This window comes from Myotis daubentonii, chromosome 3 (genome assembly GCF_963259705.1).
Source record: "Myotis daubentonii chromosome 3, mMyoDau2.1, whole genome shotgun sequence".
Taxonomy (NCBI): domain Eukaryota; kingdom Metazoa; phylum Chordata; class Mammalia; order Chiroptera; family Vespertilionidae; genus Myotis; species Myotis daubentonii.
In genome coordinates, this window is record NC_081842.1 from 58466782 (window position 1) to 59029530 (window position 562749).

General features: G+C 42.6%; 4 protein-coding genes and 3 pseudogenes across 10 annotated transcripts; 1 reads left to right on the forward strand and 6 right to left on the reverse strand.

The window, feature by feature from the left end:
- Positions 1 to 901: 901 nt before the first annotated feature.
- On the reverse strand, positions 902 to 182024 carry LOC132230335 (protein mono-ADP-ribosyltransferase PARP14-like). 4 transcript variants are annotated; one of them, XM_059687651.1, is made up of 17 exons: positions 77772 to 77986; positions 72287 to 72420; positions 71516 to 71549; positions 60809 to 61045; positions 57837 to 58073; positions 39726 to 41989; positions 37111 to 37347; positions 36191 to 36412; positions 32247 to 32325; positions 28204 to 28353; positions 27815 to 27877; positions 27319 to 27486; positions 24152 to 24355; positions 19910 to 20509; positions 12230 to 12363; positions 7848 to 8022; positions 902 to 1334 (listed from the first exon to the last, which is right to left on the reverse strand). In XM_059687651.1, the coding sequence occupies exons 1-17, from the start codon at positions 77974 to 77976 to the stop codon at positions 1045 to 1047; spliced, it is 5433 nt and encodes a 1810-aa protein (XP_059543634.1). In that variant the 5' UTR covers positions 77977 to 77986; the 3' UTR covers positions 902 to 1044. The 4 variants fall into 4 exon arrangements, with proteins under 4 accessions (XP_059543634.1, XP_059543635.1, XP_059543636.1 ...); XM_059687652.1 differs by lacking the exon at positions 57837 to 58073; XM_059687653.1 differs by lacking the exons at positions 57837 to 58073; positions 60809 to 61045 and having other exon boundaries at positions 903 to 1334.
- On the reverse strand, positions 128914 to 165177 carry LOC132230334 (protein mono-ADP-ribosyltransferase PARP14-like; annotated as a pseudogene).
- Positions 182025 to 202892: 20868 nt separating the features above from the next.
- On the reverse strand, positions 202893 to 452411 carry LOC132230338 (protein mono-ADP-ribosyltransferase PARP14-like). Of its 3 annotated transcripts, XM_059687657.1 has the most exons (18): positions 452155 to 452411; positions 446443 to 446576; positions 445677 to 445710; positions 441882 to 442118; positions 436914 to 437150; positions 418778 to 421026; positions 416421 to 416657; positions 415484 to 415705; positions 411640 to 411718; positions 406278 to 406427; positions 405869 to 405931; positions 405368 to 405535; positions 402190 to 402393; positions 398341 to 398940; positions 396294 to 396427; positions 390116 to 390290; positions 388399 to 389779; positions 202893 to 203451 (listed from the first exon to the last, which is right to left on the reverse strand). In XM_059687657.1, exons 1-17 carry the CDS (start codon positions 452339 to 452341, stop codon positions 389490 to 389492), a joined length of 5400 nt encoding a protein of 1799 aa, XP_059543640.1. In that variant the 5' UTR covers positions 452342 to 452411; the 3' UTR covers positions 202893 to 203451; positions 388399 to 389489. The 3 variants fall into 3 exon arrangements, with proteins under 3 accessions (XP_059543640.1, XP_059543642.1, XP_059543641.1); XM_059687659.1 differs by lacking the exons at positions 202893 to 203451; positions 388399 to 389779; positions 396294 to 396427 and having other exon boundaries at positions 390163 to 390290; XM_059687658.1 differs by lacking the exons at positions 202893 to 203451; positions 388399 to 389779; positions 390116 to 390290; positions 396294 to 396427 and adding an exon at positions 396799 to 397108.
- Positions 207236 to 364558, reverse strand: LOC132230337 (protein mono-ADP-ribosyltransferase PARP14-like). Of its 2 annotated transcripts, none has more exons than XM_059687656.1 (17): positions 364311 to 364558; positions 356856 to 356989; positions 356081 to 356114; positions 352434 to 352670; positions 349694 to 349930; positions 235473 to 237721; positions 233090 to 233326; positions 232155 to 232376; positions 228284 to 228362; positions 222907 to 223056; positions 222505 to 222567; positions 222002 to 222169; positions 218852 to 219055; positions 215040 to 215639; positions 213625 to 213758; positions 207879 to 208053; positions 207236 to 207540 (listed from the first exon to the last, which is right to left on the reverse strand). In XM_059687656.1, the coding sequence occupies exons 1-17, from the start codon at positions 364495 to 364497 to the stop codon at positions 207251 to 207253; spliced, it is 5400 nt and encodes a 1799-aa protein (XP_059543639.1). In that variant the 5' UTR covers positions 364498 to 364558; the 3' UTR covers positions 207236 to 207250. The 2 variants fall into 2 exon arrangements, with proteins under 2 accessions (XP_059543639.1, XP_059543638.1); XM_059687655.1 differs by lacking the exons at positions 207236 to 207540; positions 207879 to 208053; positions 213625 to 213758; ... (7 more) ...; positions 233090 to 233326; positions 235473 to 237721 and adding exons at positions 293291 to 296138; positions 298071 to 298245; positions 311385 to 311518; ... (7 more) ...; positions 332226 to 332462; positions 334606 to 336857 and having other exon boundaries at positions 364311 to 364552.
- Positions 452412 to 475296: 22885 nt separating the features above from the next.
- Positions 475297 to 483947, forward strand: LOC132229604 (phosphatidylinositol 3-kinase regulatory subunit beta-like; annotated as a pseudogene).
- A 10722-nt stretch (positions 483948 to 494669) lies between these two features.
- Positions 494670 to 494839, reverse strand: LOC132229262 (small ribosomal subunit protein uS14-like; annotated as a pseudogene).
- A 3549-nt stretch (positions 494840 to 498388) lies between these two features.
- LOC132230345 (protein mono-ADP-ribosyltransferase PARP15-like) lies at positions 498389 to 550762 on the reverse strand. The gene is made up of 9 exons (XM_059687671.1): positions 550668 to 550762; positions 524764 to 524862; positions 516873 to 517109; positions 515684 to 515905; positions 515261 to 515339; positions 513755 to 513904; positions 504246 to 504379; positions 501011 to 501185; positions 498389 to 500698 (listed from the first exon to the last, which is right to left on the reverse strand). Exons 1-9 carry the CDS (start codon positions 550668 to 550670, stop codon positions 500409 to 500411), a joined length of 1389 nt encoding a protein of 462 aa, XP_059543654.1. The 5' UTR covers positions 550671 to 550762; the 3' UTR covers positions 498389 to 500408.
- Between the last annotated feature and the right edge of the window lie 11987 nt (positions 550763 to 562749).

The window sequence follows — 562749 nt, forward strand, 5'->3', positions numbered from 1 at the left end:
GGTGCACCCCTTTGCGGGCTTTGTGCACAGTCTTGTTGTAGTTAAGCCTTGATTGTTGTAGGTATCACTGGGAGGAATTGACCTCCAGGCCAATTGGCTGTGAGAATCAGCTGTGTCTACGGTGGGAGAACTGTGCTGGAGACACCCTTCTGGGGCAAGACTTGCTTCAGTGGGGCTTTGGTGCTCACTGAGTCTGCCTCCTGAGTGTGTCCCTTATGGATCTGAGGAGTTGTAATCTGGATGGTCCCACTCTGAACACTGGGTATACTGGCTCTTGGATCTCTAATGAGGTGCTAATTTAGCCTCTGCCTGAGGCTACACTGCAGGAGCTACAGAGAGATCTGCAGATTCCTCTTCTTTGTTTGGGGTTTGGAGGTGCCCAGATGAGGTCCAGCTGTGAAGCAATGCAAGCTGCTGTGGGGCCTTGGGCCTTCTTTTGGATATTCTGGGTCTCTCTGACCCAGCTGAAGTTTGTTAGGTAATTTTAGATTGCAAAGTGCCAGACCATTCATATGCAAAAGACTCTATGCACAGCTTGGGTGGGGCGGGGTCTCAGGGAATCAACAGGGTGGAGCAAACAGCTATGGCTGATCCTCAGCCCTGCCCTAAGAGGCCCCAGGTCTCAGTGTCCCACAGTAATTGCTGCATGCACCTCTGAGAGAAAGCCTCCCTCGAGTCCCGCCCGATGCCAGACAGTCCAGTTTCTCCCCGTATGAGTCTGAGTCCCCAGAGACTCACCCGGAACCAGAGTTCAGAGCAGTCGGGAGCTTGAGACTCCCACCCAATTGAAAAAGACAGCCGCGCCCTCAGTTGTCAGTCCTTTCCACGTGCGCATCTATACCTCTGCACTTTACTTCCCACCTCCTCTGTATCTCAGTGTGCTTTTCTCTTTCCTTCTAGTTGTAGAATTTCCACTCAGCCAGCCTTCCTGTGGTTCTGGATGATGTCCATTTTGTCTTTTAGTCGAAGTTTTGAAGTGATTGTGCGAGGCAGCAATTTCCAGTGTTTACCAATGTCTCCATCTTGGTTCAACCCTCCAAAATGTTATTTTTTAAAAGTAATGAGGTATTCTGGGTAAGCCTGGTAGTCATAAAATACCACAAATAAACTTGGAGTGCTCACATTATCTGTGACAGTATCATACAGGTCAAGAGGATTTTTAGGATTTTTTGGAGGAGGTTCAAGTAATGAAGGATTTCCAAGTGTGTACAATCCAGTAAGCACGCGCCCATAGTACATATGCTTTTTCCCATTTGCGTCTGGTCTGCAGTAAGTATCACGGGCAGAATAACTGGCCTTGACAGCAAAGTAGGTTCCCTTTCCGTATTTCGTAGCTGTGAAAAGAAAAACAACAGTTTTAAGAATTTCAATTTGTCTATAATTTGATGTATTGACTCAATATGTCAAATAATGTTAATATAATGTTCAATTCTCTCTAAAGCCTCTTTTTTATCTTTAAATTCTTTATTAGTTAAGGAATTACAAATGTGTCCTCATCCCCCCCCCCCCCCCCCATTAACCCTCCGCCCCTGACTCATGCTTTCATCCCCCTGTTGTCCATGTCCATTGGTTTGGCTTATATGCATGCATACAAGTCCTTTGATTGATCTCTTTCCCTTACCCCCACCCTCCCCTACATTCCCTCTGGGGATTAATAGTCTGAATGTTGTTTCTCTGTCTTTGGATCTGTCCCTGTTCATCAGTCTATGTTGTTCTCTATAGTCCACAAATGAGTGAGATCATGTGGTATTTATCTTTTTCTGACTGGCTTATTTCACTTAGCATAATGCTCTCCAGTTCCATCCAAGCTGTTGCAAAAGGCAGGAGTTCCTTCTTTTTTACCGTAGCATAGTATTCCATTGTGTAGATGTACCACAGTTTTTTAATCCACTCATCTGCTGATGGGCACTTAGGCTGTTTCCAAATCTTAGCTATGGTGAATTGTGCTGCTATGAACATAGGAGTGCATATATCCTTTCTGATTGGTGTTTCTGGCTTCTTGGGATATATTCCTAGAAGTGGGATCACTGGGTCAAATGGGAGTTCCATTTTTAGTTTTTTGAGGAAGCTCCATACTGTTCTCCACAGTGGCTGCACCAGTCTGCATTCCCACCAGCAGTGCAGAAGGGTTCCTTTTTCTCCACATCCTCTCCAACACTTGTTGTTTGTTGATTTGTTAATGATAGGCATTCTGACAGGTGTGAGGTGATACCGCATAGTCATTTTGATTTGCATCTCTCATATAATTAGTGACTTTGAGCATGTTTTCATATGTCTTTCGGCCCTCTGTATGTCCTCTTTTGAAAAGTGTCTATCTAGGTCCATTGCCCATTTGTTGATTGGATTGTTTATCTTCCTATTATTAAGTTTCATGAGTACCTTGTAAATGTTGGAGATTAAACCCTTATCGGTGATATCATTGGCAAATATGTTCTCCCATACAGTGGGTCCTCTTGTTGTTTTGTTGATGGTTTCCTTTGCTGTGCAAAAGCTTTTTATTTTAATATAGTCCCATTTGTTTATTTTCTCTTTAGTTTCCATTGCCCTAGGAGCATTATCAGAGAAGAAATTCCTTCGACATATGTTTGCTATTTCGTTGCCTATGGATTCCTCTAGTATTTTTATGGTTTCCCGTCTTATGTTTAAGTCTTTTATCCATTTTGAATTTATTTTTGTGTATGGTGTGAGTTGGTGGTCTAGTTTCATCTTTCTGCATGTATCTGTCCAATTTTCCCAACACCATTTATTGAAGAGACTGTCTTGACTCCATTGTATGCGCTTGCCTCCTTTGTCAAATATTAATTGGGCATAGTGCTTTGGGTCGATTTCTGGGTTCTCTATTCTATTCCATTGATCTATATGTCTGTTCTTGTGCCAGTACCAAGCTGTTTTAAGAACAGTGGCTTTGTAATACAGTTTGATATCTGGTATTTAGATACCACCTACTTTGTTCTTCTTTCTCAGGATTGCTGCAGCTATTCGATGTCTTTTTTTTTATTCCAGATGAATTTTTGGAATGTTCGTTCTAGATCTGTGAAATATGCCATTGGTAATTTAATGGGAATTGCATTGAATATATAGATTGCTTTGGGTAGTATGGACATTTTGATGATGTTGATTCTACCAATCCAGGAACACGGTATGTTCTTCCATCTGTTTATGTCTTCCTCTATCTTTTTTTTCAGTGTCCTGTAGTTTTTTCCATACAAGTCTTTTACCTCCTTAGTTAAGTTTATTCCTAGGTATCTTAATTTTTTTGGTGCGATGGTAAATGGGATTGCTTTTTTAGTCTCCCTTTCTGTAAGTTCACTATTGGTGTAAAGAAATGTCGAAGATTTCTTGGCATTAATTTTGTATCCTGCTACATTACCGAATTCATTTATTATCTCTCATAATTTTTTGATGGATTCTTTAGGGTTTTCTATGTACAGTATCATGTCATCTGCAAATAAGGAGAGTTTTACTTCTTCTTTTCCAATTTGGATGCCTTTTATTTCTTCTTCTTGTCTGATCGCAATGGCTAGTACTTCCAGTACTTTGCTGAACAGGAGTGATGAGATGGGGCATCCCTGTCTGGTTTCTGTTCTTAGGGAAAATGGTTTTAGTTTTTGCCCATTGATTATGATGTTGGCTGTGGGTTTGTTATATATGGCTTTTATTATGTTGATCCTTCTATTCCTACCTTGCTGAGAGTTTTTATCAAGAAAGGGTGTTGAATTTTGTCCAAAGCTTTTTCTGCATCAATTTATATGACTATGTGGTTTTTATCTCTCAATTTGTTTATGTGATGAATCACGTTTATTGATTTGTGGATATTGTACTATCCTTGCATCCCTGGGATGAATCCTACTTGGTCATGGTGTATGATCTTTCTGATGTATTGCTGGATCCGATTTGCTAGAATTTTGTTGAGTATTTTGGAGTCTATGTTCATGAGGGATATTGTCCTATAATTCTCTTTCATTGTGTTGTCTGTATCTGGTTTGGTATTAGGGTGATGCTGGCTTCATAGAATGAGCTGGGAAGTGTTCCTTCTTGAATTTTTTTGTAATAGTCTGAGGAGGATATGTTTTAGTTCTTCCTTGAATATTTGGTAAAACTCCCCTGTGAAGCCATCTGGCCCCGGGCTTTTGTTTGCTGGGAGCTTTTTGATGACTGCTTCAATTTCTTCCATCATTATTGGCCTGTTGAGATTTTTAGAATCCTCTGGATTGAGTTTTGGAAGATTGTATTTTTCTAGGAATATGTCCATTTCCTCCAGGTCATCTAGTTTGTTAGAGTAGAGTTGTTCATAGTATTTTTTAACAATTCTTTGAATTTCTGAGGGGTCTGTTGTTATTTCGCCCCTTTCATTTCTGATTCTGTTTATTTAAGTCCTCTCTCTTTGCTTCTTGGTGAGCCTGGCTAGACGCTCATCAATCTTGTTTATCCTTTCAAAGAACCAGCTCTTGCTTTCATTGATCTTTTGTATTGTTTTTTTGGTCTCTATGTCATTTATTTCTGCTCTAATCTTTATTATCTCCTTCCTTCTGCTCACTCTGGGCTTTTTTGTTGTTGTTCTCTTTCTAATACTTTGAGTTGTAGAGTTAAATGATTTACTATCATTTTTTCTTGTTTTATGAGGTAGGCCTGTAGTGCTATAAACTTCCTTCTCAGGACTGCTTTCATTATGTCCCATATTTTGGGTTGTTGTACTGTTATTGTCATTAGCTTCCAGGGTGTTTTTAATTTCTACTTTGATCTCACTGATAACCCAATCATTATTTAGTAACATGCTATTCAGCTTCCAAGTGTTTGAGTTTTTTCGGTTGTTTTTATTGTGGTTTATTTCTAATATTATGCCATTGTGATCTGAGGAGATGCTTCGTATGATTTCAATCTTCTTGTATTTGGGGAGACTTTGTTTGGGACCCAATATGTGGTCGATTTTTGAAGATGTCCCATGTGCACTTGAGAAGAACGTATATTCCGTGGCTTTGGGGTGAAATGTTCTGAAGATGTCAATTAAGTCCATCTGATCTAGTGAGTCATTTAGGATTTCTGTTTCTTTGCTGATTTTTTGTCTGGAGGATTTATCCAGTGATGTCAGTGGTGTGTTTAAGTCCCCAACTATGATTGTGTTGTTGTTGATCTCTCCCTTGTTATTTTCCAGGAGGTTTTATATGGATTTGGGCGCTCTTGCATTGGGTACATATATGTTTATCAGGGTTATATCCTCTTGTTTTATTGATCCCTTTAATATTATGAAGTGGCCTTCCTTATCTCTTCTTATGGCCTTCACTTGGAGGTCTATTTTGTCAGATATAAATATTGGTACCCCAGCTTTTTTTTCATTTCCATTTGCCTGAAAGATATTTTTCCATCCCTTCACTTTCAGTCTGTGTGAGCCTTTTTCTGAGGTGGGTCTCTTGTAGACAGCGTATATATGGGTCATGTCTTTTTTTCCATTCAGCCACTTGATGTCTTTTGATTGGAGCGTTTAGTCCGTTTACATTTAAAGTTATTATTGAAAGGTATATGCTTGGATTCATTTCTATTTTCGTGCCTGTGTTCTTTCTTACCTTTTTATTTATTCTGTTTACAGCATTTCTTTTAGCATTTCTTGCAGTGCTGGCTTGGTAGTGATAAACCCCTTAGCCTTTTTTTGTCTGCAAAGCTCCTGATTTCTCCTTCAATTTTGATTGAGAGTCTTGCTGGATAGAGTATTCTTGGATTCAGTCCTTTGCTTTGCAACATTTTGTATACCTCCTCCCATTCCCTTCTGGCTTGATGTGTTTCTGTTGAGAAATCATTTGATAATCTGATGGGGGATCCTTTGTAGGTAACTCTCTGTTTCTCTCTTGCAGCCTTTAAGATTCTCTCTTTGTCTTGTACATTTGCCATTGTTATTATGACATGTCTTGGTGTGGGTCTTTTGGGGTTCATCTTGCTTGAGACTCTCTATACTTGTGTAACTTTTTTCTTCCCCATATCTGGGAAGTTTTCTGTCATTATTTCTTCAAATAGATTTTCTAATCCTTGCTGCTCTTCTTGTCCTTCTTGCAGCCCTATTATGCATATGTTACTTCATTTCATGTTGTCCCAAAGCTCCCTTAGGCTCTCCTCCTGCTTTTTAATTTTTTTCCCCATTTGCTGTTCAGATTGAGCTTGTTTCTCTGCCTTATCTTCTAACTCACTAATTCAGTCCTCTGCTTCTTCTAGTCTGCTTTTGAAACTTTCCATGGTGTTTTAGATTGTAGCTATATCACTTTTAATTTCTTCCTGATTCTTGCATAGGTTGTTGATTTTCTCATCCATCTGGTGAATGAATTGTACAACCATTATTCTGAATTCTTTTTCTGTCATGTTGCATGCTTCAACTTCATTAATTTCCTTTCTTGGCGACTACTCATTGTCTTTCCTCTGGGTGTTGTGTCGTCTCTTCATTCTGATTATCTCCCGATGGTTCAAACACCGAGTTGCATGGGCCTGGGCCGTGTGCAGTGGGAGCCTCACACCACCCTAGTGTCACTGAAGAGCTCTGACACTAAGATGTGTTGTTGTTGTTTCTTGGTGGGAACCAGGCTCATTCAGAGTCAGTGTTGCCAGCGCTCAATGTGTCCTCATGCGTGCCCTTAGAATCAGGGACCCTGCCTGCACGGTGCTGAAACAGAGACCCCCCTGGAGCGTGTTGAAAATCAGCGCCCCCTAGGGTGCACCAGGAATCAGAGTTCCCCAAGAATCCAGTATCAGAGTCTCTGTTGCTTCGGGGGACCTCGCATTGAGAATCAGGGTCCCTGTGTGCCCTTGCACCAAGAAGTGGAGTCACTGGCTCTTAGTATGAATGCATAGGGAGTCAGGGATCTCAGGTGCAGGTGATAAGAAACACAGTCAAGTCACTGGTGTTTGGTGCTGCCTCCTGTCCAGAGAATCGTGGTTCCTGGGCCCCGCACTATGCGGGACAAATTCCCAGTGTTTGCACATTTGCTCCCAGCCCAGGGCTCCTGGAGCAGTCAGTGCAGGCAGGACCAGTTCCTGGTGTTCGCCTGATTGCTCCCAGCCCAGGGCTCCGAAGCCAGCAGTGCTCTGAAGCCGGCAGTGCTCACGGGACCAGTTCCAAGGTTCTCCCGCACTTCCAGGCTTAAGTTCCTGTAGCAGCACTGAGGCCCGGGCAAGGGGTGGGTCTATCAGTTACTATGGCACTGCCCGCGAGCCTGCGGGGAGGGGCAATGGGCTCTGTTACTCATGGATCTGCCACGGGGATTTCTGAACTTTTGGTGTCCACAGGTCTGTAGCTGTGGTCACAGGTCTCTGTCTCCAGTGGCTGCAGGGTCCTGGTATGCATCTGAGATCAGACTGGGTGGTGCTGAGGCCAGGATCCTAGTCTCAAGCAGCTCTGTTTCCCAAGATGGCGTGGTCGCTGTGCCCGTGCTGCCCGCCCAGGAGTGTCCGCGCAGGGAGTGGGGCTCTGCTGCCTAAGACTGCCTGGTTTAGCAGCCCCTTAGAAGACCTGCAGAATCTAACTGTTCCTAGGTCATACACACACACCACATGCGTCCACACACTCCTCTATAACTTCCTTGCGCTCTCACATTCTCTCCCTCTCTACCTTCCTGCCGGTCGCCATTTTTCCTCTAAAGCCTCTTTAAAAAAAAAAAAATTGTGTGTTTTTGATTTTTAAAAATCATTCCTCCACCTCAAAGGGCTAGTCAGCCCCTTTGGGAGGAAACATAGTGAGTCTGACCTGAAACTTTGGCTGCACCCATGAGCCATGAGGGAGCACAATGCAATCCGCGGGACCCCTGAGCCAGCTTGGCTTCTCTTGGGTGAGACCTCCTTTGGAGCAGCCACGTGACTTACTTCCTTACCATTCTTTCCTGCATAACTGCGGTTAAAGCCATGTTGATTGACATGTGGCAAGGAGTCAGCATCTGTCCCATGGAAGAGCAGCTGCTCATTTTGTGTATGGCCATTCTTGTCATCCATGGTTTTTTTCTTTGTCTGGTAGAACTGCCAGAGACTTCGATTCTGGATTCTCTCAATCTGCAAATCAATAAGGAAAAAAATTCTGTTAGTGCCAAGGGTCTGTGGCAGATACAGCAAATGAAACATGATCACTATTTTTTTGTTGTTTTAACCCTCACCTGAGGATATGTTTAGAGAGAGGAAAGGTAAAAAGACAGAGATAGAGATAGCGATAGAGATAGAGATAGAGATAGAGATAGAGATAGAGATAGATAGAGATAGATAGAGATAGAGATAGGTGTGGGAGGGCATTTATATGAAAGAGAAACATCGATCTATTGCCTCCCATATGTGCCCAAAGAAGACTCAAAACCACAACCTACGTATGTGCCCCCACCAGGAATCAAACCCAAAACCTTTTGGTGTTCCAGATGGCACTCCAACCAATGGACCCACCACTGGCCAGGGCATGACCACTATTTTTTATAAGTAAAAATTCAGCAAATTCAATGAAAACTCCTTGGATCCTGGATTGCAGATCAGCCTCAGAACTTCCCTAATCAATAGGTAGTGGTAGTTCCATAAAGTTGTCAGAATCTTCTTCTATTCTAAAGGACTCTCAGTTCGAATACTGTTACCTGCCATCTTTTGGTTGGTTTGTTTTTTTCAGTTTTAGGATTCCTATTTTTTCATTAAGATACAGCTTGACCTCTAGCTCAAAGTCTCTGCATTATCATGCTCTCTGTTAATCTGATTTGTGATTTTAAATTTTATTTTTCTTTTTATCTACAATTAAGTTTCTAATCTTTAAACTGTCTTTCATTTTGTTTCTATTTACCTTAAATTTTATTTCTTTTTTCTCATCTTCCAAAAGCCTTAAAAATTTCATCTTAGAGTTTTGAAATAATTCTTACTCCTTAGTCTTTTCATTCTTGCTCCTCACCTTTTTCTTAGTATAGGAGCTGCTGAAGCTAGCACCCAGCTTTCTCAAATTTAATAACCACACAAAGAAAACAATTACTTCAAGAAGTTTTGAAAACAGCAATCTGATTCTATATTCCTAATGTGATAAATTATAAGGTTAAAAAAACACTGCAAATAAATCTTAAAACTTTACTTAGTAGGATTATGTTAGCTGCAGGCTTCTGGCTGAAGTAAACTATTTGTATCAGACCAATCCTCTTGCCAACAACTATTAGAAGGGCTTGGGGGTGGGGAGGATAGCTGTTTGAAGGCAGCAAGGATTTGATGGACCAAGTTCCAAGATAGAAGGGGCAGTGCAGAGTGGGGGGAAAAAGTCAGATGATAATAGAATACACCTTCAAAGTGCTTAAAGAAAATAACTGACTTAGAAGACTAGGTGAAGAACTCTACACCTAGCAAAAATATCTTTCAAAAGAATGAAAGTGAAATGAAGATATTTTCAGACAAAAACTAGACTACCAGAAACATCACAACCAGATCTACACCCTAAAGAAAAGTAAAACCAGAAGGAGAATGATCCCAAGGTGTAGGCATGAAAATGCAAGAAGAATGGAAGGACAGTGAGCTACAAGGGTAAATATACAATGACTGTATTAAAAAATTAAAATGTTTTATAGGGTTTCAAATATACATAGAATGAAAATACAGTTAATAGTAGTACAAGAGACAAGAGGGATAAATGTGTTTAAAGTGTTCAAAGTTGACTGCATTGTTTGGGAAATTTGCACTAGAGTTTAATAATCCCTAAGTAACCAATGACAGGATTATAATAGGATATATAATGAACATTTTAATAGGGCATAAAAATGAAATGATAAAAATACTTAATGTAATATAAGGCAGGAAAAGAGAGAAAAGGAGCAGAGTACAAGTGATACATAAGAAAAAAGATTAATATGGCATGTTTAAACCCAAACATATCAGTAAATTCATTAAACAGACTAAGTACTCAATTTAAAAGATAAAGACTGACCCAGCCAGGGTGGATCAGTGTTTGAGCATCCACCCTTGAACCAGAAGGCTGAGGTTTGATTCTGGTAAGTGCACATGCCTGGGTTGTGGGCTCTATCCCCAGTAGAGAATGTGCAGGAGGCAGCCAATCAATGATTCTCTCTCATCACTGATGTTTCTATCTCTCTCTCTCTTCTTCTCTCTGATATCATTAAAAAACATATTTTTAAAAGGTAAAAATGCTCCAAATTGATGAATAAAAAAACAAAACTCAAGTATATGCTATTATCCTAAATACACAGTTATAGGAAGTTGAAAAGGAAAAGGGTTAGGGATGCCAACAATAACCAAAAGAAGGAGGGAGAAGATGGTTGCCCTGCTGCCAGACAATTTATGTCCCCATATGTCCCTTGATCCTTTCATGCTGCTGCCCCAGCGCTGGAGCTCAGAAGTAATGAGTCTAAGTCCATGCATGGGCCCTTTAAGAGGAACTGCCTGGGATTCCAGTAGCCTCCGTGTCACTCAGACACAATGTCTGCTGGGTTTTACAGCTGGATAGATGTCATGGGGAGTTCTCTTCTCAGCACTGGAACCCTGGGCTTGGGGCCTGGTATTGGGCTGGGACCTCTTGTTCCTCATGGGAGTCCTCCTCAACCAGGATATCCCTCCCTCCCGATTAAAAACATGCCACAGGTGGGTGTCAGACCAGCCCATTCTGACAGTCTCAGGGTGCTTTCTTCTTTAATTCTCTAGTTGTAGGACTTCCATTCAGCAGATTTCAGGTGGTTCTGAATGATGGTTGTTGTGTATTTTAGTTGTAATTTTGATGTGGTTGTGGGAGGATGCAAGTGGCAGCGTTTTCCTTAGCCACTATCTTGGTTTCTCTCTGGTATATATCTCTTAGGACATTTCAAAACTTTTTTGAATTATTATGTGCTTAACTACATGAATAGACATAATGGGATTGAGTACCACAAAGGGGACCAAAAGGCACTGGCACCCTTGAATTGGCAACAGAAGGGTGACAACATAATGGAGGAAATCAGGATTCCAGGCCAGGGCAGTAAATAGCAATGTAGTCTGACTGCACAGCACAGGGAGGTCAGGCTGAGAATTAGGCCTCTGAAGTCTGGAGCGATGCTAAGACTTTGGTGTTCTCCAGTCACTTAACATATAAATGCACTTGTCCCAGGTTCACTCTCTTGGGAGAAGCAGCTGGAGTTCATCAGAGCAACCCCTCACATTGGAGTTTGGGGCGTGGCCCCAGTTCTAAAGAACAGTTGTGGCCATGCAAATAGAAAGTAAAAAAAAATTTGCAAAGACAGGAATTGTAGGCCTTATTGGCACACTCATTATTATGGATGAAGAGAAGGAACTCAAAAATCTCTAGCTTTGGGTGGTCAATCAGGAAAAAAGAAGACATATGTAAAACTAGACAAAAAAATTCTCTAGCTTTACTCAGGATGTGGTGGAACCTAGATCAGAAAAAAGAAGGGAGGGGAAGATAATTACTATGAGATGATGAGTTAAGTTTTAGGAAATTGATATAGCAGATACATAATCAAGTGGAGATATTCTTAGTCCACTGGGAATATGTTCTAGAGCTAGAGTCAAAGATCCAGGTTGGTGATATGTTGATTTGAGAGCTATTGACATTAAAATAATAGCTGCATCCATGAAGGGTAAAAACATTCCCTGGTGAAGTGCAGAGACAGAAAGACCAAAGTATAAATCCTGTGGGTAATGCTAGGATGAGAGCTTTGGAGGAGAAACAGATACCAGTGATAACGAATTAATTAATGAAGAAGAAAACTTCAAAGTATTATTGCCATAGAAGTCAAGAAAGAACACAAATTTCAAATAGAAAAATTAATTTTTAAGAGTAGGAGATGTCAAAATACTAGTAAATGAGATGAACAGTGAAAGGACCAGTGGGTCTACTAAAGAAGCAAGCACTGTTGGCCTGCGAACATTGGGACAAAGGCACATAACCCAACCCTGAGGACCCTTCACCTGTCTCTCTGTGGTGGTATGCTTCTTATCAACTCCAACTTTGAAGCCATACTTTGAATTTTTATTAGCTTGCTTCACAAAGGAAATATATGTCTTCAGTATTCTAATATCATATTGCAATCTGTTACCTTGTAATAACTGACTCAAAAATCTCAGTACTAATGTCTCAGGAATTATGGGGAGATGAGGAAAATCTAGAATCTAAAATCTAATTACCATGAAATATTCTAATTCTGGGTTAAAAATATGATAGGAAGTAAATATAAATGTATTTATCCAGAAACATGATACCCTTTATTTTCACCATTAAGAAACTCCATGTCATCAGAATGCTTACCTTCTCTATCTTGAATTGTGAGCAGGTCTGATTGAAGGCATCTGCCACTTTGCTGTATTCTGGTTGGCCAGGCTGTAGCTCAACCAGACAGACACGCTGCTGCTTCATATCACTCCAGTGTCCAGGGATCTCAACTGCAAAGTAGACATTTGAGGACACTCTGTACCTAGGAAGGCTCATCTACACAGTCTCCCTCCCTGGTATGCTTCAAAAAACCGAATAGCATGTGTGTTCTTCTTTTACAAGCTCCTGATTCAATGTATTCAATACATATCTTATATTTCTAGGAGAAAGTTTTTCAAAGCATAGACCACAGACCACCAGAGAACCAACTCTAATGCTTATCAAAATCTTTGAAGGATGGACCTGTGTCCCTACATCTTCACAAGTTTTTATCATGCCCAGATATGAGAAGTGCTGGTGTAGTGTGACTACACTGCATATTCTGCTCAGTCTCCAATCTGTCATAATTCAATAATCAATTATTCCCTGCGATGTTTTAAATAGTCGCTATTCTCTTGTTAACAAATGCATGGATTTTTGCTAGAGCTCCCACCACAAGGCCATCCACATCTGTTCTTTCATTATTCTTCACAACATCCTTAGTTGAGTGGGTGGGTGGGTTTTGCTATGTGGCAGTTTGTGGTTGCAACTCCATCTCCTCTTCTGCTAAATGAAATTTTATTCTTGAGTTCTCATTGACCCAGGCTTGCTCAGGGTATGAGGAATTCATTCCAACTGATCTCCCAAAAGATGAAGAGAATGTACTGAAAAGGAAGCCATTTTTCTAGTTTTCAGTGAGGGACTTCTGTGGTTGGAAGTCTGTCTCACCTCAATATGAGATAAGCATTCCCTTCACAGAAGCAGATCCAGTCAGAGAATCGTAGGCTGCTTCCTATGTGTGTGTCTAGGAACTTTATTTTCAGGGCAGAGGAGGCAGTTACCTCTGGGAGATCCTGCAGGCTCTGGGGCCTCTCTGGGTACCAATCACAGAGGCAGAAAGTGCCCACTTTCTGAGCAGGCTGTCTTCTTCCTTTTGTTCTAAATAAAACCTTGGGCCACTTTTTGTTAAAGCTCAAGACTGTCCCGCTCCCGACTGAAGCAGCCATTACCTCCCAGAAGAACTGGCTCTAGGAAGCTTGTGAACTACAAAAAGGCAAGGTTTGAGTCCCAGCAATGACAACAACAACAACAATGACAACGACAACAACAACAACAAAAAAAAATCACAGGCATTCCAGAAAACTGGGATCTTAAGCCAGCCAAAGGAATGACATTTCAATTTTTCATTTTTATTTTTTAATTATTATTATTTTGTTAGCCTTTTTTTTTTGCTTTTTTCTTTGTTCTCCTTTTTTTTGTTTGTTCTTTATTTCCTACTTCTTTTCACATTATTTTTTCAACCACGTGAGCATCAGCGCCATGATCAGCCAGTGTGGAGCCTAAGAGCAGCAGCCTCATGTGGCTTGCCCCTGTCCAAGGAGCAGCAGCTGTGTGAGCGGCCCGCTTCCCTGGTTGAAGAGGAGCAACCACGCGAGCAGTGCAACCTGTCCGAGAAGCAGCAGCCGCACGAGCAGTCTTCCTACGTCTGAGGAGCGGCAGCCCAGTACAACCTGCCCCCATCCGAGGAGCAGCAGCTGCGTACACCCTGCACTAGTCCAAGAAGCAGCAGCTGCACAAGCATCTTGCCCTTGTCCAAGCAGCAGCAGCCACACAAGCAGCCTGCCAAATCCGAGGAGCAGCAGTTCTGCGAGCAGCCTGGCCCCATTCGAGGAGCAGCAGCAGCCCACCCCGGTCCGAGGAGCAGCAGCCACATGAGCACTGCCCACGTCCAAGAAGCAGCAGCCCTGCACAAGACGCACCGGTCTGAGGAGCAGAGCCACAACAGCCTGCACCTGTCCGACGAGCAGCAGCCGGGTGAGTGGCACATCCCCATCTGAGGAGGAGCAGCCACGTGTGCAGCTCACTCCCGTCCAAGGAGCAGCAGCCTCGCAAGCAGCCCAACCCCGGCCGAGGAGCAACAGACTTGCAATCAACCTGTCCAAGTCCTAGGAGCAGTAGCCCCACAAGCAGCCCACCACATCAGAGGAACAACAGCAGCGCGCAGCCAGCCCCCATCCAAGCATCAACAGCCACGTAGCAGTCCTCCCCAGTTCAAGGAGTAGGAGCTGCGTGTGTAGCCCACCCCCATTCAAGGAACAGCAGCCTTGTGATCAGCACACCCTCTGTCTGAGGAACAGCAGCTATGTGTGAAGCCTCCCTCCACCAGCCAGAGGAGCCACCACAGCTGTGAACAGCACCCACCAGAGGAGCTGCTGCCAACTGAGGAGCAGCTGCTACCACAAACACCCGAGAAGCAACCACAGCCTGAGAAGCCACTGCCACCCAAGGAGTAGCCCCTGAACGACTCAACATCTAGATAGGTCAGTGAGATCAAACATGGCAGGACAAAGAAACCCCCAAAGGAAAGAAAAGGAGGACTCGCCAGAAAAGCAGCTAAGTGAAACAGAGGCATTCAGCATGACAGAAAAGGAATTCAGATTAAGGGTCCTAGAATGCATAAACCGGATGGAGGAAAAAATCAACAACTTATGCAAGAAGCAAGAAGAAACAGATGAAAAAATCAACAAATTATGTAAGAACCAAGAAGAAATGAAGAGTGATATAGCTGCAATAAAAAACACCATTGAAAGTTTCAACAGTAGACTAGGAGAAGCAGAGCACCGAATTAGCGAATTAGAAGACAAGGAAGCAAAACACACCCAAAACTGAACTGCAATTGGAGAAAAAAATTAAAAGACAGTAGGAGAACCTAAGGGAGCTATGGGACAACATGAAACGAAACAACATACGAATAATAGGGGTGCCAGCACAATAGAAAGAGGAACAAGGGTTAGAAAAACCGATTTGAAGAAATAATATCAGAAAACTTCCCTGAGGTGGGGAAGAAAAAAGTCACACAAGCCCAGAGAGTCCCAAACAAGGTGAACCCAAAAAGACCCACACCAAGACACATCATAATCACCATGGTAAATGTTCAGGACAAAGAGAGAATCTTAAAGGCTGCAAGAGAGAGACAGAAAGTTACATACAAGGGATCTCCCATTAGATTATCAAATGATTTCTCAACAGAAACACATCAGGCCAGAAAAGAATGGATGGAAATTTACAAAGTGATGCAAAGCAAAGGACTGAAACCAAGAATACTCTATCCAGCAAGGCTATCATTCAAAATTGAAGGGGAAATAAGAAGCTTCACAGACAAAAAAAGGCTAAGGGAGTTTATCACCACCAAGAAAGCAATGCAAGAAAAGCTAAAGAGACTGGTGTGAAAAGAAGAAATACAAAGATAAGAAACAAAACAGGCACAAAAAATAAAAATGGCTACAAACAAGTATCTTTCAATAATAACTTTAAACGTAAATGGACTAAATGCTCCAATCAAAAGATATCGAGTGGCTGAATAGATAAAAAACCATGACCCATATATTTGCTGTCTACAAGAGACCCACCTCAGAATAAGGGACTCACACAGACTGAAAGTGAAGGGATGTAAAAATATCTTTCAGGCAAATGGAAATGAAAAAAAAAGCTGGGGTAGCAATACTTATATCTGACAAAATAGGCTGCAAAGTGAGGGCCATAACAAGAGATAAGGAAGGCCACTTCATAATACTAAACGGATCAATAAAACAAGAGGATATAACCCTGATAAACATATATGCACCCAATGCAGGAGCACCCAAATTCATAAAAACACTCCTGGAAGATATCAAGGGAGAGATCGACAACAATACAATCGTGGTAGGGGACTTTAATACACCACTGACATCACTGGATAAATCCTCCAGACAAAAAATCGGCAAAGAAACAGCAATCCTAAATGACTCACTATATCAGAAGGACTTAATCGACATCTTCAGAACATTTCACCCCAAAGCCACGAATATACATTCCACTCAAGTGCTCATAAGACACATTCAAAACTAGACCACATAGTGGGTCAAAAACAAAGTCTCCACAAATTCAAGAAGATTGAAATCATAAAAAGCATCATCTCAGACCACGATGGCATAATATTAGAAATAAACTGCAATCAAAACAACCCAAAATACTCAAACACTTGGAAGCTGAATAGCATGCTATTAAATATTGATTGGGTTACCAATGAGATCAAAGAAGAAATTAAAAACATCCTGGAAACTAATGACAATGAAAACACAACAATCCAAAACCCATGGGACGCAATGAAAGCAATCCTGAGAGGGAAGTTTATAGCTCTACAGGCCTATCTCAAAAAACAAGAAAAAATGGTAGTAAATCATCTAACTCTACAACTCAAAGAATTAGAAAGAGAGCAACAAGAAAACCCCAGAGTGAGTAGAAGGAAGGAGATAATAAAGATTAGAGGAGAAATAAATGACACAGAGACTAAAAAAACAATACAGAAAATCAATGAAACCAAGAGCTGGTTCTTTGAAAGGATAAACAAGATTGATGAACCTCTAGCCAGGCTCACCAAGAAGCAAAGCGAGAGGACCCAAATAAACAAAATCAGAAATGATGGAGGCGAAATAACAACAGACCCCACACAAATACAAATGATTGTTAAAAAATACTGTGGACAACTCTACTCCAACAAACAAGACAACCTGGAGGAAATGGACACATCCCTAGAAAAATGTAATATTCCAAAACTCAATCAGGAAGAATCTAAAAATCTCAATAGGCCGATAACTATGGAAGAAATTGAAGCAGTCATCAAAAAGCTTCCATCAAACAAAAGCCCAGGACCCGATGGCTTTAAGGGGAGTTTTACCAAACATTCAAGGAAGAACTAAAACCTATCCTCCTCAGACTACTACAAAAAATTCCAAGAGGAAGGAGCACTTCCAAGCTCATTCTATGAAGCCAGCATCACCCTCATACCAAAAACAGGTAAAGACAACACACAATGAAAGAGAATTACAGGCCAATATCCCTCATGAACATAGATGCCAAAATCCTCAACAAAATCTTTGCAAAGTGGATCCAGCAGTACATCAAAAAGATCATACACCATGACCAAGTAGAATTTATCCCAGGGAGGATGCAAGGATGGTACTATATCTGCAAATGAATAAACGTGATACATCACATAAACAAATTGAAAGGAAAAAAAACCACACAGTCATATCAATTGATGCAGAAAAAGCATCTGACAAAATCCAACACCAATTTCTGATAAAAACTCTCAGCATGGAGGGAATAGAAGGATCATACCTCAACATAATAAAAGCCATATATGACAAACCCACAGCCAACATCATACTCAATGGACAAAAACTAACACCATTTCCCCTAAGAACAGGAACAAGACAAGGATGCCCACTCTCACCACTCCTGTTAGACATACTACTGGAAGTATTAGCCATTGCAATTAGACAAGAAGAAGAAATAAAAGGCATCCAAATTGGAAAAGAAGAAGTAAAACTGTCCTTATCTGCAGATGACATATTATACATAAAAAACCCTAAAGACTCCATCAAAAAACTATTAGACTTAATATATGAATTTGGCAATGTAGCAGGATACAAAATTAACACCAAGAAATCTATGGCATTTCTATACACCAATAGTGAACTTTCAGAAAGGGAGAATAAAAAAACAATCCCATTTACCATCGCACCAAAAAAATTAAGATACCTAGGAATAAACTTAACTAAAGAGGTAAAAGACGTCTACTCAGAAAACTACAGGACGTTGAAAAAAGAGATAGAGAAAGACATAAACAGATGGAAGAACATACCATGTTCTTGGATTGGTAGAATCAACATCATTAAAATGTCCATACTACCCACAACAATCTATAAATTCAACACACTTCCCATTAAAATACCAACAGCATATTTCACAGACCTAGAAAGAACTCTCCAAAAATTCATCTGGAATAAAAAAAGACCCCGAATAGCTGCAGCGATCCTGAGAATGAATAAAGTAGGTGAGATCTCAATACCAGATACCAAGCTGAATTACAAAGCAACTGTTCTCAAAATTGCCTGGTACTAGCACAAGAACAGACATATAGATCATTGGAATAGAATAGAGAACCCAGAAATCGACCCGAACCAATTTGACAAAGGAGGCAAGAGCATACAATGGTGTCAAGACAGTCTCTTCAATAAATGGTGTTAGGAAAATTGGACAGATACATGCAAAAAAAATGAAACTAGACCACCAACTTACACCATACACAAAAATAAACTCAAAATGGATAAAGGACTTAAATGTACGATGGGAAACCATAAAAATACTAGAAGAATCCAAAGGCAACAAAATCTCAGACATATGCCAAAGCAATTTCTTCACCGATACAGCTCCTAGGGCATTGGAAACTAAAGAGAAAATGAACAAATGGGACTACATCAAAATAAAAAGCGTCTGCACAGAAAAAGAAGCCATCAACAAAACAACAAGAAAGCCCACTGCATGGGAGAACATATTTGCCAATGTTATCACCGATAAGGGTTTAATCTCCAACATTTACAGGGAACTTATACAACTTAACAAAAGGAAGATAAACAATCCAATCAAAAAATGGGCAAAGGACCTAAATAGACACCTTTCAAAAGAGGACATTCAGAAAGCCAAGAGACATATGAAAACATGCTCAAAGTCACTAATCATCAGATAAATGCAAATCAAAACAACAATGAGGTACCATCTCACACCTATCAGACTGGCTATCATCAACAAATCAACAAACAACAAGTGCTGGAGAGGATGTGGAGAAAAAGGAACACTTGTGCACTGCTGGTGGGAATGCAGACTGGTGCAGCCACTGTGGAAGACAGTATGGAGTTTCCTCAAAAAACTAAAAATGGAACTCCCATTTGACCCTGTGATCCCACTTCTAGGAATATATCCCAAGAAAACAGAAACACCAATCAGAAAGGATATATGCACCCCTATGTTCATAGCAGCACAATTCACCATAGCTAAGATCTGGAAACAGCCTAAGTGCCCCTCAGTAGACGAATGGATTAGAAAACTGTGCTACATCTACATGATGGAATACTATGCTGCTATAAAAAAGAAGGAATTCTTACCATTTGCAATAGCTTGGATGAAACTGGAGAGCATTATGCTAAGTGAAATAAGCCAGTCAATGAAGGAAAATACCACATGATCTCACTCATTTATGGATAATAAAGACCATTATAAACTTATGAACAAAAAATAGATACAGAGGCAGAGCAGCCTCAAATAGACTGTCAAACTACAGCGGGAAGGCCGGGGAGGGTTGGGGGGCTGGAGGGGAGGGTAAGAGATCTACCGAAGGACTTGTATGCATATAAGCATAACCAATGGACATAAGACACTGGAGGGTAGGGGAGACCAGGGGATTGTCAAGGGCGGGGGGGAAAAAAGGACACATATGTAATACCCTTTGTAATACTTTAAGCAATAAAACAATTTTTAAAAAGGCAAGGTTTGACTATGTTACCACTAAGATGGTCATCCTCAGGATGTTAGACTCACCCAGGCTGTATCTTCCCAACTCGATACGTTTTCTATTTTAATTCATATGAGTTACTTGAATTCTATCGACTTGACTACAATGTTTATAGACGTACAAAATAGTGTTATGCCCAAAGTAAGTGTAAAATAGTGGATAACAAGCGTGAAAGTTTGACTCACCTTGAGGTTTCATAATGCGCTGAATTTGTAAACTGTGTCCGTTTGCATCTGTAGCAAAGCATGTTTTCACGTCCACTGTGTAGTTCTGATTATTAATTTGGACATCAACTGTTTTTCCCTGTTTTTTTCTTGCCTCCTCCAATTTCATATTGGTCATTTTGTCAAAACTACGAAAAGTGTTATTGTCGTCATATTGCCATTCTACAAACTCAGTGATATAATCAGCTCTGGATTCCTGCTCTTTGGCTGATCTAACTGTCTTGATCATCTCCTCAACTGCATTTCTAGCCTTTTCCACATCTCTGCTAATTCCTGAAACCTTAATCAAAGGTTTCTGATGGTCCAAGTCCACAAAAATATTCAAGTCCTTCTGCACCTTATTCAATTCCTGATACTCCTTTTCATCAAAGTCTCTGATACATTCCTCTTCACTGGTGTAAAGACTCTGTTCCTTTTCCATCAGATTCTGTAGGCAGAAGAGGGCATTTTGTACAGATGTTTCATTTTCACCACACACCTGAAAAATTGCTGATTCTGTTTTCTTCTCCAAAACCAAAGGCTTTTGTTTGGGGGAAGGTTGCTTTGAGAAGTCGAAAAATGCTAAAACATAAACACAAGGGAATGCATCAATTGTTTTGGATTTTAAAAGAAAAAAAAATATTTACCTATTAGCTAGTTCTCCCTTTCTTTCTCCTTTGCTCTGTTCCTCACTCCCTACCTTCTTTCCTTCTTTTTTCTTTTATAGTTGCCATGCTGTATATTGCATTTGTAGGACTTATTAATCTTATAATTGGAAGTGTGTACCTTTTGACCATTTTCCCCCATTTTTCCCACCTCCCACCACCCCACCTCTGGCAACCACTAATCTGTTCTCTTTATCTGTATTCAGAATTTTTTGGATTCCACAGGTTAGACTTATTATACATTATTTGTCTTTCTCTGTCTGACATTTCATTTAGCATAATGCCCTCAAGGTCCACCCATGTTGGTGCAAATGACAGGATTTCTCATTTTATGACTGGATAATATTCCATCATCTATGCAGGATTGGGCAAAAGTAGGTTTACAGTTGTCCATATGGAAAATCTATACATATAAAAGCCTAAGCAACTGTTAAAACCAGATGACTGGCTGGTAGCTATGACATGTGCGCACCATCAGGGGCAGGTGCTCAAAGCAGGACCTTCCCTCTGATGGTCAGTGCACTCCCACAGCCAAGCTCCCATGATCAGCCAAACTCCCACAGCTCCAATTGCTGGCCAGGCCGAGGGACTCCACCCGTGCATGAATTTGTTCACCTTGCCTCTAGTAATGCAATAATTTATAAGTTGTTATACAAGAATAAACTCAGTTTCACATAATCACAACTATAAACCTACTTTTGTCCCACGCTGTATATACCACATCTTCTTTATCCATGCATTTTGCCAATGTTGTTGTTTCCATGCCTTGGCTATCTCAATACTGCTTCTATAAAATGTGGTGCAGCAGATATCTTTTAGAGATAATGATTAACTTTCCTTCAGATAAATACCCAGAAGTGTAACTACTGGATCATGTGTTAGTTATATTTTTAATTTTTTTAGGAACCTCCTACTCTTTCCCATAGTGGCTATACCAGTTTACATTCCCCGTGCACAAGGATTCTCCTTTCTCCACATTTTTGTCAACACTTATTTTTTGTCTTTTCCATAATAGCATTCTAATATGTGTGAAGTGATATCTCATTATTATTTCATTTGAATTTCCCTGATGATTAGTGATGCTAAGAACCTTTTCATGTATCTGTTGGCCATTTGTATATCTTCTTTGGAAAAAATATGTCTTTTCATCTGCTCTGTGCATTTTTAAATTGGATTGTTTGGGTTTTTTCTATTGAGTTGTATGACTTCTTTATATATTTTTTATATTAACCCTTAATCAGGTATATGATTTGCAAATATTTTCTCCCATTCAGTAGAAAAATATTGATGGTTTTCTTTGATCTACAGAAGCTTTTTTGTTTGATATATTCCCACTTGTTTATTTTTGCTTTTGCTGTGTGTGTTTTGGTGTCAAATCCAAAAGATTATTGTCAAGACTGATGTTAAGAAGCTTACCCCTTATGTTTTCTTTTAGATGTTTTTATGGTTTTAGGTCTTACATTCAAGTCTTTAATCTATTTTGAGTGGATTTTTGTTTATGGTGTAAGATAGTGGCTAGGCCGAAACAGGTTTGGATCAGTTGATAGAGCGTCGGCCTGCGAACTGAAAGGTCCCAGATTCGATTCCAGTCAAGGGCATGTACCTGGGTTGCGGGCACATCCCCAGTGGGAGATGTGCGGAGGCAGCTGATCGATGTTTCTCTCTCATTGATGTTTCTGACTCTCTTTCTCTCTCCCTTCCTCTCTGTGAAAAATCAATAAAATATATTTTTAAAAAAAGATAGTGGCTAGTTTCATTCTTTTGCATGGCTGTCCAGTTTTCCTAACAGCATTTATTTTAGCACTAGAGGCCTGGTGCACAATTTTGTGCACAGGATGGGGGGTCCCTTGGCCTGGCCTTCCCACCCAGTCCTGATCAGGGCCAATCTGGGATAATCTGGTCCAGCCTCCATGGTGGAGGGACTATTGGAGTTTGGCCAGCCAGAGGGAGGGACCGCAGGAGGTTGGCCTTGGGAATGCACTGACCACCATGTGGCAGCTCCTGTATTGAGCATCTGCCCCTGGTGGTCAGTGTGTGTCATAGTGACTGGTCAACCAGTCATTCTGTCAAAAAGAAAAAAGAAAAAAGAAGGAAAGAAGGTAGGGAGGGAGGAACAGAGGAAAGGAGAAAGGGAGAACTAGCTAATAGGCAAATATTTTTTTTCTTTTAAAATCCAAAAAAAACAAACAGACTTTTATTTATATAGATAGATATGTGCTACTGAAGTAGGTGCCCAAAACTATTTATTAAAGAGACTACCCTTCCCCCATTTTATATTCTTGGCTCTTTTGTTATCAATTAATTGACCATATATGCATGGGTTTCTTTCTGGGCTCTCTATTCTCTTCCATTGATCTATGCTTCATTTTTACACCAATACCCTACTGTTTTGATTACTGTAGCTCTGTAATATACTTTCAAATCAGGAATTGTGATGCCTCTACCTTTTTCATTCTGTCTCAAAATTGCTTTTGCTATTTGGGGTCTTTTGTGGTTCCATACAAACTTTACAATTGTTTGCTGTGTTTCTGAGAAAATTCCATTGGAATATGGATAGGGATTGCACTGAATCTGTAGATTCCTTAAGGAAGAATGGATAGTTTAAAAATGTTAATTCTTACAATACGTGAGCACATAATATCTTTGCATTTATTTTGTCTTCTTCAATATCTTTCATCAGTGTCTTATCAGTTTTACCTTCTTGGTTAAATTTATTCCTAGATATTTTATTCTTTTTGATACAATTGTAAATGGGATTGTTTTCTTAATTTTTCTTTCTGATAGTTCATTAAAGATTAGCCGATTCAAGGCAGACAGAAAAAGACAAATACTATAAGATCTCACAGCCCTAGCCGGTTTGGCTCAGTAAATGGATCCTTGGCCTGAGGACACAAGGATCCTGGGTTCAATTCTGGTAAAGGGCACATGCCCAGGTTGTGGGCTCGATCCCCAGTAGGGGGCGTGCAGGAGGCAGCCGATCCATGATTCTCTCTCATCATGGATGTTTCTCTATCTCTCTCTCTCCCTCTCACTTCCTCTCTGAAATCATTAAAAATACGTATTTTTAAAAATCTCACTTATACGTGGAAGCTAAAAAAACAACAACTCATACTCATAGAAAGAGATCACATTTGTGGTTCCCATAGGTGGAGTGGGAGAAGGGGAAATTGAAAAAAGAGGTCAAATATACAAACTTCCAGTTCCAAGATAAATAATGACCAAGGATATAATGTATAGCATGATGACTATAGTTAACACACCTGTATGATATATATGAAAGCTGTTAATTCCAAGAGTTCTCATCACAAGGAAATAAAATCATTTTTCTTTCTTTTTTAAGACATGTATGAGATGATGGATACTAACTAAACATATTGCAGTAACATATGTAAAGTCAAACCATTATGCAGTACACCTTAAACAGTGACATATATCAATTATATATCAATAAAACTGAGGGAAACTAATAAACTACCACAAAAAATAATGTACAAATTTAGCTATTTCTCATATGACCTCAACATTAGGAACATGCATTTCATAAAAATCAATAACTCACATGCAATTTTAGACATTATAGACTGTGAGGGAGCCTGAGAGCCTTCTCTTTTTTTCATGTTGGCACAAAAAACATCCATTATTTGAGGCTGAAAGATAACAACTTTAACTTTTTTCACAGACTGCACTAGTCCTTTCTGGATAAAGTCTTCAATGGCATCCATTATGGCTTCAGCAGCCTTATCTGGGTCTTGTTGAGCACGTCCTAGAAAGGCAAATAAAAATGACTAGAAAAATAAAGACACAATTGGAGAAGGCTGAGGAATAAATTAGGGATTCCAATTCTCAAAGAATGCATCCACACACCCCAAATTTTTCACCTCCATGTACTTTTCTAACAATCCATCAGCAAACACTTTTGAAGCCCTAGATGCAGTGGAGAGTTCTTGTTCCAGGATGTCAAGAAGCCAACAGCCCAACAATGAAAAAAGGAAATCTAACTTTTGATGTCTGATGTTCATATTTGCTCTATTTAGCGGAGTCCAGCTCATTGTGTTTCTCTGTGTTACCAAGCACAGTTAATCTTTCTTGGCTCACTACTGTTCTCAAAACATCCAAAGTAAAAGATACTAATACATATTGAATTATCATGCTCTTTAAAGACAACAATTCTGGTTTTGCTTAATCATCAATTGACTTTACAATGTATCCTTTTTCTTTGGGGACTTGATTTATGCTAAGATAATTTTGTAAGACGCCTAGAGCTCTACGCTCTTTGTTATCCTCTATACTTTATTACATGCAAGTTATGTTGAACCTCCAGGAAGTCTCTCTTCTCACACTTGGTGAGATTTTAGCTGACTAGCAGGAATTAAGGTTGCCACTTGAGCAGGTCGTCTCCTAATTAAGCATGCCCCATACCCTTTTTCCTCCAGCTGACTGCCTTGGTAAGATCATGGCAAGTTCCTTGAAAATTCTCATGGAAAACCATGGAAGCAGTCCCATCTGAACAGCAGCTGTCACACTGGGTGGGGGAAGAGCAGGTAACAGTGTAGAAGTCCCCTGACAAACCTGGTGTGATAGACTAAGGGCCCACTAGGTTTATCCCCATCGATGGTGCCCACCATTACTGCAGAAATAAGAGTAGACCTCTGTGACTTGGCTCTGTAGACGATTGTGGGAGTGTAGACAAACCCCACATAAAACTAACCAAGAAGGTTTGTTCAGGTTTTTTGCTTTTGTTTTTAATTAGATGAGCAGGGAAAGGGGGAAATTCTCCTTTGCAAAGCTGTTGTTATGATATTTGGATGAATTTAAATAGGAGTGTTTAGATATAGTCACTCACTTTCAACAAATATTTAATGTGTCCCATCAAAAGCTAGATGCTCATCTAGGCACTTAGGACACCATGCATATAATATGTAAAAGACAAATGGTGTTCAATAGGTGAAGTATGGAAAACTGAAGGAAAGCCTAGAACTGTGTAACAGGGGTGTGACATGTGCAACCTCATCTGTTGTTTTCATGGAAATAGATCTGTTTTTGAGAAAAATAAGTCTGGAAGGCCTGCCATGCCAGTGGTGGGGGGTTTAGGAGGCACTGGAGCAGAAAACCCATGTCTAGATAGCAGGTTATAATAAAAGGTTAGACAACAAAAAGGGCTAAATGAAAAGGGGACCAGAGCAAGGAGATATTTAGGAAATAAAGTCAGGAGGACCTAGAGACCAACTGCCTGTATACCTGGCCTGTGTACCTGACCTAATGTACCTTCTTTTGCCACCCACACACATTCATGTGTATATCATGGGCACACAGTACTGTGGTTGTTTGTTTACATGTCTGTCTCACAATGAGCTAGGCGGTTCTTGTGGACTGAGTCCTTTCGTTATTCATCTTTCTATCCTCCAGGCCTCAGCACAGTGCCTGGCACATGGCAGCCACTCAGAAAACATTTAATCAAACTAATTAATAAACTAATAAACATGGGAGTGACAAAGAGGGCAGAGTCAAGGATTTTCGATAGAAAGTAATATAATCAGGGATATAACAGGACATAAGTTTTTTGGGAGAGACGACAGTGAATTGGGTTTGGAGTTTTCATTGAACTTGAGGTGCTTGCAGGAATCACTGACCACCCATTCTCTCCCTGAGGGCAGATATCTGTAGGTACTAGGTAGAGGGCTTCCTTTATGGCCAGAAGCTGTCTACATCCCTCCTAGTCAAACTCAACTCATAAACACCACTAAGAGAGAAAGCTGTCCCCATCTATTAGTCTAAGGACCAGCTCAGGTGGTGATAGAGATAGGCAAAGAAGGTAAGCAAGGAGAACCAGGTAAATCGCAGGTTCAGAAAGTGACAAGGATGGGTGAGTTTATTGAGGCTAAACTTCTGGAGGGCCTACCAGGCCACCGCACACATTCAAATTTAAATTCCTGAGCAATGGAATGATGAATCCAGTACCCAGTGGTCCCTCTCTGGAACGGGTCAGCTCCATTCCACTTCAAGCCTGACGGAATTTGCCTCCCCTGGCCAGCTCTCTTAAGGGAGACCAAGCAAAAATTCCTAATCAATGCACAGAATTCAATGCATAGAACTCATATCCCTGGGAAAAGAGCTCAAAGAGCATAACTTTACTAATGATAAACCCAAAGCACATCTTTATATATGGAGAATCAATCACACAATCATTATATAGTTAGAGAAAAACAGGAAACTTGAAAGAGGCAAGAAGGCTGAGAAGAGAAAGGTGGTGAGTTAAGTTTCTGACCCATTAGAACCCACTGGGTTAAGGTGATTAAAAAGGTTTCTGTGCAGAAATGCCCTAAGGCCAACCTGCACAGCCACTGCTCAAGGGCTGAGAGAAGAGGCTTGGCAATGCTCATCTGGGAGTCAGTTACAGGGAGGTGGGAGGTGATGCACTGATGTTCTCCATGGAGAGGGAATGGAGGGGGAGGTTAAATACTAAATAATGTGGGATATGGAAGAGATGGAAAAAGAGAAAGGAACAGGTGATAAGAGAAGGGGGCTGGCCATTCTTTCTCTTTGATCCTTTCCCTTCCCCTTTTTCCCCCTCCATATTAGAGAGCAGATGTCTTGCTCATTCCCTCAGTGACTGCCTTGGGGTAAGGATGCTGCCCTTACTCAGACTCAGCATCAACTACATTCAAGTCAGCAGGAAATCAAAGGGAAAAGGGACACCTAAGAATTTAGCCTTGAGAGGCTACCAACCTGTCCCAATGGCTGGGAGGCAAATGGTCGAGTGATTCCGTTTTTCACACTCTTGCAAAACACAGGTAACTGATCTCTTGACATCAGCTCCACCAACGACATGAATAATATTCTTGCACTTCAGAGATCCACCACCAGTAATTATATAACCATCGTTCTGCTGTTGTGCTAAGAAACACAAAACAAAAAGATGCAAAGTCAGATGCTGAACCTACTCTCTGATTGTTTACAAAGCAAAATGTCTGCTTCGTCAAATAAAGCATTTTACGCCAATAAGAGACTCCTGAAATACTACCTCTGATGAATCTTTCTTGCTTACCTTCTATTTTTAACCATGATCTCACTTTTCACTCCTCTTCATTTCTAATTCTCTATGAGTGGAGTTCTTTAGTAAAATGTATGATTTTAAGATTAATATGTTGTCTCCCTCCCCACAGCCTCCCACATTCAGCCTTCCACTTATACTTTAGGACCGAAAAACAGCATTGTGCCTTACCTAGACAAGAACATTCTATTTCCACATTTTGTCCAGCCTTTTCCAAAATTGCTTTGGAGACCCCTACATGAGAACATCAACATATTTACAAACATGAATAAAAAATCAATACAGTGCACTTAGATCACAGTGATTGCCTCATTATCTAAATGCTTTCCCCATCATTAAAGGAATCTTACAACCTGGGCATTTTTGATCAAAAGAAGAAAAATTTAGGAAATAACTGATACCAATTATAGGAAACCATGTCAAAATAATTTTAAAATTATTAATTCATATTACTAAGCCAAAGTTGTAGAAATCAGTTTGGCTATAGCAACTGTAGAATAGTTTGGTTATAGAAACCCTCCTTCAAGGGATCTGTAGCAAAAGTCCTACAAGTAAAGTACCTGCTTTGCGATCAAATGTCTTTGTTGTTGAATTTACAATCACATCTGCTGCTTCTTTAGCAATATCTCCAGTGGCCACCTGGAAGATGATGGGGCCAATTTTCATTTCATACACTCCTGAAGCAGGGCTGGTAACAGTCCCATACAAACCTGAAATGAAAAAACAAATGGAGTTAATAATCAAGTTAACAATAGCAAGAATGACTTAAGTCTCATGCTCCTCACATGTGGCCCTCCCATACAGTACTTCTCTCCATCTCCATCCCAAACCCTGTATCTCTGGTCTTTAATATGGTCCTGACCCTTAGCCCCAAGGACAGTCTGTTTCTGAAAAAGGATTTTAAAATATTAGTGCCTGGGTGCACGGATTCGTGTACATTGAAAGGAAATTAATTAGAAGTTGGCCAACGGGGTGGGACTGGGCGAGATGGGCCAGGCATACCCTGGAGCCAACCTCCTGAGGTCCCTTGCAAGCCGGCCACACCTGGGGCAGCAGTGTTTTGAAGGGCATATGGGGAGTGGGCGGGATCCCTCGGGTAGGTGCAGTCCCTTGGCCTTGCCTGTGGGGATTGGGCCAAAACCAGCTCTCCCACATCCCCCAAGGGGTCCCAGATTTTGAGAGGGCAGTTCTCAGGTGGCACACCCCAGAATCGGGCTCCCTTTCTCTGGTTCTGGGGTGGGTCACCTGAGAACCACCACTGCCAAGTCAAGTGGTCAATGCACATCATACCTACCAGTCGAACAGTCAGAGGGTTGCTTAGCCTTTTACATATTTAGATAAAACATATCAAATGTGGGCTTCTGGTGCTGGCCAAGGTGAAGTCAGCCTGTCAGAAGCTCTCTCCAACTGATTACAACTAAAACAAGGGACAAATACAATATCTACTAACTGAGGACTGAAAAGTAAGCAACAGCAGGCAGATTGGGAAGGGGAGTCAAAACCTGAAGAGGCTACTTGTAAAGAGTGGAGTTTTGAAGTTTTCCTCTTTACTCTCCCTGCTTTGATACAAGGGTGGCCCTACTTGTGTAACTGCATGAGCACAGGTAACAAAACTCTCAGAGGATCCCTATCTTTGTGACCAGAGGATTGAGAAAAGGGGGGACTGTGAGCTGAAGAGTATGGCAGGGATATTCCTTATTTTCCATAATTTTTTTGAGATCCTATTGAGCTTTATTTAGAAACTCGAGGCCCGGTGCACAAAAATCTGTGCACTCGTGGGGGGTGGGGGTTCCTTAGCCCAGCCTGTGCCCTCTCTCAGTCTTGGACCCCACAGCGGATGACCACCTGCTGGCTTAGGCCCACTCCCTGGGGGATTGGGCCTAAGCGGGCAGTTAGACATCCTTCTGGCAGCCCGGGAGTCCTCAGGGAATGTCCACTTGCCAGTGGGGAGCAGGCCTAAGCTGCAGTTGGACATCCTTAGCGCTGCTGAGGAGGCAGGAGAGGCTCCCACCACCACTGCTGTACTGGCAGCCATCAGCCTGGCTGTGGCTGAGCCGAGCTCCCCCTGTGGGAGCTCACTGACCACCAGAGGGCAGCTCCTAAATTGAGCATCTGCCCTGTGGTGGTCACTGTGTGTCATAGTGACCAGTCATTCCCAGTCATTCTGCTGTTAGGGTCAATTTGCATATTATCCTTATATAAGAGTGCCTGGCCAGCCTGGGTGAGATCCTGATGGCTATTTGCAGGCTGGCCACAGCCCCTTCAGGGTGGGGGTCCCCGCTGGGGTCCCTGGCCAGCCTGGGTGAGGGGCTGAGGGCTGTTTTCAGGCTGGCTAAGCCCCCCAGCAAGGACCCTCACCCCATAAGGGTGTGGCCAGCCTCAGTGAGGGGCTGATCGCTGTTTGCAAGCTGGCCACAACCCCCAGCCACCCAAGCTCCCAGTGGAAGCTAGCTGGAAGCAGATATCTGAAATTTATTTGTCTTCTATAATTGAAACTTTGTTGCCATGAGCGGAGGCTACAGCCAGCTCAGGGCAGGCGGGAAGTTTGGCTTCCTCCATTGCCCGGGCAACCAAGCCTCCTGCTTGCTCCAGATATATGGCTACCGGCCGCCATCTTGGTTGGTTTAATTTACATATGGTCGCTCTGATTGGCTGGTGGGCGTGGCTTAGGGAGTGGCAAAGGTATGGTCAATTAGCATCTTTGTCTTTTATTAGTGTAGATTGAAACAGCTTCCATTGGAAAAATGTATGTGTACATATACTTAATATTGTTTTTTGAAATCAAATATTTTTTATCCTGATATTCTTTTTCTAACATTATATACATTTTTTATTAATTAAGGCATTACAAATGTGTCCTTACCCCCCATAATCCCCTCCCCCAGTCCTGCCCTCACCCTCACCCCCTGCTGTCTGCATCCATCCTTATGCTTATATGCATGCATACAAGTCCCAGATTTGTTTTTTTAAAATCCAGGCCCTACCCCCAAGGTGACCCTAGTTGCAGAACTCCATAGTGGCACCACAGGGAGTTAAAGCTCTTAGAGTTCTGTATTTCTATCCAGAAGATTCAGGGAAAAGGGCCCTTGTGGTCTGAAAAGTGTACATGGCTGTGTGTGGGAAATACCTGTTATTTTTCTCTCTCTCCCCACTTTGCCGAGGACAACCCTGATCACACAAAGTTATGTGGCAACAGAACAGGCAATTTGAACTCCAAGAGAACACTGTCTCTCTGGGGAGAGGCCTATAAAATGGGCTCTTGCAAACCAAGAGTGTGAGGGGAGTTCTGCTGAGGGGATAGCTGGAGAAGGTGGACCACTGTTCTGTGACAAACGGGAATAAATCCTAAGCCCACTGCAGAGCTGCACATGGGGGAGCCGTCCCAAGCAGCACGGCAAAGGCTCTGAGAACTGAAGTGACATGGAACGCTGCCCAGAGAAGGTGAGACAGGACTGTTAGGATGAACTTAACTGACTGACTACCTGCTGAAACAATTACCATTTTCCAGGAGATTTTTTAACAAGACCCAAGTGTCACAACATAATAATGAAAATAACCAGTCTATTATCCCAAACTGCTTGTCATACAAAGAACCAAGAAAATGTGAGCAGGTCTTAAGGGTAAAGATACTCAATATAAATGCTTATGTCAAGATGATCCAGATGTTGGACTTATCAAAGACTTTAAAGTATCTACTATAAATATGCTCCCAGAAGTCAAACTAAATATATTTGAATGAATGGAAATGATTCGGAATGAGTGGAAAAATAGGAGTCTCTGCAGAGAAATATGTTATAAATTAAGAATCAAATGGACATTTTAGCACTTATAAATACAATATCTGACATTTTAAACATTCATTGGATAGGCTCAACAGTAGACAGAGAAATGAATCTGTGAACTTGGATGCAGATCAATAAAAAATATCCAATCTGAAAAACAGAAAAAAATTTAAAAGGAAAAAAAAAGAACATATTCTCAGGGACTGGCAGGACACTATCAAAAGGTCTAACATTCATTTTATTGGAGCCCCCAGAGGAGATGAGAGATGAGTGCAGGAAACTATTTGAATAAATGACTGAAAAATTCCCAAATTTGATGGAAGACATACATATTGAGATTCAAGAAGCCTCAGAAAACTCCAAATAGGATAAAGCCAAACATGTAACAGCAAATTTGACAGAGAAGAAGCATTTGGTTGGTATTGTCTCTTTAAATATACCTATTTCCAAAAACACATGTCAAATCATCCTTAGGAAATACTAGCCTCATCACTACTTAAAGCCCTCTTTATGACTTTAAAATGTACAGATTTTAAAATGAACAAATTATCTAACTTGGCTTGCTTAATCTTCCACTCAAGATTGCACAATCATGGCCAGTGTCTTGCATGCCCAGGAATATGGAATATGATTTAATATCTCCTTTCTCACCAATAGACCTTTTTTTCATAAAAATCATCACTGCTATCTTTCACTTATCATTAAGTAGTCATTTAACAACTAGAAATAATTTCTTAATTTAATATTTTTTCTGAACCCCAAAACAGAACAACAACAAAAAATGAAATAAATTTAGGAAAAATGAAATATCTTTACTGAACCTTGTGTATTCTGAATCTTGGCAATTTTGTCACTGATGAAATTTCCATTAGCTATTCTGTCAAATTCATCTGAAAATGCCTGGAAACACAAAGACAGTTTTGATTACTACAATCCTTAGTAGACAGACGAATTTGATTCATCACAGCTTATGATCATGCATGCACAAATACTGATAGGAGAACAATTCTCAAAGTATTCTTATGATCATTGCATATTTTTCACGTTATAAAAATACATATATTATTTCTAAAAATGTATCCCATGAAAATTATCAAAATGGGAACAAAGATATAAATACAAAAATATTCATTATAGTGCTTTTTATTAAAATCAAGAAGAAAATACAACGGTTTAAAATCCAATAGGGAAATGGTTAAATACATTTTAGTATATCCCTGTGTTAAAATATTTAGCAGCCATTAGGAATTGCATTTTCAAAGAGTAGTTAATAGAATAGTGAAATACTCACTTTACACTATTAATGAAAGAAGGTTAACTTTAATTATATTATTATGACACCACTTTGCAAAGTACATATGTATAGAAGAAGACTAGAATGAAATATGACTAAAATAATTTATGCATTTTGCATTGTTCAAAGTTTCTACAATGAATATGTATTTCTTTCATATTCGGTAAGAGGAAGTAAGTTGCCAGTTGTTAAAAAATACAGTGTTAAGAGAAAGACAATCACAAGAACACAGATACTTCAGTTTTTAACTTCTTAATTATACCAAAACAGGAATGGCTAGTGGAGTAGTGCATTTTGGAGTAAGAAATTGTATTATAGGTTTAGTGAACCTATGAATTCCATTTTTTTGCCTGGTAGTGACACTCCAAAATCATCGCTATTTTGTAAACAAGCAACAGAGAATTTTGTTGGTAAAAAACAACAAGTACCAAGTAACATCTTGGCTAAAAGGCTGATACAATAAAGGAAAAGGACTGGAAGAGATTATAGACTGAGGGTGTCAGACTCATAGACCTCCAGTGGCCAGGCAGGAAGCTACAAGTGTAAAGGTGAAGGATGTGACTCAGGAGGACTATAAAGCACCTGCTATTCAGCCACAGCAAACTGTTCAGACAGAAACCCATACCCAATGTGTCAGAATGTTTGAAATTTTAGGTCACAGTGGACATCTGGAGTATTATGTGAAATGCTTGATTTCAAAATATTAGCAACTGATTCAACAATTTTTAAAACTAGACCAAATAAAGCACATCTAAAGGCCATGTTCAGACCATGGGTTGCTGTTTTTCAACCTCTGTTACCTCAAACATCTCAATAAGATTTGTTGTTGTTTCTGTCTGCAAATATAACCAAAGTTTACCTGTCTTCAAAAGTCTTAAGTGAAAAAGTGTCCCAGCCATGTACAGACAATCAATACTATTTCCAGTGACAGTAAAGGTATCTGTAGAGACTAATCCTTCTCCTGAATTCTTGCAGAGGAACCTGAGCCTTTAGGAAAGGAAACAGGGCCTGGGGTTGCACAGCAATCATGAAAGTTGAAGGTTCAGGTCCATGTCATAGGACTCGCTCCCCTATTCACCCATTCAAAAACCTCAGCACTTTCTCTCTAATTTAGTTCATTTTATGTGTATAAATCTTATGCCTCTCAGAGTAATTATGATGTACAGGAGGGGAAGTATGTGCTACATACCCATCCCATGATCCACATCACCTTGTATTATGCAGATCATAGGGGGGGGTTGTTCAAAAAACATTTATTGACTAGAAATTACTATAGTTATTCAGACCAACTAAATAGACCATATTATCTTGCTCAGGTGGTTTGGTTGTCTGAATAGAGTTTAGATTAGAATTGCTTGCTTCGTAAGAACTTAAAGGTAGTATCTAGATTCAGAAAAAAATTAAGAATGACCTAAAAATTCAAATGGTCCAATGATTCATGGACATCTGCTGGGTTGCTAGCCTTGATCTGTTCATTTAATTCTTGCACTACCATGGAAGTTTTCAAACACTTAATGTCATTTACTCTACTGGACTCTAAGGACTTGGCGGCAGGATAATGGCCTCTTATTAAATGCCTCTTGTTCTCCCATAATGTAGAGTCCAGCGGCTCACCCATAGCTGATGTTCAGCAAATGTGAGCTGGTCGATGGACTCTCTATGCCTTCTGATACCAAATCTCCTATTCTAGGGGGTATATGCTGAGTTCATTCTTACCATATCCTGCAGTTGTATTTCATCCTGACAATCTTCTATTTATAGGATCACAGCTGTGCTTTTATATTATGTATTAGAGGCCCATTGCATGAAATTAGTGCCCGGGTGGGGTGTTCTTCAGCCCAGCCTGCACCCTCTCAAAATCCGGGACCTCTCCGGGAATATCCAACTGTCAGCGGGATCAGGCCTAAACTGGCAGTCTGACAACCCTCTCTCAATCCAGGAACGCTGGCTCCTAACTGCTTGCCTACCTTCCTGCCCGATTGCCCCTAACCACTCTGCCTGCCTGCCTGTTCACCGCTAACCGCTCATGTGCCTGCCTGATCACCCCTAAATGCTCACCTGCCTGCCTGATCGCCCCTATCAGATCAACTGCCTTCCTAATCGCCCCTAACCACTGGCCTGCCTGTGTGATCACCCCTAACTGCCCACCTGACTGCCGGATCACACCTAACCCTCATCTGCCTGCTTGATTGCCCCTAACCATCTCTGCCTCGGCCCCCACCACCACAGCTTTGTCTGGAAGGGCGTACAGAATAATGTCCAGAAGGTTGTTTGGCTGTCCAGTCTAATTAGCATATTATGCTTTTATTATTAGAGATAAAAATTTCTGTGTTCATATGGAAGAAAATACTATAGATTAAAAGAAGGTTAAGGAAAATGTCAACTCCACTGCAATATATAGGCCTTGTTTGAATTCTGATTCAAACAAATAAGCTATGAAAACAAAACATTTATGTGACAGTTGGAAATTTGAACACTGACTTGAAAATTGGTGAAATAAAGGAATGATTGTCAATTTATTTCATGTGTGAAAGAGTATTGTGGTGTTGTTACTTTTTTTAAGTGACGGGAAATCCTTCATTGTTTAAAAAAAATTATGTTTTTATTGACTTGAGAGATAAGTGAAACAGCGATGAGAGAGAAACATTGATTGACTGTCTCCTACATGCCCCGTAAAAGAGATCGAGCTTGCAACCCAGGCATGGGCATTGACTGGGAATCGAACCTGCGACCTCTTGGTGCATGGGACAATGCTCAACCAATTGAGCCACACCAGCCAGGGCCATGGTGTTGTTACTTTTTAAATTGCAATGTCTAAAATAAATACTGACTTGATTATGGATAAAATGTATATCTGGATTTGCTTCAAAATAATAGGGGACCCTGGCAAAGTGGCTTAGTTGGTTGGAGTGTCTTCCCATACACCAGAAGGTTGTAGGTTGGGCACATACCTAGGTTTCAGGTTCAATTCCCAGTAAGTGTGTGTGCGATGTTTCTCACATGAACATCTCTCTCTTTTTCTGTCTCTCTTTTTCTCTCTCTCTCTTCCTCTCTCTTTCTCCCTTCCTCTCTCTCTAAAAACAAAAATTAATAAAAACATTCTCTGGTGACCATTAAATATAAATAAATAATTTTAAAAATAGTATGGGGAAAAAAGGCAATAAATGGAGATAGAGATAAAACATATTAGGCATAGGTTGATAATTGTGAAGATGAGTGATGGTTATAAGGGAGTTTATTATACTATTTTGTTTATGTTTGTACATGCTTGGAATTTTCCTAAATAAGAAGCTAATTTTTATTTCTATATCCATAACTTTGCTTGAAAATTCCCATGCGTCAACTAGTCTACAGTGCTCTTTTACTTTCCTGCATGGGAAATACATGGAAGAAACAACCCTTTAGACCAAGAAGACATTGGATATCATAGGGCTCAATTGACAAAATAACCAGAAATGAGTGAAGCTGTACCTGAATATTTCCGTGATCACTCGGGTGCAGCACAAAGCAAACCTCTTGTAAAGCTGTTGGTTGATTGTTGCTACTAAATTTCAACACTTCTGAAATGATCAATTCAGCAAAAACAGTCTTAGGAAACCCCAAATTGCCTGTTCCTATGGCTGGAAACGCAATTGAGTTTAAGGACAAGTTCTCAGTCATTTCCAAACATTTTCTGATTATGTCTTGCATTATCTGAAAAGTACAAAGCACATTTTTATACATTTTTGCCTAGAAATGGGAATTAGGAAAAAAAATAATTTAGCTACTTTGTGATCTCTGTCTACTCCTTTTTGCTTTCAACAAAAGGCAGGCTAAGGGCAGTCAGAAGGGAAAGAAAAATACAGGAAAAGGAAAAGAGAATGTAAGAAACCCTTCAAAAAGATTCACATGCACTTAGCAGTGAAGGAAAGAAGCAAAGCAACTACTCTTCTAATCCTTCATGCTCTTCCATTCTTCATACCCTCACCTTTCCTTCCTCACTAAAGATGTTTTATGTTTGGCCAGCCAGTGTGGCTCAGTGGTTGAGCATTGACCTATGAACCAGAAGGTCATGGTTGCATTCCTGGTCAAGGCACATGCCTGTATTGCAGGCTCGGTCCCCAGTAGGAGGTCGTGCAGGAGGCAGCCAATCAATGATTCTCTCTTATTGATGTTTCTATCTCTCTCTCCCTCTCCCTTCCTCTCTGAAATCAATTTTTTTAAAAAGATGTGCTATCTTCAATAACTCTTCCCTGTCTTCAATAACTAGTCTTCAGGAGCAGTCAGCTACACTAAAAGAAAGGGTCATAATGATGGAACCTGCCATGAATGTGATGTTATTGCAGAAGAGAAACAGGGTACAATTATTGAAAAGAGAACAATTTCCCGGGGAATTTAAAACCAGACTCCACCTTGTGTGAAGATGTGTCGCCATTGTTCCAGCTCGGAGCCACCACATGAAGCACTTGGTTGCATTGCAGATTACAACCAGTGGTTTGAAGAATCGTGCCCACGTCAACAGCTATCCCTTGTCCAGCTGTGTTCAATTCCTTCTGGAGATTTGGCCCAGCTTTTGCCAAGAGGGCCTGAGAAAGGAGCCCACTATTAAGGTTGAGATCCCGAGGAATGGAGTTGACGACAACATCAGCCTAAAGACAAAACCAACAATTTGTTTCAAATTCTAACAAAAAGCATTCATCAAGGATTACTGTATTTGAGCCATTGGACTTGGCACAATGGGGACAACTAAAGATTATTGTTTTCAGAGACAAATACCACCCAAGATAATGTGTTATTAGATATTGATTTAAGTTACACTCCAGGACAAAAGAGAGCTGTCAACAAGTGGGATCACTGAAGGAGTCCAGAGGAAGTGCCATCGGTGGCCACTGAGGACACCCTGTGTGATGTGGGCCCTTTGGGAACAGTTGAAGCAGGCAGGGGGAGACGGGGAAATCATTCAAAAGGGGGAAAACATGCATGGTGGGTGTGAGCTGTTGAGCTGATACACAGCTTCTACAGAAAAATGGTGCAGCCAGGCCGGCAATGTTACCGTGGGGGTGGACTGCAGAGGACCTCAAGTGCCAGGCCATCTGGACTTCCCGACAGACAGTGAGAAGCCATGGAGGCTTTTCCAGCAGGACATGTGAGCAGACTAATCAGCTAGAGTAAGACACCAAGAGAAGAGAGGAGAAGGAATGTGACTAAGTCATTTTCAAAGCTGTCCTGCATGGGTCCTGGGCAAGCAACACATGGCAGGTACTGTGGCATCAGAACTCAAACATCTATGGGAGAAAAAGGAATGGAAGAAATATCTTACTATTTAGTGTTCTAGATGGACAGGGAATGGAATATTCCAATTACTGACTAGGGGTCAAAAGAGTTTCTTGTTTATGTATTTGTTTTTTTAATGAGAAACTAAATCATTTTATTACATTTTTGAAATAGTGCCTGAACAAATTCCAATCATGCCTCTACCATTTGTTAGCTGTGAGAGTTGGGCAGATTATTTAAACCCTCTGTCTCATTTCTTCATCTCTTTGAGAATAATAATAATCCTGGAATCTACCTCATGGCATTGAATGAGAAAATGCAAGCCAAGCACTTAGCATAGTGCTTGGCACATACTAAGTAATCATTGTTAGCCATTATTCTTTCTAATTATCATTTAAGATTATTATATAAGGAAGATGACCCAGAGAATGGGAAAAAATATTTGCAAATCATGACCTGGTAAGGGACCTATATCCAAAATACATAAAGAACTTTTAAAATTCAGTAATAAAAAGATAACCCAATGGCCCTAGCTGGTTTGGCTCAGTGGATAGAGTGTCAGCCTGTGGACTGAAGGGTCCCAGTTTCGATTCCAGTCAAGGGCACATGCCTGGGTTGCAGGCTCCATCCTCAGTAGAGGGCGTGCAGGAGGCAGCTGATCAAGGATTCTCTCTCACCATTGATGTTTCTATCTCTTTCTCCCTCTCCCTTCCTGTCTGAAATCAATAAAAATATCTTTTTAAAAGACGATAACCCAATTTGCCGAAACCGGTTTGGCTCGGTGGGTAGAGCGTCAGCCTGCGGACTGAAGGGTCCCCTGTTGGATTCCGGTCAAGGGCATGTATGTACCTCGGTTGCAGGCACATCCCCAGTAGGAGGTGTGCAGGAGGCAGCTGATCGATGTTTCTCTCTCATCGATGTTTCTAACTCTCTATCCCTCTCCCTTCCACTCTGTAAAAAATCAATAAAATATATTTTAAAAAAAGATAACCCAATTTAAAAGTAGACAAAGGACCTGAATAGGTATTTCTACAAAGAAGATAGGCAAGTGGCCTTCCCTAGGAATCTCTTCCCCAGGCCTGCCCACAATCCTCAAAGGAAGGAAGGAACATCTGGCACAGCAGGGGCTTCCAGGGCTATTTCCATTAGCTAGAGCACGTGTTGAAGAGGTTGTTAAATATGTTTTAAAAAAACACATGACCGCCCTGGCAGACCTACAATAACTGTCCGCACATAGTACTCAGACCACTTCCAGGTGCAGTTTCCACTTTCCTTCCCACAGCTTCTTACTGGTGCTGGGTGCTGATTGGCCCTCAGACTCAGGCCTCCAGGCTCAACCTGGTTCAATTCCACTGACAAGATTCCTGTCTGCTGCTCCCACTCTACCCTCTATATCTGCTATCAGTAAATTTGATAGGAAATTAACCTCAGATTTGCCAAAATATCACAGGTCTGAAGGCCCTGAATAAATATAGAGAGCCTTGTAATTGTAAGGCATTATTGTGGATTTTCACATTTACTGGGAACCTGGTGATCTGAACACACTTCCAGGTCCCACCCACAGATAACTGGCCACCCTCTATCAGTAAATGCTGTGGTGACATAGCCCTATTTTCTAAGGAAATTTGTTTCCAGGTTACCATGGAGAGCATGGGATACTCTCCCTAATTCTCCCTTGATCCTAATCTTCCTTTGGCAACAGACTCCCTGGAGTTGCAGCACCTAGTGGGTGTTCTGTAAAAGGGACACTCACCATAGCATTCTGCACATCTCCTTTCACCAACAGGATCCTCAGACCACCTGGGCACAACAGCATTTCTCTGTTTCCATCAGTGTTTCTTGGACCTGGCTGGACTCCTGCGGGTACACTGGGCAGGGAAGCAGCATCAGGCTTGTTGTTTTTAAATACAGTTTTCACAGTTTCAGCAAAGGCCTCAACAGTCTTCTCAGCTAAATCCACAAGGTAAACCTCTTTCAAGGTGCATCCAGCCCAGTTATACAGGAAGGATTCCTTGATGGTCAAAACAATGGCCTCCACACACTGGGATAAGGGAAAGCCGCCGTCTCCAGAACTAATGGCAGGGATGGCTATGGATTGGTACTGGAAATTATCAGCCAAATGGAGGCTTCTTTTCACGGCATTCTTTAACTGTAACACACACCCCAGAACATCACTGCTGTTCCACTTGGGTCCCACTGCGTGGATCACCTGGTGGTATGGGAGCTTTCCTGGTTTTGAGATGGTGGCATGGCCAGTTGGGATCTTACCCTTTTCCTTCACTATCCGGTCACAGTCTGCTTGGAGCTCAGGGCCAGCTGCCTTTGAAAGAGCAGCAGCCAGGCCCCCACTGAGACGGAGGTCCTCATTTGCGGCATTCACCACCACTTCAACAGGAAAGCGTGTCAAGTCGCCTTGCTGTACAATCAGCGAGACTCCAGGGGCCAATTCTGTCCGACAGGAGCACTTCTGCCCATCACTGCCACCTCCCTCCTTCTTTCCTTCATTCTGCAGTAGTTCCACAAAACAACCAAATGACCGTACCTCACGTTTATAATACCATGGTCTATCCCGGAAGGACTGGCTGGCTCCTGGCTTATCAATACTGATGCTTTTAACACAAACTGAATCCCTGGCTTGCTTGAGGATGTTCATTCCCTCCAGGACTTCGGCCTTCGAGCCAGTTAGTAAAATGCCTTTTGGATTGTTCCTAGCATTGAAATCTATCCAAACATTTAGCTTGTTCATCTTTATCTTTTGCCAGAATATCTTCTTCTCTGCCTTTAAATAATCAATAACTAAGGGAGGCTTTATTTCAAGGAATCTCTCTATTTTCATGTTTTTTTCCACAAAGTCAGAAAGGAAGCGGTAGATTGCATTTACTTCTCTCACACAGCCTGCAATAAGGATCTCAGCTGTGGTTCCTGAAGTTAACTCATTGATCGTTACAGTCTTTGAGGAGGAATTATGTTTCTTTGACAAAATGTTAGTGATGGCTTTCCATCTCTTGCTGTTAAGAAATTCCCTGTCCTCAATGTCTATGCGCTTATAACTTAAGGCACTGACCATTTGCTTCTCAGCTTCTAAGAGGACTTCAGAAGAACAGCCGGTTAAGAAAACAGTTGTGCCCTCTAGCTCATAAACTGCAAGAATTTTCTGTGCTATCAAAAGAGACTTGGAGAGTTCTGAACAGTCGACCTGTTGCAAAAACTGCAAAACCTCCGGGGGAAGCTGAATGCTTTTCTGAACCATGGTGTACACCTTTTCCTGGACTTCACATTTTGCTTTATACACATCTATGCCGAGTCCTTTAAAGCACATGTGTTGGGTGGCTCTGTCATAAAAAATCTCCATCTCTGGGTACTCCCTGCGGAGATGCTCCTGCACACCGCTGTGGCACAAAAGAGAATACTTTTTTGGAGACATGGCCACTTTCTCCTTCAGATTTACCTTTAAATGGTGCTCTTCACTTTTAACTTTTTGAGTGCCGTTTTCTATTAATTCCTTGATTTGTGGCTCAATGTTTTGTACATCCTCTGATTTCCCCACTAAGGTTGCAATCCCCAGATCTGTATCAAACTCAATCGATATTCTTTCATCTTCTAAGTCATTTTTCATGAGGTCCCACACTACTGGGTACACTTTAAATTGGGTAACTTTAAATCTAGACCTGATGCCAAAGAAGGCTGTGGAAGCATCTTTCTTCCAGTTCTTGATTCTTTTTCTTCCTTGATTGACTAAGGTGGCTGCAGGTCTGATGGTAACTTCACCATTGAGTGGGGACCATGTTAGCTCACAGTGAGAACGTCTCACTTCTTCATTTATTTCCTCAATCAGATGATTCCTTTTGTGTAAGAACTTCCATAAAGAAAGATCCAAAGATTCTTTAAATGGTGCTGGAAGCTTGATCAGAGGCTTCTCCTTTCCATACAGAGCTGTGCCCAAGGAGGTATAATATGGGAACACGGAGAGCGGCATATTATTGAGGTCAAGCTTCTTGGTCATGATGGTGTCTAACACTTAAAAGGAAATAAATAAAATAAAGTAATCCCAGGGTAATAGGTTTCAAATGAAAACAAACAAACAAAATTTTCCTATTGTGTGGGTTGGGGGCAACTTGGTGTCTGGAGGTAAGCTGGAAGGGAGGGGGAAGTCCCACTTACTGCTGCAGGGGCCTTGTGCTCTTTGTTAGATATGCTTTTGCACCCAGTGGCAGCTTACAGAAGCACCTGGGGGCTGCCTGGTTGGGTGGCAGTCTCGGGGGACCTGCACACTGGAGCAGCACAGCCACCATATCTATGGGCCATCATACGGGGAGGGGAAAGTCTGAGTTTTTGCTGCGGGAACCATGAAGCTCCACTGGGTGTGCGCATATCCAACTAAGGACACATGGCCGCTGCAACAAAACTGGCACCTCGCCCACCCTGGCTAATGACCTCTGAACATCGTGGTACTGCTGATCCAGCATGCAGGGCCCCTCCATGAGATGCCACTGGGCACATGCCTCTCCAACCAAGGGTGCAAAGTTCCCTCAGCAAGATCCATACGTCCCCCTCCTGGCTGCCTGCTTTTGGACACCTTGGTGAGTTACTGAGGACTCCCCACACTGTTCCAACCACAGACTATGAGACACCCACATCCGCAGCTGTTGGCTCCTGACCCCCTCGTGACTGACAGAGGGAAATCACCTTGGCCAGAGTCCCACTGCCTCTACTGCAGAGTATGGGACAGCTGCCCCCCACCGTCATGGGCTCTGGGACCCTCGTAGTGAGTTGCAGAGTGAGATTACCAAAGCAAGAGTCACACAACAATGGCCAAAGTCATAGTACCTGAGCCTCAGGGCCTGTAACCCCTTCCTCCCAGGCTGTGGACTCCAGGAACTCACAGTGAACACATTCCAGTGACACCTCAGGCAATCCCTTTCACAAGATCCGGAACCACAATCACATCCACAACAGCTTACACAGTGAAGCTGGGGGTGAGTCACATTTCCAGACAATCCATGGCGAGACTTCATCCATGAACCAGAAACTAACATTCAAGACCCAAGTACATCAGGAGAACCCAAATAGCTCAAATAGAGGGCTCCACTAGATCACCAAGCCCAGGGAATTTGAGATTCTGCACCACTGGGTCCCCAAAATCATCAACTATATAGCACCACCCCCAAAAGAACCTAGGTAGCAAAGCAGTTGGGTCTAAGACATAGACACAATTAAAACATTACAGTAAAAAATGGGGAGACAAAAAAAAAAACACAACAATCTCCAAAGGAAAGAAAAAAAGGAATCACCAGAGAAGGAATTAAATGAAGTGGAGACAAGTAACTTGTCAGAGAAAAAAAGCAGAGTAATGGTTACAAGGATGCTTAAACGTCAGGATGACAAATACACACAACACAATGAGAATTTTAAGGAGCTGAATGAGAATGTCACCAACATGAAAAGGAATCAAGAGGAAATGAAGAATGTCATAGCTGCAAGAAAGCACACAATGGAAGGCTTCAACAGTAGTCTAGAAGAAGTGGAGTACTGCATCAGTAAGTTAGAAGATGAGGTAGAAAAACACACACAAACACAGCAGCAATTGGAAAGAAAACTTTAAAAGCAGGAGGAGAGTCTAAGAGAGCTTTCAGACAACATGAAATGAAACAACATACACATAAGAGAACTGCCAGATTAAGAGGAAGCAGAGCAAGGGATAGAAAACCTGTTTGAAGAAATAATGACAGAAAACTTCCCTGACGTTGGGAAGAAAAAAGCCACACAAGTCCAAGAAGCACCTAGACTCCCAAACAAGATGAACACAAAAAGACCAACACCAAGACACATCATAATTAAATTGGCAAACATCAACAACAAAGTAATAATTCTAAAGGCTGCCAGAGAGAGACAGAAAGTTACCAGCAAGGGATCTCCCATTAGAATATCAACTTATTTCTCAACAGAAAGACATCAGACCAAAGGGAATGGAATGAAATATACAACATGATGCAAAGCAAGGGACTGAATCCAAGAATACTGTACCCAGCAAAGCTATCAATAAAAATTTTAGGTGAAATCAGGAGCTTCACAGACAAAAAAGGACTAAGGGAGTTTATTACCACCAAACCAGTAATGCAAGAATAGCTAAACGGGCTGGTATAAAAAGAAGAAATAGAAAAAGAAGAAAGAACACATGCATAAAGAATAAAAATGGTGACTAACAATTACCTATCAATAACAACCTCAAATGTAACTGGATTAAATTCTCAAATCAAAAGATGTAGGGTAGTGAATGGATAAGAAACATGACCCATACATTTTCTGTCTACAAGAGACCCACCTCAGAACCAAGGACTCACACAGACTGAGAGGGAAGGGATGGAAAAAAATTACTCAGGCAAAAGGAAATCAGAAAAAAAGCTGGGGTAGCAAAACTTATATCTGACAAAATAGACCTCGAAGTGAAGGCCATAACAAGAGATAAGAAGGGCCACTTCATAATACTAAAGGGAGCAATTCAACAATAGGACATAACTCTGATGAACATATATGCACCCAATACAGGAACACTCAAATACATAAAAAAAACTTCTGGAAAATATAAAGGGAGAGATTGATAGCAATACAATCATAGTAGAGAACTTTAATGCCCCACTGACACCACTGGATAAATCCTCTAAAGAGAAAATCAGCAAAGAAACAGAAATCCTAAATGACTCACTAGATCCGATGGACTTAATTGACATCTTCAGAACATTTCACCCCAAAACTACAGAATATACATTCTTCTCAAGTGCACATGGGGCATTTTCAAACATAGACCACATATTAGGACACAGAAAAACTCTCTTCAAATTCAAGAAAATAGAAATCATATCAAGCAACTTCTCAGATCACAAAGGCAGAGAATTAGAAATCAATTACAATAAAAACAATGAAAAAAATCAAACACTTGGACACTAAAGAGCATGATGTTAAGCAATGATTGGGTCATAAATAGATCACTGAAAAAATAAAAAGCATCCTGGAAACAAATGACAATGAAAACACAACAATCCAACATCTATGGGACACAGTGAAAGCAGTCTTGAGAGGGATGTTCATAGCTCTATAAGCATACCTCAAAAAACAAGAAAAAATGGTAATAAATTATCTAACCCTGTCACTTTAAGAATTAGAAAGAGAGCCACAAGAAAGGCCCAGAGTAAGCAGAAGGAAATTATAAAGATCAGAACAAAAATAAACAACATAGAGACCAAAAAAAAAAAAAATACAGAAAATCAATGAAACCAAGAACTGGTTCTTTGAAAGAATAAACAATATTGATGAACCTCTAGCCAGGATCACCAAGAAACAAAGAGAGAAGACACAAATAAACAAACTCAGAAATGAAAGCGGTGAAGTAACAACCCAACAGACATATAAAGGTTTGTAAAAACAAAATACTATGAATAACTCTACTCCAACAAACTGGACAACCTCAACAAAATGGACATATTCCTAGAAAAATACAACTTTACAAAACTCAATCAGAAAGAATCAAAAAACCTGAATAGGCTGATAACTACTGATAAAATTGAAAAAGTAATTAAAAAACCGCCAGCAAATAAAAGCCCTGGAACGGATGGCCTCACAGGGGAATTTTATCAAACATTCAAAGAAGAACTAAAACTTATCCTCCTCAGACTATTTTTAAAAACTCAAGGGGAAGGCCACTTCCAAGTTCTTTCTACCAAGCCAGCATTACCCTAATCCAAAAACCAGTAAAGACACTACAAAAAAAGACAATTACAGGCCATTATCCCTGATGAACATAGATGTTAAAATCCTCAACAAAATTCTAGTAAATTAGATCCAGCAAGATCATACACCAAAACCAAGTGGGATTTATTCCATGGATGCAAGACTGGTACAATATCCACAAATCAATAAATGTGATACATCACATAAATAAATTGAGAGACAAAAATGACATAGTCATATCAATTGATGCAGAAAAAGCATTTGACAAAATCCAACACCCTTTCTTGATAAAAAACCGTCTACAAAGTGGGAATAGAAAGATCATACCTCAACATAATAAAAGCCTTCTATGGCAAACCTACAGCCAACATTATACTCAATGGGCAAAAACTAAAACCATTTCCCCTAAGAACAGGGACAAAACAGGGATTTCCACTCTCCCCACTCCTGTTTGACATAGTACTGGAAGTGCTAGCCATAGTGATCAGACATGAAAAAGAAATAAAAGGCATCCAAATTGGAAAAGGAGACGTGAAATTGTCATTATTCGCAGATGACATGATATTGTACATTGAAAAGACTGAAGACTCTATCAAAAAACTACTAGACATAATAAATGAATTCAGCAATGTAGCAGGATACATTAATACCCAGAAATCTATGGCTTTTTTATACACCAATAATGAATTTACAGAAACAGAAACTAAAAAAAATCCCACTTACCATTGCAACAAAAAATTAAGATACCTGGGAATAAATTTAACCAAGAAGTTAAAGGCCCTATACTCAGGAAATTACAGGTCACCGAAAAAAGTGATAGAGGAAGACATAAACAAATAGAAGAATCAACATCATTATAATGTCCGTACTACCCAAAGCAATCTATAGATTCAATTAAAATACCAACCGCATACTTCAAAGACCTAGAACAAACTCTCCAAAAATTCATCTGGAATAAAAAAAAAAGACCCCCCAATAGCTGCAGCAATCTTGAGAAAGAAGAACAAAATAGGTGGTATCTCAATATCAGATATCAAGCTATGTTACAAAGCCACTGTTTTCAAAGCTGCCTGGTATTGGCACAAGAACAGACATACAGACCAATGGATAAGAACAGAGAACCCAGAAATCGACCCAAGTCATTATGCTCAATTAATATTTGACAAAGGAGGAAAGAGCATACAATGGAGTCAAGACAGTCTCTTCAATAAATGGTGCTGAAAAAACTGGACAGATACATGCAAAAAAATGAAACTAGATCACCACCTTACCCAAAAATAAATTCAAAATGTATAAAGGACTTAAAAGTAAGATGGGAAACCATAAAAATCTTAGAAGAAGACATAGGCAACAAAATAGCAAACATGTCATAGTAATATCTTTACCAATAGCAGATATGTCATTGCAATATCTTTACAAATATAGCTCCTAGGACAATGGAAATGAAGAGAAAATTAACAAATGGGAGCACATCAAAATAAAAAGCTTCGGCACAGCAAAAGAAACCATCAACAACAGGAAAGCCCAATGCATGGGAGAACATATTTGCCAATTTTATTTCTGATAAGGGTTTAAAATTTATAGGGAACTCATACAAATTAACAAAAGGAAGGTACAAACCAATAAAAAAATGGGCAAAGAACCTAAATAGACACTTTTTGAAAGAGGACATATAGAAAGCCGAGAGACATGAAAACATGCTCAAAGTCACTAAGCACCCCAGAGATGCAAATCAAAACAACAATGAGGTACCATCTCACAGCTGTCAGAATGGCTATCACCAACAAAGGACAAGTGCTGGTGAGGATGTGGAAAAAGAGGAACCCTTGTGCACTGCTGGTGGGAATGCAGACTGGTGCAGCCACTGTGGAAAACAGTATGGCATTTCCTCAAAAAATTAAAAATGGAACTGCCATTTGACCCAGTAATCCCACTTCTAGGAATATATCCAAAGAAAACAGAAACACCAATCAGAAAGCATATATGCACCCCTATTTACAATAGCTAAGATTTAGAAACAGCCTAGGTGCCCATCAGCAGACTAGTGGATTAGAAAACTGTGGTACATCTACACAATGAAATACTATGCTGCTGTAAAAAAAAGGGGGGGGGGAATTCTTATCATTTGCAACAGTATGGATGGAACTGGAGAGCATTATGCCAAGAAAAATAAGCCTGTCAGAGAAAGATAAATATCACATGATCTCACTCATTTGTGGCATATAATGAACAGCATAAACTGATGAACAAAAATAGGCACAACAAAACAACAAGAAAGCCCACTGCATGGGAGAACATATTTGCCAATGTTATCACTGATAAGGGTTTAATCTCCAACATTTATAGGGAACTCATACAACTTAACAAAAGGAAGATAAACAATCCTATCAAAAAATGGGCAAAGGACCTAAATAGACACCTTTCAAAAGAGGACATTCAGAAAGCCAAGAGACATATGAAAACATACTCAAAGTCACTAATCATCCGATAAATGCAAATCAAAGCAACAATGAGGTATCATCTCACTCCTGTCAGACTGGCTATCATCAACAAATCAACAAACCACAAGTGTTGGAGAGGATGCAGAAAAAAGGGAACACTCGTGCACTGCTGGTGGGAATGCAGACTGGTGCAGCCACTATGGAAGACAGTATGGAGTTTCCTCAAAAAGTTAAAAATGGAACTTCCATTTGACCCAGTTATCCCACTTCTAGGAATACATCCCAAGAAACCAGAAACACCAATCAGAAAGGATATATGCACCCCTATGTTCATAGCAGCACAATTTACCATAGCTAACATCTGGATACAGCCTAAGTGCCCATCTGTAGATGAATGGATTAGAAAACTGTGGTACATCTACATGATGGAATACTATGCTGCTGTAAAAAAGAAGGAATACTTACCATTTGCAACAACATGGATGGAACTGGAGAGCATTATGCTAAGTGACATAAGCCAGTCAATGAAGGAAAAATACCACATGAACTTACTCATTTATGGATAATAAAGACCATTATAAACTGATGAACAAAAATAGATATGGAGGCAGAGAAGCATCGAACAGACTGTCAAACTACGGCAGGAAGGCTGGGGAGGGTTGGGGGGTGGAGAAGGGGGAGGTAAGAGATCAACCAAAGGACTTGTATGCATGCATATAAGCATAACCAATGGACATAAGACACTGGGGGGTAGGGGAGACTGGGGAAATGTCATGGGGGGGTGGGGAAGGAGACATATGTAATACTCTTTGTAATACTTTAAGCAATAAAACAAAATAAAAACATAGGAACAGAGACAGAGAAGCATCAAACAGATGGTCAAACTTCAGTGGGAAGTTGAGGGGAATAAGAGATCACCCAATGGATTTGTATGCATGCATATACACATAACCAATAGACACAGACACTAGCAGGGTGAGGGCATGTGCTGGGTGGTGGGGTAGGTGGGGGTAGGTGAATGGGGGGAAAAAGAGACATATGTAATACTATATGTAACACTTAAAACAATAAAAATTTTTAAAAATAAAATAAGCCTCAATTAAATACTTCCTATTTTTAGTGGTACTCATGTAACTAGGCATTCTGAAGACACACCCAACTGCCCCATGCCCTCAAGATGTTCAAGAGCCCCAAAGTTGTCAACTGCCAACATTAGCTAGGAGCTAAGTTCTAGAGTAGACAGCTTTATGTAGCTTTACCTTCACCCAAGGAACACTAGATCTTTCATTCTATTTTAAGCTAAAACATACCTTCATCCCATCTTCTCCAACTTATAAAAGCTGAAGGGAGGTTCTTCCAAGTGCCCCATGAAGCAATTTATCTTAAGTGGGTGGCATATCACATGATCCTATCTCATGCTCTCCCATTTAATCCCAAACACGTTGTTTCTTCTTTCCCTAGGAAGTCAAGTTCCCTAATTCCTCAGCCTTGACCTCTGAACATGAATGGAATCTCCAAGCCGGCTTTGCAAGTGTCTCAGAGAACTGGCAATTTATGTCTACAAAACCCTCAGGAGTGCTTCCCTGAGGTTCAGCTGGACATGGTTTTCATAGGGTCACTGCACCCACTGATCTTGTGAAATCACCCCCATTAACTTCTGAATGATGATCCTGACTGGTGAAAGGGGACGTAGTGATACTTTCTAGGAGCATATGCGTTTCTGAGTATTTCGTTATCTGAACTTGTTGAAATTAACTTGAGAATTTCTGCAAGTGTACAGCTAAAAAGCAGATAATCTCTTTTTTTTAAACACAGTATTTCCAGGATTCTACGAATTATATATTTTTCAGTTATCATAGGTAGAGGCTTAGAAGAGAAACTTTATATCTTTCAACAATGTGACATTACTTCTTTAATGTTTGAATCACTGGACACATTAAGTATCATATCCCAAATGAATAGGATTTCTAACTGGATTACCAAGGAAATATATGAATAAAAATAAAATACATCAGGATTTAACTGATAACTAGGGCGATATAGGCAGATGCGTCCCAGGTCTTGTCCTGGAGCAGATGGAGTAAGCAGCTGGAACTAATAACACCCACCCCGAATTGACGAAATTACTCAGCTGGAGACGGTTTGCAGCCGGGAAGGGTAGAGCTCCCCTGGAAAGGTAAAAAACCAGGGATCTTGGCAGGAAAGTTTGCCAGACCTCTGAGCCCAGAGGGTCAGAGGGAGACCGAGTGGCAGACAGCCGCGTCTCTTGGGACAGGCACAGCCCCTGACTGGTGAAAGGAGATCCGAGGGATTGCTGGTGCCTGGGGTTTTGAGATCTGGGTTCTGTGATTACGGAGGACTGAGCCTATAGGGGCCAGCCTGAAGAGCTGACCAGACCATGCAGTGCCGGTAAGAGAGGAGCTTACAGAAATTCAGCCTTCCCCGTTTCCCCGGCCGGTGTCTGTTTATTTTCACTGAACCCTGTTCATAGGACATTTTGGATACAGATACTCACCTGTGCTGAAGAGAGGGAGAAGGTGCAGATGAGTGGAATCTGGGGAGAGTCTGGGGAGAGAGGGGGGGCTGGGAGAGGTGCCAGCGAATTGAGTGCTGAGACACCCCTGGGCCCAGGACTGGGGCAGCCATTCTTTCCAGGGTGGGACTCCTCCACCTAGCCCCCAGGCAAGGAGCACAGCCACACCCAGATGCCACCCTGAATGAGATGAAGGATTAAAATAATCTGATCAGTCCCTGGGAGTTAACAGGGTCTGGCCTATAGAGGGACTTTCAGTCCCAGCAATAACACAGAGCAGGGTAATGATTAAAGAACCAGCTCTGGGCAGTTGACCTCCCCAAACCAGTTTTAAGTGCAATAGAGAAAATAAACCCTTGCTACTGGATAGAGAAGCTGTATAGCCTCAGAGGCCAACCCAAAAATACTGCCACCCAGAGGCTGAGCCACAAACTGACTCTTAGCTAAACACAAATTAAGGCAGTCTGGGACACAAATACGGCCTGCTTTAAAATCAGGACTGTGGTTTACAACACGGAGGAACAGTGTATCACAGGGATATTCAACACTCTCCTGAATACCTGGCAAGACCAAGGCGAGCCAGACTGAAGAGTAGAAGAACCGAAGGACCTTCACTACTGCAAATTTTTTTTCTTCTTTTTTCACCTTTTAACTAAGAAACCAATTTTTTTTTCTTTTTCCATCACCTGATTTTATCCTTTTAAATTATTACATTTTTATTTTTAACCAGTATTATTACTGCTACCATTTTACCATTTTTTAAAGTGCCATTTTATTTTCTCTTTATTTTATTTTGGGATTAGTGTTCTCCATTCTATTTTCATCGTTCCTTTAGCATCAATTTTCCCTACCTCAATTTTACCTCTATGCTAAAACCCTCTTCCTCACTTTTCCCCTTTTGTCCTCTTTCTCTTACCCAATTCCTGCTTTAGATTTTCCCGATTCCTTCTTTTTTTCCCCCTGTCAAAATTTCACCCTACTTATATATCCTATTTCCACTCCACTGCTCTAAATCCTTATACACCTATCCCTTATCTTTCTTCACTATCCAAAAATTTTTTTCTCTTCTTTTATCTTTCTATTGTTTTGTTGCTGTTTGCTTGATTGTTGAGTATATTGTTGTTGTGTGTGTGTGTGTGTGTGTGTGTGTGTGTGTGTGTGTGTGTTTAGGACTGGTTGTCAGGTTGTTTTGCTTTTTGTTTTTATTTTTTTCTACTGCTTTTCCCCTCCCTCCACTCACCCTCCCCCTGTTATTTTTGTGCTTCTGTTTTCCCTTGCCACTCTTGATATTATTGGTTAGTTGTAGTTTGCATTCATCACCAGGGATCTGCTGCTGGAATTTGTTGGGATTACTGGCGGTTCTATCGGAGTTTTCACCTCATATAGTCTCTTCCCCTCTTCTACTTCATTCTCTCTTTCTGCTCTTTTTTTTTTCTTTTTCCCCCCTCCTTTTTCCCAATTTCATTTTTGTGCTCCTCTTTCTTTCTTTCTTTTCTTTTCTTTTCTTTTTTCTCTTTTAACTTTTTCTCTTCTTTCTTCCTTATCCCCTAATCATCTTAATTCAGGTGGTCACCTTTATTTGAGGTTATTAATATGGTGAATATATTTGTGTTCAGTGCCTGGTACGTTGTGCCTTGTTGTGTTGTATTATGTGCCCTTAAATCAACAGCAGATCCAAGCAACAGCAGCCTCCTGATCACCACACCCTCTGAGGAACAGCAGCTGTCCGTGAAGCCATCCCCCACCAGCCAGAAGAGCCACCAAAGCTGTGAACAGCACCCACCAGAAGAGCTTCTGCCAACTGAGGAATAGCTGCTACGGCAACTGCCCAAGGAGAAACCACAGCACAAGGAGCCACTGCCACTGAGGGAGGAGCCACTGAACGACTCAACATCTAGATATGTCAGTGAGATCAAACATGGGTAGAAAAAGAAACCCCCAAAGGAAAGAAAAGCAACTAAGTGATACAGAGGCATGCAACATGACAGAAAAAGAATTCAGACTAAGGGTCCTAGCGTGCATAAACTGGATGGAGGAAAAAATCAACAACATATACAAGAAACAAGAAGAAAGAGATGAAAAAATCAACTACTTATGCAAGAAGCAAAATGAAACAGATGAAAAAAATCAACAACTTAAGTAAGACCCAAGAAGGAATGAAGAGCGATATAGCTGCAATAAAAAACACCATTGAAAGTATCAACAGTACACTAGGAGAAGCGTAGGACCGAATTAGTGAATTAGAAGACAAGGAAGTAAAACACACCCAAAATGTACTGCAATTGGAAAAAAAAATTAAAAGACAGGAGGAGAACCTAAGGGAGCTTTGGGACAACATGAAACGAAACAACATACGAATAATAGGGGTTCCAGAACAACAGAAAGAGGAACAAGAATTAGAAAACCTATTCGAAGAAATAATATCAGAAAACTTCCCTGAGGTGGGGAAGAAAAAAGTCACACAAGCACAGACAGTCCCAAACAAGGTGAACCCGAAAAGACCCACACCAAGACACATCATAATTACCATGGCAAATGTTCAGGACAAAGAGAGAATCTTACAGGCTGCAAGAGAGAGACAGAAAGTTACATACAAGGGATCTCCCAATAAATCTAAAAATTTCTCAACAGAAACACATCAGGCCAGAAAAAAATGGACAGAAATTTACAAAGTGATGCAAAGCAAAGGACTGAATCCAAGAATACTCTATCCAGCAAGGCTATCATTCAAACTTGAAGGGGAAATAAGAAGCTTCAAGACAAAAAAAGGCTAAGGGAGTTTATCACCACCAAGCCAGCAATGCAAGAAATGCTAAAGGGACTGGTGTAAAAAGAAGAAATACAAAGCTCAGAAAGAAAAGAGCCACACACAAAAAAAGAAATGGCTACAAACAAGTACCTTTCAATAATAACTTTAAACGTAAACGGACTAAATGCTCCATCCAGTTTATGCACGCTAGGACCCTTAGTCTGAATTCTTTTTCTGTCATGTTGCATGCCTCTGTATCACTTAGTTGCTTTTCTTTCCTTTGGGGGTTTCTTTTTCTACCCATGTTTGATCTCACTGACATATCTAGATGTTGAGTGGCTGAATGGATAAAAAAGCATGACCCATACATTTGCTGTCTCCAAGAGAACCAACTCAGAATAAGGGACTCACACAGACTGAAAGTGAAGGGATGGAAAAATATCATTCAGGCAAATGGAAAGGAAAAGAAAGCTGGGGTAGCAATACATATATCGGACAAAATAGACCTCAAAGTGAAGGCCATAACAAGAAATAAGGAAGGCCACTTCATAATACTAAAGGGATAATACAACAAGAAGATATAACCCCGATAAACATATATGCACCCAATACAGGAGCACCCAAATACATAAAAAAACTCCTGGAAGATATCAAAGGAGAGATCAACAACAATACAATCATAGTAGGGGACTTTAATACACCACTGACATCACTGGATAAATCCTCTAGACAAACAATCACCAACAAAACAGCAATTCTAAATGACTCACTAGATCAGATGGACTTAATTGACATCTTCAGAATGCTTCACCCCAAAGCCACGGAATATACATTCCACTCAAGTGCTCATAAGACACATTCAAAAATAGACCACATATAGGGTCACAAACAAAGTGTCCCCAAATTCAAGAAGATTGAAATCATACCAAGCATCATCTCAGACCACGATAGCATATTAGAAATAAACTACAACAAAAACAACCCCAAACACTCAAACACTTGGAGGCTGAATAGCATGTTATTAAATATTGGTTGGGTTACCAATGAGATCAAAGAAGAAATTAAAAACATCCTGGAAACTAATGACAATGAAAGCACAACAATCCAAAACCTATGAAAGCAGTCCTGAGAGGGAAGTTTATAGCTCTACAGGCCTATCTCAGAAAACAAGAAAAAATGGTAGTAAATCATCTAATTCTACAACTCAAAGAATTAGAAAGAGAGCAACAAGAAAACCCCAGAGTGAGCAGAAGGAAGGAGATAATAAAGATTAGAGCAGAAATAAATGACATAGAGACCAAAAAAACAATACAGAAAATCAATGAAACCAAGAGCTGGTTCTTTGAAAGGATAAACAAGATTGACAAACCTCTAGCCAGGCTCACCAAGAAGCAAAGAGAGAGGACCCAAATAAACAAAATCAGAAATGATAGAGGCGAAATAACAACAGACCCCACAGAAATACAAATGATTATTAAAAAATACTATGGACAACTCTACTCCAACAAACTAGACAACCTGGAGGAAATGGACAAATTCCTAGAAAAATACAACATTCCAACACTCAATCAGGAAGAATCTAAAAATCTCAACAGGCCAATAACCTTGGAAGAAATTGAAGCAGTCATCAAAAAGCTTCCAGCAAACAAAAGCCCAGGAGCAGACGGCTTCACAGGGAAGTTTTGCCAAACATTCAAGGAAGATCTAAAACCTATCCTCCTCAGACTACTATAAAAAATTCAAGAGGAAGGAACACTTCCAAGCCCATTCTATGAAGCCAGCATCACCCTAATACCAAAACCAGGTAAAGACAACACAGTGAAAGAGAATTACAGGCCAATATCCCTCATGAACATAGATGCCAAAATTCTCAACAAAATCTTAGCAAATTGGATCAAGAAGTACAGCAGAAAGATCATACACCATGACCAAGTTGCATTTATCCCAGGGATGCAAGGATGGTACAATATCCACAAATCAATAAACGTGAGACATCACATAAACAAATTGAAAGAAAAAAACCACATGGTCATATCAATTGATGCAGAAAAAGCATTTGACAAAATCCAACACCCATTTTTGATAAAAACACTCAGCAAGGTGGGAATAGAAGGATCATACCTCAACATAATAAAAGCCATATATGACAGGCCCACAGCCAACATCATACTCCATGGACAAAAACTAACGCCATTTCCCCTAAGGACAGGAACAAGACACGGATGCCCACTCTCACCACTCCTGTTCAACATAGTACTGGAAATATTAGCCATTGCAATTAGACAAGAAGAAGAAATAAAAGGCATCCAAATTAGAAAAGAGGAAGTAAAACTGTCCTTATTTGCAGACGACATGATATTATACATACAAAACCCTAGAGACTCCATCAAAAAACTACTAGACTAATAGACGAATTTGGCCATGTAGCAGGGTACAAAATTAACGCCAAGAAATCTATGGCATTTCTATACACCAATAGTGAACTTTCAGAAATTGAGACTAAAGAAACAATCCCATTTACCATCACACTAAAATAATTAAGCTACCTAGGAATAAACTTAACTAAAGAGGTAAAAGACCTCTACTCAGAAAACTACAGGACGTTGAAAAATGAGATAGAGGAAGACATAAACAGATGGAAGAATATATCATGTTCATGGATTGGTAGAATCAACATCATTAAAATGTCCATACTACCCAAAGCAGTCTATAAATTCAACACACTTCCCATTAAAATACCAATGGCATATTTCAGAGATCTAGAACGAGCTCTCCAAAAATTTATCTGGAATAAAAAAAGACCCCGAATAGCTGCAGCAATCCTGAAAAAGAACAAAGTAGGTGGGATCTCAATACCAGATATCAAGCTGTATTACAAAGCCACTGTTCTCAAAACTGCCTGGTACTGGCACAAGAACAGACATATAGATCAATGGAATAGAATAGAGAGCCCAGAAATCTGCCCAAACAAATATGCTCAATTAATATTTGACAAAGGAGGCAAGAACATACAATGGAGCCAAGATAGTCTCTTTAATAAATGGTGTTGGGAAAATTGGACAGATATATGCAAGAAAATGAAACTAGACCACCAACATACACCATACACAAAAATAAACTCAAAATGGATAAAGGAGTTAAATGTTCGACGGGAAACCATAAAAATTCTAGAAGAATCCAAAGGCAATAAAATATCAGACATATGCCAAAGCAATTTCATCACTGATACAGCTCCTAGGGCACTTGAAACTAAAGAGAAAATGAACAAATGGGACTACATCAAAATAAAAAGCTTCTACACAGCAAAAGAAACCATCAACAAAACAACAAGAAAACCCACTGCGTGGGAAAACATATTTGCCAATGACATATCTGATAAGGGCCTAATCTCCAAAATTTATAGGGAACTCATACAACTTAACAAAAGGAAGATAAACAATCCAATCAAAAAATGGGCAAAGGATCTAAATAGACACCCTTCAAAAGAGGATATTCAGAAAGCCAAGAGACATATGAAAACATGCTCAAAGTCACTAATCATCCAAGAGATGCAAATCAAATCAACCATGAGGTACCATCTCACACCTGTCAGACTGGCTATCATCAACAAATCAACAAACGACAAGTGCTGGAGAGGATGTGGAGAAAAAGGAACACTCGTGCACTGCTGGTGGGAATGCAGACTGGTGCAGCCACTATGGAAGACAGTATGGAGTTTCCTCAAAAAACTAAAAATGGAACTCCCATTTGACCCTGTGATCCCTCTTCTAGGAATATATCCCAAGAAACCAGAAACACCAATCAGAAAGGCTATATGCACCCCGATGTTCATAGCAGCACAATTTACCATAGCTAAGATCTGGAAACAGCCTAAGTGCCCATCTGTAGATGAATGGATTAGAAAACTGTGGTACATCTACACGATGGAATACTATGCTTCTGTAAAAAAGAAGGAACTCTTACCATATGCAACAGCATGGATGGAACTGGAGAGCATTATGCTAAGTGAAATAAGCCAGTCAATGAAGGAAAAATACCACATGATCTCACTCATCCATGGATAGTAAAGACCATTATAAACTTATGAACAATAATAGATACAGAGGCAGAGCTGCCTCAAACAGATTGTCAAACTGCAGTGGGAAGGCCCTGGAGGGTTGGTGGGCAAGCGGGAGGGGACTTGTATGCATGCATATAAGCAAAACCAATGGACACAAGACACTGGTGGGTAGGGGAGGCCAGGGGATTGTCAAGGGCAGGGGGAAAAAAGGACACATATGTAATACCCTTTGTAATACTTTAAGGAATAAAATAAATTTAAAAAAAGACTTTAACTGATAACTATAATAATAAGATCTGTTAACATATTTAAATTATTCCAGGTAAGGTGTACAAAATCAGGCTAATAGACATTACCTTCTCTGTCAAAAAATTCTATCAGAGCTGAACTCTCTTCAGGAAAATATTCAATACTGACAACTCTTCCCCCTCCATTTTGAGGATTTTCAAATAAACATTTCAAATTATAGGAGTCAATGCCAGGTGGCAGGTTTTCAACCCTGATCATTTTTGTTGCTTCCAGAAGTCTTGGAGAAAGCTGAAGTTGTGTCACTGCATAGCGCATGAAACAATCTTCAACAAATTTCATGACATCTGCAAACCAAAATTAATCAATCAGAAAATTATTTCTTTATATTATACAACATACTGTCTGAATTAACAGAGATAAAGAGGGGACATAAGCACTCAATTTTTAGGTGCAAGATTTTAATTCCTAAATATGAATTTACTTGCCCAAAATTCCCAGTCTCTGAACAATGATGCATCTATGAATGTCTTACCACAGAGTTGTGTCCCTACCTCTGCTCACAGCCCACTCCAGCCCTCCTTGATCTAACCACCTGCGTAATCTCTACTATTCAAATCTCCTCACTTCACCCCTTTCTCAAGTCTTTCAATGGATCCCCATTACCTGCAAGCATGAGTTCACACTCCTGAGCTAGGTGAAATATGTCTTTTGCTATTTGACTCTAAATTAATTTCTAAATATCACCTCTGGTTATTCCATGACGTTCATTTTATTTTCATACTGCCACAGAAACTAGTCATTATTTTCAAAACCATTCTCCTTTGTCTTTGTTTATATGGTTCCCTGTGCTTGACATGCCCTCCTCCAATTTTTTATCTTGGTCCTATTCCTCCTTCAGGACTCAACCCAATGATCTCTTTCAAATAAATAAATATTGATGCTGGGCCCATATTGTGTCAGGCGCTGTGCTAGGAGCTGGGGAGGGAGTTGAATACAACAAGTTCTGGAACATTCACCCTCTAGGGAGGAACTCTTGAAAGCAAACAAGTGATCTATTGTGGTTTCAATTGGGGCCAGAAGACTAATATTGGCACTCAGACAAGGATTCACAGAGTAAGTCGTCACCAGTCTGAGTTTTGAAGGATGAAGAAGAGTTTGCCAGATACATAAGGGAGGAAGCATTTCAGGCAGAGGGAACAGCAGTGACATTGAACATAGTATATTGGGGACCTGATAGCCTGGTACTGCAGGAGTCTAAGCTTCATGAAGGACAGAGGCAGGGCAAAGCCACACTGCCTTGTTTGGGTCCCCTTTCCTCCCATTCCCCACAGCCGGCTGTTCACAGCCAAGGGAGGCAACTTCTCCTCTTGATCTTCACTGTTCATTTGTGTATTGGTTTCCACCCTGCCCCATAGGAGTTCCTGAGAAGCAGAGACCAAGAATTATTCATCTCGGCAACATCAACATCTCATATTACTACTACAGCACCTAGACATGTGCACATAGTAGGCATTCAAAACTATTGCTCAATAAACAAAAGCAGGTCCATCTAGTTATTCCTTTATGAGAAATAATCATAAACTTGAAAGTAGAATAGCTCCCTTATTGGGTCCTTACCATGTCCTTACCAGGAACGATGTGAAGAGCTTTTCAAACATTATTTCTTTAATTCTCACAGAAACTGAATAAGGCAGGTGTTCTTATCCCCATTTTATAGGTGAAGAAAGCAAAGCACACAGAGGATAGTAACTTGGCCAACCTCAGATAATTACTTAAATGTGGAAGCTAGAATTTTGACATCATGACCTCACTCTTTATTTTTTTTAATCCTCACCCAATATATGTTTTTGTTGATTTAAGAGAGAAAGGAAGGGAGAGAGTGAGAGAAACATCAATGTGAAAGAAAAACATAAGCATCAAACCCAGAACCTTTTGGTGCATGCGATAACATTCTAACCAATGGAGCCACCTGCCAGGGCATGACCTGTGCTCTTAATTAACCATTCGACTGCCTCAGCTATGGAACAGTGAGGACTTGGAATTGGGAAATGTCCCCGTTTTTCTGGAGATGGCTCTTCCAACTCACAGACTCCTCCCACAGACCTCAAAGAGCACTCATTTTCTGCATCACATGCACTTACTCTCCGTGCATAAGTAGATGACCCTGAAAACACTGAGAAGATATATGGGAAAGGGGATAACAGAACAGGCTGTATAGAGGTCTGCTGCCAGGGTTCGAATCCAGTTATTCATTTATTAGCATCTCTGCACCTCTGTCTCCTCAGGTGTAAAATGAGAAATTATAATAATAATCTCAAAAAGTTGTTGAAAGGAATAAATTAAGTAATACATGTAAAGAGCTTAGCATAGTACCTGACTTACACTAACAGCATTTGAGTGCTAGCTAATATTATAATTATTACTTTCAAATCGAATTTAGTAACACAGATCCATATTTACTTCTCTCAATGAGGTAGCACGTGAAAACACTCACTCCTGTGCTCAGAATCAATTTAAGATCCATGAACTTCACTTAAGATTTTCACTTAGGCCGAAACCGGTTTGGCTCAGTGGATAGAGCGTCGGCCTGCGGACTAAAAGGTCCCAGGTTCGATTCCGGTCAAGGGCATGTACCTGGGTTGCGGGCACATCCCCAGTCGGAGATGTGCAGGAGGCAGCTGATCGATGTTTCTCTCGCATCGATGTTTCTAACTCTCTATCTCTCTCCCTTCCTCTCTGTAAAAAAAATCAATAAAATATATTTTTAAAAAAAAAGAAAAGATTTTCACTTAGGTGTGTTCTTTCTCTCTCTCTCCCCCACCCCCTCTCCGTCTCTCTTACACACACACATACACACACAACTCATACAATAAATTTAATTCATTAAACATGCCATAATTTGGATTCACAACAAAATTGCTTCTCTTTCAAATAAAAAAGGATCTATATTAACTTGGCGTCCTCTCTTACCAGCTACTAACAAGAGTGTAACTTTCAGAGACATTCTATTAGCTAGGTGTCCCAAATCCCAAAAGTGCTGTGCAAAGAAGACAGAACATGAAGGGTCAGTCCATCTTACCTATGTATGTTCGAAAGGTAACTACGCCAACATCAAAATCTCGTATTACTTCCACTTCAAAATCAGCACTGGACAGGCCACTTATGCTCTCCACCAACCAGGTTAGCATCATGTCAGTCACATTTGCTTTGAGATTTTCAAATGCAACCAAAGAGGGAATATTTTCACATTGCTTTGGGATAGCTTCTATTTTTTCTGATCTTTTGTTGAGAGAGATTTGTGTATCTTCTGATGCATCTGATTTTAGGGATACAAAAGAAGTCAAGGTGTTATATTTATCTACCATGATTTCAGCAAAGTAAATTATCATAAGACACTGCCCTTTTTCCTTCCCAACCTCTTAGCTAGCTCAAATAAAAACAGATCTTAGAGGTCTTTTAGCTTAAATGAATTGTGATGATGATGTTCAATTTTATAACACCTTTTTCTGCTAACATATACTTCTATCACAGCACCATAGTGATTGAACTCAGTTTCTCAAAGGTAAAGAACATGTTTATGCATCCTGGTATTGCTAGCACATGGTATATACTTGAGGCTCAATGAGTGTCTGTTGAATTGGAGATTTAGTGCTTGGACCACTGGAGGAAAGCAAGAATATCTGATGATGCCAAACATGAGCATGATCTAACTCTTTATGCTCTGAAAAGCAGTACTTCCCATCACTAAGGGGGAAAAAAGATGCTGGCACTGAATGACTAGGGGATACACAGAGATGGTAAAATGGCCTAGAGGCTATACATGTACATCAAACTCAGTGAATAGCAATCACTCCAGCCAGCTTGTTCCTCCCCATTGTTGACCATAAGTGCGTTACACATATGCATAAGGACAGTCTTACTCTATGCTTAATCCAGTGCAGAGAAACATGATGGGCACAATAGGATCTTTAGACATTCTTTGCACAAATATACAGTTGGAGCCCTTGGTATGTTAAAGGTACTGGATATGTGGAGAGGGTACATACAAAAAACATTGGATAAGGAACTTATTTCTAATGGAGGTATTCAAGAAAAATAAGAAAAGAAACTGACATTTGTAAATGTTTTTTTTTATATGTTTTCTTTTTTTTTCTTTTCTTTTTCTTTTTTTTTATTGCTTAAAGTATTACAAAGGGTATTACATATGTGTCCATTTTTCCCCCCCGCCCTAGACAGTCCCCTAGCCTCCCCTATCCCCCGGTGTCTTATGTCCATTGGTTATGCTTATATGCATGCATACAAGTCCTTTGGTTGATCTCTTACCCCCCTACCTCCTGCACCCACCCTCCATGGCCTTCCCGCTACAGTTTGACAATCTGTTTGAGGCAGCTCTGCCTCTGTATCTATTATTATTCAAAAGTTTATAATGGTCTCTATTATCCATGAATGAGTGAGATCATGTGGTATTTTTCCTTCATTGACTGGCTTATTTCACTTAGCATAATGCTCTCCAGTTCCATCCATGCCGTTGCAAATGGTAAGAGTTCCTTCCTTTTTAGAGCAGCATAGTATTCCATCGTGTAGATGTACCACAGTTTTCTAATCCATTCATCTACTGATGGGCACTTAGGCTGTTTCCAGATCTTAGCTATGGTGAATTGTGCTGCTATGAACATCGGGGTGCATATATCCTTTATGATTGGTGTTTCTGGTTTCTTGGGATATATTCCTAGAAGTGGGATCACAGGGTCAAATGGGAGTTCCATTTTCAGTTTTTTGAGGAAACTCCATACTGTCTTCCACAGTGGCTGCACCAGTCTGCATTCCCACCAGCAGTGCACAAGTGTTCCTTTTTCTCCACATCCTCTCCAGCACTTGTCGTTTGTTGATTTGTTGATGATAGCCAGTCTGACAGGTGTGAGATGGTACCTCATTGTTGTTTTGATTTGCATCTCTCGGATGATTAGTGACTTTGAGCATGTTTTCATATGTCTCTTGGCTTTCTGAATGTCCTCTTTTGAAAGGTGTCTATTTAGGTCCTTTGCCCATTTTTTGATTGGATTGTTTATCTTCCTTTTGTTAAGTTGTATGAGTTCCCTATAAATTTTGGAGATTAGGCCCTTATCAGATATGTCATTGGCAAATATGTTTTCCCACACAGTGGGTTTTCTCATTGTTTTGTTGACGGTTTCTTTTGCTGTGCAGAAGCTTTTTATTTTGATGTAGTCCCATTTGTTCATTTTCTCTTTAGTTTCAAGTGCCCTAGGAGCTGTATCAGTGAAGAAATTGCTTTGGCATATGTCTGAGATTTTGTTGCCTTTGGATTCTTCTAGAATTTTTATGGTTTCCTGTCGTACATTTAAGTCCTTTATCCATTTTGAGTTTATTTTTGTGTATGGTGTAAGTTGGTGGTCTAGTTTCATTTTCTTGCATATATCTGTCCAATTTTCCCAACACCATTTATTGAAGAGACTATCTTGGCTCCATTGTATGTTCTTGCCTCCTTTGTCAAATATTAATTGAGCATATTGGTTCGGGCCGATTTCTGGGCTCTCTATTCTATTCCATTGATCTATATGCCTATTCTTGTGCCAGTACCAGGCAGTTTTGAGAACAGTGGCTTTGTAATACATCTTGATATCTGGTATTGAGATCCCACCTACTTTGTTCTTTTGCAGGATTGCTACAGCTATTCGGGGTCTTTTTTTATTCCAGATGAATTTTTGGAAAGTTCGTTCTAGATCTCTGAAGTATGCCGTTGGTATTTTAATGGGAAGTGCGTTGAATTTATAGATTGCTTTGGGTAGTATGGACATTTTAATGATGTTGATTCTACCAGTCCATGAACACGGTATGTTCTTCCATCTGTTTATGTCTTCCTCTATATCTTTCTTCAACGTCCTGTAGTTTTCTGAGTAGAGGTCTTTTACCTCTTTACTTAAGTTTATTCCTAGGTAGCTTAATTTTTTTGGTGCCATGGTAAACGGGATTGTTTTTATAATCTCTCTTTCTGAAAGTTCACTATTGGTATATAGAAATGCCTCAGATTTCTTGGGGTTAATTTTGTATCCTGCTACATTGCCAAATTCATGTATTAAGTCTAGTAGCTTTTTGATGGAGTCTCTAGGGTTTTGTAGGTATAATATCATGTCGTCTGCAAATAAGGACAGTTTTACTTCCTCTTTTCCAATTTGGATGCCTTTTATTTCTTCTTCTTGCCTAATTGCAATGGCTAACACTTCCAGTACTATGTTGAACAGGAGTGGTGAGAGGGGGCATCCCTGTCTTGTTCCTGTTCTTAGGGGAAATGGTGTTAGTTTTTGTCCGTTGAGTATGATGCTGGCTGTGGGCCTGTCATATATGGCTTTTATTATTTTGAGGTATGATCCTTCTACTCCCACCTTACTGAGAGTTTTTATCAAAAATGGGTGTTGAATTTTGTCAAATGATTTTTCTGAATCAATTGATATGACCATGGGGTTTTTTTCTTTCAATTTGTTTAAGTGATGTATCAAGTTTATTGATTTGCGGATATTGTACCATCCTTGCATCCCTGGGATAAATCCTACTTGGTCATGGTGTGTGATCTTTCTGATGTACTGCTGGATCCGATTTGCTAAGATTTTGTTGAGGATTTTGGCATCTATGTTCATGAGGGATATTGGCCTGTAATTCTCTTTCACTGTGTTGTCTTTACCTGGTTTTGGTATTAGGGTGATGCTGGCTTCATAGAATGAGCTTGGAAGTGTTCCTTCCTCTTGAATTTTTTGTAGTAGTCTGAGGAGGATAGGTTTTAGTTCTTCCTTGAATGTTTGGTAAAACTCCCCTGCGAAGCCGTCTGGTCCTGGGCTTTTGTTTGCTGGAAGCTTTTTGATGACTGCTTCAATTTCTTCCAAGGTTATTGGCCTGTTGAGATATTTAGATTCTTCCTGATTGAGTTTTGGAATGTTGTATTTTTCTAGGAATGTGTCCATTTCCTCCAGGTTGTCTAGTTTGTTGGAGTAAAGCTGTCCATAGTATTTTTTAACAATCATTTGTATTTCTGTGGGGTCTGTTGTTATTTCGCCTCTATCGTTTCTGATTTTGTTTATTTGGGTCCTCTCTCTTTGCTTCTTGGTGAACATGGCTAGAGGTTTGTCAATCTTGTTTATCCTTTCAAAGAACCAGCTCTTGGTTTCATTGATTTTCTGTATTGTTTTTTTGGTCTCTATGTCATTTATTTCTGCTCTAATCTTTATTATCTCCTTCCTTCTGCTCACTCTGGGGTTTTCTTGTTGCTCTCTTTCTAATTCTTTGAGTTGTAGAGTTAGATGATTTACTACCATTTTTTCTTGTTTTTTGAGATAGGCCTGTAGCGGTATAAACTTCCCTCTCAGGACTGCTTTCATTGTGTCCCATAGGTTTTGGATTGTTGTGTTTTCATTGTCATTAGTTTCCAGGATGTTTTTAATTTCTTCTTTGATCTCATTGGTAACCCAGTCAATATTTAATAGCATGCTATTCAGCTTCCAGGTGTTTGAGTATTTTGGGTTGTTTTTATTGTAGTTTATTTCTAGTATTATGCCATCGTGGTATGCGAAGATGCTTTTTATGATTTCAATCTTCTTGAATTTGGGGATACTTTCCTTTTGACCCAATATGTGGTCTATTTTTGAAGTTGTCCCATGAGCACCTGAGAAGAACGTATATTCCCTGGCTTTGGGGTGAAGTGTTCTGAAGATGTCTATTAAGTCCATCTGAGCTAGTGAGTCATTAGGATTGCTGTATCTTTGCTGATTGTTTGTCTACAGGACTTATCCAGTGCTGTCAATGGTGTATTAAAGTCCCCTACTATGATTGTATTGTTGTCGATCTCTCCTTTGATATCTTACAGGAGTTATTTTTATGAATTTGGGTGCTCATGCATTGGGTGCATATATGTTTAACAGGGTTATATCTTCTTGTTGTATTGATCCCTTTAGTATTATGAAGTGGCCTTCCTTATCTCTTGTTAAGGCCTTCACTTTGAGGTCTATTTTGTCCGATATAAGTATTGCTACCCCAGCTTTCTTTTCCTTTCCATTTGCCTGAAAGATATTTTTCCATCCTTTCACTTTCAGTTTGTGTGAGTCCCTTCTAATGAGGTGGGTTTCTTGTAGACAGCAGATGTATGGGTCATGTTTTTTCATCCATTCAGCCACTTGATGTCTTTTGGTTGGAGCATTTAGTCCATTTATGTTTAAAGTTATTATTGAAAGGTACTTGTTTGTAGCCATTTCTTTTTGTGTGTGTGTGGCTGTTTTCTTTCTGAGCTTTTTATTTCTTCTTTTTATACCAGTCCCTTTAGCATTCCTTGCATTGCTGGCTTGGTGGTGATAAACTCCCTTAGCCTTTTTTTGTCTTGAAGCTTCTTATTTCCCCTTCAAGTTTGAATGATAGCCTTGCTGGATAGAGTATTCTTGGATTCAGTCCTTTGCTTTGCATCATTTTGTAAATTTCCATCCATTCTTTTCTGGCCTGATGTGTTTCTGTTGAGAAATCATTTGATATTCTAATGGGAGATCCCTTGTATGTGACTTTCCGTCTCTCTTTTGCGCCCTGTAAGATTTTCTCTTTGTCCTGAACATTTGCCATGGTAATTATGATGTGTCTTGGTGTGGGTCTTTTTGGGTTCACCTTGTATGGGACTCTCTGGGCTTGTGTGACTTTTTTCTTCCCCACCTCAGGGAAGTTTTCTGATATTATTTCTTCGAATAGGTTTTCTAATCCTTGTTCATCTTTCTGTTGTTCTGGAACCCCTATTATTCGTATGTTGTTTCGTTTCATGTTGTCCCAAAGCTCCCTTAGGCTCTCCTCCTGTCTTTTAATTTTTTTCTCCAATTGCAGTACATTTTGGGTGTGTTTTGCTTCCTTGTCTTCTAATTCACTAATTCGGTCCTCCGCTTCTCCTAGCCTACTGTTGATACTTTCAATGGTGTTTTTTATTGCAGCTATATCGCTCTTCATTTCTTCTTGGGTCTTACTTAAGTTGTTGATTTTTTCATCTGTTTCTTCTTGCTTCTTGCAGAGGTTGTCGATTTTTCCCTCCATCCGGTTTATGCACTCTAGGACCCTTATTCTGAATTCTTTTTCTGTAATGTTGCATGCCTCTGTATTACTTAGCTGCTTTTCTGGAGAGTCCTCCTTCTCTTTCCTTTGGGGGTTTCTTTGTCTACCCATGTTTGATCTCACTGACATATCTAGACGTTGAGTCGTTCAGTGGTTGCTCCCTGGGTGGCAGTGACTCCTTGGTCTGTGGTTGCTCTTCGGGCGGTTGCGGTAGCAGCTGCTCTTGAGTTGGCAGCAGCTCCTCTGGTGGGTGCTGTTCACAGCTGTGGTGGCTCTTCTGGCTGGTGGGGGGCGGTTTCACATACAGCTGCTGTTCCTTAGCAGAGGGTGTGGTGCTCAGTAGGCTGCTATTGCTCGGATCTGCTGCGTTGATTTAAGTGCACAAAATACAACACAACAAGGCACCACGTACCAGGCACTAAACACAAATATATTCACAATATTAATAACCCCAAATAAAGGTGACCACCCGAATAAAGAGAATTAGGGGATAAGGAAGAAGGAAGAGATAAAGATAAAAGAGAAATAAGAAAAGAAAACTAGGGATCAAAAAAGGGAGTGCAAAAATGAAATTGGGAAAAAGGAGGGGGGAAAATAAAAGTGAGAAAAGAAAAGAAAAAAAAAAAGAGCGAAAAGAGAGAATGAAGTGGAAGAGGGGAAGAGACTTTTTATATGAGGAGAATACTCCTATAGAACCGCCACAAATCCCAGCAAATTCCAGCAACAGCTCCCTGTAGATGGATGCAAACTAGAAACAACCAATAATATAACGATGAAAATAGAATGGAGAACACTAATCCCAAAATAGAATAAAGAGAAAATAAAATGGCACTTTAAAAGATAGTAAAATGGTAGCAGTAATAATGCTGGTTAAAAATAAGAAGGTAGTAATTAAAAGGGTAAAATCAGGAAAAAGAAGATGGAAAAAGAAGAAAAGAAAAAAGAAGAAAAAAAAAGGAGAAAAAAAAAGAAAAAAGAAAAAAAATTGGTTTCTTAGTTAAAAGGTGAAAAAAGAAAAAAAATATTGCAGTAGTGAAGGTCCTTCGGTTCTTCTATTCTTCAGTCTGGCTCGCCTTTAGTCCTGCCAGGTATTCAGGAAAGTGTTGAGTTTCCCTGTGATACACTGTTCCTCTGTGTTGTAAACCACAGTCCTTATTTCAAAGCAGGCCTTATTTGTTTTTCAGACTGCCTTATTTTGTGTTTAGCAAAGAGTCAGTTTGTGGCTCAGCCTCTGGGTGGCAGTGTTCTGGGGTTGGCCTCTGAGGCTATACGGCATTGAAAATCCTTCTATAGGCCAGACCCTGTTAACTCCCAGGGACTGATCAGATTATTTTAATCCTTGATCTTGTTCAGGGTGGAATCTGGGTGTGGCTGTGCTCCTTGCCTGGGGGCTGGGGGGAGGAGTCTCACTCTCCGGAGAGAATGGCTGCCCCAGTCCTGGGCTAAGGGGTGTCTCAGCACTCAACACTCAATTCGCTGCCACCTCTCCTGGCCCCCCTTCTCTCCTCAGTCTCTCCCCAGATTCCACTCCTCTGCACCCTCTCCCTCTCTTCAGCACAGGTGAGTGTCTGTATCCGAAATGTCCCATGAACAGGATTTGGTGAGAACAAACAAACAAACGCCGGCCGCAGAAATGGAGAATGCTTAGGTTCTGTAAGCTCCTCTCTTACTGGCACTGCATGGTCAGGTCAGCTCTTCAGGCTGCCCCCTTTAGGCTCAGTCCTCCGTGGTCATAGAACCCAGTTCTCAAATCCCCTGGCAGTTCCAGGAATCCCGCAGATCTCCTTTCCCCCATTCAGGGGCTGTGCCTGTCCCAGGGGACGCGGCTGTCTGCCATGCGGTCTCCCTCCGACCCTCTGGGCTCAGAGGTCTGGCAAACTTTCCTGCCCAAATCCCTGGTTTTTTTTACCTTTCCAGGGGAGTTCTGCCCTTCCCGGCTGCAAACCTACTCACCAGCTGAGCAATTTCGCCAATTCGGGGTGGGTGTTACTAGTTTCAGCTGCTCACTCCATTTGCTCCAGGACACAACCTGGGATGCATCTGCCTATATCGCCGCCATCTTCTTTCTTTTTGACATTTGTAAATGTTTATCATGGCAGAGTAAAATGTCATGTGCTTATCAAATCCATTTTGTTTTCTTTCTGGGAAATATTGCCCAGACTTCCTACAGTTAAATTCCTATAGCAGAGTTCCTGTGGCTAATGGAATATGGGAAGAAGGGGTGAATTCCACTTCCAAGCATGACCAATACGTGTCTCCTTCATATGGCTCTCCATTCTCTCTTGCAGGCCATGTATCAAGGGGGCTTGGATTCCCCAATGACTGCATAAAGCAGTCTACACTCCACCCACCACCCTAGCTGCCAACTACACTGCACTGTGATCTGGGGACTTGTTTGTTACAGCAGTTAGATCACCCCAATAAATAAATACACACACACACACACACACACACACACACACACACACACACACTTATGCCAAATAAAAAATAGCTTGAGGATTCAATAGCAACATAAACTAGCATTCAATAAGTCATGAATGACAAATCAGGGTGAGTACTGGACTGGAGGTGAGGCCTTATAAGTTCAACACCTAACTCTGCCACTCTTTAGCCATGTGACCTTGGGCACATCTTTTAATTTAAAAATGAGAGTATTGGACTGAGTGAATGATAAGAGCCTTGCTATCAATACAGTTTTATCACCCCACTATTAGAAGCTTCATCACAAGAGAGGCATTGCCATATAAAGAGCACCAACAATTAAGTCAGGAATCCAAGAAAAAGAGATAAAGGGATTGGCTGGCTTGGAAAAGGTTTAGAGAAGAGGAGGAATCTGAGTAGATTTTGAAGGGTCTATCGGATTTAGGTAGAGAAAAGTGGGGTAGAGAGTACTGTGAGCAACAGAATACAGGCAGAGTATAGTGTTGTGCCAAACTATGTAGGAAATGGTGATCTGACCAAAAAAGCTTAAGGAGCTCTCATGTACAGAGATGTAAGAAATGAGGCCAGAAAAGTCAGCTTCAGCCAGAATGGGGTCTGGACTTTATCTTGCAGTTGGTGGTAAGGTGAGCCAGGGAAGGTTTCCATGAAAAAGATGACCAGATATCCCGCAATACAAAGGACTGGTCAGATTTAAGGAGAAGGACATCAGGTACAGAGAGACCAAGCAGGGTATTCCTGCCATGCTGGATTTGTAAAGTGATAATGGGGGCCTGGGGTGAGGGAGGAATGAATGAGACCAACATATGTGAAAGCTTAAAGAAAAGACAAATTTCTAGTAGGTGATGGTCAAACTGGTTATGCACTTGAAGAGAAATAAAAAAGACAGAAGAGGGCACTGGTTTGGAGGCAGATGACACATGTGGCTTCAGACACATTGGCACTAACATATTTTCTTACAGGAAGGTCAGGCACAGCTCTGGGATTTAGAAGAGGGTCCAGGCTTGAAATATAGACTTGAAATAAACGGAATTTGATGACCACAAGTGACCAGTATTTCTCTGCTCTTGTTCGTCTCTCTTCTAGTTCTTCCATTTGCTGGTTTCCACCTTTGAGCCCCAAACCAGCTCAGTGTCGCCTGAAACAGGACACTGGCTTAGTGCTCATACCCCCTGATGTTGGTGTGTGCCTTTCCCTGCTCTGTTACTGCCTGTCAATCATTAACCTGAAGCTATGGGTTTCAGGCATGTCTAGTGCCTTCATGGTGCTGTGTCCTCTGCTCTCCTCATCCCTTAGTAGTGGGACCTACTAGGCAACCACCTCCATCTTCATTTTGATCACCATACTAATGAATTAATAGAGTTCTGACAATGGACCCAAGAGCCCTGACAATGACCCCAAGTTCTCATCCTAGTACCATTTTCAAAAAGAGTAAGTTGCAAAAATCTAAACATGTTCTCAAGACAATTTCTACTTTAGAAGAAAATACTTACACATTTTTGGAATTTTCTTTTCCCTAAGATCTGGATATGTATCACTTTATCTCTCTTGCTCAGCCATTCATTACATTTCACGTTTTCATCCCCTTTATAACACCATGCTTAGCCCAGAAAGTGGGGTAGAGAGTACTGGCTTCTTTAGTAAATGTCAGGGGCCACAGGCTAACACCCAGACACGAGTTAAGCAACAGACTCCACAACAGCCACTAGGTGTCCGGCTCTCTCACAGCAGATGGGGGAGAGGAGCTGCTGCTCTGGAGGGTTGCACCCCATCCTGCACCCAGCACTCAACCTTTCATCCACAGAGGACCCACACCTTCCTGTAGTGGCTTCTGAGGACAGCAGATCCCACACCCAGTGCTCAGAAACTGACTTGGCCACAAACAGCACCCACTGATACGTCATGCACTTGCTTCTCGATGGCAGCTTGGGCACAAGTGGGCTCTAAAGGTCAGTTCATCACCTTCCGCCAGGCCCTCTTAGTCCTCCGCTCAATTGAAAGGTATCTCCCAGCCCCCACAGAGAGAGCTGTTTTCATCCTTCTGACCTGAGCCTTTAGAGCTCAAGTGGCTGCCCCAGTGTTCACCCTCTGAACAGCTGGCTGAGAGTATACTGAGAATGAGCCCAAGGCACCGCCAAGTTGAGAAAAACCTGCCTTGTGAAGTAAAGAGGATAAGGATGATGTATGTCTACAAGTGCCATCTTTAATCAAAGCAAAACTGCCTCGTGAAGGCCAGTCATCTCAATTGAGACCTTACCTGGTTCATTGGCATGTTCTTTGGTCTTGGATTCCTGAAATTCAAACAATAAAGTAGCATGCATAAATTGCCAATAATGCAAATTTCTTTACATTAAGAAAATGTTCCTGAAACCAGCCTGGAGATACAGGGTCAACAGACAATAGTGAAAAACTCCAGCAATAATGCTTTCCAATGCTCCCCATGTGTAATGCCACCTCCAGTTACTCAGCGCAAAAAACCACTGGTAAATATGAGTCAAAAATAACAGAAACTCCAGTGAATACCAAGTGTCCAGAGCAAGGGGTAAGATCTTCATCTTTTCCCCATTTAACATTTATTGAGTCTTTCCTATTAGCACTGTGCCATTTGCTTTACACTGGTTGTCTCATCCAACCCTCACAACAATCCAGCAATCCAACAAGGTAGATACTATTACTATACCATTTTAGAAAATACTTAGTACATGCAGTATGGATCACTATCTCCTCAAAACAATGTAAAAGTAAAACTAATACAACAAGTTCCAGGTTAAGAGCAACCCAAAATTTTATATCTCAAACCTCCCTTATTATAGCCCCCAAATCTTGACTTTTTCAAAAGTGTCTAAAAATCAAACAAAAGGTGCCCCTCCTTCATTATTCCATACCTGTCCCACCACTTCTGTAAGTTGCATTTCTCACTGCAGTTTGATTTATATTTTTTGTTCCACTAGGTGTTCCTCATTGTGCATCCCATCCCACACACCTTGGGAGAACACCCTGCTTCCTGGCTATTTGCTCCTTTACTTACCTTTGCTGGAATTTTCTCCTTAGAGGCATCATGGACTTCATTTGTGGCTGGAGGCAACTTGACCGTTAACTTAAATGTTCCTCTTCCTGGCAATGCTAACTCATGGTTCTCTCTCTCCAGAACGTTCTGCCGAACTGAAATATCAAAAAAGAAGGAGAAGAAGGAGAACCATCAAGCAATTTTTATTCACAACATTATTCAATATTTCAAAGCCTTTGTCATCATCAATTAATTACTCAGTCATTTGCCCAAGAGAGGTCTTAGGTGATAAAAAGAAAAAAATAATGGAAATGTGTATCAAGCGGGCATGGATTTGAATTCTATCTTTAAACTTATTTTTTTAACCTTAAATATTTCCAAAGCCTCAGTCTTCTTGTATAATAAGCAATTAATAAAGATTGTATTATATGGGTATTACATAGATTAAATTGAAGAAATATAAAGAATGTAGTATAGTACCTGATGCTCAGTGGGCACTCATAAAGGGAGCAATATTTATTGTACAGTAAAGGAAATAATTAAAGCATCCGTCACGGTGAGCCAGTGAAGATTGGTGTTGGGACATGGCATGATAAAATCCATGTTTTAGGAAGGTGACTCGGGTAACCAGGAGAAGAATGGTCAGGAGCCTGGTTAATAAGTTTTTCAATCAATTCTTTAACTTGTGAAGATAAAAGCCTCACATCTGATAGTAAAAGTAAAAAAAATGGATGAAGAGATTTAAAAAGAAAATAGCACATCAGGCAGCTGGGCTGTAGTGAAAAAAAACTGAACAGTGAACATAAGCTTTCAGAAATCGTGGATAAGAATTCCAACGCTAGATGAGTGACATTGAGAAACTATCTTCACGTCTCTTAAATATGTTTTCTCACTCAAACCAGTGATCTGTGAATGAATTTTGTAACACGCACAAGAGGTATGCAAATGTAAGTTATAATTATAAGAGGCTGTGTGAGAAAGAAAGGCAAAGTTAGTATATCTCAGACTGTGGAGAATATGGTTTTAGTTGAGACGAGGAGATGTGGTCAACACGGTCAGATGGTACAAAAATGTCAGGGTGAAGGGGATCCTTTGAGAGTTCCCTACTGTTCACTGTTGTAGCCCTGCCATGAATGATGGGTTACCATGTTGTATTCTCATATGGTTGGCCTGATGAGGCCAAGGATACAAATATGAGTCTTTCAAAAAGAGGGGCTTAAATAGCTTTACCACCTCAACCATCCATGGAAGGGTAAGATGCCAACTGGATGAAAGAGTCCAAAGAAACAATATAAGAAGAAATGCCAGACTCCAATTTCACTCTTGATGGGAGGGAAGATATATTCACAGAGACTCCTAAGGGGCTGCCCTAAGCTTGAGTAAGGGCTGGATAAGAACCCAGTGCCAGAGCAGAAGCTAAGTTTTGTAAGCCAGGTTGTCCAGAATCATGGACCTGTGTGATTGATACCTTCCTTTTATTATTCCCTAGACTTTGGTAGAGTCCTATCTGGTCATTTAAATGTGCCAGCCTGGCCCTGGCCAGTATTGTTCAATGGTTAGAGTGTCAGCCCTTGCACCAGAGGGTCATGGGTTCCATTTCCAGTCAAGGGCATAGGTTGCAGGTTCAATCCCCCGCCCCAGTCAGGGTTGAGTGCAGGAGGCAACCAATCAATGTGTCTCTCTCACATTGATGTCTCTCTCTCTCTCTCTCTCTCTCTCTCTCTCTCTCTCTGTCTCTCCCCCCCCCCTTTCTCTCCCATCCCTTCCAATCAATGGAAAAAATATCCTTGGGTGAGGATTAACAAGTATAAAAATAAAGTAAAATAAAATAAAAGTGCTAGCCTGGCTCGGCTAGTGTAACTCAGTGGTTGAGCATCGATCTATGAACCAAGAGGTTAGGGCACATGCCTGGGTTTTGATTCTCCCTCCACATTAATATGTCTATCTCTCCCTCCCTTCCTCTCTGAAATCAATTAAATTATTTTAAAAATAAATAAATGTTGCTGGAGGCTAATTCCAGCATGTCATAAATGCAAGTTCATGAAAAGGTTGATGAACCTTGGGGCTTCAACAGGGCTGAAAATCATGCTATTACCTGCTGCTGAACAGCTGAGGGCAATTCCCCCAACCTGATAATCTCTTACTGTTTACCAAACCTTACCTTTGATATGTATATCTGCTTTGCTATAGGGCAAAATGTGGGAATAAAAAGCCTTGGGTCCTTGCCCTGACTGGTTTGGCTCAATGGATAGAGCATCCGCCTGCGGACTCAGGGCTCCCAGGTTCGATTCTGGTCAAGGGCATGTACCTTGGTTGCGGGCACATACCCAGTATGGAGTGTGCAGGAGGCAGCTGATCGATGTTTCTCTCTCATTGATGTTTCTAACTCTCTATCCCTCTCTCTTTCTCTGTAAAAAATCAATAAAATATATTTAAAAAAAAAAAAAGCCTTGGGTGCAGAGATTCAGAGAACTTAGTCACTAGCACTAGGCCGCCTCTGGCTCCCCCAAAAGCCTTCCAAATTCATATTTTTTCTCTAGCCTCTTCATTCATTTATGCACAACCCCTGTTCTAGATTCCTGAACCCTTGCAGCTGCAGATAATACCCTAGCAAAATGTGCCATCCTGTTCTGTGTGCAATATGCATGGGCATCACTACCTCAAGAGGGCAGAGGGTAGTAAGATCAGTAAGTGCTCCCCAATAAGGAAAAGCTTAATCTGGGAGGAAAAGGCTGAATCTCTGATGTCCAGCCACCTTGACCTATGTCCTTCCTGCACTAATCTCAAACCATCCATGTTTACTTTTATCAATGGGTTTCCTTACCCCAAAGAGACCGACAATAATCAGGAGCCAAATTATGACCAAGTCAATTTACACTCAACTTTTCAGAAATTCAATGAACTGTATAAAAGTGAGATGCAGCTTCTCAATAGTTCCGGTTGCTCTACAGGAATTTCCACAGAGAAATGCTGGTGGGCTCAGCCTGATTATGTGAATTATGTGACTAAAGGCATGTTTCACGACAAAACTGTACCTGCTGAGGCCACTTCCTGGTGTGGAGGGGATGGGTCTCCCTGTAAAGACAAGATCTCCTGCCCTAGGACTGCCAGGGCAGGTCATTCATTGTTAGCAATTTCCAGGCAACTTGCTGCTGAGAAAGCTGCTTCTGATAGGAAACCGAAACTGACTGGGACTTTCCACTTCCAAGAACTTTGACCATAAAAGGTCATCAGTTGCAGGGATTATGAGATATCTGTGCTGGGTATAACACATAAGGGCCATTGAGCAGCCTGGGGGTGGAGGTAGGGGGTTGTGGGCTAGAACAGGTGAAGGAAGAAGCCTTGCAGGAGACTGAAATAGGTTCTAATTTGAGGGCTAGAACAGAATGATGTTATCATCACAGAATCATATTTTGCACTGGTTGTATTTCTATGCTGTGTGTATTTCCTATAATGGGCTCCCATTTTGTTCATCCAGGGACATCAACAACCAGCATTCTCAAACTTTAGTGCCTCAGAGTCACCGAGGGTGCTGGTTCAAAGTGCTGATGCCCTCACCCACCCTCACTCAGGGTTCCTGTTTTTCAAGGACAGAGCTGGACTGTGTCTGTTTAACCTGCTGAGGGTTAATGAGATGCTAAAGAAGAAAGAAGCATTGCTAAAGGCCAAACCATGGTGATGCTAACAGTTGGAATCAAAGTGGTAATATCCTTGAGGAAATGACTTACATCATACAGCTGCCCTTCTCTACATTCCTTGGTGAAATTAATCCTTGGAAAACTCTGTACCTTGTTTCCATAAAGCTCTGAGCGAAGCAGGTCTTCCATGTCCTGCCCCCTGCCCGCCTCACTTCTTTCACACTCCTCTGTGTACCCCTTTCCTTTCTGGGTTTCATCTTTCCTTTCTGGATCCTTGCTTAAAGCTTTCCAATTGCTCTCATGGCCTTGTAAGCCTCCTTGCCTCTCCTCTGGCCCAAAGGCTTCTCAAATCCAGGGAAGGAAAGCAGGATTAGTGGTTGTTCACATCCTCTGCTGGGAGATTCCAATGGAAAAAGTGTGTGCTCCGGGAGTGTCTGGTCATGTGCCGCCCCATAAAGGACCTGGTGGGTGGCTTAAGCAAGCAGATGTTTGGTATTTGTGCTCCCCCCCCCTTTTTTTTTCTTTTTTGTTTTGTTGTTCTTATTGTTGTTAATCCTCACCAGAGGATATTTTTTCCATTGATTTTTAGAGAGTACAAAGGAAGGAGAGAGGGAAGGGGAAAGAGAGAGAGTGAAAGAGAAAGAGAGAGAGAGGGAGAGAGAGAGAGAGAGAGAGAGAGAGAGAGAGAGAGAGAGAGAGAGAGAGAGAGACTTTGATGTGAGAGAGACACATCCACACGGAATTGAACCTGCAACCCTTCAGTGCACTGGCCAATGCTCTAACCACTGAACCCACCAGCCAGGTCCTCCCCTTTTCTTCAACAGCAAAAGCAAGCGGGAGAAGAGAACTAGGCTGCTCAACTGCCTGTGATGGGGGAACTTCCCCCTCAAAAAGCTCAAAACTCTCAACCTCTTTCAACCCAGTCTGAGGACCTACCTAAAACCAAGGGACAGGTACCAGCGAAAGACCAACAAAGACAGTGGTGATCAGGAGCAAGCTGTCATCTCCCTCCAATAACTCTCTCTATGTCACCCAGGCAATGTGATTTTAAGCAGGCCTCTGCCCCTCCCCAGGTGACCCCAGAACCACTGGGAAGCTCCATGACCCATGGGGAAATCTCATGGCTCCTCCCATTGCTTAGCCCCTTTCCTTCCCCCCCCCCACTCCCCCCTGTAAATATTAACAGAAGGAAGAAGGGCTCTCCCTCCCTCCCTCTCAAATGCACTGCCCATTCCCAGAGAATCAGTTACCAAATCCAGAATAGCACACAATATGTCTCTCCCATCCCCTCACTGATTTTCATTGTTAAGGACTCACTTGACCTCACTCAGAATAACTGCAGGTATCTCTTCAAAGGTCTGATTTTCATGGTCTCTCCCAACAGAAACCAATGTGCCTATTTTCAACCAAATTTATCTCCCTAACGGATAGTTGGACTTTCATCCCTGGAAACTTTCTCTTCTCTTAAAATCGTGTTCCCATAAACCTTGGGAGTTCTAGAACTGCTGCCTCAATTGGCAGAAGTCCAAAAGCGCAAGAGATGCAACTCTGCCATTAGCACTCTGTGTATTAATACATTAACGCACTATGTAGCCTTGTAAAATGAGGCGAGTACCCTGGCTCTCAGAGCCTTTCTGTTCTCCCTGGTGTGGTTCTGCCCCCACCCGCCACCTCCTAGCAGAGGCACCTCTGAGTTCCTAGAAGCGCGGGGCAGAGGAAGGCAGCGACCCTGCGCATTTCTGGTCCACTGCAACCCGCCCACCGCCAACTGCTGCTGCTGGAGCCGGTCCCGCTGCGCGCCCCAGTCCAAGTGTCCCCACAGGGAGAGCCCCATGGTCTCCTCTCACCCCCGCCCCGGCGCCCCTCACCTTCAAGCTGGTGGAAGAGCACTAGGAAGCAGGCTGGGCTGCCGAGTTCCTGTAGGACCACACACTCCCCGCCTCCGGATCTCTTCTGGTTCCGGAAGTACAACTGCAACTTGGTGATCAAGCTCTTCGGGGGATCGCGGGGATCAGGGGGATCGGGACCCCAGGACCCCTCGACCAGCAGCGGGAAGTAGCCAGGCACAGCCATCCTCAGCCCTGTTCAGGGAGGGACTGCTAGTCCTACCCCTGCTCAAGCAGTTAACTTTGCCTCTTTCGCTTTCATTTGGGGGTGAGGGAGGGAACTCCTCCCTGCTCTTAGGTTAATAGCAACCTCAGATTTGATGAGTCACCCCCTCAGAATTTTCACTTTCATCTGAGCCCCAGGGAAAGGCCATCCAGGTATTTGGGTGAACACGGGTCCCTAAACCCAGGGCTCATCTGCCACACTCACAGGCCACGGGGGCAATCAGCAGCTTTGTGTCACAGATTTCCTGCAGCTTTATTTTTGCCTCAACAGGACATTTGACAAGGAAGCAAAATGGCTCATCAAACTGTGGATCTTTAGAACATTTGAGGTCCATTTGGGAACTTTCAACAATCAATTAACTGTCTGAATTTTACCTCCTTTTCCTTCCTTTGCAGTTTGTTCCTGGATCTGCTAATATTGTATGTCTAGAAATGGGGGCCGGAGGGGAGGACAGTACATTCACAGGTTTTTTACGTAACATTTACAAGATGCCATGCACTTGGGATGGATTGAACAGATGGACACAGTTCCTGCCCTCTCTGAGCTCAGGAAGCTGTGGGACAGAGGAGTTAGGACACAGGAAAGAGTGCTCTTGGAAGGAATACAGAGGTGTTCACAGAATGGAACAAATTAGGAGGGGCTCAGGGAGGGTGTATGGGAGGTGAGGTGTAACCTGAGGCCTAAGGATGATGGGGGATAAACTTGGAGGTGTGAGAAGAGGGCATGCCATTGTGTTTTACGTGTACAGAACCACCGGCTGTTGTGTGGCAGCTAGAGAAGAGGCAGGGAGACCTCCAAGCGGCTACTGTGTTGTCCCAGGTGAGAGATGGGAGTGGCTGAGACCAGGGTGCTGGCAGAGGAGGACCTTCTAAGAAAAGGCAGGATCCCAAATCCATACTGAAGGCGCAGCTACAGGACTGGATGAAGGATGTGGGATGACAGATGGCATGAGCAACCTGCTGGATTAGTGATTTTCAACCAGTGTGCCACAGTAATTTTTAAAACATGCAATACCTGACTATTTAGTCAGGGACATTGACCTCTCTTCCCTTAGATTGTCAAATAAAAATATGACAACAGCCAACACAACAATAGCCGTCTGGTGCAAATGTATCAAAACTATACCTATTTTTTTGTCAGATTGGCAAAAATATAATATTTTATTGGTGTGCCACAGAATTTTAGTAATTGGTTTATGTGTGCCATGAGATGAAAATGGTTGAAAATCGCTGGGCAAGATCATAATGACATCTACCAGATAGGAACACCCAGGGGAGGCCAGAAAGGTAGAAGGGAAGCTAGGAATGTGTGCATCCTTGACCCATAATATTTTTCCATTGATTTTTAGAGAGAGGGAAAGACAGAGAGAAATATCTATGTGAGAGAAACACATCAATTGGTTATCAGCTGGAGTGGAAGCTGCAACTGAGGTATGTGCCCTAGACTGGAATCGAACCCGGCACCCTTCAATCCACAGGTCGATGCTCCATCTACTTAGCCAAACTGGACAAGACTCACAAAGTTTATTCTTTTATTGTAATTTATTAATTACTGTATTATTTTTCCATATAAACAAATGTAAAGTTACTACCTTTGCCCCACCCTGTATAGTTGAAGTTTTAGCCAAGCTATTTCTGTTTTTCTTTCAAAGATTTACTTTATTATCAGCAGTGTGCCTCGCCACTCAAGTTCCACTCATCATCTCTGGGTGGATTGGGGAAAAGCTAACAGAGGATCAGGAGGGCAGGACTTGAAAGCCAAGAAAAGGAAGTTCTACAAGAAGGAAGTTGTTGACTGTCATCACCCCCTGAAGTACTTTGTCTTCTCTCCTAGGTTGTTTTGAACCTATTCACTCCTGAACTTGTACCCTGCCCCTTCTCACAGTGTGCTTATCCTATCTCAATTCTCTGTCTCCAATGGGTGTCTACCTCCTGAAACTCATTTCCTTCCAGGGAAGCAAGTGTTCTCTCCAGGCCTGGGGATGGTGGCCCTCCAACATGGAAGTGGCCATGTTCACATGGCTGATCGAGGTTCTCCTTTCACCTCATAGGCACAGATGATTTTTTAAAAACTATATATTTTATTATTTTCAGAAAGGAAGGGAAAGGGAGCAAGAGATAGAATCATCAATGATGAGAGAGAATCATTGATCAGCTGCCTCCTGCAGACCTCACATTGGGATTGAGCCCACAATGTGGACATGTACCCTGACTGGGAATCAATCTATGACCTCCTGGTTCATAGGTCAACCCTCAACCCCTGAGTCACGCCAACTGGGAGCCACAGCTGATCTTAATATAAAATTTACAGCTCATTTTTGAGCTGACCTTCCTTTGTCTGCTTCATCTAAATTTCCCTTTTCAGCTTCTCTACAACCTTCTATGCAAACTTCTAGCATCAGGCTCCTTTCAATTTCTCAATAGACCTCTTTACAAAACCTCCCCATTTCACCCTTTGCAATATGTTGTGCCCAGAGTTCGGGGTCCCCAATAATCCACCACCAGGGAGCCTCTTCCGATGCAAAAGCAAGGAGTCTTTATTTATTAATCAATCCTAGGATTGGCTCCCAGCCTCTGTCCGACGCGGTAAGGCGAGAGACCGTGTCCCAGGAGAACAAAGGTTATATAGGGCTAGTTATTTGGGTGGGCTTAGGGGGTGACGTGGGTTACAGAGATTGGTCATTTAGGTCAGGGTTTTTCATCAGGGTCTTACAGCACAAAGGTCAGGAAGTGACCAGCACATTCTGAGGCTTGGGCCGTCCCCCACTATAGCCTTATCAGGACCTGAGCTGAATTCCTGGAGCTTCATTGGTCCACTCAGGTGGTGGTTGGGGGAGTTAGGTCAATACCGGCATTCTTGTGGTCACTCAGAAAATGAGGGGGCTTGGGCTGAGGGCCCAGCCCTACAAGGCAAGATAGGGGAGAGGGAGGGGAGTATGTTTCTACTTTGTCCTTTCACAATATACACTGAGGAAAGGGTGGTTTTCCCATCTGTTCTGAACCAGCGAGTTGTGAGCACCTCTTGTCCTTGTCCCTGAAACTCCTGGCCTACGTCCCCTGAATAGGATGTGACTTTAGAGGAAGTGAAGTAAGCCGCCCTCTCTGTTACCACTCCAAGTTCAGTCCTCAGACATTTCACTCTGCCAGTACAGTAATTCCTCATGTACATGTTCCCACAGAAGTCTTTTAGGTTCACTAATACTACCATCGGCTGGGAAGTGGAGGGAGGCTTCTACAGAAGAGTCCAGAATAAACTGGATCTTCCCAAGTTTGTATGAGATGAAGAGTAAAGATCCTTCCTGGTGACCTAGTAGATAACCACTGAATCAGACACACATGCATTTATCTCAAGACAAGCATTAGCCAGATACTGAATCCCCTTTTTCGTTGCCCACTACCCCAGCACGAAGTAGCTAGAGCGATCATAAGCTTTATCTCCAATTTCTGAGTCTTTTGTAATCCCCAAGGCTAAGAATAGCTTGTGGAACAAGAGTGGGGAATGAAAAGGAAAATGGAGGGTTGGTGCTTGGAACTTAATTCAGTATCTGCTTAAAACTGTAGTCTTAGCCCTAACTGGTTTGGCTCAGTGGATAGAGCATTGACCTGTGGACTGAAAGGTCCCAGGTTCGATTCCGGACAAGGACATGTACCTTGGTTGTGGGCACATCCCCAGTAGGAGGTGCGCAGGAGGCAGCTGACTGGTGTTTTTCTCTCATCGATGTTTCTAACTCTCTATCCCTCTCCCTTCCTCTCTGTAAAATATCAATAAAATATATTTAAAAAAAATAAAACTGTAGTCTTACCTCCCCACTCTAACTGACCTGGGGGGAGCTGAAGAGCCTAACTCCAGGGCCCAGACACAGCTGACTTGGGCAGAGCTGCGGGGACCCTCAGGGGCTCACCACAGGAGGAGATATATAGGTCAGAGCCTCCCCACGAGATCAGTTCAGGCTTTGGATCCAAAATTTTCCTGGACTAGCAGATCTGCAAAATACAGGTTAACTTTCCTCCCTCAGAGTGCTGGCTGATCATTCTCCCATGCGTTCTGCCACAATACTGAGGGGGAAACTGGTCTTGCAAGGCCCATCAGGCCATAAAAACTGTGAACAATGCACTGCCTGGGGAGAGGGCGGGTGGGAGGGGGCAGGGTCGTTATTGCTTGTCCCAGGACAGATCATCGAATATGGCCTGGGGACCCCCAACACCTGGGGGCCTTCCTGGAAGCCCAAGAAAGGGGGTGGAACCATATCTCCAAGACAAAGACCCCAGGAGGTTATAAAAAGTGAAGCCCTCTGCATGTTTCTTCACTCTGATTTGGAAATTATTCCGAGTCCACTAGTGTTAATAAACGGGGTCCCTCCCTTTCTCTAGGAAGCATGCTTGGTATTTCTTTGGTCTTCTGCAACATTTGGTTCCCTGATCAGGAAGTTAATAGCGTTTGGCTCTTGCCTCTGGTGAGTAGACAGTGTTTGGGGCCCGGGGGCACAGTACAGTCCTTTGAAAGGCACATGATGCTGATTTTAGCAGAATTGAACCAGGTGGGACTCCAGGCGCTCCCAGACCTCAGCCCAGGACCTGGTCGGCATCTGGAGAAAGTGGATGGACACCTCTGGACCTGTCGACAGTGTCAGTAAGGTAGGGCCTCAGTCAGTCAGGCCCACTCCAAGTGAGTGGAAGGGGGGGCTTGATCACCTCTCTGGAAGTCATAGGAATTCATCAGGTAAATCAGGAATCAGGACTCAGGAGGTGAGTGAATTCAGATTTGATTAAGGAATTATGGATTCACTCTTCTGTTTATTTGTGTGCGGGACTAGCCAATTTGCTACCGAGAAGGGGGGCTGGACAGAGTCTTAACTCCTCTGGTAGGTTCTCACCGAGATGTCGGTCAAGAATTCTGTTCTGGGGCATGGGTGCCGGGAGTGCCCCCATGCCCATCTGGGGAGTTGGGCATTATCTGCTCAGCTCCAGTCTGGGCTAGTCTACTGAGAGAGTGTGAGTATGGATGTTTGTCTGTCTTGGCATAATTATCTGCTGATTAACTGGTCTGTGAGAAAGCGAAAGCTACTTTGATTTTCTGTTTGCTCATCTGGTTAAAACACTTGATTTATTGAAGGCTGAACCCATGATGATCTGCAAAAGTCTCAAGCAGCGCTGTTAAGTTAGTTTTGTCAGAGACGTTTGCTCTCTATCATGGAGGGATAGTTGATAAAAATTTCTGTCTATGTTTGTGTACTAGGGGCTTTGGTTTGCTCTGGGATTTTGCTGTGTTAGGTTGAAATTTTGGAATTCTGGGGTAGATTTCAAGGTATTTGGGGCTTTTCTTGTCTCTTTTGGCTGGCTGGGACTTTCAGGGGTGGGGCTCACAGCTCCACAGGGTGGAGAGATTTTACCCACCCTACCCCTGCCTGTGCTGATTAAGGATCTTTTCTTTAAGGAGACCTTCCAGGCTTTTAGTAAATTTCTTTGCACCCTTGTCTGTCTCTCACCACCAATCATCATGGGGTTGGGACAAAGTAAACCCTGTGTTCTCATTTCATGTTGTCCCAAAGCTCCCTTAGGCTCTCCTCCTGTCTTTTAATTTTTTTCTCCAATTGCAGTACATTTTGGGTGTGTTTTGCTTCCTTGTCTTCTAATTCACTAATTCGGTCCTCCGCTTCTCCTAGTCTACTGTTGATACTTTCAATGGAGTTTTTCATTGCAGCTATATCACTCTTCATTTCTTCTTGGGTCTTACTTAAGTTGTTGATTTTTTCATCTGTTTCTTCTAGCTTCTTGCAGAGGTTGTCGATTTTTTCCTCCATCCGGTTTATGCACTCTAGGACCCTTATTCTGAATTCTTTATCTGTCATGTTGCATGCCTCTGTATTACTTAGCTGCTTTTCTGGAGAGTCCTCCTTCTCTTTCCTTTGGGGGTTTCTTTGTCTACCCATGTTTGATCTCACTGACATATCTAGACGTTGAGTCGTTCAGTGGTTGCTCCCTTGGTGGCAGTTATTCCTTGGTCTGTGGTTGCTCTTCGGCCGGTTGCGGTAGCAGCTGCTCTTGAGTTGGCAGCAGCTCCTCTGGTGGGTGCTGTTCACAGCTGTGGTGGCTCTTCTGGCTGGTGGGGCGAGGTTTCACGTTCAGCTGCTGTTCCTCAGCAGAGGATGTGGTGCTCAGGAGGTTGCTGTTGCTTGGATCTGCTGCGTTGATTTAAAGGCACAAAATACAACACAACAAGGCACCACGTACCAGGCACTATACACAAATATATTCACAATATTAATAACCCCAAATAAAGGTGACCACCTGAATTAAGAGAATTAGGGGATAAGGAAGAAGGAAGAGAAAAAGATAAAAGAGAAAACAGAAAAGAAAAGTAGGGACCAAAAAAAGGAGTGCAAAAATGAAATTGGGAAAAAGGAGGGGGGAAAATAAAAGCGAGAAAAGAAAAGAAAAAAAAAAGAGCGAAAAGAGAGAATGAAGTGGAAGAGGGGAAGAGACTTTTTATCTGAGGAGAATACTCCTATAGAACAGCCATTAATCCCAACAAATTCCAGCAACAGCTCCCTGGATATGAATGCAAACTAGAAACAACCAATAATATAACGATGAAAATAGAATGGAGAACACTAATCCCAAAATAAAATAAAGAGAAAATAAAATGGCACTTTAAAAAATGGTAAAATGGTAGCAGTAATAATACTGGTTAAAAATATGAAGGTAGTAATTAAAAGGATAAAATCAGGTGATGGAAAAAGAAGAAAAAAAAAAACAAAAGAAAAAAAAAGAAAAAAAATTGGTTTCTTAGTTAAAAAGTGAAAAAAGAAAAAAAAATTGCAGTAGTGAAGGTCCTTCAGTTCTTCTATTCTTCAGTCTGGCTCGCCTTTAGTCCTGCCAGGTATTCAGGAGAGTGTTGAGTTTCCCTGCGATATACTGTTCCTCTGTGTTGTAAACCACAGTCCTTATTTTAAAGCATGCCGCATTTATTTCCCAGGCTGCCTTATTTTGTGTTTAGCAAAGAGTCAGTTTGTGGGTCAGCCTCTGGGTGGCAGTGTTCTGGGGTTGGCCTCTGAGGCTATAGGGCCTCTCTGTCCAGTGGAAGTTCACTGCCCAGAGCTGACTGCGTAATAGTTAGTTACAGGCGCTATGTTGTTGCTGGGATTGAAAATCCCTCTATAGACCAGACCCTGTTAACTCCCAGGGACTGATCAGGTTATTTTAATCCTTGATCTCGTACAGGGTGGAATCTGGGTGTGGCTGTGCTCCTTGCCTGGGGGCTGGGGGGAGGAGTCTCACTCTCCAGAGAGGATGGCTGCCCCAGTCCTGGGCTCAGGGGTGTCTCAGCACTCAATTCACTGCCACCTCTCCCTGCTCCCCCTCTCTCCCCAGTCTCTCCCCAGTCTCTCCCCAGATTCCACTCCTCCGCACACTCTCCCTCTCTTCAGCACAGGTGAGTGTCTGTATCCGAAATGTCCCATGAACAGGATTCAGTGAAAACAAACAAACAAACGCCGGCCGCGGAAACGGGGAAGGCTTGGTTTCTGTAAGCTTCTTCTCTTACCAGGACTGCATGGTCAGGTCAGCTCTTCAGGCTGCCCCCTTTAGGCTCAGTCCTCTGTGATCACAGAACCCAGCTCTCAATTCCCCCGGCGGCGCCAGGAATCCTGCGGTTCTCCTTTTCCCCCGTCAGGGGCTGTGCCTGTCCCAAGGGAAGTGGCTGTCTGCCACGCGGTCTCCCTCCGACTCTCTGGGCTCAGAGGTCTGGCAAACTTTCCTGTCCAAATCCCTGGTTTTTTTACCTTTCCAGGGGAGTTCTGCTCTTCCCGGCTGCAAACCCTCTCACCAGCTGAGCAATTTTGCCAATTCGGTGTGGCTGTTACTAGTTTCAGCCGCTCACTCCATTTGCTCTGGGACACGACCTGGGACATGTCTGCCTATATCGCCGCCATCTTCCCCTTTCTCTCCCAGTGTTCTCAATTGCATGTTGGAAAAATTTGAAAAGGATTTTATTGAGGACTATGGTATTAAAATGAACCCCAATACACTGAGGAAATTCTGTGAATTAGAATGGCCAGCCTTTGGGGTCAGCTCACTCTGGAAGGCTCTTTAGATGTAGGACTGGTCAGGGCAGTCTGGAATGTAGTCACGACAGACCCTGGACACCCAGGTCAGTTCCCTTAAATAGACAGCTGGTTAGGAATTGCTCAAACCTTGCCGCCTTGGGTCTGGTTCTATAGGTTTTAGTAGTAGGAGAAAAGAAACAGGTCTCTCAGAAGGGAACCCAACCCCTTGTTCTGCCAGGATCCCCTGAGGAAAGCCCGCTAGTTTTGCCATCTCCAAATGTGCCACAGGCAGCACCAAGTGCTTCCCCAGCTTGTCTGAAAGGTCCAAAACGTTTCTCCCTTCCGTTTCTCCTCAACCAGGCTCTCCAGAGCCAGCTGGGTGGCGCTTGCGGTCAGCTGATCAAGGGCCCAGGCCACAACCAGGACATCAGATCCCTCTAAGGGAGATTTGGGGTGCCAGAGTAGTTGGCGAAGATGGAACCTTGCAGGAAGGAGGGCTAGTCTATTATTATCAGCCCTTTACCACCAGTGACATCTTGAATTGGAAACATCACACCCCAGCTTATTCTGAAAAACCTCAGGCCATGATAGACTTCCTAGAAATGATCTTCCAGACCCACAAGCCCACCTGGGTGGACTGCAAGCAGCTCCTTTTCATGTTCTTTAACACTGAGGAGCACATGAGAGTAGTAACAGAGGCTCGGAAGTGGCTCCAGACCCAGGCCCTGGCAGGAATATTAGATACAGACAGATGGGCCAGGAAGGCCTTCCCAGATGAGTAACCTGATTGGAACCCAAACTTAGAAGATGGAAGGACCAGGCTAGAAAGATATCAGCTGGCCTTCCTCCAGGGGGTCAGGGCCAGAGCCAAGAAGCCCACTGCCGGGAGCCGGTCCATCCTTGCTGTTTCAAGGGACCTGGCATATATAGCATACGGTTCTTAATATGTTTGCTCACCTTCTTGGCGCTGTGTTTTAACCAAGGTCACCTCTCCAAGAAAGGTTGAATCCCCAGGTAGGGATTTTCCCCTGAAGTTAGGGAGGGAATAAAACCTCTTAACTAAGTGCCAGGCGGGTAATTAATCATTTTAACTACGAACAATCATGCTTAAGCTAGATAATCTTTACTCCCTGGAATGGAGATAAGAAACGCCCTAACCTTTGGAATAGAGATTGATAGGATTGGAATCAACTGGTATAAATACAGATGCAACAAGACAACAACAGACAGAATTCAGAAGACAGAACCTACACAGACAGAACTTAGAAGACAGAACCAAGAGAGACAGAACCTAAGCACAGAACCTACACAGAACGTTCTCTAGAGACAGAAGAACTTCGCTGGAGAGAACATGGCAAAAGATCCTGGACAGAAACTGGACTCAGAACCTAGAGACAGAACCTAGAGACAGAACCTAGCGTGAGAACATGGCGAAAGATCCTGGACTGAACCTGACTACAGAAATTGGCAAGAGAACCTGACTAGAACCTGGTGACTGAGCCTGGCTGGAGAACCTGGACAGAACCTGGCTGGAGAACCTGGAGAACCTAGCAAGAGAACATGGATACAGAACCTGGCTGGAGATACGAAACAGAACTTTGCTGGAGATCCAGACCAGAACTTGGCTGGAGATCCTGGCTAGAGATCCTGGCTAGACTGCTGATCAACTGAATGCTGTCTCTGTTTAATTCCTTCTTCGCCGACTCCGTCCATGCCTTTAGGGACCCCTGGACCTGCTGGGTTGGACCCCGGCAGCCCACCAACATGGCTAAAATCTCTGAGGTTTTCCAGAAGCCTGATGAAAGTCCAGCAGCTTTCTATGAGAGATTATGTGAGGCATACCGGATCTACACTCCCTTTAAACCTGAGGCCCCAGAAAATCAAACCATGGTAAATGCCGTTTTTTGTAGGCCACGCCCAGCCTGACATCAGGAGAAAATTACAGAAACTGGAAGGGTTTGCAGGAAAGAATGCTGCTGAACTGCTAGAGATAGCTAATGAGGATTTCATCAATGGAGACAGTGCAGCAAGGAAGGAGGAAGAAAAGAGATTACAAAAAGGGCCAATATAATAGCAGTGGCTTTTAGAGGCTCAGGCTCTCAGATGGATCAGCAAGGATACAAACCAGGGGGAAAAGGAAGAGCAAGCCTGAGATGAGACCAGTGTGCCTATTGTAAGGAAACAGGACACTGGAAGAATGAATGTCCCAAACAGCAAAGTAAAAAGACTGGGCCCCCTTTTCCGCCTAGTTGCTATCAACCAGAGCCACCTGAAGCAGGTCTCATTGGGCTAGCAATGGCTGATTCCAACTAGGACAGACTGGGCTCGCTTCAGCTAGGTCCCCAGGAGCCCATGGTCAGAATGAAAATTGGGGGCCAGACTGTGGACTTTATGGTTGATATGGGAGCTGAGAACTCAATAGTTACTCAGAAAGTAGCCCCTCTCTCAGGAAAGGAGGTCACCATTATTGGAGCTACTAGGGACTAGACCCATAGACCATTCAGCCGCCCTCGCCGATGCCAACTTGGCGACCACTGAGTAATTCATGAATTCCTGTACTTGCCAGACTGTCCAGTGCTTTTAATGCAGGGGTTCTCAATTTGTGGGTTGCGACACCTTTGGCGGTCAAATGACCCTTTCACAAGGGTCGCCTAAGACCATCCTGCATATCAGATATTTACATGACGATTCATAACAGTAGCAAAATTACAGTTATGAAGTAGCAACGAAAATAACTTTATGGTTGGGGGTCACAACATGAGGAACTGTTTTAAAGGGCCAGAAGGCTGAGAACCACTGCTCTAATTGGTAGAGACCTATTAGCCAAAATGGGGGCAGAAATCACTTTTGCTCCAGATGGCTCAGCACAGCGTTGCTTAGGTGAGGAGACCTCCCCAATGATCCTGTCCTTAGCAGTGCTGAGGGAGGAAGAATGGAGACTCTATATCCCCTAGACAAAGGCCTCACCATTAGAACCTGAATTAGAGAAGGAATTCCCACTGGTCTGGGCAGAAGGGAATACTCCAGGCCTGGCTAAGGACCATGCCCCGGTGCTAATCGAGTTAAAGCCTGGGGCACAGCCTGTTAAAATCTGCCAATATCCAATTCCAAGGGAAGCACACCTAGGAATCCAGGTCCACTTAGACCGGCTGATTCAGTGGGACTTGTTAAACGATGCAGGTCTCCATGGAACACGCCTCTCTTGCTTGTCAAAAAGCCTGGGACTAACGACTACCACCTGGTGCAGGGTCTACGGGCTGTTAATGAGGCTGTTATAACCCTTCATTCAGCACTGCTGAACCCCTACACACTTCTGGGGCTCATTCCATCAGAGGCGGAATGATTTACATGCCTACTACTGAACGATGCCTTTTTCTGTCTTCGATTAGCGCCTTCCAGTCAGCCTCTCTTCGCTTTCAAATGGGAAAACCCAACTACAAGGGCCAAGGAGCAGTTCACCTGGACCAGACTGCCACAAGGGTTCAAGAACTCCCCTACTCTTTTTAGTGGAGCACTAGCATCTGATCTGTCTAAGTTCCCAGGACAGGACTTGTGGTGTGTTCTACTCCACTAGGTACACGACTTCCCACTCGCCAGCTTCACATGAGCTCAGTGCTGGGAGAGAACACGAGTCCTTCTGAGACTATTAACTGAAACTGGTTATCGGGTGTCTAAGAAAAAGGCACAGATTTGTCAGAAAGAAGTTAAGTATCTAAGTTTCTGGATCACCCAAGGGAAACGAAGGCTAGGGACTGAAAGGGAGCAGGCAGTATGTGCCATCCCAGTCCCTAGCACCTGGTGGCAGATTTGGGAATTCCTGGGAGCAGCAGAATTCTGTTGAATTTGGATCCCAGGGTTTTCAGACCTGGCCAAGCCTTTCTATGAAGCTTTAACCGGAGAAGAGAAGGCACCCATCAACTGGGGTCCCAAACAGGAGAAAGCCTTCATCACCATAAAGGCAAAGCTCACTGAGGTCCTGTCACTAGGGCTACCAGATATCACGAGAGACTTTAATCTTTTTGTTCATGAGAACAGCGGGGTAGCCCTAGGAGTTCTAACCCAGGAGTTTGGACCCTGGCAAAGACCAGTAGCCTATCTCTCCAAGCAGATTGACCCAGTTGCCTCCGGGTGGCCTCTGTGCCTCAGGGCCCTTGCAGCCATGGCATTATTAGTCAAGGAAGCGGATAAGCTTATCTTAGGACAAAACTTAAATGTAAAAGTACCTCATGCTGTTGTAAATGTAAAACTACCTCATCCTGATGGAAGCAAGGGGGCAGTACTGGCTGACTCATGCTTGAATGACTCAATATCAAGGGCTGTTATATGAGAATCAGCGGGTACAATTACAAGCAGTGAGAACACTTAATCCTGCCACCTTTCTACCCATTGCTGAGGGGGCCCCTGAGCATGATTGCCCTGAAGTCCTAGAGAAGGTTTATTCCAGCTGGCCAGACCTAAGAGATAGGCCCCTGCAAAACGCGGACTTGGTATTCTTCACAGACGGCAGCAGCTTCTTAGATGAAGGAAAAAGATGAGCCAGATATGCAGTGGTATCAAACTTTGAGACAATTGAAGTACAGGCCCTGCCTGAAGGATGGTCAGCGCAGAGGGCAGAACTTTGGGCCCTAGTAAGACCCCTAGAACTCAGTAAGAATAAACGTGCCAATATCTACACTGACTCATGCTATGCCTCTGCTACCCTGCATGTCCATGGGGCCATATATAAGGAAAGGGTGCTCTTGACAGCAGGAGGAAAAGGAAGCAAAAATCTGAATGAGATTTTAAAGTTACTAAAAGCAGTCTGGGAGCCTAAGGAAATAGCCATCATCCATTGCAAAGGTCACCAGAAAGGGAAAGACTCAGTATCAGAAGGAAAGCAGTGTGCTGATGCCGCAAACAAGCTGGCTGCTAAAGAACAAGCAGCACCGGCACGGATCATGTTGGCCCCCCAATTAACTGAACCTCCAAAATACACTCCTCAGGAAGAGAAATGGGCCCTGAAAGAAGGGGGCAAGAGAACAATGGAAGGCTGGTGGATACTTCCAGATCATAGGGTCTATGTCCCAGAACAGAAATATCAATGATGAGAGAGAATCATTGTTGGCTTCCTCCTGCACGTCCCCTAGTGGGGATTGAGCCCACAACCCAGGCATGTGCCCTTGACCAGAATCAAACCTGGGACCCTTCAGTCTGCAGGCTGATGCTCTGTCCACTGAGCCAAACCAGCTAGGGCTGCTTCCAGTTCTTTTTTTTTTTTTTTTTTTTTTAAAGAGTCACATTTATTGCAATCCGGGACTATGAGGGGTCATCCCCAAATCTCATAGTAACCATTTAGTCACAGTTCCAGGATTATATAGGCAAAAAATCACACAGGTATTGATTGCATCTCAGGGTTTGGAATGAGGCACCTGGCTCGCAAAAAAGCAGATTACAGAAGCAGAATTAAGCATGTTAATTACAGTTTCGGTTCTCGGGGTCACTGAATTGACAGAAATACATTATCTAGAGTCCTTGGGTAACCTGAGTTAAACTTAGGCATGTTATCTAAATTACAGTTTTGGGTCTCCGGAACACTGAGTTGATAGAAACACATTATCTAGAGCCCTCGGGTCTCCCGACCACTGAGTTGTCAGAACAATTTAGAGTAATTGTGCTATCCTGGTCTGGGACCACTGAGGCAGCTGGAACGCACCACCTGTGGCCACTAAAACAATTTAGGGTAATTGTGCTGTCCTGTTTCCCAGGTACAGAAGAATGTGCTCTCTAAGACCAGTATAATAACAATCAATGGAATAGTCATTCAATCGATAAGGCATTCAATCAAATGGGATGACTTATACAATTTAGAAAATCAAAGTAACTTTTATATTGTTAAGCCAAACAACAGGGTTAGAGTTAAACTACAGTTTCCACCTGAAATGGTTGCTACCATACTTCATTCCTTACTGGTTTTATGTACATGAGTCAAATCATGGACTCATCTTCATTAGTTAGGGGATTGTACTGCCCCCTAACTACAAGTAGTTTGACCGAATTAATTTTTTCTAAACTGCCTGCTTGGCACATTTACTCACCCCAGTTCTTCTAAGGGCATTCTCTATTCTGTTCCTGCTCTCCTGTCCCCTTGACATCTAGCCCCACTTGGCCATGGACTTTCTCACTGGCTAGAAAAAAATGTTCTTACAGTTACCAAGTGCCCTAGTGCCACAGTCCCTGTCAGTACTGTCCTCACTGAAGTCCAGTTCCCCTCCTGCGGGCATTGAGCCTCCTCCTGGATCTCACAGGTGAGGCCGCTGGCTGCCGGGATCAAGGCCGTTTCCTGGTGCAGGAGCTGGGAGTGGTGTAGCCTGGTCTGGATGCCGTCAGCAGGGCAACAGTGTATAGTCCTTTCCAAGTTGGGGTGAGTCCTTGGGTCATGAACTTCTTTACCCACACCGAGTCCCCAGGCTGGAAAGGACTTGAGCAATGAATGGTTATGACTTTTAATTCCTCCCCTAACTTTGGGCAGGATAGGGGAAGGTTTACCAAACATGATTTCAAAAGGAGACAACCCCTCCCAGTTGGGGGTACACCTGGCCTGTAGGTAGGCAAAGGCAGGAGGTTGGTCCAGTTTTCACCGGTTTCTGGGATAAATTTAGTTAAAATCCTTTTAGAATCCTGTTCATACCTGCCCTGAATCTGTGGCCGGTATGCACAATGGAGTTTCCAATTTATGCCTAAGACCTTAGCTGTACTTTGAGATACCTTGACTACAAGACGGAGCTGTTATCTGATCCTATGACTGCTGATAGCCCAAATCTAGGTATAGGCAGTTTCTGTCCTGATGGGCTAGACTTCAAACCCATCCCGAGAAAGAGTCTACAAAAACTAGCAGGTACCCCTACCCTGATGCCGGTGGCTTAATTTCTGTGAAATCCACCTCCCAATGCTCTCCTGGGGAGTTTCTCCAGGCCTGAATTCCCAGGGGGACCCTCTTACCTTGCTTAGCATTTACCTGTGACCTGCCTCACAAAAGTTCAGAAGTCTTGGTGACACCTATGTGGGCAGCCTGGTGTAACTGGGCAACTAAAGTCCAACCTACAGCTTCTGGGACCAAGAGTCTGCCATCTGGTAGAGTCCACCAAACATTTGGTCCTCTGGTAGCTCGCTTCTGTTCTGCCAATACCTTCTCTTGTAAAGGCCCCACTGTTTTTCGGGCAGCTTCCTTGGCAGCTTGGTCTGCAGCTCGGTTTCCTTGTGCAGTCTAGGGTGACTACCACCTCCCACTGTCCCATCTTGTACATAACAGTACCTTGTCTGGTGATGATAGCAGGACATCTGTCAAGTCTGGGCGAGCTGCGTCTGTTACCTCTATGCAGTCATGGATGGCTCTGGATCATCATCTGGGAGCAGGCTGGCAGGGTTGATGGCCAATGTCTTATGGAATCAGATGCGGGGCTGGTCCAGGAGAAGAGCTTGGTACTGGGTGACCCTGGCATTTGACATCCATCTCTCCAGAGCACCTCAGAGGAGGGCTTTCACAGCATGGGGTGTTGTCAGGGCTAGTTCCTGGCCCAAAGTCAGCTTATCTGCCTCCTTTACCAGCAATGCTGTGGTGGCCACTGCCCGGAGGCACGCTGGCCACCCTGCAGCCACGGGGTCTAGTCTCTTAGACAGATAGGCCACAGGTCTCTTGCAGGGACCTAGAGTCTGGGTGAGAACCCCTTTGGCAATGCCCCTTACCTCACTCACGTAGAGGTGGAAGGGCTTCCTGACGTCTGGCAAGGCTAGGGCAGGAGCTGAGATGAGAGCCTTCTTTAGCTCCTCAAAAGCCCATTGTTCCACTTCGGTCCAGTTTAGCAACCTCCGCGAACCCCAGTATCCACAGGCGGCAGTATCCAACTGCCCCTAAGAATTCCCGAACCTGAGCTGGATTGGTGGTGGCTTGCAATTGGACCACTACAGGTGCTTGATGACTTGCTAACTGCCGGGAGCCGGTCCATCCTTGCTGTTTCAAGGGACCTGGCATATATGGCATACGGTTCTTAATATGTTTGCTCACCTTCTTGGCGCTGTGTTTTAACCAAGGTCACCTCTCCGAGAAAGGTTGAATCCCCAGGTAGGGATTTTCCCCTGAAGTTAGGGAGGGAATAAAAACCCCTTAACTAAGTACCAGGCGGGTAATTAATCACTTTAACTACAAACAATCATGCTTAAGTGCATAATCTTTACTCCCTGGAATGGAGATAAGAAACGCCCTAACCTTTGTAATAGAGATTGATAGGATTGAATCAACTGGTATAAATACAGATGTAACAAGACAGAGAGAGACAGAATTTAGAAGAGAGCCAAGAAGACAACCTACACAGAACCTACAGACAGAAGAACTTCGCTGGAGAGAACATGGCAAAAGATCCTGGACTGAACCTGACTACAGAAATTGGCAAGAGAACCTGACTAGAACCTGGTGACCAAACATGGCTGGAGATCTCTACAGAACCTGGCTGGAGAACCAGCAGAACCTCTCTGGAGATCGAGACCAGAACTTGGCTTGAGATCCTGGCTAGGCTGCTGATCAACTGAACACTGTCTCTGTGTCATTCCTTCTTCGCCGACTCCGTCTACGCCTTTGGGAACCCCTGGACCTGCTGGGGCTGGACCCCGGCAGCTAACCCCAGGGGGTTGTTTTCTGCCCAAACCATGGGAAAGAGACGTAATTTCCCCAAGTAAGCAGAGTCACATTGGCCCTTTCCTGCAAGGGATATTCATCTGAGAGAGGACAGGTTAGAAGAATGCGGCCAGGGGAGAATGGGTCCGGGCCTGGGTTCCTTGGATCCATGGTGAAGTGTGCTCTGTCCCCCTCAAAGGATATGGTGGCTTGTAGTTTCTGTAAGAGATCACGTCCAAGAAAGGGGTACGGGCAAACTGGCATGACCAGAAACGAATGTGTTACCATGATCTTTCCAATGTCCAAAGTCCTCTTTGATGTCCAAGGAAAAAGGCAGTTTGTCCGGTGGCTCCCTGGACCGATGTCTTCTTAGATGTTACGGGTCCCATTGGCTCTGTCAAGACTGAATAGGCTGCTCCAGAACACACCAGGAAACTAACTGGGAGTCCTATTTATAAAAATGATTATTCTGGGTTCTAAGGGGTTCAAGGAAAAGGAGTCCTATTAGTCCCCTTCCCTGAGTGTAAATCCTTCAGAGCCTGAGTTTTCCCTCAGCCTTCTGCTTTCCTTTGTTAACCTCACAGGATATTCTCTCTTCCAGTGTCCCTACTTCCTACAATAGGCATACTAATGCCTTCCTAGTTTGCTGCCGGCCTTTTCTTTCCTTAAGTCCTATTTCTCTTCCTTGGTGTCCCTACTGTTAACGACTTTCTGGGCTACCTCTACCAGCTGTGACCATTCATTCCTTCTACTGTCTTTTAAGCAGCCCTCCTCAAACCCCCAAAAGAACACGGTGAAAAGTGTCCAAGGAGGCCTTGTCCCTGGGGGTTCTTGGGTCTCATTGGGGCGCAGGGAGGCACAAGGAGGCACAGGGAAATTTCCTCCTCACCACCTACTCAAAACAACCCCTCGGGGGATGAGAGGCAATTGCACCCCGGTGAGCAGAGGACTGGAGGGCGCAGGAGATGGGAGCCGGATAGGTGGAGGCGGGGAGCTCGCCGCAGGTGCTTCTGCCACAGGGGAAGAGGCATTTTCATCTGGCAGCCCTTTTCTCTCTGTTCCCACTGGGAAAAAGCGCTTGCCTCCAGCCAGCAATGGTGGCATGGTGGGGGCCAGCAGCCCTTAGCTGGCCAGGGGAAATACGCCCTGCATGTTACAAAGCGCTCCTGTGGCAGTGGGTTGGGTACCAAGCCCCTGTCATCGTACCATCCCCTGTGACAGAGCAGCGATCAGGCCTCTCCCAAGGGAGTGCACTGGAAGGTGATATCAGCCCCTCCTCTGCTAGCAGCAACAGGTACTGAACCCTTTCAGTACATTTGACCAGCTTCATTCCCGCCCACCTTACAGAGTCCAGGGCCCATTGTCTCCTTTTAACCAGCAAGCCAAATGGCGCCGGCCTGTATTATTCCCCATTGTGAGTTAGAGGAAGACAATCCCTGTGGAGGAAAATGACTCTTAGTCGGCCTGGAAAAGAAGGCAGAGGATGACAAGGGTGCAGGGATTTTTCACTAAAAGCCTGGAGGGTCTCCTGAAAGAAGAGAACCTTAATTCAGCACAGGCAGGGGGTGGGGCCCATAAAATCTCTGCCCTGAGGAACTGTGAGCCCCACCCTTAAATGTCCCAATCAGACTAGAAAAGCCACAAATACCTTTTAAATCTACTCTAGAATTCTAAAATTTCAACCCAACACAGAAATATCACAGAGCAAATCAAAGTCCCTAGTACACAAACAGACAGAAATTTTACTAGTTAGGCGGGCCGATTCCACCTCTGACAGAGAGCAAGCGCCCATGGGAAAAGAACCCAGTTTGCTATCGGTCAGAGCACTCAGCCCTAAATCAAACATTTTTTTTTTCTCTCAGACTTCCACACTTACATGAACAAATAATTATACCTAATTAGACATACAAACATCAAATAAACATCCACACTTACACCCTTTCAGTGAAAAAGTACTTTTACAGTCTTGGGATCTTGAGCAGATAACAGGAACACCGCCCAAGTCCCCTGATGGGGGCCTGACAGGAACAGATGTGGGGGCCTCCCTTTCCCACGTCCCAGGACAGGGTTCTTGACCCATGTCTCATCCAGACAGAAACAGTACTGATACTGAACAAAGAAAACAGGATTAAATAGACACGACAACTAGATACATTCCCCATTAAAAACTTTGAATCACCACGGAAACTCAGGAGATGTTTAGGAGGTTTTTTTTTCAAAGGAAACAAAACAAAACAGAAACAAACAAAAACACTTTTACACAGGCTCGCCACATTTACACCACGAAATACCAACAAATCAGTTTCAATTGTAGAGATACAGAACAAGTCCCTGAACAGAGGCAGTAGAAAACTGCCTAGGAATGCTTCTCTTCTACCTTTTTTAAAAGACAGGCCAGACTCGAGCCCTTTGCCAGTCCGAGTTTTGACTTCCCTCCTGGAAGTCCCAGAGACGGTGAATACCATCTAGAAGCCGTTCCTCCAGATACAGGACAAGTCCCTTAGAGATCCTTGATAACCTACATCAGTAATCCATTCACACAATCCCCAAAAATTTAAAGAGGAAGGAAAGAACCATTCAGTGTCCTCCAAGAGGATTTCTGCGAAATAACAATATCGACAGACTGAACACATTGGACTCACAAACAATAACCAGAACCAAAAAACGCTAACAAATAAAACCAAAAAGACTCACAAACAAAGCCAAAAAGGCTTACAAACAAATCCAAAACCAAAACCAAAAAGGCTCACAAAAATCCAAAACCAAAAAGGCTAGCAGAGACAAAACAAGCCAGACAAACGCAACCTAAGGTTGCCCAGACCAGGACCCCCAGACGTCGTCGCGTCGGGCGTCGGACTCCGAGGTTCCACTGCGTCCAGCCCTCTTTTGAGTCCACCACCAGTGACTGGTCCCAGAACCTACCTCTAGAGGTTTTTCAGGTGACTCCGATGAATTTTTTTTAGGGACGGGCGAACGTCCCCTGCCCGTTCGCTGGATCCGAAGGGAGTTCTCCAGGGCCCTGGAACTTCTCAGGGTGCGCACCCCCTAGAGATCCCTCAGTCTCCACAAATGGCTCAGGGGAGGTTTTGCCTCCCGTTGCGTCCGAAACAGCACCCCTAAGGGGCTGCATCTCGCTGGCGCCTCCAAATGTTGTAATGTACCCCGCGAATCACAGGACGCCTCAAGAAGTCGAATTAAAGAGTCACATTTATTGCAATCCGGGACTATGAGGGGTCATCCCCAAATCTCATAGTCTGCTTCCAGTTCTGAAAGGACATGAGTATTATACTATGCTATATTAGTTATGTGGCATCATTTATGCATTTGTCTTCCTTAATGGATTAACATACCAAATGTTTAACTTAAATTTACCAAACAGGAAGAAGCCTAGAAACTATTTAGAGGATAAAACTACAGGTAGTTACTCTGGATAAGATAAAAATGGTGATATCTGCAAGGGTGGGGATTGCTCTGAGTAGCTCTAGAATGAGGAATAGGGACAATTTATGAGGACTTTGATTTGGGAAGAATGAATGACCTTTCAAACTAGATCCTGTCCCAGCAAAGGGCTGCCTCAGAGCATCATGAGATCATTCTTTGCTTCCTGCCCTCCCTCCACTCTGTTCAGCAGAGATGCCAGCACTTACTGAGAGGTGGCCCAAGTGACCACTGACATTGCTCCTCTATTCCTTTATGGATTGAATGAAAATGAGTAAAAATGAATATTTCTGTGGACTTCTTACATGTTTTGTCTCAAGTTCAAATTCTAATTTATGTCTTTTTTGTTTAAATTAAGGAAAGATAGTATCTTTCCCCCTGAAGATACGCCTTTCCTTTATCCAACTAGAGTCTCTTATGAAGAATCTAATGTGTTTAGTAAAGTCAATGTTGTCAATCCTGATGTAAAAGGTTTTCCTCAGTTTCAGGAAGCTCGAAGACATGTGGTTACACTGAGCCCAGGACAGGTAATGTGGAAGTTGGGATTTGTCTCAAGGCCTTAGGCCACGTGCCTCTCTCTTTCCTCACCTTCCCCTACCTAGTACTAGTACAAATAGGAAGGGTTTCTTCCTTGGTGCTCTGCTATTGGAAGGTAGCTTTTCCAGCTGTAGGCTTCACATACATACTTCTTTGCTTCTCAGGTCATGGTAGATGGGAGCAGGGATCACAGCTCCTCCTACTGGTAAAGAAGAGAATGCACTGTGGAGGAAGACAGCTCTCAAAGTTATTTTCTTTTTTTCGTGTTAAGAGCAAGTGTCAAGGCATGAGTATTTGAGCACTTCTGGAACCTTTATTCAGGGTTAATATCTGTTCAACCGTGCTAGAACCCAGACACATATCGTTGCGGTGCATCTAGGGGCAGAGGCATTACAGAGGCAGACTTACTTGCTTTTAAGCAAGAGTGGATGTTGCTTTTGTAACTGTCTCTGAAACATTAACAAAAGTATTGTACCTAGTGCTGCTACCCAGTAGGAAAAATCACCTTTACAACACTGGCATTTGCTGTCTGATGTTTTATTAACAACTTGAAAGGTATTCTTAGACTCTTACAGAGAGTTTACTCCCTCCCTTATCCCTCACTCTTGCCTGTTTTCCTTCCTTTGCTCCCTTTTCACTGGCTCCCTTCCTGCTTCCTTCATACTTGAGTATGCCAACACAAACAATTTGACTAAGTTTCTTCCACCCATTGGTGGTTACTCCCCTTCACTTTCCCCCCGAACCCCTGGCAACCACTTACCTATTTTCTTTCTCTATAGATTTACCTGTTCTGGACATTTCACATAAGTGCACAAATAAAGCATATGAGCTTTGAGAACTGGCTCCTTTCACTTAGCATAATGTTTTCAGGGTTCATCCATGCTGTAGAATGTTATTAGTACTTCATTCCTTTTTATGGCTGAATATATTCCACTGTTTGGAGATCTATTTTGTTTATCCATTAATCAGTTGATGGACATTTGGGTTAGTTCCACTTTTCGGCTATGATAAATAATGTTGCTATGAACATTTGTGTACAAGTTTTTGTACATACATATGTTTTCAGTTCTTTTGGGTACATATATAGGAGTGGAATTGCTGGGTCATAGTATTAACTCTGTGCTTAACTTTTGGGGGGAACTGTTAAAAAATTTTTCCACACCATCTGCTTCATTTTATCTTCCCACCAGCAACGTCTGATGGTTCCAATTTCTCTACATCCTCACCACCACTTTCTCAGCAGTGACCTTTGTTCATCATCAAGCTGTCCTGTATTTGCCCTTGAGGATAAAAATGTTCACCACCAAATGACATTTTCCAAATATTTTATTTAAAAAGCAGATAAGTGACATATTTCTCTTGATTGGGGATAACTTATCATTTACTGACTGGATCATTATACCTTGATTCAATGCACCCTGATATTCAGCCTTGCCCTAAGTTAACCAAACCACTGGAGGAACAGCAATAGAGAGCGGGCCTCTCCTTTTTTATTTCTTACATTCATGGTCAAGCCCTAGTTGAGATGCCAGTGCCCAACCCCCTTACAAAACAAAGAACAACAGCAAGAGAAATGTCAAGGTGTCTATGTTAATGAGGCAGCCACTGTGGCCCTCTCAGCCACCTTCCTCTACTTGAAGGGCAGGTGCTGTTCCCTGAGCCAGGGAAGAGCGACCCCTGGTGTCGGAGCGCACCACCTGCACAGGCTTTGCATAAGCATCAGCTCTGACCTCAGCCTACAGAGCTTCAAATGAAAACTAGGATAGAAACCAGAGCCAGAAGGAAAAAGTGGAGGAAATATAAAAGCGGTTCGCAGATTAGCTGAGAAGTTCCTGGATTAGTAACATTCATCTAGAGCAGGGGTCCTCAAACTTTTTAAACAGGGGGCCAGTTCACTGTCCCTCAGACCGTTGGAGGGCCGGACTATAGTTTTTAAAAAAAAAACTATGAACAAATTCCTATGCACACTGCACATATCTTATTTTGAAGTAAAAAAACAAAATGGGAACAAATACAATATTTGTATTTGCATGTGGCCCGCGGGCCGTAGTTTGAGGACCCCTGTTCTAGAGGCCATGTTCTGTCATGGAAGAACAGAGGCTTGATGACACTGGGACCTGATTCTGCTGGCTCTGAGGGTTGTTACCTAGGTGACCGACCTCAGGCAAGGAAGCTGCTTGCACTCTGAGCATCAGTTTCCTCAGCTTTAAAATGGGGATATAATTCTTACCCCACAGGATTGTTTGGGGAATACAATTACCACTGTATATGAAAGCATCTATTATACTGTCTGGTACAAGCTAAGTGCTCAATAAGCAGTGTTTGGGCCTGAGATTTACCTAGGGAAAAGTTAAGAAAGAAACTTTCCTTTACCGTCCAACAGATACGGAGTTAGCAAATTAGCATTATATTTCATTCCTTTGCTGTGTGTATTTAAATCATCAAAAGCTAGGCTGCCAATGAAAATATGCCATTTAATAATCTTAGAATTCATTTCTTCTTAACATAACAGAGGGTTTCACACTAAAAATGTAGCAGACATTATCTTACTCTTTCCACTGGGACCAAATGTGCACCCATGAAGTTATAAGAAGGCAGATTTGGATTCAACATTAAAAGGACCAACTGGGGCCTGGGCTGCTGTGCTGTACAACTCCAGGGGACACGATTCATCTACGCGACAAGGCAGACCACAGCCCTGGGCTGTGCAGGACCCAGCTGCACTGCAGTCCCAGAGCCCCAACTGGAGTCCCTATGTCATGGGCTGGCTCATGAAAAATGAAGTTCCCTATCACGGAATCTGTTCAATTTAAGGCAACCTGACAAAAAGTCAAGGATGTAGAAGAAATGGTTCCTACTTGGATAAGAGTCTGACTAGACCTTTCCAGTCTTTTTGTTTATTTGGGGGTTTTTTTGGTTAATTTTCACCCAACCAGAGCCTGGGCCTGGGAAGAGCCTGCAACCAAGGTACATTCCCTTGACTTGAATCAAACGTTGACTTGAATGTGCACCTTTTCATTGGTGCACATTTTGTTCCTTTGGTCCGCAGGCTGACGCTCTATCCACTGAGCCAAACCGGCTGAAGGGACCTTTTCATTCTTAATTGGTTCATGAAACATTTCTGGAAAATCCACTGAACTTCAGATGCAGGCCTCAGTCCAGGGATAAAATAAAATGAATAAGACACCATCTCTGTCCTAGGAAAGACAGCAGTCCACTCAGTAAGTTGTGCTTCCCACAGTAATATGGCATCCTGACATGGTAACAGCTGTCCCCTTCAGTGGCAGCTGAAATTGCATAGCTGTGCCCTTGGCTTTTAAGATTAAGGTTTTCCTTTCCTTCCTAGAAATATAAACCTGTTCTTTTCTTCTACAGATTTGATGTCCATGGTTGCGGACACACAGTTGTAACTAAATTAATCTAATTTCAATTCTCAAATTTATTGATTTCAAGAATAGGTCGCTGCAGTTATGAAAGCAAAGCTGAAGAAAGTCTGATGTCAGTGACAAGGATCCTTTGATCTTAGAATAAGCGGTTAAGAGAAAAAAATCTAAACCTTGTTGTGCATAGTATAGATTAGCAATTTTGAACCGGTGTGCCGCAAAAGTTTTTAGAACATGCAATACCTGACTAGTTTCGTGGTCGGCAAACTGCGGCTCACGAGCCACATGCGGCTCTTTGGCCCCTTGAGTGTGGCTCTTCCTAAGCCTCAGGAGAACCCTAATTAGATTAATAACAATGTACTTACCTATATAGTTTAAGTTTTAAAAATTTGGCTCTCAAAAGAAATTTCAATCGTTGTACTCTTGATATTTGGCACTGTTGACTAATGAGTTTGCTGACCACTGGACTAGTTAGGGACACTGACCTCATTTCCATTAGATTGTCAAGTAAAAAAATGACAACAGTCACCCAGCTGGCGTGGTTCAATGGTTGAGCATCAACCTATCAACCAGGAGGTCATGGTTTGATTCCTGGTCGAAGCACATGCCCAGGTTGCAGGTTCAATCCCCAGTGTTGGGTGTGCAGGAGGCAGCCAATCAATGATTCTCTCTCATCATTGATGTTTCTCTCTCTCCCTCTGCCTTCCTGTCTGAGACAATAAAAAAATATATATTTTTAATAACAACAGCCAACACAATAGCTGTGAATGAATCAAAATCACACCGTTGGTTTTTTTCTGTCAGAGAGGCAAAAAATATATTTTTGGTGTGTCACAGAATTTTTGTAATTAGTTTATGTGTGCCATGAGTTGAAAAGGTTTGAAAATCGCTTGTGTAGATAAATAATGCCTCTGTGAAGGATATCAAAATATTATTTTTTAAAAGTAATGAGGTATTCTGGGTAAGCCTGGTAGTCATAAAATACTACAAATAAACGTGGATTGCTCACATTATCTGTGACAGTATTATACAGGTCAAGAGGATTTTGATGATTCTTTGGAGGAGGTACAAGTAATGAATGATTTCCAAGTGCGTACGATGTACTAAGCACACGGACATAATACATATGCTTTTTCCCATTTGCGTCTGGTCTGGAGTATCATTGGCAGAATAACTGGCCTTGACAGCAAAGTAGGTTCCCTTTCCGTAATCCGCAGCTGTGAAAAGAAAAACAACATTTTTAAGAATTTCAATTTGTCTATAATTTGATGTATTGACTCAATATGTCAAATTATGTTAATATAATGTTTAGTTCTTTCCAAAGCCTCCTTAAAAATAATGTATGTGTGTGTGTGTGTGTTTAATTTTAAAAAATGATTCCTCCACCTCAAGGGGCCAGTCAGTCCCTTTGGAAGGAAACATAGTGAGTCTGACCTGAAACTTTGGCTGCACCCTGGCCATGAGCCATGAGGGAACACAATGCAATCCGCGGGACCCCTGAGCCAGCTTGGCTCCTCTTGGCTGACACCTCCTTTGGAGCAGCCACGTGACTTACTTCCTTACCATTCTTTCCTGCATAACTGCGGTTAAAGCCATGTTGATTGACATGTGGCAAGGAGTCAGCATCTGTCCCATGGAAGAGCAGCTGCTCATTCTGCGTATGGCCATTCTTGTCATCCATGGTTTTTTTCTTTGTCTGGTAGTGCTGCCAGAGACTTGGATTCTGGATTCTCTCAATCTGCAAATCAATAAGGAAAAACATTCTGTCGGTGCCAAGGGCCTGTGGCAGATACAGCAAATGAAACATGATCACTATTTTTTTGGTTTTAATCCTCGCGTGAGGATATGTTTAGAGAGAGGAAGGGGAAAAGACAGAGATAGAGATAGAGATAGAGATAGAGATAGAGATAGAGATAGAGATAGAGATAGAGATAGGGGTGGGAGGGCATTGATGTGAAAGAGCAATATCGATCTATTGTGTCCCATATGTGCCCAAACAAGACTCAAACCCCCAACCTAGGTATGTGCCCCCACCAGGATTCAAACCCAAACCCTTTTGGTGTTCTGGATGGCACTCCAACCAACGGAGCCACCACTGGCCAGGGTATGACCACTATTTTGTGTAAGTAAAAATTACTGTAAATAGCGAATTCAATGCCAGATGGCAGCTCTCTGCACTCAGAAATCTTTTTAGAACCAGTGCTACACAAATCAGGCCTTGGGGAAAAAGTTACTTTAATTTTTAACATCTTTCATGCACCACATGCAGCAAACAATATTTAGGATCTTGGACGACTAAGGCACCTCAACTCCTGCTTCTTACTTTCACTGTAATTACTACTCCTGTTGCAGTCTATCCCACTTTGTCCATTAGCCTCTCTCCTCTTCAGTCCTTTTAAGATATTGGTTTACCTAGTTAAGGTCTAACAATGGGAAAAGCACTAGAATGTCTAGGGAAGAAGGAAATTAGTTCATGAAAATTAATCTCTCATCCAATTGGAAGAATGGGTCATGAATCCAGGTAACAGGGAACCTGGCTGTAGACCAAAGTGGCCATGCTTTTCCTTTTCTAATTTATTTTCAATTACAGTTTATATTCAATATCATTCTCTATTAGTTTTAGGTGTACAACAAAGTAGTTAAAAAATTATGTACTTTACAGAGTGGTCTCCCAGCTGCTTCAAGTACCCACCTAGTCTTATACCCATTTATCTGGATATTATGGACTATATTCTCTACACTGTAATCTACACCTCTGTGGCTCTTCTGCAACTAGCAATTTGTACTTCTTAATCCCTTCACCTTTGTCACCAGGTCACCCAATACCCTCTCCTCTAACAGCTATCTGTCTGTCCTCTATATCCATGAGTCTGTTTCTATTTTGTTTGTTTATTTTATTCACTAGATTCCACATGTAAGTGAAATCATATGGCATTTGTCTTTCATTGACTTTTTTCACTTAGCATAATCCCTTCTAGTTCCATTCATGCTGGCATAAAAGGTAAGATTTCTTTCTTTTTTACAGCCCACAGAAGTATTCCAGTGTGTAAATATACTGCCACTTTCTTATCCACTCTTCTATGGATGAGCACTTGGGCTGCTTCCAAATCTTGGCTATTGTAAGTACTGCTGCAATGAATATAGGGGTGCATATATATATTCTTTCTAACTAGTGTTTCTAGTTTCTTTACATATATTCCCAGAAGTGGGATCACTAAGTCATAAGGCAATTCCATTTTTAATTTTTTGAGGCACCTCCACACCATTTTCCTTAGTGGCTACACCAATCTGCATTTCAAAGTGGCCATGCTCTGACCATCCTCTTTGTGGTTCCAGGGCTGTGGTGAAAACTCCTTGGATCCTGGAATGCAGATAAGCCTCAGAACTTCCCTAATCAATAGGTAGTGGTAGTTCCATAAAGTTTCCAGAATCTTCTTCCATTCTAAAGGACTCTCAGTTCTAATACTGTTACCTGCCATCACTTGGTTTGTTTGCTTTTTCAGTTTTAGGATTCCTATTTTTTCATTAAGATACAGTTTGGCCTCTAGCTCAAAGTCTCTGCATTATCATGCTCTCTGTTAATCTGATTTGTGATTTTAAAATTTATTTTTCTTTTTATCTATAATTAAGTTTCTAATCTTTAAACTGTCTACTTCCTTTGTTTTTCTATTTACCTTAAATTTTATTTCTTTTACCCATTTTCCAAAAGCCTTAAAAATTTCACCTTGGAGTTTTGAAATAATTCTTACTCCTTAGTCTTTTCATTCTTATTCCTCACCTTTTACTTCGTATATGTGCTGCTGAAGCTAGCACCCAGCTTTCTCAAATTTAATAACCACACAAAGAAAAGAATTATTTCAAGTAGTTTTCAAGGCAGAAATCTGATTCTATATTCCTAATGGGATAAATTATAAGGTTTAAAAAAACACTGCAAGTAAATCTTAAAACTTTACTTAGTAGGTTTATGTTAGCAGCAGGCTTCTGGCTGTAGTAAACTATTTGTATCAGACCAATAATCTTGCCAACAACTATTAGAAGGGCTTGGGGGTGGGGAGGATAGCTGTTTGAAGGCAACAAGGATTTGATGGACCAAGTTCCAAGATAGAAGGGCAGTGCAGAGTGGGTGGGAAAAGTCAGAAGATAATAGAATAACACCTTCAAAGTGCTTAAAGATAATAACTGTCATCCAGAATTCTACACCCAGCAAAAATATCTTTCAAAAGAATGAAAGTGAAATGAAGACATTTTCAGACAAAAACTAGACTACTAGAAATATCACAACCAGATCTACACCCTAAAGAAAAGTAAAACCAGGAGAATGATCAAGGTGTAGGCATGAAAATGCAAGAAAAATGGAAGGGCAGTGGGCTAAAAGCGTAAATATACAATGACTGTATTAAAATATTAAAATATTTTATAGGGTTTCAAATATACATAGAATTTTTTTTTTTTCAAATATACATAGAATTAGGAGACAAGATGGCGGCGATATAGGCAGACGCGTCCCAGGTCATGTCCCGGAGCAAATGGAGTGAGCAGCTGAAACTAGTAACACTCACACCGAATTGGCGAAATTGCTCAGCTGCTGAGAGGGTTTGCAGCCGGGAAGAGCAGAACTCCCCTGGAAAGGTAAAAAAACCAGGGATTTGGGCAGGAAAGTTTGCCAGACCTCTGAGCCCAGAGAATAGGAGGGAGACCCCGTGGCAGACAGCCACTTCCCTTGGGACAGGCACAGCCCCTGACGGGGGGAAAGGAGAACCGCGGGACTCCTGGTGCCGCCAGGGAAATTGAGAGCTGGGTTCTGTGATCACGGAGGACTAAGCCTAAAGGGGGCAGCCTGAAGAGCTGACCTGACCATGCAGTCCCGGTAAGAGAAGAAGCTTACAGAAACCAAGCCTTCCCCGTTTCCACGTCCGGCGTTTGTTTGTTTGTTTGTTTTCACTGAATCCTGTTCATGGGACATTTCGGATACAGACACTCACCTGTGCTGAAGAGAGGGAGAGTGTGCGGAGGAGCGGAATCTGGGGAGAGACTGGGGAAAGAGGGGGAACCGGGAGAGGTGGCAGTGAATTGAGTGCTGAGACACCCCTGAGCCCAGGACTGGGGCAGCCATCCTCTCTGGAGAGTGAGACTTCCCCCCCCCCCCAGCCCCCAGGCAAGGAGCACAGCCACACCCAGATTCCACCCTGTACGAGATCAAGGATTAAGATAACCTGATCACTCCCTGGGAGTTAACAGGGTCTGGCCTACAGAGGGATTTTCAATCCCAGCAACAACATAGCGCCTGTAACTAACTATTACGCAGTCAGCTCTGGGCAGTGAACTTCCACTGGACAGAGAGGCCCTATAGCCTCAGAGGCCAACCCCAGAACACTGCCACCCAGAGGCTGACCCACAAACTGACTCTTTGCTAAACACAAAATAAGGCAGTCTGGGAAATAAATGCGGCATGCTTTAAAATAAGGACTGTGGTTTACAACACAGAGGAACAGTATATCGCAGGGAAACTCAACACTCTCCTGAATACCTGGAAGGTATAAGGCGAGCCAGACTGAAGAATAGAAGAACTGAAGGACCTTCACTACTGGAATTTTTTTTTTCTTCTTTCACTTTTTAACTAAGAAACCAATTTTTTTTTCTTTTTTTTTTCTGTTCTTTTTTTTTCTTTTCTTCTTTTTCCATCACCTGATTTTACCCTTTTAATTACTAACTTCTTATTTTTAACCAGTATTATTACTGCTACCATTTTACCATTTTTTAAAGTGCCATTTTATTTTCTCTTTATTTTATTTTGGGATTAGTGTTCTCCATTCTATTTTCATCGTTATATTATTGGTTGTTTCTAGTTTGCATTCATATCCAGGGAGCTGTTGCTGGAATTTGTTGGGATTAATGGCTGTTCTATAGGAGTATTCTCCTCAGATAAAAAGTCTCTTCCCCTCTTCCACTTCATTCTCTCTTTTCGCTCTTTTTTTTTTTCTTTTCTTTTCTCGCTTTTATTTTCCCCCCTCCTTTTTCCCAATTTCATTTTTGCACTCCTTTTTTTGGTCCCTACTTTTCTTTTCTTTTTTCTCTTTTATCTTTATCTCTTCCTTCTTCCTTATCCCCTAATTCTCTTAATTCAGGTGGTCACCTTTATTTGGGGTTATTAATATCGTGAATATATTTGTGTATAGTGCCTGGTACGTGGTGCCTTGTTGTGTTGTATTTTGTGCCTTTAAATCAACGCAGCAGATCCAAGCAACAGCTACCACCTGAGCACCACATCCTCTGCTGAGGAACAGCAGCTGTACGTGAAACCTCACCCCACCAGCCAGAAGAGCCACCACAGCTGTGAACAGCACCCACCAGAGGAGCTGCTGCCAACTCAAGAGCAGCTGCTACCGCAACCGCCCGAAGAGCAACCACAGACCAAGTAGTCACTGCCACCAAGGGAGCAACCACTGAACGACTCAACGTCTAGATATGTCAGTGAGATCAAACATAGGTAGACAAAGAAACCCCCAAAGGAAAGAGAAGGAGGACTCTCCAGAAAAGCAGCTAAGTAATACAGAGGCATGCAACATGACAGATAAAGAATTCAGAATAAGGGTCCTAGAGTGCATAAACCAGATGGAGGAAAAAATCGACAACCTCTGCAAGAAGCAAGAAGAAACAGATGAGAAAATCGATAACATATGGAAGAAGCTAGAAGAAAGAGATGAAAAAATCAACAACTTAAATAAGACCCAAGAAGAAATGAAGAGTGATATAGCTGCAATGAAAAACTCCATTGAAAGTATCAACAGTAGACTAGGAGAAGCGGAGGACCGAATTAGTGAATTAGAAGACAAGGAAGCAAAACACACCCAAAATGTACTGCAATTGGAAAAAAAAATTAAAAGACAGGAGGAGAGCCTAAGGGAGCTTTGGGACAACATGAAACGAAACAACATACGAATAATAGGAGTACCAGAACAACAGAAGGATGAACAAGGATTAGAATACCTACTCGAAGAAATAATATCAGAAAACTTTCCTGAGGTGGGGAAGAAAAAAGTCACACAAGCCCAGAGAGTCCCAAACAAAGTGAACCCAAGAAGACCCACACCAAGACACATCATAATCACCATGGCAAATGTTCAGGAAAAAGAGAGAATCTTACAAGCTGCAAGAGAGAGTCGGAAAGTTACATACAAGGGATCTCCCATTAGACTGTCAAATGATTTCTCAACAGAAACACATCAGGCCAGAAAAGAATGGACTGAAATTTACAAAATGATGCAAAGCAAAGGACTGAATCCAAGAATACTCTATCCAGCAAGGCTATGATTCAAACTTGAAGGGGAAATAAGAAGCTTCAAGACAAAAAAAGGCTAAGGGAGTTTGTCACCACCAAGCCAGCAATGCAAGGAATCCTAAAGGGACTGATATAAAAATAAGAAATAAAAAGCCCAGAAAGAAAACAGCCACACAAAAAAAGAAATGGCTACAAACAAGTACCTTTCAATAATAACTTTAAACGTAATCGGACTAAATGCTCCAAACAAAAGACATCGAGTGGCTGAATGGATAAAAAAACATGACCCATACATCTGCTGTCTACAAGAAACCCACCTCATTAGAAGGGACTCACACAGACTGGAAGTGAAAGGATGGAAAAATATCTTTCAGGCAAATGGAAAGGAAAAGAAAGCTGGGGTAGCAATACTTATATCGGACAAAATAGATCTCAAAGTGAAGGCCATAACAAGAGATAAGGAAGGCCACTTCATAATACTAAAGGGATCAATACAACAAGAAGATATAACCCTGGTAAACATATATGCGCCCAATGTAGGAGCACCCAAATTCATAAAAAAACTCCTGGAAGATATCAAAGGAGAGATCAACAACAATACAATCATAGTAGGAGACTTTAATACACCACTGACAGCACTGGATAAGTCCTCTAAACAAACAATCAGCAAAGATACAGCAATCCTAAATGACTCACTAGATCAGATGGACTTAATTGACATCTTCAGAACACTTCACCCCAAAGCCAGGGAATACACATTCTACTCAAATGCTCATAAGACATATTCAAAAATAGACCATATATTGGGTCACAAGCAAAGTATCCCCAAATTCAAGAAGATTGAAATCATAAAAAGCATCTTCGCAGACCACAATGGCATAATATTAGAAATAAACTACAATAAAAACAACCCCAAATACTCAAACACTTGGAAGCTGAATAGCATGCTATTAAATATTGATTGGGTTACCAATGAGATCAAAGAAGAAATTAAAAACATCCTGGAAACTAATGACAATGAAAACACAACAATCCAAAACCTATGGGATACAATGAAAGCAGTCCTGAGAGGGAAGTTTATACCGCTACAGGCCTACCTCAAAAAAACAAGAAAAAATGGGAGTAAATCATCTAACTCTACAACTCAAAGAATTAGAAAGACAGCAACAAGAAAACCCCAGAGTGAGCAGAAGGAAGGAGATAATAAAGATTAGAGCAGAAATAAATGACATAGAGACCAAAAAAACAATACAGAAAATCAATGAAACCAAGAGCTGGTTCTTTGAAAGGATAAACAAGATTGACAAACCTCTAGCCAGACTCACCAAGAAGCAAAGAGAGAGGACCCAAATAAACAAAATCAGAAAGGATAGAGGCGAAATAACAACAGACCCCACAGAAATACAAATGATTGTTAAAAAATACTATGGACAGCTCTACTCCAACAAACTAGACAACCTGGAGGAAATGGACAAATTCCTAGAAAAATACAACATTCCAAAACTCAATCAGGAAGAATCTAAAAATCTCAACAGGCCAATAACTATGGAAGAAATTGAAGCAGTCATCAAAAAGCTTCCATCAAACAAAAGCCCAGGAGCAGACGGCTTCACAGGGGAGTTTTACCAAACATTCAAGGAAGAACTAAAACCTATCCTCCTCAGACTACTACAAAAAATTCAAGAGGAAGGAACACTTCCAAGCTCATTCTATGAAGCCAGCATCACCCTAATACCAAAACCAGGTAAAGACAACACAATGAAAGAGAATTACAGGCCAATATCCCTCATGAACATAGATGCCAAAATCCTCAACAAAATCTTAGCAAATCGGATCCAGCAGTACATCAGAAAGATCATACACCATGACCAAGTAGGATTTATCCCAGGGATGCAAGGATGGTACAATATCCACAAATCAATAAACGTGATACATCACATAAACAAATTGAAAGAAAAAAACCACATGGTCATATCAATTGATGCAGAAAAAGCATTTGACAAAATTCAACACCCATTTTTGATAAAAACTCTCAGCAAGGTGGGAGTAGAAGGATCATACCTCAACATAATAAAAGCCATATATGACAGGCCCACAGCCAACATCATACTCAATGGACAAAAACTAACACCATTTCCCCTAAGAACAGGAACAAGACAGGGATGCCCTCTCTCACCACTCCTGTTCAACATAGTACTGGAAGTGTTAGCCATTGCAATTCGGCAAGAAGAAGAAATAAAAGGCATCCAAATTGGAAAAGAGGAAGTAAAACTGTCCTTATTTGCAGACGACATGATATTATACATACAAAACCCTAGAGATTCCATCAAAAAGCTACTAGACTTAATACATGAATTTGGCAATGTAGCAGGATACAAAATTAACCCCAAGAAATCTGAGGCATTTCTATACACCAATAGTGAACTTTCAGAAAGAGAGATTATAAAAACAATTCCATTCACCATCGCACCAAAAAAATTAAGCTACCTAGGAATAAACTTACCTAAAGAGGTAAAAGACCTCTACTCAGAAAACTACAGGACGTTGAAGAAAGACCTAGAGGAAGACATAAACAGATGGAAGAACATACCGTGTTCATGGATTGGTAGAATCAACATCATTAAAATGTCCATACTACCCAAAGCAATCTATAAATTCAATGCACTTCCCATTAAAATACCAACGGCATACTTCACAGATCTAGAACGAACTTTCCAAAAATTCATCTGGAATAAAAAAAGACCCCGAATAGCTGCAGCAATCCTGACAAAGAACAAAGTAGGTGGGATCTCAATACCAGATATCAAGTTATATTACAAAGCCACTGTTCTCAAAACTGCCTGGTACTGGCACAAGAATAGGCATATAGATCAATGGAATAGAATAGAGAGCCCAGAAATCGGCCCGAACCAATATGCTCAATTAATATTTGACGAAGGAGGCAAGAACATACAATGGAGCCAAGATAGTCTCTTCAATAAATGGTGTTGGGAAAATTGGACAGATATATGCAAGAAAATGAAACTAGACCACCAACTTACACCATACACAAAAATTAACTCAAAATGGATAAAGGACTTAAATGTACAACAGGAAACCATAAAAATTCTAGAAGAATCCAAAGGCAACAAAATCTCAGACATATGCCGAAGCAATTTCTTCACTGATACAGCTCCTAGGGCACTTGAAACTAAAGAAAATATGAACAAATGGGACTACATCAAAATAAAAAGCTTCTGCACAGCAAAAGAAACCATCAACAAAACAACGAGAAAACCCACTGTGTGGGAAAACATATTTGCCAATGACATATCTGATAAGGGCCTAATCTCCAAAATTTATAGGGAACTCATACAACTTAACAAAAGGAAGATAAACAATCCAATCAAAAAATGGGCAAAGGACCTAAATAGACACCTTTCAAAAGAGGACATTCAGAAGGCCAAGAGACATATGAAAACATGCTCAAAGTCACTAATCATCCGAGAGATGCAAATCAAAACAGCAATGAGGTACCATCTCACACTGGTCAGACTGCCTATCATCAACAAATCAACAAACAACAAGTGCTGGAGAGGATGTGGAGAAAAAGGAACACTTGTGCACTGCTGGTGGGAATGCAGACTGGTGCAGCCACTATGGAAGACAGTATGGAGTTTCCTTAAAAAACTGAAAATGGAACTCCCATTTGACCCTGTGATCCCACTTCTAGGAATATACCCCAAGAAACCAGAAACACCAATCAGAAAGAATATATGCACCCCTATGTTCATAGCAGCACAATTCACCATAGCTAAGATCTGGAAACAGCCTAAGTGCCCATCAGTAGATGAATGGATTAGAAAACTGTGGTACATCTACACGATGGAATACTATGCTGCTCTAAAAAGGAAGGAACTCTTACCATTTGCAACGTCATGGATGGAACTGGAGAGCATTATGCTAAGTGAAATAAGCCAGTCAATAAAGGAAAAATACCACATGATCTCACTCATTCATGGACAATAGAGACCATTATAAACTTTTGAACAATAATAGATACAGAGGCAGAGCTGCCTCAAACAGATTGTCAAGCTGCAGCGGGAAGGCCGGGGAGGGTTGGGGGGCAGGAGGTAGGGGGGTAAGAGATCAACTAAAGGACTTGTATGCATGCATATAAGCATAACCAATGGACATAAGACACTGGGGGATAGGGGAGGCTAGGGGACTGTCTAGGGCGGGGGGATAAAATGGATACATATGAAATACCCTTTGTAATACTTTAAGCAATAAAAAAAACAAAAAAATAATTTTAAAAAAACCAAATATACATAGAATTAAAATATAGGTAAAAGTAGTACAAGAGGCAGGAGAGAAAAATGGGTTTAAAGTGTTCAAAGTTCATTGCATTGTTTGGGAAATTTGCACTAGAATTTAATAATCCCTAAGTAACCAATGACAGGGTTATAATAGGATATATAATGAACATTTTAATAGGGCATAAAAATGAAATGATAAAAATACTTAATGTTATATAAGGTAGGAAAAGAGAGAAAAGGAGCAGAGTACACGTGATACATAGGACAAAAGATGAATATGGCATGTTTAATCCCAAACATATCATTAAATTCATTAAACAGACTAAGTACTCAAATTAAAAGATAAAGATTGACCCAGCCAGGGTGGCTCAGTGCTTGAGCATCCATCCTTGAACCAGAAGGTTGAGGTTTGATTCTGGTAAGTGCACATGCCTGGGTTGTGGGCTCTATCCCCAGTAGAGAATGTGTAGGAGGCAGCCAATCAATGATTCTCTCTCATCACTGATGTTTCTATCCCTCTCTCTTCTTCTCTCTGAAATCATTAAAAACATATTTTAAAAAAGATAAAAATGGTCCTAATGGATGAATAAAAATCAAAACTCAAGTCTATGCTATTATCTTAAATACACAGTTATAGGAAGTTAAAAAGGAAAAGGGTTAGGGATGCCAATCACCAAAAGAAGGAGGGAGAAGATGGCTTGCCCTGCTGCAAGACATTTTATGTCCTCTTATGTTTCTCGATCTTTCATGCTGCTGCCCCAGCACTGGAGCCCAGAAGCAATGAGTCTAAGTCCATGCATGGGTCCTTTAAGAGGAACTGCCTGGGATTCCAGTAGCCTCCGTGTCACTCAGACACAATGCCCGCTGGTTTTTACAGCTGGATAGAGGTCATGGAGAGTTCTCTTTTCAGCCGTGGAACTGTTAGGTTAGGTGAATCAGGAGGCGGGGTAGGAAATAAAGAGAGTCGATCAGAAAAGGAAGAAAGGAAAGGTTTATTCTGTGTCCCTGGGTGACCCACAAACCCCAAAGACAGGACATGTGGATCCACACCAACAGGGAGGGGGGCGCTTTTTTTATACTGTGGTTGGGTGAGGGATGGGGACATGAGCTGAGGTATTCAGCTGAGGAAGTTTCCACTGCAGGGGGTTGGCAGGTTATTCAGGAAGGAGTCAGTATCTGTGTAGGGGTCCTCAGGGAGAAGCCCGTATCTGTGTCTGGCATGCTGATCTGTTTGAAATTCCAGAGAGAGTCCATTATCTCATCACGCATCTGCATGTATCTGATCCTGGGCTCTCTCTGATCTAACATCCTGGCCTTTTGGTGATAGAGGACACTGACTCATTCTGACTGCTTCCAGCTGACCAGGGACGTTGGGGGCGTGGGGAGTGTTTTAAAGGCCAGGGTTAGGCAGAGGCAGGTCAGAGTGGAGCCGAGTGTAGGGATGAAGCAGGAGCTGATTCAGAGTCACCCGTGACATCTCCGCGATCCAGGAGCAGATGAAATTGAGGAGGCAGGGAGCTAGGAGAAAAAAAGACACAGATGAGAATCAGGGGCCCTATCATGGGTAGGACCCAGGTAACTAAGGGGCTTTGGAACCAGGTGAAAGGAGAGTTGTCCTAGGAAGTGTCCTGCACGTAGTTCTTCACTCAGCTTAGTCAAAGTCTGTACATTTTGCTCCACTACTCCGGACTCATTGATGTAGTAGCAGCATTTTTCCTGAAGGAATATGCAGGTTCCTCCTCTTTCTGCTGTCAGAAGGTCTAAGGAGCGCCAGTTCTGTAGGGCTACTTGGGCTATTGATGTTATCTGTCATTGTAGGGATGCTAAAGAAGCAGTAGTGGACTCCAGGGCTAACTGGAGCTTGTCATTAAAGTCCTGAGCCATGACCAGACTGTTCCCGAGCCCCCCGTGAGGCCTATAGAGGTAGCGATACTCACTCCTAACATGACAGGGAGGAAGGCGGCCCGGCCGGTCCAGGGGCGGGATGGAGGGAGCAGCCAGGCGAGCTCCGACTCTCCATATAAGGTTAGTTGGGGAACTACAGTGACCACAAAGCAAGGCCTGGGGTCAGAGGAGTTCATGCAGTTGCTTAAGGTGCTGTTGCACCAAAAGAAGGTACCCAGGCTGGCCTTGTTGAGACTGGACGTGGTGTGGTTTTGGGTGCAGTTCCAAGTGGCTCATCCTCCGGTTATCGGATTACTGGTCTGGTAGCATATCCGTGGGGGCAGGGTGGGCTCTGGAGTTTCGGGAGGCATCATGGACCTTGAACCTCCACACATAAGCAGGTGGGGGTGGGTATAGCTTGCTCAGGGCCAGGAGGAGAAGGAGGAGGGGGAGGGCGGTTAAGGCGGACCTTAGTGGGGCCCAAGACCTCACATTTATAGAAGTCATGCTGCTCCGGGGTCCTCTTGAGCCTGGAGAGGTGGTGCCATGATGGGTCGCTGAGCTGGGGCTGCCAAGCAGTTTGGCCATGGTGGGGGCAAGGTGAAGGGCTGGTTCTCGGGAGTCCTGGTCGGTTGGCTCTGGCTTGGGCAGAAACCTGTTCTGTTCTTAGAGCAATTGCCTGAGTAAGATATGGAAGATAAGTTCCCAGGGGAGGGGGATCAGTAGGGAGACAGTGGTTGAGCAAGAAGGGTCTCCCATATAGGAGTTCAAAAGGGCTTAAGAAGGTGGGGCTCCTTGGTGTAGCTGGATTTTGGTCAGGGCCATGGACAGGAGGTCCAGCCAGGAGCTGCGAATTTCTAGAGAGAGTTTAGTTAGATGGTCCAATTCGTTCAAATTGAGTGGCTATGATGAGGGTTTGAGCCAGTGACAGACAAATCCAGCAGGATGTAGAGGAGGAGGGGTTGATGTTAGAGAGTAGATGGAAAGTTGTGTTGATGAGTGTGGGCATAGGAGTAGGTCCAGGGTTCATAAATAGAGAGTGACACTAGAGGATTTCCCATCCCAGAGAGTAGAATTGATGACTCCCTTATCATTCCATGTCCATTTCACCTGAAAATATTAAAAACCTGCGCAAAATTGGAGGGTCCCTTGCCAGGTAAGAGCCTGTGAGGAATGATGGGTCATCAGGTCCTAGATGGTGTCGCCAACTCTTCTTCTGGGATGGTGGTGTGAGACCCCCGAAGCGGGACCCTCACTCTGTCCCACAGATCGACGGCGACCCCAATCAACCGCAGGAGACGTCACTTGATGCAAAACGCAAGAGGCTTTATTCTTTATTCCAGCGCGCTGGGGCCCAACCCGTACTCACGCAGGAGCAGAGGAGTTGTGCACCCAGCAAGGGGTTTTTCAGCTAATTATATGCTAAAATCACACATCAGGGAGGGGTTGCATGCAGGAGGGTAAGAGGCCAAAAGGGTCTGGTTTGTGTCTTGATAGGGATAAGGCACTCCTTACAGTCTGTTCCTCTCAAGGTTGATTGAAGCTGGGTTTACTCAACCCATCCTTTGTTGGGGCTATCTCCTGTAATAGCCTTGGGGAGGGCGTCATTCCCTCTGTTCCTATCTCTAGTGGGGGAAGCCTAGGGAGTTGAGATAAAACAGGCAGCTAGGCCTGGCAGCTGGGCCTGTGCAGTTTGTAACATTCTTTTATTCTTTCATTCCCCCATTTGCTTTTTGGTAAGTTCTAATCATGGAACTTCTGTCTCTAGACATTCCTCTTCGAAACTATTTCTCTGGCGGAGAGACTGGTATTGCTGCCTGAGCACTAGTACTTGAAAGGTGACCAGTCGGTTTAAGATACAGGGCCCAAAAGTAAGAATTAATAAGAGGACCCATAAGGGTGGATATGAGGGTCCACTGAGTCCTAGACTTCTCTATTTTGCCTGGGCTGTCTTAAGCCAGGTGTGATGAAGCCAAGTCGGGATCCCGTCGACCTGACCGCCGTGGGGGTGGTCCTTTCAGTCCTTGGGTGGCAAATTTCTTTACCCAAACAGCGTCACCAGGTTGGAAGGGATGAACCGGATACAGGCAGATCATCTTGGACGTGCTTCTGGTCTGCTTGCTGGGTAGACTGTAAAACCTGAAAGAACTTGAGTAAACTGGTGAGATGAGTAGTACAGGGTCTGGAAGAGTCACTAGATTCTGTAAAGGCCCCACTGGTTTTAGGGCAGCCTCCTGGGCTGCTTTGTCTGCAGCCTAGTTCCCTCCTGCTTCTGGGGAGTCAGTGCCAGTTGACCCATCGTCCTTGCTCTGCTCATGTCTGTCTAACTGCTTATTATATTACCTCAAGGATCCTGGCTCTGAATTCTTTCAGGGAAAATGGGCGTTGAATTCTCTTCTGTAGCTGCTTCGTGCTGAGGAGGGACAGAAGTTTCTCTCAGAGCCAAGAGATCCTTGCTATCTGTCAGAGGGACGATGAGGCCTGGGCACAGAAGGAGGTAGGCTTGTGACCTGGCAGAGGCAAACTGTAACAAATGGTCTGGTGGGAGGGAAAGAAAACATTTCAGTTTTAATAACCTCTGTTGAAATAGGATTTTTCTCCTTAAAATTCCTCTATGGCTATCAAAAAGCCAAATCAAGACCAATTTATCTACTGTATTCAATTTGGCCTGATGTTTGCATAAATACAACAAGAATGGTAACTGACTACCTGTGCTGGAATCTCATGATTGAATCTTAATGTGCCCCATAGGGCCAGGAAGCCAAGCCATCCAGCTGCCATCAGGCCTGCCTGCTGTATCTGCTGTGTTAGGTGAATCCCTCACCTGTAGCAACTCCACCTGAGCCCACGCTCTAGGCTTTAAGGCCCATCTCAGTAGCCCTCCTACTCGTTGTGGCCCAGAGTGTGTGGGGGTTTCGCAGGGATGCAGAGGCATCTTTACTGCTCCCCTTCTACTCTGACCAACCGCCAGTGATGGTAGGGCATGGGCCTGACGCTCCAGCGCCAGCCATCTTCAGGGCTCCCAAGCAGGATACCAGGCTTTTCCTGTGGCACCTTTTTTTGGCTTCAAGTCTTCAGAGGTCAGACAGGTTTCTTTAAAACATGATACTCCAGTCAAAGTTTTCATTAAATAAAACCACTACTGGAAACTGGTCTTATTGAATTTATGCAAAGAAATGTATTGCCATGACTTATTAAGCATTGCCAAATTTCGGAGGAATTACATAAGGAGAAAAAGCCACTGACCTGCCTTAACATCTTCTGATTTTCCTTGTAACTGTTAGATTTCTTTTATTATTTTCCCTAAGTACTTTGGCATAACTATTTACCCTCTGTTTAGGGAGGCAGAATGTAAGTTATTTACTCTTTCTGACCTACTGGCCTGTATCATTTGATTAATTTTCTTTCAACATTTCTCTTCTCCTTCTTATCACATACACAACCTTTTTAAATTTCATACTTTCAAATTATCCTTTAAACCTTCTTTCTATGTCCTTAAAAAATGCATAACCATGCCTCAGACCTTCTACTCAGTAATTCCTTATTCTTAGAAACCTCAATCCTTTAATGATTACCATAAAGTAAACAGCCAGTATTTCTTAGATTACTAAGACCAGGTGCTTCCTTCCTTATGCAATTTCAAGTATACTGTATTCGTCTAATTTAGTCTTGGAAGGGTTAAAGAGAACAAAACGGGGCAGAGAGAAACTTACTGAGCTTAGCAGCTTGCGGCCTTGAGTCCAGCAGATAAGTAAAAATCAACAAAACTTCTGGTCTGCTTTCCCTGCCGACGGCCCCCCTCTTTTCTGTATTAACCATTTCCTCAGCTGCTCTCCCTCCTAGATTTTTTCTCAGGTACCCGCCTGACCAAAGTTTTGGAGCCACACAAAGGAGAGGAGAGGGCAGGCCCCCTCCCTCCACACTCGCACACTTTCACCAGACATTCATTCAGCAAAGGCATTTAGCTACCACAACACACAGTTTTTCTCAATCAGTAACATTTTTAAGAATAACCTTCAAAAATGAAAGACATAAGTTTTTATCATTTGAATTCAGTAAGCTTCAAGGTCCCAAGTTCTCAGCAGTTCTGGAAAACCACACCTGAGGCTGGCAAGCAGGTTTGACCCAGCCCTTGACTTTAAAATGACCATAATGCTTAAAGGAGTAGTTTGAGTCTGTCCCATAGCGTCCGTCCAGTGAGTCCACAAAATCAAACAAAAGAACACAGACACCAAACAAACAAAGACACCTAAAAACAGCCTTCCGACCCCACGGAAGAAAAACTGAAAACAAAGCAAATGGGGGCTCAAGGCGTCCCTTGACTCCTCCTCTACCCTTGGGGCTGCAACCTGTGGTCCTCCAGGCACGTCTACCGACCACTGTTTGGCCACTCTCACGAGTTGCCGAACGGCTGCCAAACCGAAAGCGTGCACTCAAATCCAGACCGCTTGACAAACACAAGACAGAGACAAACAACTCGGGGTACCCCTTCTTACCTCCAAGGTCGGCTCCGCAGATGAGGGGTGGTCGTCTAATCCCGGACGAGCCCCCAAATGTGAGACCCCCGAAGCGGGACCCTCACTCTGTCCCACAGATCGACGGCGACCCCAATCAACCGCAGGAGACGTCACTTGATGCAAAACGCAAGAGGCTTTATTCTTTATTCCAGCGCGCTGGGGCCCAACCCGTACTCACGCAGGAGCAGAGGAGTTGTGCACCCAGCAAGGGGTTTTTCAGCTAATTATATGCTAAAATCACACATCAGGGAGGGGTTGCATGCAGGAGGGTAAGAGGCCAAAAGGGTCTGGTTTGTGTCTTGATAGGGATAAGGCACTCCTTACAGTCTGTTCCTCTCAAGGTTGATTGAAGCTGGGTTTACTCAACCCATCCTTTGTTGGGGCTATCTCCTGTAATAGCCTTGGGGAGGGCGTCATTCCCTCTGTTCCTATCTCTAGTGGGGGAAGCCTAGGGAGTTGAGATAAAACAGGCAGCTAGGCCTGGCAGCTGGGCCTGTGCAGTTTGTAACATTCTTTTATTCTTTCAGTGGGAGGCATTTAGTGAGCCTGAGAGAGGTAGGTATTGCAGTGAAAGTGGGAGGAATGCTAGAATGTGCTGTTATCCAAGGGAAAAGAGAAAGGGATGGAGCAGTGGAAGTCAGGGACCTGGATATGAGACTGGAGAAAATATGGGGGTGGGGAGGGAGCAGGCTGCTCCCAGGCCTCTAGCCACTTGGATTTTAAAACTGCTGCATTTTTCCTAGAGATAATGATCTCAGTTTCTGATAATAGCCAGACTGTTAAATTCTTTGGGAGGGGTGGAGGGGGATGGGGTGAGGTCAAAGCAGTTTTCAATTCAGAGGAGGAAACAGTCCTGGAGGAGATAAGGAGATGAGGCATTCACAGCGAGACTGAGGTAGGCGACTGTGTCCGGACAACAGGGCCCTATAAAGGGACGCATGGCAGTGGAGGATCGGTGTCCCTGTAAAGGGAGGGGGCCAGGAGTGGAAGGAGCAGGGAGGCTGAAGGGCTCTGAGTGAGCTGCAGAGTGGCTGCTAGGATGGTGAGAATATCTTGTCCTAAAAAGGGCATGGGGCATGAAAGCATGACTAAGAACGAGTGGGTTATAGGGCTATCATCAAGGAGGCAGGGAAGGAGTCCGGTGGTCAGTGGGCAGGTGGATTTGCCGTCAATACCCATGACCGAGATCTTGGAAGGATAAAGGGGCCCTGAAAAGGAGGGCAGGACAGAGAAGGTAGGCCCCATGTCAACCAGGAAGATGACCCACTAGCTTCAGTGTGGCCCTGGGCTCGGTGAGGGTGGTGGTGGGGTCATCATGTCAGGGCATCTTCAGTCAGCCAGGCCCAGCATGGCCAGTGGTGGGTCATGACCTGGAAGGGTGGCCCCTCCACACTGGGGTGCAGAGGGTCCGCCACATTTCCAGGGGCAGTAACTCTTCCAGTGGCTGCTTTGACTGCACACCGGGCAGGGCTTGGTTGGAGCCCGGGAGCCAGGGGCTCTGCTTTGCCCAGTGGCCTTCATTTCCGCATTTGAAGCATTCTCCAGGTGGCGTTTCTTTTGTTGCACCCCCACTGTGCACAGCCCCCTTGGGTCCATGGCAGCTGCCGTCAACCACAGGGCCACAACCAAGGCATGTTTGCAGGTCTATCTTCTGTCTAAGGCAAGTCTCCCGATTTGATTCTGCCTGCTCCTCACGGGCATTAAATACCTTAAAGGCCATGTTCATTCAATCTCAAACTGGGGTCTGAGGGCTATTAAGGACTGCCGGAAACCGTTTACTATACTAGCTGAGTATAGACAGAGACCCCCAAAAGCTAGTAACATTTGAAAGCCCTAGCAAAGGTCAGGGCTGTGCACCACCCAGTTAATCTAGGTACTACCCAGTTAATCTAGATAATGATAGCTGAAGCAACCTCCCTACCTTTAATCATGTAAATTGCCTAAGGGTGATGTTATGACCTAATCTGTGTGTCATTGAAACCTCCTTACCCTAGAGCTACCCCAAACAAACCTCCTTACCCTAGGGCTACCCTAGACCAAATAAAAGGTTGGAGCGGCCTGAGCATCAGTGGAAGTCCTTGGGGATTTGTCCGCCCGGTCCCCCAATATTGCAAAATTATCTCGTGTCTTTTTCTCTCATTTGTTGTGCGGCTCCTCTTTCAGATACCGAACCCTACTCCACACAGAACATGGAGGGAGTCATACTCGACAAAGGACCTTAAAGGTCAGGTTAAAAGGTTTATGGAAGTTTACAGTAAAGGTGATCAGGTCAGTGGAAAAGGACCTGAGATGCCTCTCAATCTGTGAGGCGGGACATAGAGAGAGGGGGGCATAGATTCAGACTATGTCCTCAGTCCCTGCTGCCTCCCTCAGGGGTAGAATGGGCGCAGGAATAGAAGAGGCTGTTGAGGAAGGTCAGAAAAGTGAGAGAGAATGGCTGTCCAGATAAAATCCTTTCCAGCTGCAACCTCTTGCAAAGGGAATGGGCTGGCCACCTGTAAATTTAATTGCTGTCAGTCATGGGGGCGGAGCGCACAGAGGAAGGAGGGCAGTTAGAACTTACAGAAGGCACTGAATGGGGTACAGGTTACTACAGCAGGGCTGTAAGGCGGGTGGGGAGAGTGGGAGAGGCGGCCTGGGTGAGCGCGGGAGAGGTATTGGAATTCTTTGATGAACGCGGTGGGGTTGGCTAGAAGGACACCAGCCATTGTTCAATCGAGTTTAAAAATTGCAACCTCCCAGGGCCAGGGCAGAGGGGAGGAGGGCCAGAAGGAAGTTGGGGTCTGCGGACATGTGTGTTTACCGACTGGGGAAGCAGGCAGGGGTGGGGGCGGGGTTGTCGTCCAGCCACTTGAGTTTTTGGTTCCCACAGTGGCTGCGGTGGTGGTGGCAGCAGGTGGAAAGCGGGGAGGATGAGCACAAAGAGGAGAAGGCGTCGCCGGAGGGAGGTAGTGGAAGGAGGCGGAGATGGGGCGCATGGCACCGACCCCGGCCTGGCGGACCGCTTCCCAATGGCGGCGAAGCGGGTGGATGGACTGACTGCGACGGAGGACAAGGGAAGTGCACACAGCAGCGGCAGCACTGCGGAGGGGCTCTGGTTTGTCGTCAGGTGGCTGCAGCCTAAAGAGGGGAGGCGGGATCAGGAGGCAGGGTCAGTAGGTAGCGGAGAAGTTGTGGCTGGAGGAGGGTCCGGCAGGGAGGGAGGAGGAGAGAGTGTGGACAGACAGGGGCCGGATGCCAGTGGGAGAACAGGCGGCTTTTGCCAGCCAGGGAAATTCATGGTGATCTCTGGTGGTGGTGTGGGGGGCGGGGGGGGGGGGGACGCGGGGACGATGGCAGTGCCGTCGCCACCACCACACACACAGCACATGAACCCACCCCCCCCCACACACACACCACACACACCGCGGGCTGGGCGACGCGGTGAGGCCACAGCCCAGGGCAAGGAGGGAGGACAGGGCGAGGAAAGGAGGCAGAATAACTTTCGGGGAAGGGACGGGGACACAGAGAGAGGGAGAGACACAGAGAGAGAGGCTTGGGCACATTTCCCCGTTCGCTGGCAGAAATTACTGAGATCTGTGCGGACAGCAAAGTCAATGTCCCATTTTCATACTGAGGCCATGTTACATTACAGAAATAGGACTCAAGTCCGGGGCAGGCATAGTATTTAGCCAGATTGGCGAGCCAGCACCCTAGAGGTGTGCTCAGGTCAGGTTTAGAATTTGGATTTCCCCGTGCTCAATCCCTGTGGCTTGTAGCCGGGCGAAAGGCTGGAATCCCAGAGGTTTAACCCACGCTACAGATGGATGGATGGACCGGGGCGGGGTAGAGACATCTCTGCTACCCCTCTGAGGTCCAGAGGAGCCTTCCCGGATGGGTTCGGAGAGGCATTCTCTGTTTTACAGACAGAGACACCGGCGGGCGGGCGGCCACGAGGAACGGGCACGGGGGCGGGGCGGGGCGGGACTCACCACTGATGTTGCCAAACCAGGAAAGGGCTGCCAGACTGAATGAGGTCCTGATGGGTCCTGGGCCACGAGGAGGGAGAGGTGGGCACCCCTAGCCGCGGAGGGACGACCAAATGAGGTGCTTGTGCCACCGGGGTTTCAAGGCATCAAATGTTAGGTTAGGTGGCTCAGGAGGCGGCGTAGGAAATAAAGAGAGTCGATCAGAAAAGGAAGAAAGGAGGACGCTTTTTTTATACTGCGGTTGGGTGAGGGGCGGAGACATGAGTTGAGGTATTCAGCTTAGGAAATTTCCACTGCAGGGGGGGTCAGCAGGGTATTCAGAAAGGAGTCAGTATCTGTGTGGGGGTAATCAGGGAGAAGCCGGTATCTGTGTCTGGCACGCTGATCTGTTTGAAATTCCAGGGAGAGTCCATTATCTCGTCACGCATCTGGATGTATCCATCCTGGGCTCTCTCCAACCTAACAGGAACCCTGGGCTTGGGCCTGGTATTTGGCTGGGACCTCTTGTTCCTCATGAGAGTCCTCCTCAACCAAGATGTCCCTCCCAATTAAAAATATGCCACACGTGGGTGTCAGATCAGCCCATTCTGCACCTCACCCTTCCTACCAATCTCAATGTGCTTTCTTCTTTAATTCTCTAGTTGTAGGACTTCCATTCAGCAGATTTCAGGTGGTTCTGAATGATGGTTGTTGTGTATTTTAGTTGTAATTTTGATGTGGTTGTGGGAGGATGCAAGTGCCAGCGTTTTCCTTTGCCACTATCTTGGTTTCTCTCTGGTATATATCTCTTAGGACATTTCAAATCTTTTTTGAATTATTATGTGCTTAACTACATGAGTAAACAGAATGGGGGAGAATACCACAAATGGGGCCAAAAGGCACTGGCACCCTTCAGTTGGCAATAGAAGGGTGACGACATGATGGAGGAAATCAGGATTCCAGGCCAGGGCAGTAAATAGCAATGTAGTCTGGCTGCACAGCACAGGGAGGCCAGGCTGAGAACTAGGCCTCTGAAGTCTGGAGCGATGCTAAGACTTTGGTGTTCTCCAGTCACTTAACATATAAATGCACTTGTCCCAGGTTCACTCTCTTGGGAGAAGCAGCTGGAGTTCATCAGAGCATCCCCTCACTGGTGTTTGGGGCGTGGCTCCAGTTCTAAAGAGCAGTTGTGGCCGAGCAAATAGAAAGAAAAAGAAAATTTGCAAAGACAGGAATTGTAGACCTTATTGGCACACTCATTATTATGGATGAAGAGAAGGAACTCAAAAATCTCTAGCTTTGGGTGGTCAATCAGGAAAAAAGAAGACATATGTAAAACTAGACAAAAAAAATATCTCTAGCTTTACTCAGGGTGGAACCTAGGTCAGAAAAGAGAAGGAATGGGAAGATAATTACTTAGAGATGATGAGTTAAGTTTTAGGAAATTGATTTAGCAGATACATAATCAAGTGGAGATATTCTTATTCCACTGGGAAAACGTTCTAGAGCTGGAGTCAAAAATCCAGGTTGGTGATATGTTGATTTGAGAGCTATTGACATCAAAATAATAGCTGCATCCATGAAGGGTAAAATCTCTGGGGATGTAGGGTTTTCATTAGCAGAAAATATTAGACGTTTCTTAAAAAATAAAATGGTTACAGGGAACATGATGCCAGGCTTCCCCAGAGAGGGCAGAGGAGGTGCCTGGAGCCTGGCCTTGGGAACAGTGACCTCCTGCACTAGGAAGCTGTTGGCAGGTCAGCTGAGCAGAGCAGGGATACCCTGACAGGAACCAGAACAAATCCAGGCCTCTCTGGGGAAAAGCACACGGCAGAAAGCAGGAACTTGTAGGGAAGGTGTCTGTAAGTCTGTCTGGGGTGTAACATTCCCGACACACCAGCCTACCAGCCAGGGCTATGGGCACTAGGCAAGGATGGCTACGTGCTCTCTGGTGCGTCTCGTCCCACCAGCCTGGGCCTGGGTCTCCCAGTGGGCAGCCTGGTCTCTAACTCACGGTACAGCCACCTTTGCACTTCGTCCCTTCATGGGTACAAATAGCCCTGGTTGCTTTTTTATTTTTGTGGATTTTTTTTTTTTTAAAGGACTTGGTCTTTGTCGTTGACTCAAGGCATTTTAAAAACACCAGCAAAGGCTATGGCCAGGTCATGAAAATGCTGAAGATTATCAAAGACAATACTAAAATATTCACAAAGATATTTACAAAAGCAATTCTTAAAATAATCGATTTGCATACTGAACACCACACTTTTTGGAAAAAAAACCTCACCAACGGGACAAAGGAAACAAGGTGGGAGCGGACAATGGTAGCTTTCCTTCAGGAAACCTTGTGCTGGCTGTGTTATGCCCAGATTTTAAGATCCCCAAAGACCACCAGGGAGCCAAGTCTGATGCAAAAGCAAAGAGCCTTTATTCAAGCTTGAGCCTGGTCTCTCCACCCCTACTGGCACTGCGGCAGGATGCAAAGAGCCCCGAGTTCTTGAAGCACAATGATTTTATAGGGCTAGGGGTCAGGGTGGTGGGGTAATGCTCGGACCACTGAGTTGGCTGATTCTGATTGGTTGGGTGAGGCTAGGGTCCAGTGACACAAAGGCAGGATGCGGCTGGGATCTGGTTACACAAAGACAGGAGGCAGTCAGCATACTTTTGGCCTTAGGTTATCTCCCTGTGCATTCCCATTGGCTGATTTAAGGGTGGGCTGGGAGATTTCTTGCAGACAGAAAGCCTGGAGACCACCTTAAATCCAGTTACAGATGCTTTCAGAATCAGGATGAGGGAGGAAGGGAAAGACCAGGTTATGTCCTCTATGAGGATCCTAATAAATAACTGAAAACAGCAAGTTAAATGAAACACATAACAGGCAGGGTCAGGGCCAGGAAATCTCTCCTCCCTGCAGAGCTGTAAGCCCTTTGTGTCTACCAAAGAGATAAGAAAACCATAAAGAACAAGTTCTTTGAAATTTACTAATTTACTACTTTGTTAATTTTCTAAGCAAATAGTTAACTTGAAAAGACTTTTCTCTTGATTTTTTTATAAGCAATCTCAGAACTAAGCAATCTTGGAACCTAGCCAGCCTTTATTTTAGCCTTTAAATCTACCCTAGAACTTCAAAATTTCAATTTAATACAGCGAATTTACAACCCAGGTAAGAGCAACTGATAGACAGAAATTTTTGTTAGCAAAGTGGGCTGATTCCTTCTGTAATAGAGAGCAAAAGACTCTGAGAAAAATAATTCTAGCAGCTGCTAGAGGCTTTTGCAGGCCATTATATACTTATTCCAAACATTTAGCCAGAGGAATCGACAGAAATGCAAAATAAATCAAAGTAGCTTTCACTTTACACAGACAGGTTAATGAGAAGCCAAGAGAGACAAACACCCGTATTAACACTCTCTCAGTACACTAGCCTAGACTGGAGCTGTATCCAGTCCCCCTTCTCTGTAGTAAATTGGCTAATCCCACACAAACAAACTTTGTCCCAACCCCATGATGATCAGTGAGGAGAGACAGACAAGGGAGGGGGTGATCTGTTTTCACAGATCCTCTCTCAGATGCCTGCCTGGCCACATCCCTTGGGAGCTTAGATTCGTCTTAGCTAAGGTGCACCCGTATAAACCCTGGGCCTGGTCACCTCCATGTAGGGGTGAGTCACCATTATGCCATATGATGAATCTCAGAACCGCAGGTTGGGGCCCACTCAGACTCCGTAACCAAAGTCGTGGAGCCACATAAAGGAGAGGAGAGGGCAGGCCCCCTCCCTCCACACTCACACACTTTCACCAGACATTCACTCAGAGTTTAAACAATCCACCCAATTCCTAACAATTTCCCAATTCCTGAGGGAGCTCTATAGCTTCCTGGGAGGTGATCAAGCTCCCCTTCCACTCACTCAGAGTGGGCCAGACGGTAGGGGGTTGGGGCCCCTACCTTACAGAGCCTGCAGACAGGTCCAGAAGTGTCCGTCCACGCTCTCCAGATGCCGGCTGGGTCCTGGGTTGAGGTCCGGGAGTGCCCGGAGTTCCCCAGGTTCAATTCTGCTAAATCAGCAGAGCGGCGCCTCCCGGGGGCCTATCCGGCTCCCTGGGTCCTCAAACCCAGTCCACACCAGAGGCCAAGAGGCCACGATGGTTGGTTCCTCAGTCTTCCCGAAATGGCAGGGAACCAATTATGTTACAGAAAAACTGGACAAGAACCAAACAGCGCTCTGAGAGTTTGGAGTTACACTTTATTTACCGCGGTGGGCTTAGGGAAATGAAACCAAATTCTAAGCAAAGCCACAAGCAGAACTTCCCTCTCCACGGAAGATCCAGCCCTCTGTTCACTTGCTGGCACAGAAAGTCTGCCTCCGACCCTTCTGGACCTCTACACTGAGGTCGTTGGCTCATTCCCTAATCTCTTTGAAATGATCAATCATAATACTTAAAGGAGTAGTCTGAGTCTGTCCCATAATGTCCGTCCAGTAAGTCCACAGAATAAAACAGAGAAACACAAACACAGACAAACAAAAGGGCTCCAAAGAACAGTCTTCCAACTCCTTGGAAGCAAAACCGAAAGCTAGACAACGGCCTCACGCCAACCGGCAGGAGCAACCCGCCTCATCTCAGATTTGTGAGGGGAATCCACATCCCTCCAGGAGGGGAAGCCACGTCCCTCCAGACAGGAGGATCGGAACGTCTTCTGAGTCCTCCAGTCTATGGTCCTCCAGTGTGTCCACTTAGACCGAGTCAGGCACAACCAGAATACCAGAAATGAGCTCACCAGGACAGAACACACGAACAAACAGACACCTACCGTGGTCAGTCAGGCTCTCCAGGTTGGGGTCCCTCGTGGGTCTTGGGGATCCCGGATGAGCCCCCAAATGTTATGCGCAGATTTTAAGATCCCCAAAGACCACCAGGGAGCCAAGTCTGATGCAAAAGCAAAGAGCCTTTATTCAAGCTCGAGCCCGGTCTTTCCGCCCCTACTGACGCAGCGGCAGGATGCAAAGAGCCCCGAGTTCTTGAAGCACAATGATTTTATAGGGCTAGGGGTCAGGGTGGTGGGGTAATGCTCGGACCACTGAGTTGGCCGATTCTGATTGGTTGGGTGAGGCTAGGGTCCAGTGACACAAAGGCAGGATGCGGCTGGGATCTGGTTACACAAAGACAGGAGGCAGTCAGCATACTTTTGGCCTTAGGTTATCTCCCTGTGCATTCCCATTGGCTGATTTAAGGGTGGGCTGGGTAACTGACACATTCTGTGGTTTTTCTTGGAGAAGGGGTCATGTCAGGGACAAAGCTACACAGGATGGAGGGCACAGTACAAAATGGAGTCAGTCCTGCTCTGCTCTTTCAGCTGCTGGTAGTGACTGGAAATCGACAGCTAGGCCTGTGTGGGTCAGAGGCAGAGGAGTGCTGGGACCACCCGCCATGCCCCGCCCCACCCCAGAGAGCTGGCGACTGAGAACACAGGTGGACAGGAGAGCAGGAGGCCCCAGGCAGCAGCAGGGAGGAGAATTTACAGATGTGACACAAGTGACCCGCCGGCCTAGCAGCGTCCCATGCCGTGCAGTGTAGGGAGCAGAGGACACACAGCTACCTGGAGACTCAGAGCAGTCAGCTGAGTGGAGCCACATGGTGGAAGGAAACCAGAGGCTGCTTCTGTCTGAACCAGCAGGAGTGTGGGGTGAGCTTTCCACAGCAGAGGGACACAGAGGGGAGCGGCTGGCAGCCAAGCGCTGTGTCTGAGGCAGCCATGCAAACATCCTTGATGCTTGTGGGCGCACCCCAGCACACAAAGCAGCCTCAGACATCGGCAGCCAGACAGCAGGGGCTGGAGATACCAATGCTGGGTTCCTGCTGCTAAGCCTGCACACACCCGAGCCAGCATCTCCCGTGCCTTTCCACCATTCCACCTTGCTGTCTGCGGGGGATAAAGGGGAATCAGTAGAGAGGGAAGTGGGTGTCCCACGTAGCAGTCTGGGAGAGGTGGGAGAGGAGCAGGAGGGAGCACACAGAACACATGGGAGAATCGGTTTGCTTGCTGTCCAAGTCCAATGTTCTCTTCTCCAGATGACTTTGTAGCTTTAGGTTGTTGTTCAAAAACAGGAGTGGCCTGGAGCAGTTTTAAGTTGCCATTCCTACTGACCACCTGGTAGCATTCCCCCGCCCCCAACTAAGGGCACAATAATTTCCACTGGGCACTCGCTCTCTGCCCTCCCAGGCCTGAGCCCAAAGGTCGTGGAGCCACCTGCTGTGCTGTCCTGGCTCTGAGGAGGCCCTGACCCTCTCCCCACCAGTCCCCAAGCAGGAATGGCACACGCTTTCTCAAACACAGGACCGTGTCTTCCTTCTCTGCTTGCTGAGACAGAGTGTCTACAGGGTATCTTGGCTAGAGGTCAGGGGTTGAGTGGCAACCGTGGCCCCTCTGTGAGCGCGCTATCCCAGAGGCTTGTGCTTTTCTGTGGCGGGTGACAGTGGTGGGTGGGCTGTTCTCCCTACAGCCGACTGGCACTGCTCCCCAGGGCTCAGCTGCCTGGGTCTGGGGGCTTCTTTCGGGCTCAGTCACAGAAGGAGGCTCTGGGCCAGGATGCAGGGAGACAGGTTGCAGTTTGGAAACTAGAAGAACCTGGTGGCCACTGGAGGTCATGGGGGTCAGCACACTGAGGGACCAGGAAGCTGTCAGGTGTCCTCTCACCACGTTCCGGCCGGCTCCGGGCACTAGCTTCAGACCACAGCCTTCACAGGGCACCCTCGGCCCCTCTGCTCTGAGGCCACAGCAGGGGGGAGGGTCTGAGGACTGGCTACCAGCGGGAAAGTGTGTGGGACAACGGGAGGGAGCAGAGAGGGGATGGATGGCCCCGGCGGAGGGTGGGCTTCAGTTGTTCTCAAGGAGAGACAGGAGGTCATCTTACTATTGCTTGGCAGGTGGTGGTGGTGGGGGGGAAGCGGGTTCCAGGTACGAGAGGAGCTCCTCAGGATTTGTGAGTTCTGGCAGGAGATCCAGCAAAGGCTCCGGCATCTCGGATGCTCCTTGCACTCCGGCCTGACCCTCTAAGGCTGAGGAGGGGTTAAAGGTCAGGTTGCTGTGTGGATGGTTGCTGGGAGCGGCCTGTGGTGGTTACTGGGGAGGCTGGGAAGGAGGAGGAGGAGCCCCACTGTGATGTAATGGAGGCCCTGACTGGCTGCTGGGGTGTGGGACGTGCAAACCTTGTATGGAGGGATGGGGCTGGTCAAAACTGCTAGCGGGTGGCATAGTTTCCTGCAGGGGGTGGCTGTGGGACTTCTCCAGGGCAGCTATGTTGTTGAGCATGTCTGGCAGGTGGGAGAGCTGAGGGGGGCCGTGCATGAAGTCATTCATGGACGTCCCACCAGAGTTCCCATGGGGGAAGTCAAAGTTGCCGTGGCCCTGGTAGTTGTTCCCTTGGTTGCTGTAGTCATCAGAGTTGTTGGCCCCAGGCAGAGGTGGGAGTGGGAAGGGGGACGGGCCAGGGACCAGGGCTGCGATCATCTCCATGACGTTGGGCATGATCATCTGGCTGGGACTCATGGTCTTGAACCACTTGGAGGGGATGCCGTCAGGGTCATCCTTAATGTGCAGGTCCGACTTGATGGGCACTGGCCGCCAGCTGCATGTGGGGTCGATGGTGACCTCTTCGAACTCGGAGTGTTGGATGGCATTCAGGATGCCCCACATGTACTGATCCACCTCCAGGCCCTCCACGCCCTCCAGCGGAGCAGTTTTGTTGCACACAGGACACCGCCAGGTCCCTCTCTTACAATTCAGCTGCAGGTATGATTCCAGGTCAAAGCACTGGACATGCTTGCAGTCGTGACCTCGAGCAAGCAGCTGGATGTGCCGGAATGTGATGGGGCACTTCAAAGACACTTTGATGACCGTCTGCTCCTCGCCGTCTTCCCCATTGAGGGTTGTGTTGCCTGATGAGGCTGCCACGCTGCTGAAGTTCCGCTTGATTTTGGTGATGCAGAGCTCAGCGGGCAGGAGGCGCTTCTTGAGGAGACCTTGCAGCACGGAGCGCATGGACGGCTGGTGGACCAGCTGCAGCACGAAGAGGTGGGAACAGCAGCAGGCCGTGATGGGGATCTGGATGGTGTTGCTGCCCGGATGGCACACGTGCTTGAGGAGCAGGGGCTTGTGGGAGATCTTATTGTCACCTCGCTAGATAGTGAGGGGCGAGGCGTTCACACTGACCTGCACCGAGGCCGGCCAGTTGGTATTCATCTGGCGGTCCTCATGGTGGTAGCACTTGAACTGCAGCTCCAGGTCAGACTTCCACATCAGCATCTGGTGGACTGTGGGCCGCAGGTGAAAGACACGGTTGCTGACGGCCAGGTCATGCACAAGGCGGAAGGGCTCCAGCACCACGCCAACCCTCACGGGGAAGGAGAGCTGCAGCTAGTCATTGTGGGTGGCTGGGGGTGGCAGAGCATTCATATTTGGCTTGATGTCAGGCGGGAAGGGTGGCTAACATCTTGGCTGGGGGACAGGTACAGGGGGATGCTGCTCCCAGGGGTCATAGGGGGTGTGGGATTCCCTGGAACAGGAGAGTGGGGGTAATTTGCCATAGGAACTGGCCTGGGAGGCCTATTGAGGTTCCCTTGGCTGTAGTTACTGTAGCTGCTTCCCGAGAAGGTGTTATTCTGTCCATTAAACTGCTCTGGCTTGTAATACTGCCCCATGTTGACTGTGGGGGGCGGGTACTGCCCTGTGCTCGGCTGGCTGGGCATCTTTTGCCCTGGGTAGTTGGGCGAGGTGAGCGGCTGTGGGGGGTTGGGGGTGGGGTACTGGCCTGGCTGTGTGGGGAACTGGCTGTTTGGTCCATATTGCTGGTTTCCATACTTGGGCTCTCCTGGGTATGGCCTCTTTATGATCTGAATGGGAAGAGACTGGGGCTGGGAGCCCGGGTAGGTCTGTTGGGGCATCCACTGCCCATGTGTGCCAAAGAGGCTGATGCCGAGCGGCTGGGGTTGGTTCATGCCCATGGGAGGGCCGCTCATCCCAGAGGGTGTCATGCCAGCTGCCATGCTTGCAGGGTTCATGCTGGCCCCCATGGAGGCAGGCCCCCGTGGCCCGTGCTGGTTCATGAATTGGCTGTTATACGCCTGTGTGGGACCCATCTGGAAAGAGGAACAGATCGGTCCATATTGGTTTATATCCTTAGTCTGCATCTCCTGCAAGGCTGCCATAGTGGCAGAGTCAGTGGCAGTGGCAGTGGCTGTGGCTTCAGCGGCTGACTGAAGTCAGCAGGCAGTCTGGGGTGCGGAGGGATGCCCATGCTTGCGGGGGTGTTAGGACCCCCGGGGTAACTGGCCCCGAAGCCCCCGCTGCCAGGGTAGTTGGGCCAGCCTTACATGCCCTGCTGGATATAGGGCTGTGCGGGACCGGCCTTGGCCGAGAACTGCTGCTGCTGCCCAGCAAACTGGGAGGAATTGAGGCCGGGGTTGCTGGTGGTCATGCCCGACGCCATGGGGTTGCCGCCTGGATTCATGGGGTTGTTGGCATTGTCCATAGGGTTCCTGAGGACCTGGCTCTGGGATGTGTTGGTCACTCCCCTCACCATGGTGACCATGGAGAGGGTGCTGGAGGCTGGTTGGTGTTCTACTGCCAGGGGACAGGGTCCTAGGGGATGACCCATCACTGTGCGACAGAGTGGGTTTCATGGAGCTCATGGAGTTGAGGGGGGGCTGCATGGGGAGTTTCCGGGCGGGGGGGGGGCGTTGCTCTGGCGGCTCTTCTGATGTCACAGCAGCAGCAGGTGGCCAAGCTCCTCCCACCAAGAGGACAGCAGGGTCACGTGCAGATGGCCAGCCCTGCCACTTTGCTGCGAGGGAGCATGAGCGAGTATCAATACCCCTTATTTTCACCATTAAGAAACTCCATGTCATCAGAATGCTTACCTTCTCTATCTTGAATTGTGAGCAGGTCTGATTGAAGGCATCAGCCACTTTGCTGTATTCTGGTTGTAGCTTAACCAGACAGACATCCTGCTGCTTCATATCACTCCAGTGTCCAGGGATCTCAACTGCAAAGTAGACATTTGAGGACACTTTGTACCCAGGAAGGCTCATCTACACAGTCCCCCTCCCTGGCATGATTCAAAAAACCGATTATCATGTGTGTTGTTCTTTTACAAGCTCCTGATTCAATGTATTCAATGCATTTCTTATATTTTTAGGAGAATGTTTTTCAAAGTGTAGACCACAGACTACCACAGAACCAAGTGTAATGCTTATTAAAACACACACACACACACACACACACACACACACACACACATCAAATCAAAATCTCTGAGGGATGGAACCTGTGTCCCTACATCTTCACAAGTTTTGATCATGCCCAGATATGAGAACTGCTGGTGTAGTGTGACTGCACTGCATATTATGCTCAGTCTCCAATCTGTCATATTCAATAATCAATTATTCCCTGCGATGTTTTAAATAGTCGCTATTCTCTTGTTTACAAATGCATGGAGTTTTGCTAGAGCTCACACCACAAGGCCATCCACATTTGTTCTTTCCTTATTCTTCACACCATCCTTAAGAGTTGAGTGGGTGGGTGGGTTTTGCTTTGTGGCAGGTTGTGGGGGCAGCTCCATCTCCTCTTCTGCTAAATGAAATTTTATTCTTGAGTTCTCATTGCCCCAGTGTTGCTCAGGGTGTGAGGAATTCATTCCAACTGATCTCTCAAAAGATGAAGAGAAAGTGCTGAAAGGGAAGCCATTTTTACTAGTTTTCAGTGGGGGACTTCTGTGGTTGGAAGTCTGTCTCACCTCTATACGAGACAAGCATTCCTTTCTCGGAAGCAGATCCAGTCAGAGAATCTGAGGCTGCTTCCTGTGTGTGTCTAGGAACTTTATTTTCAGGGCAGAGGAGGCAGTGACTGCTGGGAGACCCTGCAGGCTCCGGGGCCTCTCTAGGTACCAACCACAGAGGCAGAAAGTGCCCACTTTCTGACCAGGCTGTCTTCCCCGTTTTGTTCTAAATAAAACCTTGGGCCACGTTTCTTTAAAGCCCATGGTGTCCCTCTCCGGACTGAAGCAGCCATTACCTCCCAGAAGAACTAGCTCTAGGAAGCTTGTGAACTACAAAAAGACAAGGTTTGGCAATGTTACCACTAAGATGGTCATCCTCAGGATGTTGGGCTCCCCCAGGCTGTATTTTCCCAACCTTAATGTAAACTCCGTAAGTTTTCAATTTTAATGCATAAGAGTTACTTGAATTCTATCGACTTGACTACAATGTTGATAGACGTACAAAATAGTGTTAAGTCCAAAGTAAGTGTAAAATAGTGGATAACAAGCATGAAAGTTTAACTCACCTTGAGGTTTCGTGATGCACTGAATTTGTAAACTGTGTCCGTTTGCACCTGTAGCAATGCATGTTTTCATATCCACTGTGTAGTTCTGATTATTAATTTGGACATCAACTGTTTTTCCCTGTTTTTTTCTTGCCTCCTCCAATTTCATATTGGTCATTTTGTCAAAACTACGATAAGTGTTATTGTCGTCATATTGCCATTCTACAAACTCAGTGATATAATCTGCTATGGATTCCTGCTCTTTGGCTGATCTAACTGTCTTGATCATGTCCTCAACTGCATTTCTAGCCTGTTCCACATCTCTGCTAATCCCTGAAACCTTAATCAAAGGTTTCTGATGGTCCAGTTCCACCAAAATATTCAAGTCCTTCTGCAGCTTATTCAGTTCCTCATATTCCTTTTCATCAAAGTCTTTGATACATTCCTCTTCACTGGTGTAAAGACTCTGTTCCTTTTCCATCAGATTCTGTAGGCAGGAGAGGGCATTTTCTACAGATGTTTCATTTTCACCACACACCTGAAAAATTGCTGATTCCATTTTCTTCTCCAAAACCAAAGGCTTTCGTTTGGGGGAAGGTTGCTTTGAGAAGCCCAAAAATGCTAAAACAGAAACAAGGGAATGCAACAACTGTTTTGGATTTAAAAAGAAAAAAAATGTTTAGCTATTATCTAATTCTCCCTTTCTTTCTCCTTTGCTCTGTTCCTCCCTCCCTACCTTCTTTGTTTCTTTTTTCTTTTATAGCTGCCATGCTGCATATCACATTTGTAGGACTTATTAATTTTATAATTGGAAGTGTGTACCTTTTGAACACTTTCACCCATTTTGCCCACCTCCAACCACCCCACCTCTGGCAACCACTAATCTGTTCTCTGTATCTGAATTCAGGTTTTTTTAGATTCCACAGGTTAGACTTATTATACATTATTTGTTTTTCTCTGTCTGAAATTTCATTTAGCATAATGCCCTCAAGGTCCATCCATGTTGGTGCAAATGACAGGATTTCCTTTTTTATGACCGAATAATATTCCATCACCTATGCAGGATTAGGCAAAAGTAGGTTTACAGTTGTCCATATGGAAAATCTATACATATAAAAGCCTAAGCAACTGTTACAACCAGATGACCGGCCCGTAGCTATGACATGCACTGACCATCAGGGGTCAGTGCACTCCCACAGCCAAGCTGCCATGACCAGCCAAACTCCCGTGGCCCCAATCGCTGGCCAGGCTGAGGGACTCCACCTATGCATGAATTCGTGCACCAGCCTCTAGTAATACAATAATTTATAAGTAGTTATACAAGAATAAACTCAGTTTTACATACTCACAACTATAAACCTACTTTTGCCCCACTCTGTATATACCACATCTTTATCCATTTATTTTGCTAATGTTGTTGTTTCCATGTCTTGGCTATCTCAATAATGCTTCAATGAAATATGGGGCAGCAGATATCTTTTAGAGATAATGATTTCGTTTCCTTCAGATAAATACCCAGAAGTGTACCTACTGGATCATGTGTTAGTTATATTTTTATTTTTCTTAGGAAACTCCTACTATTTCCCATAGTGGCTGTACCAGTTTACATTCCCACTGCACAAGGATTCCGTTTTCTCCACACTTTTGTCAACACTTATTTTTTGACTTTTCCATAATAGCATTCTAATATGTGTGAAGTGATAGCTTATTATTATTTTCATTTGCATTTCCCTGATGATTAGTGATGCTAAGCACCTTTTCATGCACCTCCTGGCCATTTGTATATCATCTTTGGAAAAAATATGTCTATTCATATCCTCTGTGCATTTTTAAATTGGATTGTTTGGGTTTTTTCTATTGAGTTGTATGATTTCTTTATATATTTTTTATATTAACCCCTAATCAGGTATATGACTTGCAAATATTTTCTCCCATTCAGTAGAAAAATATTGATGGTTTTCTTTGCTCTACAGAAGCTTTTTTGTTTGAAATATTCCCACTTGTTTATTTTTGTTTTTGCTGTGTGTTTTTTGTGTCAAATCCAAAAAATTATTGTCAAGACTGATGCTAAGAAGCTTACCCCTTATGTTTTCCTTTATACGTTTTATGGTTTCAGGTCTTACATTCAAGTCTTTAATCTATTTTGAGTGGATTTTTTTGTATGGTGGAATATAGTGGCCAGTTTCATTCTTTTGCATGGCTGTACAGTTTTTCCAACACCATTTATTTTAGCACTAGAGGCGCGGTGCACAAATTCGTGCACAGGTGGGGTGCCTTGGCCTGACCTTCTCACCCAGTCCAGATCAGGGCCAATCTGGGCTGGCCTCCGTGGGGGAGGGACAGCAGGAGGTTGGCCTTGGGAGCACACTGACCACCAGGGGGCAGTTCCTGTGTTGAGCATCTCCCGTGGTGGTCAATGCGTGTCATAGTGACTGGTCAACCAGTCATTCAGTCGACCAGTCGTAACGGTCACTTAGACTTATTTATATAGATATGTGCTACTGAAATAGGTGCCGAACACTATTTATTAAAGAAACTACCCCTCCCCCATTGTATATTCTTGGCTCTTTTGTTATCAATTAATTGTCCATATATGCATGAGTTTTTTTCTGGGCTCTCTATTCTCTACCATTGATCTATGTTTCTGTTTTTACACCAATACCCTACTGTTTTGATTACTGTAGCTCTGTAGTATACTTTCAAATCAGTAATTGTGATGTAGCTACCTTTTTTTCTTTCTCAAATTGCTTTTGCTATTTGGGGTATTTTGTGGTTATATACAAACTTTACAATTGTTGTATTTCTGAGAAAATTCCATTGGAATTTTGATAGGGATTGCATTGAATCTGTAGATTGCTTTAAAAAGAATGGATAGTTTAACAATGTTAATTCTTACAGTACGTGTGCACATAATATCTTCGCATTTATTTTGTCTTCTTCAATTTCTTTTATCAGTGTCTTATCAGTTTTACCTTCTTGGTTAAATTTATTCCTGGATATTTTATTCTTTTTGATACAATTGCAAATGGGATCGTTTTCTTAATTTTTCTTTCTGATAGTTCATTAAAGATTAGCTGATTTAAGACAGACAGAAAAAGACAAATACCATAAGATCTCACTTACAGCCCTAGCCGGTTTGGCTCAGTGAATGGATCATCAGCCTGAGGACCCCAGAGTCCTGGGTTCTATTCTGGTCAAGGGCACATGCCCAGGTTGTGGGCTCGAACCCAGTAGGGGGCGTGCAGGAGGCAGCCGATCCATGATTCTCTCTAATCATGGATATTTCTCTCCTTCTCTCTCTCTCTCTCTCTCTCCCTCTCCATTCCTCTCTGAAATCAATAAAAATATATATTTTTTAAAATCTCACTAAAAATGCTAAAAAAAAAATCAACTAACACTCATAGAAAAATAAGAGATCATATTTGTGGTTACCATAGGTGGATAGGGGGAAGGGGAAATTGAAAAAAGAGGTCAAATGTGCAAACTTCCAGTTACAAGATAAATAATGACCAAGGATATAATGTACAGCATGATGACTATACTTAACACACCTGTATGATATATATGAAAGCTGTTAATTCTAAGAGTTCTCATCACAAAGAAATAAAATCATTTTGCTTTCTCTTTTTAAGACATGTATGAGATGATGGAAACTAACTAAACATATTGCAGTAACATATGTAAAGTCAAACCATTATGAAGTACACCTTAAACAGTGACATATATCAATTATATATCAATAAAACCAGGGTAAACTAATAAACTACCACAAAAAATAATGTACAAATTTAGCTATTTCTCACATAACCTCAACATTAGGAACATGCATTTCATAAAAATCAATAACTCACATGCAATTTTAGATATTATAGACTGTGAGGGAGCCTGGGAGCCTTCTCTTTTTCTCATGTTGGCAAAAAAAACATCCATTATTTGTGGCTGAAAGATAACAACTTTAACTTTTTTCACAGACTGGACTAGTCCTTTCTGGATAAAGTCTTCAATGGCATCCATTATGGCTTCAGCAGCCTTATCTGGGTCTTGTTGAGCACGTCCTAGAAAGGCAAATAAAAATGACTGGAAAAATAAAGACACAATTGGAGAAGACTGAGGAATAAATTAGGGATTCCAATTCTCAGAGAATGCATCCACATACCTTAAATTTTTCACCTTCATATACAACTCTATGAATCCATTAGCAAACGCTTTTGAAGCCCTAGATGCAGTGGAGAGTTCTTCTTCCAGGATGTGAAGAAGCCAACAGCCCAACAATGAAAAAAGGAAATCTAACTTTTGATGTCTGATGTTCATATTTGCTCTATTTAGGGGAGTCCAGCTCATTGTGTTTCTCTGTGTTACCAAGCACAGTTAATCTTTCTTGGCTCACTGGTGTTCTCAAAACATCCAAAGTAAAAGATACTAATACATATTAAATTATCATGCTCTTTAAAGACAACAATTCTGGTTTTGCTTAATCATCAATTGAATTTACAATGTATCTTTTTTCTTTGGGGACTTGATTTATGCTAAGATAATTTAGTAAGACATCTAGAGCTCTAAGGTTTTGTTATAATATATAATTTTTTACATGCAAGTTATGTTGAACCTCCAGGAAGTCTTTCTTCCCACACTTGGTGAGATTTTAGCTGACTAGCAGGATTTAAGGTTGCCCCTGAGCAGGTCATCTCCTAAATAAGCATGCCCCATACCTTTTTTCCTTCAGCTTAATGCCTTGGTAAGATCATGGCAAGTTCCTTGAAAATTCTCATGGAAAACCATGGAAGCAGTCCCATCTGAACAGCAGCTGTCACACTGGGTGGGGGAGGAGCAGGTAACAGTGTAGAAGTCCCCTGACAAACCTGGTGTGATAGACTAAGGGCCCACTAGGTTTATCCCCATCGATGGTGCCCACCATTACTGCAGAAAAAAGAGTAGACCTCTGTGACTTGGCTCTGTACATGATTGTGGGAGTGTAGACAAACCCCACATAAAACTAACCAAGAAGGTTTGTTCAGGTGTTTTGCTTTTGTTTTTAATTAGATGAGCAGGGAAAGAGGGAAATTCTGCTTTGCAAAGCTGTGGTTATCTCATGATATTTGGAAGAATTTAAATAGGAGTGTTAAGATATAGTCACTCACTTTCAACAAATATTTAATGTGTCCCGTCAAAAGCTAGATGCTCATCTAGGCACTACGGACACCATGCATATAATATGTAAAGACAAATGGTGTTCAATAGGTGAAGTATGGAAAACTGAAGGAAAGCCTAGAACTGAGTAATAGGGGTGTGATATGTGCAACCTCACCTGGTGTGCTCAGGGAAATAGATCTGTTTTTGAAAAAATAAGTTTGGAAGGCCTACCATGCCGGGGGGTGGGGAAGTAAGGAGGCACTGGGGCAGAGAACCCATGTCTAGATACGAGGCTATAATAAAAGGTTAGGCAATGACAAGAGCTAAATAAAAAGGGGACTAGATCAAGGAGATATTTAGGAAATAAAGTCAGGAGGACCTAGGGACCAACTGCCTGTATACCTGGCCTGTGTACCTGACCTAATGTACCTTCTTTTGCCACCTACACATCTTCATGTGTATATCATGGGCACACAGTACTGCGGTTGTTTGTTTGCATGTCTATCTCACAATGAGCTAGGTGGTTCTTGTGGACTGGATGCTTTTCTTTTTTCTTTTTTTTTTTATAAATTTTAAAAATAATCTTATGCTTATTTTTTTTATTGCTTAAAGTATTACAAAGGGTATTACATATGTATCCATTTTATCCCCCCGCCCTAGACAGTCCCCTAGCCCTGGATGCTTTTCTTAGTCATCTTTCTGTCCTCCATGCCTGAGCATGGTGCCTGGCACATGGCAGTCACTCAGAAAACATTTAATCAAACTAATTAATAAACTAATAAACATGGGAGTGATAAAGAGAGTAGAGTCAAGGATTCTAGATAGAAAGTGATATAATCAGGGATATAACAGGACATAAGTTTTTTGGGAGAGACGACAGTGAATTGGGTTTGGAGTTTTCATTGAACTTGAGGTGCTTGCAGGAATCACTGACCACCCATTCTCTCCCTGAGGGCAAATATCTGTAGGTACTAGGTAGAGGGCTTCCTTTATGGCCAGAAGCTGTCTAGATCCCTCCCAGTCAAATTCAACTCATAAACACCACTAAGGGAGAAAGTGTCCCCATCCATTAGTCTAAGGACCAGCTCAGGTGGTGATGGAGATAGGCAAATCAGATAAGCAAGGAGAACCAGCTAAATTGCAGGTTCAGAAAGTGACAAGGATGGGTGAGTTTATTGAGGCTAAACTTCTGGATGCCTACCAGTGCAGACATTCAAACTTAGATTCCTGAGCAATGGGATGATCAATCCAGGGCCAAATGGTCTCTTTCTGGAAGCAGTCAGCTCCATTCCACTTCAAGCCTGAGGGAATTTGCCTCCCCTGACCAGGTCTCTTAAGGGAGACAGTGCAAAAATTCCTAATCAATGCATAGAATTCAGATTCCTGGAAAAAGAGCTCAAAGAGCATAACCTTAGGAATGATAAACCCAAAGCACATCTTGTTATATGGAGAATCAATCACACAATCATTATATAGTTAGAGGAAAACAAGAAACTTGAAAGAGGCAAGTAGGCTGAGAAGAGAAAGGTGACGAGGTGAGTTGAGTTTCTGACTCATTAGAACCCACTGGGTTAAGGTGATTGAAAGGTTTCTGTGCAGAGATGCCCTAAGGCCAACCTGCACAGCCACTGCTCAAGAGCTGAGAGAAGAGGCTTGGCAATGCCCATCTGGGACTCATTTACAGGGAGGTGGGAGTCGATGCACTGATGTTCTCCATAGAGAGGAGATGGAGGGAAAGGTTAAGTACTAAATAATGTGGGATATGGAAGAGATGGAAAAAGAGACAGGGAACAGGTGAAAAGAGAAGGAGGGATGACCATTCTTTCTCTTTGCTCCTTTCCCTTCCTCTCTCTTTCCTTCCATATTGGAGAGCAGATGTCTTGCTCATTCCCTCAGTGACTGCTTTGGGGTGAGAATGCTGCCCTTACTCAGACTCAGCATCAACTACATTCAAGTCAGCAGGAAATCAAAGGGAAAAGGGACACCTAAGAATTTAGCCTTGAGAGGCTACCAACCTGTCCCAATGGCTGGGAGGCAAATGGTCGAGTGATTCCATTTTTCACACTCTTGCAAAACACAGGTAACTGATCTCTTGACATCAGCTCCACCAAGGACATGAATAATATTCTTGCACTTCAGAGATCCACCATCAGTAATTATATAACCATTGTTGTGCTGTTGAGCTAAGAAACACAAAACAAAAAGATGCAAAATCAGATGCTGAACCTACTCTCTGATTGTTTACAAAGCAAAATGTCTGCTTTGTCAAATAAAGCATTTTACACCAATAAGAGACTCCTGAAATACTACCTCTGATGAATCTGTCTTGCTTACCTTTTATTTTTAACCATGATCTCACTTTTCACTCCTCTTCATTTCTAATTCTCTATGAGTGGAGTTCTTTAGTAAAATGTATGATTTTAAGATTAATATGTTGTCTCCCTCTCCACAGCCTCCCACATTCAGCCTTCCACTTATACTTTACGACTGAAAAACAGCATTGTGCCTTACCGAGGCGAGAACATTCTATTTCCACATTTTGTCCAGCCTTTTCCAAAATTGCTTTGGAGACCCCTACATGAGAACATCAACATATTTACAAACATGAATAAAAAATCAATACACTACACTTAGATCACAATGATTGCCTCAATATCTAAAGCTTTCCCCATCATTAAAGGAATCTTACAACCTGGGCATTTTTGATCAAAAAAAGAAAAATTCATGAAATAACTGTTACCAATTACAGGAAACCATGTCAAAATAATATTAAAATTATAAATTCATATTACTAAGCCAAAGTTGTAGAAACCAGTTTGCCTATAGCAACTGCGGAATAGTTTCGTTAAAGAAACCTTCCTTCAAGGGATCTACTGTGACCATTACTGTTTCAAAAGTTCTACAAGTAAAGTACCTGCTTTGTGATCAAATGTCTTTGTTGTTGAATTCACAATCACATCTGCTGCTTCTTTAGCAATATCTCCAGTGGCCACCTGGAAGATGATGGGGCCAATTTTCATTTCATACACTCCTGAAGCAGGGCTTGTAACAGTCCCATATAAACCTGAAAAGAAAAAAGAAATGGAGTTAATAATTAAGTTAACAATAGCAAGAATGACTTCAGTCTCATGCTCCTACATGTGGCCCTCCCATACAGTACTTCTCATTGTCTCCATACCAATCCCTGTATCTCTGGCCTTCAATATGGTCCTTTCCCTTAGCACCAAGGATGGTCTGTTTCTGAAAAAGCATTATAAAATACTAGTGCCCTGGTGCACGGATTCATGCACATTGAAAGGAAATTAATTAGAAGGTGGTTGGCAGGGTAGACTGAGTGAGATGGGCCAGGCATACCCTGGAGCCAACCTCCTGAGGTCCCTTACAGGCCAACCACACCTGAGGCAGCACTGTTACTTGAAGGGCATCTACGAAGTGAGTGGGATCCCTCCGGTAGGTGGGGACTCACAGCCTGGCCTGTGGGGATTGGGCCAAAGCCAGCTCTCCCACATCCCCCAAGGGGTCCCGGATTTTGAGAGGGCAGTTCTCAGGTGGCACACCCCGGAATCAGGCTCCCTTGTCTCTGGTTCCCAGGTGTATCACCTGAGAACCACCAATGCCAGGTCAAGGCAGCTCAGCAGTTCCTGCATTGAGTGTCTGCCCCCTAGTGGTCACTGCACATCATAGCTACCAGTCGGACAGTCAGATAGTAGCTTAGCCATTTACATATTTAGATAAAACATATCAAATGTGTGCTTCTGGTACTGGCCAAGGTGAAGTCAACCCGTGAGACCTCTCTCCAACTGATTACAACTAAAACAAGGGACAAATACAATATCTACTAAGTGAGGACTGAAAAGTAAGCAACAGCAGGTAGATTGGGAAGGGGAGTCAAAACCTGAAGAGGCAACTTGTAAAGAGGGAAGTTTTGAAATTTCCTCTTTTCTCTCCTAGAATTGACACAAGGGTGGTTTTACTTGTGGAACTGCATGAGCACAGGTAGCAAAACTCTCAGAGGATCCCTGTCTTTGTGACCAGAGGATTGAGAAAAGGGGGCCCTGTGAGCTGAAGAGTATGGCAGGGATCTTCCTTATTTTCCATAAATTTTTTTGAGGTTCAACTGAGCTTTATTTAGAAATTGGAACAGCTTCCATTGGAAAAATGTATGGTTACATAGACTTAACATTTCTTTTTGAGTCAAATATTTTTTATCCTGATATTCTTTTATTTTTACATGATATACACTTTTTACTAATTAAGGTATCACGAAAGTGTCCTTATCCCCTAATTATCCCCCCCAGTCCTGCCCTCACCTTCACCCCCTGTTGTCTGCATCCATCCTTATGCTTATATGCATGCATACAAGTCCCAGATTTGTTTTTTTTTTAATATAGGCCCTACTCCCAAGGTGACCCCAGTTGCAGAACTCCATAGTGACCCCTCAGGGAGTTAAAGCTCTTAGAGTTCTGTATTTCTATCCAGAAGATCCAGGGAAAAGGGCCCTTTTGGTCTGAAAAGTGTACATGGCTGTGTGTGGGAAATACCTGTTATTTTTCTTTCTCTCTTCTCTCTCCCCACTTTGCCCGAGGACAACCCTGATCACACAAAGTTATGTGGCAACAGACCAGGCAACTTAAACTCCAAGAGAACACTGTCTCTCTGGGGAGAAGCCTAGAAAATGGGCTCCTGCAAGCCAAGTGTGTGAGGGGAGTTCTGCTGAGGGGATAGCTGGAGAAAGTGGGCCCCAGTTCTGTGACAAACGGGAATAAATCCTAAGCCCACCCTGGAGCTGCACATGGGGGAGCCGTCCCAAGGAGCACGGCAAAGGCTCTGAGAACTGAAGTGACAAGGGAACGCCTCCCATAGAAGGTGAGACAGGACTGTTAGGATGAACTTAACTGACTGACTGCCTGCTGAAACAATTACCATTTTCCAGGAGATTTTTAACCAGACCCAAGTGTCACAACATAATAATGAAAATAACTAGTCTATTATCGCAAACTGCTTGTCATACAAAGAACCAAGAAAATGTGAGCAGTTCTCAAGGGTAAAGATACTCAATATAAATGCTTCTGTCAAGATGAACCAGATGTTGGACTTAACAAAGACTTTAAAGTGTCTACTATAAATATACTCCCTGAGGTCAAAGTAAATATATTTAAATGAATGGAAATGATTTGGAATGAGTGGAAAAATAGGTGTCTCTGCAGAGAAATATAAATTATAAATTAAGAATCAAATGGACATTTAAGCACTTATAAATACAATATCTGAAATTTAAAAAATTCATTAGATAGGCTCAACAGTAGACAGAGAAATGAATCTGTGAACTTGGATGCAGATCAATAAAAAATATCCAATCTGAAAAACAGAAAAAAAAGATTAAAAGGGAAAAGAAGAGATTCTCAGGGAATGGCAGGAAACTATCAAAAGGTCTAACATTCATGTAATTGGAGCCCCCAGAGGAGATGAGAGATGAGTGCAGGAAACTATTTGAATAAATGACTGAAAAATCCCCAAATTTGATGGAAGACATACATATTGAGATTCAAGAAGCCTCAGAAAACTCCAAATAGGATAAAGCCAAACATGTAACAGCAAATTTGACAAAGAAGCAGCACTTGGTTGGTATTGTCTCTTTAAATGTGTCTATTTCCAAAAACACAGGTCACATCATCCTTAGGAAATATGGGCCTCATCACTACTTAAATCCCTCTGTAGAGATTATATAACTTGGATTGCTTACTCTCCACTCAAGATTGTCAGTCGTGGCCAGTGTCTTGCATGCTCGGGTGTATAGAGTATGATTTAATATCTCCATTCTCACAAATAGGTTTTTTTTCATAAAAATCATCACTGCCGAATTAACTGCTACATCAAGAAGGAAATTAGGAGAAAAACCAAGATGGTGGCATAGGTAAACACCAGAAATTGCTGCCTCGCACAACCACTTCAAAACTACAACTAAAGGACAAAACGGACATCATCCAGAACCACAGGAAGGCTGGCTGAGTGGAAATTCTACAACTAGAAGGAAAGAGAAAAGCACACTGAGACTCAGGGGAGGTGTGGTGTGGAAGTAAAGTGCAGAGGTATGGAGGCGCACGCGCAAAGGGCTCACAACTGAGGACACGGTTGTCTTTTTCAATCTGGAGGGATATACAAGCTCCTGACTGCTCTGAACTCCAGTTCCGGGCAAGTCTCTGGGGACCTAGACTCATCTGGGGAGAAACTGGACTGTCTGGCAGTGGGCGAAACTTGAGGGCAGCTTTCTCTCAGAGGTGCTTGCAGTGATTACTGTGGAACAGTGAGACCCGGGTCCTCTTAGAGCAGGGCTGAGGATCAGCCATAGCTGTTTGCTATGCCCTGTTGATTCCCTGAGACCCCGCTCCGCCAAAACTGTGCACAGAGACTTTTGCATATGAATGCCCTGGCCCTTTGCAATCTAAAATTACCTAACTAACTGCAGCTGGGTCAGAGAGACCCAGAACATACAAAATGAAGGCCAAAGGCCCCACAACAGCTTGCATTGCTTCACAGCTGGACCTCATCTGCACCTCCAAAACCCAAACAAAGAAAACGAATCTGCAGATCTCTCCATAGCTCCTGCAGTGTAGCCTCAGGCAGAGGCTAAATTAGCACCTCCTTAGAGATCCAAGAGCCAGTATACCCAGTGGTCAGAGTGGATCATCCAGATTACAACTCCTCAGATCCATAAGGGACACACTCAGGGGGCAGACTCAGTGAGCACCAAATCCCCACTGAAGCAAGTCTTGCCCCAGAAGGGTGTTTCCAGCACAGAAGTTCTCCCACCATAACCACAGCTGACTCTCACAGCCAATTGGCCTAGAGGTCAAATCCTCCCAGTGATACCTACAACAATCAAGGCTTAACTACAACAAGACTGTGCACACAGCCCACAAAGGGGTGCACCAAGAGTGTCCACCTCAGGTAATTGGGAAGGCTGAGCCACTGGGCCCTATAGGACACTTAGCACACAAAGCTACTCTACCAACTCAGGGAAGCAGCCAAAATGCGAAGAAAAAGAAGCAGGTCACAAATGTCAGAAATGGAGGAAAGCAAACTATGGGATATACAGTTCAAAACTAGGGTTATAAGGTTTTTCAAAAATTTTCTAGAAAGCGGCGATAAATTTAGTGAGACCCTCGAGGATATGAAAAAGGACCAACTAGAAATTAAGCATACACTGACTGAAATATGAAATAAAGAATATTCTACAGAGATCCAACAGCAGACTAGAGGATCCCAAGAATCAAGTCAAAGATTTGAAATATGAAGAAGCAAAAACGCCCAACCAGAAAAGCAAAAAAAAAAAAAAAAAAAAAGAATCCCAAAATATGAAGATAGTGTAAGGAGCCTCTGGGACAACTTCAAGCGTCCCAACATTCGAATTATAGCGGTGCCAGAAGAAGAGAGAGAGCAAGATATTGAAAACCTATTTGAAGAAATAATGACAGAAAACTTCCCCTACCTGGTGAAAGAAATAGACTTACAAGTCCAGGATGTGCAGAGAACCCCAAACAAAAGGAATCCAAAGAGGACCACACCAAGACACATCATAATTAAAATTCCAAAAGCAAAAGACAAAGAGAAAATCTTAAAAGCAGCAAGAGAAAATCAGTTAGTTACCTACAAGGGAATACCCATACGACTGTCAGCTGATTTCTCAACAGAAACTATGTAGGCCAGAAGGGAGTGGCAAGAAATATTCAAAATGATGAATAGCATGAACCTACAACCAAGGTTACTTTATCCAGCAAAACTATCATTCAGAATTGAAGGGCAGATAAATAGCTTCACAGATAAGAAATGGCTAAAGGAGTTCATCACCACCAAACCAGTATTATATGAAATGCTGAAAGGTATCCTTTAAGAAGATAAATAATTTGATGAACAGAATAAACTGGTGAATATAATAGTATCAAGGACATAGAAAGGGAGTGGACTGCCAATTCTCAGGGGGGAAGGGGAGGGGGAGGTGCAGGAAGAGACTGAACAAAAATCATACACCTATGGATGAGGACAGTGGCAGGGGTAAGGGCAGAAGGTGGGGTGGGAACTGGGTGGAGGGGAGCTATGGGGGAAAAAAGAGGAACAACTATAATAATCTGAACAATAAAGATGTAATTAAAATTATTTTTAAAAATCATCACTGCATCTTTCACTTATCATTAAGTAGTCATTTAATAACTAGAAATAATTTCTTAATTTAATATTTTTTCTAAACCCCAGAAAAGAACAACAAAATAAGAATGAAATAAATTTAGAAAAATGAAATGATATCTTTACTGAACCTTGTGTATTCTGAGTCTTGGCAATTTTGTCACTGATGAAATTTCCATTAGCTATTTTGTCAAATTCATCTGAAAATGCCTGGAAACACAAAGACAGTTTTGATTACTACAATCCTTAGTAGATAGACAAATTTTATTCATCACAGTTTATGATCATGCATGCACAAATATTGATGAGAGAACAATTCTCAAAGTATTGTTATTATCATTATATATTTTTAAAGTCATAAAAATACATATATTATTTCTACAAATGCATCCAATGAAAATTATCAAAATGGGAACAAAGATATGAATACAAAAATATTGATTAAAGTGCTTTTTATTAAAATCAAGAAGAAAATACAACAGTTTAAAATCCAATAGGGAAATGCTTAAATATATTTTAGTATATCCCTGTGTTAAAATATTTAGCAGCCATTAGGTATTGCACTTTCAAAGAGTAGTTAATGCGCCGAAACCGGTTTGGCTCAGTGGATAGAGCGTCGGCCTGTGCACTGAAAGGTCCTAGGTTCGATTCCGGTCAAGGGCATGTACCTGGGTTGCGGGCACATCCCCAGTAGGAGATGTGCTGGAGGCAGCTGATCGACGTTTCTCTCTCATCGATGTTTCTAACTCTCTATCTCTCTCCCTTCCTCTCTGTAAAAAATCAATAAAATATATTTTTTTTAAAAAAGAGTAGTTAATGGAATAGGGAAATACTCACTTTACACTATTAAATGAAAGAAGGTTAACTTTAATTATATTATTATGACACCACTTTGCAAAGTACATATATATAGAAGAACACTAGAATGAAATATGACTAAAATAATTTATGCATTTTGCATTGTTCAAAGTTTCTACAATGAATATGTATTTCTTTCATATTCGGTAAGAGCAAGTAAGTTGCCAGTTGTTAAAAAATACAGTGTTAAGAGAAAGACAATCACAAGAACACAGATACTTCAGTTTTTAACTTCTTAATTGTACCAAAAGAGGAATGGCTAGTGAAGTAGTGCATTTTGGAGCAAGAGACTGTATTTTAGGTTTAGTGAACCTATGAATTCCATTTCTTTGCCTGGTAGTGACACTCCAAAATCATCACTATTTTGTAAACAAGCAACAGAGAATTTTGTTGGTAAAAAAACAAAAAGTACCAAGTAACATCTTGGATTAAAGGCTGATACAATAAAGGAAAAGGACTGGAACAGATTATAGACTGAGGGTGTCAGACTTATAGACCTCCAGAGTCCAGGCAGGAAGCTACAAGTGTAAAGGTGCAGAATGTGACTCTGCAGGACTATACAGCACCTGTCATTCAGCCACAGCAAACTGTTCAGACAGAAACCCATACCCAATGGGTCAGAATGTTTGAAATTTTAGGTACACGTGGACATCTGGAGTATTATGTGAAATGTTTGATTTTAAAATATTAGCAACTGATTTAAAAATTTTTAAAAGTAGACCAAATAAAGCATATCTAGAGGCCATGTTCAGACCATGGGCTGCTGTTTTGCAACCTCTGTTACCTCTAAACATCTCAATAAGTTTTGTTGTTGTTTTTGTGTGCAAATATAACCAAAGTTTAACTGTCTTCAAAAGTCTTAAGTGAAAAAGTGTCACAGCCATGTACAGACGATCAATACTATTTCCAGTGGCAGTAAAGGTGTCTGCAGAGACTAATCCTCCTCCTGAATACTTGCAGAGGAACCTGAGCCTTTAGGAAAGGAAACAGGGCCTGGGGTTGCACAGCAATAATGAAATTTGAAGGTTCAGGTCCATGTCATAGGACTCGCTCCCCTATTCACCCATTCAAAAACCTCAGCACTTTCTCTCTAATTTAGTTCATTTTATGTGTATAAATCTTATGCCTCTCAGAGTAATTATGATGTACAGGAGGGGAAGTATGTGCTACATACTCATCCCATGATCCACATCACCTTGTATAATGCAGATCATAGGAGGGGTTGTTCAAAAAGCATTTATTGACTAGAAATTACTATAGTTATTCAGACCAACTAAATGGACCATACTATCTTGGTCAGGTGGTTTGGTTGTCTGAATAGAATTTAGACTAGAATTGCTTGCTTCGTAAGAACTTAAAGGTAGTATCTAGATTCAGAAAAAAATTAAGAATGACCTAAAAATTAAAATGGTCCAACAATTCATGGACATCTTCTGGGTTGCTAGCCTTGATCTGTTCTTGCACTACCATGGAACTTTTCAAACATTTAATGTCATTTACTCTACTGGACTCTAAGGACTTGGAGGCAGGATAATGGCCTCTTATTAAATGCCTCTTGTTCTCCCATAATGTAGAGTCCAGCGGCTCACCCATAGCTGATGTTCAGAAAATGTGAGCTGGTCAATGAACTCTCTATGACTTCTGGTACCAAATCTCCTATTCCAGGGAGTATGTGCTGAGTTCATTCTTACCATATCCTGCAGTTGTAGTTCATCCTGACAATCTCCTATTTATAGGACCACAACTGTGCTTTTATATTAGGTACTAGAGGCCCATTGCATGAAATTAGTGCATGGGTGGGGTGTTCCTCAGCCCATCCTGCACCCTCTCAAAATCCGGGATCCCTCGGGGGATGTCCAACTGTCAGCGGGATTGGGCCTAACCTGGCAGTCTGACAACCCTCTCTCAATCCAGGAGCGCTGGCTCCTAACTGCTTGCCTGCCTTCCTGCCTGGTTGCCCCTAACCACCCGCCTGCCCGTGTGATCGCCCCTAACCGCCCACCTGGCTGCCTGATCACCCTGAACTGCTCGCCTGCCTGCCTGATTACACCTAACCCTTACCTGCCTGCCTTACTGCCTCTAACCATCTCTGCCTTGGCCCCAACCACCACAGCTTTGTCTGGAAGGACGTACATTATGATGTCCAGAAGGTTGTTCGGCTGTCCGGTCTAATTATCATATTATGCTTTTATTATTATAGATAAAAATTTCTGTGTTCATATGGAAGAAAATACTATAGATTAAAAGAAGGTTAAGGAACGTGTCAATATAGGCCTTGTTTGGATTCTGATTCAAACAAATAAGCTGTGAAAAGAAAACATTTATGTTACAGTTGTAAATTTGAACATTGACTTGGTAATTGATAAAATAAAGGAATGATTGTCAATTTACTTTATGTGTGAAAGAGTATTGTGGTGGTGTTACTTTTTTTAAGTGAAGGGAAATCCTTCATTGTTTAAAAAAAATTATGTTTTTATTGACTTGAGAGAGATAAGTGAAACAGCGATGAGAGAGAAACATTGATTGACTGTCTCCTACATGCCCCGTAAAAGAGATCGAGCCTGCAACCCGGCATGTGCATTAACTGGGAATCGAACGTGCGACCTCTTGGTGCATGGGACAATGCTCAACCAATTGAGCCACACCAGCCAGGGCCATGGTGTTGTTACTTTTTAAATTGCAATGTCTAAAATAAATACTGACTTGTTTATGGGTAAAATGTATATCTGGATTTGCTTCAAAATAATAGGGGACCCTGGCAAAGTGGTTTAGTTGGTTGGAGTGTCTTCCCATACACCAGAAGGTTGTAGGTTGGGCACATACCTAGGTTTCAGGTTCAATTCCCAATAGGTTTGTGTGCGATGTTTCTCACATCAATATCTCTCTCTCTTTCTCTCTCTCTCTCTCTCTCTCTCTCTCTCTCTCTCTCTCTTTCTCTGCCTTCCACTCTCTTTCTCCCTTCCTCTCTCTCTAAAAACAAAAATCAATAAAAAATTCTCTGGTGACCATTAAAAATAAATAAATAATTTTAAAAATAGTATGGGAAAAAAGGCAATAAATGGACATAGAGATAAAGCATATTAGCAATTGTGAAGATGAGTGATGGTTATAAGGGAGTTTATTATACTATTTTGTTGATGTTTGTACATGTTTGGAGTTTTCCTAAATAATAAGCTAATTTTTATTTCTATATCCATAACTTTGCTTGAAAATTCCCATGCTTCAACTAGCTTAGACTGCTCTTTTACTTTCCTGCATGGGAAATACATGGAAGAAACAACCCGTTAGACCAAGAAGACATTGGATACCATTAGGGCTCAGTTGACAAAATAACCAGAAATGAGTGAAGCTGTACCTGAATATTTCCGTGATCACTCGGGTGAAGCACAAAGCAAACCTCTTGTAAAGCTGTTGGTTGATTGTTGCTACTAAATTTGAACACTTCTGAAATAATCAATTCAGCAAAAACAGTCTTAGGAAACCCCAAATTGCCTGTTCCAATGGCTGGAAACGCAATTGAGTTTAAGGACAAGTTCTCAGTCATTTCCAAACATTTTCTGATTATGTCTTGCATGATCTGAAAAGTACAAAGCACATTCTTATACATTTTGCCCAGAAATGGGAATTAGGGAAAAAAATAATTTAGCTACTTTGTGATCTCTGTCTACTCCTTTTTGCTTTCAACAAAAGGCAGGCTAAGGGCAGTCAGAAGGGAAAGAAAAATACAGGAAAAGGAAAAGAGAATGTAAGAAACTCTTCAAAGAGATTCACATGCACTTAGCAATGAAGGAAAGAAGCAAAGCAACTACTCTTCTAATCCTACATGCTCTTCCATTCTTCATACCCTCACCTTGCCTTCCTCACTAAAGATGTTTTATCTTAGCCTAGCTAGTGTGGCTCAGTGGTTGAGCAGCGACCTATCAACCAGGAGGTCATGGTTCCATTCCTGGTCAAGGCACATGGCTGGATTTCAGGCTCGATCCCCAGTAGGAGGTCGTGCAGGAGGCAGCCGATCAATGGTTCTCTCTTATTGATGTTTCTATCTCTCTCTCCCTCTCCCTTCCACTCTGAAATCAATATTTTTAAAAAGATGCACTATCTTCAATAACTCTTAACTATCTTCAATAACTAGTTTTCAGGAGCAGTCAGCTACACTAAAAGAAAGGGTCATAATGATGGAACCTGCCATGAATGTGATGTTATTGCAGAAGAGAAACATGGTACAATAATTGAAAAGAGAACAAAGGGGTAACCAATTTCCCAGGGAATTAAAAACCAGACCCCACCTTGTGTGAAGATGTGTCACCATTGTTCCAGTTCGGAGCCACCACGTGAAGCACTTGGTTGCATTGCAGATTGCAACCAGTGGTTTGAAGAATCGTGCCCACGTCAACAGCTATCCCTTGTCCAGCTGTGTTCAATTCCTTCTGGAGATTTGGCCCAGCTTTTGCCAAGAGGGCCCGAGAAAGGAGCCCACTATTAAGGTTGAGATCCCAAGGAATGGAGTTGACGACAACATCAGCCTAAAGACAAAACCAACAATTTGTCTCAAATTCTAACAAAAAGCATTCATCAAGTATTACTATATTTGAGCCATTGGACTTGGCACAATGGGGACAACTAAAGATTATTGTTTTCAGAGACAAATACCACCCAAGATAATGTCTTATTAGATATTTAAGTTACACTCCAGGACAAAAGAGAGCTGTCAACAAGTGGGATCACTGGCCAGACCTCTGAGCCCAGAGGGATAGAGGCAGACCTCGTGGCAGACAGCCCTGTCCCTTGGGACAGGCACAGACCCTGACTGGGGGAAGGAGATCTGCGGGATTCCTGGCGCTGCCGGGGGATTTGAGAGCTGGGTTCTGTGATCACGGAGGACTCAGCCTAAAGGGGGCAGCCTGAAGAGCTGACCAGAGCATGCAGTGCCGGTAGTAGAAGAGCTTGTAAGAAAGTCAGCCTTCCCCGTTTCTGTGGCCGGCGTTTGCTTATTTATTTTCACTGAGTCCCGTTCATAAGACATCTCCGATACAGACACTCACCTGTGCTGAAGAGAGGGAGAAGGTGCGGACGAGTGGAATCTGGGGAGAGACTGAGGAGAGAGGGGGGGCTGGGAGAGATGTCAGCGAATTGAGTGCTGAGACACCCCTGGGCCCAGGATCAGGGCAGCCATTCTCTCCAGAGGGTGGGACTCCCCTACCTAACCCCCAGGCAAGGAGCACAGCCACACCCAGATTCCACTGTGAACTAGATCAAGGATTAAAATAATCTGATCAGTCCCTTGGAGTTAACAGGATCTGGCCTATAGAGGGATTTTCAATCCCAGCGATAGAGAGGCCCTATAGCCTCAGAGGCCAACCCCAGAACACTGCCACCCAGAGGCTGACCCACAAACTGACTCTTTGCTAAACACAAAATAAGGCAGTCTGGGAAATAAATGCGGCCTGCTTTAAAATAAGGACTGTGGTTTACAACACAGAGGAACAGGGTATCACAGGGAAATTCAACACTCTCCTGAATACCTGGCAGGACTAAGGCGAGCCAGACTGACGAGTAGAAGAACCGAAGGACATTCACTACTGCAATTTTTTTTTCTTTTTTCACCTTTTAACTAAGAAACCAAATATTTTTTTCTTCTTTTTCCATCACCTGATTTTACCCTTTTAATTACTACATTCTTATTTTTAACCAGTATTATGACTGCAACCATTTTACCATTTTTTAAAGTGCCATTTTATTTTCTCTTTATTTTATTTTGGGATTAGTGTTCTCCATTCTATTTTCATCGTTCCTTTAGCAACAATTTTCCCTACCTCAATTTTACCTCTATGCTAAAACCCTCTCCCTCACTTTTCCCCTTTTGTTGTCCTGTTTCTCTTATCCTATTCCTGCTCTAGATTTTCCCTATTCCTTCTGTTTACCTCCTGTCAAAATTTCACCCTACTTATATATCCTATTTCCAATCCACTGCTCTAAATCTTTATACACATACCCCTTATCTTTCTTCACTATCCAAAAATTTTTTTCTTTTTTTCTTCTTTTATCTTTCTATTGTTTTGTTGCTGTTTGCTTGATTGTTGAGTATATTGTTTTTTTGTTGTTGTTGCTTGTTTTTTTTTTTGTGTGTGTGTGTGTGTGTGTGTGTGGGTGTGTGTTTTAGGACTTGTTGTGAGGCTGTTTTGCTTTTTCTTTTTATTTTTTTCTGCTGGTTTTTCCCCTCCCTCCACCCGTCCCCCCCCCCCCCCCAGTTATTTTTGTGCTTCTGTTTTCCCTTGCCTCTCTTGATATTATTGGTTGTTTCTAGTTTGCATTTATCTCCAGGGAGCTGTTGCTGGAATTTGTTGGGATTTGTGGCGGTTCTATAGGAGTTTTTTCCTCATATTAATAGTCTCTTCCCCTCTTCCACTTCATTCTCTCTTTTAGCTCTTTTATTTTTCTTTTCTTTTCTCTCTTTTATTTTCCCCCCTCCTTTTACCCAATTTCATTTTTGCACTCCTTTTTTTTTTTCGGTCCCTACTTTTCTTTCCTTTTTTCTCTTTTCTCTTTTTCTCTTCTTTCTTCCTTATCCCCTAATTCTCTTAATTCGGGTGGTCACCTTTATTTGGGGTTATTAATATCGTGAATATATTTGTGTTTAGTGCACAGTACGTGGTGCCTTGTTGTGTTGTATTTTGTGCCTTTAAATCAACACAGCAGATCCAAGCAACAGCAGCCTCCTGAGCACCACACCCTCTGTCTGAGGAACAGCAGCTGTACGTGAAACCTCCCCCCACCAGCCAGAAGAGCCACCACAGCTGTGAACAGCACCCACCAGAGGAGCTGCTGCCAACTGAGGAGCAGCTGCTACCGCAACCGCCCGAAGAGCAACCACAGCCCAAGGAGTTACTGCCACCCAGAGAGCAGCCACTGAATGATTCAACGTCTAGATATGTCAGTGAGATCAAACATGGGTAGACAAAGAAACCCCCAAAGGAAAGAGAAGGAGGACTCTCCAGAAAAGCAGCTAAATGATACAGAGGCATGCAACATGACAGATAAAGAATTCAGAATAAGGGTCCTAGAGTGCATAAACCGGACGGAGGAAAAAGTCAACAACTTATGCAAGAAGCTAGAAGAAACAGATGAAAAAGTCAACTACCTATGCAAGAAGCAAGAAGAAACAGATGAAAAAATCAATAACATATGGAAGAAGCTAGAAGAAACAGATGAAAAAATCAACAACTTAAGTAAGACCCAAGAAGAAATGAAGAGTGATATAGCTGCAATGAAAAACTCCATTGAAAGTATCAACAGTAGACTAGGAGAAGCAGAGGACCGAATTAGTGAATTAGAAGACAAGGAAGCAAAACACACCCAAACTGTACTGCAATTGGAGAAAAAAATTAAAAAACAGGAAGAGAGCCTAAGGGAGCTTTGGGACAACATGAAATGAAACAACATACGAATAATAGGGGTGCCAGAACAACAGAAAGATGAACATGGATTAGAATACCTACTCGAAGAAATAATATCAGAAAACATCCCTGAGGTGGGGAAGAAAAAAGTCTCACAAGCCCAGAGAGTCCCAAACAAGGTGAACCCAAAAAGACCCACACCAAGACACATCATAATCACCATGGCAAATGTTCAGGACAAAGAGAGAATCTTACAGGCTGCAAGAGAGAGATGTAAGGTTACATACAAGGGATCTCCCATTAGATTATCAAATGATTTCTTAACAGAAACACATCAGGCCAGAAAAGAATGGACGGAAATTTACAAAGTGATGCAAAGCAAAGGACTGAATCCAAGAATACTCTATCCAACAAGGCTATCATTCAAAATTAAAGGGGAAATAAGAAGCTTCACAGACAAAAAAAGGCTAAGGGAGTTTATCACCACCAAGCCAGCAATGCAAGAAATGCTAAAGGGACTGGTGTAAAAAGAAGAACTAAAAAGCCCAGAAAGAAAACAGCCACACACAAAAAAAATAGAAATGGCTACAAACAAGTACCTTTCAATAATAACTTTAAATGTAAATGGACTAAATGGCCCAATCAAAAGACATTGAGTGGCTGAATGGATAAAAAAACATGACCCATATATTTGCTGTCTACAAGAGACCCACCTCATTACAAGGGACTCAAACAGACTGAAAGTGAAGGGATGGAAAAATATCTTTCAGGCAAATGGAAATGAAAAAAAGAGCTGGGGTAGAAATACTTATATCGGACAAAATAGACCTCAAAGTGAAGGCCATAACAAGAGATAAGGAAGGCCACTTCATAATACTAAAGGGATCAATACAACAAGAGGATATAACCCTGATAAACATATATGCACCCAATGCAGGAGCACCCAAATTCATAAAAAAACTCCTGGAAGATATCAAAGGAGAGATCGACAACAATACAATCATAGTAGGGGACTTTAATACACCACTGACATCACTGGATATATCCGCTCGACAAAAACTCAGCCAATAAACAACAATCCTAAATGACTCACTAGATCAGATGGACTTAATTGACATCTTCAGAACACTTCACCCCAAAGCCACAAAATATACCTTCACCTCAGGTGCTCATGGGACATCTACAAAAATAGACCACATATTGGGTCACAAGCAAAGTATCCCCAAATTCAAGAAGATTGAAATCATAAAAAGCATCTTCTCAGACCATGATGGCATAATATTAGAAATAAACTACAATAAAAACAACCCCAAATACTCAAACACTTGGAAGCTGAATAGCATGTTATTAAATATTGATTGGGTTACCAATGAGATCAAAGAAGAAATTAAAAACATCCTGGAAACTAATGACAATGAAAACACAACAATCCAAAACCTATGGGACACAATGAAAGCAGTCCTGAGAGGGAAGTTTATAGCTCTACAGGCCTATCTCAAAAAACAAGAGAAAATGGTAGTAAATCACCTAACTCTACAACTCAAAGAATTAGAAAGACAGCAACAAGAAAACCCCAGAGTGAGCAGAAGGAAGGAGATAATAAAGATTACAGCTGAAATAAATGACATAGAGACCAAAAAAACAATACAGAAAATCAATGAAACCAAGAGCTAGTTCTTTGAAAGGATAAACAAGATTGACAAACCTCTAGCCAGACTCACCAAGAAGCAAAGAGAGAGGACCCAAATAAACAAAATCAGAAACGATAGAGGCGAAATAGCAACAGACCCCACAGAAATACAAATGATTGTTAAAAAATACTATGGACAGCTCTACTCCAACAAACTAGACAACCTGGAGGAAATGGAAAAGTTTCTAGAAAAATACAACATTCCAAAACTCAATCAGGAAGAATCCAAAAATCTCAATAGGCCAATAACTATGGAAGAAATGGAAGCAGTCATCAAAAAGCTTCCAGCAAACAAAAGCCCAGGACCAGATGGCTTCACAGGGGAGTTTTACCAAACATTCAAGGAAGAACTAAAACCTATCCTCCTCAGACTACTACAAAAAATTCAAGAGGAAGGAACACTTCCAAGCTCATTCTATGAAGCCAGCATCACCCTCATACCAAAACCAGGGAAAGACAACACAATAAAAGAGTATTACAGGCCAATATCCCTCATAAACATAGATGCCAAAATCCTCAACAAAATCTTAGCAAATCGGATCCAGCAGTACATCAGAAAGATCATACACCATGACCAAGTAGGATTTATCCCAGGGATGCAAGGATGGTACAATATCCGCAAATCAATAAACGTGATACATCACATAAACAAATTGAAAGAAAAAAACCACATGGTCAAATCAATTGATGAAGAAAAAGCATTTGACAAACTCCAACACCCATTTTTGATAAAAACTCTCAGGAAGGCGGGAGTAGAAGGATCATACCTCAACATAATAAAAGCCATATATGACAGGCCCACAGCCAACATCATACTCAATGGACAAAAACTAACACCATTTCCCCTAAGAACAGGAACAAGACAGGGATGCCCACTCTCACCACTCCTGTTCAACATAGTACTGGAAGTATTAGCCATTGCAATTAGGCAAGAAGAAGAAATAAAAGGCATCCAAATTGGAAAAGAGGAAGTGAAACTGTCCTTATTTGCAGATGACATGATATTATACATACAAAACCCTAGAGACTTCATCAAAAAGCTACTAGACTTAATACATGAATTTGGCAATGTAGCAGGATACAAAATTAACCCCAAGAAATCTGAGGCATTTCTATACACCAATAGTGAACTTTCAGAAAGAGAGATTATAAAAACAATTCCATTCACCATCGCACCAAAAAAATTAAGCTACCTAGGAATAAACTTAACTAAAGAGGTAAAAGACCTCTACTCAGAAAACTACAGGACGTTGAAGAAAGAGATAGAGGAAGACATAAACAGATGGAAGAACATACCGTGTTCATGGATTGGTAGAATCAACATCATTAAAATGTCTGTACTACCCAAAGCAATCTATAAATTCAATGCACTTCCCATTAAAATACCAACGGCATACTTCACAGATCTAGAACGAACTCTCCAAAAATCCATGTGGAATAAAAAAAGACCCCGAATAGCTGCAGCGAACCTGAGAAAGAAGAACAAAGTAGGTGGGATCTCAATACCAGATATCAAGATGTACTACAAAGCCACTGTTTTCAAAACTGCCTGGTACTGGCACAAGAACAGGCATATAGATCAATGGAATAGAATAGAGAGCCCAGAAATCGGCCCGAACCAATATGCTCAATTAATATTTGACAAAGGAGGCAAGAACATACAATGGAGCCAAGACAGTCTCTTCAATAAATGGTGTTGGGAAAATTGGACAGATATATGCAAAAAAATGAAACTGGATCACCAACTTACACCATACACAAAAATAAACTCAAAATGGATAAAGGACTTAAATGTACAACAGGAAACCATAAAAATTCTAGAAGAAGCCAAAGGTAACAAAATCTCAGACATATGCCGAAGCAATTTCTTCACTGATACAGCTCCTAGGGCACTTGAAACTAAAGAGAAAATGAACAAATGGGACTACATCAAAATAAAAAGCTTCTGCACAGTAAAAGAAACCATCAACAAAACAACGAGAAAACCCACTGCGTGGGAAAACATATTTGCCAATGTCATATCTGATAAGGGCTTAATCTCCAAAATTTACAGGGAACTCATACAACTTAACAAAAGGAAGATAAACAATCCAATCAAAAAATGGGCACAGGACCTAAATAGACACCTTTCAAAAGAGGACATTCAGAAAGCCAATAGACATATGAAAACAAGCTCAAAGTCACTAATCATCCGAGAGATGCAAATCAAAACAACAATGAGGTACCATCTCACACCTGTCAGATTGGCTATCATCAACAAATCAACAAACGACAAGTGCTGGAGAGGATGTGGAGAAAAAGGAACACTTGTGCACTGCTGGTGGGAATGCAGACTGGTGCAGCCACTATGGAAGACAGTATGGAGTTTCCTCAAAAAACTGAAAATGGAACTCCCATTTGACCCTGTGATCCCACTTCTAGGAATATATTCCAAGAAACCAGAAACAACAATCAGAAAGGATATATGCACCCCTATGTTCATAGCAGCACAATTCACCATAGCTAGAATCTGGAAACAGCCTAAGTGCCCATCAGTAGATGAATGGATTAGAAAACTGTGGTACATCTACACGATGGAATACTATGCTGCTGTAAAAAAGAAGGAACTCTTACCATTTGCAACGGCATGGATGGCACTGGAGAGCATTATGCTAAGTGAAATAAGCCAGTCAATGAAGGAAAAATACCACATGATCTCACTCATTCATGGATAATAGAGACCATTATAAACTTTTGAACAATAATAAATACAGAGGCAGAGCAGCCTCAAACAGATTGTCAAACTGTAGCGGGAAGGCCGGGGAGGGGTGGGGGGCAGGATGGAGGGGTGTAAGAGATCAACCAAAGGACTTGTATGCATGCATATAAGCATAACCAATGGACATAAGACACTGGGAGGTAGGGGAGGCCAGGGGATTGTCAAGGGCGGGGGGGAAAAAGGGACACATATGTAATACCCTTTGTAAGACTGTAAGCAATAAAATAAAATTAAAAAAAAAAAGAAGTGGGATCACTGAAGGAGTCTAGAGGAAGTGCCCTTGGTGGCCACTGAGTACACCCTGTGTGATGTGGGCCCTTTGGGAACAGTTGAAGCGGGCAGGGGGATACGGGGAAATCACTCAGAAGGGGGAACACATGCATGGTGGGTGTGAGCTGTTGAGCTGATACACAGCTTCTACAGAAAAATGGTGCAGCCAGACCGGCAATGTTACCGTGGGGGTGGACTGCAGAGGACTTCAAGGGCCAGGCCTTCTGGACTTCCCGACAGACAGTGAGAAGCCATGGAGGCTTTTCCAGCAGGACATGTGAGCAGACTAATCAGCTAGAGTGAGACACCAAGAGAAGAGAGGAGAAGGAATGTGACCAGGTCATTTTCAAAGCTGTCCTGCATGGGTCCTGGACAAGCAACACATGGCAGGTACTGTGAACAATCAGAACTCAAACATCTAGGGGAGAAAAAGGAATGGAAGAAATATCTTACTATTTAGTGTTCTAGATGGACAGGGAATGGAACATTCCAATTACTGAATTGGGATCAAAAGAGTTTCTTGTTTATGTATTTGTTTTTTTAATGAAAAACTAAATCATTTTCTAACATTTTCAAAATAGTGCCTGAACAGATTCCAATCTTGCCTCTACCATTTGTTAGCTGTGAGAGTTGGGCAAATTACTTAGCCCCTCTAAGTCTCATTCCTTCTTCTCTTTGAGAAGAATAATAATCCTGGAATCTATCTCATGGCATTGAATGAGAAAATGCAAGCCAAGCACTTAGCATAGTGCCTGGCACATAATAAATGATCAGTGTTATTATTTACTCTTGTAATTATCATTGAAGCTTATTATATAAGGAAGATGACCCACAGAATGGGAAAAATATTTGCAAATCATAATCTGGTAAGAGACCTATATCCAAAATACATAAAGAACTCTTAAAATTCAGTAATAAAAAGATAACCCAATTGCCCTAGCTGGTTTGGCTCAGTGGATAGAGCATCAGCCTGTGGACTGAGAGGTCCCAGGTTCGATTCCAGTCAAGGGCACTAGCTCGGGTTGCAGGCTCCATCCTCAGTAGAGGGCATGCAGGAGGCAGCTGATCAAGGATTCTCTCTCACCATTGATGTTTCTACCTCTTCCTCCCTCTCCCTTCCTGTCTGAAATCAATAAAAATATCTTTTTTAAAAAAGATAACCCAATTTAAAAGTGGACAAATGATCTGAATAGGTATTTCTTCAAAGAAGATAGGCAAATGGTCTTCCCTAGGTATCTCTTCCCCAGGCCTGCCCACAATCCACAAAGGAAGGAAGGAACATCTGGCACAGCAGGGGCTTCCAGGGCTATTTCCATTAGCTAGAGCACGTGTTGAAGAGGTTGTTAAATATGTTTTAAAAAAACACATGACTGCCCTGGCACACTTACAATAACTGTCTGCACATAGTACTCAGACCACCTCCAGGTGCAGTTTCCACTTTCCTTCCCACAGCTTCTTACTGGTGCTGGGTGCTGATTGGCCCTCAGACTCAGGCCTCCAGGCTCAACCTGCTTCAATTCCACTGACAAGATTCCTGTCTTCTGTCCCAAGTCTACCCTCTATATCTGCTATCAGTAAATCTGATCGGAAATTAACCTCAGATTTGCCAAAATATCACAGGTCTGAAGGCCCTGAATAAATATAGAGAGCCTTGTAATTGTAAGGCATTATTTTGGATTTTCACATTTGCTGGGGACATGGTGATCTGAACACACTTCCAGGTCCCACCCACAGATAACTGGCCACCCTCTATCAGTAAATGCTGTGATGAAGTAGCCCTATTTTCTAAGGAAATTTGTTTCCAGGTCCCCATGGAGAGCATGGAATTCTCTCCCTAATTCTCCCTTGATCCTAATCTTCCTTTGGCAACAGACTCCCTGGAGTTGCAGCACCTAGTGGGTGTTCTGTAAAAGGGACACTCACCATAGCATTCTGCACATCTCCTTTCACCAACAGGATCCTCAGACCACCTGGGCACAGCAGCATTTTTCTGTTTCCATCAGTGTTTCTCGGGCCCGGCTGGACTCCGGCTGGTACACTGGGCAGGGAAGCAGTACTAGTTTTGTTGTTTTTGAATACAGTTTTCACAGTTTCAGCAAAGGCTTCAACAGTCTTTTCAGCTAAATCCACAAGGTAAACCTCTTTCAAGGTGCATCCAGCCAAGTTATATAGGAAGGAATGTTTGATGGCCAAAACAATGATCTTCACACACTGGGATAAGGGAAAGCCACCGTCTCCAGAACTAATGGCAGGGATGGCTATGGATTGGTACTGGAAATTATCAGCCAAATTGAGGCTTCTTTTCACGGCATTCTTTAACTGTAACATACACCCCAGAACATCACTGCTGTTCCACTTGGGTCCTACTGCATGGATCACCTGGTGGTATGGGAGCTTTCCTGCTTTCGAGATGGTGGCATGGCCAGTTGGGATCTTACCCTTTTCCTTCACTATCTGATCACAGTCTGCTTGGAGCTCAGGGCCAGCTGCCTTTGAAAGAGCAGCAGCCAGGCCCTCACTGAGACGGAGGTCCTCATTTGCGGCATTCACCACCACTTCAACAGGAAACCGTGTCAAGTCGCCTTGCTGTACAATCAGAGAGACGCCAGGGGCCAATTCTGTCCGACAGGAGCACTTCTGCCCATCACTGCCACCTCCCTCCTTCTTTCCTTCATTCTGCAGCAGTTCCACAAAACAACCAAATGACCGTACCTCACGTTTATAATACCATGGTTTATCCCGGAAGGACTGGCTGGCTCCTGGCTTATCAATACTGATGCTTTTAACACAAACTGAATCCCTGGCTTGCTTGAGGATGTTCATTCCCTCCAGGACTTCGGCCTTTGAGCCAGTTAGTAAAATGCCTTCTGGATCATTCCTAGCATTGAAATCTACCTGAACATTTAGCTTGTTCATCTTTATCTTTTGCCAGAATGGCTGCTCCTCTGCCTTTAAATAATCAATAACTAAGGGAGGCTTTATTTCAAGGAATCTCTCTATTTTCATGTTTTTTTCCACAAAGTCAGAAAGAATGTGGTAGATTTCATTTACTTCTCTCATGCAGCCTGCAATAATGACCTCAGCTGTGGTTCCTGAAGTTAACTCATTGATCATTACAGTCTTTGAGGAGGAATTATGCTTCTTTGGCAAATTGTTAGTGATGGCTTTCCATGTCTTGCTGTTAAGAACTTCCCTGTCCTCAATGTCTATGCGCTTATAACTTAAGGCACTGACCATTTGCTTCTCAGCTTCTAAGAGGACTTCAGATGAACAGCCGGTTAAGAAAACAGTTGTGCCCTCTAGCTCATAAACTGCAAGAATTTTCTGTGCTATCAAAAGAGACTTGGAGAGTTCTGAACAGTCGACCTGTTGCAAAAACTGGAAAACCTCAGGGGGTAGCTGAATGCTTTTGTGAACCATGGTGAACACCTTTTCCTGGACTTCACTTTTTGCTTTATACACATCTATACCGAGTCCTTTAAAGCACATGTGTTGGGTGGCTCTGTCATAAAAAGTCTCCATCTCTGGGTACTCCCTGCGGAGATGCTCCTGCACACCGCTGTGGCACAAAAGAGAATACCTTCTTGGAGACATGGCCACTGTCTCCATCAGACTTTGCTCTTCTCTTTTAACTTTTTGAGTGGCGTTTTCTATTAATTCCTTGATTTGTGGCTCAATGTTTTGTAAATCTTCTGATTTCCCCACTAAGGAAGAAACAAAGAGAGAAGACACAAATAAACAAAATCAGAAATGAAAGCGGTGAACAACCCAACAGACATATAAAGGTTTGTAAAAAATACTACAAACAACTCTACTCCAACAAACTGGACAACCTCGACAAAATGGACATATTCCTAGAAAAATAAAACCTTCCAAAACTTAATCAGAAAGAATCAAAAAACCTGAATAGGCTGATAACTACTGATGAAATTGAAACAGTAATTTTAAAAAGGCCAGCAAACAAAAGCCCTGTCACAGATGGCTTCACAAGGGAGTTTTATCAAACATTCAAAGAAGAACTAAAACCTATCCTCCTCAAACTATTTTAAAAATTCAAGGGGAAGGCCACTTCCAAGTTCTTTCTACCAAGCCAGCATTACCCTAATCCCAAGACACTATAAAGAAAGACAATTACAGGCCATTATCCCTGATGAACATAGATGTTAAAAACCTCAACAAATTCTAGTAAATCGGATCCAGCAAGATCATACACCATGACCAAGTGGGATTTATTCCAGGGATGCAAGATTGGTACAATATCCAAAAATCAATAAATGTGATACATCACATAAATAAATTGAGAGACAAAAATCACATAGTCATATCAATTGATGCGGAAAAAGCACTTGACAAAATCCAACACCTTTTCTTGATAAAAACCCTCAGCAAAGTGGGAATAGAGGGAACATACCTCGACATAATGAAAGCCTTATATGACAAACCTACAGCCAACATTATACTCAATGGGCAAAACCTAAAATCATTTCTCTTAAGAACAGGAACAAGACAGGGATGTCCACTCTCACCACTCCTGTTCGACTTAGTACTGGAAGTGCTAGCCATAGTGATCAGACATGAAAAAGAAATAAAAGGCATCCAAGTTGGAAAAGGAGGAGTAAAATTGTCATTATTCGCAGATGACATGATATTGTACATTGAAAATCCTAAAGACTCTATCAAAAAACTACTAGACTTAATAAATGAATTTTCCAATGTAGCAGGATACAAAATTAATGCCCAGAAATCTATGGCTTTTTTATACACCAATAATGAATTCACAGAAAGAGAAACTAAAAAAGCCATCCCATTTACCATTGCAACAAAAAATTAAGATACCTGGGAATAAATTTAACCAAGAAGTTAAAGGCCCTATACTCAGGAAATTATAGGCCACTGAAAAAACAGATAGAGGAAGACATTTAAAAAATGGAAGAATATTCTGTGTTCATGAACTAGTAGAATCAACACCATTATAATGTCCGTACTACCCAAAGCAATCTATAGATTCAAGTAAAATACCAACCTCATACTTCAAAGACCTAGAACAAACTCTCCAAAAATTCATCTGGAATAAAAAAAAAAAAAAAGACCTACAATAGCTGCAGAAATCTTGAGAAAGAAGAACAAAGTAGGTGGGATCTCAATACCAGATATCAAGCTATCTTACAAAGCCACTGTTCTCAAAACTGCCTAGTACTGGCACAAGAACAGACATATAGACCAATGGATAAGAACAGAGAACCTAGAAATTGACCCAAGTCATTATGCTCATTTAATATTTGACAAAGGAGAAGAAAGGAAGATGGCAACCGGCAGGAAGGTAGGGAGGGAGAGAGTGTGAGAGCACGAGGGAGTGATAGAGGAGTGTGTGGAGTGTGTGTGTATGAGCTAGGGACAGTTAGATTCTGCAGGTCTTCTAAGGGGCTGCTAAACCGGGCAGCCTTAGATGGCGGAACACTGCTCTCTGCGCGGACACTCCTGGGCGGCCAGCACAGGCACAAAGACCACGCCATCTTGAGAAACAGCGCTGCTTGAGAGTAGGATCCTGGTCTCAGCACCACCCAGTCTGGTCTCAGATGCAAACCAGGACCCTGCAGCCACTGGAGACAGAGACCTGAGACCACAGCTACAGACCCACGGACACCAAGAGTCCAGAAATCCCCACGGCAGATTCGTGAGTAACAGAGCCCATCCCCCTCCCCGCAGGCTCATGGGCAACGCCATAGTAACTGATTGACCCACCCCTTGCCTGGACCTCAGTGCTACTACTGGAACTTTAGCCTGGAAGTGCGCGAACACAGGGAACTGGTCCTGCACAGTGCCGGCTACAGGTGCCCTGGCCTGGGAGCTAATGCGCGAACACCAGGAACTGGTCCCGTGTAGCGTGGGCCCCGGGACCCCGATTCTCCGGGCAGGAGGCAGCACCAAGCACCAGTGACTTGACTGTGTTTCTTATCACCTGCGCCTGGGCTCCCTGAATCCCTGTGCATTCATACTAAGAGCCACCGACTCCAATTCTTGGTGCATGGGCACACAGGGACCCTGATTCTCAATGCGAGGCCGTGCGAAGCAACAGAGACTCTGATACTGGATTCTTGGGGAACTCTGACTCCTGGCGCACGCTAGGGGTCTCTGATTTTCTACACACTCCAGGGGGGGTCTCTGTTTCATCATGGTGCAGGTAGGGTCCCTAATTCTAAGGGCACACATGAGGCCACATTGAGCACTGGTAACACTGACTCTGAGCAAGCCTGGTTCCCACCAACCCACCACAACCACACATTTTAGTGTCAGAGCTCTTCAATGACACTAGGGTGGGGTAAGGCTCCCACTGCACACAGCCCTGACCCACGGAACTCAACGTTTGAACCATCTGGAGATAATCAAAATGGGGAGACAACACAACCCCCAAAGGAAAGAAAATTAGGAGTCGCCAAGAAAGGAAATTAATGAAGTTGAAGAATGCAGCATGACAGAAAAAGAATTCAGAGTAATGGCTGTACAATTCATTCACCGGATGGATGAGAAAATCAACAACCTATGCAAGAATCAGGAAGAAATTAAAAGTGATATAGCTACAATCAAAAACACCATGGAAGGTTTCAACAGTAGAATAGAAGAAGCAGAGGACCGAATTATTGAGTTAGAAGATAAGGTAGAGAAACAAGCTCGATCTGAACAGCAACTGGAGAGAAAAATTAAAAAGCAGGAGGAGAGCCTAAGGGAGATTTGGGACAACATGAAATGAAGTAACATACACATAATAGGGCTGCCAGAAGGACAAGAAGAGCAGCAAGGATTAGAAAATCTATTTGAAGAAATAATGACAGAAAACTTCCCAGATATGGGGAAGAAAAAAGTTACACAAGTACAGAGAGTCCCAAGCAAAATGAACCCCAAAAGACCCACAACAAGACATGTCATAATAACTATGGCAAATGTACAAGACAAAGAGAGAATCTTAAAGGCTGCAAGAGAGAGACAGAGGGTTACCTACAAAGGATCCCCTATCCGATTATCAAATGATTTCTCAACAGAAACACATCAAGCTAGAAGGGAATGGAAGAAAGTATACAAAGTGTTGCAAAGCAAAGGACTGAATCCAAGAATACTCTATCCAGCAAGACTATCAATCAAAATTGAAGGGGAAATCAGGAGCTTTGCAGACACAAAAAGGCTAAGGGAGTTTATCACCACCAAGCCAGCACTGCAAGAAATGCTAAAGGGAATGCTGTAAAAAGAAGAAATATAAAGGTAAGAAAGAACACAGGCACAAAAATAGAAATGACTACAAGCAAGTACCTTTCAATAATAACTTTAAATGTAAATGGACTAAATGCTCCAATCAAAAGACATCGAGTGGCTGAATGGATAAAAAGACATGACCCATATATATGCTGTCTACAAGAGACCCACCTCAGAACAAGGGACTCACACAGACTGAAAAGAAGGGATAGAAAAATATCTTTCAGGCAAATGGAAATGAAAAAAAAGCTGGGGCAGCAATACTTATATTAGACAAAATAGGCCTCAAAGTGAAGGCCATAACAAGAGATAAGGAAGGCCACTTCATAACACTAAAGGGATTGATACAACAAGAGGATAGAACCCCTATAAACATATATGCACCCAGTGCAGGAGCACCCAAATACATAAAAACCTCCTTGAAAATAACAAGGGAGAGATCAACAACAACACAATCATACTAGGGGACTTAAACACACCACTGACATCCCTGGATAAATCCTCTAGAAAAAAAAAATAAAAAAATCAGGAAGGAAACAGCAATCCTAAATGACTCACTAGATCAGATGGACTTAATTGACATCTTTAGAACATTTCACCCCAAAGTTACAGAATATGCGTTCTTCTCAAGTGCACATGGGACATTTTCAAAAATAGACCACATATTAGGTCACAAGCAAAGTCTCCCCAAAGTCAAGAAGATTGAAATCATACCATGCATCTTCTCAGATCACAATGGCATAATATTAGAAATAAACCACAATAAAAACAATCCGAAAAACTCAAACACTTGGAAGCTGAATAGCATGTTACTAATGATTGGGTTACCAGTGAGATCAAAGAATAAATTAAAAACACCCTGTAAAGTAATGACAATAACAGCACAACAATGCAAAATTTATGGGACACAATGAAGGCAGTCCTGAGAGGGAAGTTTATAGCACGACAGGCCTACCTCAAAAAACAAGAAAAAATGGTAGTAAATCATCTAACTCTACAACTCAAAGAATTAGAAAGAGAACAACAAGAAAAGCCCAGAGTGAGCAGAAGGAAGGAGATAATAAAGATCAGAGCAGAAATAAATGACATAGAGGCAAAAAAAAATAAAAAATTAAAAGATCAATGAAACCAAGAGCTGGTTCTTTGAAATGATAAACAGGATTGATGAGCCTCTAGCCAGGCTCCCCAAGAAGCAGAGAGAGAGGTTTCAAGTAAACAAAATCAGAAATGAAAGAGGCAAAATAACAGCAGACCCTCAGAAATTCAAAGAATTCTTTAAAAAAAAACTATGAACAACTCTACCCTAACAAACTAGACAACCTGGAGGAAATGGACATATTCCTAGAAAAACACAATCTTCCAAAACTCAATCCGGAAGATTCTAAAAATCTCAATAGGCCAATAACTATGGAAGAAACTGAAGCAGTCATCAAAAAGCTCCCAGCAAACAAAAGCCCGGGGCCGGAAGGTTTCACAGAGGAGTTTTCCAAACATTAAAGGAAGAACTAAAACATATCCTTCGCAGATTATTCGAAAAAATCCAAGAGGAAGGAAAACTTCCCAGCTCATACTATGAAGCCAGCATCACCCTAATACCAAAACCAGATACAGACAACACAATGAAAGAGAATTATAGGCCAACATCCCTCATGAACATAGATGCCAAAATACTCAACAAAATTCTAGCAAATCAGATACAGAAATACATAAGAAAGATCATACACCATGACCAAGTAGGATTTATCCCGGGGATGCAAGGATGGTACAATATCCACAAATCAATAAACGTGATACATCACATAAACAAATCGAGAGATAAAAATCACATAGTCATATCAATTGATTCAGAAAAAGCACTTGACAAAATCCAACACCCTTTCTTGATAAAAACTCTCAGCAAGGCAGGAATAGAAGGATCATACCTCAACATAATAAAAGCCATATATGACAGGCCCACAGCCAACATAATAATCAATGGGCAAAAACTAACACCATTTCCCCTAAGAACAGGAACAAGACAGGGATTCCCCCTCTCACCACCCCTGTTTAGCAAAGTACTGGAAGTACTAGCCATTGCGATCAGAAAAGAAGAAGAAATAAAAGGCATCCAAATTGGAAAAGAAGAAGTAAAACTGTTTTTATTTGCAGATGACATGATACTGTACATAGAAAACCCTAAAGACTCCATCCAAAAATTAGTGGACTTAATAAATGAATTCAGCAATGTAGCAGGATACAAAATTAATGCCAAGAAATCTAAGGCATTTCTTTACACCAATAGTGAACTTACAGAAAGGGAGACTAAAAAAGCAATCCCATTTACCATCACACCAAAAAAAAATTAAGATACCTAGGAATAAACTTAACTAAGGAGGTAAAAGACTTATATGCCAAAAAATACAGGACACTGCAAAAAGAGATAGAGGAAGACATAAACAGATGGAAGAACATACCATGTTCTTGAATTGGTAGAATCAACATCAACAAAATGTCCATACTACTCAAAGCAATCTATATATTCAATGCAATCCCCATTAAATTACCAACAGCATATTTCACAGATCTAGAATGAACATTTCAAAAATTCATCTGAAATAAAAAAAGACCTCAAATAGCTGCAGCAATCCTGAGAAAGAAGAACAAAGTAGGTGGGATCTCAATACCAGATATCAAGCTGTATTACAAAGCCACTGTTCGTAAAACAGCTTGGTACTGGCACAAAAACAGACATATAAATCAATGGAATAGAATAGAGAACCCAGAAATCGACCCAAACCACTATGCCCAATTAATATTTGACAAAGGAGGCAAGAGCATACAATGGAGTCAAGACAGTCTCTTCAATAAATGGTGTTGAGAAAATTGGACAGATACATGCAAAAAGATGAAACTAGACCAACAACTCACACCATACACAAAAATAAACTCAAAATGGATAAAAGACTTAAACGTAAGACTGAAAATCATAAAAATACTAGAAGAATCCACAGTCAGCCAAATCACAAACATATGCCGAAGGAATTTCTTCTCTGATACTGCTCCTAGGGCAATGGAAACTAAAGAGAAAATAAACAAATGGGACTACATACAAAAAAAAAAAGCTTTTGCACAGCAAAGGAAACCATCAACAAAACCAGAAGAAAGCCAACTGCATGGGAGAATATATTTGCCAATGATATCACCGATAAGGGTTTAATCTCCAAAATTTACAGGGAACTCATGCAACTCAACAAAAGGAAGGTAAACAATCCAAACCAAAAATGGGCAAAGGACCTAAATAGACACTTTTCAAAAGAGGACATTCAGAAGGCCAAAAGACATATGAAAACATGCTCAAAGTCACTAATTATAAGAGAGATGCAAATCAGAACGACAATGCAGTATCATCTCACACCTGTCAGAATGGCTATCATCAACAAATCAACAAACAACAAGTGTTGGAGAGGATGTGGAGAAAAAGGAACACTTGTGCACTGCTGGTGGGAATGCAGACTGGTGCAGCCACTGTGGAGAACAGTATGGAGTTTCCTCAAAAAACTAAAAATGGAACTCCCATTTGACCCAGTCATCCCACTTCTAGGAATATATCCCAAGAAGCCAGAAAAACCAATCAGAAAGGATATATGCGCCCCTATGTTCATAGCAGCACAATTCACCATAGCTAAGATCTGGAAACAGCCTAAATGCCCATCAGCAGATGAGTGGATTAAAAAACTGTGGTACATCTACACAATGCAACACTACGCTGCGGTAAAAAGAAGGAAATCTTGCCATTTGCAACAGCATGGATGGAACTGGAGAGCATTATGTTAAGTGAAATAAGTCAGTCAGAGAAAGATAAATACCACATGATCTCACTCATTTGTGGAATATAGAGAACAACATAGTCTGATGAACAGGGACAGATCCAAAGACAGAGAAACAGCAATCAGACTATCAGTCCCCAGAGGGAAAGTAGGGGAGGGTTGGGATAAGGGGAAGAGATCAACCAAAGGACTTGTATGCATTCATATAAGCCAAACCAATGGACACGGACAACAGGGGGATGAGAGTATGACTGCGGAGGTGGGGGGGGGGGGGGAGGTTGGGTGTTAATGGGGGGATAAGGACACATTTGTAATACCTTAACCAATAAAGAAATTAAAAAAAAATATTTGACAAAGGAGGCTAGAGCATACAATGGAGTCAAGACAGTCGCTTTAATAAATGGTGTTGAAAAAATTGGACAGATACATGCAAAAAAAATGAAACTAGATCACCAACTTGCACAAAAATAAACTCAAAATGTATAAAGGACTTAAAAGTAAGATGGGAAACCACCCTGGCTGCCAACTACACTGCACTGTGATCTGGGGACTTGTTTGTTACAGCAGTTAGATCACCCCAATAAAGACACACACACACACACACATACACACACACACACACACACACACACTTATGCCAAATAAAAAATAGCTTGAGGATTCAATAGCAACATAAACTAGCATTCAATGAGTCATGAATGACAAATCAGAATGAATACTGGGCTGAAGGTGAGGCCTTATGAGTTCAACCCCTGACTCTGTCACTCTTTAGCCATGTGAGCTTGGGCACATCTCTTAATTTAAAAATGAGAGTATTGGATTGAGTGAATGGTAAGTGCCTTGCTAGCAATACAGTTTTATCACCCCACTATTAGAAGCTTCATCACAAGAGAGGCATTGCCATATAAAGAGCACCAACAATTAATTCAGGATTCCAAGAAAGAGAGATAAAGGGATTGGCTGGCTTGGAAAGGGTTTAGAGAAGACGAGGAATCTGAGTAGATTTTGAAGGGTCTATGGAATTTAGGTAGAGAAAAGTGAGTTAGAGAGTACTGTGAGCAGCAGAATACAGGCAGAGGATAGTGTTGTGCCAAACTATTTAGGAAATGGTGATCTGACCAAAAAAGCTCAAGGAGCTCTCATGTACAGAGATGTAAGAAATGAGGCCAGAAAAGTCAGCTTCATCCAGAATGGGGTCTGGACTTTATCTTGCAGTTGGTGGTAAGGTGAGCCAGGGAAGGTTTCTGTGAAAAAGATGACCAGATGTCCAGCAATACAAAGGACTGGTCAGATTGAAGGAGAAGGACAGCAGGTACAGAGAGAACAAGCAGGGTATTCCTGCCATGCTGGATTTGTAAAGTGATAATGGGGGCCTGGGGTGAGGGAGGAATGAATGAGACCAACATATGTGAAAGCTTAAAGAAAAGACAAATTTCTAGTAGGTGATGGTCAAACTGATTATGCACTTAAAGAGAAATAAAAAAGACAGAAGAGGGCACTGGTTTGGAGGCAGATGACACACGTGGCTTCAGACACATTGGCGCTAACATATTTTCTTACAGGAAGGTCAGACACAGCTCTGGGATTTAAAAGCGGGTCCAGGCTTGACATATAGACTTGGAATAAACGGAATTTGCTGACCACAAGTGACCCGTATTTCTCTGCTCTTGTTCATCTCTCTTCTAGTTCTTCCACTTGCTGGTTTCCACCTTTGAGCTCCAACCCAGCTCAGCATGGCCTGAAACAGGACACTGGCTTAGTGCTCATACCCCCTGATATCAGTTGGTGTGTGCCTTTCCCTGCTCTGTTACTGCCTGTCAATCTTTAACCCGAAGCTCTGGGTTTCAGGCAAGCCTAGTGCCTTCATGGTGCTGTGTCCTCTGCTCTCCTCATCCCTTAGATATGGGACCTACTAAACAATCACCCTCCATCCTCATTTTGATCACCATTCTAATGAATTAATAGAGTTCTGACAATGGACTCAAGAGCCCTGACAATGACCCCCAACTCTCATCCCAGTACCATTTTCAAAAAGAGAAAGTTGCAAAAATCTAAACATGTTCTCAAGACAATTTCTACTTTAGAATAAAATACTTACACAGTTTTTGGAATTTTCTTTTCCCTAAGATCTGGATATGTATAACTTTATCTCTCTTGCTCAGCCATTCAACACATTTCATTCTTTCGTCCCCTTTATAACACCATGCTTAGCCCAGAAAAGTGTGGCTTCTGTAGTAAATGTCAGGGGCCACAGGCTAACACCCAGACACTAGTTAAGCAACAGACTCCACAACAGCCACTAGGTGTCCGGCTCTATCTTACAGCAGATGGAGGAGAGGAGCTGCTGCTGCTCTGGAGGGTTGCACCCCATTCTGCACCCAGCACTCAACCTTTCATCCACAGAGGACCCACACCTTCCTGTAGTGGCTCCTGAGGACAGCACTTCCCACACCCAGTGCTCAGAAACTGACTTAGCCACACACAGTACCCACTGATACGTCTTGCTTCTCCATGGCAGCTTGGGCACAAGTGGGCTCTAAAGGTCAGTTCATCACCTTCCACCAGGCCCTCTTAGCCCTCCGCTCAATTGCAAGGTGTCTCCCAGTCCCCACAGAGAGAGCAGTTTCCATCCTTCTGACCTGAGACCTTAGAGCTCAAGTGGCTGCCCCAGTGTTCACCCTCTGAACAGCTGGCTGAGAGTATACTGAGAATGAGCCCAAGGCACCGCCAAGTTGAGAAAAACCTGCCTTGTGAAGTAAAGAGGATAAGGATGATGTATGTCTACAAGTGCCATCTTTAATCAAAGCAAAACTGCCTCGTGAAGGCCAGTCATCTCAATTGAGACCTTACCTGGTTCTTTGGCATGTTCTTTGGCCTTGGATTCCTGAAATTCAAACAATAAAGTAGCATTCATAAATTGCCAATAATGCAAATTTCTTTACATTAAGAAAATGTGCCTGACACCAGCCTGGAGATATAAGGTCAGCAGACACAATAGTGAAAAAATACAGCAATAATGCTTTTGAATGACCCCCCCTTATGTAGTGTCACCTCCAGTTACTCAGAACAAAAATCACTGGCAAAAACTAGTCACAAATAACAGAAACCCCAGTGATTACCAAGTGTCCAGGGCATGGGGTAAGATCTGCATTTTTTCCCCATTTAACATTTATTGTGTCTTTCCCATGAACACTGTACCATTTGCTTTACACAGGTTGTCTCATCCAAACCTCACAACAATCCAACAAACCAACAAGGTAAATATACTATTACTATACCATTTTAGGAAATACTTAGTACATGCAGGATGGATCGCTATCTCCTCAAAACAATGTAAAAGTAAAACTAACACAGCAAGTTCCAGGTTAAGAGCAACCCAAAATTTTGTATCTCAACCCACCCTTATTATAACCCCCAAATCTTGGCTTTTCTGAAAGTGTCTAAGAGCAAACAAAATGTGCCTCCTTCATTATTCCAAACATGTCCCACCACATCTGTCAGTTGCATTTCTCACTGCAGTTTGATTTATATTTTTTGTTCCACTAGGTCAGTTTTAAGCAAACTGCGGCTCGCGAGCCACATGTGGCTCTTTGGCCCCTTGAGTGTGGCTCTTCCTAAGCCTTAGGAGTACCCTAATTAAGTTAATAACAATGCACCTACCTATATAGTTTAAGTTTTAAAAATTTGGCTCTCAAAAGAAATTTCAATCGTTGTACTGTTGATATTTAGCTCTGTTGACTAATGAGTTTGCCGACCACTGCACTAGGTGTTCCTCATTGTGCTTCCCATCCCACACACCTTGGGAGAACACCCTACTTCCTGGCTACTTGCTCCTTTACTTACCTTTGCTGGAATTTTCTCCTTAGAGGCATCATGGACTCCATTTGGGTCTGGAGGCAACTTGACCGTTAACTTAAATGTTCCTTTTCCTGGCAATGCTAACTCATGGTTCTCTCTCTCCAGAACGTTCTGCCGAACTGAAATATCAAAAGAAGGAGGTAAAGGAGAACCATCAAGCAATCTTTATTCACAAAATTATTCCATATTTCAAAGCCTTTGTCATCATCAATCAATTACTCAGTCATTTCCCCAAGAGACACCTTACGTAGAAAAAATAAATAAAAAGGAAAAGTTTACCAAGCAGTCATGGATTTGAATTCTATCTTTAAACTTATTTTTTTAACCTTAAGTATTTCCAGAGCCTCAGTCTTCCTGTATAATAAGCAATTAATAAAGATTGTATTATATAGGTGTTACATGGATTAAACTGAAGAAACATAAAGAATGTAGTATAGGCCCTGACTGGTTTGGCTCAGTGTATAGAGCATAGGCCTGAGGACTGAAAGGTCCCAGGTTCAATTCCAGTCAAGGGCATGTACCTTGGTTGCGGGCACATCCCCAGTGGGAGGTGTGCAAGAGGCAGCTGATCGATGTTTCTCTCTTATCGATGTTTCTAACTCTCTATGCCTCTCCCTTCCTCTCTGTAAAAAATCAATAAAATATATTTTTAAAAAAAGAATGTAGTATACCACCTGATGCTCAATGAGCACTCAGAAAGAGAGCAATATTTATTGTACAGTAAATGAAATAATTACAGCATCTGTCGCGGTGAGCTTGTGAACATTTGGTGCTGGGACATGTCATGATAAAAGCCATGTTTTAGGAAGATGACTCGGATAACCAAAAGCAGAATGGCCAGGCACCTAGTTAAAAAGTTTTTCAATCAATTCTTTTAACTTGTGAAGATAAAAGCCTCACATCTGATAGGAAAAGGAAAAGGAAAAAATGGATGGAGAGATTTAAAAACAAAATCGCATATCAGGCAGCTGGGCTGTAGTGAAAAAAACTGAACAATGAACATAAGCATTCAAAAAACCTGGATTTGAATTCCAACCCTGCATGAGTGACATTGAGAAACTATCTTCATGTCTCTTAAATCTGTTTTCTCATTCAAACCAGTGGTCTGTGAATGACTTTTGTAACACACACAAGGGGTATGCAAATGTAAGTTATAATTATAAGAGGCAGGCAGAGAAAGAAAGGCAAAGATAGTGTATCTCAGAGTGTGGAGAATAGGGAGTGAGTTTAGATGAGGAGATATGGTCGACATAGTCAGGTGGTGCAAAAATGTCAGGATGAAGGGGAACATTTGAGAGTCCCCTACTGTTCACTGTTGTAGCCCTGCCATGAATGTTGGGTGACCATGTTGCATTCTGATATGGTTGGCCTGATGAGGCCAAAGATACAGGTAGGAATCTTTCAAAAAGAGGGGCTTAAGTAGCTTTCCACCTCAACCATCCATGGAAGGGTAGGATGCCAATAGAATGAAACAGACCTCCAAAAATAATATAAGACTCAAATTTCACTCTTGATGGGAGGAAAGATGTCTTCACAGAGACTCCTAAGGGGCTGCCCCAAGTTTGAGGAAGGGCTAGATAAGAACCCGGTGCCAGAGAGGAAGCTAAGTTTTCTAAGTCAAGTTGTCCATGGACGTCTGTGATACCTTCCTTTTATTATTCCCTAGACTTTGGTAGAGTCCTATCCAGACACTTATTTTTTTTTTTATTGATATCAGAGAGGAAGAGAGAGAGAGATAGAAACATCAATGATGAGAAAGAATCATTAATCGGCTGCCTCCTGCATGCTCCCTAATGGGGATGGAGCCCACAACCTGGGCATGTGCCCTTGATGGCAATCGATGGAACCCGGACTTGGCTAGGGCCACACATTTAAATGTGCCAGCCTGGCCCTGGCTTGTGTTGCTCAAAGGTAAGAGTGTCGATCCTCCCATGGAAGGGCCAGGGGTTTGATTCCTGGTCAAGGGCACATACCTGGGTTTCAGGTTCCATCCTTTGGCCCCAATCAGGGCGAGTGCAGAAGGAAACCAATTGATGTGTCTCTCTCACATCAATGTTTCTTTTTCTCTCTCTCCCTTTTCCCCCTATACCTTCCACTCAATGGAAAAAAAAAATCCTTGGGTAAGAATAAACTAAACCAATTAAATTATAAAATAAAAATGTCAGCCTGGCTCGGCTGGTGTGCTAGTGGTTGAGCTTCAACCTATGAACCAAGAGGTCAGAGTTCAATTCCAGGTCAGGGCACATGACCGGGTTTCAGACTCTATCCCGCATAGGAGGCATGCAAAAGGCAGCCAAACAATGATTCTCCCTCATCATTAATATTCTATCTTTCCCTCCCTTCCTCTCTGAAATCTATTAAAAATAATTTAAAAATAAATGAATGTGCCATCCTGTTCTGTGTACAATATGCATGGGCATCACTACTTCAAGATGACAGAGGGTAGCAAGATCAGTAAGTGCTCCCCAACAAGGAAACGGTGAATCTGGGAGGAATAAGGCTGAATCTCTGATGTCCAGCCACCCTGACCTATGTCCTTTCTGCACAAATCTCAAACCGTCTACACTTACTTTTGTTAATGGGTTTCGTTACCCCAAAGAGACTGACAATAATCAGGAGCTAAATTATGACCAGAGAGGATGATAAATGTACACATCCAAAAATCTCCCAAGTCAATTTACGCTCAACTTTTCAGATATTCAATGAACTGTATAAAAGTGAGATGCAGCTTCTCAATAGTTCTGGTTGCTCTACAGTCATTTCCACAGAGAAATGCTGGTGGGCTCAGCCTGATTATGTGAATTATATGACTAAAGGCATGTTTCACGACAAGACTGCACCTGCTGAGGCCACTTCCTGGTGTGGAGGGGATGGGTCTCCCTGTAAAGACAAGATCTCCTGCCCTAGGACTGCCAGGGCAGGTCATTCATTGTTAGCAAATTGCCTGGCAACTTGCTGCTGAGAAAGCTGCTTCTGATAGGAAACCGAAACTGACTGGGACTTTCCACTCCCCAAGAACTTTGACCATAAAATGTCATCAGTTGCAGGGATTATGAGATGTCTGTGCTGGGGGTAACACAAAGGGGCCATTGAGCAGTGTGGGGGTGGAGGTAGGGGGTCCTGGGCTAAAACAGGTGAAGGAAGGAACCTGGCAGGAGATTGAAATGGTTCTAATTTGAGGGCTAGAACAGAATGATGTTATCATCACAGAATCATATTTTGCACTGGTTGTATGTCTATGCTGTGTGTATTTCCTATAATGGGCTCCCATTTTGTTCATCCAGGGACATCAACAAGTAGCATTCTCAAACTTTAGTGCCTCAGAGTCACCGAGGGTGCTGGTTCAAAGTGCTGATGCCCTCACCCACCCACACTCAGGGTTCCTGAGTCTCTAGGACAGAGCTGGGCTGTGCCTGTTTAACCTGCTGAGGGTTAATGAGATGCTAAAGAAGAAAGAATTGTTGCTAAGGGCCAGAATCTTGGTGATGCTAACAGTTGGAATCAAAGTGGTAACATCCCTTGAGAAAATGACTTATATCATACAGCTGCCCTTCTGTGCATTCCTTGGTGAAATTAATCCTTGCAAAACTGTGTACCTGTTTCCATAAAGCTCTGGGCCCAGCAGGTCTCCTGTCTCCTGCCCCCTGCCCGCCTCACTTCTTTCACACTTATTTGTGTTCCCCTTTCCTCTCTGGGTTTCATCTTTCCTTCCTGGATCCTTGCTTAAAGCTTTCCAATTGCTCTCATGGCCTTGTAAGCCTCCTTTCCTCTCCTCTGGCCCAAATGCTTCTCAAATCCAGGGAAGGAAAGTAAGATTAGGGGTTGTTCACATCCTCTCCTGTGAGATTCCAATGGAAAAGGTGTGTGCTCTGGGAGTGTCTGGTCACGTGCTACCCCCTAAATGACCTGGTGGTTGTCTTAAGCAAGCAGATGTTTGGTATACGTCCTCCCCCTTTGGTTTTTTTTTTTGTGTTTTTTGTTGTTGTTATTGTTGTTAATCCTCACCAGAAGATATTTTTTCCTCTGATTTTTAGAGAGTGGACGGAAGGGGGAGAGAGAGAGGGAGGGAAGGAGGGAGAGAGAAGGAGAGAGAGAGAGAGAGAGAGAAAGCAAGAGAGAGAGAGAGAGAAACTTTGATGTGAAAGAGACACATCAGCACAGGATTGAACCTGCAACCCTTCAGTGCACTGGCCCATGCTCTAACCACTGAACCCACCAGCCAGGGCCTCCCTTTTTCTTCAACAGCAAAGCAAGCGGGAGGAGAGAACTCAGCTGCTCAGCTGCCTGTGAGGGGGGAACTTCCCCCTCAAAAGCTCAAAACTCTCAACCTCCTTCAACCCAGTCTGAGGACCAGCCTGAAACCGAGTGACAGGTGACGACCAACAAAGACAGTGGTGATCAGGAGCAAGCTATCATCTCCCTCCAATAACTCTCTCTATGTCACCCAGGCAATGTGATTTTAAGCAGGCCTCTGCCCCTGCCCAGGTAACCCCAGAACCACTGGGAAGCTCCACAATACATGGGGAAATCTCATGGCTCCTCCCATTGCTTAGCCCCTTTCCTTCCTCTCCCCTCCTCCCCCTGTAAATGTTAACAGAAGGAAGAAGGGCTTTCCCTCCTGCCCTCTCAAATGCACTGCCCATTCCCAGAGAATCAGTTACCAAATCCAGAATAGCACACAAATATGTCTCTTCCATCCCCTCACTGATTTTCATTGTTAAGGACTCACTTGTCCTCACTCAGAATAACTGCAGGTATCTCTTCAAAGGTCTGATTTTCATGGTCTCTCCCAACAGAAACCAATGTGCCTATTTTCAACCAAATTTATCTCCCTAACGGATAGTTGGACTTTCATCCCTGGAAACTTTCTCTTCCCTTAAAATCGTGTTCCCATAAACCTTGGGTGTTCTAGAACTGCTGCCTTAATAAGCAGAAGACCAAAAGAGCAAGAGATGCAACTCTGCCATTAGCACTCTGTGTATTAATACATTAATGCACAATTAGCCTTGTAAAAGGAGGCCAGTGCCCGGGCTCTCAGCGCCTTTCTGTTCTCCCTGGCGCGGTTCTGCCCCCACCCGCCACCTCCAGGCAGAGGCAGCACCGCTGAGTTCCTAGAAGCGCGGGGCAGAGGAACGCAGGGACCCCGCGCATTTCTGGTCCATTCTGCAACCCTCGCACCGCCAACTGCTGCTGCTGGAGCCGGTCCCGCTGCGCGCCCCAGTCCAAGTGTCCCCACAGGGAGAGCCCCATGGTCTCCTCTCACCCCCGCCCAGGCGCCTCTCACCTTCAAGCTGGTGGAAGAGCACTAGGAAGCGGGCCTGGCTGCAGGGTTCTTGTTGGACCTCACACTCCCCGCCTCCCGATCTCTTCTGGTTCCGGAAGTACAACTGCAACTTGGTGATCAAGCTCTTCGGGGGATCGGGACCCCAGGACCCCTCGACCAGCAGCGGGAAGTAGCCGGGCGCAGCCATCCTCAGCCCTGTTCAGGGAGGAACTGCTAGTCCTACCCCAGCTCAGGCAGTTAACTTTGCCTCTTTCGCTTTCATTTGGGGGTGAGGGAGGGAACTCCTCCCTGCTCTTAGGTAACTGCCTTTGGCTGTAAACAGCAACCTCAGATTTGATGAGTTACAACCTCAGAATTTTCACTTTCATCTGGGGCCCAGGGCAAGGCCATCCAGGTATTTGGGTGAACACGGGTCCCTAAAACCAGGGCTCATCTACCACACACACAAGCCACAGGGGCAATCAGCAGCTTTGTGTCACAGATTTCCTGCAGCTTTATTTTTGCCTCAAGAGGACATTTGACAAGGAAGCAAAATGGCTCATCAAACTGTGGATCTTTAGAACATTTGGGGTCCATTGGGAACTTCTTCCAACAATTAATGAGCTGTGAGAATTTTACCTCCTTTTCCTTCCTTTGCAGTTTGTTCCTGGATCTGCTAATATTGTATGTCTAGAAATGGGGGCCGGAGGGGAGGACAGTACATTCACAGGTTTTTTACATAACATTTACAAGGTGCCATGCACTTGGGATGGATTTAACAGATGGACACAGTTCCTGCCCTCTCTGAGCTCAGGAAGCTGCGGGACAGAGGAGTTAGGACACAGGGGAATGAGTGCTCTTGGAAGGAATACAGAGGTGTTCAGAGAATGGAACAAATTAGGAGGGGCTCAGGGAGGGCTTATGGGAGGTAAGATGTAACCTGAGGCCTAAGGATGATGGGGGATAACCTTGGAGGTGTGAGAAGAGGGCATGCCATTGTGTTGTACGTGTACAGAACCACTGGCTGTTGTGTGGCAGCTAGAGAAGAGGCAGGGAGACCTCCAAGCGCCTACTGTGTTGTCCCAGGTGGGAGATGGGAGTGGCTGAGACCAGGGTGCTGGCAGAGGAGGACCTTCTGAGAAAAGGCAGGATTCCAAATCCATACTGAAGGCACAGCTGCAGGACTGGATGAAGGATGTGGGATGACAGATGTCGTGAGCTACTAGCTGGATTAGTGATTTTCACCGGTGTGCCACAAGAATTTTTAAAACATGCAATACCTGACTATTTAGTCAGGGACATTGACCTCTCGTCCCTTAGATTGTCAAGTAAAAATATGACAACTCCAACACAACAATAGCCATCTGGTGTGAATGAATCAAAATTATACCTTTTATTTTGTTTTTGTCAGATTGGCAAAAATATAATATTTTATTGGTGTGCCACAGAATTTTAGTAATTGGTTTATGTTTGCCATGAGATGAAAATGGTTGAAAATCACTGGGCTAGATCATAATGACATCTACCAGATAGGAACACCCAGGGAAGGCCAGAAAGGTGGAAGAGAAGCTAGGAGTGTGTGCATCCTTGACCCATAATAAGAGTGTTTCCAGTGAGAGGGAGTGATTTTCATTCAAACGCTACCAGTGCATCAAGGAAGAGAATGTCGCTTGGACTGCTGAGGACCTTGCAAGCACTGTCTCCTAGTCCGGGCAGGAGACAGAGATGGCCCTGGACGGAGGGAAGGAAGGGAAGGAAGTGGAGACAAGCGAAGCCAGCTCTTCCAGAAGTGTGACTGAAGGGGAAAGGGAGTTAGGCAGCAGTTTATGGGGTTATAGGATCAGGCAGTTGTTAAGTTTGTTTTCTGGCTTTTAAAATCGTTTAAGATGGAAGAGTCTTGGCATGTTTAAATATTGGTAGAAAGAAGTGAAGGAAGGTTGAAGATACAGGTTGTGGGAGAAGGTGGGGTGGAATCCTGGAGGCAGTGGTAACCTGAGGAAGGGGACACTTTTCCCACGCACCAGGAACAGGTGGAGATGGAGTAGAGAAGCGGGGAATTCTGAATGGCTGTTGATGGAAGGTATGGAAGTCCTTCCCTGGTAGATTCTGTTTCCTCTGTGAAGGAGATAGTGACGTCTCTCAGATTCTGCCAAAATTAGGGCTGCTTCCCCCTGCAGGACTGGACCTGACATATTGTCCCTTAATAAAAAAGAAACTACATTTCAGAGATGGTCCAAAGAGAATTCACTGGGCTTTTGTTCTGATCTATAATAATGCTGAACTGTATTCAGATATTTTCTCCAGTTTTCTACCTGCAGGTGGTGCTCATCATCCAGTTCAAACCAACATGGTCCACAATTCAGAAATGGGGAGGGCACAGAAGGGCAAGTCATAGCCTCAGCCACACAGCAGTGGCTGTTTCCCCCACAAGGTGTCCCACCCCAAATCACAAATAAAATCAACATCCTCTTTTCACTAGAATTTGGGGCACCAGAACTGGGCAAACAGTTTTTCTTTTTCCTCACATAATCATTTTCAAGAAATAAAATCAGAGTTAAACTGAAACTATTTATGGGTGAGGCAAAAGTAGGTTTATAGTTGTAAGTACATGAAAGACAGAGTTTACGCTTTTTAAAATTTTATTTATTTATTTATTTATTTATTTATTTATTTATTTATTTATTATTTTAATCCTCACCAGAGGATATTTTTCCCTTGATTTTTAGAGAGGGAAAAACAGAGAGAAATATCTATGAGAGAGGAACACATCGATTGGTTGCCAGCCGGAGAGGAGGCTGTAGCTGAGGTACGTGCCCTTAACTGGAATTGAACATTATAAACTGATGAACAAAAATAGATACAGAGGCAGAGCAACATCGAACAGACTGTCCAAATACAGTGGGAGGGCAGGGGAGGGTTAGAGGGTGGGTAAGAGATCAACAGAAGGACTTGTATGCATGCATATAAGCATAACCAATGGACACAAGACACTGGGGGCTATGGGAGGCCAGGGGAAGGTCAAGGGGAGAAAATAAAGGAGACATATATAATACTCTTTGTAATACTTTAAGCAATAAAACAATTAAAAAAATTACTAATGTATCTATCCGAATTTGTAAGTGTCAAGGATGCACAGTATGTCCCTCGATTAGACTGCCTACATATTGAAAAGGAGAAATTTTCTGTACCTTTTCTGGCGCAATACACAGCCCCATTGTTAAAAGAGAGTGTTGTAAGTCTGCAAAAGCTTTATGAAGAGTGTTTACATTCTCATGAGCAAGTAAGATGTCATCCATATAATGGATGATGTATGCCTGGGTGTGTTGCTGCTGTATGAGGTAGATAGCTGTATCCACAAAGTCCTAGCATAGTGTAGGACTGTTAGCCATTCCCTGCGGCAGCACTTTCCAGCAATATCTTTTCGCTGGCTCCTTAAAATTTATTGCAGGGACACTAAATTCAAATTGTTTACAATCATCTGGATGCAAAAGTACAGTGAAAAAACAATCCTTTAAATCTAGAATGAGTACCTCATAATTGCAGTAGTTGAGGGTAGCCTGGTTGAAGGGGGCCCATAATCTCTATGGTCCTATTTATTGGAGGTCTTGTAAAAGCTTTCACCTACCTGATTTTTTCTTAATTACAGGTATATTCCAAGCACTATAAGTAGGCTCAAAATGACCAACTTCAAGCTGTTCTTGCACAAGAAGCTGCATTGCTTGAAGCTTCTCTCCAGTTAGGGGCCATCGATCAACCCAAACAGGGTCATTAGAGAGTCAAGTAATTTTTTCAGCAGTCTTTTGGGTTGGAGAAATGACCAAGGCCCCTAATAAAAAGGCTGTGGGTCCTTGTATCCTAACCCTCTTCTCCCTGGCAGTGTGGACGTGGGGATAGGAGATAGTCTGCCTTGCTGCCTTTTGCCTTGTCCTTTAACAGGATAAAATCCTTGATTTAACCTTTGTGCTATGACCACAGTGTTAGGACTCATGAGTAATACCCCCATTTGTTGTAGAATGTCCTTTCCCCAGAGGTTAACAGGCAGATGATCAAGCACATAAGGTGTAAAATATCCTGTATTCCCCTCTGGATCCTCCCATTTAATAAGCTGCACACTCTGTTGAGGTTGAGAGACTTGTCCAATGCCTTGTAGATCAGCAGTGGCTGTATTAAGAGACCATGCAGAGGGCCAGTGCCTGGAGGCGGCCACTGAAACACCTGTCCCCGTATCTATTATTCCTAGGAAGGCTTTCCCGCTTAATTTCAACTCTAGTTCTGGGCGCCCTTGTTTAACTAGCTGTGTCTAGTACATTTGATTAGAGCCGTGGTTCTCAACCTTGGCTGCACATTAGAATCACCTGGGAATCTTTTTAAAATCTTCGTTGGATGAGGCCCAGAAATCAGGATTTTAAAAAGATTCCCAGGTGATTCTAATGTGCAGCCAAGGTTGAGAACCACTGGATTAGAGCAGTGGTTCTCAACCTTCTGGCCCTTTAAATACAGTTCCTCAAGTTGTGACCCAACCATAAAAATATTTTCATTGCTATTTCATAACTGTAATGTTGCTACTGTTATGAGTTGTAATGTAAATATCTGATATGCAGGATGGTCTTAGATGACCCCTGTGAAAGGGTCATTCCACCGCCAAAGGGGTCAAGACTCACAGGTTGAGAACCCCTGGATTAGAGGAGCCAAATCCTCCCTCTCCTCGAGGCTCTGTGGAGAGAAGTTTCCCTGCTGTATGATAGGGGGAAAGTATAATTTGAGCTATTCTAGTTTCTGGCAGAACTTGAATTATGGTATTTGTTGTCTGTGCTATAACTTTAATTTCTCTAGTATAGTCTTGATCTATCACTCCTGGTAAAACTTGAAATCCTTTCATAGTTAAGCTACCTCTTCCTAAAATAAGTCCTATGGTGTCCTTAGGTAATGGTCTATAAATCCCTGCAGGTCCCACGTTGGGAGTTAGTACATATTTCAGCTGTGGGACAAAGATCCAATGCTGCGCTCCCTGGGGTGACACGGTAAATTCCCTGACAGTGGATTGATCAGCTGGCCGGGATGGTAGGGCTGTGCCGGGGTGAGTGACAGTGCCCCCACTGTTTGGCCCTGCTTGCCATTTCCCTGATGTGGGTCAAGAGGCTGACCATTAATGTCTGTCTGGGAGAAGCATTTACTGGCCCAGAGCTTCCCTCTGCAGCAGCGAGAACAAAGACATGGCTGACGAGCTGAGGAGCTAGGAGTGGAACTTCCCTGCTACCCTGAGGTGGCTTATTGCCTGCAATTTTTTGCAAAGTGACCTGGCTTCCCACAAGTGAAACAAGTCCCTTTTCCTTTGTCTCCTGAATGGCGGCTCTGTAGAGCCTCCATTAATGTGGCAACTAAAGTCACTCCCTGAACATAGGCGGGCCCAATATCAGCACAAATACGGATGAAATCAGAAGTTGACCCCTTTTTCTTATAGGGGCACAGAGCCACCTAACCTGCTCTATTAGCAGCCTCAAAAGCCAGTTGTCTCACTAATAGAGATCCTGTGACAGGATTTCCAACTATTCTGTCTACTGACTGAAGCAACGGTGCCACAAAGTCTTGGTAGGGCTCCTCAGGTCCCTGCCTAATTTTAGTAATGTCCATGGATTTTTCTTCTTTAGTGGGCAACTCCCTATGAGACGTAGTGCTACAAATATTTATCTGTTGATAAAGGAAATGTCATCTGAGCCTGTAAGCCTTGATATGCTCTGGTTCCTACCAACATTTCGAGAGTGATAGGCACATCATGTTGCTGATTTCTAGCCACTTGTTCTGCACTAAGTTCAGTCCTATTGGACTTCTACATGAATCTCCAGGGGAAAGACAAGCCTTAGCCAGTGTTTTCTAGTCGAGAGAGGCAGAGCGTCACTAGCTACAGAGTCAAGCAAGCTCAAAACAAAAGGAGAAGTGGGGCCATACATAGAAACAGAGGTTTTAAACTCCTTGAGGGTTGTAAAAGGAATAGGCTCATGTACTCGCAGTATCTGCTCTGGATTGGTAGGGTTTGGCCTCTCTACAACAAAAATCCTGCAATATCCTCTCCAGCTTCCCTTGCCTCCCATAACGTCTGCTGTAATGGAGACAGCATCAGTGCAGAAGTTATTTTCATTTTCCACTGTGCGCCTGCTTCTAGCCTTAAAGGCTGGATAGCTAGAGTCATTTTTGCGAAACTGCAAGCAAAATCTTTCTCATTATCTGAGTCATCCCACTCACGGTGACACTTGTCCCGCTCTGCCTCAAACTCTAGCTCCTGCTCATAAGTAGGAGGTAAATCTTTATCAGGTGGGCTTTTAACTGCGGTGGCAGGAGCTGCAGCTGGAGGAGGAGGTGGTGCAGAGCAGGGAGGTGGTGTTTTTAGAGATTCACACCCCTCCACTATAGGCTGTAAAGCCGTGGCCACACACTGCCTAGAGATTCTTAAACTCTCCTGCTCTGGATCTAGGCAATCACGAATTAAAGACCATAGTGCAAATGTAGGAATAGGAATCTTCTCTGGACCTTCTACTGTGTATTGGTCATGCAACTGCTTTCCAACCTTTTCCCAGGTTTGGGAGTTAATGGTTCCCTCTTCAGGAAACCAAAGGCAAGTTTCATTAACAAAACTTAAGTAAACAGGAATTTGACTGCGCTTAACAGAACATCTTCTAGCGTTAAGCATAGTTTAAGCATTTGAGAGGAGAGATCTCCTTCCTGAGCCCTGAATGCTGGAAGCTATCCACTGTCTACACTATCAGGAAAGTGTAAACAAAGAACCCAGAAGGCTGATGGACCTTGAGTTTTGGCAAGGGCCAAACCTATGCACCAATTGTTTAGTCGAGACAATGGTGGCTCAAGCAATTTCCTGACCTAATAATCTCAAAGTGAATCTTTACTAATATTTACTGACCTTTAAGATAGTCTGTCGGCTACTGGAATTGCCTGTCTGACTAAGGGTGTCGTAAGTGTTTCCCTCCACGTCCTGCATGGTTCAGGGTTCGGGTCTGGAAGAGGAGCCACACACAAATGAAAGAGAAAAGACACGAGATAATTTGGGAATATTGGGGGACCAGGAGGCAAGTCCAACTCAGGAGGAAGGACTTCCACTGTGCTCAGGCCTCACCAAGCTTTTTATAGTGAGAGATAAGCAAGGTAGTGGTTACCATAGTTACACAGTTCTTGTGAGTTTCACTTGTTTTGACCATGGTTACACTTCCTGCACTTCCTCAGCCCATTAGCTTCCCAGATAAGATCTAGGGAGTGTTATAAGGTCAAGCCTAATTATGCTAAGAGGACTGTGCCCTCTACGCTGGGACTTGTTTGTGACTTTGCCAACAGGTCAGTCCGAGGCTTAACCCTATATCAGTTTCCCACATAAGGGCAAGATGTGTATCTAAAATTGAATAAAAAGTTACCAGGGCCAGGGCACCAGTAAAGCCCTCCCACTAGAGTTGGGCTCTCCACCTGGCCCCTTATGATTTCCAAATTCATATTTCTTGTCTAGTCTGGTCATTTGTGCATGACCCTTCTTCAGGTCCTGAACCCTAGCCACACAGGTCACAGCTAGAATGATGTCACATCATTCACATCTGGCACCTCAAACGACGGACATTTGGAGAAGAAGATTTGCCTAGAGCAGAAAAACTTGCCTCCAAATTGTTTCTCCTTGTGGAACACTGTATTTCGTTTGCTTGAACCTTTTAGAGAGGCAAAAGAGGATAAACCTCCTCCCCTTGCACCCTCTACTCCTAAAGAGGATCAAAAAGACCAACTGGAGGAGTGGCCTTCATGCCCTGCCTCATCTCCATGTCCTAATCCTGAAACATTTAATTTGCTGCTAATAGAATCACCTTTGCAAAGAGCTATTTGAGAGGGATTAAAGGACATGACAGTGGAGGAGAGACTTGCTTTTCCTATTAGCTGACCCACATCTCCCAAATCAAATAATAACACAGCACGACAAATTTGACTTTAAAATGATAAAGGCCTTGCATGAGAGCATAGTACAAAATGGTCCTACAAAAAAATGCTCTAATTGTGGAAAAAAGAGGACATATCAGAAAAGAATGTATGCAACCAAGAAGGATACAAGGTGGCATCAAGGGAAAGGCATGAGCATTCTTCCCCCACCCCCCCACCCCCGCACTCAATCAACACAGATTCAACCTCTTTATGTCCTAGATATTAAAAAAGAAATCATTTCTGCTTATCTATTGATTATTATTTTATCTGTCTTTGTTGTTTATTGTTAGTTTACTAAGCATGACTTTAATTAAATTTAATAGAAAAGAAACAGTAGATGGCCAGGCCATTACTAAATTTCTCTAGAGCAAACAGAATATATGAATGGGAAGAAAGAGAATATAAGTGGTACACGTGGCCAATAACACAGATAGCAGCATAGAATTGAATCTATTAATTGAATATATCTTGTGTTTTATTGAAAATATATCCTTAAAATGTAAAAGTATTAATAATCCGAAGAATGTTAAGTATTTAACTTACCACCTAAAATTTGAGGCCTCCTAGAGTTTAAAATTCAAATTAAGTTGGAAGAAATTATATTGCTGTAATAACAAAATACATAAAATATGGAAATTCATTTTTGAGAAAAATAATTGTTGTACTTTCTCTGGAGAAATTAATAGTTCAAAATATATTGTAATCCTTATGTATACTATATGTGGTAAAATTTCAACCTAGAATATAATACTTTACTAGCCTAATGAAAAAAGAGGATTGATTCTATGATCTGAATCAAATTTAATATCAAATTTTTAATATTAAAACCGGTTTAAATTTAATTGATATCTCTTAGAATAATTACCAAAGGTATGTTAATAAATGCCAATCTAAAAAATGCTGGCTGTTTACCTTTAATTATCATTGGAAAATTAAGGTTTAAATATAGTTTTAATAATAAAAGGCAGGAAATACATTTTAGAGGAAAAAGTTCTATAACATATAGCTGAAGGTATATACAAGTTAATGACAGGAAGAAAGAATATTAGAGTAAAAATGCATTTTTAAAGGCCATAAAAAGAAGTTTTGAAAGAGAGAAATGAATTCTAAAGTTAACTATTTGAAAAAATTGTAAAAGGGTCATAAGATCTCAGGGAAGTTTAAACAGAGGCTAGTAAAGTCCAAAGTAAAATTTGCATACATATGCAAATGAGCACAGGACAAAAAGAATGCTTTTTAAAAGTAAATTTTAAGCTTAACGAAAAGGAGAAATCTTAAAAACTCTTCGGCTAATGTGTACAAAATAAGCTAAATGTTATTGTTCAAGCATTAAATCTCATCATTAGTGAGACACCATAAGTAAAAAGAGAGTTACTTTTAATGTATACATGGCAGTATTGGCCAGCATTCAAAAAGCAACCAAGTGTGTTGCTCTGTTTAAAAGAAAGAAAAAAGAGCCCCATAAGCAGCCCACCATATCAGAAGAACAACAGCAACATGCAGCCATCTCCCATTCAAGGAACAGCAGCCACATGAGCAGTCCGTCCCAGTTCAAGGAGTAGCAGCTGCACGTGTAGCCAGACCCCATTCAAGAAACAACAGCCTCGTGATCAGCACACCCTCTTTCTGAGGAACAGCAGCTGTGTGAGAAGCCTCCCCCAACCAGCCAGAGGAACCACCATGACTGTGAGCAGCACCCACCAGAGGAGCTGCTGCCAACTGAGGAGCAACTGCTACCACAACCATCAGAGGAACAACTGCAGCCCGAGGAGCCACAGCCACCCAAGGAGCAGCCCCTAAACTACTCAACATCTAGATCTGTCCTTGAGATCAAACATGGGTAGACAAAGAAACCCCCAAAGGAAAGAAGAGGAGGACTCACCAGAAAAGCAGCTAAGTGAAACAGAGGCATGCAAAATGTCAGAAAAAGAATTCAGATTAAGGGTCCTAGAGTACATAACCGGATGAAGGAAAAATCAACAACTTATGCAAGAATCAAGAAGAAACAGATGAAAAAAATCAACAACGTATGTAAGAATCAAAAAGAAATGGATGAAAAAATCAATAACTTATGTAAGAACCAAGAAGAAATGAAGAGTGATATAGCTGCAATAAAAAACACCATTGAAAGTTTCAACAATAGATTCGGAGAAGCGGGAGACCGAATTAGTGAATTAGAAGACAGGGAAACAAAACACACCCAAAACTGAACTGCAATTGGAGAAAAAAATGAAAAGACAGGAGGAGAGCCTAAGGGAGCTGTGGGACAACATGAAATGAAACAACATACGAATAATAGGGGTGCCAGAACAACAGAAAGAGGAACAGGGTTAGAAAACCTATTGGAAGAAATAATATCAGAAAGCTTCTCTCAGGTGGGGAAGAAAAAAGTCGCACAAGCACAGAGTCCCAAACAAGGTGATCCCGAAAAGACCCACACTAAGACACATCATAATTACCATGGCAAAATGTTCAGGATTAAGAGAGAATAAACGGCTGCAAGAGAGAGATGGAAAGTTACATACAAGAGATCTCCCATTAGATTATCAAATGATTTCTCAGCAGAAACACATCAGGCCAGAAAAGAATGGACAGAAATTTAGAAAGTGATGCAAAGCAAGAGACTGAATCCTAGAATATTCTATCCAGCAAGGCTATCATTCAAAATTGAAGGGGAAATAAGAAGCTTCACAGGAAAAAAAAGGTTAAGGGAGTTTATCACCACCAAGCCAGCAATGCAAGGAATGCTAAAGGGCCTGGTGTAAAAAGAAGAAATAAAAATCTCAGAAAGAAAACAGGCACAAAAAATAGAAATGGCTACAAACATGTACCTTTCAATAATAACTTTAAACGTAAATGGACTAAATGGTCCAATCAAAAGACATCGAGTGGCTGAATGGATAAAACAACATAACCCATATATTTGCTGTCCACAAGAGCCCCACCTCAGAAGAAGGGACTCACACAAACTAAAGTGAAGGGATGGAAAAATATCTTTCAGGCAAATGGAAATGAAAAAAAAGCTGGGGTACCAATACTTATATCAGACAAATTAGACATCAAAGTTAAGGCCATAACAATAGATAAGGAAGGCCACTTCATAATACTAAAGGGATCAATACAACAAGAAGATATAACCCTGATAAACAGAAGCTCCCAAATACATAAAAAAACTCCTGGAAGATATCAAGGGAGAGATTGACAACATTACAATCGTAGTAGGGGACTTTAATACACCACTGACATCACTGGATAAATCCTCTAGACAAAAAATCAACAATTAAACAGCAATCCTAAATGACTCACTGATCTAGGTGGACTTAATTGACATCTTCAGAACATTTCACCGCAAAGCCATGGATATACGTTCTTCTCAGTGCACATGGGACATTTTCAAAAATAGACCACATATTGGGTCACAAGCAGTCTCCCCAAATTCAAGAAGATTGAAATCATACCAAGCATCTTCTCAGATCACAATGGCATAATATTAGAAATGAATTACAATAAAAACAACCCAAAATACTCAAACACTTGGAAGCTGAATAGCATGTTATTAAATATTGATTGGGTTACCAATGAGATCAAAGAAGAAATTAAAAACATCCTGGAAACTAATGACAATGAAAAGACAACAATCCAAAACCTATGGAACACAATGAAAGCAGTCCTGAGAGGGAAATTTATAGCCCTACAGGCCTACCTCAGAAAATAAGAAAAAATGGTAGTAAATCATCTAACTCTACATCTCAAAGAATTAGAAAGAGGACAACAAGAAAAGACCAGAGTGAGCAGAAGGAAGGAGATAATAAAGATCAGAGCAGAAATAAATGACATAGAGACCAAAAAAACAATACAAAAGATCAATGAAACCAAGAGCTGGTTCTTTGAAAGGATAAACAAGATTGATGAGCCTCTAGCTAGGCTCACCAAGAAGCAAAGAGAGAGGATTCAAATAAACAAAATCAGAAATGATAGAGGCAAAATAACAACAGACCCCACAGAAATACAAATAATTATTAAAAAAAACTATGGACAACTCTACTCCAACAAACTAGACAACCTGGAGGAAATGGACAAATTCCTAGAAAAATAAAACCTTCCAAAACTCAATCAAGAAGAATCTAAAAATCTCAATAGGCCAATAACTATGGAACAAATTGAAGCAGCCATCAAAAAGCTTCCAGCAAACGAAAGCCCAGGACCAGACGGCTTCACAGGGGAGTTTTACCAAACATTCAAGGAAGAAGTAAAACCTATCCTCCTCAGACTACTACAAAAAATTCAAGAGGAAGGATCACTTCTAAGCTCATTCTATGAAGCCAGCATCACCCTCATACCAAAAACAGGGAAAGACAACACAATGAACAGGCCAATATCCCTCATGAACATACATGCCAAAATCCTCAGCAAAATCTTAGCAAATCGGATACAGCAGCACATCAGAAAGATCATACAACATGACCAAGTAGGATTTATCCCAGGGATGCAAGGATGGTACAATATCCGCAAATCAATAAACGTGATACATCACATAAAAAAAATGAAAGAAAAAAAACACATGGTCATATCAATTGATGCAGGAAAAGCATTTGACAAAATCCAGCACCCTTTTTTGATAAAAACTCTCAGCAAGGTGGGAATAGAAGGCTCATACCTCAACATAATAAAAGCCTTATATGACAAACCTACAGCCAACATCATACTCAATGGGCAAAAAACTAAAACCATTTCCCTTAAGAACAGGAACAAGACAGGGATTACCACTCTCACCATTCCTGTTCCATATAGTACTGGAAGTACTAGCCATTGCGATCAGACAAGAAGAAATAAAAGGCATCCAAATTGGAAAAGAAAAAGTAAAGCTGTCATTATTCGCACATGACATGATACTGTACATAGAAAACCCTAAAGACTCCATCAAAAAAAATTATTAAACTTAATAAATGAATTTGCCAATGTAGCAGGATACAAAATTAATGCCAAGAAATCGATGGCATTTCTATACACTAATAGTGAGCTTACAGAAAGAGAGACTAAAAAAGCAATCCCATTTACCATTGCACCAAAAAATATTAAGATACCTAGGCATAAACTTAACTAAGAAGGTAAAAGACCTATATGTGGAAAACTTCAGGATGTTCAAAAAAGAGATAGAGGAGACATAAACAGATGAAAGAATATACCCTGTTCATGGATTGGTAGAATCATCATTATTAAAATGTCCATACTACCCAAAGCAATCTATAGATTCAATGCATTCCCCATTAAAATACCAACAGCATATTTCACATATCTAGAAAGAACTCTCCAAAAATTCATCTGGGAAAAAAAACAAAACTCCGAATAGCTGCAGCGATCCTGAGAAGAAGAACAAAGTAGGAGGGATCTCAATACCAGATATCAAGATGTATTACAATGGCACGGTTCTCAAAACTGCCTGGTACTGGCACAAGAACAGACATATAGATCAATGGAATAGAATAGAGAGCCCAGAAATCGACCAAAACCACTATGCTCAATTAATATTTGACAATGGAGGCAAGAGCATACAATGGAGTCAAGACAGTCTCTTCAATAAATGGTGCTGGCAAATTTGGTCAGACACATGCAAAAAAAAATGAAACAAGACCACCAACTTACACCATACACAAAAATAAACTCAAAATAGATAAAGGACAAGAAACCATAAAAATATTAGAGGAATTCAAAGGCAGCAAAATCTCAAACATATGCCGAAGCAATTCCTTTACTGATACCACTCCTAGAGCAATGGAAACTAAAGGGAAAATAAACAAATGGAACTACATCAAAATAAAAAGCTCCTGCACAGCAAAAGAACCCATCAACCAAACAACAAGAAAACCCACTGCATGGGAGAACATATTTGCCAACGATATCTTTGATAAGGGTTTAATCTCCAACATTTACAGGGAACTCATACAACTTAACAAAAGGAAGACAAAAAACCTAATCAAAAGATGGGCAAAGAACTTCAATAGATAATTTTTGAAAGAAGACATAAAGAAGGCCAAGAGACATATGAAAACATGCTCAAAGTCACTAATAATCTGAGAGATGCAAATCAAAACGACAATGAGGTACCATCTCACTCTTGTCAGAATGGCTATCATCAACAAATCAACAAATGACAAATGCTGGAAAGAATGTAGAGAAAAAAGAACCCTCATTCACTGCCTGTGGGAATGCAGACTGGGGCAGCCACTATGGAAGACAGTATGGAGTTTCCTCAAAAAACTAAAAATGGAACTCCCATTTGACCCTGTGATCCCACTTCTAGGAATATATCCCAAGAAACCAGAAACACCAGTCAGAAAGGATATATGCATCCCTATGTTCATAGCAGCACAATTTACCATAGCTAAGATCTGGAAACAACCTAAGTGCCTATCAGCAGATGAATGGATTAGAAAACTGTGGTACATCTACACAATGGAATACTATGCTGTTGTAAAAAGGAAGGAAATCCTACCATTTGAAACATCATGGATGGAGCTGGAGAGCATTATGCTAAGTGAAATAAGTCAGTCAGAGAAAGATAAATATCACATGATCTCTCTCATTTGTGGATTATAATGAACAACATATACTGATGAACAAAAATAGATCTAGAGACAGAGAAGCATCAGTTAGATGCTCAAACCTCAGAGGGAAGGCAGGAGAGGGTGGAGCTAAGGGGGAGAGATCAACCAAAGGACTTGTACGCATGCATATAAGCATAACCAATGGATATAGACACCGGTCGGTGAGGGCATTAGTGGGGACATGAGGACAATGGGGGGATTAGGACACATTTGTAATACCTTAATTAATAAAGGAAAAAAATTATATTGGTGTGAACAGACTGGAAGTGTAAATAGGTAATGGGAGATAATTTTCTGACTTCAAATAAAGAGATTATGATGCAGTACGAGGTCCTGGCTCTCTGAAAAAGGGGAGGCTGAGAGAGAAGAGAGTGAAAGGGGAGGCTGTCACCCAGCTGGATAACTCAGCCCCTTTTCATCCTCTATTTCTCAGATGAGTTGCCTGAGTGAGTGAAATCAATTATTAAAGCACTGACCCCAGAGCAGTGGTTACCAACCTTTTTTTGGCCATGCCCCACCTCAGTATCTCTAAAACTTGATTCCCCCCACTCCCTGTGACATATAATTCTTATTATTCAAAAAGTGAACTATTCATGTGGAGGAAGCCTTAAAGGGCCATTAACTTGATCTAAATAAGTTTCCAAAGAACATGGCATCCATGAAAGAGAAAAACAAAAGCATGAAAGGAAAATTGACGTACTGAAGAAGAAATCACTAAGAAATTGTTTAAAAAATAATAATAATATGAAGTGATATGAAAAAATACCAGTTTCAAAACAAAGAGAACAGAAATGCATAAATATGTCACAATATATATTCATATGCTGTATATGAGGTGCCTAGAACCATAAGAAAAGCAAAAATTCACTGTTAATAACTCATTCTAGACTTGCCCCCCCCTAAAAATCAAATTGCCCCCCTGTGGGGCATGTGCCCCACATTGGGAACCACTGCCCTAGAGACTAGAGGGATTAAGGAATACAAGCTCATCCTGTGCCTAAAGTCATAGTAGGGCTGACCTATACAGTAGGCACAGTGGTTAGGCCCCCTGAGATTTTAGGGTCCACAAAAATGGTTTAGTTTTTTTTAAAAAAAAATATGTATAATCCATCCTCAATTACATTTATGTTTATATCAATGAAGTTGCAAAGTATAAGTTTTAATACTTAATAGAGTAAGAGGCCCACAAAGGCCAAAGTGTCTGGGGCCCACGAGAGTCCTAAGGGGCTGTGGGAACCAGGGGTTTCAGAAGCATTTGAGGTGCTTGCTGAAAATGCAGATTTCTGGGCAACCTCTAGATCTACAGAATCTGACTCCCTTGGGATGGGCCAGGATTTACAGTCTCAGCAAACACCTCAGGTGATTTAAATACCAAAAACAGTTGAAGAACCTCTGCCCTGGAGTTGACCACCATCACCTATCACAGGCTCAAGGTGGGTTTCTTTCAGCAGGGGCTACTTGCTGGGGTCAGTTTGCCCTAAAGATTTACTGAATTAAACTTGCCCTGTGCCCTTTTTGTAATTGTTAGCTGATTTTTTTTAAGAGACTATTTTTGTTTTAATCCTCACCCAAGGGTATGCTTTTTATTGATTTTTAAATTTTATTATTTATTTATTTTAAAGAGAGAGAGAGAGAGGAGGGAAGCGAGAGAGAAACATCAATTTGAAAAACATCAATCGGTTGCCTCCTCTGTGTATCCGGACCAGGGAACGAACCCACGATCTCAATATGTGCCCTGACTGGGAATCAAACCCGAAAACTTTTGGTACTCGGGTCGACACTCCAACCGATTGAGCCACCCTGCCAGGGCTCAGCCGAATAGTATTACTACTCTGAGGATCCTTTGATGCTGTCATATGTAATTGTGCTCTTTCTCAGCAGTGGTCTGTGTTCATCATCAAGCTCTCCTGTATTTGCCCTTGAGGAGAAAAATGTTCACCACGAAATGACATTTTCCAAGTCTTTTATTCAAAAAGCAGATAAGTGACATATTTCTCTTGACTGGGGATAACTTATCATTTACTGACTGGATCATTATACCTTGAGTCAATGCACCCTGATATTCAGCCTTGCCCTAAGTCAGGAGAGGGCAAACTTTTTGACTCGAGGGCCACAATGGGTTCTTAAACTGGACCGGAGGGCCGGAACAAAAGCATGGATGGAGTGTTTGTGTGAACTAATATAAATTCAAAGTAAACATCATTACATAAAAGGGTACGGTCTTTTTTTTATTATTTCAATAGTTTTATTCATTTCAAACATTTTAACAAGAGGAATGTAAACACTATTATAATTTGAAACTTCAAAAAATGGAGGAATCATAGCACAATAACATACCTTATATTGAAGATGGCAAAGGCAAAATAAAATTGCCTAACAAAGGAAAGTTACAAAAGCCTTTCAAATTAAACTTAAATATAATAAAATAATTTAAAACTAAAACAAATAGAAAAGAACAAAATGTGTAAACAGTAAATTAAACATTTTCTTTAGTACAACTTCCAAATTATGCCCAGGATGTAGATGTAGATGGCAATATAGACTGGGTTGAAAGGTTTTTGGTCTTTAAAACATCAACTTCAGTGGGAACAGTGTTGTTGGTCTCCTTTTTTAGCTAATGCATCAAAGTTTGGAGTTAGTTTTGTTGTGACTATTCTCAGGATAGATCTGAGGTGTTTGTCAGTTAAGCTGGATCTGTGAGGGGCTTTGTTGATGTTCATGACGCTAACAAACATAGGTTGTTAGTCTGCTAACAAACATGTCTGCTCACAAATATAGGTTGACCCAAACAGCACCAGTATCTTCTGTGCCATCCTCCGGATGTTTGGAAAAGTGGCTTCATTAAGTGAAGCATAGAAGTCTCTTAGTTCAAGAGAACTGAATTTCTCCTTTAGGACAAAGTCAGACTGAAGATCAATGAGTTCCAGTTGCACCTCTTCTGGTGCTGTTTCAGGGTTTTGTGACAAAAGACAGGCCACCAGTTGAAGTGACTGGTCAATTTTTTCAACATCAGAAAACCGACGACAGAATTCTGCATGCAGGTCATCCAGTGATTTGCTGTATTTCTTCACGTTTTGGATGGTCTCCTTCTGTGTGGCTAGTGTGGCAAAATGAGTGAAGACTTTGTCTGAAATTTGTCTGGAAAAGAAAATCAGCTTCGATTTAAAGGCTTTCACATTAGTGTACATGTCATGTACATACTGATCTTTTCCCTGTAGCTTCACATTTAGCTCATTCAAATGTGAAAATATATCTACAGCAAATGCAAAGTCACACAGCCAATTCTTGTCACTCAGCTCAGTAAATTCGTCAAACTTCCCCTTTAATTTCAAAAATGCACGAATCTCTTCTTTGAGCTCCCACACTCGTTGGAAAACTTTGCCCAAACTCAACCAGCGGACACGAGAGTGGTAAAGTTAAGTCGTGGTGATCCGCATCAGTTTCTTCCAGAAACTTAATAAACTGAGGGTGCTGAAGTCCCTTTGCTCGAATGAAATTAACAAGCTTTACGACTGGATTAACAACATGATTAAGTTGTAATATAGACTTGCACAATGATTCCTGGTGAATAATACAGTGAAGAAAAATAACATCTTGGTTAGGGTTCTCCTCTTTCACTTTATCCTGAATTCTTTTTAGCAGTCCAACATCTTTTCCAGTTAAATTTGGAGATCCATCTGTCGTGATATTAGCAAGTTTACTCCAAGGTAGCTTCATTTTCTTGATGACAGTAGACACCCGGTCATACAAGTCCTCTCCCCGTGTTTTTCCTTTCAGTGGCTCCATGGCTAAAATCTCCTCCGTAATTTCAAAATTGTCACTAATCCCTCGGATAAAAATTAAGAGCTGAGCAGTGTCCTTTATGTCATTACTTTCATCCAATGCTAGTGAATAAAACTTAAAGAACTCTGCCTTACTATTTAACTTGCTGGCCAAGTCTTCATCAATCAGTTCCACTCGATGAGTCACTGTCCTGCACGATAAGCTGAGTTTTTCAAACTTGCCTTTGCTCTCTGGACACAAGAGACCTGCTGTCTCTATCATACATTCTTTCAAAAACTCGCCTTCAGAGAGAGGTTTGCTAGTTTTTGCTAATTTGAATGATAGCATAAAACTTGCTTTGGTAGTTGTCTCTTGAATTGCAGTTTGTCTGTGAAAGACATTTTGCTGAGCCTGTAATTTAGCCATCAACCTCTGTGCAGTAGCCTCCCGTTCTTGAGGTGACATAGTTGCCACCACTTGCTAGCATAGTTGCCATGCTTTGTGGTAAAGTGACGGCTGAGATTGTACTCTTTGAAGACTGCAAGTGTTTCCTGGCATATCAGACATACCGGCATTGATCGGACTTCAGTGAAAATATAGTTTGTTGTCCACTTCCTCTTAAACACTCGGCATTCACTGTCCACTTTCCTTTTCTTTGGTCCACTCATGTTTAATATTGGGCTAAAACCAACAGTACCGTTCTCTTATTAAATTCTTTACTAAAATAAGACAGTAAAGTATAAAAACAAGTGATTAAATTTGCTCTACTATAACATTTTTGGTCTTCTAAAAAATATATATATAACAAAATCATCTGAAAAAGTTCAGACATGGGACAGAGGCACACCCTGACCATAGAGAACAACCCTTTTCCTCCATAGGAAACCTGTGTATCTTTTACACAGGCCCTTTGTTTATGGTAACACACATAGCTGCACATTGCTGTGTCTTCCAGACACACTTGTATGGGAGGTGCTAGGGCAGTGCAAAACATGGGTAACCAGTAGTTACCACTAGCACTTCCGTTACTGGCAAAAAACAGCCGCAGTGCACATAGTGTGAAAGAGCCCATTATCAATGTCAGATTGCATCCACTGGACTCTATAAAAACAACCAAGTGCCACTTTTAAATGCCCATTGCAACTGTTTTTCTTATTAAAAGCTGGAAATGGCAGGATATTTATATATATACCCCTACTGTGACAGCCTGGCAGAGCATTACAAAGGAGAAAACCCAGCATCTGGTGATGTCCATAAGTACAAGACTTCAGGCTGTCATTACCAGGAAAGGGTTTCATCCAAGTATTAGATATGAACATTTGATTTTCAGTTTTTCATTTGTCCAATTACTTCTGAAACCCTGAAATTAAGCGATTTTGTAATAAAATCTTTAGTTCATCACTTTTCTATACAATCTTTTTGTTCAACCCACTGAATTAGGGTTTGTTCACACTAGCCATGCTGCCGTTGCAGTGTGGTGCAGTACTGCAATGCAGCGCAGCTAGGGTTAACGCAGGGTACACAGGTTTCCATCATGTTTGCGTTGATGCTAATGTGCAGTGGTGCATGTTAACACAAATGCCCTGTAGCATGCATTTTTACAGCCGAAAGTCTTTGTTGTTTTATTAACAAGTCATTGTGATGTACAGAATGTGGGAACAGGAAAAAATTGTGTAGACCTCTTAATCTTACCTCAGAAAGGCTCTGATACTGTGCTCTCCAGGGGTGTGTCTCCCTACATCACCACGATAACATGTCTACGCATTCCCAGGGTGATGTCGGGAGACGCGTCCTGGGGCATTACAAGAAGCCTCTGGAAGATTGAGAGGTTGTTCCTTCTACTGAATGGGCGGATATAAATCCGCCCACTCAGAAGAAGGAGCTGCGGCTGTGTTTCCCAACTTTGCCATGTTAACACTGCTGCTGGTGAAGGAGCGGAGGGGAGAGCAAGAGAACCCTCCGCTCTTTCGGCTCCGCGGGCCGAATAGAACAGCCAAACAGGCCAGATCCTGCCCACGGCCGTAGTTTGCTCAAGGCTGCCCTAAGTTAACCAAACCACTGGAGGAACAGCAATAGAGAGTGGGCCTCACCTTTTTTATTTCTTACATTCATGGTCAAGCCCTAGTTGAGATACCAGTGCCCAATCTCCTTACAAAACAAATAACAGCAAGAGAAATGTCAAGCTGTCTATGTTAATGAAGCAGCCACTGTGGCCCTCTCAGCCACCTACCTCAACTTGAAGGGCAGGTGCTGTTTCCTGTGGCCAGTGAAGAGCGACCCCCTGGTGTCGGAGTGCACCACCTGCACAGGCTTTGCATAAGCATCAGCTCTGACCTCAGCCTGCAGAGCTTCAAATGAAAACTAGGGTAGAAACCAGAGCCAGAAGGAAAGAGTGGAAGAAATATAAAAGTGGTTCGCAGATTAGCTGAGATGTTCCTAGATTCGTAACATTCATCTAGAGGCCATGTTCTGTCATGAGAAGAACAGAGGCTTGATGACACAGGACCTGATTCTGCTGGCTCTGAGGGCCGTTACCTAGGTGACCAACCTCAGGCAAGGAAGCTGCTTACACTCTGAGCATCAGTTTCCTCAGCTTTAAAATGGGGATATAATTCTTACCTCACAGGATTGTTTGGGAATACAATTAGCACTGTATATGAAAGCATTTATTATACTGTCTGGTACAAGCTAAGTGCTCAATAAGCAGTGTTTGAGCCTGAAATATACCTAGGGAAAAGTTAAGAAAGAAACATTCCTTTACCTTCCAACAGTTAGCAAATTATATTTCATTCCTTTGGTATGTGTATTTGATTTAAATCATCAAAAGCTAGGCTGCCAAAGAAAATATGCCATTTAATAATCTAAGATGAAATCTTCATTTCATCTTAACATAACAGAGAGTTTCACACTAAAAATGTAGCAGGCATTATCCTACCGTTTCCACTGGGACCAAATGTGCACCAATGAAAAGTTATAAGAAGGCAGATTCGGATTCAACATTAAAAGGACCAACTGGGGCCTGGGCTGCTGTGCTGCACAAGTCCAGGGGACACGATTCATCTACGCGACAAGGCAGACCACAGCCCTGGGCTGTGCAGAGCCCAGCTGCACTGCAGTCCCAGGGCCCCAACTGGAGTCCGTCATGGGCTGGCTCATGAAAAACGAAGTTCCCTATGACAGAATCCGTTTGATTTAAGGCAACATGACAATAAGTCAAGGATGTAGAAGAAATGATTCCTATTTGGATAAGACTGACTAGACGTTTTCAGTCTTTTTGTTTAGTTGTTTGTTTTTTTGTTAATTCTCACCCAACCAGGGCCTGGGCCAGGGAGGAGCCTGCAACCGAGGTACATGCCCTTGACTTGAATCAAACCTTGACTAGAATGTGCACCTTTTTATTGGTGCACATCTTGTCCCTTTGGTCTGCAGGCTGACGCTCTATCCACTAGTCAAACCGGCTGGAGGGACCTTTTCATTCTTAATTGGTTCATGAAACATTTCTGGAAAATCCATTGGGCTTCAGATGCAGGCCTCAGTCCAGGGATAAAATAAAATGAATAAGACACCATCTCTGCCCCCAGGAAAGACTGCAGTCCACTCAGTATGTTGTGCTTCCCACAGTAATTTGGCATCCCCTTTACTGGCAGCTAAAATTGCATAGCCATGCCCTCAGCATTTAAGATTAAGGCTTTCCCTTCTTTCCTAGAAATATACACCTGTTTTTTTCTTTACAGATTTGATGTCTGTGGTTGTGGACACACAGATGTAACTAAATTAATCTAATTTAAATTCTCAAATTTATTGATTTCAAGAATAGGTCGCTGCAGTTATGAAAGAGAAGCTGAAGAAAGTCTGATTTCAGTGACAAGGATCCTTTGATCTTAGAATAAGAGAAAAAAATCTAAAACTTGTTGTACATAGTATAGATTAGCAATTTTGAACTGGTGTGCCACAAAAGTTTTTAGAACATGCAATATCTGACTAGTCAGGGACACTGACCTCGTTTCTGTTAGATTGTCAAGTAAAAAAATGACAACAGCCACCAAACAGGCGTGGCTCAATGGTTGAGCATCAACCTATGAACCAGGAGGTCACGGTTCAATTCCTGGTCTAAGCACATGCCCAGGTTACAGGTTCAATCCCCAGTGTGGGGTGTGCAGGAGGCAGCCGATCAATGATTCTCTCTCATCATTGATGTTTCTCTCTCTCCCTCTGCCTTTCTCTCTGAGACAAAAAACTATATATATTTTTAGTGAGAAGAGCCAGCACAATAGCTGTGAATGAATCAAAACCATACCATTGGTTTTTTTCTGTCATATCGGCAAAAAATATATTTTTGTGTGTGTCACAGAATTTTAGTAATTGTTTATGTGTGCCATGAGTTGAAAAATGTTGAAAAGTAATTAGATAAATAATGTCTTCTGTGAAGGATACCAAAATGTTATTTTTTATGTTTAACATATTTTTAAATATGTTTGAGAAATCAGAGATGTTTAAATATAATTATAAATGTTCCTAATAAAAATCATATTTTTAAGTTTTCAAGTTAAAACAGTGTAAGTTTTAGATTTTAAGGAAATTTACTTTTGAAGAACACCTCATTTTCTGGCAACTAAAGAACTGAGTGAGATATTTGGCACTGATATTATTTTAAAGTTCAAATTATTATTTTGTTGAAGTAAAAAGTTAACCATGAGTTCAAGTGAAAGACTAGGACAGGGGTGGGCAACCATTTTGTGAGTGCATGCCAAAACCAGCAAAATCTCTGACTCAAAATTCTTCTGCGTGCCAACCCTAATTTTTTAAAATTAAATCTTTATTGTTCAGATTATTACAGTTGTTCCTCTTTTTTTCCCCTCATAGCTCCCCTCCACCCAGTTCCCACCCTACCCTCTGCCCTTACCCAACACCCCCCCCCCCCCGCCCCACACTGTCCTCATCCATAGGTGTACTATTTTTTCCAGTCTCTTCCCGCACCCCTACACCCCTTCCTCCCTCCCTTGAGAATTGTCAGTCCACTCCCTTTCTATGCCCCTGATTCTATTATATGCACCAGTTTATTCTGTTCATCAGATTTTTTTATTCACTTGATTTTTAGATTCACTTGTTGATAGATGTGTATTTGTTGTTCATAATTTTTATCTTTATGTTTTTCTTCTTCTTCCTCTTCTTAAAGAATACCTTTCAGCATTTCATATAATACTGGTTTGGTGGTGATGAACTCCTTTAGCTTTTTCTTATCTGTGAAGCTCTTTATCTGACCTTCAATTCTGAATGATAGCTTTGCTGGGTAAAGTAATTTTGACTGTAGGTTCTTGCTATTCATCACTTTAAATATTTCTTGCCACTCCCTTCTGGCCTGCATAGTTTCTATTGATAAATCAGCTGACAGTCCTTTGGGTACTCCCTTGTAGGTAACTGACTTTCTTTCTCTTGCTGCTTTTAAGAGTCTCTCTTTGTCTTTTGCTCTTGGCATTTTATTTATGATGTGTCTTGGTGTGGTCCTCTTTGGATTCTTTTTGTTTGGGGTTCTCGGCGTTTCCTGGACTTGTAAGTCTATTGCTTTCATCAGGTAGGGAAAGTTTTCTGTCATTATTTCTTCAAATAGGTTTTCAATATCTTGCTCTCTCTTCTTCTGGAATCTCCATAATTCAGATGTTGGTACGCTTGAAGTTATCCCAGAGGCTCCTTACACTATCTTCATATTTTTGGATTCTTTTTTCATTTTGCTTTTCCAGTTGGGTGTTTTTTGCTTCTTTGTATTTCAAATCTTTGACTTGATTCTTGTGATCCTCTAGTCTGCTGTTGGATCTCTGTATATTATTCTTTATTTCAGTCAGTATATGGTTAATTTCTAGTTGGTCCTTTTTCATATCCTCAAGGGTCTCACAAGATATATCGAGGATCTCACTAAATTTATTGGTGGTTTCTGGAAACTTGTTGAAAAACCTTATAACCGTGGTTTTGAACTCTATATCCAATAGTTTGCTTTCCTCCATTTCTGTCATTTGTGACCTGTTTCTTTGTCTCCGCATTTTGGCTGCTTCCCTGTGTTGATAGATTCGCTTTGTGTGATAGGTGTCCTATAGAGCCCAGTGGTTCAGCCTCCCCAATTACCTGAGGTGGACACTCTTGGTGCACCCCTTTGTGGGCTGTGTGCACAGTCTTGTTGTAGTTAAGCCTTGATTGTTGTAGGTATCACTGGGAGGAATTGACCTCCAGGCCAATTGGCTGTGAGAATCAGCTGTGTCTTCAGTGGGAGAACTGTGCTGGAAACACCCTTATGGGGCAAGACTTGCTTCAGTGGCGCTTTGGTGCTCACTGAGTCTGCCCTTTGAGTGTGTCCCTTATGGATCTGAGGAGTTGTAATCTGGATAGTCCCACTCTGAACACTGGGTACACTGGCTCTTGGATCTCTAAGGAGGTGCTAATTTATCCTCTTCCTGAGGCTACCCAGCAGGAGCTACAAAGAGATCTGCAGATTCCTCTTATTTATTTGAGGTTTGGAGGTGCCTAGATGAGGCCCAGTTGTGAAGCAATGCAAGCTGCTGTGGGGCCTTGAGCCTTCTTTTGGATGTTCTGGGTCTCTCTGACCCAGCTGAAGTTTGTTAGGTAATTTTAGATTGCAAAGGGCCAGACCATTCATATACAAAAGCCTCTATGCACAGCTTGGTTGGGGCGGGATCTCAGGGAATCAACAGGGTGGAGCAAACAGCTATGGCTGATCCTCAGCCCTGACCTAAGAGGCCCCGGGTCTCAGTGTCCCCCTGGTAATCACTGCAAGCACCTTTGAGAGAAAGCCGCCCTCGAGTTCTGCCTGATGCCAGACAGTCCAGTTTCTCCCTGTATGATTCTGGAACTGGATTTCAGAGCTGTCTGGAGCTTGAGACTCGCACCCAATTGAAAAAGACAGCCGTGTATTCAGTTGTCAGCCCTTTCCACGTGCGCCTCCATACCCGTGCACTTTACTTCCGCACCTCCTCTAAGTCTCAGTGTGCTTTTCTCTTTCCTTCTAGCTGTGGAATTTCCACTCAGCCAACCTTCCCGTGGTTCTGGATAATGTCCATTTTGTCTTTTAGTCGTAGTTTTGAAGTGGTTGTGCGAGGCAGTAATTTCAGGTGTTTGCCTATGTCTCCATCTTGGTTAAACCCTCCAAAATGTTATTTTTTAAAAGTAATGAGGTACTCTGGGTAAGCCTGGTAGTCATAAAATACCACAAATAAATTTGGAGTGCTCACATTATCTGTGACAGTATCATACAGGTCAAGAGGATTTTGAGGATTTTTTGGAGGAGGTTCAAGAAATGAAGGATTTCCAAGTGTGTACAATCCAGTAAGCACGCGCCCATAGTACATATGCTTTTTCCCATTTGCGTCTGGTCTGCAGTAAGTATCACGGGCAGAATAACTGGCATGGACAGCAAAGTAGGTTCCCTTTCCATAGTTCGTCGCTGTGAAAAGAAAAACAACAGTTTTAAGAATTTCAATTTGTCTGTAATTTGATGTATTGACTCAATATGTCAAATAATGTTAATATAATGTTCAGTTCTCTCTAAAGCCTCTTTAAAAAAAAAAATAGTGTGTTTTTGATTTTTAAAAATCATTCCTCCACCTCAAAGGGCTAGTCAGCCCCTTTGGGAGGAAACATGGTGAGTCTGACCTGAAACTTTGGCTGCACCCTGACCATGAGCCATGAGGGAACACAATGCAATCCGCGGGACCCCTGAGCCAGCTTGGCTCCTCTTGGCTGACACCTCCTTTGGAGCAGCCACGGGACTTACTTCCTTACCATTCTTTCCTGCATAACTGCGGTTAAAGCCATGTTGATTGACATGTGGCAAGGAGTCAGCATCTGTCCCATGGAAGAGCAGCTGCTCATTTTGTGTATGGCCATTCTTGTCATCCATGGTTTTTTTCTTTGTCTGGTAGGACTGCCAGAGACTTGGATTCTGGATTCTCTCAATCTGCAAATCAATAAGGAAAAACATTCTGTCAGTGCCAAGGGCCTGTGGCAGATACAGCAAATGAAACATGATCACTACTTTTTTGTCGTTTTAATCTTCAACTGAGGATATGTTTAGAGAGTGGAAGGGGAAAAGACAGAGATAGAGATAGAGATAGAGATAGAGATAGAGATAGAGATAGAGATAGAGATAGAGACAGGGGTGGGAGGGCATTGATATGAAAGAGAAACATTGATCTATTGCCTCCCATATGTGCCCAAAGAAGACTCAAACCCACAACCTAAGTATGTGCCCTGATCAGGAATAAAACCCAAAACCTTTTGGTGTTCCAGATGGCACTCCAACCAATGAAGCCACCACTGGCCAGGGCATGACCACTATTTTTTATAAGTAAAAATTCAGCAAATTCAATGCCAGATGGCAGCTCTCTGCATTCAGAAATCTTTTTAGATACAGTGCTTCACAAATCAGGCCTTGGGGGGAAAGTTTTTTTAATTTTTAACATCTTTTATGCACCACATGCAGCAAGCAATATTTAGGATCTTGGACAACCAAGGCAGCTCAACTCCTGCTTCTTACTTTGCTGTAATTACTGCTCCTGTTGCAGACTATCCCTCTTTGTCCATTAGCCTCTCTCCTCTTCAGTCCTTTTAAGATATTGGTTTACCTAGTTAAGGTCTAACTATGGGAGAAGCACTGGAGTTTCTAGGCAAGAAGGAAATTAGTTCATGAAAATTAATCTCTCATCCAATTGAAAGAGTTGAGCATGAATCTTGGTGACAGGGAGCCTGGCTGTAGACCAAAGTGGCCATGCTTTTCCTTTTCTAATTTATTTTTCAATTACAGTTTACATTCAATATCATTCTCTACAAGTTTCAGGTGTATAACAAAGTAGTTAAAAATTATGTACTTTACAGAGTGGTCCCCCAACTGCGTCAAGTACCCACCTAGTCCTATACCCATTTTTCTCGATATTATGGACTATATTCCCTACACTGTAATCTACACCTCTGGGGCTATTCTGCAACTAGCAATTTGTACTTCTTAATCCCTTCACCTTTGTCACCAGGTCCCCCAATACCCTCTCCTCTAACAGCTATCTGTCTTTCCTCTGTATCTATGTCTGTTTCTATTTTGTTTGTTTATTTTATTCACTAGATTCCACATGTAAGTGAAATCATATGGCATTTGTCTTTCGTTGACTTTTTTCACTTAGTATAATCCCCTCTAGTTTCATTCATGCTGGTGTAAAAGGTAAGGTTTCCTTCTTTTTTACAGCCCACAGATGTATTCCAGTGTGTAAATATACTGCCACTTTCTTATCCACTCTTCTATGGATGAGCACTTGGGCTGCTTCCAAATCTTGGCTATTGTAAATACTGCTGCAATGAATATAGGGGTGCGTATATATTCCTTCAAACCAGTGTTTCTAGTTTCTTTACATATATTCCCAGAAGTGGGATCACTGGGTCATAAGGCAATTCCATTTTTAATTTTTTGAGGCACCTCCACACCATTTCCCTTAGTGGCTGCACCAATCTGCATTTCAAAATAGCCATGCACTGACCATCATCTTTGTGGTTCCAGGGCTGTGGTGAAAACTTGAATCCTGGATTACAGATCAGCCTCAGAACTTCCCTAATCAATAGGTAGTGGTAGTTCCATAAAGTTTCCAGAATCTTCTTCCATTCTAAAGGACTCTCAGTTCTAATACTGTTACCTGTCATCACTTGGTTTGTTTGCTTTTTCAGTTTTAGGATTCCTGTTTTTTCATTAAGATACAGTTTGACCTCTAGCTCAAAGTCTCTGCATTATCATGCTCTCTGTTAATCTGATTTGTGATTTTAAATTTTATTTTTCTTTTAATCTACAATTAAGTTTCTAATCTTTAAACTGTCTACTTCCATTTTGTTTCTATTTACCTTAAATTTTCTTTTTTCTCATCTTCCAAAAGCCTTAAAAATTTCCCCTTGGAGTTTTGAAATAATTTTTACTCCTAAGTCTTTTCATTCTTGTTCCTCACCTTTTTCTTAGTATAGGTGCTGCAGAAGCTAGCACCCACCTTTCTAAAATTTAATAACCACACAAAGAAAACAATTACTTCAAGAAGTTTTGATGCCGAAACCGGTTTGGCTCAGTTGATAGAGCATCGGCCTGCGTACTGAAAGGTCCCAGGTTCGATTCCGGTCAAGGGCATGTACCTGGGTTGCCCAGGAGGCAGCTGGTCGATGTTTCTCTCTCATCGATGTTTCTAACTCTCTATCTCTCTCCCTTCCTCTCTGTGAAAAATCAATAAAATATATTTTTTAAAAAAAGTTTTGAAAACAGTAATCTGATTCTATATTTCTAATGGGATAAATTATAAGGTTAAAAGAACACTGCAAGTAAATCTTAAAACTTTACTTAGTAGGTTTATGTAGCAGCAGGCTTCTGGCTGTAGTAAACTATTTGTATCAGACCAATGCTCTTGCCAACAACTATTAGAAGGGCTTGGGGGTGGGGAGGATAGCTGTTTGAAGGCAACAAGGATTTGATGGACCAAGTTCCAAGATAGAAGGGCAGTGCAGAGTGGGGGGAAAAGTCAGAAGATAATAGAATAACACCTTCAAAGTGCTTAAAGAAAATAACTGACACCCAGAACTCTACACCCAGCAAAAATATCTTTCAAAAGAATGAAAGTGAAATGAAGACATTTTCAGACAAAGACTAGACTACTAGAAACATCACAACCTGATCTACACCCGAAAGAAAAGTAAAACCAGAAGGAGAATGATCCCAAAGGTGTAGGCATGAAAATGCAAGAAAAATGGAAGGACAGTGAGCTACAAGGGTAAATATACAATGACTGTATTAAAATATTAAAATGTTTTATAGGGTTTCAAATATACATAGAATTAAAATACAGGTAAAAGTAGTACAAGAGGCAAGAGGGATAAATGAGTTTAAAGTGTTCAAAGTTCACTGCATTGTTTGGGAAATTTGCAATAGAGTTTAATAATCCCTAAGTAACCAATGACAGGATTATAATAGGATAAATAATGAACATCTTAATAGGGCATAAAAATGAAATGATAAAAATACTTAATGTAATATAAGGTAGGAAAAGAGAGAAAAGGAGCAGAGTACAAGTGGTACATAAGAAAAAAATTAATATGGCATGTTTAAACCCAAACATATCAGTAAATTCACTAAACAGACTAAGTACTCCAATAAAAAGATAAAGACTGACCTGGCCAGAGTGGCTCAATGCTTGAGCATCCACCCTTGAACCAGAAGGTTGAGGTTTGATTCTGGTAAGTGCACATGCCTGGGTTGCGGGCTCTATCCCTAGTAGAGAATGTGCAGGAGGCAGCCAATCAATGATTCTCTCTCATCACTGATGTTTCTGTCCCTCTCTCCCTCTCTCTTCTTCTCTCTGAAATCATTAAAAACATATTTATAAAAGATAAAAACGGTCCAAATGGATGAATAGAAAAACAAAACTCAAGTATATGCTATTATCTTAAATACACAGTTATAGGAAGTTGAAAAGGAAAAGGGTAAGGGATGCCCACAATAACCAAAAGGAGGGAGAAGATGGCTTTCCCTGCTGCAAGGCAATTTATGTCCGCTTATGTCCCTTGATCCTTTCATGCTGCTGCCCCAGCGCTAGAGCTCAGAAGTAATGAGTCTAAGTCCATGCATGGGCCCTTTAAGAGCACCTGCCTGGGATTCCAGTGCCTCTGTGTCACTCAGACACAATGCCCGCTGGTTTTTACAGCTGGACAGAGGTCATGGGAGTTCTCCTCTCAGCAATGGAACCCTGGGCTTGGGGCCTGGTATTTGGCTGGGACCTCTTGTTCCTCATGGGAGTCCTCCTCAACCAAGATGTCCCTCCCAATTAAAAACATGCCACAGGTGGGTATCAGTCCAGCACATTCTGCACCTCACCCTTCCTACCAGTCTCAACGTGCTTTCTTCTTTAATTCTCTAGATGTATGACTTCCATTCAGCCAGATTTCAGGTGGTTCTGAATGATGATTGTTCTGTATTTTAGTTGTAATTTTGATGTGGTTGTAGGAGGATGCAAGTGCCAGTGTTTTCCTTTGCCACTATCTTGGTTTCTCTCTAGTATATATCTCTTAGGACATTTTAAATCTTTTTTGAATTATTATGTGCTTAACTACATGAATAGACAGAATGGGAGCGAGTACCACAAATGGGGCCAAAAGGCACTGGCACCCTTCAGTTGGCAATAGAAGGATGACGACATAATGGAGGAAATCAGGATTCCAGGCCAGGGCAGTAAATAGCAATGTAGTCTGGCTGCACAGCACAGGGAGGCCAGGCTGAGAACTAGGCCTTTGCAGTCTGGAGCAATGCTAAGACTTTGGTGTTCTCCAGTCACTTAACATAGAAATGCACTTGTCCCAGGTTCACTCTCTTGGGAGAAGCAGCTGGAGTTCATCAGAGCATCCCCTCACATTGGTGTTTGGGGCGTGGCCCCAGCTTTAAAGAACAGTTGAGGCCATGCAAATAGAAAGTAAAAGAAAATTTGCAAAGACAGGAATTGTACACCTTATTGGCACACTCATTATTATGGATGAAGAGAAAGAACTCAAAAATCTCTAGCTTTGGGTGATCAATCAGGAAAAAAGAAGACATATATAAAACTAGGCCAAAAACAGATTTCTAGCTTTACTCAGGGAGTGGTGGAACTTAGGTCAGAAAGGAGAAGGAAGGGGAAGATAATTACTTAGAGATGATGAGTTAAGTTTTAGGAAATTGATTTAGCAGACAGATAATCATGTAAAGATATTTTTAGTTCACAGGGAAAATGTTCTAGAGCTAGAGGCAAAGATCCAGGTTGGTGATATGTTGATTTGGGGGCTATTAACGTTAAAATAATAGCTGCATCCATGAAGGGTAAAAACATTCCCTGGTGAAGTGCAGAGCAGAAGACCAAAGTATAAATCCTGTGGGTAAAGCTAGGATGAGAGCTTTGGAGGAGAAACAGATTCCAGTGATAACGAATTTATTAATGAAGAAGAAAACATCAAAGTATTTTTGCCATAGCAGTCAAGAAAGAACACAAATTTCAAATAGAAAAATTAATTTTTAAGAGTAAGAGATGCCAAAATACTAGTAAATGAGATGAACAGTGAAAGGATTAGTGAGTTTATTAAGGAAGCAAGCACTGTTGTCCTGTGAACACTGGGACAAAGGCACATAACCCAACCCTGAGGAGCCTTCACTGGTCTCTCTGTGGTGGTTTGCTTCTTATCAACTTCAACTTTGAAGCCATACTTTGAATTTTTATTAGCTTGCTTCACAAAAGAAATATATGTCTTCAGTATTCTAATATCATATTGCAATCTGTTATCTTGTAATAAATTACTCAAAAATCTCAGTATTAATGTCTCAGGAATTATAGGGAGATGAGTAAAATATAGAAACTAAAATCTAATTACCATGAAATATTATAATTCTCGGTTAAAAATATGATAGGAAGTAAATATAAATGTATTTATCCAGGAACATGATACACCTTATTTTCTCCATTAAGAAGCTCCATGTCATCAGAATGCTTACCTTCTCTATCTTGAATTGTGAGCAGGTCTGATTGAAGGCATCTGCCACTTTGCTGTATTCTGGTTGGCCAGGCTGCAGCTCAACCAGACAGACACGCTGCTGCTTCATATCACTCCAGTGACTAGGGTTCTCAACTGCAAAGTAGACATTTGAAGACACTTTGTACCCAGGAAAGCTCATCTACACAGTCCCCCTCCCTGGTATGCTTCAAAAAACCGAATAGCATGTGTGTTCTTTTACAAGCCCCTGATTCAATGTATTCAATGCATTTCTTATATTTTTAGGAGAATGTTTTTTGTAGCATAGACCACAGACTACCACAGAAGCAACTGTAATGCTTATTAAAACACACACACACACACACACACACCAATCAAATCAAAATCTCTGAGGGATGGAACCTGTGTCCCTACATCTTCACAAGTTTTGTTCATGCCCAGATATGAGAACTGCTGGTGTAGTGTGACTGCACTGCATATTCTGCTCAGTCTCCAATCTGTCATAATTCAATAATCAATTATTCCCTGCGATGTTTTAAATAGTCGCTATTATGTTCACAAATGCATGGATTTTTCCTAGAGCTCCCACCACAAGGCCATCCACATCTGTTCTTTCGTTATTCTTTACAACATCCTTAAGAGTTGAGTGGGTGGTGGGTTTTGCTTTGTGGCAGGTTGTGGGGGCAGCTCCATCTCCTCTTCTGCTAAATGAAATTTTATTCTTGAGTTCTCATTGCCCCAGGGTTGCTCAGGGTGTGAGGAATTCATTCACACTGATCTCTCAAAAGATGAAGAGAAGGTACTGAAAGAGAAGCAATTTTTACTAGTTTTCAGTGGGGGACTTCTGTGGTTGGAAGTCTGTCTCACCTCTATATGAGACAAGCATTCCCTTCGCAGAAGCAGATCCAGTCAGAGAATCTGAGGCTGCTTCCTGTGTGTGTCTAGGAACTTTATTTTCGGGGCAGAGGAAGCAGTGACTTCTGGGAGACCCTGCAGGCTCTGGGGCCTCTCTGGGTACCAATCACAGAGGCAGAAAATGCCCACTTTCTGAGCAGGCTGTCTTCTTCTTTTTGTTCTAAATAAAACCTTGGGCCACATTTCTTTAAAGCTCATGGCTGTCCTTCTCTGGACTGAAGCAGCCATTACCTCCCAGAAGAACTGGCTCTAGGAAGCTTGTGAACTACAAAAAGGCAAGGTTTGGCTATGTTACCACTAAGATGGTCATCCTCAGGATGTTGGGCTCCCCCAGGGTGTATTTTCCCAACCTTAATGTAAATTCCATAAGTTTTCTATTTTAGTGCATAAGAGTTACTTGAATTCTATCGACTTGACTACAATGTTGATAGACGTACAAAACAGTGTTAAGCCCAAAGTAAGTGTAAAATAGTGGATAACAAGCGTGAAAGTTTGACTCACCTTGAGGTTTCATAATGCGCTGAATTTGTAAACTGTGTCCGTTTGCATCTGTAGCAATGCATGTTTTCATGTCCACTGTGTAGTTCTGATTATTAATTTGGACATCAACTGTTTTTCCCTGTTTTTTTCTTGCCTCCTCCAACTTCATATTGGTCATTTTGTCAAAACTACGATAAGTGTTATTGTCATCATATTGCCATTCTACAAACTCAGTGATATAATCTGCTATGGATTCCTGCTCTTTGGCTGATCTAACTGTCTTGATCATCTCCTCAACTGCATTTCTAGCCTTTTCCACATCTCTGCTAATTCCTGAAACCTTAATCAAATGTTTCTGATGGTCCAGTTCCACCAAAATATTCAAGTCCTTCTGCAGCTTATTCAATTCCTGATATTCCTTTTCATCAAAGTCTTTGATACATTCCTCTTCACTGGTGTAAAGACTCTGTTCCTTTTCCATCAGATTCTGTAGGCAGGAGAGGGCATTTTCTACAGATGTTTCATTTTTACCACACACCTGAAAAATTGCTGATTCCATTTTCTTCTCCAAAACCAAAGGCTTTGGTTTGGAGGAAGGTTGCTTTGAGAAGTCGAAAAATGCTAAAAAAAAGAAACACAAGGGAATGAAACAATTGTTTTGGATTTAAAAAGAAAAATATTTAGCTATTAGCTATTTCTCCCTTTCTTTCTCCTTTGCTTTGTTCCTCCCTCCCTACCTTCTTTCCTTCTTTTTTCTTTTATAGTTGCCGTGCTGTATGTCCTATTTGTAGGACATATTAATCTTATAATTGGAAGTGTGTACCTTTTGACCACTTTCACCCATTTTGCCCACCTCCCACCACCCCACCTCTGGCAACCACTAATCTGTTCTCTGTATCTGAATTCAGTTTTTTTTAGATTCCACAGGTTAGACTTATTATACATTATTTGTCTTTCTCTGTCTGACATTTCATTTAGCATAATGCCCTCAAGGTCCATCCATGTTGGTAAAAATAACAGGATTTCCTTTTTTTATGACTGAATAATATTCCATCACCTATGCAGGATTAGGCAAAATTAGGTTTACAGTTGTCCATATGGAAAATCTATACATATAAAAGCCTAAGCGACTGTTACAACCAGATGACCGGCCCGTAGCTATGACATGCACTGACCATCAGGGGTCAGTGCACTCCCACAGCCAAGCTGCCGTGACCAGCCAAACACCCACGGCCCCAATTGCCGGCCAGGCCAAGGGACTACACGTGTGCATGAATTCCTGCACCTGGCCTCAAGTAATACAATAATTTATAAGTAGTTATACAAGAATAAACTCAGTTTCACATACTCACAACTATAGACCTACTGTATATACCACATCTTTATCCATTTATTTTGCCAGTGTTGTTGTTTCCCTGCCTTGGCTATCTCAATACTGCTTCAATGAAATATGGGGCAGCAGATATCTTTTAGAGATAATGATTTCATTTCCTTCAGATAAATACCCAGAAGTGTAACTACTGAATTATGTGTTAGTTATATTTTTAATTTTTTTAGGAACCTCCTACTATTTCCCATAGTGGCTGTACCAGTTTACATTCCCAGTGCACAAGGATTCCGTTTTCTCCACATTTTTCTCAACACTTATTTTTTGACTTTTCCATAATATCATTCTAATATGTGTGAAGTGATATCTCATTATTATTTTCATTTGCATTTCCCTGATGATTAGTGATGCTAAGCACCTTTTCATGTACCTGTTGGCCATTTGTATATTGTCTTTGGAAAACTATGTCTATTCATATCCTCTGTGCATTTTTAAATTGGATTGTTTGGGTTTTTTCTGTTGAGTTGTATGAGTTCTTTATATATTTTTTATATTAACCCCTAATCAGGTATATGACTTGCAAATATTTTCTCCCATTCAGTAGAAAAATATTGATGGTTTTCTTTGCTCTACAAAAGCTTTTTTGTTTGATATATCCCCACTTGTTTATTTTTGTTTTTGCTGTGTGTGTTTTTGGTGTCAAATCCAAAAAATTATTGTCAAGACTGATGTTAAGAAGCTTACCCCTTATGTTTTACTTTAGACGTTTTATGGTTTCAGGTCTTACATTCAAGCCTTTAATCTATTTTGAGTGGATTTTTGTGTATGGTGGAAAATAGTGGCCAGTTTCATTCTTTTGCATGGCTGTCCAGCTTTCCCAACACCGTTTATTTTAGCACTAGAGGCCCGGTGCACAAATTCATGCACTGGCGGGGTGCCTTGGCCTGACGTTCTCACCCAGTCCTGATCAGGGCCAATCTGGGCCGGCCTCCGTTGGGGAGGGACTGCAGAAGGTTGGCCTTGGGAGCGCACTGACCACGAGGGGGCAGTTCCTGTGCTGAGCATCTCCCGTGGTGGTCAATGCGTGTCATAGTGACTGGTCAACCAGTCATTCAGTCGACCAGTCGTAACGGTCACTTAGACTTTTATTTATATAGATATGTGCTACTGAAGTAGGTGCCGAACACTATTTATTAAAGAAACTACCCTTCCCCTATTGTATATTCTTGGCTCTTTTGTTATCAATTAATTGACCATATATGCATGGGTTTCTTTCTGGGCTCTCTATTCTCTTCCATTGATCTATGCTTCTGTTTTTACACTAATACCCTACCGTTTTGATTACTGTAGCTCTGTAATATACTTTCAAATCAGGAATTTTGATGCCTTTACCTTTTTTATTCTTTCTCAAATTGCTTTTGCTATTTGGGGTCTTTTGTGGCTCCATACAAACTTTACAATTGTTTGTTGTATTTCTGAGAAAATTCCATTGGAATTTTCATAGGGATTGCACTGAATCTGTAGATTGCTTTAGGAAGAATGGATAGTTTAACAATGTTAATTCTTATGATATGTGAGCACATAATATCTTCGCATTTATTTTGTCTTCTTCAATTTCTTATATCAGTGTCTATCAGTTTCACCTTCTTGGTTAAATTTATTCATACATATTTTTTTCTTTTTGATACAATTGTAAATGGGATTGCTTTCTTAATTTTTCTTTCTGATACTTCATTAAAGATTAGCCGATTCAAGGCAGACAGAAAAAGACAAATACCATTAGATATCACTTACAGCCCTTTCCTGATTGGCTCAGTGAATGGATCATCCGCCTGAGGACCCAAGGGTTCTGGGTTCAATTCTGGTCAAGGGCACATGCCCGGGTTGTGGGCTCAAACCCAGTAGGAGGCATGCAGGAGGCAGCCGATCCATGATTCTCTCTAATCATGGCTGTTTCTCTCTCTCTCTTTCTCTCTCTCTCTCTCTCCCTCTCCCTTCCTCTCTGAAATCAAAAAAATATGTTTTGTTAAAAATCTCACTAAAAAAGCTAAAAAAACAACTCACACTCATAGAAAAAAGAGATCACATTTGTGGTTACCATAGGTGGATTGGGGGAAGGGGAAATTGAAAAGAGAGGTCAAATGTACAAACCTCCAGTTACAAGATAAATAATGACCAAGGATATAATGTACAGCATGATGACTATAGTTAACACACCTGTATGATATATATGAAAGCTGTTAATTCTAAGAGTTCTCATCACAAGGAAATAAAATCATTTTGCTTTCTCTGTTTAAGACATGTATGAGATGATGGAAACTAACTAAACATATTGCAGGAACATATGTAAAGTCAAACCATTATGCAGTACACCTTAAACAGTGACATATATCAATAAAACCAGGGGAAGCTAATAAATGACCACAAAAAATAATGTACAATTTTAGCTATTTCTCATATGACCTCAATATTAGGAACATGCATTTCATAAAAATCAACAACTCACATGCAATTTTAGACATTATAGACTGTGAGGGAGCCTGAGAGCCTTCTCTTTTTTTCATGTTGGCACAAAAAACATCCATTACTTGAGGCTGAAAGATAACAACTTTAACTTTTTTCACAGACCGGACAAGTCCTTTCAGGATAAATTCTTCAATGGCATCCATTATGGCTTCAGCAACCTTATCTGTGTCTTGTTGAGCACGTCCTAGAAAGGCAAATAAAAATGACTAGAAAAATAAAGACACAATTGGAGAAGGCTGAGGAATAAATTAGGGATTCCAATTCTCAGAGAATGCATCCACACACCCCAAATTTTTCACCTCCATGTACTTTTCTAACAATCCATCAGCAAACACTTTTGAATCCCTAGATGCAGTGGAGAGTTCTTGTTCCAGGATGTAAAGACGCCAACAGCACAACAATGAAAAAAGGAAATCTAACTTTTGATGTCTGATGTTCATATTTGCTCTATTTAGCGGAGTCCAGCTCATTGTGTTTCTCTGTGTTACCAAGCACAGTTAATCTTTCTTGGCTCACTAGTGTTCTCAAAACATCCAAAGTAAAAGATACTAATACATATTGAATTATCATGCTCTTTAAAGACAACAATTTTTGTGTTGCTTAATCATCAATTGACTTTACATTGTATCCTTTTTCTTTGGGGACGTGATTTATGCTAAGATAATTTAGTAAGACGCCTAGAGCTCTAAGCTTTTGTTATTATATATACTTTTTTACATACAAGTTATGTTGAACCTCCAGAAAGTCTTTCTTCCCACACTTGGTGAGATTTTAGCTGACTAGCAGTATTTAAGGTTGCCACCTGAGCAGGTCCTCTCCTAATTAAGCATGCTCCATACTTTTTTCCTCCAGCTTACTGCGTTGGTAAGATCATGGCAAGTTCCTTGAAAATTCTCATGAAAAACCATGGAAGCAGTCCCATCTGAACAGCAGCTGTCACACTGGGTGGAGGAAGAGCAGTTAATAATGTAGAAGTCCCCTGACAAACCTGGCGTGATAGACTAAGGGCCCACTAGGTTTATCCCCATCGATGGTGCCCACCATTACTGCAGAAATAAGAGTAGGCCTCTGTGACTTGGCTCTGTAGACGATTGTGGCAATGTAGACAAACCCCACATAAAACTAACCAAGAAGGTTTGTTCAGGTTTTTTGCTTTTGTTTTTAATTAGATGAGCAGGTAAAGAGGGAAATTCTCCTTTGCAAAGCTGTGGTTATCTCATGATATTTGGAAGAATTTAAATAGGAGTGTTAAGATATAGTCACTCACTTTCAACAAATATTTAATGTGTCCCATAAAAAATTAGATGCTCATCTAGGCACTTAGGACACAATGCATATAATATGTAAAGACAAATGGTGTTCAATAGGTGAAGTAAGGAAAACTGAAGGAAAGCCTAGAACTGTGTCATAGGGGTTTGATATATGCAACCTCACCTGGTGTGCTCAGAGAAATAGATCTGTTTTTGAGAAAAGTAAGTCTGGAGGGCTACCATGCCAGTGGTGGGGGTATAGAAGGCACTGGAGCAGAGAGCCCACGTCTAGATAGAGGCTATAATAAAAGGTTAGGCAAAGACAAGAGCTAAATAAAAAGGGGACCAGAGCAAGGAGATATTTAGAAAATAAAGTCAAGAGTACCTAGGGACCAACTGCCCGTATACCTGCTCTGTGTACCTGACCTCATGTACCTTCTTTTGCCACCCACACACATTCATGTGTATATCATGGGCACACAGTACTGCGGTTGTTTGTTTACATGTCTGTCTCACAATGAGCTAGGTGGTTCTTGTGGAATGAATCCTTTCCTTAGTCATCTTTCTGTCCTCCAGGCCTCAGCACGGTGCCTGGCACATGGCAGTCACTTAGAAAACATTTAATCAAACTAATTAATAAACTAATAAATATGGGAGTGATAAAGAGAGTAGAGTCAAGGATTCTATATAGAAAGTGATATAATCAGGGATATAACAGGAAGTAAGTTTTTTGGGAGAGAAGACAATGAATTGCGTTTGGAGTTTTCATTGAACTTGAGGTGCTTTCAGGAATCACTGACCACCCATTGTCTCCCTGAGGGCAAATATCTGTAGGTACTAGGTAGAGGGCTTCCTTTATGGCCAGAAGCTGTCTACATCCCTCCCAGTCAAACTCAACTCATAAACACCACTAAGGGAGAAAGTGTCCCCATCCATTAGTCTAAGGACCAGCTCAGGTAGTGATGGAGATAGGTAAAGAAGATAAGCAAGGAGAACCAGCTAACTTGCAGGTTCAGAAGTTGACAAGGATGGAGAAGTTTATTGAGGCTAAACTTCTGGAGGGCCTACCAGGCCAGTGCAGACATTCAAACTTAGATTTCTGAGCAATGGAATGATCAATCCAGGGCCGAGTGGTCCCTCTCTGGAACAGGTCAGCTCCATTCCACTTCAAGCCTGAGGGAATTTTCCTCCCCTGACCAGCTCTCTTAAGGGAGACCGTGCAAAAATTTCTAATCTATGCATAGAACTCAAATTCCTGGGAAAAGAGCTCAAAGAGTATAACCTTAGTAAAGATAAACCCAAAGCACATCTTGTTATATGGAGAATCAATCACACAATCATTATATAGTTAGAGGAAAACAAGAAACTTGAAAGAGGCAAGTAGGCTGAGAAGAGAGAGGTGGTGATTTGAGTTTCTGACCCATTAGAACCCACTCGGTTAAGGTGATTGAAAGGTTTCTGTGCAGAGATGCCCTAAGGCCAACCTGCACAGCCACTGCTCAAGAGCTGAGAGAAAAGGCTTGGCAATGCTCATCTGGTAGTCAGTTACAGGGAGATGAGAGGCGATGCACTGATGTTCTCCATGGAGAGGGGATGGAGGGGAAGGTTAAGTACTAAATAATGTGGGATATAGAAGAGATGGAAAAAGAGAAAGGAAGCGGTGAAAAGAGAAGGGGGATGGCCATTCTTTCTCTTTGCTCCTTTCCCTTTCTCTCTCTTTCCTACCATATTAGAGAGCAGATGTCTTGCTCATTCCCTCAGTGACTGCCTTGGGGTGATGATGCTGCCCTTACTCAGACTCAGCATCAACTACATTCAAGTCAGCAGGAAGTCAAAAGGAAAAGGGACACCTAAGAATTTAGCCTTGAGAGGCTACCAACCTGTCCCAATGGCTGGGAGGCAAATGGTCGAGTGATTCCATTTTTCACACTCTTGCAAAACACAGGTAACTGATCTCTTGACATCAGCTCCACCAAGGACATGAATAATATTCTTGCACTTCAGAGATCCACCGTCAGTAATTATATAACCATTGTTGTGCTGTTGAGCTAAGAAACACAAAACAAAAAGATGCAAAATCAGATGCTGAACCTACTCTCTGATTGTTTACAAAGCAAAATGTCCGCTTTGTGAAATAAGAGGCTCTTGAAATACTACCAATAAGAGACTCCTGAAATACTACCTCTGATGAATCTGTCTCGCTTTCCTTCTCTTTTTAACCATGATCTCATTTTTCACTCCTCTTCATTTCTAATTCTCTATGAGTGGATTTCTTTAGTAAAATGTATGATTTTAAGATTAATATGTTGTCTCCCTCTCCACAGCCTCCCACATTCAGCCTTCCACTTATACTTTACGACTGAAAAACAGCATTGTGCCTTACCGAGGCGAGAACATTCTATTTCCACATTTTGTCCAGCCTTTTCCAAAATTGCTTTGGAGACCCCTACATGAGAACATCAACATATTTACACATGAATAAAAAATAAATACAGTGCACTATGATCACAATGATTGCCTCATTATCTAAAGGTTTTCCCCATTATTAAAGGAATCTTACAACCTGAGCATTTTTGATCAAAAAAAGGAAAATTCAGGAAATAACTGTTACCAATTATAGGAAACCATGTCAAAATAATTTTAAAATTATTAATTCGTATTACTAAGCCAAAGTTGGAGAAACCAGTTTGGCTATAGCAACTGCAGAATAGTTTCGTTATAGAAACCCTCCTTCAAGGGATCTACTGTGACCATTACTGTTTCAAAAGTTCTACAAGTAAAGTACCTGCTTTGTGATCAAATGTCTTTGTTGTTGAATTCACAATCACATCTGCTGCTTCTTTAGCAATATCTCCAGTGGCCACCTGGAAGATGATGGAGCCAATTTTCATTTCGTGCACTCCTGAAGCAGGGCTGGTAACAATCCCATACAAACCTGAAAAGAAAAAAGAAATGGAGTTAATAATCAAGTTAACAGTAGCAAGAATTACTTCAGTCTCATGCTCCTCACATGTGGCCCTCCCATACAGTACTTCTCTCCGTCTCCACACCAAACCCTGTATCTCTGGCCTTTACTATGGTCCTGAGACTGACCCTTAGCCTCAAGGATGGTCTGTTTCTGAAAAAAGCATTATAAAATACTAGTGCCCTGGTGCACGGATTCATGCACATTGAAAGGAAATTAATTAGAAGGTGGCTGGCGGGTGGGACTGGGCGAGATGGGCCAGGCATACCCTGGAGCCAACCTCCTGAGGTCCCTTACAGGTTGACCACACCTTGGGCAGCACTGTGACTTAAAGGGCATCTGCGGAGTGAGCGGGATCCCTCCGGTAGGTGGGGTCTCTCAGACTGGCCTGCAGGGATTGGGCCAAAACCAGCTCTCCCACATCCACCAAGGGGTCCCGGATTTTGAGAGGGCAGTTCTCAGGGGGCACACCCCGATTTCGGGCTCCCTTGTCTCTGGTTCCCAGGTGTATCACCTGAGAGCCAGCACTGTCAAGTCAAGGCAGCTCAGCAGCTCCTGAATTGAGCGTCTGTCCCCTAGTGGTCATTGCACATCATAGCTACCAGTCAGACAGTCAGCCATTTACATATTTAGATAAAACATATCAAATGTGTGCTTCTGGTGCTGGCCAAGGTGAAGTCAACCCATGAGAACCTCTCCCCAACTGATTACAGCTAAAACAAGGGACAAATACAATATCTACTAAGTGAGGACTGAAAAGTAAGCAACAGTAGGCAGACTGGGAAGAGGAGTCAAAACCTGAAGAGGCAACCTGTAAAGAGAGGAGTTTTGTAATTTTCCTCTTTTCTCTCCCAGCTTTGACCCAAGGGTGGCCCTACTTGTGGAACTGCACAAACAGCACAGGTAGAAAACTCTTAGAGGATCACTGTCTTTGTGACCAGAGGATTGAGAAGAGAGGGCACTGTGAGCTGAAGAGTATGGCAGGGATCTTCCTTATTTTCCATAATATTTTTGAGATTCAATTGAGCTTTATTTAGAAATTGGAACAGCTTCCACGGGAAAAATGTATGTGGACATATACTTAATATTTCTTTTTGAGTTAAATATTTTTTATCCTGATATTCTTTTATTTTTACATTATATACATTTTTTACTAATTAAGGTATTACAAAGTGATCTTATCCCCTCATTATACACCCCCCCCAGGCCTGCCCTCACCCTCACCCGCTGTTGTCTGTATCCATCCTTATGCTTATATGCATGCATACAAGTCCCAGATTTGTTTTTTTTAATCCAGGCCCTACCCCCAAGGTGACCGCAGTTGCAGAACTCCATAGTGGCCCCTCAGGGAGTTAAAGCTCTTAGAGTTCCGTATTTCTATCCAGAAGATCCAGGGAAAGGGCCCTTGTGGTGTGAAAAGTGTACATGGCTGTGTGTGGGAAATACCTGTTATTTTTCTCTCTTTCTTCTCTCTCCCCGCTTTGCCTGAGGACAACCCTGATCACACAAAGTTATGCAGCAACAGAACAGGCAACTTAAACTCCAAGAGAACATTGTCTCTCTGGCGAGAGGCCTCAAATATGGGCTCCTGCAAGCCAAGAGTGTGAGGGGAGTTCTGCTGAGGAGATAGCTGGAGAAGGTGGGCCCCAGTTCTGTGACAAACGGGAATAAATCCTAAGCCCACCCTGGAGCTGCACATGGGGGAGCCGTCCCAAGCAGCACAGCAAAGGCTCTGAGAACTGAAGTGACATAGGAATGCTTCCCATAGAAGGTGAGACAGGACTGTTAGGATGAACTTAACTGACTGACTGCCTGCTAAAACAATTACCATTTCCCAGGAGATTTTTAACAAGACCCAAGTGTCACAACATAATAATGAAAATAACCAGTCTATTATCCCAAACTCTTGTCATACAAAGACCTGTGAGCAGGTCTTAAGGGTAAAGATACTCAATATAAATGCTTCTGTCAAGATGATCCAGACGTTGGAATTATCAAAGACTTTAAAGTGTCTACTATAAATATGCTCCCTGAAGTCAAACTAAATATATTTGAATGAATGGAAATGATTTGAAATGAGTGGAAAAATAGGTGTCTCTGCAGAGAAATAGGAATTATATATTAAGAATCAAATGGACATTTTAGCACTTATAAATACAATATCTGACATTTTAAAAACACATTGGATAGGTTCAACAGTACACAGAGAAATGAATCCGTGAACTTGGATGCAGATCAATAAAAAATACCCAATCTGAAAAACAGAGAAAAAAAGATTAAAAGGAAAAAAAGAACAGATCCTCAGGGACTGGTAGGACACTATCAAAAGGTCTAACATTCATGTTATTGGAGCTCCCAGAGGAGATGAGAGACAAGTGCAGAAAAACTATTTGAATAAATTACTGAAAAATTCCCAAGTTTGATGGAGGACATACATATTGAGATTCAAGAAGCATCAGAAAACTTCAAATAGGATAAAGCCAAACATGTAACAGCAAATTTGACAGAGAAGCAGCATTTGGTTGGTATTGTCTCTTTAAATATGTCTATTTCCAAAAACACAGGTCACATCATCCTTAGGAAATACTAACCTCATCACTACTTAAATTCCTCTGTACCAATTATCTAACTTGGATTGCTTAATCTTCCACTAAAGATTGCACAATCGTGGCCAGTGTCTTGCATGCCCGGGTGTAGGGAATATGATTTAATATCTCCTTTCTCACAAATAGATTTTTTTCATAAAAATCATCACTGCCAAATTAACTGCAACATCAAGAAGGAAATTAGGAGAAAAACCAAGATGGTGGCATAGGTAAACACCAGAAATTGCTGCCTCGCACAACCACTTCAAAAAAACAACTAAAAGACAAAACGGACATCATCCAGAAGCACAGGAAGGATGGCTGAGTGGAAATTCTACAACTAGAAGGAAAGAGAAAAGCACACTGAGACTCAGAGGAGGTGCAGCGTGGAAGTAAAGTGCAGAGGTACGGAGGCGCACGTGGAAAGGGCTGACAGTTGAGGACAGGGCTGTCTTTTTCAATAGGGAGGGAGACACGAGCTCCTGCCTGCTCTGAACTCCAGTTCCGGGCGAGTCTCTGGGGACCTAGACTCAAATGGGGAGAAACAGGACTGTCTGGCATTGGGCAGAACTCGAGGGCAGCTTTCTCTCAGGGGTGCTTGCAGCAATTACTGTGGAACAGTGAGACCTGGGTCCTCTTAGGGCCGGGCTGAGGATCAGCCATAGCTGTTTGCTCCACCCTGTTGATTCCCTGAGACCACACCCCACCTAAGCTTTGTGCAGAGGATCTTACATATGTATGCCCTGGCCCTTTGCAATCTAAAATTACCTAACTAACTGCAACTGGGTCAGAGAGACCCAGAACATCCAAAAAGAAGGCCCAAGCCCCACAACAGCTTGCATTGCTTCACAGCTGGGCCTCATCTAGGCACCTCCAAAACCCAAACAAAGAAGAGGAATCTGCAGATCTCTTTGTAGCTCCTGCTGGGTAGCCTCAGGAAGCGGCTAAATTAGCACCTCCTTAGAGATCCAAGAGCCAGTATACCCAGTGGTCAGAGTGGATCATCCAGATTACAACTCCTCAGATCCATAAGGGACACACTCGAAGGGCAGACTCAGTGAGCACCAAAGCCCCACTGAAGCAAGTCTTGCCCCAGAAGGGTGTCTTCTGCACAGAAGTTCTCCCACTGCAGACACAGCTGATTCTCACTGCCATTTGGCCTGGAGGTCAATTCTTCCCAGTGATACCTACAACAATCAAGGCTTAACTACAAAAAGACTGTGCACACAGCCCACAAAGGGGGGCACTAAGAGTGTCCACCTCAGGTAATTGGGGAGGCTGAGCCACTGGGCCCTATAGGACACTTAGCACACAAAGCCACTCTACCAACACAGGGAAGCAGCCAAAATGCAGAGACAAAGAAACAGATCACAAATGACAGAAATGGAGGAAAGCAAACTACTGGATATAGAGTTCAAAACCACGGTTATAAGGTTTTTCAACAAGTTTCCAGAAACCACCAATAAATTTAGTGAGACTCTCGAGGTTATGAAAAAGGACCAACTAGAAATTAAGCATACACTGACTGAAATAAAGAATATTATACAGAATTCAAACAGCAGACTAGAGGATCGCAAGAATCAAGTCAAAGATCTGAAATACGAAGAAGCAAAAAACACCCAACAGGAAAAACAAAAAGAAAAAAGAATCCAAAAATATGAAGATAGTGTAAAAAGTCTCTGGGACTTCAAGAGTACCAACATCTGAATTATAGGGGTGCCAGAAGAAGAGAGAGAGCAAGATATTGAAAACCTATTTGAAGAAATAATGACAGAAAACTTTCCCTACCTGGAGAAAGAAATAGACTTACAAGTCCAGGATGTGCAGAGAAACCTAAACAAAAGGAATCCAAAGAGGACCACACCAAGACACATCATAATTAAACTTCCAAGGGCAAAAGACAATGAGAAAATCTTAAAAGCAGCAAGAGAATAACAGTTAGTTACCTACAAGGGAGTACCCTTACGACTGTCAGCTGATTTCTCAACAGAAACTATGCAGGCCAGAAGGGAGTGGCAAGAAATATTCAAAATGATGAATAGCATGAACCTACAACCAAGATTACTTTATCCAGCAAAACTATCATTCAGAATTGAAGGGCAGATAAATAGCTTCACAGATAAGAAATGGCTAAAGGAGTTCATCAACACCAAACCAGTATTACATGAAATGCTGAAAGGTATCCTTTAAGAAGATAAATAATTTGATGAACAGAATAAACTGGTGAATATAATAGAATCAAGGACATAGAAAGGGAGTGGACTGACAATTCTCAGGGGGGAAGGGGAGGGGGGATGCGGGAAGAGACTGAACAAAAATCATACACCTATGGATGAGGACAGTGGCAGGGGTATGGGCAGAAGGTGGGGTGGGAACTGGGTGAAGGGGAGCTATGGGGGGAAAAAGAGGAACAACTATAATAATCTGAACAATAAAGCTTTAATTAAAATTATTTTAAAAAATCATCACTGCCATCTTTCACTGATCATTAAGTATTCATTAAATAACTAGAAATAATTTCTTAATTTAATATTTTTTCTGAACACCTGAAAAGAACAACAAAATAAGAATGAAATAAATTTAGGAAATATGAAATTATATCTTTACTGAACCTTGTGTATTCTGAGTCTTGGCAATTTTGTCACTGATGAAATTTCCATTAGCTATTTTGTCAAATTCATCTGAAAATGCCTGGAAACACAAAGACAGTTTTGATTACTACAATCCTTAGTAGATAGACAAATTTGGTTCATCACAGTTTATGATCATGCATGCACAAATACTGATGAGAGAACAATTCTCAGAGTATTGTTATTATCATTATATATTTTTAAAGTCATAAAAATACATATATTATTTCTACAAATGCATCCAATGAAAATTATAAAAATGGGAACAAAGATATAAATACAAAAATATTGATTAAAGTGCTTTTTATTAAAATCAAGAAGAAAATACAATAGTTTAAAATCCAATAGGGAAATGGTTAAATACATTTTAGTATATCCCTGTGTTAAAATATTTAGCTGCCATTAGGAATTGCATTTTCAAAGAGTAGTTAATGGAATAGGGAAATATTCACTTTACACTATTAAATGAAAGGTTAACTTTAATTATATTATTATGACACCACTTTGCAAAGTACATATATATAGAAGAACACTAGAATGAAATATGACTAAAATAATTTATGCATTTTGCATTGTTCAAAGTTTCTACAATGAATATGTATTTCTTTCATATTCGGTAAGAGCAAGTAAGTTGCCAGTTGTTAAAAATATAGTGTTAAGAGAAAGACGATTACAAGAACACAGATACTTCAGTTTTTAACTTCTTAATTGTACCAAAAGAGGAATGGCTAGTGGAGTAGTGCATTTTGGAGCGAGAGACTGTATTTTAGGTTTAATGAACTTACGAGTTCCATTTCTTTGCCTGGTAGTGACACTCCAAAATCATCACTATTTTGTAAAACAAGCAACAGAGAATTTTGTTGGTAAAAAACAAAAAGTACCAAGTAACATCTTGGCTAAAAGGCTGATGCAATAAAGGAAAAGGACTGGAACAGATTATAGACTGAGGGTGTCAGACTCTTAGACCTCCAGAGCCCAGGCAGGAAGCTACAAGTGTAAAGGTGAAGAATGTGACTCTGGAGGACTATACAGCACCTGCCATTCAGCCACAGCAAACTGTTCAGACAGAAACCCATACCCAATGTGTCCAAATGTTTGAAATTTTAGGTCACAGTGGACATCTGGAGTATTATGTGAAATGCTTGATTTTAAAATATTAGCAACTGATTCAAAAATTTTTAAAACTAGACCAAAATAAGCATATCTAGAGGCCATGTTCATACCATGGGGTCCTGTTTTGCAACCTCTGTTACCTCTAAACATCTCAATAAGTTTTGTTGTTGTTTTTGTGTGCAAATATAACTAAAGTTTAACTGTCTTCAAAAGAATTAAGGGAAAAAGTGTCACAGCCATGTACAGACGATCAATACTATTTCCAGTGGCAGTAAAGGTGTCTGCAGAGACTAATCCTCCTCCTGAATACTTGCAGAGGAACCTGAGCCTTTAGGAAAGGAAACAGGGTCTGGGGTTACACAGCAATAATGAAATTTGAAGGTTCAGGTCCATGTCATAGGAGTCGCTCCCCTATTCACCGATTCAAAAATGCTCAGCACTTTCTCTCTAATTTAGTTCATTGTATGTGTGTAAATCTTAGCTCCCAGAATAATTATGATGTACAGGAGGGGAAGTATGTGCTACATACCTATCCCATGATCCACATCACCTTGTATAACGCAGATCATAGAGGGGTTGTTCAAAAAGCACTTATTGACTAGAAATTACTATAGTTATTCAGGCCAACTAAATGGACCATACTATCTTGGTCAGGTGGTTTGGTTGTCTGAATAAAATTTAGATTAGAATTGTTAGCTTCGTAAGAACGTAAAGGTAGTATTCGATTCAGGAAAAAATGAATGACATAAAAATTCAAATGGTCCAATGATTCATGGACATCTGCTGGGTTGCTAGCCTTGATTTGTTCATTTAATTCTTGCACTACCATGGAAGTTTTCAAACATTTAATCTCATTTACTCTACTGGACTCTAAGGACTTGGAGGCAGGGATAATGGTCTCTTATTAAATGCCTCTTGTTCTCCCATAATGTAGAGTCCAGCGGCTCACCCATAGCTGAAGTTCAGTAAATGTGATCTGGTCGATGGACTCTCTATGAGTTCTGGTACCAAATCTCCTATTCCAGGGGGTATGTGCTGAGTTCATTCTTACCATATCCTGCAGTTGTATTTCATCCTGACAATCTCCTATTTATAGGACCACAACTGTGCTTTTATTATATGTACTAGAGGCCCATTGCATGGAATTAGTGCATGGGTGGGGTGTTCCTTAGCCCAACCTGCACCCTCTCAAAATCTGGGACCCCTTGGGGGATGTCCAACTGCCAGCCGGATCAGGCCTAAACCAGCAGTCGGACATCCCTCTCTCAATCCAGGATTGCTGGCTCCTAACTGCTTGCCTGCCTTCCTACCTGATCGCTCCTAACCACTCTGCCTGCCTGCCTGATCACTGCTAACTGCTCATGTGCCTGCCTGATCACCCCTATTAGCTCAACTGCCTGCCTTCCTAATCTCCCTTAACCACCCGCCTGCGTGTCGCATCACTCTGAACTGCTCACCTGCCTGCCTGATTGCCCATATCCGTCTCTGCCTTGGCCCCCACCACCACAGCCTCATCTGGAAGGACGTGCAGAATGATGTCCGCAAGGTTGTTCGGCTGTCCAGTCTAATTAGCATATTATGCTTTTATTATTATAGATAAAAATGTCTGTGTTCATATGGAAGAAAAAACTATAGATTAAAAGAAGCTTAAGGAATATATCAACTCAACTGCAATATATAGGCTTTGTTTGGATTCTGATACAAACAAACAAGCTGTAAAAACAAAACATTTATGTGACAGTTGTAAATTTGAACATTGACTTGATAATTGATGAAATAAAGGAATGATTGTCAATTTATTTTACGTATGAAAGAATATTGTGGTATTGTTACTTTTTTTTAAGTGAAGGGAAACGTTTCTTTGTTTAAAAAAAATGGTGTTTTTATTGACTTGAGAGAGATAAGTGAAACAGCACTGAGAGAGAAACATTGATTGACTGTCTCCTACATGCCCCCTAAAAGAGATCGAGCCTGCAACTGAGGCATATGCGTTGACTGGGAATTGAACCTGCGACCTCTCAGTGCATGGGACAATGCTCAACCAATTGAGCCACACCTGCCAGGGCCATGGTGTTGTTACTTTTTAAATTCCAATGTCTAAAATAAATACTGACTTGTTTATGGGTAAAATGTATATCCGGATTTGCTTCAAAATAATAGGGGGCCCTGGAAAAGTGGTTTAGTTGGTTGTAGTGTCTTCGCATACACCAGAAGGTTGTGGGTTGGGCACATACCTAGGTTTCAGGTTTAATTTAGTAAGTGTGTGTGCGATGTTTCTCACATCAATCTCTCTCTCTCTCTCTCACTCTCTCTCTCTCTCTCTTCCTCTCTCTTTCTTCCTTCCTCTCTCTCTAAAAACAAAAATCAATAAAAACATTCTCAGGTGACCATTAAAAATAAATAATTTTAAAAATAGTATGGGGAAAAGGGCAATAAATGAGATAGACATAAAACATATTAGCCATAGGTTGATAATTGTGAAGATGAGTGATGGTTATAAAGGAGTTTATTATACTATTTTGTTGATCTTTGTACATGTTTGAAGTTTTCCTAAATAAGAATCTAATTTTTTCTATATACATAATTTTGCTTGAAAATTCCCATGCTTCAACTAGTCTACAGTGCTCTTTTACTTTCCTGCATGGGAAATACATGGAAGAAACAACCCGTTAGACCAAGAAGACATTGGATACCATTAGGGCTCAGTTGACAAAATAACCAGAAATGAGTGAAGCTGTACCTGAATATTCCCGTGATCACTCGGGTGCAGCAGAAAGCAAACCTCTTGTAAAGCTGTTGGTTGACTGTTGCTACTAAATTTGAACACTTCCGAAATGATCAATTCAGCAAAAACAGTCTTAGGAAACCCCAAATTGCCTGTTCCTATGGCTGGAAACGCAATTGAGTTTAAGGACAAGTTCTCAGTCATTTCCAAACATTTTCTGATTATGTCTTGCATGATCTGAAAAGTACAAAGCACATTCTTATACATTTTTGCCTAGAAATGGGAGTTAGGAAAAAAAAAAATAATTTAGCAACTTTGTGATCTCTGTCTACTCCTTTTTGCTTTCAACAAAAGGCAGGCTAAGGGCAGTCAGAAGGGAAAGAAAAATACAGGAAAAGGAAAAGAGAATGTAAGAAACCCTTCAAAAAGACTCACAAGCACTTAGCAATGAAGGAAAGAATCAAAGCAACTACTCTTTTAATCCTTCATGCTCTTCCATTCTTCATACCCTCACCTTGCCTTCCTCACTAAAGATATTTTATCTTAGCCTGGCCAGTGTGGCTCAGTGGTTGAGCATCGACCTATGAAACAGGAGGTCATGGTTCCATTCTTGGTCAAGGCACATGCCTGGATTGTAGGCTCGATCCCCAGTAGAAGGTCGTGCAGGAGGCAGCCAATCAATGATTCTCTCTTATTGATGTTTCTATCTCTCTCTCCCTCTCCCTTCCTCTCTGAAATCAATTTTTTTAAAAAGACGTGCTTTCTTCAATAACTCTTCCCTATCTTCAATAACTAGTCTTCAGGAGCAGTCAGCAACACTAAAAGAAAGGGTCATAATAATGGAACCTGCCATGAATGTGATGTTACTGCAGAAGAGAAACAGGGTACAATAATTAAAAAGAGAACAAAGGGGTAACCAATTTCCTGGGGAATTTAAAACCAGACCCCACCTTGTGTGAAGATGTATCACCATTGTTCCAGTTTGGCGCCACCACATGAAGCACTTGGTTGCATTGCAGATTACAACCAGTGGTTTGAAGAATCGTGCCCACGTCAACAGCTATCCCTTGTCCAGCTGTGTTCAATTCCTTCTGGAGATTTGGCCCAGCTTTTGCCAAGAGGGCCTGAGAAAGGAGCCCACTATTAAGGTTGAGATCCCGAGGAATGGAGTTGACGACAACATCAGCCTAAAGACAAAACCAACAATTTGTTTCAAATTCTAACAAAAAGCATTCATCAAGGATTACTGTATTTGAGCCATTGGACTTGGCACAATGGGGACAACTAAAGATTATTGTTTTCAGAGACAAATACCACCCAAGATAATGTGTTTTAGATATTGATTTAAGTTACACTCCAGGACAAAAGAGAGCTGTCAACAAGTGGGATCACTGAAGGAGTCTAGAGGAAATGCCATCGGTGGACAGTGAGGACACCCTGTGTGATGAGGGCCCTTTGGAACAGTTGAAGCAGGCAGGGGGAGACGGGGAAATCATTCAGAAGGGGGAACACAGGCATGGTGGGTGTGAGTTGTTGAGCTGATACACAGCTTCTACAGAAAAATGGTGCAGCCAGGCCGGCAATGTTACCGTGGGGGTGGACTGCAGAGGACCTCAAGTGCCAGGCCATCTGGACTTCCCGACAGACAGTGAGAAGCCATGGAGGCTTTTCCAGCAGGACATGTGAGCAGACTAATCAGCTAGAGTGAGACACCAAGAGAAGAGAGGGGAAGGAATGTGACTAAGTCATTTTCAAAGCTGTCCTGCATGGGTCCTGGACAAGCAACACATGGCAGGTACTGTGGCATCAGAACTCAAACATCTATGGGAGAAAAAGGAATGGAAGAAATATCTTACTATTTAGTGTTCAAGATGGACAAGGAATGGAACATTCCAATTACTGACTTGGGGTCAAAAGAGTTTCTTGTTTATGTATTTGTTTTTTTAATGATAAACTAAATCATTTTCTAACATTTTTTAAATAGTGCCTGGATAGATTCCAATCATGCCTCTACCTTTCGTTAGCTGTGAGAGTTGGGCAAATTACATAGCCCCTCTAAGTCTCATTCCTTCATCTCTTTGAGAAGAATAATAGTCCTGGAATCTACCTCATGGCATTGAATGAGAAAATGCAAGCCAAGCACTTAGCATAGTGCTTGGCACATACTAAGTAATCATTGTTAGCAATTATTCTTCTAATTATCATTTAAGATTATTATATAAGGAAGATGACCCACAGATGGGAAAAAAATATTTGCAAATCATAATCTGGTAAGGGACCCAAATCCAAAATACATAAAGAACTTCTAAAATTCAGTAATAAAAAGAAAACCCAATTGCTCTAGCTGGTTTGGCTCAGTGGATAGAGTGTCAGCCTGTGGACTGAGAGGTCCCAGGTTTGATTCCAGTCAAGGGCACATGCCCGGGTTGCAGGCTCCATACTCAGTAGAGGGCATGCAGGAGGCAGCTGATCAAGGATTCTCTCTCACCATTGATGTTTCCATCACTTTCTCCCAAACCCTTCCTGTCTGAAATCAATAAAAATATCTTTTAAAAAATAGATAACCCAATTTAAAAGTGGACAAAGGATCTGAATAGGTGTTTCTACAAAGAAGATAGGCAAATGACCTTCCCTAGGAATCTCTTCCCCAGGCCTGCCCACAATCCTCAAAGGAAGGAAGGAACATCTGACACAGCAGGGGCTTCCAGGGCTATTTCCATTAGCTAGAGCCTGTGTGGAAGAGGTTGTTAAATATGATTTAAAAAAACACATGACCCCCCTTCGGATTCCTAGAATAACTGTCCCCATATAATACTCGGACCACTTCCAGGTGCAGTTTCCACTTTCCTTCCCATAGCTTCTTACTGGTGCTGGGTGCTGATTGACCCTCAGACTCAGGCCTCCAGGCTCAACGTGGTTCAATTCCACTGACAAAATTCCTGTCTTATGTCCCCACTCTACACTCTAATTTTTCTATATCTCCTATCAGTAAATTTGATAGGAAATTAACCTCACATTTGCCAAAATACCACAGGTCTCAAGGCCCTGAACAAATATAGAGACCCTTGTAATTGTAAGCCATTATTGTGGATTTTCACATTTACTGGGAACCTGGTGATCTGAATACACTTCCAGGTCCCACAGATAACTGGCCACCCTCTATCAGTAAATGCTGTGGTGACGTAGCCCTATTTTCTAAGGAAATTTGTTTCCAGGTCCCCATGGAGAGCATGGGATTCTCTCCCTAATGCTCTCTTGATCCTAATCTTCCTTTGGCAACAGACTCCCTGGAGTTGCAGCATCTAGTGGGTGTTCTGTAAAAGGGACACTCACCATAGCATTCTGCACGTCTCCTTTCACCAACAGGATCCTCAGACCGCCTGGGCACAGCAGCATTTCTCTGTTTCCATCATCGTTTCTCAGGCCTGGCTGGACTCCTGCTGGTACACTGGGCAGGGAAGGAGTATCAGGCTTGTTGTTTTTAAATACAGTTTTCACAGTTTCCGCAAAGGCCTCAACAGTCTTCTCAGCTGAATCCACAAGGTAAACCTCCTTTAAGGTGTATCCATCCCAGTTATACAGGAAGGATTCCTTGATGGTCAAAACAATGGTCTCCACACACTGGCATAAGGGAAAGCCACCGTCTCCAGAACTAATGGCAGGGATGGCTATGGATTGGTACTGGAAATTATCAGCCAAATGGAGGCTTCTTTTCACGGCATTCTTTAACTGTAACATACACCCCAGAACATCACTGCTGTTCCACTTGGGTCCTACTGCATGGATCACCTGGTGGTATGGGAGCTTTCCTGCTTTCGAGATGGTGGCATAGCCAGTTGGGATCTTACCCTTTTCCTTCACTATCCGGTCACAGTCTGCTTGGAGCTCAGGGCCAGCTGCCTTTGAAAGAGCAGCAGCCAGGCCCTCACTGAGACGGAGGTCCTCATTTGCGGCATTCACCACCACTTCAACAGGAAACCGTGTCAAGTCGCCTTGCTGTACAATCAGCGAGACTCCAGGGGCCAATTCTGTCTGACAGGAGGCCTTCTGCCCATCACTGCCACCTCCCTCCTTCTTTCCTTCATTCTGCAGCAGTTCCACAAAACAACCAAATGACCGTACCTCACGTTTATAATACCATGGTTTATCCCGGAAGGACTGGCTGGCTCCTGGCTTATCAATACTAATGCTTTTAACACAAACTGAATCCCTGGCTTGCTTGAGGATGTTCATTCCCTCCAGGACTTCGGCCTTTGAGCCAGTTAGTAAAATGCCTTCTGGATCATTCCTAGCACTGAAATCTACCTGAACATTTAGCTCGTTCATCTTTATCTTTTGCCAGAGTATCTTCTCTGCCTTTAAATAATCAATAACTAAGGGAGGCTTTACCTCAAGGAATCTCTCTATTTTCATGTTTTTTTCCACAAAGTAAAAAAGAATGTGGTAGATTTCATTTACTTCTCTCATGCAGCCTGCAATAATGACCTCAGCTGTGGTTCCTGAAGTTAACTCATTCATCGTTACAGTCTTTGAGGAGGAATTATATTTCTTCGGCAAATTGTTAGTGATGGCTTTCCATGTCTTGCTGTTAAGAACTTCCCTGTCCTCAATGTCTATGCGCTTATAACTTAAGGCACTGACCATTTGCTTCTCAGCTTCTAAGAGGACTTCAGAAGAACAGCTGGTTAAGAAAACAGTTGTGCCCTCTAGCTCATAAACTGCAAGAATTTTCTGTGCTATCAAAAGAGACTTGGAGAGTTCTGAACAGTCGACCTGTTGCAAAAACTGCAAAACCTCCGGGGGAAGCTGAATGCTTTTCTGAACCATGGTGAACACCTTTTCCTGGACTTCACACTTTGCTTTATACACATCTATATCGAGTCCTTTAAAGCACATGTGTTGGGTGGCTCTGTCATAAAAAATCTCCATCTCTGGGTACTCCCTGCGGAGACGCTCCTGCACACCGCTGTGGCACAAAAGAGAATACTTTCTTGGAGACATGGCCACTTTCTCCTTCAGACTTTGCTCTTCTCTTTTAACTTTTTGAGTGGTGTTTTCTATTAATTCCTTGATTTGTGGCTCAATGTTTTGTACATCCTCTGATTTCCCCACTAAGGTTACAATCCCCTTACCTGTATCAAATTCAATCAAAATTCTTTCATCTTCTAAGTCATTTTTCATGATGTCCCACACTACTGGGTCCACTTTAAATGGGGTAACTTTAAATCTAGACCTGATGCCAAAGAAGGCTATGGAAGCATCTTTCTTCCAGTTCTTGATACTTTTTCTTCCTTGATTGACTATGGTAGCTGCAGGGCTGATGGTAACTTCACCATTGAGTGGGGACCATGTTAGCTCACAGTGAGAACGTCTCACTTCTTCATTTATCTCCTCAATCAGATGATTCCTTTTGTGTAAGAACTTCCATAAAGAAAGATCCAAAGATTCTTTAAATGGTGCTGGAAGCTTGATCAGAGGCTTCTCCTTTCCATACAGAGCTGTGCCCAAGGAGGTATAATATGGGGACACGGAGAGCGGCATATTATTGAGGTCAGGCTTCTTGGTCATGATGGTGTCTAACACTTAAAAGAAAATAAATAAAATAAAGTAATCCCAGGGTAATAGGTTTCAAATCAAAACAAACAAACAAAACGTTCCTATTGTGGGGGGTGGGGGGCAATCCTAGTGTTTATAGAACTTCGATGTTACAACATAGTATTAAAAGGGCAGCTCTACTCTCAAAGTGCTCAAATAATAATTGATATGTATTAACACTGCACAGGCATCCCTTGTGTAATGGAGTAATTACTTTCTGGCTAAGATCACTGTATGGTGAAATTCTGTTATGTAAATTCCAGTTTCCGTTTTTGTGATACACTGATATATCACCACCAGGTTAAGAAATAGATATGACTTTGGTCACAAGCATGGGGATACTGTTTGGGCCAGTGTAAAGAATATTTTGGTGCTTAAAGCCAACCTTGTCTGAGAATCATGCTATGTGCTGTTTCTTGTGCCTCTCGCAATTTTAGGCTTCATAGATGACTTAGATTCCATTATTACTTCTCAGGGGAGGTGCATAATAATAATTATCATAGCTTCCTAAGTGTCAGACACGATTCTAAGAGCTTTACATATATTAAATTAATTTAATCCTCATGACAACCCTTGAGATAGACACACTATTAGTATTATCATCACTATTTACAAATGATAAAACTCAGGCTAGCCCTAGCTGGTTTTTCTCAGTGGAGAGAGCATGGGCCTGTGGACTGAAGGGTTCCGGTTCAATTCTGGTCAAGGGCATCTGCCCGGGTTGTGGGCTTGATCCCCAGTGTGGGCTATGCAAGAGGCAGCCATTCAGTGATTCTCTCTCATCACTGATGTTTCTATCTCTCTCTCTCCCTCCCTTCCTCTCTGAAATCAATAAAAATATATAAAAATCTTTAAAAAACAACAACACCTCAGGCTAGTAAAAAATAGATAACTCGAATAGGGTCATGTAGACTGTAAATGTCTGAGCTAAGATTCAAATCAGTGTCTGTCTGAAACCAAAGCCCACACTCTTGCCCTTCTACCAGGGGTTCCAAACCAAGGTCATCCTCAAAGTCATCAGTGCACAGCCCAGAGACTGATTCAGCAAGTCCTGCACCTCCCCCATCCCTGCTATAATCAGTCTCTTGCCACTTTTACTGGGACAGTCGCTAGGATGGAATATGGGCATGTCTGTGTGTGGGTGGGTGGATACTCTTCTTTCTCAAACTCTTTTTGTGGTAGTTATTAGACAGGTACACGGAGTCTAAGAAGGAAGGGAATTAGAATGAATTCCAGTAACAACTTGGATTAAAATAGCATCCTTGTGGAAAGATGTTAAAAATTACTTCACTTGTAATGATTGGATCCTAGGCCTTGAGCCAGACATAATGCAAAAAACAAGGCCTTCAGAGATCCAGACACATAGCCTCAACTTCCCCATGTGGCCCCGTACACGCTACAAGCCTGGGCAGTACCAGTGACCACTGGTACTAAATGGAACCAAATGATTTCAGAGTGAATAATTTCTACATATAAAACAATATGGCTAAATAAATTCTGTTCTTAACCCGTCTTTATCGACAGTTTGCCTCATTATTGGTAACCCAACGTAAGTGGTGAAATATCCCATAAGAAAAATTCATGTTATAGGTGAACTGAAAATTGGGGAAAAGTGGAGAACTTAAAAGCATTGATTATGGGCCAGACTGCCAAGGTTCTGATCCTGCCTCTGTCACTCACTAGCTGTGGAACCTTGGTCAAGTGATTTGACCTTTCCGTACCTCAGTTTCTTCATTTGTAAAATAAGGATTACAATAATAGCAACGCCTGTAAAGCAATGTCTATAAATCCACTTTGTAGCACTCTGCAGAGCTCTGCAAATGTCTAGAGTGAGAAAGGGAAAGTCAATTTATCTGAGACCCTGGAAAACAGGGAATGTGCAAGGTTAGGGAGGAGGCATGACCAACATAGTCAGATGGTTCAAAGATGTCAAGTGAAATGGAACCTTTGAGAGGATCCTACTGTTCACAGGTGTAGCTCGGGTATAAAATAAACCTCAAGAGACTTGGGAAGAAGGCGCTGGCAGGACTGAGGTGAGGCAGCGAGTGTGAGTGAGCGAGAGGGTATGTGGACATGTGTGCTGTGTGTGTGAGTGAGGGATAGTCAGACACTGCAGGAGTATCAGGAGCTAGCAGACCAGGCTCTCTTGGACAGGGAGCCCCTGGCATTGATGTAGGCACTCCATGGGCTGCCAGGTTCAGGTACAGAGCTTATGCCATCTTCAAGGGGGAGCAACCTCCTCTAAGAACTCAACATCACCATCACCCAGGATGGCCTTGGACAATGCCTGGGACGCTGCAGTCACAACAGCCAAAATCCTGCTTCCATGCCCACAGACCTGCAGATCCTAGGACATCCACCTCCTAGGGCACATGGTTCCCGCAGCAAAAACTCAGACTTTACCCTCCTCGGCTGATGGGCCATAGATATGGTGGTTGCACTGCTGTAGTGTGCAGGTCCCCTGAGTCTGCCACCCAAGCAGGCAGCCCCCAGGTGCCTCTGTGAGCCGCTGCTGGGTGCACGAGCGTATCTAACAAAGAGCACAAGGCCCCTGCAGCAGTAAGTGGGACTTCCCCCTCCATGGCAGCTGACCTCCAGACACCCCAGTTGCACTGAACCAGTGTGCAGGCTCCTCTGAGTCTGCTGCCCTGGCAGGCAGCCCCAGGGTGCCTCCTTGAAGCTCCACTGGGTGTGCGCATATCCAACTAAGGACACAGGGGCACCTGCAACAAAACTTGCACCTCCCCCTCCCTGGCTAATGACCTTTGAAAACCATGGTCGTGATGATCCAACACGCGGGACCCCTCTATGAGCTGCCACTGGGCACATGCCTCTCCAACCAAGGGTGCAAAGTTCCCTCAGCAGGATCCATGACTTCCCCCTCCTGGTGCCTGCTTTTGGACACCTTGGTGAGTTACTGAGGACTCCCCACACTGTTCCAGCCACACACTATGAGACTCCCACATCCGCAGCTGCTGGCTCCTGACCCCCTCATCACTCACAGAGGGAAATCACCTTGGCCAGAGTCCCACTGCATCTACTGCAGAGTACGGGACAGCTGACCCCCACCGTCATGGGCTCTGAGATCCTCATAGTGAGTTGCAGAGTGAGACTACCCAAGCAAGAGTCACACAACAATGGCCAAAGTCATAGTACCTGAGCCTCAGGCCCTGAGGCCCCTTCCTCCCAGGCTGTGGACTCCAGGAACTCACAGTGAACACATTCCAGTGAGACCTCAGGCAACCCTTTTCACAAGAGCTGGAACCACAATCACATCCACAACAGCTTACACAATGAAGCCGGGGGTGAGTCACATTGCCAGACAATCCATGGCGAGACTTCATCCATGAACCAGAAACCAACATTCAAGACCCAAGTACATCAGGAGAACCTAAATAGCTCAAGCAGGGAGCTACACTAGATCACCAAGCCCAGGGAATTTGAGATTTTGCACAACTTGGTCCCCAAAATCATCAACTACATAGCACCACCCTCAAAAGAACCTGGGTAGCAAAGTAGTTGGATCTAAGACATAGAAACAATTAAATCATTACAGCAAAAAATGATGGGGAGACAGTAAAAAATAATCTGCAAAGGAAAGAAAAAGAGAAATCACCAGAGGAGGAATTATATGAAGTGGAGACAAGTAACTTGTCAGAGAAATAAAGCAGAATAATGGTTTTAAGGATGCTTAAACGTCTAGCTGACAAATACACACAACTCAATGAGAATTATAAGGAGCTGGATGAGAATGTCATCAACATGAAAAGGAATAAAAAGGAAATGAAGAATGCCATAGCTGCAAGAAAGCACACAATGGAAGGCTTCAACAGTAGTCTAGAAGAAGTGAAGTACTGCATCAGTAAGTTAGAAGATGAGGTAGAAAAAAACACAAAAACACAGCAGCAACTGGAAAGAAAACCTAAAAAGCAGGAGGAGAGTCTAAGACAGCTTTTAGACAACATGAAACGAACAACATATACATAATAGGGTTGCCAGATTAAGAGGAAGTGGAGCAAGGAATAGAAAACCTGTTTGAAGAAATAATGACAGAAAACTTCCCTGATGTTGGGAAGAAAAAAGCCACATAAGTCCAAGAAGCACCTAGACACCCAAACAAGTTGAACCCAAAAAGACTAACACCAAGACACATCATAGTTAAACTGGCAAACATCAACAACAAAGCAAGAATTCTAAAGGCTGCCAGAGAGAGACAGAAAGTTACCAGCAAGATATCTCCCATTAGAATATCAACTTATTTCTCAATAGAAAGACATCAGACCAAAGGGAATGGAATGAAATATACAACATGATGCAAAGCAAGGGACTTAATCCAAGAATACTGTACACAGCAAAGCTATCAATAAAAATTTAAGGTGAAATCAGGAGCTTCACAGACAAAAAAGGACTAAGGGAGTTTATTACCACCAAACCAGTAATGCAAGAATAGCTAAAGGGACTGCTATAAAAAAGAAGAAATAGAAAGGGAACAAGGAACACATGCATAAAGAATAAAAATGGCGACTAACAATTACCTATCAATAACAACCTTAAATGTAACTAGATTAAATTCTCAAATCAAAAGATATAGGGTAGCTGAATGGATAAGAAAACATGACCCATACATTTCTGTCTACAAGAGACCCACCACAGAACCAAAGACTCACACAGACTGAGAGTGAAGGGATGGAAAAAAAATTTTCAGGCAAATGGAAATCAGAAAAAAAGCTGGCATAGCAATACATATATCTGACAAAATAGACCTCAAAGTGAAGGCCATAACAAGAGATAAGAAGGGCCATTTCATAATACTAAAGGGAGCAATTCAACAATAGGACATAACTCTGATGAATATATATGCACCCAATACAGGAACACTCAAATACATTAAAAAAAAACTTCTGGAAAATATCAAGGGAGAGATCGACAGCAATACAATCATAGTAGGTAACTTTAATACCTTATTGACACCACTGGATAAATCCTCTAAAGAAAAAATCAGCACAGAAACAGAAATCCTAAATGACTCACTAGATCAGATGGACTTAATTGACATCTTCAGAACATTTCACCCCAAAGCTACAGAATATACATTCTTCCAGGTGCACATGGGACATTTTCAAAGACAGACCACATATTAGGACACAGAAAAACTCTCTTCAAATTCAGGGGGATGAGCGTATGAGTGCGGAGGTGGGGGGGAGGTTGGGGGTTAATGGGGGGATAAGGACACATTTGTAATACCTTAACCAATAAAGAAATTTAAAAAAATATTTGACAAAGGAGGCTAGAGCATACAATGGAGTCAAAACAGTCTCTTTAATAAATGGTGTTGAAAAAATTGGACAGATACATGCATAAAAAATGAAACTAGATCACCAACTTACACAAAAATAAACTCAAAATGTATAAAGGACTTAAAAGTAAGATGGGAAACCACCCTAGTTGCCAACTACACTGCACTGTGATCTGGGGACTTGTTTGTTACAGCAGTTAGATCACCCCAATAAAGACACACACACACACACACACACACACACTTATGCCAAATAAAAAATAGCTTGAGGATTCAATAGCAACATAAACTAGCATTCAATGAGTCATGAATGAAAAATCAGAATGAGTACTGGGCTGGAGGTGAGGCCTTATGGGTTCAACCCCTGACTCTGCCACTCTTTAGTCATGTGACCTTGGGCACATCTCTTAATTTAAAAATGAGAGTATTGGACTGAGTGAATGATAAGAGCCTTGCTAGCAATACAGTTTTATCACCCTACTATTAGAAGCTTCATCACAAGAGAGGCATTGCCATATAAAGAGCACCAACAATTAAGTCAGGAATCCAAGAAAGAGAGATAAAGGGATTGGCTGGCTTGGAAAGGGTTTAGAGAAGAGGAGGAATCTGAGTAATTTTGAAGGGTCTATCGGATTTAGGTAGAGAAAAGTGGGGTAGAGAGTACTGTGAGCAGCAGAATACAGGCAGAGGATAGTGTTGTGCCAAACTATTTAGGAAATGGTGATCTGACCAAAAAAGCTCAAGGAGCTCTCATGTACAGAGATGTAAGAAATGAGGCCAGAAAAGTCAGCTTCATCCAGAATGGGGTCTGGACTTTATCTTACAGTTGGTGGTAAGGTGAACCAGGGAAGGTTTCCGTGAAAAAGATGACCAGATATCCCGCAATACAAAGGACTGGTCAGATTTAAGGAGAAGGGCATCAGGTACAGAGAGAACAAGCAGGGTATTCCTGCCATGCTGGATTTATAAAGTGATAATGGGGGCCTGGGGTGAGGGAGGAATAAATGAGACCAACACATGTGAAAGCTTAAAGAAAAGACAAATTTCTAGTAGGTGATGGTCAAACTGGTTATGCACGTGAAGACAAATAAAAAAGACAGAAGAGGGCACTGGTTTGGAGGCAGATGACACACGTGGCTTCAGACACATTGGCGCTAACATATTTTCTTACAGGAAGGTCAGACACAGCTCTGGGATTTAAAAGCGGGTCCAGGCTTGACATATAGACTTGGAATAAACGGAATTTGCTGACCACAAGTGACCCGTATTTCTCTGCTCTTGTTCATCTCTCTTCTAGTTCTTCCACTTGCTGGTTTCCACCTTTGAGCTCCAACCCAGCTCAGCATGGCCTGAAACAGGACACTGGCTTAGTGCTCATACCCCCTGATATCAGTTGGTGTGTGCCTTTCCCTGCTCTGTTACTGCCTGTCAATCTTTAACCTGAAGCTGTGGGTTTCAGGCAAGGCTAGTGCCTTCATGGTTCTGTGTCCTCTGCTCTCCTCATCCCTTAGATATGGGACCTACTAGGAAACCACCCTCCATCCTCATTTTGTTCACCATTCTAATGAATTAATAGAGTTCTGACAATGGACCCAAGAGCCCTGACAATGACCCCCAACTCTCATCCCAGTACCATTTTCAAAAAGAGAAAGTTGCAAAAATCTAAACATGTTCTCAAGACAATTTCTACTTTAGAATAAAATATTTACACGTTTTTGGAATTTTTTCCCCTAAGATCTGGATATGCATCACTTTATCTCTGTTGCTCAACCATTCAACACATTTCATTCTTTCGTCCCCTTTATAACACCATGCTTAGCCCAGAAAAGTGTGGCTTCTGTAGTAAATGTCAGGGGCCACAGGCTAACACCCAGACACGAGTTAAGCAACAGACTCCACAACAGCCACTAGGTGTTGGGCTCTCTCACAGCAGATGGAGGAGAGGAGCTGCTGCTGCTCTGGAGGGTTGCACCCCATTCTGCACCCAGCACTCAACCTTTCATCCACAGAGGACCCACACCTTCCTTTAGTGACTCCTGAGGACAGCACTTCCCACACCCAGTGCTCAGAAACTGACTTAGCCACAGACAGCACCCACTTATATGTCTTGCTTCTCCGTGGCAGCTTGGGCACAAGTGGGCTCTAAAGGTCAGTTCATCACCTTCCACCAGGCCCTCTTAGCCCTCCGCTCAATTGCAAGGTATCTCCCAGTCCCCACAGAGAGAGCAGTTTCCATCCTTCTGACCTGAGCCTTTAGAGCTCAAGTGGCTGCCCCAGTGTTCACCCTCTGAACAGCTGGCTGAGAGTATACTGAGAATGAGCCCAAGGCACCGCCAAGTTGAGAAAAACCTGCCTTGTGAAGTAAAGAGGATAAGGATGATGTATGTCTACAAGTGCCATCTTTAATCAAAGCAAAACTGCCTCGTGAAGGCCAGTCATCTCAGTTGAAACCTTACCTGGTTCACTGGCATGTTCTTTGGCCTTGGATTCCTGAAATTCAAACAATAAAGTAGCATTAATAAATTGTCAATAATTCAAATTTCTTTACATTAAGAAAATGTGCCTGAGACCAGCCTGGAGATACAGGGTCAACAGACAATAGTGAAAAACTCCAGCAATAATGCTTTCGAGTGCTCCCCATGTGTAATGCCACCTCCAGTTACTCCGGGGAAAAAAAATCACTGGTAAATATGAGTAAAAAATAACAGAAATTCCAGTGAATACCAAGTGTCCAGAACAAGCGGTAAGATCTGCATCTTTTCCCCATTTAACATTTATTGAGTCTTTCCTATGAACACTGTGCCATTTGCTTTACACTGGTTGTCTCATCCAACCCTCACAACAATCCTACAAGGTAGATACTATTACTATACCATTTTAGGAAATACTTAGTACATGCAGTATAGATCGCTATCTCCTCAAAACAATGTAAAAGTAAAACTAATACAGCAAGTTCCAGGTTAAGAGCAACCCAAAATTTTGTATCTCAAACCTCCCTTATTATAGCCCCCAAATCTTAACTTTTCCAAAAGTGTCTAAAAATCAAACAAAACGTGCCTCCTCCTTCATTATTCCATACCTGTCCCACCACATCTGTCAGTTGCATTTCTCACTGCAGTTTGATTTATATTTTTTGTTCTACTAGGTGTTCCTCATTGTGCTTCCCATCCCACACACCTTGGGAGAACACCCTACTTCCTGGCTACTTGCTCCTTTACTTACCTTTGCTGGAATTTTCTCCTTAGGGGCATCATGGACTTCATTTGGGTCTGGAGGCAACTTGACCGTTAACTTAAATGTTCCTTTTCCTGGCAATGCCAACTCATGGTTCTCTCTCTCCAGAAGGTTCTGCCGAACTGAAATATCAAAAAAGAAGGAGAAGGAGAACCATCAAGCATCTTTATTTACAACTTTATTCCATATTTCAAAGCCTTTGTCATCATCAATCAATTACTCAGTCATTTGCCCAAGAGAGGTCTTAGATGATAAAAAGAAAAAAATAATAGAAAAGTGTATCAAGCGGGCATGGATTTGAATTCTATCTTTAAACTTATTTTTTTAACTTTAAGTATTTCCAAAGCCTTAGTCTTCTTGTATAATAAGCAATTAATAAAGATTGTATTATATGGATGTTACGTGGATTCAACTGAAGAAACATAAAGAATGTAGTATAGTACCTGATGCTCAGTGGGCACTCAGAAAGGGAGCAATATTTATTGTACAGTAAAGGAAATAATTAAAGCATCCGTCACGGTGAGCCAGTGAAGATTGGTGTTGGGACATGGCATGATAAAAGCCATGTTTTATCATGTTTAGGAAGGTGACTTGAGCAACCAGGAGCCTGGTTAATAAGTTTTTCAATCAATTCTTTAACTTGTGAAGATAAAAGCCTCACATCTGATAGTAAAAGTAAAAAAATGGATGAAGAGATTTAAAAAGAAAATAGCACATCTGGCAACTGGGCTGTAGTGAGAAAAAAAACTGAACAGTGAACATAAGCTTTCATAAAAGCTGGATTAGAATTCCAACTCTAGATGAGTGACATTGAGAAACTATCTTCACGTCTCTTAAATATGTTTTCTCACTCAAACCAGTGATCTGTGAATGAATTTTCTAACACACACAAAAGGTATGCAAATGTAAGTTATAATTATAAGAGGCTGTGTGAGAAAGAAAGGCAAAGTTAGTATATCTTAGACGGTGGAGAATATGGAGTGAGTTGAAACGAGGAGATGTGGTCGACATAGTCAGATGGTACAAAAATGTCAGGGTGAAGGGGAACCTTTGAGAGTTCCCTACTGTTCACTGTTGTAGCCCTGCCATGAATGATGGGTTACCATGTTGTATTCTGATATGGTTGGCCTGATGAGGCCAAGGATACAAATATGAGTCTTTCAAAAAGAGGGGCTTAAATAGATTTACCACCTCAACCATCCATGGAAGGGTAAGATGCCAACTGGCTGAAAGAGTCCGCCAGAAATAATATAAGATGAAATGCCGGACTCCAATTTCACTCTTGATGGGAGGGAAGATATATTCACAGAGACTCCTAAGGGGCTGCCCTAAGCTTGAGTAAGGGCTGGATAAGAACCCAGTGCCAGAGCAGAAGCTAAGTTTTGTAAGCCAGGTTGTCCAGAATCATGGACCTGTGTGATTGAAAGCTTCCTTTTATTATTCCCTAGACCGGCCGTGGGCAAACTACGGCCCGCGGGCCGGATCCGGCCCGTTTGAAATGAATAAAACTAAAAAAAAAGACCATACCCTTTTATGTAATGATGTTTACTTTGAATTTATATTAGTTCACACAAACACTCCATCCATGCTTTTGTTCCGGCCCTCCGGTCCAGTTTAAGAACCCATTGTGGCCCTCGAGTCAAAAAGTTTGCCCACCCCTGACCTAGACTTTGGTAGAGTCATACCTGGTCATTTAAATGTGCCAGCCTGGCCCTGGCCAGTATTGTTCAATGGTTAGAGTGTCAGCCCTTGCACCAAAGGGTCATGGGTTCCCTTTCCAGTCAAGGGCATAGGTTGCAGGTTCAATCCCCCGCCCCAGTCAGGGTTGAGTGCAGGAGGCAACCAATCAATGTGTCTCTCTCACATTGATGTTTCTCTCTCTCTCTCTCTCTCTCTCTCTCTCTCCCCTCCTTCCTTTCTCCCCACTCCCTTCCAAATCAATGGAAAAAATATCCTTGGGTGAGGATTAACAAATATAAAAATAAAGTAAAATAAAATAAAAGTGCTAGCCTGGCTCGGCTAGTGTAGTTCAGTGGTTGAGCATCGACCTATGAACCAAGAGGTTAGGGCACATGCCTGGGTTTTGATTCTCCCTCCACATTAATATGTCTATCTCTCCCTCCCTTCCTCTCTGAAATCAATTAAATTATTTTAAAAATAAATAAATGTTGCTGGAGGCTAATTCCAGCATGTCATAAATGCAAGTTCATGAAAAGGTTGATGAACCTTGGGGCTTTAGCAGGGCTGAAAATCTTCACGTTATTACCTGCTGCTGAACAGCTGAGGGCAATTCCCCCAACCTGATAATCTCTTAGTGTTTACCAAACCTTACCTTTGATATGTATATCTGCTTTGCTATAGGGAAAATGTGGGAATAAAAAGCCTTGGGTCCAGAGATTCAGAGAACTTAGTCACTAGCACTAGGCCGCCTCTGGCTCCCCCAAAATCCTTCCAAATTCATATTTCTTCTCTAGCCTCTTCATTCATTTATGCACAGCCCCTGTTCCAGATTCCTGAACCCTTGCAGCTGCAGATAATACCCTAGCAAAATGTGCCATCCTGTTCTGTGTGCAATATGCATGGGCATCGCTACTTCAAGAGGGCAGAGGGTAGCAAGATCAGTAAGTGCTCCCCAATAAGGAAAAGGTGAATCTGGGAGGAAAAAGGCTGAATCTCTGATGTCCAGCCACCTTGACCTATGTCCTTCCTGCACTAATCTCAAACCATCCATGTTTACTTTTATTAATGGGTTTCCTTACCCCAAAGAGACCGACAATAATCAGGAGTCAAGTTATGGCCAAGTCAATTTACACTCAATTTTTCAGAAATTCAATGAACTATATAAAAGTAAGATGCAGCTTCTCAATAGTTTCGGTTGCTCTACCTTAATTTCCACAGAGAAATACTGGTGGACTCAGCCTGATTATGTGAATAATATGACTAAAGTCCTGTTACAAGATGAGCCTGCACCTGCTGAGGCCACTTCCTGGTGTGGAGGGGATGGGTCTCCCTGTAAAGACAAGATCTCCTGCCCTAGGACTGCCAGGGCAGGTCATTCATTGTTAGCAATTTCCAGGCAACTTGCTGCTGAGAAAGCTGCTTCTGATAGGAAACCGAAACTGACTGGGACTTTCCAAGAACTTTGACCATAAAAGTTCATCAGTTGCAGGGATTATGAGATATCTGTGCTGGGTATAACAAACACAAAGGGGCCATTGAGCAGCCTGGGGGTGGAGGTAGGGGGTTGTGGGCTAGAACAGGTGAAGGAAGAAGCCTGGCAGGAGACTGAAATAGGTTCTAATTTGAGGGCTAGAACAGAATGATGATATCATCACAGAATCATATTTTGCACTGGTTGTACTTCTATGCTGTGTGTATTTCCTATAATGGGCTCCCATTTTGTTCATCCAGGGACATCAACAACCAGCATTCTCAAACTTTGGTGCCTCAGAGTCACCGAGGGTGCTGGTTCAAAGTGCTGACGTGCTCACCCACCCACACTCAGGGTTCCTGAGTCTCTAGGACAGAGCTGGGCTGTGCCTGTTTAACCTGCTGAGGGTTAATGTGATGCTAAAAGGCAAAAAGTGTCGCTAAAGGCCAAACCATGGTGATGCTAACAGTTGGAATCAAAGTGGTAATATCCCTGAGGAAATGACTTACATCATACAGCTGTCCTCTACATTTCTTGGTGAAATTAATCCTTGGAAAACTCTGTACCTTGTTTCCATAAAGCTCTGAGCAAAGCAGGTCTTCCATGTCCTGCCCCCTGCCCGCCTCACTTCTTTCACACTCCTCTGTGTACCCCTTTCCTTTCTGGGTTTCATCTTTCCTTTCTGGATCCTTGCTTAAAACTTCCCAATTGCTCTCATGGCCTTGTAAGCCTCTTTGCCTCTCCTCTGGCCTAAAGGCTTCTCAAATCCAGGGAAGGAAAGCAGGATTAGGGGTTCTTCACATCCTCTCCTGGGAGATTCCAATGCAAAAGGTGTGAGTGCCTGGTCATGTGCCGCCCCATAAAAGACCTGGCGGCTGTCTTAACCAAGCAGATGTTTGGTATTTGTGCCCCCCTCCCTTTTTTTCCTTTTTTGTTTTGTTGTTCTTATTGTTGTTAATCCTCATCAGAGGATATTTTTTCCATTGATTTTTAGAGAGTGGAAAGGAAGTAGGGAGGGTAGGAGAGAGAGAGAGAGAGAGAGAGAGAGAGAGAGAGAGAGAGAGAGACTTTGATGTGAAAGAGACACATCAGCACAGGATTGAACCTGCAACCCTTCAGTGCAACAGCCAATGCTCTAACCACTGAACCCACCAGCCAGGGCCTCCCCTTTTCTTCAACAGCAAAAGCAAGCAGGAGGAGAGAACTCAGCTGCTCAGCTGCCTGTGAGGGGGGAACTTCCCCCTCAAAAGCTCAAAACTCTCAACCTCCTTCAACCCAGTCTGAGGTCCAGCCTGAAACCAAGGGACAGGTACCAGCGAACGGCCAACAAAGACAGTGGTGATCAGGAGCAAGCTGTCATCTCCCTCCAATAACTCTCTCTCTGTCACCCAGGCAATGTGATTTTTAGCAGGCCTCTGCCCCTGCCCAGGTGACCCCAGAACCACAGGGAAGCTCCACAATACATGGGGAAATCTCATGGCTCCTCCCATTGCTTAGCCCCTTTCCTTCCTTTCCCCCCTCCCACCCCACTCGTAAATATTAACAGAAAGAAGAGGGGCTCTCCCCCTCCCTTCCTCTCAAATGGAGCACACCCATTCCCATAGAATCAGTTACCAAATTCAGAACAGCATACAATATGTCTCTCCATCCCCACACTGACTTTCATTGTTAAGGACTCACTTGTCCTCACTCAGAATAACTGCAGGTATCTCTTCAAAGGTCTGATTTTCATGGTCTCGCCCAACAGAAACCAATGTTCTTATTTTCAACTAAATTTATCTCCCTAACTTATAGTTGGACTTTCATGCCTGGAAACTGTCTCTTCTCTTAAAATCGTGTTCCCATAAACCTTGGGAGTTCTAGAACTGCTGCCTTAATAAGCAGAAGTCCAAAAGAGCAAGAGATGCAACTCTGCCTTTAGCACTCTGTGTATTAATACATTAATGCATAATTAGCCTTGTAAAATAAGGCCAGTACCCAGGCTCTCAGCGCCTTTTGGTTCTCCCTGGCGCGGTTCTGCCCCCACCCGCCACCTCCAGGCAGAGGCAGCGCCACTAAGTTCCTAGAAGCGCGGGGCAGAGGAACGCAGCGACCCCGCGCATTTCTGGTGCATTCTCCAACCCTCGCACCGCCAACTGCTGCTGCTGAAGCCAGTCCCGCTGCGCGCCCCAGTCCAAGTGTCCCCACAGGGAGAGCCCCATGGTCTCCTCTCACCCCCGCCCCGACGCCCCTCACCGTCATGTGAGTGGAAGAGGACTAGGAAGCGGGCCGGGCTGCCTGGTTCCTGTCGGACCACACACTCCCCGCCTCCCGATCTCTTCTGGCTCTGGAAGTACAACTGCAACTTGGTGATCAAGCTCTTCGGGGGATCGGGACCCCAGGACCCCTCGACCAGCAGCGGGAAGTAGCCAGGCGCAGCCATCCTCAGCCCTGTTCAGGGAGGGACTGCTAGTCCTACCCCAGCTCAAGCAGTTAGTTAACTTTTCCTCTTTCGCTTTCATTTGGGGGGTTGGGGAGGGAACTCCTCCCTGCTCTTAGGTAACTGCCTTTGGCTGTAAACAGCAACCTCAGATTTGATGAGTTACAACCTCAGAATTTTCACTTTCATCTGGGGCCCAGGGCAAGGCCATCCAGGTATTTGGGTGAACAGGGGTCCCTAAACCCAGGGCTCATCTGCCACACACACAGGCCACGGGGGCAATCAGCAACTTTGTGTCACAGATTTCCTGCAGCTTTATTTTTGCCTCAACAGGACATTTGACAAGGAAGCAAAATGGCTCATCAAACTGTGGATCTTTAGAATATTTGGGGTCCATTTGGGAACTTTCAACAATCAATTAACTGTCTGAATTTTACCTTGTTTTCCTTCCTTTGCAGTTTGTTCCCCGATCTGATAATATTGTATGTCTAGAAATGTGGGCCAGAGTTTTTTATGTACAGTACATTCACAGGTTTTTTATGTAATATCTACAAGGTGCCATGCACTTGGGATGGATTTAACAGATGGACACAGTTCCTGCCCTCTCTGAGCTCAGGAAGCTGCGGGACAGAGGAGTTAGGACACAGGAAAGAGTGCTCTTGGAAGGAATTCAGAGGTGTTCACAGAATGGAACAAATTAGGAGGGGCTCAGGGAGGGCTTATGGGAGGTGAGATGTAACCTGAGGCCTAGGGATGATGGGGGATAACCTTGGAGGTGTGAGAAGAGGGCATGCCATTGTGTTGTACGTGTACAGAACCACTGGCTGTTGTGTGGCAGCTAGAGAAGAGGCAGGGAGACCTCCAAGGGGCTACTGTGTTGTCCCAGGTGGGAGATGGGAGTGGCTGAGACCAGGGTGTTGGCAGAGGAGGACCTTCTGAGAAAAGGTAGGATCCCAAATCCATACTGAAGGCACAGCTGCAGGACTGGATGAAGGATGTGGGATGACAGATGGCATGAGCAACCGGCTGGATCAGTGATTTTCAACTGGTGTGCCACAATAATTTTTAAAACATGCAATACCTGACTATTTAGTCAGGGACATTGACCTCTCTTCCCTTAGATTGTCAAATAAAAATATGACAACAGCCAACACAACAATAGCCGTCTGGTGCAAATGAATCAAAACTATACCTACTTTTTTGTCAGATTGGCAAAAATATAATATTTTATTGGTGTGCCACAGAATTTTAGTAATTGGTTTATGTTTGCCATGAGATGAAAATGGTTGAAAATCACTGGGCTAGATCATAATGACATCTACCAGATAGGAATACCCAGGGGAGGCCAGAAAGGTAGAAGGGAAGCTAGGAATGTGTGCATCCTTGACCCATAATATTTTTCCATTGATTTTTAGAGCGAGGGAAAGACAGAGAGAAATATCTATGTGAGAGAAACACATCAATTGGTTACCGGCTGGAGTGGAGGCTGCAACTGAGGTACGTGCCCTTGACCGGAATCGAACCCGGCACCCTTCAATCCACAGGTCGATGCTCCATCTATCTAGCCAAACTGGACAAGACTCACAAAGTTTATTCTTTTATTGTAATTTATTAATTACTGTATTATTTTTCCATATAAACAAATGTAAAGTTACTACCTTTGCCCCACCCTGTATAGTTGAAGTTTTAGCCAAGCTATTTCTGTTTTTCTTTCAAGAATTTACTTTATTATCAGCAGTGTGCCTCACCACTCAAGTTCCACTCATCATCTCTGGGTGGATTGGGGAAAAGCTAACAGAGGATCAGGAGGGCAGGACTTGAAAGCCAAGAAAAGGAAGTTCTACAAGAAGGAAGTTGTTGACTGTCATCACCCCCTGAAGTACTTTGTCTTCTCTCCTAGGTTGTTTTGAACCTATTCACTCCTGAACTTGTACCCTACCCCTTCTCACAGTGCTTATCCTATCTCAGTTCTCTGTCTCCAATGGGTATCTACCTCCTGAAACTCATTTCCTTCCAGGGAAGCAAGTGTTCTCTCCAGGCCTGGGGATGGTGGCCCTCCAACATAGGAGTGGCCATGTTCACATGGCTGATCTAGGTTCTCCTTTCACCTCATAGCCACAGCTGATCTTTTAAAAAATATACATTTTATTAATTTCAGAGAGGAAGGGAAAGGGAGCAAGAGATAGAATCATCAATGATGAGAGAGAATCATTGATCAGCTGCCTCCTGCAGACCTCACATTGGGATTGAGCCCACAATGTGGACATGTACCCTGACTGGGAATCAATCTATGACCTCCTGGTTCATAGGTCAACCCTCAACCCCTGAGTCACGCCAACTGGGAGCCACAGCTGATCTTAATATAAAATTTACAGCTCATTTTTGAGCTGACCTTCCTTTGTCTGCTTCATCTAAATTTCCCTTTTCAGCTTCTCTACAACCTTCTATGCAAACTTCTAGCATCAGGCTCCTTTCAACTTCTCAATAGACCTCTTTACAAACCCTCCCCATTTCACCTATTGCAATATATACTGGGGAAAGGGTGGTTTTCCCATCTGTTCTGAACCAGCGAGTTGTGAGCACCTCTTGTCCTTGTCCCTGAAACTCTTGGCCTACGTCCCCTGAATAGGATGTGACTTTAGAAGAAGTGAAGTAAGCCGCCCTCTCTGTTACCACTCCAAGTTCAGTCCTCAGACATTTCACTCTGCCAGTACAGTAATTCCTCATGTACATGTTCCCACAGAAGTCATTTAGGTTCACTAATACTACCATTGGCTGGGAAGTGGAGGGAGGCTTCTACAGAAGAGTCCAGAATAAACTAGATCTTTCCAAGTTTGTATGAGATGAAGAGTAAAGATCAATCCTGGCCATCTAGTAGATAACCACTGAATCAGACACACATGCATTTATCTCAAGACAAGCATTAGCCAGATACTGAATCACCTTTTTTGTTGCCCCCCCCCCCCCCCCCCCCCGCTTCAGCACAAATTAGCTAGAGCGGTCGTCAACTTTATCCCAATTTTTGAGTCTTTTGCAATCCCCAAGGCCAAGAATAGCTTGTGGAACAAGAGTGGGGAATGAAAAGGAAAACAGAGGGGTAGGGGCTTGCAACCTAATTCATTATCTGCTTAAAACTGTAGTCTTACCTCCCCACTCTAACTGACCTAGGTGGAGCTGAAGAGCCTAACCCCAGGGCCCCCACACAGCTGACTTGGGCGGAGCTGCAGGGACCCTTAGGGGCTCACCACAGGAGGAGATATATAGGTCAGAGCCTTCCCATGAGTTCAGTTCAGGCTTTGGATCCAGAATTCCCCTCTGAACTAGCAGATCTGCGAAATACAGGTTAAGTTTCCTCCCTCAGAGTGCTGGCAGATCATTCTTGGATGCATTCTGCCAAAATACTGAAGAGGAAACTGGTCTTGCAAGGCGTGTCAGGCCATAAAAACTGTGAACAATGCACTGCCCTGGGGGGGGGGGGTCGTTATCACTGGCCCCAGGACAGATCATGGGATATGGCCTGGGGACCCCCAACACCTGGGGGCCTTCCCGTAAGCCCACGAAAGGGGGTGGAATCATATCTGCAAGACAAAGACCCCAAAAGGTTATAAAAAGTGAAGCCCTCTGCATGTTTCTTCACTCTGATTTGGAAATTATTCCATGAGTCCACTAGTGTTAATAAACAGGGTCCCTCCCTTTCTCTAGGAAGCATGCTTGGTATTTCTTTGGTCTTCTGCAACATTTGGTTCCCTGATCAGGAAATTAACCGCTTTTGGCTCTTGCTTCCGGTGAGTAGACAAGGTTTGGGGCCTGGGGGCACAAAACAGTCCTCTGGAAGGCGTGCACTGCTGAATTTAGCAGAATTGAACTGGGAGGGACTCTAGGCACTCCTGGACCTCAGCCCAGGACCCGGCTGGCATCTGGAGAAAGTGGATGGACAACTCTGGACCTGTCGACAGAATCAGTAAGGTAGGTCCCCAGTCAGTCAGGCCCACTCCAAGTGAGTGGAAGGAGGGACTTGATCACCTCCCCAGAAGTCATAGGACTTCATCAGGAATTAGGACTCTGGAAGTGAGTGAATTCAGATTCAGTTAAGGAATTACAGATTCACTCTTCTGTTTGTTTTTGTGTGAGACTAGCCAATTTGCCACCGAGAAGGGGGGCTGGACACAGTTTTAACTCCTCTGGTAGGTTCTCACCGAGATGTCGGTCAAGAATTCTGTTCTGGGGCATGGGTGCCGGGAGTGACCCCATGCCCATCTGGAGAGTTGGGCATTATCTCCTCAGCTCCAGTCTGGGCTAGTCTACTGAGAGAGTGTGAGCATGGATGTTTGCCTGTCTTGGCATAATTATCTGCTGATTAACTGGTCTGTGTGAGAGTGAAAGCTACTTTGATTTTCTGTTTGCTCATCTGGTTAAAACATTTGATTTATTGAAGCCTGAACCCATGATGGTCTGCAAAAGTCTCAAGCCGCGCTGTTGAGTTCATTTTCTCATAGACGTTTGTTCTCTATCACGGAAGGATAGTTCATAAAAATTTCTGTCTATGTTTGTTTACTAGGGGCTTTGGTTTGCTCTGGGATTTTTCTGTGTTAGGTTGAAATTTTGGAATTCTGGGGTAGATTTAAAGGTATTTGTGGCTTTTCTTTTCTCTTTTGGCTGGCTGGGACTTTCAGGGGTGGGGCTCACAGCTCCGCAGGGTGGAGAGATTTTACCCACCCTGCCCCTGCCTGTGCTGAGTAGTGATCTTTTCTCTAGGGAGACCCTCCAGGCATTTAGTAAAATTCCTTGCACCCTTGTCTGTCTTTCGCCACTGATCCTCATGGGGTTGGGACAAAGTAAACCCACTGTTCTCAATTGCATGTTGGAAAATTTTGAAAAGGGTTTTATTGAGGACTATGGTATTAAAATGAACCCCAAAACACTGAGGAAATTCTGTGAATTAGAATTGCCAGCCTTTGGGGTCGGCTGGTCTCCAGAAGGTTCTTTAGATGTAGGACTGGTCAGGGCAGTCTGAAATGTAGTCACGACAGACCCTGGACACCCAGGTCAGTTCCCTTACATAGCTGGTTAGGAATTGCTCAAACCTTGCCGCCTTGGGTCCGGTTCTATAGGTTTTAGTAGTAGGAGAAAAGAAGTAGGTCTCTCAGAAGGGAACCCAACCCCTTGTTCTGCCAGGATCCCCTGAGGAAGGCCCGCTAGTTTTACCATCTTCAAATGTGCCACAGGCAGCACCAAGTGCTTCCCCAGCTTGTCTGAAAGGTCCAAAAACGCTTCTCCCTTCCGTTTCTCCTCAACCAGGCTCTCCAGAGCCAGTTGGGTGGCGCTTGCATTCAGCCGATCAAGGGCCCAGGCCACAACCAGGACATCAGATGCCTCTAAGGGAGATTCGGGGTGCCAAAGTAGTTGGTGAAGATGGAACCTTGCAGGAGGGAGGGCCAGTCTATTATTATCAGCCCTTTATCACCAGTGACATCTTGAATTGGAAACATCACACCCCAGCTTATTCTGAAAAACCTCAGGCCATGATAGTCCTCCTAGAAACGATCTTCCAGACCCAGAAGCCCACCTGGGTGGATTGCAAGCAGCTCCTTTTCATGTTCTTTAACACTGAGGAGCACATGAGAGTAGTAACATAGGCTCGGAAGTGGTTCCAGACCCAGGTCCCGGCAGGAATATTAGATAAAGACAGATGGGCCAGGAAGGCCTTCCCAGATGAGTAACCTGATTAGAACCCAAACTTAGAAGATGGAAGGACCAGGCTAGAAAGATATCGGCTGGCCTTCCTCCAGGGGGTCAGGGTCAGAGCCAAGAAGCCCACCAACATGGCTAAAATCTCTGAGGTTTTCCAGAAGCCTGATGAAAGTCCAGCAGCTTTCTATGAGAGACTATGTGAGGCATACCAGATCTACACCCCTTTTAAACCTGAGGCCCCAGAAAATCAAACCATGGTAAATGCCGTTTTTGTAAGCCAAGCCCAGCCTGACATCAGGAAAAAATTACAGAAACTGGAAGGGTTTGCAGGAAAGAATGCTGCTGAACTGCTAGAGATAGCTAATGAGGATTTCATCGATGGAGACAGTGCAGCAAGGAAGGAGGAAGAAAAGAGAATACAAAAAAGGGCCAATATAATAGCAGCGGCTTTTAGAGGCTCAGGCTCCCAGACAGATCAGCAAGGATGCAGACCAGGGGGAAAAGGAAGACCGAGCCTGAGACGAGACCAGTGTGCCTATTGTAAGGAAACAGGACACTGGAAGAATGAATGTCCCAAATGGCAAAGTAAAAAGACTGGGCCCCCTTTTCCGCCTAGTTGCTATCAACCAGAGCCACCTGAAGCAGGTCTCACTGGGCTAGCAATGGCTGATTCCGACTAGGACAGACTGGGCTCGCTTCAGCTAGGCCCCCACGAGCCCGTGGTCAGAATGAAAATTGGGGGCCAGACTGTGGACTTTATGGTTGATACGGGAGCTGAGCACTCAGTAGTCACACAGAAAGTAGCGCCTCTCTCAGGAAAGGAGGTCACCATTATTGGAGCTACTGGGGACCAGACCCGTAGACCATTCTGCCGCCCTCACTGATGCCAACTTGGCAGTCATCAAGTAATTCCTGAATTCCTGTACTTGCCAGACTGTCCAGTGCCTCTAATGCAGCGGTTCTCAACCTGTGGGTCGCGACCCCTTTGGTGGTCGAACGACCCTTTCACAGGGGTCGCCTAAGACCATCCTGCATATCAGATATTTACATGACGATTCATAACAGTAGCAACATTACAGTTATGAAGTAGCAACGAAAATAACTTTATGGTTGGGGGTCGCAACATGAAGAACTGTTTTAAAGGGCCAGAAGGTTGAGAAATACTGCTCTAATGGGTAGAGACCTTTTAGACAAAATGGGGGCAAAAATCACGTTTGCTCCAGATGGCTCAGCACAGCTTCGTCAAGGTGAGGCAACCTCCCCAATGATCCTGTCCTTAGCAGTGCCGAGGGAGGAAGAATGGAGACTTTATACCCTCCAGATAAAGGCCTCGCCATTAGAATCTTAATTAGAGAAAGAATTCCCGCTGGTCAGAAGGGAATCCTTCCGTCCTGGCTAATGACCATTCCCCGGTGCTAGAGTTAAAGCCTGGGGCACAGCCTGTTAAAATCCGCCAATATCCAATTCCAAGGGAAGCACACCTAGGAATCCAGGTCCACTTAGACCAGCTGCTTCAGTGGAGACTTGTTTAACGATGCAGGTCTCCATGGACCATGCTTCTCTTGCTTGTCAAAAAGCCTGGGACTAACAATTACCGCCTGGTGCAGGGTCTATGGGCTGTTAATGGGGCTGTTATAACCCTGCATTCAGCACTTCTGAACCCCTCCATGCTTCTTGGGCTCATTCTGTCAGAGGCGGAATGGTTTACATGCCTAGATCTGAAAGATGCCTTTTTCTGTCTTCAATTAGTGCCTTCCAGTCAGCCTCTCTTCACTTTTGAATGGGAAAACCCAACTACAAGGGCCAAGGAGCAGTTCACCTGGACCAGACTGCCACAAGGGTTCAAGAACTCCCCTACTCTTTTTAGTGGAGCACTAGCATCTGATCTGTCTAAGTTCCCAGGACAGGACTTGGGGTGTGTTCTACTCTAGTATGTAGACAACCTCCAACTGGCCAGCTCCACACGAGTTCAGTGCTGGTGAAAGGGCGAGACCTCAACCTAGAGGCCCTGATGCCCAGCGCTCCCCACGGTAGGTCCCGGCGTTCCCCAAGGCGGGCGCCCGCCAGCCCGTCTCCCAGCACAGCGCTGGGTTGGCCGCCCCCGGTCTGGTTTCCTGCCCGGGAAGGCCGAGGGCTGCCGAGAGGGGGTAGGCCCGGGGCTCTGGGGGAGCAGGGGCAGCACGAGCCCCCTCCAGCAGGGGAACGGTGCCCCGGGCTCCTGGGTGCTGGGCAGCGGCCTGCGGCCTTCGGGGAAGGATGCCTATCGAGGGGCGAGGACTGCGCTCTCCATCTTGCCCTGGGTCCTCCATTTTTGGGCAGAGCCATGTGCTCGGCGGGGGCTCCCTCCCGGAGGCCCAGGCCACTGCTGGCCACGCCCAGGATTTCTCTGGACTAACCAATGATAATCAAGGGAAGTGCACGCCATCAATATGACTACATCCTGTGTAATGAGACACCGACTCATGCCTGGCCAATCAGCAGGGCCCACAGTCCCCTCTCCTGCCCTTACTCCACCCTCCTATAAAACCCCCCGTCCCATCAGGCTTCGGTCTCTCTGCCACCTGCTGCTGTGCCAGTAAGGAGGGCAGGGGATCCAGACCTAGGTTTAAAATAAATGACTCTTTGCTTTTGCATCGGACCCGCTGGCTCCCTGGTGGGCTCTTGGGAATCTTGAAATCTGGGCACAACACTGGGAGAGAACAGGAGCCCTTCTGAGACTACTAATTGAAACAGGTTATCGGGTGTCTAAGAAAAAGGCACAGATTTGTCAGAAAGAAGTCAAGTATCTAGGCTTCCGGATCACCCAAGGGAAACAAAGGCTAGAGACTGAAAGGAAGCAGGCAGTATGTGCCATCCCAGTCCCTAGCATCTGGTGGCAGATTTGGGAATTCCTGGGAGAGGCAGGATTCTGTTGAATTTGGATCCCAGGGTTTTCAGACCTGGCCAAGCCTTTCTATGAAGCTTTAACAGGAGAAGAGAAGGCACCCATCAACTGGGGTCCCAAACAGGAGAAAGCCTTCATCACCATAAAGGCAAAGCTCACTGAGGTCCCGGCACTAGGACTACCAGATGTCACACGAGACTTTAATCTTTTTGTTCATGAGAACAGTGGGGTAGCCCTAGGAGTTCTAACCCAGGAGTTTGGATCCTGGCAAAGACCAGTAGCCTATCTCTCCAAGCAGATTGACCCAGTTGCCTCCGGGTGGCCTCTGTGCCTCAGGACCCTTGCAGCCACGGCATTATTAGTCAAGGAAGCGGATAAGCTTACCTTAGGACAAAACTTAAATGTAAAAGTACCTCATGCTGTTGTCACCCTGATGGAAGCAAGGGGGCATCACTGGCTGACTCATGTTCGAATTCAGATAACTCCCTAAACTAATCTTTCTTTCTTATCTCCTCCTAATGTAACATGCTCTAGTATTTCTGGATAATCACTGGTTTTATCTAATAATTCTTATTTTGTCTTTTTATGAGTGCCAGTGGAATCCGAGAGTAGTACCAGGAGGAGTACTCATCTGCTCTTGCTGGGACACATAAGCACCATAAAATCACTGCTCCCCACACAGCAAGGAAACAAAGGCCTTATCATAAATTGTTGGATTACACCTTGTCATGCCATCCTTTGCTCCTTGCTTAGAAACTTGCTACCCAAATATGCTAGACCGGGTAGTCCATGAGAAAACCCAGTCAAGCCAGATTTTTGTTAGCTATACTTATCAGCCTGCTGCATTTACAACTCTACTACCAAATGCACGTGGAGGGGGGATTGTATTGGATGGAAAAAAATAATAACCGGACCTGTCACTGCCAATGTGCAGCTAACTAATGTTGCTCCTATTTGTTTCAGCAGTATGCAGGGCCAACATCCAACAGGTCACCTCCCAGATGAACTATGCAACTCTACCCCCAAGGCTGAAAACACCACCTACCCCTGGTGCCCCCTGCAGGAACATTCTATACATGTGGGACCACTGCTTACCTCTGCCTGCCTGAGACCAGAAGAACTCCCTACAAACCCCTCTGAGAGGAAGTAGCGAAATGCTAACCCCTTGGTCATCGTCCCTTTTCAGCAGGAAGTAGCTAAGAGCAGCTGTCACCCCTGTTCACCATAACATCCTGTGGTCATTGCTCCACAAGGCTAAAAGAAGCTTGTGGGACAAGGGGGTAAATGAGGAGGAAACTGGTCTTGCAAGGCGTGTCAGGCCATAAAAACTGTGAACAATGCACTGCCCTGGGGGGGAGGGGAAGGTCATTATCGCTGGCCCCAGGACAGATCATCGGATATGGCCTGGGGACCCCAACACCTGGGGGCCTTCCTGTAAGCCCACAAAAGGGGGCGGAGCCATACCTGCATGACAAGGACCCCAGAAGGTTATGAAAAATGAAGCCCTCTGTGTGTTTCTTCACTCTGATTTGGAAATTATTCCCTGACTCTACTAGTGTTAATAAACAGGGTCCCTCCCTTTCTCTAGGAAGCATGCTTGGTATTTCTTTGGTCTTCTGCAACAATACCACTACTTTTCAAGTAAAATTAGACTGATGATCTTTTAAGAGTCCTTCCAACATTCTAATCATACTAAATAACCAACATTTTTTTCTAAACTAGTCATAGGTACAGTGGAATGGAGCAACTGTATCATCTGTAAAGCAAAATGAGACCTGAGTGTATACTCCCTAGTTTGAAAATGGCAGCCAACTGCTTCCCAGTTTTTTGTAGTTGTTTTTTTAATATATTTTTATTGATTTCAGAGGGGCAGGTAGAGGGAAAGATAGAAATACCAAGGATGAGAGAGAACCATTGATTGGCTTCCTTCTGCACGTCCCCTAGTGGGGATTGAGCCCGCAACCCAGGCATGTGCCCTTGACCAGAATCGAACCTGGGACCCTTCGGTCTGCAGGCTGATGCTCTGTCCACTGAGCCAAACCAGCTAGAGCTGCTTCCAGTTCTGAAAGGACATGACAGCCCCAATGGAACTGCATTGGGTCACGAGAGAGATTCGGGCTTTTCTCAGAACCCGGTGTGTTCTTCTATCTGTCTTTCTCTTTGCTTCCCCACCAGTGTATTTCTGTGTGTCTTTCTTTTTGACACTTGCTCCTCCTTTATCTCCCATGCCCTCCCCCTATTGGCTGGAACTATGGGTGTGTCTGCTGTTGTGTAAGTTAAAATTTATCACCTCCATTTTTCAAAATTTTTTAAAGTGACAAACTTCTTACAGTTTTCTCTTTTTGAGAACTCCTCTATTATACTATACTATATTAGTTATGTGGCATCATTTATGCATTTGTCTTCCTTAATGGATTAACATAAAAAACGTTTAACTTAAAAAATTTACCGAACAGGACGAAGTCTGGAAACTATTTAGAGGATAAAACTACAGGTAGTTACTCTGGATAAGAATGGCCATATCTGCAAGGGTGGGGATTGCTCTGAGTAGCTCTAGAATGAGGAATAGGAACAATTTATGAGGACTTTGATTTGGGAAGAATGAATGACCTTTCAAACTAGATCCTGTCCCAGCAAAGGGCTGCCTCAGAGCATCATGAGATCATTCTTTGCTTCCTGCCCTCCCTCCACTCTGTTCAGCAGAGATGCCAGCACTTACTGAGAGGTGGCCCAAGTGACCACTGACATTGCTCCTCTATTCCTTTATGGATTGAATGAAAATGAGTAAAAATGAATATTTACTGCTGCCTTCTTACATGTTTTGTCTCAAGTTCACAGTACTAATTTATGCCTTTTTTGTTTAAATTAGGAAAAGATGGCATCTCTTTCCCCCTGAAGATACTCCTTTCCTTTATCCAACTAGAGTCCCTTATGAAGAATCTAATGTGTTTAGTAAAGTCAATGTTGTCAATCCTGATGTAAAAGGTTTTCCTCGGTTTCAGGAAGCACGAAGACATGTGGTTACACTGAGCCCAGGACAGGTAATGCGGAAGCTGGGACTTGTCTCATGGCCTTAGGACACGTGCCTCTCCCTTTCTGCCGGGGTCCAACCCCAGCGGGTCCAGGGGTCCCCAAAGGTGTGGACGGAGTCGGCGAAGAAGGAATGACACGGGGACAGTGTTCAGTTGATCAGCAACCTAGCCAGGATCTCTAGCCCGGATCTCCAGAGAGGTTCTGCTTCGGATCTCCAGCGAGGTTCTATAGCCATGTTCCCTCGCTAGGTTCTCCAGCCAGGTTCTGTCCAGGCTCTCCAGTCAGGTTCAGTGTCCAGGTTCCAGTCAGGTTCTCCTGCCAATCTCTGTAGTCAGGTTCAGTCCAGGATCCCTTGCCATGTTCTCCCGCTAGGCTCTGTCTCTAGGCTCCGAGGCCAGTCCCTCTCCAGGATCCTCCGGCATGCTCTCTCCAGCGAAGTTCTTCTGTCTCTAGGCTCCGTGTAGGCTCTGTCTTCTTGATTCTGTTCTAAGTTCTGAGTGTTTCTGTCTTGTTACAACTGTATTTATACCAGTTGATTCAATCCTATCAATCTCTATTACAAAGGTTAGGGCGTTTCTTATCTCCATTCCAGGGAGAAAAGATTATGTAGTTTAAGCATGATTGTTCGTAGTTAAAGGGATTAATTACCCGCCTGGCACTTAGTTGAGGGGTTTTATTCCCTCCCTAACTTCAGGGGAAAATCCCTACCTGGGGAAAACAACCTTTCTCAGAGACCTTGGTTAAAACACATAGTGCCAAGAAGGTGAGCAAACATATTAAGAACAGTATGCCATATATGCCAGGTCCCTTGAAACAGCAAGCATGGACCGGCTCCCGGCACCTTTCCTCACCTTCCCCTACCTAGTACTAGTACAAATAAGAAGGGTTTCTTCCTTGGTGCTCTGCTATTGGAAGGTAGCTTTTCCAGCTGTAGGCTTCACATACATACTTCTTTGCTTCTCAGGTCATGGTAGATGGGAGCAGGGATCACAGCTCCTCCTACTGGTAAAGAAGAGAATGCACTGTGGAGGAAGACAGCTCTCAAAGTCATTTTCTTTTTTTCATGTTAAGAGCAAGTGTCAGGCATGGGTATTAGAGCACTTCTGGAACCTTTATTCACAGTTTATATCTGTTCAACCATGCTAGAACCCAGACACATATCGTTGTGGTGCATCTAGGAGCAGAGGTATTACAGAGGCAGACTGACTTGCTTTTAAGCAAGAGTGGATGTTGCTTTTGTAACTGTCTCTGAAACATTAACAAAAGTATTGTACCTAGTGCTGCTACCCAGTAGGGAAAATCACCTTTACAACACTGGCATTTGCTGTCTGATGTTTTATTAACAACTTAAAAGGTATTCTTAGTCTCTTACAGAGAGTTTACTCCCTCCCTTATCCCTCTCTCCTGCCTGTTTTCCTTCTGTTGTTTTTTTTTTTCCCCTGGCTCCCTTCCTGCTTCCTTCATAGTTGACCACTCCAATGCAAACAATATGACTAAGTTGCTTCCATCCATTGGTGGTTACTCCTCATCACCTACCCCCGCAGCCCCTGGCAACCACTTACCTATTTTTTTCTCTATAGATTTACCTGTTCTGGACATTTCACATAAGTGCACTCATACAGCATATGAGCTTTGAGAACTGGCTCCTTTCACTTAGCATAATGTTATCAAGGTTCATCCATGCTGTAGAATGTTATTAGTACTTCATTCCTTTTTATGGCTGAATATATTCCACTGTATGGAGATCTATTTTGTTTATCCATTAATCAGTTGATGGACATTTGGGTTGGTTCCACTTTTAGGCAATGATAAGTAATGTTGGTATGCACATTTGTGTACAAGTTTTTGTAAATTAAAACTTTTCTCTGTTGGGACCGCGACCAGCACAGCCAGAGAGTGGATGAGGAGTCCTGAGCAGAGGCAATGGGGGATTGAGAAAAAGAAAGAAACAGACACAGAGACAGTAGGGAAAGTTGCGACCAGGTGGGACACTGCCCTCTAATGGAGGGACAGCGACCCAGAGCTCCTGTAGTGCATTTATTATATACAGCATGATTCCAGGAATTTTACTAGAGTTTAAGACAAAGGAAATTATGGGAAATCATGGTTTAAGATCAAGCTGCAATTCTTCATTCTTGTGGCTTCTTTGTAATTGTCACTCCTGGCTGAGCCCAGATAATTGTGTCCATTCCTTGCGCCTGGCTGAACTTGGATAATGAAACCTACCCCCTGAGCTAAGGGTCAGGATGACAACACACCTGCTTCTGGCACAGTATGTTTCCAGCACGTGGCTCGGCCAACACCACTGGATTCAGTTGACAATCAGCTCATGTGCCTTCCCAGGCGCTCTCTACATCTCCCCTCCCCCCTTTTTTAAAATTTAGTTTATGAACATCTAATTGGATCCTTCAGACTTGAGATTGCAGGAGCTTGCTGCTGACTGAAAGAAAGCAGGATAAAATTAGTGTTAGGTCCAATGGAAGCTCGGGAGCAGATGCATGCCACCGTAAGGCAGATGGTGACGGAGATAATGGACCCTCCCTGGAATTCCTAACAGGTCAACATGCCAACCCCGGCCTCAGGAGCTTCCTCAGCTCATACCCACCGCCCCTTACCAAACAGCTGTATAAAAAGAAGTGCCCCCCTCCCTGTTGGTGTGAATTCACTGACACTGCCTTTGGGGCTTGTGAGTCTCGCCCAGGAATGAGATTAAACCTTCTCTTTCCCTGACCAGCTTGATTCTCTTTGTTTTCCCGCGTCATGAACTTTACATTTAGTGTCTTGAAACCCGGGTGGCATGAGCACCCCATTCAGCTGTCCCTCCACGGCTCGGGGTGCCCTCCTCTCCCTCCTCATGGCCCAGGACCCCTCAGGACCACATTTCCTCAGCTTAGCAGCTTTCTTTCCCGGCTTGGCAGTGTTAAGCAGTAAGTCCTGCCCCATGTCCATCCCTGAGGTCACCCTCCAGCGTCTCTGTCCATAAAGCGCAGCCGCGTCAGAGACTGTCCTCCATTTTCCGGACCCTTCCAGGAAGGGCTCCTCTGGACCACAGGAGGTAGTGGAGACGTCCCTATCTTCCCCGGTTCCTCTGTCCATCAGTAGCTCTGGCCAAACCGCTGGGACGCTGGCCCTTTGGCCCCAGCTACTGACCTAAGGTATTGAGCGTGGGGAATCAAAATTCCAAACCTGATCCAGGCACACCTCTAGGGTGCCTGCCCGCCAACCTGACTAAAAACTAGGCCTGTCTCAGGATCTGCATCCTAAATGCCTCGTTTATTTCTGTAACACAGCATGGTCTCAGTATGAATTGGACAACAGGTCCAGATGGCCCGAAAATGGGACCTTTGACTTTACCACCCTTACTAACCTCAGTAATTTCTTTTTTTTTTTTAAATATATTTTTGTTGATTTCAGTATTATGCCCAGATTTCAAGATCCCCAAAAGCCCACCAGGGAGCCAGCCGAGTCCGATGCAAAAGCAAAGAGACTTTATTCGAGCTAGCTCGGCTCCCCGACCACACTCACCGACGCAACAGCAAGCCAAGTGGCAGAGAGAGAGAACTCTGTGTGGAGAGGGGTTTTATAGGGGATTGGAGTAAGGGGAGGAGAAAGGACTGTGGGCCCTGCCGATTGGCCAGGCGCAAGTCGGTGTCTTGTTACACAGGATGTGGTCATATCTATGGTGCGCACTTCCCTTGATTGTCATTGGTTAGTTTAAAGAAGTCCTGGGTGTGGCTAGTAGAGGCTTGGGCTTCCAGGAAGAAGCCTTGCCAAGCATATGGCTGCCCAAAAATGGAGGATCCAGGGTAAGATGGAGGGCTTAGCCCTTACCCTGGGGCAAGATGGAGGGCTTAGCCCTCACCCTTTCATTCAGAGAGGTAGAAACATCAATGATGAGAGAGAATCATTGGTCGGCTGCCTCCTGCATGCCCCCTACTGGGGATGGAGCCTGCAACCCGGGCATGTGCCCTTGACCAAATTGAACCTGGGACCCTTCAGTCCACAAGCTGATGCTTTGTCCACCGAGCCAAACCGGCTAGGGCTGACCTCAGTAATTTCTGCCACTGAACTGGGGAAATATGCCCAAGCCTCTCTCTCAGTCTGAGTTCCTGTCCCTTCCCCCAAAGCCCCTTCCTCCTCGCTGTCCGCACCCTCTCCTCCTCCCTCTGCTAGCCCCTCCGGCAATGCCTTCTCCTCTACCTGCTGACCTCCCCCCTCTTCCGCCCATGGCAGTGGCTGCTGCAGGAGCCTGAAACTCAACTCGCCAGGCGACCTCACCCTCCCCCACCCCTGCGGCCACTGCAGGAGCTGGAATCTCAAGCGGCAGGGCGACTACCCCCTCCTCCACCTCCACCTGCTTTCCCAGTCAGTAAACAAACATGTTCGAAGGTTCCTCCCCCCCCCCCCCCCCCCCCCCGGCCCCGAACCTCTGGAAGTTTGCAGGGTCTGAGGGCAATTGAGAAGCTTGAGAAGCGGCTGGGGTTCTTCTCCGCCAACCCCACTGCATTCACCTGCCCAGGATCATTCATCTCCACCTCTCCTGCTCTCGCCCCCATGCCCCCATACCTTACAACCCTGCTGTAGAAACCTGTGCCCCACGCTGTACCCTTTGAGAATTCTAACCGCCCGCCTTCCCCTGTGAGCTCCGCCGAGTCTCCAGCAATTGAATTCACAGGTGGCTGGCCAGTTCCCTTTGCGAGAGGTTGCAGCGGGGAAGGATATTATCTGGATAGCCATTCTCTCTCACTTTCTGATCTTCCTCAAATTAAAAAACGCCTCAGCTCTTTCTCTTCAGACCCGCTTAACCAGTAGCTGCCTTCTCCCCTATCCCTGAGAGTCCAAATCCTGAGACCGTGAGCTCCAAAACAGCATTTCCCCTCTAACACTCATTCTCAGGCCACCCAAAGACTGCCTTCCTCAACAGCCTCTTCTATTCCTGCATCCATTCTACCCCTGAGGGAGGCAGCAGGAACTGAGGGCATAGTCTGAGTCCATGTCCCATTTTCTATGTCCAGCCTCACAGATTGAGAGGCATCTCAGGTCTTTTTCCACTGACCTGACCACCTTTACTCCGCTGACATACACCACAAACTTCCACAAACCCCTCAAGAAGACCTCGTTAACCTGACCTTTAAGGTCTTTAATAATAGAGACGTGGAGACCCAAAACCAAAATCAAAGCCGAGACCAGGCCAAGGCTGAGGCCCATTAGGAGGCCTTCCAGCTCCTAGCCACCGCTCTCACAAACCCCAAACGACGTGCCCTTCCTCCAACTGCGGGTAAGTCAGGGGCTAAGCCTCCTCCAGGCCCATGCCTCCTCAAAAGCAGCAAGGAAAGACAGTGAGCCTAGTCCTGCTCAAACCCGAGACCTCCGCCTGGGCTCTGCCCAAGGTGTGGAAGGGAAAGGCCACTGGAAATCGGACTGTAGTCTGGCCCTCCAGGTCAGGACTCAGCCTGTACAGGATGGCCACCCTCTGGATCCGGTTTGGAGTTCCCAGACCTCCTGGGACTGGCCACCGAAGAAGCTGCCCAAACCCCGACAGGGCCCCACAGACTTATATGACCAGGACAGAGCCTCGGGTAATGACTGTGGTGGCAGATAAGCCGATCTCCTTTTTAATTAACACTAGGGCCACTTATTCTGCCCTCTTCGAATTCGACCCTTGTCCACTCCTCAGTCTCTATTATGGGGGTTGACAGATCAGTCTCACAGCCATTAGCCACCTCACTCTACACTGCATCTTACAAAATTCCCTCATTCACTGTTTTCTTATTCTGTCTGGGTGCCCAGCCAGGGCTGCCATGCGTCCCCTTATGGGGCCCAGTTGTCCCAGACCACAGTTGCCTACTTCAGTTTCGCTCTCTCACCCCACAGGGCTGTGCCATTCCTGGGACATTGGATGCCTTATCTCCTTATCTCCTCCATGACAGTCCCCGCCTCTGAACAAGAACTGTTTTCCTTCCTCAGGCTCACTGGGTACTCTCGCCTCCGGGTTCACAACTGTAGTCTTCTTGCAAAGCTCCTCTATGATGTGACATGCCGAAGGGACCCCCTCACTAAGCCCATAGATCCCAAGGCCAACATTTAATGCTCTGAAAACTTCTCTGACATCGGCGCCTTCTTGCCCTGTCCCCCTCCCCCACTCCACCCTTCCCAAAGGAAACTTCCTTGAATGCACAGGTTTACTCAACAGTCCAGCTATTATCAGAAACTGAGATCATTATCTCTAGAAAAAAATGTGGCAACTTTAAAATCCAAGCAGCTAGAGGCCTGGGAACAGGCTGCAGGGCCTGCTTCCTCCTCCCCCTGTCTTTTCTCCAGCCTCATATCCAGGTCCCTGGCTTCCACTGCTCCTTTCCTTCCCTTTCTCTTTTCCCTTGGATAACAGTGCACTTTAACATTCCCTCCCACTTTCACTGCAATACCTACCTCTCTCAGGCTCACCAAATGCCTCCCACCATCCCTGAAGAAGATTCAGCGGCACCATCCAGGACATGATGACCCATCATTCCTCACAGGCTCTTACCTGGCAAGGGACCCTCCAATTTTTACACCGGAAGAAGCTCAGGTTTTCTAATTCCTTTTTATGTGTCTCATCTCCTCACCATAATCCTCCTACAAGCAGCTAACAATGAATGCACCAATGAAGGTTTTTAATATTTTCAGGTGAAACGGACATGGAATGATGAAGGAGTCATCAATTCTACTATAATTGTCTTTATCAAAACCTATATTAATCCCTGACCTATCACTCCCTCACTAAAGGACATTCTCTCTCACCCTCCAGAACCTGAACCTACTCCTTTGTCCAACCCCATCAACACAACTTTCCATCTACTCTCTAACATCAATCTCTTCTCTACATCCTGCTGGATTTGTCTGTCACTGGCTCAAACCCTCATCATAGCCACTCAATCCCAACCTATTGGACCATCTAACTAAACTCTCTCTAGAAATTTTCAGCTCCTGGCCGGACCTCCTGCCCATGGCCCTGACCAGAATCCAGGCTACACCAAGGAGCCCTACCTTCTTAAGCCATTTTGAACTCCTATATGGGAGACCCTTCTTGCTCAACCACCGTCTCCCTACTGATCCTCCTCCCCTAAGGACAGATATTCCATATCTGTCCTTACTCAGGCAGCTGCTCTGAGAACACACGGACAGGTTTCTGCCCAAGCCAGAACTGACCGACCAGGACTCCCGAGCACCAGCCCTTCCCCCTGGTGACTCGGTCCTCCTTAAGAATCTACATCCAAAAGCCTTGGAGCCTAGGTGGACGGGACCTCACACTTCAATCCTCACAACTCCCACCATGGCTAAGCTGTTTGGCAACTCGTCGTGGCACCCCCTCTCCAGACTCAAGAGGACCCCGGAGCAGCATGATTTCTATAAATGTGAGGTGTTGGGCCCCACTAAGGTCTGCCTTAGTCGCCCTCCCCCTCCTCCCGATCCTGAGCACCCTACACCCACACCCACCCGCTTATGTGTAGAAGTTCAAGGTCCGTGATGCATCCCAAAACTCCAGAAACCACCCTGCCCCCACGGATATGCTACCAGACCAGTAATCTGGTAACTGAGGGATGAGTCATTTGGAACTGTACCCAAAACCACACCACAGCCAGTCCCACCAAGGCCAGCCCGGGTACCTTCTTTTGGTGCAATGGCACCTTAAGCAGCTGCATAAATTCCTCTGACCCTGGGTCTTGCTTTGTGGTCACAGTAGTTTCCCAACTAACCTTGTATGGAGAGTTGGAGCTTGCCTGGCTGCTCCCTTCATCCCACCCCCGGGTCCGCCAGGCCACCTTCCTCCCTGTCATGTTAGGGGTGAGTATCGCTACCTCGGTAGGCCTCGCCAGGGAGGCCCTCGGGAACAGTCTGGTCACTGCTGAGGACTTTAATGACAAGCTCCAGTTAGCCCTGGAGTCTACTACCACCTCTTTAGCCTCCCTACAGTGACAAATAACATCAATAGCCCAAGTAGCCCTACAGAACCAGCGTGCCTTAGACTTTCTGATTGCAGAAAGAGGAAGAACCTACATATTCCTTCAGGAAGAATGCTGCTACTACATCAACAAGTCCGGAATAGTGGAGCAAAATGTGCAAAAGAACTACATGCAAGACACTCCTGGGACAACTCTCTTTTCGGCTGGTTCCAAAGCCCCTTAGCTACCTGGGTCCTACCCATGATAGGTCCCCTGATTCTCATCTGTGTCTTTTTTCTCCTAGCCCCCTGCCTTCTCAAGTTCATCCGCTCCCAGATCGCGGAGATGTCATGGGTGACTGTAAATCAGTTCCTGCTCCATCCCTGCACTCGGCTGCTCTCTGACCTGCCTCTGCCTGACCCTGGCCTTTAAAACCTCCCCTCCCTCATCATCCCTGGTCAGCAGGAAGTTGTCAGAACTAGCTGGCACCCCCTATCACCAAAAGGCCAAGATGTTAGGTCCAAGGGAAGCTCAGGAGCAGATGCATGCCACCATAAGGCAGATGGTGATGGAGATAATGGACCCTCCCTGGAATTCCTAACAGGTCAACATGCCGACCCCTGCAGCAGGAACTTCATCAGCTGAATACCATGATGACCCCCACGGCGGGAACTTCCTCAGCTCATACCCCCCACCCCTCACCAAACAGAAGTGCCCCCCTCCTTGTTGGCACGAATTCACTGGCCCTGCCTTTGGGGCCCGTGGGTCTCGCCCGGGAGTGCAGATTAAACCATCTCGTTCCCTTATCTGACCGGCTTGATTCTCTTTTTTTTCCTGCGTCACGAACTTTACAATTAGTAGTAAACAAAGGAATCCTACTAGGTACCAGGTGGTGTGTTTTAACGTTTTCCGTGGATTCAATCCTTTTAAATCGTCTAGCAATTCTTTTGCCAGTTTCGCAGGAGATATACTCTCATCATGACTATTCTGAATGGCTTGCACATGTTTGTGTAGCCACACTAGGTCTATACTGATATTATTATGATGCCATATTCCCTGTAGGTGCATTTTGATTTTACTCCAATCCCATAGAGAACTGTTGTAGCAGGCTGAAGTCACACAAATATATGTAAACGCAGCATGACACTGCAGTTGCTAGCTAATCTTGATACTTTCTAATTGAATACTTAGTCTTATTACTACAGCTTCCAAAGCATTTAGCTTTGTTTCTAGTTTTTTGTCTATATCTTCTTGATCGTGAAATATAGTCAAAGTGGTCTGAGTCATTTCATTGACAAACTTTGCATTCTGGATGCTTTGGGTCTATGCAAGAGAAGCAGTCAGAGCAAACGCAATAACAGTAACTAGGGTAACAATAGCAAAAATAATAAGTCCCAAAGAATGCTTTTCCTGGGATAGCTGATTGTGTAATTCCTGCAATGCTTGGAGGCCCAAGAATCATGATACTATTTTCCAGTTATATTGGTAGAAAGCATAAAAAAGAAGGCTGCTTTAAAATGAATATATTTTCATTCAGATTATACCGGAAACACAGCTGGTAAGGTTACAGTGATGGCATTAGACAGTGCAATGGGTGTCTAATCTGGTGATGTTCACATTACCAGTCAACAATACATATGGGGGCTAGACACAGGCTCATAAGTCATAGCAAGGGCTCGATGAACATGCTCCTTTAATATCAGCTAAGAAAGAGCCAGTAAAATTAAGAAAGTCAAGGGCAGCAGCTAAACACCAAAGATCCTTCTGCAAACCTCCTAATTCCATGGCCAGGGCGTTACCCACAAACCCTCCTGGTGACATAGTTTCGTGATGGGGATGTTTAGCATTAAGCCTGTGAGACCAATCCAAAACATACAAGTCAGAGCCAGAAATATTATATCTCACTGGTACAAGGTTGGCACAATCTTGCCATTGAGGAAATGCTCCCGGCTCAGTAGTGGTGCTATTAGGACAGTAGGGGAGCTGGGGAATGCTTATCAGATACCATCGGGTGCCTTAGGAAATCCTAGTTTAGTAATTGTCTGAATATAATTTCCCATATTCCAGGGGCCTGTGACATTAGCAAAGTCTGCGCCTCTGTAGGATGTCTTATTTTCTTGGCCAAGCTGTAAACATCCTGAAGTCCCCTTTTTAGATAAACAAATAGGGAGCTCCCTACTAAAGCCATTATAAGTAAATCGCCTTGGAAAGAAGGAGTTATGTGCTTGTCGGAGCTACCCCCGACCATGTTGGTGTTGTTAGTAAACACTGGTACTGATTCCCCAGTTCAGGTGGCTGGATTGACCACAGGGGGGTCTGGAACATATGTCCAGTAAGTTTCTGCTGCAGCCATACTTACCTGGCAGCTGACAAGTGCCATCATAACAACAAAAAGGGTTGAGGGGGTTACCTGACCCCCCCGTTCTTTCACCACTTGCCGAGCATCGATGGTCAGCTTCTTCAATTGACCCCATGTGGGGACACTAGCTTCTTGGGTGGCCTTGGTCACCTGCCTTCTGCTCTTCTTCTTCTTTGGGGTTAGTGGCTGAACTGGCATCATCACGGAAGGTTTGATCTTCAGCTTCTTGAACAGCGGGATGAGCTGTTCTCCCAGGTCCATGGTCGTGATGCACTGCTCACTCTGGCACCCAGATGGGGTTAGACACACGTTCTGGAAAGATACAAACATGGCCTCTTCCCCACATCATTACTGGATCTGGCCCTCTCCATTGACCGGTTTGTAAATCCTTTCATTGTGCTATACTGGCAGATGCCATGCCACCAGGAGCTTGACGCCTCTCAGCTCCTTGTGACTCCTGCAAGTCTCAAAGTGAATCTTTACTAATATTTACTGACCTTTAAGACAGTCTGTCTGCTACTGGAATTGCCTGCTTGACTAAGGGCAAGATGTGTATCTAAAATTGAATAAAAAGCTTCCAGGGCCTGGGCACTGGTAAAGCCCTGTCACTGGAGTTGGGCTCTCTGCCTGGCCCCTTATAATTTCCAAATTCATATTTCTTTTCTAGTCTCATCATTTGTGCACGGCCCTTCTTCAGGTCCTGAACCCTAGCCACGCAGGTCACAACTGTCATATCATTCACATCTGGCATCTTGAACGACAGACACTTGGAGAAGAAGATTCGCCTAGAGCCATGGTCGGCAAACTGTGGCTTGCGAGCCACATACGGCTCTTTGGCCCCTTGAGTGTGGCTCTTCCGAAGCCTTAGGAGTACCCTAATTAAGTTAATAACAATGTACCTACTATATAGTTTAAGTTTAAAAAATTTGGCTCTCAAAAGAAATTTCAATTGTCATACTGTTGATATTTGGCTCTGTTGACTAATGAGTTTGCCTTACCACAGGCCTAGAGCAAAGAAATGAAGTTTACTGGATAGGTGGGGGGAAGATCACCAAAAAGATGAGAAAAAAAATCACCTAAAAGTTGTGGAAAAATTTGCTGCATACAAAGCCCACGCAAGCTGAAGAAATCACAATCTGTAAGTGGGGTGGGAACATCTTTTTTAGTAAGGTTAATGGGGAAGAATTAGGTTAAAAGGAAGAAACTTTATTGTAGACTTTTGGTTTGTATGCTCAAGGATAAAGGAATTAAAGCGTCAGAGGGTATTCTCTTACAGTTTTTGCATATTATTATAGAACATAATCCTTGGTTTCCAGAAGAGGGTACATTAGATGTTAAATGTTGGGAAAGAGTGTGTCAGAACTTGAAAAAAAGCTCATCAGCAGGGGAAAAATTTGTTTCTCCTTGTAGAACACAGTATTGCATTTGCTAGAGCCTTTTAGAGAGGCAAAAGAGGATAAACCTCCTCCCCTTGCACCCTCCACTCCTAAAGAGGAGCAAAAAGACAAATTGGAGGAATGGGCTTCATGCCCCCCTCCACCTCCATGTCCTAATCCTGAAACATTTAATTCACCACTAATAGAATCACCTATGCAAAGAGCTATCCGAAAAGGATTAAAGGACATGACGGTGGAGGAGAGACTTGCTTTTCGTATTAGCTGACCCACATCTCCCAAATCAAATAATAACACAGCACGACAAATTTGACTTTAAATTGATAAAGGCCTTGCGTGAGAGCATAGTACAACACGATCCTACAAAAATGTTCTAATTGTGGAAAAAACAGGACATTTCAGAAAAGAATGTAGGCAACCAAGAAGGACACAAGGTGGCACCCAAGGGAAAGGCCTGAGCATTCTTCCTCCTGAATCAAACAAAGGCAGATTCAACCTCTTTATTTCCTAGATATTAAAAAGGAAATCATTGGCTGCTTATCTATTGATTATTATTTTATCTGTCTTTGTTGTTTATTGTTAGTTTATTAAGCATGACTTTAATTTAATTTAATTTAATTTAATAGAAAAGAAATAGTAGATGGCCAGGCCATTATTAAATTTCCCCAGAGCAAACAGAATATAGAAATGGGAAGAGAGAGAATATAAGTGGTACACGTGGCCAATAACACAGATAGCAGCATAGAATTGAATCTATTAATTAAATATGCCTTGTACTTTATTTAAAATATATCCTTAAAAATGTGAAAGTATTACTAATCTGAGAAATGTTAAATATCTAATTTGCCACCTAAAGTTTGAGGCTTCCTAGAGTTTAAAATTCAAATTAAGTTGGGAGAAATTATATTATTGTAATAACAAAATACATAAATTATAGAAATTCACTTTTGAGAAAAATAATTGTTATATTTTCTCTAGAGAAATTAATAGTTCAAAATATATTGTAATCCTTATGTGTACTACATGTGGCAAAATTTCAACCTAGAATATAATAATTTATTAGCCTAATTTAAAAAGAGGATTAATTCTATCATCTGAACCAAATGTTTAATATCAAATTTTTAATACTAAAGCTGGTTTAAATTTCATTGATATCTCTTAGAATAATTCCAAATGTATGTTAATAAATGCCAGTCTAAAAAATGCTGGCTGTTTACTTTTAATTATCATTGGAAAATTAAGGATTAAATATTATATAGTTTTAATAATAAAAGGCAGGACATACATTTTAAAGGAAAAAGAGGGAAAAAATCTATAACAAGTAGCTGAAGGTATATACAAGTTAATGACAGTGAAAATGCATTTTTAAAGGCCATAAAAAGAAGTTTTGAAAGAGAGAAATGAATTCTAAAGTTAACTATTTGCAAAAGTTGTAAAAGGGTCATAAAATCTCAGGGAAGTTTAAACAAAGGCTAGTAAAGTTCAAAGTGAAATTTGCATACATGTGCAAATGAGCACTAGCCAAAAAGAATGCTGCTTAAAAGTAAATTTTAAGCTTAATAAAAAGGAGAAATCTTAAAATTTCTTCCGCTAATATTTACAAAGTAAGCTAAAAGTTATTGTTCAAACATTAAATCTCATCATTAATAAGACACCATAAGTAAAAAGAGAGTTTCTTTTAATGTATACATGGCAGTATTCACCAGAATCAAAAAAGCAACAAAGTGCGTTCCTCTCTTTAGAAGAAAGAAAAAAGTTTTTAAAAGAAACTCCCTAAATGTAGCTAAAAGGTCACTCTGGGAGGAAAAAAGGGAAATGCCCTTCAAATATTTAGAAACTGTAATTAAAAGTCAATATATTAGGCCTTAAAAAGTATAGAAATACAAAAAGAGTTGCCTTAAAACCCTAAATGACTTTTCAGAAGTTATTAAAGGACATTAATTGGTTAAGACCTTATCTAAAAATCTCTATGGAAGGAATGACAAATTTGTTACTCAATTAAAATGACTCAGTGACACAAGCTGTCATTTCCAGCAATTTTGTAAAAAGTGGAAAATTTAGCACACTGCAGGATTTCCAAAAGGCTCTTAATATTATTTAACACAAAAAGGAGGGGATTATAAAGAAATCACCTGGAGAACCAAGATGGCGGCATAGGTTAACGCCGGAGTTTGCTGCTTTGAACAACTACTTCAAAAGTGAAACCAAAAAACGGAAGGGACATCACCCAGAACCACAGGAACGCTGGCTGAGTGGAAGTCCTACAACTAGGAGGAAAGAGAAACGCATACAGACACTCAGAGGAGGCGCAGTGCTGAAGTCAAATTCTGAGTTGCGGAGTGCGCGGAGCCGGCTGGCGGCGGAGGGCGCGGTTGGCGTTTTCAATCGGGAGGGAGTCGCAGACTCTGAGCTCCAGATACAGGCGAGTCTTTAGGGACCCAGACTCAAACGGGAGAAGCGGGACTGTCTGGCTTCGGTCAGAGCGAGTGCAGCTTTCTCTCCGAGCTCTGCAGCGGGTGCTGGGACTCAGAGAGGCAGAGCCCCTGGGGACAGGACTGAGAGCCGCCATAACTGCTCTCTCCGGCCCACCCTGTTGATCCTGTGCGACCTGCCCCGCCCAAGCCCTGCACAGAGGCATTTGCTGGATAGCCTCAGGCAAAGGCTAGATTAGCACCTCCCTAGAGGACAGAAGTTCTCTCACTGCTGACACAGCTGATTCTCATAGCCACTTGGCCTGGAGGTCAAACCCTCCCTGGAATTAGCTACAACAATCAAGATTTAACTATAAGACTGCGAACAAAGACCACTAGGGGGTGCACCAAGGAAGCATAACAAAATGCGGAGACAAAGAAACAGGACAAAATTGTCAATGGAAGATATAGAGTTCAGAACCACACTTTTAAGGTCTCTCAAGAACTGTTTAAAAGCTGCTGATAAACTTAATGAGATCTACACGAAAACTAATAAGACCCTCGATCTTATATTGGGGAACCAACTAGAAATTAAGCATACACGGACTGAAATAACGAATATTATACAGACGCCTGACAGCAGACCAGAGGAGCGCAAGAATCAAGTCAATGATTTGAAATGCGAGGAAGCAAAAAACATCCAACTGGAAAAGCAAAATGAAAAAAGAATCCAAAAATGCGAGGATAGTGTAAGGAGTCTCTGGGACAGCTTCAAGCATACCAACATCAGAATTATAGGGGTGCCAGAAGATGAGAGAGAGCAAGATATTGAAAACCTACTTGAAGAAATAATGACAGAAAACTTCCCCCACCTGGTGAAAGAAATGGACTTACAGGTCCAAGAAGCGCGGAGAACCCCAAACAAAAGGAATCCAAAGAGGACCACACCAAGACACATCATCATTAAAATGCCAAGAGCAAAAGATAAAGAGAGAATCTTAAAAACAGCAAGAGAAAGAAACTCAGTTACCTACAAGGGAATACCCATACGACTGTCAGCTGATTTCTCAACAGAAACTTTGCAGGCCAGAAGGGAGTGGCAAGAAATATTCAAAGTGATGAATAGCAAGAACCTACAACCAAGATTAGTTTACCCAGCAAAGCTATCATTCAGAATTGAGGGTCAGATAAAGAGCTTCACGGATAAGGAAAAGCTAAAGGAGTTCATCACCACCAAACCAGGATTATATGAAATGCTGAAAGGTATCCTTTAAGAAGAGGAAGAGGAAGAAAAAGGTAAAGATACAAATTATGAACAACAAATATGCATCTATCAACAAGTGAATCTAAGAATCAAGTGAATAAATAATCTGATGAACAGAATGAACTGTTGATTATAATAGAATCAGAGACATAGAAAGGGAATGGACTGACTATTCTTGGGGGGGAAAGGGGTGTGGGAGATGTGGGAAGAGACTGGACAAAAATCGTGCACCTATGGATGAGGACAGTGGGTGGGGAGTGAGGGCGGAGGGTGGGGCGGGAACTGGGAGGAGGGGAGTTATGGGGGGGGGGGAAAGAGGAACAAATGTAATAATCTGAACAATAAAGATTTAATTAAAAAAAAAAAAGAAATCACCTATAGCAGACTACACCAAGCCTTAATTACTTGAAATTTTTTCATTTGTAATGCCGATGGCAAATCACCCATACAAATACACTGGTGTCAGAATAAGCCAAAGGAAAATGGTCTGGTTAAATGGAAATATCTTGAGTCTGGTTTATGGATGGGGCCCCGATCCCCTGTTAACATTTGGTTGAGGATACGCTTGTTCATTTCCAGAAAATTTCTCCAAGCCCGTGTGGGTTCCCGCAAGAAATATTAAATTTCCCGCCCCCACTAAGCCATTATGTAAAAAGTCATGAATGGCACCTCACTGAGGAAGAAATTAATTGGCAAAATTGTTATAGTGACTACCCCACCAGTAGCAAACAATAGTAGTTTTTCCTTTGTGCATTGGAGTACCTATGGGTCTGCGTACAGTAACAATTGCAACTTAAATGGAAGGGGACCACATTCTATCTGTATGTTGAAGTTAGTCACTCCATCTCATGGCATAGAGGAGGATTTGTTGGATCTCAATTACAACATGACAATTGGCCCCTACAAAATACACAATGAAAATTAGCTGCTGTGCTTGCACCTATTAAATGTTATAGTTTTAACTATAGCTCAGATAATTCCATTTGTACCTTATGGGGAACTCCCAATAAGACAGTATTTGCCACCGCCTGTGTATTTGATCCTTTTGTACTCCTCTCAGGTCCCATCCAGATGCGCCTTAATGCTACAAGCCATCTGTATGAAGTGTCATACACAGGCTGCACACTTTCCCATTGTATTAATTCTACATTCCAAAAAGATTCCCTCATGATTTTAAAACAACTTGCTTTCGCTTGGGTTCCTACTAACCTAACTGAGCCTTGGGAATCACATCAAACCTACCAACTGTTACATGATCTGATAAAAATCTTAAAATGACAAAAAATATTTCTTGGAATGTTAATTGCAGGACTCTTTGCTCTAGTATTGTTACTTACTTCTGTAGGAATTGCTGCTTCATCCATGGTGCAAACTGTTCAAACTTCTCAGTTGGTACAACAAGGTAAGGAAAATGTAACCAAGACCTTGTCTATACAAAAAAGAATTGACAGCCAGTTTGAGATAGAATTATTAGCACTAAAGTCTACAGTATTGTGGATGGATGATAAAATCCAGCCTAGAGCACAGAATATCCTTGCAGTGGCATTATAATTTTTCCCAGATTTGTGTTCCCCCGTTCCATATAATAGTACCTTACACCCTTGGGAATCAAAAAAAAATCACCTTCTTGGTGCTTGGGGTATGGGTAACACAACCCTTGATATTTTAGAATTGCAGCAGTGTATTGTACAATTATCCCAGGCAAACTTATGAACTAATTCCTTAGATGCCTGGCAACAATTTAAAGAGGACATGAAAGAATTTAATCCCTTCCACTGGATCTCCTTACTTTTGCCTCTCAGCATAACCACTATTGCCTGTCTCATCTTGTTCTTATATGTTTATTTCTAGTCTGCAGATGCAGAATGAAGAGTCTTGAAAGGACTCAAACCCTTCAGGCAGCATTCACTTTTCAAGATTTAGTAAGGAAATGAAAAGGGGGAGATGCTGGAAGCTACCCATTGTCTACAATATCAGGAAAGTATAAACAAGGAACCCAGAAGGCTGATGGACCTTGAGCGTTGCCAAGGGCCAAAGCTATGCACCAATTGTTTAGTCGAGACATGGTGGCTCAAGCAATTTCCTGACCTAATAGTCTCAAAATGAATCTTTACTAATATTTACTGACCTTTAATATAGTCTGTCTGCTACCAGAATTGCCTGCTTGACTAAGGGCAAGATGTGTATCTAAAATTGAATAAAAAGCTACCAGGGCCTGGCCATTGGTGAAGCCCTCCCACTAGAGCTGGGCTCTCTGCCTGGCCCACTATAATTTCCAAATTCATATTTCTTGTCTATTCTTGTCATTTATGTGCAGCTCTTCTTCAGGTCCTGAACCCTAGCCGTGCAGGTCACAGCTGTCACATCATTCACACCTCAATTTCCCATGTATAACACCCAGTTCTTACCTTACGCTCCTTACCTTACTTCTTGAGTTCGTTGCATGCACACTATTGGAGCATAGTAACTCTATGTTTAACTTTTGGGGGAACTGCCAAACTTTTTTCCATACCATCTGCTTCGTTTTATCTTCCTACCAGCAATGTCTGACAGTTCCAATTTCTCTACAACCTCACCAACACTTGTTATTTCTCTTTACTGTTTTTATTATGGTTATAAAAATTCTAGTGGGTGTGAAGTGGTTGTAATTCATTTTTTCTTTCATTTTATTAGCCAAATTTCAATGAGTGTTTTTGTCTATCATATGAGTTTTGCTTACATCCTGCTCATTACTTAATCCACTGCAAACTGGCTCTCTCTCTTCCTACTTTACTGAAAGTATACTCTGTGATGGGACATTCATGACCTCCTAATGATGGAATCCAGTGGTTGTGTTTAGTCCTGTCTCACTGAAAAATGCTCTCTTCCCACATCCCAGCGTTGCTTGTCCATATCCAGTGCCACCTGTTTCCTAAAGTTGAAGCCCAAAAGCTTGAGGCATCTCCATGTGCTCTATTCAGCCTTCTGAGGAAATCTCGTACTGAGTCTGGACAAGCGCAGTCCTCCTTGACTCTGCCCATTGCTTTTGTCTACTATACCTTCCTATTTAGATATTAACATTTAATAATTGGACTATTGCAAGAATCTCTCGTCCTTCCCACACTCTGCCATAATGTCACTATTTTAACCATCCCCCTACTCAAAGTTGCTCAGCCACTCCCAATGCCAATAGGATAAAATTCAGACTCTGTGTTCTGATTTCAGAGCCCTCCACAGACCCTCACCCAACTAACTCTCCCACATCATCTCTCATCTGCAGTGGTAAGACTGGCCTATTGCTGTGCCTCAACACTCCCACCTCCCTTGTCTGTGCCACTTCTCCTTCCTGATAGGTCCTCATCCTTTTCTCTGTCTTAAACTCTCTACCAGCCCTGGTTCAAATCACACTTCCTCCATCCAGGATGCCCCTGACATTGGTTCGTGCCTGTTTCTCCCACCTTTGTAGTTCCCTTGCACCAGTGTCCACCCTTCTAATTCACCACTTATACCACCTTTCTGTGTACTACTTTTCCACTGGCTTGGTTTGGTGAAATTGATCCCACTCATTACATTTGCAAGATCTGGGGATAATTATTACCTATACTCTGTAAGAATTTAGAAATTAGAAAAGCATATTGATTTCTGCATAACCAGAAATGTATTTGTTTCTGTTATGAAACAAATACATAACAAAAGATAGGCTAAGTCACCTTTTTGATTAGCTCACTACTGGCCCCATCCTTCTCAGTCTTCAGACTGAAGGTATCAGTAAATAAATAAAAAAAAAACTGCCTTCCAGGTGAGAGCGAGGGAGGGAGGTGTTGTGTGAACATGACTAGGAAAGGAGGATCTGGAAAAGACCCTTTTGTAGCACTTACCACCATCTGATCACTATATATTTACCTATTGATTTGATTGTTTTTTTTTATTGCTTAAAGTATTACAAAGGGTATTACATATGTATCCATTTTATGCCCCCGCCCTAGACAGTCCCCTAGCCTCCCCTATCCCCCAGTGTCTTATGTCCATTGGTTATGCTTATATGCATGCATACAAGTCCTTTAGTTGATCTCTTACCCCCCTACCTCCTGCCCCCCAACCCTCCCCGGCCTTCCCGCTGCAGTTTGACAATCTGTTTGAGGCAGCTCTGCCTCTGTATCTATTATTGTTCAAAAGTATATAATGGTCTCTATTGTCCATGAATGAGTGAGATCATGTGGTACTTTTCCTTTATTGACTGGCTTATTTCACTTAGCATAATGCTCTCCAGTTCCATCCATGACGTTGCAAATGGTAAGCGTTCCTTCCTTTTTAGAGCAGCATAGTATTCCATCATGTAGATGTACCACAGTTTTCTAATCCATTCATCTACTGATGGGCACTTGGGCTGTTTCCAGATCTTAGCTATGGTGAATTGTGCTGCTATGAACATAGGGGTGCATATATCCTTTCTGATTGGTGTTTCTGGTTTCTTGGGATATATTCCTAGAAGTGGGATCACAGGGTCAAATGCGAGTTCCATTTTCAGTTTTTTAAGGAAACTCCATACTGTCTTCCATAGTGGCTGCACCAGTCTGCATTCCCACCAGCAGTGCACAAGTGTTCCTTTTTCTCCACATCCTCTCCAGCACTTGTCGTTTGTTGATTTGTTGATGATAGCCAGTCTGACAGGTGTGAGGTGGTACCTCATTGCTGTTTTGATTTGCATCTCTCGGATGATTAGTGACTTTGAGCATGTTTTCATATGTCTCTTGGCTTTCTGAATGTCCTCTTTTGAAAGGTGTCTATTTAGGTCCTTTGCCCATTTTTTGATTGGATTGTTTATCTTCTTTTGTTAAGTTGTATGAGTTCCCTATAAATTTTGGAGATTAGGCCCTTATCAGATATGTCATTGGCAAATATGTTTTCCCACACAGTGGGTTTTCTCGTTGTTTTGTTGATGGTTTCTTTTGCTGTGCAGAAGCTTTTTATTTTGATGTAGTCCCATTTGTTCATTTTTTCTTTAGTTTCAAGTGCCCTAGGAGCTGTATCAGTGAAGAAATTGCTTCGGCATATGTCTGAGATTTTGTTGCCTTTGGATTCTTCTAGAATTTTTATGGTTTCCTGTCATGCATTTAAGTCCTTTATCCATTTTGAGTTTATTTTTGTGTATGGTGTAAGTTGGTGGTCTAGTTTCATTTTCTTGCATATATCTGTCCAATTTTCCCAACACCATTTATTGAAGAGACTATCTTGGCTCCATTGTATGTTCTTGCCTCCTTTGTCAAATATTAATTGAGCATATTGGTTCGGGCCGATTTCTGGGCTCTCTATTCTATTCCATTGATCTATATGCCTATTCTTGTGCCAGTACCAGGCAGTTTTGAGAACAGTGGCTTTGTAATACAACTTGATATCTGGTATTGAGATCCCACCTACTTTGTTCTTTTTCAGGATTGCTGCAGCTATTCGGGGTCTTTTTTTTATTCCAGATGAATTTTTGGAAAGTTCGCTCTAGATCTCTGAAGTATGCCGTTGGTATTTTAATGGGAAGTGCGTTGAATTTATAGATTGCTTTGGGTAGTATGGACATTTTAATGATGTTGATTCTACCAATCCATGAACACGGTATGTTCTTCCATCTGTTTATGTCTTCCTCTATATCTTTTTTCAACGTCCTGTAGTTTTCTGAGTAGAGGTCTTTTACCTCTTTAGTTAAGTTTATTCCTAGGTAGCTTAATTTTTTTGGTGCAATGGTAAACGGGATTGTTTTTATAATCTCTCTTTCTGAAAGTTCACTATTGGTGTATAGAAATGCCTCAGATTTCTTGGGGTTAATTTTGTATCCTGCTACATTGCCAAATTCATGTATTAAGTCTAGTAGTTTTTTGATGGAGTCTCTAGGGTTTTGTATGTATAATATCATGTCATCTGCAAATAAGGACAGTTTTACTTCCTCTTTTCCAATTTGGATGCCTTTTATTTCTTCTTCTTGCCGAATTGCAATGGCTAACACTTCCAATACTATGTTGAACAGGAGTGGTGAGAGGGGGCATCCCTGTCTTGTTCCTGTTCTTAGGGGAAGTGGTGTTAGTTTTTGTCCATTGAGTATGATGTTGGCTGTGGGCCTGTCATATATGGCTTTTATTATGTTGAGGTATGATCCTTCTACTCCCACCTTGCTGAGAGTTTTTATCAAAAATGGGTGTTGAATTTTGCCAAATGCTTTTCCTGCATCAATTGATATGACCACGTGGTTTTTTCCTTTCAATTTGTTTATGTGATGTATCACGTTTATTGATTTGCGGATATTGTACCATCCTTGCATCCCTGGGATAAATCCTACTTGGTCATGGTGTATGATCTTTCTGATGTACTGCTGGATCCGATTTGCTAAGATTTTGTTGAGGATTTTGGCATCTATGTTCATGAGGGATATTGGCCTGTAATTCTCTTTCATTGTGTTGTCTTTACCTGGTTTTGGTATTAGGGTGATGCTGGCTTCATAGAATGAGCTTGGAAGTGTTCCTTCCTCTTGAATTTTTTGTAGTAGTCTGAGGAGGATAGGTTTTAGTTCTTCCTTGAATGTTTGGTAAAACTCCCCTGTGAAGCCATCTGGTCCTGGGCTTTTGTTTGATGGAAGCTTTTTGATGACTGCTTCAATTTCTTCCATAGTTATTGGCCTGTTGAGATTTTTAGATTCTTCCTGATGGAGTTTTGGAATGTTGTATTTTTCTAGGAATTTGTCCATTTCCTCCAGGTTGTCTAGTTTGTTGGAGTAGAGCTGTCCATAGTATTTTTTAAAAATCATTTGTATTTCTGTGGGGTCTGTTGTTATTTCGCCTCTATTGTTTCTGATTTTATTTATTTGGGTCCTCTCTCTCTCTGCTTCTTGGTGAGTCTGGCTAGAGGTTTGTCAATCTTGTTTATCCTTTCAAAGAACCAGCTCTTGGTTTCATTGATTTTCTGTATTGTTTTTTTGGTCTCTATGTCATTTATTTCTGCTCTAATCTTTATTATCTCCTTCCTTCTGCTCACTCTGGGGTTTTCTTGTTGCTCTCTTTCTAATTCTTTGAGTTGTAGAGTTAGATGATTTACTACCATTTTTTCTTGTTTTTTGAGATAGGCCTGTAGGGCTATAAATTTCCCTCTCAGGACTGCTTTCATTGTATCCCATAGGTTTTGGATTGTTGTGTTTTCATTGTCATTAGTTTCCAGGATGTTTTTAATTTCTTCTTTGATCTCATTGGTAACCCAATCAATATTTAATAGCATGCTATTCAGCTTCCAGGTGTTTGAGTATTTTGGGTTGTTTTTATTGTAGTTTATTTCTAATATTATGCCATCGTGGTCTGCGAAGATGCTTTTTATGATTTCAATCTTCTTGAATTTGGGGATACTTTGCTTGTGACCCAATATATGGTCTATTTTTGAATATGTCTTATGAGCATTTGAGTAGAATGTATATTCCCTGGCTTTGGGGTGAAGTGTTCTGAAGATGTCTATTAAGTCCATCTGATCTAGTGAGTCATTTAGGATTGCTGTATCTTTGCTGATTGTTTGTTTAGAGGACTTATCCAGTGCTGTCAGTGGTGTATTAAAGTCTCCTACTGTGATTGTATTGTTGTTGATGTCTCCTTTGATATCTTCCAGGAGGTTTTTTTATGAATTTGGGTGCTCCTACATTGGGTGCATATATGTTTACCAGGGTTATATCTTCTTGTTGTATTGATCCCTTTAGTATTATGAAGTGGCCTTCCTTATCTCTTGTTATGGCCTTCACTTTGAGGTCTATTTTGTCCGATATAAGTATTGCTACCCCAGCTTTCTTTTCCGTTCCATTTGCCTGAAAGATATTTTTCCATCCTTTCACTTTCAGTCTGTGTGAGTCCCTTCTAATGAGGTGGGTTTCTTGTAGACAGCAGATGTATGGGTCATGTTTTTTTATCCATTCAGCCACTCGATGTCTTTTGTTCGGAGCATTTAGTCCATTTACGTTTAAAGTTATTATTGAAAGGTACTTGTTTGTAGCCATTTCTTTTTTTGTGTGGCTGTTTTCTTTCTGAGCTTTTTATTTCTTATTTTTATACCAGTCCCTTTAGCATTCCTTGCATTGCTGGCTTGGTGGTGACAAACTCCCTTAGCCTTTTTTTGTCTGTGAAGCTTCTTATTTCCCCTTCAAGTTTGAATGATAGTCTTGCTGGATAGAGTATTCTTGGATTCAGTCCTTTGCTTTGCATCACTTTGTAAATTTCAGTCCATTCTTTTCTGGCCTGATGTGTATCTGTTGAGAAATCATTTGACAATCTAATGGGAGATCCCTTGTATGTAACTTTCCGTCTCTCTCTTGCAGCCTGTAAGATTCTCTCTTTGTCCTGAACATTTTCCATGGTGATTATGATGTGTCTTGGTGTGGGTCTTTTCGGGTTCACCTTGTTTGGGACTCTCTGGGCTTGTGTGACTTTTTTCTTCCCCACCTCAGGAAAGTTTTCTGATATTATTTCTTCGAATAGGTTTTCTAATCCTTGTTCATCCTTCTGTTGTTCTGGAACTCCTATTATTCGTATGTTGTTTCGTTTCATGTTGTCCCAAAGCTCCCTTAGGCTCTCCTCCTGTCCTTTAATTTTTTTCTCCACTTGCAGTACATTTTGGGTGTGTTTTGCTTCCTTGTCTTCTAATTCACTAATTCGTTCCTCCACTTCTCCTAGTCTACTGTTGATACTTTCAATGGAGTTTTTCATTGCAGCTATATCACTCTTCATTTCTTCTTGGGTCTTACTTAAGTTGTTGATTTTTTCATCTGTTTCTTCTAGCTTCTTCCATATGTTATCGATTTTTTCATCTGTTTCTTCTAGCTTCTTCCATATGTTATCGATTTTTTCATCTGTTTCTTCTTGCTTCTTGCAGAGGTTGTCGATTTTTTCCTCCATCCGGTTTATGCACTCTAGGACCCTTATTCTGAATTCTTTATCTGTCATGTTGCATGCCTCTGTATTACTTAGCTGCTTTTCTGGAGAGTCCTCCTTCTCTTTCCTTTGGGGGTTTCTTTGTCTACCCATGTTTGATCTCACTGACATATCTAGACGTTGAGTCGTTCAGTGGTTGCTCCCTTGGTGGCAGTGACTCCTTGGTCTGTGGTTGCTCTTCGGGCGGTTGCAGTAGCAGCTGCTCCTCAGTTGGCAGCAGCTCCTCTGGTGGGTGCTGTTCACAGCTGTGGTGGCTCTTCTGGCTGGTGGGGCGAGGTTTCATGTACAGCTGCTGTTCCTCAGCAGAGGATGTGGTTCTCAGGAGGTTGCTATTGCTTGGATCTGCTGCATTGATTTAAAGGCACAAAATACAACACAACTAGGCACCACGTACCAGGCACTATACACAAATATATTCACGATATTAATAACCCCAAATAAAGGTGACCACCTAAATTAAGAGAATTAGGGGATAAGGAAGAAGGGAGAGAAAAAGATAAAAGAGAAAAAAGAAAAGAAAAGTAGGGACCTAAAAAAAGGAGTGCAAAAATGAAATTGGGAAAAAGGAGGGGGGAAAATAAAAGCGAGAAAAGAAATGGAAAAAAAAAAGAGCGAAAAGAGAGAATGAAGTGGAAGAGGGGAAGAGACTTTATATATGAGGAGAATACTCCTATAGAACAGCCATTAATCCCAACAAATTCCAGCAACAGCTCCCTGGATATGAATGCAAACTAGAAACAACCAATAATATAACGATAAAAATAGAATGGAGAACACTAATCCCAAAATAAAATAAAGAGAAAATAAAATGGCACTTTAAAAAAATGGTAAAATGGTAGCAGTAATAATACTGGTTAAAAATAAGAAGGTAGTAATTAAAAGGGTAAAATCAGGTGATGGAAAAAGAAGAAGAAAAAAAAAGAACAGAAAAAAGAAAAAGAAAAAAAAATTGGTTTCTTAGTTAAAAAGTGAAAAAAGAAAAAAAAATTGCAGTAGTGAAGGTCCTTCGGTTCTTCTATTCTTCAGTGTGGCTCGCCTTAGACCTTCCAGGTATTCAGGAGAGTGTTGAGTTTCCCTGCGATATACTGTTCCTCTGTGTTGTAAACCACAGTCCTTATTTTAAAGCAGGCCGCATTTATTTCCCAGACTGCCTTATTTTGTGTTTAGCAAAGAGTCAGTTTGTGGGTCAGCCTCTGGGTGGCAGTGTTCTGGGGTTGGCCTCTGAGGCTATAGGGCCTCTCTGTCCAGTGGAAGTTCACTGCCCAGAGCTGACTGTGTAATAGTTAGTTACCGGCGCTATGTTGTTGCTGGGATTGAAAATCCCTCTATAGGCCAGACCCTGTTAACTCCCAGGGACTGATCAGGTTATTTTAATCCTTGATCTCGTACAGGGTGGAATCTGGGTGTGGCTGTGCTCCTTGCCTGGGGGCTGGGGGGAGGAGTCTCACTCTCCGGAGAGGATGGCTGCCCCAGTCCTGGGCTCAGGAGTGTCTCAGCACTCAATTCACTGCCACCTCTCCCAGCTCCCCCTCTCTCCCCAGTCTCTCCCCAGATTCCACTCCTCTGCACACTCTCCCTCTCTTCAGCACAGGTGAGTGTCTGTATCCGAAATGTCCCATGAACAGGATTCAGTGAAAACAAACAAACAAACGCCGGCCGCGGGAGACGGGGAAGGCTTGGTTTCTGTAAGCTTCTTCTCTTACCGGGACTGCATGGTCAGGTCAGCTCTTCAGGCTGCCCCCTTTAGGCTCAGTCCTCCGTGATCACAGAACCCAGCTCTCAATTTCCCTGGCGGCGCCAGGAATCCCGTGGTTCTCCTTTCCCCCGTCAGGGGCTGTGCCTGTCCCAGGGGACGCGGCTGTCTGCCACGCGGTCTCCCTCGGACTCTCTGGGCTCAGAGGTCTGGCAAACTTTCCTGCCCAAATCCCTGGTTTTTTTTTTACCTTTCCAGGGGAGTTCTGCTCTTCCCGGCCGCAAACCCTCTCACCAGCTGAGCAATTTCGCCAATTCAGTGTGGGTGATACTAGTTTCAGCTGCTCATTCCATTTGCTCTGGGACACGACCTGAGACGCGTCTGCCTATATCGCTGCCATCTTCCGTCTCCCTGATTTGATTGTTGTTTATCTTCCCCAACCAGAATCTCACAGCATGAGGGTTTGGACTTTGATTATTGCTGTATTCACAGAGCCAGATCAGTGACCAGAATATGGCAGCTGTTCATTAAATATCTGAGCGGGTTATTGTTAAAAGGATGCCTTGTTGGCAATAGTCCATCAAATACATTGGGGCAGAGGTTGTTGTAGCCAAGGGTATGATGTCCATTCACCTTAATAGGTATATCCCTATTGCAGATATACACCTATCTTTGTCTTCAAATATTTTATTTTTTATGTTTGTTACTCCTTTGACCATTGTTTTTCAAGTTGCAGGCTATGACCCATTAGTGCAGTGGTTCTCAACCTTGGCTGTACATCAGAATCACCTGGGAATCTTTTTAAAATCCTGATTTCTGGGCCTCGTCCTCCAGAAATTCTGTTTCTTTGTTATGGGGTGGGGCCACAACATTAGTAGCAAAGAAACAGAATTTCTGGAATATGAGGCCCAGAAATCAGGATTTTAAAAATATTCCCAGGTGATTCTAATGTGCAGCCAAGGTTGAGAACCACTGCATTAGTGAGTTATAAAATCAACCTAGTGACTGAGACCAACATTTTTTTTAATTGGACATAATAGGTAATTTCAATGAATTCAATAGTAAATGTAAGTATTTTGTTAAACTTTGCAGGAAAAGTATTTTTTTTCAAAGTAAATATATTTCATAAAACTTTTCAAGTATATCTGTGTGTGTACTGAGCCTAATATAAAATGTATTTCTTAGTTTAGGTCAGAAACATTTGAAAGTTGTTCTGGGACAAAGCATTTGACTCAGAGGTAATAGTCTTTGACATGCAGAGCTGGAAACAGTTAAGACATTGGGTCCAACTGTTGTAGCTTAGTGGCTGAGCCTTGACATATGAACCAGGAGGTCACGATTTGATTCCCGGCCCGAGTTGCAGGCTCGATCCCCAGTGTGGGGCATGCAGGAGGCAGCCGATCAATTGATGTTTCTGTCTCTCTCTCCCTCTCCCTTCCTCTCTGAAGTCAATAAAAAATACAGTTTTAAAAAATACATCGGTATGAATGGACTCAAAATGTAAATAGGTAATGGGAGATAATTTCCTGACTTCAAATAAAGAGATTATGATGCAGTAAGACATCCTGGCTCTTTGGGAAAGGGGAGCCTGAGAGAGAAGAGAGTGAAAGGGCAGGCTGGCTAGGGGACTGTCAAGGGCGGGGGGAAAAAGGGACACATATGTAATACCCTTTGTAATACTTTAAGCAATAAAAAAAAAGGGAAAAAAAGAAATAAAGTACAGAGCACACACAAAAAAGAAAGAAAGAAAGAAAGAAAGAAAGGGCAGGCTGTCACACACCTGGATACCTCGGTCCTATTCCATCCCCTGTTTCTCAGATAAGCTGCCTGAGTGAGTGAGATCAATTATTTTTTAAAATATATTTTTATTGATTTCAGAGAGGAAGGGAGAGGGAGAGAGAGATAGAAACATCAATGATGAGAAAGAATCATTGATTGGCTGCCTTCTGCACGCCCTCTTCTGGGTATCAAGCCTGCAAGCCAGGCATGTGCCCTTGACCAGAATCAAACCTGGGACCCTTCAGTCTGCAGGCCGACGCTCTATCCACTGAGCCAAACCAGCTAGGGCAGATCAATTATTAAAGCACTGACCCTAGAACAGTGGTTCCTGGGTACCTCGGTCCCGTTTCATCCTCTGTTTCTCAGATGAGCTGCCTGAGTGAGTGGAAGTCAATTATTAAAATACTTACTCTAGAGCAGTGGTTCCCAACCTTTTTTTGGCCATGCCCCACCTCAGTATCTCTAAAACCTGATGTCCCCCCACTCCCTGTGACATATAATTCTTATTATTCATAAAGTGAACTCACATTCACGTGGAGGAAGCCTAAAAGGCCATTAACTTGGTCTAAACAAGCTTCCAAAGAACATGACATCCATGAAAGAGAAAAACAAAAGAATGAAAGGACAATTGAAGTACTGAGGAAGAAATCACTAAGAAATTGTTAAAAAATAATAATAATATGAAGTGATATGAAAAAAATAGCAAATAAAGTTTTAAAACAAAGAGAACTGAAATGCATAAGTATGTCACAATATATATTTATATACTTTTTATGAGGCCTCTAGAACCATAAGAAAGGCAAAAAATTCACTGTTAATAACTCATTCTAGAATTACCCCCGAAAAATCAAATTGTCCCCCTGTGGGGTGTGTACCCCCATTGGGAACCACTGCCCTAGAGGCTAGAGCAGTGGTCGGCAAACTGCGGCTTGTGAGCCACATGTGGCTCTTTGGCCCCTTGAGTGTGGCTGTTCCACAAAATACCACGTGTGGGCACACACATACAGTGCCATTGAAACTTTGTGGCCCATGTGCAGAAGTCAGTATTTTGTGGAAGAGCCACACTCAAGGGGCCAAAGAGCCTCATGTGGCTCGTGAGCCACAGTTTGCCGACCACTGGGCTAGAGGGATTAAGGAATACAAGCTCAACCCTTGCTTAAAGTCACAGTAGGGCTGACCTATACAAGTAGGCACAGTGGCTAGGGCCCCTGAGCTTTCAGGGGTCCACAAAAGTGGTTTAGTTTCTTTAAAAAAAAAGTTTAATCCATCCTTGATTACATTTATGTTTATATTGATGAAGTCGCAAAGTACAAGTTTTAATACTTAATAGAGTAACAGGCCCACAAAGGCCAAAGTGCCTGGGGCCCATCAGAGCTCTAAGTGGCTGTGGGAACCAGGGGTTTCAGAAGCATTTGAGGTGCTTGCTGAAAATTCAGATTTCTGGGTACCTTCTAGAGCCACAGAATCTGACTCTCTTGAGATGGGCCAGGATTTACAGTCTCAGCAGACACCTCAGGTGATTTAAATACCAAAAACAGTTGAAGAACCTCTGCCCTGGAGTTGACCACCATCACCTATCACAGGCTCAAGGTGGGTTTCTTTCAGCAGGGGCTACTTGTTGGGGTCAGTTTGCCCTTCAGACTTACTGAACTAAACCTGTGCTGTGCCCTTCTTGTAAATTTTAGCTGATTTTTTTTTTTATTAAAAAGAGACTATTTTTGTTTTAATCCGCACCCGAAGATATGCTTTTTATTGATTTTTAAATTTTATTTATCTTAGAGAGAGAGGAGGGAAGAGAGAGAAACATCGATGTGAAAGTAAAACATCAATAGGTTGCCTCCTGTATGCACCCAGACCAGGGATCAAACCCACAATCTCAATATGTGCCCTGACTGGGAATCAAACCAGAAACATTTTTGGTACTCGGGTTGACACTCCAACCGATTGAGCCACCCCTGCCAGGGCTCAGCCAAATAGTATTGCTACTCTGAGGATCCTCTGATGCTGTCATATGTAATTGTGGTCTTTCCCAGCAGTGGCCTGTGTTCATCATCATGCTCTCCTGTATTTGCCTTGAGGATAAAAATGTTCACCACCACATGACATTTTCCAAGCCTTTTATTCAAAAAGCAGATAAAATGACATATTTCTCTTGATTGGGGATAACTTAACATTTACTGACTGGATCATTATACCTTGATTCAATGCAACCTGATATTCAGCCTTGCCCTAAGTTAACCAAACCACTGGAGGAACAGCAATAGAGAGCGGGCCTCTCCTTTTTGATTTCTTACATTCATGGTCAAGCCCTAGTTGAGATGCCAGTGCCCAATCCCCTTACAAAACAAACAACAGCAAGAGAAATGTCAAGTTGTCTATGTTAATGAGGCAGCCACTGTGGCCCTCTCAACCACCTACCTCTACTTGAAGGGCAGGTGCTGTTCCCTGAGCCAGGGAAGAGCGACCCCTGGTGTCGGAGTGCACCACCTGCACAGGCTTTGCATAAGCATCAGCTCTGACGTCAGCCTACAGAGCTTCAAATGAAAACTAGGATAGGAACCAGAGCCAGAAGGAAAAGGGGAGGAAATATAAAAGCGGTTCACAGATTAGCTGAGATGTTCCTGGATTCGTAACATTCATCTAGAAGCCATGTTCTGTCATGAGAAGAACAGAGGCTTGATGACACAGGACCTGATTCTGCTGGCTCTGAGGGCCGTTACCTAGGTGACCGACCTCAGGCAAGGAAGCTGCTTGCACTCTGAGCATCAGTTTCCTCAGCTTTAAAATGGGGATATAATTCTTACCCCACAGGATTGTTTCGGGAATACAATTAGCACTGTATATGAAAGCATCTATTATACTGTCTGGTACAAGCTAAGTGCTCAATAAGCAGTGTTTGAGCCTGAGATTTACCTAGGGAAAAGTTAAGAAAGAAACTTTCCTTTACCGTCCAACAGATACTGAGTTAGCAAATTAGCATTATATTTCATTCCTTTGCTGTGTGTATTTGATTTAAATCATCAAAAGCTAGGCTGCAAAGAAAATATGCCATTTAATCATCTTAGAGTTCATTTCATCTTAACATAACAGAGGGTTTCACACTGAAAATGTAGCAGGCATTATCCTACCATTTCCACTGGGACCAAATGTGCACCAATGAAAAGTTATAAGAAGGCAGATTCGGATTCAACATTAAAAGGACCAACTGGGGCCTGGGCTGCTGTGCTGCACAAGTCCAGGGGACACGATTCATCTACCCGACAAGGCAGACCACAGCCCTGGGCTGTGCAGAGCCCAGCTGCACTGCAGTTCCAGAGCCCCAACTGGAGTCCGTCATGGGCTGGCTCATGAAAAACGAAGTTCCCTATCACGGAATCTGTTCAATTTAAGGCAACATGACAAAAAATCAAGGATGTAGAAGAAATGGTTCCTACTTGGATAAGAGTCTGACTAGACCTTTTCAGTCTTTTTGTTTATTTGTTTGTTTTTTTGCTAATCCTCACCCAACCAGAGCCTGGGCCGAGGAGGAGCCTGCAACCAAGGTACATGCCCTGGACTTAAATCAAACCTTGACTAGAATGTGCACCTTTTTATTGGTGCACATTTTGTCCCTTTGGTCTGCAGGCTAACCCTCTATCCATTAGTCAAACCGGCTGGAGGGACCTTTTCATTCTTAATTGGTTCATGAAACATTTCTGGAAAATCCATTGGACTTCAGATGCAGGCCTCAGTCCAGGGATAAAATAAAATGAATAAGACACCATCTCTGTCCTAGGGAAGACAGCAGTCCACTCAGTATGTTGTGCTCCCCACAGTAATATGGCATCCTGACATGGTAAAAGCTGTCCCCTTAGTGGCAGCTAAAATTGCATAGCTGTGCCCTTGGCTTTTAAGATTAAGGCTTTCCTTTTTTTCCTAGAAATATAAACCTGTTCTTTTCATCTACAGATTTGATGTCCATGGTTGTGGACACACAGTTGTAACTAAATTAATCTAATTTAAATTCTCAAATTTATTGATTTCAAGAAAAGGTCGCTGCAGTTATGAAAGCGAAGCTGAAGAAAGTCTGATGTCAGTGACAAGGATCCTTTGATCTTAGAATAAGCGGTTAAGAGAAAAAAATCTAAAACTTGTTGTACATAGTATAGATTAGCAATTTTGAACTGGTGTGCCGCAAAAGTTTTTAGAACATGCAATACCTGACTAGTCAGGGACACTGATCTCGTTTCCATTAGATTGTCAAGTAAAAAAATGACAACAGTCACCCGGGCGGTGTGGCTCAATGGTTGAGCATCAACCTATGAACCAGGAGGTCACGGTTCAATTCCTGGTCAGGGCACATGCCCAGGTTGCAGGTTCAATCCCTAGTGTGTGGCGTGCAGGAGGCAGCCGATCAATGATTCTCTCTCATCATTGATGTTTCTCTCCCTCTGCCTTCCTCTCTGAAATGAATAAAAATATATATTTTTAATGACAAGAGCCAGCACAATAGCTGTGAATGAATCAAAACCATACCGTTGGTTTTTTCCTGTCAGATTGGCAAAAAATATATTTTTTGGTGTGTCACAGAATTTTAGTAATTAGTTTATGTGTGCCATGAGTTGAAAAATGTTGAAAAGTAATTAGATAAATAATGTCTTCTGTGAAGGATACCAAAATGTTATTGTTTAAAAGTAATGAGGTATTCTGGGTAAGCCTGGTAGTCATAAAATACCACAAATAAACTTGGATTGCTCACATTATCTGTGACAGTATCATACAGGTCAAGAGGATTTTGAGGATTCTTTGGAGGAGGCACAAGTAATGAATGGTTTCCACGTTCGTATAATCCAGTAAGCACACGGACATAATACATATGCTTTTTCCCATTTGCATCTGGTCTGGAGTAAGTATCATTGGCAGAATAACTGGCACTGACAGCAAAGTAGGTTCCCTTTCCGTATGCCACAGCTGTGAAAAGAAAAACCACATTTTTAAGAATTCCAATCCTATCTAAATAAAATAGAAACATGGTAATTGGCGTATGAGCACTACCCTTCCCATTGGCTAATCAGGGCGATATGCAAATTAACTGCCAGCCAAGATGGCAGCCGGCAGCCAGGCAGCTTGAAACTAACATGAGGCTTGCTTGCTTCAGTGACGGAGGACTCCAACGTTCCCCGCCTGCTGCTGCAGGCCTCTAAGCTGGCAGTTTGAAACATAGTTACAAAAATAGAAGCTAAATAAAACCCCAGAAACCAGCTTTCAGCTAGCCGGGATCTCAGACCTGGAGTTGATACAGAGTTTCGATTGCAGAACCTAAACAAACCAGATACCTGCTTTCAGGAGCGGAGGCCCAAGAGCTGGAGCCTCAGAGCTAATGCTGGCCCAGAATAAAAAAAAAAGAAAAAAAGGAGCAGTTGGGAGCTTCAGTCCCAGCCTGAAAACAGCCCTCAGCCCCTCACCCAGACTGGCCAGGCACCCCAGTGGGGACCCCCACCCTGGAGGGTGTGTGACCAGCTGCAAACAGCCATCATCCCCTCATCCAGGCTGGCCAGGCACCCCAGTGGGGACTCCCACTCTGATCCGGGACACCCTTCAGGGCAAACCAGCCAGCCCAACCCATGCACCAGGCCTCTATTCTATATAGTAAAAGGGTAATATGCCTCCCAGCACTGGGATCAACGTAGCCGCGAGGTCTCCCAGCACTGGGATCAGCATGACAGGGGGCAATGCCCAAACCCCCTGATCGCCCTGCGGCTCTATGTGTGACAGGGGGCGGGGCCACAACCTCCCTATTGGCCCTGCTCTGTTCCTGACAGGGGAAGGCGCCCCAACCCCCTGATCGGCCCTGCTCTGTGCCTGATAGGGGGGAGCTCCCCAACCCCCTGATCGCCCTGCCGCTCTGTGTGTGACAGGGTGTGGCACCCCAAGCCCCCACCCCACGGGCCCTGCTCTGTGTGTGATGGGGTAGAGCCATAACCTCCCCATCAGCCCTGCCCTGAGTGTGACAGTGGCGGTGCCCCAACCCCCTGATCGGCCCTGCTCTGTGGGTGATAGAGGGCGGCGCCCCAACCCCCTGATTGGCCCTGCTCTGTGCGTGACAGGGGGGAGCTCCCCAACCCCCTGATGGGCCCTGCTCTGTGCGTGACAGGGGTGAGCTCCCCAACCCCCTTATCGGCCCTGCTCTGTGCATGACAGGGTATGGAGCCCCAACCCCCCTGATGGGCCCTGCTCTGTGCATGACAGGGGGTGGCGTTGCAACCTCACCATTGACCCTGCCTTGAGTGTGATGGGGCGGTGCCCCAACCCCCCAATCGGCCCTACCCTGAGCGTGACTCAGGGTGGCATCGCAACCTCCCAATCTGCCCTGCTCTGTGCATGACAGGGGAAGGCGCCCCAACTCCCCAATCGGCCCTGCTCTGAGCCCGACCAGGGGCTGCACCTAGGGATTGGGCCTGCCCTCTGCCACCTGGGAGCAGGCCTAAGCCACCAGGTCGTTATCTCCTGAGGGGTCCCAGACTGCGAGCGGGCACAGGCCAGGCTGAGGGACCCCCCTCCCCGCCGAGTGCACAAATTTTTGTGCACCGGGCCTCTAGTTTGTCTATAATTTGATGTATTGACTCAATATGTCAAATAATGTTAATATAATGTTCAATTATTTCTAAAGCCTCCTTAAAAATAATGTGTGTGTGTGTGTGTGTGTGTGTGTTTAATTTCAAAAAATCATTCCTCTACCTCAGTCCCCTTGGGAGGAAATATAGTGAGTCTGACCTGAAACTTTGGCTGCACCCTGACCATGAGCCATGAGGGAACACAATGCAATCCGCGAGACCCCATAGCCAGCTTTGCTTCTCATGGCTGACACCTCCTTTGGAGCAGCCACGTGACTTATTTCCTTACCATTCTTTCCTGCATAACTGCGGTTAAAGCCATGTTGATTGACATGTGGCAAGGAGTCAGCATCTGTCCCATGGAAGAGCAGCTTCTCATTTTGAATATGGCCATTCTTGTCATCCATGGTTTTTTTCTTTGTCTGGTAGTGCTGCCAGAGACTTCGATTCTGGATTCTCTCAATCTGCAAATCAGTAAGGAAAAATATTCTGTCAGTGCCAATGGCCCGTGGCAAGATACATCAAATGAAACATGATCACTATTTTTATTTAAAAAATATTTTTATTGATTTCAGAGAGAAAGGGAAAGGAAGAGCGAGAGAGAAACATCAATGATGAGAGGGAATCATTGATTGGCTTGCCTCCTGCATTCCCCCTACTGGGGACTGAGCTTGCAACCCAGGCATGTGCCCTTACCAGAATCGAACCTGGGCAGGCTCACACTCCATCCACTGAGCCAAACCAGCCAGGGCACTATTTTTTTTTTCTAGTAATCCTCACCCAAGGATATGTTTAGAGAGAGGAAGGGGAAAGAGATGAAAGTGGAGATAGAGACAGAGATAGAGAGAGGCAATGATGTGAGAAACATCGATCTATTGCTTCCCATATGTGCCCAAACAAGATTCAAAACCACAACCTAGGTATGTGCCCTGACCAGGAATCAAACCCAAAACCTTTTGGTGTTCCAGATGACACTCCAACCAACTGAGCCACCACTGGCCAGAGCATGATCACTATTTTTTATAAGTAAAAATTACTATAAACAGAAAATCCAATGCCAGGTGGCAGCTAACTGCATTCAGAAATCTTTTTACATCCAGTGCTTCACAAATCGGGCCTTGGGGAAAAAGTTACTTTAATTTTTAACATCTTTTATGCACCACATGCAGCAAGCAATATTTAGGATCTTGGACGACCAAGGCAGCGCAACTCCTGCTTCTTACTTTCGCTGTAATTACTGCTCCTGTTGCAATCTATCCCTCTTTGTCCCTTTGCCTCTCTCCTCTTCAGTCCTTTTAAGATATTGGTTTACCTAGCCAAATTCTAACCATGGGAGAAGCACTAGAGTGTCTAGGCAAGAAGGAAATTAGTTAATGGAACTCATCCAATTGGAAGAGTGAATGATGAATCCTGGAGGCAGGGAATCTGGCTGTAGACCAAAGTGGCCATGCTTTTCCTTTTCTAATTTATTTTTCAATTACATTTTACATTCAATATCATTCTCTCTAAGTTTCATGTGTACAACAAAGTAGTTAAAAAGTTATGTACTTTACAGAGTGGTCCCCCCGCTGCGTCAAGTACCCACCTAGTCCTATACCCATTTATCTCGATATGATGGACTAAATTCCCTACACTGTAGTCTACACTTCTGTGGCCATTCTGCAACTAGCAATTTTTACTTCGTAATCCCTTCATCTTTGTCACCATGTCCCCCAATACTCTCCCTTCTAACAGCTATCAATCTGTCCTCTGTATCTATGAGCCTATTTCTATTTTGTTTATCTACTTTATTCATTAGATTCTACATGTAAATGAAATCATATGGCTATTGTCTTTCTCTGACTTATTTCACTTAGCATAATCCCCTCTAGTTCCATTCATGCTGGCATAAAAGGTAAAATTTTCTTCTATTTTACAGCCCAAAGTAGTATTCCAATGTGTAAATGTACTGCCACTTTCTTATCCACTCGTCTACTGATGAGCACTTGGGCCACTTCAAAATTCGGGATATTGTAAATACTGTTGCAATGAATATAGGGGTGCATATATATTCTTTCAAACTAGTGTTTCTACTTTCTTTAGAGAGAGTCCCAGAAGTGGAATCACTGGGTCATAAGGCAATTCATTTTTAATTTTTTGAGGATCCTTCACATTATTCTCCATAGTGGCTACACCAATCTGCATTTCACAGTGGCAGGCTTTGACCATCCTCTTTGGGCAGTGGTTGCAGGGCTGTGGTGAAAACTCCTTGGGTCCTGGATTGCAGATCAGCTACAAAACTTCCCTAACAGAGGAGAAACCAAGATGGCGGCATAGGTAAACGCTGGAGATTGCTGCCTCGCACAACCACTTCAAAATACAACTAAAAGACGGAACAGAAATCACCCAGAACCACAGGAAGGCTGGCAGAGTGGAAATTCTACAACTAGAAGGAAAGAGAAAAGTATACCGAGACTCAGAGGAGGTGCGGTGTGGAAGTAAAATACTAAGGTGCGGAGATGCATGTGGAGCGGGCTGGCGGCTGAGGGCGAGGTTGTCTTTTTCAATTGGGAGGGAGTCTCAGGCTCTGAGTTCCAGTTTCGGGCGAGCCTCTGGGGACCCAGACTCAAACGGGAGAAGCGGGACTGTCTGGCATTGGTCGGAACTCAAGGGCAGCGTTCTCTCCGAGGTACTTTCAGCAATTGCTGGGACACTGAGAAGCAGAGCCTCTGAAGGCAGGACTGAGAGCAGCCATAACTGCTTGCTCCACCCACCCTGTTGATCTCCTGGGACCCGCCCTGCCCAAGCCTTGCGCGGAGGCATTTGCTGGATAGCCTCAGGCAGAGGCTAGATTAGCAGCTCCCTAGAGATCAGGACAGAAGTTCTCCCACTGCAGACACAGCTGATTCTCACAGCCAGTTGGCCTGGAGGTCAAATCCCCCCCACTGTTACCTACAACAATCAAGGCTTAACTACAAGAAGACTGTGCACAAAGACCACAAGGGGTTGCACCAAGAAAGCATAAAAAATGCGGAGACAAAGAAACAGGACACAAATGACAGAAATGGAGGAAAGCAAACTGCTGGATATAGAGTTCAAAACCACACTTTTAAGGTGTTTCAAGAACTGTCTAGAAGCCACTGATAAATTTAGTAAGGCCCTCGAAAAGACTGGTGAGACCGCCAATAAATGTAGTGAGATCCTCAAGAAATCTAGTGAGACCCTCGATGTTGTGATAAAGGACCAACTAGAAATGAAGCATACACTGACTGAAATAAAGAATATTATACAGCCTCCCAACAGCAGACGAGAGGATCGCAAGAATCAAGTTAAAGATTTGAAATACGAAGAAGCAAAAAACACCCAATCAGAAAAGCAAAATGAAAAAAGAATCCAAGAATACGAAGATAGTGTAAGGAGCCTCTGGGACAGCTTCAAGCGTACCAACATCCGAATTATAGGGGTGCCAGAAGAAGAGAGAGAGCAAGATATTAAAAACATATTGGAAGAAATAATGACAGAAAACTTCCCCTACCTGGTGAAAGAAATAGACTTACAAGTCCAGGAAGCACAGAGAACCCCAAACAAAAGGAATCCAAAGAGGACCACACCAAGACACATCATAATCAAAATGCCAAGAGCAAAACACAAAGAGAGACTCTTAAAAGCAGCAAGAGAAAGAAAGTCAGTTACATACAAGGGAGTACCCATACGACTGTCAGCTGATTTCTCAACAGAAACTTTGCAGGCCAGAAGGGAGTGGCAAGAAATATTCAAAGTGATGAATGCCAAGAACCTACAACCAAGATTACTTTATCCAGCAAAGCTATCATTCAGAATTGAAGGTTAGATAAAGAGCTTCAAAGATAAGAAATGGCTAAAGGAGTTCACCACCACTAAACCAGTATTATATGAAATGCTGAAAGGTATCCTTTAAAAGAGGAAGAAGAAAAAGGTAAAGATACAAATTATGAACAACAAATACACATCTATCAACAAGTGAATCTAAAAATCAAGGGAATACATAATCTGATGAAGAGAATGAACTAGTGATTATAATAGAATCAGGGGCATAGAAAGGGAATGGACTGACTATTCTTGGGGGGGAAAGAAATGTGGGGGATGCGGGAAGAGACTGAACAAAAATCGCGCACCTATGAATGAGGACAGTGGGTGGGGAGTAAGGGCAGAGGGTTGGGTGGGAACTGGGTGGAAGGGAGTTGTGGGGGGAAAAAGGAGGAACAAATGTAATAATCTGAACAATAAAGATTTAATTTAAAAAAAAAACTTCCCTAACCGAGGAGAAACCAAGATGGCAGCATAGGTAAACACCTGAAATTGCTGCCTCACAACCACTTCAAAACTACAACTAAAAGACAAAACTGACATCATCCAGAACCACAGGAAGGCTGGCTGAGTGGAAATTCTACAACTAGAAGGAAAGAGAAAAGCACACTGAGACTCAGAGAAGGTGCGGAAGTAAAGTGCAGAGGTACGAATGCACGTGCACGGAAAGGGCTGGCAACTGAGGACATGGTTGTCTTTTTCAATCGGGAGGGAGTCTCAAGCTCCCGACTGCTCTGAATTCCAGTTCCGGGCGAGACTCTGGGGACCCAGACTCATATGGGGAAAAACTGGACTGTCTGGCATTGGTTGGATTTCGAGGGCAGCTTTCTCTCAGAGGTGCTTGCAGTCATTACCACGACACTGAGACCCAGGACCTCTTAGGGCAATGCTGAAGATCAGCCCTAGCTGTTTACTCCACCCTACTGATTCCCTGAGACCCCATCTCACCCAAGCTGTGTGCAGAGGCTTTTACATATGAATGGCCTGGCCCTTTGCAATCTAAAATTACCTAACTAACTGCAACTGGGTCAGAGACCCAGAACATCCAAAAAGAAGGCCCAAGCCCCACAGCAGCTTGCATTGCTTCACAGCTGGGCCTCATCTGGCACCTCCAAACCCCAAACAAAGAAGAGGAATCTGCATATCTCTCCGTAGCTCCTGCTAGGTGTCCTCAGGCAGAGGCTAAATTAGGACCTCCTTAGAGATCAAAGAGCTAGTGTACCCAGGGGTCAGAGTGGACCATCCAGATTACAACTCCTCAGATCCATAAGGGACACACTCAAGGGACAGACTCAATGAGCACCAAAGCCCCAGTGAAGCAAGTCTTTCCCCAGAAGGGTGTCTCCAGCACAGAAGTTCTCCCACCGTAGACACAGCTGATTCTCACAGCCAATTAGCCTGGAGGTCAATTCCTCCCAATGATACCAACAACAACCAAGGCTTAACTACAACAAGCCTGTGCACACAGCCCACAAAGGGGTGCACCAAGAGTGTCCACCTCAGGTAATTGGGGAGGCTGAGCCACTGGGCCCTATAGGACACCTAGCACAAAAAGCCACTCTATCAACACAGGGAAGCAGCCAAAATGCGGAGACAAAAATACAGGTCACAAATGACAGAAATGGAGGAAAGCAAACTACTGGATATAGAGCTCAAAACCACACGTATAAGGTTTTTTAAGAATTTTCTAGAAACCGCTGGTAAATTTAGTGAGACCCTTGAGGATATGAAAAAGGACCAACTAGAAATTAAGCATACACTGACTGAAATAAAGAATAATATACAGAGATCCAACAGCAGACTAAAGGATCACAAGAATCAAGTCAAAGATTTGAAATATGAAGAAGCAAAAAACACCCAACGGGAAAAGAAAAAAGAATCCAAAAATACAAATATAGTGTAAGGAGCCTCTGGGACAACCTCAAGCGTACCAACATCCAAATTATGGGGGTGCCAGAAGAAGAGAAAGAGCAAGATATTGAAAACATATTGGAAGAAATAATGACAGAAAACTTTCCCTACCTGGTGAAAGAAATACACTTACAAGTCCAGGAAGTGCTGAGAACCCCAAACAAAAGGAATCCAAAGAGGACCACACCAAGACACATCATAATTAAAATGCCAAGGGCAAAACACAAAGAGAGAATCTTAAAAGCAGCAAGAGAAAAACAGCTAATTACCTACAAAGGGGTACCCATACAATTGTCAGCTGATTTCTCAACAGAAAATATGCAGGCCAGAAGGGAGTGGCAAGAAATATTCAAAGTGATGAATACCAAGAACCTACTTACCCAAGATTACTTTACCCCGCAAAGCTATCATTCAGAATTGAAGGTCAGATAAAGAGCTTCACAGATAAGAAAAAGCTAAAGGAGTTCATCACCACCAAACCAGTATTATATGAAATGCTGAAAGGTATTCTTTAAGAAGAGGAAGAAGAAGAAAAAGATAAAGACACATATTATGAACAACAAATACACATCTATCCACAAGTGAATCTAAAAATCAAGTGAATAAAAAATCTGACAAACAGAATAAACTGGTGAATATAATAGAATCAGGGGCATAGAAAGGGAGTGGACTGACAATTCTCGGGGGGGAAAGGGGTGTTGGGGGTGCGGGAAGAGACTGTATAAAAATCGTGCACCTATGGATGAGGACAGTGGGGGTCGGGGGTGTTACAGCAGAGGGTGGGGTGGGAACCGGGTGGAGGGGAGCTATGGGGGGAAAAAAGAAGAACAACTGTAATAATCTGAACAATAAAGATTTATTTTTAAAAAAGTGTCAGAGCCAGGATTTGAACCCAGATGGTTATAGAGTCTCTGCTCTTAACCCTGCCACTGTGGCACCACGATATTCCCTGGAATGTGAATGCCATGCAGACAGGGAGCTGGCCTGTCTTGCCCTGCTGTATCTCCAGCCCTGGAAAAGTGCCTTACCTATAGGAGATACTCCATAAGCATTTGTAAAATGAAAGAATTTCCAGTTGGAAGCCTGTAAGCAGAGACTGCTGTTGGATATGTGCTCCTCAAGTACTGGTTGCACAAAGGAGTCTCAGAGGAGAGTGACTCCTCTGAGGTCCCCTAAGGCAGTGATGGCGAGCCTATGATATGCGTGTCAAAGGTGACACGCAATCTCATTTTTTTTGGTTGATTTTTCTTTATTAAATGGCATTTAAATATATAAAATAAATATCAAAAATATAAATCTTTTTTATACTATGGTTGAAAATATCAAGAAATTTCTATATGTGACACAGCACCAGAGTTAAGTTAGGGTTTTTCAAAATGCTGACATGCCGAGCTCAAAAGGTTTGCCATCACTGACCTAGACAGACCATGGATTGTGGTTAGAGAGAACCAGGCTCAAATCCCAGCTCCTGCATCCTTGAGTATAAAATCAGGGAGACCACCTGCTGGGAAAGCTCATCATACAGACTGATGACAGTGAATGGTGAAGCAGACCCTTCCCCTTGTAACTCCTGCAAGACCTGACCCCAGGCCTCATCCCCAGGAAGGCTGCCTCCTCCACCCCCAGCCAGAATTGGATTTCCCAGAGAGAGGCCGGGGCACTGGTAGGGTGTGATCATGCCTCAAATAGGTCACTTGCCAGCTGGTCACTTTTTCCCACTGTTGCTGACCCAGAGACAGCTGGAAAACTGGCTTGCTTAAGGAGGAGGAGAGGTGGAATGGAGGGCAGCGAGGAAAAGGCCTTGACCCTGTCCTACCTCCCACCTCCCAGGGCTCCAGTCTTGTGTGGGGGTACACCAGAGTGGGAGGAGGGGCTGGGCTAATGGCAGAGTCTGAGGGCCTCAGAGGTTGCTGGGGGGCTTGCTTAACATGCAGTTCTGGCCCCACCCCTGAAAGGCCAGGTGCTGGAATCTCCATCGTAAGGAACTCACCAAACTACTTCGATGCAGGCCTCAGACTGCCCTTTGAGGTGCCCTGGCTGAGGGGTCTCCCCCCAACACCAACCCTGGCTCAGGGTCTTCCTAAGTTCCTCTTCTCATTCTGCCCCAGTGTTACCTGGTGTCAGAAAATGGGAGTCCTAATGGTGCAGCAAGATGCTCATTTCAGGTTTTCTGCTCAAGTTCCCCATTCCTAACCCTTATTCCTCACCTGCTGCTCAGCTCTGACTCTTTCCCTGACTTGACTTGACTGAAGATCTGCACTGCCTCCTCTATGGCTGCCCTCAGCAGTCTCAATTGGTGGACAGAACTGCAGGGGGCACCACCCAGCAGCTCTGTTTGGGGAGCACCCCCTCCGGAGAGATGAGGGGCAGGCAGCAAGCCTGGTGCCTGGGGGCAGGGGGGTTTGGGGGGAGAAAATCTACACTAATAAAAGAGAAAAATGGTAATTGGCATACGACGATACCCTTTTCATTGGCTAATCAGGGCTATATGCAAATTAACTGCCAACTATGATTGGCAGTTAACTGCCAACTAAGATTGGCAGTTAACTGCCAACAAGATGGCGGTTAATTTGCATATGTAGGCACAATGCAGGGAGGCGAAAGGGAAAGCAGGAAGAAGCCCCCTGCCACTGACAGTGATCGGAAACCCAGGGGGGAGCTAAGAGCTGGGGGGCAGGGCAAAGGCGGCCCCCAAGCCATGATCGGAGAATCAGGCGCCTTTTCCGCCCTGGCCAGTGATAGCAGGAAGTAGGGGTGGAGCCAGCGATGGGAGCTGGACACGGTCGAAGCTGGCAGTCCCGGGAGCTAGGGGTCCCTTGCCTGGGCCTAAAGCGGAGCCCATGATCGCGGGGCCGCTGCAGCTGCGGGTCCTCGCTGCCTGAGCCGGACGCCTCAGCCAGAGGCATTAGGCCTGGGCAGGGGCGGAGCCTGCAACCACGGGGAGCTGGGGGTCCCCTGCCCAGGCCTGACACCTCTGCCAGAGGCCTCAGGCCTGGTCAAGGGGCCGATCCGGTGATTGGTGATCGGAGGGTGATGAGGGTCAACTCCTCTGGCCGAGGCATCAGGCCTGGGCGGGGGGCTGAGCCGGGGATTGGGGGGATATGATGGTCCCCTTGCCCAGGCCTGAAGCCTGGGTCAGAGGCGTCAGGCTTGGGCGGGGGGTGGAGCAAGCGATCAGAGGGAGATGGGGGTCCCCTGCCCAGGCATGATTCCTGGGCCAGAGGCCTCAGGCCTGGGCGGGGGCCAGAGCCAGTGATCAGGGGGAGATGGGGTCCCCTGTCCAAGCCTGACACCTCTGGTGGAGGCGTCAGGCCTGGGCAAGGGGCCGATCAGGTGATCAGAGGGTGATGGGGGTCAACGCCTGAGGGCTCCCAGTATGTGAGAGGGGGCAGGCTGGGCTGAGGGACACTCCCCCCCCCACCCAGTGCACGAATTTCGTGCACCAGGCCCCTAGTAAAAACAATAAAATAAAATAAAAAACTTCCCTAATCAATAGGCAGTGGTAGTTCCATAAAGTTGTCAGAATCTTCTTCCATTCTAAAGGACTCTCAGTTCTAATACTGTTACCTACCATCATCTGGTTTGTTTGTTTTTTCAGTTTTGGGATTCCTATTTTTAATTAAGATATAGCTTGACCTCTAGCTCAAAGTCTCTGCATTATCATGCATTTTGTTTATCTGATTTGTGATTTTAAAATTTATTTTTCTTTTAATCTATAATTTTCTAATCTTTAAACTGCCTACTTCTATTTCATTTCTATTTACCTTAAATGTTATTTCTTTTACTCATCTTCCAAAAGCCTTAAAAATTTCATCTTAAAGAGTTTTGAAATAATTCTTACTTCTTAGTCTTTTCATTCTTGTTCCTCACCTTTTTTTTTAGTATATGTGCTGCTGAAGCTAGCACCCAACCTTCTCAAATTTAATAACCACACAAATAAAAGAATTATTTCAAGTAGTTTTCAAGACAGAAATCTGATTCTATATTCCTAATGGGATAAATTATAAGGTTAAAAAAAACACTGCAAGTAAATCTTAAAACTTTACTTAGTAGGTTTATGTTAGCAGTAGGATTCTGGCTGTTGTAAACTATTTGTATCAGACCAATCCTCTTGCCAACAAGTATTAGAAGGGCTTGAGGGTGAGGGCAAGGGGGAGAGCTTTTTGAAGGCAACAAGGATTTGATGGGCCAAGTTCCAAGATAGAAGGGCAGTGCAAAATGAAAGAAAAAAGTCAGAAGATAATAGAATAACACCTTCAAAGTGCTTAAAGAAAATAACTGTCACCCAGAACTCTACACCCAGCAAAAATATCCTTCAAAGAATGAAAGTGAAATGAAGACATTTTCAGACAAAAACTTAGACTACCAGAAACATCACAACCAGATCTACACCCGAAAGAAAAGTAAAACCAGAAGGAGAATGATCCCAAAGGTGTAGGCATGAAAATGCAAGAATAATGGAAGGGCAGTGGGCTAAAAGGGTAAATATACAATGACTGTATTAAAAAATTAAAATGTTTTATAGGGTTTCAAACATACATAGAATTAAAATACAGGTAAAAGTAGTACAAGAGGCAGGAGGGGACAAGTGGGTTTAAAGTGTTCAAAGTTCATTGCATTGTTTGGGAAATGAGAACTATACTAATTTGCACTAGAGTTTAATAATCTCTAAGTAGCCAATGAAAGGATTGTAATAGGATGTATAATGAGCATTCTAATAGGGCATAAAAATGGAACGATAAAAATAACTTAATATAAAATAACATAGAAAAAGACAGAAAAGGAGCAGAGTAGAAATGATACATAGAAAAATAGATTAGCCTTAACCAGTTTGGCTCAGTGGAAGATTAATATGGCATATTTAAACACAAATATATCAGTAAATTCATTAAACAGACTAAGTACTGCAACTAAAAGATAAAGATTGACCCAGCCAGGGGGGCTCAGTGGTTGAGCATCCAACCATGAACCAGGATGTTGAGGTTTGCTCCTGGTAAGGGCACATGCCTGGGCTGCAGGCTCTATCCCCAATAGGGAATGTGCAGGAGGCAGCCAATCAAGGATTCTCTCTTATCATTGATGTCTCTATCCCTCCCTCTCTCTCCCTTTTTCTCTCTGAAATCATCAAAAACATATTTTAAAAAAGGTAAAGATGGTCCAAATGGATGAATAAAAAACAAAACTCAAGTACAGTATATGCTATTATCTTAATTACACAATTATAGGAAGTTGAAAAGGAAAAGGGTTAGAGATGCCAACAATAACCAAAAGAAGGAGGGGGAAGATGGCTTGTCCTGGTGCCAATTTATGTCCCCATATGTCCCTGTATCTTTCACGCTGTTGCCCCAGCGCTGGAGCTCAGAGGGAATGAGCCTAAGTCCGTGCATGGGCCCTTTAAGAAGAATTGCCTGGGATTCCAGCAGCCTCCATGTCACTCAGGCACAGTCCCCACTGGTTTTTACAGCCGGATAGAGGTCACGGGGAGTTCTCTTCCCAGCACTGCAACCCAGGGCTTGAGGCTTGATATTGGACTCACTCCGGTTTAAAAACATACCAAACGTGGGTGTCAGACCAGCCCATTCTGTACCTCACCCCTCCTACCTACCAGTGTCAATGTACTTTTTTCTTCTTTTTTTAAGAAATATATTTCTTTATTAATTTCAGGGAGTAAGGGAGAAGGAGAGATAGAAACATCAATGATGAGAATCCTTGATCGGCTGCCTCCTGCACGCCCCCTACTGGGGATCGAGCCCGCAACCCAGGCATGTGTCCTTGGCCGGAATGGAACCTGGGACCCTTCAGTCCACAGGCTGACGCTATATCCACTGAGCTAAGCCAGCTAGGACAATGTGCTTTCTTCTTTAATTCTCTAGCTGTAGGACTTCCATTCAGCCAGATTTCAGGTGGTTCTGAATGATGGTTGTTGTGTATTTTAGTTGTAATTTTGATGTGGTTGTGGGAGGATGCAAGTGCCAGTGTTTTCCTTTGCCACTATCTTGTTTTCTCTCTGGTATATATCTCTTAGGACATTTCAAATCTTTTTTGAATTATTATGTGCTTAACTACATGAGTAAACAGAATGGGAGAGAGTACCACAAATGGGGCCAAAAGGCACTGGCACCCTTCAGTTGGCAATAGAAGGATGACGACATAATGGAGGAAATCAGGATTCCAGGCCAGGGCAGTAAATAGCAATGTAGTCTGGCTGCACAGCACAGGGAGGCCAGGCTGAGAACTAGGCCTCTGAAGTCCGGAGCGATGCTAAGACTTTGGTGTTCTCCAGTCACTTAACATAGAAATGCACTTGTCCCAGGTTCACTCTCTTGGGAGAAGCAGCTGGAGTTCATCAGAGCATCCCCTCACATTGGTGTTTGGGGCGTGGCCCCAGTTCTAAAGAGCAGTTGTGGCAGTGCAAATGGAAAGTAAAAGAAAATTTGCAAAGAAAGAAAATGTACACCTTATTGGCACACTCATTATTATGGATGAAGAGAGGGAACTCAAAAATCTCTAACTTTGGGGGATCCATCGGGAAAAAAGGAGACATGTAAAACTTTAGACAATAAAAAAAAAATCTCTGGCTTTATTCAGTAAGTGCTGGAACCCAGGTCAGAAAAGAGAAGGAAGGAGAAGATAATTACTTAGAGATGATGAGTTAGGTTTTATGAAATTGATTTAGGACATAGATAATCAAGTGGAGATATTTTTAGTCCACTGGGAATATATACTAGAGCTAGAGTCAAAGATCCAGGTTGGTGATATGTTGATTTGAGAGCTATTAACATTAAAATGATAGCTGCATCCATGAAGGGAAAAAACATTCCCTGGTGAAGTGCAGAATCAGAAGACCAAATTAAAAACCCTGTGGATAAAGCTAGGATGAGGGCTTTGGAGGAGAAACAGATACCAGTGATAATGAAAGGAGAATTAATTAATAAAGAAGAAAACATCATTGACTGGCTTATTTCACTTAGCATAATGCTCTCCAGTACCATCCATGCCGTTGCAAATGGTAAGAGTTCCTTCCTTTTTACAGCAGCATAGTATTCCACATGATCTCATTCATGGATAATAGAGACCATTATAAACTTTTGAACAATAATAGATACAGAGGCAGAGCTGCCTCAAACAGATTGTCAAACTGCAGCGGGAAGGCCGGGGAGGGTTGGGGGGGCAAGAGGGAAGGGGGGTAAGAGATCAACCGAAGGACTTGTATGCATGCATATAAGCATAACCAATGGACATAACACACTGGGGGGTAGGGGAGGCTAGGGGACTGTCAAGGGCGGGGGGGGGGGGGAAGGACACATATGTAATACCCTTTGTAATACTTTAAGCAATAAAAAATAAAAAAAAATAAAGAAGAAAACATCAAAGTATTATTGCCATAGAAGGCAAGAAACAACACAAATTTCAAGTAGCAATATTAATTTTTAAGAGTAGGAGATGCCAAAATACTAGTAAATGAGATGAACAGTGAAAGTACTAGTGGGTTTACTAAGGAAGCGAGCACTGTTGCCCTATGAACAGTGGGGCAAAGACACATAACCCAACCCTGAGGAGCCTTCGCCAGTCTCTTCTCATATCTTTGAATCTTTATTAGCTTGCTTCACAAAGGAAATATGTTTTTAGTATTCTAATATCATATTGCAACCTACTGTCTTGTAATAACTGACTCAAAAATCTCAGTCTTAATGTCTCAGGAATTATGGGGAGATGAGTAAAATCTAGAGTCTAAAATCTAATTACCATGAAATATTCTAATTATGGGTTAAAAATATGATAGGAAGTAAATATAAATGTATTTATCCAGGAACATGATACTCCTTATTTTCACCATTAAGAAACTCCATGTCATCAGAATGCTTACCTTCTCTATCTTGAATTGTGAGCAGGTCTGATTGAAAGCATCTGCCACTTTGCTGTATTCTGGTTGGCCAGGCTGTAGCTCAAACAGACAGACACGCTGCTGCTTCATATCACTCCAGTGTCCAGGGATCTCAACTGCAAAGTAGACATCTGAGGACACTCCGCATGCAGGAAGGCTCATCTACACAGTCCCCGCCCCCCCGGTATGCTTCAAAAAACCAAATAGCACGTGTGTTCTTCTTTTACAATCTCCTGATTCAATGTATTCAATACATTTCTTATATTTCTAGGAGAATGTTTTTCAAAGCATGGACCACAGAACCAACTGTAATGCTTATTAAAACACACACACACGCACACACGCACACGCACACACGCACACGCACACACACCGATCAATTCAAAATCTCTGAGAGACAGAACCTGTGTCCCTGCATCTTCACAAGTTTTGGTCATGCCCAGACTGGACTGCATATTCTGCTCGGTCTCCAATCTGTCATAATTCAATAATTTAACAATCAATTATTCCCTGCGATATTTTAAATAGTCGCTATTCTCCTGTTTACAAATGCATGGATTTTTCCTAGAGCTCCCACCACAAGGCCGTCCACATCTGTTCTTTTCTTATTCTTCACAACATCCTTAAGAGTTGAGTGGGTGGTGGGTTTTGCTTTGTGGCAGGTTGTGGGGGCAGCTCCACCTCCTCTTCTGCTAAATGTAATTTTATTCTTGAGTTCTCATTGCCCCAGGGTTGCTCAAGGTGTGAGGAATTCATTCACACTGATCTCCCAAAAGATGAAGAGAAGGTACTGAAAGGGAAGCCATTTTTACTAGTTTTCAGTGGGGGACTTCTGTGGTTGGAAGTCTGTCTCACCTCTATATGAGACAAGCATTCCCTTCGCAGAAGCAGATCCAGTCAGAGAATCTGAGGCTGCTTCCTCTGTGTGTCTAGGAACTTTATTTTCGGGGCAGAGGAAGCAGTGACTGCTGGGAGACCCTGCAGGCTCTGGGGCCTCTCTGGGTACCAACCACAGAGGCAGAAACCCCATTTTCTGACCAGGCTGTCTTCTCCCTTTTGTTCTAAATAAAACCTTGGGCCACGTTTCTTTAAAGCCCATGGTGTCCCTCTCCGGACTGAAGCAGCCATTACCTCCCAGAAGAACTGGCTCTAGGAAGCTTGTGAACTACAAAAAGGCAAGGTTTGGCAATGTTACCACTAAGATGGTCATCCTCAGGATGTTGGGCTCCCCCAGGCTATATTTTCCCAACCTTAATGTAAACTCCGTAAGTTTTCCATTTTAATGCATAAGAGTTACTTGAATTCTATCGACTTGACTACAATGTTGATAGACGTACAAAATAGTGTTAAGCCCAAAGTAAGTGTAAAATAGTGGATAACAAGCATGAAAGTTTAACTCACCTTGAGGTTTCATAATGCGCTGAATTTGTAAACTGTGTCCATTTGCACCTGTAGCAATGCATGTTTTCACATCCACTGTGTAGTTCTGATTATTAATTTGGACATCAACTGTTTTTCCCTGTTTTTTTCTTGCCTCCTCCAATTTCATATTGGTCATTTTGTCAAAACTACGAAAAGTGTTATTGTCATCATATTGCCATTCTACAAACTCAGTGATATAATCTGCTCTGGATTCCTGCTCTTTGGCTGATCTAACTGTCTTGATCATCTCCTCAACTGCATTTCTAGCCTGTTCCACATCTCTGCTAATCCCTGAAACCTTAATCAAAGGTTTCTGATGGTCCAGTTCCACCAAAATATTCAAGTCCTTCTGCAGCTTATTCAATTCCTGATATTCCTTTTCATCAAAGTCTTTGATACATTCCTCTTCACTACTGTAAAGACTCTGTTCCTTTTCCATCAGATTCTGTAGGCAGGAGAGGGCGTTTTGTACAGATGTTTCATTTTCACCACACACCTGAAAAATTGCTGATTCTGTTTTCTTCTCCAAAACCAAAAGCTTTTGTTTGGGGGAAGGTTGCTTTGAGAAGCCGAAAAATGCTAAAACAGAAACACAAGGGAATGCAACAATTGTTTTGGATTTAAAAAGAAAAAGAATGTTTAGCTATTAGCTATTTCTCCCTTTCTTTCTCCTTTCCTCTGTTCCTCCCTCCCTACCTTCTTTCCTTCTTTTTTCTTTTATACTTGCCGTGCTGCATATCACATTTCTAAGACTTATTAATCTTATAATTGCAAGTGTGTACCTTTTGACCACTTTCACCCATTTTGCCCACCTACCACCACCCCCACCTTTGACAACCACCAATCTGTTCTCTGTATCTGAATTCAGGTTTTTTTAGATTCCACAGGTTAGACTTATTATACATTATTTGTCTTTCTCTGTCTGACATTTCATTTAGCATAATGCCCTCAAGGTCCATCCATGTTGCTGCAAATGACACGATTTCCTATTTTATGACTGAATAATATTCCATCATCTATGCAAGATTAGGCAAAAGTAGGTTTACAGTTGTCCATATGGAAAATCTATACATATAAAAGCCTAAGTGACTATTACAACCAGATGACCGGCCTGTAGCTATGACATGCACTGACCATCAGGGGTCAGTGCACTCCCACAGCCAAGCTCTCATGACCAGCCAAACTCCCGCAGCCCCAATCGCCGGCCAGGCCAAGGGACTACACCTGTGCATGAATTCGTGCACCTGGCCTCTAGTAATACAATAATTTATAAATAGTTATACAAGAATAAACTCAGTTTCACATACTCACAACTATAAACCTACTTTTTCCCATCCCTGTATATACCACATCTTTATCCATTTATTTTGCCAATGTTGTTGTTTCCCTGCCTTGGCTATCTCAATACTGCTTTAATGAAATATGGGCAGCAGATATCTTTTAGAGATAATGATTTCATTTCCTTCAGATAAATACCCAGAAGTGTAACTACTGGATCATGTGTTAGTTATATTTTTAATTTTTTTAGGAAAAAAATATCGGCCTTTCCAGTTTACATTCCCAGTGCACAAGGATTCCGTTTTCTCCACATTTTTGTCAACACTTATTTTTTGACTTTTCCATAATATCATTCTAATATGTGTGAAGTGATATCTCATTATTATTTTTATTTGCATTTCCCTGATGATTAGTGATGCTAAGCACCTTTTCATGTACCTCTTGGCCATTTGTATATCGTCTTTGGAAAAAATATGTCTATTCATATCCTCTGTGCATTTTTAAATTGGATTGTTTGGGTTTTTTCTATTGAGTTGTATTGAGTTCTTTATGTATTTTTTATATTTTCCCCTAATCAGGTATATGACTTGCAAATATTTTCTCCCATTCAGTAGAAAAATATTGATGGTTTTCTTTGCTCTACAGAAGCTTTTCTGTTTGATATATTCCCACTTGTTTATTTTTGCTTTTGCTGTGTGTGTTTTTGGTGTCAAATCCAAAAAATTATTGTCAAGACTGATGTTAAGAAGCTTACCCCTTATGTTTTCTTTTAGACATTTTATGGTTTCAGGTCTTACATTCAAGTCTTTAATCTATTTTGAGTGGATTTTTGTGTATGGTGGAAGATAGTGGCCAGTTTCATTCTTTTGCATGACTGTCCAGTTTCTCAACAACATTTATTTTAGCAGTAGAGGCCTGGTGCACAAATTCATGCACAGGTTGGGTGCCTTGGCCTGACTTTCTCACCCAGTCCTGATCAGGACCAATCTGGGCCGGCCTCTGTGGGGGAGGGACCTCAGGAGCTTGCCCTTGGGAGCGCACTGACCACGAGGGGGCAGTTCCTGTGCTGAGCATCTCCCGTGGTGGTCAATGCGTGTCATAGTGACTGATCAACCAGTCATTCAGTCGACCAGTTGTAACGGTCACTTAGACTTTTATTTATATAGATATGTGCTATTGAAGTAGGTGCCCAACACTATTTATTAAAGAAACTACCCTTCCCCCATTATATATTCTTGGCTCTTTTGTTATCAATTAATTGATCATATATACATGGGTTTCTTTCTGGGCTCTCTATTCTCTTCCATTGATCTATGCTTCTGTTTTTATACCAATACCCTACTGTTTTGATTACTGTAGCTCTGTAGTATACTTTCAAATCGGGAATTGTAATGCCTCTACCTTTTTTATTCTTTCTCAAATTGCTTTTGCTATTTGGGGTCTTTTGTGGTTCCATACAACTTTACAATTGTTTGTTGTGTTTCTGAGAAAATTCCATTGGAATTTTGATAGGGATTGCACTGAATCTGTAGATTGCTTTAGGAAGAATGGATAGTTTCACAATGTTAATTCTTACAATACGTGAGCACATAATATCTTTGCATTTATTTTGTCTTCTTCAATTTCTTTTATCAGTGTCTTATCAATTTTACCTTCTTGGTTAAATTTATTCCTAGATATTTTATTCTTTTTGATACAATTGTAAATGGAATTGTTTTCTTAATTTTTCTTTCTGATAGTTCATTAACGATTAGCCGATTCAAGGCAGACAGAAAAGGACAAATACCATAAGATCTCACTTACAGCCCTAGCTGGTTTGGCTCAGTGAATGGATCATCGGCCTGAGGACCTAAGGGTCCTGGGTTCAATTCTGGACAAGGGCACATGCCCAGGTGGTGGGCTCGAACCCAGTAGGGGCGTGCAGGAGGCAGCTGATCCATGATTCTCTCTAATCATGAATGTTTCTATCTCTCTCTCTCCCTTCCTCTCTGAAATCAATAAAAATATATATTTTTAAAAATCACACTAAAAAAGCTAAAAAAACAACATCTCACACTCATAGAAAAAAAAGAGATCACATTTGTGGTTACCATAGGTGGATTGGGGGAAGGGGAAATTGAAAAAAGAGGTCAAATGTGCAAACTTCCAGTTACAAGATAAATAATGACCCAGGATATAATGTACAGCATGATGACTATAGTTAACACACCTGTATAATATATATGAAAGCTGTTAATTCTAAGAGTTCTAATCACAAGGAAATAAAATCATTTTTCTTTCTCTGTTTAAGACATGTATGAGATGATGGATACTAACTAAACATATTGCAGTAACATATGTAAAGTCAACCATTATGCAGTACACCTTAAACAGTGACATATATCAATTATATATAAATAAAACCAGGTGAAACTAATAAACGACCACAAAAAATAATGTACAATTTTAGCTATTTCTCATATGACCTCAACATCACGAACATGCATTTCATAAAAATCAACAACTCACATGCAATTTTAGACATTATAGACTGTGAGGGAGCCTGAGCACCTTCTCTTTTTTTCATGTTGGCACAAAAAACATCCATTATTTGAGGCTGAAAGATAACAACTTTAACTTTTTTCACGGACTGGACTAGTCCTTTCTGGATAAAGTCTTCAATGGCATCCATCATGGCTTCAGCAACCTTATCTGTGTCTTGTTGAGCTTGTCCTAGAAAGGCATATAAAAATGACTAGAAAAATAAAGACATAATTGGAGAAGGCTGAGGAATAAATTAGGGATTCCAATTCTCAGAGAATGCATCCACACACCCCAAATTTTTCATCTCCATCGACTTTTCTAAGAATCCATCAGCAAACACTTTTTTGTTTGTTTTGTTTTGTTTTTTTATTGCTTAAAGTATTACAAAGGGTATTACATATGTATCCATTTTATCCCCCCGCCCTAGACAGCCCCCTAGCCTCCCCTATCCCCCAGTGTCTTATGTCCATTGGTTATGCTTATATGCATGCATATAAGTCCTTTAGTTGATTTCTTACCCCCCTACCTCCTGCCCCCCAACCCTCCCCGGCCTTCCCGCTGCAGTTTGACAATCTGTTTGAGGCAGCTCTGCCTCTGTATCTATTATTGTTCAAAAGTTTATAATGGTCTCTATTGTCCATGAATGAGTGAGATCATGTGGTACTTTTCCTTTATTGACTGGCTTATTTCACTTAGCATAATGCTCTCCAGTTCCATCCATGACGTTGCAAATGGTAAGAGTTCCTTCCTTTTTACAGCAGCATAGTATTCCATCGTGTAGATGTACCACAGTTTTCTAATCCATTCATCTACTGATGGGCACTTAGGCTGTTTCCAGATCTTAGCTATGGTGAATTGTGCTGCTATGAACATAGGGGTGCATATATCCTTTCTGATTGGTGTTTCTGGTTTCTTGGGATATATTCCTAGAAGTGGGATCACAGGGTCAAATGGGAGTTCCATTTTCAGTTTTTTAAGGAAACTCCATACTGTCTTCCATAGTGGCTGCACCAGTCTGCATTCCCACCAGCAGTGCACAAGTGTTCCTTTTTCTCCACATCCTCTCCAGCACTTGTCGTTTGTTGATTTGTTGATGATAGCCAGTCTGACAGGTGTGAGGTGGTACCTCATTGCTGTTTTGATTTGCATCTCTCGGATGATTAGTGACTTTGAGCGTGTTTTCATATGTCTCTTGGCTTTCTGAATGTCCTCTTTTGAAAGGTGTCTATTTAGGTCCTTTGCCCATTTTTTGATTGGATTGTTTATCTTCTTTTGTTAAGTTGTATGAGTTCCCTATAAATTTTGGAGATTAGGCCCTTATCAGATATGTCATTGGCAAATATGTTTTCCCACACAGTGGGTTTTCTCGTTGTTTTGTTGATGGTTTCTTTTGCTGTGCAGAAGCTTTTTATTTTGATGTAGTCCCATTTGTTCATTTTTTCTTTAGTTTCAAGTGCCCTAGGAGCTGTATCAGTGAAGAAATTGCTTCGGCATATGTCTGAGATTTTGTTGCCTTTGGATTCTTCTAGAATTTTTATGGTTTCCTGTCGTACATTTAAGTCCTTTATCCATTTTGAGTTTATTTTTGTGTATGGTGTAAGTTGGTGGTCTAGTTTCATTTTCTTGCATATATCTGTCCAATTTTCCCAACACCATTTATTGAAGAGACTATCTTGGCTCCATTGTATGTTCTTGCCTCCTTTGTCAAATATTAATTGAGCATATTGGTTCGGGCCGATTTCTGGGCTCTCTATTCTATTCCATTGATCTATATGCCTGTTCTTGTGCCAGTACCAGGCAGTTTTGAGAACAGAGGCTTTGTAATACAACTTGATATCTGGTATTGAGATCCCACCTACTTTGTTCTTTCTCAGGATTGCTGCAGCTATTCGGGGTCTTTTTTTATTCCAGATGAATTTTTGGAAAGTTCGTTCTAGATCTCTGGAGTATGCCATTGGTATTTTAATGGGAAGTGCGTTGAATTTATAGATTGCTTTGGGTAGTATGGACATTTTAATGATGTTGATTCTACCAATCCATGAACACGGTATGTTCTTCCATCTGTTTATGTCTTCCTCTATATCTTTTTTCAATGTCCTGTAGTTTTCTGAGTAGAGGTCTTCTCCCTCTTTAGTTAAGTTTATTCCTAGGTAGCTTAATTTTTTTGGTGCGATGGTAAACGGGATTGTTTTTATAATCTCTCTTTCTGAAAGTTCACTATTGGTGTATAGAAATGCCTCAGATTTCTTGGGGTTAATTTTGTATCCTGCTACATTGCCAAATTCATGTATTAAGTCTAGTAGCTTTTTGATGGAATCTCTAGGGTTTTGTATGTATAATATCATGTCGTCTGCAAATAAGGACAGTTTTACTTCCTCTTTTCCAATTTGGATGCCTTTTATTTCTTCTTCTTGCCGAATTGCAATGGCTAACACTTCCAGTACTATGTTGAACAGGAGTGGTGAGAGGGGGCATCCCTGTCTTGTTCCTGTTCTTAGGGGAAATGGTGTTAGTTTTTGTCCATTGAGTATGATGTTGGCTGTGGGCCTGTCATATATGGCTTTTATTATGTTGAGGTATGATCCTTCTACTCCCACCTTGCTGAGAGTTTTTATCAAAAATGGGTGTTGAATTTTGTCAAATGCTTTTTCTGCATCAATTGATATGACCATGTGGTTTTTTTCTTTCAATTTGTTTATGTGATATATCACGTTTATTGATTTGCGGATATTGTACCATCCTTGCATCCCTGGGATAAATCCTACTTGGTCATGGTGTATGATCTTTCTGATGTACTGCTGGATCCGATTTGCTAAGATTTTGTTGAGGATTTTGGCATCTATGTTCATGAGGGATATTGGCCTGTAATTCTCTTTCATTGTGTTGTCTTTACCTGGTTTTGGTATTAGGGTGATGCTGGCTTCATAGAATGAGCTTGGAAGTGTTCCTTCCTCTTGAATTTTTTGTAGTAGTCTGAGGAGGATAGGTTTTAGTTCTTCCTTGAATGTTTGGTAAAACTCCCCTGCGAAGCCGTCTGGTCCTGGGCTTTTGTTTGCTGGAAGCTTTTTGATGACTGCTTCAATTTCTTCCAAGGTTATTGGCCTGTTGAGATATTTAGATTCTTCCTGATTGAGTTTTGGAATGTTGTATTTTTCTAGGAATTTGTCCATTTCCTCCAGGTTGTCTAGTTTGTTGGAGTAAAGCTGTCCATAGTATTTTTTAACAATCATTTGTATTTCTGTGGGGTCTGTTGTTATTTCGCCTCTATCGTTTCTGATTTTGTTTATTTGGGTCCTCTCTCTCTGCTTCTTGGTGAGTCTGGCTAGAGGTTTGTCAATCTTGTTTATCCTTTCAAAGAACCAGCTCTTGGTTTCATTGATTTTCTGTATTGTTTTTTTGGTCTCTATGTCATTTATTTCTGCTCTAATCTTTATTATCTCCTTCCTTCTGCTCACTCTGGGGTTTTCTTGTTGCTCTCTTTCTAATTCTTTGAGTTGTAGAGTTAGATGATTTACTACCATTTTTTCTTGTTTTTTGAGATAGGCCTGTAGAGCTGTCAACTTCCCTCTCAGGACTGCTTTCATTGTATCCCATAGGTTTTGGATTGTTGTGTTTTCACTGTCATTAGTTTCCAGGATGTTTTTAATTTCTTCTTTGATCTCATTGGTAACCCAATCAATATTTAATAGCACGCTATTCAGCTTCCAGGTGTTTGAGTATTTTGGGTTGTTTTTATTGTAGTTTATTTCTAATATTATGCCATCGTGGTCTGCGAAGATGCTTTTTATGATTTCAATCTTCTTGAATTTGGGGATACTTTGCTTGTGACCCAATATATGGTCTATTTTTGAATATGTCTTATGAGCATTTGAGTAGAATGTATATTCCCTGGCTTTGGGATGAAGTGTTCTGAAGATGTCTATTAAGTCCATCTGATCTAGTGAGTCATTTAGGATTGCTGTATCTTTGCTGATTGTTTGTTTAGAGGGCTTATCCAGTGCTGTCAGTGGTGTATTAAACTCTCCTACTATGATCGTATTGTTGTCGATCTCTCCTTTGATATCTTCCAGGAGAGCAAACACTTTTGAAGCCCTAGATGCAGTGGAGAGTTCTTGTTCCAGGATGTAAAGACGCCAACAGCACAACAATGAAAAAAGGAAATCTAACTTTTGATGTCTGATGTTCATATTTGCTCTATTTAGTGGAGTCCAGCTCATTGTGTTTCTCTGTGTTTCCAAGCACAGTTAATCTTTCTTTGCTCACTAGTGTTCTCAAAACATCCAAAGTAAAAGATACTAATACATATTGAATTATCATGCTCTTTAAAGACAACAATTCTTGTTTTGCTTAATCATCAACTGACTTTACAATGTATCCTTTTTCTTTGAGGACTTGATTTAAGCTACGATAATTTAGTAAGATGTCTAGAGCTCTAAGCTTTTGTTATTATATATAATTTTTTACATGCAAGTTATGTTGAACCTCCAGGAAGTCTTTCTTCCCACACTTGGTGAGATTTTAGCTGATTAGCAGGATTTAAGGTTGCCACCTGAGCAGGTCATCTCCTAAATAAGCATGCTCCATACCTTTTTTCCTTCAGCTTAATGCCTTGGTAAGATCATAGCAAGTTCCTTGAAAATTCTCATAAAAAACCATGGAAGCAGTCCCATCTGAACAGCAGCTGTCACACTGGGTGGGGGAAGAGCAGGTAACAGTGTAGAAGTCCCCTGACAAACCTTGTGTGATAGACTAAGGGCCCACTAGGTTTATCCCCATCGATGGTGCCCACCATTACTGCAGAAATAAGAGTAGACCTCTGTGACTTGGCTCTGTAGACGATTGTGGGAGTGTAGACAAACCCCAAATAAAACTAACCAAGAAGGTTTGCTCAGGTTTTTTGCTTTTGTTTTTAATTAGATGAGCAGGGAAAGAGGGAATTTCTCCTTTGCAAAGCTGTGGCTATCTCATGATATTTGGAAGAATTTAAATCGGAGTGTTTAGATATAGTCACTCACTTTCAACAAATATTTAATGTGTCCCATCAAAAGCTAGATGCTCATCTAGGCACTTAGGACACCATGCATATAATATGTAAAAGACAAATGGTGTTCAATAGGTGAAGTATGGAAAACTGAAGGAAAGCCTAGAACTGTGTAATAGGGGTGTGATATGTGCAACCTCACCTGGTGTGCTCAGGGAAATAGATCAGTTTTTGAGAAAAATAAGTCTGCAGGGCCTCCCATACCAGTGGGGTTGGGGGCATAGGAGGCACTTGAGCAGAGAACCCACGTCTAGATAGAGGCTATAATAAAAGTTTAAGCAAAGACAAGAGCTAAATAAAAAGGGGACCAGAGCAAGGAGATATTTAGGAAATAAAGTCAGGAGGACCTAGGGACCAACTACCTGTATACCTGGCCTGTGTACCTGACCTAATGTACCTTCTTCTGCCACCTACACATCTTCATGTGTATATCATGGGCACACAGTACTGCGGTTGTTTGTTTACATGTCTGTCTCACAATGAGCTAGGTGGTTCTTGTGGACTGAATGCTTTTCTTAGTCATCTTTCTGTCCTCCACGCCTGAGCACGGTGCCTGGCACATGGCAGTCACTCAGAAAACATTTAATCAAACTAATTAATAAACTAATAAACATGGGAGTGATAAAGAAGGTAGAGTCAAGGATTCTAAATAGAAAGTGATATAATCAGAGATATAACAGCAGGTAAGTTTTCTAGGAGAGAAGACAGTGAATCGGGTTTGGAGTTTTCATTGAACTTGAGGTGCCTGCAGGAATCACTGACCACCCATTCTCTCCCTGAGGGCAAATATCTGTAGGTACTAGGTAGAGGGCTTCCTTTATGGCCAGAAGCTGTCTACATCCCTCCCAGTCAAACTCAAATCATAAACACCACTAAGAGAGAAAGCGTCCCCATCCATTAGTCTAAGGACCAACTCAGGTGGTGATAGAGATAGGCAAAGAAGACAAGCAAAGAGAACCGGCTAAATTGCAGGTTCAGAAATTGACAAGGATGGGTAACTTTTTTGAGGCTAAACTTCTGGAGGGCCTACCAGGCCAGTGCAGACATTCAAACTTAGATTCCTGAGCAATGGAATGATCAATCCAGGGCTGAGTGGTCCCTTTCTGGAACAGGTCAACTCCATTCCACTTCAAGCCTGAGGGAATTTGCCTCCCCTAACCAGCTCTCTTAAGGGACACCAAGCAAAAATTTCTAATCAATGCATAGAACTCAGATTTCTGGGAAAGAGTTCAAAGAGCATAACCTTAGTAATCATAAACCCAAAGCACATCTTTCTATATGGAGAATCAATCACACAATCATTATATAGTTAGAGGGAAACAGGAAACTTGAAAGAGGCAAGAAAGGCTGAGAAGAGAAAGGTGACGAGGTGAGGTGAGTTTCTGACCCATTAGAACCCACTGGGTTAAGGTGATTAAAAGGTTTCTGTGCAGAAATGCCCTAAGGCCAACCTGCACAGCCACTGCTCAAGAGCTGAGAGAAGAGGCTTGGCAATGCTCATCTGGGAGTCAGTTAGAGGGAGGTGGGAGGCGATGCACTGATGTTCTCCATAGAGAGGGAATGGAGGGGAAGGTTAAGTACTAAATAAGGGGGGATATGGAAGAGATGGAAAAAGAGACAAAAACAGGTGAAAAGAGAAGGAGGGATGACCATTCTTTCTCTTTGCTCCTTTCCCTTCCTCTCTCTTTCCTTCCATATTAGAGAGCAGATGTCTTGCTCATTCCCTCAGTGAGTGCCTTGGGGTGAGGAAGCTGCCCTTACTCAGACTCAGCATCAACTACATTCAAGTCAGTAGGAAATCAAAGGGAAAAGGGACACCTAAGAATTTAGCCTTGAGAGGCTACCAACCTGTCCCAATGGCTGGGAGGCAAATGGTTGAGTGATTCCGTTTTTCACACTCTTGCAAAACACAGGTAACTGATCTCTTGACATCAGCTCCACCAACGACATGAATAATATTCTTGCACTTCAGAGATCCACCACCAGTAATTATATAACCATCGTTGTGCTGTTTTGCTAAGAAACACAAAACAAAAAGATGCAAAGTCAGACGCTGAACCTACTCTCTGATTGTTTACAAAGCAAAATGTCTGCTTTGTCAAATAAAGTGTTTTACGCCAATAAGAGACTCCTGAAACACTACCTCTGATGAATCTGTCTCGTTTACCTTCTCTTTTTAGCCATGATCTCACTTTTCACTCCTCTTCATTTCTAATTCTCTATGAGTGGAATTCTTTAGTAACATGTATGATTTTAAGATTAATATGTTGTCTCCCTCTCCACAGCCTCCCACATTCAGCCTTCCACTTATACTTTATTTTAGCACAGAAAAACAGCATTGTGCCTTACCTAGGCGAGAACATTCTATTTCCACAGTTTGTCCAGCCTTTTCCAAAATTGCTTTGGAGACCCCTACATGAGAACATCAACATATTTACAAACATGAATAAAAAATTAGATCACAATGATTGCCTCATTATCTAAAGGCTTTCCCCATTATTAAAGGAATCATACATTACAACCTGGGCATTTTTGATCAAAAAAAGAAAAATTCAGGAAATAACGGTTACCAATTATAGGAAACCATGTCAAAATAATTTTAAAATTATTAATTCATATTACTAAGCCTAAGTTGTAGAAACCAGTTTTCCTATAGCAACTGCGGAATAGTTTCGTTAAAGAAACCCTCCTTCAAGGGATCTACTGTGACCATTACTGTAGCAAAAGTCCTACAAGTAAAGTACCTGCTTTGTGATCAAATGTCTTTGTTGTTGAATTCACAATCACATCTGCCGCTTCTTTAGCAATATCTCCAGTGGCCACCTGGAAGATGATGGGGCCAATTTTCATTTCGTGCACTCCTGAAGCAGGGATGGTAACAGTCCCATACAAACCTGAGAAGAAAAAAGAAATGGAGTTAATAATTAAGTTAACAATAGCAAGAATGACTTCAATCTCATGCTCCTCGCATGTGGCCCTCCCATACAGTACTTTTCATCGTCTCCATACCAAACCCTGTATCTCTGGCCTTCAATATGGTCCTGACCCTTAGCCCCAAGGATGGTATGTTTCTGAAAAAGCATTATAAAATACTAGTGCCCTGGTGCACAGATTCATGCACATTGAAAGGAAATTAATTAGAAGGTGGTTGGCAGGCTGGACTGAGCGAGATGGGCCAGGCATACCCTGGAGCCAACCTCCTGAGGTCCCTTACAGCCCGGCCACACCTGGGGCAGCACTGTGACTTGAAGGGCATCTGCGGAGTGAGCGGGATCCCTCCGGGAGGTGGGGTCTCTCAGCCTGGCCTGCGAGGATCGGGCCAAAACCAGCTCTCCCACATCCCCCAAGGGGTCCCAGATTTTGAGTGGGCAGTTTTCGGGTGGCACACCCTGGAATCGGGCTCCCTCATCTCTGGTTCTAGGAACCACCACTGCCAAGTCAAGGCAGCTCCGCAGTTCCTGCATTGAGCGTCCGCCCCCTAGTGGTCATTACACGTCATAGCTACCAGTCGGACAGTCAGACGGTTGCTTACCTTTTACATATTTAGATAATACATATGAAACGTGGGCTTCTGGTGCTGGCCAAGGTGAAGTCAGCCCAAGAGAGCCTATCTCTCCAACTGACTACAACTAAGACAAGGGGCAAATTCAATATCTAGTAACTGAGGAAAAGTAAGCAACAGCAGGCAGATTGGGAAGGGGAGTCATAATCTGAAGAGGCAACCTGTAAAGAGGGAAGTTTTGAAATTTTCCTCTTTTCTCTCCCAACTTTGAACCAAGGGTAGCCCTACTTGTGGAACTGCATGAGCACAGGAAACAAAACTCTCAGAGCATCCCTGTCTTTGTGACCAGAGGATTGAGAAAAGGGGGCCCTGTGAGCTGAAGAGTATGGCAGGGATCTTCCTTATTTTCCATATATTTTTTTTGAGATCCAATTGAACTTTTTTTAGAAATTGGCACAGCTTCCATTGGAAAATGTATGTGTACATATACTTAATATTTTTTTGAATCAAATATTTTTTATCCTGATTTTTTTACATTATATACATTTTTTATTAATTAAGGTATTACAATTGTGTCCTTATACCCTCATTATACCCCCAGAACCCCCAGTCTTGCCCTCACCCTCGCCCCCTATTGTCTGCATCCATACTTATGCTTATATGCATGCATACAAGTCCCATGTTTGTTTTTTTAAAATCCAGGTCCTACCGGAAGGTGACCCCAGTTGCAGAACTCCATAGTGGCCCCACAAGGAGTTAAAGCTCTCAGGGTTCTGTATTTCTATCCAGAAGATCCATAGAAAGGGGCCCTTATGGTCTGAAAAGTGTACATGGCTGTGTGTGGGAAATACCTGTTATTTTTCCCTCTCTCTTCTTTTCTTTCCCAAGGACAACCCGGATCACACAAAGTTATGCGGCAACAGAACAGGCAACTTAAACTCCAAGAGAACACTGTCTCTCTGGGGAGAGGACTCAAAAATGGGCTCCTGCAAGCCAAGAGTGTGAGGGGAGTTCTGCTGAGGGGACAGCTGGAGAAGGTGGACTCAAGTTCTGTGACAAACGGGAATAAATCCTAAGCCCACCCTGGAGCTGCACATGGGGGAGCCGTCCCAAGCAGCACGGCAAAGGCTCGGAGAACTGAAGTGACATAGGAATGCTGCCCATAGAAGGTGAGATAGGATGTTAGGATGAACTTAACTGACTGACTGCCTGCTGAAACAATTACCACTTTCCAGGAGATTTTTAACAAGACCCAATTGTCACAACATAATAATGAAAATAACCAGTCTATTATCCCAAACTGCTTGTCATACAAAGAACGAAGAAAATGTGAGCAGTTCTCAAGGGTAAAGATACTCAATATAAATGGCTACTGTCAAGATGATTCAGATGTTGGACTTATCAAAGACTTTAAAGTGTCTACTATAAATATGCTCCCTGAGGTCAAAGTAAATATATTTGAATGATTGGAAATGATTTGGAATGAGTGGAAAAATAGGAGTCTCTGCAGAGAAATATAAATTATAAATTAAGAATCAAATGGACATTTTAGCACTTATAAATACAATATCTGACATTTTAAAGATTCATTGGATAGACTCAACAGTAGACAGAGAAATGAATCTGTGAACTTGGATGCAGATCAATAAAAAATATCCAATCTGAAAAACAGAGAAAAAAACATTAAAAGGAAAAAAAGAACAGATTCTTAGGGACTGGCAGGACACTATCAAAAGGTCTAATATTGATGTTATTGGAGCCCCCAGAGGAGATGAGAGACGAGTGCAGGAAAACTATTTGAATAAATGATTGAAAAAATCTCCAAATTTGATGGAAGACATACATATTGAGATTCAAGAAGCCTCAGAAAACTCCAAATAGGATAAAGCCAAACATGTAACAGCAAATTTGACAGAGAACAAGCATTTGGTTGGTATTGTCTCTTTAAATATATCTACTTCCAAAAACACAGGTCACATCATCCTTAGGAAATACTAGCCTCATCACTACTTAAAGCCCTCTGTACAGATTATCTAACTTGGATTGCTTAATCTTCCGCTCAAGATTGCACAATTGTGGCCAGTGTCTTGCATGCCCGGGTGTATGGAATATGATTTAATATCTCCTTTCTCACAAATAGATTTTTTTTCATAAAAATCATCACTGCCATCTTTCACTTATCATTAAGTAGTCATTTAATAACTAGAAATGATTTCTTAATTTAATATTTTTTCTGAACCCCAGAAAAGAACAACAAAATAAGAATGAAATAAATTTAGGAAATATGAAATTATATCTTTACTGAACCTTGTGTATTCTGAGTCTTGGCAATTTTGTCACTGATGAAATTTCCATTAGCTATTTTGTCAAATTCATCTGAAAATGCCTGGAAACACAAAGACAGTTTTGATTACTACAATCCTTAGTAGATAGACAAATTTTATTCATCACAGTTTATGATCATGCATGCACAAATACTGATGAGAGAACAATTCTCAAAGTATTGTTATTATCATTATATATTTTTAAAGTCATAAAAATACATATATTATTTCTACAAATGCATCCAATGAAAATTATAAAAATGAGAACAAAGATATAAATACAAAAATATTGATTAAAGTGCTTTTTATTAAAATCAAGAAGAAAATACAACAGTTTAAAATCCAATAGGGAAACGGTTAAATACATTTTAGTATACCCCTGTGTTAAAATATTTAGCAGCCATTAGGAATTGCATTTTCAAAGAGTAGTTAATGGAATAGGGAAATACTCACTTTACACTATTAAATGAAAGAAGGTTAACTTTAATTATATTATTATGACACCACTTTGCAAAGTACATATATATAGAAGACTAGAATGAAATATGACTAAAATAATTTATGCATTTTGCATTATTCAAAGTTTCTACAATGAATATATATTTCTTTCATATTCGGTAAGAGCAAGTAAGTTGTCAGTTATTAAAAATATAGTGTTAAGAGAAAGACCATCACAAGAACACAGATACTTCAGTTTTTAACTTCTTAATTGTACCACAAGAGGAATGGCTAGTGGAGTAGTGCATTTTGGAGCAAGAGGCTGTATTTTAGGTTTAATGAACTTATGAGTTCCATTTCTTTGCCTGGTAGTGACACTCCAAAATCATCACTATTTTGTAAACAAGCAACAGAGAATTTTGTTGGTAAAAAACAAAAAGTACCAAGTAACATCTTGGCTAAAAGGCTGATACAATAAAAGGACTGGAAGAGATTATAGACTGAGTGTGTCAGACTCATAGACATCCAGGGGCCAGGCAGGAAGCTACAAGTGTAAAGGTGAAGAATGTGACTCTGGAGGACTATACAGCACCTGCCATTCAGCCACAGCAAACTGTTCAGACAGAAACCCATACCCAATGGGTCAGAATGTTTGAAATTTTAGGTCACAGTGGACATCTGGAGTATTATGTGAAATGTTTGATTTTAAAATTTGATTCAAAAATTTTTAAAACTAGACCAAATAAAGCACATCTAGAGGCCATGTTCAGACCATGGGCTGCTGTTTTCAACCTCTGTTACCTCTAAACATCTCAATAAGATTTGTTGTTGTTTTTGTGTGTAAATATAACCAAAGTTTAACTGTCTTCAAAAGTCTTAAGTGAAAAAGTGTCACAGCCATGTACAGACAATCAATACTATTTCCAGTGGCAGTAAAGGTGTCTGCAGAGACTAATCCTTCTGAATACTTGCAGAGGAACCTGAGCCTTTAGGAAAGGAAACAGGGCCTGGGGTTGCACAGCAATAATGAAATTTGAAGGTTCAGGTCCATGTCATAGAACTCGCTCCCCTATTCACCCATTCAAAAACACTCAGCACTTTCTCTCTAATTTAGTTCATTTTATGTGTATAAATCTTATGCCTCTCAGAGTAATTATGATGTACAGGAGGGGAAGTATGTCCTACATACCCATCCCATGATCCACATCACCTTGTATAATGCAGATCATAGGAGGGGTTGTTCAAAAAGCACTTATTGACTAGAAATTACTATAGTTATTCAGACCAAATAAATGGACCATATTATCTTGGTCAGGTGGTTTGGTTGTCTGAATAAAATTTAGATTAGAATTGTTAGCTTCGTAAGAACGTAAAGGTAGTATTAGATTCAGGAAAAAATGAATGACCTAAAAATTCAAATGGTCCAACGATTCATGGATATCTGCTGGGTTGCTGGCCTTGATCTGATCATTTAATTCTTGCACTAGCATGGAAGTTTTCAAACATTTAATGTCATTTATTCTACTGGACTCTAAGGACTTGGAGGCAGGATAATGGCCTCTTAATAAATGCCTCTTGTTCTCCCATAATGTAGAGTCCAGCGGCTCACCCATAGCTGATGTTCAGCAAATGTGAGCTGGTCGATGAACTCTTTGACTTCTGGTACCAAATCTCCTATTCCAGGGGGTATGTGCTGAATTCATTCTTACCATATCCTGCAGTTGTATTTCATCCTGACAATCTCCTATTTATAGGACCACAACTGTGCTTGTATATTATGTACCACAGGCCCATTGCACAGAATTAGTGCACGGGTGGGGTGTTCCTCAGCCCAGCCTGCACCTCTCAAAATCCGGGACCCCTTGGGGAATGTCCAATTGCCAGTGGGATCAGGCCTAAACTAGCAGTCAGACATCCCTCTCTCAATCCAGGACCATTGGCTCCTAACTACTTGCCTGCCTTCCTGCCTGATCGCCCCGAACCACTCTGCCTGCCTGCCTGATCACTGCTAACCGCTCACGTGCCTGCCTGATCACTGCTAACCACTCACGTGCCTGCCTGATCACCCCTAACCGCTCGCCTGCCTGACTGACCACCCCTATCAGCTCAACTGCCTTCCCCATCGCCCCTATCCACCTGCCTGCCTGTCTGATCTCCCCTAAACGCTCGCCTGCCTGCCTGATTGCTCCTAACCGCACCTGCCTCGACCCCCACCACTACGGCTTCATCTGGAAGGACATGCAGAATGATGTCCGCAAGGTTGTTCGGCTGTCTGGTCTCATTAGCATATTATGCTTTTATTATTATAGATAAAAATTTCTGTGTTCATATGGAAGAAAATACTATTGATTCAAAGAAGGTTAAGGAACATGTCAACTCCACTGCAATATGTAGGCCTTGTTTGGATTCTGATTCAAACAAGCTGTAAAAACAAAACATTTATGTGACAGTTGTAAATTTGAACATTGACTTGATAATTGATGAAATAAAGGAATGATTGTCAATTTATTTTATGTGTGAAAGAGTACTGTGGTGGTGTTACTTTTTTAAGTGAAGGAAAACCCTTCTTTGTTTAAACAAAATTATGTTTTTATTGACTTGAGAGAGATAAGTGAAACAGCGATGAGAAAGAAAATTGATTGACTGTTTCCTACAGCCCCCTAAAAGAGATCAAGCCTGCAACCCAGGCATGGGCATTGACTGGGAATCGAACCTGCGACCTCACAATGCTCAAGCAATTGAGCCACACCACCCAGGGCCATGGTGTTGTTACTTTTTAAATTCCAATGTCTAAAATAAATACTGACTTGATTATGGATAAAATGTATATCTGGATTTGCTTCAAAATAATAGGGGACCCTGGCAAAGTGGTTTAGTTGGTTGGAGTGTCTTCCCATACACCAGAGGTTGTGGGTTGGGCACATACCTAGGTTTCAGGTTCAATTCCCAGTAAGTGTGCGTGCGATGTTTCTCACATCAGTATCTCTCTCTGATACTAACCATTAAAAATAAATAAATAAATTTAAAAATAGTATGGAAAAAAAGGGCAATAAAGGAGATAGAGATAAAACATATTTGCCATAGGTTGATAATTGTGAAGATGAGTGATGGTTATAAGGGAGTTTATTATACTATTTTGTTGATGTTTGTACATGTTTGAAGTTTTCCTAAATAAGAAGCTAATTGTTTTCTATTTCCATAACTTTGCTTGAAAATTACCGTGCTTCAACTAGCCTACAGTGCTACTTTACTTTCCTGCATGGGAAATACATAGAAGAAACAACCTGTTCGACCAAGAAGACATTGGATACCATTAGGGCTCAGTTGACAAAATAACCAGAAATGAGTGAAGCTGTACCTGAATATTTCCATGATCACTCGGGTGTAGCACAAAGCAAACCTCTTGTAAAGCTGTTGGTTGACTGTTGCTACTAAATTTGAACACTTCTGAAATGATCAATTCAGCAAAAACAGTCTTAGGAAACCCCAAATTGCCTGTTCCTATGGCTGGAAACGCAATTGAGTTTAAGGACAAGTTCTCAGTCATTTCCAAACATTTTCTGATTATGTCTTGCATGATCTGAAAAGTACAAAGCACATTCTTATACATTTTTGCCTAGAAATGGGAGTTAGGAAAAAAAATAATTTAGCAACTTTGTGATCTCTGTCTACTCCTTTTTGCTTTAAACAAAAAGCAGGCTAAGGGCAGTCAGAAGCAGAAAGAAAAATACAGGAAAAAGAAAAGAGAATGTAAGAAACCCTTCAAAAAGATTCACATGCACTTAGCAATGAAGGAAAGAATGAAAGCAACTACTGTTCTAATCCTTCATGCTCTTCCATTCTTCATGCCCTCACCTTACCTTCCTCATTAAAGATGTGCTATCTTTGCCCGGCCAGTGTGGCTCAGTGGTTGAGCATCGACCTATGAACCAGGAGGTCATGGTTCCATTCCTGGTCAAGGCACATGGCTGGATTGCAGGGTCGATCCCCAGTAGGAGGTCATGCAGGAGGCAGCCAATCAATGATTCTCTCTCACTGATGTTTCTATCTCTCTCTCTCCCTTTCCCTTCCCCTCTGAAATCAATTTTTTTTAAAAAAAGATTGCTATCTTCAATAACTCTTCCCTATCTTCAATAAATAGTCTTCAGGAGTAGTCAGCTATACTAAAAGAAAGGGTCATAATGAGGGAACCTGCCATGAATGTGATGTTATTGCAGAAAAGAAACAGGGTGCAATTATTGAAAAGAGAACAAAGGGGCACCCAATTTCCTGGAGAATTTAAAACCAGAACCCACCTTGAGTGAAGATGTGTCGCTATTGTTCCAGTTCGGAGGCACCACGTGAAGCACTTGATTGCATTGCAGATTACAACCAGTGGTTTGAAGAATCGTGCCCACGTCAACAGCTATCCCTTGTCCAGCTGCGTTCAATTCCTTCTGGAGATTTGGCCCAGCTTTTGCCAAGAGGGCCTTAGAAAGGGGCCCACTATTAAGGTTGAGCTCCCGAGGAATGGAGTTGACGACAACATCAGCCTAAAGACAAAACCAACAATTTGTTTCAAATTCTAACAAAAAGCATTCATCAAGGATTACTGTATTTGAGCCATTGGACTTGGCACAAGGGGGACAACTAAAGATGACTATTTCTGAAACACATACCACCCAAGACAATGTGTTATTAGATACTTATTTAAATTACACTTCAGGACAAAGAGAGCTATCAAAAAGTAGGATCACTGAAGGAGTCTAGAGGAAGTGCCATCGGTGGCCACTGAGGACACCCTGTGTGATGTGGGCCCTTTGGGAACAGTTGAAGCAGGCAAGGGGAGACGGGGAAATCATTCAGAAGGGGGAACACAGGCATGGTGGGTGTGAGCTGTTGAGCTGATACACAGCTTCTACAGCAAAATGGTGCAGCCAGGCCGGCAATGTTACCGTGGGGGTGGACTGCAGAGGACCTCAAGTGCCAGGCCCTCTGGACTTCCCGACAGACAGTGAGAAGCCATGGAGGCTTTTCCAGCAGGACATGTGAGCAGACTAATCAGCTAGAGTAAGACACCAAGAGAAGAGAGGGGAAGGAATGTGACTAAGTCATTTTCAAAGCTGTCCTGCATGGGTCCTGGACAAGCAACACATGGCAGGTACTGTGGCATCAGAACTCAAACATCTATGGGAGAAAAAGGAATGGAAGAAATCGCTTACTATTTAGTGTTCAAGATGGACAAGGAATGGAACATTCCAATTACTGACTAGGGGTCAAAAGAGTTTCTTGTTTATGTATTTGTTTTTTTAATGAGAAACTAAATCATTTTATAACATTTTTAAATAGTGCCTGAACAAATTCCAATCTTGCCTCTACCATTTGTTAGCTGTGAGAGTTGGGCGAATTACTTAGCCCCTCTAAGTCTCATTCCTTCTTCTCTTTGAGAAGAATAATAATCCTGGAATCTACCTCATGGCATTGAATGAGAAAATGCAACCCAAGCACTATGCTAAGTGCTTGGCTCATACTAAGTAATCATTGTTAGCAATTAGTCTTCTAATTATCATTTAAGATTTATACATATAAGGAAGAAGACCCACAGAATGGGAAAAAACATTTGCAAATCATAATCTGGTAAGGGACTTATATCCAAAATACATAAAGGATTCTTAAAATTCAGTCATAAAAAGATAACCCAATTGCCCTAGCTGGTTTGGCTCAGTGGATAGAGCATCAGCCTGTGGACTGAAGGTCCCAGGTTCGATTCCAGTCAAGGGCACATGCCCGGGTTGCAGGCTCCATCCTCAGTAGAGGGCATGCAGGAGGCAGCTGATCAAGGATTCTCTCTCACCATTGATGTTTCCAACACTTTCTCCCAAACCCTTCCTGTCTGAAATCAATAAAAATATATTTTAAAAAATAGATAACCCAATTTGAAAGTGGACAAAGGGTATGAATAGGTATTTCTACAAAGAAGATGGGCAAGTGGCCTTCCCTAGGTATCTCTTCCCCAGGCCTGCCCACAATCCTCAAAGGAAGGAAGGAACGTCTGGCACAGCAGGGGCTTCCAGGGCTATTTCCATTAGCTAGAGCCCGTGTTGAAGAGGTTGTTAAATATGATTTAAAAAAACACATGACCGCCCCGGCAGACCTACAATAACTGTCTGCACATAGTATCAGACCACTTCCAGGTGCGGATTCCACTTTCCTTCTCACAGCTTCTTACTGGTGCTGGGTGCTGATTGGCCCTCAACTCAGGCCTCCAGGCACAACTTGGTTCAATTCCACTGACAAGATTCCTGTCTGCTGTCCCCACTCTACTCTCTAATTTTTCTATATCTCCTATCAGTAAATTTGATAGGAAATTAACCTCACATTTGCCAAAATACCACAGGTCTCAAGGCCCTGAACAAATATAGAGACCCTTGTAATTGTAAGCCATTATTGTGGATTTTCACATTTACTGGGAACCTGGTGATCTGAATACACTTCCAGGTCCCACAGATAACTGGCCACCCTCTATCAGTAAATGCTGTGGTGACGTAGCCCTATTTTCTAAGGAAATTTGTTTCCAGGTCACCATGGAGAGCATGGAATTCTCTCCCTAATTCTCCCTTGATCCTAATCTTCCTTTGGCAACAGACTCCCTGGAGTTGCAGCACCTAGTGGGTGTTCTGTACAAGGGACACTCACCATAGCATTCTGCACATCTCCTTTCACCAACAGGATCCTCAGACCACCTGGGCACAGCAGCATTTTTCTGTTTCCATCAGTGTTTCTCGGGCCCGGCTGGACTCCTGCGGGTACACTGGGCAGGGAAGCAGCATCAGGCTTGTTGTTTTTAAATACAGTTTTCACAGTTTCAGCAAAGGCCTCAACAGTCTTCTCAGCTAAATCCACAAGGTAAACCTCTTTCAAGGTGCATCCAGCCCAGTTATACAGGAAGGATTCCTTGATGGCCAAAACAATGGCCTCCACACACTGGGATAAGGGAAAGCCACCGTCTCCAGAACTAATGGCAGGGATGGCTATGGATTGGTACTGGCGTTTAGCAGCCAAATGGAGACTTTTTTTCACGGCATTCTTTAACTGTAACACACACCCCAGAACATCACTGCTGTTCCACTTGGGTCCTACTGCATGGATCACCTGGTGGTATGGGAGCTTTCCTGGTTTTGAGATGGTGGCATGGCCAATTGCGATCTTACCCTTTTCCTTCACTATCCGGTCACAGTCTGCTTGGAGCTCAGGGCCAGCTGCCTTTGAAAGAGCAGCAGCCAGGCCCCCACTGAGACGGAGGTCCTCATTTGCGGCATTCACCACCACTTCAACAGGAAACCGTGTCAAGTCGCCTTGCTGTACAATCAGCGAGACTCCAGGGGCCAATTCTGTCCGACAGGAGGCCTTCTGCCCATCACTGCCACCTCCCTCCTTCTTTCCTTCATTCTGCAATAGTTCCACAAAACAACCAAATGACCGTACCTCACGTTTATAATACCATGGTTTATCCCGGAAGGACTGGTTGGCTCCTGGCTTATCAATACTGATGCTTTTAACACAAACTGAATCCCTGGCTTGTTTGAGGATGTTCATTCCCTCCAGGACTTCGGCCTTTGAGCCAGTTAGTAAAATGCCTTTTGGTTTGTTCCTAGCACTGAAATCTACCTGAACATTTAGCTTGTTCATCTTTATCTTTTGCAAGAATAGCTTCTTCTCTGCCTTTAAATAATCAATCACTAATGGAGGCTTTACTTCAAGGAATCTCTCTATTTTCATGTTTTTTTCCACAAAGTCAGAAAGGAAGCGGTAGATTGCATTTACTTCTCTCACACAGCCTGCAATAAGGATCTCAGCTGTGGTTCCTGAAGTTAACTCATTGATCGTTACAGTCTTTGAGGAGGAATTATGTTTCTTTGACAAAATGTTAGTGATGGCTTTCCATCTCTTGCTGTTAAGAAATTCCCTGTCCTCAATGTCTATGCGCTTATAACTTAAGGAATTGACCATTTGCTTCTCAGCTTCTAAGAGGACTTCAGAAGAACAGCCGGTTAAGAAAACAGTTGTGCCCTCTAGCTCATAAACTGCAAGAATTTTCTGTGCTATCAAAAGAGACTTGGAGAGTTCTGAACAGTCAGCCTGTTGCAAAAACTGCAAAACCTCAGGGGGGAGCTGAATGCTTTTCTGAACCATGATGAACACCTTTTCCTGGACTTCACTTTTTGCTTTATACACATCTATACCGAGTCCTTTAAAGCACATGTGTTGGGTGGCTCTGTCATAAAAAATCTCCATCTCTGGGTACTCCCTGCGGAGATGCTCCTGCACACCGCTGTGGCACAAAAGAGAATACTTTCTTGGAGACATGGCCACTTTCTCCTTCAGACTTTGCTCTTCTCTTTTAACTTTTTGAGTGGCGTTTTCTATTAATTCCTTGATTTGTGGCTCAATGTTTTGTACATCCTCTGATTTCCCCACTAAGGTTACAATCCCCATGTCTGTATCAAACTCAATCAAAATTCTTTCATCTTCTATGTCATTTTTTACGATGTCCCACACTACTGGGTCCACTTTAAATGGGGTAACTTTAAATCTAGACCTGATGCCAAAGAAGGCTATGGAAGCATCTTTCTTCCAGTTCTTGATTCTTTTTCTTCCTTGATTGACTAAGGTGGCTGCAGGTCTAATGGTAACTTCACCATTGAGTGGGGACCATGTTAGCTCACAGTGAGAACGTCTCACTTCTTCATTTATCTCCTCAATCAGATGATTCCTTTTGTGTAAGAACTTCCATAAAGAAAGATCCAAAGATTCTTTAAATGGTGCTGGAAGCTTGATCAGAGGCTTCTCCTTTCCATACAGAGCTGTGCCCAAGGAGGTATAATATGGGAACACGGAGAGCGGCATATTATTGAGGTCAAGCTTCTTGGTCATGATGGTGTTTAACACTTAAAAGGAAAGAAATAAAATAAAGTAATCCCAGGGTAATAGGTTTCAAATGAAAACAAACAAACAAAACGTTCCTATTGTGGGGGGTGGGGGGCAATCCTAGTGTTTATAGAACTTTAATGTTACAACATAGTATTAAAAGGGCAGCTCTACTCTCAAAGTGCTCAAATATGAATTGATATGTATTAACACTGCACAGGTATCCCTTGTGTAATGGAGTAATTACTTTCTGGCCAAGATCACTGTATGGTGAAATTCGGTTATGTAAATTCCATTTTCCGTTTTTGTGATACACTGATATATCACCACCAGGTTAAGAAATAGATATGACTTTGGTCACAAGCATGGGGATACTGTTTGGGCCAGTGTAAAGAATATTTTGGTGCTTAAAGCCAACCTTCTCTAAGAATCATGCCATGTGCTGTTTCTTTCTCTTTTTTTGGTGCCCGTGACCAGAATCGAACCCGGGACCTTTCAGTCTGCAGGCCGACGCTCTATCCACTGAGCCAAACCAGCCAGGGCTGTGTGCTGTTTCTTGTGCCTCTCACAATCTTAGGCTTTATTGATGACTTAGATTTCAATATTACTTCTCAGGGGAGGTGCATAATAAAAATTATCATAGCTTCCTAAGTGTCAGACACTATTCTAAGTGCTTTACATATATTTAATTAATTTAATCCTCATGACAGCCCTTGAGATAGACACACTATTATTATCATCATCACTATTTTTGATAAAATGATGAAACTCAGGCTAGCCCTAGCTGGTTTGGCTCAGTGGATAGAGCATGGGCCTGTGGACTGAAGAGTCCCGGTTCGATTCTGGTCAAGGGCACATGCCTAGGTTGTGAGCTCAATCCCCTCTGTGGGGTGTGCAAGAGGCAGCCATTCAATGATTCTCTCTCATCATTGATGTTTCTATCTCTCTCTCTCTCTCCCTTCCTCTCTGAAATCAATAAAAATATATAAAAATAAAATTAAAATCTTTAAAAAACCCTCAGGCTAGTAAAAATTTGATAACTCGAATAGGATCATGCAGACTGTAAATGTCTGAGCTAAGATTCAAATCAGTGTCTGTCTGAAACCAAAGCCCACACTCTTGCCCTTCTACCAGGGGTTCCAAACCAAGGTCATCCCCAAAGTCATCAGAGCCCAGCCCAGAGACTGATTCAGCAAGTCCTGCTCCTCCCCCATCCCTGCTATAATCAGTCTCTTGCCACTTTTACTGGGACAGTAACTAGGATGGTATATGGGCATGTCTGTGTGTGGGTGGGAGGATACTCTTCTCCCCAAACTCATTTTGTGGTAGTTATTAGACAGGTACAAGGAGTTTAAGAAGGAAGAGAATTAGAATGAATTCCAGTAACAACTTGGATTAAAATAGCATCCTTGTGGAAAAATGTTAAAAATACCTTCACTTGTGATGATTGGGTCCTAGGCCTTGAGCCAGACATAATAAAAAGAACATGGCCTTCAGAGATCCAGACACATAGCCTCAACTTCCCCATGTGGCCCCGTACACGCTACAGCCTGGGCAGTACCAGTGACCACTAACACTGACTGAGCACCCACCATGTGCCAAGCACTTTGCAGATATAATTTCATTTAATCCTCTAATGTTTCTTCGAGGTAAGTAATAGCAAACTCTGTTTTACACATGAGAAAACATAGGATTTGGTGGGTTTAGTAACTTGTCCAAGATCACAAAGCTAGTAAGCACCAAAGCCAGAAAGCACCAAAGCCAGATCTGAACATGGATCTATCTGATACAAGAACCATCAGAGAGATCTTAAATTTTCCATCCCATATCCTCTTCTGTAATGAAAGAATAACCAAATCTAACCATGCAGGTTAGTATGGGGATTCAGTGAGATACTATGGCAGGAAACAGCCCAAAATCTCACCTGCAATAGGTATCTCAAAAGGGTTCCCTTCCTGAAGATTTTGTGAATCAGATTTGGGGAAATGGAACCAAATAATTTCCGAGTGAAGTGCCTAACATTCATCTCAAATAATCTACATATAAAACAATGCTGCTAAATAAATTCTGTTCTTAACCCATCTTTATCGACAGATTGCCTCATTATTGGTAACCCACCATAAGTGGTGAAATATCAAACAAGAAAAATTCATGTTATAGGTGAACGGGAAACTGGGGAAAAGTGGAGAACTTAAAAGCATTGATTATGGCCCAGACTGCCAAGGTTCTGATCCTGCCTCTGTCCCTCACTAGCTGTGGAACCTTGGTCAAGTGATTTGACCTTTCCCTACCTCAATTTCTTCATTTGTAAAATAAGGATTACAATAATAGCAACGCCTGTAAAGCAATGTCTATAAATCCATTTTGTAGCACTCTGCAGAGCTCTGCATATGTCTAGAGTGAGAAAGGGAAAGTCAGTGTATCTGAGACCCTGGAAAACAGGGAATGTGCAAGGCGAGGGAGGAGGCATGACCAACATAGTCAGATGGTTCAAAGATGTCAAGTGAAATGGAACCTTTGAGAGGATCCTACTGTTCACAGGTGTAGCTCGGGTATAAAATAAACCTCAAGAGACTTGGGAAGAAGGCGCTGGCAGGACTGTGGTGAGGGGGAGGGTGCGAGTGAGTAAGGGGCTATGTGGACATGTGTGCTATGTGTGTGAGTGAGTGAGGGATAGTCAGACAGTGCAGGAGTATCAGGAGCTAGCAGACCAGGCTCTCTTGGACAGGGAGCCCCTGGCATTGATGTAGGCACTCCATGGGCTGCCAGGCTCAGGCACAGAGCTTATGCCATCTTCAAGGGGGAGCAACCTCCTCTAGGAACTCAACATCACCATCACCCAGATTGGTCTTGGTCACTACCTGGGACCCTGCAGTCACAACAGCCAAAATCCTGCTGCCCTGCCCACAGACCTGCAGACCCTAGGACATCTACCTGCTAGGGCACATGGTTCCTGCAGCAAAAACTCAGACTTCCCCCTCCCCGGCTGATGGCCCATAGATATGGTGGTTACGCTGCTCCAGCGCTCAGGCTCTCCTGAGTCTGTTGCCCTGGCAGGAAGTCCCAGGGTGCCTCTGTGAACCTCCACAGCGTGTGTGCATATCCAACTAAGGACACACAACCCTGCAACAAAACTGGCACCTCCCCCTCCCAGGCTAGTGACCTCTGAAAACCGTGGTCATGCTGATCCAGCATGCAGGGCCCCTCCATGAGCTGCCACTGGGCACATGCCTCTCCAACCAAGGGTGCAAAGTTCCCTCAGCAGGATCCATGACTTCCCCCTCCAGGCTGCCTGCTTTTGGACACCTGGGTGAGTTACTGAGGACTCCCCACATTGTTCCAACCACAGACTATGAGACTCCCACATCCGCAGCTGCTGGCTCCTGACCCCCTCGTCACTCACAGAGGGAAATCACCTTGGCCAGAGTCCCACTGCCTCTACTGCAGAGTACAGGACAGCTGCCCCCCACCGTCATGGGCTCTGAGATCCTCATAGTGAGTTGCAGAGTGAGACTACCCAAGCAAGAGTCAAACAACAATGGCCAATGTCATAGTACCTGAGCCTCAGGCCCTGAGACCCCTTCCTCCCAGGCTGTGGACTCCAGGAACTCACAGTGAACACATTCCAGTGAGACCTCAGGCAACCCTTTTCACAAGAGCCGGAACCACAATCACATCCACAACACCCTGAACAATAAAGCCGGAAGTGAGTCACATAGCCAGACAATCCATGGCAAGACTTCATCCATGAACCAGAAACTAACATTCAAGACCCAAGTACGCCGAAACCGGTTTGGCTCAGTGGATAGAGCGTCGGCCTGCGGACTGAAAGGTCCCAGGTTCGATTCCGGTCAAGGGCATGTACCTGGGTTGCGGGCATATCCCCAGTAGGAGATGTGCAGGAGGCAGCTGATCGATGTTTCTCTCTCATCGATGTTTCTAACTCTCTGTCTCTCTCCCTTCCTCTCTGTAAAAAATCAATAAAATATATTTAAAAAAAAAAAAAAGACCCAAGTACATCAGGAGAACTCAAAGAGCTCAAGTAGGGGGCTCCAGTAGATCACCAAGCCCAGGGAATATGAGATTCTACATCATTGGGTCCCCAAAATCATCAACTACATAGCACCACCCCCAAAAGAACCTGGGTAGCAAAGCAGTTGGATCTAAGACATAGAAATAATTAAATCATTGCAGAAAAAAATGGGGAGACAAAAAAATCAATCTCCAAAGGAAAGAAAAAGAGAAATCACCAGAGGAGGAATTAAATGAAGCAGAGACAAGTAACTTCTCAGAGAAAAAAAAAGCAGAGTAATGGTTTTAAGGATGCTTAAACGTCTGGATGACAAATACACACAACTCAATGAGAATTACAAGGAGCTGAATGAGAATGTCACCAACATGAAAAGGAATCAAGGGGAAATGAAGAATGCCATAGCTGCAAGAAAGCACACAATGGAAGGCTTCAACAGTAGACTAGAAGAAGTGGAGTACTGCATCAGTAAGTTAGAAGACGAGGTAGAAAAAAACACACAAACACAGCAGCAATTGGAAAGAAAACTTAAAAAGCAGGAGGAGAGCCTAAGAGACCTTTCGGACAACATGAAATAAAACAACATCCACATAATAGGGTTGCCAGATTAAGAGGAAGCAGAGCAAGGAATAGAAAACCTGTTTGAAGAAATAATGACAGAAAACTTCCCTGATGTTGGGAAGAAAAACGCCGCACAAGTCCAAGAAGCACCTAGACCCCCAAACAAGCTCAAGTAGGGGGCTCCAGTAGATCACCAAGCCCAGGGAATATGAGATTCTACATCATTGGGTCCCCAAAATCATCAACTACATAGCACCACCCCCAAAAGAACCTGGGTAGCAAAGCAGTTGGATCTAAGACATAGAAATAATTAAATCATTGCAGAAAAAAATGGGGAGACAAAAAAATCAATCTCCAAAGGAAAGAAAAAGAGAAATCACCAGAGGAGGAATTAAATGAAGCAGAGACAAGTAACTTCTCAGAGAAAAAAAAAGCAGAGTAATGGTTTTAAGGATGCTTAAACGTCTGGATGACAAATACACACAACTCAATGAGAATTACAAGGAGCTGAATGAGAATGTCACCAACATGAAAAGGAATCAAGGGGAAATGAAGAATGCCATAGCTGCAAGAAAGCACACAATGGAAGGCTTCAACAGTAGACTAGAAGAAGTGGAGTACTGCATCAGTAAGTTAGAAGACGAGGTAGAAAAAAACACACAAACACAGCAGCAATTGGAAAGAAAACTTAAAAAGCAGGAGGAGAGCCTAAGAGACCTTTCGGACAACATGAAATAAAACAACATCCACATAATAGGGTTGCCAGATTAAGAGGAAGCAGAGCAAGGAATAGAAAACCTGTTTGAAGAAATAATGACAGAAAACTTCCCTGATGTTGGGAAGAAAAACGCCGCACAAGTCCAAGAAACACCTAGACCCCCAAACAAGATGAACCCAAAAAGGCTGACACCAAGACACATAATAATTAAATTGGCAAACATCAACAACAAAGCAAGAATTCTAAAGGCTGCCAGAGAGAGACAGAAAGTTACCAGCAAGGGATCTCCCATTAGAATAGCAACTTATTTCTCAACAGAAACACATCAGACCATAAGGGAGTGGAATGAAATATACAACATGATGCAAAGCAAGGGACTGAATCCAAGAATACTGTACCCAGCAAGGCTATCAATAAAAATTTAAGGTGAAATCAGGAGCTTCACAGACAAAAAAGGACTAAGTGAGTTTATTACCACCAAGCCAGTAATGCAAGAATAGCTTAAGGGACTGCTATAAAAAGACGAAATAGAAAGGGAACAAAGAACACATGCATAAAGAATAAAAATGGCAACTAACAATTACCTATCAATAACCACCTCAAATGTAACTAGATTAAATTCTCTAATCAAAAGATATAGGGTAGCTGAGTGGATAAGAAAACATAACCCATATATTTTCTGTCTATAAGAGACCCACCTCAGAACCAAGGGCTCACACAGACTGATAGTGAAGGGATAGAAAAAAAAAATTTTAGGCAAATGTATATAAGAAAAAAGCTGGGGTAGTAATACTTATATCTGACAAAATAGACCTCAAAGTGAAGGCCATAACAAGAGATAAGAAGGGCCATTTCATAATACTAAAGGGAGCATTCAACAATAGGACATAACTCTGATAAACATATATGCACCCAATACAGGAACACTCAGATACATAAAAAAAAAAAAAAACTTCTGGAAAATATCAAGGGAGAGATCGACAGCAATACAATCATAGTAGGGAACTTTAATACCCCATTGACACCACTGGATAAATCCTCTAAACAAAAAATCAGCAAAGAAACAGCAATCCTATATGACTCAATAGATCAGATGGACTTAATTGACATCTTCAGAACATTTCACCCCAAAGCTACAGAATATACATTCTTCTCAAGTGCACATGGGACATTTTCAAAGATAGACCACATATTAGGACACAGAAAAACTCTCTTCAAAGTCAAGAAAATAGAAATCATAACAAGCATCTTCTCAGATCACAAAGACAGAAAATTAGAAAGCAATTACAATAAAAACAAAGAAAAAAAATCAAACACTTGGACACTAAATAGCATCCTATTAAACAATGATTGGGTCATAAAGAGATCACAGAAGAAATAAAAAGCATCCTAGAAACAAATGACAATGAAAACACAACAATCCAAAATCTATGGGACACAGTGAAAGCAGTCCTGAGAGGGATGTTCATAGCTCTACAAGCCTACCTCAAAAAAACAAAAAAAAAATGGTAATAAATTATCTAATCCTGTCACTTTAAGAATTAGAAATAGAGCAACAAGAAAGGCCCAGAGTAAGCAGAAGGAAGGAAATTATAAAGATCGGAACAGAAATAAACAACATAGAGACAAAAAAAAAAATACAAAAAACCAATGAAACCAAGAACTGGTTCTTTGAAAGGATAAACAAGATTGATGAACCTCTAGCCAGGCTCACCAAGAAACAGAGATAGAAGACACAAATAAACAAAATCAGAAATGAAAGAGGTTAAGTAACAACCCAACAGACATATAAAGGTTTGTAAAAAAATACTACAAACAACTCTATTCCAACAAACTGGACAACCTTGACAAAATGGACATATTCCTAGAAAAATACAAGCTTCCAAGCTCAATCAGAAAGAATAAAAAAAACCTGAATAGGCTGATAACTACTGATGAAATTAAAAAACCGCCAGCAAACGAAAGCCCTGGAACAAATGGCTTCACAGGGGAGTTTTATCAAACATTCAAAGAAGAACTAAAACCTATCCTCCTCAGACTATTTAAAATATTCAAGGGGAAGGCCACTTCCAAGTTCTTTCTACCAAGCCAGCATTACCCTAATCCCAAGACACTGCAAAGAAAGACAATTACACGCCATTATCCCTGATGAGCATAGATGTTAAAAACCTCAACAAAATTCTAGTAAATTAGATCCAGCAAGATCATACACCAAAACCAAGTGGGATTTATTCCATGGATGCAAGACTGGTACAATATCCACAAATCAATAAATGTGATACATCACATAAATAAATTGAGAGACAAAAATTACATAGTCATATCAATTGATGCGGAAAATGCATTTGACAGAATCCAACACCCTTTCTTGATAAAAAAAAAAAAACCCTCAGCAAAGTGGGAATAGAGGGATCATACCTCAACATAATGAAAGCCTTATTTGACAAACCTACAGCCAATATCATACTCAATGGGCAAAAACTAAAACCATTTCCCCTAAGAACAGGAACAAGACAGGGATGCCCACTCTCACCACTCCTGTTTGACATAGTACTGGAAGTGCTAGACATAGTGATCAGACAAGAAAAATAAATAAAAGGCATCCGAATTGGAAAAAGAGAATTAAAATTGTCCTTATTTGCAGATGACATGATATTGTACATTGAAAACCCTACAAACTCTATCAAAAAACTACTAGACTTAATAAACGAATTTGTCAATGTAGCAGGATACAACATTAATGCCCAGAAATCTATGGCGTTTTTATACACCAATAATGAATTCACAGAAAGAAAAACTAAAAAAACAATCCCATTTACCATTGCAACAAAAATTAAGATACCTGGGAATAAATTTAACCAAGAAGGTAAGGGTCCTATACTCAGGAAATCACAGGACGCTGAAAAAAGAGATAGAGGAAGACATAAACAAATGGAAGAACATACCGTGTTCATGAACTGGTAGAATCAACATCATTATAATGTCCATGCTACCCAAAGCAATCTATAGATTCAATGCAATCCCCATTAAAATACCAAACTTATACTTCAAAGATTTAGAACTCTCCAAAAATTCATCTGGAATTTTAAAAAGACCCCAAATAGCTACAGCAATCTTGAGAAAGAAAAACAATGTTGGAGGGATCAAAATACCAGATATCAAGCTGTATTACAAAGCCACTGTTCTCAAGACTGCCTGATACTGGCACAAGAACAGACATATAGACCAATAGATAAGAACAGAGGGAGAAACCAAGATGGCAGCATAGGTAAACACCGGAGTTAGCTGCCTCGAACAACCACTTCAAAAATTCAATTAAAAGACCGAACGGAAGACTGGCTGAGGGGAAATTCTTCAACTAGAAGGAAAGAGAACAGCATACTGAGACTCAGAGGAGGAGCAGTGCAGAAAATACAAAGGTGCGGAGGTACATGCGGAGCGGGCTGGTAGCTAAGGGCGCGGTTGTCATTTTCAAACGGGAGGGAGTCTTGGATTCTGAGCTCCAGTTCTGGGCAAGTCTCTAAGGACCCAGACTCAAACGAGAGAAGCGGGACTGTCTGGCATCGGTCGGAACGCGAGGGCAGCTTTCTCTCCGAGGTTTGCAGCGGTTGCTGGGACTCTGAGAGGCAGAGCCTCTGGGGACGGGACTGAGAGCAGTCATAACAGCTCCCTCCACCTGCTCTGTTGATCCTGTGGGACACGCCCCGCCCAAGCCCTGAACAGAGCCATTTGCCAGATAGCCTCAGGCAAAGGCTAGATTAGCACCTCCCTAGAGGACAGAAGTTTTCCCACTGCAGACACAGCTGATTCTCACAGCCAGTTGGCCTGGAGGTCAAATCCCCCTAGTCTTAACTACAACAATCAATGCTTAACTACAACAAGTCTGTGCACAAAGACCACTAGGGGGTGCACCAAGAAAGCATAAAAAATGCGGAGACAAAGAAACAGGACAAAACTGTCAATGGAGGATATTGAGTTCAGAACCACACTTTTAAGGTCTCTCAAAAACTGTCTAGAAGCCGCCGATAAAGTTATTGAGATCTACAAGAAATCTAATGAGACCCTCGATGTTATGATAAAGAACCAACTAGAAATTAAGCTTACACGGACTGAAATAACGAATATTATACAGACTCCCAACAGCAGACCAGAGGACCGCAAGAATCAAGGCAAAGATTTGAAATGCGAAGAAGCAAAAAACACCCAACCAGAAAAGCAAAATGAAAAAAGAATCCGAAAATACGAAGATAGTGTAAGGAGCCTCTGGGACAGCTTCAAGCGTACCAACATCAGAATTATAGGGGTGCCAGAAGATGAGAGAGAGCAAGATATTGAAAACCTATTTGAAGAAATAATGACAGAAAACTTCCCCTACCTGATGAAAGAAACAGACTTACAAGTCCAGGAAGCACAGAGAACCCCAAACAAAAGGAATCCAAAGAGGACCACACCAAGACACATCATAATTAAAATGCCAAGAGCAAAAGACAAAGAGAGACTCTTAAAAGCAGCAAGAGAAAGACAGTCAGTTACCTACAAGAGAATACCCATACGACTGTCAGCTGATTTCTCAACAGAAACTTTGCAGGCCAGAAGGGAGTGGCAAGAAATATTCAAAGTGATGAATGCCAATAACCTACAACCAAGATTACTTTATCCAGCAAAGCTATCATTCAGAATTGAAGGTCAGATAAAGAGCTTCACAGATAAGGAAAAGCTAAAGGAGTTCATCACCACCAAACCAGTATTATATGAAATGCTGAAAGGTATCCTTTAAGAAGAGGAAGAAGAAGAAAAAGGTAAAGATACAAATTATGAACAACAAATATGCATCTATCAACAAGTGAATCTAAGAATCAAGTGAATAAATAATCTGATGAACAGAATGAACTGTTGATTATAATAGAATCAGGGACATAGAAAGGGAATGGACTCACTATTGTTGGGGGGAAAAGGGGTGTGGGAGATGCGGGAAGAGACTAGACAAAAATTGTGCACCTATGGATGAGGACAGTGGGGGGGTAAGGGCAGAGGTTGGGGTGGGAACTGGGTGGAGGGGAGTTATGGGGGGGAAAAAATAGGAACAAATGTAATAATCTGAACAATGAAGATTTAATAAAAAAAAAATTAAAAAAAGAACAGAGAACCCAGAAATCGACCCAGGCCATTATGCTCAATTAATATTTGACAAAGGAGGCAAGAGCATACAATGGAGTCAAGACAGTCTCTTCAATAAATGGTGTTGAAAAAGTTGGACAGATACATGCAAAAAAAATGAAACTAGATCACCAACTTACACAAAAATAAACTCAAAATGTATAAAGGACTTAAACGTAAGATGAAAAACCATGAAAATCTTAGAAGAAGACATAGGCAGCAAAACAGCAGACATGTCATAATAATATCTTTACCAATAGCAGATATGTCATAGCAATATCTTTACAAATACAGCTCCTAGGCCAATGGAAACGAAGAGAAAATAAACAAATGGGACCACATCAAAATAAAAAGCTTCTGCACATCAAAAGAAACCATCAACAAAACAAGAAAGTTCAATGCATGGGAGAACATATTTGCCAATGTTATTTCTGATAAGGGTTTAAAATTTATAGGGAACTCATACAACTTAACGAAAGGAAGATAAACAATCCAATCAAAAAGTGGGCAAAGGACCTAAATAGACACTTTTTGAAAAAGAGGATATACAGAAAGCTGAGAGACATATGAAAACATGCTCAAAGTCACTAAGCATCCCAGAGGTGCAAATCAAAACAACAATGAGGTACCATATCACACCTGTCAAAATGGCTATCATCAACAAATCAACAAATGACAAGTGCTGGCAAGGAACTCTCATGCACTGCTGGTGGGAATGCAGACTGGTGCAGCCACTGTGGAAAACAGTATGGCGTTTCCTCAAAAAATTTGACCCAGTAATCCCACTTCTAGGAATATATCCCAAGAAAACAGAAACACCAATCAAAAAGCATATATGTACGCCTATGTTCATAGCAGCACAATTTACAATAGCTAAGATTTAGAAACAGCTTAAGTGCCCATCAGCAGACTAGTGGATTAGAAAACTGTGGTACATCTACACAATGGAATACTATGATGCTGTTAAATAAAAAAAAAAAAAAAAAAAGGAATTCTTATCATTTGCAACAGCATGGATGGAACTGGAGAACATTATGCCAAGCAAAATAAGACAGTCAGAGAAAGATAAATATCACATGATCTCACTCATTTGTGGCATATAATGAACAACATAAACTGATGAACAAAAATAGATACAGAGACAGAGAAGCATCAAACAGATGGTCAAACTTCAGTGGGAAGGCGGAGGTAAGGGTGTAAGAGATCAACCAAAGGACTTGTATGCATGCATATAAGCATAATCAATAGACACAGACACTAGCAGGATGAGGGCATGTGCTGGGGGATGGGGTAGGTGGGGGGAGGTCAATGGGGGGGAAAAAGAGACATATGTAGTACTATATGTAACACTTAAAACAATAAAAATTTTTTAAAATAAAATAAGCCTTAATTAAATACTTCCTATTATTAGTGGTACCCCATAACTAGGCATTCTGAAGACACACCCCACTGCCCCATGCCCTCAGGATGTTCAAAAGCCCCAAAGTTGTCAACTGCCACCATTGGTTGGGAGCTAAGTTCTAGAGTAGACAGCTTTATGTAGCTCTACCTTTGCCCAAGGAACACTAGGTCTTTCATTCTATTTTAAGCTAAAACATACCTTCACCCCATCTTCTCCAACTTATAAAAGCTGAAGAAGGTTCTTCCAAATACCCCATATAGATATTTATCTTAAGTGGGTGGCATATCACATGATCCTACCTCATGCTCCCCCATTTAATCCCAAACACGAAGTTTCTTCTTTCCCTAGGAAGTCAGGTTCCCTAATTCCTCAGCCTTGACCTCTGAACATGAATGCAATCTCCAAGCAGGCTTTGCAAGTGTCTCAGAGAACTGGCAATTTATGTCTACAAAACCCTCAGGAGTGCTTCCCTGAGGTTCAGCTGGACATGGTTTTCACAGGGTCACTGCACCCACTGATCATGTGAAATCGCCCCTGTTAACTTCTGAATGATGACCCTGACAGGTGAAAGGGGACGTAGTGATACTTTCTAGGAGCATGTGCGTTTCTGAGTATTTCCTTATCTAAACTTGTTGAAATTAACTTGAGAATTTCTGCAAGTGTACAGTTAAAAAGCAGATAATCGCTTTTTTAACACAGTATTTCCAGGATTCTAAGAATTATATATTTTTCAGTTATCATAGGTAGAGACTTATAAGAAAAACTTTATATCTTTCAACAAAGTGACATTACTTCTTTAATGTTTGAATCACTGGACACATTAAGTATCATATCCCAGATGAACAGGATTCCTAACTGGATTACCAAGGAAATATATGAATAAAAATAAAATACATCAGAATTTAACTGGTAACTATAATAATAAGATCTGTTAACATATTTAAATTATGCCAGGTAAGGTGTACAAAATCAGGCTAATAGACATTACCTTTTCTGTCAAAAAATTCTATCAGAGCTGAACTCTCTTCAGGAAAACATTCAATACTGACAACTCTTCCCCCTCCATTTTGAGGATTTTCAAATAAACATTTCAAATTATAGGCATCAACACCAGGTGGCAGGTTTTCAACCCTGATTGTTTTTGTCGCTTCCAGAAGTCTTGGAGAAAGCTGAAGTCGTGTCACTGAATGGTGCATGACACAATCTTCAACAAATTTCATGGCATCTGCAAACCGAAATTAATTAATCAGAAAATTATATCTTTATAGTATACAAAAAACTGTCTGAATTAGTAGAGATAAAGAGCGGAACTAAGAACTCAATTTTTAGGTGCAAGATTTTAATTCCTAAATACGAATTTACTTGCCCAAAATTCCCAGTCTCTGAACAATGAGGCATCTATGAATGTCTTACCACAGAGGTGTGTTCCTACCTCAACTCACAGCCCACTCCAACCCTCCTAGATCTAACCACCTGAGTACTCTCTACTATTCAAATCTCCTCATTTCATCCTTTTCTCAAGTCTTTCAGTGGCTCCCCATTACCTGCAGGCATGAGTTCACACTCCTCAGCTAGGTGAAATATGTCCTTTGCTATTTGACTCCAAAGTAATTTCTAAGTATCACCTCTGGTTATTCCATGTCATTCATTTTATTTTCATACTGCCACAGAAACTAGTCATTATTTTGAAAACCATTCTGCTTTGTCTTTGTTTATTTGGTTTCCTGTGCTTGAAATGCCCTCCTCCAATTTTTTATCTTGGTCCTATTCCTCCTTCAGAACTCAACCCAATTATCTCTTTCAAATACATAAATATTGATGCTGGGCCCACATTGTGTCAGGCACTGTACTAGGAGCTGGGGAGGGAGTTGAATACAAGTTCTTGAACATTCACCTTCCAGGAGGGAGGAACTCTTGAAAGCAAACAAGTGATCTATTGTGGTTTCAATTGGGGCCAGAAGACTAATATTGGCACTCAGACAAGGATTCCCAGAGTAAGTAGTCACCAGTCTGAGTTTTGAAGGATGAAGAAGAGTTTACCAGATAGATAAGGGAGGAAGCATTTCAGGCAGAGGGAACAGCAGTGACATTGAACATAGTATATTGGGGACCTGATAGCCTGGTACTGCTATCAGGAGTCTAAGCTTCATAGAAGGACGGAGGCAGGGCAAAGCCATGCTGCCTTGTTTGGGCTCCCTTTCCTCCCATTCCCCGCAGCCTGCTGTTCACACCCAAGGAGGCAACTTCTCCTCTTGATCTTCACTGTTCATTTGTGTATTGTTTTCCACCCTGCCCCGTAGGAGTTCCCCAAAAGCAGGGACCAAGAATTATTCATCTCAGCAACATCAACATCTCATATTACTACTACAGCACCTAGACATGTGCACATAGTAGGCATTCAAAATTTTTGCTCAATAAACAAAAGCAGATCCATCTAGTTACTCCTTTATGAGAAATAATCATAAACTTGAAAGTAGAATAGCTCCCTTATTGAGTCCTTAATATATCCTTACCAGGAATGATGTGAAGAGCTTTTCAAACATTATTTCTTTAATTCTCACAGAAACTGAATAAGGTAGATATTCTTAACCCCATTTTATAGGTGAAGAAAGCAAAGCACACAGAGGATAGGAACTTGGCCAACCTCAGATAATTACTTAAATGTGGAAGCTAGAATTTTGACATCATGACCTTGCTCTTTCTTTTTTATTCTCACCCAAGATATGTTTTTGTTGATTTGAGAGAGAAAGGAAGGGAGAGAGTGAGAGAAACATCAATGTGAGAGAAAAACATCAGCATCAAACCCAGAACCTTTTGGTGCATGGGATAACATTCTAACCAATGGAGCCACCTGCCAGGGCATGACCTGTGCTCTTAATTAACCATTCCACTGCCTCAGCTATGGAACAGTGAGGACTTGGAATTGGAAAATGTCCCCGTTTTTCTGGAGATGGCTCTTCCAACTCATAGACTCCTCCCACAGACCTCAAAGAGCACTCATTTTCTGCATCACATGCACTTACTCTCCGTGCATAAGTAGATGACCCTGAAAACACTGAGAAGATATATGGGAAAGGGGATAACAGAACAGGCTTATAGAGGTCTGCTGCCAGGGTTCAAATCCAGTTATTCATTTATTAGCATCTCTGCACCTCTGTCTCCTCAGGTGTAAAATGGGAAATAATAATAATCTCAAAAGGTTATTGAACGGAACAAATGAAGTAATACATGTAAAGAGCTTAGCATAGTACCTGACTTACACTAACAGCATTTGAATGTTTGCTAGTATTATAATTATTACCTTCAAGTCCAATTTGGTAACACAGATCCATATTTACTTCTCTCAATGTGGTAGCGCGTGAAAACGCTCACTCCTGTGCTCAGAATCACTTTAAGATCCATGGACTTCATTAGATTTTCATTTAGGTGTTCTCTCTCTCTCTCTCTCTCTCTCTCTCTCTCTCTCTCTCTCTCTCTTACACACACACATACACACATATACACACAAAACTCATACAATAAATTTAATTCATTAAACATGCCATAATTTGAATTCACAACATAATTGCTTCTCTTTCAAATAAAAAATGATCTATATTAACTTGGTGTCCTCTCTTACCAGCTACTAACAAGAATCAAACTTTCAGAGTCATTCCATTAGCTGGGTGTCCCAAATCCCAAAAGTGCTGTGCAAAGAAGACAGAACATGAAGGGTCAGTCCATCTTACCTATGTATTTTTGAAAGGTAACTACGCCAACATCAAAATCTCGTATTACTTCCACTTCAAAATCAGCACTGGACAGGCCACTTATGTTCTCCACCAACAAGGTTAGCATTATATCAGTCACATGTGCTTTGAGATTTTCAAATGCAACCAAAGACGGAATATTTTCACATTCCTTTGGGATATCTTCCATTTTTTCTGATCTTTTGTTGAGAGAGATTTTTGTATCTTCTGATGCATCTGATTTTAGGGATACAAAAGAGGTAAAGATGTTATATTTATCTACCATGTTTTCAGCAAATTAAATTATCATAAGACACTGCCCTCTTTCCTTCCCAACCTCTTAGCTATCTCAAATAAAAACAGATCTTAGAGGGCTTTTAGCTTAAATGAATTGTGATGTTGATGTTCAATTTTATTACACCTCTTTCTGCTAACATATACTTCTATCACAGCACCATAGTATAATTATTGAACTCAGTTTCTCAAAGGTAAGGAACATGTTTATGCATTCTGGTATTGCTAGCACATGGTATATACTTGAGTCTCAATGAGTGTCTGTTGAATTGGAGATTTAATGCTTGGACCACTAGAGGAAAGCAAGAATATCTGATGATGCCAAACATGAGCATCATCTAACTCTTTACGCTCTGAAAAGCAGTACTTCCCATCACTGAAGAGAAAAAAAGATGCTTGCACTGAATGACTAGGGGATACACAGAGATGGTAAAATGGCCTAGAGGCTATACATGTACATCAAACTCAGTGAATAGCAATCACTCCAGCCAGCTTGTTCCTCCCCATTGTTGACCATAAGTGAGTTACACATATGCATAAGGTCAGTCTCACTCTAGGCTTAATCCATTGCAGTGAAGCATGATGGGTATAATAGTATCTTTAGACATTCTTTGCACAACTATACAGTTAGAGCCCTTGGCATGTTAAACGTACTGGATATGTGGAGAGGGTACATACAAAAAACATTGGATAAGGAACTTATTTTATAATGGAGGTATTCAAGAAAAAAAAAGAAAAGAAAATGACATTTGTAAATGTTTATTATGGCAGAGTAAAATGTCATGTGCTTATCAAATCCACTTTGTTTTCTTTCTGGGAAATATTGGCCAGACTTCCTACAGTTAAGTTCCTATAGTAGAGTTCGTGTGGCTAATGGAATATGGGAAGAAGGGGTGAATTCAACTTCCAAGCATGACCAATACGTGCCTCCTTCATATGGATCTCCATTCTCTCTTGCAGTGACCTTTCAGGCCATGTATCAAAGGGGCGTGGATTCCCAAATGACTGCATAAAGTAGTCTAGACCCCACCCACGACCCTAGCTGCCAACTACGCTGCACTGTAATCTGGGGACTTGTTACAACTGTTAGATCACCCCAACAAATACACACACACACACACACACACACACTAATGCCAAATAAAAAATAGCTTGAGGATTCAATAGCAACATAAACTAGCATTCAATGAGTCATGAATGAAAAATCAGAATGAGTACTGGGCTGGAGGTGAGGCCTTATGAGTTCAACCCCTGACTCTGCCACTCTTTAGCCATGTGACCTTGGGAACATCTCTCAATTTACAAATGAGAATATTGGACTGAGTGAATGATAAGAGCCTTGCTAGCAATACAGTTTTATCACCCCACTATTAGAAGCTTCATCACAAGAGAGGCATTGCCATATAAAGAGCACCAACAATTAAGTCAGGATTCCAAGAAAAAGAGATAAAGGGATTGGCTGGCTTGGAAAGGGTTTAGAGAAGAGGAGGAATCTGAGTAATTTTGAAGGGTCTATCGGATTTAGGTAGAGAAAAGTGGGGTAGAGAGTACTGTGAGCAACAGAATACAAGCAGAGTATCATGTTGCGCCAAACTATTTAGGAAATGGTGATCTGACCAAAAATCTTAAGGAGCTCTCATGTACAGAGATGTAAGAAATGAGGCCAGAAAAGTCAGCTTCATCAAGAATGGGGTCTGGACTTTATCTTACAGTTGGTGGTAAGGTGAGCCAGGGAAGGTTTCCGTGAAGAAGATGACCAGATATCCCGCAATACAAAGGACTGGTAAGATTTAAGGAGAAGGGCATCAGGTACAGAGAGAACAAGCAGGGTATTCCTGCCATGCTGGATTTGTAAAGTGATAATGGGGACCTGGGGTGAGGGAGGAATGAATGAGACCAACATATGTGAAAGCTTAAAGAAAAGACAAATTTCTAGAAGGTGATGGGCAAACTGGTTATGCACTTGAAGAGAAATAAAATAGACAGAAGAAGGCACTGGTTTGGAGGTAGATGACACACATGGCTTCAGACACATTGGCTCTAACATATTTTTCAACAGAAAGGTCAGACGCAGCTCTGGGATTTAGAAGAGGGTCCAGGCTTGAAATATAGACTCGAAATAAACAGAATTTTCTGACCACAAGTGACCAGAATTTCTCTGCTCTTGTTCGTCTCTCTTCTCCTAGTTCTTCCACTTGCTGGTTTCCACATTTGAGGCCCAAACCAGTTCAGCGTGACCTAAAACCGGATACTGGCTTAGTGCTCATACCCCCTGATATTGGTGTGTGCCTTTCCCTGCTCTGTCACTGCCTGTCAATCTTTAACCTAAAGCTCTGGGTTTCAGGCATGCCTAGTGCCTTCATGGTGCTATGTCCTCTGCTCTCCTCATCTCTTAGATATGGAACCTTCTAGGTAACCACCCTCCATCCTCATTTTGCTTACCTTTCCAATGAATTTCTAGAGTTCTGACAATGGACCCAAGGCCCTGACAATGACCCAAGCTCTCATCCTAGTGCCATTTTCAAAAAGAAAAAGTTGCAAAAATCTAAACATGTTCTCAAGACAATTTCTACTTTAGAAGAAAATATTTACACATTTTTTTGGAATTTTCTTTTCCCGAAGATCTGGATATGCATCACTTTATCTCTCTTGCTCAGCCATTCAACATATTTCACTTTTTCGTCCCCTTTATAACACCATGCTTAGCCCAGAAAAGTGGGGTAGAGAGTACTGGCTTCTTTAGTAAATGTCAGGGGCCACAGGCTAACACCCAGACACGAGTTAAGCAACAGACTCCACAACAGCCACTAGGTGTCGGGCTCTCTCACAGCAGATGGAGGAGAGGAGCTGCTGCTCTGGAGGGTTGCACCCCATCCTGCACCCAGCACTCAAGCTTTCATCCACAGAGGACCCACACCTTCCTGTAGTGACCCCTGAGGACAGCACTTCCCAGACCCAGTGCTCAGAAACTGACTTGGCCACAAACAGCACCCACTGATACATCTTGCTTCTCGATGGCAGCTTGGGCACAAGTGGGCTCTAAAGGTCAGTTCATCACCTTCCTCCAGGCCCTCTTAGTCCTCCGCTCAATTGCAAGGTATCTCCCAGTCCCCACAGAGAGAGCAGTTTCCATCCTTCTGACCTGAGCCTTTAGAGCTCAAGTGGCTGCCCCAGTGTTCACCCTCTGAACAGCTGGCTGAGAGTATAATGAGAATGAGCCCAAGGCACCGCCAAGTTGAGAAAAACCTGCCTTGTGAAGTAAAGAGGATAAGGATGATGTATGTCTACAAGTGCCATCTTTAATCAAAGCAAAACTGCCTCGTGAAGGCCAGTCATCTCAATTGAGACCTTACCTGGTTCTTTGGCATGTTCTTTGGCCTTGGATTCCTGAAATTCAAACAATAAAGTAGCATTCATAAATTGCCAATAATGCAAATTTCTTTACATTAAGAAAATGTGCCTGACACCAGCCTGGAGATATAAGGTCAGCAGACACAATAGTGAAAAAATACAGCAATAATGCTTTTGAATGACCCCCCTTATGTGGTGTCACCTCCAGTTACTCAGAACAAAAATCACTGGCAAAAACTAGTCACAAATAACAGAAACCCCAGTGATTACCAAGTGTCCGGGGCATGGGGTAAGATCTGTATCTTTTCCCCATTTAACATTTGTTGAGTCTTTCCCATGAACACTGTACCATTTGCGTTACACAGGTTGTCTCATCCAACCCTCACAACACTCCAACAAACCAACAAGGTAAATATACTATTACTATACCATTTTAGGAAATACTTAGTACATGCAGTATAGATCGCAATCTCCTCAAAACAATGTAAAAGTAAAACTAATACACCAAGTTCCAGGTTAAGAGCAACCCAAAATTTTATATCTCAAACCACCCTTATTATAACCCCCAAATCTTGACTTTTCTGAAAGTGTCTAAAAGAAAAAAAAATGTGCCTCCTCCTTCATTATTCCATACCTGTCCCACCACATCTGTAAATTGCATTTCTCACTGCAGTTTGATTTATATTTTTTGTTCCACTAGGTGTTCCTCATTGTGCTTCCCATCCCACACACCTTGGGAGAACACCCTACTTCCTGTCTACCTGCTCCTTTACTAACCTTTGCTGGAATTTTCTCCTTACAGACATCATGGACTTCATTTGGGTCTGGAAGCAACTTGACCGTTAACTTAAATGTTCCTTTTCCTGGCAATGCTAATTCATGGTTCTCTCTCTTCAAAACATTCTGCCGAACTGAAATATCAAAAAAGAAGAAGAAGGAGAACCATCAAGCAATCTTTATTCACAAAATTATTCCATATTTCCAAAGCCTTTGTCATCATCAGTCAATTACTCAGTCATTTCCCCAAGAGAGACCTTTCGTAAAAAAATAAAAAAGGAAAAGTTTATCAAGCAGACATGGATTTGAATTCTATCTTTAAACTTATTTTTTTAACCTTAAGTATTTCCGGAGCCTCAGTCTCCTTGTATAATAAGCAATTAATAAAGATTGTATTATATGGGTGTTACGTGGATTCAACTGAAGAAACATAAAGAATGTAGTATAGTACCTGATGCTCAGTGGGCACTCAGAAAGAGAGCAATATATATTGTACAGTAAATGAAATTATTACAAAATCCGTCACGGTGAGCCTGTGTACATTGGGTGCTGGGACATGGCATGATAAAAGCCATGTTTTAGGAAGGTGACTCGGGTAACCAAGAGCAGAATGGCCAGGAGCCTAGTTAAAAAGTTTTTCAATCAATTCTTTTAACTTGTGAAGATAAAAGCCTCACATCTGATAGGAAAAGGAAAAGGAATAAATGGATGGAGAGATTTAAACACAAAATCGCACACCAGGCAGCTGGGCTGTAGTGAAAAAAACTGAACAATGAACATAAGCATTCAAAAAACCTTGATCTGAATTCCAACTCTAGATGAGTGACATTGAGAAACTATCTGAAGTTTTCTTAAATCTGTTTTCTCATTCAAACCGGTGGTCTGTGAATGACTTTTGTAACACACACAAGAGGTATGCAAATGTAAGTTATAATTATAAGAGGCAGGCAGAGAAAGAAAGGCAAAGTTAGTGTATCTCAGAGTGTGGAGAATAGGGAGTGAGTGTAGATGAGAAGATGTAGTCGACATAGTCAGATGGTGCAAAAATGTCAGGATGAAGGGGAGCCTTTGAGAGTTCCCTACTGTTCACTGTTGTAGCCCTGCCATGAATGTTGGGTTACCATGTTGTATTCTGATATGGTTGGCGTGATGAGGCGAAGGATACAAGTCGGAATCTTTCAAAAAAAAAGGGGGGGGGGGGGCTTAACTAGCTTTCCCACCTCAACCACCCATAGAAGGATAGGATGCCAATAGAATGAAACAGACCCCCAGAAATAATATAAGACTCAAATTTCACTCTTGATGGGAGGAAAGATGTCTTCACAGAGACTCCTAAGGGGCTGCCCCAAGCTTCCGTAAGGGCTGCATAAGAACCCGGTGCCAGAGAGGAAGCTCAGTTTTGTAAGTCAGGCTGTCCATGGACCGCTATGATACCTTCCTTTTATTATTCCCTAGACTTTGGTAGAGTCCTATCCAGACACTTATTTCTTTATTGATATCAGAGAGGAAGAGAGGGAGAGAGAGAGAGAAAGAGAGAGGGGGGGGGGAAACATCAATGATGAGAGAGAATCATTGATCAGCTGCCTCCTGCATGCTCCCTAATGGGGATGGAGCCCACAAACTGGGGCATGTGCCCTGGACGGGAATCGATGGAATCCGGGCCTGGCTAGGGCCACACATTTAAATGTGCCAGCCTGGCCCTGGCCTGTGTTGCTCAATGGTAAGAGTGTCGACCCTCCCATGGAAGGGCCAGGGGTTTGATTCCTGGTCAAGGGCACATACCTGGGTTTCAGGTTCCATCCCCTGGCCCCAAACAGGGCGAGTGCAGAAGGAAACCAATTGCTGTGTCTCTCTCACACCAATGTTTCTTTTTCTCTCTCTTCCTTTTTCCCCTATACCTTCCAATCAATGCAAGAAAATATCCATGGGTAAGAGTAAACTAAACCAATTAAATTAAATTATAAAATAAAAATGTCAGCCTGGCTCAGCTGGTATGCTCAGTGGTTGAGCTTCAACCTATGAACAAAGAGGTCATAGTTTGATTCCCGGCCAGGGCACATGACTGGGTTTTGGTCTCTATCCCACATAGGAGGCATGCAAGAGGCAGCCAAACAATGATTCTCCCTCATCATTAATATTTCTATCTTTCTTCCCTTCCTCTCTGAAATCTATTAAAAATAATTTAAAAATAAATAAATGTGAGAAACTAAGATGGCTGCATAGGTAAACACCGGGAAATTGCTGACTCCCACAACAACTTCAAAAATACAACAAAAAGACAAAACGGACATCATCCAGAACTACAGGAAGGCTGGCTGAGTGGAAATTCTACAACTAGAAGGAAAGAAATGCACACTGAGAGCCAGAGGAGCTGCGGAAGTAAAGTACAGAGGTACAGAGGCTCGAGCACGGAAAGGGGCTGGTACCTGAGGACGCAGCTGTCTTTTTGAATCGGGAGGGAGTCACAAGCTCCTGACTGCTCTGAACTCTGGTTCCAGGAAGTCTCTGGGGACCCAGGACTCATACAGGGAGAAACTGGACTGTCTGGCAGCAGGCAGAACTCTGAACTTGAGGGCGGCTTTCCCTCAGAGGTGCTTGCAGCAATTAAATTACCGGGACACCAAGACGGCAGCCCCTTAGGGCAGGGCTGAGGATCCGCCATAGCTGCTTGCTCTGCCCTTTGATTCCCTGAGAGCCTGCCCCACCCAGGCTGTGGCAGAGGCTTTTGCATATGAATGCCCCGGCCCTTTGCAACCTGAAAATAACCTAACAAATTGCAGCTGGGCCAGACAGACCCAGAACTTCCAAGAGAAGGCCTAAGGCCCCACAGCAGCTTGCACTGCTTCACAGCTGGGGCTCATCAGGACACCTCCAAACTCCAAAAAAGGAAGGGGAATCTGAAGTTCTCTTCGTAGCTCCTGCTGGGTAACCTCAGGAAGAGGCTAAATTAGCACCTCCTTAGATCCAAGAGCCAGTGTACCCAGTGGTCAGAGGGGGACCATCTGGATTACAACTCCTCAGATCCATAAGGGACACACTCAGGGGGCAGACTCAGTGAGCACCAAAGCCCCACTGAAGCAAGTCTTGCCCCAGAAGGGTGTCTTCTGCACAGAAGTTCTCCCACTGCAGACACAGCTGATTCTCACTGCCATTTGGCCTGGAGGTCAATCCCTCCCAGTGATCCTACAACAATCAAGGCTTAACTACAACAAGACTGTGCACAAAGCCCACAAGGGGGTACACCAAGAGTGTCCACCTCAGGTAACTGGGGAGGCTTAGCCACTGAGCCCTACAGGACACCTAGCACACAAAACCACTCTACCAACACGGAAGCATAAAAAATGCGGAGACAAAGAAACAGGTCACAAATGACAGAAATGGAGGAAAGCAAACGACTGGATATAGAGTTCAAAACCACGTTTATAAGGTTTTTCAAGAATTTTCTGGAAACCACCGGTAAATTTAGTGAGACCCTGGAGGATATGAAAAAAGACCAACTAGAAATTAAGCATACATTGACTGAAATAAAGAATAATATACAGAGATCAAACAGCAGACAAGAGGATCCCAAGAATCAAGTCAAATATTTGAAATACAAAGAAAAAAAAAATACCCAACCGAAAAAGAAAAAAGATTCCAAAAATATGAAGATAGTGTAAGGAGCCTCTGAGACAACTTCAAGCGTACCAACATCAGAATTATAGAGGTACCAGAAGAAGAGAGAGGGCAAGATATTGAAAACCTATTTGAAGAAATAATGACAGAAAACTTCCCGTACCTGGTGAAAGAAATAGACTTACAAGTCCAGGATGTGCAGAGAACCCCAAACAAAAGGAATCCAAAGAGGACAACACCAAGACACGTCATAATTAAAATGCCAAGAGCAAAACACAAAGAGAGAATCTTAAAAGCAGCAAGAGAAAGACAGTCAGTTACCTACAAGGGAGTACCCATACGACTGTCAGCTGATTTCTCAACAGAAACCATGCAGGCCAGAAGAGAGTGGCAATAAATATTCAAAGTGATGAATACCAAGAACCTACAACCAAGATTACTTTATCCAGCAAAGCTATCATTCAGAATTGAAGGTCAGATAAAAAGCTTCACAGATAAGAAAAAGCTAAAGGAGTTCATCACCACCAAACCAGCATTATATGAAATGCTGAAAGGTATCCTTTAAGAAGAGGAAGAAGAAAAAGGAACTCTTACCATTTGCCACAGCATGGATGGAACTGGAGAGCGGATAAATACCACATGATCTCACTCATTTGTGGAATATAATGAACAACATAAACTGATGAACAAGGACTGATCCAGAGACGGAGAGGCATTGATTGGACTGTGGGGCCTTGGAGGGAAGGTAGGGGAGGTTGGGGGTAAGGGGGAAACATCAATCAAAGGACTTATATGCAAGCATATACGCCTAACCAATGGACACGGACAATGGGGGGGGAGAGGGGAGGGCACGAGCGGGGGCGGGGGGTAGTGGGTAACGTGGGGATAAGGACACATATGTAATAGCTTAATCAATAAAAAAAGAATTAAAAAATTAAAAATAAATTAAAAATAAATAAAAATAAATAAATAAATGTGCCATCCTGTTCTGTGTGCAATATGCATGGGCATCAGTACTTCAAGAGGACAGAGGGTAGCAAGATCAGTAAGTGCTCCTCAACAAGGAAAACCTGAATCTGGGAGGAATAAGGCTGAATCTCTGATGTCCAGCCACCCTGACCTATGTCCTTCCTGCACTAATCTCAAACCATCCACACTTACTTTTATTAATGGGTTTCCTTACCCCAAAGAGACCAACAATAATCAGGAGCTAAATTATGACCAGAGAGGATGATAAATGTACACATCCAAAAATCTCCCAAGTCAATTTACACTCAACTTTTCAGAAATTCAATGAACTGTATAAAAGTAAGATGCAGCTTCTCAATAGTTCCGGTTGCTCTACAGTCATTTCCACAGAGAAATGCTGATGAGCTCAGCCTGATTATGTGAATTATATGACTAAAGGCATGTTTCACGACAAGACTGCACCTGCTGAGGCCACTTCCTGGTGTGGAGGGGATGGGTCTCCCTGTAAAGACAAGATCTCCTGCCCTAGGACTGCCAGGGCAGGTCATTCATTGTTAGCAAATTGCCTGGCAACTTGCTGCTGAGAAAGCTGCTTCTGATAGGAAACCGAAACTGACTGGGACTTTCCACTCCCCAAGAACTTTGACCATAAAAGGGCATCAGTTACAGGGATTATGAGATGTCTGTGCTGAGGGTAACACAAAGGAGCCATAGGAGCAGCCTGGGGGTGGGAGAAGGGGTCCTGGGCTAGAACAGGTGAAGGAAGAAGCCTGGCAGGAGACTGAAATAGGTTCTAATGTGAGGGCTAGAACAGAATGATATCATCACAGAATTATATTTTGCACTGGTTGTATTTCTATGCTGTGTGTATTTCCTATAATGGGCTCCCATTTTGTTCATCCAGGGACATCAACAAGTAGCATTCTCAAACTTTAGTGCCTCAGAGAAACCGAGGGTGCTGGTTCAAAGTGCTGATGCCCTCACCCACCCACACTCAGGGTTCCTGAGTCTCTAGGACAGAGCTGGGCTGTGTCTGTTTAACCTGCTGAGGGTTAATGAGATACTAGAGAAGAAAGAAGAGTTGCTAAGGGCCAGAATCTTGGTGATGCTAACAGCTGGAATCAAAGTGGTAACATCCCTTGAGGAAATGCCTTATATCATATAGCTGCAATTCTGTGCATTCCTTAGTGAAATTAATCCTTGCAAAACTGTGTACCTGTTTCCATAAAGCTCTGGGCCCAGCAGGTCTCCTGTCTCCTGCCCCCTGCCTGCCTCCCTTCTTTCACACTCCTCTGTGTACCCCTTCCTCGCTGGGTTTAATCTTTCCTACCTGGATCCTTGCTTAAAGCTTTCCAATTGCTCTCATGGCCTTGTAAGCCTCCTTGCCTCTCCTCTGGCCCAAACGCTTCTCAAATCCAGGGAAGGAAAGCGGGATTAGGAGTTGTCCACATCCTCTCCTGGGAGATTCCAATGGAAAAAGTGTGTGCTCCAGGAGTGTCTGGTCACATGCTTCCCCCTAAAGGACCTGGTGGTTGTCATAAGCAAGCAGATGTTTGATATTCGTCCTCCCCCTTTCTTTTTTGTGTGTGTTTGTTGTGGTTGTTGTTGTTATTGTTGTTAATCCTCACCAGAGGATATTTATTCCATTGATTTTTAGAGAGTGGAAAGGAGGTGGATGGGAGAGAGAGAGAGAGAGCAAGAGAGAGAGAGAGAAACTTCGATGTGAGAGAGACACATCCACCTGGGATTGAACCTGCAACCCTTCAGTGCACTGGCCAATACTCTAACCACTGAACCCACCAGCCAGGGACTCCCCATTTCTTCAACAGCAAAAGCAAGCGGGAGGAGAGAACTCAGCTGCACAACTGCCTGTAAGTAGGGAACTTCCCCCTCAAAAGCTCAAAACTCTCAACCTCCTTCAAGCCAGTCTGAGGACCAGCCTGAAACCGAGTGACAGGTACCAGCCAACGACCAACAAAGACAGTGGTGATCAGGAGCAAGCTGTCATCTCCCTCCAATAACTCTCTCTCTGTCACCCAGGCAATGTGATTTTAAGCAGGCCTCTGCCCCTGCCCAGGTGACCTTAGAACCACTGGGAAGCTCCACAATACATGGGGAAATCTCATGGCTCCTCCCATTGCTTAGCCCCTTTCCTTCCTCTCCCCTCCCCTAAATATTAACAGAAGAAGAGGGGCTCTCCCTCCTTCCCTCTCAATTGCACTGCCCATTCCCAGAGAATCAGTTACCAAATCCACAACAGCACACAATATGTCTCTTCCAGCACCACACTGACGTTCATTGTTTAAGGACTCACTTGTCCTCACTCAGAATAACTGCACGTAGATACCATCAAAGGTCTGATTTTCATGGTCTCTCCCAACAGAAACCAATGTGCCTATTTTCAACCAAATTTATCTCCCTAACGTATAGTTGGACTTTCATCCCTGGAAACTTTCTCTTCTCTTAAAATCATTTTCCCATAAACCTTGGGAGTTCTAGAACTGCTGCCTTAATAAGCAGAAGACCAAAAGAGCAAGAGATGCAACTCTGCCATTAGCACTCTGTGTATTAATACATTAACGCACTATGTAGCCTTGTGAAATGAGGCGAGTACCCGGGCTCTCAGCGCCTTTTGGTTCTCCCTGGCGCGGTTCTGCCCCCACCCGCCACCTCCAGGCAGAGGCAGCACCACTAAGTTCCTAGAAGCGCGGGGCAGAGGAAGGCAGCGACCCCTCGCATTTCTGGTGCATTCTCCAACCCGCCCACCGCCAACTGCTGCTGCTGGAGCCGGTCCCGCTGCGCGCCCCAGTCCAAGTGTCCCCACAGGGAGAGCCCATGGTCTCCTCTCACCCCCGCTCCGGCGCCCCTCACCGTCAAGCGGGTGGAAGAGCACTAGGAAGCGGGCCGGGCTGCCTGGTTCCTGTCGGACCTCACACTCCCCGCCTCCCGATCTCTTCTGGCTCTGGAAGTACAACTGCAACTTGGTGATCAAGCTCTTCGGGGGATCGGGACCCCAGGACCCTTCGACCAGCAGCGGGAAGTAGCCGGGCGCAGCCATCCTCAGCCCTGTTCAGGGCGGGACTGCTAGTCCTACCCCAGCTCAAGCAGTTAACTTTGCCTCTTTCGGTTTCGTTTCAGGAAAAAACTCCTCCCTGCTCTTAGGTAACTGCCTTTGGCTGTAAACAGCAACCCCAGATTTGATGAGTCATCCTCTCAAATTCTTAACTTTCATCTGGGCCCCAGGGCAAGGCCATCCAGGTATTTGGATGAACACGGGTCCCTAAACCCAGGGCTCATCTGCCACACACACAAGCCACAGGGGCAATCAGCAACTTTGTGTCACAAGATTTCCTGCAGCTTTATTTTTGCCTCAACAGGACATTTGACAAGGAAGCAAAATGGCTCATCAAACTGTGGATCTTTAGAACATTTGGGGTCCATTTGGGAATTAACTGTCTGAATTTTACCTTGTTTTCCTTCCTTTGCAGTTTGTTCCCCGATCTGATAATATTGTATGTCTAGAAATGGGGGCCGGAGGGGAGGACAGTACATTCACAGGTTTTTTATGTAACATTTACAAGGTGCCATGCACTTGGGATGGATTTAACAGATGGACACAGTTCTGCCCTCTCTGAGCTCAGGAAGCTGTGGGACAGAGGAGTTAGGACACAGGAAAGAGTGCTCTTGGAAGGAATACAGAGGTGTTCACAGAATGGAACAAATTAGGAGGGGCTCAGGGAGGGTGTATGGGAGGTGAGGTGTAACCTGAGGCCTAGGGATGATGGGGGATAACCTTGGAGGTGTGAGAAGAGGGCATGCCATTGTGTTGTACGTGTACAGAACCACCGGCTGTTGTGTGGCAGCTAGAGAAGAGGCAGGGAGACCTCCAAGGGGCTACTGTGTTGTCCCAGGTGGGAGATGGGAGTGGCTGAGACCAGGGTGCTGGCAGAGGAGGACCTTCTGAGAAAAGGTAGGATCCCAAATCCATACTGAAGGCACAGCTGCAGGACTGGATGAAGGATGTGGGATGACAGATGGCATGAGCAACCGGCTGGATCAGTGATTTTCTACCAGTGTGCCACAAGAATTTTTAAAACATGCAATACCTGACTATTTAGTCAGGGACATTGACCTCTCTTCCCTTAGATTGTCAAGTAAAAATATGACAACAGCCAACACAACAATAGCCGTCTGGTGTGAATGAATCAAAATTATACCTTTTATTTTTTTGTCAGATTGGCAAAAAATATAATATTTTTTGTGTGCCACAGAATTTTAGTAATTGGTTTATGTGTGCCATGAGATGAAAATAGTTGAAAAGTGGGGGGCTAGATCATAATGACATCTAGCAGGTAGGAACACCCTGAGGAGTCCAGAAATGTGGAAGAGAGGCTAGGAGTGTGTGCATCCTTGACCCATAATAAGAGTGTTTCCAGTGAGAGGGAGCGATTTTCATTCAAACGCTACCAGTGCATCAGGCTGGAGAAGTGTCTCTTGGACTGCTGAGGACCTTGCAAGTACTGTCTCCTAGTCGGGGCAGGAGTCGGAGATGGCCCTGGACCAGCCATGGGCAAACTATGGCCCGTTTGAAATGAATAAAACTAAAAAAAAAAAAAAAAAAAAGACCGTACCCTTTTATGTAATGATGTTTACTTTGAATTTATATTAGTTCACACAAACACTCCATCCATGCTTTTGTTCCGGCCCTCTGGTCCAGTTTAAGAACCCATTGTGGCCCTCGAGTCAAAAAGTTTGCCCACCCCTGCCCTGGACGGAGGGAAGGAAGGGAAGGAAATGGAGACAAGCAAAGCCAGCTCTTCCAGAAGTGTGACTGAAGCGGAAAGGGAGTTAGGCAGCAGTTTGTGGGGTTATAAGATCAGGCAGTTGTTACGTTTGTTTTCTGGTTTTAAAATCTTTTTAACATGGAAGAGTCTTGGGCATGTTTAAATATTGGTAGAAAGAAGTGCAGGGAAGTTGAAGATACAGGTTGTGGGAGAAGATGGAGTGGAATCCTGGAGGCAGTGGTAACCTGAGGAAGGGGCCACTTTTCCCACGCACCAGGAACAGGTGGAGATGGAGTAGAGAAGCGGGGAATTCTGAATGGCTGTTGATGGAAGGTATGGAAGTCCTTCCCTGGTGTATTCTGTTTCCTCTGTGAAGGAGGTAGTGAGGTCTCTCAGATTCTGCCAAAATTAGGGCTGCTTCCCCCTGCAGAACTGGACCTGACATATTGTCCCTTAATCAAAAAGAAACTACATTTCAGAGATGATCCAAAGAGAGTTTACTTGGCTTTTGTCCTGATCCATAATAATGCTGAACTGTATTCAGATATTTTCTCCAGTTTTCTGCCTGCAGGTGGTGCTCATCATCCAGTTCAAAGCAGCTTGGTCCACAGCCAAGGAAATGGGGAGGGCACAGAAGGGCAAGTCATAGCCTCAGCCACACAGCAGTGACTGATTCCCCACAAGGTATCCCACCCCAAATCACAAGTAAAATCAACATCCTCTTCTCACCAGAATTTGGGTCGCCAGAACTGGGCAGTTTTTCTTTTTCCCCACATAATCACTTTCAAGAAATAAAATCAGAGTTAAACTGAAACCCTTTATTTATGGGTGAGGCAAAAGTAGGTTTATAGTTGTAAGTACATGAAACACAGAGTTTATGCTTTTTTAAATTTTATTTATTTATTTACTAGAGGCCCGGTGCACAAAAATTTGTGCACTCCGGGGGGAGGGGGGTCCCTCAGCCTGGCCTGTGCCCTCTCGCAGTCTGGAACCCCTCGGGAGATAACGACCTGGTGGTTTAGGCCTGCTCCCAGGTGGCAGAGGGCAGGCCCAATCCCTAGGTGCAGCCCCTGGTCAGGCTCAGAGCAGGGCTGATTGGGGAGTTGGGGTGCTGCCCCCTGTCAAGCACAGAGCAAGGCGGATTGGGAGGTTGCGATGCCACCCTCAGTCACGCTCAGGGTAGGGCCGATTGGGGGTTTGGGTCACCGCCCCCTGTCACACTCAAGGCAGGGTCAGTGGGGAGGTTGCGGCACCACCCCCTGTCACGCACAGAGCAGGGCCAATCGGGGTTGGGGCGCTGCCCCCTGTCACGCACAGAGCAGGGCCCATCAGGGCGTTGGGGAGCTCCCCCCTGTCACTCACAGAGCAGGGCCCATCAGGGGGTTGAGGAGCTCCCCCCTGTCACTCACAGAGTAGGGCCGATAGGGGAGTTGGGGCACCGCCCCCTGTCACACAGAGCAGGGCCCATCAGGGGGTTGGGGTGCCGCCACTCTCACACTTAGGGCAGGGCCGATGGGGAGGTTATGGCTCTACCCTGTCACACACAGAGCAGGGCCCTTGGGAGGGATGGGGGCTGGGGCGCTGCACCCCGTCACACACAGAGCAGGGCCCGTGGGGTGGGGGGGTTGGGGCACCGCACCCTGTCACACACAGAGCCGCAGGGCGATCAGGGGGTTGGGGAGCTCCCCCCTATCAAGCACAGAGCAGGGCCGATCAGGGGGTTGTGGCCCTGCCCCCTGTCACACACATTGCCGTGCCGGGGTCCAACCCCAGCAGGTCCAGGGGTCCCCAAAGGTGTGGACGGAGTCGGCGAAGAAGGAAGGACACAGAGACAGTGTTCAGTTGATCAGCAGCCTAGCCAGGATCTCTAGCCAGGATCTCCAGCGAAGTTCTGGTTAGGATCTCCAGCCAGGTTCTGTCCTGGTTCTCCAGCCAGGGTCAGTCACCAGGTTCTAGTCAGGTTCTCTTGCCAATTTCTGTAGTCAGGTTCAGTCCAGGATCTTTTGCTTCGGATCTCCAGCCGGGTTCTGTGGCCATGTTCCCTTGCTAGGTTCTCCAGCCAGGTTCTGTCCAGGTTCTCCAGCCAGGTTCAGTGTTCTCTCGCTAGGTTCTGTCTCTAGGTTCTGAGGCCAGTTTCTGTCCAAGATCTTTTGCCATGTTCTCTCCAGCAAAGTTCTTCTGTCTCTAGAGAACGTTCTGTGTAGGTTCTGTGTTCTGAGTTCTGTGTTCTAAGTTCTGTCTATTGCTGTCTTGTTACATCTGTATTTATACCAGTTGATTCAATCCTATCAATCTCTATTACAAAGGTTAGGGCGTTTCTTATCTCCATTCTAGGGAGTAAAGATTATGTAGCTTAAGCATGATTGTTCATAGTTAAAGTGATTAATTACCCGCCTGGCACTTAGTTGAGGGGTTTTATTCCCTCCCTAACTTCAGGGGAAAATCCCTACCTGGGGAAACAACCTTTCTCAGAGAGGAGACCTTGGTTAAAACACATAGTGCCAAGAAGGTGAGCAAACATTTTAAGAACAGTATGCCATATATGCCAGGTCCTTTGAAACAGCAAGGATGGACCGGCTCCCGGAATTGCCACAGGGTGATCAGGGGGTTTGGGCGCTGCCCCCTGTCACGCTGATCCCGGTGCCTGGAGGCCTCGCAGCTCCACTGATCCCGATGCTGGGAGGCATATTACCCTTTTACTATATAGAATAGAGGCCTGGTGCATGGGTGGGGGCTGGCTGGTTTGCCCTGAAGGGTGTCCTGGATCAGGGTGGGGGTCCTCACTGGGGTGCCTGGCCAGCCTGGATGAGGGGATGATGGCTGTTTGTAGCTGGTCACACACCCTTCAGGGTCGGGGGTCCCCACTGTGGTGCCTGGCCAGTCTGGGTGAAGGGCTGAGGGCTGTTTTCAGGCTGGGACTGAAGCTCCCAACTGCTCCTTTTTTTCTTTATTCTGGGCCAGCTTTAGCTCTGGCTCCAGCTCTGAGGCCTCTGCTGCTGAAAGCAGGTATCTGGTTTGTTTGTGTTCTATAATCGAAACTCTGTATCAACTCCAGCTCTGAGATCCCAGCTCGCTGAAAGCTGGTTTCTGGGGTTTTGTTTAGCTTCTATATTTGTTACAATGTTTCTTAAACTGCAGGCTCAGAGGCCAGCAAGGCAGGCAGGGAACATTGGAGTCCTCCGTCACTGAAGCAAGCAAGCCTCATGTTAGTTTCAAGCTGCCTGGCTGCCGGCCGCCATCTTGGCTGGCAGTTAATTTGCATATCTCGTTGATTAGCCAATGGGAAGGGTAGTGGTTGTACGCCAATTACCATGTTTCTCTTTTATTAGATAGGATTATGTATTTATTTATTTATTGTTTTAATCCTCACCAGAGGATATTTTTCCATTGATTTTTAGAGAGAGGGAAAAACAGAGAGAAATATTTATGTGAGAGGAACACATCGATTGGTTGCCAGCTGGAGAGGTGGCTGCAGCTGAGGTACGTGCCATTGACTGGAATTGAACATAGCACCCTTTAGTCCACAGGTCAATGCTCTATCCACTGAGCCAAGCTGGACAAGACTCACAAAGTTTATTCTTGTACTAGTGGCCTGGTGCACAAAATTTGTGCACGGTGGGCAGTGTTCATCAGCCCAGGCTGCACCCTCTCCAATCGGGGACCCCTTGGGGGATATCTGACTGCTGGTTTAGGCCCGATCCCATAGGACATCCCTCTCGCAATCTGGGACCACTGGCTCCTAACCGCTCACCTGCCTGCCTACCTGATTGCCCCTAACTGCCTATGCCTGCCTGCCTGATCGCCCCTAACTGCCTTCCCCTACAGTCCTGATCTCACCACCAACTGCTCTCCCCTGCTGACCTGATCTTGCCCCCAACTGCCTCTGCCTGCCTGATCACCTGTAACTGCCCTCCCCTGCCGCCCTGGTCTCACCCCCAACTGCCCTCCCCTGCTAGTCTGGTTGCCCCAACTGCCCTCCCCTGCCAGCCTGGTTTCCCCCAGCTTCCCTCCCCTGCTGGCCTGATTTCACCCTCAATAGCCCTCCCCTGCTGGCTTGATCTTATCCCTGATCTCCCCTAACTGCCCTCCCCTGCTGACCTGATCTCCCCCCAAACTGCTCTTTCTTGCCTGACTGATTGCACCCCAAACTGCCCTCCCCTGCCACCCTGATCTAGTGTCCAACTGCTCTCCCCTACCAGCCTGATTGCCCCTAACTGCCTCTGCCTGCCTGATCGCTCCCAACTGCCCCTCTGCCCCTGCTAGCTTAATCATGCCCCCAACTGCCCTCCTGTGCTGGCCTGATCTAGCCCCCAACTGCCCTCCCCAGCTGGCCTGATCGCCCCTAAAGGCCTCTACCTCAGCCCCCACCACCATGGCTTTGTCCAAAAGGCAGTCGGACATAGGAAGATAGCCAGTCAGCCTGGACTAATTTGCATATTACACTTTTGGTAGTATGGATAGATTATATAGGATAGGATTGCTTAAGTGAAGGGGGGGGGAAGCCTTTTTCATCAGGAGGAGATGCACTTGGCAGACAAAAATACATAATCCCTATATCTGGACTGATAGCCAGCCATATGCACTATACTGCCAAACCTGTCATTAAAAAATTGAACCGCTTTCTTACACCTTACACCAAACAGCTGTTGCCCTTAAAACCTCTCCTCATCTCCCACCTTAGGTTCTGCCTTCACAGTTCACCCAGATTAGGTTCTGATTAGTCAGTTTCTATGCCAGTCAGTGTCAAAAGCTCCGCCTCCTAGGCAGCCATTGGCTCCTCACAGTAGACCCAGAGTTGGTTCTGATTGGTCGGTTTCTATGCCAGTCAGTGTCTTGGCCTATCTCTGAACCTGGTCAGAAAGGCGGGGCTGATCTGCAGGCCCATGGAGGCCCAGAGAGAAAGAGAGGTGCAGCAGCTGGCCAGGCCCGGAGAGAAAGAGAGAGGCAAGGGCTGATCAACAGCTGCCACGGAGGCTATGGATCAGACCCTGCTTCTCTCTCCAGGCCTGATCCACAGGCCCCTTAGCAGTCAGTGCTGGGTCACTGTGCCTGCACCACATTGTCGTTTTGATTTTCATCTCTCAGATTATTAGTGACTTTGAGCATGTTTTCATATGTCTCTTGGCCTTCCTTCTGTCTTCTTTTGAAAAGTATCTCTTTATGTCCTTTGCCCATTTTTTTTTTATTGCTTAAAGTATTACAAGGGGTATTACATATGTATCCATTTTATCCCCCCGCCCTAGACAGTCCCCTAGCCTCCCCTATCACCCAGTGTCTTATGTCCATTGGTTATGCTTATATGCATGCATACAAGTCCTTTAGTTGATCTCTTACCCCCTACCTCCTGCCCCCCAACCCTCCCCGGCCTTCCCGCTGCAGTTTGACAATCTGTTTGAGGCAGCTCTGCCTCTGTATCTATTATTGTTCAAAAGTTTATAATGGTCTCTATTGTCCATGAATGAGTGAGATCATGTGGTATTTTTCCTTTATTGACTGGCTTATTTCACTTAGCATAATGCTCTCCAGTTCCATCCATGACGTTGCAAATGGTAAGAGTTCCTTCCTTTTTACAGCAGCATAGTATTCCATCGTGTAGATGTACCACAGTTTTCTAATCCATTCATCTACTGATGGGCACTTAGGCTGTTTCCAGACCTTAGCTATGGTGAATTGTGCTGCTATGAACGTAGGGGTGCATATATCCTTTCTGATTGGTGTTTCTGGTTTCTTGGGATATATTCCTAGAAGTGGGATCACAGGGTCAAATGGGAGTTCCATTTTCAGTTTTTTAAGGAAACTCCATACTGTCTTCCATAGTGGCTGCACCAGTCTGCATTCCCACCAGCAGTGCACAAGTGTTCCTTTTTCTCCACATCCTCTCCAGCACTTGTCGTTTGTTGATTTCTTGATGATAGCCAGTCTGACAGGTGTGAGATGGTACCTCATTGCTGTTTTGATTTGCATCTCTCGGATGATTAGTGACTTTGAGCATGTTTTCATATGTCTCTTGGCTTTCTGGATGTCCTCTTTTGAAAGGTGTCTATTTAGGTCCTTTGCCCATTTTTTGATTGGATTGTTTATCTTCCTTTTGTTAAGTTGTATGAGTTCCCTATAAATTTTGGAGATTAGGCCCTTATCAGATATGTCATTGGCAAATATGTTTTCCCACACAGTGGGTTTTCTCGTTGTTTTGTTGATGGTTTCTTTTGCTGTGCAGAAGCTTTTTATTTTGATGTAGTCCCATTTGTTCATTTTTTCTTTAGTTTCAAGTGCCCTAGGAGCTGTATCAGTGAAGAAATTGCTTCGGCATATGTCTGAGATTTTGTTGCCTTTGGATTCTTCTAGAATTTTTATGGTTTCCCGTCGTACATTTAAGTCCTTTATCCATTTTGAGTTTATTTTTGTGTATGGTGTAAGTTGGTGGTCTAGTTTCATTTTCTTGCATATATCTGTCCAATTTTCCCAGCACCATTTATTGAAGAGACTATCTTGGCTCCATTGTATGTTCTTGCCTCCTTTGTCAAATATTAATTGAGCATATTGGTTCGGGCCGATTTCTGGGGTCTCTATTCTATTCCATTGATCTATATGCCTATTCTTGTGCCAGTACCAGGCAGTTTTGAGAACAGTGGCTTTGTAATACAACTTGATATCTGGTATTGAGATCCCACCTACTTTGTTCTTTTTCAGGATTGCTGCAGCTATTCGGGGTCTTTTTTTATTCCAGATGAATTTTTGGAGAGTTCGTTCTAGATCTCTGAAGTATGCCGTTGGTATTTTAATGGGAAGTGCGTTGAATTTATAGATTGCTTTGGGTAGTATGGACATTTTAATGATGTTGATTCTACCAATCCATGAACACGGTATGTTCTTCCATCTGTTTATGTCTTCCTCTATATCTTTTTTCAATGTCCTGTAGTTTTCTGAGTAGAGGTCTTTTACCTCTTTAGTTAAGTTTATTCCTAGGTAGCTTAATTTTTTTGGTGCAATGGTAAACGGGATTGTTTTTATAATCTCTCTTTCTGAAAGTTCACTATTGGTGTATAGAAATGCCTCAGATTTCTTGGGGTTAATTTTGTATCCTGCTACATTGCCAAATTCATGTATTAAGTCTAGTAGCTTTTTGATGGAATCTCTAGGGTTTTGTATGTATAATATCATGTCGTCTTGCAAATAAGGACAGTTTTACTTCCTCTTTTCCAATTTGGATGCCTTTTATTTCTTCTTCTTGCCGAATTGCAATGGCTAACACTTCCAGTACTATGTTGAACAGGAGTGGTGAGAGGGGGCATCCCTGTCTTGTTCCTGTTCTTAGGGGAAATGGTGTTAGTTTTTGTCCATTGAGTATGATGTTGGCTGTGGGCCTGTCATATATGGCTTTTATTATGTTGAGGTATGATCCTTCTACTCCCACCTTGCTGAGAGTTTTTATCAAAAATGGGTGTTGAATTTTGTCAAATGCTTTTTCTGCATCAATTGATATGACCATGTGGTTTTTTTCTTTCAATTTGTTTATGTGATGTATCACGTTTATTGATTTGCGGATATTGTACCATCCTTGCATCCCTGGGATAAATCCTACTTGGTCATGGTGTATGATCTTTCTGATGTACTGCTGGATCCGATTTGCTAAGATTTTGTTGAGGATTTTGGCATCTATGTTCATGAGGGATATTGGCCTGTAATTCTCTTTCATTGTGTTGTCTTTACCTGGTTTTGGTATTAGGGTGATGCTGGCTTCATAGAATGAGCTTGGAAGTGTTCCTTCCTCTTGAATTTTTTGTAGTAGTCTGAGGAGGATAGGTTTTAGTTCTTCCTTGAATGTTTCGTAAAACTCCCCTGTGAAGCCGTCTGATCCTGGGCTTTTGTTTGATGGAAGCTTTTTGACGACTGCTTCAATTTCTTCCATAGTTATTGGCCTGTTGAGATTTTTAGATTCTTCCTGATTGAGTTTTGGAATGTTGTATTTTTCTAGGAATTTGTCCATTTCCTCCAGGTTGTCTAGTTTGTTGGAGTAGAGCTGTCCATAGTATTTTTTAACAATCAATTGTATTTCTGTGGGGTCTGTTGTTATTTCGCCTCTATCGTTTCTGATTTTGTTTATTTGGGTCCTCTCTCTCTGCTTCTTGGTGAGTCTGGCTAGAGGTTTGTCAATCTTGTTTATCCTTTCAAAGAACCAGCTCTTGGTTTCATTGATTTTCTGTATTGTTTTTTTGGTCTCTATGTCATTTATTTCTGCTCTAATCTTTATTATCTCCTTCCTTCTGCTCACTCTGGGGTTTTCTTGTTGCTCTCTTTCTAATTCTTTGAGTTGTAGAGTTAGATGATTTACTACCATTTTTTCTTGTTTTTTGAGATAGGCCTGTAGAGCTATAAACTTCCCTCTCAGGACTGCTTTCATTGTGTCCCATAGGTTTTGGATTGTTGTGTTTTCATTGTCATTAGTTTCCAGGATGTTTTTAATTTCTTCTTTGATCTCATTGGTAACCCAATCAATATTTAATAACATGCTATTCAGCTTCCAGGTGTTTGAGTATTTTCGGTTGTTTTTATTGTAGTTTATTTCTAGTATTATGCCATCGTGGTCTGCGAAGATGCTTTTTATGATTTCAATCTTCTTGAATTTGGGGATACTTTGCTTGTGACCCAATATGTGGTCTATTTTTGAAGATGTACCATGAGCACCTGAGAAGAACGTATATTCCCTGGCTTTGGGGTGAAGTGTTCTGAAGATGTCTATTAAGTCCATCTGATCTAGTGAGTCATTTAGGATTGCTGTATCTTTGCTGATCTTTGCCCATTTTTTGATTGGATCATTTATCTTCTTTTTGTTAAGTTGTATGAGTTCCCTGTAAATGTTAGAGACTAAACCCTTATTGGTGATGACGTTGGCAAATATGTTCTCCCATGCACTGGGCTTTCTTCTTGTTTTGCTTATGGTTTCTTTTGCTGTGTAAAGCTTCTTATTTTGATGTAGTCCCATTTGTTTATTTTCTCTTTAGTTTCCATTGCCCTAGGACCATGGTCGGCGAACTGCGGCTCTCGAGCCACATGAGGCTCTTTGGCCCCTTGAGTGTGGCTCTTCCTAAGCCTTAGGAGTACCCTAATTAAGTTAATAACAATGTACCTACCTATATAGTTTAAGTTTAAAAATTTGGCTCTCAAAAGAAATTTCAATCGTTATACTGTTGATATTTGACTCTGTTGACTAATGAGTTTGCCGACCACTGCCCTAGGAGCAGTATCAGTGAAGAAATTGCTTCAGCATGTCTGAGATTTTGCTGCTTGGGGATTCCTCTAGTATTTTTATGGTTTCCCATCTTATGTTTAAGTCCTTTATCCATTTTGAGTTTATTTTTATGTATGGTGTAAGTTGATGGTCTAGTTTCGTTTTTTTGCATGTATCTGTCCAATTTTCCCAACACCATTTATTGAAGAAACTGTCCTGACTCCATTGTGTGTTCATGCCTCCTTTGTCAAAGATTAATTGAGAATAATTGCTTGGGTCGATTTCTGGGTTCCCTGTTCTGTTCCATTGGTCTATATGTCTGTTCTTGTGCCAGTACCAGGCTGTTTTGAGAACAGTGGCGTTGTAATACAGCTTTATATCTGGTATTGAGATCCCACCTACTTTGTTCTTCTTTCTCAGGATTGCTGCAGCTATTCAGGGACTTTTTAAATTCCAAATGAATTTTTGGAATGTTTGTTCTAGATCTGTGAAAGATGCCATTGGTATTTTAATGGGGATTGCATTGAATCTATAGATTGCTTTGGGTAGTATGGACATTTTGATGATGTTGATTCTACCAATACATGAATACAGTATGTTCTTCCATCTGTTTATGTCTTCCTCTATTTCTTTTTCAACGTCCTGAAGTTTTCCACATACAGGTCTTTTACCTCCTTAATTAAGTTTATTCCTAGGTATCTTAATTTTTTTGGTGCGATGGTAAATGGGGTTGCATTTTAGTCTCTTTTTCTGTAAGTTGACTATTGGTGTATAGAAATGCCATAGATTTCTTGGCATTAATTTTGTATCCTGCTACATTGCTGAATTCATTTATTAAGTCTAATAATTTTTTGATAGAGTCTTTAAGGTTTTCTATGTACAGTATCATGTCATCTGCAAATAAGGACAGTTTTACTACTTCTTTTCCAATTTGGATGCCTTTTATTTCTTCTTCTTGTCTGATCTCAATGGCTAGTACTTCCAGCACTATGTCAAACAGGAGTGGTGAGAGTGGGCATCCCTGTCTCATTTCTATTCTTAAGGGAAATGGTTTTAGTTTTTGCCCATTGAGTTTGATGTTGGCTGTGGGTTTGTCCTATATGGCTTTTATTATGTTGAGGTATGATCCTTCTATTCCCACCTTGCTGAGAGTTTTTAACAAGAAAGGGTGTTGGGCCCTGACTGGTTTGGCTCAGTGGATAAAGCGTCGGCCTGTAGACTGAAGGGTCCAGGGTCGATTCCAGTCAAGGGCATGTACCTTGGTTTGGGGCACATCCCCAGAGGGGGATGTGCAGGAGGAGGTCGATGTTTCTCTCTCATCGATGTTTCTAACTCTCGATCCCTCTTCATTTCTCTGTAAAAAAAAATACAATAAAATATATTTTTTAAAAATAGAAAGGGTGTTGGATTTTGTCAAATGCTTTTTCTGCATCACTTGATATAACTATGTGATTTTTATCTCTCAATTTGTTTATGTGATGTATCACATTTATTGATTTGTGGATATTGTACCATCCATACATCCCCGGGATAAATCCTACTTGGTTATGGTGTATGATCTTTCTGATGTACTCCTGGATCCAATTTGCTAGAATTTTGTTGAGGATTTTGGCATCTATGTTCATGAGGGATATTGGCCTGTAATTCTCTTTCATTGGGTTGTCTCTATCTGGTTTTGGTATTAGGGTGATGCTGGCTTCATAGAATGAGCTGGGAAGTGTTCCTTCCTCTTGAATATTTTGGAATAGTCTGTGAATGATAGGTTTTACTTCTTCCTTGAATGTTTGGTGAAACTCCCCTGTGAAGCTGTCTGGCCCAAAGCATTTATTTGCTGAAAACTTTTTGATGACTGCTTCAATTTCTTCCATAGTTATCAGCCTATTGAGATTTTTAGCATCTTCCTGATTGAATTTTGAAGGTTGTATTTTTCTAGGAATATGTCCATTTCTTCCAGCTTGTCCAGTTTGTTGGAATAGAGTTGTTCATATTATTTTTTAACAATCCTTTGTATTTCTGTGGCGTCTGTTGTTCTTTCGCCTGTTTCATTTCTGATATTATTTATTTGGGTCCTCTCTCTTTGCTTTTTGAGCCTGGCTAGTGGTTCATCAATTTTGTTTATCCTTTCAAAGAACCATCTCTTGGTTTCATTGATCTTTTGTATTGATTTTTTTGGTCTCTATGTCATTTCTTTCTGCTCTGATCTTTATTATTTCCTTCCTTCTGGATACTGTGGGCTTTTCTTGTTGCTCTCTTTCTAATTCTTTGAGTTGTTGAGTTAGATGATTTACTACCATTTTTTTCTTATTTTTTTGAGGTAAGGCTTTAGAGCTATAAACTTCCCTCTCAGGACTGCTTTCACTGTGTCCCATAGATTCTGGATTTTTGTATTTTCATTGTCATTCATTTCCAAGATGCTTTAATTTCTTCTTTGATCTCTTTGGTAACCCAATCATTGTTTAATAGTATGCTATTCAGCTTCCAAGTGTTTTAATTTTTTTATTGTTTTTATTGTAGTTTATTTCTAACATTATGCCCTTGTGGTCTGAGAAGATGCTTGATATGATTTCAATCTTCTTGAATTTGGGGAGACTTTGCCTGTGACCCAATATGTGGTCTTTCTTTGAAAATGTCCCATGTGCACTTGAGAGGAACGTATATTCCGTGGCTTTGGGGTGAAATGTTCTGAAGATGTCAATTAAATCCATCTGATCTAGTGAGTCATTTAGTATTGCTGTTTCTTTGTTGATTTTTTGTCTTGAGGATTTATCCAGTGATGTCAGTGGTGTATTAAAGCCCCTACTATGATTGTATTGTCGATCTCTCCCTTAATACCTTCTAGGATTTTTTTATGTATTTGGTTGCTCCTGCATTGGGTGCATATATGTTTATCAGCGTTATATCCTCTTGTTGTATTATTAAGTGGCCTTTAGTATTATGAAGTGGCCTTTCTTATCTCTTGTTATGGCCTTCACTTTGAGGTCTATTTTTTTCAGATATAAGTATTGCTACCCTTGCTTTTTTTTCCAATTGCCTGAAAGATATTTTTGCACCCTTTAGCTTTCAGTCTGTGTGAGTCCTTGTTTTGAGTTGGGTCTCTTGTAGACAGCAAATATATGGGTCATGTTTTTTTTTATCCATTCAGCCACTCGATGTCTTTTGATTGGAACATTTAGTCTGTTTACATTTAAAGTTATTATTGAAAGGCATTTGTTTGTAGCCATTTTTATTTTTTGTGCCTGTGTTCCTTCTTACCTTTTTATTTCTTCTTTTAAACCAGCCCCTTTAGCATTTCTTGCATTGCTTGCTTAGTGGTGATAAACTCCCTTAGCCTTTTTTGTCTGTGAAGGTCCTTATTTCCCCTTCAATTTTGAATGATAGCCTTGCTGGATAAAGTATTCTTGGATTCAGTCCCTTGCTTTGCATCACTTTGTAAATTTCCTTCCATTCTTTTCTGGCCTGATGTGTTTCTGTTGAGAAATCATTTGATAATCTAATGGGAGATCCCTTGTACGTAACTTTCTGTCCCTCTCTTGCAGCCTTTAGGATTCTCTCTTTGTCCTGAATATTTGCCGTCATAATTATGATGTGTCCTGGTGTTGGTCTTTTTGGGTTCATGTTGTTTGGGACTCTCTGTGCTTGCGTGACTTTTTTCTTCCCCACATCAGGGAAGTTTTCTGACATTATTTCTTCAAATAAGCTTTCTAAGCCTTGTTCCTCTTCCTGTTGTTCTGGCACCCCTATTATTCTTATGTTGCTTCGTTTCATGTTGTCCCATAGCTCCATTAGGCTCTCCACCTGTCTTTTATTTTTTTTTCTCCAATTGCAGTTCAGTTTGGGTGTGTTTTGCTTCCCTGTGTTCTAATTTGCTAATTCGGTCCTTCGCTTCTCCTAGTCTACTATTGAAACTTTCCATGGTGTTTTTTATTGCAGCTATATCACTCTTCATTTCTTCTTGATTCTTACATAAGTTTTTTATGTTTTCACCCATTTCTTCTTGATTCTTACATAAGTTATTAATTTTTTCATACAGCTGGTTTATGAACTGTATGACCCTTATTCTGAATTCTTTTTCTGACATATTGCATGCCTCTGTTTCAGTTATCTGCTTTTCTGAGGATTTTTCCTTTTCTTTCCTTTGGGGGTTTCTTTGTCTTCCCATTTTTTATCTTACTGACGGATCTCGATGTCGAGTCATGCAGTGGCTGCTCCTTGGGTGGCAGTGGCACCTCTGGTGAGTGCTGTTTGCAGAAGTGGTGGCCCCTCTGTTTGTGGGTGGAGGTTACTCACACTGCTGCTGTTCCATGGACGGGTGTGGGCTGATCACACGGCTGCTGATCCTTGGATGGGGACTGGCTGCATGCTGCTGCTGTTCCTCAGTTTGGGCGGGCTGCTCGTGAGGCTGATGCACCTTGGACAGGGGCAGATTGCTTGCAGGACTGCTGCTCCTAGTATGGGGGCAGGCTGCTCCTCGGAAGGTTCTGGGCTGCTCACCCAGCTGGTGCTCGTCGGACAGGTGCAGGCTGTGTGGCTGCTGCTCTTCAGACTGGTGCAGGTCGTGCAGGGCTGCCGGTCCCCGGATGTCGGTGGTCTGCTCATGTGGCTCCTGCTCCACAGACCGGGGCAGGCTGTTCGGGTGGCTGCTGTTCTTTGAATGGGTGCAGGCTTCTTACAGAGCTGCTGTTCCTCGGATGGGGGAAAGCTGCCAAACTTTTTTCCATACCATCTGCTTCGTTTTATCTTCCTACCAGCAACGTCTGACAGTTCCAATTTCTCTACAACTTCAACAACACTTGTTATTTCTCTTTACTGTTTCTATTATGGTTATAAAAATTCTAGTGGGTGTGAAGTGGTTGTAATTCATTTTTTCTTTCATTTTATTAGCCAAATTTCAATGAGTGTTTTTGTCTATCATATGAGTTTTGCTTACATCCTGCTCATTACTTAATCTACTGTAAACTGGCTCTCTCTCTTCCTACTGTATTGAAAATATACTCTATGATGGGACATTCATGACCTCCTAATGATGGAATCCAGTGGTTGTGTTTAGTCCTGTCTCACTGAAAAATGCTCTCTTCCCACATCCCAGAGCTGTTTGTCCATATCCAGTGCCACCAGTTTCCTAAATTTGAAGCCCAAAAGCTTGAGGCATCTCCTTGTGCTTTATTCAGCCTTCCGAAGAAATCTCATACTGAGTCTGGACAAGCTCAGTCCTCCTTGACTCTGCCCATTGCTTTTGTCTCCTATACCTTCCTATTTAGATCTTAACATTTAATAACTGGACTATTGCAAGAATCTCTCGTCCTTCCCACACTCTGCCATAATGTCACTATTTTGACCATCCCACTACTCAACATTTTTCAGCCACTCCCAATGCCAATAGATTAAAATCCAGACTCTGTATTCTGATTTCAGAGCCCTCCACAGACCCTCACATAACTAACTCTCCCACCTCATCTCTCATCTGCAGTGGTAAGACTGGCCTACTTGCTGTGCCTCAACACTCCCACCTCCCTTGTCTGTGCCACTTCTCCTTCCTGATAGGTCCTCATCCTTTTCTCTGTCTTAAGCTCTCTACCAGCCCTGGTTCAAATCACACTTCCTCCATCCAGGATGGCCCTGACCTTGTTTCTTGCCTGCTTCTCCCACCTTTGAAGTTCCCTTGCACCAGTGTCCACTCTTATAATTCACCACTTATACCACCTTTCTATGTACTACTTTTCCACTGGCTTGGTTTGGTGAAATTGATCCCACTCATTACATTTGCAAGATCTGGGGATAATTTTTACCATAACTCTGTAAGAATTTAGAAATTAGAAAAGCATATTGATTTCTGCATAACCAGAAATGTATTTGTTTCTGTTATGAAACAAATACATAACAAAAGATAAGCTAAATCACCCTTTTGATTAGCTCACTACTGGCCCCATCCTTCTCAGGCTTCAGACTGAAGGTATCAGTAAATAAATAATAAAAAACTGCCTTCCAGGTGAGAGCGAGGGAGGGAGGTGTGTGAACATGACTAGGAAAGGAGGATCTGGAAAAGAGTCTTCTGTAGCACTTACCACCATCTGATCACTATATATTTACCTATTGATTTGATTGTTGTTTATTTCCCCCAACCAGAATCTCACAGCATGAGGGTTTGGACTTTGATTATTGCTGTATTCACAGAGCCAGATCAGTGACCAGAATATGGCAGCTATTCGTTAAATATCTGGGCAGGTTATTGTTAAAAGGATGCCTTGTTGGCAATAGTCCATCATATACACTGGGGCAGAGGATGTTGTAGCCAAGGGTATGATGTCCATGAACCTTAATAGGTATATCCCTATTGCAGAAATACACATATCTTTGTCTTCAAAAAATTTATTTTTTATGTTTGTTACTTCTTTGCCCATTGTTTTTCAACTTGCAGGCTGTGACCCTTTAAATACAGTTCCTCATGTTGTGACCCAACCATAAAATTATTTTTGTTGCTACTTCATAACTGTAACGTTGCTACTATTGTGAATCATAATGTAAATATCTGATATGCAGGATGGTCTTAGGCGTTCCCTGTGAAAGGGTCATTCGACCCCCAAACAGGTCGTGACCCACAGGTTGAGAACCGCTGCATTCGTGAGTCATAATCAACCTAGCGAGTGAGATCAACATCTTTTTTAATTGGACATAATTGGTAATTTCAATGAATTCAATAGTAAATGTAAGTATTCTGCGAAACTTTTCAGGAAAAGTATTTTTTTTCAGGGTAAATATATCTCATAAAACTTTTCAGGTATATTTGCGTGTGTACTGAGCCTAATATAAAATGTATTTCTTAGTGTAGGTCAGAAACATTTGAAAGTTGTTCTGGGACAAAGCATTTGACTCAGAGGTAATAGTCTTTGACATGCAGAGCTGGAAACAGTTAAGACACTGGGCTCAACTGTTGTGGTTCAGTGGCTGAGCCTTGACATATGAACCAGGAGGTCATGATTTGATTCCTGCCTAAGTTGCAGGCTCGATCCCCAGTGTGGGGCATGCAGGAGGCAGCCGATCAATTGATGTTTCTGTCTCTCTCTCCCTCTCCCTTCCTCTCTGAAGTCAATTAAAAATACAGTTTTAAAAAAATACATTGGTATGAATGGACTCAAAGTGTAAATAGGTAATTTCCTGACTTCAAATAAAGAGATATGATGCAGCAAGAGATCCTGGCTCTCTGGGAAAGGGGAGCCTGAGAGAGAAGAGAGTGAAAGGGGGAGGCTGTCACCCACCTGGATACCTCGGTCCTATTCCATCCTCTGTTTCTCAGATGAGCTGCCTGAGTGAGTGAGATCAATTATTTTAAAAAAATATATTTTTATTGATTTCAGAGAGGAAGGGAGAGGGAGAGAGAGATAGAAACATCAATGATGAGAAAGAATCATTGTTTGGCTGCCTCCTGCATGCCCTCTTCTGGGGATCAAGCCTGCAAGCCAGGCATGTGCCCTTGACCAGAATCAAACCTGGGACCCTTCAGTCCGCAGGCCGACGCTCTATCCACTGAGCCAAACCAGCTAGGGCAGATCAATTATTAAAGCACTGACCCTAGAACAGTGGTTCCTGGGTACCTCGGTCCCGTTTCAACCTCTGTTTCTCAGATGAGCTGCCTGAGTGAGTGGAAGTCAATTATTAAAGCACTGACCCTAGAGCAGTGGTTCCTGGGTACCTCGGTCCCGTTTCAACCTCTGTTTCTCAGATGAGCTGCCTGAGTGAGTGGAAGTCAATTATTAAAGCACTTACTCTAGAGCAGTGGTTCCCAACCTTTTTTTGGCCATGCCCCACCTCAGTATCTCTAAAACGTGATGTCCCCCCACTCCCTGTGACATATAATTCTTATTATTCAAAAAGTGAACTCACATTCATGTGGAGGAAGCCTAAAAGGCCATTAACTTGGTCTAACCAGCTTCCAAAGAACATGGCATCCATGAAAGAAAAAAACAAAAGAATGAAAGGACAATTGAAGTACTAAGAAATTGTTTAAAAAATAATAATAGGAAGTGATATGAAAAAAAATAGCAACTAAAGTTTCAAAACAAAGAGAACTGAAATGCATAAATATGTCACAATATATATTTATACTAGTAGCCCGGTGCATGAAATTCGTGCACTGGGGTAGGAGGGGGAAAGGGGCCCCTCAGTCTGGCCTTCACCCTCTCCAATCTGAGACCCCTCAGGGAATGTCCAACTGCCTGTTTGTGCCCACACTTTTAACAGATAACAGCTCCATTTCTTTCTTATGCTTAAAACCATTGGAATTAGTAGGTATTCAAAGTGTGTATACATTTTGGGGGGACACCCTGTATATCTCTAGTCAGGGGTCAAAGAAACCAATAGCAGATTTGGAACCCCCAGACAGGGAACCTCGCTCACTCCCCACATGTCTCCCCACTTCACTTTCCACCTTCGTGGGCAGCAGGAGAATCAACGTTTTCTCTTATTAATTCAGAAAAGCACGTCCTATCACCTGCTGCCCAGCAGAAGTGAGCTAGGCCCCAAGCAAGTGAGGCTCAGTCAGGGCAGCCTTCGCTGATGGGTGCTGGCACCCAAAGTGCACATTCCTCCTCTACAGTTGCCCCGACTGTCCCACTATTTCACTGAGAGGATGGAATTCCTCTCCACCTCCAGGTTCTTGATCCACCAGGTGTGTCTATCTGCACCTGCTCCTGCCTCAGCACCTGCATTAACCCCCCAGAGGTGATCTCGTAGCTGCACTGGCCTCTGTGGGAACAGGGCATCACCACTCCGCCCTCTGACTGTCATCTCACAGGCGCCCACCCTCAGCACCCAGAACACCCAGACACTCTCCAAAGGACGCGAGCGCATCAGAGGGGAATGTATGCACATCCTGTGGGAGTGTTAGGCATGCTGGGTTGATGGAAGTGCGGTGGGGGGGGGGGGGGGGGACTTGTGCACGCCTTGGTTTGCAACTGTTGCAGGCGTGGGAGGGTGACAGTCTGCTGGGGGATGTTCGCATGCCAGGGGGGGATGTGCACACTGGAGGCCTCTGGCTTTGCAGATCTCCAAACCCCCGTGGTGCGGCCAGGGGGATGTCAGTCTGGCCCACCATGGTGGCTGTCCCTGCAATCCTGCACCTTCTGGGTCAGGAGGCGGATCTTGCGCAGCCACTCTGGGGCGCTGATGGCCTGCAGGCGCTGCTACTTCAGCTCAGCCTGCAGGCTCTGCTTAGCGCGCTCACAGCTGTCACCACCGCCATGTGGGGAGAACAGGCCGCCCTCCGCCGGCCTGCCTCCCCTGTCCAGAGGCTCTCTGTGCTGCTCACCTGCCCAGAGTGACTGGGGCTGGGCAGAAGCCAGGCGTCCTGCCCTGCCCAACCCTGGCCAATTCGCCCCTGTGCGAGCTGCTGCCCAACCGGGAAGGGTCATGGATCCAGGTCCTGGGACCGCGGACAGCCTCAAGCTGCCCCCCGCCCGGCAGGGTCACAGATCCGGGTCCCGGACCGCACACAGCCTCAAGCACTGCCCCCCGCCCGCCAGGTCACGGATCCAGGTCCCAGGAGCACGGACAGCCTCCCGCGGTGCCCCCTGCCTGCCAGATCACGGATCTGGGTCCCAAACCGTGGACAGCCTCAAGCGCTGCTGCCCTGCCCACCAGGCCATGGATCCGGGTCTCAGACCACGGACAGCCTCAAGCACTGACCCCCGCCCAGGAGGGTCACAGATCTGGGTTCCGGACCACGGACAGCCTTGCCCACTCCCGCCCGCCTTCAGTATGCAAATTAGCCACCATCTTGTTGCTTCAGGGTGGGGGTCCCAACTGGGGTGCCTGGCCAGCCTGGATGAGGGGGTGATGGCTGTTTGCAGCTGGTCACACCCCCTTCAGGGTGGGGGTCCCCACTGGGGTGCCTGGCCAGTCTGGGTGAGGGGCTGAGGGCCGTTTTCAGGCTGGAGGGCGACTGAAGCTCCCAACCTCTCCTTTTTTTCTTTTCTTTTTATTCTGGGATTTATTTACCTTCGATGGCTGTCACTGGACCTGAGAGCCGGCTTTAGCTCTGAGGCTCGGCTCCAGCTCTGAGACCTCACTGCTGAAAGCAGGTATCTGGTTTGTTTGCGTTCTATAATTGAAACACTGTTGCGGTCCTGCTGGCTGAAGCCCTGCTGGCTGAAAGCAGGTTTCTGGAGTTTGTTTAGGTTCTATAATTGCAACATAGTTACTTAGACTGCAGCTCAGAGGCTGGCAGCGGCAGGCGGGGAACGTTGGCTTCCTCCATCACTGGAGCAAGCAAGCCTCCTGTTCGCTTCACTGCCTGGCTGCCAGCCGCCATCTTGGTTGGCAGTTAATTTGCATATCCTGCTAATTAGCCAATGGGAAGGGTGTCAGGGTTATGGTCAATTTGCATGTTTCTCTTTTATTAGATAGGATACTTTGTATGAGGCCCCTAGAACCATAAGAAAGGCAAAAAAGTCACTGTTAATAACTCATTCTAAAATTGCCCACCCTAAAAATGAAATTGCCCCCCTGTGGGGTGTGTACCCCCATTGGGAACCACTACTCCAGAGGCTGGAGGGATTAAGGACTACAAGCTCATCCTGTGCTTAAAGTCACAGTAGGGCTGACCTATACAAGTAGGCACAGTGGCTAGGGCCCTTGAGCTTTTAGGGGTCCACAAAAGTGGTTTAGTTTCTTTTTTTAAAAAGTTTAATCTATCCTCAATTACATTCATGTTTATATCAATGAAGTTGCAAAGTACAAGTTTTAATACTTAATAGAGTAAGAGGCCCACAAAGGCCAAAGTGCCTGGGGCCCATGAGAGTCCTAAGTGGCTGTGGGAACCAGGGGTTTCAGAAGCATTTGAGGTGCTTGCTGAAAATGCAGATTTCTGGGCAACCTCTAGATCTACAGAATCTGACTCCCTTGGGATGGGCCAGGATTTACAATCTCAGCAAACACCTCAGGTGATTTTAATACCAAAAACAGTTGAAGAACCTCTGCCCTAGAGTAGACCACCATGACCTATCACAGGGTCAAGGTGGACTTCTTTCAGCAGGGGCTATTTGCTGAAAGGGTCAGTTTGCCCTTCAGACTTACTGAACTAAACCTGCGCTGTGCCCTTCTTGTGCCCTGACTGGGAATCAAACCAGAAACCTTTTGGTACTCAGGTCAACACTCCAACCGATTGAGCCACCCTGCCAGGGCTCAGCCGAATAGTATTACTACTCTGAGGATCCTCTGATGCTGTCATATGTAATTGTGGTCTTTCCCAGCAGTGGCCTGTGTTCATCATCAAGCTCTCCTGTATTTGCCCTTGAGGATAAAAATGTTCACCACCACATGACATTTTCCAAGCCTTTTATTCAAAAAGAAGATAAGTGACATATTTCTCTTGATTGGGGATAACTTAACATTTACTGACTGGATCATTATACCTTGATTCAATGCACCCTGATTCAGCCTTGCCCTAAGTTAACCAAACCACTGGAGGAACAACAATAGAGAGCGGGCCTCTCCTTTTTGATTTCTTACATTCATGGTCAGGCCCTAGTTGAGATGCCAGTGCCCAACCCCCTTACAAAACAAACAACAGCAAGAGAAATGTCAAGATGTCTATGTTAATGAGGCAGCCACTGTGGCCCTCTCAACCACCTACCTCTGCTTCAAGCTCAGGTGCTGTTCCCTGAGCCAGGGGAGAGCGACCCCTGGTGTCGGAGTGCACCACCTGCACAGGCTTTACATAAGCATCAGCTCTGACCTCAGCCTACAGAGCTTCAAATGAAAACGAGGATAGGACCAGAGCAAGAAGGAAAAAGTGGAGGAAATATAAAAGCGGCTCGCAGATTAGCTGAGATGTTCCTGGATTCGTAACATTCATCTAGAAGCCATGTTCTATCATGAGAAGAACAGAGGCTTGATGACACAGGACCTGATTCTGCTGGCTGTGAGGGTTGTTACCTAGGCGACCGACCTCAGGCAAGGAAGCTGCTTGCACTCTGAGCATCAGTTTCCTCAGCTTTAAAATGGGGATATAATTCTTGCCTCACAGGATTATTTGGGGAATAAAATTAGTACTGTATATGAAAGTATCTATTTATACTATCTGGTACAAGCTAAGTGCTCAATAAACAGTGTTTGAGCCTGAGATTTACCTAGGGAAAAGTTAAGAAACAGATACTGAGTTAGCAAATTAGCATTATATTTCATTCCTTTGCTGTGTGTATTTGATTTAAATCATCTAAAGCTAGGCTGCCAAAGAAAATATGCCATTTAATAATCTTAGAATTCATTTCATCTTAGCATAACAGAGTGTTTCTCACTGAAAATGAAGCAGGCATTATCCTACTGTTTCCACTGGGACCAAATGTGCACCAATGAAGTTATAAGAAGGCAGATTTGGATTCAACATTAAAAGGACCAACTGGGGCCTGGGCTGCTGTGCTGCACAAGTCCAGGGGACACGATTCATCTACGCGACAAGGCAGACCACAGCCCTGGGCTGTGCAGAGCCCAGCTGCACTGCAGTCCCAGAGCCCCAACTGGGGTCCCCATGTCTTGGGCTGGCTCATGAAAAACGAAGTTCCCTATCACGGAATCTGTTTGATTAAGGCAACATGACAATAAGTCAAGGATGTAGAAGGAATGGATAGGACTCTGACTAGACCAGTGGTCAGCAAACTGCAGCTCATAAGCCACATGTGACTCTTTGGCCCCTTGAGTGTGGCTCTTCCACAAAATACCAGGTACACATGCATGTACAGTGTGATTGAAACTTCATGGCCCATGCGCAGTCGGTTTTCAGCCTGGGCGAGTCTGTTTTGAAGAAGTACCGTTGATATTTGGCTGTTGACTAATGAGTTTGCCGACCTCTGGACTAGACCTTTTCAGTCTTTTTCTTTATTTGTTTGTTTTTGTTAATCCTCACCCAATCAGGGCCTGGGCCGAGGAGCCTGCAACCGAGGTACATGCCCTGGACTTGAATCAAACCTTGACTAGAATGTGCACCTTTTTATTGGTGCACATTTTGTCCCTTTGGTCCACAGGCTGACCCTCTATCCATTAGTCAAACCGGCTGGAGGGACCTTTTCATTCTTAATTGGTTCATGAAACATTTCTGGAAAATCCATTGGACTTCAGATGCAGGCCTCAGTCCAGGGATAAAATAAAATTAATAAGACACCATTTCTGTCCCAGGAAAGACAGCAGTCCACTCAGTAAGTTGTGCTCCCCACAGTAATATGGCATCCATTTAGTGGCAGCTAAAATTACATAGCTGTGCCCTTGGCTTTTAAGATTAAGGCTTTCCTTTTTTTCCTAGAAATATAAACCTGTTCTTTTCTTCTACAGATTTGATGTCCATGGTTGTGGACACACAGTTGTAACTAAACTAATCTAATTTAAATTCTCAAATTTATTGATTTCAAGAAAAGGTCGCTGCAGTTATGAAAGAGAAGCTGAAGAAAGTCTGCTGTCAGTGACAAGGATCCTGTGATCTTAGAATAAGCGGTTAAGAGAAAAAAATCTAAAACTTGTTGTACATAGTATAGATTAGCAATTTTGAACTGGTGTGCCGCAAAAGTTTTTAGAACATGCAATACCTGACTAGTCAGGGACACTGACCTCGTTTCTGTTAGATTGTCAAGTAAAAAAATGACAACAGCCACCTGGCTGGCGTGGCTCAATGGTTGAGCATCAACCTATGAACCAGGAGGTCACGGTTCAATTCCTGGTCAGGGCACATGCCCAGGTTGCAGGTTGAGTCCCTAGTGTGTGGCGTGCAGGAGGCAGCCGATCAATGATTCTCTCTCATCATTGATGTTTCTCTCTCTCCCTCTGCCTTCCTCTCTGAAATCAATAAAAATATATATTTTTAATGACAAGAGCCAGCACAACAGCTGTGAATCAATCAAAACCATACTGTTGATTTTTTTCTGTCAGATCGGCAAAAGATATATTTTTTGATGTGTCACAGAATTTTAGTAATTAGTTTATGTGTGCCATGAGTTGAAAAATGTTGAAAATTACTTGTGTAGATAAATAATGTCTTCTGTGAAGGATACCAAAATTTTATTGTTTAAAAGTAATGAGGTATTCTGGGTAAGCCTGGTAGTCATAAAATACTACAAATAAACTTGGAGTGCTCATATTATCTGTGACAGTATCATACAGGTCAAGAGGATTTTGAGGATTCTTTGCAGGAGGCACAAGTAATGAAGTATTTCCAAGTGCGTACAATCCAGTGAGCACACGCACATAATACATATGCTTTTTCCCATTTGCGTCTGGTCTGGAGTAAGTATCATGGGCAGAATAATTGGCATTGACAGCAAAGTAGGTTCCCTTTCCATAGTTCGTCGCTGTGAAAAGAAAAACAACAGTTTTAAGAATTTCAATTTGTCTATAATTTGATGTATTGACTCAATATGTCAAATAATGTTAATATAATGTTCAGTTCTCTCTAAAGCCTCTTTTTAAAAAAATTGTGTGTTTTTGATTTTTAAAAATCATTCCTCCACCTCAAAGGGCCAGTCAGCCCCTTTGGGAGGAAACATGGTGAGTCTGACCTGAAACTTTGGCTGCACCCTGACCATGAGCCATGAGGGAACATAATGCAATCCGCGGGACCCCTGAGCCAGCTTGGCTTCTCATGGCTGACACCTCCTTTGGAGCAGCCACGGGACTTACTTCCTTACCATTCTTTCCTGCATAACTGCGGTTAAAGCCATGTTGATTGACATGTGGCAAGGAGTCAGCATCTGTCCCATGGAAGAGCAGCTGCTCATTCTGCGTATGGCCATTCTTGTCATCCATGGTTTTTTTCTTTGTCTGGTAGTGCTGCCAGAGACTTGGATTCTGGATTCTCTCAATCTGCAAATCAATAAGGAAAAACATTCTGTCAGTGCCAAGGGCCTGTGGCAGATACAGCAAATGAAACATGATCACTATTTTTTTGTTGTTTTAATCCTCACCTGAGGATATGCTTAGAGAGAGGAAGGGGAAAAGACAGAGATAGAGATAGAGATAGAGATAGAGATAGAGATAGAGATAGAGATAGAGATAGAGATAGAGATAGGGGTGGGAGGGCACTGATGTGAAAGAGAAACATGGATCTATTGCCTCCCATATGTGCCTAAACAAGACTCAAAACCACAACCTAGGTATGTGCCCTGTCCAGGAATCAAACCCAAAACCTTTTGGTGTTCCGGATGGCACTCAAACCAACGGATCCACCACTGTCCAGGGCATGACTACTATTTTTTATAAGTAAAAATTCAGCGAATTCATTGCCAGATGGCAGCTCTCTGCATTCAGAAATCTTTTTAGATCCACTGCTTCACAAATCAGGCCTTGGAGGAAAAGTTGTTTTCATTTTTAATATCTTTTATGCACCACATGCAGCAAGCAATATTTAGGATCTTGGACGACCAAGGCAGCTCAACTCCTGCTTCTTACTTTCACTGTAATTACTGCTCCTGTTGCAGTCTATCCCTCTTTGTCCATTAGCCTCTCTCCTCTTCAGTCCTTTTAAGATATTGGTTTACCTAGCCAAGTTCTAACCACGGGAGAAGCACTAGAGTGTCTAGGCAAGAAGGAAATTAGTTCATGAAAATTAATCTCTCATCCAATTGGAAGAGTGGGCCATGAATCCTGGTGACTGGGAGCCTGGCTGTAGACCAAAGTGGCCATCCTTTTCCTTTTCTAATTTATTTTTCAATTACATTTTACATTCAATATCATTCTCTGTAAGTTTCAGGTGTACTACAAAGTAGTTAAAAAATTATTTACTTTACAGAGTGGTCCCCCCACTGCGTCAAGTACCCACCTAGTCCTATACCCATTTTTCTCGATATTATGGACTATATTCCCTACACTGTAATCTACACCTCTGTGGCTCTTCTGCAACTAGCAATTTGTACTTCTTAATCCCTTCATCTTTGTCACCAGGTCCCCCAATACTCTCTCCTCTAACAGCTGTCTGTCCTCTGTATCTATGAGTCTGTTTCTATTTTGTTTGTTTATTTTATTCACTAGATTCCACATGTAAGTGAAATCATATGGCATTTGTCTTTCTCTGACTTTTTTCACTTAGCATAATTCCTTCTAGTTCCATTCATGCTGGCATAAAAGGTAAGATTTCCTTCTTTTTTACCGCCCACAGAAGTATTCCAATGTGTACATATACTGCCACTTTCTTATCCACTCTTCTATGGATGAGCACTTGGGCTGCTTCCAAATCTTGGCTATTGTAAATACTGCTGCAATGAATATAGGGGTGCGTATATATTCCTTCAAACCAGTGTTTCTAGTTTCTTTACATATATTCCCAGAAGTGGGATCACTAAGTCATAAGGCAATTCCATTTTTAATTTTTTGAGGCACCTCCACACCATTTTCCATAGTGGCTACACCAATCTGCATTTCAAAGTGGCCATGCTCTGACCATCCTCTTTGTGGTTCCAGGGCTGTGGTGAAAACTCCTTGGGTCCTGGATTGCAGATCAGCCTCAGAACTTCCCTAATCAATAGGTAGTAGTAGTTCCATAAAGTTGTCAGAATCTTCTTCCATTGTAAAGGACTTTCAGTTCTAATACTGTTACCTGCCATCATCTGGTTTGTTTGTTTTTTCAGTTTTAGGCTTCCTATTTTTTAATTAAGATACAGTTTGGCCTCTAGCTCAAAGTCTCTGCATTATCATGCTCTCTGTTAATCTGATTTGTGATTTTAAAATTTATTTTTCTTTTTATCTACAATTAAGTTTCTAATCTTTAAACTGTCTACTTCCATTTTGTTTCTATTTACCTTGAATTTTATTACTTTTACTCATCTTCCAAAAGCCTTAAAACTTTCATCTTAGAGTTTTGAAATAATTCTTACTCCTTAGTCTTTTCATTCTTGCTCCTCACCTTTTTCTTAGTATATGTGCTGCTGAAGCTAGGACCCAGCTTTCTAAAATTTAATAACCACACAAAGAAAATAATTACGTCAAGAAGTTTTAAAAACAGCAACTGATTCTATATTCCTAATGGGATAAATTATAAGGTTAAAAAAACACTGCAAGTAAATCTTAAAACTTTACTTAGTAGGTTTATGTTAGCAGCAGGCTTCTGGCTGTTTTAAACTATTTGTATCAGACCAATCCTCTTGCCAACAACTATTAGAAGGGCTTGGGGGTGAAGGGGATAGCTGTTTGAAGGCAACAAGGACTTAACAGACCAAATTCCAAGATAGAAGGGGAGTGCAGGGTGAAAAAAAAAGTCAGAAGATAATAGAATAGCACCTTCAAAGTGCTTAAAGAAAATAACTGTCATCCAGAATTCTGCACCCAACAAAAATATCCTTCAAAGAATGAAAGTGAAATGAAGACATTTTCAGACAAAAACTAGACTACCAGAAACATCACAACCAGATCTACACCTGAAAGAAAAGTCAAAGCAGAAGGAAAATGATCCCAAGGTGTAGGCATGAAAATGCAAGAAAAATGAAAGGGCAGTGGGCTAAAAGGGTAAATATACAATGACTGTATTAAAAAATTAAAATGTTTTATAGGGTTTCAAATATACATAGAATTAAAATACAGGTAAAAGTAGTACAAGAGGCAGGAGGGATAAATGGTTTAAAGTGTTCAAAGTTCATTGCATTGTTTGGGAAATTTGCACTAGAGTTTAATAATCTCTAAGTAACCAATGAAAGGATTATAATAGGATAAGTAATGAACATTTTAATAGGGCATAAAAATGAAGTGATAAAAATACTTAATGTAATATAAGGTAGGAAAAGAGAAAAAAGGAGCAGAGTACAAGTGATACATAAGAAAAAAATTAATATGGCATGTTTAAACCCAAACATATCAGTAAATTCACTAAACAGACTAAGTACTCCAATTAAAAGATAATGATTGACTTGGCAAGGGTGGCTCAGTGCTTGAGCATCCACCCTTGAACCAGAAGGTTGAGGTTTGATTCTGGTAAATGCACATGCCTGGGTTGTGGGCTCTATCCCTAGTAGAGAATGTGCAGGAGGCAGCCAATCAATGATTCTCTCTCATCACTGATGTTTCTGTCCCTCTCTCCCTCTCTCTTCTTCTCTCTGAAATCATTAAAAACATATTTTAAAAAAGATAAAAAAATGGTCCAAATGGATGAATAGAAAAACAAAACTCAAGTATATGCTATTATCTTAAATACACAATTATAGGAAGTTGAAAAGGAAAAGGGTTAGGGATGCCAACAATAACCAAAAGAAAGAGGGAGAAGATGACTTGCCCTGCTGCAAGACAATTTATGTCCCCATATGTCCCTTGATCCTTTCATGCTGCTGCCCCAGCGCTGGAGCTCAGAAGTAATGAGTCTAAGTCCATGCATGGGCCCTTTAAGAGGAACTGCCTGGGATTCCAGGAGCCTCCGTGTCACTCAGACACAATGCCCACTGGTTTTTACAGCTGGATAGAGGTCATGGGGTGTTCTCAGCAATGGAACCCTGGGCTTGGGGCCTGGTATTGGGCTGGGACCTCTTGTTCCTCATGGGAGTCTTCCGCAACCAAGATGTCCCTCCCGATTAAAAACATGCCACAGGTGGGTGTCAGACCAGCCCATTCTGCACCTCACCCTTCCTACCAGTCTCAATGTGCTTTCTTCTTTAATTCTCTAGATGTAGGACTTCAATTCAGCAGATTTCAGGTGGTTTTGAATGATGGTTGTTGTGTATTTTAGTTGTAATTTTGATGTGGTTGTGGGAGGATGCAAGTGCCAGTGTTTTCCTTTGCCACTATCTTGGTTTCTCCTTGGTATATATCTCTTAGGACATTTCAAATCTTTTCTGAATTATTATATGCTTAACTACATGAATAGACAGAATGGGAGAGAGTACCACAAATGGGGCCAAAAGGCACTGGCACCCTTCAGTTGGCAATAGAAGGGTGACAACATAATGGAGGAAATCAGGATTCCAGGCCAGGGCAGTAAATAGCAATGTAGTCTGGCTGCACAGCACAGGGAGGCCAGGCTGAGAACTAGGCCTCTGAAGTCTGGAGCTATGCTAAGACTTAGGTGCTCTCCAGTCATTTAACATATAAATGCACTTGTCTCAGGTTCACTCTCTTGGGAGAAGCAGCTGGAGTTCATCAGAGCATCCCCTCACATTGGTGTTTGGGGCGTGGCCCCAGTTCTAAAGAGCAGTTGTGGCCATGCAAATAGAAAGTAAATTTGCAAAGACAGGAATTGTAGACCTTATTGGCACACTCATTATTATGGATGAAGAGAAGGAACTCAAAAATCTCTAGCTTTGGGAGGTCAATCAAGAAAAAAGAAGACATATGTAAAACTAGACCAAAAGAAGATTTCCAGCTTTACTCAAGGAGTGGTGGAACCTAGGTTAGAAAAGAGAAGGAAGGGGGAGATAATTACTTAGAGATGATGAGTTAGGTTTTAGGAAATTGATTTAGCAGATAGATAATCAAGTGGAGATATTTTTAGTCCACTAGGAAAATGTTCTAGAGCTAGAGTCAAAGATCCAGGTTGGTGATACATTGATTTGAGAGCTATTAACATTAAAATAATAGCTGCATCCATGAAGGGTAAAAACATTCCCTGGTGAAGTGCAGAGACAGAAGACCAAAGTATAAATCGTGTGGGTAAAGCTAGGATGAGAGCTTTGGAGGAAAAACAGATTCCAGTGATAACGAATTAATTAATGAAGAAGAAAACATCAAAGTATTATTGCCATAGCAGTCAAGAAAGAACACAAATATCAAATAGAAAAATTAATTTTTAAGAGTAAGAGATTCCAAAATACTAGTAAATGAGATGAACAGTGAAAGGAATAGTAGGTTTATTAAGGAAGCAAGCACTGTTGGCCTGTGAACACTGGGGCAAAGGCACATAACTCAACCCTGAGGAGCCTTCACCGATATCTCTGTGGTGGTTTGATTCTTATCAACTCCAACTTTGAAGCCATACTTTGAATTTTTATTAGCTTGCTTCACAAAGGAAATATATGTCTTCAGTATTCTAATATCATAGTGCAGTCTGTTATCAACACTAATAAAAGAGAAAAATGGTAATTGGCGTACGAGCTACCCTTTTCATTGGCTAATCAGGGCTATATGCAAATTAACTGCCAACTAAGATTGGCAGTTAACTGCCAACAAGATGGCGGTTAATTTGCATATGTAGGCACAATGCAGGGAGGCGAAAGGGAAAACAGGAAGAAGCCCCCTGCCACTGACAGTGATCGGAAACCCAGGGGGGAGCTAAGAGCTAGGGGGCAGGGCAAAGGCGCCTTTGCCCTGCCCCCCAGCCATGATCGGAGAATCAGGTGCCTTTTCCGCCCTGGCCAGTGATAGCAGGAAGTAGGGGTGGAGCCAGCGATGGGAGCTGGGCACGGTCGAAGCTGGCAGTCCCAGGAGCTAGGGGTCCCTTGCCTGGGCCTAAAGCGAAGCCCACGATCGCGGGGCTGCTGCAGCTGTGGGTCCCCGCTGTCCGGGCCGGATGCCTAGGCCAGAGGGGTCAGGACTGGGCAAGGGGCCGATCCTGCGATTGGAGGGTGATGGGGGTCAACGCCTGAGGGCTCCCAGTATGTGAGAGGGGGCAGGCTGGGCTGAGGGACACTCCCCCCCCCCCCCCACACACACCCAGTGCACAAATTTCGTGCACTGGGCCCCTAGTCTTATAATAACTGACTCAAAAATCTCAGTCTTAATGTCTCAGGAATTATGGGAAGATGAGTAAAATCTAGAATCTAAAATCTAATTACCATGAAATATTATAATTCTGGGTTAAAAATATGATAGGAAGTAAATATAAATGTATTTATCCAGGAACATGATACACCTTATTTTCACCATTAAGAAACTCTATGTCATCAGAACGCTTACCTTCTCTATCTTGAATTGTGAGCAGGTCTGATTGAAGGCATCTGCCACTTTGCTGTATTCTGGTTGGCCAGGCTGTAACTCAACCAGACAGACACGCTGCTGCTTCATATCACTCCAGTGTCCAGGGATCTCAACTGCAAAGTAGACATTTGAGGACACTCCACATGCAGGAAGGCTCATCTACACAGTCCCCCTCTCTGGTATGCTTCAAAAAACCGAATATCATGTGTGTTCTTCTTTTACAATGTCCTGATTCAATGTATTGAATGCATTTCTTATATTTTTAGGAGAATGTTTTTTATAGCATAGACCACAGGCTACCACAGAACCAACTGTAATGCTTATTAAAACACACACACACACACACACACACACACACACATTAATCAAATCAAAATCTCTGAGGGATGGAACCTGTGTCCCTACATCTTCACAAGTTTTGATCATGCCCAGATATGAGAAGTGCTGGTGTAGTGTGACTACACTGCATATTCTGCTCAGTCTCCAATCTGTCATAATTCAATCAATTATTCCCTGCGATGTTTTAAATAGTCGCTATTGTCTTGTTAACAAATGCATGGATTTTTGCTAGAGCTCCCACCACAAGGCCATCCACATCTGTTCTTTCGTTATTCTTCACAACATCCTTAAGAGTTGAGTGGGTGGATGGGTTTTGCTATGTGGCAGTTTGTGGGGGCAGCTCCACCTCCTCTTCTGCTAAATGTAATTTTATTCTTGAGTTCTCATTGCCCCAGGGTTGCTCAGGGTGTGAGGAATTCATTCCAACTGATCTCCCAAAAGATGAAGAGAAGGTACTGAAAGAGAAGCCATTTTTACTAGTTTTCAGTGGGGGACTTCTGTGGTTGGAAGTCTGTCTCACCTCTATATGAGACAAGCATTCCCTTCGCAGAAGCAGATCCAGTCAGAGAATCTGAGGCTGCTTCCTCTGTGTGTGTCTAGGAACTTTATTTTCAGGGCAGAGGACGCAGTGACTTCTGGGAGACCCTGAAGCCTCCGGGGCCTGTCTGGGTACCAATCACAGAGGCAGAAAGTGCCCACATTCTGACCAAGCTGTCTTCTCCCTTTTGTTCTAAATAAAACCTTGGGCCACGTTTCTTTAACACTAGATTGCCCAAGGAAGTCATTTTGACTGCTTTTTAATTTCAATTAGAAAAACGATTATGTATATAAGGACACAATGTCTTAGAATTTTGTGACTTTTTGTACAACATATAAATGCATTTATTAATAATTGTAATTACCCCCCCTCCTTCATTTCCGGTATATATATATGTGTTATACCTATATTGCCCAAAAGCAGTCATTTTGACTGCTTGGGAAATTTTAACTCTTATTATTGAATTGAGTAAATTTCTTATATGACCAGTTCGGCTCTGTATTGAAATAACAGTTTTCATCTTTTTTCAATTACCGTCACATGATAACATACAAGTACATGATAAATTGTCAATACTTGATAAGTTGCAGTTGCTCAATAAGCTAAACTAGTACTTGTTATTCGAATCTTTATGCAGTGATGCTTTTTCTAATAAGTTGTTTATTTTATTTCTTTTGCGCCCTAAATTCATGAAAGAAATATTGAATAGAAGTGAGTTATTGGAAAAGCTAAGGAACATAAGTGAAGAGTGCTCCGATATTATTCTTTCACAATGCAGTCATTTTGACTGCTTTTGGGCAATATAGGTATATACTAAATTTCAGTCTTTTTAGTGTTAAAGCCCATGGCTGTCCCTCTCCGGACTGAAGCAGCCATTACCTCCCAGAAAAACTGGCTCTAGGAAGCTTGTGAACTACAAAAAGGCAAGGTTTGGCTACGTTACCACTAAGATGGTCATCCTCAGGATGTTGGGCTCACCCAGGCTGTATTTTCCCAACCTTAATGTAAACTCCGTAAGTTTTCCATTTTAGTGCATAAGAGTTACTTGAATTCTATCGACTTGACTACAATGTTGATAGACGTACAAAATAGTGTTAAGCCCAAAGTAAGTGTAAACTAGTGGAAAACAAGCGTGAAAGTTTGACTCACCTTGAGGCTTTGTGATGCGCTGAATTTGTAAACTGTGTCCGTTTGCATCTGTAGCAACGCATGCTTTCATGTCCACTGTATAGTTCTGATTATTAATTTGGACATCAACTGTTTTTTCCTGTTTTTTTCTTGCCTCCTCCAATTTCATATTGGTTATTTTGTCAAAACTACGATATGTGTTATTGTCGTCATATTGCCATTCTACAAACTCAGTGATATAATCTGCTCTGGATTCCTGCTCTTTGGCTGATCTAACTGTCTTGATCATCTCCTCAACTGCATTTCTAGCCTGTTCCACATCTCTGCTAATCCCTGAAACCTTAATCAAAGGTTTCTGATGGTCCAAGTCCACCAAAATATTCAAGTCCTTCTGCAGCTTATTCAATTCCTGATATTCCTTTTCATCAAAGTCTCTGATACATTCCTCTTCACTGGTGTAAAGACTCTGTTCCTTTTCCATCAGATTCTGTAGGCAGGAGAGGGCGTTTTCTACAGATGTTTCATTTTCACCACACACCTGAAAAATTGCTGATTCCGTTTTCTTCTGCAAAACCAAAGGCTTTGGTTTGGAGGAAGGTTGCTTTGAGAAGCCGAAAAATGCTAAAACAGAAACACAAGGGAATGCAACAATTGTTTGGATTTTAAAAGAAAAAAATGTTTAGCCATTAGCTATTTCTCCCTTTCTTTCTCCTTTGCTCTGTTCCTCCCTCCCTACCTTCTTTCCTTCTTTTTTCTTTTATACTTGCCATGCTGTATATCGCATTTGTAGGACTTATTAATCTTATAAGTGGAAGTGTGTACCTTTTGACCACTTTCACCCATTTTGCCCACCTCCCACCACCCCACCTCTGGCAACCACTAATCTGTTCTCTGTATCTGAATTCAGGTTTTTTTAGATTCCACAGGTTAGACTTATTATACATTATTTGTCTTTCTCTGTCTGACATTTCATTTAGCATAATGCCCTCAAGGTCCATCCATGTTGCTGCAAATGACACGATTTCCTTTTTTATGACTGAATAATATTCCATCATCTATGCAGGATTAGGCAAAAGTAAGTTTACAGTTGTTCATATGGAAAATCTATACATATAAAAGCCTAAGCGACTGTTACAACCAGATGACCGGCTCGTAGCTATGCCATGCACTGACCATCAGGGGTCAGTGTGCTTCCACAGCCAAGCTCTCATGACCAGCCAAACTCCCACAGCCCCAATCGCCGGCCAGGCCTCCACCTGTGCATGAATTCGTGTACCTGGCCTCCAGTAATACAATAATTTGTAAGTAGTTATACAAGAATAAACTCAGTTTCACATAGTCACAACTATAAATCTACTTTTTCCCAACCCTCTATATACCACATCTTTATCCATTAATTTTGCCAATGTTGTTGTTTCCATGTCTTGGCTATCTCAATACTGCTTTAATGAAATATGAGGCAGCAGATATCTTTTAGAGATAATGATTTCATTTCCTTCAGATAAATACCCAGAAGTGTAACTACTGGATCATGTGTTAGTTATATTTTTAATTTTTTTAGGAAACTCCTACTATTTCCCATAGTGGCAGTACCAGTTTACATTCCCAGTGCACAAGGATTCCGTTTTCTCCACATTTTTGTCAACACTTATATTTTGTCTTTTCCATAATACCATTCTAATATGTGTGAAGTGATAGCTCATTATTATTTTCATTTGCATTTCCCTGATGATTAGTGATGCTAAGCACCTTTTCATGTACCTCTTGGCCATTTGTATATCGTCTTTGGAAAAAATATGTCTATTCATATCCTCTGTGCATTTTTAAATTGTATTGTTTGGGTTTTTTTCTACTGAGTTGTATGAGTTCTTTATATATTTTTTATATTAACCCCTAATCAGGTATATGACTTGCAAATATTTTCTCTCATTCAGTAGAAAAATATTGATGGTTTTCTTTGCTCTACAGAAGCTTTTCTGTTTGATATATTCCCACTTGTTTATTTTTGCTTTTGCTGTGTGTGTTTTTGGTGTCAAATCCAAAAAATTATTGTCAAGACTGATGTTAAGAAGCTTACCCCTTATGTTTTCTTTTAGACATTTTATGGTTTCAGGTCTTACATTCAAGTCTTTAATCTATTTTGAGTGGATTTTTGTGTATGGTGGAAGATAGTGGCCAGTTTCATTCTTTTGCATGGCTGTCCAGTTTTCCCAACACCATTTATTTTAGCACTAGAGGCCTGGTGCACAAATTCATGCACAGGTTGGGTGCCTTGGCCTGACGTTCTCACCCAGTCCTGATCAGGGCAAATCTGGGCCGGCCTCCGTGGGGGAGGGACCACAGGAGGTTGGCCTTGGGAGCGCACTGACCACGAGGGGGCAGTTCCTGTGTTGAGCATCTCCCGTGGTGGTCAATGTGTGTCATAGTGACTGATCAACCAGTCATTCAGTTGACCAGTCATAATGGTCACTTAGACTTTTATTTATATAGGTATGTGCTACTGAAGTAGGTGCTCAACACTATTTATTAAAGAAACTACCCTTCCCCCATTGTATATTCTTGGCTCTTTTGTTATCAATTAATTGACCATATATGCACGGATTTCTTTCTGGGCTCTCTAGTCTCTTCCATTGATCTATGCTTCTGTTTTTACACCAGTAACCTACTGTTTTCATTACTGTAGCTCTGTAGTATACTTTCAAATCAGGAATTGTGATGCCTCTACCTTTTTTATTCTTTCTCAGATTGCTTTTGCTATTTGGGGTATTTTCTGGTTATATACAAACTTTACAATTGTTTGTTGTGTTTCTGAGAAAATTCCATTGGAATTTTGATAGGGATTGCACTGAATCTGTAGATTGCTTTAGGAAGAATGGATAGTTTCACAATGTTAATTCTTACAATACGTGAGCACATAATATCTTTGCATTTATTTTGTCTTCTTCAATTTCTTTTATCAGTGTCTTATCAGTTTTACCTTCTTGGTTAAATTTATTCCTAGATATTTTATTCTTTTTGATACAATTGTAAATGAAATTGTTTTCTTAATTTTTCTTTCTGATAGTTCATTAATGATTAGCCGATTCAAGGCAGACAGAAAAAGACAAATACCATAAGATCTCACTTACAGCCCTAGCCGGTTTGGCTCAGTGAATGGATCATTGGCCTGAGGACCAAAGGGTCCTGGGTTCAATTTTGGTCAAGGACACATACCCAGGTTGTGGGCTCGAACCCAGTAGGGGGCGTGCAGGAGGCAGCCGATCCATGATTCTCTCTCATCATGGATGTTTCTATCTTCTCTCACTCTCTCTCTCTCTCTCTCTCTCTCTCTCTCTCTCTCCCTTCCTCTCTGAAATCAATAAAAATATATATATTTTTAAAAATCTCACTAAAAAAGCTAAAAAAAACAAAAACTCACACTCATAGAAAAAAAAGAGATCACATTTGTGGTTACCATAGGTGGATTGGGAGAAGGGGAAATTGAAAAAAGAGGTCAAATGTGCAAACTTCCAGTTACAAGATAAATAATGACCAAGGATATAATGTACAGCATGATGACTATACTTAACACACCTGTATGATATATATGAAAGCTGTTAATTCTAAGAGTTCTCATCACAAGGAAATAAAATCATTTTGCTTTCTCTTTTTAAGACATGTATGAGATGATGGAAACTAACTAAACATATTGCAGTAACATATGTAAAATCAAACCATTATGCAGTACACCTTAAACAGTGACATATATCAATTATATATCAATACAACCAGGGGAAGCTAAACTACCACAAAAAATACTGTACAATTTTAGCTATTTCTCACATGACCTCAACATCACGAACATGCATTTCATAAAAATCAACAACTCACATGCAATTTTAGACATTATAGACTGTGAGGGAGCCTGAGCACCTTCTCTTTTTCTCATGTTGGCACAAAAAACATCCATTATTTGAGGCTGAAAGATAACAACTTTAACTTTTTTCACAGACTGGACTAGTCCTTTCTGGATAAAGTCTTCAATGGCATCCATTATGGCTTCAGCAACCTTATCTGTGTCTTGTTGAGCTTGTCCTAGAAAGGCAAATAAAAATGACTAGAAAAATAAAGACACAATTGGAGAAGGCTGAGGAATAAATTAGGGATTCCAATTCCCAAAGGATGCATCCACACACCCCAAATTTTTCACCTCCATGTACTTTTCTAACAATCCATCAGCAAACACTTTTGAAGCCCTAGATGCAGTGGAGAGTTCTTGTTCCAGGATGTAAAGACGCCAATAGCACAACAATGAAAAAAGGAAATCTAACTTTTGATGTCTGATGTTCATATTTTCTCTATTTAGCGGAGTCCAGCTCATTGTGTTTCTCCGTGTTACCAAGCACAGTTAATCTTTCTTGGCTCACTACTGTTCTCAAAACATCCAAAGTAAAAGATACTAACACATATTGAATTATCATCCTCTTTAAAGACAACAATTTTTGTTTTGCTTAATCATCAATTGACTTTACAATGTATCCTTTTTCTTTGGGGACTTGATTTAAGCTAAGATAATTTTGTAAGACGCCTAGAGCTCCAAGCTTTTGTCATTATATATAATTTTTTACATGCAAGTTATGTTGAACCTCCAGGAAGTCTTTCTTCCCACACTTGGTGAGATTTTAGCTGACTAGCAGGATTTAAGGTTGCCACCTGTGCAGGTCGTCTCCTAATTAAGCATGCTCCATACCTTTTTTCCTTCAGCTTAATGCCTTGGTAAGATCATGGCAAGTTCCTTGAAAATTCTCATGAAAAACCATGGAAGCAGTCCCATCTGAACAGCAGCTGTCACATTGGGTGGGGGAAGAGCAGGTGACAGTGTAGAAGTCCCCTGACAAACCTGGTGTGATAGACTAAGGGCCCACTAGGTTTATCCCCATTGATGGTGCCCACCATTACTGCAGAAATAAGAGTAGACCTCTGTGACTTGGCTCTGTAGATGATTGTGGGAGTGTAGACAAACCCCACATAAAACTAACCAAGAAGGTTTGCTCAGGTTTTTTGCTTTTGTTTTTAATTAGATGAGCAGGTAAAGAGGGAATTTCTCCTTTGCAAAGCTGTGGCTATCTCATGATATTTGGAAGAATTTAAATCGGAGTGTTTAGATATAGTCACTCACTTTCAACAAATATTTAATGTGTCCCATCAAAAGCTAGATGCTCATCTAGGCACTTAGGACACCATGCATATAATATGTGAAGACAAATGGTGTTCAATAGGTGAAGTATGGAAAACTGAAGGAAAGCCTAGAACTGTGTAATAGGGGTGTGATATGTGCAACCTCACCTGGTGTGCTCAGGGAAATAGATCTGTTTTTGAAAAAATAAGTCTGCAGGGCCTACCATGCCAGGGGGTGTGGTGGGACGGGGACATAGGAGGCACTGGAGCAGAGAACCCACATCTAGATAGGAGGCTATAATAAAAGGTTAGGCAACAAGAAGAGCTAAGTAAAAAGGGGACCAGAGCAAGGAGATATTTAGGAAATAAAGTCAGGAGGACCTAGGGACCAACTGCCTGTATACCTGGCCTGTGTACCTGACCTAATGTACCTTCTTTTGCCACCCACACATCTTCATGTGTATATCATGGGCACACAGTACTGCGGTTGTTTGTTTACATGTCTGTCTCACAATGAGCTAGGTGGTTCTTGTGGACTGCATCCTTTCCTTAGTCATCTTTCTGTCCTCCAGGCCTTAGCATGGTGCCTGGCACATGGAAGTCACTCAGAACATTTAATCAAACTAATTAATAAACTAATAACAATGGGAGTGATAAAGAAGGTAGAGTCAAGGATTCTAAATAGAAAGTGATATAATCAGGTAAGTTTAACTAATATAACAGCAGGTAAGTTTTCTAGGAGAGAAGACAGTGAATTGGGTTTGGAGTTTTCATTGAACTTGAGGTGCTTGCAGGAATCACTGACCACCCATTCTCTCCCTGAGGGCAAATATCTGTAGGTACTAGGTAGAGGGCTTCCTTTATGGCCAGAAGCTGTCTACATCCCTCCCAGTCAAACTCAAATCATAAACACCGCTAAGGGAGAAAGTGTCCCCATCCATTAGTCTAAGGACCAACTCAGGTGGTGATAGAGATAGGCAAAGAAGACAAGCAAAGAGAACCCGCTAAATTGCAGGTTCAGAAATTGACAAGGATGGGTAACTTTTTTGAGGCTAAACTTCTGGAGGGCCTACCAGGCCAGTGCAGACATTCAAACTTAGATTCCTGAGCAATGGAATGATCAATCCAGGGCTGAGTGGTCCCTTTCTGGAACAGGTCAACTCCATTCCACTTCAAGCCTGAGGGAATTTGCCTCCCCTAACCAGCTCTCTTAAGGGAGACCGTGCAAAAATTTCTAATCAATGCATAGAACTCAGATTTCTGGGAAAGAGTTCAAAGAGCATAACCTTAGTAATCATAAACCCAAAGCACATCTTTCTATATGGAGAATCAATCACACAATCATTATATAGTTAGAGGGAAACAGGAAACTTGAAAGAGGCAAGAAAGGCTGAGAAGAGAAAGGTGACGAGGTGAGGTGAGTTTCTGACCCATTAGAACCCACTGGGTTAAGGTGATTAAAAGGTTTCTGTGCAGAAATGCCCTAAGGCCAACCTGCACAGCCACTGCTCAAGAGCTGAGAGAAGAGGCTTGGCAATGCTCATCTGGGAGTCAGTTAGAGGGAGGTGGGAGGCGATGCACTGATGTTCTCCATAGAGAGGGAATGGAGGGGAAGGTTAAGTACTAAATAAGGGGGGATATGGAAGAGATGGAAAAAGAGACAAAAACAGGTGAAAAGAGAAGGAGGGATGACCATTCTTTCTCTTTGCTCCTTTCCCTTCCTCTCTCTTTCCTTCCATATTAGAGAGCAGATGTCTTGCTCATTCCCTCAGTGAGTGCCTTGGGGTGAGGAAGCTGCCCTTACTCAGACTCAGCATCAACTACATTCAAGTCAGTAGGAAATCAAAGGGAAAAGGGACACCTAAGAATTTAGCCTTGAGAGGCTACCAACCTGTCCCAATGGCTGGGAGGCAAATGGTCGAGTGATTCCGTTTTTCACACTCTTGCAAAACACAGGTAACTGATCTCTTGACATCAGCTCCACCAACGACATGAATAATATTCTTGCACTTCAGAGATCCACCACCAGTAATTATATAACCATCGTTGTGCTGTTTTGCTAAGAAACACAAAACAAAAAGATGCAAAGTCAGACGCTGAACCTACTCTCTGATTGTTTACAAAGCAAAATGTCTGCTTTGTCAAATAAAGCGTTTTACGCCAATAAGAGACTCCTGAAACACTACCTCTGATGAATCTGTCTCGTTTACCTTCTCTTTTTAGCCATGATCTCACTTTTCATTCCTCTTCATTTCTAATTCTCTATGAGTGGAATTCTTTAGTAACATGTATGATTTTAAGATTAATATGTTGTCTCCCTCTCCACAGCCTCCCACATTCAACCTTCCACTTATACTTTATTTTAGCACAGAAAAACAGCATTGTGCCTTACCTAGGCGAGAACATTCTATTTCCACATTTTGTCCAGCCTTTTCCAAAATTGCTTTGGAGACCCCTACATGAGAACATCAACATATTTACAAACATGAATAAAAAATCAATACAGTACACTTAGATCACAATGATTGCCTCATTATCTAAAGGCTTTCCCCATTATTAAAGGAATCGTACATTACAACCTGGGCATTTTTGATCTAAAAAAGAAAAATTCAGGAAATAACTGTTACCAATTATAGGAAACCATGTCAAAATAATTTTAAAATTATTAATTCATATTACTAAGCCTAAGTTGTAGAAACCAGTTTGCCTATAGCAAATGCGGAATAGTTTCGTTAAAGAAACCCTCCTTCAAGGGATCTACTGTGACCATTACTGTAGCAAAAGTCCTACAAGTAAAGTACCTGCTTTGTGATCAAATGTCTTTGTTGTTGAATTTACAATCACATCTGCTGCTTCTTTAGCAATATCTCCAGTGGCCACCTGGAAGATGATGGGGCCAATTTTCATTTCATACACTCCTGAAGCAGGGATGGTAACAGTCCCATACAAACCTGAAAAGAAAAAAGAAATAGAGTTAATAATTAAGTTAACAATAGCAAGAATGACTTCAGTCTCATGCTCCTCACATGTGGCCCTCCCATACAGTACTTCTCTCCGTCTCCATACCAAACCCTGTATCTCTGGCCTTCAATATGGTCCTGACCCTTAGGCCCAAGGATGGTCTGTTTCTGAAAAAGCATTATAAAATACTAGTGCCCTGGTGCACAGATTCATGCACATCGAAAGGAAATTAATTAGAAAGTGGTTGGCGGGGTGGACTGGGCGAGATGGGCCAGGCATACCCTAGAGCCAACCTCCTGAGGTCCCTTACTGCCCGGCCACACCTGGGACAGCACTGTGACTTGAATGGCATCTGCGGAGTGAGCGGGATCCCTCCAGTAGGTGTGGTCCCTCAGCCTGGCCTGTGGGGAATGGGCCAAAATCAGCTCTCCCACATCCCCCAAGGGGTCCCGGATTTTGAGTGGGCAGTTTTCGGGTGGCACACCCCGGAATCAGGCTCCCTTGTCTCTGGTTCCCAGGTGTATCACCTGAGAGCCACCACTGTCAAGTCAAGGCAGCTCAGCAGCTCCTGAATTGAGCGTCTGCCCCCTAGTGGTCATTGCACATCATAGCTACCAGTCGGACAGTCAGCCATTTACATATTTAGATAAAACATATTAAATGTGTGCTTCTGGTGCTGGCTAAGGTGAAGTCAACCCGTGAGAACCTCTCTCCAACTGAATCCAGCTAAAACAAGGGACAAATACAATATCTACTAAGTGAGGACTGAAAAGTAAGCAACAGCAGGCAGACTGGGAAGGGGAGTCAAAACCTGAAGAGGCAACCTGTAATGAGGGAAGTTTTGAAATTTTCCTCTTTTCTCTCCCAGCTTTGACACAGGGGTGGCCCTACTTGTCGAACTGCACAATGAGCAGAGGTAGAAAACTCTCAGAGGATCCCTGTCTTTATGACCAGAGGATTGAGAAAAAGGGGCCCTGTGAGCTGAAGAGTATGGCAGGGATCTTCCTTATTTTCCATAATTTTTTTTGAGATTCAATTGAGCTTTATTTAGAAATTGGAACAGCTTCCATTGGAAAAATGTATGGTTACATAGACTTAATATTTCTTTTTGAGTCAAATATTTTTTATCCTGATATTCTTTTATTTTTACATGATATACATTTTTTACTAATTAAGGTATCACGAAAGTGTCCTTATCCCCTAATTATCCCCCCCAGTCCTGCCCTCACCCTCACCCCCTATTGTCTGAATCCATCCTTATGCTTATATGCATGCATACAAGTCCCAGATTTGTGTGTTTTTTTTTTAATCCAGGCCCTAACCCCAAGGTGATCCCAGTTTCAGAACTCCATAGTGGCACCACAGGGAGTTAAAGCTCTTAGAGGTCTGTATTTCTATCCAGAAGATCCAGGGAAAAGGGCCCTTGTGGCCTGAAAAGTGTACATGGCTGTGTGTGGGAAATATCTGTTATTTTTCTCTCTCTCTTCTCTCTCCCCACTTTGCCCGAGGACAACCCTGATCACACAAAGTTATGTGGCAACAGAACAGGCAACTTAAACTCCAAGAGAACATTGTCTCTCTGGGGAGAGGACTCAAAAATGGGCTCCTGCAAGCCAAGAGTGTGAGGGGAGTTCTGGTGAGGGGACAGCTGGAGAAGGTGGGCCCCGGTTCTGTGAAAAACGGGAATAAATCCTAAGCCCACCCTGGAGCTGCACATGGGGGAGCCTTCCCAAGCAGCACAGCAAAGGCTCTGAGAACTGAAGTGACAAGGGAACGCCTCCCATAGAAGGTGAGACAGGACTGTTAGGATGAACTTAACTGACTGACTGCCTGCTGAAACAATTACCACTTTCCAGGAGATTTTTAACAAGACCCAATTGTCACAACATAATAATGAAAATAACCAGTCTATTATCCCAAACTGCTTGTCATACAAAGAACGAAGAAAATGTGAGCAGTTCTCAAGGGTAAAGATGCTCAATATAAATGCTTATGTCAAGATGATCCAGATGTTGGACTTATCAAAGACTTTAAAGTGTCTACTATAAATATGCTCCCTGAGGTCAAAGTAAATATATTTGAATGAATGGAAATGATTTGGAATGAGTGGAAAAATAGGAGTTTGTGCAGAGAAATATAAATTATAAATTAAGAATCAAATGGACATTTTAGCACTTATAAATACAATATCTGAAAATTTAAAGATTTATTGGATAGACTCAACAGTAGACAGAGAAATGAATCTGTGACTTGGATGCAGATCAAAATATCCAATCTGAAAAACAGAGAAAAAAAGATTAAAAGGGAAAAAAGAACAGATCCTTAGGGACTGGCAGGACACTATCAAAAGGTCTAACATTGATGTGATTGGAACCCCCAGAGAAGAGGAGAGACGAGTGCAGGAAAACTATTTGAATAAATGACTGAAAAATCCCCAAATTTGATGGAAGACATACATATTGAGGTTCAAGAAGCCTCAGAAAACTCCAAATAGGATAAAGCCAAACATGTAACAGCAAATTTGACAGAGAAGCAGCATTTGGTTGGTATTGTCTCTTTAAATGTGTCTATTTCCAAAAACACAGGTCACATCATCCTTAGGAAATACGAGCCTCATCACTACTTAAAGCCCTCTGTACAGATTATGTAACTTGGATTGCTTACTCTTCCACTCAAGATTATCAATCGTGGCCACTGTCTTGTATGCTCTGGTATATGGAATATGATTTAATATCTCCGTTCTCACAAATAGATTTTTATCCAAAAAATCATCACTGCTGAATTAACCGCTACATCAAGAAGGAAATTAGGAGAAAAACCAAGATGGTGGCATAGGTAAACACCAGAAATTGCTGCCTCGCACAACCACTTCAAAAAAACAACTAAAAGACAAAATGGACATCATCCAGAACCACAGGAAGGCTGGCTGAGTGGAAATTCTACAACTAGAAGGAAAGAGAAAAGCACAATGAGACTCAGATGAGGTGCGGTGTGGAAGTAAAGTGCAGAGGTACGGAGGCGCACGCAGAAAGGGCTGACAACTGAGGACATGGCTGTCTTTTTCAATTGGGAGGGATATACAAGCTCCTGACTGCTCTGAACTCCAGTTCCGGACGAATCTCTGGGGACCTAGACTCATATGGGGAGAAACTGGACTGTCTGGCAAGGGCGGAACATGAGGGCGGCTTCTCTCAGAGGTGCTTGCAGTGATTACCACGGAACACTGAGACCCAGGTCCTCTTAGAGCAGGGCTGAGGATCAGCCATAGCTGTTTGCTCCACCCTGGTGATTCCCTGAGACCCCGCCCCACCAAAGCTGTGCGCAGAGACTTTTGCATATGAATGCCCCTGACCCTTTGAAATCTAAAATTACCTAACTAACTGCAGCTGGGTCAGAGAGACCCAGAACATCCAAAAAGAAGGCCCAAGGCTCCACAACAGTTTGCATTGCTTCACAGCTGGGCGTCATCTAGGCACCTCCAAAACCCAAACAAAGAAAAGGAATCTGCAGATCTCTCCATAGCTCCTGCTAGGTAGCCTCAGGCAGAGGCTAAATTAGGACCTCCTTAGAGATCAAAGAGCCAGTATACCCAATGGTCAGAGTGGGACCATCCAGATTACAATTCCTCAGATCCATAAGGGACACACTCAGGGGGCAGACTCAGTGAGCACCAAAGCCCCACTGAAGCAAGTCTTGCCCCAGAAGGGTGTCTTCAGCACAGAAGTTCTCCCACCATAACCACAGCTGATTCTCACAGCCAGTTGGCCTGGAGGTCAATTCCTCCCAGTGATACCTACAACAATCAAGGCTTAACTACAAAAAGACTCTTCACAAAGACCACAAAGGGGTGCACCAAGAGTGTCCACCTCAGGTAATTGGGGAGGCTGAGCCACTGGGCCCTATAGTACACCTAGCACAGAAAGCCACTCTGTCAACACAGGGAAGCATAAAAAATGTGGAGACAAAGAAACAGGTCACAAATGACAGAAATGGAGGGAAGTAAACTACTGGATATAGAGTTCAAAACAACACTTTTAAGGTTTTTCAAGCATTTTCTAGAAAACGCCGATAAATTTAGTGAGACCCTCGAGGATATGAAAAAGGACCAACTAGAAATTAAGCATACACTCACTGAAATAAAGAATATTATACAGAGTTCCAACAGCAGACTAGAGGATCACAAGAATCAAGTCAAAGATTTGAAATATGAAGAAGCAAAAAACACCCAACTGGAAAAGAAAAAAGAATCCAAAAATACGAAGATAATGTAAGGAGCCTCTGGGACAGCTTCAAGCGTACCAACATCCAAATTATCGGGGTGCCAGAAGAAGAGAGAGAGCAAGATATTGAAAACCTATTTGAAGAAATAATGACAGAAAACTTCCCCTACCTGGAGAAAGAAATAGACTTACAAGTCCAGGATGCGCAGAGAACCCCAAACAAAAGGAATCCAAAGAGGACCACACCAAGACACATCATAATTAAAATTTCAAGAGCAAAAGACAAAGAGAAAATCTTAAAAGCAGCAAGAGAAAAACAGTCCGTTACCTACAAGGGAGTACCCATACGAATGTCAGCTGATTTCTCAACAGAAACTATGCAGGCCAGAAGGGAGTGGCAAGAAATATTTAAAGTGATGAATACCAAGAACCTACAACCAAGCTTACTTTATCCAGCAAAGCTATCATTCAGAATTGAAGGTCAGATAAAGAGCTTCACAGATAAGAAAAAGCTAAAGGAGTTCATCACCACCAAACCAGTATTATATGTAATGCTAAAAGGTGTCCTTTAAGAAGATAAATAATTTGATGAACAGAATAAACTGGTGAATATAATAGAATCAGGGACATAGAAAGGGACTGGACTGGCAATTCTCAGGGGGGAAGAGATATGGGGGGTGCAGGAAGAGACTGGACAAAAATAATACACCTATGGATGAGGACTTTGGCAGGGGTAAGGGCAGAAGAAGGAGGGGAGCTATGGGGGGGGGGGGAAAGAGGAACAACTGTAATAATCTGAACAATAAAGATTTAATTAAAATTATTTTAAAAATCATCACTGCCATCTTTCACTTATCATTAAGTAGTCATTTAATAATTAGAAATGATTTCTTAATTTAATATTTTTTCTGAACCCCAGAAAAGAACAACAAAATAAGAATGAAATAAATTTAGGAAATATGAAATTATATCTTTACTGAACCTTGTGTATTCTGAGTCTTGGCAATTTTGTCACTGATGAAATTTCCATTAGCTATTTTGTCAAATTCATCTGAAAATGCCTGGAAACACAAAGACAGTTTTGATTACTACAATCCTTAGTAGATAGACAAATTTTATTCATCACAGTTTATGATCATGCATGCACAAATATTGATGAGAGAACAATTCTCAAAGTATTGTTATTATCATTATATATTTTTAAAGTCATAAAAATACATATATTATTTCTACAAATGCATCCCATGAAAATTATCAAAATGGGAACAAAGATATAAATACAAAAATATTGATTAAAGTGCTTTTTATTAAAATCAAGAAGAAAATACAACAGTTTAAAATCCAATAGGGAAACGGTTAAATACATTTTAGTATACCCCTGTGTTAAAATATTTAGCAGCCATTAGGAATTGCATTTTCAAAGAGTAGTTAATGGAATAGGGAAATACTCACTTTACACTATTAAATGAAAGAAGGTTAACTTTAATTATATTATTATGACACCACTTTGCAAAGTACATATATATAGAAGACTAGAATGAAATATGACTAAAATAATTTATGCATTTTGCATTATTCAAAGTTTCTACAATGAATATATATTTCTTTCATATTCGGTAAGAGCAAGTAAGTTGTCAGTTATTAAAAATATAGTGTTAAGAGAAAGACCATCACAAGAACACAGATACTTCAGTTTTTAACTTCTTAATTGTACCACAAGAGGAATGGCTAGTGGAGTAGTGCATTTTGGAGCAAGAGGCTGTATTTTAGGTTTAATGAACTTATGAGTTCCATTTCTTTGCCTGGTAGTGACACTCCAAAATCATCACTATTTTGTAAAACAAGCAACAGAGAATTTTGTTGTAAAAAACAAAGAGTACCAAGTAACATCTTGGCTAAAAGGCTGATGCAATAAAGGAAAAGGACTGGAACAGATTATAGACTGAGGGTGTCAGACTCATAGACCTCCAGAGCCGAGGCAGGAAGCTACAAGTGTAAAGGTGAAGGATGTGACTCTGGAGGGCCATACAGCACCTGCCATTCACCCACAGCAAACTGTTCAGACAGAAACCCATACCCAATGGGTCAGAATGTTTGAAATTTTAGGTCACAGTGGACATCTGGAGTATTATGTGAAATGTTTGATTTTAAAATATTAGGAACTGATTCAAAAATTTTTAAAACTAGACCAAATAAAGCACATCTAGAGGCCATGTTCAGACCATGGGCTGCTGTTTTCAACCTCTGTTACCTCTAAACATCTCAATAAGTTTTGTTGTTGTTTTTGTGTGCAAATATAACCAAAGTTTAACTGTCTTCAAAAGTCTTAAGTGAAAAAGTGTCACAGCCATGTACAGACAACCAATACTATTTCCAGTGGCAGGAAAGGTGTCTGTAGAGACTAATCCTTCTGAATACTTGCAGAGGACACTGAGCCTTTAGGAAAGGAAACAGGGCCTGGGGTTGCACAGCAATAATGAAATTTGAAGGTTCAGGTCCATGTCATAGACCTCGCTCCCCTATTCACCCATTCAAAAACACTCAGCACTTTCTAATTTAGTTCATTTTATGTGTATCAATCTTAGTTCCCAGAGTAATTATGATTAACAGGAGGAGAAGTATGTGCTACATACCCATCCCATGATCTACATCACCTTGTGTAATGCAGATCATAGGGGGGTTGTTCAAAAAGCATTTATTGACTAGAAATTACTATAGTTATTCAGACCAACTAAATGGACTATATTATCTTGGTCAGGTGGTTTGGTTGTCTGAATAGAATTTAGATTAGAATTGTTTGCTTCGAAAGAACTTAAAGGTAGTATCTAGATCCAGAAAAAAATTAAGAATGACCTAAAAATTCAAATGGTTCAACGATTCATGGACATCTGCTTGGTTGCTAACCTTGATCTGTTCATTTAATTCTTGCACTACCATGGAAGTTTTCAAACATTTAATGTCATTTATTCTACTGGACTCTAAGGACTTGGAGGCAGGATACTGGCCTCTTATTAAATGCGTCCTGTTCTCCCATAATGTAGAGTCCAGTGGCTCACCCATAGCTGATGTTCAGCAAATATGAGCTGGTTGATGGACTCTCTATGATTTCTGGTACCAAATCTCCTATTCCAGGGTGTATATGCTGAGTTCATTCTTACCATATCCTTCAGTTGTATTTCATCCTTACAATCTCCTATTTATAGGACCACAACTGTGCTTTTATATTATGTATTAGAGGCCCATTGCACAGAATTAGTGCACAGGTGGGGTGTTCCTCAGCCCAGCCTGCACCTCTCAAAATCCGGGACCCCTGGGGGGATGTCCAACTGACAGCGGGATCGGGCCTAAACCAGCAGTCGGACATCCCTCTCTCAATCAAGGACCGCTGGCTCCTAACTGCTTGCCTATCTTCCTGCCTGATTGCCCCTAACCACTCTGCCTGCCTGCCTGATCACCACTAACCACTCATGTGCCTGCCTGATCACCCCTATCAGCTCAACTGCCTTCCTAATCGTCCCTAACCGCCTGCCTGCCTGTCTGATCGCTCTGAACCGCTCACCAGCCTGCCTGATTTCCCCTAACCGTCTCTGCCTTGGCCCCCAACACCACAGCTTCATCTGGAAGTTGTGCAGAATGATGTCCGCAAGGTTGTTCGGCTGTCCGGTCTAATTAGCATATTATGCTTTTATTATTATAGATAAAAATGGCTGTGTTCATATGGAAGAAAATACTATAGATTAAAAGAAGGTTACGGAACATGTCAACTCCACTGCAATATATAGGCCTTGTTTGGATTTTGATTCAAACAAACAAGCTGTAAAAACAAAACATTTATGTGACAGTTGTAAATTTGAACATTGACTTCATAATTGATGAAATAAAGGAATGATTGTCAATTTATTTTATGTGTGAAAGGGTATTGTGGTGTTGTTACTTTTTTTAAGTGAAGGGAAACCCTTCTTTGCTTAAAAAAAAAAATGTTTTTATTGACTTGAGAGAGATAAGTGAAACAGCAATGAGAGAGAAACATTGATTGACTATCTCCTACAGCCCCCTAAAAGAGATTGAGCCTGCAACCAAGGCATGTGCATTGACTGGGAATCAAACCTGCGACCTCTCAGTGCATGGGACAATGCTCAACCAATTAAGCCACACCAGCCAGGGCCATGGTGTTGTCACTTTTTAAATTCCAATGTCTAAAATAAATACTGACTTGTTTATGGGTAAAATGTATATCTGGATTTGCTTCAAAATAATAGGGGGCCCTGGCAAAGTGGTTTAGTTGGTTGGAGTGTCTTCCCATACACCAGAGGTTGTGGGTTGGGCACATACCTAGGTTTCAGGTTCAATTCCCAGTAAGTGTGTGTGTGATGTTTCTCACATCAATCTCTCTCTCTCTCTCTCTCTCTCTCTCTCTCTGTTTTCCTTCCTCTCTCTCTAAAACCAGAAATCAATAAAAACATTCTCAGGTGACCATTAAAAATAAATAATTTTAAAAATAGTATGGGGAAAAGGGCAATAAATGAGATAGACATAAAACATATTAGCCATAGGTTGATAATTGTGAAGATGAGTGATGGTTATAAGGGAGTTTATTATACTATTTTGTTGATGTTTGTACATGTTTGAAGTTTTCCTAAATAAGAATCTAATTTTTTCTATATACATAATTTTGCTTGAAAATTCCCATGCTTCAACTAGTCTACAGTGCTTTTTTACTTTCCTGCATGGGAAATACATGGAAGAAACAACCCATTAGACCAAGAAGACATTGGATACCATTAGGGCTTAGTTGACAAAATAACCAGAAATGAGTGAAGCTGTACCTGAATATTCCCGTGATCACTCGGGTGCAGCAGAAAGCAAACCTCTTGTAAAGCTGTTGGTTGACTGTTGCTACTAAATTTGAACACTTCCGAAATGATCAATTCAGCAAAAACAGTCTTAGGAAACCCCAAATTGCCTGTTCCTATGGCTGGAAACGCAATTGAGTTTAAGGACAAGTTCTCAGTCATTTCCAAACATTTTCTGATTATGTCTTGCATGATCTGAAAAGAACAAAGTACATTCTTATACATTTTTGCCTAGAAATGGGAGTTAGGAAAAAAAATAATTTAGCAACTTTGTGATCTCTGTCTACTCCTTTTTGCTTTAAACAAAAAGCAGGCTAAGGGCAGTCAAAAGAGGAAAGAAAAATACAGGAAAAGGAAAAGAGAATGTAAGAAACCCTTCAAAAAGATTCACATGCACTTAGCAGTGAAGGAAAGAATGAAAGCAACTACTGTTCTAATCCTTCATGCTCTTCCATTCTTCATGCCCTCACCTTACCTTCCTCACTAAAGATGTACTATCTTTGCCCAGCCAGTGTGGCTCAGTGGTTGAGCATCAACCTATGAACCAGGAAGTCATGGTTCCATTCCTGGTCAAGGCACATGGCTGGATTGCAGGGTCGATCCCCAGTAGGAGGTCATGCAGGAGGCAGCCAATCAATGATTCTCTCTCATTGATATTTCTATCTCTCTCTCCCTCTCCCTTCACCTCTGAAATAAAATTTTTAAAAAAGATGTGCTATCTTCAATAACTCTTCCCTATCTTCAATAAATAGTCTTCAGGAGCAGTCAGCTACACTAAAAGAAAGGGTCATAATGATGGAATCTGCCATGAATGTGATGTTACTGCAGAAGAGAAACAGACAGAGTGCAATTTTTGAAAAGAGAACAAAGGGGTACCCAATATCTCGGGGAATTTAAAACCAGACTCCACCTTGTGTGAAGATGTGTCACCATTGTTCCAGCTCGGAGCCACCACATGAAGCACTTGGTTGCATTGCAGATTACAGCCAGTGGTTTGAAGAATCGTGCCCACGTCAACAGCTATCCCTTGTCCAGCTGCGTTCAATTCCTTCTGGAGATTTGGCCCAGCTTTTGCCAAGAGGGCCTTAGAAAGGGGCCCACTATTAAGGTTGAGATCCCGAGGAATGGAGTTGATGACAACATCAGCCTAAAGACAAAACCAACAATTTGTTTCAAATTCTAACAAAAAGCATTCATCAAGGATTACTGTATTTGAACCATTGGACTTGGCACAATGGGGACAACTAAGAAGACTTTTTCAGACACAAATACCACCCAAGACAATGTGTTATTAGATACTTATTTAAATTACACTCCAGGACAAAAGAGAGCTATCAAAAAGTGGGATCACTGAAGGAGTCTAGAGGAAGTGCCATCGGTGGCCACTGAGGACACCCTGTGTGATGAGGGCCCTTTGGGAACAGTTGAAGCAGGCAGGGGGAGACGGGGAAATCATTCAGAAGGGGGAACACAGGCATGGTGGGTGTGAGCTGTTGAGCTGATACACAGCTTCTACAGCAAAATGGTGCAGCCAGGCCGGCAATGTTACCGTGGGGGTGGACTGCAGAGGACCTCAAGTGCCAGGCCCTCTGGACTTCCCGACAGACAGTGAGAAGCCATGGAGGCTTTTCCAGCAGGACATGTGAGCAGACTAATCAGCTAGAGTGAGACACCAAGAGAAGAGAGGGGAAGGAATGTGACTAAGTCATTTTCAAAGCTGTCCTGCATGGGTCCTGGACAAGCAACACATGGCAGGTACTGTGGCATCAGAACTCAAACATCTATGGGAGAAAAAGGAATGGAAGAAATACCTTACTATTTAGTGTTCTAGATGGACAGGGAATGGAACATTCCAATTACTGACTAGGGGTCAAAAGAGTTTCTTGTTTATGTATTTGTTTTTTTAATGAGAAACTAAATCATTTTCTAACATTTTGAAAATAGTGCCTGAACAGATTCCAATCTTGCCTCTACCATTTGTTAGCTGTGAGAGTTGGGCAAATTACTTTGCCCCTCTAAGGGTCATTCCTTCATCTCTTTGAGAATAATAATAATCCTGGAATCTACCTCATCGCATTGAATGAGAAAATGCAAGCCAAGCTTGGCACATACTAAGTAATCATTGTTAGCAATTATTCTTTCTAATTATCATTTAAGATTATTATATAAGGAAGATGACCCACAGAATGGGAAAAAATATTTTCAAATCATAATCTGGTAAGGGACCTATGTCCAAAATACATAAAGAACTCTTAAAATTCAGTAATAAAAAGATAATCAAATTGCCCTAGCTGGTTTGGCTCAGTGGATAGAGTGTCAGCCTGTGGACTGAGGGGTCCCAGGTTTGATTCCTGTCAAGGGCACATGCCAGGGTTGCAGTCTCCATCCTCAGTAGAGGGCGTGCAGGAGGCAGCTGATCAAGGATTCTCTCTCACCATTGATGTTTCTATCTCTTTCTCCCTCTCCCTTCCTTTCTGTAATCAATAAAAATATATTTTTTTAAACAGATAACCCAATTTAAAAGAGGACAAAGGATCTGAGTAGATATTTCTACAAAGAAGATGGGCAAGTGGCCTTCCCTAGGAATCTCTTCCCCAGGCCTGCCCACAATCCTCAAAGGAAGGAAGGAACGTCTGGCACAGCAGGGGCTTCCAGGGCTATTTCCATTAGCTAGAGCCCGTGTGGAAGAGATTGTTAAATATGTTTAAAAAAAACACATGACCTCCCTGGCACACCTACAATAATTGTCCCCACATAGTACTCAGACCACTTCCAGGTGCAGTTTCCACTTTCCTTCCCACAGCTTCTTACTGGTGCTGGGTGCTGATTGGCCCTCAGACTCAGGCCTCCAGGCTCAACCTGGTTCAATTCCACTGACAAGATTCCTGTCTGCTGTCCCCACTCTACCCTCTATATCTGCTATCAGTAAATTTGATAGGAAATTAACCTCAGATTTGCCAAAATATCACAGGTATGAAGGCCCTGAATAAACAGAGAGCCTTGTAATTGTAAGCCATTAGTGTGGATTTTCACATGTACTGGGATCCAGATGATCTGAATACACTTCCAGGTCCCACAGATAACTGGCCACCCTCTATTAGTAAATGCTGTGGTGAAGTACCCAATTTCCTAAGGAAATTTGTTTCCAGGTCACCATGGAGAGTATGGGATTCTCTCCCTAATTCTCCCTTGATCCTAATATTCCCTTGGCAACAGACTCCCTGGAGTTGCAGCACCTAGTGGGTGTTCTGTAAAAGGGACACTCACCGTAGCATTCTGAACATCTCCTTTCACCAACAGGATCCTCAGACCGCCTGGGCACAGCAGCATTTGTCTGTTTCCATCAGTGCTTCTCGGGCCCGGCTGGACTCCTGATGTTACACTGGGCAGGGAAGCAGTACCAGGCTTGTTTTTAAATACAGTTTTCACAGTTTCAGCAAAGGCCTCAACAGTCTTCTCAGCTAAATCCACAAGGTAAACGTCTTTCAAGGTGCATCCAGCCCAGTTATACTGGAAGGATTCCTTGATGGCCAAAACAATGGCCTCCACACACTGTGATAAGGGAAAGCCACCGTCTCCAGAACTAATGGCAGGGATGGCTATGGATTGGTACTGGCGTTTAGCAGCCAAATGGAGACTTTTTTTCACGGCATTCTTTAACTGCAACACACACCCTGGAACATCACTGCTGTTCCACTTGGGTCCTACTGCATGGATCACCTGGTGGTATGGGAGCTTTCCTGGTTTTGTGATGGTGGCATGGCCAATTGCGATCTTACCCTTTTTCTTCACTATCCGGTCACAGTCTGCTTGGAGATCAGGGCCAGCTGCCTTTGAAAGAGCAGCAGCCAGGCCCCCACTGAGACGGAGGTCCTCATTTGCGGCATTCACCACCACTTCAACAGGAAACCGTGTCAAGTCGCCTTGCTGTACAATCAGCGAGACTCCAGGGGCCAATTCTGTCTGACAGGAGCACTTCTGTCCATCACTGCTATCTCCCTTCTTCTGTTCCTCATTCTGCAGTAGTTCCACAAAACAACCAAATGACCATACCTCACGTTTATAATACCATGGTCTATCCCGGAAGGACTGGCTGGCTCCTGGCTTATCAATACTGATGCTTTTAACACAAACTGAATCCCTGGCTTGCTTGAGGATGTTCATTCCCTCCAGGACTTCGGCCTTTGAGCCAGTTAGTAAAATGCCTTCTGGTTTGTTCCTAGCACTGAAATCTACCTGAACCTTTAGCTTGTTCATCTTTATCTTTTGCAAGATTAGCTTCTTCTCTGCCTTTAAATAATCAATCACTAATGGAGGCTTTACTTCAAGGAATCTCTCTATTTTCATGTTTTTTTCCACAAAGTCAAAAAGGAAGTGGTAGATGTCATTTACTTCTCTCACACAGCCTGCAATAATGACCTCAGCTGTGGTTCCTGAAGTTAACTCATTAATCATTACAGTCTTTGAGGAGGAATTATGTTTCTTCGGCAAATTGTTAGTGATGGCTTTCCATTTCTTGCTGTTAAGAACTTCCCTGTCCTCAATGTCTATGCGCTTATAACTTAAGGCACTGACCATTTGCTTCTCAGCTTCTAAGAGGACTTCAGAAGAACAGCCGGTTAAGAAAACAGTTGTGCCCTCTAGCTCATAAACTGCAAGAATTTTCTGTGCTATCAAAAGAGACTTGGAGAGTTCTGAACAGTCGATCTGTTGCAAAAACTGCAAAACCTCCGGGGGAAGCTGAATGCTTTTCTGAACCATGGTGTACACCTTTTCCTGGACTTCACTTTTTGCTTTATACACATCTATACCGAGTCCTTTAAAGCACATGTGTTGGGTGGCTGTGTCATAAAAAGTCTCCATCTCTGGGTACTCCCTGCGGAGATGCTCCTGCACACCGCTGTGGCACAAAAGAGAATACTTTCTTGGAGACATGGCCACTTTCTCCTTCAGACTTTGCTCTTCTCTTTTAATTTTTTGAGTGGCCTTTTCTATTAATTCCTTGATTTGTGACTCAATGTTTTGTACATCCTCTGATTTCCCCACTAAGGTTACAATCCCCATGTCTGTATCAAACTCAATCAAAATTCTTTCATCTTCTAACTCATTTTTCATGATGTCCCACACTACCGGGTCCACTTTAAATGGGGTAACTTTAAATCTAGACCTGATGCCAAAGAAGGCTGTGGAAGCATCTTTCTTCCAGTTCTTGATTCTTTTTCTTCCTTGATTGACTAAGGTGGCTGCAGGGCTGATGGTAACTTCACCATTGAGTGGGGACCATGTTAGCTCACAGTGAGAACGTCTCACTTCTTCATTTATCTCCTCAATCAGATGATTCCTTTTGTGTAAGAACTTCCATAAAGAAAGATCCAAAGATTCTTTAAATGGTGCTGGAAGCTTGATCAGAGGCTTCTCCTTTCCATACAGAGCTGTGCCCAAGGAGGTATAATATGGGAACACGGAGAGCGGCATATTATTGAGATCAAGCTTCTTGGTCATGATGGTTTCTAACACTTAAAAGAAAAGAAATAAAATAAAGTAATCCCAGGGTAATAGGTTTCAAATGAAAACAAACAAACAAAACGTTCCTATTGTGGGGGGTGAGGGGCAATCCTAGTGTTTGTAGAACTTTGATGTTACAACATAGTATTAAAAGGGCAGCTCTACTCTCAAAGTGCTCAAATATAAATTGATATGTATTAACACTGCACAGGTATTCCTTGTGAAATGGAGTAATTACTTTCTGGCCAAGATCACTGTATGGTGAAATTCGGTTATATAAATTCCATTTTCCGTTTTTGTAATATACTGATATATCACCATCTGGTTAAGAAATAGATATGACTTTTGTCACAAGCATGGGGATACTGTTTGGGCCAGTGTAAAGAATATTTTGGTGCTTAAAGCTAACCTTGTCTAAGAATTATGCTATGTGCTGTTTCTTGTGCCTCTAGCAATTTTGGGCTTCATAGATGACTTAGATTCTATTATTACTTCTCAGGGGAGGCGCATAATAATAATTATCATAGCTTTCTAAGTGTCAGACACGATTCTAAGAGCTTTACATATATTAAATTAATTTAATCCTCATGACAGCCCTTGAGATAGACACACTATTATTATCATCATAACTATTTTTGATAAAACTCAGGCTTGCCCTAGCTGGTTTGGCTCAGTGGATAGAGTATGGGCCTGTGGACTGAAGGGTCCCGGTTCGATTCTGGTCAAGGGCACATGCCCGGGTTGTTGGCTCAACCCCCACTGTGGGTTGTGCAAGAAGCAGCCCTTCAATGATTCTCTCTCATCATTGATGTTTCTATCTCTCTCTCTCCCTCCCTTCCTCTCTGAAATCAATAAAAATAAAATTAAAATCTTAAAAAAAAACTCAGGCTAGTAAAAATTAGATAACTCGAATAGGATCATGCAGACTGTAAACGTCTGAGCTAAGATTCAAATCAGTGTCTGTCTGAAACCAAAGCCCACACTCTTGCCCTTCTACCAGGGGTTCCAAACCAAGGTCATCCTCAAAGTCATCAGAGCCCAGCCCAGAGACTGATTCAGCAAGTCCTGCTCCTCCCCCATCCCTGCTATAATCAGTCTCTTGCCACTTTTACTGGGACAGTAACTAGGATGGTATATGGGCATGTCTGTGTGTGGGTGGGAGGATACTCTTCTCCCCAAAACTCATTTTGTGGTAGTTATTACAAGGCGTCTGAGAAGGAAGAGAAGTAGAATAAATTCCAGTAACAACTTGGATTAAAATAGCATCCTTGTGGAAAGATGTTAAAAATAACTTCACTTGTAATGATTGGATCCTAGGCCATGAGCCAGACATAATAAAAAGAACATGGCCTTCAGAGATCCAGACACATAGCCTCAACTTCCCCATGTGGCCCCGTACATGCTACAGCCTGGGCAGTACCAGTGACCACTAACACTGACTGAGCACCCACCATGTGCCAAGCACTTTGCAGATATAATTTCATTTAATCCTCATAATGTTCCTGCGAGGTAAGTAATAGCAGGAACTCTGATTTACACATGAGAAAACATAGGATTTGGTGGGTTTAGTAACTTGTCCAAGATCACAAAGCTAGTAAGCACCAAAGCCAGATCTGAACATGGATCTATCTGATACAAGAACCATCAGAGAGATCTTAAATTTTCCATCCCATTTCCTCTTCTGTAAAGAAAGAATAACCAAATCTAACCATGCAGATTAGTATGGGGATTCAGTGAGATACTATGGCAGGAAACAGCCCAAAATCTCACCTGCAATAGGTGTTTCATAAGGGTTCCCTTCCTGAAGATTTTTTGAATCAGATTTGGGGAAATGGAACCAAATAATTTCAGAGTGAAGTACCTAACATTCATCTCAAATAATCTACATATAAAACAATGCTGCTAAATGAATTCTGTTCTTAACCCGTCTTTATCGACAGTTTGCCTCATTATTGGTAACCCACCATAAGTGGTGAAATATCAAACAAGAAAAATTCATGTTATAGGTGAACGGGAAACTGGGGAAAAGTGGAGAACTTAAAAGCATTGATTATGGCCCAGACTGCCAAGGTTCTGATCCTGCCTCTGTCCCTCACTAGCTGTGGAACCTTGGTCAAGTGATTTGACCTTTCCGTACCTCAGTTTCTTCATTTGTAAAATAAGGATTACAATAATAGCAACGCCTGTAAAGCAATGTCTATAAATCCATTTTGTAGCACTCTGCAGAGCTCTGCAAATGTCCAGAGTGAGAACGGGAAAGTCAGTGTATCTTAGACCCTGGAAAACAGGGAATGAGCAAGGTTAGGGAGGAGGCATGACCAACATAGTCAGGTGGTTCAAAGATGTCCAGTGAAATGGAACCTTTGAGAAGATCCTACTGTTCACAGGTGTAGCTCGGGTATAAAATAAACCTCAAGAGATTTGGGAAGAAGGCGGCTGGCAGGACTGAGGTGAGGGGGAGGGTGCGAGTGAGTGAGGGGGTATGTGGACATGTATACTGTGTGTGTGAGTGAGTGAGGGATAGTCAGACACTGCAGGAGTATCAGGAGCTAGCAGACCAGGATCTCTTGGACAGGGAGCCCTTGTCATTGATACAGGCACTCCCCAGACTGCCAGGCTCAGGCACAGAGCTTATGCCATCTTCAAGGGGGAGCGGCCTCCTCTAGGAACTCAACATCACCATCACCCAGACTGGCCTTAGACACTACCTGGGACCCTGCAGTCACAACAGCCAAAATCCTGCTGCCCTGCCCACAGACCTGCAGACCCAGGACATCCACCTCCCAGGACACATGGTTCCCGCAGCAAAAACTCAGACTTCCCCCTCCCCGGCTTATGGCCCATAGATACCATGGTCACCGTGATCCAGTGAGCAGGTCCCCCAAGTCTGCCACCCAAGCAGGCAGCCCCCAGGTGCCTCTGTGAGCCGCTGCTGGGTGCACGAGTGTATCTAACAAAGAGCACAAGGCCTCTGCAGTAGTAAGTGGGACTTCCCCCTCCCTGGCAGCTGACCTCCAGACACCCCAGTTGCACCGAACCAGTGCACTGGCTCCCCTGAGTCTGCGGCCCTGGAAGGCAGCCTCAGGGTGCCTCCTTAAAGCTCCACTGGGTGTGCGCATATCCAACTAAGGACACATGGCCCCTGCAACAAAACTGGCACCTCCCACTCCCTGGCTAATGACCTCTGAACACCATGGTCATGCTGATCCAGCATGCAGGGCCCCTCTATGAGCTGCCACTGGGCACATGCCTCTCCAACCAAGGGTGCAAAGTTCCCTCAGCAGGATCCATGACTTCCTCCTCCTGGCTGCCTGCTTTTGGACACCTTGGTGAGTTACTGAGGACTCCCCACACTGTTCCAACCACAGACTATGAGACTCCCACATCCGTAGCTGCTGGCTCCTGACCCCCTCGTCACTCACAGAGAGAAATCACCTTGGCCAGAGTCCCACTGCCTCTACTGCAGAGTACAGGACAGCTGCCCCCCACCGTCATGGGCTCTGAGATCCTCATAGTGAGTTGCAGAGTGAGACTACCCAAGCAAGAGTCACACAACAATGGCCAAAGTCATAGTACCTGAGCCTCAGGCCCTGAGGCCCCTTCCTCCCAGGCTGTGGACTCCAGGAACTCACAGTGAACACATTCCAGTGAGACCTCAGGCAACCCTTTTCACAAGAGCCGGAACCACAATCACATCCACAACACCCTGAACAATAAAGCCGGAAGTGAGTCACATAGCCAGACAATCCATGGCAAGACTTCGTCCATGAACCAGAAACTAACATTCAAGACCCAAGTATATCAAGAGACCCAAATAGCTCAAGTAGGGGGCTCCAGTAGATCACCAAGCCCAGGGAATATGAGATTCTACATCACTGGGTCCCCAAAATCATCAACTACATAGCACCACCCCCAAAAGAACCTGGGTAGCAAAGCAGTTGGATCTAAGACATAGAAACAATTGAATCGTTACAGCAAAAAATGGGGACACAATAAAAAACAGTCTGCAAAGGAAAGAAAAAGAGAAATCACCAGACGAGGAATTATATGAAGTGGAGACAAGTAACTCCTCAGAGAAAAAAAGCAGAGTAATGGTTTTAAGGATGCTTAAACGTCTGGATGACAAATGCACACAACTCAAAGAGAATTATAAGGAGCTGGATGAGAATGTCATCAACATGAAAAGGAATAAAAAGGAAATGAAGAATGCCATAGCTGCAAGAAAGCACACAATGGAAGGCTTCAACAGTAGACTAGAAGAAGTGAAGTACTGCATCAGTAAGTTAGAAGACAAGGTAAAAAACAAACAAACACAGCAGCAACTGGAAAGAAAACCTAAAAAGCAGGAGGAGAGTCTAAGACAGCTTTTAGACAACATGAAATGAACACCATACACGTAATAGGGTTGCCAGATTAAGAGGAAGTGGAGCAAGGAATAGAAAACCTGTTTGAAGAAATAATGACAGAAAACTTCCCGGATGTTGGGAAGAAAAAAGCCACACAAGTCCAAGAAGCACCTAGACACCCAAACAAGTTGAACCCCAAAAGACTAACACCAAGACACATCATAGTTAAACTGGCAAACATCAACAACAAAGCAAGAATTCTAAAGGCTGCCAGAGAGAGACAGAAAGTTACCAGCAAGGGATCTCCCATTAGAATAGCAACTTATTTCTCAACAGGAACACATCAGGCCATAAGGGAATGGAATGAAATATACAAAGTGATGCAAAGCAAGGGACTGAATCCAAGAACACTATACCCAGCAAGGCTATCAATAAAAATTTAAGGTGAAATCAGGAACTTCACAGCCAAAAAAAGGACTAAGGGACTTTATTACCACCAAGCCCGTAATGCAAGAATAGCTAAAGGGACTGCTATAAAAAGAAGAAATAGAAAGGGAACAAGGACCACATGCATAAAGAATAAAAGTGGCGACTAACAATTACCTATCAATAACAACCACAAATGTAACTGGATTAAATTCTCAAATCAAAAGATATAGGGTAGCTGAATGGGTAAGAAAACATGACCCACACATTTTCTGTCTACAAGAGACCCATGACGGTGGGGGGCAGCTGTCCTGTAACTCACCTCAGAACCAAGGACTCACAGAGACTGATAGTGAAGGGATGGGAAAAAAATTTTCAGGCAAATGGAAATCAGAAAAAAGCTGGGGTAGCAATACAATCTGAAAAAATAGACCTCAAAATGAAGGCCATAACAAGAGATAAGAAGGGCCATTTCATAATACTAAAGGAAGCAATTCAACAATAGGGCATAACTCTGATAAACATATATGCACCCAATACAGGAAAACTCAGATACATAAAAAAAAAAAAACTTCTGGAAAGTATCAAGGGAGAGATCGACAGCAATACAATCATAGTAGGGGACTTTAGTATCCCATTGACACCACTGGATAAATCTTCTAAACAAAAAATCAGCAAAGAAATGGAAATCTTAAATGACTCACTAGATCAGATGGACTTAATTGACATCTTCAGAACATTTCACCCCAATGCTACAGAATATATATTCTTCTCAAGTGCACATGGGTCATTTTCAAAGATAGACCACATATTATGACACAGAAAAACTCTCTTCAAAGTCAAGAAAATAGAAATCATAACAAGCATCTTCTCAGATCACAAAGGCAGAAAATTAGAAATCAATTACAATAAAAACAATGAAAAAAAGCAAACACTTGGACACTAAATAGCATCCTATTAAACAATGATCGGGTCATAAAGAGATCAGAGAAGAAATAAAAAGCATCCTAGAAACAAATGACAATGAAAACACAACAATCCCAAATCTATGGGACACAGTGAAAGCAGTCCTGAGAGGGATGTTCATAGCTCTACAAGCCTACCTCAAAAAAACAAGAATAAACGGTAATAAATTATCTAACTCTGTCACTTTAAGAACTAGAAATAGAGCAACAAGAAAGGCCCAGAGTAAGCAGAAGGAAGGAAATTATAAAGATCAGAACAGAAATAAACAACATAGAGACCAAAAAAACAATACAAAAGACCAATGAAACCAAGAACAGGTTCTTTGAAAGGATAACCAAGATTGATGAACCTCTAGCCAGGCTCCCCAAGAAACAGAGACAGAAGACACAAATAAACAAAATCAGAAATGACAGAGATGAAGTAACAACCCAACAGACATATAAAGGTTTGTAAAAACAAAATACTACAAACAACTCTACTCCAACAAACTGGACAACCTCGACAAAATGGACATATTCCTAGAAAAATACAACCTTCCAAAACTCAATCAGAAAGAATAAAAAAACCTCAATAGGCCAATAACTACAGATGAAATTGAAACAGTAATTAAAAAACAAACAAACAAACAAACAAAAAAACGCCAGCAGACAAAAGCCCTGGAACAAATGGCTTCACGGAGGAGTTTTATCAAACATTCAAAGAACTAAAACCTATCCTCCTCGAACTATTCTAAAAAATTCAAGGGGAAGGCCACTTCCAAGTTCTTTCTACCAAGCCAGCATTACCCTAATCCAAAAACCAGTAAAGACACTACAAAGAAAGACAATTACAGGCCATTATCCCTGATGAGCATAGATGTTAAAATCCTCAACAAAATTCTAGTAAATCGGATCCAGCCGGATCATACACCATGACCAAGTGGGATTTATTCCAGGAATGCAAGACTGGTACAATATCCACAAATCAATAAACGTGATATATCACATGAATAAATTGAGAGACAAAAATTACATAGTCATATCAATGGAAGCGGAAAAAGCATTTGACAAAATCCAACACCCTTTCTTGATAAAAACCTTCAGCAAAGTGCGAATAGAGGGATCATACTTCAACATAATAAAAGCCTTATATGGCAAACCTACAGCCAACATCATACTCAATGAGGAAAAACTAAAACCATTTCCCCTAAGAACAGGAACAAGACAGGGATGCCCATCTCACCACTCCTGTTTGACATAGTACTAGAAGTGCTAGACATAGTGCTCAGACAAGAAAAATAAATAAAAGGCATCCAAATTGGAAAAGGAGACGTAAAATTGTCATTATTCGCAGATGACATGATATTGTACATTGAAAACCCTACAAACTCTATCAAAAAACTACTAGACTTAATAAATGAATTCAGCAATGTAGCAGGATACAACATTAATGCTCAGAAATCTATGGCTTTTTTTATACACCAATAATGAATTCACAGAAAGAGAAACTAAAAAAAAAATCCCATTTACCATTGCAACAAAAATTAAGACACCTAGGGAAAAATTTAACCAAGAAGGTAAAGGCACTATACTCAGGAATTTACAGGACACGGAAAAAAGAGATAGAGAAAAGACATAAACAAATGGAAGAATATACCGTGTTCATGAACTGTTAGAATCAACATCATTAAAATGTCCATAATACCCAAAGCAATGGATAGATTCAATGCAATCCCCATTAAAATACCAACCTTATACTTCAAAGACCTAGAACACACTCTCCAAAAATTCATCTGGAATTTAAAAAAAAAAAAAACACCCCAAATAGCTACAGTAATCTTGAGAAAGAAAAACAATGTTGGAGGGATCAAAATACCAGATATCAAGCTATCTTACAAAGCCGCTGTTCTCAAGACTGCCTGGTACTGGCACAAGAACAGACATATAGACCAATGGATAAAGAACAGAGAACCCAGAAATCGACACAAGCCATTATGCTCAATTAATATTTGACAAAAGAGGCAAGACCATACAATGGAGTCAAGACAGTCTCTTCAATAAATGGTGTTGAAAAAATTGGACAGATACATGCAAAAAAAATGAAACTAGATCACCAACTTACACAAAAATAAACTCAAAAATGTATAAAGGACTTAAACGTAAGATGAAGAACCATGAAAATCTTAGAAGAAGACATAGGCAGCAAAACAGCAGACATGTCATAATAATATCTTTACCAATAGCAGATATGTCATAGCAATATCTTTACAAATACAGCTCCTAGGCCAATGGAAACGAAGAGAAAATAAACAAATGGGACCACATCAAAATAAAAAGCTTCTGCACATCAAAAGAAACCATCAACAAAACAAGAAAGTTCAATGCATGGGAGAACATATTTGCCAATGTTATTTCTGATAAGGGTTTAAAATTTATAGGGAACTCATACAACTTAACAAAAGGACGATAAACAATCCAATAAAAAAATGGGCAAAGGACCTAAATAGACACCTTTCAAAAGAGGACATACAGAAAGCAGAGAGACATATGAAAACATGCTCAAAGTCACTAATCATCCGTGATGCCAATCAAAACAACAATGAGGTACCATCTCACACCTGTCAGAATGGCTATCATCAACAAATCAACAAACGACAAGTGCTGGCGAGGATGCCAAGCAAAAGGAACCCTTGTGCACCACTGGTGGGAATGCAGACTGGTGCAGCCACTGTGGAAAACAGTATGGCGTTTCCTCAAAAAATTAAAAATGGAACTGCCATTTGACCCAGTAATCCCACTTCTAGGAATATATCCCAAGAAAACAGAAACACCAATCAAAAAGCATATATGCACCCTATGTTCATAGCAGCACAATTTACAATAGCTAAGATTTAGAAACAGCCTAAGTGCCCATCAGCAGACTAGTGGATTAGAAAACTGTGGTACATGTACACAATGGAATACTATGCTGCTATAAAAAAGAAGGAATTCTTACCATTTTCAACAGCATGGATGGAAGTGGAGAGCATTATGCTAAGTGAAATAAGCCAGTCCGTGAAAGAAAAATACCACATGATCTCACTCACTTATGGTTAATAAAGACCATTATAAATTGATGAACAAAAATAGATACAGAGGCTGTCAAACTACGGCAGGAAGGCTGGGGAGGCTTGGGTGGATGGGGTAAGAGATCAACCAAAGGACTTGTATGCATACATATAAGCATAACCAATGGACACAAGACACTGGGGGGTAGGGGAGGCTGGGGGAAGGTCAAGGGCGGGAAAAAAAGGAGACAAATGTACCACTCTTTGTAATATTTTAAGCAATAAAAAAACTTTAAAAAAAGAAAACTGTGGTAAATCTACACAATGGAATACTATGCTGCTGTTAAAAAAAAAAGGAATTCTTATCCTTTGCAACAGCATGGATGGGACAGGAGACCATTATGCCAAGGAAAATAAGCCAGTCAGAGAAAGATAAATATCACATGATCTCACTCATTTGTGGCATATAATGAACAACATAAACTGATGAACAAAAAGAGATGCCGAGAGAAAAACCAAGATGGCGGCATAGGTAAACACCGGAGATTGCTGCCACGCACAACCACATCAAAAATACAACTAAAAGATGGAACGGACATCATCCAGAACCACAGGAAGGCTGGCTGAGTGGAAATTCTACAACTAGAAAGAAAGAGAAAAGCATATCAAGACTCAGAGTAGGTACAGGGCAGAAGTAAAATACAGAGGTACAGAGGTGCATGCGGAGAGGGCTGGCGGCTGCGGACACGGTTGTCTTTTTCAATTGGGAGGGAGTCTCAAGCTCTGAGCTCCAGTTCCGGGTGAGTCTCTGGAGACCCTGACTCATACGGGAGAAACTGGACTGTGGCATCGGTCAGCTTTCTCTCAGAGGTGCTTGCAGCGATTGCTGGGACACTGAGAAGCAAGGCCTCTGAGGGCAGGACTGAGAGTAGCCATAACTGCTCGCTCTGCCCTGTTGATCCCCTGGGACCCCGCCCTGCCCAAGTCGTGCACAGAGGCTTTTGCATATGAAAGACCTGGCCCTTTGCAATCTGATAATTACCTAACAAACTGCACCTGGCCCAAGGCCCCAGGGCAACTTGCATTGTGTCACAGCTGGCTCCTGCTGGGTAGCCTCAGGCAAAGGCTAGATTAGCACCTCCTTAGAGATCCAGGAGCCAGTGTGCCCAGTGGTCAGAGTGGGACTATCCAGATTGCAGCTCCTCTGATCCATAAAGGACACACTCAGGGGCCAGACTCAGTGAGCACCAAAGCCCCATTGAAGCAAGTCTTACCCTGGAGGGATTTCTCCAGCACAGAAGTTCTACCACTGCAAACACAGCTGATTCTCATAGCCAACTGGCCTGGAGGTCAATTCCTCCCAGTGTTACCTACAACAATCAAGGCTTAACTAAAACAAGACTGTGCACAAAGCCCACAAGGGGGTGCACCAAGAGTGTCTACCTCAGGTAACTGGGGAGGCTGAACCACTGGGCCCTATAGGACACCTAGCACAGAAAGCCACTTTATCGACACAGCGAAGCATAAAAAAATGCGGAGACACAAATGACAGAAATGGAGGAAAGCAAACTACTAGATATAGAGTTCAAAACCACACGTATAAGGTTTTTCAAGAATTTTCTAGAAACCGCCGATAAACTTAATGAGACCCTCAAGAAATCTAATGAGACCCTTGAGGTTGTGATAAAGGACCAACTAGAAATTAAGCATACACTGACTGAAATAAAGAATATTATACAGAATCCCAACAGCAGACCAGAGGATCGCAGGAATCAAGTCAAAGATTTGAAATATGAAGAAGCAAAACACACCCAACCAGAAAAGCAAAATGAAAAAAGAATCCAAAAATACGAAGATAGTGTAAGGAGCCTCTGGGACAGCTTCAAGAGTACCAACATCCAAATTATAGGGGTGCCATAAGAAGAGAGAGAGCAAGATATTGAAAACCTATTTAAAGAAATAATGACAGAAAACTTCCCCTACCTGGTGAAAGAAATCGACTTACAAGTCCAGGATGCACAGAGAACCCCAAACAAAAGGAATCCAAAGAGGACCACACCAAGACACATCATAATTAAAATGCCAAGAGCAAAAGACAAAAGAGAGAATCTTAAAAGCAGCAAGAGAAAGACTGTCAGTTACTTATAAGGGAGTACCCATACGACTGTCAGCTGATTTCTCAACAGAAACTTTGTAGGCCAGAAAGGAGTGGCAAAAAATATTCAAAGTGATGAATACCAAGAACCTACAACCAAGATTACTTTATCCAGCAAAGTTATCATTCAGAATTGAAGGTCAGATAAAGAGCTTCACAGATAAGAAAAAGCTAAAGGAGTTCATCACCACAAAACCAGTATTATATGAAACTAGGGGCCCGGTGCACGAAATTCGTGCACTGGGTGTGTGGGGCAGGGGGAGTGTCCCTCAGCCCAGCCTGCCCCCTCTCACATACTGGGAGCCCTCAGGCGTTGACCCCCATCACCCTCCAATCGCAGGATCGGCCCCTTGCCCAGGCTTGATGCCTCTGACAGAGGCGTCAGGCCTGGGCAGGGGACCCTCATTTCCCCCCATCACTGGTTCTGCCCCCAGCCCAGGCCTGATGCCTCGGCCAGAGGCGTAGACCCCCATCACCCTCCGATCGCCTGATTGGCCCCTTGCCCAGGCCTGATGCCTCCACCAGAGGTGTCAGGCTTGGACAGGGGACCCCCATCTCCCCCTGATCACTGGCTCTGGCCCCGACCCAGGCCTGAGGCCTCTGGCCCAGGAATCATGCCTGGGCACGGGACCCCATCTCCCTCTGATCGCTGGCTCCACCCCCCGCCCAAGCCTGACACCTCTGACCCAGGCTTCAGGACTGGGCAAGGGCACCATCATATCCCCCCAATTCCTGGCTCCGCCCCCCACCCAGGCCTGATGCCTCGGCCAGAGGAGTTGACCCTCATCACCCTCCGATCACCAATCACCGGATCGGCCCCTTGACCAGGCCTGAGGCCTCCGGCAGAGGTGTCAGGCCTGGGCAGGGGACCCCCAGCTCCCCAGGGTTGCAGGCTCCACCCCTGCCCAGGCCTAACGCCTCTGGCCTAGGCGTCTGGCCCGGGCAGCGGGGACCCACAGCTGCAGCGGCCCCGCGATCGTGGGCTTCACTTTAGGCCCAGGCAAGGGACCCCTAGCTCCCGGGACTGCCAGCTTCGACCGTGCCCAGCTCCCATCGCTGGCTCCACCCCTACTTCCTGCTATCACTGGCCAGGACGGCAAAGGCACCTGATTCTCCGATCATGGCTGGGGGGCAGGGCAAAGGCGGCCCCAAGGCCGCCTTTGCCCTGCCCCCCAGCTCTTAGCTCCCCCCTGGGTTTCCAATCACTGTCAGTGGCAGGGGGCTTCTTCCTGCTTTCCCTTTCGCCTCCCTGCATTGTGCCTACATATGCAAATTAACTGCCATCTTGTTGGCAGTTAACTGCCAATCTTAGTTGGCAGTTAACTGCCAATCTTAGTTGGCAGTTAATTTGCATATAGCCCTGATTAGCCAATGAAAAGGGTATCGTCGTACGCCAATTACCATTTTTCTCTTTTATTAGATAGGATGCTGAAAGATATCCTTTAAGAAGAGGAAGAAGAAGAAAAAGTAAAGATACAAACTATGAACAACAAATACACATCTATCAACAAGTAAATCTAAAAATCAAGTGAATACATAATCTGATGAACAGAATAAACTGGTGATAGAATCAGGGTCATAGAAAGGGAGTGGACTGACTATTCTTGCGGGGGAAGGGGTGTGGGAAGAGGCTGATCAAAAATCGTGCACCTATGGGGGGAGAACCAAGATGGCGGCATAGGTTAACGCCGGAGTTTGCTGCTTTGAACAACTACTTCAAAAGTGAAACCAAAAAACGGAAGGGACATCACCCAGAACCACAGGAACGCTGGCTGAGTGGAAGTCCTACAACTAGGAGGAAAGAGAAACGCATACGGACACTCAGAGGAGGCGCAGTGCTTAAGTCAAATTCTGAGGTGCGGAGTGCGCGGAGCGGGCTGGCGGCGGAGGGCGCGGTTGTTGTTTTCAATCGGGAGGGAGTCGCAGACTCTGAGCACCAGATCCGGGCGGGCGAGTCTTTAGGGACCCAGACTCAAACGGGAGAAGCGGGACTGCCTGGCTTCGGTCAGAGCCAGTGCAGCTTTCTCTCCGAGCTTTGCAGCGGGTGCTGGGACTCAGAGAGGCAGAGCCCCTGGGGACAGGACTGAGAGCCGCCATAACTGCTCTCTCCGACCCACCCTGTTGATCCTGTGCGACCCGCCCCGCCCAAGCCCTGCACAGAGGCATTTGCCGGATAACCTCAGGCAAAGGCTAGATTAGCACCTCCCTAGAGGGCAGAAGTTCTCTCACCGCTGAGACAGCTGATTCTCATAGCCACTTGGCCTGGAGGTCAAACCCTCCCTGGAATTAGCTACAACAATCAAGATTTATCTATAAGACTTCGAACAAAGACCACTAGGGGGTGCACCAAGGAAGCATAACAAAATGCAGAGACAAAGAAACAGGACAAAATTGTCAATGGAAGAAATAGAGTTCAGAACCACACTTTTAAGGTCTCTCAAGAACTGTTTAGAAGCTGCCGATAAACTTAATGAGATCTACATGAAAACTAATAAGACCCTCGATCTTATATTGGGGAACCAACTAGAAATTAAGCACACACGGACTGAAATAACGAATATTATACAGACGCCCGACAGCAGACCAGAGGAGCGCAAGAATCAAGTCAATGATTTGAAATGCGAGGAAGCAAAAAACATCCAACCGGAAAAGCAAAATGAAAAAAGAATCCAAAAATGCGAGGATAGTGTAAGGAGCCTCTGGGACAGCTTCAAGCGTACCAACATCAGAATTATAGGGGTGCCAGAAGATGAGAGAGAGCAAGATATTGAAAACCTATTTGAAGAAATAATGACAGAAAACTTCCCCCACCTGGTGAAAGAAATGGACTTACAGGTCCAAGAAGCGCCGAGAACCCCAAACAAAAGGAATCCAAAGAGGACCACACCAAGACACATCATAATTAAAATGCCAAGAGCAAAAGATAAAGAGAGAATCTTAAAAACAGCAAGAGAAAGAAACTCAGTTACCTACAAGGGAATACCCATACGACTGTCAGCTGATTTCTCAACAGAAACTTTGCAGGCCAGAAGGGAGTGGCAAGAAATATTCAAAGTGATGAATACCAAGAACCTACAACCAAGATTACTTTATCCAGCAAAGCTATCATTCAGAATTGAAGGTCAGATAAAGAGCTTCACAGATAAGGAAAAGCTAAAGGAGTTCATCACCACCAAACCAGGATTATATGAAATGCTGAAAGGTATCCTTTAAGAAGAGGAAGAGGAAGAAAAAGGTAAAGATACAAATTATGAACAACAAATATGCATCTATCAACAAGTGAATCTAAGAATCAAGTGAATAAATAATCTGATGAACAGAATGAACTGTTGATTATAATAGAATCAGGGACATAGAAAGGGAATGGACTGACCATTCTTGGAGGGGGAAAGGGGTGTGGGAGATGTGGGAAGAGACTGGACAAAAATCGTGCACCTATGGATGAGGACAGTGGGTGGGGAGTGAGGGCGGAGGGTGGGGCGGGAACTGGGAGGAGGAGAGTTATGGGGGGGGAAAAAAAAGAGGAACAAATGTAATAATCTGAACAATAAAGATTTAATTAAAAAAGTGAAAAAAAAAAATCGTGCACCTATGGATGAGTACAGTTGGGGGGGGGAGGTGAGAGCAGAGGGTGGGGGGGGATGGGTGGAGGGGAGCTATGAGGGGAAAAAGAGGAATAACTGTAATAATCTGAACAATAAAGATTTAATTTAAAACAAATAGATGCAGAGACAGAGAAGCATCAAACAGATGGTCAAACTTTAGTGGGAAGGCGGGGGGATGGGGGAAAGAGATCAACCAACGGACCTGTATGCATGCATATAAGCATAACCAATAGACACAGACACTAGCAGGGTGAGAGCATGTGCTGGAGGGTGGGGTAGGTAGGGGGAGATCAATGTGGGGAAAAAAGAGACATATGTAGTACTATATGTAACACTTAAAACAATAAAATTTAAAAAATAAGATAAGCCTCAATTAAATACTTCCTATTATTAGTGGTACCCACATAACTAGGCATTCTGAAGACACACCCAACTGCCCCATGCCCTCAATTTATTCAAAAGCCACAAAGTTGTCAACTCCCATCATTGGCTGGGAGCCAAATTCTAGAGTAGACAGCTTTATGTAGCTCTAACTTTTCCCAAGGAACACTAGGTCTTTCATTCTATTTTAAGCTAAAACATACCTTCACCCCACCTTCTCCAACTTATAAAAGCTGAAGAAGGTTCTTCCAAGCACCCCATGAAGCAATTTATCTTAAGTGGGTGGCATATCACATGATCCTATCTCACACTCCCCCATTTAACCCCAAACACGATGTTTCTTCTTTCCCTAGGAAGTCAGGTTCCCTAATTCCTCAGCCTTGACCTCTGAACATGAATGGAATCTCCAAGCCAGCTTTGCAAGTGTCTCAGAGAACTGGCAATTTATGTCTACAAAACCCTCAGGAGTGCTTCCCTGAGGTTCAGCTGGACATGGTTTTCACAGGGTCACTGCACCCACTGGTCATGTGAAATCGCCCCTATTAACTTCGGAATGATGACCCTGACAGGTGAAAGGGGACGAAGTGACACTTTCTAGGAGCATATGCGTTTCTGAGTATTTCTTTATCTAAAATTGTTGAAATTAACTTGAGAATTTCTTCCAAATGTACAGTTAAAAAGCAGATAATCGCTTTTTTAACACAGTATTTCCAGGATTCTAAGAATTACATATTTTTCAGTTCTCATAGGTAGGGACTTATAAGAAAAACTTTATATCTTTCAACAAAGTGACATTACTTCTTTAATGTTTGAATCACTGGACACATTAAGTATCATACCGCAGATGAACAGAATTCCTAACTGGATTACCAAGGAAATATATGAATAAAAATAAAATACATCATAATTTAAATGATAACTATAATAATAAGATCTGTTAACATATTTAAATTATGCCAGGTAAAGTGTACAAAATCAGGCTAATAGACATTACCTTTTCTGTCAAAAAATTCTATCAGAGCTGAACTCTCCTCAGGAAAACATTCAATACTGACAATTCTTCCCCCTCCATTTTGAGGATTTTCAAATAAACATTTCAAATTATAGGCGTCAACATCAGGTGGCAGGTTTTCAACCCTGATTGTTTTTGTCGCTTCCAGAAGTCTTGGAGAAAGCTGAAGTCGTGTCACTGAATGGTGCATGACAGAATCTTCAACAAATTTCATGGCATCTGCAAACCAAAATTAATCAATCAGAAAATTATCCTATCTAATAATAGACAAACACGATAATTGACCGTACCTTCGCTACGCCTCCCATGGGCTAATCAGCATTATATGCAAATTAACCACCAACAAAGATTGCCGCTAATTTGCATACTGCAGGCAGGACAGCGCTGCCACCAGCATGAGAGCCACTATCCAGGCCCCCGTGTGCAACCCCAGAAGCCACCTGCCTGCCACCCATGATGGGTTCCGATCCCGGGCCACAGGCTGGCCCCAGAAGCCCCAGAAGCCTCCCAGAAGCCAGTGATTAGGGGAAGATGGGGGTTCCCTGCCCAGGCCTGACACATCTAGTGGAGGCCTCAGGACTGGGCAAGGGACCAATCCAGCGATTGGAGGGTGATGGTGGTCGACGCCTCTGGCCGAGGCGTCAGGCCTGGGTGAGGGTGGAGCTGGTAACTGGGGGAAGATAGGGGTCCCCTGCCCAGGCCTGACACCTGGGCCAGAGGCATAAGGCCTAGGTGGGGGGGGGGGACAGGGCCAGTGATCGGGGGGAGATAGGGGTCCCATGCCCAGGCTTCAAGCCTGGGCCAGAGGCGTCAGGCCTGGGCGGGGGTGGAGCTGGCAATAGGAAGCACCTGGGGGTCCCCTGCCCTGGGGTCAGGCCTGGGTGGGGGGCAGAGCCTGCAATTGGAGGAGTCTGGGGGTCCCCTGTCAAGGCCTGAAGCCTGGGCCAGAGGTGTCAGGCCTGGGCAGGGGGTGGAGCAGGCAATTTATTTGCCAAAAATTCCCAGTCTCTGAACAATGATGCACTTATGAATGTCTTACCACAGAGTTGTGTCCCTACCTTCACTAACAGCCCGCTCCAGCCCTCCTTGATATAACCACCTGAGTACTCTTTACTATTCAAATCTCCTCACTTCACCCCTTTCTCAAGTCTTTAAATGGATCCCCATTACCTGCAGGCATGAGTTCACACTCCTGAGCTAGGTGAAATATGTCCTTTGCTATTTGACTCCAAACGAATTTCTAAATATCACCTCTGGTTATTCCATGCCATTCATTTTATTTTCATACTGCCACAGAAACTAGTCATTATTTTCAAAACCATTCTTTGTCTTTGTTTATATGGTTTCCTGTGCTTGAAATACCCTCCTCCAATATTTTATCTTGGTCTTTTTCCTCCTTCAGGACTCAACCCAATTATCTCTTTCAAATAAATAAATATTGATGCTGGGCCCACATTGTGTCATTCACTGTGCTAGGAGCTGGGGAGGGAGTTGAATACAACAAGTTCTTGAACATTCACCTTCCAGGAGGGAGGAAGTCTTGAAAGCAAACAAGTGGTCTATTGTGGTATCAAATGAGGCCAGAAGACTAATATTGGCACTCAGACAAGGATTCCCAGAGTAAGTAGTCACCAGTCTGAGTTTTGAAAGATGAATAAGAGTTTACCAGATAGATATGGGAGGAAGCATTTCAGGCAGAGAGAACAGCAGTGACATTGAACATAGTATATTGGGGACCTGATAGCCTGGTACTGCAGTAGTCTAAGCTTCATAGAAGGATGGAGGCAGGGCAAAGCCACACTGTCCTGTTTGGGTCCCCTTTCCTCCCATTCCCCACAGCCTGCTGTTCACAGCCAGGGGAGGCAACTTCTCCTCTTGGTCTTCACTGTTCATTTGTGTATTGGTTCCCACCCTGGCTCGTAGGAGTTCCTCAGAAACAGGGACCAAGAATTATTCATCTCGGCAACATCAAAATCTCGTATTACTACTACAGCACCTAGACATGTACATATAATAGGCATTCAAAATTTTTGCTCACTAAACAAAATCAGGTCCATCTAGTTATTCCTTTATGAGAAATAATCATAAACTTGAAAGTAGAATAGCTCCCTTATTGAGTCCTTACCATGTCCTTACCAGGAACGATGTTAAGAGTTTTTCAAATATTATTTCTTTAATTCTCACAGAAACTGAATAAGGCAGGTGTTCTTATCCCCATTTTATAGGTGAAGAAAGCAAAGCACACAGAGGACAGTAACTTGGGCAACCTCACATAATTAGTTAAATGTTGAAGCTAGAATTTTGACATCATGACCTCGCTCTTTTTTTTTTTTAATCCTCACCCAAGATATGTTTTTGTTGATTTGAGAGAGAAAGAAAGGGAGAGAGTGAGAGAAACATCAATGTGACAGAAAAACGTCAGCATCAAACCCAGAACATTTTTAGTGCATGGGATAACATTCTAACCAATGGAGCCACCTGAGCAAGGCATAACCTGTGCTCTTCCACTGCCTCAGCTATGGAATAGTGAGGACTTGGAATTGGAAAATGTTCCCATTTTTCTGGAGAGGGCTCTTCCAACTCACAGACTCCTCCCACAGACCTCAAAGAACACTCATTTTCTGCATGACATGCACTTACTCTCCCTGCATATGTGATGACCATGAAAATACTGAGAAGATATATGGCAAAGGGGATAACAGAACAGACTGTATAGAGGTATGCTGCCAGGGTTCAAATCCAGTTATTCATTTATTAGCATGTCTGCACCTCTGTCTCCTCAGGTATAAAATGAGAAATAATAATAATCTCAAAAGGTTGTTGAACAGAACAAATGAAGTAATACATGTAAAGAGCTTAGCATAGTACCTGACTTATACTAATAGCATTTGAGTGTTTGCTAGTATTATAATTATTACCTTCAAGTCCAATTTGGTAACACAGATCCATATTTACTTCTCTCAATGAGGTAGCACGTGAAAACACTCACTCCTGTGCTCAGAATCACTTTAAGATCGATGGACTTCACTTAGATTTTCATTTAGGTTCTCTCTCTCTCTCGCTCTCTCTCTCTCTTTCTCTCTCTCTCTCTCTCACACACACACACACACATACAAACAAAACTCATACAATAAATTTAATTCATTAAACATGCCATAATTTGAATTCACAACAAAATTGCTTCTCTTTCAAATAAAAAAGGATCTATATTAACTGCCGGGAGCCAGTCCATCCTTGCTGTTTCAAGGGACCTGGCATATATGGCATACTGTTCTTAATATGTTTGCTTACCCTCTTGGCACTATGTGTTTTAACCAAGGTCACCTCTCTGAGAAAGGTTGTTTCCCCAGGTAGGGATTTTCCCCTCAAGTTAGGGAGGGAATAAAACCCCTTTACTAAGTGCCAGGCGGGGTAGTTAATCACTTTAACTACGAACAATCATGCTTAAGCTACATAATCTTTACTCCCTGGAATGGAGATAAGAAACGCACTAACCTTTGGAATAGAGATTGATAGGATTGGAATCAACTGGTATAAATACAGATGTAACAAGACAACAGCACACAGAACCTAGACACAGAACTTACACATTCCTTCTGCGCTGACTCCGTCCACACCTTTGGGGACCCCTGGACCTGATGGGGTTGGACCCCAACATCTGGAACCCGAACAGGGACCCCTAGGTAAGCCCCACTCTTGGGATGGATAGGACTCCACCGTAGGAAGAGCGTGGATAGTCTTCGCCGACTCCGTCCACACCTTTGGGAACCCCTGGAACAGGATTACCCTAGGTAAGCCCCCCCCCCCATTGAGAACCGCACACTCGGGACGGATAGGACTCCACCGGGGTACTGCAGACCCCCCTATAGAGGATAAGTAGGGTAAGAAGGTGGATAGTACAGAACTTAGATTGAGAAGATGTGCCATACTGAGTCCAAAGAAAGAAGATTCTGTATTGATTCTTAGATTGAGAAGATGTGCCATACTGAGTCCAAAGAAAGAAGACACTGTATTGATCTTTAGATTAAGAAGATGTGTCATACTGAGTCTAAAGAAATAAGACTCTGTATTGATCTTTTAACACATATGCTTGCTAGCAGAGGAATTAAGGTTACTCCCAGTCAGAACGTTTTATACAAGAAGTATGTCCATGCTTTTCTGAGGAAGGAAAGGTAAATGTAGAGGCATGGGAGAAGGTAGGCCCAAGGAGCCTTATCCTTAACCCCACTGCAGCCTTTCCACCCCGGGAAAGTGCAGGATTGGCAAGCTCTCCCTGGGGTGATAGATCAGGACTCAGGTAATAGCGGAAAGCGCCAATCCTACTCTTAAAATGGATACAAGAGAGCATTTGGGGTTTTTCTTTTTAATGCCTGCTTTTAAAAAATAATAAAGGGGGAATTTGCCGGGAGCCGGTCCATCCTTGCTGTTTCAAGGGACCTGGCATATATGGCATACTGTTCTTAATATGTTTGCTTACCCTCTTGGCACTATGTGTTTTAACCAAGGTCACCTCTCTGAGAAAGGTTGTTTCCCCAGGTAGGGATTTTCCCCTCAAGTTAGGGAAGGAATAAAACCCCTTTACTAAGTGCCAGGCGGGGTAGTTAATCACTTTAACTACGAACAATCATGCTTAAGCTACATAATCTTTACTCCCTGGAATGGAATAGAGATTGATAGGATTGGAATCAACTGGTATAAATACAGATGTAACAAGACAACAGCACACAGAACCTAGACACAGAACTTACACATTCCTTCTTCGCTGACTCCGTCCACACCTTTGGGGACCCCTGGACCTGATGGGGTTGGACCCCAACAATTAACTTGGCGTTCTCTCTTACCAGCTACTAACAAGAATCAAACTTTCAGAGTCATTCCATTAGCTAGGTGTCCCAAATCCCAAAAGTGCTGTGCAAAGAAGACTGAACATGAAGGGTCAGTTCATCTTACCTATGTATTTTCGAAAGGTAACTACGCCAACATCAAAATCTCGTATTACTTCCACTTCAAAATCAGCACTGGACAGGCCACTTATGTTCTCCACCAACAAGATTAGCATCATGTCAGTCACATTTGCTTTGAGATTTTCAAATGCAACCAAAGAGGGAATATTTTCACATTCCTTTGGGATATCTTCCATTTTTTCTGATGTTTTGTTGAGAGAAATTTGTGTATCTTCTGATGCATCTGATTTTAGGGATACAAAGAAGGTCAAGATGTTATATTTATCTACCATGTTTTCAGCAAAGTAAATTATCATAAGACACTGCCCTCTTTACTTCCCAACCTCTTAGCTAACTCAAATAAAAACAGATCTTAGAGGGCTTTTAGCTTAAATGAATTGTGATGTTGATGTTCAATTTTATTACCCCTTTTTTCTGCTAACATATACTTCTATCACAGCACCATAGTATACTTATTGAACTCAGTTTCTCAAAGGTAGGGAACATGTTTATGCATCCTGGTATTGCTAGCACATGGTATATACTTGAGGCTCAATGAATATTTGTTGAATTGGAGATTTAGTGCTTGGACCACTGGAGGAAAGCAAGAATATCTGATGATGGCAAACATGAGCATGATCTAACACTTTATGCCCTGAAAAGCAGTACTTCCCATCACTGAACAGAAAAAAAAGATGCTTGCACTGAATGACGAGGGGATACACAGAGACGGTAAAATGGCCTAGAGGCTATACATGTACATCAAACTCAGTGAATAGCAATCACTCCAGCCACCTTGTTCCTCCCCATTGTTGACCATAAGTGAGTTACACATATGCATAAGGTCAGTCTTACTCTATGCTTAATACAGTGCAGAGAAGCATGATGGGTATAATAGTATCTTTAGACATTCTTTGCACAACTATACAGTTGGAGCCTTTGGTATGTTAAACGTACTGGATATGTGGAGAGGGTACATACAAAAAACATTGGATAAGGAAGTTATTTTATAATGGAGGTATTGAAGAAAAATAAGAATAGAAACTAACATTTGTAAATGTTTATTTTTGACAGAGTAAAATGTCATGTGCTTATCAAATCCATTTTGTTTTCTTTCTGGGAAATATTGCCCAGACTTCCTACAGTTAAGTTCCTATAGTAGAGTTCATGTGGCTAATGGAATATGGGAAGAAGGGGTGAATTCCATTCCAAGCATGAGCTATATGTGTCTCCTTCATATGGATCTCCATTCTCTCTTGCTGTTACCTTGCAGGCCTGTATCAAGGGGTCCTGGATTCCCAAATGACTGCATAAAGCAGTCTAGACTCCACCCACCACCCTAGCTGCCAACTACACTGCACTGTGATATGGGGACTTGTTTGTTACAGCAGTTAGATCACCCCAACAAATACACACACACACACACATTTATGCCAAATTAAAAATAGCTTGAGGATTCAATAGCAACATAAACTAGCATTCAATGAGTCATAAATGACAAACCAGAATGAGTACTGGGCTGGAGGTGAGGCCCTATGAATTCAACCCCTGACTCTGCCACTCTTTAGCCATGTGAGCTTGGGAACATCTCTTAATTTAAAAATGAGAGTATTGGACTGAGTGAATGATAAGAGCCTTGCTAGCAATACAGTTTTATCACCCCACTATTAGAAGCTTCATCATAAGAGAGGCATTGCCATTTAAAGGGCACCAACAATTAAGGCAGGATTCCAAGAAAGAGAGATAAAGGGATTGGCTGGCTTGGAAAGGGTTTAGAGAAGAGGAGGAATCTGAGTAATTTTGAAGGGTCTATCGGATTTAGGTAGTGAAAAGTTGGGTAGAGAGTACTGTGAGCAGCAGAATACAGGCAGAGGATAGTGTTGTGCCAAACTATGTAGGAAATGGTGATCTGACGAAAAAAGCTTAAGGAGCTCTCATGTACAGAGATGTAAGAAATGAGGCCAGAAAAGTCAGCTTCAGCCAGAATGGGGTCTGGACTTTATCTTGCAGTTGGTGGTAAGGTGAGCCAGGGAAGGTTTCTGTGAAAAAGATGACCAGATATCCAGCAATACAAAAGACTGGTTAGATTTAAGGAGAAAGACATTGACCAAGCAGGGTATTCTGCCATGCTGGATTTGTAAAGTGATAATGAATATGATGGAGGGAGAAACGAATGAGACCAACATATGTGAAAGCTTAAAGAAAAGACAAATTTCTAGTATGGGGTGAGGGAGGAACGAATGAGTCCAACATATGTGAAAGCTTAAAGAAAAGACAAATTTCTAGTAGGTGATGGGCAAACTGGTTATGCACTTGAAGACAAATAAAAAACACAGAAGTTCTGACAATGGACCAAGATCCCTGACAATGACCCCAAGCTCTCCTCCCAGTACCATTTTCAAAAAGAGAAAATTGCAAAAATCTAAACATGTTCTCAAGACAATGTTTGGAGGCAGATGACACACGTGGCTTCAGACACATTGTCGCTAACATATTTTCTTACAGGAAGGTCAGACAGTGCTCTGGGATTTAGAAGCCGGTCTAGGCCTCAAATATAGACTTGGAATAAACGGAATTTGCTGACCACAAGTGACCAGTATTTCTCTGCTCTTACTCATCTCTCTTCTAGTTCTTCTACTTGCTGGTTTACACCTTTGAGCCCCAACCCAGCTCAGCGTGACCTGAAACAGGACACTGGCTTAGTGCTCATGCCCCTGATGTTGGTGTCTGCCTTTCCCTACTCTATCACTGCCTGATAATCTTTAACCTGAAGCTGTGGGTTTCAGACATGCCCAGTGCCTTCATGGTGCTGTGTCCTCTGCTCTCCTCATCCCTTAGATATGGGACTACTAGGCAACCACCCTGCATCCTCATTTTGATCACCATTCTAATGAGTTACTAGATTTCTGACAATGAACCAAGAGCCCTGACAATGACCCCAAGCTCTCATCCCAGTACCATTTTCAAAAAGAGAAAACTGCAAAAATCTAAACATGTTCTCAAGACAATTCCTACTTTAGAAGAAAATATTTACACATTTTTTTTGGAATTTTCTTTTCCCTAAGATCTGGATATGTATCACTTTATCTCTCTTGCTCAGCCATTCAACACATTTCACTTTTTCGTCCCCTTTATAACACCATGCTTAGCCCAGAAAAGTGGGGTAGAGAGTACTGGCTTCTTTAGTAAATGTCAGGGACCACAGGCTAACACCCAGACACGAGTTAAGCAACAGACTCCACAACAGCCACTAGGTGTCGGGCTCTCTCACAGCAGATGGAGGAGAGGAGCTGCTGCTCTGGAGGGTTGCACCCCATCCTGCACCCAGCACTTAAGCTTTCATCCACAGAGGACCCACACCTTCCTGTAGTGGCTCCTGAGGACAGCACTTCCCACACCCAGTGCTCAGAAACTGACTTGGCCACAAACAGCACCCACTGATACGTCATGCACTTGCTTCTCGATGGCAGCTTCGGCACAAGTGGGCTCTAAAGGTCAGTTCATCACCTTCCTCCAGGCCCTCTTAGCCCTCCGCTCAATTGCAAGGTGTCTCCCAGTCCCCACAGAGAGAGCAGTTTCCATCCTTCTGACCTGAGACCTTAGAGCTCAAGTGGCTGCCCCAGTGTTCACCCTCTGAACAGCTGGCTGAGAGTATACTGAGAATGAGCCCAAGGCACCGCCAAGTTGAGAAAAACCTGCCTTGTGAAGTAAAGAGGATAAGGATGATGTATGTCTACAAGTGCCATCTTTAATCAAAGCAAAACTGCCTCGTGAAGGCCAGTCATCTCAATTGAGACCTTACCTGGTTCTTTGGCATGTTCTTTGGCCTTGGATTCCTGAAATTCAAACAATAAAGTAGCATTCATAAATTGCCAATAATGCAAATTTCTTTACATTAAGAAAATGTGCCTGACACCAGCCTGGAGATATAAGGTCAGCAGACACAATAGTAAAAAAATACAGCAATAATGCTTTTGAATGACCCCCCTTATGTGGTGTCACCTCCAGTTACTCAGAACAAAAATCACTGGCAAAAACTAGTCACAAATAACAGAAACCCCAGTGATTACCAAGTGTCCGGGGCATGGGGTAAGATCTGCATCTTTTCCCCATTTAACATTTATTGAGTCTTTCCCATGAACACTGTACCATTTGCTTTACACAGGTTGTCTCATCCAACCCTCACAACAATCCAACAAACCAACAAGGTAAATATACTATTACTATACCATTTTAGGAATACTTAGTACATGGATCGCTATCTCCTCAAAACAATGTAAAAGTAAAACTAATACACCAAGTTCCAGGTTAAGAGCAACCCAAACTTTTATATCATAAACCATCCTTATTATAACCCCCAAATCTTGACATTTCTAAAAGTGTCTAAAATCAAACAAAACGTGCCTCCTCTTCATTATTCCATACCTGTCCCACCACATCTGTAAATTGCATTTCTCACTGCAGTTTGATTTATATTTTTTGTTCCACTAGGTGTTCCTCATTGTGCTTCCCATCCCACACACCTTGGGAGAACACCCTACTTCCTGTCTGCTTGCTCCTTTACTTACCTTTGCTGGAATTTTCTCCTTAGAGGCATCATGGACTTCATTTGAGTCTGGAGGCAACTTGACCGTTAACTTAAATGTTCCTTTTCCTGGCAATGCCAACTCATGGTTCTCTCTCTCCAGAACGTTCTTCCGCACTGAAATATGAAAAAAGAAGGGAGGAGAAGAAGAACCATCAAGCAATCTTTATTCACAAAATTATTCCGTATTTCCAAAGCCTTTGTCATCATCAGTCAATTACTCAGTCATTTCCCCAAGAGAGACCTTACGTGGAAAAAAAAAAAGGAAAAGTTTATCAAGCAGACATGGATTTGAATTCTATCTTTAAACTTATTTTTTTAACCTTAAGTATTAACAGAGCCTCAGTCTTCTTGTATAATAAGCAATTAATAAAGATTGTATTATATGGGTGTTATGTGGATTCAACTGAAGAAACATAAAAAATGTAGTATAGTACCTGATGCTCAGCGGGCACTCAGAAAGGGAGCAATATTTATTGTACAGTAAATGAAATAATTAAAGCATCCGTCACGGTGAGCCCATGAACATTGGGTGATGGGACATGGCATGATAAAAGCCATGTTTTAGGAAGGTGACTCGGGTAACCAGGAGCAGAATGGCCAGGAGCCTAGTTAAAAAGTTTGTCAATCAATGCTGTTAACTTGTGAAGATAAAAAGCCTCACATCTGATAGGAAAAGGAAAAGGAAAAAATGGATGGAGAGATTTAAAAACAAAATCACACATCAGGCAGCTGGGCTGTAGTGAAAAAAAACTGAACAGTGAACATAAGCATTCAAAAAACCTGTATTAGAATTCCAACTCTAGATGAGTGACATTGAGAAACTATCTTCACGTCTCTTAAATCTGTTTTCTCATTCAAACCAGTGGTCTGTGAATGAATTTTGTAACACACACAAGAGGTATGCAAATGTAAGTTATAATTATAAGAGGCAGGCAGAGAAAGAAAGGGAAAGCTAGTGTATCTCACAGTGTGGAGAATAGGGAGTTGAGACGAGGAGATGTGGTCGACACAGTCAGATGGTACAAAAATGTTGGGGTGAAGGGGAACCTTTGAGAGTCCCCTGCTGTTCACTGTTGTAGCCCTGCCATGAATGTTGGGTTACCATGTTGCATTCTGATATGGTTGGCCTGATGAGGCCAAGGATACAGATAGGAATCTTTCAAAAAGAGAGGCTTAAGTAGCTTTCCCACCTCAACCATCCATGGAAGGGTAGGATGCCAATAGAATGAAAGAGACCCCCAGAAATAATATAAGACTAAATTTCACTCTTGATGGGAGGAAAGATGTCTTCACAGAGACTCCTAAGGGGCTGCCCCAAGCTTCCGTAAGGGCTGCATAAGAACCCGGTGCCAGAGAGGAAGCTCAGTTTTGTAAGTCAGGCTGTCCATGGACTTCTGTGATACCTCCTTTTTATTATTCCCTAGACTTTGGTAGAGTCCTGTCCAAACATTTGCATTTTTTATTTTTTTATTGATATCAGAGAGGAAGGGAGAGGGGCAGAGAAACATAGAAACATCAATGATAAGAGAGAATCATTGATCGGCTACCTACTGCATGCTTCCTAATGAGGATGGAGCTCACAACCTGGGCATGTGCCCTTGACGGAAATCGATGAAACCCGTGACTGGCTAGGGCCACGATTTAAATGTGCCAGCCTAGCCCCGGCCTGTGTTGCTCAATGGTAAGAGTGTCAACCCTCCCATGGAAAGGCCAGGAGTTTGATTCTTGGTCAAGGGCACATACCTGGGTTTCAGGTTCCATCCCCTGGTCCCAATCAGGGCGAGTGCAAAAGGAAATCAATTGATGTGTCTCTCTCACATCAGTGTTTCTTTTTCTCTCTCTCTCCCTTTTCCCCCTATACCTTCCAATCAATGGAAAAAATATCCTTGGGTGAGAATAAACTAACCAATTAAATTAAATTAAATTATAAAATAAAAATGTCAGCCTGGCTCAGCTGGTGTGCTCAGTGGTTGAGCTTTGACCTATGAACCGAGAGGTCACAGTTTTGGTCTCTATCCAACATAGGAGGCATGTAAGAGGCAGCCAAACAATGATTCTCCCTCATCATTAATATTTCTATCTTTCTCTCCCTTCCTCTCTGAAATCTATTAAAAATAACTTAAAAATAAATAAATGTGCCATCCTGTTCTGTGTGCAACATGCATGGGCATCACTACTTCAAGAGGACAGAGGGTAGCAAGATCAGAAAGTGCTCCTCAACGAGGAAAACCGGAATCTGGGAGGAATAAGGCTGAATCTCTGATGTCCAGCCACCCTGCCCTATGTCCTTCCTGCACTAATCTCAAACCATTCACACTTACTTTTATTAATGGGTTTCCTTAACCCAAAGAGACCGACAATAATCAGGAGCCAAATTATTACCAGAGAGGATGATAAATGTACACATCCAAAAATCTCCCAAGTCAATTTACACTCAACTTTTCAGAAATTCAGTGAACTGTATAAAAGTAAGATGCAGCTTCTCAATAGTTCCGGTTGCTCTACAGTCATTTCCACAGAGAAATGCTGGTGGGCTCAGCCTGATTATGTGAATTATATGACTAAAGGCATGTTTCACGACAAAACTGCACCTGCTGAGGCCACTTCCTGGTGTGGAGGGGATGGGTCTCCCTGTAAAGACAAGATCTCCTGCCCTAGGAATGCGAGGGCAGGTCATTCATTGTTAGCAAATTGCCTGGCAACTTGCTGCTGAGAAAGCTGCCTCTGATAGGAAACCGAAACTGACTGGGACTTTCCACTCCCCAAGAACTTTGACCATAAAAGGACATCAGTTACAGGGATTATGAGATGTCTGTGCTGAGGGTAACACAAAGGAGCCATAGGAGCAGCCTGGGGGTGGGAGAAGGGGTCCTGGGCTAGAACAGGTGAAGGAAGAAGCCTTGCAGGAGACTGAAATTGGTTCTAATTTGAGGGCTAGAACAGAATGATGTTATCATCACAGAATTATATTTTGCACTGGTTGTATTTCTATGCTGTGTGTATTTCTTATAATGGGCTCCCATTTTGTTCATCCAGGGACATCAACAGCCAGCATTCTCAAACTTTAGTGCCTCAGAGTCACCGAAGGTGCTGGTACAAAGTGCTGATGCCCTCACCCACCCACACTCAGGGTTCCTGTGTTTCAAGGACAGAGCTGGGCTGTGTCTGTTTAACCTGCTGAGGGTTAATGAGATGCTAAAGAAGAAAGAAGCATTGCTAAGGGCCATAATCTTGGTGATGCTAACAGTTGGAATCAAAGTGGTAACATTCCTTGAGAAAATGACTTATATCATAGAGCTGCAATTCTGTGCATTCCTTGGTGAAATTAATCCTTGCAAAACTCTGTACCTGTTTCCATAAAGCTCTGGGCCCAGCAGGTCTCCTGTCTCCTGCCCCCTGCCCGCCTCACTTCTTTCACACTCCTCTGTGTACCCCTTCCTCTCTGGGTTTCATCTTTCCTTTCTGGATCCTTGCTTAAAACTTTCCAATTGCTCTCATGGCCTTGTAAGCCTCCTTGCCTCTCCTCTGGCCCAAACGCTTCTCAAATCCAGGGAAGGAAAGTGAGATTAGGAGTTGTCCACATCCTCTCCTGTGAGATTCTAATGGAAAAAGTGTGTGCTCCGGGAGTGTCTGGTCACATGCTTCCCCCTAAAGGACCTGGTGGTTGTCATAAGCAAGCAGATGTTTGATATTCGTACTCCCCCTTTCTTTTTTTGTGTGGTTTTTTTGTTGTTGTTGTTATTGTTGTTAATCCTCGCCAGAGGATATTTATTCCATTGGTTTTTAGAGAGTGGAAAGGAGGGAGAGAGGGAGAAGAGAGAGAGAGAGAGAGAGAGAGAGAGAGAGAGAGAGAGAGAGAACAAAACTTCGATGTGAGAGAGACACATCCACCCAGGATTGAACCTGCAACCCTTCAGTGCACTGCCCAATGTTCTAACCACTGAACCCACCAGCCAGGGCCTCCCTTTTCTTCAACAGCAAAAGCAAGCGGGAGGAGAGAACTCAGCTGCTCAATTGCCAGTGAGGGGGGAACTTCCCCCTCAAAAGCTCAAAACTCTCAACCTCCTTCAACCCAGTCTGAGGACCAGCCTGAAACCAAGAGATAGGTACCAGCAAACGACCAACAAAGACAGTGGTGATCAGGAGAAAGCTGTCATCTCCCTGCAATAACTCTCTCTATGTCACCCAGGCAATGTGATTTTAAGCAGGTCTCTGCCCCTCCCCAGGTGACCCCAGAAGCACTGGGAAGCTCCATGACCCATAGGGAAATCTCATGACTCCTCCCATTGCTTAGCCCAGTGGTCAGCAAACCACAGGTTCTCGAGCCACATGCAGCTCTTTAGCCCCTTGAGTGTGGCTCTTCCACAAAATACCACGTGCAGGCGGGAACGTTCAGTGAGATTGAAACTTTGTGGCCCATGCGCAGAAGTTGGTTTTTGGCCTGGGCGAGTCTATTTTGAAGAAGTGGAGTGAGAAGAAGTGGGGGGTGTCAGTCAGTAGGGTGATGGGAGACTCAGCGCTGGGATACATAGTGTGGGGAGGTGTGAAATTCATGCAGGAGGTGAGTGTGCTAGGCAGTCAGCAGTCTCATTTGCAGTGGTTAGTGCTAGTTGCATAAATGAAAACCTAGAAGCCACCTTTTAAAGAGTTCAATCTGATTGAGGTATGTTTGCTGAGGTCGACCCCTTCCAACTCTCCCATCCACACTCGTCTTGTATACTTTTTTCATTAGATAAAAGATGAGTGTGGATGGGAGAGTTTGGAAGGGGTCGACCTCAGCGAACATACCTCGATCAGATTGAGGACGTTTTTAGCAAAGGCCAGCTTAGGAGTACCCTAATTAAGTTAATAACAATGTACCTACCCATATAGTTTAAGTTTAAAAAATTTGGCTCTCAAAAGAAATTTCAATCGTTGTACTGTTGATATTTGGCTCTGTTGACTAATGAGTTTGCCGACCACTGGCTTAGCCCCTTCCCCCACCCCCCTAAAAATTAACAGAAGGAAGAAGAGCTCTTCCTCTCCCGCCCTCTCAAATGCAGCACTGCCCATTCCCAGAGAATCAGTTACCAAATCCACAACAGCACACAAATATGTCTCTTCCAGCCCCACACCGACTTTCATTGTTTATGGACTCACTTGTCCTCACTCACAATAACTGCACGGATCCCTTCAACGGTCTGATTTTCATGGTCTCTCCCAACAGAAACCAATGTGCCTATTTTCAACCAAATAAATCTCCCTAATGTATATTTGGACTTTTATCCCGGGAAACTTTCTCTTCCCTTAAAATCGTGTTCCCATAACCTTCGGAGTTCTAGAACTACTGCCTCAATTGGCAAAGTCCAAAAGCGCAAGAGATGCAACTCTGCCATTAGCACTCTGTGTATTAATACATTAACGCACTATGTAGCCTTGTAAAATGAGGCGAGTACCCGGGCTCTCAGCGCCTTTCCGTTCTCCCTGGCGCGGTTCTGCCCCCACCCGCCACCTCCAGGCAGAGGCAGCACCGCTGAGTTCCTAGAAGCGCGGGGCAGAGGAAGGCAGCGACCCCGCGCATTTCTGGTGCATTCTGCAACCCGCCCACCGCCAACTGCTGCTGCTGGAGCCGGTCCCGCTGCGCGCCCCAGTCCAAGTGTCCCCACAGGGAGAGCCCATGGTCTCCTCTCACCCCCGCTCCGGCGCCCCTCACCGTCAAGCGGGTGGAAGAGCACTAGGAAGCGGGCCGGGCTGCCTGGTTCCTGTCGGACCTCACACTCCCCGCCTCCCGATCTCTTCTGGCTCTGGAAGTACAACTGCAACTTGGTGATCAAGCTCTTCGGGGGATCGGGACCCCAGGACCCCTCGACCAGCAGCGGGAAGTAGCCGGGCGCAGCCATCCTCAGCCCTGTTCAGGGCGGGACTGCTAGTCCTACCCCAGCTCAAGCAGTTAACTTTGCCTCTTTCGCTTTCGTTTGGGGGTGGGGGAGGGAACTCCTCCCTGCTCCTAGGTTACTGCCTTTGGCTGTAAACAGCAACCTCAGATTTGATGAGTCACCCCCTCAGAATTTTCACTTTCATCTGGGCCCCAGGGCAAGGCCATCCAGGTATTTGGGTGAACACGGGTCCCTAAACCCAGGACTCATCTGCCACACCCACAGGCCACAGGGGCAATCAGCAGCTTTCTGTCACAGATTTCCTGCAGCTTTATTTTTGCCTCAACAGGACATTTGACAAGGAAGCAAAATGGCTCATCAAACTGTGGATCTTTAGAACATTTGGGGTCCATTTGGGAACTTCTTTCAACAATTAATGAGCTGTGAGAATTTTACCTCCTTTTCCTTCCTTTGCAGTTTGTTCCCCGATCTGATAATATTGTATGTCTAGAAATGGGGGGTGGGAGGGGAGGACAGTACATTCACAGGTTTTTTAAGTAATATTTACAAGGTGCCATGCACTTGGGATGGATTTAACAGATGGACACAGTTCCTGCCCTCTCTGAGCTCAGGAAGCTGCGGGACAGAGGAGTTAGGACACAGGAAAGAGTGCTCTTGGAAGGAATACAGAGGTGTTCACAGAATGAAACAAATTAGGAGGGGCTCAGGGAGGGCTTATGGGAGGTGAGATGTAACCTGAGGCCTAGGGATGATGGGGGATATCCTTGGAGGTGTGAGAAGAGGGCATGCCATTGTGTTGTACGTGTACAGAACCACTGGCTGTTGTGTGGCAGCTAGAGAAGAGGCAGGGAGACCTCCCAGCGGCTACTGTGTTGTCCCAGGTGGGAGATGGGAGTGGCTGAGACCAGGGTGCTGGCAGAGGAGGACCTTCTGAGAAAAGGTAGGATCCCAAATCCATACTGAAGGCGCAGCTACAGGACTGGATGAAGGATTAGGGCAGTGAGAGAAGATACTCACGATGATAGATGGCGTGAGCAACCGGTGTGCACAAGAATTTTTAAAACATGCAATACCTGACTATTTAGTCAGGGACATTGACCTCTCTTCCCTTAGATTGTCAAATAAAAATATGACAACAGCCAACACAACAATAGCCGTCTGGTGTGAATGAATCAAAACTATACCTATTTTTTTGTCAAATTGGGAAAAAATATAATATTTTATTTGTGTGCCACAGAATTTTAGTAATTGCTTTATGTGTGCCATGAGATGAAAATAGTTGAAAAGTGGGGGGGTAGATCATAATGACATCTACCAGATAGGAACACCCAGAGGAGTCCAGAAAGATGGAAGGGAGGCTAGGAATGTGTGAATCCTTGACCCATAATAAGAGTGTTTCCAGTGAGAGGGAGCGATTTTCATTTGAACGCTACCAGTGCATCAGGCTGGAGAAGTGTCTCTTGGACTGCTGAGGACCTTGCAAGCACTGTCTCCTAGTCGGGGCAGGAGACAGAGATGGCCCTGGACGGAGGGAAGGAAGGGGAGGAAGTGGAGACAAGCGAAGCCAGCTCTTCCAGAAGTGTGACTGAAGCGGAAAGGGAGTTAGGCAGCAGATTATGGGGTTATAAGATCAGACAGTTGTTGTTATGTTTGTTTTCTGGCTTTTAAAATCTTTTTAACATGGGAGAGTCTTAGGCATGTTTAAATATTGGTAGAAAGAAGTGAAGGAAGGTTGAAGATACAGGTTGTGGGAGAAGATGGAGTGGAATCCTGGAGGCAGTGGTAACCTGAGGAAGGGGCCACTTTTCCCACGCACCAGGAACAGGTGGAGATGGAGTAGAGAAGCGGGGAATTCTGAATGGCTGTTGATGGAAGGTATGGAAGTCCTTCCCTGGTGGATTCTGTTTCCTCTGTGAAGGAGGTAGTGAGGTCTCTCAGATTCTGCCAAAATTAGACCTGCTTCCCCTGCAGGACTGGACCTGACATATTGTCCCTTAATCAAAAAGAAACTACATTTCAGAGATGATCCAAAGAGAGTTCACTGGGCATTTGTTCTGATCTATAATAATGCTGAACTGTATTCAGATATTTTCTCCAGTTTTCTACCTGCAGGTGGTGCTCATCAACCAGTTCAAAGCAGCTTGGTCCACAGACAAGGAAATGGGGAGGACACAGAAGGGCAAGTCATAGCCTCAGCCTCACAGCAGTGACTGTTTCCCCACAAGGCGTCCCACCCCAAACCACAAGTAAAATCAACATCCTTTTCTTCCCAGAGTTTGGGGATCCAGAACTGGGCAAGAGTTTCTCTTTTTCCTCACATCATCATTTTCAAGGAATATATCAGTGAAACTGAAACCCTTTATTTATGGGTGAGGCAAATACCCATAGTTATATAGTTACTAGAGGCCAGGTGCACGAAATTTGTTCACGGGGGTGGGGGTCCCTCAACCCAGCCTGTACCCTCTCTAATCTGGGACCTCTTGGGGAATGTACAACCGCCAGTTTAGGCCGGATCACTCAGGGACCTCACAATCCAGGACCTCTGACTCCTAACCGCTCACCTACCTGCCTGCCTGCCTGCCTGCCTGCCTGCCTGATTGCCCCTAACCACTTCTGCCTGCCAGCCTGATCGCCCCCTAACCGCTCCCCTGCTTCCCAGATTGACCCCTAACTGCTCCCCTGCCTGATTGCCCCCAACTGCCCTCCCCTGCTGACCTGATGGCCCCCACCTTTCCTTCCAAGTCATCCTGATCACTCACAACTGCCCTCCCCTGCCCGCCTGATCGCCCACAACTGCCCTCCCCTGCCACGACCTGCCTCCTCCATCAGGACCCGCCTCCTCAGTGCCACACAGAGCTGCGGGACCCCCAGGCCTTACTGTGTGGAGCAGCCATCAGGCCCCGCCTCTGCTGTGCACGTAGCCATCTTGTGGAGGCCATCTTGTGGCGGCCACCATGAGACATTGTTACATGCGAGGACATGACGCCACCTAGGCTATTATTAGTATAGATATGTGAAACACATAGGTTATTCTTGTATTATTATTTATTAATTACTGTATTATTTTTCCATATATACAACTGTAAAGCTACTAATTTTGCCCCACCCTGTATAGTAGAAGTTTTAGCTAGCCATTTCTGCTTTTCTTTCAAGGATTTATTTCATTATCAGCAGTGTACCTAGCCACTCAAGTTCCACTCATCATCCCTGGGTGGATTGGGGAGAAGCTAATAGAGGATCAGGAGGGCAGGTCTTGAAAGCCAAGGAAAGAAAGTGCTACAAGAAGGAAGTTGTTGACTGTCATCAGCCCCTGGAGTACTTTGTCTTCTCTCCTAAGTTGTTTTGAAACTATTCACTCCTGAACTTCTACCCTCCCCCTTCTCACAGTGCTTATCCTATCTCAGTTCTCTGTCTCCAATGGGTATCTACCTCCTGAAACTCATTTCCTTCCAGGGAAGCAAGTGTTCTCTCCAGGCCTGGGGATGGTGGCCCTCCAACATAGGAGTGGCCATGTTCACATGGCTGATCTAGGTTCTCCTTTCACCTCATAGCCACAGCTGATCTTTTTTTAAAAAAAAAAACATATTTATTGATTTCAGAGAGGAAGGGAGAGAGAGATAGAAACATCAATGATGAGAGAGAATAATTGATCAGCTGCCTCCTGCATGCCTCACAATGAGGATCGAGCCCGCAACCCAGACATGTGCCTTGTCCAGGAATCAAACCATGACCTCCTGGTTCATAGGTCGACACTCAATCCCTGAGCCATGCCAGGGGTTGATCTTAATATAAAATTTACAGCTGCATTTTTGAGCTGACCTTCCCTTTCTCTGCTTCATCTAAATTTCCTTTTTCGGCTTCTCTACAACCTTCTATGCAAACTTCTAGCATCAGGCTCCTTTCAACTTCTCAATAGACCTCTTTACAAACCCTCCCCATTTCATCCATTGCAATATACACTGGGGAAAGGGTTGTTTTCCCATCTGTTCTGAACCAGTTGTGAGCACCTCTTGTCCTTGTTCCTGAAACTCCTGGCCTAGGTCCACTAAATAGGATGTGACTTTAGAAGAAGTGAAGCAACCATCCTCTCTGTTACCACTCCAAGTTCAGTCCTCAGAGATTTTATTTCCTGAAAATGATGATGTGAGGTAAACGATAAGCTGTTTGCCCAGTTCCGGACCCCCAAACTCTGGGGAGAAGAGGATTCTGATTTTACTTGTGGTTTTGGTTGGGACACCTTGTGGGGAAATAGTCACTACTGTGTGGCTGAGAGCTATGATGGACACACCCATTCCTGGCTTTGTTTCCTGTGCTCATCTCACTTTCAGGAAATTCATTTTCTCCAAACCTCCACAGTCTCCAATACCTTTCACTCTGCCAGTACAGTAATTCCTAATGTACATGTTCCCAAACAGGAGTCATTTAGGTTCACTAATACTACCATCTGGTGGGAAGTGGAGGGAGGCGTCTGCAGACGAGTCCAGAATAGACCAGATCTTTCCAAGTTTGTTTGAGATGAAGAGTAAAGATTTTTCCTGGTCATGTGGCAGCTAACACTGAATCAGACACACATGCATTTATCTCAAGACAAGCATTAACTCTCAGAAAGAGTACAATCTAAGTTATACTTAAAAAGAAAAACAATATTTTTTTTACACTATGCCATGCTTGATTACCTGTGACATACTGTTAGATATTGAACAACCAGCTCTCTTGGTGGGGGGGGGGGGGACAGTTTGCATATATCTCTTTGTTCATTATAAATTTTTTTAATATAAACATTGTATAGCACATAATTTACAAATAATAATAAAATATACAATGCTCTTTCTTATAAATTTCAAATAGTCAATGACTTTCCAAAGATTGTTGCCTAGCTAATATTTATAGACAATTTGTGACTGCAATTAATGAGTGTAGTTCTGACATAAAAGTTGGTCGATACTTTTATTCACATTAACAAGTGAAATGCAAATGAGACAATGAAGACATATGTCAGAACTTCTCTTATTTGTCAGTGACATGGGCTCCTGGATAATAGTTTTCAAATGCTGCAAGAATATTTTCTCCAGTGGAGGACCAAATTAGCAAATTAGAAGACAGGGAAGCAAAACACACCCAAACTGAACTGCAGTTGGAGAAAAATATTAAAACACAGGAGGAGAACCTAGGGGAGCTTTGGGACAACATGAAATGAAACAACATATGAATAATAGGGGTGCCAGAATGACAGGAAGAGGAACAAGGTTTAGAAAACCTATTTGAAGAAATAATGTCAGAAAACTTCCCTGATTCGGGGAAGAAAAAGTCACACAAGCCCAGAGAATCCCAAACAAGATGAACCCAAAAAGACCCACACCAAGACACAGCATAATTATGATGGCAAACATTCAGGACAAAGAAAGAATCTTACAGGCTGCAAGAGAGAGACAGAAAGTTACATACAAGGGATCTCCCATTAGATTATCAAATGATTTCTCAGTAGAAACACATCAGGCCAGAAAGGAATAAAAGGAAGTTTACAAAGTGATGCAAAGCAAGAGACTAAATCCCAAAATACTCTATTCAGCAAGGCTATCAGTCAAAATTGAAGGTGAAATCAGGAGCTTCACAGACAAAAAAAGGCTAAGGGGGTTTATCGCCACCAATGCAAGAAATGCTAAAAGGACTGGTGCAAAAAGAAGAAATAAAAAGGTAAAAAGGAACACAGGCAAAAAAATTAAAAGGGCTACAAACAAATACCTATTAATAATAACTTTAAATATAACAGATTAAAAGCTTCAATCAAAAGACATCGAGTGGCTGAATGGATAACAAAACATGACCCATATATATGCTGTATACAAGAGACACACCTCAGAACAAGAAATTCACACATACTGAAAGTGAAAATATCTTCCAGGCAAATGGAAATGAAAAAAAAGCTAGGGTAGCAATACTTATATCTTACAAAATAGACCTCAGAGTGAAGGCCATAACAAGAGATAAGGAAGGCCACTTCATAATACTAAAGGGAACAATTCAACAAGAAGACATAACTCTAGTAAACATATATGCACCCAACACAGGAGCACCCAAATACATAAAAAGAACTCCTGGAAGATATCAACAGTGAGATCAACAACAATACAATCATAGTAGAGGACTTTAATACTCTACTGACATCACTGGATAAATCCTCTAGACCAGCGATTCTCAACCTGTGGGTCGCGACCCCTTTGGCGGTCAAACAACCCTTTCACAGGGGTCACCTAAGACCATCCTGCATATCAGATATTTACATTATGATTCATAACAGCAGCAACATTACACTTATGAAGTAGCAACAGAAATAATTTTATAGTTGGGTCACAACATGAGGAACTGTATTTAAAGGGCCAGAAGGTTGAGAACAACTGCTCTATACAAAAAATCAGCAAATAAACAGCAATCCTAAATGACTCACTAGATCAGATGGACTTAATTGACATCTTCAGAACATTTCACCCCAAAGCCATGGAATATATGTTCTTCTCAAGTGCACATGTGACATTTTTTTAAAAATACCACATATTGGGTTACAGACAAAGTCTTCCCAAATTCAAGAAGATTGAAATCATATCAAGCATCTTCTCAGACCACAATGGCATAATATTAGAAATAAACTACAATAAAAAAAATTAAAACGCTTGGAAGCTGAATAGCATGCTATTAAACAATGATTGGGTTACCAAAGAGATCAAAGATGAAATTAAAAGCATCCTGGAAACGAATGACAATGAAAACACAACAATCCAAAATCTATGGGACACAGTTAAAGCAGTCCTGAGAGGGAAGTTTATAACTCTACAGGCCTTCCTCAAAAATGAGAAAAAATAGTAATAAATTATCTAACTCTACAACTTAAAGAATTAGAAAGAGAGCAACAGAGTGGACATAAGGAAGGACATAATAAAGATCAGAGCAAAAATAAATGACATAGAGACCAAAAAAAACAAAAAAAAACCCGATACTAAAGATCAATGAGAGAGAAACCAAGATGGCGGCATAGGTTAACGCCGGAGATTGCTGCCTCGAACAACCACTTCAAAAAACAACTAAAAGATGGAACGGACATCATCCAGAACCACGGGAAGGCTGGCTGAGTGGAAATTCGACAACTAGGAGGAAAGAGAATATCATACCCAGACTCAGAGGAGGTGCATTGCTGAAGTGAAATACTCAGGTGCCGAGTGCACGCAGAGCGTGCTGGAGGCAGAGGGCGCGGTTGTTGTTTTCAATTGGGAGGGAGTTTTGGACTCTGAGCTCCAGATCCGGGCGAGTCTCTAGGGACCCAGACTCAAACGGGAGAAGCGGGACTGTCTGGCTTGGGTCGGAACTCGAAAGCAGCTTTCTCCCCGAGGTTTGCAGCGGTTGCTGGGACTCTGTGAGGCAGAGCCCCTAGGGACAGAACTGAGGGCAGCCATAACTGCTCGCTCTGGCCCGCCCTTTAGATCCCCGGGGACCCGCCCCGCCCAAGCCCTGCGCAGAGCCATTTGCCGGATAGCCTCAGGCAAACGCTAGATTAGCACCGCCCTAGAGATCCAGCACAGAAGCTCTTCCACTGCAGACACAGCTGACTCTCATAGCCAGTTAGCCTGGAGGTCAAATCACCCCCGGTATTGCTGACAACAATCAAGGCTTAACTACAACAAGACTGCGCACAAAGACCACTAGGGGGTGCACCAAGAAAGCATAAAAAATGCAGAGACAAAGAAACAGGACAAAACTGTCAATGGAGGATATTGAGTTCAGAACCACACTTTTAAGGTCTCTTAAGAACTGTCTAGAAGCCGCCGATAAATGTAGTGAGATCCTCAAGAAATCTAATGAGACCCTCGATGTTATGATAAAGAACCAACTAGAAATTAAGCATACACGGACTGAAATAACGAATACTATACAGACTCCCAACAGCAGACCAGAGGACCGCAAGAATCAAGGCAAAGATTTGAAATGTGAAGAAGCAAAAAACACCCAACCAGAAAAGCAAAATGAAAAAAGAATCCGAAAATACGAAGATAGTGTAAGGAGCCTCTGGGACAGCTTCAAGCGTACCAACATCAGAATTATAGGGGTGCCAGAAGATGAGAGAGACCATGATATTGAAAACCTATTTGAAGAAATAATGACAGAAAACTTCCCCCAACTGGTGAAAGAAATAGACTTACAGGTCCAGGAAGCGCAGAGAACCCCAAACAAATGGAATCCAAAGAGAACCACACCAAGACACATCATAATTAAAATGCCAAGAGCAAAAGACAAAGAGAAAATCCTAAAAGCAGCAAGAGAAAGAAACTCAGTTACCTACAAGGGAATACCCATACGACTGTCAGCTGATTTCTCAACAGAAACTTTGCAGGCCAGAAGGGAATGGCAAGAAATATTCAAAGTGATGAATGCCAAGAACCTACAAACAAGATTACTTTATCCAGCAAAGCTATCATTCAGAGTTGAAGGTCAGATAAAGAGCTTCACAGATAAGGAAAAGTTAAAGGAGTTCATCACCACCAAACCAGTATTATATGAAATGCTGAAAGGTATCCTTTAAGAAGAGGAAGAAGAAGAAAAAGGTAAAGATACTAATTATGAACAACAAACATGCATCTATCAACAAGTGAATCTAAGAATCAAGTGAATAAATAATCTGGTGATCATAATAGAATCAGGGACATAGAAAGGGAATGGACTGACTATTCTTGGGGGGAAAAGGGGTGTGGGAGATTCGGGAAGAGACTGGACAAAAATCGTGCACCTATGGATGAGGACAGTGGGTGGGGAGTGAGGGCAGAGGGTGGGGTGGGAACTGGGAGGAGGGGAGTTATGGGGGGAAAAAAGAGGAACAAATGTAATAATCTGAACAATAAAGATTTAATTTAAAAAATAATTTTTAAAAAGAGAAAAAAAAAAAAGATCAATGAAACCAAAAGCTGGTTCTTTGAAAGGATAAACAAGATTGATGAACCTCTAGCCAGGCTCACCAAGAAGCAAAGAGAGAGGACCCAAATAAACAAAATCAGAAATGAAAGAGGCAAAATAACAATAGATCCCACAGAAATACAAAGGATTATAAAAAAAAAAATACTATGAACAACTCTATTCCAACAAACTAAAAAACCTAGAGGAAATGGACATATTCCTAGAAAAATACAAGCTTCCAAAACTCAATCAGGAAGAATCTAAAAATCTCAATAGGTTGATAACTATGGACGAAATTGAAGCACTTATCAAAAAGCTTCCAGCAAACAAAAGCCCGGGCCAGATGGTTTCACAGGGGAGTTTTACCAAGCATTCAAAGAAGAACTAAGACCTATCCTCCTCAGACTATTCCAAAAAACTCAAGAGGAAGGAACACTTCCAAGCTCATTCTATGAACCCAGCATTACCCTAATACCAAAACCAGATAAAGACAACACAAAGAAAGAGAATTACAGGCCAATATCCCTCATGAACATGGATGCCAAAATCCTCAACAAAATTCTAGCAAATCGGACCCAGCATTACATCAGAAAGATTATACACCATGATAAAGTAGAATTTATCCCGGGGATGCAAGGATGGTACAATATCTGCAAATAAAGAAACATGATACATCACATAAAAAAAATTGAGTGATAATAATGACATAGTCATATGAATTGATGCAGAAAAAGCATTTGACAAAATCCAACACCCTTTCTTGATAAAAACCCTCAGCAAAGTGTGAATAGAGGGATCATACCTCAACATAATAAAAGTCTTGTATGACAAACCAACAGCCAACATCATACTCAATGGGCAAAAACTAAAACCATTTCCCCTAAGAACAGGAACAAGACAGGGATGCCCACTCTCACCACTCCTGTTTGTCATAGTACTGGAAGTGCTTGCCATAGTGATCAGATAAGAAAAAGAAATAAAAGGCATCCAAATTGGAAAAGAAGACACAAAACTGTCATTATTCGCAGATGACATGATATTGTACATAAAAAACCCTAAAGACTCTATCAAAACATTATTAAACTTAGTAAATGAATTCGGCAATGTAGCAGGATACAAAATTAACACCCAGAAATCTATGGCATTTTTATACACCAATAGTGAACTTACAGAAAGAGAGATTTAGAAAAGAATCCCATTTACCATTGCACAAAAAAAATTAAGATATCTAGGAATAAACTTTAACTATGGAGATAAAAGTACTGTACTGGGAAAACTACAGGACACTGAAAAAAGAGATAGAGGAAGATATAAACAGATGAGAGAACATACCATGTTCATAGATTGGTAGAATCAACATCATTAAAATGTCCATACTACCCAAAGCAATCTATAGATTCAATGCACTCGCCCATTAAAATACCAACGGCATATTTCGCAGACCTACAATGAACTCTCCAAAAATTCATCTGGAATAAAAAAAGACCCCGAATAGCTGCAGCAATCCTGAGAAAGAAGAACAAAGTAGGAGGGATCGCAATACCAGACATCAAGCTGTATTATAAAGCCACTGTTCTTAAAACTGCCTGGTACTAGCACAAGAACAGACATATAGTACCGGAAGCCACCCAGTACCGATACTATCATGAAAGTGCACTCAGGAATGTGGAAGGCTGATGGACCTTGGGCGTTAGCAGGGCTGATACTAAGAACCTCATCTGTTGAGACAGTGGTGGCTCAAGGCAATTCCCTAACCCAGCGGTTCTCAACCTGTGGGTCGAGACCCCTTTGTGGGTTGAATGACCCTTTCACAGGGGTCGCCTAAGACCATCGGAAAACACATATATAATTACATATTGTTTTTGTGATTAATCACTATGCTTTAATTATGTTCAATTTTTAACAATGAAAATACATTCTGCATATCAGATATTTACATTATGATTCATAACAGTAGCAAAATTATAGTTATGAAGTAGCAACAAAAATAATTTTATGGTTGGGGGTCACCACAACATGAGGAACTGTATTAAAGGGTCACGGCATTAAGAAGGTTTAGAACCACTGCCCTAACCTGATAATCCTTTTACTGTTTACCAAAATTTACCTTAGATATGCCTGTATGCATTGCTAAAGGACAAATGTGTATTCAAGTAAATAAAAAGCAGATCAGCCAGAGGTCAGTGTGCTCTTCATGAAAGAGACACCACCTGGCCCCCACCCCTTAATAATTCATATTTCTTAACTAGTGTTTTCATTTTTGTGTCAGCCCCTCCTTCAGATCCTGAACCCAGCTATACAGCTCTCGGCATTCTGGCACCCAAAAAAGGAGATTGGAGGAGAAGATTCACCTGAGCGAAAAACGAAGTGAAAAAGAAAATGTGGAAATTCACCAGAAAGGTGGGAGGTTCACCACGCACAGAGCCTGTGCCAACTTCAAAGTCACACTGCCATATGTGGATGGGAACGTTTTGATTCAGCCAGGTTACAATGGGGCAGAATTAGAGTAAAGGGGAAAAACATTATTGTAGACTTTTGGCTTACATGCTCAAGGATAAAGTAATTAAGGTGTCAAAAGGTATTCTCTTACAGTTTTTGCATATTATTATAGAACATAATCCCTGGTTTCATGACCAGGGTACATTAGATGTTGAGTGTTGGGAAAGAGTTGGTCGGAACTTGAAAATAGCTCATCAGCAGGGGAAAACCCCCAAATTGGTTCTCTTTGTGGAGCATGGTATTGCATTTGCTAGATAGAACCTTTTAGAGAGGCAAAAGAGGATAGATCTCCTCCCCTTACACCCTCCGCTCCTAAAGAGGAGCAGAAAGAAAAATTGGAGGAGTGACCTTCATGTCCCCCTCCACGTCCATGTCCTGATCCTGAAATATTTAATTCGCTGCTAATAGAATTAACTGTGCAAAGAGCTACCCGAGAAGGATTAAAGGAAACGACGGTGGAGGAGAGACTTGCTTTTCCTATTATACAGGTAGCTAATCCACATTACCCAAATCAAATAATAAGACAGCATGACAAATTTTACTTTAAGATGATAAAGGCCTTGCATGAGAGCATAGTACAAAAATGGACCCACCTCTCCACTTACCGGAGAAATTATGACTAACATTTATGAAGCATACCTACCTCCTTTCAATTGGTATTCTCTGGCCTGTGCAGCTCTGGATGGAGATTATTTGTTATGGAAGGGCGAATTTTTAGAGAGATGTCAAGAGCAGGCTCATGCTAATCAAGGGCAGAATGTTCAAATAACTTTTGAGATGTTAGCAGGACGAGGACAATACAGTGACTTGCAGAATCAGCCACAGTATGTGCAACAAGCTTATGAGCAGATTAGACTTTGTGGAAGTAAAGCCTGGTGGGCTTTACCAGCAGAAGGGGATCCTGAGGGAGCTTTTAGTAAGTGTATGCAGGGACCCACGGAATCATTTTCTGATTTTTTGGCTTGCCTCATTTAAGCAGTGAGATGACAAATACAACATGAAATGGCAGGAGACATTTTAATTCGGCAATTAGCCTATGAAAATGCCAATGCTGGTTGTAAGAAATGTCTGACTCCACTAAGAGAAATGGTACCATTTCAGAAATGATTCCAGCATGTCAGGATGTGGTATCAGGCATTTTTCAAGCAAACATACTAGCTGCCGCTATAAGGGCAGGGAGTAAAAAATGTTTTAATTGTGGAAAGCCAGGACATTTCAAAAAGGAGTATAGGCAACCAAAAAGGACTCAGGGTGGAGCCCAAGAGAAAGGTGTGAGTATTCCGCCTCCTGATTCAAACAACACAGATCCAACCTCTTTATGTCCTAGATGTCAAAAAGGAAATCATTGGGCTAGTCAATGTAGATCTAAATTTCATAGAATTGGGCAGCTATTAAATCGCAACATAGGGAACAGCCAGCTGCAGAGAAATGGCCAGAGGGGCTTCCCCCAACCCTGTCAACAACATGGCGTTTACAGGGAATTCCCCTCATCCAAACTACTCCAGGGAGCACAGGCCTGGGTCTCAACAGCACAGTAGCGGTCACTTTGGATTCCCTGATATGGCTTGGCAAGCTGTTCCTACAGGAATTTGGGGGCCTGTACCACTGGGAAAGTTAGGATTAGTCTTAGGAAGGAGTGGAAATACTCTGAAAGGACTAACTGTTTTGCCTGGAGTCATAGATTCAGACTATGAGGGAGAAATCAAAATAATACTAGAATGCAAACCTATTATGCAAATTACTCCAGGACAAAGAGTTGCCTAGCTCCTACTTCTAACTTATTTCAGCAAGGTGAAGCTATAAATAGGAAAAGAGGAATGCAAGGATTAGAAGCTCAGATATCTATTGGGTACATGAAATTAATAAAACCTGTCCTATGATTAATTTAAGAATAGAGGGAAAACTGTTTAAGGGTTTAGTAGACACTGGAGTGGATGTCCATGTTATTAGTAAAGAATTCTGGCCTCCAAATTGGTCCATGGTAGAAGCTATGGGCTCTATTACGGGGGTCGGAGTTCCTGATAATACCCAATGTAGTGCTGAAGTATTAAAGTAGCAAGATGAGGAAGGACAAACAGGATGGTTTCAGCCCTACATAGTCTCTGGAATTGCAGTCAACTTATGGGGCCATGATGTTTTAGAAGGTTTATAAGCTTATATTATTACTGGCAAGGGACAACAGTTAATAACTCAGATGTGATATCAATCCGGTCAAGGCTTAGGAAAAAATTGTCAGGGAATTAAGAACCCATTCAAACCAAAGGAAACCCAGGAAGACAAGGATTAAGATATCAACCTTTTTAGGAATGGTCACTGCTCAGTCTCCTCACCCCTATGCTGATCCTATACAATGGAAAGATGATAGGCCTATATGGGTGGATCAGTGGCCATTAACCAAGGAGAAATTAGGTCATATTCATGAATTAATAAGGACAAGCCACATAGAGCCTACCGATAGCCCATGGAATACGCCTATATTGACAATACTTAAGAAGGCAACAGGAAAGTGGCAATGATCTTAGAGCAGTTAATGCTACTATGCATACCATGGGAGCTTTACAGCCTGGACTCCTAGCACCTTCACAAATCCCTCTAGATTGGTCTCTTACAGTAGTAGATCTTTTTTTTTTTTTTTTTTTTTTTTTACAGTAGTAGATCTTAAGGATTGTTTTTCCACCATTCCCTTGGCACCTCAAGATAAACAAAGATTTGCCTTTTCAGTGCCATCTATTAATAATATAGAGCATATGAAAAGATATCAATGGAAAGTTTTACCTCAAGGAATGGCCAATAGCCCCACTTCGTGTCAAAAATATGTAGTTCAAGCTATCCAACCTTTAAGGGACAAAATATTCCCAATATTATTACATTATCCATTATATGGATGTCTTGCTCTTAGCAAGCCCACAGGAGGAACAGACTTTAGCAATGTTTTCCCAATTAGAGAAGGAACTCCCTTAAATGGGGCTTAAAGATTGCTCCAGAAAAGATACAGAGAGAAATGCCCTTCAAATATCTAGGAACCATAATTGAAAACCAATGTATTAGGCCTCAAAAGGTGGAAATATGAAAGGATTGCCTTAAGACCTTAAATGACTTTCAAAAACTATTAGGGTACATTAATTGGTTAAGACCTTATCTAAAAATCTCTACAGGAGAAATGATAAATTTATTCAATATACTTAGGGATGACTCTAATCTTTCCTCATCCTGAATATTAACAGATGAAGCTAGGAAGGAGTTATAAAGGATTGAGCAGGCAATCTCCTCAGTAGCATGGGTACAGCCTGAATTACCTTTATTAGGACAGATTAATCCTACTGCAAATAGTCCCACTGGAGTTATTTTCCAAAATAAGAACTCTCCAACTATTATTGAATGGGTCCACCTATGCCATCAATCCTCTAAAACTTTGGTTACATATATAGAACTCAACTCGAAAAGCACTGCAGGCAGCTTAGAGGAGAAGAACCCCAATGCATCTATCTTCCCCTCACTGGAAAGCAATTAGAAATGTAATTTCAGACTGATTTAAATTGGCAGATTGGACTAAGTGGATATTCAGGGGAATTCAGTTGTCACATACTAAAAAACAAGTTACTACAATTTTTATATTACACCCCTATTATTATACCAAAAAATACTAGGTAGGAGCCTATTCCTGGAGCATTAACTGTTTTTACTGATGGCAAAGCTGCTTATCATGCAATGAATTCAGATAAGTCACACTTCTGTGCAAAGAATTGAATTAGAAGCTATCAAGGCTGCATTGCAGGATTTCCAAGAGCCTCTTAATATTATTTCTGATTTTGCCTACACTGCTGGCCTTGTAAACAGAATTGAGACTGCTCGATTAAGATGTCTCAGTGACCAAAGTGTATTTATATTATTTAAACAGGTACAGCAAATTGTGCAGGAAAAACAATATCCCTTTTATATTACTCATATCAGGGCTCATACCACCTTGAATGGTCCTTTAACAAAAAGAAATGCATATGCCAATCAATTGGTTGTTTTATTAAAACAGGCCACAGAATCTCATCAGCTTTTATATCAACCTGCCAAAATGTTGTCTAAACAATTAAATTCTCAATCACTAGACAGCTGGCAAAACAGATTATCATGTAATGTCCCACTTGCATGTTACATCTGCTTGAAGGGCCTAATACAGGAATTTTAGCCCTCGAGGATTGATAAGGGACCATATATGGCAAATGGATGTAACACACTATACTCCTTTTGGATGCATTGGGTCCTATGGGCCACTGCATTTACAGGAGAAACAACAAAACAGATCATTAATCATTGCCTAGCTGCTTTTGCCATCATGGGAATTCCAAAAATTATTAAAACTGATAATGGACCTGCATACACAAGCTGTCATTTCCAGCAATTTTGTACAAAATGGGAAATTCAACACATTACGGGAATACCATTCAATTCCCAAGACCAGGCAGTTATAGAATGCCAACATCAGTGGCTAAAATCCCAACTTGAAAAACAAAAAGAGGGAATAGTGATGCTGGAGAAATCTCCTGTAGGTAGACTACACTAAGCCTTAATTACTTTAATTTTTTTCACTTGTAACAATGTTTGCACGAAACCTATAGAAGTACACTGGTGTCAGAATAAACCAAAGGAAAAATGATTTGGTTAAATGGAAAGATCACAAGTCTGGTTTATGGAAGGGTCCCAACCCTTTGTTAACATTTGGTCGAGGATATGCTTCTGTATTTCCAGAAAACTCCTTCAAGCCATGTGGATTCCTGCAAGGAACATTAAACTTCAACATGGATCCAAGAGAGGAACTGACCAGACTAATGAGGACCTTGCAGCTGGAGCCTCACCCTGTACCTGCGGCTGCAGACAGACAACTACTCCAGCCCCAAAAAGCAGTAGCCCCAAGCAACACGCTGAAGATAAGGAATGGGAGGAGAACAAGACAGACGACAAACAGTCTGGAGATGACCTGGGAGATGATGAAGACGACAGTCCAGAAAGCTGAGTGAATTTGTGAGGAGACAAAAACCCCAAGAACACCTGAGAATGTTTTCCTTGCCCTGCTAGCGTCATCAGTTGTGTGGTAATACTACCAGGGGCAAATGGGGAAGTATATTGGACTTATGCTCCTGACCCTCCATGGGTGAGACCCCTTACTTGGGCTGATCCCCCGCCTAGTATAGTCACCAATAATACCAGCACCTTGGTCATCTAAGGGGACCACAGGTGGGACAAGGAAGTATCTGGGTGAGATATAATTACACGGATGTCACCATCCAGCTTCTCTTTTGTATGACACAGAATTCAACTGCTGTTCCTTTGTGTGTAGAATTAAAAAGACATTTCTGGTTATGGACACCAAAGGAGAGGGAAGCAAAAGCCCAAATACATCTACTATCACTAATTGCTCCTGGGAAAGGTACAGAAAACTGTAACATTACTAAGTTATCCCCTTAGTTTGTACATCAAGCTAAGCCATTATGTAAAAAGTTTTATGAATGGCACCCCTCAGAGGAAGAAATCAATTGGCAAGACTGCTATAGTGACCACCCGACCAGCAGCAAACTTAATAACAGTTTTCCTTTGTGGATTAGAGCCCCTATGAGTCTGCTTATATTAACAATAGCAATTTAAATGGAAGGGGACCACATTCTATCTATATGTTGAAGCAAATCACTCCACTCATGATATGGAGGAGGATTTGCTGGATCTCAATTACAACAAGATAATTGGCCCCTACAAAACACACAATGGACATTAGCTTCTGCACTTGCACCTATAAAATGGTATAGTTTTAACTATAGCCTTAATAACTCCATTTGTACCGTATGGGGAACTCCCAATAAGACAGTATTTGCCACCGCTTGTGTATTTGATCCTTTTGTACTCCTCTTAGGCCCCATCCAGATGTGCCTTAATGCAACAAGCCATTTGTATGAGGTGTCATGCACAGGCTGCACACTATCCCATTGTATTAATTCCACATTCCAAAAAGATTCCCTAATGATTTTAAAACAACCTGCTTTCACTTGGGTTCTTATTAACCTAATGGAGCCTTGGGAATCTCATCAAACCTACCAACTGTTACATGACCTGGTAAAAATCTTAAAACGACAAAAAAGATTTTTTGGAATGTTAATTGCAGGACTCTTTGCTCTAGTATTGTTACTTACTTCTGTAGGAATTGCTGCTTCATCCATGGTACAAACTGTTCAAACTTCTCGGTTTGTACATCAAGTTAAGGAAAATGTACAGAAAAAAGAATTGACAGCCAATTTGAGATAGAATTATCGGCATTAAAATCTACAGTTCTATGGATGGGCAATAAAATTCACAGCTTATAGCAAATAATGTCCTTACAGTGTCATTATAATTTTTCCCAGATTTGTGTTACCCCCATTCCCTATAAGAGTACCTTACACCCTTGGGAATCAACAAAAAATCACCTTCTTGGTGCTTGGGGTAAAGGTAACACAACCCTTGATATTTTAGAATTGCAACAGCATATTGTATAATTATCCCAGGCAAACTTACAAACTAGTTCTTTAGAAGCCTGGCAGCAATTTAAAAAGGACATGAAAGAATTTAATCCTTTTCACTGGATCTCCTTACATCTGCCTCTTAGCATAACCACTATTGTATGTCTCATTCTTGTTCTTATATGTTTATTTCTAGTCTGCAGATTCAGAATGAAGAGTCTTAAAAGGACTCAAGCCCTACAGATGGCATACACTTTTCAAGATTTATTAAGAAAACAAAAAGGGGGAATGCGGGAAGCCCCTCTGCTGATGCTATCATGAGAGTGCACCAAGGAACACAGAAGGCTGATAGACTTTGGGCGTTAGCAGGGCTGATGCTAAGAACCTCATCTGTTGAGATAGTGGTGGCTCAAGCAATTCCCTAACCTGATAATCCTTTTACTGTTTACCAAACTTTACCTTTGATATGCCTGTATGCATTGCTAAAGAGCAAATGTGTATCCTATCTAATAGAAGACAAAAAGGGTAATTAACAGTACCCCCGCTATGCTTCCCATTGGCTAATCAGGGTGATATGCAAATTAACTGCCAACAAAGATGGTGGTTAATTTGCATATGTAGATGCAATGCTGGGAGGCGAAAGGGAAAGGACAGGAGAAGCCACCTGCCGCTGATGGTGATCGGAAACCCAGGCGGCAGGCAAGAACCGGGGGCCTTTGCCCCGCCCCCCAGCGGTGACTGGAGAACTGGGGGCCTTCGCCTGACCCCCAGCCCTGATTGAAGAACTGGGGCACCTTTGCCCACCCCCCAGCCGTGATCGGAGAAGCCAAGCAGGGCAGAGAAGAATCGGCACTAACCCCTAAGCAGATCATGAGCACCTTTCAAACTGCAAACCCCATGAGACCCGGTCCTGACTGCCACGTAGATCGCAAGCACCTTTCAAACTGCGCGGGTAAAACCCCCTGAGTGAGACGGGTCCTGGCCGCCACCTAGATCACATGCACCTTTCAGACTGCAAACCCCATGAGACCGGGTCCTGACTGCCACGTAGATCGCAAGCACCTTTCAAACTGCGTGGGTAAAACCCCCTGAGTGAGACCGGGTCCTGGCCGCCATGTAGATCCCGAGCACCTTTCAAACTGCAAACCACCTGAGACTGGCTGCCATGTAGATCCTGAGCACCTTTCGAACTGCCCCGGGTAAAACCCCCTGAAACCGGGTCCTGGCTGCCACATAGATCACGAGCACCTTTCAAACTGCAAACCCCATGAGACTGGGTCCTGGCCACCAGGTAGATCCTGAGCACCTTTCAAACTGCGCGGGTAAAACCCCCTGAGTGAGACCGGGTCCTGGCCACCAGGTAGATCCTGAGCACCTTTCAAACTGCAAACCACCTGAGACTGGCTGCCATGTAGATCCTGAGCACCTTTCGAACTGCCCCGGGTAAAACCCCCTGAAACCGGGTCCTGGCTGCCACATAGATCACGAGCACCTTTCAAACTGCAAACCCCATGAGACTGGGTCCTGGCCACCAGGTAGATCCTGAGCACCTTTCAAACTGCTCGGGTAAAACCCCCTGAGTGAGACCGGGTCCTGGCCACCAGGTAGATCCTGAGCACCTTTCAAACTGCAAACCACCTGAGACTGGCTGCCATGTAGATCCTGAGCACCTTTCGAACTGCGTGGGTAAAACCCCCTGAGACCGGGTCCTGGCTGCCACATAGATCACGAGCACCTTTCAAACTGCAAACCCCATGAGACTGGGTCCTGGCCACCAGGTAGATCCCGAGCATCTTTCAAACTGCAAACCACCTGGGACTGGCTGCCATGTAGATCCTGAGCACCTTTTGAACTGCCCCGGGTAAAACCCCCTGAAACCGGGTCCCGGCTGCCATGTAGATCGCGAGCACCTTTCAAACTGCAAACCCCATGAGACCGGGTCCTGGCCGCCACATAGATCACATGCACCTTTCAAACTGTGCGGGTCAAACCCCCTGAGTGAGACCGGGTCCTGGCCGCCATGTAGATCCCGAGCACCTTTCAAACTGCAAACCACCTGAGACTGGCTGCCATGTAGATCCTGAGCACCTTTCGAACTGTCCTGGGTAAAACCCCCTGAGACCGGGTCCTGGCTTCCACGTAGATCGCGAGCACCTTTCAAACTGCAAACCCCATGAGACCGGGTCCTGGCCGCCACGTAGATCGCTAGCACCTTTCAAACTGCAAACCCCATGAGACCGGGTCCTGGCCGCCACGTAGATCGCTAGCACCTTTCAAACTGCAAACCCCATGAGACCGGGTCCTGGCCACCATGTAGATCGCGAGCATCTTTCAAACTGCGCGGGTCAAACCCCCTGAGTGAGACCAGGTCCTGGCCGCCATGTAGATCCCGAGCACCTTTCGAACTGCGTGGGTAAAACCCCCTGAGACCGGGTCCTGGCTGCCACATAGATCACGAGCACCTTTCAAACTGCAAACCCCATGAGACTGGGTCCTGGCCACCAGGTAGATTACAAGCACCTTTCAAACTGCAAACCCCATGAGACCGGGTCCTGACCACCAAGTAGATTGCGAGCACCTTTCAAACTGCTTGGGTAAAACCCCATGAGACCAGGTCCTGGCTGCCACATAGATCGCAAGCACCTTTCAAACTGTAAACCCTATGAGACCAGGTCCTGGTCGCTAGGTAGATTATGAGCACCTTTCAAACTGCAAACCCCCTGAGACCGGGTCCTGACAGCCACATAGATCGCGAGCACCTTTCAAACTTTTAGGGTAGGTTTTAAAATTGACTGCTTCCCTTCATTTCTACAGCCAATCAGTTACCAAGACAAACATTCATTAATGTATTCATAACTTTTGAGAAATCTATCCTGGAAGAAATAAATGTCCTTGAAAATCATAAAACATGGACAAATGTAGTAAAAAAAATGATAAAGTGTAATAATTAATGCAACAAATTTATAAGAAAATTAATATTAATTCCATTTTACTATGAAGAAACTGAAGCACAAAAAGGTTAAAAATCTTTCCCCGAGGTTACACAGCTAGTGACTGATCAGGCTGAGATATAAACTCAGGCAATCTTGCTCCAGAGCTCAGCAGGATGCTATACTTACATAGTGATGCTTTGCCCAGATCTCTTCTTCAGGCAAATAAACCCATTGTCCAGCTGCTAGAGCTGTTGAGAGTTCACAGCAGTGTCCCTCACTGGCCTTGCCCTTGCCTCATCTCTACTACTTAACAGTTTCCTCTTCCTCATGGCAGGGAATATTTCTGTCTCCTACATTTGAATCCAGTTCTACCCTCAGGCCAAGTTAACCATTCATATTTATGTGGTCCAAATAACAAAGCTGTGGTGGTGAGGGTATGGAGTCTAATATATGGTGCGTAATCTGTTAATTTATCTTTGTACAATAGTCCCTCATTATTTTCACAGGATACATTCCAAGACCCTGCCTCCCCTCAGGATGCCTAAAACTGCAGATTGTAAAGAACCTCATATATACTATGTTTTCCCTATATGTACATACCTATGATAAAGCTTAATTTGTAAGTTAGTCACACTAAGAGATTAACACTAGTTAATAATAAAATAGAACAATTATAATAATACTAGAAGCCCAGTACACAAAAATTTGTGCCCACTCGGGGGGTCCCTCAGCCGAGCCTGTGCCCTCTCGCAGTCTGGGACCCCTCGGGGGATGTCCACCTGCTGGCTTAGGCCTGCTCCCTGGGGGAACGGGCCTAAGCTGGCAGCCAGACATCCCTCTGGCAGCCCGGCAGGCCTCAGGGGATGTCCACTTGCCAGCAGGGAGCAGGCCTAAGCTGCAGTTGGACATCCTTAGCACTGCTGAGGAGGGAGGAGAGGCTCCCGCCATCACCACTGTGCTGGCAGCCATCAGCCTGGCTTGTGGCTGAGCAGAGCTCCCCCTGTGGGAGCGCACTGACCACCAGGGAGCAGCTCATGCATTGAGCGTCTGCCCCCTGGTGGTCAGTGTATGTCATAGTGACCAATCATTCCCAGTCGTTCTGCTATTAGGGTCAATTTGCATATTACCCTTTTATTATATAGGATTATATAGGATAGAGGCCTGGTGCACAGGTGGGGGCTGGCTGGTTTGCCCTGAAAGGTGTCCCAGATCAGGGTGGGCATCCTGCTGGGGTGCCTGGCCAACATGGGTGAGGGGCTGATGGCTGTTTGCAGGCTGGTCGAGGCCTCCAGTGGGGACCCTCACCCCATGGGGGTGTGGCCAGCCTGGGTGAGAGGCTGAGGGCTGTTTTCAGGCTGGCCACGCCCCCCAGCAACCCAAACTCCCAGCCTCTCCTTTTTTTCTTCCTTTGTTTTTTTGGGGGGATTTATCTATCTTCTATAATTGAAACTTTGTAGCCTTGAGCGGAGCCCAGGGCCAGACAGGGTAGGCAGGAAGCTTGGCTTCCTCCATGTCCAGGGGCAACCCAAGCCTCCTGCTTGCTCTAGCTCCAAGGCCGCCGCCATCTTAGTTGGGTTAATTTGCATACTCGCTCCTGATTGGCTGGTGGGCGTGGCTTGTGGGTGTAACAGAGTGGTGGGGTGACGGAGTGATGGTTAATTCTCATCGTTTTATTAGTGTAAACTAGAGGCCTGGTGCATGACATTCATAGTCTGGGAGCCCTCAGGGGCTGTCTGACTGATGGCTAAGGAATTCCGACTGAAGGCTTAGGCCCACATTCTTAGCACTGCCACAGAGGCGGGAGAGTCTCACCATCCCTCAGCCCAGCTTGTGGCTGAGCAGTGCTCCCCGCTGTGGGAGAACACTGACCACCAGAGGGCAGCTCCTGTGTTGAGCATCTGCCCCCTGGTAGTCAGTGTGCATCATAGCGACTGGTCATTCCGCCATTCAATCAATTTGCACATTACCCTTTTATTATATAGGATAGTATAATAAGTTATGTGATTGTGGTCACTCTCAAAATATATTATTGTACTATATATTCACTATTCTTCTTGTGATGATGTGAGATGATAAAATGCCTATGTGATGAGATGAAGTGAGGTGAATGATGTATTCTGACGATACATCAGAAGGAGGATCATCTGCTTCTGGTGGTCCTGGATCATTGAGCCATGACAATGTTGATGGTTGGATGTCAGGAGCAGATGATATTGATGGTTGGGGAAATTTAATATTTTCTAACTGTGGTAATGGAAATTTACTGTGGAAAGTAAAACTGTGGGTAAGGGGGGACTACTATAATTTCACCACTTTTTAGTTAATTTATCTTCTTGTGCTTTTGCTTAATTTAAAACTGTGTTATGATTCATAATTTTTATATCATCCAAGTAAATTGTTCCTTTCTGTCATTAATGAGTAACACTCTTTCTCCTTTATTCATTCTCATTGTCTTAAGGTCCATTTTGTCTTGTATTAATATTGCTATGACCACTTTGAGTTGGTTAATCCTTGCTAAATGTGACGGACACTTTGAGTAGGTTGGCTACTTACTCAAAGGCAGTCTCTTCTTCCTCGTTAGGAGAACTTAACCCCGCCAGACCACTGTACTGTTTTTTAGGTAATTTCCACACAAAGGTGGAATACTGGCGCTAGATCAAAGGTAGACCTATTTTCTACAATGTCTCCAAGTTCCATCTTATTCTAACCACTTGTTTGCATGTAACTAACATTTTTCTATATCATGTTGGTTTTTTCTCTTTAATGCTCAGGAGCCCAGATATAGGGGACAGTTAGGTTCAGGGCCTCAGATCTGGTAGGATTAACTTTGTTTAGATACTGAGAGCAAAGTACTTAGGTAAACAGATACACTCTCAAGGCCACATTTGACTAATGGTTGGGCTAAGCCAGTTTTAGTCAACTCATTCCCTTCTAGTGGGATTGGTTTAGGGATGCCCATGTGACACTGTTACTTTCTTCTTTCATAAATAGAGACACTTAGGGAGAAATCCTTTTTCTTTTCTGTTTTGGGGATGTTGTCATAGGGTACAAGAAAAGTGGCTTTTAACAATACAACATCCACATATGTTTTTATTACATCCTGTGTCCTTACTAATTTTACTTCAAAAATCTTTTTCTCAAGTCCAGTGAGCAGTGAAAAATGTGTTCAAATCCAAACACCAGAAACTAAAATAGATTCATAGATTTGAGTTGACAAACACTTTTCCCAGAATTTGGCCACATAGCCAGAAATTTCAGAACTCAGGGGTTCATAAAATCATCCCTAAAACTCCAAGGAAGCGATAGCTTTCTGAGTCTCCTTTTCTCGCAGCTCAGTCAGTTCCACTTGAAAATCATCACCCTGGTTGGAATCCAGAGATTTGTTCTCCAAAGTCATACTTCGAAGCAAAATGGACGATCCATACTCAGCCAGTTTTCATCTCTTCTGAAATACTTGGCAACTTCTGTTGGCCACAGTGATGCACTGCACAGAGTCCCCTTTAAGGAAGGGCTGTTGACTCAGCTGTTCAAGGGTGCTCCCTAAACGCCCTGCACATCACGTTTCAGGTCAGCATCTGATCCCTGGAGAAGCCAGCCCCTGACATACTGGGTATGACATTTTACAGCATCAGTGATTGAGACCTGGTGCCATCTGCTCAATCCATGTGTGTTCACAGCCCAGCCAGAGCACCTTCTGAAGAAATGAGCCATGTCCTTCCTCCTGCAGTCTCAAATTCAGGGTATGTGGATGTGTTGTTTGTGTGTGTTTTTTTTAAAATATATTTTATTGATTTCTTACAGAGATGAAGGGAGAGGGATAGAGAGTTAGAAACATCGATATGAGAGAGAAACATCGATCAGCTGCCTCCTGCACACTCCCCACTGGGGATGTGCCCACAACCAAGGTACATGCCCTTGACATGTGGATGTTTATCTATCGCCAGTCAGAAAGCACAAACTTGTGAGTTATTCTACATACAACAAGGTGGATATCTCAAGCCCTTACATTCTAGAAAACTTTGATGTGTGGAAGAGGTGATTTTTTTTTCCTGTTTCCATAAATCAGTCATATGTCCAAATTAAAAGAAATAAAATCTCTACCCTACATATCAATTTCTCCCTTAAATCCCAAAATCTGTCAATGAAATAAAGGCGTGAACATAAAGAAATTTCACCATGCTTTCTTTTTTTATCAGGCAATGTATCTAACTTTTTTAAAAAAAAAAAAAATTCTTGACATAGGAGGAGCTGAATACATTATTCCAGCTTATCTTTTACTTCTTAACAACCCTCCCCAAAATTTAGTAGTATAAGACAACGATCACTCATTACCATATTATCTCTCAAGATTTGGGGGTTTAACTGGGCTCATCTAGGCAATCTCCCTCAAGTGTTTGTGGTCCGATCGTGGCTGAGACTGGAGTCATCTCAAGGGCTATTTTACTCGCATCTGGTGCCTAGACTGGGAAAACTCAAGCAGCAGGAGGCGGGGGCGGGTAGCTGGAACAGCCGGGGCTCCTCTGGCATCTCTATCAGCACATAGGCTCACCACATGGTCTTCCAGCATGGCAGCTTCAGGGTAGCTGAACTTCTAGCATGGCAGCTCAGTTCCTAAGGGATGGAGAGAGAGAGAGAGAGGGAGAGAGAGAGAGAGAGAGAGAGAGAGAGAGAGAGAGAGATTGATTCAGAGAGCAAAGCTGGATCATTTTTTGTGAATTAGCCCTCAGAAGTTATGAGTCTTTTCTCCAATATGTTATTCATTAGAAGCAAGTCACTAAGTCCAGCCCACATTCAAGGAGAGGAGAATTAGACTCCACTTCTTGGGAGGAGTGTTTAAGAATTTGCAGACGTGTTTTAAAACCACCACATGTTACCAAACCTTTTCCTTTAGAGCTGAAAAGTGGCTGAGCTTCCTTTGTTTCTTTCTTGGCAAGTGTGCATCCTGGTCAAGGGATCTGTGTTTCCAGATGTATTCCAGAAAACAATAGCTAATTACAAAAGCCAAAATGTATTGAGGGCTTGTTATAGGCTACTCATTACTCTAAGTCCCCAAGTTCACTATCCTGTGTGAATTATTCTCCACTAATCCTAATATATAAAGAGCCAAGGTCCATCATGTCCTAAACGAATGGACGGTGGATTGAACAGGGAGCCATTAGGGGCGCCCCTAGACAACGTGATAGGGTGTGAGTTTGGTGGGGGAACATCAAAGAAATAGGGGGGAAGGTCTTAAGGGTCTGTGGGGTTGGGGTGGTCAGCCTGGTGTAGGTTTGGAGTGTGCTGGGGAAGAGGAAGATCCAGTTGGAAAATGGCTCAGCACAGTACCTTTCTCATTGCGAACCAGTGGACTGCATGGGCAGTTGTTTCATGAGTGCACTTGGGACCGACATGTTCATGGCAGCGGCAATACTCCCAAAACTTCACTGATTCCAATAGTTCCAACATCAAAGAACAGAAAAATCCTCTCCAACTAGAGGCCCTGGACGTTGCAACACGACTGAAGGAAACACCATTTAAGGAGGATTTAGAAGAACCGGAAGTATGCAACCAGAGGATTGTGGGATTGTGGAGGACGCCTGGGTGCCTAGGGCCAGAATGTGAGCCTGTTACTTAGCATGTACATAGTCAGCCCTATAGTCCTCAGTCTCACAGTAATTGGACGTGACTTCTGGTGGAAATTATTTGTTTGTTACCTTGGTTTGAAGCTGAGGACAAGAGCCGCAAGTACGACCAGCTCTAGGAGGAGTACACATGCACCTCCCAGGAACTGCAGATGAAGCGCACCGCAATCGAAGCCTTCAATGAAACCATCAAGATCTTCCAAGAGCAGGGCCAGACTTAAGAGAAGTGCAGCAAGGTGTACCTGGAGCGCTTCCAGCGTGAGGGCAATGAAAAAGAGATGCAGAGGGTCCTGCTGAACTCAGAACGGCTCAAGTCTTGCATCGCTGAGATCCACGAGAACCGCACGAAGCTGGAACAGGAGCTGTGGACACAGGCCTTGGACAACTGAGATAAGCGCATGAATAGCCTGAAGCCAGACCTCATGCAGCTGTGCAAGATCCAAGACCAGTACCTGGTATGGCTCACCCAGAAAGGCGCCTGGCAGCAGAAAATCACTGAGTGGTTGGGAATCAAAACTGAGACTGAAGACCAGTATGCACTGATGGAGGATGAGGATGACCTCCCCCACCATGAGGAATGAACCTGGTATGTGGGCAAGATCAACCGCACACGTCGGAGGAAATGCTGAACAGCAAACGGGATGGTACCTTCCTTATCCGTGAGAGCAGCCAGCGGGGCTGCTATGCCTGCTCTGTGGTGGTGGACTGTGATACCAAGCACTGTGTTATCTACCGCTCGGCCACTGGCTTGGGTTTTGCGTGGCCCTGCAACCTGTACGGGTCTCTGAAGGAGCTGGTGCGGCATGACCAGCACACCTCTCTCGTGCAACACAAGGATGCACTTACCATCCAACTGGCACATCCCGTGCAAGCCCGGCCTCCCCCACCCCCACTCCCCCACCCCCAGCCGGCTGACTCATACAGAGCAGGACTACATCTTTCTGTCTGTCTGTCTCTCTTCTTTGTGAATCTTTCTCTGTCTCAATCTCTCTCTTGCTTTCTCTGAGTCTCTCTCTTCCTGTCACTCTTTCTATCCCCATCTCTGTCCTCTCTGTCTCTCTTGGTCTCTGTACCCCTAAGTCTCTGTTAGAGGAGCATACCTCCTCCACCGAATGCCCCCTTTCCCTATGGGTACTGCCCTCCCCTGGCTCTGGCTACCCCCACCAGTTCCTACAGTTCCCCCAAGATCCCCCTGCCTGTACCTGCCATGTTTACAAAGGCCCCTGGGGTGCTCAGCCCCAGCCTGGTGCCCTGATTTTTAAGCCATAGACCTGGGATCAGGGCAGGAAGAAGGCAGGAAGGAACTTTGCTGGGCCACTTCCAAGAACCTCAGCTGTGACATCTGGGGCCGGGTGGGTCCCGCCCCCGCCCCCACCCCCGCCCCCCACCCCGCCCCACAGACCCAACTTCCCCTCCAAACCCTGAAGTGAAACTCCCACTGGTTACCCCCACATGGAGCTGCTGCCCAGAAGCCCTCCTCTTCCAAAGCAAAATTATTAAAAATAACCTCAAGAGCTGGGCCCTGTCTGACCCCAGGCTTCCCAGGAACCAAGACTGCTGCAGGTACTGCTGCACCAGCTGAGATGCACTGCTGCCCACAGCATCTCTGCTCGATGCAGCTTCAAGGCTTCTCCTTGATCATGTTGGGTTCTGATTTTGTTTCCTTGACTATAAACCCATTTTCTCCTCTTTTGGGACAAGAACCCCAATTTTCTATGCTGCCATGGATCCCCCCACCACCACCACCTACCCGGCTAGGCTGGCAGGTGGATTTTGTATGGTACGATGATACTGATGTGGATATAAAACATTGAATTCAAAAAAAAAAAAGGAACATGAGATAGTGACGAATAAGAAACTTTGGGACAGTGAAGGGCAGTTTGTCCAGACTGTTGAGAGCTAAGAATTAAAGTTTAAATGGGATAGAAATCCTGCTAATAGCACCTGATGCCTGAAATCTGAGCACTCTACTTTTAGGTTTTCCAGTTCAAGTTTTTGGAGACTGCCTATTAAAACATTCCTGGTTGGAAAGTGTTTGTATAGAAGCCCGTAAGTATTTAGTATTTGCTGTGTTTACCATGCTTAGCTCTCTGTAAGGAATATGGAATAATGTTAAATACTTCATGTTCTCTAGAAGCTTGACTTTTAAAATAAGAAATACGGAAGAAATATAAATATTAAAAATAAAAAAAGAAGAAGCTTGAGTTTTAGGGGTGATCAGGCAGGCAGGCAAGCAGTTAGGAGACAGCAGTCCCGGATTGTGAGAGGGATGTCTGAAAGTTCCCGTATTGCAAGACGGTGCAGGCCAGGCAGATGGACCACCCCCCCTCCCACCCCTGTGCACGAATTTCGTGCACCAGGCCTCTAGTATCCACATAAAGAGCCCACATTCCCATCCAGTGCACTGTAGGAAGGTCCATGGCCCGCTCCAATATATCTCTTTTCAGGGAGACTATTTTTTCCAGAGAAAGTCCACATTGAAATCGGCTTCTTGGTTCCTGTTTCCACCCTGCTTTTATGCTAGAGACACCACCCCCTTTTTTTCCCTTCAAATCATCACTAACATATTCACTAATTACATCTCAGTGTTGGAATCAACTCCCAGGTCACACATAAATATTTCTAGGAATTTATCAGCCATTTCCCACCCGAACCATTTCCTCCAGGGCACTCTCTAAACATCCTGCTCATCCCATTTTAACATGGAGAGTCCTCCCCACTCTCTAGACCAGAAGTTAAACTTGGTGATCATCAACTGAAGCCTGTCTTGAGACCTGCTTTTCAAATTTGAATTAGATGCTCACATTTTAACAGTGTGAGATTTCCAGCTTCTCTTGGAAAAAAGTCGGATGGTTTGCCAATGTTTGGCTGGTTTACTTCCTCACATATCAGCGATCAAGTGGAGCCAGGACCAGCTGACTCCTGGCTTCTATTCACTAAAATTTCCATTTGGCCCACTGCACTCATTTACTTAAACTTCCAGCCCCTCTAGACATTTGGGTTTGCACCCCGTTGCCCTAAGATCCACCTCCTCCTCTTTACCTTCCCCATGTTCCCAGGACCCTACCCCAAATTCCTCTGACTTTGCTATACTGACTAACAGCTTTTCTTGCGCACACACATAGACCAGGAGTCAGCTGCAGCCTTTTTCTATAAAGAGCCAGATAATAAAGATTTTAGACCATTTATACCAGTGGTTCTCAACCTTGGCTGCACATTAGAATCACCTGGGAATCTTTTTAAAATCCTGATTTCTGGGCCTCATCCTCCGGAAATTCTGTTTCTTTGTTACTAATGTTGTGCCACCCACCCCACCGCCCCTCATAACAAAGAAACAGAATTTCAGGAGGATGAGGCCCAGAAATCAGGATTTTAAAAAGATTCCCAGGTGATCTTAATGTGCATCCAAGGTTGAGTACCACTGATTTATACGGTCTCTGTTACAATTACAGTGGGGCCTTGACTTACGAGTTTAATTCATTCTGAGACCGAGCTCGTTAAGGAGCTCATTAACTCAAATTACTCTATCAACTGAATGCAAAAAATCTGCTGAGAGACAGCTGGTATCTCAAAAAACTCGTTAGTCAGGACACTTGTGAGTCAAGGCCCCACTGTACTCAATTTCTGCCTTCATAGACCAGAAACAACTGCTGGAGAAATATAATTAAAAAACAAAACTTCTGCCAGCCCAGAAAACCTCTCCATAAAGGAGAAGAGAAAAAAAATAGTTTTATTATTGATTAAGCATTAAGCCTGAGTGTGATACTCATCACAGGCAAGCCATTAAAGGGATTGCAAAGACAGAAAGAAATCTCAGCTTTGTATATAGCCAGGCAGATACAATCCATTACACACATGTTCTCAAGGCAAATGACAACTAGTCCTCAAGTAAGAGGACTTGACAGCACCATTTGTCACACATTGTTCATCCTAAATTCACCTGGTAATTGGGGTGTCCATCTGGGTTAGCTAATTGCTTCATTCAAAAGAAGTGTCTCCTGTCTCTGGGGCAGGGACTAGTTACAACTTGGAGCCAGATGCCAGTGGAAGTTAGGCTCCTGCCCTCCCAGGGAAACTGGGAGATGGGGTGCCATCTCCCTTGAGGATGGCATTTCAAAGAGATGGTTCCCTGGTCCTTGAAAAAACATTCCTGGGTTGTAAATCCGGCAGAAGGCTTTTTACAGATTTCAAAACCATTTACATGCACCTCAAAGAGGCAGAGAACAAATGAACCATTCATTGCAAGTTTTCTAAAGTGAAAATGAAGAGTGGAGGGAAGACCGCTTCCCTTTTTAACACCTGAGCAAATTAATTTTTAATTATTTTCACCATTATGCAGCCTTAGAAGATCTGTAAACAAATAAGCATGACTGTGTTTCAATAAAACTCAGTATGAGTTCATTTTAGCTTATTACATCTGTAAAGACCCAGTTTCCAAAAGTTGCATACACAGGTATGGGGGTTGGCACTTCAACATGTTTTTGGTGGGCACAATTCTACCCACTATAGTCCCACTTCTCAAATTACTTTCTGGCAGGTGGCTATGACCTAATAGTTCCTTTCTGCTTGCCAACACTCTCAGTTGGAACTAAAGGGTAGTAGAGTATGCCACCCCCCAATATGACTGTAGGAGTTCAAGACATGCCACCCCCAAATATGCTGCTTTGCTATATTGATTATTTTGAGCTGAAGGGACTCACAGAGCAGCAAACGCAAAAAGAGGCTTTCTCTGAATTCCCCCTATCTATCTAAAGACAGAGCCCCCAAAAGGAACTCAGTTGTCATAAATTCCCTCCCCAGGAGATTCATGAACCAGGGAAGATTGACTCTTCACAGGAGAGGAGACTAGAAGTCAACACAACACCCAGACAAATTGCAAACTATCATGTGTCTCATCTTACTCTTCTAAGGCCCATTCATCTTTCCCCAAAATACTTTACTCTCCCCTAAGAGACCTACATCCCCCAACCCATGTCCCTTCAGCTATTAAGATGGTATTTAAATCTGAATTCTAAGCCACCTCTGGGGGTTATGCATTCTCCCTGAGTCTCTCCCAAGCATACATGTTAATACAATTCTGTTTGCTTTTCTTTTGTTAATCTGTCTTTTATTATAGGGGGTCTCAGCCAATACCTTATAAGGGTAGAAGGAAAATTGTTTTTTCTCCCCAACAGAACATTTCATTAGAGTGGAATGATTCACTCTGACCATTGTTTACCTCTAACTTATCTTTTTATGAAAATGAGCATTCAATAAGGTTCATATAACTAAATGTAAACGACATTATTTTTCCATCTGTCCAGTTAAGAAGGCAGCAAAAACTATATTTTTACTAGAGGCCTGGTGCACAAAATTTGTGCACAGGTAGGGTCCCTAGGCCTGGCTGGTGATCAGGCTGATCAGGTTCCCTGCCTCCTGGCATCCCCACCTCCTCCTTCCCTTGCTCCATCAGCACCCCACCACCACCACTGGTCGCCTGCCATGATCTAAAATCATGTTTCTTCTTGTATGAACTCTTTTAATTATTTATATTTTTAAGTTATTGAATTTTTGTGTTTATATGCAAACACTTCCTCCATCCTTCTAAATTTTTAAATCTCAGCTTTGTTGGTATTCATTGCATCAGAGGTAAAACTATCTAAGTCATGAATCTGTCCATCTTTTTTATTTCTATTCCATCAAGAGTGAAAGAGTGAGTTCCCCTTGTGATAGTCTATTCACATAGGTGGGGGTGCGTTTCTTTTGATTTTTAAGTATTTAATATTTAATTCACCTGAAATCTTTTAGAGAATATGATGAAAAGTGTAGGTCTTTTTTAATATTCCCATTATTGATATTCTTGTACGCCAAGGGTCTCAAATTGGCTACCAGTAAATTTGAATGACTGCTAGAACAAATTCTTCTCAGGACCCCTTTTGAATCAGGAATACTGTTTGACATTTTTGCTCATTTACGTTCCATATAAAGTAAAAATTACATTAATTTAAATTTGAAACTACATTACATTTTAATTTTATAAAGCATCTTCTTTCTCATTGTGTTATATTGTAAATCAGAAGACGCCTTAATCAATAAGCCAAATTTATTTGGAGTCCTGTTCATTTTCGCTGGTGGGCCCAGAGGAACTCTTGCTTCTCAAATGCTGGGGCCCAATATGGTGGAAGTCTTTTCAATTTATGTTTTTCAGCTCTTTGTTTTCCAAATTTGGAATGAGACTTCCGGACCTTCTGAGAAAAGGTCCTGTTTGCTGAGACAGGGCCATAAAACCGTATCTCAAGGCCTGGCCTGGTGTCGGCACTGACAACTCTGTCTGGGGCATAGTTTATGGCCTCTCTGGAGTGGGGAGTAGTCCTATTTTCCTTATTATTCAAGGAAGCAAATGTTTACAGAAGCCAGAATAGCAGGGTTAAAATTTTAAACAGCAGTTTTTACCAAAGATGGAGGTTACTATATTTCATTGAGGCTGGACACCTGAATCCAATAATGAACCAGGCTGAGTTGAGGCTGAGTACGGCCCTGGTAAGGCTCAGTCTACCTCCATTTTAATCCTGTCTCTTCAGGATTTTCAGCAGAAATCCTGCTGGTAAATCCAGTAATTCTAATCTGTTTCACAAGATTTCTGAAGGCTCTGTTCTTCATTCAGAGGCTTTTTGTTTCTATTTTGAAACTCCAGCCTCTTGCAGCCCCAGAATCTCATAGACCTGCGTAATCCCCTCCAATAGCTCCACTCATTGGTCTCCCAGCAGTGGTCTCCCAAGGTCCGGAATGATCAGCCCCTGGCCCATGCCCAGAATCAGCAAATGACCCCGGGTAAAGTGGCTCAGAAGCCAGCTCTCCCTCCCCAAGTTTCTTCCCCTGTGGTGGCTGAACCTCTCCAGTTCTTGTTGATTCAGCAGCTCTCCTCTGCCTTACACAGATGGTTTCTCTATTTTGCTTCTATTTCTTGGTTGCTTGAGATGTGAGCATGAGTCAGTCACTAGCTAATCCATCATACTCAGAAACAGGTTCATTTCACCTTAAACATGTTGATTTTACCTTCTTATATTAAAACAAAACAAAACAAAACAAAAAACTGAGAAAGAAACTCAGTTACCTACAAGGGAATACCCATACGACTGTCAGCTGATTTCTCAACAGAAACTTTGCAGGCCAGAAGGGAGTGGCAAGAAATATTCAAAGTGATGAATGCCAAGAACCTACAACCAAGATTTTTTTTTTAAATATATTTTATTGATTTTTTACAGAGAGGAAGGGAGAGAGATAGAGAGTTAGAAACATCAATGAGAGAGAAACATCGATCAGCTGCCCCCTGCACATCTCCCACTGGGGATGTGCCTGCAACCCAGGTACATGCCCTTGACCGGAATCAAACCCAGGACCCTTCAGTCCGCAGGCCGACGCTCTATCCACTGAGCCAAACCGGTTTCGGCCCAAGATTACTTTATCCAGCAAAGCTATCATTCAGAACTGAAGGTCAGATAAAGAGCTTCACAGATAAGGAAAAGCTAAAGGAGTTCATCACCACCAAACCAGGATTATATGAAATGCTGAAAGGTATCCTTTAAGAAGAGGAAGAAGAAGAAAAAGGTAAAGATACAAATTATGAACAACAAATATGCATCTATCAACAAGTGAATCTAAGAATCAAGTGAATAAATAATCTGATGAACAGAATGAACTGTTGATTATAATAGAATCAGGGACATAGAAAGGGAATGGACTGACTATTCTTGGGGGGGAAAGGGGTGTGGGAGATTCGGGAAGAGACTGGACAAAAATCGTGCACCTATGGATGAGGACAGTGGGTGGGGAGTGAGGGCGGAGGGTGGGGTGGGAACTGGAAGGAGGGGAGTTATGGGGGGGGGGGGAAGAGGAACAAATGTAATAATCTGAACAATAAAGATTTAATTTTAAAAAAAACCTCAAAAAATTGAGTTATAATTCACATATAATGTGTAAGTTAAGGTGTAGAATGGGTTAGTTTGATACATTTATATATTGCAATATGATTACTGCTGTAATGTTAGCTAACACTTCTAAAATCTTATTTCTGTTCGACATATTCCTGTAGAAGAGGAAAAATCTCCTTCTCTACCCATTTTAGGCTTTCACGAGGGGCCCTGCAAATTGGACTGACAAAAGACAGATTAACAAGAGAAAAACAAGCAGAAGTTTATTAACCTGTACATAATGTATGTCACATATGGGAGTACCCAGAGACAAATAACTGAAAGTTTTTCTCAGAATGTAAGTTTATATATATAGCTTCTTAGAAAGGAACAATTAATTTTTAGAGAAGTGACAAGATAAAGGAAAAGAACCTGAGTGGTAAATTGTGGAAAGGCAAATATTGTACCCCCACCACCAACACCAACACACACACACATCTGCAAGGGAATACATTCTAAGACCCCCAGTGAATGCCTAAGAAGGCAGATAGTACCAAACCCTATTAGATATACTATGTTTTCCCCTATACATCTGTTAACGTAAAAAAAAGCCATTGAAACCTGTAAAGAATTTTTGTTAGTTTATTTGAGCCAAACTGTTGACATATGCCAGGAAGCAGAACATCAATGAATTGAGATAATGCTCTGGAGTATGGCGGGTTACATTTGTATTTATATATTGCAATCAAAGTAGGGATGTAGGTGGGTTACATGAAATTCATTGGTGATAGATTAAGGAGGAGGGATAAAGCAAAGCAGGGAAACCCCTGGGATTGGATAAAAAGTAAAATGATGGACACATACTTAGGTGGGTGCAGGAACAATTAACGTGATAATGAAGGAATATGTGGTATCTGTCCTGGCGCCCAGCACATTGGGTTGTGCCCCAGGGGCTCCAGAAATAGGGAAGTCACAAGTTACCCAGACATTTCAAGGGTATGTTATCATAGATGCAAAAAGACAGATAGGCTCAGTTAAGGTAAAGGTTGACCTTGTCAGTGAAGATACTGGCCTAGGACGTAACTGCCCACCATAACTGCTTTTAGTTAAAGTTTAATTTCAGACCATCGTTTTGAAGTATGGTAGCAATCATCTCAGGTAGAAACTATAGTTAAACTTTAACCCTGCTGTTTGGCTTCTGTACTTATTTGCTTTGTTAAAATAATAGAAAAGTTATTTTGATTTTCTGAATTATATAAATCATCCCATTTGATTGAACACCTTATTGATTGTAATGTGAATACCCCATTGGTTGTGGTCATACTGGTTTTAGAAAGCACGTTCTTCTGTACCTGGGAACTAGGACAGCACAATTATCCCAAGACCTGAGGGCTCTAGATAATGTGTTTCTGTCAACTCAGTGGTCCCAAGACCCAAGAGGGCTTTAGGTAATGTGTTTCTGTCAACTCAGTGATCCGGAGACCCAAAACTATAATTTAGCTAACATGCTTAAGTCTGCTTCTATAAACTGCTTTTTGCAAACCAGGTTCCTCATTCCAAACCCTAGGATGTAATCAATACCTTTTTGCATCTTTATAAATCTGATGTTGGGGCTGGGGAGGGCACTGCGAGATTTGGGAGAGCGAAATGCCCCCTCTTAGTCCCGGATTTGCAATAAATGTGACTCTTTAATTCGACTTCTTGAGGCATCCTTGTGTGATTCGCGGGGTACATTACAACACTTTGTGGTTGCTTTAGGTCTCTGAGTTTGCAAGTCTGCCATGCAGGCCTCCCCTGAGCTTGTCAGGTCAGCATGTGGCCCCTTTCATCCACACATACCTATGATAAAGTTTAATTCATAAATTAGGCACAGTAAGAGACTAACAATAATAACTAGTAATAAAGAACGGAAGATAGGAGGGAGGGAGGGGAAGTAAACTGCCTCCTTCAGGGCAAAATATCTTCATGTCCTCTTCCTTTCCTTAATTCCCAGGCATTCCGCTTCCAGCGCCTTCCTCCCTCTAGTCTAGTCTAACATGGCTAGGGAAGGAATGCCTCTGACTTCCAACTAATGTCACAGGTTGTGAAGATTTTGCAAAGGGAAACATGGGCCTTGCTAATTGCCAAGGAAAGGGCCGTAATATGGGAAAGGAGCAAAGGCTTAAAGTTGGAAGGAGTAGATGTTTAAAAGGCTGGGTGAGAGAGGAGGATGAAAGTAGCATGAGGAGAGGAGGAGGGCTCTGTACTTTACAGGCTTCATCTGGTGAAGGTCGACGTGAGGAGACTGTATTGCCTTGAGGGATGAGCTCTATTAGAGGCTTGTGATCTCCTTGCTCTGCTACAGTGTGGCTTCATCCCTGGGAAACTAGGAGTAAACAGCATATGGAGCATTGTTTGGGGGTGGCATGCATGTGTTCACACCGCAGAGGGTGGGAAATAAACCAAAGTAATTCTCTCATCCCACCTTCCCAGTCACGCACGTACCTGAGCCATCTTCAATGCACACAGAGCCCACTCATGGGAATGGCTCTCGCAGAGTTTGGGTGGGGTCAAATCACCTGAACAACCTCTACCCTTCCACAGAGGGGAAACAGACATCCTCCCAAGGGCAAAATTACAGAATGAATACAACTTGAGACTCTATGGGAACTCGTTTATTTACAGTTTTTAAGTTTATGATTTCTTACATCTTTCCTCCTACTTTTTATTTAGTGGGTTTTTAATTATGCCTTTTCAATAGTACACTTGCAGACCCTGACTTACTCTTCAAAATAATTGCTCTAATTTAAACTTCTACATCTTCAATACAGTGGGGCCTTAATTTATGAGTTTAATTTGTTCCGTGACGGAGATCGTAACTCAAATTACTCGTATGTCAAATCACTGTGACGTTCACTGCGCCAACTAGCATTGGGGTATCTGAAGCTGGCTCGTAACCCAAATTTTAGCTCGCAACTCAAAGCAAAAAATCAGCCGAGAGACGGCTTGTATCTCAAAAAACTTGTTAGTCGGGACACTCGTAAGTCAAGGCCCCACTGTACTTAATATTGTCAGGCATTACATTTTTCAAGCTGATAGATGTGAAATAATACATCATTATTGTTTTAATGATGCTGAGTATTTTAAAAACTCTGTTTATTAAACATGCCAGTTTCCTCTTCTGTGAATTCCTTTTTCATGGTCTTGTCCATATTTTTATGGAGATTCTTGCATTTTCTGTTGATTCATAGAAGTTCATTTATGTTTTCTGGATATTAGTTCTTTACTGGTTATATGCATTGCAAATATCATCTTCCAAGGTCTTTTTTTACTATATCGATTACTTTTCAAAATTATTATACAAAAGCTTTAAAAGATTAAGGGATAATGTTTGTTTGCTTTTAAATAGGTAATAACATCTGTGAAATTCAAAGGCATGAAAGAATGCAGCAAAGAGTCTCCCTCCAGTGCATCTAGCTAGCTAGTTGCTTGTTTGAAGGGAATACAATGCAAAAAAAAATACTATGATGCTGCAACAAATCGCCTTGCACATAGATTATTCCTCACTTTTATCTGTATGACAAATTCCTAGCAGTGGGATTGCTAGGTCAAGGATATGTGAATTTACAATTTTTATGTTATTGCTTATGTATCTTTCCAGAGCTACTCTAAACATATCCAAACACATGTAAATATGGAAGGATGTCTTTTATTTGGACAGGCTTGTATTTTCTCCTGAATTACAGTCTATAATGATCAGAAGGCTCCTGCCAATATTGAAAGTTAGAAATTCCTTTGTATTGGAAATTTGAAAACATTTGCTCCATTTTTTTAAGCTTCCAGTGTTGATGTTGAGAAATCTGAAACCATTCTGATTCTTCATCCTTTTTTAATTTTCTTCCCTCTAAAATTTTGTTCTCAGTGTTTTTGAAATTTCCTCATGGTATACCCTGGGATTGTTCTTTTTTTTCTTCTTCTTCTTCTACCTTTTTTTTCCTATTGTACTGAGCACTAAGGCATTCATCTGGAAACCCCTGTCCTTTAGTTTGGAGATGGTTTCTTGAATGATTTCATTGTTAAATTCTCTGGTTCCTGATCTCTTTGTTTCTAGAATTACTATCAATTAAACATTGGGCCCTTTGAACTGGTCTTCTAATTTTATCTTTTGTTTTCTTTTTTTTAAAATTAAATCTTTATTGTTCAGATTCTTACAGTTGTTCCTCTTTTTCCCCCCATAGCTCCCCTCCACCCATTTCCCACCCCCGCCTCCGCCCTCACTGCCCCCGCACTGTCCTCATCCATAGGTGCACGATTTTTGTTCAGTCTCTTCCCGCATCCCCCACACCCTTTTCCCCCCCAAGAATAGGCAGTCCACTCCCTTTCTATGCCCCTGATTCTACTATAATCACCAGTTTATTCTGTTCATCAGATTATTTATTCACTTGATTTTTAGATTCACTTGTTGATAGATGCATATTTGCTGTCCATAATTTGTATCTGTACCTTTTTCTTCTTCTTCCTCTTCTTAAAGGATACCTTTCAGCATTTCATTTAATACTGGTTTGGTGGTGATGAACTCCTTTAGCTTTTCCTTATCTGTGAAGCTCTTTATATGACCTTCAATTCTGAATGATAGCTTTGCTGGATAAAGTAATCTTAGTTGTAGGTTCTTGCTATTCATCACTTTGAATATTTCTTGCCACTCCCTCTGGCCTGCATAGTTTCTGTTGAGAAATCCACTGACAGTCGCATGGGTACTCCCTTGTAGGTAACTGACAGTCTTTCTCTTGCTGCTTTTAAGATTCTCTCTTTGTCTTTTGCTCTTGGCATTTTAATTATGATGTGTCTTGGCGTGGTCCTCTTTGGATTCCTTTTGTTTGGGGTTCTCTGTGCTTCCTAGGCTTGTAAGTCGATTTCTTTCACCAGGTAGGGGAAGTTTTCTGTCATTATTTCTTCAAATAGGTTTTCAATATCTTCCTCTCTCTCTTCTTCTGGCACCCCTATAATTCGGATGTTGGTACACTTGAAGCTGTCCCAGAGGCTCCTTACACTATCTTCGTATTTTTGGATTCTTTTTTCATTTTGCTTTTCCGGTTGGGTGTTTTTTGCTTCTTCATATTTCAATTCTGTGACTTGATTCTTGCAATCCTCTAGTCTGCTGTTGGAACTCTGTATAATATTCTTTATTTCAGTCAGTGTATGCTTAATTTCTAGTTGGTCCTTTATCCCAACCTTGAGGTTCTCATTAGATTTCCTGAGGGTCTCATTAAGTTTGCCGGCAGTTTCTAGAAAATTCTTGAAAAACCTTATAACCGTGGTTTTGAACTCTATATCCAGTAGTTTGCTTTCCTCCATTTCTGTCATTTGTGTCCTGTTTCTTTGTCTCTGCATTTTTTTTTAATGCTTCGCTGTGTCAATAGAGTGGCTTTCTGTGCTAGGTGTCCTATAGGGCCGTGGCTCAGCCTCCCTAATTACCTGAGGTAGACACTCTTGGTGCACCCCCTTGTGGGCTTTGTGCACAGTTTTGTTGTAGTTAAGCCTTGATTGTTGTAGGTAACACTGGGAGGGATTGACCTCCAGGCCAATTGGCTGTGAGAATCAGCTGTGTCTACAGTGGGAGAACTTCTGTGCTGGAGACACCCTTCTGGTGCAAGACTTACTTCAGTGGGGCTTTGGTGATCACTGAGTCTGCCCCCTGAGTGTGTCCTTTATGGATCAGAGGAGTTGCAATCTGGATGGTCCCACTCTGACCACCGGGCACACTGGCTCCTGGATCTCTAAGGGGGTGCTAATCTAGCCTCTGCCTGAGGCTATCCAGCAGGAGCCAGCTTTGACCCAATGCAAGTTGCCCTGGGGCCTTGGGCCAGCTGCAGTTTGTTAGGTAATTATCAGATTGCAAATGGCCAGGCCTTTCATATGCATGGCTTGGGCGGGGTTGGGTCCCAGGGGATCAACAGGGTGGAGCGAGCAGTTATGGCTGCTCTCAGTCCTGCCCTCAGAGGCCCTGCTTCTCAGTGTCCCGGCAATCGCAGCAAGCACCCCCGTGAGAAAGCTGCCCTCAAGTTCTGACCAATGCCTGACAGTCCATTTTCTCTTGTATGAGTCTGGGTCCCCAGAGACTCACCCAGAACTAGAGCTCAGAGCTTGAGACTCCGTCCTTATTGAAAAAGACAACTGCCAGCCCTCTCCACATGTGTCTTTGTTCCTCTGTATTTTACTTCCTCACTGCACCTTCTCTGAGTCTCGGTATGCTTTTCTCTTTCCTTCCAGTTGTAGAATTTCCACTCAGCCAGCCTTCCTGTGGTTCTGGATGATGTCCGTTTTGACTTTTAGTTGTATTTTTGAAGTGGTTGTGCGAGGCAGCAATCTCCGGTGTTTACCTATGTAGCCATGTTGGTTTCTAACGGTCTTAGATATTTTTTGAAAGTCTCCTCAGACAAGAGCTCAGCATTCAGCATCGACTGGATCGACCCCTACTCAAATGTCACTCTACCTTTGTTTTCTATTTTTTATTTTAGTTTTTACTTTCTGAAAGTTCCTCAATTTTATCTTCTTTTTTTCCATTTCTATTATACTTCTTAACTTCAATCCCCCTTGTTTTCTTCTTAATTGTTCCTTTCTTATAGAATTTTCTTTCCAATAGTAGTTTTTCTTTAACTTTTATGTTCTGAGTTAGAAGCTTTCCTTGAATGTCTGATACACTTTGGTTGTCTGTTCTCAGAAGTCTAAGCAGCATTTGGGAAGCTCTGAGCTAGTGAATGGGGCTTATTTACTTTTTCACTGTAGGTGCTTCGGTGGTCTGTATTGGGGAACCTCTATTGTCAGTATCTTTAAGTAAAATTTCCTCTTGATCTGGACAGGTCCATAGTCACAATTTCCAACCTCTTGTTTAGAGAGTAAACGTCTGCTACTATTTGGGGAGCAAAATGGGAAAGGGGGCATTGGGAAGGATCATCTCAGGATTTAGGATTTAGTGTACATTTGGCCACCGACTCTCCTCTTTTTGCTACAGCACCCAGGATCTCGCCTGTGCCTGGTATCCTGCTTAGAGAGCCTCTATTTTACCTTCTACGGAAAATAGCCTCCAGAGTTCCACTGGGGTAGGTGAGGGGTTGTCCTGAACAAGGAGGGTAAGGAGAGTATCTAGGGGTTTAAATGTTCTTAAATGGTTTTCTTTCTATCATTTTAGCACCTGCCCTTCCTCTCTGCTTCACTGTTAGCTCCAGAGGCATGCATGTTGTCAGTTCCTGAGCTTTTTGAGGGTAAAGCAGGTTGGTTCTTGGCTTTCTTCCCACTTTCTAGCTTAAGGTTGAGGTATCTGTAGGCATTATCATAGATCCATCTGCTTTCTAGCTTCTAAAATGCGTTTGCTATCATCGCCTATTCTCACTGTTCTTAAAGACTTATGTATTCTTTTAAATTCTTTTCCTAGGATTTGAGGAGGAAGCAAAATTAGATGCATATGTTCAATCTTAACCCTGAACCCAATTTTAAAAATGTTAATGAAGTCCAATGTATTTATCTTTGCCTCTATCGTTTGTGCTATTTTTATATATATAGCAGAGGCCTGATGCATGAAATTCCTGCACTGGGGGGATTCTTTCAGCCCAGCCTGCGCCCTCTCGCAATCCAGGGCTCTTGCAGTCTGGCACCCCTCACTCCTTACCACCCACCTACAGCTGAGGCGGGAGAGGCTCCCGCCACCTCCACTGTGCTTGCCAGCCATGAGCCCAGCTTCTGGCTGAGCAGCGTTCCCACTGTGGGAGCGCACTGACCAGCAAGGGGCAGCTCCTGCATTGAGCGTCTGCCCCCTGGTGGTCAGTGCTCATCATAGTGACTGGTCGTTCCACCAGTTGTCCCGCCATTTGATCGATTTGCATATTAGGGTTTTATTATATAGGATATATTATAAGGGTTGCTGTTGTTTTTATGTACAAAAAATAGCCTTCTGTCATAAGGTAGATGTCTTGAATGACCCATTCATAGAAATTCACTTAGTCCAGCTTAATGAAGGCTATGTCCTCACATACTGATGGAAACACTGGCTACACATGTTGAGGCCCTATTTCCAGATCAGACCATGGCGGTTTGAACAGATGTGGCAAGAATGAGAACCATGGCCAAATTTCCTCAGATGGCTCCAATAGAGTTATTGGTGACCCATCTTGCTCTCTCTGTAGCAATGAGGCAAAAGTTTTTCTCAACATAATTTTGGTATTATCTTATTTAACCCTGGAGAGTAGGAAAGCAGGAATCATTATCTTACTTTTAAAAATGAAGAACCAAGGCTCTGAGAGTTTAAATGACTTGTCCAAGTTTATACAAGTAACACATTAGTTCTTGGGTCTGGACTAAATCCAAGTCTACTAACTCTAGGACAAATCTAAGTGATGCCACCTCTTGATATTCTAAAACTAGTTTTATTTCTTTTTGTTTTTATTTCAAATTTTTTATTGTATTTACATCTTGAATTTTTATTGCCTTTTAGTCTGATTTGCACACCAATCTTTTCCTTATTAATATGTTGGTCTTACATTGATTACTGATAGAAAAATAGTGATGAACTCAAATCCCTCGATTGCCTGGCAGCAAAGAACAATCTTAAGAAAATAACTTCTAGATATTATTTGTTTATGTGGTTTCTTGAATCTCAGGCCTTACCTGTATAATAGTAGTCCTCTGGGTCTTTGTATACCACAATAAGAGAACATGACAGAAAGATGAACCCAAGGAGGGAGATTTTGTGAAAGTGATACCTGAAGCGAGCTGAGGTTTCCCCCTAGGATCATGTCTCACAAAGCAAAAGAATGAAATCAAAGACCAGAAGATTTAAGCAAAAACATGGAAAATGTATTGCAAGCATATTCAGACTCTCTGCACAGGAAGGGGGCCTAATAATGGGTTGCCACTGAAGCCTTTTAGTCTAGGGCAGTGGTCGGCAAACTGCGGCTCGGCAAACCGAGGCTCGTGAGCCACATGTGGCTCTTTGGCCCCTTGAGCATAGCTCTTCACAAAATACTGGCTCTTCAACAAAATACCGACTTCTGCGCATGGGCCACGAACTTTCAATCGCACTGTACGTGCACGACTGCACGTGGTATTTTGTGGAAGAGCCTCACTCAAGGGGCCAAAGAGCCGCATGTGGCTCGCGAGCCGCGGTTTGCCGACCACGGGTCTAGGGGATTATATATGTTACAAGCCTACTCTATATCTAACCTTGTGGCCACCTGATTGATTCCCTCAATTATTCTTGCCCAGCAATGAACCTGGACTTCCCCTATTCCTACACCTCAGTTCGCCTTATTGTTGCAGCCCTTTCCTGGTTTCACATACCTCTGTGTCTAAAAACATTGTTATTTCTGCAAGGTTGGTTTCTATGGTTAGGCTTGCTCATTGCCGTGTCTACCCCTGATGACGTTCCATCTGCCTTTGTTTTCTACTGGCCCCTGCCCTAAATACCTGCATGTCAATCTAACTCCTCTCAAAAGTCAAAGTTATTTATTTGATGGGCCTTAGTTATCTATACTAATAAAAGGGTAATACACTAATTAGACCGGGAGACCGAACATCTTCTGGACATCTGACTTCCTTCCAGACAAAGCCATGGTGGTGGGGGCCGAGGTGGAGGCAATTAGGGGTGATCAGGCTGGCAGGTTGGGGGCCATCAGGCTGGCCAGGGAAGGCAGATGGGAGCTATTGGGCCAGCAGGGGAGGGCAGTTGAGGGCCATCAGGACGGCAGGACAGGGCAGTTGGGGGCCTTCAGGCCAGCAGGGAAGGGCAGTTGGGGGCTGGCAGGGGAGCGGTTAGGCGGTGATCAGGCTGACAGGCAGGCAAACAGTTAGGAGCCAGCGGGCCAGATTGTGAGAGGGATGTTTGACTGCCAGTTTAGGCCCCTGTGGGATGGGACATAAACTGGCAATCAGACATCCCCTGAGGGGTCCCAGATTGGAGAGGGTGCAGGCTGGGCTGAGGGACAACTCCCACCCCCCCCCCCCCCACACACACACACACTGTGCATGAATTTTGTGCACCGGACCTCTAGTAGAATTATAATTTTAGGTAAAAAGGTCAATAGTTAAGTAATAAAGGGCTTCAAAGAAATAAATTACTGTGTTTAAAATGTTTTTCTAAACAATATAAGGAAAATGAAGTAGGAGATTATTTAATTCTGGTGGCTACAAAAATAATATAAACAATGAGGGAGATGAAGCAAACGTCTTTTAACATTGCTATGCACTGTAATTACAAGATTCCCTTCCTATGTTTACTAATAGTTGTGGTGAAAACCAAGATTCATATGAGATCATGGAAAATACAGGGTATCCAAAAAAACTGTATACACACTATGAATAATTATTCATTCCAATGGGTTAAATCTGAAAAGCAAGAAACATATCTTGTGCTATCAGTTCATAAGTAAATTTGGGAGGGACATCCTGTATATATTGATCTCTGTTCTTCATTCCTGGCACACAGTTCCTAAAACCCTTGTAATTTCTTAAGTGAAAACAGCATTAGGAGCAACTTTTGTTTTAAAATTTGACCTCAGTTCCTGACACAAAAGTTCTTAAATAACTTGGAATTTCCTGGGTTTGGTAATGTCTTTTGTTCTAATGAGGTGACTCATGGTGAGCTTCTAAATGGGGGATGGTCATCAGGGAGACCAAGTCACAATTAGAAACTAGATATTCAAGGGTTTATTCCAGGAAAAAGAGAGAACTGCAACCCAAAACATACAGCCATGGCAAATTCACCACCACAAATAAAGAGGAAGTTCTTATATGGATGGTAAAAAGAAGGCTGTTGTGATAACTGGAGTTCTTACTTAGCTTCTTGACTAACATAGGAATGAGAGTTCCCCCTACAGGCCCTCCAGATTCCAATCTGGTTGAGGTCAACTATTAATTTTTTTTAATATAACTTTCAGCCCCGTGCTCTATTCTCTAGAAAGGGAAAAGGGACTGGAATTGACTTAATTATTGATCGTGCCTATGTGATGAAGCCTCCCTAAAAATCCAAAAGTATAGCCCTGGCCGGTGTTGCTCAATAGTTAGAGTGTTGACCTGAGCATCAAAGGGTTGCAGGTTTGATCCCTGGCCCCAGTGAGGACATGTGCAGGAGGCACATCAATGTTTCTCTCTCTCCTCTCTCTTCTCTCTCTCTCTCTCTCTCTCTCTCTCTCCCTCCATCCCTTCCTCCCTCCCTCCTCTGCCCTTCCTTCCACTCTCTCTCTAAAAATCAATATCATGTTGCTATTGTTGTTGTTGTTGTTAACCCTCACCCAAAGATATTTTGACTTTTTTACTCAAGACTTCTGTGTTTTACTGCTGAAGTAGGAATACAGCAAAATCAATTGGGGAGACCTTGAATAACAGCACCAGAGGAGGCAGGACACAGCAGTTTACATCGTAAGTAAGAGTCTACCTTACCTAAGGAAAAGGAGCTCTTCCATACTCCAAACTGGCTCATTAGAATTCTACACTGGGATTGGGAGCCAAGGCCCAGGTAGTTATCTGAGCATTATTTAACATTGTTTTGTTCTCTAGGACTATATTTCTTTCAAGAAATCCAGGGAGTAATGTTAATGAAGGAAGATTATGGTCTTTGCAACTCATATTCCAATCATATATTTATCTAGAGATGTAACTACCCTATTTTGACATGACATATATGTAAAAACAACATTAAAATACAATTAAAATGACATATAAGGTATTTAATGACACATAAGGGGAAAATGATACATATAGTACAGAACTCAATCATTAAGATTGTTTGCAGAAAAATTAATAACATGAGAAAAATACTTGCAATGCTAAATGAAAAATGTAGATACAATATTGTATAATTGGTAATTGAATAAAATGTTATTTTGATTGAATAAAGTGCAATTTTTACTTTCTTGAAGGTGGATAAAGAAACTAGAAAGGAATACGTAAGATACTGGCAGTGGTTTCCTCGAAGTATTGGAATTATGGGTGATGGAGTTTGGTGAAGATTTTTTAAATGCATTTCTGTACTCTTTAAATGTGCATGTGCTTTATTTATGATAACATAAATACTTCTTAAATGTCTGCAACTCTTGAAAAGTAATGTTTCAAGATAAGTATGCTGCTAAATATTTTAAGAATTTACCTCATTCTAATATAAGGGATGAATCTGAAAGGACACCATCTATAAAAGAAATGAGATATGTTCTGTGTCAGTGTAGGCAGGACAGTGATCAGCAGGTAATAGACACAGAAGAATAGATTTCAACTCAGTATAAGCAAGAGTTTTTTGATACTTAGAGCTGTCCTGGAATGGAATACAATAGGTTCTCTCAAGATGCTGCTCACTGGAAGTGGTCAAGAAGAGCCAGAGGGCTTTTTGCCTTAGGAGATGGTGAAGGGAGAAAGATGAGGAGACAGTGTCAGTGATGGCAAACCTATGACACGCGTGTCAGAGGTGACACATGAACTCATTTTTTTGGTTAATTTTTCTTTGTTAAATGACATTTAGATATATAAAATAAATATCAAAAATATAAATCTTTGTTTTACTATGGTTACAAATATAAAAAAATTTCTATATGTGACACGGCACCAGAGTTAAGTTAAGGTTTTTCAAAATGCTGACACACTGAGCTCAAATGTTTCGCCATCACTGGACTAGATGATCTCTAGTGCCCTTTTTACTGCTAACATTTTATCAATTTGTCATTCATTCACTTATTCATATGACCTCCAAGATGGTCCCCAATCATCCTTACCTACTGATGGCCATGCCTTGTTTAATACCTCCCACATTGAAGGAGCTGATTCAAGGAACCAATAGGATATTGTAGAAAGGAGGGAGTATGACTTCAGAGGCTAGGCCATGAAAGATATCGTGGCTTCCGCCTTCTTTTTCCTGAGTTGCTCTCTGTGGAATAAGTCAGCTGCCACGTCATGAGGACACTAAAGCAGCCTGCAGAGAGGCCTATGTGGAGAGGAAATGAGGACTCCTTGCCAACAACCAGCAAAAACTTGCCAGCTATTATGGTGATTCCCCTTGGAAGCAGATCGTCCAGCCCCAGCAAAGCCTTCAGATGACTGCATCCCCGGCCTTCAACTTCACTGCAACTTCACGACAAACCTAAGCCAGAACAACTCAGTTAAGCCATGCCTGAATTCTTTACCCACAAGGACACTAAGTTTGGCAGTAATTTGTTGTGTAGCTTTAGATATCAATACAACACATTTTTACCTGATTTGTTTCACAACAAATTTGACATAATACTCTTTGATTCAGTCACTCTATTGCTAATAAGAGTTTCTTAAGGAGGCAAAATCCCAAGCTGCACAATAGCAGCCTATTCATTTGATAGTATGGTTTAGCTCAACACAGTGGGGATCTTAACACATTCCAATAAGAACAATGACAACTTGGCTTTAGAATGATTCATCTTATTTCTTTTCCAATAGAAGAAAAAGAAATGTGTTCTTTGTTTCTTATGGATTTGGTGTCTGTAGTTATAGCTATAATTGTGTCATTTATATTTCTCAGCTTCCACCCATCAATATGCTCAGAAGAAAGATTTGCTAGAAATTGCAAGAAAGCATTTTAAAAGGCTTTTTTTCAGCGTTATAATACCTAGCATGGAGATTTGTTTTATCTGTTAAACAAACCAAAGGCAAAGACAAAAATTCTATGAATTGTTCTCATAAATAGATGACTAAATCACCTCTAAAGTTTTTTTTAATCCCATGTTTTAACATCTGAAAGTTATAAGATATTCTGGGTAAGCTTGATTATCAAAGAATACCACAAATAACTTTGGATGTTGTATATCATCTGTGACAGAGTCAAACAGATCTATGGAATTGTAAGGGTGCTTTGGTGGAGGCGTAACTATTCCTTCACGTCCAAGTGTGTAGACTCCGGTAAGTACTCGTACAACATAAATATGTTTCCTCCCATTGCTGTCTGGTCTGGAGTATTTATCATCAGCAGAATAACTGGCATCAACAGCAAAATAAGTTCCTTTTCCATAGGCTACAGCTGCAGAGAGAAAAACAAAACCCTTCATAAGAACATAAAATTATTACAGTATACAGAACCATACCCAAACCTAAAAATTAAATACAATTTTAATGCAGTTCTTGGTCACCACAGCCACTTTTCATCATTTCTAAAATTCCCTTCATCTGTCCTGGAAAGGTTGCCAGTCTCCTTTTGGGTGAAACAGAATGAGCTCTATGCTGACAGTGACAGTATGGCTGCCATCTATGGCTACACTGCTTGGGTATGAATAATCAACCTTAGAACATCCATTCACCTCATTCTGATCAATAAGATTACTTGCTTCCTTACCATTCTTCCCAGCATAACTGCGATTAAAGCCATGCTGATTGACGTGTGGCACAGAGTGTGCATCTGTCCCATGGAAGAGGATTTTCTCATTATCTATATGGCCATTCTTGATGTCCATGTGCTTTTTCTTTATCTGGTAGCTCTGCCAGAGAAATTCATTCTGTATCTTCTCAATCTACAAATGACAAAGAGCAAAACATTTGAATATGACCATAAAGCTCAATGTAGTGTTTGCTGTGGCCTTTAAGCAATATAGAGAAGGAGGATAAGGAGAAGAAAATGCAAATAAACAGCAAATTTAGAGTGGGTACTGACAAAAGAGAAAAATTCTGAGATGTTCTAAACTGAATTACAGCGGGCTGGAGCATGGAAGACCAAACAGCTAACAAGATTGCTCTCATTCCTGAGTATATGTTGGACTGTGAATTCACTTCTAGGCGGCCATTGCTGAGATTAACTAAACGAGAGAATAGCCAGGCACCACCAAACCCCAGGAGCCTCAGCTGCTTGTTTACACATTAACTTTCCAGATTGTTGCCCACCATGAATCTGAATTAGCGGACACTTTGTCTGACAAACTCTGCGCCTGTCCCAGAACTAGCCCGGCTTCATCTTTCCCCACACTCTTTCTCTACCTACAACCAATGTACACTCTTTCAAACTAGTACTTACATCTTCTTCCCCCTACTTGATGCAAAATGCTCGCTGACTCCAGGAGGGTGAGCCTGCTATCTTTTCCACCTGGCACTGCTGCAGGAGGTTTAGACTTCACGGCTTAGGACCTGGTCATTTTTCTTGGTAGCAATGACCCAAAAAACCCTTTCTTTTCAAAAGACTTTCAGCTGTGGAAATTACAAATTTTATTTAACAGTAGCTTTTTGTCTTTAGAAAAAGGGTAGCCTAAAAGCATCTGTATGTTATAATACTGCTTATTATTGGTATCTATTTTACATAAAAGAACTTAAAATTTATATTAAAATGTTTACCTGGAATTCCTAGAAATTTATTGACATTCAAACTCCTACTCAAAAATTTATAATCATTTAATAATTATTTCCATAATTCCTTCTAATCTTCCAATCATAATTCTTTCTTCATTGCTCCAATTATGGTCACAAATCACCTCATAACTGCCTAATTTAATGACTATTTCTTTCCAGAGATATCAACAGCATTTTAAACCATGAACCATCCTCTCCTTGGAACTTTGTCCTTTAACTTTTTTTCAGGAAATCATTCTCTATTGGTTCTCATTCCTTCTAGAAAATGAATTTAGTTCACTAATCATCTATTGAACATCTAGTATGAATCAAGCACTGTGTTGGGTCTCTGCCCTCAAACCACTTTCAGTCTAGAGGGAGAGAAAGACAAGAAAACAAATCATCACCCCTCACTGTGAGAAGGGATGGATTAGGAGAACATACACAGAGTAAGTAGAAAAGCATCAGAAAGAGATCCAGATAATCTACGTCTTGGGGGAGAGTAGGAAATCTGAGCAAATGGTGTTCTGGAAAGAAAGACAGAAGAAGGATCGAAGAAGAAGGTAGTGGACAACTGTAGCAGATATTGAGGGGAAGCCAAGTGATAAAGGCAGAGGGCAAGTTATTCTGCTGAGTGTGATGGAAGCCTCATGATGAAGATTTGGAATAGGAAATGCATGAGGGGGTTGACTGGAGGAAGCAAGGGAGGATTCCAGGTACCTGAAGGGTCCAGCTAAGGTTGGAGATCATGAATTAGTAATGATTTTATTTAGCAGCAGCAGGAGAGAAGGTAGGTTATAGAATTAATCCAAAGTTGGTGTTTTTCAAAATGGGTATGATAGAAGGACAAGAGCCAAGAATGTTGCAGAAATTGGGTAAACAAATTAAAGCGAGGTTCTAGTACTCTCAACAGCTTTGAACATAATGAAGCATCTTCTCCTTTAAATATGTCCCTTCCACAATCTCTCTTTTCTGGTTCTTCTTTCTCAGGAATTTTTACTCATTCCTTCCATAGGTATTGTGTTCTACAATATACTAAGTACGGGAATGCAGAGATGAGTAGGAGGTGATTCCTACCTTGCAAAGCCCGCAGTCAAACAGGGGACTCAGGCATGTGCAAAAGTTACCAAAGCACAATTTCATAAGTGCTCTAATGTAGGTAAGTACACAGTTTTATGGAAGAACCAGCTAGATTTTAAATTACTAGGCTGTCACACCCTGCTCTGATACCTATGGTATGATAAGGACCTTCTAATAAAGTCCTACACTTTACTAGCTACTATTTTTATGCAGCATAGTGAATGGACATTGTAGAATCTCTGAACATCTATTCCACTTCATCCCCATTATGGAGCAACTTCTGGTTTGGGTGGAGTTGGCCCTCCTTATAGTTCTAGAATGGAGCCCAGTTGGGTTAAATAAATCTCATGATGGGTTCCAATAGCCCAGGTCCAAGGCAATCAGTATATAATAACTTCCCCAACCCGGACTGGTTGGAATGGTCCACTCAACACAAAGACTGGTACTCTTATCTGTTAATTGTGGGACTGAGCACAGTGTCTCTTCTGAAGAATGTGAATGGGGGAAGCCGAGACTCTCTGGTTGCCACCAGCAGCCATCCTATAATCACAAAGGGACTCCTGCCTTCAAACGAGGCTGACACTGTGAACAGCAAATCCAGAGAAACTGGATCCAAGGCGTCATCGAACCACTGGATTAAACTGCTCCAATCACTGTCCTACTTCTGGACTTTCCATTAATTGTCAATACATTTCTTCTTTCTGATCAGTTTCAGTGGGTTTTTGAATTGTAAGTGAAAGTATCCCAACACATCTATGTAACTTTTGGGAGTCTCCTTTGTTATTGTGAATGCATGAGTCATGAGATTTGAAGTCTATGGAACTTGCATGAGTCCAATTAAAACATATAAAACGGTATAAAAGAAGAAAGAGTCTTATATAAAAAGATAGTTTTCATGTTAGTTCTTCAATATTTAAAAGAAGTCATTTTTTTAAAATATATTTTATTGATTTTTTTACAGAGAGAAAGGGAGAGAGATAGAGAGTTAGAAACATCGATGAGAGAGAAACATCGATCAGCTGCCTCCTGCACACCCCCTACCGGGGATGTGCCCGCAACCCAGGTGCATGCCCTTGACCGGAATCGAACCTGGGACCCTTCAGTCCGCAGGCCGACGCTCTATCCACTGAGCCAAACCGGTTTCGGCAGAAGTCATTTTTAAAGTGCAATATTACCTTCTCTATTCTGTAGGAAAGACAAGTCTGAGAGAATTTGTTCTTCACAGTGTCATATTCTGACTGTCCAGGTTGTAGCTGGGTCATACAAAACAGCTGCTGATTCATGTCAGACCGGTATTCAGGAATATTATCTGGAAATTTAGCATTTGGTGAAACATGACATTCATCTCTGAAAACCTAGGCATTTTTAATGCTCTTTCTTCTAATCCTAGTCTTTGGGGTAGGAGGAAGCTACACACTCTACTATCCTAAATTTGATAAACACAGATGAAGTAAACAGTTCTGACACTAATATGACATAGGTTAATTAATGGTTTAGCAAAAATATTTAGATAAACTTAGATTCACTATAGCTTGAAATGATAATTTTCCCAGAAATTTCGATGGAATTAATGCCATAAGAAGCTAATATGTAAACATGAAAGCTAATTTATTGGTGTTTTCACTTTTATCAGTTCTATTTAGTGTGGTTCTTTATTATTTTTCTTTTGCAACATGATTATCCTGCTAAAGATATTTAAAACACATTGTTCTGTATCCCATCTTCCTTGCTAAGTAAACACCACCTAAAGAAAATAACAGAAGTGCTTAGTGAATGCTTTCACATAAAGTGATGATGCTCAAAGTTTCCCTTTGCTTTCCAATAGCTTCCAGAAACTTTAAACACACTGAGCTACACAGACATCAGCGTCCTGAGTTGGTGTGACTAGTAGAAATATGGACAGATTGCATTAGAGAAGAAAATGCCACAATGCCACAGATTAAAACCAAAGGATTTCTCCTTACAAACAAAGCCACAATTTACCCATTTTTAGTGAAAGATATGCCAGGCCTGGGAGAGGGATCTAGGGCACTCCCATCCTGTTTTCCAAGTCCATTCAGGGAATTAAATCCTAGTGACAAAGTGAAGCATCTCACCCTAATCTGGGAGGTCTTTTCAAATTCCATTTTCAAAGAAAAGTTTCCCCATGGTAGGGTGTGTAGTTTCTGCAAATTCAGTTCTTTTCTTTCCCCCATTGTCCACCCCTTCCAGATCTTTTGGCCTAATCATTTCTAGTCCTAGGGGCTAGAGTCCTCTTGGACCTGTTCTTTATTTATCTGAATGCAGCAGGCAAGATGGAAAGAAAGGGGAGTGTTTCTTTGGGCCCTCCCTTCCTTTCACGCCAAGAGCTTACAGAGCAGAAAACTACCAGCACTTGGAGTCAGAAGACCTGATAAGCCTCAACCTGTGACCAGCCATGTAAATCTTCATTTTCTCATCTGTAAACTGGAGATAATAAGATCTGTTCTCTCTACCACCCCATGGCCTTGTTACAAGTTTAAAATAAAGTCAGAGGCATTAAAGCACTTTAGGAGATGCCAAGTCCTTTATAAACAAATACCTGGTTATTGTACTTAAAAAATGATCACTCGATCTTTTCTACAGCCCAGTGCTTCATAAAAAACAACATCTGAACCACCTTTCTTTAAGACTACTGGGCACTTTGTTGAGCTCTTTCCCTATAAATCTCTTTTAAAAGATAACTCTCTCTCTCCTTTCCCATTCCCAGTGTTGAAGACAAATGCCCTCCTACACCTTTCCTTGTGCGCCTGCCTCAGTCTCCTCTCCACGAGTGAAGGTGGGATTAAACACCAAGAATCCCGGCTCTGCCTTCAGTGTCCACTCTCTTCACCTTTTCTACTCTCCACAGATAATCCAACTCATGCTCAATGGCTTCAACTCCCATCCACTTACATGACTCCCAAATATATATCTCTAGCGTCTGATATACAGTTGGTGCTCAATAAATTCTCTCTGAATCAATAAATAGTTTTAATATACATTGGAAAGTAACCATGTATCATCTGCTCAAATGAAACTCAAAGCTATCCCTTTTAAGTTCTCTTTTAAAGAAGACCATATGAGCCCTGGCTGGTGTGGCTCAGTTGGTTGAAGTATGGTCCCATGCACTGAAAGGTTGTGGGTTTGATTCCCCGTCAGGACACATACCTAGGACTTGGGTTCGATCCTGGTTGGGAAGTGTACAGAAGGCAACTGATCAATGTTTCTCTCTCTCTCTCTCTCTCTCTCCTTTCCCCTCTCTCTAAAAGCAATAAACATATCTTCCTGTGAGGATTTTTAAAAATAACAATAAAATAAAGAAGTCCATATGATAAATTCTTACTAAAATTAACGTTTGTCTTTGCCAATAAACTTCCTTTTTATCTGACATTTTATCAGTATTATTCCTATTATATAACAACAAAGATTATGTGAGGCAGTTTTGTTGTTTGTTTTTGCCTCAAGTACCATATGATCACCTGTCTGCTTATTTTAGTCATTTTTTTGTTTCCTTCCTTCTTTAACATTCCTGTTTTATTATGTAAATTTCATGTCAATTTAAATTCTTGAGAACAAGTTTAACTTTATTTTTTTACTTTACTAATAATGACTTACTGCTCTTATATTTAAATAAAAAATGTCCTCTATAAAGACCAAAGGGAAAAAAATGTTCATTTATACATCCCTAGATACTATAGTAGATATTATTTGTTATGTTTAACTGTCTGGCATCCTTTTCCCCCTTTTCTGGGAAAAGTATCCTGAATTTCCTTTGGAGGACAACCCTTCTCCATTGCTTCAGATAGTGACCCCCTCCGGTTTAAGTATCGAGCCTGTGACTCTGGCTTGACCAGTTAGTATAATTCTGCAAAGATTACCTAAGCTGGTCCAATCAGAAGGAATCACAGGCCTTATAATGGTACTTCTGTTCCCAAGCATCATATTCCTGATGGGATATATTGCTATGGGATTCTCTCTCTCTCCTATTGGGCCTGATCATACAAGGATATGGACTTGAAGCTGCGAGCAGCCATCTTTCACTATGTGGAGCCTGATAATAAAGATAACACAGCTGAGAAGAGAATGAAAAATAAAGAAAGTCAGAGTCCAGATGATATCAAATGAGCAACTGGGTCAAACTGGGCCTGAAGCCAAGTATGTCTGGACTTTATAGAAATGTGAGTCAATGAATTCCATTTTTTGCTTACGCTAGTTGAAAGTGGATTTTCTATTACTTGCTACTGCCAAATCTACTAGTATTTTTATTTATGTGTGTGCATGGAGCTCTTACATGTACTGTGTGTTGCAGCACATTGAGGAGAATAGTTATCAGGAAGTAAGTGGAAGGAGAAATGAAATTCTTACTGGCAGACAATTCTCAGTTTCGGAAGGCTGCTGGTGACAGGTATGCCTCATTGCCAGTAAAACTCAGTGCTTTCTGGGTAAGTGCTCATAAAAAGGGTAAAAACAGTGGTTGCAAGAGGAGGCTATGTTTCTAGTTATTTTAACAGCAATACAAAAGTCACAAAATGGGAGAAGGCTAGATCAGAGGAGCAGGTCGATACAGATACTTTCACAGCAGGAATCTGTTTGCTCATGAAGTACAGCCAGATGACCCTGGCCTCTCTTTTCTTGCATCTGCTTCTGTTCTCAGGCTAACTTGTCCAGAGGTGGATGATCAATAAACCAGTATTGACCAGCTAGTTCATAGCTACAAGAGGCACTGAAGGTCAATACCAAACAAAAAGGAAGAACATGAGATCATTGGCTTGGATTTTCAAACTCTATTTCCCTTTTCTGCTTTCTCAGACCTTCTCTTTCTGCTCATTTGTTATTCCTGTTTCCCAGGCATGATTTTGTCCCTCAGAAGAATAATTAGTTGACAGGAGATTGTGTTCCATAGTTCTTGTACTTTTCCCAAGTATTATAGGAGGTTTTCTGTAAAGTCCTAAAACTGATTGAAATAGTGAGCATTCGCATCTAAACACTTTCTAAGTGATATTACAGATAACCACATGATTTTTAAAAGGACATCTTACATGCAGCCTTGGAAAATGTGGACTGGAAGGTAGGTGATGTGGCTATTTTTTCTCTTTTCTTCATGCTGTCATAGAATACATTCAGCAACTCAGTTACAAAGATGACAACTTTAACTTTTTTTAATGATGGAGTAGAATGTTTCCGTGTGAAGTCTACAATAGCATTGATTATGTCGTCAGCAACTCTGACTGGGTTTTTCCCAGCATTTCCTGGAAAAAAAAATTTAAGTGACAAAAATAGTTTCAGCTGGTGTTGGTCATGTGATCAGATTTGGCAAATGCAGTGCTTGATGCCGAGAAAGAGGAAAGCAACGCCTGACAGCCAGAAACTGACCTGGCACTCATAGCCGGGTCTTGGTGTTCTCCAGCTGAACACAAATTTCATAGAGCATTATCGAATGTAACCACTCTGTAACCATGATGAATTAAGCCAAAAGGAGACTGCTGCATAGTCATGTCTGACCACAGACAAAACCACCATAAATGGCTCAACATCCCCATCTTGACTAATATGAACAATCGTTCTTTGTTACCAATCACAGCTTTAGCTACACTCTTCTCTTCTTCCAGATAATATACCTAATCATAGAATTACATCTGCTTCCTGAAAGCATCCAATCCAAAGCAAAGCCCTACTTACTTGTGACTGCCATGAAGTTGCCTAGCACAAGCTCAAATCTATTAACAAGCCCTTTCCACAACCTCTTGCTGAGATGCTGCATAGATCCCCATAGTGTGTACTCCTAGTGGTTTTAGCTGAAGGGCATTGAAAGTGCAGATAAAAGAACATGCTATTTGGATGCAGAAGATCTGGGTTTATGTCCTGGCTCTCCACTGATTTACTGTGTGATCTTAGATAAGTCATTTGATCCCACATATTAGTTTACTAGGGCTTCCATAACAAAGTGCCATGGACTGGGGGCTTAAGCAACAGAAATTCATATTCTTAAAATTCTGGAAGCTGAAAGTCTGAGCTCAATGTGTTGGAAAGATTCGTTTCTTCTGAGGCCTCTCTTTTAGGCTAGTGGATGGCCATCTTCTGGCTATCTCCACATGGTCTTCCTTCTGTAGTTATCAATGTCCGAATCTCCTCTTCTAACAAGGACACCAGTTACCCTGGATTAGGGACCACTCTAATAACCTCATTTTAACTTAATTACCTCTTAAAAGGCTGTATCTCCAAATACAGTCACATTCTGAAGTAGGAATTAAGGCCTCAATAGATGAATTTTGGGGGACACAACACCTCTAAACTTCAGTTTACTCAGCTATAAAATTGGAGTGGTAATAAAAGATAGTAGATATTAGAGAGAAGACCATGTTAGCTAAGACGATAGTAATTAAGAACATAATGGTAAAAAAATAAAAGGTAATGTAAAAAAAAAAGTAATAGTTGAAATGTACAGGCTAAGCTGCCTAGGTTTGAACTTAGTTATGTTGCCTTCTAGCTGTGTGACCTTGTGCTTTAATACTTTAAGTTCTTATCTATCAGTGGGGGAAACTAATAGTCAAGGCTAGGTCCAAGTTATGTTGAAATGTTGAAAATGTATTCCTATGTCATCTTTCTTAGCTGTTTTCCAAAAATGCTTTCAGCCACTCCAACACCCAGTGCCCAGGGAAAACACTGGATTAGGGACCAGTGTTTCTAGAGGAAAGTGTTCCTAGAAACTGTAAGCAGGATGAGTCTGAGCTTGTTGGTTAAGGATAGAGACTGTATCTTAGTCGTGCTTTATACCGAGTGCCTTGCACAGGGCCTGGGTAACTGCATTTCAATCTAATGACTCCACAAATGAGGATCCAATTGGGAAACACAGCAGCAAACCAGTTGGGAGTGGTCTTATGGGTTTGGAAATGAAAAAGAAGGCTGAAGCACAATTCACCATAGCTAAGATCTGGAAACAGCCTAAGTGCCCATCAGTAGATGAATGGATTAGAAAACTGTGGTACATCTACACGATGGAATACTATGCTGCTGTAAAAAGGAAGGAACTCTTACCATTTGCAACGTCATGGATGGAACTGGAGAGCATTATGCTAAGTGAAATAAGCCAGTCAATAAAGGAAAAATACCACATGATCTCACTCATTCATGGACAATAGAGACCATTATAAACTTTTGAACAATAATAGATACAGAGGCAGAGCTGCCTCAAACAGATTGTCAAACTGCAGCGGGAAGGCCGGGGAGGGTTGGGGGGCAGGAGGTAGGGGGTAAGAGATCAACTAAAGGACTTGTATGCATGCATATAAGCATAACCAATGGACATAAGACACTGGGTGATAGGGGAGGCTAGGGGACTGTCTAGGGCGGGGGGATAAAATGGATACATATGTAATACCCTTTGTAATACTTTAAGCAATAAAAAAAAAAAGAAAAGAAAAAGAAGGCTGAAACTGAACTACCCTCTGGAAGAAGACTTAATAGGACCTGCTGACTACAGGGGTCTGGGACACAAAGAAGCAAGCGTGGCAGGACAGCTGGGAGTTCATGGCGCCACCAAAGGAGGAAACTAGAAAATTAGACAACTCAAGGGATGATGATGAGTTTGGATTGTAATATCAGCATATTTCTGGTGACAGAGAAATCTCCCTGATGAGATTCTGGAGTAGGCTAGAAATGCTGATTTGGGAGTCAGTGCTGAAATGGTCATTGATACTAGTGTAATGAGAATAAATGAGTCACCCAAAGGGGAAAAAAGTGAACAGTGAGAAAACCATGACGTTAAGGGCCAAACATGGAAAGATACTTAGGAAACCTAAAATAAAGAAAAAGATGGATAAAAGAGGCACAGGACCCACAGATGGCCCTAGAAGGGTCTGACAGGTTGCCTGCCCACTTTCTGATTTGTATCACTATCGCGTTCTGGACTCAGCATTGAGTTCATTAAAAGTGAAACTGTCTTTGCATAATGCATTGACGTCCCCCTCCTTAGAAAATCACCTTTCTATAGCTGCCTTCATTCAATGGCAGATGAATAAACAATCTGATCCACAGGATGAGGGCACTGCCCAATAACTGAAAGTCTCCAGTGTCTGCAGCTTTACTGGGATATTTCTGCAGTTATTTAAGTTTTCTTTTTTTTTTGCATTCTATGCTTACTATTTTACAAAATTGAATAAAAATATAAAAATACAAGTTCTGATACGAATGAAAAGCATGGATCTCAAAACTATAATAACCCTGAGCAATTTACTGAAGTTCTTTGATTTTGTTATTTAATTTTGTTTGGCTGGGTTTTTCACAATTAGACAGAGAGTTGGCTGGCTTCAGTCCAGTGAATCTTCCGATCAAGGCTGCAGCCTCACCACCTTGGTCACGTCTAAGGACAGGTGGGTTCAGTGGTTGAAAACATGGACTTTGCATTTTGACACACTGGGTTGGCATTGACTCCACCACTTACTAGCTAATAGGTGACTAGTCAGTTCCTCATCTGTTACACAAAGGCTGGCATAGTACTTTTCCTACAGGGCTGTTGAACATTGAAAGAGATAATGGATGAAAAATACTTAGCACAGAATCTAGCACACAGAAAGTACTGAATAAATATTAGTTATTTTATCATCATGAAGATCTACTGATCTATTATCTATCATCTATCTATCTATCTATCTATCTATCTACCTATCTATCCATATCTCCTTGATTATGAATTGTCTCTTTTAAAACACCTCCTTTTTTCAGTTTGTTTGTTTTGGTCTCTGACTTTGCAACGGTGGAGGTTTTTCTCAAATAGGTGACATTTGTCACTCCATTCATATGTAAGAGTGATTTTGGAAGCTCCATGTGCAGGAGGCTTGCTGACTGATAGGCTTCAGTGTAAGGTGAGCAGGCAGTAACTACTGGCCTTTAGAATGGTCAGGTTCACTCCCATCTCCTATGTGTGGGGCATAAGCCCATCTGCTGCTCTGAGAGCCCCACAGGGATAGGGGCTGGGCACTCACTGTTCACTACAGACACCTCACTGAAACCCTGTTTTCAGTCTAGCTCCCCATCCTCATCTCACCTGTTCCCAGTGTGCTAAGTCCGGAAAGCTCTCTGGTTCAGTGTCTCTAAAAAAATTACACCTCCCATCTCTGGCTAGGAAAGAGCAAGGGAAGTTACTGCTGCACAGGATGGGGGATAGCATCAAAGGTCTAAGTACTACTGATTCAGAATTCCATCCAATTCCATTTTCACCTCTTTTTATCCCCTGCCTTCCCAGGTTCCTGCTGCCTCCAGTTCCTGTATTTCTAGGGGCTGCTGTTCTCTCCTGCAGGTACTAAGTGTTCTCCATTCTGTCAGCTACCTCCACTAGCTAGCCGCTTCCCATCTTGTGAAAATATGTTGCTATCTCTGTTTACTATTGTTTTCCCTCCAACTCTCTTTCTCTGTGGGTTTATACCCTTTTAATTCCTTTACAGTTGCTCTGTCAGAGTTTCAAGAGGGGGAAAAATAAATGCATACATTCAATTTACTATGTTTTAAATAATTGAATGTTCTTTATGGCTTTTAAAAAATTGAATGGAGCCCTAGCCTATTTGGCTCAGTGGATAGAGTGTCGGCCTATAGACCAAAGGATCCCAGTCAAGGCATGTACCTTGGTTGCAGGCTCCTCCCTGGCCCAGGCCCTGGTCAGGGCACCCGCAGGAGGCAACCAATTGATGTGTTTCTCTCACATCGATGTTTCTGTCTTTCCCTCTCTCTTCCACTCTCTCTAAAAGTTCAATCGAAAAATATCCTTGGGTGAGGATTAACAAAAAAAAATATTTTTTTTGAATGGTCATTCTACAGATTCACTTCTGCATGGTAAGTTCCATAATATTTTGAGATTTAGAAAATATTAAAAAATGTTTAAATCTTTATTGTTGAAAGTATTACACACGTCCCCATTTTTCCCCATTGACCCCTTCTAGCTTGCCCTGGTCCCCCACCCCAGGCCTTTACCATGTTATTGTCTATGTCCATGGGTTATGTATATCTATACATACAAGTTCTTGGGTTGATCTCTTCCCACACAGCCAGCCACTCTATGTTTTATCTTGCCCTTTTAATTTAAAAATTAGTGTTTTATAGTATCAGCATAAAAGATGTATCAGCATATGAGCAATGTATATAAGTTATGAATAAATAGACATGTGGCGAGGGCATGCTCAAAAGTGTTATATCAAAGGGGCTGGTCAAATATTTTCGGGTCAAAAAGAGGTTGAATTTCATTTGGGTCAGTATAGTATAGAGAACAGTTATGGGAGGTGAGCTGTGAGTACCAACATAAAAAGGGAAATAAAAATAGAAGAACTTAAAGCTGATTAAATTGTAAGTGTGTAATTTTGATAGTTCAGAGCTAAGAAGGGGATGAGAGCTGACACTAAGTATAATGCATTAGGTACACTCCACCTTTACATCACTTATACCCCATCTATGCTTCTTTGGGAGTAGGCATTTGACAGGCAGAGAAAGTCCAGCTCAGAGAGGTTAAGTGATTTGTCCAAGGCCACAAAATGGTAAGTGGCACAGCCTGGATTCAAAGCCAGCTCTTTCTGATTCCAAGGTCTGCATAGTTACTACACACCTCTCTGTCTACGCAGGGAAATATTAGCCACCATTTCCCTCCCAGAAATTAGTTGTATTAATAGTTACAATCAAGTATATAACTTAAATGAAGTACCTGATTTCAGGTTAAACATCCTTGTTGTTGAGTTTACAATAACATCTGCACTTTCTTTTGCGATATCTCCAATAGCAACCTGGAAAGTAACCGCACCAATTTTCATTTCACACACTGTGGGCCAAGAGCAAGTGACAGTCCCAAAGATACCTGAAAAGAAAGAAGTTGGATGAAGGAGCAGCTGGCTTCTGCAGGAAAAACATGAAGGGTGTCCGCTCTCTTCCTTTCCCCTCAAAATAAATCCAAACATTACCATGTCTCCTAGTCTATTAAGCAGCTGGGTGTTCTTTTTTAAGAAAATCAGAAAACAATGCTTTGTAGCAGTAGGAATATCTACGTTTTCTCAGTTAAATAGGATGAGGCAGAAACATCTGATTGACCATCTATTTGTCTGCAAAAGTTGCTGTGGTGTCAGGAGTGAGAAAGAAGGTGAGAGAGCAAAGTGCACTCTCATTTCATGCTGACATTTCTGGGAGATTCTTTTTTTTTATTTTTCAGCTTTATTGATGTATGGTTGACAAACAAAAATTGTATATATTTAAGGTGTGGATTGTCAGTTTTCATTGTGAAATGATGCCACAATTGAGAAAATTTCAAGTATTTGATACATTATTATTAACTGTATTCCCCATGCTATATATTAGGTCTCCAGAGTTTATTCATCTTATAACTGAAAGTTGGGAGATCCTTTTATTACCATTTTACAAAAAGGAAAAATGGTCAGAGTGGCTAGGTCATTTGTTCAATGTTAAACAACAGCTCACTAATTAACATGAGCTTTTCCTCCCCCTTCATATCCTACTGGAATAGCAATATCAAGACTGCTCTGGGAAAATTACCTTTAGCATGTTAACATATCACTGTCCACTCTACACTCTGAGGCTTTACAACTTAGATGTGCCGTTTCTACTAATGCCATAAACTCTTTAGACCTCCTTTTCCACATTTATACAATGGCAACAGAACCAATCACCTGCCCATGGGGTCATGGTATAAGTTTAAATAATATAATACATATGAAAGCAATCAGTGAAGTTTAGTGTGCCATGCAAATTTCAGTTATCTTTTAATATCATACTAGAGGCCCGGTGGGCAAAACTCGTGCACTTGGGGGGGAAGGGGGATCCCTCAGCCTGGGCTGTGCTCGCCAGCCATGAGCCCGGCTTCTGGCTGAGTGGCACTCCCTCTGTAAGAGCGAATTGACCACCAGGGAGCAGCTCCTGCGTTGAGCATCTGCCCCCTGGTGGCCAGTGTGCATAATAGCGACCAGTCATTCCACTGTTCAGTCGTTTTGCATATTAGCCTTTTATTATATAGGATCTTAGAAATTCTGGCCTCATTACCAGTGATTTCATTCACAACAACATGATCTACTTTTGGGAATGCACTGACACTTTCTCCATTACTGATTTGTTCTTCACAGGAATTTGTCTCTTTCAACTAACACCAAAGAGTTACTAAGCAAAGGGAAATATTGCCCCAGCAGAATAACTTGACCAGCCAGACCTTGGGTATTTCCAACCGTGAGAATCTTCTCCTTGTTGGGATTTCCACTCGACCATCTACTGAATTTATCTAAAAATGCCTAGATAGAAAGAAACACAGTTACTGACCACAACAATGCTCTGTAGAAATATCAGCCCAGTTCTTTGGAACATGGAGAATCAAACATCAAACAGGAACAATCGTTCTCAATAGATTTTCTCCTTATTTCAGAGACTTTTTAACCAAAGGGTTATGATTCAATTTAGGAATTTCCTAAATACCAGTGCTGACTTACATTATTTCATGGGAAGACCACACTTTTATGGGCAACCAACACTTACGGGCAAGGAAGCAGAAAATGCTGTTATTTATACATCTACCAAAGACATCAGATTGCACTTAGGTTTGCTTGCCACAATGAACAGAAGAGACCTGTAACCATACCTTATGGCTTTCATCATCATCAAGATGTACCAGAAAGTGAACTTTTTGTAAGGTTTTCAGCCACGCACTGCTACTAAATTTGGACACCTCTGACAGGATTAGTTCAGCAAATACAGCTTTGGGAAACCCCAGATTTCCTGTTGCAATCATGGGAAATGTGATTGATGAGAAAGATAGCTGTTCTACAGTCATCAAACATTTCTTGATTATATTTGCCATTATCTGAAATGTACAAAATGCATTTATATAAATTAGGGCTCAAGCTGGCAGAAAACAGAAAAACTGTGGTTACAGCAACCCTGACCAGGCCCTCTCTGTTATCCTAGGCTTTGTCAGGGCCTATGGGATCACAAAGAGAAACCAAGAAGAGGGGAGAGGACTTTCAGAGAGATTCAAACTCATACAGGAGAGAGGGCTCACCAGTATGGAAATGGTTATGAGTATCTAAATTGATATTTATGAAGAGTTTTAAATAACATGGGCAAGTGTTTATGTTATGTAAAAAAGGCAGGATTAAAAATGGAAGAATATATCAACTACAAATAAATATGCATAAAACTGAATTGAAGGTAATACAGTAAAATGTTAAAGTTATCTCTACGTGGCTGGATTATGATTTTTATTTTTGTGCTTTCTGTGTATTTCCTGCAATGTACACATATTACTTTATATTCTGAAAAAAAAAGTTGTGGGGTTAAATTATGAATAGAGATGAGAATTAGGTCATCAAAAGAAGGACACTGACCCTTTTTCATTCTGCACCACAGTTTTGGCTGCATTTCTTAGTTATACTGAAGGATTATTATGCTAATCTAATTTTCAGATACCATTCCTGGAGAATCCCAATGATTGCTATTACTTTTAAGGGTAAATTGCTCTGAAATAACTGAAAGTTGTGATGGACTCTTCACGAAAGGTAATAAAGACTTCAATAAATAGACAGGGTTAAGTACATGTTAGGGTTTCTCAACCTGGGCCAGATAATTGTTTGTTGTGGAGACTGGCATATGCCTTGTAGGGGATTTAGCAATAGTCCTGGCCTCTACCCCTAGCTACCAGTAGCAGTTGTAACAGGCCAAATGTCCCCCTGGGAGATAAATTCACTTTGGTTGAGAACCACAGATCTATACCATGCAAGGAGATTTACCAATTTTATAACATGAAATGGAGAACTAAGGACTTTTTCTACCTGCCAAGAAGACCCTGCTCCATTATCCCAGTCTGGAGCCACAACATGGAGCACAGCTTTGCAGTTCAGATTGCAGCCACTTGTCATGAATATGCTACCCACTTCCTCCTCTGTTTCTTGTCTGGTGGCATTTAACTCTTTCTGGAGCATGGGACCAGCTGTACACAGAAGAGACTGAGAGAGCGATCCTCTTCCAAGCTGAAGATCCGCGGGTACAGTGTTGACAATGACATCGGCCTTCATGAAAACAGCAACAGTTTGTTAGAGGTTGAATCAATAAATAACTGCTGAGCACCTTTGACCTGCTAAGTATTGCGGAGTACTGCACAAGCTATGCTTTGCATCTCATACTGACCTATCAGCCCTACCCTCAGGGAGCTTACAATTTGTTGTTAGTACTTAGCCAGTGGTTCTCAACCTTCTGGCCCTTTAAATACAGTTCCTCATGTTGTGACCCAACCATAAAATTATTTTTGTTGCTACTTCATAACTGTAATTTTGCTGCTGTTATGAATCATAATGTAAATATCTGATATGCAGGATGGTCTTAGGCGATCCCTGTGAAAAGGTTGTTTGACCGCCAAAGGGGTCGTGACCCACAGGTTGAGAACCGCTGGCTTAGACATTATAGTGAGGTGAGCCCCAAAATTTTAAAATTAAGGAAATACATATTCACTACCATCAAGTCAAAAAGTTATGAGTCAGAGTAGAGCTATGAAAATGACTGAAACACCCAGAGACACAAATGAAAGGCAGAGGCAGAAAGAGAAACACACAGAAAGATTGAGAGAGACTGAGGAAGAAAGAATTGCTTTTAGGCAGGCAGGAACTGAGAATAATTATTTTGAACACATTAATACTAGTATACATAAAGAAAGAATGGGTCCATCTGAAAGGGGGTTTCTGATCAGCCTTAAAGGCCTAGACCAAGGAAGTTGACTGGAGTGAAGGTCGGCTAGGTCCATGCAGTCTGTCCTAAGGCACTCAGTTCTCCAATGTCTGTGCCAAGACCATCTCTTTGATGAGATGGGGTCATGGCCTGATGCCAATAGATATTAGATATTCAATTCATCTAATTTCACTTATTCCAATTTTTTTTCAAATTTGGAAGGAGAACACTGATCATATGGATTTTGAGGATTCTGGTCCCTTGGGGAGCTCTTCCTCATTATAAATGAAAAGGTGTTTATGTCTTGGGGCCACATTATAGTTCTATTTCACACTCCAAGTTAACAATCAGCACTCACAGGTCCACCTCAATCTTATATGAAGTTAGTTAACATAAACTAATCTCTGGACCCAAAAAGGTCCTTGCAGGGACAAGAGTGAGTGAGCTTTCCAAAAACAAAAAAACTAGATCCAGCCCACTTTCATCTCACTCCCACTTACAGCCTCACTCTCTGCTTACTGATTCAATATACTAACATGTAAAAGGTAAAATGGCCTTAATGTTCAAATCAGTTCAAGATAACAAAAAAACCCCTGTGTGTTAAATATACAATTATTAATTGCTATAGAATTTCCAAAAAAGAATAGGTATTTAGATTAGATTTTTAAAAATATATATTTTATTGGTTTTTTTTACAGAGAGGAAGGGAGAGAGATAGAGAGTTAGAAACATTGATGACAGAGAAACATCGATCAGCTGCCTCCTGCATACCTTCTACTGGGGATGTGCCCGCAACCAAGGTACATGGCTTTGACCGGAATCGAACCTGGGACCTTTCAGTCCGCAGGCCAACGCTCTGTCCACTGAGCCAAACCGGTTACAGCTAGATTAGATTGTTTAGAAAAGTCTTTACAAAGAGGATAATGGATAGAACTAATACAGGTAGAAAGAAGGCAGGAAAGCAGTCTAAGTGGGTACTATTTAAGAAAATGCATGGAATTGAGGAAGGTCAGAAAGTTGGCCCATTTAACTAAAAGAGAGTCTCAATGGTGAGAGACAGGGCTGGGAACAGATTTAGGGCCAGATGATGGAGGACTCTGAAAAGCCACCTTTTTCTGGACTTTATCCTATAGGCACTATAGAGCATCTGATACAACAATGTTTTTGGAATATGCATCAAACAGCAATGTAGAGGATAAATTGGAGGGTGAGAGACTAAAGGCACAGTGGCGAGGCCAGTACCAAGGGAATGAAAAGGAAAGGGTATGTACAAGAGACCTGTGCAAGGAAGCTTGAAAACTCACTTGATAGGGAAAGGAATTCAGAGACGAGTTTAAGAAGATTCCAAAGTTTATACAGCTTCATCCATTAGTGAGAATAGGTACCCTGGCATGATTTGATAAGAATTTAACAATCAATAGATCAACTGTGTAGTGGAAAGACCGAGATCAGTATTGGGGCAGTATCTGAACCCTGCCAGTATTGGCTTTACAATTGGTCTGCATAACCACTACACTATGCCAATTCCTAGAGTGACAGAGAAATTTAATGTACTTTTGTGTCATTTAGTTTCTTTCTAGTCTGATTATATTCACCAGCAATCTCATAATCGTCATCTAAAGAGCTCACTATTACCAGTAGCAATGGCAATTATCTTTCTCATTGCCAATTAAATAATTGCAATTCCATTTTACAAATGAGTCACTTGAATTTGATTGTCAGGCCAAGTTTGGTTACAATGATAAGATTCAACTTCTCAACCTGCAGATCTGAGGACAAAGTCCTGAACCCATGTAACAAAAGAGTCTATGGACTCTATTTATTTTAGAGAACATGAAGAAAGTAGCTGCCTGCCTCGCCTCTGCCATCTCATTAGCTGCAACAAAAGTAAAAAAAAAAAAAAAAATCCAGAGGAGAAACCAAGATGGCGGCATAAGTAAACACCGGAAATTGCTGCCTCCCACAACCACTTCAAAATACAACTAAAAGACAAAACGGACATCATCCAGAACCACAGGAAGGCTGGCTGAGTGGAAATTCTACAACTAGAAGGAAAGAAAAGCACACTGAGACTCAGAGGAGGTGCGGAAGTAAAGTGCAGAGGTACGGAGGTGCACGTGGAAAGGGTTGGCAACTGAGGACACAGTTGTCTTTTTCAATCGGGAGGGAGTCTCAAGCTCCCAAGAGCTCTGAACTCCAGTTTCGGGCGAGTCTCTGGGGACCCAGACTCATACGGGGGGGGAAACTGGACTGTCTGGCAGCAGGCGGAACTCGAGGGCGGCTTTCTCTCAGAGGTGCTTGCAGCGATTACTGGGACACTGAGACGCAGGGCCTCTTAGGGTAGGACTGAGGAGCAGCCATAGCTGTTTGCTCCGCCCTGTTGATCCCCTGAGACCCCGCCCCACCCAAACTGTGCACAGAGGCTTTTGCATATGAAAGGCCTGGACCTTTGCAATCTGAAAATTACCTAACAAACTGAAGCTGGGTCAGGGAGACCCAGAACTTCCAAAAGAAGGCCCAAGGCCCCACAGCAGCTTGCATTGCTTCACAGCTGGGCCTCATCTGGGCACCTCCAAACACCAAACAAAGAAGAGGAATCTGCAGATCTCTCCATAGCTCCTGCTGGGTAGCCTCAGGAAGAGGCTAAATTAGCACCTCCTTAGATCCAAGAGCCAGTATACCCAGTGGTCAGAGTGGGACCATCCAGATTGCAGCTCCTCAGATCCCTAAGGGACACACTCAGAGGGCAGACTCAGTGAGCACCAAAGCCCCACTGAAGCAAGTCTTGCCCCAGAAGGGTGTCTCCAGCACAGATGTTCTCCCACTGTAGACACAGCTGATTCTCACAGCCAATTGGCCTGGAGGTCAATTCTTCCCAGTGATACCTACAACAATCAAGGCTTAACTAAAACAAGACTGTGCACACTGCCCACAAAGGGGTGCACCAAGCGTGTCCACCTCAGGTAATTGTGGAGGCTGAGCCACTGGGCCCTATAGGACACCTAGCACAGAAAGCCATTCTATCAACACAGGTAAGCAGCCAAAATGTGGAGACAAAGAAACAGGACACAAATGACAGAAATGGAGGAAAGCAAACTACTGGATATAGAGTCCAAACCACACTTATAAGGTTTTTCAAGAATTTTCTAGAAACCGCCGATAAATTTAGTGAGACCCTCAAGAAATCTAGTGATAACCTCGAGGATATGAAAAAGGACCAACTAGAAATTAAGCATGCAATGACTGAAATAAAGAATATCATTCAGAGTTCCAATAGCAGACAAGAGGATCCCAAGAATCAAGTCAAAGATTTGAAATACGAGGAAGCAAAACACACCCAACTGGAAAAACAAAAAGAAAAAAGAATCCAAAAATATGAAGATAGTGTAAGGAGCCTCTGGGACAGCTTCAAGCATACCAACATCCGAATTATGGGCATGCCAGAAGAAGAGAGAGAGCAAGATATTGAAAACCTATTTGAAGTAATAATGACAGAAAACTTCCCCTACCTGGTGAAAGAAATAGACTTACAAATCCAGAAAGCGCAGAGAACCCCAAACAAAAGGAATCCAAAGAGGACCACACCAGAGAGAATCTTAAAAGCAGCAAGAGAAAAACATACGATTGTCAGCTGATTTCCCAACAGAAACTATGCAGGCCAGAAGGGAGTGGCAATAAATATTCAAAGTGATGAATACCAAGAACCTACAACCAAGATTACTTTACCCAGCAAAGCTATCATTCAGAAGTGAAGGTCAGATAAAGAGTTTCACAGATAAGAAAAAGCTAAAGGAGTTCATCACCACCAAACCAGTATTATATGAAATGCTGAAGGATATTCTTTAAGAAAAGGAAGAAGAAAAAGGTAAAGATACAAATTATGAACAACAAATACACATCTATCAACAAGTGAATCTAAAAATCAAGTGAATAAATAATGTGATGAACAGAATAAACTGGTGAATATAATAGAATCAGGGGCATAGAAAGGGAGTGGACTGACTATTCTCAGTGGGGAAAGGGGTGTGGGGTTGCGGGAAGAGACTGGACAAAAATCGTACACCTATGGATGAGGACAGTGGGGGAGGGGAGGTAAGGGCAGAGGGTGGGGTGGGAACCGGGTGGAGGGGAGCTATGGGAGGAAAAAAGAGGAACTGTAATAATCTGAACAATAAAGATTTAATTTAAAAAAATCCAGTGGCTCATAATCCATAAGAGTCTCTAAATTTCTAATAAATGTTCTCTACTCACTAGTCTTGAACATGTGCCATCTTAAGGTAAATATCAAGTGTCAAAATGGTGGTGGCTATAGAATTCTGAAGACTTCAAATGAATTATAATTCTCAGCCTAGCTACATATTAGAATCACCCAGAATGCTTTCAAAAACTACTAACACTTAGACCAATGATGGCGAACCTATGACACGCATGTCAGAGGTGACACACGAACTCATTTTTTTGGTTGATTTTTCTTTGTTAAATGGCATTTAAATATATAATATAAATATCAAAAATATAAATCTTTGTTTTACTGTGGTTGCAAATATCAAAATATTTCTATATGTGACACAGCACCAGAGTTAAGTTAGGGTTTTTCAAAATGCTGACACGCTGAGCTCAAAAGGTTCGCCATCACTGACTTAGACCATATACCTGACCAACTAAAATCTTGATCTGTAATGATGGGGCCTGGGCATTGATATTTTTTTAAGTTTTCCAGGTGATTCTGAATTGCAGCCAGAATTGTTTCATGGATGTCAACTATAAAGGGTACACAGGGCCTGCTAATTGATGATTCCAAGGAAAAGAAAGCAATAGGAGGACAGGGGCAGGCAAGAGCTGGGCTGAGCATTTAGTACCTGTACTGGTAACCTTTCTCCCTCCTCATTCCTCCTGTGCCTCAGAACGTGCTCACGCAGGAGCAACAGGGTGTGTTTGTGAAGGGTAATATTATAATGTGATATACATATGTCTTCCCCATTAATGCTGATAGAACAGGAGAAGAAAACAGAGTTGGGCTGAGAGTAGGTCAAGATAAGTTATCTACACTAATAAAAGAGAAAAATGGTAATTGGCGTACGACGATACCCTTTTCATTGGCTAATCAGGGCTATATGCAAATTAACTGACAACTAAGATTGGCAGTTAACTGCCAACAAGATGGCGGCTAATTTGCATATGTAGGCACAATGCAGGGAGGCGAAAGGGAAAGCAGGAAGAAGCCCCCTGCCACTGACAGTGATCGGAAACCCAGGGGAGAGCTAAGAGCTGGGGGGCAGGGCAAAGGCGGCCCTGGGGCCGCCTTTGCCCTGCCCCCCAGCCATGATCGGAGAATCAGGTGCCTTTTCCGCCCTGGCCAGTGATAGCAGGAAGTAAGGGTGGAGCCAGCGATGGGAGCTGGGCACGGTCGAAGCTGGCAGTCCCAGGAGCTAGGGGTCCCTTGCCTGGGCCTAAAGCGGAGCCCACGATTGCGGGGCCGCTGTCACTGCAGGTCCCCGCTGCCTGGGCCAGACGCCTAGGCCAGAGGCGTTAGGCCTGGGCAGGGGCGGAGCCTGCAACCGCGGGGAGCTGGGGGTCCCCTGCTCAGGCCTGACACCTCTGCCGGAGGCCTCAGGCCTGGTCAAGGGGCCGATCTGGTGATTGGTGATCAGAGGGTGATGAGGGTCAACTCCTCTGGCCAAGGCATCAGGCCTGGGCGGGGGGCGGAGCCAGGGATTGGGGGGATATGATGGTCCCCTTGCCCAGGCCTGAAGCCTGGGTCAGAGGCGTCAGGCTTGGGCGGGGGCCAGAGCCAGTGATCAGGGGGGAGATGGGGGTCCCCTGCCCAGGCATGATTCCTGGGCCAGAGGCCTCAGGCCTGGGCGTGGGCCAGAGCCAGTGATCAGGGGGGAGATGGGGGTCCCCTGTCCAAGCCTGAAACCTCTGGCGGAGGCATCAGGCCTGGGCAAGGGGCCGATCAGGTGATCGGAGGGTGATGGGGGGTCTACGCCTCTGGCCAAGGCATCAGGCCTGGGCAAGGGGCAGAGCCAGCAATCGGAGGGGTCTGGGGGTCCCCTGCCCAGGCCCGACGCCTGGGCCAGAGGCATCAGGCCTGGGCTGGGGGCAGAACCAGTGATGGGGGGAAATGAGGGTCCCCTGCCCAGGCCTGACGCCTCTGTCAGAGGTGTCAGGCCTGGGCAAGGGGCCGATCCTGCGATTGGAGGGTGATGGGGGTCAACGCCTGAGGGCTCCCAGTATGTGAGAGGGGGCAGGCTGGGCTGAGGGACACTCCCTCCCCACCCACCCAGTGCACCAATTTCGTGCACCGGGCCCCTAGTCTATAGTAATAAAAGCATAATATGCAAATCGACCGAACAGCTGAATAGCAGAATGACCTTCCGGATAACCATGCTATGACACACACACTAATGCCAGGCCAGCCAAGGCAGGTGCTATGTGATGGGGCGGGGGTGGGGGCACCATCGCCCCACGATTGCCCCACAGAGGGAGGCCCAGGCCACACTCTGCAGGGCAATCGATGCGGGCGGGGGGAGGGGGGTGTGGAGGAGGGCTCCATGATTGATCGCCTCAAAGAGGGAAGCCCAGGCCACTGACTGGCGGGCTGCAGCGGGTGGGCGGGGTCTCCCTCTGTAGGGCGATCCATCGCGGGGCTCCCGGACTACACTGTGAGAGGGCGCAGACTGGACTGAGCGCCCCCCCCCCCCGGCCCCCCCACCCCACCCCACCACTGCCGGACTTCCAAGTTCATGAATTTCGTGCATGAGACCTCTAGTAGAGAAATGAAAGAGGTAGGTTTGTACAACCTGGTTTGTGGTTAAACTTGGATCTCCACACATGAGTACAGTTAGAAGAATATCGGAAATGGTAAGTATAATGCTGCATGAGCCTCAGGTGGGTTTAACTTCTCAAACTTAAACGATCTTAATCGTTAACCTTACATCACAGAACCAGTTCATTAGACCCCATTATTCCTTTATAGATTTATTAAATAGAACCACTTACCTGAAAACATGAAACATCTCCACTTATCAACACGAGTTTCAGACCTTCTTTGGTTTGGGTTGAGGCTACCTTTTTGTTTAGGTTGTCATGGTATTTTGACTGAAGAAAACAGTAAAAAACATTACCAGATAATGTGTCTAAAGACTTTCCTCATAGGTATTCAAATAAAAAATAACTAGTAGATTTCACAGACTTCTCTAACTCAACTCATAATCAGATTCAAAAGCAAGTAATTTATTATCACAATGCTTGAATATCAACTGTATTTAATACCCCAACTGCCAATGAGTTCTTTTACTTATTACCCCAAGAATCCTAGTCTAGCTGACCCTGTCCATTTCTCCTGACTTACTACTTAAGGGTGCCTCAGTCAGATTGGGAACCGTATTCCTGCCTGAGGACTTCCTGTATGTAGTGCCAACATCTGCTTTGCTTGCCAGTGTAGCAGAGAGGAAGTAAATTAAGCTGCCCTCCCTCACCCTCAAGCCCTCATTCAATGATTGACAGGAGCTGGTGTAAAACTATCCACGCAATCTTGTCTCCCAGATAGGACTCACTCTGATTTCCCCAGTGGGAATAAGTGGTAACTGATTTGATAACACACCCTATCAGGGTTCTTTACTTTCCTATTTAAATCACTTGAACTTAAGCCTAGCCAGCATGACTCAGTGGTTGAGCGTCGATCTATGAACCAGGAAGTCATGGTTTGATTACCAGTCAGGGCACATGTCCTAGTTGCAGGCTTGATACCCAGTGTGGTGTGTGCAGGAGGCAGCCAATCAATGATTCTCTCTCATCACTGATGCTTTTATCTCTCTCCCTCTTCCTTCCTTTCTGAAATCAATAAAAACATATATATTTTTAAATCACTTGCACTTGCATCTGTCTCAGGTCCTCTTCTGGGGAAACCACAGTAAGACACACCCTACAGTTTACCATAATAATGCATTAGTTTGACTAGTAATCAGTCATATAATTTTAGGATTTAAAGAGTCAACACAGATCATCCAGTACAGAAACTTCATTCTTCTTAAAGGAAACCAGTGTGCAAAGACATGAAGCCACTTGCTCAAAGTCAAACTACTAGCTAATGAAAGAAAAACACAATACTTAAATCTGCTCTTCACAAAAGAGGAGCTCAATGGTAAAAACATGCCACATGTCACACACACACACACACACACACACACACACACACACACAGTGACAGACATTATTCATTGGTAATAGCACTCTTTTTCAATCAACCCAGATACAGTCTCAAAATCTTTCTCAACATGGAGCTCAGGCAACAACTATCATTTTATCAGCAATAATGCATGAAATGAAATGTATTTTCCATGTCTGATCTAGCTCAAAAAGGATATGAATTTTCTTTGCTTATAATAGTCTTAGAGAATTATTCACACTCTACATTGTGAAACAAACAGAAAACTCCAGGACTGGGAATGGGCTTCCTGAACCATCCTTTTCACTTTCTCCAGAATGCCATTCTTCACTTGTATTCTCCTTCATGCAATCTGGTATGTCTGGTGAAAGCATGAGCAATAATCTCCCACACTCAGAATTCCTTGGGTATGAACTCTTTCACAGGCACTGATGTGAAGACTAGAAAACCTTTCAGCAGAACCAGTCACATTCTCTGTCACAATGTTTTGGCTGGTATCTTTAGTTGTGTTATAATTCTTTTCACATCCTCCAAACAACCTATTATTATGACCATTTCCTTGACATATCAATCAAAATCCTATCATCCTCTATGCTGTTTTTTTATGTCCTCCCATACCATTGGCTTCACATTCATTTTGGTAACTTGATATTTAGACATAATATGAGAAAAATTTTTAGAAACATTTCCATTCCAGGTCTTGATGACATTGACCTTTGTTCTTCCTTGCGTGAATTAGGCAGCCACAGACCTGAGTGTTACCTCCAGTCCTGTACAGCTGACTTGGGGCCATGTTACCTCACAGTGACCCTTTCCCCTTTTATAATTGTCATTCCAATCAGGGGATACTTTCTCTGCAAGATTCATCCTTATGAAAGGATCCAGGGCTACCAGGAACGGTGCTGGCAACTTTCTAAACAGTTCTTCCCTTCCATGTAAGGCTGTGTCCTAAGACACATAACAGGGAAACGCAGACATGGGCCTTTCATTGAAGAAAAGCTTTTTGATCAAGTAGGTGTCCACCACTAAAAAATAAAAGGTAGATATCATTCAGACAAAATCTTTGGCACAAGAAGAAACTCTGATACTAATGAGACTCTAAAATACAGTATGTCTACTCTCTAAAATAGTACCACTGTCAAGCAGCTCAATGAAAGATGTGGCATGCAGGAATGAAGTGGAGTTAATCCTCACCTAATGAAATAAATCTATTCCATTCTTGGTTACTTTGTAGTGAAGTTTTATAAAATTAAATCAGATTTTCCCATTGACATTCAATATAATATTGGAGAGGTGATTTTTTTATTTTCTGAAAAAAAAATCTGGCCCTAAAATTTTTTTTTAAGTAAAAAAAAAAATCTGCCCTTAGAGATTCAATAGACATAAACAATAATGCATGAACAATTCAAAATAACCTATTAGAAGTTAAGTCAATGCCATTTTAAATAGTTATAATAGCCAAAAATATTGAAAACAATTGTGTGCTATAATCAAAAGAAGTCATAAAATAAGGTCAGATTCTCTAGAAGTAGAGCCTAGGATGGGAATTCATATGCAAGTGATTTATTAAAGTTGTGTCTTCGGGAGAAACCTGTAAGAAGTGAGAGAAGATAGATAATGTGGTTTAGGTTAAGCCTGGCTTCTGTGTGATCCTTCAAGGAGCTCTGGAGAATATAAATTGTATCACAGTTGAGACAAGGGAGCTGGGTTCTTATACCTCCATACCAGTCAGTTGTTGTCTATGGGCCCTCCTGGTTGGGAGATGAATGTAAACTCCCAGATACCTCAAGTTTTCTGAACTTCAGTCTCCCAAAGTCCTTCACAGCAAGACATACAGCAGTTATAAGTGCACCTAATAAATAAGAGACCCCAGGGCATCTGGGAGAGGCACCAATTGGAAGGAAGAGCACTTAGGGAAGTCTGAAGATGAACTGCATGAGTTTAGAAGAAAGAGAATGTGACTTAGCCATGAAGTCATGTAAAAACATCTAAGGGATTTTGGTTCACAGCAAACTCAGTATAAACTAAAAGTGATGTAACTATATTTGATGAGGGGAAAGGTCACCAAATGCTGGCAGGGATGCAAAGCAAAAAGAACCCCCATTCACTGCTGGTGGGAATGCAAAATGATGCGGTCACCTTGGAAGACAGTCTGGCAGATTCTTATAAAACTAAATACACTTTTGCCATATGGTCCAGCATTTGCTCTCCTTGATATTTACGCAAATGAGTTGAAAAATTATATCCACACAAAACCTACACATAAATGCTGATAGCAGCAATAGAGCTTTATTCATAACTAGAAGCCCATTGCATGAAGATTCGCACAATAGGCCTTCCTTCCCCTGGCTGCCGGCACCAGTTTTCCTCCAGCACCCAGAAGCCAGGTCTTTGGTCCAGCCGCAGCGAGGCTTGGCTTCTCCACTGCAGCTGCAGCTGAGAAGCCAAGCCTCTTCAGTCTTCAATCTTCAGTCTTCACTCCAGCCAGAGCCTTCAGTCTTCACTGCATGCTTGCATATGCAAATTAACCGCCATCTTTGTTGGGTTAATTTGCATAAGCATCCTGATGGGCTGGTGGGCATAGCGGAGTTACACCAATTTGCATGTTTCTCTTTTATTAGTGTAGATAGCCATAACTTGGAAGCAACCAAGATGTCTTTCAATAAGTGAATGTCTAATAAATTGTGGTGCTTCTGTAAAATAGAATATTATTCAGAGAGAAAAAGAAATGAGCTATCAAGCTACAAAAAGACAGAGAGGAATGCAAATGCCTGTTGCTAAAGTAAAAGCGCCACTCTGAAAGGCTTCATTTTGCATGATTCCAACTATATGACATTCTGAAAAAGGCAAAACTATGGAAACATTACATAGAGAGTACACAAATATCAGTGGCTGCCAGGGGTTTGGAGGAAGGAGGAAGGAAGGAATAGGTGGAGCACAGGGGATATTTAAGGCTCTGAAATTATTCTGCATGAAACTGTAATTGTAGACACATAATATTATGCATTAGTTAAAATCCATAGAACTGTGGACAAAAGGGGCCACATATTCTAACCTGACAAGCTCAGGGAAGGCCAAAGGATGGTGTGACATTTAACTTTAACTAAAAGCAGTTATGGTGGGTAGTCACCTCCTAGGCCGGTATCTTCCCTGACAAGGTCAACCTTTACTTAACTGAGCCTATCTGTCTTTCTGCATCTACGATAACATATCCTTGAAATGTCAGGGTAATTTGTAACTTCCTTTTTTCCAGACCCCCTCGGGGCACAACCAAATGCGCCAGGATTGAGACCATAAATTCCTTCATTGTTATCATGATAATTGTTGACTGGTAGCTATCCTGCACCCACCTAGGTAAATGTCTATCATTTTACTTTTTATCCAATCCCAGAGGTTTCCCTGCTTTGCTTTCTCCCACCTCCCTAATCTATCACCAATGGATTTCATGTAACCCACTTACATCTCCTCTTTTGGTGTAAGGTAGAAAACAAGGTGAAAAACCACCATTCTCAGGAGCATTATCCCAATCCATTGAGATTCTGCTTCCTGGCACTTGTCGACAGTTTGGCTCAAATAAACTCACAAAAATTCTTTATCGGTTTGAATGTTTTTATGTCAACATAACCATATAACATGGAGTGAACTCTAATGTAATGGACTTCAGTTAATAATAATGTATCAATACTGTATCATCAATTGTAACAGATATACTACAATAATGCAAGATGTTAGTATTAGGGAAAACTGGGGCCAGGGTAATTCTCCTTACCTTCTGCTCAATTTTTTTTCTGTAATTGCTCTAAAAATAAAGTCCATTCTGTTTTTCTTTTTTTAAAAAAAGGTAATGATGAGGCATGAGACCATAATATGAGAAACATAGCAGTAGAAATGTGGGTGGTGAAAACGCTCTTCTACTTTCCACTGGTAAAAACAGGGGTATGGTGCTTATTGCAAGGTGTCACACTTTGCAAAGGGATTATGAAAACTAACTGTTCAAAAGAGGGAAACTAGTGCTGCTTAAAAGGACTCTAATCACATCTGGATATATAAAAAGAAATAAATATATTTAACTTGCAGAAGTAGAGAAGTAAAATGTGGTGAAGAGGGATGGATTGCAGGGAAGAGGACATAACAGTTGTCCTTAAACAATTGAAGGACTATCTTAAAAAGGATTTATTTCTACAACTCTAAAAGGAAGAACAAGGACAAATAGATAGAACTATACAAAAATATATTTGGGCTTAATATAATGCAAATGTTTTTAATCCTCACCCAATATGTTCTCGAGAGAGAGACAGGAAGGGAGAGGGAGAGAGAAAGAAACATTGACCTATTGCCTCCCAAAGGAACCCAAAACCTGGGTATGTGTCCTTACTAGGAATCCAACCTGAGATCCTTTGGTACATGGGACAACACTCCAACCACTGAGCATTGGGCCATAATGCTAAATTTAAAAAAAAATAATTAGAACTATTGTAATAACTGTGTATGATGGCAGGTAGGTTCTAGACTTATCAGGGGAATCACTTCGTAGATTACATAAGTGTCTAACCATTATGCTGTACACCTGAAACTAATGTAAACAATATTGAATGTCAACTATAATTGAAAACTTTTAGAAAGTTTAAAAATCATTAGAACTGTCCTAACAATTTCATGAAAGTTCCTGAGCCAGAGTCACTCAGTGAAGCTGTTCCCAAATTCTGGCCCACAGAAAGTGTGAGATAACAAATTTATGTTATATAAAACCACTAGTTTGGGGGTAATTTTGTATGCAGCAGTAGAAAAATAATATAGATTGTATGCTTATTTAGGATGTCTTGAAGAGGCAGGCTGGTGGAGACAGTGGGGAATAAGGTTAAAACTCCTAACCCTTTGTGTCAAAGTCATTGCTGGAAGCCAACCTCTAACCACTATGTCAGTGATATAAATTTTAAGGGTCTTAACAAAAGTTTGTTTAAAATATATTTAACTATATAATACTAGGGGCCTGGTGCACGAAATTCGTGCACTGGGTGTGTGTGGGGGGGAGTGTCCCTCAGCCCAGCCTGCCCCCTCTCACATACTGGGAGCCCTCAGGCATTGACCCCAGCCCAGGCCTGATGCCTCTGACAGAGGCGTCAGGCCTGGGCTGGGGGCAGAACCAGTGATGGGGGGAAATGAGGGTCCCCTGCTGGGCGGGAGAGCGGGTTGGGGGCGAGTCGCCCTGCCGGGCCCGCGTGATCGGTCCGGGGCGACCACCGGCCCTCACGCCCCCAACCCACTCTTGCGGGTTGGCGGCTTGAGTGCGGGCGGACGCCGCAGCCGCCCCGCCGGCTCACGTCCAAGTCTGCCGGCCGGATGGGGTCCCGGCGACCGCTGCAGCCGCCCCACAGGCCCGTGTGATCGGGTCCCGGGCGACCACCGGCACTCACGCCGCAGCCGCCCCACCGGCTTGCATCCGGGTTTGCCGGCTGGATCGGGTCCCAGGCGACCGCTTGCACTCACGCCCCCTACCCGCTCTCGCGGGTTGGCGGAGTGAGTGCGGGCGGACGCCGCAGCTGCCTCGCTGGCCCACGTCCAGGTCTACCGGCAGGATCAGGTCTCAGGCGACTGTTGGCACTCACACCCCCAACCGGCTCTCTGATGGCGCTGTACCATCCTGCCTGCAATATGCAAATTAGCCGCCATCTTTTTTGGCGGTTAACTGCCATCTTAGTTGGCAGTTAATTTGCATATCTCACTGATTAGCCAATGAAAAAGGTATCGGTTGTACGCCAATTACCATTTTTCTCTTTTATTAGTATAGGATAATAGAAAATAAAATGCATATGACCATTAAAAATGGTATTTAATCCAGCTGATGTGGCTCAGTGGTTGAGTATCGACCTATGAACCATGAGGTCAGGGTTTGATTCCCGGTTAGTGCACTTGCCCGGGTTGCGGGCTTGATCCCCAGTGTGGGGCATGCAGGAGGCAGGTGATCAATGATTCTCTTTCATCATGATGTTTCTACCTCTTTCTCCCTCTCCCTTACTCTCTGAAATCAATAAAAATATATTTTAAAATAAAATAAAATAAAATAATTTTAAATGGTATTTATTTGGTCATATTATCCAAAATATAAACTACTTTGTGGCATAAGTACTTTAGGAGATTGTTACTGCCTTTAAAATGGTTCATTCAATTTTCCAAATTCTTAATGAGCTCTTTGAGAAGTGATCAGATTCTGAATACATCATGAAGGTGGAGTGAATAGGATTTCATTACAGACTGGCTATGGGCTATGAGAGAAAGAAAGGAGTCAGCTTGACTCCCATGTGTTGGCCTTAGCAACTAGGAGAATGAAGTTGCTCTCAACTGAAATGGGAAAGCCTGTGGATAATGCAGGTTGGTAGGGTGGGGTGACAAGGTTGGGAGTTTTGTTTTGGGCATGTAACAGTTACATCAGATGCTTTTAGACAACCAAGTGAACACATTGACTCGGAAGTGAATGTGGACATTGGAGCTCATGAATCTTGACAAGATATAAATTGGGAGTCATGGGTACATAGATAGTATTTACAGCCATTAGGCCTCAATAAAATTATGTATAGACAAAGGAGAGAAGAGCACTGAATCCTATATTAAGAACTAAGAAAATGAAGATGAATGAATAAATAAAGAGAATGAGCAGCTATTGAGGTAAAAATAACAACCAAGGTGTGATGTCCTAACAACAAATAAAGAAAGTGGAGAACCAAGATGGCGGCGATATAGGCAGACGTGTCCCAGGTCGTGTCCCGGAGCAAATGGAGCGAGCAGCTGAAGCTAGTAACACTCACACCGAATTGGCGAAATTGCTCAGCTGGTGAGAGGGTTTGCAGCCGGGAAGAGCAGAACTCCCCTGGAAAGGTAAAAAAAAAACAGGGATTTGGGCAGGAAAGTTTGCCAGACCTCTGAGCCCAGAGAGTCGGAGGGAGACCGAGTGGCAGACAGCCGCGTCCCTTGGGACAGGCACAGCCCCTGACGGGGGAAAGGAGAACCGCGGGATTCCTGGCGCCGCCAGGGAAATTGAGAGCTGGGTTCTGTGATCACGGAGGACTGAGCCTAAAGGGGGCAGCCTGAAGAGCTGACCTGACCATGCAGTCCTGGTAAGAGAATAAGCTTACAGAAACCAAGCCTTCCCCGTTTCTGCGGCCGGCATTTGTTTGTTTGTTTTCACTGAATCCTGTTCATGGGACATTTCGGATACAGACACTCACCTGTGCTGAAGAGAGGGAGAGTGTGCTGAGGAGTGGAATCTGGGGAGAGACTGGGGAAAGAGGGGGAGCCGGGAGAGGTGGTAGTGAATTGAGTGCTGAGACACCCCTGAGCCCAGGACTGGGGCAGCCACCCTCTCCTGAGAGTGAGTCTCCTCCCCCCAGCCCCCAGGCAAGGAGCACAGCCACACCCAGATTCCACCCTGTACGAGATCAAGGATTAAGATAACCTGATCAGTCCCTGGGAGTTAACAGGGTCTGGCCTATAGGGGGATTTTCAATCCCAGCAACAACATAGCGCCGGTAACTAACTATTACGCAGTCAGCTCTGGGCAGTGAACTTCCACTGGACAGAGAGGCCCTATAGCCTCAGAGGCCAACCCCAGAACACTGCCACCCAGAGGCTGACCCACAAACTGACTCTTTGCTAAACACAAAATAAGGCAGTCTGGGAAATAAATGCGGCATGCTTTAAAATAAGGACTGTGGTTTACAACACAGAGGAACAGTATATCGCAGGGAAACTCAACACTCTCCTGAATACCTGGAAGGTCTAAGGCGAGCCACACTGAAGAATAGAAGAAATGAAGGACCTCCACTACTGCAATTTTTTTTCTTTTTTCACTTTTTAACTAAGAAACCAATTTTTTTTCATTCTTTTTTTTCTGTTCTTCTTTTTTTTCTTTTTTTTTCTTTCTTTTCTTCTTTTTCCATCACCTGATTTTACCCTTTTAATTACTACCTTCTTATTTTTAACCAGTATTATTACTGCTACCATTTTACCATTTTTTAAAGTGCCATTTTATTTTTTCTTTATTTTATTTTGGGATTAGTGTTCACTATTCTATTTTCATCGTTATATTATTGGTTGTTTCTAGTTTGCATTCATATCCAGGGAGCTGTTGCTGGAATTTGTTGGGATTAATGGCTGTTCTATAGGAGTATTCTCCTCATATAAAAAGTCTCTTCCCTCTTCCACTTCATTCTCTCTTTTCGCTCTTTTTTTTTTTCTTTTCTTTTCTCGCTTTTATTTTCCCCCTTCCTTTTTCCCAATTTCATTTTTGCACTCCCTTTTTTTGGTCCCTACTTTTCTTTTCCTTTTTCTCTTTTATCTTTTTCTCTTCCTTCTTCCTTATCCCCTAATTCTCTTAATTCAGGTGGTCACCTTTAATTGGGGTTATTAATATCGTGAATATATTTGTGTATAGTGCCTGGTACGTGGTGCCTTGTTGTGTTGTATTTTGTGCCTTTAAATCAATGCAGCAGATCCAAGCAACAGCAACCTCCTGAGCACCTCATCCTCTGCTGAGGAACAGCAGCTGTACATGAAACCTCGCCCCACCAGCCAGAAGAGCCACCACAGCTGTGAACAGCACCCACCAGAGGAGCTGCTGCCAACTGAAGAGCAGCTGCTACCGCAACCGCCCGAAGAGTAACCACAGACCAAGGAGTCACTGCCACCAAGGGAGCAACCACTGAACAACTCAACGTCTAGATATGTCAGTGAGATCAAACATGGGTAGACAAAGAAACCCCCAAAGGAAAGAGAAGGAGGACTCTCCAGATAAGCAGCTAAGTAATACAGAGGCATGCAACATGACAGATAAAGAATTCAGAATAAGGATCCTAGAGTGCATAAACCGGATGGAGGGAAAAATCGACAACCTCTGCAAGAAGCAAGAAGAAACAGATGAAAAAATCGATAACATATGGAAGAAGCTAGAAGAAACAGATGAAAAAATCGATAACATATGAAAGAAGCTAGAAGAAACAGATGAAAAAATCAACAACCTAAGTAAGACCCAAGAAGAAATGAAGAGTGATATAGCTGCAATGAAAAACTCCATTGAAAGTATCAACAGTAGACTAGGAGAAGCGGAGGACCGAATTAGTGAATTAGAAGACAAGGAAGCAAAACACACCCAAAATGTACTGCAATTGGAGAAAAAAATTAAAAGACAGGAGGAGAGCCTAAGGGAGCTTTGGGACAACATGAAACGAAACAACATACGAATAATAGGAGTACCAGAACAACAGAAGGATGAACAAGGATTAGAAAACCTACTCGAAGAAATAATATCAGAAAACTTTCCTGAGGTGGGGAAGAAAAAAGTCACACAAGCCCAGAGAGTCCCAATCAAGGTGAACCCGAAAAGACCCACACCAAGACACATCATAATCACCATGGCAAATGTTCAGGACAAAGAGAGAATCTTACAGGCTGCAAGAGAGAGACGGAAAGTTACATACAAGGGATCTCCCATTAGATTGTCAAATGACTTCTCAACAGAAACACATCAGGCCAGAAAAGAATGGACTGAAATTTACAAAGTGATGCAAAGCAAAGGACTGAATCCAAGAATACTCTATCCAGCAAGGCTATCATTCAAACTTGAAGGGGAAATAAGAAGCTTCACAGACAAAAAAAAGGCTAAGGGAGTTTGTCACCACCAAGCCAGCAATGCAAGGAATGCTAAAGGGACTGGTATAAAAAGAAGAAATAAAAAGCTCAGAAAGAAAACAGCCACACACACACACAAAAAGAAATGGCTACAAACAAGTACCTTTCAATAATAACTTTAAACGTAAACGGACTAAATGCTCCAACCAAAAGACATCGAGTGGCTGAATGGATAAAAAAACATGACCCATACATCTGCTGTCTACAAGAAACCCACCTCATTAGAAGGGACTCACACAGACTGAAAGTGAAAGGATGGAAAAATATCTTTCAGGCAAATGGAAAGGAAAAGAAAGCTGGGGTAGCAATACTTATATCAGACAAAATAGACCTCAAAGTGAAGGCCTTAACAAGAGATAAGGAAGGCCACTTCATAATACTAAAGGGATCAATACAACAAGAAGATATAACCCTGGTAAACATATATGCACCCAATGTAGGAGCACCCAAATTCATAAAAAAAACTCCTGGAAAATATCAAAGGAGAGATCGACAACAATACAATCATAGTAGGGGACTTTAATACACCATTGACAGCACTGGATAAGTCCTATAGACAAACAACCAGCAAAGATACAGCAATCCTAAATGACTCACTACATCAGATGGACTTAATAGACATCTTCAGAACACTTCACCCCAAAGCCAGAGAATATACGTTCTTCTCAGGTGCTCATGGGACATATTCAAAAATAGACCACATATTGGGTCACAAGCAAAGTATCCCCAAATTCAAGAAGATTGAAATCATAAAAAGCGTCTTCACAGACCACGATGGCATAATATTAGAAATAAACTACAATAAAAACAACCCAAAATACTCAAACACCTGGAAGCTGAATAGCATGCTATTAAATATTGATTGGGTTACCAATGAGATCAAAGAAGAAATTAAAAACATCCTGGAAACTAATGACAATGAAAACACAACAATCCAAAACCTATGGGACACATTGAAAGCAGTCCTGAGAGGGAAGTTTATAGCTCTACAGGCCTATCTCAAAAAACAAGAAAAAATGGTAGTAAATCATCTAACTCTACAACTCAAAGAATTAGAAAGAGAGCAACAAGAAAACCCCAGAGTGAGCAGAAGGAAGGAGATAATAAAGATTAGAGCAGAAATAAATGACATAGAGACCAAAAAAACAATACAGAAAATCAATGAAACCAAGAGCTGGTTCTTTGAAAGGATAAACAAGATTGATAAACCTCTAGCCAGACTCACCAAGAAGCAGAGAGAGAGGACCCAAATAAATAAAATCAGAAACAATAGAGGCGAAATAACAACAGACCCCACAGAAATACAAATGATAGTTAAAAAATACTATGGACAGCTTTACTCCAACAAACTAGACAACCTGGAGGAAATGGACAAATTCCTAGAAAAATACAGCATTCCAAAACTCAATCAGGAAGAATCTAAAAATCTCAACAGGCCAATAACTATGGAAGAAATTGAAGCAGTCATCAAAAAGCTTCCAGCAAACAAAAGCCCAGGACCAGACGGCTTCGCAGGGGAGTTTTACCAAACATTCAAGGAAGAACTAAAACCTATCCTCCTCAGACTACTACAAAAAATTCAAGAGGAAGGAACACTTCCAAGCTCATTCTATGAAGCCAGCATCACCCTAATACCAAAACCAGGTAAAGACAACACAATGAAAGAGAATTACAGGCCAATATCCCTCATGAACATAGATGCCAAAATCCTCAACAAAATCTTAGCAAATCGGATCCAGCAGTACATCAGAAAGATCATACACCATGACCAAGTAGGATTTATCCCAGGGATGCAAGGATGGTACAATATCCACAAATCAATAAACGTGATACATCACATAAACAAATTGAAAGAAAAAAACCACATGGTCATATCAATTGATGCAGAAAAAGCATTTGACAAAATTCAACACCCATTTTTGATAAAAACTCTCAGCAAGGTGGGAGTAGAAGGATCATACCTCAACATAATAAAAGCCATATATGACAGGCCCACAGCCAACATCATACTCAACGGACAAAAACTAACACCATTTCCCCTAAGAACAGGAACAAGACAGGGATGCCCCCTCTCACCACTCCTGTTCAACATAGTACTGGAAGTGTTAGCCATTGCAATTCGGCAAGAAGAAGAAATAAAAGGCATCCAAATTGGAAAAGAGGAAGTAAAACTGTCCTTATTTGCAGACGACATGATATTATACATACAAAACCCTAGAGATTCCATCAAAAAGCTACTAGACTTAATACATGAATTTGGCAATGTAGCAGGATACAAAATTAACCCCAAGAAATCTGAGGCATTTCTATACACCAATAGTGAACTTTCAGAAAGAGAGATTATAAAAACAATCCCATTTACCATCGCACCAAAAAAATTAAGCTACCTAGGGATAAACTTAACTAAAGAGGTAAAAGACCTCTACTCAGAAAACTACAGGACGTTGAAAAAAGACATAGAGGAAGACATAAACAGATGGAAGAACATACTGTGTTCATGGATTGGTAGAATCAACATCATTAAAATGTCCATACTACCCAAAGCAATCTATAAATTCAACGCACTTCCCATTAAAGTACCAACAGCATACTTCAGAGATCTAGAACGAACTTTCCAAAAATTCATCTGGAATAAAAAAAGACCCCGAATAGCTGCAGCAATCCTGAAAAAGAACAAAGTAGGTGGGATCTCAATACCAGATATCAAGTTGTATTACAAAGCCACTGTTCTCAAAACTGCCTGGTACTGGCACAAGAATAGGCATATAGATCAATGGAATAGAATAGAGAGCCCAGAAATCGGCCCGAACCAATATGCTCAATTAATATTTGACAAAGGAGGCAAGAACATACAATGGAGCCAAGATAGTCTCTTCAATAAATGGTGTTGGGAAAATTGGACAGATATATGCAAGAAAATGAAACTAGACCACCAACTTACACCATACACAAAAATAAACTCAAAATGGATAAAGGACTTAAATGTACGACAGGATACCATAAAAATTCTAGAAGAATCCAAAGGCAAGAAAATCTCAGACATATGCCGAAGCAATTTCTTCACTGATACAGCTCCTAGGGCACTTGAAACTAAAGAAAAAATGAACAAATGGGACTACATCAAAATAAAAAGCTTCTGCACAGCAAAAGAAACCATCAACAAAACAACGAGAAAACCCACTGTGTGGGAAAACATATTTGCCAATGACATATCTGATAAGGGCCTAATCTCCAAAATTTATAGGGAACTCATACAACTTAACAAAAGGAAGATAAACAATCCAATCAAAAAATGGGCAAAGGACCTAAATAGACACCTTTCAAAAGAGGACATTCAGAAAGCCAAGAGACATATGAAAACATGCTCAAAGTCACTAATCATCCGAGAGATGCAAATCAAAACAGCAATGAGGTACCATCTCACACCTGTCAGACTGGCTATCATCAACAAATCAACAAACGACAAGTGCTGGAGAGGATGTGGAGAAAAAGGAACACTTGTGCACTGCTGGTGGGAATGCAGACTGGTGCAGCCACTATGGAAGACAGTATGGAGTTTCCTTAAAAAACTGAAAATGGAACTCCCATTTGACCCTGTGATCCCACTTCTAGGAATATATCCCAAGAAACCAGAAACACCAATCAGAAAGGATATATGCACCCCTATGTTCATAGCAGCACAATTCACCATAGCTAAGATCTGGAAACAGCCTAAGTGCCCATCAGTAGATGAATGGATTAGAAAACTGTGGTACATCTACACGATGGAATACTATGCTGCTGTAAAAAGGAAGGAACTCTTACCATTTGCAACGTCATGGATGGAACTGGAGAGCATTATGCTAAGTGAAATAAGCCAGTCAATAAAGGAAAAATACCACATGATCTCACTCATTCATGGACAATAGAGACCATTATAAACTTTTGAACAATAATAGATACAGAGGCAGAGCTGCCTCAAACAGATTGTCAAACTGCAGCGGGAAGGCAGGGGAGGGTTGGGGGGCAGGAGGTAGGGGGGTAAGAGATCAACTAAAGGACTTGTATGCATGCATATAAGCATAACCAATGGACATAAGACACTGGGTGATAGGGGAGGCTAGGGGACTGTCTAGGGCGGGGGGATAAAATGGATACATATGTAATACCCTTTGTAATACTTTAAGCAATAAAAAAAAAAACAAATAAAGAAAGTGCATCTAGAAGGAGAGAGTGATTAAGTCAAATACTGCTAAGAGATCAAGTAAAATGAGGACTGAAAAATGGCTATTGAGTTTTAGCAACCTGGTGGCCATTGGTGACCTCGACAAGAGCAGTTTGGGTGGAATGATGGAAGTAAAAGCCTCTCTCGAAATAATTTAAGAAAGAATGAGAAAAGATTCTCAAGGTCACTAATAATCAGAGAAATGCAAATTAAAACTACAATGAGATATCACCTCACACCTGTCAGAATGGCTATCATCAATAAGTCAACAAACAAGTGTTGGTGAGGATGTGGAAAAAAGGGAACCCCAGTACACTGCTGGTGTAAATGCAGATTGGTGCAGCCACTATGGAAAACAGTGTGGAGGGTCCTCAAAAAGCTAAAAAAATGAAACTGCCTTGTGAACCAGTGATTTCCCTTCTGGGTACATATTCAAAGAAACCCAAAACACTAATTAAAAAAAAATGCACCCCTATGTTCATTGCAGCATTATTTATAACTAGAGGCCCGATGCACGGATTCATGCACTGGTGGGGGCCCTCAGCCTGGCCTGCTGGGCTAGGGCCAAAACCAGCTCTCTGACATTCCCCAAGGGGTCCTTGATTGTGAGAGGGCGGTTCTTGGGTGATGCACCCTGGAATCGAGTTCCCTCCTCTCTGGCTCCAGGTGCAACACCTGAGAACTGCAGCTGCCAAGTCACCGCAGCTCGGTAGCTCCTAAGTTGAGCGTCTGGTGGTCATTGTGCATCATAGCTACCAGTCAGACGGTCAGACGGTCAGTGGTCACTTAGGCTTTTATATATATGTAGATAGCCAAGATACGGAAGCAAACCAAATGCCCATCAATAGATGAATGGATAATAAAGCTGTGGTACATATATACAATGGAATGTTCCTCAGCCATAAAAATTTAAAAAAGAAATCTTATCGTTTGCAATAGCATGGCTGGACCCAGAGGGTATTATGCTAAGTGAAATAAGTCAATCAGAGAAAGAAAAATACCATATGTCACTTATGTGTGGAATCTAAAAAACAAAATAAACAGCCCTAACCGGTTTGGCTCAGTGGATAGAGTGTTGGCCTGCAGACTGAAAGGTCCCAGGTTCGATTCTGGCCAAGGGCATGTACCTGGGTTGCGGGCACATCCCCAGTGGGAGGTGCACAGGAGGCAGCTGATCAGTGTTTCTCTCTCATTGATGTTTCTAACTCTCTATCCCTCTCCCTTCCTCTCTGTAAAAGATGAATAAAATATATTTTTTAAAATAATAATAAATAAACAAAATTGAAACAGACTCATAGATACAGAGAACTGACTGATGTTTGCCAGAGGGGACAGGGTTGGGGGACTGGGTAAAGAAAGTGAAGGGATTAAGAAGTACAAATTGGTAGTTACAGAATAGTCACGGGAATGTAAAGTACAGCAATGGAAATATAGTCAGTAATATTGTAATAACTATGTATGGTGCCAGGTCGGTACTGGAAATATCAGGGGGTGGAGACAGCACTTTGTGAAATGTATGATTGTCTGACCACTGTGCTGTACACCTGAAACTAATAAAAAATAATACTGAATGTAAACTGTAAAAAAATAAAGAATAATATACATCAAAACAAAAAGAAAGAGTGACAGGAGAGAAAATGAGAGTGAGTAATGACAAACTCAAGTGAGAAATTTTGCTGCAAAGGGAAGCAAAGAAATGAAGTTACAGGAAAAGTAGGGTCAAGAGAAGTTTTTTGTTGTTTTGCTACTGCACAAAAAGAACAATTCTTTTACCTAGATCTCCACAGAGACATGTTCAAAGCCTTGAGTTAATTCATAACATATTTCAGTAGGTATGTGGTAGCTTTGATGTATTTCCCAATCACCTATATGGCCCTTATTCTGACTTCATTTGTGCATGAAATGGTTAATAACTGTAAACATAGAGAAAGAAGAGAAATTTATTACCTTTGTAGTCAGAAAGTTCAACTAAGGCTGAACTCTCCTCCAGGAAATATTAGACATTGGTCGCTTTTTCTCCATTTAGAGGATTGGTTATCAAAGAAAATCATTATGTAATTATTATCAACATGAGGTGGCAGATTTTCAACCCTTAATGGGTCTTGTACATTCCATAAGTCTTGGGAAAATCTGAAGTTGCTGAGCTCTATGGTGTCTGTCACAAACATTAACAAATGTCCAGCCATCTACAAATAAAAATAAGTTTATTGGTACTGTAATTTCATTTCATATTAGAAGAAAACAGATTTTTTAAAGTAATTTGATTTAGAAGCCATGACTAAATTTCTATGTAAAGTTAAACTTCACAGTGTCAACTTCTACTTACCCCACATTGCCTACCCTGAATGCACAGCCAACATTAACAGTGACTTCCATTTGAGATTATTTTGAAAACATGGATCAGCAGTTACCTCTCCAAATGAAATCAAGTATACGCAGCCTCATTGTAAGCTGATAACAGTAATAATGACTATAATACAATATTGTTTCCTAGACCTAATTTCTCTTGGTCCCCTCTACTCATTTCACCACATCTCCGTCTCTATTTGCATGTGTAATTATCATAAAGATAACATCCTGTAACTATTAAAACTCACTGGAAAGTTGAGGGTACATGCACAATGGTTAAGACAATACACTCAGAAGTCAGAATGTCTAATTTGGAATTTTGATTCAAATACTTACTAGCTGTGTGACTGTGAACAAATCATTTAATCCTCTCTAACCCCGGATTTCTTCATCTTTACAATGAGGACAATAATAGTAGTATCTATCTCATTGTGCTATGTGTTATGAGATAAAGTACATAGAAACTTAACATAGTGCTTACATAGAGTAAGAACTTGATAAATGTTTGCTATTAGAAGTACCTGAAATAGTAATACATATTCCCTTGCAGTTCTCTCACTGGGAGTTAGAAAGAGCACAGCTTTTAAAGACCTATTGGATGATGCCTGTAACCTCAAAATAGAATACAACCACAATTTGCAAAGAAGGGTTAAAAGCCATTGTCTGTCTTACCAGTATTTTTGAGAAAAGTGATGACAGCAACTTTAGTATCGGATATTACTTCCACCCTGAAATCACCATTGGCTTCTGACAGGCCACGAATCAACTCCGAAAGCAAGGGTAGCCCATTCTCAGTCACGGCATCTTGGATATTATAAAATGCAACCAGCAGGGAGGCTTGCAAAGGGTCTTTTTAAAATTCATCTATTTCATCAACTTCCATTTCATCACTTTCCCCTCTCTTCTGAAAAGGATTACTTTTGTACTGAGGTCTTCCAACTCGGCAATTTTTAGGGAGACAAAAATACTTAAAATGTTAGTTTTTATATCTGGTTCAAAATTTGAAAGGCCCTGTTCTTTATATTACTTGCTGATCTTTTAAATACTTTTAAAAAATAGATTTCACTCATTGCCTTATTTTTAAAAAATAGTGACTCTTCGGCTAAATGATCATGCGAAGTTAAATATTCTTTGTAAAGTCAGATTTATACTCACCCAAACACAGAAAAATGAAAGTAACAAACATGACAGTAAATGATGGTGTTCATCCATTGACCTAAAATAATAGACCTACAACTTGTTACTGAAAAGAAAGAAGTTTCTGTTACTGCATATTGAAAGGGCAAATTACAAAGCTAACCAAAATGCAAAAATGCTGCCTAGATTGGAGAACCAAGATGGTGGCATAGGTAAACACCTGTACTTGCTGCCTCTCACAACCACATCAAAATTACAACTAAACGACAGAACAACTATCATCCAGAACCATGGGAAAGCTGGCTAAGTGGAAGTACTACAACCAGAGAGGTGAAGAAAGCACATTGAGAGTGGTAGTAGGTGCAGAGGCGTGGAACGGGCTGGCACCCGGATGTGCTGCTTTTTTAATTGGGAGGGAGATACAAGCTCCCACTTGCTCTGAACTCCAGTTCTGGACAAGACTCTGGGGGACCCAGACACATAAGGGGAGAAACTGGACTGTCTGGCATTGGGACAGGAACACGAGGGCGGCTTTCTTTCAGACAGAGGTGCTCGTAGTGGTCATTGTTCCTGCACTGGGACCTCCCTGGTGCAGGGCTGAATGGCAGCCATTGCTGTTTGCTCTGCCCTGGTGATTCCCAGAGAACCTGCCCCACCCAATTTACAACCCCACCCACGCTGTGCACAGTGGCTTCTGAATATGAATGGCCTGTCCTTTCTCAGCTTAAAACCTGTTAAACAGGCAACTGCTGGGTCACAGAGCCCCAAAGCTATTAAAAGAAGGCCCAAGGCTGGCAGCAGCAGCCTGCCTTGCTTCACAGCTGGGCCTCATTTGGGTACTTCCAAACCCCATACAAAGATGAGGAATCTGCAGATCTCTCTGTAGGTCCTGCTGGTGGCCCCAGGCAGTGGCTGACTTTGCACCTCCTTGGAGATCCAAGAGCCAGTGTACCCAGTGGTCACTCTCAGACCATACCAGATTGCAACTCTTCACATCCATAAGTGACATACTCAAGGGACAGATTCAATGAGCACCAAAGCCCCACTGAAGCAAGTCCTGCTCCATAAGGATGTCTCCTGCACAGCAGCTCTTCCATTGTAGACACAGCTAGTCCTCACAGCCAATTGGCCTGGAGGTCAATTCCTCCCAGTGATACCAATAGCAATCAAAGCTTAACTACAACAAGACTGTGCACACAGCCCACTAAGGGGTGCACCAAGAGTGTTCACTTCAGGTGATTGGGGAAGCCGAGCCACTGGACCCTATAGGACACCTAGCACACAAGGCCACTCTATCAACTCAAGGAGATTTAACAGCTACCCAATACATAGAAACAAACACAGGGAAGCAGCCAAAATGCAGAGGCAAAGAAACATGTCACAAATGAAAGAAATGGAAGAAAGCAAAATACTGAATATAGAGTTCAAAACCATAGTTATAAGGTTACTCAAGAATCTTCTGGAAGCCTCTGAGGAACTTAGTGAGACCTTCAAGGATCTTAGTGAGAATGCCAAAATAATGGAAAAGGACAAGTCACAAATTAAGCATACACTGACTGAAATAAAGACTAATATACAGAGATTCAACAGTAGGCTAGAGGATCCCAAGAATCAAGTCAAAGATTTGAAAAACGAGGAAGCAAAAAACACCCAACCGGAAGAGCAAAATGAAAAAAGAATCCAAAAATATGGAGATAATGTAAGGAGCCTCTGGGACAATTTCAAGCGTACCAACATCTGAATTACGGGGGTGCCAGAAGAAGAGAGAGAGCAAGATATTGAAAACCTGTTTGAAGAAATAATGACAGAAAACTTCCCCTACCTGGTGAAATAAATGGACTTACAAGTCCAGGAAGCGCAGAGAACCCCAAACAAGAGGACCACACCAAGACACATCATAATTAAAATGCCAAGGGCAAAAGACAAAGAGAGAATCTTAAAAGCAGCAAGAGAAAAACAGTCAGTTACCTACAAGGGAGTACCCATACGACTGTCAGCTGATTTCTCAACAGAAACTATGCAGGTCAGAAGGGAGTGGCAATAAATATTTAAAGTGATGAATACCAAGAACCTACAACCAAGATTACCCAGCAAAGCTATCATTTAGAATTGAAGGTCAGATAAAGAGCTTCACAGATAAGAAAAAGCTAAAGGAGTTCATGACCACCAAACCAGTATTATATGAAATGCTGACAGGTATTCTTTAAGAAGAGGAAGAAGAAGAAAAATGTAAAGATAAAAAATTATGAACAATGAAGTGACAACAAATACATATCTATCAACAAGTGAATCTAAAAATCAAATGGCCCTGACCGGTTTGGCACAGTGGATAGAGCGTCGGCCTGTGGACTGAAGGGTCCCAGGTTCAATTCCAGTCAAGGGCATGTACCTTGGTTGCGGACACATCCCCAGTAGGGGGTGTACAGGAGGCAGCTAAATCAATGTTTCTCTCTCATCGATGTTTCTAACTCTCTATCTCTCTTCCTCTCCCTTCCTCTCTGTAAAAAAAATCAATAATATATATTTTTTTAAAAAATAAAAATAAAATGAATAAAAAATCTGATGAACAGAATAAACTGGTGAATGTAATAGAATCAGGGGCATGGAAAGGGAGCAGACTGACAATTCTCAAGGGGAAGGGGGTGTGGGGGGAGGCAGGAAGAGATTGGACAAAGATCTTACACATATGGACAAGGACAGTGAGCGGGGGAGGGCCTGGGGTGGAATGGGAACCAGGTAGAGGGGAGCTATAGGGGAGAAAAGAGGAACATCTGTAATAATCTGAACAATAAAGATTTTTTTAAAAAGTTGGTATTGCCCAGTTGGTGTGGTTCAGTGGTTGAGCTTTAACCCATCAACCAGGAGGTTACAGTTTGATTCCTGAGTTGCAGGTTCTATCCCCATAGGAGGGTGTGTAAGAGGCAGCTGATCAGTGATTCTCATTAATGTTTCTCTCCCTCTCCCTTCCTTTCTAAAATAAATAAAAATATTTTTTTAATGTTAAAAAAAACCAACACTGCCTATTCACTAGGAAGATTGAGTATGAACAGACATTTATAGACATTATAGGGAGAACAGGGACTTCCATTTTTCATCTAGGCCAATTTTACTGTGAACTTAAAACTGTTCTAAGAAATAAAGGTGGGCCTGACTGGACAGCATGACTCAGTGATTGAGCATCAACCTATGAACCATGAGGTCACAGTTTGATTCCCGTCAGGGCACATGCCCAAGTTGCAGACTCAATCCCTAGTGTAGGGTATGTAGGAGGGAGCCAATCAATGATTTTCTGTCATCATTGATGTTTCTATCTCTCTCGCCCTTTCCCTTCCTCTCTGAAATAAATTTTTAAAAAAATTTTTTTTAAAGTTTGCTCAGCCAATGTGGCTCAATGGTCAACATCGACCCATGAACCAAGAGGTCACTGGTTCCATTCCAGATGAGGGCACATGCCCAGGTTTCAGGCTCAATCCCCAGTAGTGGGTGTGCAGAGGCAACCAGTTGATGATGTTTCTCATTGGTGTTTCTCTCTCTCTAAAAATAAATGAAAATATATTTTTAAAAATAATAAATATATAAAATTGGTATATGGGAACTCTCTATACCCTCTGGTGAATTTTGCTATGAGTCTAAAATTGCTCTATAAAATAGTCTTTTTAAAATGCATTTTTAAACAATAAGTACAAAACTAAATAGTTCTAAATTAAGAATAGATAATATGGGGGAGAAACCAAGATGGTGGCATAGGTAAACACCAGAATTTGCTGCCTTGAACAACCACTTCAAAAATACAACTAAAAGACGGAATGGACATCATCCAGAACCACAGGAAGGCTGGCTGGGTGGAAATTCTACAACTAGAAGGAAAGAGAAAAGCATACCGAGACTCAGAGGAGGCACAGTGCTGAAGTAAAATACTAAGGTGCGGGGTGCATGCAGAGAGGGCTGGTGGCTGAGGGCGCGGTTGTCGTTTTCAATCAGGAGGGAGTCTCAGGCTCTGAGCTCCAGTTCCGGGCGAGTCTCTAGGGACCCAGACTCAAACGGGAGAAGCGGACTGTCTGGCATCAGTCGGAACCCGAGGGCAGCTTTCTCTCCGAGGGGCTTGCAGCGATTACCGGGACACTGAGAAGCAGAGCCTCTGAGGGCAAGACTGAGAGCAGCCATAACTGCTAGCCACGCCCTGTTGATCCTGTGGGACCTCCCCCCACCCAAGCCCTGCAGGGAGACTTTTGCTGGATAGCCTCAGGCAAAGGCTAGATTAGCACCTCCCTAGAGATCCAGGAGCCAGGAAACCCAGAGGTCAGAGTGGGACCATCCAGTTTTCAGCTCTGTGGAACCATAAAAGACACACTCAGGGGGCAGACTCAGTGAGCACCAAAGCCCCTTTGAAGCAAGTCTTCCCCCGAGGGGTGTCTCCAGCACAGAAGTTCTCCCACTGCAGACACAGCTGATTCTCACAGCCAATTGCCCTGGAGGTCAATTCCTCCCAGTGATACCTACAACAATCAAGGCTTAACTACAACAAGACTGTGCACAAAGACCACAAGGGGGTGCACCAAGAGTGTCCTCCTCAGGTAATTGGGTCACTTAGCACAGAAAGCCACTCTATCGACACAGCGAAGCATAAAAAATGCTGAGACAAAGAAACAAGACACAAATGACAGAAATGGAGGAAAGCAAACTGCTGGATATAGAGTTCAAAACCACACTTTTAAGGTCTTTCAAAAACTGTCTAGAAGCCGCCGATAAATTTAGTAAGACCCTGGAAAAGACTGGTGAGACCGCCGATAAATGTAGTGAGATCCTCAAGAAATCTAGTGAGACCCTCGATGTTGTGATAAAGGACTAACTAGAAATTAAGCATACACTGACTGAAATAAAGAATATTATACAGACTCCCAACAGCAGACCAGAGGATCACAAGAATCAAGTCAAAGATTTGGAATACGAAGAAGCAAAACACACCCAACCGGAAAAGCAAAATGAAAAAAGAATCCAAACATATGAAGATAGTGTAAGGAGCCTCTGGGACAGCTTCAAGTGTACCAACATCAGAATTATAGGGGTGCCAGAAGAAGAGAGAGAGCAAGATATTGAAAACCTGTTTGAAGAAATAATGACAGAAAACTTCCCCCACCTGGTGAAAGAAATAGACTTCCAAGTCCAGGAAGCGCAGAGAACCCCAAACAAAAGGAATCCAAAGAGGACCACACCAAGACACATCATAATTAAAATGCCAAGAGCAAAAGACAAAGAGAGAATCCTAAAAGCAGCAAGAGAAAGAAAATCAGTTACCTACAAGGGAGTACCCATACGACTGTCAGCTGATTTCTCAACAGAAACTTTGCAGGCCAGAAGGAGTGGCAAGAAATATTCAAAGTGATGAATACCAAGAACCTACAACCAAGATTACTTTATCCAGCAAAGCTATCATTCAGAGTTGAAGGTCAGATAAAGAGCTTCACAGATAAGAAAAAGCTAAAGGAGTTCATCACCACCAAACCAGTATTATATGAAATGCTGAAAGGTATCCTTTAAGAAGAGGACGAAGAAGAAAAAGGTAAAGATACAAATTATGAACAACAAATACACATCTATCAACAAGTGAATTTAAAAATCAAGTGAATAAATAATCTGATGAACAGTATGAACTGGTGATTGTAATAGAATCAGGTACATAGAAAGGGAATGGACTGACTATTCTTGGGGGGAAAGGGGTGTGGGGGTGCAGGAAGAGATTGGACAATAATCGTGCACCTATGGATGAGGACAGTGGGTGGGGAGTGAGGGCGGAGGGTAGGTGGGAACTGGGTGAAGGGGAGTTATGGTGGGGAAAAAGAGGAACCAATGTAATAATCTGAACAATAAAGATTTAATTAATAAAAAAAAGAATAGATAATATGAAAGAGTATAATAAAAATTCCAGAAATAAGATTTAACTTATCAAAAAGTATAATCTATGAAGTATTAAGAGGAATAAGAATGTGGAGAAATGAATCATAATTTAATAAATATTGTTGCCAAGTTAGTTTTTATTATGAAGAAAATTAAGTATCAATACTTCACAATAAACAACCAAACACAATAATATGAATCCTTGATAGGTTAAAAATGATAACTGTAAACACCCCAAAAGTTGTAGAATGAAATGCTATATCTGTTTAACTGATTGTACCAAGGTAAAAAATTTTCAAATAATGAAACAAGATGTACAGATAACAATTTAAATGGGATCACATAAAACACTAAAACAATAAAAAGATATCTACATCATAGCAGATACTTAAGAAATGCAGGTTGATAAATTAATATAATGGAGCACAAGACCCTCTCCTCAGCCAGGGCAGTAAATTTCTAAATTTCCAAAAATGGAATGAGTAGACTTGAGCAAATGAAATGGCCACCTTTGTTCTTGGTTAGAACATCTCCACACCATCTCAAGATGTCAGCTGTCTGTAATTTAATTTATAAATTTAATGCAATCCCAATTTTGACACTGATCGTAAGTTATAAGTCAATCCTAAAGTTCATAAAAAAGATAAACACACAAGAATAGCTAAGAAAACACTAAGGAGGAAGAGCTCAGTAGGGGGACTAGCCCTGACATTAAAATATATAACAAATTCTCTGCAACAGATGAATGAACAGGTCAGTGGAACCGAAGTTCAGAAACAGCCAAATGACATTAAAAAATGTAGTAAATGAAATAGTGGTATCTCAAGTACTGAGGCAATGCTAATCTTTTTAATAAAGTGAACTAATGAAACAAAGTGCAAGATCTACAGGAAGTGATTTAAATGGATTCACAGAATTGGTTTTTGGGACAACAGGATACCCATTCAGAAAAAAAAGATTAAATTAAATCCATTCCTCACACCATATACAAGAATAAATTCCAAATTTACCAGAGATATAAATATAAAAAATATAAAAAGGCATGGGTGATAATAACCTGGGTGTAGGGGGGAAACTTTTAAAATATGACTAAAGTCCACATGCAGTAAAACAAAAAGGTTGGTACATTTTACTACATAAAAATAAAAATTTGTGTGGGGGAAAAAGGCCACCATTAGCAAGCTCAAAAGACAAATGACAAACTGGAAGGAAATATTCATAATTTATATCAGAGATAAAGGACCAATATTCCTAACTTATAAGGAGTATTTTTAAAAGTTTAGGGGGAAAAGATGCCCCTCACTCTCTCTCGGAACAAGTCAGGGTGGAAAGTCCCCAGAAAAGAGGGTTCTGAGGTCCGTGGGGTCTCTGGGCTACAAAGTGTCGCGCGTGTGCCTGTGCCAGTGCCGAGCGCCAGACGGGTCGGCCCTGTCGCCCCCTCCTCACCCCGCCCCCCGGGGCGCCCCTCACCATCCTCGCGGCAGAAGAGCGCCAGGAGTGGGGCGGGCTGGCAGGCTCCTGGCTTGACCTCAGGCTCAGGCCTCCCGATCTCTTCAGGCTCTGAAAGTCCTCCTGCAACTTAGTGTGAAAGTTCTTGGGGGGGAGGGGGGGGGAGGGGGGGGAGGGGGGCCCAGAGCCCGAGGACTCTCAGGCCAGCAGGGGAGGGGCTGGGCGCAGCCATCCTCAGCTTCCATCTGCCCCCACTGCCGGCCTGCCCCACCCAACAAGCTAGCGCCTAGATCTTTCATTTTCATTTCTGTGAAAACTGCTTCTGCCTTCGGTTGCAGTCTTGAGGTAACAAACAACAGCTGCCCCGGATTTATGTCAACATTTTGGGACAGATGTTGCTGTCAGACAAATTCTGAGTCTAAATCCTGGGCTCTATCGTTTCTCAGTGGAGTAACCTCAGGCAGTGGCATCTGTACAGTGGGCATAGCCACAACCACTTCATGATATTATTGTGAGGATTCAATGAGATAGAGTCTGTAGAGTGTCTCTAGCATATGTTTTAGAAATCAGCATTCTCAGGGCTCTAGGACCCTGCATGAGGACTTCCCAGCGGATCCTAAACTGAGGAAGTTGGGGCCACAGGAGCAGCAGGAGGTCCTGTCCTCAGGGGACCCGGTGCTTCTGCCCCATGGAGATCAACAGCTCCTGCACTTCTAAGTTTGGCAGTGCCAGAGCCACCACTTGACACTGTAGGCAGCTGTGGTGGCCCTGATGTCCAGCACCGGGGCCAACCAGCCCCCAGGCCTCTTCATGCCGCTTGGCAAGCAGGTGAAGGTGGTTGCTCAGCACTTGCTGTTCATTGGGAACACCCTGGGCCAGCTGGCAGCCTCTGCCCCTCCTCAAGCATAGGTCAGGGCTGCAGGTACAGTGCTGGGCCAGGCATTGCAGGCTACTGTGTTCACTGTCAAAGGAGCTGCTCTGGGCTACCCATCGAGTTCTGCAGCCCAAGCAGGTGGTGCTGTGTGGGACACAGCTGGCAGGGCAGACCCTGCAGTTCACCTGTCTGGCCCCCTGAGGTCATTTGGCCCTGCTGTGCCCCTCCCCTGCCTGAGGGAGCCCTCTTCCAGTCCTTGGGCAGCTGGAGGGCTCTGTGTTAGAGATGAGAAGTGGCGTATCTTTCCCCATTCCTGCCCCTTTCAGTCATCTCAGTCTCTCACAGAGGCATCTCTTCCGCCCTCCGCAGCTTTTGTATGAGCCACTTTGTATAAATTATTTTTTTACTTAATAGCATTCCTTGCTTCGTCAGGAGCAGGTGCCAGGCCCTCTGGGACACGGGGAACTGAACTCTTCCTCCACTCTCAGCACTGCCACCCACCTCTGGCGGCGTGGCCCCACAGAGAATCAGGTGGGTGAAACTTGGCCCATCAGGAGCCCTTTCTTGTCCTAAAAGTTTGTTTGTTTGTTTTTTATTTTGTGGTGTGTGTTTTTGTTGTTGTTTTTGTGGGTTGGGTTTCCTTGTTTGGTTGGTTGTTTGGTTTTTTGCTCTAGAACAGCGGTTCTCAACCTGTGGGTTGCGACCCCTTTGGGGGTCGAACGATCCTTTCACAGGGTCACCTAAGGCCATCGGAAAACACATATATAATTACATATTGTTTTTATGATTCATCACTATGCTTTAATTATGTTCAATTTGTAACAATGAAATTGGGGATCACCACAACATGAGGAACTGTATTAAAGGGTCACGGCATTAGGAAGGTTGAGAACCGCTGCTCTAGAACATCAGTGCCTTACTGTTAGTTGAGAGTGAGGGCAGGACATTGACTGCCCAGAATGTGAAGGTCTGGGAGAAGCCAGAGGGAAGTTGGAGAGAGCTGGGCCTCAGGCACTGGGCGTGCCTCTCAAAAAACCCTGCTGTCTGGTTAAAAAAAAAAAAAATCTGTATTCGTTCCCCTTTATCCTGGGCATCTCATTCCTAACCCACCCTGCTTTCCCTCCCCACTCATCTTCAGAAAAATATACTGGGTCCTTTTCATACACACTAAGACCGGCTGGAATCAGGTCTAGCCGAACAAGACATTACTTAACTCAGCCAACATGTATTGAAAGCCCTTTATATGCCTGGCATTGTGTTAAGATTATAAAGATGAGTTGGACACAGATCCCTTCTCTCTGGGGTAATCATGGAAGCAAGGGGAAGGAAGCAAAAGAGCAGACTAATACACATTTACCTGGTGTATCCTGGCAGAATACAGATGGTACACTCAAAATAGTAATTGAGGAGAGTTCAATGAAGGGATCACTTAGAGAGGTGAGGGCAAAAAGTAAAAAGAAACCAGTAAGAAATGGGGAAACACCTCCTAACCCCCCTCTCCTTATCATCTAGGCCAGTGGTTCTCAACCTTGGCTGCACATTAGAATCACCTGGGAATCTTTTTAAAATCCTGATTTCTGGGCCTCATCCTACAGAAATTCTGTTTCTTCATTACTAATGTTGTGGCCCCACCCCATAACAAAGAAACAGAATTTCTGGAGGATGAGGCCCAGAAATCAGGATTTTAAAAAGATTCCCAGGTGATTCTAATGTGCAGCCAAGGTTGAGAACCTAGGCTAAAGGGGCAAGGAGAGGGCATGTACTGAGACTAGGAAGAGCCATACCTATAGGAATGAGCCATTGCAAGAAAACCATGGATTTTGGGAGACAGCAAGGGGAGTGAGTCCCCCACCCACTCTCTTCCCTAAACCTCCTATCTCTTGCTGGTACCTCCCTTTGCTGAACCCAGCCAGTAATCAGAGGGCATGAGAATGGGGTTGCTGCAGTACTTAGAAGTCAATGCCCAACATCACCACAAGAGAGCTCGGTAGGTGAATCTTGACATCACATCTGCATTGTCAACCGATGGTTGTTAGTACCAATTCAATGAGAATCTCCAATTTGGGGTGCAGTAAGAAGGAAACTCTATTTAATGCAAAACAGCTCATTGTGATACAGCAGGGGTGTGAGATGGCCCTTGGGTCAGACCCCTCTCGAGCTAAATAGTCTGCTCTTCTCCTCACTCATCTGCTTTGTTCTGTGCCAGTCTGCTCTGCCTGTGCTGGTCTATCCCACTCTGCTCCAGTGAGACATCTTCTGAGTTTTAGCTCCAGCCAGGGAAACACAGTTTTTGGTGGAAACAGAAAGTGTGCTCTCAGGGACAGAGGAAAGCGGATTTATATAGACTGAAGTCCCTGCCCCTGGTCCCTGATTGGCCTGTCCTTATGCAAATGAGGACTTGAAATCCTCACCATTTGATTGTTCCAAAAGACATTGTCCTTATTGGTCTGAGCCATTTGGATTCGTTGGTGAAGAAGCAGGTGGGGATATAGCTGCACAGCTCTGATTAGATGGGAAAAGCCTCAGTTCTATTGGTTGAAATAGGACTTCAGGAATTCCTTTATAAGGGCTGGCTGAGATGGCAGAAACACCATACAGGCAGGCAGTTCAGGGCAGAGGCAGGTAATTCAGTGCAGGTTTTTCCCTGAAGTGCAGTTTACATGAGAGTTTCCTGTGTAAAAATGGCTGCTAGGCTGTTTTTATTTGTTTGTTTTTAATTTGAACCCAGTTAGCCACTAGCAGCTCTTTTTAGCGTGTTTTTTCTTTCTCAGGATTCAAAACAATACACACACACACACACACACACACACACATATATATATATTATATATTATATGTTATATGTTATATGTTATATGTTATATGTTATATATTATATATTATATATTATATATTATATATTATATATTATATATTATATATATTATTAGGAACACAGGGAATTATGTGATTCATAATTTGGAGACAAGATTGAATGAAAGTTTCTGCAGTAGTGGCATTTGAGACTTTAAATGATGAGTAGGAGATTCCTAAAAGGAGGAGGAGGTGGAGAGGCATTCTAGAGAGAGAATGCATAGAGCAAAGGCCATAATACTAAATGTATGGACTATGATTTGGAAAAGCTGGTGGTCTGGTGTGACTAGACTGTAGGACTTGGTGAGGAGGAAGGGAAAGCTAAGCAAAGCAGAATGAGAAACCCCTGATGGCCATGCTGGGGAGTTTCTAGGCCAGTGGTCCTCAAAAATGTGGACTGAAGACCACTAGCAGCAGCAGCAGCAGTTGAAACTTGTTAGAAATGCAAATTCATGGCCCCAACTTCACACCTACTGGGTCAAAAACTCTGGGGATAGGTCTTAGCAATCTGCATTTTATTGAGCCCTCCAATGATTCTAACACAAGATCAAGTTTCACAAGCACTGCTCTGGGCATTAGAGAATGACTGACATATCATCAGAGAAGTGATGAGATCAGAGCTATTTTTCTCAAGAAATAGTTTGCAGTAAGAGGAGGAAGAGAGTTGGGGACAGAGAGAGTTTTATGTGGGTATTTTAATCATTCTGGTAAGAGAACTATGAAAATGCCAATGGGGTAGTGAGATTTGAAGTGAAGGAGAGGCAGGACTAGTGATGATGGACATGCAGGACAAGAGGGAGAAGCCAAAGGTGCCACTAAGACTATATATCAATGTACTATTACTGTAATATATTTTATATTACCTGTTGTTTTCCCAGGAACTAAAACTAAGTTTCCTCCTCTATAAAATCAGGCATTTCAACATCATTTCGGCCTGCGGACTGAAGGGTCCCAGGTTCGATTCCGGTCAAGGGCATGTACCTGGGTTGCGGGCACATCCCCAGTGGGAGATGTGCAGGAGGCGGCTGATCGATGTTCTTCTCTCATCGATGTTTCTAACTCTCTATCTCTCTCCCTTCCTCTCTGTAAAAAAATCAATAAAATATATTTTAAAAAAAAAAAAGAAAAGAAAATGGTATCCAACTCCCATATGGCAATCAAAGCAAAGCCAGTACTATACCCCAAGATAAATGTAAGAAGTAGCACAAAGGTTTGATTTTTCTGCTGATTGCTTTGATGCTATCTGTGATGCTGTAATTTATAATAGGAAATTTATCATATGTATTTGGCATTTGTCCCAGTTTGTGGCACAGACCTAAGATCCTTGGACTTTCCCGAAAGCTGAGAGACCATAAAGATGTATTTTATGTTAATGAGGTGACTTGTTATGTTACAGAAAAACCAGAGAAGAACCAAGCAACACTCAGAGAGTTTGGAGTTACACTTTATTCACCAAGGTGGGCTTAGAGAAAATGAATTCAAATTCTAAGCAGAGCTACAAGCAGAACTTCCCTTTTTATGAAAAGAGCCAGTCCTATGTGCGCTTAGTGGTTATCTTGCTGGTGGCCTTGAAAACTACACAGTTCTATCCAATTGAAAAAATGCACCTAGCATGGCATTGGGCGTATCTAGTCTCTGGCCTACAAGGTCAGACAGCTAAGTTTATCTCCCTCATTATTCAAGCAGGCTAAAGCAGGCTAGAAAGCAAAGTTATTGTTTTAGAATAAGAGGCCGCCTAAAGAATAGCAGAGAATTCCAAACAGTTGTTTTACAAAATAGGGGTTAGCCTTCACATTCCCCCACCCCCCTTGTCCCACAAGCTTTTTAGCCTTGTGGTACAATAACTACGGGATGTTATGGTGAACAGGGGTGTCAATTGATCTTTTACTGCTTCCTGCTGAAAAATGACGACGTCCAAGGGCTTAACATCCCGTTTCTTCCTCTTGGAGAGGTTTGTAGGGAATTCTTCTGGCTTGTAGGACCATTTAAATTTTAAAGGCATCTAGACAGGATGAGATAAAGGGAGTTAACAGATTTAGAAGACATGGTCCTAGGGTTATGGCTATGAGTAGCATTAACAGTGGTCCTGTCAATGGAAGGAACCATTTCCAGATACCCCGCCCCCCTTCCATGGAGCCCAGGTCTCAGATAACTCCTGTTGAAATGCCAAGTGTTATAAGGAGAGGGTGAGGTTAAGCGTTTGGTAGAGATAGTGAGGACTTAGGAAGCTCTAAAGAGGCAGAGTGTAAACCTGAGAGTGGTCGAGATTAAGCAAGTTCAGTAACAGCAAAAGAGTTAGCCTTAGCTTCATCTTGTTCCTTTTCTGTGTAGGAAGCAGTAATTTTATGGTGCTTCTGTATTCCAGCAAGGGCAGAAGAGTTCTCCTCCTCGGGTTCCAGCAGCACTCATAAAAAGACAAAATGAGTACTACTAGAAAGATAAAAACAATGATTATCCAGAAATACCAGAGCATTTTGCCTTTAAGAGAAGATAAGAAAGAAAGATTAGTGTAAGAAAGAATTCCGCAGGGTGTTATCTGAATTTTTTATAGCAGGTTGATTGGCCAGGTCCGTTGTCTTCTTGAGGGTGATCCGCAGCAGGTGTTTCTGGTCAGAGGTCACCTTCCACTCAGGCTGGGTGTCGCTCGGCTGGTGGGCTGCTTTCACCCGGGAGTGGTGAATCCAGGTGTTCAGTCCTGCAACCTTGAGAGCTGTAGGGGTGGTTAGTATGACTGGATAGGGTCCCTTCCAAATTGGATGAAGGGGCTCTTTTTTCCAGTCTTTTACCCAAACCTGGTCTCTAGGTTTATAAGGATGTACAGTTGTTCCTAGAGAGATGGGTAGTCAGTCAGTAATCCATCTGTGGACCTCAAAGACAGTTTTTCCAAGTCCTTGTAGTTGCTTCTGGATTTCTAAGTTTCCTATTTCCCCCAAATCTCCCTTTGGCCGAATTAAGGGAGGGGGTCTACCAGATAGAATTTCAAAGGGAGAGAAACCTGCCTTGGCCCTTGGGGCACAGCATACCCGCAGGAACACAAGAGGCAAGATATCTGTCCAGGGTAAGGTTGTCTCTTGGCATAGCTTAGCCATAACCTGCTTTAGAGTCCGGTTCATGCGCTCTACTTTCCCTGAACTCTGAGGCCTGTAAGCTGTATGTAGATTCCATCTAATTCCTAAAGCCTTAGTTACCTGTTGTACTATTTCTGCTACAAAGGCTGGGCCATTATCAGACCCTATGGTCAGAGGCATTCCATACCTTCTTTTGTTCTTTTGCCCCCTTCTTTCTGGGCCCATTCCTCCTCCTGAGGAGTGTATTTTGGAGGTTCAGGTAATTTGGGGGCCAACATGATCCGTGCCGGTGCTGCTTGTTCTTTGGCAGCCTGCTTTGCTACTGCGTCCGCACGCTGGTTTCCTTCTGACACTGAGTCTTTCCCTTTCCGGTGACCTTTGCAATGAATGACAGCTAATTCTTTAGGCTCCCAAACTGCTTCTAGTAACTTTAATATCTCATTTTGATTTTTGATTCCTTTTCCTCCCGCTGTCAGGAGCCCCCTTTCCTTGTATATAGCCCCATGAATATGCAGGGTAGCGAAGGCATAGCGTGAATTGGTGTAGATTTTGGCATGCTTATCCTTACTGAGTTCTAAGGCTCTGGTGAGGGCCCAAAGTTCTGCCCTCTGTGCTGACCATCCTTCAGGCAAGGCCTGTGCCTCAATTGTCTCAAAGTCTGATACCACTGCATATCCGGCTCGTCTTTTTCCTTCATCTAAGAAGCTGCTGCCTTCTGTGAACAATACTAAGTCTGGATTCTTTAGGGCAGGGGTCCTCAAACTTTTTAAACAGGGGGCCAGTTCATTGTCCCTCAGACTGTTGGAGGGCCGGACTATAATTAAAAAAAAAAAATGAACAAATTCCCATGCACACTGCACATATCTTATTTTGAAATAAAAAAACAAAATGGGAACAAATACAATATTTGTATTTGCATGTGGCCCGCAGGCCGTAGTTTGAGGACCCCTGCTTTAGGGGCTTATCTGTTAGATATGGCCCGCTAGAGTAAACCTCCTCTAGGACTTCCAGGCAATCATGCTCAGGGGCCTCCTCAGCAATGGGTAGAAAGGTAGTAGGATTAAGAGTTCTTACTGCTTCTAGTTGTACCCTTGGATTTTCAGATAACAGCCCTTGGTATTGAGTCATCCGAGCATGAGTTAGCCAGTGCTGTCCCCTAGCTTCCATCAGGGTGACAACAGCATGAGATACTTTTACATTTAAGTTTTGTCCCAGGGTAAGCTTATCTGCTTCTTTGACTAATAATGCCGTGGCTGCAAGGGCCCTGAGACACGGGGGCCACCCAGAGGCAACTGGGTCAATCTGCTTGGAGAGATAGGCTACTGGTCTTTGCCAGGGTCCAAGCTCCTCGGTTAGAACTCCTAGGGCTACCCCCCTGTCCTCCTGTATGAAGAGATTAAAATCCTGTGTCACATCTGGTAGCCCTAGTGCCGGGGCCTCCATGAGCTTTGCCTTTATGCTGATGAAGACTTTCTCCTGCTCGGGGCCCCATTCAATGGGTGCCTTCTCTTCCCCTTCATAGAGGGGCTTGGCCAGGTCTGAAAACCCTGGGATCCAGATTCGACAGAACCCTGCTGCTCCCAGGAGTTCCCGAATCTGCCGCCGGGTGCTAGGGACTGGTATGGCACATACTGCCTGCTCCCTTTCCGTCCCTAGCCTTCTTTTCCCCTGGGTGATTTGGAAGCCTAGATACTTGACTTCCTTCTGACAAATCTGTGCCTTTTTCTTGGACACTCTGTAACCTGTTTCAGTTAACAGTCTCAGGAGGGCTTGTGTCCCCTCCTAGCACTGAGCTTGTGTGGAGCTAGCTAGTAGGAGGTCGTCTACATATTGAAGTAGAACACACCCCAAGACCTGTCCTGGGAACTTAGATCAGATGCTAGTGCTCCACTAAAGAGAGTAGGGGAGTTTTTGAATCCTTGCGGAAGTCTGGTCCAGGTAAACTGCTTCTTGGCCCCCGTAGTTGGGTTTTCCCACTCAAAAGCAAAAAGTTGTTGGCTGGAGGGGGCTAATCGGAGGCAGGAAAAGGCATCTTTTAGATCTAGGCATGTAAACCATTCCGCTTCTGATGGAATGAGTCCTAGAAGCGTGTAGGGGTTTGGCAGCGCCGAATGCAAGGTCATAATGGCCTCATTAACAGCCCGCAAATCCTGAACCGGCCGGTAGTCATTACTTCTAGGCTTTCTGACAGGCAAGAGGGGAGTATTCCATGGTGTCTGGCATCTTTTAAGGAGTCCCCACTGAAGTAGTCAGTCTCAGTGGACCTGAATTCCTAGGCATGCCTCCCTTGGAATTGGATATTGGCGCAATTTGACAGGCTGTGCCCCAGACTTCAAGTCAATTAGTATGGGGCATAGTCTTTGGCCAGGCCAGGGGGATTTCCTTCTGCCCAGACCAGCGGAAATTCTTCTTCTAATTCAGGCTCTAAAGGTGCAGCCTTTGACTGAGGGGCATAAAGTCTCCATTCTTCCTCCCGGGGCACTGCTAAGGACAAGATCATTGGAGAAGTTTCCTCACCTAGGCGCAGCTGTGCCGAGCCATCTGGGACAAAGGTGATCTCTGCCCCCATTTTGGCTAAAAGGTCTCTACCCATCAAAGCTACTGAACAATCTGGCAAGTACAGGAATTCATGAATTACTTGGTGGCCGCCAAGTTGGCATCAGCGAGGCTGGCAGAATGGTCTACGGGTCTGGTCTCCAGTAGCTCCAATAATGGTGACTTTCTTTCCTGAAACAGGTGCTACTTTCTGTGTGACTACTGAGTGCTCTGCTCCCGTATCAACCATAAAGTCCATAGTCTGGCCCCCAATTTCCATTCTGACCATGGGCTCGTGGGGGCCCAGCTGAAAAGAGCCCGGTCTGTCCTAGTCAGAGTCAGCTGCTGCCAGCCCAATAAGGTCTGCTTCAAGTGGCTCTGGTTGATAGCGACTGGGTGGAAAAGAGGGCCCTGTTTTCTTGCTTGGCTTTTTAGGACATTCATTTTTCCAGTGCCCTGTTTCCTTACAATAGGCACACTGGTCCCGTCTCAGGCTTGCTCTTCCTTTCCCTCCTGATCTGTATTCTTGCTTCCCTTGTTGGGCTGTCTAGGGGCCTGAACCTCTGAAAGCCGTTCTATTACATTGGCTCTTCTGTTCTTTTCTTCCTCCTCAGCCTGCTCCTGCCCTGCCTACCTCTCCACTCCTGCTACTAAAATCTTACTCCATCCCTTCTTACACACGCAGAACCGGACCCAAGGTGGCAAGGTTTGAGCAATTTCTAACCAGCTGTCTATGTAGGGAAACAGATCTGGGTGTCCAGGGTCTCCTGTGACTACATTCCAGACCGCCCTGACCAATCCTTCATCTAAAGAGTCTTGCAAGGGCCAACCGACCCCGAAGGCTGGCCATTCTACTTCACAGAATTTCCTCAATGTTTCAGTATTCATTTTAATTCCATAATCCCCATTGAATCCCTTTAAAAAAATTTTTAACATGCAATTGAGAACAGTGGGTTTACTTTGTCCCGACCCCATGATGATCGGTGGCGAGAGACAGACAGGGAGGGGTGACCTGTTTTCACAGATCCTCACTCAGATGCCCGCCTGGCCGCGTCCCTTGGGAGCTTAGATTTCGTCTTAGCTAAGGTGCACCTGTGTAAACACCAGGCCTGGTCACCCCCACGTGGGGGTGAGTAACTGTTATGCCATATGACGACTTGAGGAACCACAGGTTCCCCACTTGGACTCCATAACTGAAGTCGTGGAACCACACAAAGGAGAGGAGAGGGCAGGCCCTCTCCCTCCACACTCACACACTTTCACCAGACATTCACTCAGGGCTTAAACAATCCACCCAATTCCTAAGGGAGCTCAATATCTTCCTGGGAGGTGATCAAGCTCCCCTTCCACTCACTTGGAGTGGGCCAGACTGGTAGGGGATTGGGGCCCCCACCTTACTGATTCTGTCGACAGGTCCAGAAGTGTCTGTCCACGCTCTCCAGATGCCAACCGGGTCCTGGGCTGAGGTCCGGGAGCGCCCAGAGTTCCCTGATTCAATTCTGTTAAATCAGCAGAGCGGTGCCTCCCGGAGGCCTACCCGGCTCCCCTGGTCCCCAAACCCAGTCCACACCGGAGGCCAAGAGGCCACGATGGTTGGCTTTCCCGAAATTGCAGGGAACCAATAATGTTACAGAAAAACCGGAGAAGAACCAAGCAACACTCAGAGAGTTTGGAGTTACACTTTATTCACCAAGGTGGGCTTAGAGAAAATGAATTCAAATTCTAAGCAGAGCTACAAGCAGAACTTCCCTTTTTATGAAAAGAGCCAGTCCTATGTGCGCTTAGTGGTTGTCTTGCTGGTGGCCTTGAAAACTACACAGTTCTATCCAATTGAAAAAATGCACCTAGCATGGCATTGGGCGTATCTAGTCTCTGGCCTACAAGGTCAGACAGCTAAGTTTATCTCCCACATTATTCAAGCAGGCTAAAGCAGGCTAGAAAGCAAAGTTATTGTTTTAGAATAAGAGGCCGTCTAAAGAATAGCAGAGAATTCCAAACAGTTGTTTTACAAAATAGGGGTTAGCCTTCACAGTTATAATGAGGTTGTTATGGAATTGGCTCGGAAGAAGGGACAGTTGTACACTCGGAGGTTTAGGAAAGTAAACCTTTATTCAAAGCTGCGCTGCCAGTTCAGGGGACTTAAAAATCCAGATCCTGAACCACTTAGACAGTGAGATTTTCTCCGTATATATTTCTGAGTTTGTTTCCTAACTACCAAGCTTCTGTAGTGGACTCACACAGCCCCGCTCCAGTCAGTTAGATGGTTAACTTAGATTGTATCTAATGTCCATCCTGGATGGCGCCAGTGACCTCCCTCTAGTTAAGCTGTTACATACTTGGTTTATGTAACCTGTTACATCCTTGTAAATTGGAAGTATATAGGTAAATAGGTCTTGCAAGACCAGATAATTAAGGATGGGGCAGTGACTTCATTATAGGCTATCAGGAATGTGCATTAGGGATATTGATTAACTAGGTACAGAGTCCGGCTGCTAGTCTCCTACATTCTTTCATAAATGGAGTTACTTATCGGCTAGCAAGAGTGTGCAGTAGAAGGCAGGTTACTGGAACAAATTCAGATTGCTAGCCCCCCAAAAATGTCTTATGCTCCCCATCAAAGTGACTAAAAATGGGGTCTGGTTACCAGAGGAGCCAACCACATGATTAGAGGGTTGGAACTTTCAGTCCCACTCCCGGACATCTGGGGAGGAGAGAGAAGCTGGAAATGAAGTTGAATCACCACTGGTTGATGATTTAATCAACCATGTCTTTG

What these genes read in the sequence shown, in the direction of transcription:
- LOC132230338 (XM_059687657.1), bottom strand. Translation starts at nt 452,341, where the DNA reads ATGGCTGCGCCCGGCTACTTCCCGCTGCTGGTCGAGGGGTCCTGGGGT. An exon ending in GTGACACATCTTCACACAAG is followed by an intron (nt 415,706 to 416,420) that starts GTGGAGTCTGGT and finishes TGTTCTTTTCAG; the next exon opens with ATCATGCAAGACATAATCAG. An exon ending in GACATTTGATCACAAAGCAG is followed by an intron (nt 405,932 to 406,277) that starts GTACTTTACTTG and finishes GTTCTCATGTAG; the next exon opens with GGGTCTCCAAAGCAATTTTG.
- LOC132230335 (XM_059687651.1), bottom strand. Translation starts at nt 77,976, where the DNA reads ATGGCTGTGCCTGGCTACTTCCCGCTGCTGGTCGAGGGGTCCTGGGGT. An exon ending in GCGCATTATGAAACCTCAAG is followed by an intron (nt 12,364 to 19,909) that starts GTGAGTCAAACT and finishes TCTACTTTGCAG; the next exon opens with TTGAGATCCCTGGACACTGG. An exon ending in CACAATTCAAGATAGAGAAG is followed by an intron (nt 8,023 to 12,229) that starts GTAAGCATTCTG and finishes ATTGATTTGCAG; the next exon opens with ATTGAGAGAATCCAGAATCG.
- LOC132230337 (XM_059687655.1), bottom strand. Translation starts at nt 364,497, where the DNA reads ATGGCTGCGCCCGGCTACTTCCCGCTGCTGGTCGAAGGGTCCTGGGGT. An exon ending in CCTCCCAGCCATTGGGACAG is followed by an intron (nt 316,815 to 323,514) that starts GTTGGTAGCCTC and finishes ATGCCTTTCTAG; the next exon opens with GACAAGCTCAACAAGACACA. An exon ending in CACAATTCAAGATAGAGAAG is followed by an intron (nt 298,246 to 311,384) that starts GTAAGCATTCTG and finishes ACTGATTTGCAG; the next exon opens with ATTGAGAGAATCCAGAATCG.
- LOC132230345 (XM_059687671.1), bottom strand. An exon ending in GATGTTTAACCTGAAATCAG is followed by an intron (nt 504,380 to 513,754) that starts GTACTTCATTTA and finishes CTAAATTTCCAG; the next exon opens with ATAATATTCCTGAATACCGG. An exon ending in CAGTTATGCTGGGAAGAATG is followed by an intron (nt 500,699 to 501,010) that starts GTAAGGAAGCAA and finishes TTCTCTCTGCAG; the next exon opens with CTGTAGCCTATGGAAAAGGA.